We start from the raw sequence: 576716 nt of genomic DNA, 5'->3' as shown, positions 1-576716 counted from the left end.
AAGAAAATGAAGAAAAGGTTTAAAGATGAATTCTTTTTTCGGCAGTGTGTTAAAATTTGTGTTGTATGTCATGCAGTTATAAACAATTGTAAACACATTAGTATTCCATCATGCATTGCAACTCATTCAGTGGGCTGGTCGGTCAATTGCCCAGTTTGTTATTATAATCTGAGCATACAACTTATGCTTTATTAAACGTAGATACAAAAGAATAAAAGTGAGTTGTTGGTCACTGAAAAACACGTGTGTTCTCGATAAAGTACGCAGTAGTCCATCATGCATTTCAACCCATTTAATGGATTGGTCAAATCTCTAAGTCAATAAATATTGCTTATTATGCAATCAAACAATTATATTAGCGGGAACGTAAGCATGCCTACGAATGATACTTGTACCTGTCCTGGGTAAATGTATTTATGTTTCGGAGGGATACATACTTCTTTTAATCGGTTCCCAATCATTCAGGAAAAAGAGGTAAAAAAACCTATTTAATATCAATTAAGAAATAGGGATAAAAAGAAATACGATGACAAATATTGTTCATGTATGTTCATAAGAAACGAACTAATCCCCCCCCCCTCCCCAAATACTTTTAACAGTCCTGTATTTTGCATGTACGAAAAAGCCCGTACGAAAATATATTTTTTTCATTTTTTTCATTTTTTTTTAGTTACACCAAAGTTATAAAGTTATCATGCATTCGTTTAAAATGAATACTTTTAGACAAGATAAAAGTTAAAAGATACGAAAAGCCTGTGCAAATTTTAGAAAGCGTCGCTTTTAAGTCCGATAAAAGTTATTGCCTACACTTTCATTGCATTTTTGAAGCTAGTGGAATTTTATTTTAATGTTTAAAGAATGTGCGGTATGATAAATAATTTGACTATTCATTGTCGGTGAAGAATGTCAAAATATTCAATGTTAATCAATACGCTTGTGGTACTTTTTTTTTAGTTACTTGCTTTCGGGCGTTGAGAAACCTTAAGTTTGGTGACCCGTACGTTTAAATTTCCATTGTAAAAACAACGTATTTAGTAGGCGTAACAGACAAACGATTACCTAATATAATCCAGTCAATTGGAGAATTGAGCGCGCAAACAAATGGTCTCGTCGACATTGTTATGAATTTGATTCTAGGTAACCTCACCAGTGAATACGGTTAAGTAACATCAACAGTGAATACGCACGAGTAACCTCACCAGTGAATACGCCTAAGTAACCTCACCAGTGAATACGCTTAAGTAACCTCAAAAGTGAATTCACTTAAATAAGCGTAAACAGTGTATACGCTTATTTAACCTCACCAGTGAATACGCTAAGTAACCTCAACAGTGAATACGCTTAAGTAACATCACCTGTGAATACACTCAAGTAATCTCACCAGTTGGTATGAACTAACTCCATCCTTTCATCTAAATAATGAGTTATTTAGTTATTAATAAGCTATAAGTTATGAACAAGTATATTTCAAACAGCTGTACGAATGTTTATCAAGGGAATAATATTTAACCGATTGTCAGATGAATTGAATGATATTTTCAGAAGAGCTACATTTTGAGTTGTAATATGACCACAGTGACCCCGAGTACGAGCTCTGTAAGGGCAAGTACGCCTCCCTCAGTAGAAATTGCTGGAAGCGGGTATATCAATGAAGGTCGACAGGACGTCACAACAAAACGAAAGGTAAGGTTCATGATTTATAGTTGAATCATATTAAGAAATGAATGAACGAATATACAGTAAATTAACATATAATCGAGTACCATTACGTGGTGGAAATGGTGTGATAGTTAATTGGCGAAATCCATTTTCTGTTTTGAATTCAGTAAACCCTTCAATCGGACTAACCGGTATTTGTTTCTTCATATATTTTTTGTGTTACTTAGTGGCTGTCTCATTGACATGTTTTTCTAGATATTCATATGTTCATATATACATAATTGACGTGGAGATATATCTTCATGATTACGTATCATTATTCGTATATTTGAATTTATACATGATATAGTTGTTTCTTTCAATACGTAATCATTATAACATTTCGTATTACGTAGAATATATGCCATTTACATACTTATCTTAGCTCCTTTTTCAAATTTGATCAAATATTGTTAAGTTGAACACATTGACCCCGTCGAACCTAAAATAAATGAAACCAAAGAAGCAGTCAAGTCTGCCTCACATCTTGATACAAGTCTAGTTATTGACAATAAGAGTCATCTGAGGACTAAACAAATAAGATTATTCAAACTTACAGTTTATATGTACCAACATTCAAGGGTCGGTAAAAGATATTATAGAGCTTTCGGGTTTTTTTTTATTGCTACCAAGGTATTTATGGTCTCGCTTTTTAATTTTGTCTGTATCCAATCTAATTTAAAGAGAGGCGACAGATATCAGAGGGACATTCAAACTCATAAGACGAAAACGAACTGACAAAGCCATGACAAAATTACGAAAAGACAACCAACAGTACACAAAGCTCAACACAAAAAAAACTAAAGATTGAGCAACACAAACCAAACAAAAAATAGGAGTTGATTTCAGGTGCTTCAGAAGGGTAAGCAGATCCTACTCCAAATATGTGGCAACCATCGTGTTGCTCATAGTATTACAAACCTGGTGATAAATCTTTTTTCGGTAGGTCATTTTCGAGAGAAACAGGACGAGATTGTGGCTATAACAGTTTGAACATATTTGTCGTCATCTATGAAACATATATTCCGCAACGGTCAACCTACTCGTGATGGCGTCCGTAACAATAGACTATTTTCATATTACCGACTTTTGACTCCGGATTATATAATTTGTCGACTGGTTACCTTGGACATCATGGTACTCGGTCAAATAGGAGCAACCTAAATAATTAAATCAAACATATAATCGGTGTAATTTGAGGGGAAAGTTTACTGTTTTCCGATGATTTTGTAGTGAAAAAAAAATATTAACCAGGGAATTTCCCCCCAAAATTGTACCGATTGAAAGCTTGGTTTTACTTCTTTAGCTTGCTCTTACCTGACTTGGTACCATGATGTCCAAGGTAACCAGTCGACAAATTATATAATCCGGAGTCAAAAGTCGGTAATATGAAAATAGTCTATTTCGAAGGGATGGTGTTTTGTTAAGTCTTTAAGGTTAAGGTTTGCAATACATATAGATTCATAAACGCCAAGCAAAAAATACGCAATAAGACGGGAACAATTTGTTCCAAGTGTTTCCTAAAATTGATTTAAGTAAGATGAAGGCAAAAGACTTTTGGAAAGAATTTGAAATTGTATGATTTTTTTTTTTTTTGAAAGAATTGGAAAAGTTCGAGAACACTATGTTGCTTAAGATTAAATTGAAAAAAATATACTCAAAGCCAGCAGATTTATAAATTAGTTTGCACATGTATACACCAGTGACGCTCCAATCACAACAGTTGACAAGATCAATATTAATTACAACCGATTAGAGCATTTATGACAAAAAATTACGAAAAAGTTGTTTCAAATCTAGCTAAGGCAAACCATGCCTTGGGATTGACAAACTTTCGAATAATTCAGCCTTTTACAGAAAATTACCGTAACAGAGATAAGAGTGCCAATACATGAGTGGTAATTATTGGGTTGCAAATAATTTCTTGAATAAAACGTCAAAAAACAGTGGAATCGACCCAGTGGTGTAAAATTTTATACAGATCTTAAAACTTAGTTTGGTCGATTCAAGTTTCGTATACTTATGTCCAATCAGCGATCGAATAAAAAAACATCTTGAAGACTAAATCAATAATGAAGTTGTCAGTGATATAATCACATAGCAGATTTATGCATGTATGAAAAACATATTTGACGCAGTATGACACAAGCATTTGCAACTTCTGCTCAAAAGTAAACAGCAACGTATATATATCAATTACCATATGTGTTTTATTTAAACGTTTAATGTAACAAGTATGTATTTCTTATCTATTCAAAATGATACCTGTATGATTGTTTTATATTTCAGTGAGTATTAAAATCAACCTGTACGCGTGAGTTCAGTTATAATGTTATTATCGATTTCAAAAGAACAACAGCGATAAGGGCCTATGAAATTTTTTTCTATGTACAAATAATAGTCGTTTAGCAACATACAAACAATAGGACCAATTTCGCGCACATTTTGAAAGAAGAATTATGGCTATTTTCATATGAGGTCATAGCTTTGTTTTAACTACTGCCTTTTCCTTTGATACACAATCTTTTCGAAGCCATTCATTAATGCTTTACATGTAATTACTTTACTATTCCTTGTTTAGTCCACCATTTGATATTCTACCGATCGAAAATGGAAAGGGTTATAATCTCTTAAAACTCCTTTGCACGTTCCTGTCTTCTGTAAAATATAAATGTGTTCGTCATATAGGGTTTATCCCCCCTTTTGCCAACGTTGATCTTAATTTGATATGGCTATTATTCTTTTGTCATTTTAGTCATTTAGCTCTTCAACTGTTTTGGTTCTTATAAATCCTTGGCTTTCACATATTCAGCCTTGGGGGTTCCTGCTGAAAGTAAACCCAGAAAACGTGTCGGAAGCATGAAATTTATAAAGTAATGTTTTCCTATTTTATGCATGCTATACTTAGCATTTTTTATATGATATATATAAGAAGATGTGGTATGATAGTCGATGAGACAACTCTCCATCCAAGTCACAATGTTTAAAAGTAAACCATTATAAGTCAAAGTATGGCCTTCAACACGGAGCCTTGGCTCTCAACGCACAGCAAGCTATAAAGGTTGGTCTTCCTGTTTGAATGGTTTACACTAGTCATTTTGGGGCCCTTTATAGCTTGCTGTTTGGTGTGAGCCAAGGCTCTGTGTTGAAGGCCGTACTTTGAACTATAATGGTTTACATTTGCAAACTGTGACTTGGATGGAGAGTTGTCTCATTGGCACTCATACCACATCTTCTTATATCTCTGATGTATTTTGGTTTAAAGGTGGTATTCCATACAGGTCAGCTTATTATGCAGTCACATATTTATTTTTTTCCCTATATTCGTCTCCTTATATGACAACTTGCTTAAATGCGTAATCTATTAACGAAATGAAGAAATCACGATAGCTGAGAAAAAGGTCATAAGACAAGTAACAATTTACAAAGAACAACCGAAAAAAATAGATATAAAGTAGATTTGTTTACTTTTACAAATTGTGACTTGGATGAAAGAGTTGTCTCATTGGCACTCATACCACATCTTCTTATATCTATTTACACCCACAAAACATGTAATGAACAAATGATCTCTGTAAGGGTAGATTTACATTTCAATTAATGGCACCTGTCGTGCTTCTCTTGTTAAATTCAAATCCGACTGGTACGAAGTTTGATAAGGGAGCTACCATTTGATTTTTATGGGGGGGGGGGGGGGCTAGGATGAAAAATTTTGTCCTGCCTATATATTTTTCCCTCTATTCGGTCCTGCCTTTTTATTTTTCACTCTATTCGGTCCTGCCTTTTTTTTTTAGTTTATCCTGACTTTTTTTTTTTACATAAATTGTCATCCTGCCTTTTTTTTGGCAAATAATCTCATCCTGCCTTTTTTTTACTCAAAACTCCTGTCCTGCCTATTTTTTTTCAAATTTCATCCTAGCCCCCCCCCCCCCCCCCCCCCCCCCCCCCCCCCCCCCCCCCCCCATAAAAATCAAATGGTAGCTCCCTAATGCAGAAAGTAATAAACGATACAATAAAGGCGGGTTTGTAACAACGCCAACTTGGAACATATCCGTGTGACACAGATATTGAATAAAGGTCAACTAAATTATGTTGATGTCGATAAAACTTTATAAGGCATGATGCATGCATATTTAGCATAAAGGTTTTGGGTCAATTCATTTTTTTGTAAGCAGCCTTCTATGCCTTAATAGAAACGCAATTAAAGAGATATCGTATCAAAACATGAAACCCTTACAATCCAAAAGTAAAAAGAAATCTTTATTCGGAAACAATTAATTTTTCTCTTTTGTTGAGAAACTTTCTTTCCACTGATCTCGCAGTAATTTTCTTTAAAAACCACCTTGATGGTCCCGTTGTAGTGTGTATTTAGGAAGAATAATGGAGATTGCTGGTTTGATCCCCGGCCCGGTCAAACCAATGACTTGAAACATTAAATTTGCTGCTAATCCGCTTATCACATTAAAGTAAAAGTGAAGCATATACTGGATAGCTTAGAGTCATAGTTAAAAGTCCGAAAACGAAACGATGTTTCATGCGGAACATCGACATATTTTCGTCCTGATAGGCTAGCAAAATTTGCTACTTGACTTTAAACACAAATCAGCCCATCAATCTAATTCAACGTACAGGTCAAGATATCCACATACTTAGTTGTGAGATATCCAATAATACAATACGTTCAACAGGATCCTTGCAAATAAGATAATCTACAAATTACTTAATGAGAGTACATAATCTATACAGCTGTTTGTGTACATAATCATGATACGATGGTGTCTAATTCTTTTCAATCTTATTGAGAAAAAGCAACATGTAATCACAGTGCCGATCAACGTAAATCAACAAAATAAGATCAACACATTTTTTATTTTCTCAACTTTTTTTTCAACAGTTATCATTTGTATCCAATCCTTAGATGATTGTTTTGGTTTATGCTATTATATACTCGAGATATAATTGAGTGTCCAAAACATTGAGCTTTGATTGGATAACGTTTTGGCAGATTAAAAAAAAAGGACCAGGTAGACGACAAAATTATTGTTGATATTAAACAGCAATCCTTTATAATTTACACACACAAAAAGCCAAAGTGACCATATACATGATAAACACACTGTTGATTGGATGTAAACATGGGCGGTTGAAATTAGTCCAAAATTAATGAAAATTAACAAAACATGTACTGTTCGTTGTATTTTGTAACAAACTAATGGATGTTTGTTAAATGTAAACTCTCCTCATATGGTCAACTTCGGCGGAACATTAACAGACCACATTCATGCATTTTTCTACCTGTAAGTGCGCATGTGATAGGCATTACGATACTTATTCTTTTGTTTTAGGAAACAGTGTAAGAAAAAATCTAGATGCAGTTTACAGAATGAATCAAAATGCTCACTCGTATGTATATAAAGATAAAACAAATAAGTGACCAATTTAGAGAGACCAAACACAGATCTAATAAGGTCTCATAAGATAGGCGGTCTGTAAATACAGATTCAATCAATAAGAAATATACTATAGAGGTTCTTAAATCAATGGTCTTATAACACAGGTTTTTGTTTTGAACAGGTGATATCTTAAGCAGATTTGAATGTTCTTTTAACTCAACCATATGCATGATTTGATTTAAAAACACAGATCTTTAATAAGGGTCTAGATGGGGTTTACATAATAAAGAATAATGGCCAAACAATGAAATAAATAGAGAATAATTAGCAAAACAAAATATAGTTAATAATGTGGTGCAAAAGTATTATACTAATTGGGACAACAGTACTATTAGGTAATACAATACCGATTACTAAAAAAAAATGTACAAGTTAAAGTAAATATCTTATTACATACAAAAAAGATAATAAAATCCTTTTCATGAGAATTTTACAGAATAAGCGTTATGCACTAGAAAATAAGACATATGCAGAAAGACCTTACAATCAATCACCATTTACCTCCTTTTCTGGACACAAATTCATTATTTAAACAAGCTTCAGATTGGCAACATAATTTCATTTATGAGTTAAAAAAAATAGGATGGGTTCCTAAAAAAATCACAGAACCAGGAACAAATTAAAGGTATTTACGAATGAAATAAGTTTATCTAGATAACAAATTAGAGTAACGTTTACAACCGCAACTTTTAATTCAGTAATCAGTTAAATATATGGGTAGCTTATTTGAGTCCGATCCTCAGACTATTGCGTGTGTACCAATGTGATTACTTTTTCATAGAACTTAACCGCGAAGAATTATTTTGTATTTCAAGAACTACGATCAAGAAAAAAGTATCTCATAATGCGACATAGACACATCTGATGGGTCAACTCATTGGTGACAGCGATAGTAAAATTATGTAGTGTCGATTTCTAACGTTTTATAATTAAGTACATGTAGTAATCATAGCATACTTTGCTAGCGATCAATAGAATGTCAAGTTAAAGGGTAGCTTATTCTTACCAATAGTAGTGTTCATAAATTCAATTCATTAATAATCAGTTTGATTTTTTTTTCGTTTATTCAGTGTATTCAATTGCGTAGGGTAATTAACAAACAACAGGAATTGAAAAACTGGGAAGAAGAAAAACCAGTAGCAGTACTGTCTATCATAGGAGATTCTAAACCATATCTACCGAATGAAACGATTAGAATGCAGCTAAAAGTTGGTCTGCTGGAACTGATAAAAACAACAAGTAAGCGTTCACATTGTATTATTTATTTACTTTATTTACTTTTATGCCCTAGGTACAATGTATGTGCTATAAAAGAGGAGCGACAGATACCAGAGGGACAGTCAAACTCATAGATGGAAAATAAACTGACAACGCCATGGCTAAAAAAGAAAAAGACAAACAGACAAATAATAGTACACAAGACACAACATAGAAAACTAAACACTAAGCAACACGAACCCCACCAAAAACTGGGGTTGATCTCAGGTGCTCCGGAAGGGTAAGCAGATCCTGCTCCACATCTGGCACCCGTCGTGTTGCTCATGTAATTATAAACCCGGTAAAAAGTCTAATTCGGTAGGTCACATTCGTGAAAAGGGAAGGGGATTGTAGTTACGACATAAGAAACATATTCGATATCATCTGTGAAACGGTTTTTCCATAACGGTCAACCAACTCGTGAATTTACGAAGGGATGATTTCAACTTCATCATTTGGAACTCTTGGTTTAAAAGCTTCCTTGTGAGCAGCAACCCTCTATCAAGGAAATCATGATAGGAAATACAAGCCCGGGAATATCGTATCTATTGGGAGATATATACTCCGTATGCATGCGCTGATGGAATGTTGCTACATAGAAATGGAAAGTTCACAATTGGGAAGATGAAATAATCTCTTTTGTCGTAAAGTTTTGTTTTCAATCGACCCTCATTGTCAATTTCTAGATGTAAGTCAAGATATGAGGCAGACTTAACTGTATCTGTTGTATCCTTTATCTCTAGTTCGATGGGATAGATGCGTTCAACATAGGCACCAAATTTTGAATTATTTAGTGAGAGAAAGTAAAGTTAAAGGATATTGCTAACTTCTTATTTTTCTTCCTAAGAAGTTCCTGTATGCAGTCAGCCTCATAATAATAAAGGAACAAGTCGGCAAGAAGAGGGGCACAATTGGTTCCCATTGGAATGCCGACAGTCTGTTGAAAAACACGTCCTCCAAACGTAACAAATATGTTGTCAATCAAGAAATCAATCATCTTGATAATGTCAGTTTCAGAAAATTTTTTGTTTCATTGTAAGGCCAAAAGACGCAAGGTTATTGTTTTGTCAATTTTAACATATATGTGGTAATCTTTGACAATAAATAACACCAAATCTTCAAAACGCTTTAGCCGACATGACAGAAATCCTGTTCATACATTTTTTAGGAAAATGAGTATAGCGTTAGAAATTTAGTTGGAATTCTTAATTACAAGGCTTTTATTTTGTTAAATAAACAAATCGTTCGCTTGACCATGTTGAACAAATTTGTAATATTAGGATGATCATATGTTTACGAACAAGATTAAATTACTTGACATTGTAAACCTTAAACCAATTTCCTTTCACCAATTCTGGTCTACATCATTTAAACAACTATAAGTTCTTTACAATGTTTGAATTCATTACAATTATTTTCATAATTAGTTTTAAAACTATTGTCATCATTATTATTTGTATCCTGTAAGATATATGGATACTAACTGAAGAAAAATGTACAGGTGTTAGGGAGATTGTTGAAGAAGTGATTGACGGATATTCAGAAAATAGTAAATCCCGTGTTTTGTTCAAGGATGTAGAATTTGATTTGACCAAGGTAAGAGACGATTTAAAGTAGCCATAGTTTCAGAGCGAAACAGTTTTGAACTGAAATGGTTACTTTTTTCATCTGAACAGATCTTAAAAGACTGAACAATAAATTATTAAGCCTTTCTAAGTCGTTCAGTAAATTTAAGACTCGTGTATTTTTTTTTAGGTAAATCAAGTACAGTCTAAACGATTAATTTGCAGTCATGAGGATCTGTTTTGTGTAGTCGATCTTTAGACTATTCAATAAATGTAATATACATGTACCTACCAACAAAATTATAAATTGTTTAAAAACCTACGTAAAAGGACTGAATTTACTGCAGTGGAGATGTCTGAAAATTTACTAAAAGACTGAACATTATTTATGTTTCAGATTTTTTAGATGATAAGATCAAAATAACTGTTTAAGACTAAACTCTTTTTACTAGTGTTTATATAATTAGAATCAATTTTGAGACAATAAATTAAATCATTTTTTCTTGCCATGATTATCATCTTCATTGGCAAAAAAAATAAAACCGCATATCAAAATGTAAAAGTATTGAAACATTCGTTGAATTTTAATATGCAATCGCACGTTATATTTTAAAAAGAACAATATTTAGGATAACTTCGTTATATTTCAGAAGTTTTTTTTTTCAAATTTCATTCAGGGTGTTAACTTTAATAGTTAATTAACTTTAAAAATGTGTTAAAGAATACGTTTTTACAAGAGTAAAATGCTACGATGATTAATTGTACCCCTAATTGTATGCCAAAGAAGAAAACAGGAGAAAATGTGAAAGAAAGGAACTCATTGATTTATCGCATTTTGTAAAGGGACTGACACTTATGAAGGCTTTATGTTAGGCTTAAATATCTATCAATATGATTTCCTTTCATCTTGTTTGTAAATTGTTATCCTTTATCAGAATCGGTATTTATGCACAAATCTTCAAACTTTGATAATTTGCCACTGGTAAAAATACCAATTTTGGAATACGCAGAAAGTAAAATTTGTAGAGAATATAAACATATATGCGTTGATACATTTAAGTATGTTGTAAATTTCCCAATTACCAGATAAACACTGAATACAGTTGTTATGTTTGTCAGTAGCATGTATGTTAACTTGAGTATTTGATGGGGAAAACTACATAAAGAGTGCCTATATAGATTTTCAAACAAGTATTATTTGGGAGATCCACACATCCACTTTTTTAAGTGGGCTGAATTATAAAACAAAAAGCAGACACAATTTATTGCACCTACAGCAAAATATGAATATTAAGAATCCATAAAAATAACATATTGGGGGTAAAACAGTATCCGTATTTCAATCCGTTTTAATAGTTGTTACGGACGTATTACGGATTGGAAACAACAAACGTTTTACTTACCTGTTACTATTTGTCCGTAAGTCATCCGTTTAATACGTCTTAAACTATTTCACTGTTTAGATAGGCTACTAAATTTGGAGTAAAAACAGGAGAAACACAAAAGACTCCACATGCAGTTAAGACCTGATGCTAAGACATTTTTAATATCTCCAATCATGAATTCATTAGTTCAATACTTTTAGGTTCAATCTGCGAATGAACAGGGAAACACGTCATTTCAACCAAATGAAAGTGACCTTGAAAATTGCATCAAAGGTAAGGAAACATATTTTGGGTTACCTTGTAGAAGTTATTGCATGAATGAATAATTAAGAAAACAAATGAATCAGGATGTTATAACAAATACCGGTAATAGGGTTTTTTTTTGCAACATATGATCATTTCGACAAAAAATATCCCTTCAGTGATGCTCCAGGTTAAAATATTTGAAAATCCAAAAACCAAAAAGAACAAAAGTAAAGCCAAAATCAAGGCAAGGAATCAGAACTTTGCTTGAGGGAGATGTATTTCTAAGGATGAGTAAATAAATCAAACAAAAAATCGATGAAAACATAAACATATTCTGATAATTTTTGTATTCCTGCATTTGAAAAAGAAATGCATGAATGCTATAACTTTTCACTTGTAATACTTATTATCTGATAGTGAAGTGGTTTATTGATGAATATTGGTTCATAAATGAAATTATAATGATTTTCATTTGTTTTGAAGATTTGTATGGTATCTGTTTATAGTACATTTGAATACAAAAAGATGTGTTGTTCGGCAGACTTATGCATTTTGATTATATGAGAAGTAAAGCTGTAGAAATTTACGATTTACTCAAGCATGTTAAAATGCAAATGAAAACTTGTATTGATATTTTAGAATTATCTTCTTTTTCCATTCTGGCATCTAATATTGATCGATTAGTGAAAAAAGCATATTGAATTATAAAAAAAAAAGCAAGTAAGCTTTTTAATTACTATTTTTTACAGTTCTTTTTGGTCATATAGCTCTTCAACTGATTCGGTTCTTATACATCCGTGGCTTTCAAATATTCAGCTTTGATTGTTACTGATGAAAGTATATCCAGAAAAGTGCTTCGGAGGAATGAAAGTTTATGTGCTGTTAACATTGTTTAATGCAGAATTTAGTTACTTTCTGCGATACTTATGCATAAATTAATTGAATATTTTCTTGATAACACAGAGTGCGATATTTATATATCCAAACTGGTTCGCTTTACCCGTGTCTGTAGTTAGTTCTCGATTTCATTGAACGTAATCTACATGTATGTAGCACTGGTAAATTATTAAGTCAGAGATTCCGTTACCAGGAAATTACTTGAAACATTTGCTGAATTCTTTCAAAAGATACACAGATTTACTTTGCAAGTTTGACTGTACCTAAAATAAACGCGATATCATATTCTAGTTTTTACTGGGATGTTGTTTATAAAGTGTGTAAATTATTATACGATCCATGTTAAACTTTAAACCCTTTTTATAAACTTATTCTAAAAGAATATCAATTATACACTGTATTAAAGAAGTTTGAATATTGTTTTAATCAGTACAAACATTGATTGTGTTATCAATTAATTAAAACTTACTTAAATAAAAGTATTACAGCTACATGAACATAGCTTTGAAAATTAAAAGTACTAATTTTTTTTAATACTTTACTTTGGCATTGCTGAAGATCTGACTCTTTATAACGTCTTTACACTAACTACATTGGATATGTGCCGATTTACTTAGTATTGGGTAAAATGTTTTTGTATTTAGTGTTATTGGCCTTGAACAAGCTGTAAGTAACTACGAGTACTCTTAGACCAGTAATTTGAGTTTTAACTCCTTTTGTTTGTTGTTGCATGCTTTATGTCGATCGAATCAGTCAACCCTTTTTCGAATGAGGTTGATTGTTTGTTTTTATGTCGTTCTGTTTAACCACTGTCTAAGGGAAGTGTTGTGCACCCGCAAAACATGATTAGACCTGCCACATTCTGTATGTGCATGTCCAAATCAGGTTCCTGCAATTCAGTGGTTGTCTTTAGTTGCTCTATATCATTTGTTGTTTCCTTTATTGTTTTGTATAGTCTTTATTGTGTTGTGGTGATGCAACTCTGTTTCAGAGAAGGTGAGTGTTTTGTGCCCCCACATTTAACTCACTACATTTACATCTGATCATCATGTCCGAAGTCTGGGGCCATTACATAAGTAGTTGTCGTTTGTTGCTGTACATAGTACTTTTTTTGTTTTGTTCATAAATTAAACCGTTAGTTTTGTCGTTTGAACTGTTTAAATTTGTTATTTTGGGGTCTCAGATTTTACATCTTGCTTCGTGGTATGAAAATGCTCATTGTTGGAGGCCGTATGGTGACCGATGTTTTTTTAGCGTCGACGTCATTTGGTATATCCTTGAAAGTTGACTCATCGGTAATCATACCATATATTTCTATTATTCTAAAATCTGTTTTTTGTAAGATAAAATATTGACTGCGTTTTCAATTTTTTGTAGAAATAGTTATTTTTTTTATCTCAAATATTGGTTCTTTTCATTTTTCTACGTATGTACTAGTAGTTCAATTTATTGTATGAAAATCCACTCCCTCTCTCTTAACAATTAAATTGTGCGTTTGAACCCCGCACGAGGCAGGTGCATTCTGTTCCAATCTTCATTGACTAGAATTGTAATTTGTTTTGCCGGAGGTTGTTGGATCTCTCCGAGCACCCCGGCGTCCGTCATCAAAACTGGCCACCAGGATACAGTTTGGCAATCATACAACATTTCCTCATTTGTATGTTAAGCATTTTAAGAATTATGACTGGCAAATGTACTTCTTAAAAAAACGGGAAAAAAAAAATCTTCTTATATTATTAGGTTATATGCACTTCTCTTACTTCACCTATAGATACAAACCACAAATGTGAAACATTAGAAGAAATGAGAAAAACATTTTGAGCTGATGCACTGTTAATGTCCGATTGATAGTCGGCTAAGAAACTATACATGTAATGTTATTGTTCAGAAACTATACATGTAATGTTATTGTTAAAAATATTTTAGAAGAAAGATTTCACCGAATTAAAATAATAAATAATTTTGTTTTTAATTGTACATTTTATATATATTTGATAATAGAGCACTTGGAGATCCCGTTGATTATTATTGTTGTTGGCGGGGAGGAAAACTCATTTGAGACCGCTATGATTAACTTAAAAAGGAATGTTCCTGTTTTGGTAATAGATGGGTCTGGTAAAACGGCAAACTTCATATGTAAGGGATACAGAAGGTGTATGCACAAACACAGGTTAGAGTTTATTTATATTTATAAATTGGCTTTGAAATGCGTTCAATAAATGCGAGTACTCTTAGAGCGATAATATATAACGTTTGTAATTTTTTCAGTAATTTTTTTGTGCTTCATGCAAATCTGATGAGTTCAGCTGTTTCATTCTTATAGTTTGTTCGTATGCCCTGGTTTTAAACAATTATTCCAGATAAAGAGAGAGTTGAGCGCTAGAGAAATGTTTTACTGAGCCAAATCATTTATGTCAGGAGCTTGTGGTTCTGTTGTTTTCGGTGTTTGCTGTCTGCTATATTTGTTTTTTGTTATAAATCAGGTCATTTGTTTTCTCGTGCCTATCCTATTTTTATTAAATACGATAGTCCTTCCGAAACTTTCTTTCACATTTGTGTAAACATAAAGCCAATTCGGATAAAATACAAACGAAACGTAATCAATATGGTTTCTAATCGGGTTTCATTAATCGTATTGACTTTTGAATAGAAGCTTGGCGTGTGTGCTTATAAACTCACTGAATGCAGGAGTGACTCTTTCAAAACGTGTTCGTGTAACACTCGTGTATTTACTGTTTTTCTATATGTCTGCTGGGGCAAAGTTATACAACAAAAAGTAAAATCACAAAAATACTGAACTCCGAGGAAAATTAAAAACGGAAAGTCACTTATTAAATGGCAAAATCAAAAACTCAAACACATCAAACGAATGGATAACAACTGTCATATTCCTGACTTGGTACAGGCATTTTCTTAAGTAGAAAATGGTGGATTAAACATGGTTTTATAGCTAGCTAAACCTCTCACTTGTATGACAGTTGCATAAAATTTCATTATATTGACAACGATGTGTGAACAGAACAAACAGACATAATAGGTGAAAATGTCATAAATAGGGGTACATCAGTCAACATTGTGTTATATTCTTTATCACTATGAAAACAAACAAATATGTATCAAAGAAGCACAAAAAGGCATATTAGCAAAAACGAAAGACAAGAATACAAAAGTTTATCTCCAACACAATAACACAATGACGGGATGTATAAGTGACGGGATGTATAAGTAAAGAGCCACGTCAAATGGATATCACCAATAACAGACTAAACAGTAAATGTAGTATTCATCAAGACAAATAAAAGAATACTATAACACGTTATTAAGATAATAAACAACGTCAGTACCCATAATCTTTACTTCAAGACCATCGTGTATTATTTGTGAAGTTGATACGGAATATTTATCAACAAGGTCTTGGTACCTTCCGATGAACTTTTTTAGAAAAAGGACGAGACGTTCCCGGTTCATCAACTTTTTGCTCAGACACTGGTGACCTTTTACAAAGTCTGAGTAGGAGCTGCAAGCTCTTGAATACCGAATAAGTTGGAAAATGTATATCCCATATGCAGGTGAAGTTGGTATATTGCTACAGAGGTGGGGGAAATTGATAATTTCCAAATTAAATCGTTTTGTTTATCATACATGATAGTTGATAAATGATAAAAGCCTTGCACAAAGAGGTACAACAGCAAAATTGTTAGAAAGATAAAATTGATCAAAAAGAAGTTTTAAATGTAGAAGGTATTTGAAGGTGTGATGAATCCCGAATTAAAAAGAACATTGTCTGAATATGTACAAAAAATGTATGTCCAAAGAAAAAAATCAGATATCACTATGTCTTTTGTATATTCACAGTGAAACAAATATTGTTTTCTCGAATATATTCAAATCGGAAATGATGGAAGCAGCAAAAATGCTATATGGTTCAAATGATGAAGAGGAGGACACAAAACAAACTAGTAGGGAGAAACTAGCAAGGCAACTGCAGGAGGGGTTGGAAGAGAACTTTAAATCGGTATGTATTACACATTCTTCAAGCATGTCCGCATAAAAGTATATTTCTTCATCATTGACCTTTGCATTATCATATTGTCGTTTCTGACAACTTAGACTTTGCATAACATACCACTTGAGGTACTTTTAAGTGTCAGGTATGAGCTGTTTTTGAAATTCTTAACAAATCTTTATTTTGGTATTAAGGGCATAAAAAGCTTCTGAATAATTTTCTATCTGAACAATGTGTTTCAGGGCTTGAAAATTAAAACAACGATTATGACTGTATTTGCATAAAATATATCCACATTTAAAATGACATCAAACAAATGCGCCTTAATTTTTAACAAGCTTGTATACACTATGTCTATATCTATTACAATGTAGAACATCATTTCAATAGATATTGTTAGTAAGCAATTATTTATAAAATAATAAGCCTAGTATCTTGGTTATTTTTTTACTCTCTAATTGAATAAGACTAATTAGCAATTGTTTTACTTAAAATTACATTTTAACATTCGCTTTGTTATCCATATGTTTATGTTTCTGCTTCCTTGTTACTTGAAAAACGAAAAGGCTATACGTTATATTGGAATTGCTTCGCCAAAAAAAAAAAACAAGTAGAAACAATGTAGCTTTTTTATGTTATTATAAAAGCCATTGTTTTTTTTTCTTTAATATAACTGCAATTCAGCATTCAAAATATAATTCATTATTTCAGATTCACGTGTACTTGGCAACTGAAACTACGTACACATTAGACAGGACAATTCAGGATATATTATTTCAGTCACTTTGCACAGGTTTGATTATTTAATAAGCATAAGTTCATGAGGACTGTTTCTCATTTATTATAATATTTCAGTTAAGTACTTTAACAATAGCTTCCTTGTGAGAAGCAACCCGCTATCAAAGATATCATGATAGGAAATAGCTCTGAAATATCACATCTACATGTATATATATACTCCATATGCGGGCTCTGCTGAATTGCTGCTACATATAATTGGGAAGATCACAAATGGGGACCCGAAATCACCTTTGATCTCAACTAACCCTCCTTTTCTATATTTAGAAGTGAAACAAGATATGAGGTAGATTTAACTGTATCTGTTGTATCATTTATTTTAAAACCGAGTGGATAGATGCGTTTAACTTGGTCACCAAACTTTAAAATTATTTAGCGACAGGACATTATCTATATAGCGGAACGTGAATTTAATCATGAAACCTGTCTCATATACATACAGGAACAAGTTGAGCAAATGTCAAATAAAACAATAACTCAAATGTAATATGTAAACTGCATGTTCTATGTGTGATTGCCAAAACGAATATAGCGACTGTAAATAAAATATTATAAGGGAATGAATGAATAGGCTAAAATAAATTAAAGATTACAACATAGAAAACATTAACCCATAAAGTTCTAAGCTAGCGGAAAAAAAATTTTGACAGAATATATCATTATAGCCGCAATGATGCTTAATACAAAAACGGTTTTCTGTTTAAAAGATCAGTGTCCTAAACTATTTTTTTTTAATTTCCATTTTTTTTAATGTATTAGAACAGCGACTGGAACATTAATTTAATGTTGTGTCGGATCTTCTTGGTGATGCAAATGTTTCTTCTTTTTATGCAGCGATATTAGAATAAATAATCTTGATAATATGTTTAAGAATATATGCAATTTTTAATTAAGGATGATATGCTTATGTTAACAATAAAGTGATACATAAGTAAGTGTTTTTGTTTGCGAATGATAATCATCACACAATCTAACATTCTTCACAAAGTAACCAGATTAAGAAGACACAAGTCAGTAGAATATCAATTCTGATTGACGAATTAATCATTTATGCTTATTGTTCGGGCAGCATCTATTTATAATTTAGTCGGTACGAATTGTTAACTTTTGCTGTCATGTACCTGACACTAAACGCTGAAAATGGACATGAACACAAAGACATGGTTGACCAAATTTGAAAAGAAATTATTTAGACAGTAAAGGCTAATCGGCTAAAAATATTTCCTCCAGTATCAAACTGCTATAAATATTCAACCTGTACACTCATCCCCAAAATGTGCAAAACGTATTTCAATAACAAATAAACTATACACTTTTAGACAACAAGAACGAAGAAAAGCTCACAGATAACATGCTTTACTTTGTTGATTTATGGAACAGACCTGACATTGCAGAGAGAGAAATATTCAATTTAGAAAAAAACGGAGTGTTTGAGAAATTACAGGTGTGTGTAACAATCTGAATTATATAGATATAAGAAGATGTGGTATGAGTGCCAATGAGACGACTCTCCATCCAAGTCCCAATTTGTTAAAGTAAACCAGTATAGGTCAAAGTACAGTCTTCAACACGGAGCCTTGGCTCACACCGAACAGCAAGCTATAAAAGGCCCAAAATTACTAGTGTAAAACCATTCAAACAGGAAAACCCAACGGTCTAATCTATATAAAAAAAACGAGAAACACTTATGAACCACATCAACAAACGTCTGTTAATTCCTGACAAATGATACTTGTTGTCCCGAGATGCATACTCTGAATACTAGTATACATTTCATCTGTTATATTCCTTCTGTGCTTCGTGATGATCTGATAAGTCCAAATAAGTGTTACAGTTAGTTCTGATGTTGTACTGTTACACAATTGTACCGGGACACGCATAGGGTATAACGCTCACAAACATGTTTAACCCCGCCATATTATGTATGTGTCTGTATCAAATCAGGAGCCTGAATCTCAGTGGCTATAATTGGTTTATGTAAGTTATAACTTTTGTCCTGACCACAATTCCGGCCTCTCTTCCTTGAATATGACTTTACAGAATTAGACAAATCACCCGGTGTGTACTTACATAAGCAACACGATGGGTGTTACATGTGGAGATGGATCTGCTTAAAGCTCAGTATATTGTTTTCTATGTTGTTTTTGTATACTTTTGTTTTTCTTTTGATAATTTTTCGTTTTTTGCCCAATCATTGTCACTTGGTTTTCGACTAATGAGTTGAATATCCCTTTGGTATCTTTCGTATCTCTTTTGTCATTAATCATGCGGTGATTTTTTTTTATCTCGTTTGAACTGTTTTACATTTTGTCGTGTCGTGTTTAAAAATACGTTATCTATACTCTCTGGATAGCAACTTGTCCTTATTGTATACTGGACTGCAGCTACACCAACGTGAACGTAAGTATTTTGTCGATGTGCAGATATTCCTAAACATAACAAGCTAGTAAAAAAGACGTGCGTGTGTGAAACTTCCAATCAACTTGACACCGCTTAGATCTTTTGATCGATATCTTCCTACCATACAATGTACTTACACAGGCTTTATAAAATAGATTGCACACGTTCGATTGATTTTTCTGCGGTTTATTTTTTTTAGTCTTGATATTATTAACTCTCTGATAGTAAAAGCGACATAAAAACACAATTAAATGAAATATCACGGCCAAAATAATAGGATGAAATGACAAATTATTGTCCGTATAAGACTTCTCAAGAAACTAAAGATTGAGATAGACATTTCAGGTTTGAACCAAAAGGGTAGTGTGTCTGAATTTCCTGCCATGTGTACAAGTGCTTTTATCTATTGCATGTACAGTTATCATCATTGAATTCTTCTGTATGCTATATTATTATATATATTTGGTTATCTCACTCAATATAACTTATATCCATTAAACAAACACATGAAATAAAGGGTATACTTTTTTATAGGATAAACTAGGCGAAAAACAGAGCTGTTTATCAAACCTATTCACTAATGCTTTGAGGTTCAATAGGGTTGATTTGGTTAGGCAAGTGCTAGAATATATTTTGGACAAGAAACAGTATAGAAAATTCTTAGATCACTCACTTGAAGACTTATATGAGGTTTGTTCCGATTCATTAATATATTATACATGCGTGTATTTCTGTGTAGAATCCAACTTTGTTCCCATAAATATGCCACATAGACAAATAAAGGCAACAGTAGTATACCGCTGTTCAAAAGTTATAAATCGATTGAGAGAAAGCAAATCCAGGCTGTGTATGAAAATTTCATATGTTATATATATAAACGTTATTGGTGGCAAACTCTTAGTCCCCTTTTGATGAGTCAGCGTTTCAACTGTCTCGGTTATCATACAATCTTTGCCTTCAAATATTCGGTTTTTGGCGTTCCTGATGAAGGTTAATCCAGAAAAGAACGTAGAACGCAAGAAATGTATAAAGTGTTGCTTTTATTGTTTTGAGAGACGTACGTACATTTGAAACAAACAGTCGGATATTCCATAAATAAAATCAACAGTAGTATACCGCTGTTCAATAGTCATAAATCGATTTAGCTGAAACAAATCCGGGTCACAAAGCAAAACCGAGGGAAACACATCAACTATGAGAGGAAAACAACGGAACAACAGAAACACTGAACTGCTACACAAGAAAAAAACCAAGATACATATAAACGGACTATTGATGACAACTGTCAAATTCCTGACTTAGTACAGTACATTTTAAAGATAAACTGGTGGGTTGAACCTGGTTTTATGGCTAGCCAAACCTCCCGCTTATATGGCCTTGTTAAAATTACCGCTACAATGACAACATTATTTGACAGGAATACAGTACAAATAAACGCAAGAGCACTCAGGACAGAGAAATAATAAATAAATAATATAATTATAGTACATTATCAATATGTTAACCACAAAATATTATCGGACACCTCCAATTAATTTACGACAGTACACAAGTACATCACAATAGAATTATGAACTGTGTGTCACACGAATGTATCAACGCCACAGGTAAATTTAAATTATGTATGTTGGATGTATAAATATCGAGAAACGTCTAATAACAATGCGAATTCACACACGGCAAAACAGTCATATTCGGGAATAGGTCACGTTCGGTACTTAGCAGACCAGACCACAATCTTAGACGTGGTAAAACTGTCGTTATTTAGTTTATACACAGACAAATCGAATAGATCGACCAATTTGTGATGGTGTCGATAAAATTTACGGAGTGTCATTTTTAATCTTTCCTCATAACTCTGCGTAAGAAGCACACTCCTGTATGTGAAGTCCGTATTGTGTGAACATACACGAGTATAACGTATCAACTGAGATATGTAAACACCATACGATGGGCCAGAGGGTATGTTACTGCTGAGAAGTGGGAAATTGATAACTGGGAAGTTGAAATCGTCCCGTTTGTCATAGATTGTTTTTATGAAGTCGTCCATCTGTGTCAATATCGAGGAAAAGATCAAGGTATGAAGCAGTTTTTCTAGTATCAGTAGTATCTTTAATTTCAAGTTCACTGGGATATAAGCATAAAGATAAGCAACAACTCTTTTCGTTTCGCCCTGTGTTCTTTGATTCATTTGAAACATATTTGCTACAGGGGTATTGCAAAATAAAAGTCATGGTCATTTTCTAAATGTTTCCATTTTCTGTTAACAATGATTCACTACTATCCATCAACCGTAATGGATATGGACACAAAGTTTGCATTACATTGTTAATTGCGACATGTCGTAACTACAATGTATTTAGTAAAGGAAGTTATTTCTGTTATTTGAAAGTATTAGAAAAATATACATAAAAAAGATTTAGGTAGAATTAAGTTTTTTGCTTTGCAACCTTGAGATTAAGTTCAACGTCAAAGGTAAAGTTGACATTCTCGATGTTGTAAGCTTCTCTTCTGAATATGTAACAGATATACAAAGAAAAAAAACTATCAATATGTTTTGGACATTGAGACAAATAAATTAAAGATAAGAATTAAAAGAATTTCATTGCCCTTAAATTGTACAAGTCAAATGTTGATCATTTATTACTTCTTACTTGTACATGATCAACCAATAGGAACTGCTTCATAATGACGGGGATCATGACCTTGAAAAAGTGACAATGTGCAAAGCTAAGGTAGTTGTTTTGTGCAAATGACAAGCGTTACGATTTAATGGAAAGTAACTTATGCAATGACATCGGAAATGACTTACTATAATCGCGATTATCTTATTATCTTCTTTATTTCACGGAAAAAGCCAAGGAGTCTTATATTTTTGCAACTGATACTAAGTTACCTACCATATCACCCGTATGTCATCGGAAGTTAGTTATAGTGAAACGAAATATGCTATTTATCTCTTGTATTTTATTAAAGTAAAAAAAACTATATATTTTTTATCCATTGTAAGATTAGCTATTTTCTGACACCGGAGTCGACTCTTAAAAGAAAAAATTAAATTTTGAATGTTATACAATTTATACTGATATGCTAAGACGACCATTCAGTATTTTGAATGAAAAGAAGAAAAGTTGCATTTATTAAAGTCTATTAAGAATTGTCGAGAATTGTGAATCTAGAAATATATTCACAAAAAAATCCACTAACAGTAATTACTTTTCTTTCAGGACGACGCTAGCTTCGGAGGATATGTTTTTCGGAAAATCACGGTAAATTTCATTACATTGAACATGTTGAAGTTCTACAAATTACACCTTCACCAGATATTTGATATTTGTTTTTATTCTTAATGTGTCTTTAAAGCAATCTAAATACAATACAGATCATGTTTCTACGTTTCTCTTACAATGATCTGACAATGCGCATGCTCTGTGCTATTTTCTGCATTAAGGAGCTTTCGGTATTCTCTTAGTATGTCGAGTAGATATACACCTGATGAAATTTGGAGGATGAAATAATTATAAGATCAGAAAGGAAAATGGAAGTTGTCAGATCCTTGTTCGTGAGTCATGGACACATGAACTGTATTTAAATCAGATTGTCTACAAAACTCTCAACATTTGCATTAAAAATAGAACTTTTGTCATGGTTAAATTCGACATAAAATATATCATGCTGCAATCGATAAGGGTTTCGTATTATCTAATTGACGCTCTTAACCAGAAGTCTGGAAATCAAAAATGGATTACTACATGGATAATACTGGAAAAAAGGGACGCTCTGTAGTTGCTATGACAAAATATAATAAGACAGAAAGTCATAGCATTTCTCGATATATATGTGCTGAATATTTGCCACTCTGAACCCAAAGTAGGCTATTGAAAAGCAATCATTATCTTACATCATTAACATTTCATTATGTTTCAATAAATGCCAATATACTATTTACAAAACTTTTGAAATAACGTCACATCCGAATGAAATAATGTTCACTTCCCCTTTTGTGACTAACCATTTTATAAAAGTATGTGTAAAACCATTGTTACAAAATCCCATTTTAAAATTTGTTTTATTATAATCTGATACAATCTGAGAAAAGTTCTCTTATATACATTCCCTATGACAGAAAATGTTTTGATGCCATTATCTATTTTATGAGATTTTTACATAACTCAGTGAAATATAGCTGTACTCCTACTTTAATTATCAGTTTGTTAACATCAAATTATACAAGTCGAAGAATATCCATCAATACTTGAAAATTAAACATAAAACGATGAACATTCTACAAAACAATAAACATGATAAACAAATCAACGAAATCGGAAAACTGAACATCACAAATTCCTCCGAAAACAAGGGATGATCTCAAGCGCTTCGGAAGGACACTCATATTCTGCTCCAAATGTGGCATCTTAGTAATGCTCAAGGAAAATACAAATTCCATGATAAGTATAATTTGATGATTCGGTGATGCCACAATAGGGGAAAGGAGTACGGGTCTGTGGCAGCAACAAATTAAACATATGTGGTCATCCGTGACATGGAGATACATTATGTATCATTACTATCAACCAAAATATAATGGTGTCCGTAAGATTTTCGAAGGAATAATTACAACTTCTCAACTATCAATTCTTGGTTCAACAACTTTATTGTCAACAGCAACGCTGTGCATGATTGCTTCTTATTTATATTCGGCTTAGAGACCGTTATATTGTCAACAAAACTTTTATGAAAAATATTTGTCGTAAGGACCATAATGCCTTCATTGTTAAACTATGAACAGGATTAGTACACACTTTTAAACTACAAGTGAATTCTGCCGAGGAATATCAATTGGATAAACGTAAAAGTAGAAGTAGAAACTCGTATTTTCAAAACCCTTCGTGTTATTGACTCACATAATTCAATGAGACACAATTGGTCAGAAGACAGATCTGATTTCTCTCATATCTATAAATCTAAGACTACATGTCTCTAGTGAGTTGGGACACATACACAATGCATCCATCGGCCAACCTGATGAGGGCATTTTTTGCGTCAGGACCAGACATCTCCGTATATATGAAATATGAACATTTAAGTCCATAACGCATCAAATATGTTAACACTTTACGTTGGGAAGAGGGTTTGTTACTGCTTTTCTTTAGTTCATATTTTGGGTACGTGTTTCTGTGTCTATACAGAACAAAATTATCCAGATATCGTGCAAAACATCTAGGTTTTATAGTATTCATAATTTCCAATCCAGTTGAATATATATTACAAACTACAAGTTTGGTTATCTAAACGATAAACCAAAAACTTTCCAAGGTATTCTTTGTTTTTGTTTTTGAGAAGGTTGTATGCATTGTGCTTTATATGAATACAACTAAGTAAATATATTGCATAATTAAATCAAATTTTATGTTTCCTTTTGTTAATATTTAAAAAAAAAAAAAGACAAACAATAGTATACAAAACATAACATAGAAAACTAAAGACTGAGCCACACCAACCCTACCAAAAACTATGGGTGGTCTCAGGTGCTCCGGAAGGGTAAGCAGATCCTGCTCTACATGTGGCACCCGTCGTGTTGCTCATGTTAGTATAAAAGGTATGAGAAACCAACACGATGAAAAAAAAAAACTTCTAACAGATTATTGATAATACAATAAACACAAGAAATATGTTTTTTTCATATAAAACCAGAAAATGTATAACAATCGATGATAGTGTAGCAATAATAAAATGCACTGTTACTTTTATTTATCTTGTCGATATATGAGATATGCTCAAGTTAAGGAAATTTTCTAATTATATTTAAGAAAAAAAAATCCAGACAAAAAAACATTGTGGAAAAGGTAGATGTTGTTGTGAAAAAGATAACCGGAAGGCTTAACATGCATATTTTTGACGAAGGTAATGTTGTAATATAAAGAGAACGCTGTCATTTATATTTCTTTTCACTTTTTGAGTACGATAGATTTCAATTTATTCCTTAAAACAAGCCAGAAGCTTTTCTTGAAATGTATAGTTTGGACAGGGCAAATAAAAATTATAATTTCAACTATTATATTAGCTATCTGTAATTCATAACAATGAGTTACTATTTAAATTGACCCGACCTTCCAAAGATTCATGATTAAAAAAATCTATTTCATTTGTGTCGTGATAAATATATATTGCTAAAGGTAATAATATAATTTTCTAAACATATTGGTGGATAATTGATACCAGTAGAATTTATATGTATTGCACTAGGGAATGTATTCAAAAATATTCTTGCACGTACCCCTTTATCACATATCAATGCTTGAAAAATTATTTAAAAACTGTCTAACACATTTTTTGTCTTAGATTACGTCGATAATTTAGGCCATATTTGTCCTAGAGCAATATGATTGAATACTGAACGCCAACTTTTCGTTTTATTCTAAATGAGACAGTACGTTTATACACAATGAATAATGTATCATGTATATAGCTTAACTTCTGTGTTATTTGGTCTCTGCTCTGGAGAGTTGTCATATTGGCAATCATACCACATCATTCATAAGAACGATATCCCCTTTATAAATCAATGCTAGGATGTGAAATGCTTAGTAAGTCTTCATAATGTGACTTGAAATGAAGTAGTTAAAACTGCATAATTTACTTTCGTCCCCACGTTTTGATTTATACCCTACTACGCTATGTTATTTTGAAGCAGTGTTTGCTAAAACCATTTAGATTTTTTGACAATTCTTCAATACAATGGTCTCTTAAAGAGGGCGTAGTCATTTCTTAAAAATTCATTTTTATGAAGAGAGTTTTATACATCATGTACATATAGGTATCTTGTTTATTGAAATCTAAGAACAAATATTTGCGCAATATAAAAATCATTTCCCGACAATTTTAATATGCATTTTTTACGCATTTTTGCATGATAATTCACTTCGTAAATTATTTTATTTAAGAAGCGTTTATACAGTAAAATTGAGAATGGAAATGGGGAATATGTCAAAAAGACAGCTTCAGATTGCCCCTAAATAAAAATGTGTACTAGTTCAGTGACAATGGACGTCATACTAAACTCCAAATCATATAAATGGACTAAAACTACAAAACATACAAGATTTACAAAGACCAGAGGGTCCTGACTTGGGACAGGCGCAAAAATGCGGCGGGGTTAAGCATGTTTTGTTAGAACTCAACCCTCCCCTATACCTCTAGTCAATGTAAAAAACAAACACACAGCAATACGCACAGTAAAACTCAGTTTTTAAGAAGTCCGAGTCCGCTGTCAGAATAGGTAAAAAAAGAAACTAAACAAAATGACAATGATAAATAAATTAACAAAAGACTACTAGCAGTAACTGACATGGCAGCTCCAGACCTCAATTAAACTGATTGAAAGATTATTTTTTCATGATATGAATATCAAGCACCTCCCGTTAGGGGTTTAGTATCATACCATCATGAAATATATGAGAAGAACATAACCCATATTGCCAACAACTGGTTTTAGAATAAATGTGTTTATTTCCGATGCCAAGACTCTATGAGAGAATCAATATTAATACCAAAATACGCCATATTCAATGACCTGGCAACAGTATCGTAACTATATTCTTTCTGCATAAGTCTGTTTAAAGGTGAATGCCGACATCTTTGTGCTTTGTAAAGAATATTACCATAAAAGATTGGATATGAAATACCTGAACGTATAAGATGTTTACATGTTGATTCATATCTACGAATGATGTCCTTGTACCAATGATAAAATTTAGTAAATGTTTTGACTAGTTGGTAATATCGAAAACCCTGGTGTAATAAATTGTCAGTAATAAAGAGAATTTTTTCGTTAAAATCAATTACGTTTTAACATACACGATCGAATCGAAAAATTTGAGATATATAAACACAAGATGATGGTGACAAGGGAACGTCATCATCTAAAAATGAATAATTAACAATGGGAAATGAAAAATTATCTCTTTTATCATAAATATTGGTATGAAGCTTCCCGTTAAAGATATAGATATCAAAATCCAGGAACGGGCATGGTTCATTGTTCGTAATAGCTTTATTTAAAGTCAGTTCGGCAGGATAAATCTCGTTAGTGTACATATTGAAGTTGTCATTATTGAGACCCAATATAGCATTCGAATATCTAAAAGTGTTATTAAATTTTTGTATCAGATGTTTTTTCGATGGGTCTTTGCTGATTTGAGTCATAAATTGTAACTCATAACTACAGAAAAGGTCCGCAATAAGTGATGCACAGTTAGTCCCCATTGGAATTCCGATGACTTGACGATATACGGAATCGCCATAGCAACCAAAAATGTTATCTAGTAAATATTCAAGAGCAAACATAGTATCAAAGCAGGTCCAATCTACATAGTTCTTTTGTATGTGGTTACTAAAAAATGACATAAAAGAGTTTGAACATATATGTTCGCATTCTGACTTTTTAAGTCTCCATTTAATTAGGTGTGTGAATATTTTCTTAATAAGATTATGAGACAAAATGGTATGTTGGGTAGAAAAATGAAAACTTTTAACAGATTCGAAATGACCAATATAAGCATGCAATTTATCAAGTAAAAAGAATTTTTGACACTCCAAAAGTAATTAATTCCACTATTTTCAAAGGCCTTATTTGATCAATTTATTACTAGGTTTTTGATTGTACCAAGTGTACTTGTAAGTAGATTATACAGTTAAATAGTGAGACAATTGCATGAAGACGAAATAAATCTATATTTGTAAGGTGTTTTGTGCAGTTTCGGAAGCCAGCACATAGTTTTAACTTTCATTTTATTTGGTTTTGCTTGTAAGGAGGTAGGTAAATGTTTATGTTTGTTACAGATGTTCTTTTCCGAATATGGAGTCAGTTGGAATATTGGTGATTTCGTGATTTCCTTTAGCAGAACCTCAATGTAAAATTGACGTCAAATAATAATGATATTATAAGCAGCCTTACCAGCCGGGACAAAACAAATTCCTTGGCGAGTTCTTTTAGCTTATTTTTGATACGATAAATAAGGCTATTATGGTTGTTGTTAGGAGTAAAATGTTCTTTAAAATTTCATAAAAGTATATGAACTATGTTTATTACTTAATTAAAAAGGAATCTGAGGACTTTTTGTCAGCTTTTTCGCGTTTTATCCATTTCGAGGACTTTTAATAAGTCAACTTTTTAATTTTTTTAATGCAATTTTAATGCAACAACTGTTGTCTAACTTTAAGTATATTTGTTATAAAAGAAGGAAATTTAAAGAAAAGTCAAAATAAATAATCATTATCATTATTATCCTTCTTAAATTCAAAACTGTTGAAAAAACGCAAAAATCACACACAAACGCATGTCTGATGCGTTAAGATTGATACACAGTCTGCATATCGTGCACATTTGTCTAAATCTGCTGTCATCAACATTACGAATGCATCAGCATTGGTAAATATGATAGATTAATATCAGGTAGATAATATAAATTACATTTTCTAAATGTTTTGGTCCATTTAGTACAGTCCCTTTGAATGCACAATATATCGTGTGATTGTTTGAACATGATCACATCCATCTGTGGTTTGCCTTTTCGTATTACAAGTATATATAATTAAACTTTAAGCAACCCTGCCAAATAACAAAAGCCAATTGTAATACAGCATTTATGGATGAAAGTATCGAATTTTAACACTATGGAATTTTCTGGAAGTTCAGTTCATTGCGACAAATAAGTAAATCCGTTTTTTTTATACTTATTTCTATGACAATTTTCTTTTTTAAAAAAAGAGTTCACGCTCGAACAAGTATTAAGTTTTTAGAATAGCAACATTGACAAACTGTCATATATTATGATTGAAATATTATTTTGTTTTTCAATCATAGATGTGTTCCGCAGTTTTATTCGGTGTAGTAAAAGCTCTTAATATTGAAATATTTGTGAATTTTTTGGCAAGAAAATGCGGCCATTTTATAACTTGCATTTAATAATGCCAAAACCCAAAAAACTAACTTTAATTATAAATTCAATGTGCATCAATTTTGTTTTCTTATTAACCTTCACACAAAACCATATATTTAAGTGAAAATGTAACATATTTGTATATAGTCTTTGCTCTTTTTATTGTAAGTTCATATTCAGAATAAAGGTAAAATGGACTTTTTAGAGCAAAGTTTGGAAAAATAATTTCGTTAACGATTTTATCTTTTCTTTATTGAACTTGCCAAGTTTGTAACTTACAAACAAATTGACATGCATAGATATTTTGCATTCTTGTAACAAGAGACTTAATGCGATATATCTACCATTCAAATATCCATAACAATTTTAATCTGAACATGTTGAATTAAAACATTCCTAAAAACTAAAAGAAATATCCATTATTACTGTTCAAATGTTTTTCAAATGTCAAATACACGAGAAAACAATATCTAAATTTGCCATTTAGAGTCTATATTAAATAATAGAACTGAAACATCATTACAAACCTAGATAGTTTCATTGACAAATACCATATTTACAAAATTGGTCTAGTGTTTAACGTACTTTCTCTAGATTAATAGTTTCAAAACCGAGAAAATTAAAATTATAGTTTCTGATTATATTTAAGTACGTTCAATCTTTTCGCATAAACTTTCTTAAATTTTTAGAAATAAATAGACATCAATGATTGATATAGAATGATGTTGATAATAAAAATTGATAAGTAAAAGTTGGTGGACAATATATAACGTGCAAATGAATTATTCATATAAAAAATCAAATTGTCCTCAAGTGGCCTGGATCTAAACGTTTTCAATACTGAACCCAGCGGATACATTTGTTTTCTCAGACAAATTATAATCAAGAATTAAACTGTTATATACATATCAATATAATTATTATGTTTTGTTTACATACATATTTGATTGAAACCCCAAAAAGCGGACGAAAGGGCTTAATCATCCGTAAGAAATTTTGATTTCAGACTAGAATTTTTGCGTAAAAGAAAATATTTCTCTTTTTCTTCCTTTTACTTTTAAGTGACGACATTTTCTATCCTTTCAAAATATGTAAACGAAATACAGTGCTCATGTTTTAATTTCATGTACTGTGTTGGTCCTATATCAATTAAATGGTTTAAAATTTCTGATATCTACCCTTGTGTTAGTTCATTTTCTTGTTGAATGCTTAATTTACTGATAAAGTGCAATAGTATCCAAGAAGCTATCCGTTTGACAAAACCTGAAACGTGATAATAAAATAGTTTTTGTTTTAAACCAATTCGTTACGCGTTGAACCGGGCTTCTGATATAACAAGTTAAATGTCATATTGATTCTTTAATATTTTCGTAGTTACCGGTAAGATGGAGTTGACAACAAATATGGAGTATGCGATGTAGATAATTTCTTCATAATGACTAACTGTCCAACAAATTCCCTTATTTTAGCAAATGTTATACTTTTTAATTGATATTCTTAACATAATACTTGCTATGAAATTCTCCCTCTAAAACAACATGTTGAGGACAAAACTTTTGCAGGTGATGCGGATGATATTAAGATAGACGTAATAAGAATAGAAGATATTTTCAAGCACCTGTTTATCTGGGCAGTGTTTATGAACCGAGTAGACTTGGCCATACTGTTTTGGAAAAAGGAAGACTGCGATTATATATGTAAGTATTAAATTGTCTTACAATGGATATGAATCAATCTTTAATAATTGTAAATGGATAATGAACGCGAATATTTAACATGGTTAATAGCTTTTCGTAACTATGTTATGAATTGCAGGATAAATAAAATCAAAACAATATTAAGTTGTCATATTTAACGTTAATTTCATAGTTGTTGATGTAATCCACTGGGTCTGTCTATGAACAGAGAACCGCTGTTTAGTTGTTTGTGTACGGAATGAAAAGCAATTTTATTCCTAATTTTAGCTTATATACGGACATTTGGATTAAAATGAATGTGTGTACTGATTTCCTATAAAAAGCAATTATTTGGCTTTAACATTAAAAATTCCATGGAATGCCTACACATGTATATAGGGTTTTATCTTACATTTAATAATTTTAAATACGACAACACAAAATAGATTTATATAGTTGTTTATTTACTAAGACAATTCCTAATTATTACCACAAGTGTGTTTACCTAAACTTTATTAAAGCTACACATGTATTTGTAATTGTTATGAAACGTTCTGTGACTGCCTTTTTTAAAAAAAGTATTCAAGCTGTCAAAGTACATGTAAAAAGTAAAATCGCAAAAATACTGAACTCCGAGGAAAATTAAAAACTTTACATAAACGTATTTTTTAATCAATGCATCTAGGGTCTGCGTTATATGCAAGTTCACTTGCTCAAATGCTTGCTGTAAAAGCTGGTGAAGAAGCATTAATGGACGAAAAGGCTGCCTTATTGGAAAGCTCTAGGTAAGCTAGAAGTTCGGGTATTTAACAATAAAAATATTCTAAATACGTCTTATAATACTATGAGTATCACGTAAAGTTTAAAAATGTCTTGTTCTAGCATGTTTTTAGTTGAAGTTAAAATTTTAGTAAAATTATTTTTTGCGAGAACAAAGCAGTGTTTCCATCCCAAAAAAAAAAAAGATGGTAGTGCCTTAGCATCGTTCAAAGATTAATAAAATTTGGATAATCCTAAACAACCTCATTAGAGATACTTTGAATAGAATTTGTATGCCAGACATAGAAATTATCAGTAGCGCTAGAATCAAACAGTATAAAACGTACTACATACTGAAAATCATATCGTGACGCTATACTTCTATGTTGTGTTTAGGGCAAGTCATATTATCTATATGACCAAAAGGCAGCTAAAAAGAAGAGCCAAGTTTAGCTAGGGTAAATTCTGCCTTTTTTTCTCAAGTTAATATATTTTTTAACAAACGGAATATTTAAGAATAGAATATAATAATTCATGTAAGAACCCGATCTTTTCGGCTGATATTCCTCTAGGGAACCAACGGACCACCAGCAGTGGTATCGCCTTACAGCTTAAAACAGAAAACGTAATAATTTAGAAGCCGACGCGAACCTACTGAATATTGAAAAAAAAAACATTTTGGTTTGAATATGAAATTGTAAAGCTAATATCTGTAAGAAAAAAAACATTTAAAAAGAAAGAAAATCCTGGTGATTAAGAGTATGGTCACAATTTATATACCGTATATTGGGTTTTTTCGCGTGTGTTTAATTTTCGCTTTGTTCGCGGTAGCTAAAGAAACGCGAAAATTTTACCCCGAGTAAATTTTCCTACATATTACCGGATTTATCAAAATTTGACAGTTTTATATATTATATATATATAATGCATACTGTTGATTATAGTCTTTTGTTTGTTTCAACAGATCACACGAATGAGCAAACTTAATTAAAATATCTGTTTTCACAATAATTAAATCAGCTAAACATGCCTGTCACACCTTTTGACAACACAACAATCAGATGCTTATTAGTGACGAGCTATTGTATTGATATGTGTCATAATCCAAACAATAGGCATTTAATGTAAAACTATAATAAAAATAATCACTTTTACAAGGATATTTGTATTGATCAAAACCTTCAATTTTTAGCATGCCCCAGTGTACATATAATTAATTTACGTTCCTTAAAAGTTCTGTGTACTTTCGTTTGGGTTACCCGTATATATCTGTTATCGATTACCTGTCAGTCAATCAATGTTGTGTTACTTTCATCTATAACAATGCGATGCAGTTATATTTTCGCGTGTGTTTTCTCATTCAGCGAAAATTATACACAGTGAAAATTTAACATGCCCATTTTGTCATGAAATCGCAAAAAAAAAAGCAGACGCGAAAAAAACCCGATATAAGGTAGATAATATGATTATATGTTTATTAAAATAATTCGAATTTTAGGCGAGATTAAACCGTTAATTATGCCACAATGTACGTACGTTTAAATGTGATACGTGTTTATTCTCATGTACACGACTAATACAATAACTCAATTATTACGTTTTAAAGTTGTATCTTTTTCCTCCCAGAAGTTATGAAGACCTTGCATACAATGTTATGACAGAATTATATTGCATGAATAAACAGTACGCACGCAAACTATTGGTGACGAACGTGAAAAGATATAATTCGACTACAATTTTTGGAATTACTGAAAAGTTCGTACTGCAGAAATTTATGGGACATGTTGCATGTCAAACAACGATGGATCAGATTTGGAAGGGTCGTATTTCTGGTGATACATCTACTCCTAAGGTAAAAAAAGCATTTAAAAACTACAGTAAAAGAGGCAAACCGAATTCTTAAATAGTCTAGTGGATTACTTGTTAGAGCATGCTGTCTAACTGTCGATTTTTAACGAGCACCGAAAGGCATTCCATTTCAGAATCTACAAGATGGGAACATTCTATTGCTTTATCCATTCTAGGTACAAACGCTGTGTAGTTTAAGTTTTGAACATTACTCACTATAATTCTAAAGGTTTATTGTAGTAATTTGATTCTCGATAACCTTTCGAATTTTTCGAGTTGGCAAATTCTAATTTTCCAATAGTAACATTCCGACTGATCATCCGTAATATGTTTACTATTGCAGTTATTCGAGATGATTTTGTTGGCAGTATTGACCACAGCTTTATTATTATTAAACCCAAATTTAAATATTTACACACAGATAGATTCAAAGACATATATTGTTCAACTAGATAGATTCAACGAAATATGTTGTTCAACTAGATAGTATCATAGATAACTCATTTTTTGCATAGATTATTTTTTGGTTACCTCTGCCAACCTACAAATAACTAGATATATATTTATATATATATATATATATTAAAAATTAAATACACAAAAAGAGTTTTAAAACTCTTTAATTTTTGTGTATTAAATTTTTAATATATAATTCTGTACACCGCTTGAAAAGAAACTTTTTTTTGTATATATATATATATATATATATATAGATTGCCTAACAATGTAACTTTAACACACTATTTAGTATGTAAATATAAGAATGTTTAAAATATTTACAAAATGATGAAAATAAACGCAATATTTCGCTAGACTAACTAGCTTTATCAAGCGTGCATCTATCCAGGTGAAATCGGATGTAGATGATAAGAAACTTTTGCAGCTCAATGTATATGTTGCACTTGAATTTAGCTGCCTAGAAAATAATACATAATTTGGATGAAGTTCAAGATTTTTACAAAATTGGTAGTTGAAGTTAGCAACGTCCATTGGCCAATATTACAGGATAAAAAGGACGATGCTGTGTACTAAATTATTCTTTATCTTTCCTGTATCTTTTCTCATCTTTTTCGTTAAGACCATCAGGTTCTAAAGTGTGGAGTTGGTGGATCCAAAAATTTTCTCTTCTCCTTCTCGCCGTGGTGTCCCACTCGGTGTTGACTTCTATGATTTGGAAGGTAACATTATCAAAAGAATGTTTCGTTGAACGAAGATGTCTTGTGAGAGGACAGTTTTTGTTGGTTTTGTACCATGAACGATGGTTATTGAGCCGAATATTAAATTTGTCCATTGTTTCTCCCACATACTGAATGCCACATGTGTCACATGTTAATATATAAATTGAGTTCTCCGTTTTACAGTTGGAATTTGAGTAGATGGTATAATTTTGTTTAGTAACGGAGCTGATGAAAGAACTGCTTGTATTGGCAGCTTTACAACACAAGCAGTTCCTTCGACCACATTGTTTGTAGCAACCGGGAGATGGAGTAGGCTGCTTTGCTAATACAGATGTCACTAATTTGTCACGGATGTTTTTAGGTCTTCTGAAGGCCATGACTGGTGGTGAGGAAAATACTTTTTTAAGATTTGAATCATTTTCTATAATTTTCCAATGCTTCTGAACAATGGAAGACACATTTTTAAAATCAGGATGGTAAGTGAGTACAAGGGGTGTTCTGTTAGCTGCTTTATTCTTATCTTTGTACTCTAGAAGTTCTTGGCGACTAGTTTTGTTTGCTCTTTCGAAAGCGCTATCAATGATGTTGTTATTGTATCCTCGAACAACTAGATGTTTACGTAGTTGTCCAAGTCTAGCATTTTGCGTATTTTCAGTAGAGCATATTCTCTTGATTCGCAATGCCTGGCTGAATGGGATGCCACGGGAGCAGTGTTTAGGATAGCAACTTTTAGGAGAAAGGAATTGATGTTTGTCCGTTTGTTTGGTATGAAGGTCCGTTATAATGGTTCCGTTCTTGATGTAACTCGTAGTGTCGAGGAAGTTTATTTTCTCCATAGATGATTCATATGTAAATTTTATTGAATGGTGGAAAGAGTTACAGTGTCCTAGAAATTCATTAAGATGTTCTTGTGAATCTGTCCATTTGAAATCAATATCGTCAATGAATCGGAACCATGATAAGGGCTGGTATGGAGCACTAGCCAAGAGGCGTTTTTCAAGTTGGCCCATAAATATGTTGGCATATGACGGGGCCATTTTTGTGCCCATACTAGTACCGTCTATCTGGAGATAATGTTTTTCATTGAAAGAGAAGTTGTTGTTCTCTAGCACTAGTTTCAGAAGTGTAACAAGGCACTCAGTTGGAGGATTTTTTTCACTACGAGTGTTCCATACCTCTTCACACGCTGCTATTCCTTCGTCTTGTGGAATGTTGGTATATAAAGAAGACACGTCCATGGATGCAAGTATAGTATTGCTTGGTAGAGGATTGAGGCTTTCCATTTTCTTTAGATAATCAGTCGTATCTTGGATGTAAGAGGGTAGTTCTTTCACATGAGGTCTTAGATGATGGTCTAAAAATTCTGATATCTTTTCAGTTGGATGACTATTTGCTGAAACAATTGGTCGACCTGGATTGCCCGTTTTATGTATTTTAGGCAACATATAGAATATTCCGGCCTTTGCTTCGTTCTCAAGAGGTCGGAGATAATCAAAGGTGTCATTGTCTATATGCTTTTTGTCGAACATCTCTTGAAGGATGGTGTTGATCCTTCGAATATTATTTAGTGTTGGATCTGTGGTTAATTGTCTATAAAAAATGGAGTTTGAAAGTTGGCGATTCCCCTCTGCTATGTAATCTGTTTTATTCATGACAACCACAGCGCCCCCTTTGTCGGCAGGTTTTATTACGATATCCTCTTGATCTTTTAACGCTTTCAAAGCAATGCTTTCTGACTTGGATAAATTATAATTTCTTGTATTTGTTATACAGGACTTTATATCAGACCTCACGTAGTTAATGAATGACTCCAAGTTATCATTTTTACTCTTAGGTGGTTTCCATGAACTTTTTTTCTTAAATTTTGGGATGGGCGTGACTTCTTCATTGGTGTCAGTATCTGAATCTGTTAATCCAGCTTCTTCAAGGTTTTTCTTGCCCCTATTGTAGAAAAAATCTTTCAAGCGTAAACGTCTAGCGAATTGGTCTAAGTCCTCGTCTAGCTGAAAGTTATTTACATTTGATGGGATAGGACAGAAGTTTAAACCTTTACTTAAAAGAGATTCTTCAGCACGTGTAAGTTCTTTAGATGACAAATTTACAACAATGCTTTCAGTTTTTTGTTTCCGTCTTTTGAATTTTCTTTTTCTAGGGACCTTATGGTTTGTTGTATTGATATCATTCATATCCTGATTTAAATAGACAGTGTGAATTCTATCTCTTTGAAATTTATTCCTTTGTTTTTCTTTATGTTTGGATAGTTCAATGTTTTCAATATCTGCGAGGCGACGTTTAAAATTCACGTGAAATGTTACTATTGTTGATGATATCTGATATTTCATTTACAATTTGTTTGTAATTTGTGGTTGTAAAAGAAAGTAACAGTTGAAGTAGCTGGATTGAACAGTTAAACAGAATTTCATTCCAACGGCTCATGAATCTTTTGGATTTATGTCCCGGTGCCTGGGGACTCACTTTGATGTTTAAACCTTTTGGTACAGTTCTACTTTGAATATATTTTTTTAAGTTTGATAAATGATGTTCAGTTTGTAGTTTCTTTTTAGTTAAAGATCTTAATTTCTTGAAATGCTGTGCGCTATCCATGTTGTAAAGATAGCGATAGATTTGAATGGATTACACAAACATTTGTGAAATGCGTGCTACTGAAGATAATAATATAAGTGCCTATAAATAGCAGCACATGACATACAAATCTATGGGAGTGTGGAATAATCAGTACAGAGATTAATTCAATTACACAAATAAAATTATAGATTGCCTAACAATGTAATTTTAACACACTATTTAGTATGTAAATATAAGAATATTTAAAATATTTACAAAATGATGAAAATAAACGCAATATTTCGCTAGACTAACTAGCTTTATCAAGCGTGCATCTATCCAGGTGAAATCGGATGTAGATGATAAGAAACTTTTGCAGCTCAATGTATATGTTGCACTTGAATTTAGCTGCCTAGAAAATAATACATAATTTGGATGAAGTTCAAGATTTTTACAAAATTGGTATTTGAAGTTAGCAACGTCCATTGGCCAATATTACAGGATAAAAAGGACGATGCTGTGTACTAAATTATTCTTTATCTTTCCTGTATCTTTTCTCATCTTTTTCGTTAAGACCATCAGGTTCTAAAGTGTGGAGTTGGTGGATCCAAAAATTTTCTCTTCTCCTTCTCGCCGTGGTGTCCCACTCGGTGTTGACTTCTATGATTTGGAAGGTAACATTATCAAAAGAATGTTTCGTTGAACGAAGATGTCTTGTGAGAGGACAGTTTTTGTTGGTTTTGTACCATGAACGATGGTTATTGAGCCGAATATTAAATTTGTCCATTGTTTCTCCCACATACTGAATGCCACATGTGTCACATGTTAATATATAAATTGAGTTCTCCGTTTTACAGTTGGAATTTGAGTAGATGGTATAATTTTGTTTAGTAACGGAGCTGATGAAAGAACTGCTTGTATTGGCAGCTTTACAACACAAGCAGTTCCTTCGACCACATTGTTTGTAGCAACCGGGAGATGGAGTAGGCTGCTTTGCTAATACAGATGTCACTAATTTGTCACGGATGTTTTTAGGTCTTCTGAAGGCCATGACTGGTGGTGAGGAAAATACTTTTTTAAGATTTGAATCATTTTCTATAATTTTCCAATGCTTCTGAACAATGGAAGACACATTTTTAAAATCAGGATGGTAAGTGAGTACAAGGGGTGTTCAAGCAGCGTGTGAAGAGGTATGGAACACTCGTAGTGAAAAAAATCCTCCAACTGAGTGCCTTGTTACACTTCTGAAACTAGTGCTAGAGAACAACAACTTCTCTTTCAATGAAAAACATTATCTCCAGATAGACGGTACTAGTATGGGCACAAAAATGGCCCCGTCATATGCCAACATATTTATGGGCCAACTTGAAAAACGCCTCTTGGCTAGTGCTCCATACCAGCCCTTATCATGGTTCCGATTCATTGACGATATTGATTTCAAATGGACAGATTCACAAGAACATCTTAATGAATTTCTAGGACACTGTAACTCTTTCCACCATTCAATAAAATTTACATATGAATCATCTATGGAGAAAATAAACTTCCTCGACACTACGAGTTACATCAAGAACGGAACCATTATAACGGACCTTCATACCAAACAAACGGACAAACATCAATTCCTTTCTCCTAAAAGTTGCCATCCTAAACACTGCTCCCGTGGCATCCCATTCAGCCAGGCATTGCGAATCAAGAGAATATGCTCTACTGAAAATACGCAAAATGCTAGACTTGGACAACTACGTAAACATCTAGTTGTTCGAGGATACAATAACAACATCATTGATAGCGCTTTCGAAAGAGCAAACAAAACTAGTCGCCAAGAACTTCTAGAGTACAAAGATAAGAATAAAGCAGCTAACAGAACACCCCTTGTACTCACTTACCATCCTGATTTTAAAAATGTGTCTTCCATTGTTCAGAAGCATTGGAAAATTATAGAAAATGATTCAAATCTTAAAAAAGTATTTTCCTCACCACCAGTCATGGCCTTCAGAAGACCTAAAAACATCCGTGACAAATTAGTGACATCTGTATTAGCAAAGCAGCCTACTCCATCTCCCGGTTGCTACAAACAATGTGGTCGAAGGAACTGCTTGTGTTGTAAAGCTGCCAATACAAGCAGTTCTTTCATCAGCTCCGTTACTAAACAAAATTATACCATCTACTCAAATTCCAACTGTAAAACGGAGAACTCAATTTATATATTAACATGTGACACATGTGGCATTCAGTATGTGGGAGAAACAATGGACAAATTTAATATTCGGCTCAATAACCATCGTTCATGGTACAAAACCAACAAAAACTGTCCTCTCACAAGACATCTTCGTTCAATGAAACATTCTTTTGATAATGTTACCTTCCAAATCATAGAAGTCAACACCGAGTGGGACACCACGGCGAGAAGGAGAAGAGAAAATTTTTGGATCCACCAACTCCACACTTTAGAACCTGATGGTCTTAACGAAAAAGATGAGAAAAGATACAGGAAAGATAAAGACTAATTTAGTACACAGCATCGTCCTTTTTATCCTGTAATATTGGCCAATGGACGTTGCTAACTTCAACTACCAATTTTGTAAAAATCTTGAACTTCATCCAAATTATGTATTATTTTCTAGGCAGCTAAATTCAAGTGCAACATATACATTGAGCTGCAAAAGTTTCTTATCATCTACATCCGATTTCACCTGGATAGATGCACGCTTGATAAAGCTAGTTAGTCTAGCGAAATATTGCGTTTATTTTCATCATTTTGTAAATATTTTAAACATTCTTATATTTACATACTAAATAGTGTGTTAAAATTACATTGTTAGGCAATCTATAATTTTATTTGTGTAATTGAATTAATCTCTGTACTGATTAATCCACACTCCCATAGATTTGTATGTCATGTGCTGCTATTTATAGGCACTTATATTATTATCTTCAGTAGCACGCATTTCACAAATGTTTGTGTAATCCATTCAAATCTATCGCTATCTTTACAACATGGATAGCGCACAGCATTTCAAGAAATTAAGATCTTTAACTAAAAAGAAACTACAAACTGAACATCATTTATCAAACTTAAAAAAATATATTCAAAGTAGAACTGTACCAAAAGGTTTAAACATCAAAGTGAGTCCCCAGGCACCGGGACATAAATCCAAAAGATTCATGAGCCGTTGGAATGAAATTCTGTTTAACTGTTCAATCCAGCTACTTCAACTGTTACTTTCTTTTACAACCACAAATTACAAACAAATTGTAAATGAAATATCAGATATCATCAACAATAGTAACATTTCACGTGACGATTTATCAATAATTAAACGTCGCCTCGCAGATATTGAAAAAATTGAACTATCCAAACATAAAGAAAAACAAAGGAATAAATTTCAAAGAGATAGAATTCACACTGTCTATTTAAATCAGGATATGAATGATATCAATACAACAAACCATAAGGTCCCTAGAAAAAGAAAATTCAAAAGACGGAAACAAAAAACTGAAAGCATTGTTGTAAATTTGTCATCTAAAGAACTTACACGTGCTGAAGAATCTCTTTTAAGTAAAGGTTTAAACTTCTGTCCTATCCCATCAAATGTAAATAACTTTCAGCTAGACGAGGACTTAGACCAATTCGCTAGACGTTTACGCTTGAAAGATTTTTTCTACAATAGGGGCAAGAAAAACCTTGAAGAAGCTGGATTAACAGATTCAGATACTGACACCAATGAAGAAGTCACGCCCATCCCAAAATTTAAGAAAAAAAGTTCATGGAAACCACCTAAGAGTAAAAATGATAACTTGGAGTCATTCATTACCTACGTGAGGTCTGATATAAAGTCCTGTATAACAAATACAAGAAATTATAATTTATCCAAGTCAGAAAGCATTGCTTTGAAAGCGTTAAAAGATCAAGAGGATATCGTAATAAAACCTGCCGACAAAGGGGGCGCTGTGGTTGTCATGAATAAAACAGATTACATAGCAGAGGGAAATCGCCAACTTTCAAACTCCATTTTTTATAGACAATTAACCACAGATCCAACACTAAATAATATTCGAAGGATCAACACCATCCTTCAAGAGATGTTCGACAAAAAGCATATAGACAATGACACCTTTGATTATCTCCGACCTCTTGAGAACGAAGCAAAGGCCGGAAGATTCTATATGTTGCCTAAAATACATAAAACGGGCAATCCAGGTCGACCAATTGTTTCAGCAAATAGTCATCCAACTGAAAAGATATCAGAATTTTTAGACCATCATCTAAGACCTCATGTGAAAGAACTACCCTCTTACATCCAAGATACGACTGATTATCTAAAGAAAATGGAAAGCCTCAATCCTCTACCAAGCAATACTATACTTGCATCCATGGACGTGTCTTCTTTATATACCAACATTCCACAAGACGAAGGAATAGCAGCGTGTGAAGAGGTATGGAACACTCGTAGTGAAAAAAATCCTCCAACTGAGTGCCTTGTTACACTTCTGAAACTAGTGCTAGAGAACAACAACTTCTCTTTCAATGAAAAACATTATCTCCAGATAGACGGTACTAGTATGGGCACAAAAATGGCCCCGTCATATGCCAACATATTTATGGGCCAACTTGAAAAACGCCTCTTGGCTAGTGCTCCATACCAGCCCTTATCATGGTTCCGATTCATTGACGATATTGATTTCAAATGGACAGATTCACAAGAACATCTTAATGAATTTCTAGGACACTGTAACTCTTTCCACCATTCAATAAAATTTACATATGAATCATCTATGGAGAAAATAAACTTCCTCGACACTACGAGTTACATCAAGAACGGAACCATTATAACGGACCTTCATACCAAACAAACGGACAAACATCAATTCCTTTCTCCTAAAAGTTGCCATCCTAAACACTGCTCCCGTGGCATCCCATTCAGCCAGGCATTGCGAATCAAGAGAATATGCTCTACTGAAAATACGCAAAATGCTAGACTTGGACAACTACGTAAACATCTAGTTGTTCGAGGATACAATAACAACATCATTGATAGCGCTTTCGAAAGAGCAAACAAAACTAGTCGCCAAGAACTTCTAGAGTACAAAGATAAGAATAAAGCAGCTAACAGAACACCCCTTGTACTCACTTACCATCCTGATTTTAAAAATGTGTCTTCCATTGTTCAGAAGCATTGGAAAATTATAGAAAATGATTCAAATCTTAAAAAAGTATTTTCCTCACCACCAGTCATGGCCTTCAGAAGACCTAAAAACATCCGTGACAAATTAGTGACATCTGTATTAGCAAAGCAGCCTACTCCATCTCCCGGTTGCTACAAACAATGTGGTCGAAGGAACTGCTTGTGTTGTAAAGCTGCCAATACAAGCAGTTCTTTCATCAGCTCCGTTACTAAACAAAATTATACCATCTACTCAAATTCCAACTGTAAAACGGAGAACTCAATTTATATATATATTATTTATTAACATGTGACACATGTGGCATTCAGTATGTGGGAGAAACAATGGACAAATTTAATATTCGGCTCAATAACCATCGTTCATGGTACAAAACCAACAAAAACTGTCCTCTCACAAGACATCTTCGTTCAACGAAACATTCTTTTGATAATGTTACCTTCCAAATCATAGAAGTCAACACCGAGTGGGACACCACGGCGAGAAGGAGAAGAGAAAATTTTTGGATCCACCAACTCCACACTTTAGAACCTGATGGTCTTAACGAAAAAGAGGAGAAAAGATACAGGAAAGATAAAGAATAATTTAGTACACAGCATCGTCCTTTTTATCCTGTAATATTGGCCAATGGACGTTGCTAACTTCAACTACCAATTTTGTAAAAATCTTGAACTTCATCCAAATTATGTATTATTTTCTAGGCAGCTAAATTCAAGTGCAACATATACATTGAGCTGCAAAAGTTTCTTATCATCTACATCCGATTTCACCTGGATAGATGCACGCTTGATAAAGCTAGTTAGTCTAGCGAAATATTGCGTTTATTTTCATCATTTTGTAAATATTTTAAACATTCTTATATTTACATACTAAATAGTGTGTTAAAATTACATTGTTAGGCAATCTATAATTTTATTTGTGTAATTGAATTAGTCTCTGTACTGATTAATCCACACTCCCATAGATTTGTATGTCATGTGCTGCTATTTATAGGCACTTATATATATATATATATATATATATATATATATATATATATATATATATATATATATAGACAGATTGATAAATAGATACATGACCCTGGGATACAGCGATCAACCTAAATTATATGTTGGATCCTGGGATATAGCGATCCATAAAATGTAATTTATAACTAAACTATAGACCAACTGTAACTATAGTTTATCACACGCAGTGAAATTTCCAAATCAGGTACGGTATATATCAAACTCAACCATACCGGATCAACCGCCACTTAAGTGGAGATGAAGCTGCGATTGGGATGTGAACCAATACTGGTTTAAAGAAAATTAAGATATATACATACTACAAAATTTACCTAGATATGTCGGTAAACCAGAACAAATAAACATTTCTTGTGCTCCTTGCAAAGTATTCAGAAACATGTCATTTCCTAGATCTGTCAAATGAACACCATCTTTCTTTTAAAACTTACTAGTAGGAAATGTATCTAGATTCTTTAAAATGTCCCCCATTCTATATGGTGCTATGGCACTGTTAATCCTAAGTCTGCATGTTATTATGCAATCAAGACTCTGAGTAACGCTAATATGTTCTCGGTAAAATCTGGGACCAAACAATTGAAGTATTGACAAATTTAACTGTGTACTTTCTCCAAGGTGGCCTTAATTTCATTTCCTAAATAACTTAACCTCGTCTTCCCCAAACCATTACCTGCAATATGTATGACAACTTATATTGTTTTTTTTACATATTTCAGCAGGTTTTTTTTTAGTCAATTCCAAATCTTTCAAAACCATCCCACCATAACCTTGCCAACAAATATTAACTCCTATTCTTTGGAGACCTAAATAAACACCACCTATTTTACGTCTTGCGTGCACAAATGCATTTCTTATCAAGAATGAACCTACTCTCCATAATGACACGTCTTAGCCTACAATTTAATACATGTATCGACATTAAAATCTTAATTAATCATTAAATTCAACGAAACATAAATCAAAATTTAGGTATTCGTATATAACTTTTGAAAGCTTAGAACTCCAACCACCCATTACTTTGATTTTGCCCTCAGAAAAACCAAGCATAGTTGCTAAAGTTGAACCACCGATTCGAAATTAATGCGTCCAATATTTTGATTGGTCAGAGCCAATATACCCCCAGGGCTTTTTTTAGAGTCCGTGAAAACTGATTACGAGTTTGGGGGGAACCATCAAAGTTGCAATATAATTGAACACTAATTGGAGGTCGAGTTTTTATATATTCTTGCAAAAAATTTTACCGGACGAATTTCATTACCTGATTTTCGTGCCACAATAATTGATGTCCCTCTATCTAACTGATAGGTTTTTGAAGAAGTCAAGTCAATTAATTTCACTGACTCGCAGAAGTGCAAAAAATCCCATCGAAAAAGCACTAGAAAATAAGCTAGTTTCATATCTGGAGATACAGAATGAGGACAAAATCTTTATAATTTTTCTAATAGATCCATAGTTAATGTAATAGATAATCTACTGTTAGGTCTCTTTAACTTTAACCCCGCCATTCCATCAATCATTTTTCTTACAACAAATAATTGAGACATATCTTCGTAATTATAAATCTTATTATAAAAACTGAAGCCTGAGATAGAGCACTCAACCGTGGATGGTGCCATGTCCAAGCAAGACATGTATGAAATGAACTGAGACATGTGGTTCACTGGTATTGGCTTTTTAATAAGCTCGAATTGTTCTTGGTTATTTACTGGAATCGATTCATCCCCGGGCATTAGTTCTTTGAAACTGTGCAGCTGAAATCGAAAAATCGAGTCTGCAATTTCATTTCTAAAACCGTCAATATGTTGTGCTTTCAACTGCATATTGTGCTGCATTGTTCAAAAAACAAGGAGTTGAATTAATGTCATCAAACGCTTCGACTTGGTACATGTACATAGTTTTTTTTTATTGATAATGCTAACTAATGCCGTGTTGTCAAGTCGAAATAAAATCTTTCGATTTTTTAAAATCTGATGCCATATAGACATAGCTAAAACAATTGCAACTTACTCTTAACTGATAGTGTCCGTCATGATTGGCATATTGGACCATGTTTCCGGCCATTTATACATGTTATATCGTGCCCATTTACCATAAAAAAAATATGCACCACAACCTAAAGCAGAGTTACCAGAGTTGTCAGTGTACAAATGTAACGTTTCATTTGTTGTCCATGCATTTTCTGGTAAGAAGCAATCTCCCTTAAAATTTTCCAGAAAAATAAGCCAAACTTTTGCATCTTCTCTTAGAACTCTATTTATTCTAATTGAATAAAGAGGCTTTTTATTTTTATATACCCTATGACGTCATAAAACCTGCAAAGGAAAACCCTAGACGAAATAATTGCCCTTGAACAGAAAGCCATCAAACACACCACTGATTTTATGTTCTTGTTTTTAATCTTTTTATTAAACAAAATTGGTCCAAGTAAAGACTTCAGCTTTATCAATTTGTCTTTTGGTATTCTGACAACCATTTCAACAGTGGAAATGTCACAACCTAAACATTTCAAATTTGTTACAGGTCCAACTGATTTTTCCGAAACAATAGGAACTCCTGATCCCACACAAATACCTGAAAAATTGTCTAGCAACATTTGACATACAGGTGTGTTCTCAGGACCTCCAAATAATAAACCATTCAAATAATGAACAAGTGAATTCACTCTGCTCCGTTCAAATACTAACCATTATAAACATGTGGAAAACTATTGAATAAATTGCATGACATTGAACAACCCATAGCCATATTTTTATCTACAAAGAACTTTTGATCAAAATAATTCCCTAATAATTCAAATCCTGAGGGATGCACCGGTAGCAAACGAAAAACGGACTTTATATCCAGGACCCCAATCAATGCTGACTTTTCGATTGATATCCATGTGTATAACTTCATCAAAAGATGCATATTGAACAGAATATCTATAACATAATGTCACCTGAACCTTGTGGATATGAAAAATTAGATGTTAACCTCCTTCCTTTTTCTTTTGGTACAAGACCGATAGAATTCCGAATTGTAGAAACAAAAAGGGAACAGCTATCCTACACGCTTTTACCTCCTTTCAAACTTATCCAACGTATCAACTTAAGGACAATTTGCCGACTGTTAATTCTTTAAAATAAAATAAATTCTCGGACCTGAATATTTCAAATGAAAACCAAATAAAAATCCTTTATTTATTTGTTTTTGCTACACCTGCATGCGGATATGCCTCCAGCCTATCATACTAATCGAAAATCTTATTAGGGCCTCTATCAAGCCGCCATAATTCTGATATTTATTGGAAAATCTTACTCTTGTGTCAGCCCCCCCCCCCCCCCCCCCCCCCTTTGGGCGAAACTTAAACTGGGGTCTTGTTCTATACTGAGCCCCTGGTGCCCGAAACTGAAACTGAGAGCCTTTGCTGTATTGTGGATTGCCAACATGTGGTCTCACTTTCCATATTGTCTTTGCGGTTTTTAACAATGTGAACATTCACACCTTAAACATACTTATAACTATAGCATTTATTTCCATAATCAATACCTGCATTAATATTGCTATTAGGTACATAAAAGGACACATTTAAGATATTATTCACAGGTTGTATATATTAAAAGCTCATTGTCTTTATTACTCCGTAAGCTAGATGGTCCTTGAGTTTTTCTTAGTCGGTATTGCTCATCGTAATTTTTCGAGCCAAGCCCTTGCTTCTCTGTACCCCAAGGCGTATTATGTGCATGTATATTCACAATTCCCTAAATCGGTTTATGTGCACTGAACAATAAATATGTAAAAAAAATGATGAAAGCATCTGTCCATTTTGTAATTTTTGGTTGTTAGGACACGGATTTTTAAATGAATTTCCCTGGACCGAAGTCAGCTTTTGTGTGTCAGGACCTGTGTTAACTGAATTATTAGTAGGCAGGCCAAATCTATGTATTCCCCTTGAAATGTTTTTTCTTCAATTGACTGTGTCACATCTATGCCTTAATTCTAATGAACACTTTCAATTCTATATAATTCTATTAGGAACTGCTAAATAATCAGTATAGATCACATTACCTGTTTGTGACACAAAATCTGTGTTATCTCAAGTTGGCTGGAGGTCTCTTGGTGGTCAAGGTAATGGATCAGGTGATATATACGGAATGTAAACAGTGTTATCTGGATGTGAGAAAGTGTTGGCATCAACCTTCTTGCCGTTGATACTGTTGGAATGGCAACGCTTTCAAGCTCCGAAGTTGTATACATAGACTCGGAAAAATGACCCGGTCTTGAATCCCTTAGAGTTGATTGCACCGACGAAAATCCCTGCTAAGTCAACGGGGTCCATCAAACACCTGCCCTGGCTGAAGCTGTCAGCTTTCTAGTACCTCGGCTCAACATACTAAAACTCACAAATAGTTTTTTCTATTTTTTTATTTTTTCTATTTGGGCGTTTTGTTTGTGTGTGCAACCAAAAGTACTTTTATTGTAGTGTTTATCAATCAATATATCTTATAAAGCAGTAGTCGTTCAATCGATGTACATGTATGTATCGTTCTTGTTGAATTGAATGAGTGTATCGTGTTCAACATAGTAATATTTTTTTCCGCAGCAGAATCAATGGATAAATTATTCATCAAATTGTTAAATAGAGGACAACTCCGTATAATAGTATCATGCGTTTCATTTAATCAAAAATGTTTTAAGCGATGTTTTGATGATTTACTGTTGTAATAGTATAAGTCGAGTTATTTCGGTTATTATATTTTTTGTCGTTTTTATCATACATCGTATTTAATTCGTCATGTAAAAAGCTATTGTTCTCTAGGTTTTTAATTAGAAAACATACATCAGAAATTATTGTAAATCAGTTATTGGTTGAAAACGTTTTAAACAATTAAATTGAGACCAATGGCGTGACGTTATTTTCATTTTTGGGTACCAATAATGGAATTACCCATAGAACTTTAGATTTTAAAGCGATGAATTCCAATGCGTTTCTTACAAAAATTGTAGCAATTGTTTAATTTTTCTTTTATATTTAAAGGCAATATTTTTTGCGGTTGCTTTCATCCCAATTTTGATAACGAATATAGTGAGTCTAGACAAAACTGATGACAGAAGAAAAAACAAAGTCATTCCATTGGTAATGTCGGGTACAAAAGAACAGGAGAAAAAAACAAATGGAACATCATCACAATCTGCAGTAAAATGGCCGAACTGGATTTGGAAAATATATTACTTTTACAACTCACCTTTGATCAAATGTTTTTTTTCTTTAGTAAGTTATCAATATTTTTGTTTTATATGCTTTTAGCATGAGTGCTATGGAAATAGAAGTATAGGTATTAATCAATGAGAAATCGTGCATCAAGAATTCTATTTGGAAAACATAAGCATAAACAAAACGCATGTTCTTAATCGTCTGGAGACCTATATGGTAAAATGAGAAGTAAGATTCGCACAATTAAAAATAAACCACACTCAATTAACAAATGCAGCATGTGTACTTACTTACTATATATAACAAGTAAGACATACATATATGCTAGAAGGGGGGTAAAGTTGATCAAATTTCCCATACGACATTTGTTGTATTGCACTGTTACACTTCCAAAGGTATAAATTGGTGTAACGTAAGAAATGTAAAACAGTCAAAAAAGGGATATTACATATAAGGACAACTTAATACTCTCGACTATAGTTCCAAATACAAACAAATACTGGTATTGTTGAATATATTAATGGTCATAAAGACCTATATAGACGTATCTTAGGACCTTTCCTTTTTTTCTTAGATGATAGTACTGTTATGTTTTCCCATTTAAACCCATATCGTTATCTCTTCAAAATTCGACAATTAACCCAAGTAAGAGGATAAGGATATCACAATTAATTTGTCGAAAAAAACGGGCAATCACATGTCAAAAAATAAAAATTGATCAAAACCAAACAACATTATACAAAACAAGACATAAAGACTGCAACAAGAACCCAATTAAAAACCCGGTGGTGATATCTTGGGTGCTCCGGAAGGGTATGCACATCCTGCTCCACATGTGGTACAAGTCATGTTACTTATGTATGTTTAAATCATGAACTTACGAATATTTGCTTATAGCTCAAACTCGGTAACGCAGGTATAGTTCCACAGTCATTTACAAATTTTATTTTTCAAATAGGTGTCGTATGTGGCAATGTTAATTGCTTTCGCCGTGTATGTACTGACGGATTTACATCCTTTAACTGAGAAAACGTCCACTGCTAATGACTTTGTTGTTTTTGGTTTGGTAGTATCAACGGTATTTGAGGAAACACAAGAGGTAATAATTCTAATAAATAAAGTCAACAGTAGTATACCGCTGTTCAAACATTTTATTTATGAAGAAAGATTTTGACAATCTGGTAGGTGTTAAACGAGGTGTAAATAATGCCCTACCCTAATATGAAATCCTACATAAGGATAAACAAAAAAATGATCATCTTCCATATTACAGATGCATATAACATATATTATTTTTTTTACATTAAAAAAAGTGAACAGAATAATAGTCTTAATATTTTTCAATGCGTATAACCTTATTCTAACCGTATGATTCGTCAAGCGTACGTAAGCTGTAATCAAGGGTGAACGGATATTTACAAATGCATCTTATAATGTATGAAGTTTTAACTCCGGTGTAAAATTCTGCTCATCCCTTAATACACCAAGATAACCATAGTGTCTAACAAGATTTGGTGCGTTTGACGAAAGTGACCTAAAAGCGATCGTATTGGATTTTAATGTCCAAAAATAGGCATATCGGACATATTCTTGATCGATCGTTTTAAGGTCAATTCCGTCTGCCTCACTTCTGGTTCGGCACTATAGCATGTATAGCAAGGATAGACTGACACAAGGATGCCATATGAACAGACGTATTAACCAGCATATTTCTGCCTTAAGAGGCGATGATTAGAAATTTGTAATATCCTTCAAATTAGGCTGCACTAAATAGATGGTATCCTTCTTCTGAATAATTGAAAATGTTAGTGACCATAATCATTGCATTTATTCCATTGAACATGGAATAAAATTGATAGACCTCAATTGTTTTGGTTTTTTTTTTTATTGACTTACACCTTCAATTTGATAAATTCGATCTCTACTCAACTTTGTTCTGCTCGGTCTTATTCATTTTCATATATTTAATAAAGCAGCAATTGTGTAAATAAAAAAGTATGATAAATCAAATTTCAGTTTTCGTGAGTCAGTGACACGATGCCCTCTTTTAAATGATAAGTAAGGGTTAAAATGAGCAACATAGTCATAAATTGGAGGGGGAAATACAAGGGGGCAATACAAAATCATTCGCCGAAGAAAAACCAACAATATTATGTCAGGAGAAAGAGGTAAACAGACAACAACGTATAAGAAAAAAAAATGTTACACCAACTCCAATTAGGTTGCTCGGAAGATGGAAATGTTGTTGACAAGTCCTGATCCACCATCGCGAAGATCTCATAATCCATACTCTTCGCTGGAGTTCAAAATCGTATGGAAGCTGACCATCATAATTGAAAGATGATGAAGTATATACAATCCAAATTACATGGTTTATTATAAGTGGAGTATACCAATATGTTACTTCAATGTTGTCTTTCTTACCATCATTTCGGTCAACACAAATCATCAATTTTGGTTATACATTCAATATGACATGCTTCCGTCGCTTTTTTGATAACAGAGTGATAATATTCTCGATATTTATGTTAAGCGCAGACTCAGAAAAGTAATATCAACAGCAATTTCAAATTACAACCCACGTTAAGCCACATGTATTAAAATCTATGTACATTACTATATCCATTTTACTGTGTTAAAATTAAAACTGAAAAAATTCAAAGCCGCCAATCTTATTCTAATGCATAAAAACAGAAATAATACATTTGAGGTTGGAAAACTGTAAAGAAATAAATATAGAATAAAATTCCAGGAAATTCCATGAATTGTTTTTGCGCATGAACAGCATTTCATAACACTACATCATACGAATGAAAACTCTCAAGGTGACGGTTATTCAGTTACGTGTGCCAGTATTGCATTGGAATGGAGTTTGCAGGAAGATATTATTCTATTTTCTATTCAAATGCATTATTGCACATTCATGGATTACAGGAAGTAGACGTTGCAAATTTGATTAACATGTGTCTCATCCCTTTTGCATATTTAAAAATATACGATATGTGTAAACTAAACAGCAAGACTAACTCCTTAATTAAAACATGTCGTTACATGTGGATGGTAAAAAGTAAACAACTAAAACAATTTTTTTGGTTGGGAATCACAAGTATTAAACATATTTTTCTTGAGGTTATATTTCATGCAAGCGAAAGATTTATTTGACATGTTTCGCTTTGATTTACAGAGGGTAAAATAGAACAGCTGCACAGACGGCACAGATTTTTAATTACATTATTTATCTCATTAGAATCGAAATAATTAATCCAAGTCATAGATTTGAAATCCTTCACATGCAATGGCTATTATATTTGTTAACATATTTAAAGCTTGCATACAATATTTATCAATCACACATTTATTTTCAGCTTATTTTGAACTCTAGAACGTCAACGAATATATCAGTCTGGATGATTTTTCGTTGGATATTTGAAATCTTGATATACATTATGATAACTGTCTCCACATTGTCGCGAAGAATAATTGTAAATGAAGACTTTTGTTATGTACGAATGGCGTATGCATTAACACTAGGTCTATTAATAATCAACAGCGTGAAGTTTTTTCTTGTTACGGAATACCTTGGACCAAAAATACTTATGATTGTAAAAATGGTAAGTTCTGATATCATATTGTTTACGTTAATGAATAATAAGATTTTAAGTGTGTAATTGAATAATCTTAAAAACCTTATTTGGTTATTGATATTTTTCAAAATGTACCCAATCAGTCTGCTTAAAAAGTAGAATTTAGTTATAATATAAGAGTTTCTTTATATTCATTTGATAGTATGGAACAATCTGTTAAATTCCTTTACAAATGTCTTTTATATAAAAATTTGTTTTAATATAAACTTGATGTATTTATCATATATGATTATTGATACAATCAAAAGTAGAAATATATAATTTTGAAAAAAAATTAGATCAAACAGATAACTGGAAATTTTGATAAAGATGACCATATTAGGTCGTATATCGTTGTACACATATTTAAAATAAGGTTATTGTAAAAAGTTTAAGGTTGGAGGGACTAGAAATCTTTTTGAAAACCTAATTTATAGGTTCGAATAAAAGCTTAAACGTCCGGTTTAAAAAATGAGGTAGATAAAAATCTACGATTGAGCACTGCCAGGAAGAAATCGGTTTTTAATTGAATAAAAATGTCTTAGGATCTTTTCGATGACCATAATTCCCTCCACTCAACACTTGCAATTTGCAAATTATCACTTCCTCACCGAAAACTATTATAAAAGATTAGAAATAATTTCTTAATTTTATAACAGCAAATTTTATCAACATGTTTTTTTTCTTATACTTTTAAAAAAACAGTTCCGAGATTATGTTTGATTTTGTGTGTGTTTTTTTATTATTACTTATAGTTTGTTTTGTTTATTTGTTATCAATTTCATTTGGGACCTACTAATGTAGAACTATAAATTAATTTCTTTGTAGCTTTTTGACGTCATGTTCTTTATTGTGATATTTGCTGTGCTTTTGTTTGGCTTTGGGGTCGTTTACCAGGCAACTATGTACCCGAATTCCCCACTAAATTTTCAACTGATCCCGAATATCATATACATGCCATATTGGCAGTTGTATGGAGAATTGTTCTTAGATCGATTTGAAGGTAACTTAGCTTTACAGTCGTTGTTAATAGTTACAAAATTGAATTAAGTCATGCTATCAGTTGAAGCAGATCATGTCATTATTGAATTTATGATACCACACTTTTTTAAAATGATATTGTTCATGACCATCCAAATTATTATTAGAAACTGCATAACTATTTTCAAGAACGAGAGAAAAATATTTCCTGAAGTTGTAGTTATACCCTAGCTAGTAGATATTTATGTTACTTAAGTTTGTGTCTGTTTTGTATATATTGAATCATTAAGTACTCTATCGGTATATTGCAAAACAAAATACATTAACTGTAAACTTAAAATTTTAGTGTCATTGAGACTTTTCTATATATCTATGTACCTGGTTGAGATCTCAAAAAACATGTTTAACCCTGCCGCATTTTTGCGCCTGTCCCAAGTCAGGAGCCTCTGGCCTTTGTTATTCTTGTATCATTTTTAATTTTAGTTTCTTGTGTATAATTTGGAGTTTAGTATGACGTCCATTGTCACTGAACTAGTATACATATTTGTTTAGGGGCCAGCTGAAGGACGCCTCCGGGTGCGGGAGTTTCTCGCTGCGTTGATGACACATTGGTGGCCTTCGGCTGTTGTCTGGTCTATGGTCGGGTTGTTGTCTCTTTGACACATTCCCCATTTCCATTCTCAATTTTACCTACATACCGGTTCATACAATTATTGGATTACTTCTAAAAAGGATATGCCTACAACAATCAGTAAATACAATTTAACTGTTCCTTCACGTTTTTTTTTTGTTTTTTTTTTAATATGAACGGAAATGAGTCCGCAAGAGATAAACAATCGCCATGATCACGATTATAAATTATTGTTGATATATCTAATTAACTGTTACGATTTATATCAGCTTTTTAACCTAAAATTAAATTTATCTCATTACCGGCCATGCTATTTGACAATACGATCATTCTTTGCACAGGATATTATCATTTTCTTCAGGGGAAACTAATCTCAATCTGTAATGGATTAAAATCGATTATTCACATATATGTTTTTAAGAACATTTAATCATGCATGATCAGTGAGAATACATTATAATACTATATGTAGCTTGGTTTTTTTTCTGTAATTCTAGATTAAATGATTGGTCAAACACTTTATAATCTTTACATTTCTTGTTGTCTTATTGAAATAACTTAGTATAACATGTATAAATATGCACAAGTTTAACAAGTTCAACGCATGCCTATATTTATCAGGCAATCAGCCAAGGATTGTACAAATAAACAGATTTTTCAAACCATGTGTGCTTCATTAGTGTATTATAAAGGAGACTCTCCTGGTACATGTATTTTGCTTTAACGTTGATTGAACAGAAATGCTGTTATGGTAGAATGGCTTTCTTTTTCTGTGCATCTCTTCTGGAAATGTTGCAAAAATACATTTTTGGTTTAAAATGCGTTTACAAAGTATAAATCAAATGAAAAACAGAAACACCTAAAACTTGAAATTTAAGGATTCAAAATATAAAAAAGTGTTGTTAAGTGAACATACAATTATCGGGAAGATCGTTTCAAAATCAAGGACAGATAATTATATTGCATTTGATTAGACAATTTAGGATATATTTTCTTTTTAAAACAATAGAGTCTGTGACCCCCTCTTGATATTTGATTGTTAAGACGTTTTTTGAAAAGCACTTCTTTTTTAATTTCAACCAACTCTCGTTTGATGCTTCCTCGATAAGTAAAATTAAGTTTCCCGTATACAACATGTATAACCCATATAAAATAACTGTGATTTCGTTAATTTAAATGCATTTTGACGATAAAACTAGGTCCGAGACCTTCAGTTTTTAAATTGAAATTGAAAAGTACATTGAGCCAGATTTATTTAACAAAGGCTAAACAAAAAATCTATCGTCAAACATTTAGACATCCCATTTACCTTAAAAGCAATGTGAATTCCGGGTTTGTGCATTTGAATTACAAAGATAACTGCTCAGTTCGAATCATAAATGTTAAAATGATGCAAAATATAAAAAAAAAATGTTTCAACATTGTCGGAAATTTTGAATTCATTTGAAGTCGATATGAAAAGACGAAAAGGTCAGAATCGTTGCTTTTCTTCCTTGTTTCTAATTTAAAAAAAATTATATTTAATAATTTTCTTCAACATATTTAAAATAAATGCTTAGTATATTTATTCATTCGTCATGAATCTGCATGGAATAGAGGTTACTGGACGTCCAGCAAGTAACAGTAATTATATCTTATGGAGCAAGAATCCTGCAATATGACTGGTCAATCACCCGGGTATAAATACATCTCAATTCTGTAAACAAGGAGATGAAATTTTGTCATCCTAAAATTACAAAATAATTGGGGCTTTTTTTGCAGAATTACGAAAAAAGACCAAGAATGCAGAAGTTTCTGCATAGCCTTGTTACTGGTTTCATCTAGGATTCGTTTTATATGCTAACATTGTTTTGAACTTGTTATCTTGTTATATTTTTATTCGAATGGTATTCAATCTTAGCTATTTATTTTAATAATTAGCAACAGCAATTAAAAGAGATACGTTATTTGCTTACTTTTGTTAAAAAAACTAGATTAATTTCAACAAGGTTTCACAGAGATGATTCATATCTTTTTATTAAAATTTCCCCGTCGAAACTCGATTTATTGGTTTGAATGTTTTCATTAAAATATATTAAAGATTCATAGAATATCAATAATTAAATGAGTCAAATTTTTTAATCATACAATAATCCTAGTTTACATTTTTATTCCTTGATTTTATATTTGTTCAGGTAAAGAGACTAATGGGACTGCTAGCTGTCCATTTGTTTACAAAGTGAATACGTTCATATTGGCTGTGTACATGGTGGTAACACATATAATTATCGTGAATATGCTCATTGCGATGTTGTCGTAAGCATACTTAATGACTTAGAAAGTTTGTTTAATCGATGTCCAATTCAAAGTGTTTTCAATCTGTTCTCTCACTTCCATTAATATTTTTTCAAAATTAAAACATGCCGCACCGTCAAGCTGTTTATGAGTTGACCCTTATATATTCAAAATTTAATGTTATTCCTGACCGTTTTATTTGTTGTGTGCATTGTTTATTCTTGTGTGTTTTTTTTTAATTTTAATTGATTATATGTTTCGGAGATTAGTGTGACGTCCATTTTTACTGAACTACTACACATTTTTGTTTTGGAGCATGGGTGCTGGATTGTCTCGCTGTGTTGAAGACCCATTGGTGGCCTTGGGTTGTTTTCTACTCTTTGGTTGGATTGTTGTCTCTTTGACACATTCCCCATTTCCATTCTCAATTATGTTAAACAAATGTATATTTTTTCAAACTAGGTCCGAACTTTCCTAATATAAATTAAAAATAGTATTAGCTTCTGAAATCATATAATATGGTTAGATTCAATGATTAATTCAATATTCGAATTAAATGTTTGTTTCTATTTGTCCAGAAAAACATATTTATGGCGCTAATGGGATGCGAAGCTTTTATTATCGAGACTTCTCTGCAATTAGTTTTAGCATTCTGCAAAACTAGTTGTAAACATCTGGCTGAAAGCGTCAATTTCTGCCCTCAATTGAAAATACTTTAGATGAACGATTATTTTTCAAACTTATCCATGAAAACCTTGATGCCCGACAGACTATCGATGTAACTAAAAACACGCCACTTTACTTACTTCGTCATGTGTAGACGAAACTCGCTTCTGAAGTACACAATTATTAGCCTTGTATCTCTTATTATTTTTAACAGACATTGATATACCCATACAGATGATCTTTACCAATTCAGCAAGAGTTAAACTACCATAAAAATAGGTGTTATAATAAAAACCACATCCAGACAAGCGTTATAGCTTGAATGTATTAAATATAAGAATTATTCGGTCTTAGATTTACTCAAACTTACAATTGTATATTGAGACTTTCTTTATGTGACAAAATAATGAGATTGTTAAAATTAATGGTCACATTAAATGATATTCGTCCTATGATTGATTGATTGATTGATTGTTTTTTAACACCACAATTCTCCATTTATGCGTACGAATAACTTCTCAGTTGAATAACTTTCATTGTCAGAAGTTGCAGACATGCAAGAATATGTTAAATAAATACTATAGTGCACCTAGGCTTTTGATACATAACATGACTTGTAGTCTAATGAGTTGACAGGATTGCACCTCGTAAGGAAATAAAGTTTCAAGATGGAAATAGGCTCTGGACATTAAGAAAGTGTTTGGTTAATTGCATTGATCTACCAAAAACATTCCGCATTGATTGATCAATACCAAAATTCAAAGAAAAAGCACAAAGTTAACGCAAAAATGAATGCCTGGTAAGATTCTCCAGAAGAAATGAAAAACAATTATATCTATCCGAAATAGAAAAAGTTAACTTATTTGACTTGTTACTAAAATTGATTCGCTGTATTGTAGTCCTGTCATGTAATGTTGTCATTTTAATGTGATATTTAACATTGCCATAAAAGCGGGAGGTTTGGCTAGCCACAAAACCAGGTTCAACACACCATTTTTTTCTTAAAATGTCCTGTACCAAGTCAGGAAAATGGCCATAGTTATATTATAGTTCGTTTCTGTGTGTGTTACATTTTAATGTTGTGTTTCTGTTGTGTCGTAGTTCTCCTCTTATATTTGAAGTGTTTCCCTCAGTTTTAGTTTGTAACCCGGATTTGTTTTTTTCACAATCGATTTATGAATTTCGAACAGCGGTATACTACTGTTGCCATTCTTTATCCATGACACTTACTATTCAATGAGAAAAAAAGATGGGGCGTATAACTTAATTTTTGTCCCCTTCTCTGCTCTCCAAGGTATTTCCCAAAAGTTAATGACACCACTTTCATTTTCTTACAAACTTGTGTTTGAATTATACATGTTATATAAGAGAGCTAACTTTCCAAAGCATTATATGAGAAACATCTTGCTAATTTTACTGCTTTTTGACGATTAGTTAAATTGTGATTTTTTTTTCAAATAAAGAGATACTCATGAAGACTTATGATATTAACATTAGGTTTTTTTAAAATCCTAGGCATACATTTGAAAAAGAACAGGACAACAACCATCTGGCATGGAAATTCGACAGATTTTCGATTATAAAGCAGTATTATCTTAAATCGTCGATGTTACCACCGTTAAGTACCATTGTTTACTTTGTAAGGACCATTATGATCTTCTGTAACGGATGTAATTTAAAGTATTGTACGATGAATAGACAAGGCAATTTAAGTAAGTATATATTAATACAAGAAGATTTAATGGGATACAGGGTATATTTCAATGAGAAATGACAAATATCCAAACAAAGTCAACATGTTTTTCATCAAAAAGAAGATGCTGTACATGTATAACATATGTCGAAGGAAAATGAAACTATCAACGACCGGCATTCATTACCAATAGATATAAGAAGATGTGGTATGAGTGCAAATGAGACAACTCTCCATCCAAATCAAAATTTATAAAAGTAAACCATTATAGGTCACAGTACGGTCTTCAACACGTAGCCTTGGCTCACACCGAACAGTAAGCTATAAAGGGCCCCAAAAAATTACTAGTGTAAAACCATTCAAACGGGAAAACCAACGGTCTAATCTATATAAAAAACGAGAAACGAGAAACACTTATGAACCACATCAACAAACGACAACTACTGAACATCAGATTCCTGACTTAGGACAGGTGCAAACAAATGCAGCGGGTTTAAACGTTTTAATGGTACCAAACCTTCACCCTTTTTCTGAAACAATAGTGTAACATCACAACATAGAAAGACACACTATAAAATATCAACTGTAATAGCTTAACTCAATCAAAGGACATATCAACACCATTGAACATACACTGAACAAATAAATTTGACCTATGACACAATGTAAATACAAAATAAATAAACTAAAGGAAGAATAATAAAAGTAACATGTTATATCGGTAAGAAATGTTAAACAATTAAAGAAAAACAATATGCTCGAACAAAAATACCATCCATTTGCAATAACTTTAAACACAGGTAAATGAAAATAATTTTGTTGTTAGGTATACCTGTACAGTACCAATAGAGAAAGGAAATATTTTTACAAAATAAATAATTTTGAATACAAAATAAATAAACTAAGGGAAGAATAATAAAAGTAACATGTTATATCGGTAAGAAATGTTAAACAATTAAAGAAAAACAATATGCTCGAACAAAAATACCATCCATTTGAAATAACTTTAAACACAGGTAAATGAAAATAATTTTGTTGTTAGGTATACGTGTACAGTACCAATAGAGAAAGGAAATATTATTACAAAATAAATAATTTTGATGTTCGTAGTACGAAGTGAAAATTTATCGTTATACCAAACACTTATCAAAGCTGGTATATAGACCAGATATAACCCTGAATAACATCAAATAACAAAAAAGCAATACAATAAGTATCAACAGGTCAAATAAACAAGAAAGTACTATTTGAGAGTACTCGCAGTTACTGACAGCTAGTTAAAAGCCAAAACAATTAATAATAAAAAATCATGCATCAGAGACTAAAACATGTAAAATCAACTAAAACACATCCCAGGGATTTAGTATTTTAACGTCATGGACAGTCAAAGAAGACATGACTAGTGCAATGCCAAAAATAAATGTATCGACAGACAGTAGGATAGTTAGGAGTTTAACCTCTTTATAGATCTAAACGAACGTGGGTGTGTCTTTACACATCCCACTTGAAAAAAATACAAATTTAGTTATGTTTTAATTTGCTGATGACAAAATCGATATTAGTGCAAATGTAAACTATATTCAAAGATCTAATTACAACATTGGTAAGATAACCTTTACTAATAAGCCTGTTTAAAGGTTCGATGAGTTTACACGGATCACATAGTGATTTCCGCGCTTTAAGTACAATATTACCGTAAAATTTAGGATGTGAAATACCGTTTTTAATCAGTTTTCTACAAGTACAGCCAAATTTACTAATCAAATTTTTGTATCTATGAAAGAACTTAGCAAAAGTTTTACGTAATTTATGGTAACGAAATCCTTGATTTAATAATTTACCAGTGATTCATTGACTACGTTCGTTAAAATCTATGACATCACTACACACACGGGCATAACGAACGAGTTGGGATATATATACACCGTATGATGGAGCCAAAGGAACATCGCCGTCTAAAAAAGGAAAATTAACAATAGGGAATGAAAAATCGTCTCTTTTGTCGTAAATTTTCGTATGGAGTTTTCCTTTAGAGATTGAAATGTCCAAATCCAGAAAAGGACAACTACTGCTGTTTATGTTAGATTTAGTTAAAGTAAGTTCTATTGGGTAAATTTCGGTAGTATATTTAGAGAACTCTGGATTATTTAACGAAAAAATATCATCTAGATAACGGAAGGTATTGTTGAATGTATCAACCAAATGTAACAATGACGTGTCTTTACTGAGTTTGGTCATAAACTGAGATTCATAGCAATACAGGAATAAATCTGCTATTAAAGGGGCGCAGTTAGTGCCCATATGAATACCTACTACCTGTCGATACATTCTATCGCCGAAACGTACATATATGTTGTCCAGGAGAAAATTTAAAGCTTCAATCATATCTTCACATTTCCAGTAAGTGTATCTAGCATACTTTCCTTTTTCGTTACAGAAAAAGGCTTTAAACGAGTTAGAGCAAATAAATTTGTAATGAGATTTTTCAAAAGACCATTTAATTAAATATGAAAACTTTTTCTTGATAAGATTGTGTGGAATGTAGTATAGAGAGTAGAAAAATCATAACTGTCAACAGAATTAAAAGGACCATCAAAAGCATGTATTTTATCTAAAACCTCTGAAGAATTTTTAACACTCCAAAAATAATAATTAATACCATTATTTTCATAAGCTTTATTACAACAAGTTCTTTGATAGTAGTAAGGGAGGTAGTTAGAAGCACTGATAGATTAGTAGTAGAACACTTACTAGATGCGGAGATGAAACGAAATTTCAATGTTTTTTTGTGCAATTTAGGTAACCAGTACATAGTAGGGACTTTCAAATGTTCGGAAGAGGCCTTAAGCTGGGTAGTGGCAGTGATATGCTTGTTTACAATTTGACTCTCTGTGGAGCGTACGGACCTGAATGTAGATGAATTTGTAATTTCGTTTTGGAGAACTTCCGTGAAGTATATGCGTCACACCACCACTACATTATTTGCTGCTTTGTCTGCCGGTACGAACACAAACCGCTTTGCGAGTACTTGGAGTTTATTTTTTATTCTGGAAATGGGAATATCATGGACCCTATTACTAATTTCAGAATTGTTTTCAAAATGAGATATACGAATATTAACAGTATTCATAATTTTATTCAAATAGCTGTCTAGAGATTTTTTATCAGATTTTTCACGTTTTCACCAATTTTTACAGTAGACAGACAGAGCGTCTTTAATGATCTGACGACACTGTTTCCAATCTATTTTAGATGGAGGACGATATTTCGGTCCTTTCTTAAGAAAAGTTATGACCTCACGGTCTTCGACGATGTTGAGGTCTCCTGTAAGGACATGACCATAGGGAACATATCTAAAACTAGATGTTTCACAATCTCAAGTGGAAGGAACATTATTTTCTATATTGACGTCTGATGTAACTGACGTATAATTAAAAATCAAACTTCTGCTGGGTTTTTTATAAGAATACGAAATAATAGGTGGTTCTATATTATCAAAATATGGAGGTATTTGGTTTTGGATGGTAGAGTCATTGAATATACTAGATAAGTTAATAAAATCAATACCTCTGTTTATATATTTTAATTTAAGAAAATGCCGTTTATGATTTTCAGGTTTATCGATACTAGGAAATAGCCTATGATGACAAAAGGCTGTAATAATACGGGTGTATTCATACATTGGGCTAAAAAAAGAAATTGTATCACACTCCAGAAAAATAGCATATAATTTACTTATTGGTATCTGACCCAGTTTGCATAATACTTGATGTCTGCCATTATTTTTTATTATAGATAACAGATCAGCAGTTTAATACGTTGATATCGGTTTTTGCGTTTGCCATGAGACCTTTTATTTCTAAGTCGTTTATCGACAATATTAATGACATCGATTGAAGTTTTAGTTATGTTCCCCTGTCCTAATATTTTGTCATTAAGACCGAGAGGATAAGCTGTTTGAAGTCTTTTAATCCAAAATAATTCGCGAACTTCACGTGATTTTTCAAATTGCTTGTGTGATTCTCCTGATTGTTTCTGAACGGTTTCAAGTGGTTGGAATTTAATAAATTTTAGATTGTGATTATGCTTATCTAAATGTTGATATATCAAACTTTTGAATTTTTTAGGTCTACGAAAGCGGTAAAGGTGTTCTTGATTTCTTTTGTAATACGCTCGTCCCGTCTGTCCCACATATTGAATACCACACTTAGGTTGGGTTCAAGTTACCACATATATAAGGTTTTGAGTTTTTCAGGTAATGTCACAGGAAAAGGAGAGCGAAAAAGCTCTCCCGTTCGCTGTTGACCGTACAATATTTTGTGAAGTTAATCTAAAACAGGTTAGTCACTTTTGGCATTGCACGGGAAAATTTGTGGATATCCACGCGCATTTTTGTTAAACAATCTGGCTGTAGAGGCATTGCAAATACGTTTGTTTAAGCACGTGGATATCCTAGAAGTTGTGTTGTTAATAATTTTCTTTCCATTACGTAAAATCATGATAATTAAATAGGGGTATAGGAAAAATAAAAAAGACCGGAGGTTGTAACAATGAATAAGGATCACAATTACGGAATAGGAAATAATAGGCAAAGCAGTAAAACCAACTTTTCATTACAATTAAAAAACGTTAAAACGTATTCCTTCCATACATTTATGGGTCAAATGGTAGGTGTGAGAGGTGTGGATGAGGAAAATTGTGATCTGAAATACTAGTACAATCCCGAAACACACGCATGTGTATGAAGTCTCAAGTCAGGAACCTTTCACCTAACTCTTAAGTAATGGAATATTCGATTTAAAAAAAAATTGTATAAAAGTGACACCTAACGTCCACGCATTCCAACATCAATCCGAATTCTGATAGCAAAAAATCTAATTCGGAAGACTCGGTATACATACTATTAGTATTTTATTGTAATTATATTACAAAATAATTATCTAATGATGCTAGTATTACTAGACTTGCAATTGCTTTACATCAATCCGCTGTTAAAAAACATGACATTCAACACCCACGAATTCATATCAATTAAATGTCATTAATATAATGATTATTTATTTATGCAAGAGTAATAATACTCTATGGGCTATTTGCCCTTATTTATATAATAAAGTTTGGAACTGCTAACATCAATCAAAAAATTCCAAAAATTCCGAAAATTCACACTAGAATTTTCATCTCTAGAAATAATATTTCTTGATGTTAATATTTTTAAAAAAAAATAGGTTTTCTAATAAAAACATCTTGGATGTGAAAACACACTTTAAACCAACAAATGCTTTCCTTTATCTACATCGTAAAAGCTGTCACAGTCGACCCGTGTATGCAGATTTCATCAAAGTCGAAGTTATCAGATACATAAGAACAACAAATAATGCTGATGATTTACAACATATTTTGTTACAGATCCGATTGAACTTAATAAAAAGAGGATATGAGGAGATTGAAATCGAACAGTACATAAATGAAGCATTATCATGTGATAGATCTAATTTAATCAGAAAAAGGCCAAAAAAACATACAAAGGAAATTCCTTTGGATTGGCAATGAAATTCAATCTATGCATTCACAAATTGAAACATTGCATGAGAAAACATTGGGATTTAATAAAACAGGATGCGGTTTGCAAAGAAATAATTTCAAGCAAACCCATAATCGCTTATAAAAGTTACAAAAATATAGCTGATATATTAACATCGACAAAATTAAAAGAAATTGATATGTGAATCCCTGCATGATGATGGCGCGCCTACAATGCTTAAACCCATTTATAAATGTAATACATTTATCATTAGCATATAATAGAAAAACCGCCGAAACACTACATTAGTGTAGGATTGATGTAAAGAAATCGCAAGTCTAGTAAAACTAGCATCATTAGATCATTATTTCGTAATATAATTACAATAATTAAGATTATCGAAAATTACAGCTAAAGAAAAGTCTTTAGTACCAACATTATTCGATTCCTTGTTATAGAACTTATAAAAAGTTTAAGCACATTTCCAGTTAGCTGTTGCCATAATGTCTTTAATAGAATATCCTGAAGCTAAAGTAGACGCCCCCTAAATGAGTGAGCCTTAAAAATGTTAATATCAATGCCTGCTAAAATTAGAACTGTCTTTAACCATCTGGATAAGGTAGAAGTTTAAACTTTACCAAAATTTGCATAAGAAATAAACAAACTAAATGTCTTCCCCACATCTTTTGTATGCAAAACATAATTAATCATTGTCTTAATAACACAAAGGTCTGGTTTATAAAATCGCTTGAACACCACATTAAGTAGACTCAAACACTAGTAGTTTTCAAAAGTTCCTGTATATGAAAAACTATACTGCCTTGTCTTTGACCAAAAGACATATAATGTAAATCTAGAGCTCATAAAGATTGTGCTCTGGCAGCTGTAGTCAAAGCAACTAAAGACACAAGTTTAAAAGTCAAAGTCGTCAATGTTAAATCCAGCAATGGATATAAAGAACTTTAAAAAGTTGGCACTAAATTCACCTCATAAGTGAAAGAGTATCTAGCTCTTCAATGGCGGAATTAGGTTTAAGCAACCTTTCAACATCTGGTCAACAAAAACAAATTTAGTAACATCAACTCCAAAAAATGATAAAGTATGTTTCAACAAAGACATAGTAGTATTTAACACTGAATATGAAAAATTGCAGTTTTTCAAAAAATTTAAATAATCAATTACATCCTTTTCAGATGGCCATAAGGAATTGGTTTTCCTTTGAACACACCAAATAAAGAATTTTCTCCAAGAATATTTATATTGCTTAATTGAAGATGCATGGTCTACAAGATGCAGTGATAACATCTGCAGATGAATCTGAAAATCCTCTATTTCGAGAAAAAATATGCATAGACAGGTTTTAAAACCTGAGTAAAAACTCTTGGTGCAGAAGCCAATCCAAAACAAAGAACCTGAAATTCATATAAATTTCCTTTCCACATGAATCTCAAATATTTCTTAAAATCATTAATGATACTAATACTAAAATATGCATCTTTGAGATCTATGGATGTTAGAAAATCATCCCTTTGAATTACATCTAAACAAATGATAAATGGTTCTGCTTAAAATGATGATAAGCCACAAGTTTGTTTAATTTTTTCAAACTGATAACAGGCCTTGAAGACCCATCTTTCTTATGAACTAAGAAAATATTGGAAATACAATGATTCTCCAATGATTTTACCTCTTTAATAGCTCCCTTAGCTATCAATTTTTGGACTCCTTCTGAAATTATTTCATCCATACGTAAAGGGTAATGTATTCTAATAAAAAAAAAATAACCCTTGTTTCTCAACATCAAATTCAATTTTATAACCATTTCTTATTGTATCTAATATCCATAGATCATAAGTAATGTTTTCCCATTCATAATAATTAAGTTCTCTCACGTTAACTACTATAGGAATTGGTTGTTTTGGTAGAACCCTCTCTTATAGATGTGACCTCTTTGAGATCCTTGTTCCCTTTTGGGAAACCTCGCCCTCTGCCTCTCAATGATAGGAATTGCCATCCGCCCACTCGACCGACAGAGTATCTGGAGTTTAAAGACTGTTAATTTTCTCTCTCATAACTGTTGGTAGTACTATTATTGTAAGACCTTAAATCTCTTCCAAGGAATCTAGGATGTTCTATAGGAATCTTGATATAATCACCAAGTTCCTTCATTTGCTTCATGCAATCAGAACCAAAAAGTGATGAATCCACCGAAACATCAGAATTCATTGGTTTGAACTTATCATTTAGATAAGGTCTAAGAGTTGAGCCTCTCCTTTGTGTTACACCAGAAATACATGGACTAACAAACAAAAAGAATCTATCAATAAATTCCTTGTATTATCAAGATCTAATGGCTCATTCTTACAACAAAGATTAGTCAACTGAACAATAGGGGTCAACCCCTTAACAAAGTATGTCTGGGTTTCCGGAATCTTTGAGTCCGCAGTGATAGCCTGTCTAGGCAGTGCCGTTCAGATCTCTTTATTTACCCTAGGCATACAAAGAATCTTACAGTTCTCAGGACGAAAGTATTTCTCGTCTATCAACTTGATACTACCATGATTGGATTTTACTGACATGGCAGTCTTAACAGCCTTAGAAAGTCCAGAAGAATATTTAGACCCAGTTTTCTTATCTGTATTTAATTTTGGCAAAATTATGATCAAACTGTTCAACAACAGGATGAGATACTCACTTAGAGGAGTCCTAAAGGCATCTGTAAACCCTAATGCAGGATCAAAAGAAGTATCAGCTGGAGCTGGACTATCACCAGCCCTAGCACAAACTCCAGAAGGAGGTACATGCACTGTATCATCAAAGTAGTCCAGATCAAAATCATGAACTGAATCTTCATTAAAGTTAGCCTCTAAGTCTAATTCTACCAGGTATTTTGACTGTTTCAGAAGAGGGTTTATTCAAACTACCTCTATTTTTCCTATTAAATTCATCATCTTTTATTTTATGAGCAACCAAGAGGTGTTGAAAATCATAGCCATCACCCTCATTAATGTCAACATCATTTTCATCATCTTGCAAAAGCAATACATCTGCATTATAAAATTCAGCCATTGTAATAAAATAATGTGTACCTGTACAGGTAAAACACGTGAAAATTCTGAAGAGTACACACGACTTTCAGGTAAAAAGAAAATACCTTTAAATATCTACATGTTCAACAAACAGGAGTAAATAAATAAAGTAAAAAATGTGCCATACAGCGTAGGCAAAATCTTTAATGAATAAACTTGTCATACATCGTAGACAAGAAATTTTTTATTCATTTCCATTAACTTTGTCATACATCGAAGACAAGAAATTTTTATCTCTAATTAACATCAGCACTTGTCTTTCATCATAAACAAGATACATGTAATTTAACGTTCAACCTTCCTAAATCTTAGATTAACAATGAAATAACTAAAAGGAATTCAAGTGAAGTGTTGTGTTCACTTCACACCCTCTAGAAAAATAAATGACAAAGTTATTATGGAACAGGTGCTTATATACTAGGGTCAAGGTCACTGGCCATCTATGATCTGATGGTTATAGCTTGTTTCTTTAAACAGAGATATTACATGTAAGCTTCATCCCTCACAGAGAAATAAAGTAATTCATTACTTCAGACCGAAAGGCGAAATACGAATAAGAATACTATTAGTATGTATACCGAGTCTTCCGTATAAGATTTTTTGCTATCGGAATTCGGACTGATGTTGAAATGCGTGGATGTTAGGTGTCACTTTTATACAAAGTACATGCAAGTTTATGTCCTCATTGATATGTTTGATGAGTCGATTTAATTTTGCACGGTTGTTTTTCATAATATATAAGTGTGCATTATTATTATTTCTTTTTAGAAAATTGTTTTACTTTGTGAAAGAAAAAAAAATAGTGTTAAAAAGTCTTCTTGCAGTGCTTGGATTGCAATTGATTTTTCTTAACTTTAGTTACGTTTTTCTTCTCAAAAGTGATTCTTAATTTTTTTTTGAACTACTTGTTGTATTTGAAATCGTAAAAAAGATTGTGGAAAAAAAACTGGTTTTGATAAACAATCCTCAACTTTGATATACATATCATTTTGTTATGTTTGCAACGAAACTTATATGTAAAAATGGTATGCTTTTGCGCATTTCTTTTTCAAGGTTAACTGTTTAGCATGTTTGGTGTGTATGTGTACTTGTTTATGATTTAAATATTGTGATAGGAGTAAGACACACAAAATATTGATTAATATTGATACAACCAAAACCATACATGTAAATTATTTCGAGAGATATTCTATGTACATATTAAGGACCCTTAAAATCCTCGCAATATGATTTATTTTGACACAAGGAATTAATTTGGAATGATAAGTTATTTGATCCTTCCTAATTTCATAATCAATTATCTATGTCTATCATACATGAGGTTTTTTTTGGGATTATCGAATATGTCCTATCATCTGTCGTACAACATATCGTAAACATACATTAGGGTAACGAAAAGCTCTGGTGTGTTTATCATCTCCTGGTGTACAAATCAGATTGTAAGAAAATAAAACTATTTATTGCGGTAAAATGAATTGCAATTAAACAATAAAAATTACCAATAACAAATGATAATATTAATGACAATTGATTGCATGATATGATAATTGTAAATAAAAACTATGAAATTACAGCTTAGATGAAGATACATTTCAAATATATAAAGAAAAAAAGGAATCGAACAGATTAAAATTAAACCATTACATTAAGAAATGAAAACTACATGTTATCAATTTCATGCGTCCGAAGCGCTTTTATGAATTTACCTTCTTCAAGATCACTTAAAGCCGAATATTTCAAAGCCAAGTATATGTAAGAACCGTAACATTTGAAAAGCCATATTATCAAAAAGGACATAAAAAAGAAGTTAAGTTAAATGAGAAATATCTTGCGTCTCCTATATAAAGACGGAGTGCGTCAATTACGTTTTTGCCGTAATAAACGTTGCTTATCAATTGCATGCATCCTGAGCGCTATTCTGGATCTACTTTCGTCGATAAGCTTAGGGTAAAAAGTTTGAAATCCAAAGATGTATAAGTACAAGCTAGAACACGTGAATATATTTTTGACCAGCAGGGATTGCTTTCTTTCTATGCAAATACCTGATCATTAATTTTCTTGGATGAAAGATAAAAACCCAATGAATTGCATGCATCCAAAGCGCTCTTCTGGATCTACCTTCGTCGATAAGCTTCGGGTAAAAAGTTTAAAATCAAAGGATGTATAAGCACAAGCTAGAACGCGTGATTAGCTTTTTGACCAGCAGGGATTGCTTTCTTTCTATGCAAATACCTGATCATTAATTTTTTTTGGATGAAAGATAAAAACCCATCGGTTACCCATGATGTTTGAAAACAATGCATTATCATTCTCGTTTGAATTGATTTATATGGAGCCTTTTATATATTGCTATGCCGTATTGTTTTGCTGATTGTTTAAAGCCGTACGATGACATATAGTTTATAAGTTCTATGCCATTTGGTCTCTAATGGAGAGCTGTCTCATTGGCAATCATACCCTATTCTATTACTTTTAAATAACCTAAATTTGTATTCCTGAATTAAGAAATATTCTGCGACAAAACCGCAGAAGAAACATTTTCGATACGGACTTTTACCCCCTGCACGTAATCCAACTAAATCTAGTAAAATATAGGGTACATTCATATATCATTGCAATGTAATCGACCTAAATATACTTGTAATATTTGCCGCTTGTCATTAAACAGCTATAACTCAGGCAATTTGTTTACGAGTTAAAGTCTTACTATGACTCATTGATAACAACAAGTACGAAATAAAATAGACGTGTGTTCTTAAAGATTGGGCAGTACTCAAACGACAATATTGTTATCAATAAACAGAGATAACAAAGATTTGCAAAATTTTACAAGATCAATAAGATCGGAGTAGGTTTAGTGTCCGGTTATGACCGTGGTTTTTTGAGTGAATCGGTTCATTTTTTTTCGAGTGTAGATCGTGTTTTTTCTCGAGTGATAAAACATGCGATAAGGTCAATTCGCTGCTATTTCGTTATTTTGATAGTTTGTTACATTACTACCCATCTTAATTTGAATATTATACATGTTTTGAGCAACAAAGAATCACAATTTTTTTGTATTTAACCAAAAAATTTAGTGTTTAATATTGTCTGGGGTTTTTCGAGAGGAAGAGTGAAACCGTCCGGGTTTTTAAACAAATGCTCCGGGTTTTTTTTTAAAGAAAATATGAATAAGAAAAAATGTATACTTGACTTTAAAAAAATTACTTTTTCTAGTTTATAACTATCATAAAGTGAAGAAAAATATCATATATTCCCAATAAATGGCCAAAACATATTACTACGTTGATGAAAATGAAACTTTTTCTCAATTTAATGCAAATTTTCTGTTCGGAAAACGTTCTACCACAAATTTCCAGTGTTAAATTAGAAATTACTGGATACTTTATAAAACGGTTTTTAGAACATAGTGCAGGGGACTTTATCTGAAATACTAATATACCTTGTATAACCTTGTATATTAAACTCAAGCTTCAATACTACGTCTTGTCAGAAAGGAAGTCTGTTTGTTTACATTTTTTATCAAATTTACCCGAAAAAAGTGGTCACACTCGACCAAAAAAAAAAACGATCGAATCACTCGAAAAACCACGATCCTAGCCGGACACTATACCTACCATGAAGATGTGATATAAGACAGCCACAAATGAGATTCCCAACATGGGACAGGAGCATGAATATGTTGCCGGTAATGAATCTGTGTTGCGTTTCGAAATTGCACTTGTGTTTTCAATTGTTCTGTGTTATGTTATTATTGAGGAACATTTAAGGTAGCACGGTAGTATTTGCATTCCGGAATTTAGGTTGCTCTTTTGTGTACCCTACTTAAGTCAATGTTTCTGAACAGTGTGATTGGACAACAAATACAGTATCAATTGAACATACTTTCATAAACTGAGGGATGAATCAGGTGTAGAAAAATATGAAATAATTTTACATACAGGTGAAATTGAATTTTTTAGAAAAATTTTTAATTTTGTATTCACTGCAGGATAAAAGACATAAAAGCACTAGTGGCCTAAGTTTTTAAAGAGACCAAAAAAACGTAAACAGTCATGATACATGTTCAAATTCATTTCTGAATAGTTAAATGAAAGTACTTCAGTTAACTGTGTATGTAGAATTTTTGCCAGTGTTAAAAGTGGTGAAAATTCTTAAAAGCTATCATTATTCCTTTATGGGCCAGGAAATACTACCGTGCCACCTGCAAAAATAAAAAATATATTTAATTTTCAAATGATATTATAAAATACTGCTACATTTCATATGAATATCATTACAGATGTGAAGAGGACTGTTGCAGAAAATAAAAAGTTAGCTATTGTAGAAAAAGATGCAGTGTACAGTTATTTTAAATCATCCACTTGGTTGAAAATGCATCATGCCAGAAAAAAGGAGGCTGAAAAAACCGGGTATTTTCTGTTGTTTTTAATTACTTCATATTGGCTTTTACATTATTGAGAAAACTGATAAACATTATTCTGTTGATTTCATCTATTTCAAGGTAAACTTAAGAAACAGTGGGTCATTTTATTTTAATGTGACTTTCTAAATTTAAAATGCAGGGTTTTTATAGTCCGAATAAAGGAGAAATGCAGATAGAATGCAAATTCATTTAACTTTATTGGACTTATTGTCAATTGCCAAAGAATAAATTTATCCCGTCTTTTAAGATGTAAGATGAAGGTAGAAAAAAAACGTTTTGCATGTGCTTTTTTCAGGCTTGTTGCTAGTTATGAAGAAGATTCGGATCTACGTGTGTAAGAGCAATTCTAACTTATTGTCGTCTGAAGTAGATATGATACAAATCAAATCTGGCAGGAAAGATGAAGTCTTCAAAACCAACACAATCTAGTGTAGTTATTACTGATATTGATTATATTTCACAGACAATTAATCAAAGATCATTCATAAATTTCTAAATATGCCATGTAGATTTCAGTTGAACATGAATTGATATAAAGACAAAATTGATGTTCAGTAGCTTGTTGACATGAATAATCATAGATATGTTCATATTTATTAATTGATTATTTACAAACTTTAAAATGCTATGGATTTTTTACTTGAGGAATAATAACCTTAGCTGTATTTTGAAAACCTTGAAATGTCGAAAATTGTGGTTCCACAATGCTTTTAAACTTCGTGCTTTATATGGCCTTTTTTGTTTTGTTATCTGATCGTCACCGATGAGTCTTCTGAAGACGAAACGCGCTTCTGACGTACAAAATTATAAGCCTGGAATCTTTAATGAGATAATTAATACTGGTCTTACTGCAAATTCACTATGATATAATTCACATTTGTTTCCAAGTCATTGCTATGGATTCATTATTATTCGTGGGATACCAAATATTTCGGGATTTTTCTTTGAATAACTTGTACTTAGGCGAGGTTAAGTAATTTGTGTAAGATGTTCGGACTCCTTGGTTTTTTCCTACGATACTGGGTAAAATGTTTTGCCGCATAACACCCACTGTCATACAAGTGAGAGGTTTAGCGCTATAAAACGAGGTTCAATCCACCATTTTCTACATTTGAAAATGTCTGTACCAAGTCAGGAATATGACAGTTGTTGTCCATTCGTTTGATGTGTTTTATCATTGATTTTGCCATTTGATTAGGGACTTTCCGTTTTGAATTTTTCTTCGGAGTTCAGTATTTTTGTGATTTTACTTTTCGCTTTTCATATAAGACTTCAATAGCTCATAAAAGCCCAAAATTTAAGCAGATTCTCGATTTCTTTTCTTCATTTTAAGACCAAAATAATACCAATGCAAGTATACGGTAAAAGTCACAGTCAGCCTTTTTCTGCCATCTTTTAAAACTCAAACGTTTTAAAAAAGAGCTCCATAACCTATCAATATCTTTAGTTTATTTTGTTCACTAACTAATACTCTTTCGACTTATAGTATCAATTTTAAATTCTTCATTTTTTTTATGTTCACCTTAGTATATCCTTAAAATGATAACTTGTAATTACTTAGAATATTACTTTAAACTACTAAGAATTATTACCTGGTTTACTGGAAATCCTTGGATTATTTTAAGTTCATCTTAACTTAAAGCTGTCAATTCATGTCATGTTTCTCTTATAAAAACTTTTATGCACTGAGCCTCGACAATATAGATACTTATACATTGTTATAGACCATAAAACCATTATGAATTTAAGTGTTGAATAGCTAGTTTTTTATTTGGTCATTGGAGAAGAAAAATCTGTCAATCTCAATAGGGTTTTATTTCGATTTTGGATAGCTGTGTATAAAAAAAGCAGAAACTCATTTCATGTTTTAATTTTAACAATTCTGAGTTGGTTGAAAGACGAGCAAGTTTAAATACTTTTTAGCAGGCAAAATAGGAAGTGAAAAATGAAGAGTATTGTAAAGGTAGTAATATTATTGGCCACAGTCTTGTGTGCTACATATATTTGAAATAAATAAACTTGTAGCACCAAAGAGTAGATTGGGAATAGCCAATATTGAACGTTACAGCAAATATTAATAAACATGCACTAAACCAAGTAAATATGGAATGATAAATTAAAACTTTTGAATGATATAATATTATAATGAAACAATAACAAATGTACCCTTCTCATTTCATTCAATACATGTTTTTATAAGCCAACGAAGTATATAGACGTTGGCTTGCGTCGTCAGTCAATATACTACTTCAGGTAAAAAATAATCATGTACATGATGTATTGGTAAACACATGTATTGACTTATACATGTTTCTGCTCTTTGGTGGGGTTGTTGTCTCTTTGACACATTTCCAATTTCCGTTCTCAATTTTATTGTATGAAAAGGTTATATTATAGATAATTACTTTGAATCACTTGGGTTCTTATTGTGTATTAATTACATTCACTTTGGTTATCATTGTAAAATATGTGTAGTATAGTATATGTATTACTGATGAATTCTTATAAAAATACTTGTAATTCCATATAATGAATATTTAAACATTATTTGCACTAACAATAATTAACCATTTCTAGGAAGTCCAAAAAAATATACTTGTAGTTACTTATTTTACTAGAAATTACTAAATTATAAATATTGATTGTTCACAATAATCAAAATGTATTACTTGAAATTATAATGAATTACTTGGGAATAAATTACTAGTTTTTACAATTTTTTGGGGTGAAAAATAGCTCAATGAATTAAGAGTGACTTTCAACAGATTAAATAGTCATAAAACTACGTATAAGATTCAGATGTGGAATATTACCTCTGAGGATAGAAACAGGACGATATATAGGTGAAAGACCAGCAGAAAGACTATGCAAATTTTGCACTGCAGACGTGACCAAAACTGAAACTCATTTTTTACTAGACTGTACATTCTATTCTGATATACGAGAACATGTTGATATTTATATTATAACGATAAGAAGTAAATTCAAACTAAAGTTATTTACGATGATACAATTGTGCTAAAACTGCACATATGTAAAGTTTATTCTAGACTTTTGATGTTCTGTTTAGTGTCCTGTTTTAGCAGGTTTTGTAACTTACAGTTGTTTAAGCAATACTGTGTAGGAGAATTTGCATTCAGAAGATGTTTTTGGAAAACAATTGTACGAAAATGGTTCAACAATCATAGCTTCCTACAAATTGTCAATTCCACAGACATAACAATATGATAAACTACGCAGGATGACAAACACCTCTTCTAAGTATGGAATGTTACTTGTAAACGATAAAGTATTATCATGAAAATATGATGACAAATATTCCCACAAATACGAAAGCAGTCTGTCATTGGGAACCAATGTTCAATCTATTAAATCGATAAGGAAAGGACAAATCAGGGTTGCAAACAAAAACTGAGGGAATTGCATAAACTCAAAAAGGGGCGAGACCAGTTGCGCGAATTCATACTCAGTCATAATGTCATTAGGGAGCGTGCGGTAAAACTGCAGATCATATGACTATACTAGTTTCCAAAGATATATGAACAAGAAAACATATTGATGTTGAGTTAAACATCAGCACATGGTACCGGTCAACAAATTCGAGTTAAAGACGGTATAACTTATGTGGTATGAATTTCGGCCAATCTTCGTCATAACTCTGTTGAAGCAGTTATGTGTTAGGAGTACACCCCTGTTAATGATTCTGTATAGTGTGAATATGCACAAGCGTAGCGTATTAACTGGGAAATGTAAACACCATTCGATTGAGCGGAGGGTATGTAAAATTATGAAGTGCGAACTGAATAGGTTTTATATCTAGTCGTCCCTGTAGCTAGGAAAATGTGATGAACATTTTCAACTCTGCTCTTTAATGTAGACGCAGTCATGGTTATCGTCATTATACATCACCTACTCTCCATGATGTCTCTTTCAATAACCTTCTGTCATTCTTCCAGAATCCGTCGGGTAATTAGTCATATGATGATTCTTCACTACTCCTTTTAGACATTTTTTTTCTATACAACTTATGTTTGGGGAACATGCACTGTTACAAATCTTCATGTACACCAATAAAAACTTACAGCTATCATTTATTAGACTGATATTGTCAGTCACAAACTGTTCAGATAGATTCGTATTGGAAAAGATGAAACTTAAAATATATCATTACTAAAACTTTACCAACAACGGTTTCGGTGCTATTAATTTAGGCATTATCCTTCATCATAAATCAGTTTAAAGATCAGTCTCTGTCTTTCTTCTCATGCATTTTGACCAAACCAACCGCAAAGGAAAGTTCCAATTAAAACCATATGAATCGCAATATTGACAACTTTTATGCAAGTCATTACCTCCTGAAAGTAACCGAGTAAGATCCTCATTCAAGTATTATCGTTCTAATTTTTGTTCATTTTTATATATGCATTGCGCTTGGCAATTTAAAAAGACCACGATTGAGTATTAAAATAGGTAAATCCTATTAGCATAAATATTTGGGATAAACTGTCTTCTCACGGAAACTGTGCCTCTTAGCTTATTTTTACGGTCTCTGTCGAACCTATTCAATGCTTGCCTATTATTGGCGAAGATGAATTTGGCTATTCTTTGATGTAAATTTCTATATGTCTGGATTTACAGTGATTAAGGGTTCTAGTATTGTATTATTTTTTTCGAATTTAAAAGAGAGATGTCCTGTCACTCAATAGCCCACATTTTCAATAAGTTCTTACATCTCATTTATCCCAAACCTAGTATTAGGGATATAATTCAAAGTGGAAGGTTTGCTTTTTACCTTGATATTTTCCTCACAGATGGACGACTGAAAAAAAATAAAACAAATGACAAACCTGGTGGTTTTAACTTTTCAATTGTTAACTGCACATTTATTGGCAGTAACACATTCATTGCTAAGTCGTATACGCTATGCTCGTGAATGTTCACACCATTCTATACACGTGAACAGGAGTGTGCTTCTAACAAAAAAATGCCCACAGAGTTTTGAGGGAAGAGGACTGAAATCGACACTATATAAGTATTACGGTTACCATCCCGAAGTGGTTGACCGATACGCTTTGTCGGTGTCTCAAATCTAGAAACATGTTTCGTTGTCCTTGAAATGCTAGATTAGGTTGTGTTATCTTCCTGATTGTGACAATTTTACTGAATGTGGATACGTATGGCGGATGATGCATAAAAAGTTGGAGAAACTCACCTGATCGACGCACCTGATCTCGCTTCTTTTGTAGTTTTCCTAGTTTAAGTAGTTTACCTTGATTTTTTTTTTACAATCGATTTACGAGATTTGAACATCTGAGACCAGTCCAGGTTTTTGGTAGGGTTCTTCTTACTCAGCCTTTAGTTTTCTATGTTGTGTTTTGTATACTGTTGTTTGTTTTATTGTCGTTTTTATATTTATTTTGTCATGGCATCGTCAGTTCGTTTTCGACTTTGAATGTCGCTTTGATATTTTCGTGTCTCTGTAAATTAATGTCGCCTTGATTTAACTTAAATCTCTTTGTAATGTGATATTTTTCGTGAAGTTTAATGGAACTTGGACGGAACATAAATCAAACTTATATATTGAGTTGGTTCAGCGTGAGAAAAATATTTCGACGGTACTACAAACAATTTAACTCTAACAACCCAGGCTTTTATTGGTCGTCTTCACCTTCAACATATTGAATGTCGCTTGAATTTTATTTGAATGTATTCAAAGCTGTGTTTGGTGTAGTTTGTAGCAAATTCAAGTCTATCGACTTTTACACGTAGTGACCCAATGGTTTAAAGAAAGACTTCAATTGTGTCTTCAAAGACTATCATCATATAAATTGTTCCTATCCTAACAAAATACAATAACTGTTCTGATATGACGAATACAATATTGAATGCAGGCATAATTAGTGGAAATATTGACTTTCTGATAAAATTGAGAATTGAGAGACAACAACCCGACCAACAGCCAAAAGCAACCAATGGGTCTTCAACACAGCGAGAAAATCCCACACCCGGAGGCGGGCTTCAGCTGGACCCTTATCAAAATGTGTACTAGTTCAGTGAAAATAGACGTCATACTTAACTCCAAAACATATAAATGAACTAAAATTAAAAATCAAACAAGACTAAAAAATGCTAACTTGGGACAGGAGCAAACGTGCAGCGGGGTTAAATATGTTTTGTGAGATCTCAACCCTTCCCCTATTCCTCTAGCCAATGTAGGAAAAGCAAACACACAGCCATAATGATAAATATCATAAATTTCTCCAGAACATACAAATTAAGGTAAAAACTGATGTAATCAAACAAAACTCTAATGGGAACGAAACCAGTTGTGTCGATAGTCAATAAGAATGAACGTTGCACATATAACTGTTAATTGTCATTCATCATTCACACAAAATAGTGGTACAAAATAAAACATGTATTTTCTTTTTGGAGGGGAATATTTCTTAATCTTCCACAATTTAGAAACAATAATCGGTAAAATATATACAATAAACTCATCATAGATACCAGGATTTAAATTTTGTACCTACGCCAGATGCGCGTTTCGTCTACAAAAGACTCATCAGTGACGCTCGAATCCAAAAAAGTTACAAGGCCAAATAGAGTACGAAGTTGAAGAGCATTGAGGACCAGAATTCCTAAAAGTTTTGCCAAATACATCTAAGGTAATCTATTCCTGAGGTAGAAAAGCCTTAGTATTTCAAAAATTCAACAAATTGTTATAGAATTTAATAACTTTAGATATTATATAAATGAATAATATATTTAATTCAAGTTTATATAAGTCAAGCATGAATTTCCACTTCGAAACACGTACATACTGTCATAAACTGCATCCACATTTAATGTATCTTTTGCATTCAGTTGCATACCGATAATTCCTGTTCCAATATGATGTATCTATAGAACTGCAGTTGGTAGGTCTGGCCTAACATTTACTGTGGTTATTTTCATTTCGTTCTTTCTGATTATAAAAAAGAGCGCCAAAAGAGATGCAAAAGATACCAGAGGGACATTCCAACTCATAATTTAAGAATAAACTGAAAACGCCATGGCTAAAAAAGAAAAATCACCGACAGAAAAACAGTAGTTCACAAAACACAACATAGAAAACTTAAGACTGAGCAACACGAACCCCACCAACAACTGAGGTGATCTCAGGTTGTCCGGAAGGGTATGTAGATCCTGCTTTACATGTGGCATCCGTCGTGTTGCTCATGTTAGTATAAACCCGGTAATAAATCAAATTCGGGAAAAGGGGGGACGGGGTTGTAGTTTCAACATTAGGAACATATCCTATCATCTGTGAAACGGATATACCATAACGGTCAACCAAATCGTGAGGGCGTCTGTAAACCTTACGAAGGGATGTTTTCAACTTCACCACTATGAACTCTTGGTTTAATAGCTTCCTTGTGAGCAGCAACCCTCTATCAAGGAAATCATGATAGGAAATTCAAGCCCGGGAATATCGTATCAACTGGGAGATATATACTCCATATGCAGAAGATGCTGGGATGTTGCTGCATAGAAATGGAAAGTTATCAAATGGGAAATCATCTCTTTTGTCGTAAAGTTTTGTTTTCAACCAACCCTCATTGCTAATTTCTAGATGTAAGTAAAGATATGAGGCAGACTTAACTGTATCTGTTGTATCCTTTATCTCAAGTTTGATGGGATATATACGTTCAACAAAGTCATACAATTTTGAATTATCTAGGAAGAGAACTAAGGAATACGTCAAAATATACGTCCAAATCAAACAAAGTCCTTGCTTTTCACACATAAATGTACAAGATTTTTTTTTAATCATTACCATTTCCAATGCCGTTTAGTTATTTAATTGCATTGAATTTATTTTTCATTTATTTCACCAGAATCATATGTATGGTATTCAGCACACGATGTTATAGCAACTGAAATGGAATAGAAAAGTGCTTTAGTATCCAATATGTGACCTATGTTTGTGGTAATAAATAACATATCAAAATAACGACATTGTATCGCTGTTCTTAATATTGAAATTTGAAAGACCCTAAATAGATAATGAACAAATATGTCAACTTGGGAAATGGAAGGTGTTCAAAATATCATGTTACAATATACATATCTATTAATACTAATCTATACAAAATGTAACTATATTATGGATATTCGAATATTGAATTTTCAAAACATTTTAGATTATAATAAAACAGGACATAGTATTCCCATTTCTGATATAAAAAAAAAACACTCCAAGTACTGGCAAAGTAGATTGTGTGCATACCAACTGACAAAGCAACCGACAATGTGAAAGTGGCATAACGTAAAAACTTCATGAAAGTTCTTAAAGATAAAATTATAAAAATCTCCTATCAATTCAAATCCGTGCACTCCACAAAGACTCAAATGGGAAGCAATCATATCGTCATAACTTCTCAGCTTTAGGCCACCTTCAAACATTTGAAGGTCCTTACTACGAATTGGCTACCTAGACCATATATGGTTTCGTCCTTGTGAACATGAAAAAATATGTAACACTGTGGCTTTAATTTTTGATAAATTTTTTACAGTAACGAAACTACTTTTTTAGTTAAAACAATATTATCATGAGCATTTTCATTATTACCACCTTTACCATGAGTACAGAAAGTTTCAATAATTGAAGGTATCAAAGAAAACAAAAGATGAAATGTCATAATAAAATAAATGCATCCAGATTATAAATCAAACTGATTGTTGAATTTTATGTTGCGATTGGTCTGTTCAATTTGCTTTAGACAGCCGGTTTGCAGAAATTAGGAATTGCAGTAGGATTAGGAATCTGGACATCAAACACAACGTTAAAATGATGTACACTCCCAAGTTATAAATAAAATAGCCGAGCCAGTATTTCAAAGGAAAAGCAAAATAAAAATCAGCAACATTTTTTTGGTGACAAGTAAGTGGTCTCGGGTTAACGCATTGCGTATTTTTCTTTTTTGTTTTTTAAAGAAAGCAACCAATTTTATTTTTCGCCTCTTTTTGTGAAAAGATAAATTTATGCAATGAACAATGTTGAAGCAGCCAAGCAGATAGTTTTTCTTTATAAATGCAAGTTCTTTATTTTTTGAAATGTTAATAATGAAGTTATAAATCAAATATTGAGAAAGTCTAACAAAATTTATACATGATGGCAGTTACAATTCACAGTGATGATGATGATTAGTAGATGTTTAACGCCCAGTGGCAAGCCAAATACACAGTTAGGACGAGAACTTGGTTTTGCGATATGAATAAGAACTCTTTGAACTAAACAAATACGCGGAGTCAAATTTTTAAAGTGCTAGTGCACAAAGTAACAGCCGTTCGCAGGAAGGAAAGTCATCCTACCTGGACATATTATTCTCCGAGCAAACCAGTGTTTGTACTATTTCCTTATTCCCAACTGCTTAGCGGAGAAGCAGACATTACCAATTTTCAAGTCCTCGGTTTGACCTGGCCGGGGATCGAAACCTCCAGCACTCGAAGCGAGCACGCTATCAGTAGACCACCGTTACGGTCCAATACATATCGAAATGTCAAAGTTTTTATTCTGTACTCCCACCTTAAGCATGAATTCCTCGTATCTTATATAATATATACTAATCTTTTAAACATTTGTAAGAACTTTGTTTCCTCAACTTAGTGTTACATTTTCTAACTTAATACAACTAAAACAAAATTTGTATTTGTGCAGATGGCGGAGTTTTGGGCAACTTGTTCTGAATAGCCTTTAGATAAGCAAAACGCTTAATAAATTGTTTTCTGGAAGAAGACACTTTTCATTAAAAATAAGTCATTACTATTTCTAAGTATAAAAAAGAAGATGTGGTATATATATGATTGCCAATGAGACAACTCTCCACAAGAGACGAAATGACACAGAAATTAACAACTATAGGTCACCGTACGGCCTTCAACAATGAGCAAACCCCATACCGCATAGTCAGCTATAAAAGGCCCCGAAATGACAAATGTAAAACAATTCAAACGAGAAAACTAACGGTCTAATTTATGTACCAAAAAAAAAAGAACGAAAAACAAATATGTAACACATCAAAAAACGACAACCACTGAATTACAGGCTCCTGACTTGGGACAGGCACATATATACAGAATGTGCCAGGTTAAACATGTTAGCGGGATCCCAACCCTCCCCCTAACCTGGGACAGTGGTGTAACAGTACAATATAAGAACGAACTATAAAAATCAGTTGAAAAAGGCTTGACTCATCAGATTGATACAAATAGAAATACATCTAACAAAAACACAGAGTGGACGTGGCCGGGTACTTGTATATCCAAACAACAAAAAGACACTAAGTACAGATCTGAGAGTACTCGCAGTTACTGACAGCTAGTTCAAAGCCACTAACAACTAATAAAAAAAATCATGCATCTAAGACTAAAGGTTCGTTTACTATGCCACTGTACAATCATTTTACAAAATTGCAAATGTACACGTTCAAGTAAATGAAATTGGTGGATTTAATATTGATTTTAAAGAATCAATTATTACTGTTTACCTACCAGCGCACGTTTGTTGCATTTCTTTCGTAGTAATCGGAAGATGGTGACTACCACATCTATATTTGCACAATCTATAAATGAAATTATTAGGTAAAAATTAAAAGTATTTTTCAAATTGACAATTATTTTCTTTAAAATGCTATTACATATAGTTTTAGGCGATTCTGCAAAAAAAAAAAAACCAAAGCATTCTTGTTGAAACTGTCTTTAGTTTTTGCACAATACATTTGGACGTCAATTTTTCAGTAAAATGTGCATTCAATATATAATTAGACATACCTCAATTATGAAAAATATGTTTTATATATAATATCCTGTTAATTTCTATTCTGTTACCAATATAATATAAAAACCATAAGTTTGTACATGTAATACAACACTAATTTCACTTTATTTTCTATTAAGAAGCCTACTCCAGGAATTTATCATTCGCAACTTCACAGACACAGTAATGGGGTATCTACCAAGCTCTGCATACACTATGAAATTTGGGGTAGACTGTTTTATCTGTACAATCATTTTACAAAATTGCAAATGTACACGTTCAAGTAAATGAAATTGGTGGATTTTATATTGATTTTAAAGAATCAATTATTACTGTTTACCTACCAGCGCACGATTGTTGCATTTCTTTTATCGTGATTTTTCCGTCAAATTTGCGCTATACCATGGTCGAATTTCTAACGAGAGGTCTCGTAGTTAAAGTCAATAAATACGGAAAAACATTTCGGCGGACATGAGTTCGGAAAGACAACAATTCAATAGCACATTATTTTAAAGATTTTGATAAGATAAAGGAGTTCCTTTTACAGGAAAGTTCACGTTACATTTGTTTTATAATAAAACTTAGTCATTCAAGTATATTAAAAAAAAAAAATTTTCTTTCTTATTTTCAATCTGAAATATCATTTGACTTTAATCATATACAATTACTGTCTTTTGATGAGGTAAATATGTGGTTTAATTGTATTTTGAAAAACTGATATTCACTGAGGCCAACGGCCGAAGTGAATGTCACTAGGTTTTTCAAAAGTCAATTAAACCACATATTTACCGAAACAAAAGACAGTAATTGTTTTATTCCATGTTTCGAGAGACGAAAATATGTATAAAATAACAGATATTCACCAAAACCAACTGAACGTCAAACATTTTACCGTCATTATACACGTAATAGCATGCGACGTTTTGCGCGGTGAATATACATTTTCCGCAGGTAAATGTGCGTATTTATTCAATATCCCATTCATACAGAAAAACCTTCTAAAGTTCTATCAATATGGAATAATCATGATTATCTTTTTATTTGGATAAAAACATATTTCAATAACATTATATAAATAACACATAGCTCAGAGGGTGATACAACAGATTGTTACCCTTAGAAAACATTGTCAACTGAGGCGAAGCCAAGGTTGACAATGTCTTTTCGAGGGATAATAATCTGCTCTATCACCCTCTCAGATATGTGTTATTTAATTTATTATACTGAATGTTCTGTTATTACTGTCGATTAAATTTCAAATTCAAAGTAATGAACTATGACGTCTTGTACATAACAACCATCCGTATTAAATAAAGCGCACACTTGATCAAGCGTCTCCGTGAAGGGAAATAGAGTATTTGCCATAGGATAGAGTCGTATTTAATAAAGCGCACACTTGATCAAGCGTCTCCGTGAAGGGTAATAGAGTATTTACCATAGAATAGAGTAAATTAACACCCTCGTGTAAGCCAATCAAAATATTGCATTCTTACGTGAAGTGTAATAAAATGTATTATTATACTTTACGTTAAAATGCCAGATTTTGATTGGTACATACGAGGGCGACAATTTACTCTATCCCATGGCTCAGCGGGAGATATTTTTTTTTGAATGTCACCCTCTCGTGTGGACCAATAAATATTCGATAATTCAAAAGACAATGAATTGTATTTACATCAATGATTCTAAATAAAAACTAAAGTTTTACAATGTTACGTTTTGTCATTGATTGTCACTTTAAATTAAAAAAAAATACTTCTTGCTTCACTTTTGTAATTTTTGTACAACTGTAACGTTGTTTCGTAAACAGCTTCATAGATCATTACTTTTAAATTTTAGTTTAAATGACAATAATGATAGGACATTCAGTATAATAAATTAAATAACACATAGCTGAGAGGGTGATAGAGCAGATTATTATCCCTCGAAAAAACATTGTCAACCATGTCTTCGCCGCGGTTGACAATGTTTTCTCGGAGTAATAATCTGCTCTATCACCCTCTCAGCTATGTGTTATTTATATACTGTTACTCTTTATCAGACCACATGCCGATTATCTCAGTGTTTGCTCCCGCAATATTAAAAAATTATATTACCCTTTAGATTGGTCACTTCAACTAACTCATATGTTTATCGTTGATATGAACATTTAAAAAGTATTTCAAATTACGATTTCAGAATGCCGACACCTCAGTACACGTGGATAGATGGGCGCTTACTGTGCAGCGGCAACTATTGCTTAAATATGCAGGCTGAAAATAATGTGTATATGGTATGCATGTATTCAGCTTTTACAAGACCAGCATGCTGAGTTTTAAAATTATCCTGGCTGCAAGCTGCTTATATTTGATCTAATTCTTAAATTCAGCGTATATATAGCGGGTAGCATAGTGTAAAATAGGATATAAACAAACTCCCACATTCGAGGCTAGCGCAACATTCATTGCTACACCATGGATTCAGTATTCCTACCGTACCAATGCTTAAAACTGAAATCAAGGATAAAAGGCAATATATGATCGTCATGCAATCGATAAAAAATGAAAACAACAAATTAAAAATTTCATTTGTCCGAAGCGCTTTTCTGGATTTACAAAATGTACCTTCATCATAAACGCTCTAAAGCCGTATATTTGAAGGCCAATGATTTATAAGAACCGAAATAGTTGACTTAAGGTTAAAGATATTCGTTCAAAATGTACTTTCAATAATTTCATCTGCCGACATGATTGCAGATAGTAAGAAGTCGTAAAGTAAAACAAAAAGAACTGAAATCAAATTTGAGGGAATACACGTGTATGGAACAATTTTATTGATTAACGTTCAGTAGAAAATCTATACATACTCAACCCTACCATATTATTTTGCTTACTGCAAGTAGGTCAGTTTTCACTCCGGAATGATGGAAACTTGGAAAACCAAAAAGTCCTGTTTTTTTTTTTTTTTTTCAGTAGATGCAAAACCTTAAAAATTTTAGGATAATGTTATCTCATGTGATGTTCAATTTGTTTACTTGTTTTAAAATGAATTATCCGCTTTTGAGAACTGTTTATTTTGTTTTTCAATTTTTCACCGCTTACAACTCTTGTTTGATTTTATACATTGACTTTTAAGTAACAGAAACTGTTCATTTCATTTTGTTTCGTTTCTTTTCGTTTCGTTCCGTTTTTATTCCGTTTCGCACTTTACATGTACCCCAAACGCGACAATGATACGTAAGTTCTCTTTTCACCCCTTTTCTATTTTTATCTTAATCAAAAATCATAAAATTCTAATTTTCAAAAAGCGAATCTCCAAAACTGCACGTTAAGTTTAGTACTTTTAAAATTTGATCAAATATCTAAACTATAAAATTGTAACATGATTTTAGAATTTTAAAATTTTAATTATTCTATTATTCATAGTTTTAAAAAGAAAAAAGGTGCCAATGTATGAAAAATCTAGAGAGAATCACTTCCCGCCAAATTTCCAATGGCTTATATCTCGAAAACAAGCACACGGACCCTTCATTTTTTTCTGTTTTTTTAGTTCCTCTATTCATATTCATTGTACTATCAATTTATAACAGTCTTTTAAAAAGCTCCTTATTTTGAAACAGAGTAGCGAAAATCCTTAATCTTCATCCAACAATTCAAACGAGAAAACTAACAGCCTAATTTATGTACAAAAAATGATCGAAAAACAAATATGTAACACAGCAACAAACGACAACCACTGAATAACACTGTTCTTTACCGATTCATGCGATTGGAGGTTATTTAAATGCGTCGGATAAGTCTATTTTTGTAGCATTTTTATCCAGAACCGTATTTTGGGGTATCATAAATAGCAACATCTATCTTATACAATTCAAAGAATACATATTTCTGTTAATAAAGTCTTAATATAATACTAGAATGATAACTTTTGAATTGGGTTGACGATAAATCTAAAACCAATCTGTCCTTATGTGAGGATTTATTGGTAGCTACTCTGAGTGTACTCACTGCATTGATAATCTTTATTAAAGGGTCTGTCGCAAAAAAATTTAAATTTCTTGATGTAGATGTTAAGAAACAAGATCAGGATTCCTTCTAGCAATAGATATATACACACACCAAACCCTGACTTGATAATAAAACATAAATAATTGACGAAGTCTCTATGCCGGTAAAGAAAAATGTCAAGTTGTAGTTGATCACAATAAAAGAATCTACATCGGATATTTCATTATCTAGTCATTTTGGTTTTTGGTTGGGTTTGATATTTATTGACTGGTCTGTCTGCTAGTTTACTATCTATAGATTGGTTGGTGGCGGTACATTGTAATTTGCAAGATTTGTAGACATAGAGGTATTTACAGTATGGATTATGCACCCTTATAGTTGATTTACATTTTAACATACTTGAAATCCATCTACTTAAACGATATCCATTCCTTACCAGTCTTGAAGTAGGCTGACACTTTAAACCAGTATTTTGTATTAGTCTATTGTTACAATGAGGACACATACAAGTAGAGTGAAGTGAAGAATGACAAATGTTGGACATATTTATCCTGGTGCCTGCACACACACACAAAAGAAGAATCACAAAAATACTGAACTCCGAGGAAAATTCAAAAAGGAAAGCCTAATCAAATGGCAAAATCAAAAGCTCAAACACATCAAACGAATGAATAACAACTGTCATATTCCTGACTTGGTAAAAAATTTCCTTAATTAGGGGTTTCCTAAGGACCAGTCAATCTTTACATTTTGCTCTAAAAGCATACTGAACATTTCAGACTGAACTTATAATGATACCCGTAGAATTTGTGTGGCCATACATATAAGCGGTTTCTATAATGTGTGCAAAATAGGCCTGTATTTCCTCTGAACTGTTTGATAATCCAGAACACATGAATTTTCTTCAGCAATGCGCCATACTTTATACGTCGATCACAAACAACTTCTTAGACAAATAAAATATGCTTAGCTGTATGAACAAAAAACTATATTTGTACTTTACTTAAATGTTAATTTGACTATTTGGATGTAAAATTGGTACACAAACAATCATTTTTGTTTTTGTTAAATTGGACTTAATGAAGGAAATCAAATGGGTACAAACGTATTGTAATGTTCCGATTATTAATTTTACACCAGGTTTATTTTTACTAAATCTTAAGTTTTTGAGCAATTTAAAAGTGTCGCACCTTATAATGGTTACTGTACTAAAAGCTCTGTTTAATGGAAACTACTATAAATTTTTATCAATCTGAATATTTTTATTGTACAAGAACAACTTTGTGCCAAAGAGTGACCAATCAAGAGCACCCGCCAAAAAAAAGCGAGATGGAAAAATCAACACAGAACTTTTAAACATTCATGGATTGAAGTTCCGATCATAAATACAACGTTGAAAATGAAAGGGCATGAAAAAACTTCTATGTCAAATAATAGTTATATGAAACTACAAAATCATAGTTTTTTCGTGAAAACATTATATTTAATATAAACTAGTTAAAATAATGGTTAACAAATTGTATTCAAAAACCGAATCAGATCCTCTGTGAACGGCACGTGAAATTAAAATTGTATTTTATGCAAAGAAATTATTTTTTGATTCTTCATAAAAAAAAACACGTTATTTTTTAATTCACACAAACTGATAGACAAAGAATTGATATTCAGCAAGGACCATTAAGGGACGTACATGCAAAGACACGTCATTTGTTGAAACTGGAATGACTCTCATACACATATTGGGCCCTTAAACCTAGTTTTAAAGAACAACAGCATTCAAAAGTGCATCTATCAACAAAGTACTATGACTGTTGTTCCAATGTGGATCATTTGGGGGGATTTTCCGAAACAATTTCTATGATAAGGTGCTTAACTTGAATATTGAATAAAACAAAAACCCGAACTGGATGTAAATCAATTTTCTTTTTCATACTATAAATTCAGAAATGTGTGCTTTCATTTGTTATTACGACTGTCAAACGATTGACAGAAATGCGAGATTTATAACAATGTCATGAAATTATTTATACAAATAAAGCTATCAAAATTTAAAATGCAAGTTTTATTTATTAGAAAATATATCCGTCGTATTTCTTCCTCAAAATTAAAAACAGCACAAACAAATCCAAATTTGCAGAACTTCAATTTGAGCTCAAATTAAGTTTCTTTTCAAACTTAAAATCTGTGTCGACCACAATACAGTTTTTTGTCTATCTCGTCACTACAAAATACTGCAAAATGTTTGACTTCTGTAACTTTTACATAAGTATTCCTCCTTCTTAATATAAAGATCAGGTTTTGTTGCCAAAGTTTATCAAGCGTAACCTTGGTAAGCAATCAACACAGAAGTTTGGCATTCGGCACACTTCGTCAAATGTAGGGTAGCAACAACTGTCGAGGTTAGCCGATTGAGATTTACGAAGCCCCTGTATGATAAATGAGATAATAGAGCGATGTTTATTTGGTTTTCTGTATTTTCTATGCGTTTTGGAGCATTCCAATTTGTTAGTGAAAATGAAATAAATCGGCATTACATTTGTTAAATGATTAAGTGTATAACGATGTTTCTTTTAAAATCGGTTAATACTATCTTCCTTCCGCATTAGTTTACTTTTTTGCTTCACGGGATTTCCCGTCGTACTTGCGCTGTGCGATTGACGAATTTCTAACGAGAGAGGTGTCATGATAATGTCACTACATACGGAAAAGCGTTTGACAGATTAGAGTAAGAAAAGACAATAATTCAATAGCAGTACATTTTTTAAGATTTGGATAAAAATAAAGTCAATCCACACGTGGTTTTACAGTTAAACGTAGCCATTCATGTATACATATATATATAAATCATTGTTTGTTTAAGTTGAAGTATCATATGACCTTAAAACTTATTTTTCGAAATACTTAGGATTTTCTACCCCATATATAGATTACCTAGTTGTATTTGGCAAAACCTTTCGGAAATTTGGTCCTCAAGCTCTGAAACTATGTACCTTATTTTGGCCTTTTTTAACTATTTTTCTAAATCGAGCGTCACTGATGAGTCTTTTGTAGACGCAACGCGCGTCTGGCGAACAAATTTTAAATTCTCTTTCGTGTATGTATGATGATTTTATTATTTGCACAATATAGTATATTTGCGCACAATATAAAATTTTTTGCCCAAAATGTTTTTTTTTTTTTTTTTTTTTAATAGGTCCTCAATGTGGCTCCGTATATCATGGAGAAATAACATTGATAGGTTTTTCTTTTAATTTGTATATATTCTATCTGTTTCTTTTTGTATATTTTAAAAACATCTGTAGAGTTGACTTGTTAATTTTGTTATTCTTTTTAATGCGTTCTTCCTTTATCCTACGATCTTTTAACCTTTGTCTACAGGCATTCTCGATGAATGTTAATCCAACATTAACGGATAGATCTTCGAATAGAAGAAAAGGTAGACGCAAACACAAGTTTCGAAATACCTTCATATTCTAGGTTAGAGACATTATATATAACGATTAGGCCAGTCTCTGAGTGAGTTGTTGCTATATATTTTAGCTTTCTATGATTACAGAAACATTCCAGAGCCTGAGTGAGTTGTGGCTTTAAATTTAAATTTTCTAAATTACAGACCTTTTTATCGGTTTGTAAATTACTGTCGGCAACTTGAGTGGCATAGATACCCATTTTCTTTTTATGAAATGCCCAAAGTGGAATATTAAATATGTAAATTTTATTAGAACTAGTTCAGAAATCAGAACTTAAGATGGTATATAGATTCTACCCCCGCATCTAGAAGTCATATTCTCAAATTCAAAAACGCAAGGTTTTTCACACATTTTGAAGATTTCAAATCTAACTACCAAAAGTGGAGAAATGTCGTAATGTACGGATTAAAACGATGTCTTGGCAAACTTAGTCATTCTTAAATTTATATGATTAGGTAGCACTCCATAGTTATTAAATAAAATTAAAATTTAACCACAAAATTATTAATCATCATCTATTCCTGGCTGTGTCATACATTAAGCCATGTTTTTGTGTCATACATGTGCATTTGTCATTTGTTTCTTCCATAGATTTGATTTTCAAAAGTTAAAATAATTCCTTTTTTGTGTATCCATGGCAACATTCTGCATTTATTAACCATTTAAATATTGCAAAAAGGGCAAAAAAGTCACATTTTCCACCCAAATTTGATTCAAACTAGACTTTCAATCTCTTTGAGTGAAACCTTTTCTGAAACTATTGACATTAATCTACTAAATGATCAAATAAAAATGGGGTGTCTTTTACCTCATTTTTTCGTAAAATTTAATCACAAAGTTCGTGCGACAAAAAGTTGGATAAAAACATTACAATAATTTCCGGACCAATGTCTGGTATGGATATGAAAATACGGACTGTCATACAGAAAACAGCCCATAATACATACTTTACACAATCTTGATGTTCCCACTATGAAGGCTATATTAATCTTCATCTATCCAAAAATTAATTTTATTGCACACTAGCTTTTTTATTTGAAAAAAAACCACAGGGGCCAAAATGCGAAACTACACACCTAGCTGTGGAGTGCTACCTAAGAAATATGTGTATGCATTCTATTATTATCAGTCTAGGACGCCTTTTCGCGACGTCACACAAATTCATAGGAAAACATGAAAGTTTGAAGTCGTTGAATTTTGATCAATAATGAATTGATATCAAACGAATCTTGTGTTGATTATGAACAAAAAAACAACCGGTCGAGAAAAGTCTATCGGCTAAAAGTTCAAGAAAACATTTATATTTTTGATAAGTTTTCGTATAGATCGAACATACTGTTAAACAGGTGTTCTTATGTGTAATCATCATTTCCATTCTTCCACGGTTTACATAGTAGGTATAATGCTAATACACAAAAATAAGTTATTTTAACCATTATGTTTATGAAGACTTACTGGTATCATAATTATCGTATCACTATAACAAATATATTCAATGTTAATTAAGATATGAATATAAAAACCGGATCTTACCAAGACAAATTTTCTTATCATCAATATTTATGTTGAGGAAGAATTAGCTGGTAGCAAATCATATCACTATAAAATATATTTTAAATCATGTTTATTTAAGTAATTAGTAAAAAACCCGATTCTTCTCCAGACACAGTTTCATTTCAACTAAAATTTTCAAGATGTTGCGAGTATCTGCAATCGTTCTTTTCACTCTTTTTCTTTTTGAAAACGTGTGTGCAAATGCTTGTGGGCATGACAACTGTGAAACAGCAATTGACATACCGTTGATAACAAAACTCAATGGACCCCTTAAAGCAGAGTTAGAAATTACAAGTCTAACAGTTCAACTTAAGGAACTAATAGGGAAAGAGGTGAAAAAGGCAGTTTCTAAAGCAGTGAATGACCTTGTGGAAAATATTGCTGATATGAGATTTCAAACTGCTGTGGACAGGTTGCAGAATTCTAGTAATACCACAATGTCAACATTTCGCAAGGACGTGGAAGGTAAGAGCAAAATGATAATACATTGGTTCTATTTTTGGTTCTTTTTTCACATTTCTTGATCGGTGTGAGAAAATTATGTTTCCTCCCAAGTGAATAATCTGTTTTCAGCAAATGATTGGTCGAAATTTAGTTATGACGTCAAATTCTCTTGGTTTCTTCTGAATCTTCTATTGTGACGTCATAAAAAAGGGACCACGCCTGATGTCATCACATATAAAGAACACAATTTTCTGCAAATCTTTGAATATGAACGATAAAAATCATTAGATAAACAGATTCCACCACTATAACTCGTTTATTACGATATTTCTTCACTCTCAAAAGTTAAATTTTATTTATTTAAAAAGCTCGGCAAGCCTTGCGCTTTAAATATTAAAATTCAACTGTTTCGAGTGGGAAAATATAGTAACAAACTTGTTGCTTTGGTGGAATCTGTATTTATCGTACATACAGTATTACTCATACCTCAATGAAATCGGTTATAATTATATTAATTAAGGTGGTTTTTTTCATAATGGCACTGTTATATCTTCAAGGCCTGTTATAATGGTAGATGATGCATGTGATGGCACGAGGCAACGCCGAGGGACATAACAGCCTCCGAAGCCATTATTACTGACCGAGGACAAATAACAGGATCAATTTGAAAACACCAGTTTCTTAACACGTTTTTTAAGTAAACCGTCAATGTGATATATTTGAACAAGCCAAATCAGTTTTTTTTTGTGTGGAGAAATTGTATATAATTATATTATCATACCAAAAACAATATTAAAAAGAAACTTTTAAAGTAATGTGAATAAATAACATGTAAAGGTAAATATAGTTGTATTGTTATCCTATTCAACGCAATTAATGGCATGCAAAATACAAAACTTCATCCTGGATCTTAAAAATCATAATTAAATAAATTGATACACATCATGGAATGTATTACGTGATTATTAACTTGGCAATTAGGTCAAATAAGATAGATCATGATTCTAGGAAACTTTCAATTTCTTGGTGTTTCTTTTCCCCAGAAATGTATTTGAATTGATAACAACTGAATATCCGTAATATAGCCCTGATTATTCATAATGGCCCTGGTTTATTTTCACAATGGCCCTATTTTTTCATATTAGCCCTGCTTTTTAGAATGGCACTATTTATCCATAATAGTCCCGTTTATTCATAATGGTACTGTATCAATGCCCTGTTAGTCTGTATTTGACCAGTATTGCTTTTATTAATAAAGGGGCAGTTTCATACATAATGCACTAAACTGATTAATAACAAGGCAGTTTAGAACTAAATGCCTTTCTACATTTTGATTTGAATTGTTCGCACTATTTGTGTACCTGATTCATATGGAAAAAAAACTAGCAAATATTGCCATGTGCCTGTCCCATGCACAAGACTTCGTCAGAGTTCTTGTTTTGTTATATTTTAATGTTTTTGTTCATTTAAGAAAATGATGGTCGGTCTTTGAAAATGAATGTTAGACTCAATCTCGTCACATATTCTCTAGAATATGGGGATGATATGGAACTGTGATATTGTATATTAACATAATTTATCTATAATAATTGTGGAAGAGCGTATGTTAACTCCTCAATCTTTTATTATTTTTTTTTTTGTACTTATTGTGTCGTTGGAACTTGTTTTATTTGTTTACACCCAAAGTCGTCTTTCATGCACTACTAACATGACATTAAAAAAAAATTGGTAAACGATATAAATGTTTTAGTTATAAGCCCATCCTTCTGAGACACATGTGTTGATTTGTTTTTTTTTTTTTTTTTTTGTCTCTTGTGTTTTTTTTTTTTGTCTCTTGTTTTCTGTTTATGTTTTGGGGATTGTTACTTTCTCTTTGTCTTTTTTCTTTATGTGTAGACCATTGCGTTGTCTGTTTTTGTTCAGCTTGTAGGTTTTGATTGTCCGGCCAATTTGGTTCCTTCTCCCCTACATTTCTTTTTTCTACTAATATTCCATTCTCCAATTCTAATGTAATCGAACTTATTTCAGCTGAACTACAAATGAAAATGGAAAAGAATTATGAAAATTTGATGACAAAACAGAACATTTCCGCCATAGAGATCCATGATTCTTTGACAATAATGGGCAATAGGCTCGACGTAGGGATAGAGCAACTGAAGTCCGAGGTTAAAACAGCCACCGAAAAAGGTCAGTATGTTGAATTTTATTTCTGAAAAGCTTACCTGACCTCAGAAATTGAAAATTTATTGTAATTGTTATAAAAAATTGGAAAATCACGTATCCATGTTTTTGATAACTATACATTTATCTTTCTATCTTTTCATAAATTAATCATTCAGTTTTGTTACTTTTCATTACACTGTCTTCTTTGAAGATTTAACTCAAGAAAGTCCAGCAATCTTTTTTTTTCTTTCAAAGCTGATATTGGTTTTTTTTATAGTGCGTATAATAGTAAATCGGTATAGTATTATCTTATTCTCTTATTTTCCACATTTATTTTGTTATAATATTGCATCCTATAATTCTCTATTCTTAATTTTTAAGCTCATTTTTCTCCATTCATTATTTTTTGGCCATTACTCACTATTCTGTAAACCGCATAAAGACCCTTAGATATCACTAACGCTAAGAGATTGGACCTCCTTTCCCTTTTTTGGCTCTTTAATTGTGTTTGATTTTTTATTAGATATTGTTTCATATTTTAACTTAGGGAACAGTCATTATTTATCAGCTGAGGGGATCGATTCATTTTAGAGGGGTGTCATTGTATAAATAACACATAGCTGAGAGGGTGATAGAGCAGATTGTTACCCCTAGAAAACATTGTCAACCGCGGCGAAGTCAAGGTTGACAATGCTTTTTCGAGGGGTACCAATCTGCTCTATCACCCTCTCAGCTATGTGTTATTTAATTTACTATACTGAATGTCCTATCATTATTGTCTTTTACAGATGAAATTTAATTTAAAAGTATTTTTTATGACGTCACGTACATGTACATATATAACAACGTTACGGATATTAGAAAAATCAATAGAAGTGAAGCAAGATATTTTATTTTTTTATTTTGACAGTCAAATAATAGAATCTGAGCCAAATCGTAGAACTTAAGCATTGTCTTTAATTACTTGATGTAAATTCAATTCAATTTCCTTTAAATTATATTTCCTCCCAAGTGAATAATCTGTTTTCAGCAAATGATTGGTCGAAATTTAGTTATGACGTCAAATTCTCTTGGTTTCTTCTGAATCTTCTATTGTGACGTCATAAAAAAGGGACCACGCCTGATGTCATCACATATAAAGAACACAATTTTCTGCAAATCTTTGAATATGAACGATAAAAATCATTAGATAAACAGATTCCACCACTATAACTCGTTTATTACGATATTTCTTCACTCTCAAAAGTTAAATTTTATTTATTTAAAAAGCTCGGCAAGCCTTGCGCTTTAAATATTAAAATTCAACTGTTTCGAGTGGGAAAATATAGTAACAAACTTGTTGCTTTGGTGGAATCTGTATTTATCGTACATACAGTATTACTCATACCTCAATGAAATCGGTTATAATTATATTAATTAAGGTGGTTTTTTTCATAATGGCACTGTTATATCTTCAAGGCCTGTTATAATGGTAGATGATGCATGTGATGGCACGAGGCAACGCCGAGGGACATAACAGCCTCCGAAGCCATTATTACTGACCGAGGACAAATAACAGGATCAATTTGAAAACACCAGTTTCTTAACACGTTTTTTAAGTAAACCGTCAATGTGATATATTTGAACAAGCCAAATCAGTTTTTTTTTGTGTGGAGAAATTGTATATAATTATATTATCATACCAAATACAATATTAAAAAGAAACTTTTAAAGTAATGTGAATAAATAACATGTAAAGATAAATATAGTTGTATTGTTATCCTATTCAACGCAATTAATGGCATGCAAAATACAAAATTTCATCCTGGATCTTAAAAATCATAATTAAATAAATTGATACACATCATGGAATGTATTACGTGATTATTAACTTGGCAATTAGGTCAAATAAGATAGATCATGATTCTAGGAAACTTTCAATTTCTTGGTGTTTCTTTTCCCCAGAAATGTATTTGAATTGATAACAACTGAATATCCGTAATATAGCCCTGATTATTCATAATGGCCCTGGTTTATTTTCACAATGGCCCTATTTTTTCATATTAGCCCTGCTTTTTAGAATGGCACTATTTATCCATAATAGTCCCGTTTATTCATAATGGTACTGTATCAATGCCCTGTTAGTCTGTATTTGACCAGTATTGCTTTTATTAATAAAGGGGCAGTTTCATACATAATGCACTAAACTGATTAATAACAAGGCAGTTTAGAACTAAATGCCTTTCTACATTTTGATTTGAATTGTTCGCACTATTTGTGTACCTGATTCATATGGAAAAAAAACTAGCAAATATTGCCATGTGCCTGTCCCATGCACAAGACTTCGTCAGAGTTCTTGTTTTGTTATATTTTAATGTTTTTGTTCATTTAAGAAATTGATGGTCGGTCTTTGAAAATGAATGTTAGACTCAATCTCGTCACATATTCTCTAGAATATGGGGATGATATGGAACTGTGATATTGTATATTAACATAATTTATCTATAATAATTGTGGAAGAGCGTATGTTAACTCCTCAATCTTTTATTATTTTTTTTTTTGTACTTATTGTGTCGTTGGAACTTGTTTTATTTGTTTACACCCAAAGTCGTCTTTCATGCACTACTAACATGACATTAAAAAAAAAATTGGTAAACGATATAAATGTTTTAGTTATAAGCCCATCCTTCTGAGACACATGTGTTGATTTGTTTTTTTTTGTTTTTTTTGTCTCTTGTGTTTTTTTTTTTTGTCTCTTGTTTTCTGTTTATGTTTTGGGGATTGTTACTTTCTCTTTGTCTTTTTTCTTTATGTGTAGACCATTGCGTTGTCTGTTTTTGTTCAGCTTGTAGGTTTTGATTGTCCGGCCAATTTGGTTCCTTCTCCCCTACATTTCTTTTTTCTACTAATATTCCATTCTCCAATTCTAATGTAATCGAACTTATTTCAGCTGAACTACAAATGAAAATGGAAAAGAATTATGAAAATTTGATGACAAAACAGAACATTTCCGCCATAGAGATCCATGATTCTTTGACAATAATGGGCAATAGGCTCGACGTAGGGATAGAGCAACTGAAGTCCGAGGTTAAAACAGCCACCGAAAAAGGTCAGTATGTTGAATTTTATTTCTGAAAAGCTTACCTGACCTCAGAAATTGAAAATTTATTGTAATTGTTATAAAAAATAGGAAAATCACGTATCCATGTTTTTGATAACTATACATTTATCTTTCTATCTTTTCATAAATTAATCATTCAGTTTTGTTACTTTTCATTACACTGTCTTCTTTGAAGATTTAACTCAAGAAAGTCCAGCAATCTTTTTTTTTCTTTCAAAGCTGATATTGGTTTTTTTTATAGTGCGTATAATAGTAAATCGGTATAGTATTATCTTATTCTCTTATTTTCCACATTTATTTTGTTATAATATTGCATCCTATAATTCTCTATTCTTAATTTTTAAGCTCATTTTTCTCCATTCATTATTTTTTGGCCATTACTCTCTATTCTGTAAACCGCATAAAGACCCTTAGATATCACTAACGCTAAGAGATTGGACCTCCTTTCCCTTTTTTGGCTCTTTAATTGTGTTTGATTTTTTATTAGATATTGTTTCATATTTTAACTTAGGGAACAGTCATTATTTATCAGCTGAGGGGATCGATTCATTTTAGAGGGGTGTCATTGTATAAATAACACATAGCTGAGAGGGTGATAGAGCAGATTGTTACCCCTAGAAAACATTGTCAACCGCGGCGAAGTCAAGGTTGACAATGCTTTTTCGAGGGGTACCAATCTGCTCTATCACCCTCTCAGCTATGTGTTATTTAATTTACTATACTGAATGTCCTATCATTATTGTCTTTTACAGATAAAATTTAATTTAAAAGAATTTTTTATGACGTCACGTACATGTACATATATAACAACGTTACGGATATTAGAAAAATCAACAGAAGTGAAGCAAGATATTTTATTTTTTTATTTTGACAGTCAAATAATAGAATCTGAGCCAAATCGTAGAACTTAAGCATTGTCTTTAATTACTTGATGTAAATTCAATTCAATTTCCTTTAAATTATGTTTCCTCCCAAGTGAATAATCTGTTTTCAGCAAATGATTGGTCGAAATTTAGTTATGACGTCAAATTCTCTTGGTTTCTTCTGAATCTTCTATTGTGACGTCATAAAAAAGGGACCACGCCTGATGTCATCACATATAAAGAACACAATTTTCTGCAAATCTTTGAATATGAACGATAAAAATCATTAGATAAACAGATTCCACCACTATAACTCGTTTATTACGATATTTCTTCACTCTCAAAAGTTAAATTTTATTTATTTAAAAAGCTCGGCAAGCCTTGCGCTTTAAATATTAAAATTCAACTGTTTCGAGTGGGAAAATATAGTAACAAACTTGTTGCTTTGGTGGAATCTGTATTTATCGTACATACAGTATTACTCATACCTCAATGAAATCGGTTATAATTATATTAATTAAGGTGGTTTTTTTCATAATGGCACTGTTATATCTTCAAGGCCTGTTATAATGGTAGATGATGCATGTGATGGCACGAGGCAACGCCGAGGGACATAACAGCCTCCGAAGCCATTATTACTGACCGAGGACAAATAACAGGATCAATTTGAAAACACCAGTTTCTTAACACGTTTTTTAAGTAAACCGTCAATGTGATATATTTGAACAAGCCAAATCAGTTTTTTTTTGTGTGGAGAAATTGTATATAATTATATTATCATACCAAATACAATATTAAAAAGAAACTTTTAAAGTAATGTGAATAAATAACATGTAAAGGTAAATATAGTTGTATTGTTATCCTATTCAACGCAATTAATGGCATGCAAAATACAAAATTTCATCCTGGATCTTAAAAATCATAATTAAATAAATTGATACACATCATGGAATGTATTACGTGATTATTAACTTGGCAATTAGGTCAAATAAGATAGATCATGATTCTAGGAAACTTTCAATTTCTTGGTGTTTCTTTTCCCCAGAAATGTATTTGAATTGATAACAACTGAATATCCGTAATATAGCCCTGATTATTCATAATGGCCCTGGTTTATTTTCACAATGGCCCTATTTTTTCATATTAGCCCTGCTTTTTAGAATGGCACTATTTACCCATAATAGTCCCGTTTATTCATAATGGTACTGTATCAATGCCCTGTTAGTCTGTATTTGACCAGTATTGCTTTTATTAATAAAGGGGCAGTTTCATACATAATGCACTAAACTGATTAATAACAAGGCAGTTTAGAACTAAATGCCTTTCTACATTTTGATTTGAATTGTTCGCACTATTTGTGTACCTGATTCATATGGAAAAAAAACTAGCAAATATTGCCATGTGCCTGTCCCATGCACAAGACTTCGTCAGAGTTCTTGTTTTGTTATATTTTAATGTTTTTGTTCATTTAAGAAATTGATGGTCGGTCTTTGAAAATGAATGTTAGACTCAATCTCGTCACATATTCTCTAGAATATGGGGATGATATGGAACTGTGATATTGTATATTAACATAATTTATCTATAATAATTGTGGAAGAGCGTATGTTAACTCCTCAATCTTTTATTATTTTTTTTTTGTACTTATTGTGTCGTTGGAACTTGTTTTATTTGTTTACACCCAAAGTCGTCTTTCATGCACTACTAACATGACATTAAAAAAAATTGGTAAACGATATAAATGTTTTAGTTATAAGCCCATCCTTCTGAGACACATGTGTTGATTTGTTTTTTTTTTTTTTTTTTTTGTCTCTTGTGTTTTTTTTTTTTGTCTCTTGTTTTCTGTTTATGTTTTGGGGATTGTTACTTTCTCTTTGTCTTTTTTCTTTATGTGTAGACCATTGCGTTGTCTGTTTTTGTTCAGCTTGTAGGTTTTGATTGTCCGGCCAATTTGGTTCCTTCTCCCCTACATTTCTTTTTTCTACTAATATTCCATTCTCCAATTCTAATGTAATCGAACTTATTTCAGCTGAACTACAAATGAAAATGGAAAAGAATTATGAAAATTTGATGACAAAACAGAACATTTCCGCCATAGAGATCCATGATTCTTTGACAATAATGGGCAATAGGCTCGACGTAGGGATAGAGCAACTGAAGTCCGAGGTTAAAACAGCCACCGAAAAAGGTCAGTATGTTGAATTTTATTTCTGAAAAGCTTACCTGACCTCAGAAATTGAAAATTTATTGTAATTGTTATAAAAAATAGGAAAATCACGTATCCATGTTTTTGATAACTATACATTTATCTTTCTATCTTTTCATAAATTAATCATTCAGTTTTGTTACTTTTCATTACACTGTCTTCTTTGAAGATTTAACTCAAGAAAGTCCAGCAATCTTTTTTTTTCTTTCAAAGCTGATATTGGTTTTTTTTATAGTGCGTATAATAGTAAATCGGTATAGTATTATCTTATTCTCTTATTTTCCACATTTATTTTGTTATAATATTGCATCCTATAATTCTCTATTCTTAATTTTTAAGCTCATTTTTCTCCATTCATTATTTTTTGGCCATTACTCTCTATTCTGTAAACCGCATAAAGACCCTTAGATATCACTAACGCTAAGAGATTGGACCTCCTTTCCCTTTTTTGGCTCTTTAATTGTGTTTGATTTTTTATTAGATATTGTTTCATATTTTAACTTAGGGAACAGTCATTATTTATCAGCTGAGGGGATCGATTCATTTTAGAGGGGTGTCATTGTATAAATAACACATAGCTGAGAGGGTGATAGAGCAGATTGTTACCCCTAGAAAACATTGTCAACCGCGGCGAAGTCAAGGTTGACAATGCTTTTTCGAGGGGTACCAATCTGCTCTATCACCCTCTCAGCTATGTGTTATTTAATTTACTATACTGAATGTCCTATCATTATTGTCTTTTACAGATGAAATTTAATTTAAAAGTATTTTTTATGACGTCACGTACATGTACATATATAACAACGTTACGGATATTAGAAAAATCAACAGAAGTGAAGCAAGATATTTTATTTTTTTATTTTGACAGTCAAATAATAGAATCTGAGCCAAATCGTAGAACTTAAGCATTGTCTTTAATTACTTGATGTAAATTCAATTCAATTTCCTTTAAATTATCGATGTTTGATTGGTCTGGACGAGAGGTTGACATTCAAAAAAATTGTCTCCCGCTCAGCCATGGGATAGAGTAAATTATCTCCCTCGTATTAGCCAATCAAAATATGGCATTTTAACGTGAAGTATAATAATACCAAATATCTCATACAGCTTGGAGTTTGCCATCAAACTATTTGTTTGACTGGGGTGTCACATAATGAAAGTTTTTATGTCTGACAAGCATATAAATTGTTGATGATATTGAAGTCAGTGCGGAATCTCTTAAATAATTTCTGTCATTACTAAATCTTTGATCATGTACAGCACTAGCAGGATGTCTAATTTCCCAAGGGTAGTGAATCTGGTCACTCCTTATCACAGTCATCTGTTATGGTTCATTATCCCATGGAACTATATTGATATTGACCCTGTCATTATAATACTTCCATGATTATCAATAGATAACCATAACTTTCGAGTAGTAAGACCCGTCATGGCCAGGCTGGAGAACTGGATAGGCAAATGCTCACATTAAATCTGTACCGATACAGTGTGTTAAATGTCCTCCTTTACACCATAAACCATGGTGGTGCTTCCACTAAAGGAGGAAGATACAGAACATACATACAATAGGATGTGAATATCTACTATAACGAATGAGGAATATATACCGGTTGTCCTCCAACTCCACACTTATCTCAGGATTATCAACTGTATGAAACATTTGTCCCTGGTTTTGACCACATGAAACAATGAGTTTTAAATGTTTCTGAACATGTGTATTACAACTTTCTAAAGTGTTTTAATCATTTTGGTGCGAGTTCCTAGGATAGATGTAGGACTGTAAAAGGTGTGTACCTTCTAAAATTATTTGTAAATAGGTATAGTTATTTTATGGAATTTCAACAAAGATATATATATATAAGACTGTATAGTTATTTAATTACATACAAATGTATATATTTCTTTATCTCAAATAAATCATGTACATATTTGACCCAGGAAGGACAAGAACCGTAAAATCAGTTTAAAATATTTGTAATGTGTTATTTTCAGTTGCACTTCCAAGAGTGTGATTGAAATAAAAAGAAAAAACTATCTGAAGAGAATTTAAAATTAAGATTAACGAATCATTTATAAAATTTCAATTTTTTTTTAAAGGCATTAAAAGAATTGAAACATGTTTCCTCTTTTTTATGTTTTTGAAAGAAGTGTAAAACTGAAAGATGTTTACTAAGGTCAGTACGTTACATCAGCTTCAAAACAAAGAATATGGAAGTTCATGATGAAACACCAAGGCAATACAATATTTACAGAATATCACTTACTAATGACTGTTAACCAGACAAAGTACATTATCTTTATCAAATTAATTAGTTCAAGATACTTATTTAAATAACAGAACTATAGTGTAGAATGTATTATAAAATATCAGTTCAAAATCAAAGAAAATTAGTACTGCAACCAAGGAAAATCTCTTTATATGCCGTATTCTGTTACAGATAGTGTCCGCATACTTTTCATAACTATTTTTCAAGTCAATGTCTGCAACTACGTACTATGTAGCTTGCAGTCATCATCTTCTCCCAACTGTTAATCGCTAGAGATGTTTGTGGGGGGTATTCTTATTTGGAAAAATAAGAACAGAGGGACATCATATATAAACTGCTGTTATTGTAATATCGTATGGATCAGAGCAATACAATTAAATTTATAAGTTAAAAAAATGAAGAAAATGCAATAAAAAATAAAAATACAAAACATATATCTGAATTCCAATGGGGACTAACTGTGTACCACTTATTGCGGACCTGTTTCTGTATTGTTATGAGTTACAATTTATGACTACAATCAGCAAAGACCCATCGAAACAACATCTGATACAAAAATTTAATAATACTTTTAGATATTTGTATGATATATTGGCCCTCAATATTGACGACTTCAGTATGTACACTAAAGAGATTTACCCAGTTGAACTAACTTTAAATAAAGCTAATACTAACAATGAACACTGCCCTTTCCTTGATCTTGATATCTATATCATTTACGGGAATCTTAATACCAAAATGTATGATAAAACAGATGATTTTTAATTTCATATTGTTAGTTATCCATTTTTAGATGGTGACGTTCCCTTGTCACCATCTTATGGTGTTTATATATCTCAACTTGTTCAATTCGCTCGTGTATGTATTACAACAACGTATTAGATTTTAACGAAAGAAACATATGCATTACTGAAAAATTATTACACCAGGGTTTTAGATATCACAAACTAGTCAAAACATTTACTAAATTTTATCATCGGTACAAGGACATCATTCGTAAATATAAATCAACATGCAGACATCTTATACGTTCAGGTATTTCACATCCAATCTTTTAAGGTAATATTCTTTACAAAGCACAAACATATCGGTATTCACCTCTAAAGCTAACCAAACCTTTAAACAGACTTATCAAGAAGGAATATAGTTACGATGCTGTTTTCATGTCATTAAAGATGGCATATTGTGGCTTTAATATTGATTCACTTATTGGGTCTTTGCATAGGAAATAAACACATGTATTCTAAAACCAGTTGTTGGCATGATACGGGTTGTGTTCTTCTCATATATTTAATGATGGTATGATACTAAACCCCTAACGGGAGGTGCTTTATATTAATATGATGAAGACATAATCTTTCAATCAGTTTAATTGAGGTCTGGAGCTGGCATGTCAGTAACTGCTAGTAGTCCTTTGTTAATGTATGTATCATTGTCATTTTGTTTAGTTTCTTTTGTTACCTATTCTGACATCGGACTCGGACTTCTTTAAAACTGAGTTTTGCTGTGCGTATTGCTGTGTGTTTGTTATTCTACATTGGCTAGATGTATAGGGGGAGGATTGATATCTAATAAAACATGTTTAACCCCGCCGCATTTTTGCGCCTGTCCCAAGTCTGGAGCCTCTGGCCTTTGTTAGTCTTGTATGATTTTTAATTGTAGTTCATTTATATATTTCGGAGTTTACTATGACGTCCATCATCACTGAACTAGTACAAATTTTTGTTTAGGGGCCAGCTGAAGCACGCCTCCGGGTGCGGGATTTTCTCGCTGTGTTGAAGACCCATTGGTGGCCTTCGGCTGTTTTCTGCTCTTTGGTCGGGTTGTTGTCTCTTTGACACATTCCCCATTTCCATTCTCAATTTAACATATACATATACATACACAAAAAGGGTACAATTCCACGAGCTAGTGATAATTACTGGTAAATAAATCTTTATATCCTCCAAGTAAATGACTAAAATGAAAAGGTTTACGCAGGGGTGAAACCTTAATCTTTACACAAGACAAAAGATATGTGGATTGGATTCCAGGGGCTTGGTTTTCGAAAATATCGTAAAATATGTCATAAGATATATCTTAGGACAAATCTTATGACCATCTTATGACTGTCATATGATATGTCATAGAATGTAAATCAAAGCTATCTTAAGATAGTCATACGTGTGATGCTCTTATGACTGTCATAAGTGAACATATTCTCTTTTATTTTGAATAATGATTAAAAAAAATCAAAAAAAAAATCAAAAATAATAAGTATGAACATAATAATTATAATCATTCTTATTGTTTACGAATATTTTTTTCTCATTATAATGGAAATAAAATCGGAGTTGAATTTTTTTTTTAATTTAGTTTGTATATGTAATAAAAATATTGAACTTCGCGTTTATGTATTATCATACATGAAGTGTTACAATGTATTTGATTGTGAATACTTTTAAGATTCGATACATCGAGACTCAGTACCCGTTTTAACGAAATACTCGTGCAAATACGTTAATAAAGTATTATATATAAGGAAAGAAATAATACATGTATGTATAGTTATTATACAAAATCATGAGTAAGAAAAGAAGTCCAAATTTTATGTCGCAGGAGATTCAAATTTTAATTCCAAGGTGGAGAAGAAGAAATCTTTACTATTTAGCCAAAAGTTATGATATATCGTAACTTGGGACACTTTCGAAATCATATCTTATGAACTATGACATGTCTTAAGACCATCATAAGACATGTCTTAGTCATAAGATACTTTCAGAAAAACAGGCCACAGGATTATACTCCCAAAGTATTTCTCGTATTGATTCTGCATTCATAACATTAAATAACGTAAGGATTAAACAAGAAAGCTGGGCAAAAATAGTATTTCGCATACATAAATTTTCCTATTTCGTCACTTAGCCGTTATTAAAGCATTACATATGAATTGTTTCTTAGTGTTTAATCAGATCAGAAACAGAGGGGGCGGGGATCGAGTTACATCTTGGTTACTCCATATACTTTTTATAAGCACAACTCCTAACGTTCTTTGGTGCCTCCTTTTCAAAAACATGGATCTGCCACTGATTATAATTTCTCGAACATTTTATAAAGTTTGAAAGTATAAAACTGAGAATGGAAATAGGGAATGTGTCAAAGAGACAACAACCCGACCAAAGAGCAGAAATGAGAGTATGTTCATTTATATAACATGGTCAGAAGATTGAACTAAAATCATGAAGATAAAGAACAGCAATAGAGTTGTACGTTTGAAATGCCTGTTATTCACACACACACACACACACACACACACACACATACACACACACACACTATTCACACATTCGCGTAAATATACATATTGGATTTATCATTCTTTTTCGTTTCAGTTGCAATAACATCGTGTGCTGCTCGTACCCTTATATATGATAGAAGTGATATAATAAAATTCAGTGATGTAAAACTGTCGAATGGAATTGGAAATGTGGAAAATTTCAAATCATCTGGGACATTTACCTGCGAAAAGCCAGGACTTTATTTGGTTGGAGTGAAGATTATGTCTTATATCAATTATGTCCAATCTGAAGTTAGAAAGAATGGACATTTGTTAAGCCGTGTCAACCCAGTCTTAAAAAATAAAGGGGATAATAACAAGTTTCATATAGGAACAGAAATTATGGCTGTTCAATTGAATACAAACGATACATTATATATCACAGTAGGTAGCACTGACATGCCAGTACATGGTGATTATTCATGTTTGACTATTATTAAAGTGAAATAAATGTGTCATTCTATAATTCTATAATGTATGATTCATTTTAATACGTTCTTTCGATTGATTAACAGCGATCTCACGTCATTCTGAAATTAACCTTCTTTAAGAATTGAATGCTTCTTTTTGTAAATTCATTGGGGAGTAAAAGCGTTGACCGAAGTACATTTTGTATGAAGCGCGCATTCTAAAAATGTGCGCACGGTCAACGCTTTTACAACCCTATGAAATTACTAAAAGAACCATTCAATACTTATAATTACATTTTTTAGCTAGGTCATGAAAACACGATTTCTATCAAGTTTTTCTTTTATTTACCTGTGCACTTTATTGTGGATGCTCGCGTCATCATGAATGTTACATTTCATTTTGATATAAATGTTAATTTCAGAATGCCGCGAGATTGATGATAGCCAATCAAAATAAAGTATTGTAATGAAACATACATGTAGTGTAATTATTTCTAAATGAAATGTAATATTCATGATGACACGAGCTTCCACAATTAAGTGCACAGGTAAAAAAAAAAGAAAAACTTGATGGAAATCGTGTTTTCAAGATCCCAGCAAAATGAAAATGTAAATATAAGTATTGAATGCTTCTTTTTGGTAATTTTACACGGTTGTAAAAGCGTTGCCCGTGCGCACATTTTTAGAATGAAACGCTTCCGCGCTTCATACAAAATGTACTTCGGTCAACGCTTTTACACCCCAATAAATTTACAAAAAGAAGCATTCAGTTCTTAAACATGTTAAATATTAATAACAACTTATATCAACAACAGTTGTTAACCTTGATAATTGTAAATTGTGTACATTTTCTAACGAAGAGCCAGAAACTATAGAACATTTACTTTGGGGTTGTCATATTGTAGCCGACATTTGGCACAATCTAAATTCTTGGATTTTCAATATAGTTAATATCGAAATTCCACTAATTTTGAAAATTGTCATTTTTGGCCTCTATGAAAATTATAAATTGAATTTTATAAAGAATAAAGTTATTTTACTGACGAAGTACTTCATTTACAGATCTAAGATGCAAGATGTAAAACCTCATATAAAACATGTAAAAGGACTTCAAAACTACATATCAAAAGAAAACTTGATTTTAGAGAAACATATTTCCTCAATTTATTTAGTCATATAAATGAACCAATATTAAAAAACATACAAGACTAACAAAGGCCAGAGGCTCCTGACTTGGGACAGGCGCAAAAATGCGGCGGGGTTAAACATGTTTTGTGAGATCTCAACCCTCCCCCTATACCTCTAGCCAAAAGAAAAACATAGCAATACGCACAATAAAACTCAGTTTAAAAGAAGTCCGAGTCCGATGTCAAAATAGGTAACAAAAGAAACTAAGCAAAATGACAATGATACATAAATAAACAAAGGACTACAAGCAGTTACTGACATGCCAGCTCCAAACCTCAATTAAACTGATTGAAAGATTATGTCTTCGTCATATGAAAATCAAGTACAATCCCTCCCGTTAGGGGTTTAGTATCATACCATCATAAAATATATGAGAAGAACATAATCCGTATCATGCCAACAACTGGTTTTAGAATAGATTTGTTTATTTCCGATGCAAAGACCCTATGAGTGAATCAATATTATTACCAAAATATGCAATCTTTAATGACTTGACAACAGTATCGTAACTATATCCTTTCCGAATAAGTCTGTTTAAAGGTTTGGTTAGCTTTTGAGGTGAATGCCGACATTTTTTTGCTTTGTAAAGAATATTACCATAAAATATTGGACACTACATAAAGAATATTACCATAAAATATTCGACACTACATAAGTGTAACGGTAACCGTCACAAATTGACTGACCGATGCGACGATGTGTATCTATATATGGACTCATTGGTAACATGTTTAGCGGTCTTAAATCTTTAGATATTAAAATATTCATCTGATCTCTAATTTTACTGACTCTGTTCTATTTCCGATTGTAAGATTTTTACTAAGTGTGGATACGCATTGTGGGTGTGGCATGCATAGTAGGAAACGCTTACCCTGTCGATTCCCCCGGTCTCGCTACCATTTAGATTTCATGTGGTTCCCTCAGTTTTTATGGGGGGATATTTTTACGTTAGGATGATATTTAGTTGAAATTAAACCAACAAAAATGGAACTCTTTATTAGAGAGGATCAGCCGAAAAAAAATCCACGTGTTTTGGTAAACTAACTTAAAGACACTGATTTCAATGAACACGTTCAAGTATGAGAAATTTTGAGTTGATACTATAGCATTATTTTTATTTTAGAATTCTTAGAAGTCTGTTAGTTACATATTGTACACTCACATCGTCAATGTGTCTCAAGATATCTTCCGTAGTTTTATAAACATCCTGTTTTGCTTGATCTTGAAATATTGCATTTGCAGCTGTCATTTGGCGAAGAGGTTTGTTGTTTTTAAGATGAAATTATTTTTTTTCTCATCGACACACCTATCTTTCTTATATATAACATAAATATCATAAACAAATAACGTATTTCCCTTGATACAAGGATGTTAAAACAATAAGTCCTAAGAAAACAGTCAAAAAAATCAATATATACAGGGGGGGGGGGGGGGGCTCTATACACGAGAAGGTAAATAGGAAACTTCCAGAGTCACTTGTTTTCTCGGCGTCAGTTTTTACGTATATCGTCAGTAGATGTGATTTTAAAAGTATTTCACATTGTATACTATGATGCAGTAGACCGTTACACTAATCTTGAAAGAGGGTCCTGTTGGGGATAAATAGAGACTATCATAGTACCGCGGGAATTATACATGTACTTATACACATTGGCGCTGTCTATATGTAACGTCATGGTATCTATGTGTAAACGTCATTGTGACAGTCATTCCATCATTAAATTGTTCCTTTGTATAGACGTTTTTCTCCACGTTATATTTACACAACGCATTCTACAATATTCGATCACGAAAGGTTCGTGTTGCCGTCTGTACCAAAAAGCAGACAAGTCTAGTCTTATAATACACTTAATTCAAAGTAAAATATGCTAATATAACAGGCTTTTATTTGTTTTGTTTTAGGACGGGAAAACTCATATTATATGTAACCAAACCACTCTGTTTCAAACAAAAAGTTCTCCGTAACTGATATCATCAAGACAATTTAGGTTTTCTATTAACAACATAATCGTAACGTTCGAAGAACATATTTTGCAAAATACATTCGACATTCCTATAACTTTTCTCCTCTTCTTGTCGACTTGCTCCTATATCCGTATGAGGCAGACTTCATGCGGGAAATTCTCACGAATAATGAAAAACACCTATTAATATCCTTTAACTTCACGTTCCGCTTTCCTTTCCCAAAATAGTTCGAAGTTTGGTTTACTATGTTGAATACATACCACAGGTACAGTTAAGTCTGCTTCATATCTTAAATAATCTGGAAATAGACAATAAGGGTCGGTTAAGGATGTACTTAGGTCAGGTTTAGGAAATTTTGTCAGATGTTCGGACTCCTTGGTATTTTTCCTACAATACAGGGTAAAATATTTTGCCCCATAACACCCATTTTTCTTTTCATTTAAGACTTCAATAGCTCATAAAAGGTCATTTACCAAAATTTAAGCAGATTCTAGATTTCTTTTCTTTCGATTTGAGACTCAAATAATACCAATGCAAATATAAGGTAAAAGTCCGAGCCAGCCTTTTAACGTCATTTTTTTTTAAATTTAATATCTCGAAAAGGAGCTCCATAACCTATCAATATTTTTAGCTTATTTTGTTCCTTAACTAATGTTCTTCTGACTCATAGTATCAATTTTAAATTCTAGATTTTTTTAATTTCACCTAAGTACATCCTTAAGAACTAAACTTTACGACAAGAGAAATGATTTCAGCTTTCCAATTGTGAATAGTCCATTTCTATATAGTAACATTCTCTCAGCGCCTACAGAAGGAGTCAATATATCTCCAAGTAGATACGATATATCAAAGTTTGCTTGTTACTCACAAGAGACCAATTGAACCAATGATTACTAATGGTCAGATTGAAATCATCATTTCGTTAACTTTGAGGACGCAATCACGATTTGGTAGACCGCTATGGAATATATTTGTCACAGATGACCACGGATATATTTGAATTGTCGTAGAAACAATCTTCCTCTTTTCCTTGATTGTGACATCACCGAATGCCATTAGTCAACGAAGTTTTACTTGTCATGAGCAAGATGACGGGTGCCACTGGTGCAACAGGTTCTGTTTACTCTTTTGGACCACCTTGGAGTTTTTAGTGGGTTTGTGTTGCTCGGTGGTAAGATTTCAGTGTAGTGTTTGAAGACGGTTGTTTTTTAAATGAAATTGAAACTGATATGATTCAATACTAAGACATACTGTCGGATAAAAGATCTGATATACAGTTCCTAAAGAGGTGAACATAAATCATTGTAAACATTTACATTACATTCTGCAGAATAATTTGATAAAAACAGCGTGTTTTTTATCAGCACTTACGTAGCGTCATGATACATGAACTAATTTCGTACAGATTGTCTGTTTTAATAAATAACAAAATATCGGACGGCTGCAGAAATGTTAATCAATATATATTGACTTAAAATAACGTCTTATAAAAAGAAATACAAACTTATTGTGAGTTTTTTTTTTTTTTTTTTTTTCAGTAGAAAGCCAAATTTCATTAAGTTCTACACAAGAAAAGAAGGTCAGATCATAAGAAACCTTAAAATCATAGAATTTGACAATAATCATGCAAATATTGGAAGATCTTGGAAATGGATATAATCCCATTGACGGACACTTTACATCACCTTAATCTGGATTGGATATTTCTCAACATTGATATATTTTTATTCTAACATAAATTAAGAACAAATTGTTCATGTTTATAATTAAGATTGATATGAACTTTTAAAAAAGATACGCACATGCATTTTTTTTTAAAGTATCAAACTTCGTAAAGAAAACCGAAGATAACTTTTTTTCACAGATTTTAAAAATGTATAGTATGTCCAAAACTATTTGTTATACAAATACAATGCGTTTCAATTTGGCATCGTAAGACTATTTGGCTGGCTGTAATGTAATATTGTATTAATATGTATTTGCTGTATAAATACAGGACTGAGGTTGCACTATGATTAACCATTAATTCATTCAAATATAGTTTGTAGTTCTTTTCTGTTGTTATAATGAGCTGATCGGCTATTTCCGTTTTAAAAAGTCACTTCTGGTATCAACTTTTAGGATGTTTTCATTGGTTCCACAAATTATGGTTTTTATGCATTTTTCTTTGAAATAAGGAAGATAATTGGCTACTTCCGGTGTACAAAATCTAACTTCCGATGTCATATAACAGCTTACATTATATCGATTCGAAAAATATATGGTTTCTGTATACTTTTGTTTTAAATGAGAGATGATTTACTACTTCAGTTTACATGAAATAAGTGCAAAAAATCTACTTCTGGTTAACACAAAGTTTTTCCCGATTGACCTTTTTCAAGGTCATATATCTTCTAACATAAAGCAAAAGAATTTATGTCTTTATTATGTAGTAGTATGAACGTATACCAAAAGTTTAAAGTTAAATCGTCAAATTGACCTTAAACCTTAATTGACTTTGACCTCAATTTCAATGTCATGGGTAATGGATCTAAAATCAGAACACCCCATATTTGCACGGTAAGGAAGCTATAGTGACAAACAGCGTATTTCAAACATTTTAAGAGAGAAAACTCTTACAAATATTGGAAAAAAGTATAAGCAATAATACCGAACTCCAAGGTCAATTGAAAAAAGAGGAAGTCCATGACAATATCAAACGCTCGACTATATCAACAAAACGGAACGAATTGAAAACACATGCCATATTCCTGACTTAATACAAACAATTTTTCGGAAGATGGTTAAACCTGATACTTTAGCTTGGTCAATATCCCTTATGCGATTAAAATTGAGGAACTCAATTATAGATAGAAATAAGAATAACTGTATTCAATGATATTGGATATGATAAAAAATAAAAGGATATGGAGTAAATGTACATGGGACAAAATCGCACACAATACATAGAAAAAATCAAAAATTATCAATGAACAGGGCTTTTATTCCTGTTCTTCATCTTGACAGTTGATGTAGGTTCTTCAACAGCATAGGGATGCTATTTTAGTAACTAACTGAGCTTAGCTATTTGTGTTTTTTCGAAGAGCAGAAGACTGTATAACAAAGGTGTAAAAAATGGAGTTACTAATTGTTTGTAAAGAATTGAATTTCCACAGAATTTAACCTGGTGAAATAGGGACTTTTTACTTCCTGAAGCCGTATCACATGGGGACTTTCGGGGTTTCCGATTTTGTGAAATTTAATGTAACCTCGTACCCGAAAATTTAACCACATCTGTGACAATGTCTCAGCTTCGAAACAAGCCATCATACATATTCAAATGTACGATATTTGACGGAGGAATGGCAGAAAAGACTACCATTGTCGCCTACCTGAAATTTATTGCGCATCTTGACCCAGCTACTAGTATGACAGTTGTTTATAGTTTCGTTGTATTGACAAAATTGGGTAATAATCCAAACAGACATTATTAGTCTCTGATGCATGATTTTTTTATTATTAATTGTTTTGGCTTTTAACTAGCTGTCAGTAACTGCGAGTACTCTCAAATCGTAATTTCTTGTTTATTTGACCTGTTGATACTAATTGTAATGCTTTTTTGTTATTTAATGTTATTCAGGGTTATATCTGGTCTATATACCAGCTTTGACAAGTGTTTGGTATTACTATAAATTTTCACTTCGTACTATGAACATCAAAATTATTTATTTTGTAAAAATATTTCCTTTCTCTATTGGAACTGTACATGTATACCTAACAACAAGTTTATTTGTATTTACCTGTGTTTAAAGTAATTGCAAATGGCTGATATTTTTGTTCGAGCATATTGTTTTTCTTAAATTGTTTAACATTTCATACCGGTATAACAATCTACTTTTATTATTCTTCCCTTAGTTTATTTATTTTGTATTTACATTGTATCATAGGTCAAATTTATTTGTTCAGTGCATGTTCACTGGTGTTAATATGTCCTTTGATTTAGTTAAGCTATTTCAGTTGATATTTTATAGTGTGTCTTTCTATGTTGTGATGTTACACTATTGTTTCAGAAAACGGATGAAGGTTTCGTACCATTAAAACGTTTAAGCCCGCTGCATTTGTTTGCACCTGTCCTAAGTCAGGAATCTGATGTTCAGTATTGTCGTTTGTTGATGTGGTTCATAAGTGTTTCTCGTTTCTCGTTTTTTATATAGATTATACCGTTGGTTTTCCGGTTTGAATGGTTTTACACTTGTTATTGTTGGGGCCCTTTATGGCTTACTGTTCGGTGTGAGCCAAGGCTCCGTGTTGAAGACCGTGCTTTGACCTATAATGGGTTACTTTTATAAATTTTGACTTGGATGGAGAGTTGTCTCATTGGCACTCATACCACATCTTCTTATATCTATATAATTTGTTAACGAGACAATTACCGGTTTTAAATGTGACGGACACTTTACTTCGCTAGGGTCTGGATTGTACAATTTCTCAACATTAGCATATTGTAACAAAAATTATACATGTAAAAACAAATTTTCCATGTTTATAACTAAGGTTCATATGAACTTTTATACAGATACACAACACTTTTTTATGGGAAATTGTTAAATGGGAAGTTGAAATCATTCTGTTTGTCATAGATTTTAGTGTGAAGTCGTCCATCTGTGTAAATATTGAGCAAAGGATCAAGGTATGAAGCAGTCCTTCTTGTATAGTAGTATCCTTATTTTCAAGTTCACTAGGATATATGAGATGCAAGTACTGACTGAAATATGGGTTATTCAGTGATATAACATCATCAATATATCTGAAAGTAAATTTAAAGAATTTTGCAAGGTGCTTTTTTCTTTTTGTCTTTTAGAAGATTCTGAATTAATTCTGCTTCATACGAGTACAAAAACAAGTCGACCCGAAGGGGTGCACAATTAATACCCATTGGAATACCGATTGTCTGTTGAAATATCAATCCTCCAAACACAACAAATATATTGTCGTTTAAAAATTGCAGCATTTTGATAATATCATCTTCACTGTATTTTCTGACGGAATCAGTGTGGTTAATTGATATCAAACGAACCAAATGTTGATTATGAACAAGAAATTAACCGGACGGGGAAAATATAATTTGGCTGAAGATTAGAGAATATTTCAATATTTTTCAAAAGTCTTCTTATAGATCGAACCAAGAACCTTGTTTAAAACAGGTGTTCTTACGTGAAATCATCATTTCCATCCTTCCACAGTTTACACAGTAGGAATAATGTTAACACATAGACTGAATAAGTTATTATAAATATTTATGTTTATGCAGACTTACTGGTATCATAATTATCTTATCACTATAACAATATATTCAATGTCTATTTAAGAAATTAGTATGAAAACCGGTTCTTCTAACGACACAGCGTCATTTCAACAAAACTTTCAAGATGTTACCAGGATGTACAGTCGTTCTCTTTGCTCTCCTTCTGATTGAAAATGTGTGTGCGAATGCTTGCGGGCATGACAACTGTGAAACATCAATTGATATACCATTAGTTACCAAGCTCAACGCACCAATGAAAGCAGAGTTAGATATATCTAGTCTAACGACACAACTTAAGGAACTAATAGGAAAAGAGGTGAAACATGCTGTTACTAAAGCAGTGAATGACCTTGTGGAAAATATTATGGATAAGAATGTTCAAACTGCTGTGAACAGATTACAGACTTCTAGTAATATCACAATATCAAATTTTCTACAGGAAATGAAAGGTAAGAGAAAATGATAACATATTTGTCCTTCAAATTTTAATTGTTCTAAATCTTTTTTATTATGTTTATTACATGCACTTCAATTAAATCAGTAATTAAGGTATTGTAGAGTTATAAATGCCTTTCATTGTGGTAATTTGTTTTGTTCGTTCTATTCATGTACCTGATAGCTGTAAAACAAAACCAATACTGGACCTGATATGCGTTGATGCGTGCAATTAATTGAGCTAACATGTAAACTCAAGCATAACTGACGAAAAATGTCATTTTAAAAAGACATGTACAGATCAACATTATGAAGCTCCAGACCAAATATAAAATTATCCATGCACTTCCAAAAGAAGCCAACAAAAAAAGGTTGACGAAACTTTTCTACAGTTTTGTTTTGTTATATATTAATGTTTTTTTACATTTAAGGATTGTGGTATTGATAAAAAGAAATGATGTTTAAAAGAATTCTTTCGAGACACAAGAATTGGTATTTTGCTTAATCCATAGTTTTTGTTTGTGTTAGACTTTGGTTTTTATTGCCCTGCCTACTTAGAGTTCCCCTCCTTTTATCGTTGTGTCTACGAATAATCTTTTCACCAATTCTAATGTATTTCAACTTATTCCAGCTGAACTAGAAATGAAAATGGAAAAGAATCATGAACTTCTAATGACAAAACAGAACATTTCCGCCACAGAGATAAATTCTTTGACCATACTGGGCAATAAGCTTGATGGAGAGATGGAGCAACTGAAATCCGAGGTTAAAACAGCCACTGAAAGAGGTTAGGATGTTTGATATTTATTTCAAGAAAGTTTACCTGACTTCAGCAACTTTTAATTATAATTGTAAATAAAACAATTGTGAATTAAATTAAAGAAATAATGTATCAACTATTTTTGGTAGTTATACATTTAATTTTTTTTATCTTTAAATAAATAAATCAATGAATTCATTATTTAATTTCATTACACCTACGTCTTTGAAGATGAAACTCCGGAAGGTACAGTAAGCTTTTTTTAAAGCTTATACTGCTGTTTTATAGGACGGATATTAAGACCTTTCGTTGAAGGTATCACTCTGTTAGTCACTGGCAATAGGATTAAAGGGGCAATGACAACAACCCAGACCGTCTTTGAAAACTTGGACCGTCTATAAAGACAATTCGCGCCGCCTTTTAGACCGGTCCTAATTTACTGTTGGTCGATTTTTGAAGACATATATAAACAGGATCTGGTTAAGTATTCTACAGAATGAGAACATAGTTTGAGATATTTTGGCTGAATATGTTTTTAACACGAGACAAGCTAGACCCTCACTATTACGAATTGCTAGACATATAATTTAATTTGATGTGTTATATTTTATATTTTTTAATCACGGTACAAACTCTTCCTTTATATACGGTGATTTATTCTGTTCAATTTACAAATATATTATAAATTATTGTTCTCGGGTGTATATTTCAAATTTTCGAGTTTCTCCAAGAGTATATCCGAGTTCTAACCAATATCGGGTACATTATGTAAACAGTTTCCAAACTCTAAATTCTGCAATATTGTATGATAGCAACGCAGTAGCTAAAAAATTTAAACATATTAAAATTCAATAAAAGAACAGAGTTCCAATGTCTCCCGCGTTGCACATATTTTATCTATCCAGGGGCAATAACTAAAAATAAAACACTTTTTCTTGTTGTTCTTTAAAACTATTTATAAATAAAAAGCGTGCTCGGGGAACAAAAAAGTTTTTTTTATTGTATAATAAGTATTTCAAACAGACCTTCAAGGGCATTACTTATAGTATACTATAATATATCAAAAAATTGTACCCGTGAGAGCGCTAACGAGGCCATTTTCCATAAATTTAATATTTCCAAGGGTCATAATTCTTTTTAAAAAAGTCGATCGTCCACCACTATAAAACTTGTCCGAGATATTGCTGATATTAACCTATAGTATAAGTTTTATAAAAATCTGGCAAGAATTGTACATGTGAAAGTGCTTACAAGACCGGACGGACGGACGCCCGGTATTTCCATGTCCCCCGCAACGCGTTACGCGGGGGACAAAAAAAACATGCGGAAGTGTCATATACTATATATGTATTAAGGTACACAAATCTATAATAAATGTGTTTCGGACCATATGAGTTATTAGACCATATGAGTTATTAGACCATATGCGTATACTTATATGGTCTGACCATACGCGTATGATCGGACCTTATGAGTATTATACTCCTTTGGTTAATAGCGGACCGGACTATATGCATGAGTATTTATACCATATAGGTGTTTTTAATTTAAATTCTAACTTCCATCGCAGGAACAACCAGCTCATTCTCCGAACCCAAAACGGCACAACCTACCAACTGGATTCCTTTATCTTTTCAATATTTTCTGAATCTTGGAGTGTCTGTTATCTTGCCTTCGCGAGAGTTAATTTAAAACGCCTTAATCGACTTTTCGTTCGTAAGTGAAACCAAGGGCATTTGCGAATGGACCTTTTTTTCTTTTTTCTTAGTGTTTAAATTATTATTTCAGAAACAAAATTTCTTTTTATTTTCATTTATTTAATGTGTTCCTGTTCTTATTCATTGTATAGGAACAAGTACACACAAATAACTAAAAACAATTTGAAATATTTAAGAAATTTTAATTTTATAAAAACAAATTTATCAAAATGAATTTTAAGAGGATTCAATGACCAAAATTCCTCTGAGTTAACAATTGTCTTCTTGTTTAACAGTTCATTTAGATATTTCTTGAAGTTATTTTCCAAAATCGACATATTGCGTTTCGTAATGACATATAAATAATGATCATGTAAAAATGATTGTAAGCAAATTACACTTTATTTCATTTATCATGTAAAAATGATTACCATATAATTGAATAAGTCAAAATTTCATTTTTAGAAACTTATGGGACACTTTTTCACCGTTCATCACGTTAACTAACCGGACCATACGCGTATGTTCGAACCATATGAGTATATACACATATGGCAATAACCTAACGTGTATGGTCCAAATACTAATATGGTCCGGAACATATGTATAAGAATTCGACGCCTTGAGATCATAAAATTTTTGAGTACGATTATCTTACGCAGATTCAGAATTCGATTAATCAAAATGTTGGATTTATTGTTTTAAGCAGAAATTTTGTATTCCGAGTACTGAGTAAAGTTTTATGACATCCGGCTAAATCAAAACGTCGCAATGACCGCTCATTCTAATCGGTGATGCAAAATTTATGAACATGTAATACTGTACAAGTAGTGACATAAAATGTAATTGATAAATAAATATGGTTTCTGGAATAATAATATTCATTGTAGAATTGAATGCTATTTTACATTATGTAGCAAGTGACCTGCACATCTGACAAAAAGATAAAAATGCGATCGTCACTTGCTTTCATTTTGTATAAAATGTAAAAAACAAAACGCATTCTTAGAATTTCAGATCTTCAAAATAAAATATATATAAAATGTAACGTATCAGCATTTTGAACTTTCTACACAAAAATTCGGCTGAAATTGTCATGTGACACGAAAATAATATCATTCCACGTGCAATCAGTTATACATCATACAAGTATAGCCGAAGTCTGCACGATGAAGATGTCGATTTCACAATGGTAGTACTACAATGTATATTGTCAATATAATACTTCCATGATTTCATATATTAAATATCTCGTAAAATATTTATCAAGCAATTATTATTTTTACATGATTATACATGTATATATCATGGAATGATGATTTATCATATTTCATACACATTTACTTATTTCTCTCAATTAGGTATTCATATTTAAAATATATATTATAATGTCAATTACTTTTTCAAATCAATAAAATTTGCATTTTTAGTTTTGATGGCAGAAGTACACAAAAATGTTTTAAAATAGTGTTGATTTATTAGGTAAGCAGAGACAATGATAATTATATAATCTTGGTTTGCTTTCATACACATGCGACGTTTTCATACAAAGTAGAAACATACACGTATGACAGAATTAAATGATTCATCTATAACTCTCAGCCAATACAAGAAGGCCATTTGTATAAATTGAACATCTGTAATAAATATAAACTATATAACAAATACTTTACAGAGAAAAAGCCCCTTCAATTATAAGAAGCAAACTTGCGATTTCAGGCATGTTGTCTGATCTGTAGTTCATGTCCAGCTGACAATTTTAGCAATTTACAGTTGCTGTACATCTACTATAGTTTACGCACAAAAAGAAATCATCATTCAAGGGCAATAACTCCAAGAAGGATTCAACTGACAAATTCGGCCATGTTGACTTAGTTATAAATATTGTACCGCTGATCAATTTTGCTACATACAGTTTCTCTCTTTCTACTATAGTTTTCATAAAACAACACAAAAAGGGGGATAAGGGTCTGTCAAGGACAATAACTCCTCCAAGGAGTCGACTGTCGATTTGGGTCATATGTCGAATTATTTGCAGATATTGTCCGTCTGATCACATTTGCTTTGTACAGTTTCCATCTATCTACTATGGTTTCTGCAAAAACAAGGTCAATAGCTGTTATAAGGAGTCAATAAACGGTTTCGACCATGTTAACCTATTTGTAAGTCATGTCATGCAGATCATTTTTGGTATTTACAGTTTTCTTCTGGCTTTTTTTTTAATCTAATTTTAAAGATAATAGCCAAAATTCTGACAGCTTTGGTTATCTGAATGAATGGTACATGTATGTAGATCTGGACATTCTTAACATTTTAGCACTACCAGATTTTATCTATAACGGTCTACTAGATAATAGAAAATACTCGCATTTTACCCTTATGTTTAGCATTGGCAGCCATGTTGGTTCACTGGTGTGTTCAGCGGACACATTTTTAAAAACAGATTTTTAAAACAAATAAATAGGATGATTGTCGTCAACTTGGGTTCTATTTGGCTCAGTAGTTTTAGATATTTTTATAAAAGTTAATTGACGACGAACGCCAACTGATGGGTATATCTCGCACTGGCCCGTTTGCTCAGATGAGCTAAAAGGAATTTGGAAAAAATGACATTTAGCACACATAAATTTCCCGAGTTCGTCATTTATCCCGAATTGAAGCATTTAACACGCAGCATGCGCATCATGCGCATGATGTATCAGAACATGCACATTTTATCTCTCGAATATGTTCAAAAATTTGAAGGTTTATTCATTAACATAACATGGTTAGAAGATCGACCTCTTAAAATTACAAAGATGAAAGAACAGCAATAGAATACACATTATCGATATTTGTCCGCCATTACTGGACATCACAAAAGTTCCCGTAAAATTTTGACGTCATAATAGAAAATATCTGACGCCACAATGGAAAAGTGATTGTTGTATGACGTCAAAAGTTCAATCGGGACAGATTCTCAGGTCAAGCGGGAATAGCGATAAGGTGTATTGTCGTTTGTTTGACATGCATTTTATTTTCACACATACAAACATACACACACACACAAAGCACGGACTTATACAGATTGGATATAAATATATTGTTTTTCATTTCAGTTGCAATAACATCGTGTGTTGCTGATAAAACATATAATTCTGGAGAGATCATACAATTCAGTGATGTGAAAATGTCGAATGGAATTGGAGATGTTGATAATTTCAAATCCTCAGGGACATTTACATGTGAAAAGGAAGGACTTTATTTAGTCGGGGCGTATATTTTGTCGCATTCCAACAACGCTCAATTTCAAATTCTGAAGAATGGAATTCTGTTAAGCCGTGTATATGTCAGACCAGATTTAAAATCTACGGATAATAATTTGCACACAGGAACAGGAATCATAGCTGTTCAATTGAATACAAATGATACAATAAAAATCGAAGCAGGTCCCACAATGTTTGTGTATTATGAATATTCATGTTTGACTGTTATAAAAGTAAAATGAATGTGTCATTCAATAAAATAACAACCTTATTTTAATCATATTCACAACATTTTTATGATTGTAGATTTTACAGATCACTTCTTTCGTTTTTGTAAAAGTTAATGAAGTATCCAATGAAATCAGTTAATAAATTTATGACAATATGTATAATGATTTATATTATTTTCTTTTTTCTACTTCAAAAACACCTATTGCTATGTATTGTAGTTTGTATTCTTTAAACGGAGAATCCTGAAGTCTTGGCATTCCTAGAAGACACCATTGCAGGTATTCCTTTAAGACGTCTGTATTGATTAGTTGTGCATATCAAAGAATACCAACTGCACAGTCTAGATTATTATAGCATAAAGTACAAGTTTTTTTTAACGTTGAGGACCATTTAGTGACATTCAAGATTAGAAATAGCAATAAAAAGCCTGTTTGTTCATGTTTTTCTCAAAATAAATGAACGGCGCGTGTCCCTTATCAACATTTTAGGACCTGCACACACAAATACATAGTCCGGTGTTTTGTCAGTTTTCGCGTGTTTTCATGACAGCAACTATCAATTATATTTTTTCAGGTATAAGGCAAAAAAGCAAAAAATTAGTAAAAATTGTCATTAAAGGGCAATAACTCCAATAAGGGGTTATCAGACGATTTCAAATATGTTAAATTATTTGTAGAACTTATCTTGCTGATAATTTTTGCTATATAAAGTTTCTATCTATTATAATATTCAAGTTGATAAGCAAAAATTTAAAAGTTGGTAAAATTCGTCATTTAACGGCAAAAACTCCTATAAAAAAATCGTCTGACAGTTCGGAAGTGAATAGACAATAGGTAGATCTCATGCATTTCAAACATTTCTGCTCTTCAAGATTTTCTCTATTTATATTATAGTGGTTTTCAAGATAATAGAAAAAACTTGAATTTTACCTCTATGTTCTATTTTTAGCCATGTCGGCCATCTTGGTTGGCAAGCGGGGTAATCGGACACATTTTTAAAACTAGATACCCAAATAATGATTGTGGAGAAGTTTGGTTAAATTTGTTCATCTATCAGAAAAATACTGAAAATTAAAATATATTTTCAAAACTTTGCATCAGACATTATCTCTTAATCATAAAAAAGCTTCTGCTAAAGTTTCATAAAATTCTATGAAGGTTTGACAAAGAATTTGATGTGTAAGAAACTTTAACCCCAGACTGTATCTACTTGTTAACTGTAAGTTCATTTATCATTAAAATATGGAAAAATAAAAATAAATATTTTCAGAATTTTGCTCTGGATACTGTATTTAATACATAATCAAGTTTCTGTCCAAATTTTATAAAATTCCATGAAGGATTGACAAAATTATGGATGACAGAAAAACTTTAACCTCAGACTGAATCTGAATGATTTATACTGTAAAAAAAAATAAGTCCATTAATCAGTAAAATACGGAAAATGAAAATAAATAATTTCAAAATTTCGCTCTGGATACTGTATTTTGGTCATAAACAAGCTTCTGTCCAAATTTCATAAAATTCCACGAAGGTTTGACAAGGTTATTGATGACTGAAAAACTTTAATCTCAGACTGAATCTGAATGTTAACTGTAAAAAAAACTAATTCCATTTATCAATAAAATGTGGAAAAAATGAAAAAGGTATTTTCACATTTTTGCTCTTAATACTGTATTTTGGTCATAAACAAGCTTCTGTCCAACTTTCATAAAATTCCATGAAGGTTTGACAAAGTAATTGATGTCTAAAAAAACTTTAACCACAGACTGTATCTACTTGTTAACTGTGAAAAAAAACTAAGTTCATTTATCATTAAAATATGGAAAAATGATAATAAATATTTTCAGAATTTTGCTCTGGATACTGTATTTTGGACATTATCAAGTTTCTGTCCAAATTTCATAAAATTCCATGAAAGTTTGACAAAATTATTGATGACAGAAAAACTTTAACCTCAGACTGAATCTGAATGATTTATACTGTAAAAAGTACTAAGTCCATTTATCAGTAAAATATGGAAAAATGAAAAAAAATATTTTCACATCTTTGCTCTTAATACTGTATTTTGGTCATAAACAAGCTTCTGTTCAATTTTCATAAATTTCCATGAGGTTTGACAAAGTTATTGATGTTTAAAAAAAACTTTAACCACAAACTGAACCTAAATGTTGACGCCGACGACGGAATCTAGGATCGCTATGTCTCGCTTTCGCGAAATAAATTTCGCAGGCTCGACAAAAATAAATGAAACTTAATTACTTATTCATAGATACTCAACCGTAAAACATGGTTTATGTGGGCTTCGTCTTATATCAAATGGTCAGTATCGGCAAGATGCATGTGTTCGCCTCAAATCCCTGTTTGATTTCTTAGAAGTTAGAAATGTTTCGGGCACATATTTTATCGACAGAATATTCAAATAGTCCCCACAACTTTGCCACGGTGAGGCAAACTAAAAACTACTTAATCTTTCATAGACTTGATTGGTATTTTATCATTGACCGCCCTAATATATATCTCAAAAGTGGAGCTAGGATATTTTCATAAATTCGGACATACTAGTATTCAACAATGTTGCTGTATTGTATGCCGTTTTACTTCCTTCTTTATTTTAATTGATTTCAACTCACATTACCAAAATGACCAGTTTGCGTGTTAATAAAGGAACATGCGTGTTAATAGTGGAACACTTGATATATTGCCCAAAAAACACCAGAATAAATGCAAGGAACTGATTAGAATTGGCCCAGATGGTGAATCAACAGATCGAAATGAGGTATGATAGTTTGTTTTATATTTTTTCAATAGACATTTGTCTTTGGTCAATTTCCATAATAATCAATGTATTAACATAACTCAGTGGCGTAGGGATTTGCTGAAACGTGTGTTATGTTGAGGTGGGGTATTGAAAACAAGCTTTTCTATAGTCTAAGAGTGTAGGAGTTTGTCATTTTTCAAAAGTTGAGTGATTGCTCCCCTTATTATATGGATGATAACCTGATTTGTGAAAAATAGTCATCAAAATTGTCAGACGTGATATTAATTAGCCCGTTTATATTAGTGCTTAATTCACATGCCTAGGCCAAGGTTGAACAGGGATCATGATTTAAGTCTCATTTTCGGACAACGTGGTTTCTTGTTTCTATGTATCGTGTTGAAAAAAAATTATTCGACGTGTTTCGTGCAAATAGGTTAAAAGACCTAACATTAGTTTCAATTCACCAATTCATCTTGAAATTTATTTATAGTTTTAATCACAGATGACTGAACGCATTTTTTCTCCTTTGGTAATTGTTGACCGGACTACCCTCCCCTTTTTTAATTGATTGATTGTTGCTCGCTTATCGTCCAATTACAATTATTTCTTGCATTTTTTAAAACAAATTTACAATCAATACAATAGCTAGGTTTTAAACGATAGGCCGACAGGTTTGAAGACGGGAAACTTGGACTGCCACTGGAAACTAGAAAAAGATATGTTGGACAAAGGCAGAAAATTTGATTTGATTTATGACAAAAATTAATATTTTCTCGTGTTGAAGAAAAGGTTGGGCGCCAAGTTCACCTCGAACGAATGCGCTATAGACTATTGCCGTCTTTATGTCATTTATATAGCAGGGGGAAAAGTATGTCGTGTTAGAAATTTGTTTGAATCGAAGCATTATATGTATACAAAATTTTAAACAAAAACCCCTTAAAATCTTTTATGGCCTTAGATATATATAAGGGCTCTATTTATAACATAGTATGTTTGTGCTTATGCGTTGTTTAACAATCAATCATTATCCTCCATGATCAACACTTTAAAAATGTTAATGTTGATCGCTAAACGTCCAGTGGCAAATATTTCGTGAATATTAAGGACGGTAATATATTTAGACGAAAATGATAAATGTTAATATTTAAATCAATTGAATGATGCACACTAAACGTCCAGTGACAAATATTTCGTGAATATTGAGCACGATAATATATTCATATTTAGAGGAAAAGGTAACAGTTTATGATCCATGTATTTTTATCGAATTTAACTTGGGTATTTGTCAATGAGACACCAACCTTACGACACAAATAACCAAGGTCATCAACAATATATACAGGTTAGGGTATAACCGTTCATAGTCCAAAAAATTGTGAATAAACATATTCATTATAGCTATCTACTATTCATTATAGCAGTGGAAGGGTTTTCTTGTATGAACTTTTTTTCTCTATAACATAGGCAAAGAAGCTGTTGGAAACGCTACATATTTTTAAACTTGTATAAGATTGATATTTCTACACCAATTTCTATTTTGTAAATCATTATAACCTGAAACAAGTATATTTCTTGACCTTTTTTTTGTGTATTTTTTTTTTTATTCTTTTAAATGGATGTATGCATAACAATACTTTTCTGATAAATATTTGGTATGAAATCTTTCACAAGGATCGCAGTGGCGGATCTAGAAATTTTCATAAATGGGGGCCCACTGACTGCCTAAGAGGGGCCCGCTTCAGTCATGCTTCAGTGATTCCCTATATAATCAACCAAATTTTTCCCCAAAAAGGGGGGGGGGGGGCCGGGCCCGCTGCCCCCGCCCTTAATCCGCCCCTGGATCGACCGTTTCTTTATATTTTATAGAGGCAGAAGATACCAAGAGAAAATTTAAAACTCAGAAAGTCAATCAGAAACCAACAATACCGTTGCAAAACAAAAAAACCAAAGACGAGGAAAAGACAAACAAGTTCACAAAAACTAAATAGAAAACTAACGAATGAGCAACACGAACCCCACCAACCTGGGGTTGATCGCATGGTTAACCCTTTTGTTTAATCAAAAATAATGCCTTTGACAGTTCATAATTTTACTAACCGAATGTTAAATATAGTAAAAATCTGAATTGACAAAGACAACATTTTAAAACAAGAATCGCAATAATGAAAACACAATTTTTGTATTGATGTGACACACAAAGTTACGTCGATGTTGTCGTTGGTTCATGTCTGTCATATTTGTTCTTCATAAATTGTCTTGTTTTAAATTAGTTAGTTTTCTCTATAGGAATGTTTCACATTTGTTATGTTGGGACCTATTAAAGCCAACTATACGGTATGGGTTTTTCTCATTGTGACAGCATGTACGGTTGCCAACTTAAATCCACTTCATCTGAACTTTGGTGCATGGATAGTTGTGTCATTGACAATCATACCACATAATTCTCTTTATCTTTACATCGAACCTCGTTTTCAGTTTATTCCAGGTTATCCTACTGTCTTGTATTATGACACTTATGGTAACGGGACATAAATCCTGCTCCAGAAATGCTGATCTCGTGAAGAGTATTCAATACCAACTTAAACTAGTTGATGACAATGAGGGAAAATGTGATTGTAAAGGAAGAGGTTCAGTATATTATTTTAACACTGCCTACGGTCTGATTACAAATCGATGAGTATTTCTCCCTTCATTCATCAGACAGAGCTAAAAGTATTTCCATCGTGCCGTCGATATTATTTTTAAAAATCTCTAATCTGGGTGCATGTCGTGTTCTTGTGGTTGGGGATGAGCATGATGAGGGGGTGTATTTCTTTTTCTTTTTCTTATTTTGTTATGTCTTTTGTTGATAAAAAATTTACAAGATAGTCATCAATCCGAAAAAGAACTTTCATTACGTTATAAACATGCAGTGTAATATTATACCAAGGCCTTTACTAGGCCTTTACTAACCGAAGTGTATTCTGAATGCAGTTTTGAAGACAAATGGTCCGCTCACCTGTATAAAAAGGCAAACAATTATCACGCACGTCATTCGCATTCGGTACTCATTGAGAGAAATACTGCAGAAAATTGTGAATTAATTTTTTTCTGGGATTATTGTCAGACTTTATATAGATCAAACGTATTTGTGGAAGTAATTCATAACGTACAAATGTACCTGAAGTAATCAAGTCGTTATATTTCGCTCACTTTCGATCTGTACCGATTATTAGGTTGTCTGCATATTGATACGGTAAAATATCAGCTGTGAGTCACAATATAAAGCTTTTTGTCGAGTGAGCGCAGCGAACGAGATCAAAAAGGCTTCATATTGTGTCGAGCAGCTGATATTTCACAATATAAATATGCAGACATCCAGATAATCGATTTATCGGGTGGTATTTGCGTATTTTACATGATAGAACAAGTTCGTGTCAAACTTATCAACGTCGGTTCATATATTATGACATCGGTGATATGTCCGGGTCAAAGTTGTTAAGGCCGGGTCAACGTATTTGACGTCACAAAGCCGTGATATGCAATGTTATTAAGAGCTGAGCAGAGTGATATAGACAATGGGACGACCGATAATTTCATTTATATGTTTAGAGGACGCCGACTCATTATTGAGTTAATTAGTTTTGATTGTGCTATTTTGAAACGTGATTATTGCTAAGACATTTTTTATTGTCGGAAACCGTGTACTGCTCTTGAGAAGTTATTTTTCTTATTTTTTTTTAATAACTTTTGCTGGGGTGATGGCGTTGTTATCGTTAGTTTTTCATATGTACGAGTACCCAATACCTCTTGATGATGTTTAACACCTATTATGAAATCCTCTTTGAGCTGAAATTGAGCTGAAATTGTTGATACAAATTCAAATTACAAAGATTTTAGAAAGATAGTTTTTGCGATAGTTAATCACGAGAAAGGGTCGAAATTAAAATGAGCTCATCTTGTTCACGGATAGTTACAATACGCATATATGAGTGATTTAATCATGGAAGTATTATGTTGACAATATAATAATTCCATGATTTAATCAAGGTGAAAATATTTTCTACAGTTTTCAGGCGTCGATTTTAATTCACATATTTTTCAGCTTATGAAAAAGTATTATAGAACTTCAAATTTATTTCAGGACCAGATAAAGTTGCGTTTATGGCTAAAAATTCAGGTTCTTTAAAAAACATCCCTACAAAATCAGTTGTAGTGTACAATATAGCTGTAACAAATTTAGGCAACGGATACGATACGTCCACTGGGATTTTTACCGCTCCTTCAAATGGTGTCTACATCTTTTCCTGGACAGTTCTGTGTGAAAGAAGCAAGCACTTCTTCACTTATCTCGCTCTAAACGGAAACCTGATCGCAAGAAACTTCGCAGGGGCACGGAATGTAACAGAATACAATTCAGGAAGTCAGAATGTTGTACTTGAAATTAAAAAGGACGATAAAGTTTCCGTAAGGATTATGGATGGATATACAGGACTGTATATGCATGGTGAAAGTTGGTCAACTTTTAGTGGTTATAAACTATACGACATTTAAAGTTATAGTTGTCGTATATTACTATAATATAAATAATAAAAATCTTGCAGATTGTTGTCTTTTTTATGGTCATTTACATTGCATGGCTAACGAGTCATAATACACGACCACAGAGGCCTTTTTGGATGTCCTAACATGAAAACATGTAACTATGCACTTATACTGATAGTTTCTCATATATATATATATTTTTAGGAACGTGCGGCAGCACTCAATCATATTATTAAACTGATATAGTTTTACTATGAATTGTGCTCTTTTCGATTGAAAATCCCAAATATGTTTTTCATTAATGCTTAAGGGATTTTTTTTGTTAATATAGATAAGAAGATGTGGTATGAGTGCCAATGAGAGAACTATCCATCCAAGTCACAATGTATAAAAAGTTAACAATTATAGGTCAAAGTACGGCCTTCAACATGGAGATTTGGATCACACTGAACAGCATGCTAACAAGGGCCCTAAACGGACTAGTGTAAAACAATTCAAACAGGAAAACCAACGGTCTAATCTATATAAAAACGAGAAACACCTATGAACCACACCAACAAACGATAACCACTGAACAACAGGCTCCTCGTAAGTTACTTTAACTCGACAATTCATATGTTGTTCACTGCCGTCACCAATTGTAATGATAAACAATCATGAACAACCTGTTGCAGTTCATCGGAGGATTTTTTCCTTTACTTCGTAAACATGAGATATATTATATATAGACTTCTTGAATAATACCATGCTCATTCGCATGCTAGATTCAATAATATAAACGATACCAATGTTACTGCACCAGATGCACATTAATGTCTCTTCGGTGATTCTCGATGCCAAAATATTTAAAAATCCAAAACTGTATACGAACTTTGGTTTTCTTTGTTTTGTCATAAATCGGGCCGTTTGTTTTCTCGTATGAATTTTCTTGTTGTTACAATAGATCCATGTAAGGTTGCAATCACATATGCAGTAATTTGATTTAGCTTCCGGAAACCACTTTTTGCAAAAAAAATCAGTTTATTTTTAGTAGCTACGACCTTGCCCTATGACATGGTGACCTCAAACCCAATAGGGATCTTCCTCTCATGGTGTGGCCATATTCCGAGAACATGAGGGTCTGGAAAAGTCCTTCATTTCAGTATTCTTTAAATTTTAGGTCATTTTTCACTATTCTTTATATTTTTGCCTTTTATTCTCTATCATTTATATCTTAGCACCCCATTATTCTCTATTATTTATTTGTTTGGCCTATTTGTTTCAATTCTTTTTTTTTTGCCCATTTTTTCTGTAGTTTGTCCATTATTCTCTGTAAACCCCATCCAGACCCTCTTATATGTCTTTGATCCAAGTAATGTTTCAGTCCGATATAAAGTATTCGAGTTAGCATCCAGAAACGAAAATGACCACTGCCGTAGCGTACACTCCTAAAGGAATTGAGGCAAAGAGGACTAAATATTCGTTGGATGACCGACGGACAGGTCAAAAACTATATAACCCTGGTACTTCGTAGCGAGGGGTATATACTACATAAAGAATGGTGGTTTGTTTCCAGAATAAATAATATAACATATTTTTTTGTATTTATAGTCGGTTTTGTACAATTTAGAAAACACAAAATCTCTTCGAGGGGTATATACTACATAAAGAATGGTGGTTTGTCTCCAGAATAAATAATATAACATATTTTTTGTAATTATAGTCGGTTTTGTACAATATAGAAAACACAAAATCTCTCGAGCTGCTTATTATCCCGACATTATTTATTTTATTCAGTATCAGTACAAAAAAAAATGAAAATAACACTCAGTCTTCATAAATTGAATGCGCTCGACGCTTTTATTTGATTTACCTTCACCAGGTACGCTCAACGCCATACCGGTATATTTGAAAGCTAGGGATGTATAAGTACCGAAACACAGGAAGAGCTTTATGACCATAAGGGTTCTAAAATTAAATAATACCCAAATCCATCTAAGACCAATTTTGCCTGAGGGAAATGGAACCCAAATTTCTTAATAATTTCTAAATCTATCAACGGACAATTTGAAAAAAGGTATGTTATAAATCATGTCAGTACCGACAGCAATAGCCACCAAATCATATTGCTTGCAATAGCACAATAAAACGTTTATGGGCTATCCCAGAATGCAACATTTTTTACGGATTCTAAAGTGGAGTAGGTACTATTAACTATTCCAGTAACGGATCATACATGGTTTTTGTTGGAGTTGGTGCTCAATTTTAGGTTTTCTGTGTAATATTTTGTCCTTTCCTGCTTATATCTTTTGGCTACGGTGTTTGCCTTTTCCCCTTGGCAAAGTCATTCTTTACAATATGAATATAAGGAGATGTGTTATGATTGCCAATGAAACAACTATATATCCACCAAAGTTCAAATGAAGTGGATGTAAGCAATTATATGCAACCTTAAGGCCTTTAACAATGAAAAAAACTCAATACCGTAAAGTCGGCTATACAAGGTCCCGCCATGAAAAATATGAAAGAATTCAATTGAGAAAACTAACGACCTAATACATAACAAAACAATTTTCGAAAAACAAATATGACAGTCATGAACCAACGACAACCACTGAACTGCAGGTTTCTGACTTGTGACAGGCACATAAAGAGTATGGTCATGCACATACACATCTTTTTCTTATTTCAAATTACTTCAAGTGTGCAGCGTCGGGAAATACCCATAAGTTGACCTCACTGCACTATGTTGCTTGTTCTCTCAAAGGTAGTGACGAGGCCTGGAAATAATATAGCAATCATGCCAGTAACATTATTGATGGCATTTCATGCAATCTTTACACCAAAATAATCCAGTCACAACACTCCTAATCCAAGAATCAAAACTTAAGTCACACTTCAGTACACATTAGGTGATTCACTTAACAAGAGGCTTCCAAGAACTGAATCGTTCGACTGGTAAAACATTATGCTACCTGGATATCATTTCCCTCCCCTTTATTGCAATCAGTTGTGTTTGCTTATTTGTAGATCTTTAACATTTAGTTGCCCTTTTTTAGGTTTTGTTTTAATTGTCATTTTTTACTGTTACAGTTTATATCTATCTATTAAAGTTTTTGAGATAAAATACCTCATGTAATAACAATAAATTCTTTAGCTTAAGTGTGACAATTTCGCCATGGTGACTTGCTTGTTAATCTAATTTTGCTGATCTTTTTTTGCTATTTAAAGTTTCTTTCGAACTCTTACAGTTTTTGACAAAAATGCAAACTATAGGCTCTAAAGAGCCTGTGTCGCTCACCTGCACCTTCAACAGTGACCACTTTTAAGTAAAAATCATCATTAAAAGGGATCAACCCTATAGAGAGTTAACTGACAATTTCAGTCATGTTGACATATTTGTAGAAATTATCCTGCTGATAATTTTTCCTTTCTAAGTTTCTATTTATCTATAAATATCATTAAAGGCACTAACTCCAATAACGAGTCTACTGAAGATTTCCACCATTAATGGCTTATTAGATCTTGTCTTGCTGATCATTTGTGCTATCTAAGGTTTCTATTTATCTATTATAGTTTTCAAGATATAGGCAACAAGCATTCTGAGAGTATTGCATGGCAATACATAGTCCCCTACAGGTTAAAAATTCATTGTATTTGAACAAAATGCTAACTTGATCTATAACTTGTCATGGTGTAAACTAGATAACAAATATCAACTCAATATCTTCAAGCATGACGAAAAAAATTGTTGGAAACTGATTATTTAAGTAAATTTTCTAAGTCCAAGGACCATAACTCTGCACAAAATCATAAGACCGGAACAAAATTCGAAATTGATCTGTAACTTGTCAAGATAAAACTATATACCAATTATCATGATTATCAAATCAATATCTTCAAGCATGACGAAAAAAGTGTTGAAAACTGATTATTCGAGTGAATTTTCTAAGTCCAAGGGCCATAACTCTGCACAAAATCATCAGACCGGAACAAAATTTGAACTTGATCTGTAACTTGTCATGATTAAACTATATACCAATAATCAAATCCTAGCTTCAAGCATAACATAAATAAATTGCTTCGCCTAGCGCAGCTGGATTCGACCGCAGAGGTCCAACCCTGAACAGTTGGGGCAAAAATGGACACAATATTCGCGCTTGATACAGGTCAGAATTTGGATTGTAATTAAATATTTGACACATAATAGGTTTCTGACACAGAATAACTATAGTCAAAGAACTTAGAATTGGTTATATGATTTGAATTTATATATGCGAATTGACATCCCCCCCCCCCCCCCCCGTTTTTTTTGGCAAAAAAAAAAGTGTTTGAAGAAATTTTCTTTTTAATTTCTGAAATCTGAAATGAGAAAAAATTGTTCCCACCCCCCTTTTTCCAAAAAAAAATTCTTTCCGTCAAGATATGGTCATATCTCATTTCAAATTTCCAATGGAGTTTGCAACCATAAATACCCATTTGAATACATCATAAAAGTCTTAAAATAGAGAATGACATACTTAATCATGGCTAAAATTAATATTCCTTAATCAGCATTTTTAAATAGTAACTTCTAAAAATAAATTGACAGTTAAATAACTTCAAGACAATACAACATTTCTTTATACATAATTTAAAAGCAGTGTAAGGGAGGTAATCCAAACATAACATTGTACTTTTTTTTAATTGTCCATTAATCAGGAAACCCTTGTTTTTCCCCCTTTTTTGCCCCTAATTCCTAAACGGTTTGAGCCATAATCCCAAAAGCCAATCCTAATCATCCCTTTGTGGTATGGAAACTTGTGGTATAATTTTAGAAAGATCCATACATCGTTCCACAAGTTATTGTCTGGAAACTAGAAAAATGCTTATTTGGACCTCTTTTTGGCCCCTAATTCCTAAACTGTTTGGACTATAACCCGCAAAATCAATCCCAACCTTCCTTTTGTGGTTATAAACCTTGTGTTTAAATTTCATAGATTTCTATTTACATTTACTAAAGTTATTGTCCGGTAACCAAATGTCTTCGGACGACGACGTGATAACAATATACGACCGCAAATTTTTTTGCGGTCGTATAAAAAGTGCGGAAAACTGATTATTTGAGTGAATTTCCTAAGTCCAAGGACCATAACTCTGCACAAAATCATCAGACCGGAACAAAATTCAAACTGTAACTAGTCATGATAAAACCACAAACCAAATATCAAATCAATATCTTCAACCACTAAGAAAAAAAGTGTGGAAAACTGATTTGCCGGACTGACGGATGGACAGACAGACAGACAGACAGACGGAGTGCAAACCTAATGTCTCCTTCGACTTTGTTGGTAGGGGACTAAAAATAGAAAAAAACGTCATTAAAGGGCAATAGCTCTTATAAGGAGTCGTCTGATGTTCACTTATTTGTAGATCATGTCTTGCTGGTCATTTTTGCTATTTAAAGTTTCTGTGAATCTATTATAATTTTTGAGATAATACGGAAAAAAATTTTAAAATGGTAAAATTCGTCATGTAAGGGTAATAACTCCTATAAGAAGTCGTCTGACAGTTTTGACGTTCATGAACAAATTTAAAGTTAGAGCTCAACATTCTGAACATTTTTGCTCCCATTAGAATTTCTCTATTTATAGCTGTTTTCAAAATACTACGCAAAATTGCATTTTACCCCTATGTTCTATTTTTAGCTATGTTGGCCAACTTGGTTGGCAGGCGGTGTCATTGAACATATTTTAAAACTAGATACCCCAATGATGATTGTGGCCAAATTTGGTTAAATTTTACCCAGTGGTTTCAGGGAAGAAGATTTTTTGTTAAAGTTAACAGACGAAGAATGTCAAGTGATGAGAAAAACTCACTTGGCCTTTCGCTCACATGAGCTAATAAAATGCTTTCCTGAGCGCAGCCTGATACAACCGCAGTGGTCGAACCCTGAACAGTTGGGGCAAATTTGGACACAATATTCAAGCTTGATACTATCTGAATTTAGATTGTGATCAAATTTTTGACATAATATAGGTTTCTGACACAAAACAAGCATTCTGAGAGTATTGCATGGCAATACATAGTCCCCTACAGGGTAAAAATTCATTTTACTGGAACAAAATGCTAACTTGTTCTATAACTTGTCATGGTGTAAACAAAAAGTAAATATCATGTCAATATCTTCAAGCATGACTAAAAACAGTGTGAAAAACTGATTATATGAGTGAAAAAAAAAAACATAAGATGTGATTAATAGTTCTCTAAAATTAGATATGATGTTATACAGTGTATATCTATTTTCAAATTATAATCAAATATAATTAATAATTCCAAATATTTTTTCTTTCATTTGTCACAAACTAATATAGATTTGTAACTTATCTATAAAATGTCAACAACTTTTATCTACACAATGTAATGTATAGAAATATATACATTAATAAAAATAGATTATTATCTAATTAAAGGATTTCTCTTCATATTTTTTTTTATATATATAGCATTCAGAAAATTAGTTTATACTAAATAACAAACAAACCTGCCAAAAAATTCTTCAAATAATTTAACAAAGAATGTATTTTAAAAAAATGAGTTATCTCCCTTTGTACAGAAATATGGTTTAACATAGTACTCTAACATTAGATATGGTCCAGAGTTATGGTCCATAACTCTGGACTAAATCATCAGACCGGAAAAAATTCGAACTTGATCAATAACTTGTCATGATAAAACTATATACCAAATATCAAATCAATATCTCCAAGAACGAAGAAAAAAAGTGTGGAAAGCTGATTTGCCGGACTGACGGATGGACAGACGGACAGACGAACGGAGTGCAAACCTAAAGTCCCCTTCGACTTCGTCGGTAGGGGACTAATAAATGTGGTCAAAGATCTTACAAATCTAATGCAAAATACTGTGCAGTTGAAGATTTCTTCTTGAAACTTTTCAAAAATTTGAAATTCTGAAAATTTTGAAAAAAAAATATAAACCTTTTTAAAAAAAAAATTTGAAACCTCCCCCTTCCCTCCAAACTTTTTGAATCCCCCTTTTAGCATTAACCATCAAACTCAATTGCAGTCTTTCCTTAGTAGAATGGAACCTTGTAGTACAATTTTAGAGAGATCCATACGCTTAATCACAAGTTACTGTCTGGAAACTAGAAAAATGTTGGTTTTTTTTAATCATTAAAGCCCATTTAAATACATCATAAAAGTATTAAAATAGAAAATGACATCATAGTCATGGCTAAAATTAAATAAAACCCCATAACTCAGAAATGTAAAATGTAAAATTTATAAAATTCTAAAGGGAACTTACATCACTACATACAAACAATTCAACAAAGTTTCATAAGAATTGCTGAAAGCATTTTTGAGTTTTTGTCAGAAAACTGGAAAATCCCCCCTTTTTTATGAATAAAACCCTGTAACTCGGTAACGTAAAATCTAAAATTTATAAAAATCGAAAGGGAGCTCATGTCAATAGATATAAACAATTCACCCCAATTTCTTGCAAGTTGGTGAAAGCATTCTTGACTTATTGTCCGAAAACTGGAAAATCCCCCTTTTTTTAATGAATAAAACCCATAACTCGGAAATGTAAAATCTAAATTTTATAAAAAACGAAAGGGAGCTCACCTCAATAGATATAAACAATTCACCAAAGTTTTATGCAAATTGTTTAAAGCATTTTTAGTTAATGTTCGACATGTTGACGACGGACAGACGGACAACGGTATACCATAATACGTCCCGTAAACGGGCATATAAAAACCATCATCAGCAACTTTTAAAAGTAATATCTAAAAATAAAAATTCTTTCATCAGCATTTAAAAGTAACTTCTAAAAATAAATTGACAGCAAGGACTTTGCAACCATAAAACCCATATAAATACATCATAAAAGTATTAAAATAGAAAATGACATCATAATCATGCCTAAAATTAAAACACTTTCATCAGCAACATTAAATAGTAATATCTAAAAATAAAATAATCTTAAAATAAAATTCCTTCACATACATAATCATGGCTAGAATTAAATAATTTTTGAAATAGAAAATGACATCATAATCATGCCTAAAATTAAAAAGCCTCCATCAGCAACATTAAATAGTATTATCTAAAAATAAAATTCTTTCACATATATATACATAATCATGGCTATAATTAAATTACCTTTATTAAAAATTTTTAAAATAGTAATTTCTAAAATTATATTGACAGCTTATTACCTGAAGACAATACATTTCTTTATAAATAATTTACAAGCAGTGAAAGGGAGGTAATTTGACAATATGTGTTTGAATTACCTCCCTTATACTGCTTTAAAATTATGTTTTGTACTTAAGTAATTGTCCATTAACCTGGAAACCCTTGTTTTTCCCCCTTATTCCTAAACAGTTTGAGCCATAACACCCCAGAGCAAATTCTTACCATCCCTTCGTGATATGGTAACTTGTGGTATAATTTTAGAGATATCCATACACCATTTCACAAGTTATTGTCTGGAAAAATGCTTATTTGGGCCCCCAATTCCTGAACTGTTAGGACTCTTACCCCTAAAATCAATCCCAACCTTCCTTTTGTGATCATAAACCTTATGGTAAAATTTCATAGAAATCCATACACTTAAACAAAAGTTATTGTCCAGAAACCAACGTATCTTCGGACGACGACAACGATGTGCTACCAAAAATGTTTGAGGTCGTATAAAAAGGATAAAAACCATCATTCAGTTGACTAAACTTCTAGAAGGAGTTGTTTGACAATTTCAGCCATGATGACTAATTTGTAGATCTTATTTTGCTCCAAATTTTTTAGTTTCTCTCTATTATATTTTGCGCAAAAACGAGAAGAAAATCATCTTACAAGGACAAATACTCCTCTCAGAGGTCAATTGATGATTTCAACCATTTCAAATTATTTTGATGAACATTATTTGCATTATATTATTGCTCTCTTTCTATCTTTGTTTTGCAAAAAAAAAAAACATAAAATGGGTAAAAATTGTCATTCAGGGGCAAAAACTCATAAAGGGAGTCATTTGTAGATCTTTTCTTCTTTATCTATTAAAGTTTCTGCTAAAAACACAAAAAATTAGTAAAATTAGTTTTTCAAGGGCCATAACTCCTACAAATGGCTACAAATGGTCAATTGGCAACTGTCCATGGTGACTTATTTGTAGATTTATATTTTGTTTAATGTTTTTACTAATAAAGATAACCTCTATCAATTATAGTTTCTTTAATAAAATGCAAAAGGGGTAAACATCATTTTTTAAAGGTGACAACTCAAATAAGGGGTCATTTGACAATTTATGCCAAATTGCTTATTGTTCTGGTTATGTTTTTTGTTTAAAAATAAAATCTTTCTTTATCTGTTATATATTTAACAAGATATTAAACAAGAGTGCACATGCAGAAATGTCTCGCTTTCTTTACTAATCATTGATATTATGTTGATAGTTCTAAATATAAAACTTTACTACAACTATCACATAAAGTTAACATGATCCAAGAAAATGAGGTCAAGGTCATATAAACCAAACAAGAAATACATATACACCTTACAATCATTCAATACACTAAATATAGTTGACCTATTGCTTATAGTTTCTAAGATACAGACTTAACCAAGAAAACTAAACATTGACTAATGAACCATGAAAATGAGGTCAAGGTCAGATGGACCATGCCAGGCAGACATGTACAGCTTGCAATCCTTCCATACAACAAATATAGTTGACCTATTGCTTATGGTAATAGAAAAACAGACCAAAACACAAAAACCTAACACTGAGCAATGAACCGTGGAAATGAGGTTAAGGTCAAATAAAACCAGCCTGACTGACATGTACATCATAAAATATTTCCATACACCAAATATAAATATAAAGACCAAAACTCAAAAATTTAACATTGACCACTGAACCATGAAAATGAGGTCAAGGTCAGAAGACACCTGCCAGCTAGACATGTACACCTTACAATCATTCCATACACCAAATATAGTAGACCTATTGCATACAGTATAAGAAAAACAGACCAAAACACAAAAACTTAAATATAACCACTGAACCATGAAAATGAGGTCAAGGTCAGATGACACCTGCCAGTTGGACATGTACACCTTACAGTCCTTCCATACACCGAATATGCTAGACCTATTCTTCTAGTATCTGAGATATGGACTTGACCACCAAAACTTAACCTTGTTCACTGATCCATGAAATGAGGTTGAGGTCAAGTGAAAACTGTCTGACGGGCATAAGGACCTTGCAAGGTACGCACATACCAAATATAGTTATCCTATTACTCATTATAAGAGAGAAATTAACATTACAAAAAATCTTAACTTTTTTTCAAGTAGTCACTGAACCATGAAAATGAGGTCATGGACAATGGACATGTGACGGACGGAAACTTCGTAACATAAGGCATCTATATACAAAGTATGAGGCATCCAGGTCTTCCACCTTCTAAAATACAAAGCTTTTAAGAAGTAAGCTAACGACGCCGATGCCAGATCACTATCCCTATCAGTCTGCAGGCTCGACAAAAACTGAAATTTGCAAAAACAATCCGACATAATTTTTAAGTGCATCAACTCCAAAATGGGTAGTCCAATTTTTCTGAAAATTCAGCATAAGATGGACCTTTAACTTCTGACCATTTTTTTCAGATTGGCTCTTACTGCTTTGGTTTTTGAAATGGCCAAAAACTGCATTGTACTCCTTCGACCTACTGGGTATATACATACGTATGTTCTACTTTAGCTAGAGTGGCAATGTTTGTTGATGGTCTTCCATTTGAAGCAGATGGACAAAAAAAATTTACAGACAGACAGACTTCATGAAGAACTGATGGACTGCCAGAACAAAATGGTTTTAATCTCTGCAATTTCATTGGATATTAAAACAGAATTAAATTTTTCTCAGGGTAAGATTAAATATGTTCCATTTTCAGAAAAGTGAAATCTAGGTCAATAAAATATAGATTTATCTATAAGCTATGAACAATAAACACTGTATGGGCTTGTTTATTGATACTTCTGGCATGACTGGAATATATGGAGGAAAGAGCAACCCTTCCAGGCCTTGCTGCTGATCTGAAATTTTAATAGTAATAGTATTTACTGTAGTGTAATTAAATATGATGAGTATGGCAAACACATTTTAAACATCTCACTATAAATAAATATTTTTAATAAAAAAAAATCAAGTCTTCTTAATGATGAATTTGGTGTAAAAATCTTCATAGAAACTATCATCACTGATGTTTATTAATCAAATTCTGAAATCGTCCTGCAACTAATAATGAAGTGTCTACGAATCTATCCACACAATTACATAAACATGTTTCTGTACGTCCGTCCATTTTTTCTCTTGGTTTATCTACACATAGATCCCAACAGACGTCATTTAGTTTGTGTATCTGTTGCTGAAGTTGAGCCTTCTGCGATTCCATTTCTAAGAATGATTTCATTTCTGCATCCACTTGTCCTTGACCTCCAGGTGGTGGATTCCCAAATGATGATGGTGGCGGCATTCCAAATGAAGAAGCACCAAAACCTGTATCGTAGCTCATAGTTCTTATAAATCTACTTTTGATTCAGTCAGCTAATGAAGTTTATATCTGAAAGGAAAAAAAATTTGTTAAGATCTGAACACCAAATTGTTGCTCATTTTGCCTCTACATGTGAAAGAAAAGAAAGCAAATATCACCATGACCCCCGTCCCCAAATATACATACATGTACAAGGGTTATATCTAGAGGTAAATAAGTCATATTTCAATTAATTCATTTTTACATTCATGACATTTTGCATTGTGAAGTCTATAATTTTACTTATGTGGAACACAATTAATTGACCCGTGCATGCTGTATAACCCTTGTATGTTATGCAGAGTACACGAAAAGTGGTGGTCCGACAGTCCGAAAGATATGACCACCAAAATTTTGCAAAGGACCGATACAATTTTGGTATTTTGAAAAAGAAATAATAGTGAGGACCAGCAGATTTTTCTTATGGACCACCAGGGAAAAAAAGATTTCAGGAACTCTGCTATGTGACCCTAGGATGCTGTGTGACCCTTGGATGCTATCAGTATGTGACCCTAGGATGCTGTGACAGTGGTAATCTTCCCTAAAAGTATACTACCAGTACTAATCAATCAACAGTCACCTATGATGTATTATTATTTCACTATTTAACTATAATTAATGACTGAACAAAAAAAAAAATTCTTCAAACTCAAAGTTAAATTTAAGGAAAGTACAAAAACTAGTGACATTATACTTGATACTTTTGCGTTACAGTACCTACATGTAACTATTGACTGACATTGTGTTGTTGATTGTCAAAGATTTTCTGGTGAAAGAATGATAAGAAATTAATTGTTTATTTTTTTAAATGTGACTATCCGTATAGCCTCACATTATGAATCTATTGAAAACTTGAGCATACTTTATGGTTTTTTAAAGCAAGTTCCATTCCAAAAAATTTGTAGTTGTCTATTGTAAAGTTACCATGTGTATTCATCATGTTCATTGGTTATGTTAAAATAGATTTTTATTATTGACCAATGAGAAAATTTTACTTTTTATTGGACATGATCATGAAAAACACACATAAAAACATTGTATTTTTGCTCTTTTCCCTTATTTCTAACCCTGAAACACTAATAAAAAGTATCCAGGAAACATATTTATCTATTTAATGATAATTTAGGCAGTACTGATAAGGCAAATCCAGGTAAAGGATAGACATGAATCAATCAATAATTGTGTTATTTGCTGCAATATTTATTTTCTTCTCAGCAGGATCTTAAACTTGAAAAAAGGTATGAACAGTTCATAATTAAATATGAAAATTAACATGCTGCAGCACTGCAGGTACAACAAAAATAATAGGAAGGCGCTACAGGATCGCAGAATCATATGTATCGGCCTAAGGAGAACACTGGAATTAATGTTAAAATTCACTGAATTTGGTGCATAGTTTAAATAGTAACACAATTTGAAACTTTATAAAACAACATATAATGAACTGTATTAATTAATTTATCATGTTTATTGATTTTTTTTTATAAATTTATTAAATTGGCAATCAAAATAAATAAACAGCTGCGCCATGTGCGCATGATACGCCTGTCGCATTTTCAAAGAATAAAGTTCAATAACTTCTCAATGTCATATCAGAAATTTAATAAAAACTAAAGGGAGGTTATCTTAACAGATATAAACCAGTCACCAAAGTTTCATGAAAACTGCTCAAAGCACTTTAAAGATTTTATCCGAAAACTGGAAAATCACCCCCTTTTTATGAATAAAATCCCATAACTCGGAAACGTAAAATCTAAAATTTATAAAAATCGAAAGGGAGCTTACGTCAATAGATATAAACAACTCACCAAAGTTTCATGAAAACTGCTGAGAGCATTTTTGAGTTATTGGCCGCAAACTGGAAAATCCCCCTTTTTTTAATGAATAAAACCCCCTAACTCGGAAACGTAAAATCTAAAATTTATAAAAATTGAAAGGGAGCTCATGTCAATAGATATAAACAATTCACCAAAGCTTCTTGCAAATTGGTGAAAGTGTTTTTGAGTTATTGTCCGAAAACTGGAAAATCCCCTTTTTTTAATGAATAAAACCCCATAACTCGGAAACTTAAAATCTAAAATTCATAAAGAACGAAAGAAAGCTCACATCAATATAAATAAACATTTCGCCAAAGTTTCATGCAGATTGGTTAAAGCGTTTTTGGGTTATGGTCCGACATGTTGACAAGGGATGGACAGACGGACAGACAGAGACGGACAGAGGTATACCATAATACGTCCCGTAAACGGGCGTATAAAAACTAGAGGCCCTAAAGAGTCTATGTCGCTCACCTTGGTCTATTTGCATATTTAATAAAGGACACTCTCCCACATTGTAGACAAGAATATAATTCATTACAAAAATCTCTGTTTTGTTGATCTTGTACTGCTGATCATTAAGTCCGTTTAGCTTCTCTCTATCTTCATTAGCTTTTGCTCAAAACACAAAAAAGGGTAAAAAATCCACATTTAAGGGCAATCACTCCTATAAAGCGTGACAGACAGCCTACTTACTATATCTTGTATATCAGCAAAATTTGACTTGTTAGTAGATCTTGCCTTGCTGATTATTTTTGTGATTTAAAGTGTCTATTTATCTATTATAATTTTTATCATATACATGTAAGGCAAAACGCAAAAAAATGGTGAAAATAGTCATTTATAAAGGGCAATAACTCCAATAAGGAGTCATCGGACGATTTCCTACATGTATACATATTTTCTAAACTGTAGAACTTGTCTTGCTAATCATTTTTGCTTATTTAAGTTTCTATCTATCTATTATAATTTTTAAGATATAAGGCAAAAACGCAAAAAATTGGTAATTATCTTCATCAAAGGGCAATAACTCTAATAAGGGGTCGACCAACAGTTTCGACCATGCATACTTATTTGTAGAACTTGTTTTGCTGATCATTTTTGCAATTTAAAGTTTCTCCTTATTACAGTTTTCAAGATAATAGGCAAAAATAAAAACAAAATGATAAAATTTGTCATTTAAGGGCAATAACTCCTATAAGAAGTCGTCTACGAACAATTGCTAAAGCTCAACATTCTGAACATTTTTGCCCTTGTCAGATTTTCTCCATTTGTAACAGTTTTCAAAATAGTCATAGACAAAACTTGCATATCTAATAGAAAACTGACAATCAAAAGCTACTTAGCAGTTAAACGTGCTAAAAATTATAAATAAATAAAATCAAAATATATATTTTAGAATGACTTGGTTATGAAAAAATAATGTTCTTGTAGGTAAAACAATATAACAAATTATTCTCGAAAATAAATTAATAAATGCAGATATCTTTTTTTAGCCAGAACTAATGTTTTCATCATACTTACATATTTACATTTTTAATTTTATATCTTTTATCACAATTTAACTTTATTTAAACAATGTATGTTAACTATTATAAACAAGTCTATTGAAAATATGATTAATAGAAAACATGGAAAAAGTTGAATATATGCTCCATAATATTTATCTACCATGCTTTACATGGAATGTTTTGGTAGTTCACTAAATCTCTTTACTTAAACTAATTTATTATTATATATAAAATATAAAATTATTTTACATCTATGATTTAGTAACTAACTTATTCATAAAAAATAAAAATGATTTAAAAAGACAATTTCTCTTCTACAAATGTAGAAAATCTGATGAAATAAAGAAAAGAATGTACTTTCTTATTAATTTTTTCCCAAATTCGATGCAGTTCGACACCTTAATGAAGCATATCAAAGAAAAGGTGTATTTTAGAAGTTCAACGCTATTCCCATTTTCAGGAACTAACAGGAACATAGTTTTTATAAAATATAAAGATACAAGCCTTTAAAAAACATTTTTTAATTTATTTCAATATTTTCCTTGTAATATGAGCAATTTCTGACCGATTTCATTCATTTTTTCACCATTTTATTTGTTTGTCTAGTGCGCTAAAAATAGACATACTCTCACAACAGAAGGGACATAACTCGAGAAGACAATTAAGAAAATCTATTCAGCTGTACTGGTCAATACAGATCGACAGATAAGAGATGTAGCTAAAGTTACTTGATTGAGAACAACCCACATGAAACATCAAAGACAGTCAATTTGGTCATGGTTCTTTTCATCTAACAATAGAGAACAGTAGGGAACATTTGACGAGCTTTATCTATGGGTTTATACATATATGGATGAACCTTAAACATTAACCAAGTTCATAAATTTATGAAGTCAGAAGGGCTTGCACATAAAAAAAATGTCACAAATCAAATGTACCAAAGAATTACAATTGGTGTCACACTTGCTCAGTTTCAAAATTGATTAGGTCTTTCCCAACTAAGGACGAAACGCTAACGCACGTCTTGCTAATCTGTTGTTGATTTTTTTCAACCGATGACGATGTGAAGCCTAAACAGAAAAATCATGACATCCTATACTAGGCGTTGTTATTTGAAGATCTCTGACAGGTCAGGTGTAAGTTTACCTAGGACTACAACTTTTTATAAACTCTATATTCATATAAAACTAGCTTATCGTGTCTATATTAACCTATTCTTTGGAATCAGTAATAAAACCTTTAGAGGAAGATAGTAACTCCCTAATATCATGGTTCTCTTTCAACAAAATGCAGGCAAACCCAGAAAAATTCCAGGCAATTGCCATAGGTAAAAAAACACACACTCAAAATATGGTCTTCAACCTAAATGGATTCAACATAAAATGTGACGATGAGGTGAAACTTCTAGGTGTAACAATAGACTTTAAACTGGATTTCAACACTCACATTTCAAATATATGTAAAAAAGCCGCAAGACAACTAAACATACTAAAAAGAATCAGCACTCATCTCACCAGACTTTCTAAACTTACAATATACAACTCAATTATCTTGTCAAACCTCAGCTATTGTCCTCTCACATGGCACTTCTGCAGTGAACAAAACACAAAGAAAATAGAAAAAATACAAGAGCACTCAAGATTCATTTATGATGACTACAAAAATTCTTACGATACACTCCTTGAACAATTTAAGCTACCGGCACTAAAAATCAGAAGAATGAGAACCATGGCATTAGAGACTTATAAAATAATTAATAAATCAAGCCCAGAATTCCTACATAATTTAATAAACATTAAAGAAAATTCATATAACTTCATGTAAAAAGGCATAGCGGATATACCACGGCCAAAAACAAGAAGGTATGGTAAGAAAAGCTTTAGCTATGAGGCAGCAAGACTCTGGAACTCCTTGCCAAATGAGGCAAGGAGCTTATAAACTTTTGGCCAGTTCAAAACTTTTATCTCCACCTGGTGTTTTTCAGAAAGTTGTACCTGCAGTTCTTGTAAATAATGTAACTCCTTGCTGCCACATGACTTGACCTTGAAGCCTGCTGTTTGTTTTATGTTTTTATTTATTATTAATTTGCTTTGCTTTAATATGCATTACCTGTGCTGTAGCTGCTTGTAGTCTTTTGCTTGTGCTTTATAGTGTTTAATTTTGCATGTGCTACTTGGATACACATATTGTGTGTTACTATGTGCTGATATTTGCTTTAATATATATCTTGCTTAGCTTTTATTTTGCATGTGCTATCTATGTATTAAACTGTTAAAAGGAACATGTATGTGCTGTCTGTATGTTTGTGTTGTATATGAATATAATGTTATTACATGTATGTTTTGTTTATTAGTATCAGTCGGTTAAAGAGCTCATGTTCCTTGTTATTATGTCATGTATGTATATATGCAACCCGACTTTAAATAAAGATTACTTTACTTTACTTTACTGTTAACCTTCGTTCCTCGTGTTTTCTTAAACCGGAAGTTGACGAAATTGTAACCAAGAACTGCGCATGACATTGACCTCTGACACAAAACGTAAACAATAGCACGTGGATACTACACGTGTTGTGATGCGTAAATCAATATGGATTGCCGGCAATTAAAATGGATCTAACAAAAGATAAATTAGATAAAGTAAAGATCAAGGCAGAGGAAAGAATCACCGACTGGATTGAAAGTTGTCAAAATGCTGGAATCACTCGCCTGTATGACCAGTATGGAACTGCAAATTTTAAAAGGATAGAATATAAAAAAGATGAGACACAGAAAAAAGAAAAAAACGCAGTTCCTTCAAGATTGAGACCATTGAAACCAAAAAAAGGTGTAGAAATTCAGAGGAAATCTTTGGATAATAGAACAAAAGAACTCGATCATTCAAAGAAGGATAAAGGAGACAAAAAATCCCAAAGAAAGTCAGTTAAAAGTAGGCAAGGCAGGGAGGATTCTATCAGTCGGCATACCATGGATATCCAATCAGATTCAACTAGAAAATATAGGGATAGCGCATCGATTTTTAGAGAAATGAACAACAGAAGCTCACATAATAGAAGTTCGTTCAAAAGCAGTGTTTGCAGTATGGATGCTATTTCACTGATGTGTGACGAGCCTAAAGATGATCATTTTGGTGGATTTCATGGAAAATTAGATAAATTTAAAGAGTCCGACCTTAGTTTTCTGCAATTTACTGATACAACAAAAACGAAGATATCAAAGAAGGGCTTTTCAAAAAAGATGGGTACTAAGTCCAGGTTTGATCCGCTGAAATTACCAAAGAGGTTTCAAATAGAAAAATCGAATATGAATACAATAGCAAAGGCGGAAAAAACATTTTATGAATATGAAAAAAGTGAACATTTTAAACCAGGAATGAGTAAAGTGGGAGGAAATAAAGACAGACGTAAGAAAATCAAGATGCCAGTCGAATCTGAATGCATATCAGAGGAAGACAGATCAAGTTCAGAAGGAACTTTAGAACCCATGAGACTGCCAAGGGCCTCTATACAAATTTCAAAAGATATTCCGCTAAAAGAACTAAATCCTACATGTACTTCACCAATAACCATACAAATATCTACAGAGACGCCACCACCTGGTTCTCTGTCTAGACCACCTTCAACATTTTCTCAAATCCCTGTGACTTTCACCATAGATACAAATTCTGTGAATGAATACGTTAAAAGATCGAATTCTCCCTTTGCCAAAGAACCATCTACAACAACAGACGAAACAAGAGCCAAATCATCCTTCGCATTGTGGTCTTCGACCACATCTCCTTTAGCACTGAGGCCATCGCGAAGTGAAATAAACACTCATAAACCATTACTTAGACTTGGGCTTGCTCCATCATCGTTGGGATTGAAAAGAAACAAATCGCGTCTGAGTCGTATCAATCTATCTGCTACACCTTCCTCCGTCTTGCGCACGGGAAAATCCTCTACGGTAAATCTATTTGCAAATAATAAAAAGGGTACTGCAGGGGAAATTTCTATCCTTTATCAAAAGCAGTCGTGCATCCAGAATGTTAAGGGGAAAGGCTATTGTGGGTTAAACATAAAAAACTATGAGGTCTGTTGACATTATGTAACAGTAAATTTGGTCCGGTAGTAAAATTTGTCCGCCAGACTTTTTTTCCTAGTTAATTAAGTCCATGACCATTATTTTACTTGGAATTTAAGTCCGGTGACAAATTTTCCTAGGAAAATAAGTCCATAGCTAGTAAAATATGTCTGACACTTATTTTCCTAGGAAAAATTGTCCTAAGACTTGTTTTTCTAGTAATTTTTATTATATTTTAAAAATTATTGCAAATAAAAAAAACAACATATTTTCTTAGTTAATATAATTGGAAAGTTCCATTAATTTTTCCTATTAAAATAAAGGACATGGCCGGACGTTATAACCTAGGCATGTTAGTGACATGGACATGATATCCTAGGAAAATTAGTCTGGGGACATAAATTTTATTAAAATATTAATGCACAACTCTTAAACAATATTAAAACATAAAAATTGAATTTCCATTGTTTACATGTAAATAATTTGTTTCATTAAAATTTTCCTTTTAAAATAAATGGCATGGACATTTTTACCTAGGAATATTAATGACATGGACATGATTTCCTAGGAAAATTAGTTTGGGGACAAACATTATATTTAAAAAATTGAAAGTTCCATTAATTTTTCCTATTAAAATAAAGGACATGGCCGGACGTTATAACCTAGGCATGTTAGTGACATGGACATGATGTCCTAGGAAAATTAGTCTGGGGACATGAATTTTATTAAAATATTAATGCACAACTCTTAAACAATATTAAAACATAAAAATTGAATTTCCATTGTTTACATGTAAATAATTTGTTTCATTAAAATTTTCCTTTTAAAATAAATGGCATGGACATTTTTACCTAGGAATATTAATGACATGGACATGATTTCCTAGGAAAATTAGTTTGGGGACAAACATTATATTTAAAAAATTGATACACAACTCTTAAACAATATTAAAACATAACATTTATATTTACCTTTTAAAATAAAGGGCATGGACGTTTTTACCTAGGAATATTAATGACATGGACATGATTTCCTAGGAAAATTAGTCTGGGGACATGAATTTTATTAAAAATATAAATACACAACTCTTAAACAATATTAAAACTTAATATTTAAATTTCCAATATTGTATAAATGCAAATGATTTGATTCATTAATATTTCTCCTATTAAAAAAAGAACATGGACGTTTTTACCTAGGAATATTAATGACATGGACTTGAATTCCTAGGAAAATGAGTCTGGGGACATAAATTACTAACATCGGACTAAAAATACTAGTAAATTCTGTAACCATGGACTTTTTATACTAGTAATATGTGTCCGCCCGGACATATTTTACCAGGACAAATTTATCACTTACATTTCCGTATGAAATGCAAAATGCTTAGAATCTACCAATCAAAATGAAATCGTTCAACCAACATCCATTCAAATACCGTGGGCAAGTCAGAGTCATGTTTTCTTAACTTTTTTATATTCTAGTATTATAAAATATTGTTTACAAATGCCTTCAATGATAGTGGGTCTGGAATGGGGTTTTTTTTTGGGGGGGGGGGGGGGGGAGTCCATCATATATGTATTCTTTATTTTTTTTCCGCCATTTTCTCTATTCTTTATATAATTTGTCCATTATTCTCTATGTTTGTTTGTTTTTATATTTTAGCACCCTATTCTATTCTGTAAACCCCCATCCAAACCCTCATGACACGTTTTCAAAATGCTATTTTCAGTTATTGTCACGAACTGTCAGCCGCAGGTTTCCAGGTGGATTTCCAAGTTCAACAAATGTCTCTGTTGCAGAGGACAGAAAGGTAAGAATTCGATATGATTGAAATACAGATTCTTTGTCCAAGCTATTTTCGACTTATGAGTTTGAATGTCCCTCTGGTACCTTTCGCCTCTCTTTTGCTTACAAGGATCTGAAAACTTTCTGTTCTGGTAATTATTACATCAGCCAATGAAATTTCAGACTTCAAATTTTTGAAGGTGTGTAGTAATCCGACAAAACCAGAAGGTTCCGAAAGGTCTTGAAAACAGAAAGTAGAACGGAGCGTTTGCAGATCCGTATAAGCAAAGCTATCACACAGGATCCGTATTTCAATCAGATTGGTAAAAATTGAAACCGAGATAAAGAGTACAATTTCCCCTGTGTTTGTGTCATTCACAAAGTTAAAGTCCAAACATTTCCCAATCTTCTTAACATTTGATTATTAAAGGGTCTCTATATTTAATAAATTTATATATTTTTATATAATCAAAACATAATTCAAGGCTATACATACTTCTGTTTTTTTTATAGAAAAAAAGGACAGCATTAAAAACTCATCGAGAAAAACGACTATGTTCATTCTGTAATACAGTGGAGGATGAAAATCATTTCATTTTATATTGTAAAAGAATTTCAAAATTTAGAGGTGACTAATCGGGAAAAGTGTGATAAGATATACAAGATTATAATTCATGTCAAGGAAATGACAAAATTTAATAACTTCTCTGTCCATCAACCTCAATAATAGAAATATAGAAGGCGTAGGGACCTTTAATAAGTAGGCTTTAGCCCTTGTCAACTGATTATTATAGTTTGTTCTTATGTTGTACTGTTACACCACTGTCCCAGATTAAAAGAGGGGGGGGGGCGCCTTCAAACTAGTTTAACCCCGCCACACTCTGTATGTGCCTGTCCCTAGTCAGGAGCCTGTAATTCAGTGGTTGTCGTTTGTTGCTGTGTATCATATTTGTTTTTCGTCATTATTTTGTACATAAATCAGGCCGTTAGTTTTCTCGTTTGAATTGTTTTACATTTGTCATTTCGGGGCCTTTTATAGCTGACTATATAAATATATATATATGCGGTATGGGTTTTGCTCATTGTTGAAGACCATACGGTGACCTTTAGCTATTAACTTTTATGTCAATTGGTCTCTGGTGGAAGGTTGTCTCATTGGCAATTATATCACATCTCCTTATATTCATATTTAGAACTGAGGGCAGGGGACTCGTAATTTATTGTTATATTATATATATATATATATATATATATATATATATATATATATATAGATTCTACCACTGCATCGAGTGTGATACGATATTTATCCACTCGAGACAGTTAGATTTTCAAATTTAAAACGCGAGGCTCACCGAGACGGTTTTAAATATTTAAAATTTAACTGTCGAGAGTGGCTAAATATCGTATTACACGAGATTTGGTGGTGGAATCTGTTTCTCTAATGATTTTCAAACAATACGCAGGCAAATTTATTCCTTCTTTTCGAATGATCTGCAAAAAGATGTGTTCTTTCTATGTGACGTCATCAGGCATGGTCGCCTTTTTTCATGCCGTCACAATAGGAAATTCAGAGGAAGGCAAGAAAATTCGACGTCATAATCGGATTTTAACCAACGAAGAACTGAGATCAAACGAACCACACGTTGATTAATTTTTTTTTATACAATGGGTGCAGAAAGGAATAAATTGACGAAGAATTAGAGAAATATATATATATATATATATATATAACATTACTGAAGAGACATTAATTGTCGAAATCCGGATATGGTGTACAAATTTTTGCACCTCATGTTTGCGATTTACCATCTTTTCCGCAAGTTTATTGTTTTCTGTTTGGTATTAAATTAATATAATTAAGATCCATTGTGTTACATCTGTGATCCGTTTATTTGGCAATCGCCATGGCAGTCAGCAGGGTTTAAGAACATCCGTTGTTCGACCTGCTAGTCAAATATACTTTTTCACTTTTTTGGTCTTTTGGAAAATGTTGTTTGTGCTGTATTTAGACCCCTCTACAAAGAAATTTGTTTTGCATGCATACGTATAAAAATTGCGGTTTTTATCCAACGCAATCATAGGTTTGAACGTTGTTTTCAATTTAGACTTGTTTATATTTTTTCGTTTGGGCTTGTATTATATTTTCCTTCGGGTTTATATGATCCGTTCATCCTATTTCGACTCTTCAAAATTCAAGAGTCAATCCCAAATTGAGGTAAATTATATATGGCCTTCCAAATACCGTTTCGATTCCTAACATTACTGAAGAGACATTAATTGTCGAAATCCGGATATGGTGTACAAATTTTTGCACCTCATGTTTGCGATATACCATCTTTTCCGCAAGTTTATTGTTTTCTGTTTGGTATTAAATTAATATAATTAAGATCCATTGTGTTACATCTGTGATCCGTTTATTTGGCAATCGCCATGGCAGCCAGCAGGGTTTAAGAACATCCGTTGTTCGACCTGCTAGTCAAATGCGTTTTGTTAAAATATACTTTTTCACTTTTTTGGTCTTTTGGAAAATGTTGTTTGTGCTGTATTTAGACCCCTCTACAAAGAAATTTGTTTTGCATGCACACGTATAAAAATTGCGGTTTTCATCCAACGCAATCATAGGTTTGAACGTTGTTTTCAATTTAGACTTGTTTATATTTTTTCGTTTGGGCTTGTATTATATTTGCCTTCGGGTTTATATGATCCGTTCATCCTATTTCGACTCTTCAAAATTCAAGAGTCAATCCCAAATTGAGGTAAATTATATGGCCTTCCAAATACCGTTTCGATTCCTAACATCACTGAAGAGACATTAATTGTCGAAATCCGGATATGGTGTACAAATTTTTGCACCTCATGTTTGCGATATACCATATTGTATATATATATATATATATAAACAAGTCTAAATTGAAAACAACGTTCAAACCTATCATTGCGTTGGATAAAAACCGCAATTTTTATACGTGTGCATGCAAAACAAATTTCTTGTTAGAGGGGTCTAAATACAGCACAAACAACATTTTCCAAAAGACCAAAAAAGTGAAAAAGTATATTTTAACAAAACGCATTTGACTAACAGGTCGAACAACAAATGTTCTTAAACCCTGCTGACTGCCATTGGCGATTGTCAAATAAACGGATCACCGATGTAATAAATGGATCTTAATTTTAAATTTAATACTAAACAGAAAACAATAAACTTGCGGAAAAGATGATATACCGCAAACAAAAGGTGCAAAGGTTTTTGTACACCATATCCGGATTTCGACAAATAATGTCTCTTCAGTGATGTAAGGAATGGAAAGCCCAACAATTTACCTCAATTTAGAATAGACTCTTGAATTTTGAGGAGTCTAAATAGGATGAACGGATCATATAAACCCTAAGGCAAATATAATACAAGCCCAAACGAAAATATATAAACAAGTCTAAATTGAAAACAACGTTCAAACCTATGATTTTATATATATATAAAATGACTGAATAATAGCCAACGATAAATCTTTCGGGGCGATGGATCATATAATTATGATACAGTACACTTTACAAAATATAATATATAACAAGTCTAAAAGGGTACAACATCACCAAAAAATAATAATAAAATGAACAAATGTTGAATATTTCGGATAACAGATATCCTTCATCAGTATGATCACGATGTAAAATGAATCATATCAATCTAGTCTGATTATAAAACTAGAGCAAATCTTGAAATTTATATAATAAAACAGTCAAAACTGAACATCATAGAGACGCTTGTACAATTCTATTTTTTTTAACCATGACGTAGGTTATGTAGCTATTTACAACAGAGACTGCAAAGATATGCCTCAAATAAAAATAGATATGTGCGATATGAACTGGTACAACTCTAAAATTTCAAAGGTGACGACAGTTAAGATGTTACAACAACGATTGCGTGGAAATACATTCCCAATACACAGCACTGACTGATCCAAGCTAGTATAATATTTCAAATTTAACAACGATGGAGTAATTAAAACAGAAGCTGCGTATTTAAACATCCCAAATAGATAACAGTTTGATAATGATTAAAAAAATAATAATAAATTTTGACTAAGGTTAAATAATTGAACGTGACTGCGTACTTATACATCCCTCCCAAATGAATAGAACCCTGTAATTTAAACTGGTATTAATTAAAAAATTCCTTAAAACTGTAAGAGTCCAGTACGGAAGCCTGAGTTACTGGAAACAAGTGATGGTAGGAAAATGAGTGATAGTAGGGAAAATGAGTGACTCATTCTATGTTTTTTTCATTTATGCCCTCTGGGGAAACTGTCCTTAGCTTTCTTATCCAAAACCTTTCCCGAGCGAGTCTGTCGGCCCTTGACCAACCCTCGTTGTGGTCTATGATTGTGATGGTAAGGTTTTTGAGATCAGCTTGGCAGTGCCCAGGTGATCTCAAATGACGACTTACGGGGAGGTCGGGCTTGCAGGTGTAGTCACTTCGGTGGCCATTCATGCGTTTGTTGAATGGCTGTTCTGTCTCGCCAACGTACTGCATGCCACATCGACACTGAAGAAGGTATACAACATTCTGGGTTTTGCAAGTTACATTGCAAAATATAGTGCACACAGACCCAGTGGAGTGGCAAGTTTTTTTTTTTAAGTATTCAGTATTTGTTGGCAAGTCAGACATCGTCTGTTACCACACGACTTGCACCATCCTGCAGTTAAACGTTTTATTAGAGGAGACGTCAGCTCTCACAAATAGGTCTTTCAGACTTGCTGGTCTCCGAAAAGCTAAGACAGGAGGCTTGGGAAAGATCTTGGACAATTTTGGGTGCTTGGCAATAATTTGTCAATTGGCACGGATCAAACGTGAAAGGTTAGTAAAGGCGGGATTGTATGTTAAAACAAACGGAACTATTTTGCTGTGCCTCTTCTGTTATATATATATATATATTTAGACCCCTCTACCAAGAAATTGTTTTGCATGCACACGTATAAAAATTGTGGTTTTTATCCAACGCAATCATAGGTTTGAACGTTGTTTTCAATTGAGACTTGTATATATATGAATAGATTGTTTCGCTTTTGTATTTTCTATGGATATGTTTTACCTATGTTTTTTTTTATATTTATTGTTTATTATGGCGTTCATTATATCACAAATCGGTTATGCTTTATATAACAATAAAGTATTTGTTGTTAAAAGAATTTTAATACAAAATTGCAAATGTTATAAGTTTTTTTTACCCAACGGTATTTGTTCCCGCAACATGATATGCAGCTTTTCTTTAAACTTCATTATGGTTTTTGGTAAGGATTTCCTATACATTTTTGAGATAATTAAGTACTATAGTACTCAAAATTAGCCAAAGTCTGTCAAATTTGTGGTTTTGGGCGATCTTTGAACGGTTATAAATTAATGATAAATTTATAAATCTTATTATTTTAGAACCCGAAGGTTTAAAATAGAACTATGACATCGCGAACTTTAGAATAGATTGAAAGTCTTTTTTAAAAATATAAAGATTCAAATAAAGATCTACCAATTCGGACCCTCAATCATGGCGGAGAGGCTTTCTAGTCTTGGATAATGAAGTAGGATTGAGCCCATTAAATTTATGTCACCGCCCATCTAAGTTTTCTTTAACAAAAGAATAAAAAAAGGGATAAATTATGATGAAAAAAGAAAAAAACAAAGAAAGAAAGTACAAATTATAATTGTGAAAATAACGATCAAAATCTTGAATAAAAAAAATGTATTAAACTTCATAGTCATTGATTTTGCTTATCGTACAATTGCTAATTGTTGTTTTCTAATGGTCCGCGGTAGCCGAGTAGTCTAAGTAGTTCATATATATATACTGTATCACTAGCCTGTCACAGTGAGGTTGTGAGAATTGACTAGAATTGCCAGTTTTCCTACGGAAGGTCGGTGGTTCTCTCCAGGCACTCCTTCTTCCTCCACAAAAAAACTACAACAACAAAAAACTGAGCGTCATGATGTAGCCAATAGTACTGAAAGTGGCGTTAAACACCAACAACAATCAAGCAATCATCTAATGGTCAGGAGCTGACAACCACGCCAGTTGGACTGGTGTATAGGTGTCTCATTGGCAACCAAACCACATCTCCTATGTTTAAGAGCAAAGGCCTAAGGAAACAGAGGATCCAACTGGTAAATTTTGTACAGACGAACCAGCAATCAATAAACAAATTACCAATATAATAAGAATCAGAGGCGGATTTAGGAGGGTAGACAAGGGGCTCGGACCCCTACATAAATGATAAATGCATAGACTGTTTAAAAGTATTACTTCTAACGTTGGCATACCAGCACTCCCCTTTTCAAAATCTTGAATCCGCACCTGACAATTGGACCAAAAATATTTGTCGATTTATTTTTGGACCACATTATATACGTTTGTTTTAAATGATGTATTAGAAGAGATTCGAATGAATGAATAACGAAGGAATGAAGGAATGAAGTAATTTTTATTCATTTATGTTTTTTTTTCTAGGCGGTTGTTTTAGAAAGGTTTCGAAGATTTACTAATAAATTTATATGCGTGTCTCGTCTACTCAATGCTGTAAAGGCGAAAATGAAAATGCAAACTAGGGAGGAGATTAGTTCGGTAAAGAAAGAAGACGAAAAGAGCCACAAAAGTAATGTATTGGATTTTGATGTCAGCTATTTCAGAAGTGCGACAACATCATACGGCGGACTTTCCCATAGAGCTAGGGATGCCTTATGGAAAATGGTACACCAGCGTACAGAAAGAGATATACGAACTCTCAAGGTATTTAGTAAAAAGAGGATAACACGTGTCCATCCGAATTTTGTCGTAGGGATCCAGGCTCCCCATTATGCATATGTTTTCCAGGCTCCTTTAAAATAACTAGTTTGGGATCCTGGCTCCACTGATAGGACTCCGGGCTCTACTGATAGGCCCGAGTCCGAGGTAGGGGTCATTTCCCACAAGCGTCCGTGATACAAAATACTAATGCATCGTTTTTTAGTGAGTTAATCCGCTTCATTGAAGCAACTTTACATAGAATTAGAAGCAATCGTCCATGGCGTTATCAGTTTATTTTCAACTTATGACAATGTATGAGTTTGAATGTCCATTTGGTATCTTTCGCCTCTCTTTTACGGTTGTTTAATTAATTGTGGAATATGTTTGAGTTTGCTTGACTGAGGCATTTGTTATTGGAGGTTTAAAGCATACCTTTAATAGTCAATTTAATTTTTTGAATTAAAAAATCTTATGGCCTTAATTATAACAATTAATTGAAATTTTGAAACTTTGAAACTTTTTATTTCACTAAAGGCCTCACATGAGGTATGATAGTACAAACAAATAATATAAACAAACATAATGCATACACAAAATTAAACATGTGTACATGTACAGAATTATCCAGGTTCCTTGGTCTATATTCCTAGGAAGTTATGGATCGTCTCCCCTTCTTCAACAAATATCCCAAGTCTATAAAGGCAGACTTGGCCAGAATGTTATGGTATGACCGCTTTGAAGACCAGAGAATTATCATAAAGCAGGGAGACATCGGAACCCGGATGTATTTTGTTGTTTCTGGATGTGTAAGTTTACAGACGACAGATATAGATCCGAGGACTGGTACGTTTTTACTTATATATATTGCATTGAACTGTAAATTGTAACATCTTTTAACTTTTATATACAGGCTATCAACGCACTTTTATTTAGATTAGTAATCAATATAATATTGCATTTAAGGTGCACATATAGTCATCAACTTTTGGGGGTAGTTTTTCTTGGAACGGAACACTTCAATTTAACAGTATCAAGATAACAAGAGGATTAAGACAGCAACTTTAACAAAAAATAAATACATCTAGCTGTCAATACAATTAATACACTTATTTCTTTTTAAGCTTAAAAATCACACCCAATTATAGTGGAATAATGAAATAATTCAATATAACCAGTTGAATATGATATTGTACAGATAACTTATTTTGCAAGGATAATTATACTTATATATGATGTACATAAATAAAGTAGACAAGATGGAGAAAATCCGACGAAAAGGGCGGGATGAAATAAGGGGGGGGGGTAAAAAACTTAAGAAGAAACCAGTCTGAAAACACCACATCGTGGCCGAAGGAAAAACAACAAAACTTATTAACAGTAAGAAAACAAGAATGCACATGTTTTCGTGCTTAGAATACACATAATCGTAATTCAAAGTATTGAAAAACAGGACTGAGTAGGTATAAGTAGGCTAACGATGGTAGTCCGTCGGAAGGGGACGATAAATGGCTGACCCGTGTTAAGAGAGAGTCATATCTCTTGCACGTAAAAAACACCCTTGTAGATTTCGATAAAGAGCAGGTTAATGCCGCTACAAACAGCACTCGCACCCGCAAAGTGGAAAGGGATTAATATAAGTTGCAATTACTTGTTTCCCAATCCACTATAAATAAATATGTTTAAACTAAACTAAAATATGTAGGCTGACAGATCCAAAAAGCGCACACGCACTACTAATCATTACTGTTTTGCTGCTGAAAAAAATTGGAGTCAAACTGTAAGTAGTATGAGAAAAGTATGACAAAATGTTTTAAGGTAGTTCAAAATAATTGTTTACTGAAAATATCAAAGCATTGGCAAACACAAAGTCGGTGTCTTACCGATCCGAAAAAATGTACCTTGTCCGTCTATCCGATCTTGTGTCGAGGGGCGTAAAGGGGGGGGGGGTGTATCTGCACGGAAGAACGCGAAATAAAATTGCCATTTCACGATGAACGAATAATTAAAAATTTCTTGCACGTTGATCTTTTTACCGATTTCACGAAACACGGTGAATGACGAACCTTTTTCACGGCTGCACGTGAAATAAAAATGGCAAAACACGTTGCACGAAAATAACCCTTTACCACCCTCTGTGTCCGTTCTTTATATTTCCGTCACACTTTAAGTTTCTTTTGAACTGACGTTGATGATTTATAACGTGTTTCAGTTGAATCTGTTAGAGTGAGACATCACCATCATGCTTATTTAATACGCCGTGAATCTGTTAGAGTGAGACATCAGCATCGTGCTTGTTTAATACGCCGTGAATCTGTTAGAGTGAGACATCACCATCATGCTTGTTTAATACGCCGTGAATCTGTTAGAGTGAGACATCACCATCATGCTTGTTTAATACGCCGTGAATCTGTTAGAGTGAGACATCACCATCATGCTTGTTTAATACGCCGTGAATCTGTTAGAGTGAGACATCAGCATCATGCTTGTTTAATACGCCGTGAATCTGTTAGAGTGAGACATCAGCATCATGCTTGTTTAATACGCCGTGAATCTGTTAGAGTGAGACATCACCATCATGCTTGTTTAATACGCCGTCTCAGAATCTAAAGGACTATTGGTAATTGCTTGAATGTTCACACCCCATAATGAAAATAACGTCATGTCATTGGTTGAAGTTCCATAGTCTAATACATTTTTAACCATTCACAACGTTCTGGTGTAAACTTTTGAGGATAATACCCATCGTTCAAACCACAACTCAGTATGATTTATGGTTTTTTTATATAAACTGGAAAACTGAATGGTATGAGCGCTTGCCAAATATTACGAAAACGTCTGATGACTTTTTTTTTATGTTTATGGCGTAGTTGGGTTGCTGTCTCATTGACTTAGAGTCCGCATTTTCTTTTAATCACACCCTTTCTTAAAAGAAAAGTCATTTCTTAAGAAAAATCCTAACAAAAACAGTAGTTTAACGATTCAAGTCAAATTTTGTACATTGATTAAAAAGAGACAAATCTAGGCAATAAACATAAACTAAGGGACTCACATGTACCCCATCATCGCTAGCCAAGGAGATCTGGATCGTAACCGGATTAACTAGCGAAGATGCATGAACCCCAAAAGGATCGAGATGTGCAAGGTGCGTCGGCAGTTGAAGGGTCTCCTGCTATGCATGAAATGCAGCATGATCTCCAGTCATGCGAATCCAGATAGTTACATTGTACTGAAACGCATTTATCCTGCAATCAGCTAACTATTGTACAAATAACAGGTACACAAATAAATTTTTGCTTTATTTGTACTTGTACCATGATATAAAGTCTCCTGTTACCCCGCTTCCATGTTGAGCAAGCGGTAATAATGATATTTCTTTTTACGTACCAGTTCATTTTGGGGTCCTCTTCGCGGTCTGCGTTTAAACTATGTCGATTTCTTTGAATAATTAGAGACAATGATTTAGATTTTAACAACTAAAGTTTCAAGTGTTGGGTGTAAATTTCAGGATAAAAACAATATATGTACATTGTCGGAAAATATAAAATTTATTTGTACTCGCTACGAAACAGGAGAAAAGCTCGGCGAGCCTCGCTTTTCGTCCTGTTTCTAAATAAAGGCAACAGTGGTATACCGCTGTTCGAAATTCATAAATCGATTGAGAAAAAAACAAATCCGGGTTACAAACTAAAACTGAGGGAAACACATCAAATATGAGAGGAGAACTACGACACAACAGAAACACAACATTAAAATGTAACACACACAGAAACGAACTATAATATAACAATGGCCATTTTCCTGACTTGGTACAGGACATTTTAAGAAGAAAAAATGGTGGGTTGAACCTGGTTTTGTGGCTAGCCAAACCTCCCGCTTTTATGGCAATGTTAAATATAACATTAAAATGACAACATTACATGACAGGACTACAATACAAATAAATGGGAGAACATATAGGACAGAGAAACATACGAATAATAGCTAACAAAAGGTACCAGGTTTAAAATTTAATACGCAAGACGCGCGTTTCGTCCACACAAGACTAACCAATAACGCTCAGATCAAAAAAGTTCAAAAGCCAAAACAAGTACAAAGTTGAAGAGCATTGAGGACCAAAAGTTCCAAAAAGTTGTGCCTAATATGGCTAAGGTTTTCTGAGTGCATGGGATAAGAACATCCTTATTATTTAGAATAATTTATACTTTTGCAAACAGTAAATTTATAAAAATGACTATATAAAAGATATAAATGATAACACCGAAGTGGTGACTGACTACAGAACTCATACAAATAAATTTTATATTTTCCGACAATGTACATATATTGTATATATATGATACACGGTCTCTCGCGTAATATCTTTATTCTTTCAGGCATCAAGCATGTTATTCATCTGAAAGATGTTAAATCCGGTGCTACGTTTGGAGAACTTGCTCTCGTTAGAGACATGAAAAGAAACTATACGGCAGTGTGCAAAGGTAAATAACTCTTACAACGGGGATCTTTTATTCTGGGAAGGAGATGTGCACTTACTGTATAATTATAATGAGTGGTAGGATGAATCGCAGGAATAGTATTTCAAGCTTGGTTTAATATATAATAACGGTCTCAAAATTCAGACAAAATATCATAAGGTTATTGATTGGATCAAAAATATATATTCAACTTATCATGCAGATTTCGACATTTTCCTTAGATGAAATTAAAAGCACAGTCGTAAATACATAAGATATTTGTCAAATCTTTTTGTCTCTTCATGAAATAGCGTATTATCATATGCATGCATGGTAGCTTTAACTGTATATTTTGTTAAAAATATATGAATAGGGTTTTCGTTTTGTTTAAAAAAAATAAAATAAAAAGGATGGCCGGGGTACTGCTTGCCTCAGCTGCTCATCCCTAAATCAAAACGAAAAAAGACATTCATTTCATTTGCAGTTTTGATTCATTTAGTTACTTCAACATTTCAAGAAATACTCTGGTCATTATAATGCCTTATAATGTTTTTAACGGTAGGCCCTCCATACACGAAGCAGTGATAATGCAAATACGTATGATTTGTGTGAATATTAATAGAATAATGAGCCTATACTTTACCCAGTGTACATTTAAAGTCTTTGGACACTGCTTCTTGTTTAGTGGACCCCTTAAAATTATTTTTTTGTTTGATTTGTCTTTTTGTCTTTTTATACATCTTATAGGTGATAGCGAATTTTTAAGTCTAAGCAAGGACGAGTTTAATAATGTCTTACGGCACCAATATGAAGAGAAATGGCAGCAAAGACACACATTTATAAAAAACCAACAAAGTTTTGAAGGAGCTTCTATTGATCAGATGAAGAGCGTAACAGACATGTCCGATATGAAGTCTTTCCCGGACAACACTGTAAGCCTTATTACACAAATATCCTAACGCAAATCTTGGGATTTACATTCCATTGGAGGTCATTTAAGCACGTCCATTATGAACAGTTTAGCTGGGAGAAATCGGACAAAAGGGACCCATTCAGTAGAGCATCCGACCATATGACTTATTTTAGAAAATTTTTTAAAGTCATATAAAACGATTAGAAAATTATTTCTTTAACATTTATTACGAATCCATAAAATATAATAGACAAAAAATATGTCATTCCCTGCTAACAGAGATACATATAATACAATTGTGTTATATGTCTCTGCTGCTAATAAACTTTCGTGTTATAACGCTGGAGTTTACCGAACATTAACATTAATAGACACAGAATCATGAGAATTTGGATGGGGTCTTTCATTTCTGTATTCTTTAATTTTTCAGGTCATTCTTCTCTATTCGGGATCATTCTGTATACCTTTTGTCCATTATTCTCTATTCTTTATATTTAAGCACCTCATTATTCTCTATTCTTTATATTTAAGCACCTCATTATTCTCTATTCTTTATATTTAATCACCTCATTATTCTCTATTCTTTATATTTAAGCACCTCATTATTCTCTATTCTTTATATTTAAGCACCTCATTATTCTCTATTCTTTATATTTAAGCATCTCATTATTCTCTATTCTTTATATTTAAGCATCTCATTATTCTCTATTCTTTATATTTAAGCACCTCATTATTCTCTATTCTTTATATTTAAGCATCTCATTATTCTCTATTCTTTATATTTAAGCATCTCATTATTCTCTATTCTTTATATTTAAACACCTCATTATTCTCTATTCTTTATATTTAAACACCTCATTATTCTCTATTCTTTATATTTAAACACCTCATTATTCTCTATTCTTTATATTTAAGCATCTCATTATTCTCTATTCTTTATATTTAAGCACCTCATTATTCTCTATTCTTTATATTTAAACACCTCATTATTCTCTATTCTTTATATTTAAACACCTCATTATTCTCTATTCTTTATATTTAAACACCTCATTATTCTCTATTCTATATTTTGTTTTGTTCGTTTTCCTTTATTCTTGATAATTTTTGTTCCTTATTCTAATTGTAATAAAATTGAGAATGGAAATGGGGAATGTGCCAAAGAGACAACAACCCGACCAAACAGCAGAAAACAGCCGACGGCCACCAATAGGTCTTCAACACAGCGAGAAAATCACGCACCCGGAGGCGGGCTTCAGCTGGCCCCTAAACAAAATGTGTACTAGTTCAATGAAAATTGACGTCAAACTAAACTCCAAAACATATAAATGAACTAAAATAAAAAAACATACAAGACTAACAAAGGCAAGAGGCTCCTGACTTGGGACAGGCGCAAAACACCCCTCATCCACACCCTCAATCATGGAGCAAGTAAAAAAATAAGTGATTGATAGACATGCAAAAGAGCAATGTTTTTTGTTACAGTTATTAAATGATTTGACGAACTTTCAAAATATAAATTCCATATTTGTTTACCCATTTTTCATCTGATTACTTTTCCCTCCGGCGCACTTGCCGCGCGGGTTGCCGGCAAAGTACCAACGAATGAAGTTCCGTGTATGGTTAAGGTACTGCAAACAGAAAGTTATCGGGAGATTAGAGTACGGGAAGACAATTATTCAATAGCAATTCATTTCTGTAGATCTTGATAAGACGCGGGATTTTCTTTTAAAAGAAAGTCCAGTGCATGCACATGTGTTCAACAGTAAAACTAACGCGTGTCTGGCGTACTTAATTTTTATCCTGGTATCTATATGATGAGTTTTTTCAGCCATCACAGTCAAGTATATTAAATCATATTCATTTTGTTGTTTAAATTTGGAGTATCATATGACTTTAAGACAGAAAAATCCGTTTTTTCACAATTAAATTATGATAGAATTGTAAATATTAATATCAAAAGAAAAAAAGGAACATAATGAAATTTCACATTCCTTTAAATCTAATTAAGAGTAATCAATGTATAAGTATGTCCAAAAGCTTTAGAATTGAAATGAAACACGTAACCGCTGAATATTAGAAAAAAAAACACCATGATCTCAATGGCGTAATGAGATCCATTGATGCATTTTGAAAACAATTATCATGATTATATGACACTGAAGATTAAAAGTTGTAGAGTGTGTTTTAATCAATTTACGATTTAAATATTTTCCAGAAAAGGGCATTGAAAATGTACTTTTTCAACATGAACAAATTAAAAAAACTAATTTTATTGAAATGAGGATTCTTTCTTGATTGCATAAATATATACTTCTTATATTTAAATGACTACAATTGTTAACTGATATAAGAAGTTTTAAATTATTGAATAATTACAGATGATTCTTGTAGATTTATCAAGAAATTATAGTCCTTATTTGAATACCTTTTATATATTTATATAAAGATTTCATATTTTGTTTTTTTTCTTTAAAAAAGATCTTGTTATAAATACTTATTAATTAATTATTTTTCTTTCAGGCATAATTTACAGAATCACTTTATGTAATGTAGATCAAAAGTAATAGGCAATGAATAAATCTCTCATTTGTACATATCAAACATCTAATATATACATTTGTGTATTCAATTATGGGGTCAAATATTTGTGTATTGAGATATGCAATGAAGGGTCTGTATAATAATGTAAGACTGAGGTTGATTAGCAATGTGGTCAATATGATTGGCATTTAAGGAGGTGGGGCATTGTAATTAAGGCTCCACCTTGTCTCTGATTGTTTGATGACCATGACAGTTGTCAATCATACTGTCATTGTATCACTACTCTCTCTGTGTGTGACACCTAATCAAAAAGACAAAAATAGCCTGCACACATTAACACACCTTAAAAGACATACATACTTGAATGAACTGCTCCAAAAATATACCCCAATTTTTCACAGTTTATATGTGCATATGTACACAGACATGAGAATTATAGGGAACTATATTTCAGTGCATGTGTATACATTTTGTAGATTAAGTAACTAATCTGTGCTACTTGTTGTTAGGGAGGACAGTACCTTAGGAAAGATTTAGAACAATTACCAATCTTTCCAAAAAACCACACTTAGAGAATAATGGGTTGCTGAAATATAAAGAATATTGAATAATGGGCAACAATATACAGAATAGAGAAAAATGGGCAAAAAATATAAAGAAAAGAGATAAATGACATAGAAAATTAAAAAACACAGAAATAAAGGACTCCCCATCCAGTCCCTCATTTAAAACCCTCAGCTTTTTTCCAAACATGGCTGTCAATGCTTTTATTCATTATAAAAAAGAAGATGTGGTATGATGGCAAATAAGACAACTCTTCACAAGAGACCAAATAACACAGAAATTAACAACTATAGGTCACCGTATGGCCTTCAACAATGAGCAAAGCCCATACCCATTGTTCTTTTTTCTTTGGTTATAAAAAATGTGAATCATAAATTTTTATTTATCTTTTTTAATCAATAATTAGAAGAGTAAGCAGTTCTGCTCCACATGTTGCACCTGTCATGTCACCCAATGCATGTACAAATCTGGAGATAAAAAAATTGTCAAGTGAAGTCTTGCTATGAACCATCTTGAAATTAATTGAAAAATACTGATATGAATTATCATTGATATATTTTAACATGTTGTATTTTTCCAGGTTATATTTGGAGACAAAACACAGTTGACAGATGCTGTCTACTTCATTAGTAAAGGAAAATGTGACATGATAAAGAAAGTATCACTGCTCAGAACTCAGTCCCCTTATCTGCGACCGTCCCTGTTTTTGTCTGATAACAAGAAAGATCACTCTGAATTTCTCAACAAGCCATACGGAAAGCACACAAGAATATGTAGAACAGAAAACCACATGTTGACAGTCATGTCTCTCTATCCTGGTGACTATTTTGGTGTTGGTATGTGAATCTATTACTATTGGTACATAAAACAATAGTTACTTTATGGTAGATACATAGTCATATGACTCATGTCTCTATATCTTGATGACGGATGACTATTTTGGTGTTTGGTATGTGAATTTATTACGATTGGTACAAAAAAATAAAAGTTACTTTATGGTATATACACATTCCTGTCTCTCTATCCTAGTGACTATTTTGGTGTTGGTATGTGAATTTATTCATATTGGTACATAATATAATAGTGAGTTTATAGTTTATACAGACATTCCTGTCTCTCTATCCTAGTGACTATTTTGGTGTTGATATGTGAATTTATTACTATAAGGAAATAAAATAAAAGTTACTTTATAGTAGATACAAACAGTCATGTCTCTACATTCTGGTGAGAGGCCTCGGTGGCCAAGTGGTCTAAGTAGTTACTACTGTAATCACTAACCAGTCAACACTGAGGTTGTGAGTTCAAACCCCGCTCGTGCGGGTGCACTCAACTCCAATCTTAATTGACTAGGATTGTCAGTTTTCCTATTGAAGGTCGTGGTTTTCTCCGGGCACTCCAGCTTCCTCCACCAATAAAAACTTGCCGCCACGAAATAGCCCAAAAGCAGTGCTTAAAAGTGGCGTTAAAACACCAAGAATCAACATTCTGGTGACTATTTTGGTGTTGGTATGTGAATTTATTACTATTAGTACATAATATAATAGTGAAGTTATAGTATATACAGACATTCATATATGAATTTATTACTATTAGTACATAAAATAAAAGTTACTTTATAGTCGATACTAACATTCAGATGCTTATCTAATTTCTCTACCTGCAGGTGAAAATCTTCAGGATACTTTTATCATAACAAATGGTAAAGTAGAATGCCTGTTGATCAACTCAGCATTCTTTGCAATAAATCTGATGATGGATCGATTGGATGAGATGAAGGATAAGAATGAGGAAAAGATACCCTCAAACCAAAATCTGTATTTGAAGTTTGAAGCAAACAGGAAGTGGACAGAATATAAGAAAAGTCTTGTTGAAAATGTAGTCAGCCGAAAACGAATTCCAAATGTTACTACTAAAGAGGATATTCCAAAAGTTTTATCAATGGCACCTAACATTCCAGACGACTTGTTGTGGAAAGACAAACCGGCTTAGGTTCCAAAAGTTACAAGTCAAGATCATTCAAATGTTTAAGCAATAGGGCCTTCCATTCTGAAGACTTGTTTGGGAGAGAAAAGAATGTCTCAATGCATAAATGATTTATTCATAAATTAATAAAACAGAAGCACTATGAAGAATTTGTTATTTTTCTGTAGGATTATATATTAAGGGAGCTACCATTTGATTTTTATTGGGGGCTAGGATGAAAAATTTTGTCCTGCATTTTTTTTTAGTTGTAATCTCTGTCCTGCCTTTTTATTTTTCACTGTATTCGGTCCTGCCTTTTTTTTTTTTAAAGTTTATCCTGACTTTTTTTTACCTAAATTGTCATCCTGACTTTTTTTTTTGCAAGTGTCTCATCCTGGCTTTTTTTTTTTACTCAAAACTCCTGTCCTGCCTATTTATTTCAAATTTCATCCTAGCCCCCCATAAAAATCAAATTGTAGTTCCATAAATCACTGAAAAAAGTAATTTTCCTGAGGGGTTTATTTTCGCTAATTTCCCTATTAAAATAAAATTGCATAATTTCCCCTCATGTAAATTTGTCCTTTAGAGGAGATCAGTATCATAGATCAGATTAATGCAAAATTAAATCTCGAAGACAGGTTTGGTCCTAGAAATTGAAAAATTTAAACACACTGAACAGCTTTACAGTAAGGCAATGAGGAGTTATTGCTGAAATATGTTTCAGTAAAAGAGAGGAACTTATTTCTTTTGCTGCATACAAATTTAAAGATATCATTGATAAGCACTCATCAGAGAATATTTGCGCAAAAAGGTAGGGAAATAAGATGTTGGTACTGGACTACAGGTATATGGGTTTTGCTCATTGTTGAAGGCTGTACGATGACCTATAGTTGTTAACTTCTACGTCATTTAGTCTAGTGGAGAGTTGGCTCATTGGCATTTATACCACATCCTCATATTTTTATATATTCACTGATAGAATTATAAACAGCTATATCATTGAAGATTTCAATTCTGAATGCAGAAATTAAATGAAGTAGTTGCAGTATGAAATGCAGGTCACAGTGACTCAATTGTTATAATTTATTTTGTATTGAATATGGAAAAACCAATATTGAAAATATCATTTATAAATCATAATGCGAATCAGCCTCTTAGCAAAACAAACCATCAGTCATTCAAGCTGCATGTATGAAATATAGGTTAAGGTGACTCAAATGCTTCTGATCAGTGTTGCACTTGGAAGGAGGATTACAGAATAGAAATATAATATTGAGATTTAGTGTCCTGGCCTTGTGGTCATAATAATTTGGAGTACAATTATCATTATTCATATTATTAAAAGAGAGGCAAAAGATACCAAAGGGACATTCAAACTCATAAGTCGAAAAAACAAACTGACAATGCCATGGCTATAAAAGAAAAATGACCAACAGACAAACAACAGTACACAAAACACAACATAGAAAACTAAAGACTGAGCAAAATGAACCCCACCAAAAACTTGGGGTGATCTCAGGTGCTCGGAAGGTTAAGCAGATCCTGCTCCACATGTTGGTAAAAATACCGTACATCCATAAGTTCATCCAACAATACATCTTTATTTTTTAAGCATTTTATTGTTTAAACAGATCATAACGCAAGAACAATTCTCCTTTTTCTCTGGTCTTTAATATAGTTCTCCATTTTTTCATATCCTGTTTCTGGAGGGGGATAGTAATGCTTGGGTGGTTTTCCCTCTCGTAATCGTAGGAAGTAATGAACATAACGATATCGAACTCTAGATCCTCGACCTCGACCCATGATACGAAAGCCTTTCACTATAGCTGATTGTTTCACAAAAGAATCCTCTGAAAAAAAGTTTGAAAAAGAATTAATTATTTACTAGAAATTTTCAGGATTCATGATTTCAATTTTTTTGCAATATTTTGACAACAATTTTGTAGTTAATATTCTTAAATCATAAATTTTCAACATACATGTATCAATTCATACTGGAAATGGTAAGCTTAGCGACGATTTTTTTAGGCAACAGTGACCCAATTATTATCAATATTACTGAACTGTTCAAGGAACAACTCTATATCAAACATCACATATTTATCATTCCTAATTTATCAGCCCAAAAGCAAAACAATAAAAAAACCCCAAAAAACAAGAATGTGTCCATAGTACACGGATGCCCTACTCACACTATCATTTTCTATGTTCAGTGGACCGTGAAATTGGGGTCAAAACTCTAATTTGGCATTAAAATTAGAAAGACCATATCATAGGGAACATGTGCACTAAGTTTCAAGTTGATTGGACTTCAACTTCATCAAAAACTACCTTGACCAAAAACTTTAACCTGAAACGGGACAGACAGACGAATGAACAAATGGACAAACAAACGAACGAACGGACGAGCAGACACAAAAACATTGTGCCCATAAATGGGGCATAAAAATCTGTCAACCAATTGAAAAATAAAGGTCATGTTGACTTTTTAAGTGAAAATGTACGAGCTAAATATATGCAGCATATTTTAACCTATTAAGGGGAAGATTCCATCTTTTGTACGTTTTCAACCCCATAAATCATCACTAAATGAACTGTGGTCAAATTCATAAAAATTTCAAATCACATTACCAAATGGCTGTATTTTATTTCTGTGTTCACATTGAAATTCTGCAAGGAGCTGTCAGACATGATGCTTTTTATGAACTTCATCTGTCACTCAGCAGGGTTCTCACTTAGGATTTTTGAAAGCAAGTCCAGGGACTCGTAATTTTTGGCCATGGCAAGTCCAACAGTAAGAAGAAGATATTTTATTGCAATATAATTTATTATTTTAGTCTCAATGACCTATTAGAGCAATGAAATGACATTAAATTCAGATTACTTTTAAACTTTGCTATTAAATGATGACATGGATGATATGTGTATTCAGTTTATACAAAATATTTCAATCTTGATGCATCTTTGGACTCACCAGTTTTGAAAAATCGTGAGTCCAGACAGATTTTCATGAGTCCATGACTCATGGACTCGCCTTAGTGAGAACCCTGAGCCTGTATATCAAAGTTGTGTTACTGATTTCAGATAACTTTGCATGATGTTCTATAACCAAAGCTCCTATATATTATGACAAATAGAAATATTTAAAGTTTTCAGGATAAAATCAAACGCAGGATATCTACCATCGATTTATTTCAGTTTGGACACTTAAAAATACTTGGTTTAAAAGTATTAAAGTTTTCAGGATAAAATTAAGCCCAGGATATCTACCATCGATTTATTTCAGTTTGGACCCTTGAAAGTATTGAAGTTTTCAGGATAAAATTAAACCCAGGATACCTACCATCTATTTCTTTCAGTTTGGACCATTAAAAATACTTGGTTAACTTAAATATTTTATACTTACCAACCCACATATTTGATTTAAACTCTACATTATGATCCTTGACAGCAATTTCCTGGCATTCCTCTATTGTCTAATAAAAAGTAAAATACTCAATTGAACTAAATGATGATTAATTTTGCTTAAATTATTTTAGGTCCATTCCAACATACTTTCTTTCTTTTGGGTATTTTAATATACCACTTTGCTTCTTAGTGCGTGTTTTTGCTTCACTTGAGAGTCTGGATGGATTTCTTTATTCATTTTTAGGCAAATTTTCTCTATTCTTTACATGTAAACACCCCATTATTCTTTACCGCCGTCACGTTGTGACCCCTATGGATCCGTAGGGGATTAGTAAATTTCATAGGGGGTTCATGACGTCACGTCTACTGTTAATGGTGACGTCATCGATTAATGTTGTTGTGTTTCATTGTTTATTTTTCTACAAAACGCAGCAGAAAAAGTCCTGCATGCGATAAATTCGTTATACGTTCACTACTGACCCCCTACGGACCATAGAGGGTGAATAAAATTCATAGGAGATTCGGCCTTCGGCCTTACCCTCTATGGATCCATAGGGGGTCAGTAGCCATCATATAACTTAAAGTATTCTTCATTTTTGGCTATTCTTTCTATTTTTTGCCCATTATTCCGCACTTTTTGCCCATTTTTCTCCATTCTTTTAATTTTTCCATGGACATTAATGAGCTGCATCCATACATTTATCTATTTATTTTAAAAGGATATAACAAATATGCAAAAACTTACGACATTAAAATTTTACCCAGCAATTCCATAATCTAATTATCAAATTATTAATTTCAAATTCTTGTTCACTACATTTGTCATACAGATTAACTATCATTTTATATAGTATAAAAGAAGAATGTGTTTGAGGACAACAATTCCCTAATTTTCCAAGTTAAAAGGGCATAACTCTAGAATGATAAATAATTCACTGCCCAAATTTAAACTCTGTGTGCTATGGTTCTTAGCATTGTGTACGAGTTTCATTAAATAAGTTAAAAGGGCATAACTCTAGAATGATAAATAATTCACTGCCCAAATTTAAACTCTGTGTGCTATGGTTCTTAGCATTGTGTATGAGTTTCATTAAATTTGAATGAGGCTAACTTCAGTTTTAGTGCAGAATCGAAAATTGGACTGACAGAAAGACGGAAGTACGAAAAGACAGACTGTAAAAGTGAAAAGTGTAACACTTAATGGCCCCATAGCCTATGGTGGGAACATAAAAATCCAGAGACATTGAGCCTGCCCAATAATTTTCTGGTAATACAGGCTGGTAGAGTAATCAGGATGGATATTAAGTATGTCACAGTTGACTTAAAACATCCAACTATAATAACTAAATATTCTAATTGATCAACTATAAAAAAAAGAAAATGTGGTTTGATTGCCAATGAGTAAACTATTTACCAGAGACCAAATGAAGTGGACATCAGCGACTATAGGTCACCATATGGCCTTCAACAATGAGCAAAAGCCTCCAAAATTTTTAGTCAACTGAGTTCAAAACATCAAGAGTTAACTGTTTAAAACAAAATACACTGCATACCTCTTTAATGATATGTGCCCCTTTGTGCTTTTGAAATGATAACTGTTTGATAGCCTCATCAACTGACATTCCACGAATCTGGAAAAAAATATTTATTATAATATTAGAAAAATATAAACAGAATATCATATGATTTTGAGATATAAATAAAAATATGATATTTTAGTTATAAATTATAGAATATGACAGTTTAGATTTAAATTATAGAATATGTCATAATGATATTTGAGATATAAATCAAATGTATGCATTTTGAATTTGGTTAAACATATTTTAAACCTTCTTTTAAAGTCAATTTATAAGAATATTGTTACAGAACACAACACAATTAAAACAAACACCACAAAATACAGCTTTATAATACACATGTGCTTTTTCAGGTAACTGTAAAAGAGTTAATTATTTACAGGCAACTCATGGACTGACACTTATTTCTGTACATGTGACAGTTCAATCAAGCATTGTGTCAATAGCCTACATTAAAGTAACATCAATTTCTTTCTAAAAATTAAAGTGTAAAGCAATCACCAATCAATCAATGAATTCTAAAAATTAGCTTAGAATTAGAATGACAAAAGTGCATCTGTATTAAGGTAGATTCATGGTATACCCCCATCTTGGATTGTACAATCCCAGTACAAAATCGGTCTAGTTATTTGCCCAAATCTGCAAATTTGGAGACAGATTTGCAATTTATTGGTTAGACTGTTTATTTATATAAAGAAAACTTGGTGATTGTATAAGTCAAAATATTTAAACAAATATCAAATTTTGTGTTTTAAGAATCCATTTTTTCAAATAAGTCATTTAAGGGGAGATTTTTTATTTTTACTTGTGGTAAGAAAACAAGTTCGGTGACACCATTTTTTCTTTTTATTTTCTTAAAACATATTATAAAACCTATCTTTTCACCATTTATTTCAAAATTCTATCTCATAGATTTTTTTTTATGCACACAAATGTGTTTTTTCATGAACAATCTAACCAAATTCAGGCATTTTTCAACGACTCATAGCTTGGAAAATAGCACGGTGACCCATACTTTTTATTATGTTTTTGAAAAAAGCATAGTGAAATCTTCATTTTGGCAAAGTATAAGAAAATTCTATCTCAAGAAACATATACCTATGATCTACCTTAAACAGGAGAATCAAATTATTCAACCAAACTGTATTGTACTATCAGCAAGTCTGGAAAGCGAAAATTTGTGTGTTAGGCATCACTTCTCATTTCTACAGCGTTATAATACACATTAAAAATCTTCTATTTGCCACTGATATACAAGGATTGAAATTGTGTACATATTAGCTTTATCAGTACATTGTTGTGTATATATGAGGGTCTGGATGGGGTTCCTTCATTTCTGTATTCTTAAATATGTGAGGCCATTTTTCTCTTATTATTTATACTTTTTGCCCATTATTCTCTATTCTTTATATTTTAGCACCTCATTATTCTCTATTCTTTATTTTTTTGGTCTATTTTTTATAAATTGTGCTCATTAATCTCTATTCTGTGAACCCCCATCCATACCCTCATATATAGTCAATATTAATCTATGTAGATAGCATGATATAAACTACTTACCATAATAGCATGATACCACAGTTTCTTTGGACTGTATTTTATGTGCTTTTTCAGGTGACAAATTTCCTACAAAAAAAAATTCTTTCTTTTTGCTTTTTGCTTTGTATCATAATTCATGGTGTGAAACTATTAGTTTCATTCAATATTCACGCCATCTTAAAATTATTACGTAAAAGATATCCTTTCTGATGGGTGGCTGTATAATATAGATAAGGTTTATTTGGCTAGAACGAGATATAGAATTGGGAACAATATGATGTGGAGAAGATATTAAATATGGAAGATAAGAATTAAAATTACAGTATGGGTATTTAAAACCCAACCAAAAATTATGGCTTCATGTTGATGCGATACTGTGAAGCACTCTGGACTGAATTTTTTATGTTATTACAATTGGGTAGCTGTCTTATTGGGGAAAAACTCACTTTTATCAATATTTAGATTTTTAAGTGATTTTTTTCTAATGCTGAATAAGAATGTATCCCTGTGCTTGAGGTGTATGGCTGTATGCCCTTGATTTTTTTGCACTTTTAAATCCTACATTCATTTTGCTTATAAAATTCATTTTTATTAATGCCTTAAACTACATGTTGTGTTATTAGTGTTGGTGGGTTGCTGTCCGATTGATGTTTTCTCCAAATCTTGTTGTACCAATATTCATTTTTATCATAGACTTTGTCTCTATTTTCAACTAGGAATGCCAGTTTTTTCTGGTCATTGGTTCTCTCTGGGCACTATTGCTTCTCCACCAAACAAAGCTGACTGCCATGAAATAGCCAATTGTGCTGAAAGTGGCACTAAACACCAACAATCAATCATCAATCAATCAACTTTTTTGTATTCGCACATATTTACTGTGGATTTATTAAAGTTCATAGGTACCAATTTTCATTGATTGCAGAAAATTTTATTTTCGTGGATATTTGATTTTGTGGATTTGTAAAAAATCTACGAAAAATTGGTATCCCACAAATAATAATGAATCCACAGTATATATACAATCACTCTTGGTGGTGAATTTTCACAGTGAATCCTGGTGATTATGGGTGATTCACTCTGAAAGATCTCTCACTATACAATCCATAGCAAACATATAACAGGTTTGTAAGCCATATAGTGATCAACTCCAAACACCAGCAATCACCCTGTAAATTAGTGAATCACTCAACCAATCAAAACACTCAACCAATCAAAAGATTGGTTTCTAACTGAATCACCATGGGTCTATTGGAAGTCTTTGTAAACAACAACAATACTTACTGCTGGTCTTTTTGGATCTCCAGGCTTCTGTGGTGGATAAACAATTTTATTATAGTCTAACCATTGTTTTTCTTCTTTGAGCTTAGGCCAACCAGCTTCTGGGTCTGGCATAGATTCATTTTCATCATTTCTTGGAATACTGGTGTGGAACTGTTTACATCCTGTTAATTTGTGAGCAGATTGGTTGATTGTTGAACCACAGCAGACAACAGACTGATTTATAGAAGATGATTGGAATAGTCTTGATCCTAAGCTTTCATTTGCAAGAAGTCTTAAAATGAAAATAAACAATTTTCACTATAAAACTTATAAACACTGACAAGCACATGTACAGGAGAAACAAAAAAATCTGAGCAAAGCTAAATAATTCAAACCAGGTCTCTTTAATTTAAAAGCTACAATGTATGGCAAAAACTAAATACTGTGGCTTCATTATTATTCATGGGATACCAATTTTTGTGGACTTCATGGATAAAGATGAACCATGAATATAAATGAAACAGTACTATACACATGCTATATAAATTACAGAAGTATCATGGGTGCATAAACCTATAGCTAGTTGCAATCTTTTTGGATCTGTAGCAGGAGAATGAAAATGTTGTCTATTAATAGCTCTTATGACCTTGACCTCAAAATCACAAAAGTCTTCCCTTTCTCATTTGGCAGTATTTATCATGCCAAGTTTGGTAAAGTTATTCCAAATCATGCTAATTGATTATTGCTCAAAAGATTTTGTCTGGAAACCAAAATGTTGATGCCCACATATCAAGAACATTCATATTCTGCATCAAGTTGTTTTGACTTCCTTGGAACCAGGTCGAAATTAGGAAGTGCACAATGATTTAAGGTACTGAGAGTTGGTTAACCGTTATGGAATATCCGTTTCACAGATGACAACGGATATGTTCCAATTGACGTAACTACAATCCTGTCCCCTTTTCTCCGAATGTGACCTACTTAATTAGACTTATCACTGGGGTTGTACTTACATGAGCAACACGACGTGTGCCACATGTGGCGCAGGATCTGCTTACCCTTCCGGAGCACCTAAGATCACACTGAGTTTTTGGTCGGGTTGGTATTGCTCAGTCTTTGGTTTTCTATGTTGTGTTTTGTGTACTGTTGTTTATTTTCGACTTATATGAGTTTGAATGTCCCTTTGGAATCCTTTGGCTCTCTTTTCATGAAAGTTTCTTTCAAAAGTCCTTATTGGATTAGGGAGAGTTGTGGATACAAAGAGCAGTAGTCCAGTAGACAGCAGCCAGAGATTGCTCGGACATATAATGATCAGTTTTGGGAACTAGGGTAGTCCTGACCATGTATATTTACTTACCTTGTTTGTAACGACCCATGCCTTAAAAGCCTACACAAATCTGTAAAATAAAAGGTTAGTATACAGGATTTAATAAAATATACATTTCGATAACATCTTAAAATATACAAAGGTTATAAAATCAAATAGCAGTCATTAAAATTAAAGACAAAAAATTCAAATAGTTTATGTACATGTACATGTATATATTCATGATAAGCATAAAAATAACAAATTAACAATACATGTGAAAAATGTACTTTAATATGAAATAAAAGAACAGAGTTCCAACATTGTCCAATGTCCCCCGTGTTGCACATATTTCATCTGTCCAAGGTACAAGGGCAAAAACTAAAAAAAACACTTTGTTTTTGTTCTTTAAAACTTTTTATCAATATCTTAGAGAAACGAAGGCTTCAGAGCAAATGCAATGTGATTTCCAATACAATTAATATTTCCAAGGGGCATAACTTGTTAAAAATATTTGAAAAGCACTTATTTCTGAAAGTGTCAAAGACGTTGCGGATAAAAACCTATGATATAAGTTTCATAAAATCCTGGCAGTAATTGTACACATGAGAATGCTGACAATGCAATTTTCCATATATTATAATCAACATTTCCAAGGGGCCTAACTCTTTTAAAAATAATTGATCGGCACTGATTTTTTAACTCGTCAAAGACATTGATGATATAAACCTACATGTTTAATATGAACAAGGATTTGTATACAAATCCTTGATATGAATTTCTTAAAAATCTGGCAAGAATTGTACACAGAGCACTCACAATGCAATTTTCCATATAATTAATATTTCAAAGGGGCATAACTCCTTCAGAAATTATTGAACTCATCAAAGACATCTATGATTTAAGTTTCGTAAAATTCTTGCAAGAAATGTACACATGAGAGCACTAACAATGCAATTCTACATAAATTTAATGTTTCCAAGGGACGTAACTCTTTTAAAAAATAATTGATAGGCACTGATTTTTTAACTCGTCAAAGACATTGTTGTTATAAACCTATGATATAAGTTTCATAAAAATCTGGGAAGAATTGAACACATGATAGCCCTAACGATGCAATTTTCCATATAATTAATGTTTCCAAGGGGCATAACTCTTTTAAAAATAAAATGATTGGCACTGATTCTCGAACTTGTCCAATACAGTGCTGATATTCATAAGTTTTAAAAAAATCTCATTCTGGCAAGAATTGTGCACGTGAGAGAGCTAACAAGACAGGACGGATGGACGCACAGACAGAAGGACAGACACCCCAGCAACACGGCAGGGGAAAACAAATATTGAGTATATGTACATTGAAATTTTCAAAATGATGTCATAACCAAAGGACCAACATCGGATACTTTTCAGTATTTCAGTTACTTTTTCAACAGAAATTATGATGGGAATAAATTGTTTTGCAATTTGGTATAGAGGTATTTATTGTCAAGCCCCAGTCGTGAGGCCAATGATGAAGAGTATCTCAAAAGATCCAGATGGTTTTTAAATCGTAATTTATTATTTTTTAATATTTTTTGTCCTTAAATTTGTACAATGAAAAAAAAAAGAAAAGATGACCGTAGTTCATTTTTCAGTATTTTTTATTTTGCAAAAACGTTCAGCATATTATCCTGATGTTCCTTTACTGTTATGAATCACAGTTTATGGCCAAACTCAGTAAAGAACAGTCATTTAATTGATAATTTTCAACAACACTTACCGTTATCTTGATATTTTTTGGTTAAATAATCAATAATTCTCTAATCATACTGCTGAAATTTACCCAAAGGAACTTACTTTAAATAAATCTAATATCAACAGCAATAACTGACCTTTCCTAGATTCCGATATTTCAGTACTACACCAGAACCTCTACACAAATATTTACGACAAAAGGGATGGTTTTTCTTTCCCTATTGTTAATTTTCCCTTTTTGGACGGTGATGTTCCTTTGGCACCGTCTTACGGTGTTTATATATCCCAATTCATTCGATATACTCTTGTCTGTAGTGACATTTTGGATTTGAATGAGTGTGATCGTTTCTGTAGTGACGTTTTGGATTTTAATGAGCGTAATCTATGTATTTAATACATAGTAATAATTACAAGTAAATTATTAAGTCAGGGATTTCGTTACCACAAATTACTTAAAACCTTAGTTTTACTAAATTCTTTCATCGATACAAAGATTTGGTCTGCAAGTTTGGCTGTACCTGTAGAAAACTTATTTCTAAATTTTACGGTGATGTTGTAAACCGAGCCAGGATATTTAGATATGATCCCGGTAAACTTATCAATCCTTTAAACATGTTAAACAACCTTATTCTAAAAGGTTACCTATTCAACACTGTAATTAAATCTTTGAATATTGTTTTTATTGGTTTAAATATTGATTTTGTTATCAGTAAATTAAAACCATACTAAATATTACACATATGTACTTTCACAGTACTACAATCTGTCGATACTTATAGTTTGGCATTGCACAAGGTCATGTTTTTCTCTGACTGTTACTGACGTCTTTACACTAAATTCATTTGATGTTGGATGTGTACTGATTGATATTTTAGTCTTAGATACATGATTTTTTTCATTAGTTGTTATTGGCTTTGAACCAGCTGTCAGTAACTGTGAGTACTCACAGATCTGTACTTAGTGTCTTTTTGTTTTTGGGATGTACAAGTATGCGTCCACGTCCACTTTGTGTTTTTGTTCAATGATTTGATTTTTCGTGTTTTATTGCCACTTTTAAGCACCGCTTTTGGACTATTTCGTGGCGGCCAGTTTTTGTTGGTGGAGGAAGCCTGAGTGCCTGGAGTAAAACAACCAACCTTCGATAGGAAAACTGACAATCCTTGTCAATTAAGATTGGAGTCAAGTGCACCCACATGAGCGAGGTTCGAACTCACAACCTCAGTGTTGACTGGCTAGTGATTACAGTAGTAACTACTTAGACCACTCGGCCACCGAGGCCCCTTTTGTTAGATGTATTTCTATTTGTATCCATCTGATGAGTTAAGCCTTTTTCAACTGATTTTTATAGTTTGTTCTTATGTTGTACTGTTACGCCACTGTCCCAGGTTAGAGGAGGGTTGAGCACTCACAAACATGTTTAACCCCACCACATTTTTAATGTGCCTGTCTCAAGTCAGGAGCCTGTAGTTCAGTGGTTGTGGTTCGTTCATGTCTGTCATATTTTTTCTTCCTAAACTGTTTTGTTTTATAAATTAGTCTGTTAGTTTTCTCATTTGAATTGTTTCATATTTTTCATGACAGGGCCTTTTATAGCCGACCACATGGTATGGGTTTTTCTCATTGTTGAAGGCTGTATGGTTGCCTATAATTGCTTACATCCACTTCATTTGAACTTTGGTCATTGTTGGTGGATAGTTGTCTTATTGGCAATCATACCACCTCCTTATTTTAATATTCATCCTATTTCACAGTGAGTGCCTCCCTCATATTAAAGACTTTGTCCTCTTTCACAGCTGGCAATACTATCCACACAGGGCAATTTCAAGAACTGGTGAGCCTTGAATTCCGATTCTGCCCCTGAACAAGTAATCTAAAGTACAGCGAGAAATTACACAGAGCAGCGTTGTACCATAAGAGGAAACAAAATAGTACAGAAATATTTTGACCATGTTGACCTTAGGAACACATGTAACACTAGTCTAAATAATTATGATGCCTTCAAGGCGTCAAAGCAAAAAAATAAAATAGCCTTTCAAGACGTCATAAATATTTGGACTAATGTAACACTAGTCCAAATAATTATGACGTTTTGAAAGACCAATATAATTTTTTGCTGTGACACCTTCCTTCCATAGCTTTTCAAGACGTCAAAATTATTTGGACTCTTGTAACACATGCCTCATATAAGAGGGTGGTAAAGGGTTATTTTCGTGCAACGTGATCGCCGTTTTTTATTCCACGTTCAACGTGTTTTTACCTTTTTATTTAACGTTCAGTCGTGCAAGACAGGTGCCTTGTTCAACGTGTTCTGCTTATTTAATTTTACGTGCAACGTGATTTTCAAATGCTTATTTTGCGTGCTCGGTATTTTTCAAATAAAATTCAAATACTTGGCAGGGATCATCAAGAAATACTTTTTTAAAAGCCGTAAACCATTTACATCATAAATGTGTATACTAAATCGGGAATAACAAGTAAAACAGAGAGTTTATATATACAAGAAGACAGTGACTCAGTCACAAAAGGTTCACAACAGTCTTTATTTTTCGTGCAACATTCATGACAGAAATTATTTCACGTTCAACGTGAAATTATGTCTTATTTCACGTTTTTTCCGTGCAAGCACCCCCCCCCCCCCCCCCCCCCTTTACCACCCTCATATAAATATTTCTTCTTCTTTAGGTTTTCACTTTTCAGTAGTCCTTTTTTTAAACAGGTTCAATTAACTGTTTAAATCAATTTTGAAAAAAAAGCACAAGTCTAGAATATTTTCTTTTTGTTAAAATGCAGCAATAGTGTTTAGTTTTCAGTGTAAATTGTGTTTTTAAGTTAAAGTTGAGATCATTACTTTTCAGGCTCATTTTTCATTTTCTCATTGACCTTGGTGATGTAGATGCTTTAATTTGTAACTCAGAGATAGCCTGTTTTAAGCGTCCCGAAGATCTGATCATTGTTGCTATTTGCAATTTTATCTATAAAAATGTAAAATGTAATATAAAATAATTCTGTAACGTTTCATACACTCAGTTACCAAATGGGCGGATATTAAGCAAGTGTGATATCTAATAACAAGAGTTTGCAAAAAAGTTTTTGTCGCTATCGGCTGCGACCAATTTATGGCAGCTTGAGAAAATAATTCAACGTGCTTTTGACGATTTTGCGGGAAGTGTACTAAAATATAAGATTTTACTGAATGTTGATATCTTAACAAACTTATCATAGCATGGCATTATTGACTTTACCAGCGTCACCAAACTGGTACATAAGCCATACAGTGGGCTTCAATAAAAGTGGTCTGCTTGTTTTTGCTGCTAGACATGACGTTTTCATATACGACGCATCAACATTCCCAATAGCCCATAAAGGGGTTTATTGTGGACACAGAGAAAAAGTGACGTGCGTCACATTGCCATCTACAACGGTAGATCCAAACCAGATACTGTGTTGCAGTGGTTCAGAGGACGGTAAAGTGTTTATCTGGGATGTCAACTCATACGAGTTACTCTATGAAACTGAAGCACATGTGAGTTTTCTCAATAAAAGGAAATATTGTAATCCAGTGTCTTCCCTTGACCAAATCAAATAACAACAATATCTTGTCCCCTTCAAGCTGCATGCCCCTGCAGGGAATAAGCTTTAAAATTTCACTCCAGCAGAAGCCTTGGTTTCCTCCACCGAAACCTACACATCAGCTCTAAAAGCATCAAAGAGCAAGCATACAAAACTCTAGTAAGGCCCTAACTAGAATACGCCACAACAGTATGGGACCCATATCATCAAAAACATATTGACCAAAGTTCAAAGGAGGGCTGCGCGATACGTCACCAAGTGCCACAGAAACAGATCAAGTGTCACAGACATGATTAACGAATTTGGTTGCAAAAGCCTCCAAGAACGACGCAGAGAGGCCAGGCTCGCAATGATGTATAAGATCGTCAACGACAAATTAGCCATCAACAAAGACATGTACCTCCAAAAACCAACTAGAATATCCAGACACACACAACAGCATGGATACATGGTACAAACAGCAATCAAAGACTGCAGGAAATGGTCCTTTGTTGTGAACACCACCAAAGACTGGAACAAGCTTCACCCGGGGATTGCCACAGCACAGTCATTTGAGACATTCAAATCTCAAATGACCAACCTTACAAACTAAAGATGAACATTTGCTTTTATCCTGTTTTTAACCATGCGGAACCAAATTTGCCAGTATATTCAGAAAGTTGAATGTGGGCAGTATATGGAAGAAGAAGACTCCAGGGGCCCAACTGACAAAATGTGAAAATTTTGTATTACCATATGGGAATATTCTGTTAAAAAGTTAGGGCCCAGCCAAATTCCCAGTAGCATTGGCTACTGGGACCCTGTTAATCTTATTCCCTGCCCTGTTGTTAAACAGGTTTTGGGGGTGGAAGGAGGGGGTGGGGGGTAAATCCTAATGAATGGGCATTGACAATATTGTACCCATTTTTAATTGGGAAGTATACGGTAATACACCAAAATGGAGTGATAATTAATTGAACTTTTGATTTCTGGATTAAATTGTTGTCATGGCATAAACATTCATGACTTAAAAGTCATATTTTGCCCTAAGACACAGACTGAAATACATATATATATATATTATGTGGATGAAAGCTAATGGCCTTCAAAAAATCGAATTTTTGTTAGCTGATAACTTTATTTATTTTTCATTTTAACTATGGTCTCAAAAGGAAAAATGTTGCCATTTACATGAATTTATGCGCCATGACAGCACATGTCGTGAAATACTTTTTAATGATATCTAATGAATAACAAGATAAGTGGTTAAAAATCAGTGAGAATGCAACATTTAAACACAGAAGACAAAAAAACAAGAAGAAAGATGCATACAGAGCAACACACAATATACATGTACTTTGTGTAGTCTTAAATAAACAGACAAGTACATTGTGTATCTATACAATGTTGTGTAGAAATTTAAAAGACAATAATATCTGCCATTGACACCAAATTCCTTAAAGGAGAATAAAAAATACATTCAGATACATGTACAGTGTATAACCAAAGACACATATATATATTACAAACCTTTTTTCAGGGTAAGGTCACAGCACTAACATGGTCAGCTTTCAATCACATGCTAATTGTATTTGGAGATGACAAAGGGGAGGTAACTTGCTGGAACTTCTGTGACAACAGAATTGCAAGTTTCAAGGGAGAGAAGTCACCTGTGTTGACAACTGAATTTTCAAATTTAGAAGAATTTACATTAGCTGTTGGGTTTGTATCAAATTTATATTTTGTCACATGCCATGGTTTATGAAATTCCTATTTTAAGATTTCCTCTGTATTTTCAACAAAAATGAAATTAAAAAAAATAATGTGTTCAAATACAAAATATATAGTGTAGGACAGACAACCCAACAAAACAAATCAACCAAGGAAAAGACAATCTAGTGGTACATGTATTTTACATCACTGGATTGACATAAATCAACATACATATAATTCTTTTAGTGTGGTTTACCCATAGAAGATTATCAAAAGTGATTTTTAATTTTCAATTGAGTGTTTTGCAGGAAAAATGGATACCCTTATCTCAGATTTAAGCATTTAACATGGCTGCTGGAATCTGGAAGAAATTAACCTGTAAAGCAAAGATAGAACCAGACAGCATTTCTCAAAGCAGTCTATGATAAACAAGATTAACAACCAATTGCAATTTAACAAACTATGGTGTCTGGTTGTAAATCATATGACTTTACAATGTATTTATTAAACATGTAAAATGGGCTCACAAAGAGCATATTACAATAGTAGACATATATAGTACAAATGTATATGCAGATATTGTTTATAAAGAATTGCCTAATGTTTAAAAGAAATTATTGGTCATATTCTAGATAGGGTTGCCTTTCTTTTAAAGGTACAAGTCTGGTGTAGTGATCTTGTATGATATTAGAGATGGAAGTTTAATTCATCGTTTGAGAGGGCATGATGATGAGGTCCATTCTATTGCATGGTGTCCTATATCAGGGGAGAATTTTAAACCACAGAAAATATACAAAGACTTGGACAGACCTGAGGAGGAGAATGGTAATAATCGCATAAATGAAATATGGATTGACTTCTATTTTTTTGAAATGTTGTCCAAATATGATAAACGTGATAAACATAATAACCTTTATAAACATGATATACACAGTAGACATGATAACCATGATAAACATGATAAAAAATGTATATAGATACTTAGGGGGGAATAAACAAATCATAAGTCAAAGAAGGATAGATAACTCCATGCCTAAAAGCAAAAAATATAAGAAAAACTAAACACAGAACACGAAACAATTACAGAAATCTAAAGATTAACCCTTAATGTGCTGGAAATGAGTAAACTTGTTTTTCATCAATACTTTTCCGGTATAGGAAACAAGTTTTTTAATTTTTGTAACACCCTTCCTATGACAACTAACTACAGTACAAATTTCGCGAAAGGCTTCCCAAACTCCGAACACCAGGAAACTCCGACATCCCTCCCTAAATTCTCGGAGAAATTTGGGAGTATTCCCTCCGACTTCCGCGTAAATTCGCTACCTTTTGTTTATTGTATTAGCGACATCTCTCCCTGTCCGGTGTGACGCGGTGTCACACCAGGTAATTAATTGCCCTAATCCTTCTGATCTATACCGGCACGCGATAGTCAAGGTATGTGAGATTACTTATGTAATTAAACAATTGTATTTCCTGTCTATTGATAATCAGGTTATATTTCTGATTGCTTGAAACAAATAAAAGATTTAAAAGTAAAAAAGTTGTTGTTAATTCTTTCAATTACACTGTACATTTAAAAATAGTTTTATTAAAAAAAAAACTATATTTGATTTTTACCTCGTTTTTTTTCTGGTCAGTAAATTAATATTTAATTTACAAAAGAGATATACTTGTGTAAAAATAAACGGAGACTTAAGATGAATAAATGTGGGCAGTTTAAAGGAAAATTACATGTCTCAAAGTTTTGTATACAAGTAAAAAAGAAAAGATTATTCACTATTCGTTATGCTAATAAGTCCACGCCATTTTCATTTTACGATTACATAATTGCTTGAAACAAATTAAAGATTTAAAAGCAGAATGTTGTTGTTAATTCTTTCAATTGCATTAAAGTTTTATAACAAAAACTATACTTGATTTTGACCTTGTTTAAGTTCATCGGTAAATTATTTTATTTACGAAAAGAGACATACTTGCGTAAAAATAAACGGAAACTAACGCTGAATATAAAAGTGAGCAGTTTAAAGAAAATTACGTGTCTCAAAATTTGTATATGCAAGTAAAAAAGAAAATACTATTCACCATTCGTTATGCTTAATAAGTCTACGGCATTAATTTAGGATAAATAATTACATTTCGGCTACAACAGGAATACTTCTATAGCTGCATCAACTCGTCGTTGCATAATATTCATTTACGCACAATGAATGTAAACTTGTGTGTTGTATAAAGGACAGTGAATTTTAAATTTTTTAAAAGAAATTAATTGCCGTGGGAAGACGATACACATCTCAGTGATCAACAGTCCGTGCTTGAACTTTGAACTTGACTTCGCTCACAATATTGAATGCTAAAAATAGTGACATCAATTTTGTCCACGAGATTTTTATTTGGCGGGAAATATTATCACGTAACAGTAAACTCAGGTGACCTTTCTGGATGACCGTGGGAAAATTCATTCGGGGTTTAAATTTGCTTTGGAATGATTGACAATTGTATGCATTAAGATTGAGGCTCTAGAAGGTCCTTTTACAATTGATTAACCGGAATCTAAAATATAATCCTTTTCTGAATAAACGAACACCAGCCTTTTAATTTTACGTTTCTCAGTCAACACAGGACATAAACCTGGACATTATTTATTCGTCCATGGTCAACAATATACATAAATGGTAGATGAAAACAGGATGCATGTCGTTCAGTTCCTGTTGGGCGTTGGTAGAGATCCTCTGTGAAAATGTGTAGATCGTAAAAATCCGATCCACATTTTTTTCACATATTTCTTTCTTGAACAACACGATATAATTTCATTTAAATATTCTATAGTATTAATTGTTGAAATACTTCTTTTTTTTTATTTCGCTAAGGACTTTTAACGAGCAGTAAAATACGGATTGCGCCCATCCAATTTTATTTTAAATAATAAAGGATCAATAACAGATCATAACAGAGATAAACAACACATGATTTTTTTCTTCATATAATTAAATTAGGTTGTGATTATTGTGTTGTGTCTGGGCGGGGAATGTCTCTCAGTGTTGTGTTTTTATGAATATAGGGCACATTGCATACAAAACGTTTTCCCTTCGTTCAACAGAGTTGTCACTTTACAGTTTCTTTTCTGAGTTCAAATATTTCAAGTCGGTAATCTACCGAGGTAGTGAAACATAATATTTTACATTGCAAAATAAATTGAAAGTAAAAGAGTTCACTTGTTGATCGATAAATTAACTCTTGGGTTTAGTTAGATTGGACAAATTACTGTTAAAACATCATTTTGTTTTAAGCCAGTTGATATTTATATATTGAACAATTAATGAACCGGATATTGCTCACTGAGTAGGTCATAAAAGATTCTAATTGTAGTAAAATCGTCTTTGTTGAAAAAACAAAAATTATGACCTGACCGGACTATAATAGAAATACAAAATAAGTGTTTTATTCGTATTTTTATACGTTTGTACGTTTTATTTCAAATGACAATGACATGGGGCAAATACATACAAGAATAATTATCTTATTTTGAATGAAAATGTCACATTTTTATCTGTCAAAGAAAGGAAATTTTAATACCGTGTTTTAAAGCACACAGGTGCAATCAAGATCGATTAAATGTACAAAGGTAATAAATCTGGCTAATCCGATTATGTTGTCACGCGTCATTAATTTTCAGTACATCCTATGGGCAATAAACCAATTAACAACCACGCGGTGTTGGGAGAGAATCTTTGGAGGAAATTGGGAGTATAATCCGTGATTCGTGGTGTGACACTGCTACACTCCGAAATCCGTGATTAGAGTTCGCTATTACAAACTCTCTGTGCGTACTGTATAAACAATTAATATAAAAATAAGGAGATGTGGTATGATTGCCAATGAGACAACTGTCCACCAAAAATTAAATGAAGTTGATGTAAGCAATTATAGGCAAATGTACAACCTTTAGCAATGAGAAAAATTCATACTGTATAGTCGCCTATAAAAGCCCACACGTGAAAAATGTGAAACAAATCAGTTGAGAAAACTAGCGACTTAATTTTTAACAAAACAATTTTCTGAAAAAACAAATATGACAGACATGAACCAAAGACAACCACTGAAGTATAGGCTCCTGACTTCCCTTCGTAACCACCCCTACCTCATCTTAATGGAATAGCCTGTATGATATATTTTCTTTGTAGAAACCAATGTGAATGAAACAGAAATTAGCAAAGACTTTGGGGAAGAAGGACACCTGTTGGCCTCGGCAAGTAAAGACAGAACTATTCGAATATGGAGTACAGTAAAAGGGAGACAACTTGCTTCAATGAGGTTACCCAAAACTGGAGGCCCACCAGGTGATACAGGAAGAGGCAAACTTTGGGCGGCCATTGTTTGGTCATACTCTGATCCACATAATATTGTCTCTAGTTCCTTTGGGTAGGTTTGCCGTCTTATTTAAGAGATAAATGAAACCGTAGTCGATATTGAAGAGATATATATCAACAACACTACACAGATGACTAATTAACTTTAGCTTATAAGGAATATTAACACTAAAACTCAATGTTATGCAACATTGTTTGAAAGTTCATTTTGATTGGATAATGCAACAAATTTCAAGACATCAATTCAATGATTGATGCTCTGAAATTATGCGTGCAAGCATAGATTTCATGTATGAAAAATTATTATTTAAAAAATATGAATTACAGTTTTTAATTTCTGTTTTATTAGAATTGATTTAACATTATTGAATTTTCAGGCATCAATGTTTGATTTGATGTTAACAAATATCCTATTTCTTGCTGTGCAAATTGTTAATTGTAAACAGCAAAATATTCAAATGCAATACTGTTATCTCCTAGTATAAAAATATAGCTTAGATGTATCCCCGGCAGACAAAGTTAGGAACTTTGTAGGAAACGCTCAGTCCACCCTCCTGTCCATGAATCTGGTGCAACCCTCCTAAACTATAAGTCACTGGAAATACATGAACTATCAGATAAATGCACTCTACCATTCAAATACATGAATGAAGATTTGATTTTGATTTTTTATGTTTTAACGCCACTTTTAAGCACCGCTTTTGGGCTATTGCATGGCGGCCAGTTTTTATTGGTGGAGGAAGCCGGAGAAAACCACGACCTTCGATAGGAAAACTGACTATCCTAGTCAATTAAGATTGGAGTCGAGTGCACTCGCACGAGCGGGGTTCGAACTCACAACGTCAGCGTTGGCTGGCTAGTGATTACAGTAGTAACTACTTAGACCACTTGGCCACCGAGGCCCCCATGAATGAAGAAAATTAATTCCTGTGATTAATTGTCTAGATGTAAGAGAATTAAACCAACACACAAATTGAAGGTAAATTAGAAAGGAGGCACCTCAAACTTCGATGATTTTGATTGGATCTTACAATAACCATCTGTCAATCACCTTGAAACTTTTGAAGGAGAAAAAAATTACATATTTATGTCTGCTTTTTTTCTATATATAGCAAATAGTCTTTTTTTATTTAAACTGTAATATTGTGAGCCATTTGTCATTGTAGTGGTGACTTGTTGATATGGGATTTAGCAGCTACAGGACAACAGAAATGGCAGCCATTTTCTGCAACAGACAAACGGCAACAACATAACAGAATAATATTTAACTTGAGGTTAGGATTCACAGACAACAATTTTATGGCAACAACTTCTATGGACAGACAGGTAAATATTGGCCGTAACACTTTTGTTTTCAAATGAAAAAAAATTCTGGGTAATATTTTCAAGAAATTTGATTGGTTTTAGCATTTTAAACAAAAGATATCCTTATTGAGCTTATACTTTCATGGATTTTTTTTTCATATGCTAATTTTATTTTACAAAGTTCAAAGTATTGCCATAGAATTTAATAAACACTTTATGGAAAAAAAATTGTATCTCCAAAGTTAATAACTGGTTGCATATCATGAAAATATGTAACCCATAAATAATTGTATCATAAGAATTTTCTTTAATTTTTTATTTTTTAAAAATTGTGTAACTTTGCATTCATAGTTTTTCACAACCATCTGGATTTACAGATGGTTAAATAAGATTTATTACATTGCAATGAAATACTATGATAACTGTTTTTGTTGACATTGGGAATTACATACTTTGTGCTCATTATTCTTGCATTGTGTTATTTCCTAAGTTGATAATTTGGGATGTGAAAAAGCGCAGACCAGTTCACTGTCAGCCTACCCTAGGAGGATATGTTTATTGTGCCAGGACTTCTCCCATAGATCCAGGTAAGTGGATTAGTGTGAAATCTGTCTGAACCAAACAAATTTGGGATTGAAGATTTTGTAGAGATTACACAGGTGTTTGATATAGACCGATTATAATACATAAAAGAATTTAATGTGAAAGCAGTTATAACAGGAACACTTGAAGGATTTCTGTAGTAAATTAATGAGATCGACACGTTTCAGTGCCTAGTGCACTGTCATCAGGATCAAAACAATACAGAAAATCGTGCTGAAGTACAAAATTGGGAAGGTATAAATTACGTCACAATGTCACCGTTCTGAGTATGAAAAGAAAAAAAGTAAAATAACAAAAACACTGAAGTCCAAGGAAAATTCAAATCGGAAAGTCCCTTATCAAATGGCAAAATCAAAAGCTCAAACACATCAAACGAATGGAAAACAATTGTAATATTCCTGACTTGGTACAGGCATTTCCTTATGTAGAAAATTGTATGACAGTCGCTTAAAATTCCATTATATTGATAACAATGTGTGAACAAAACAAACAGACATAATAGGTAAAAATGTCAAAAATAGGGGTACAGCAGTCAACATTGTGACATAAATAGAAAGTGAATGTATACATGTATGGACATAAATTTGAAAACAAGAATGTTTTGTTGAATAGAATGTGAGTGTCATTGAATTTAAAATGTTTGTTGATATTGTTCTGCCAAAGTCTGTTACTTGCTAATAAAAAAGAATGAATATGTGTTTGTCATCTTGCACAAGGGAAACATGTCGATCTCATTAAATAACTACAGCAATCATTCAAGTGTTGTTGTTATAACTGCTTTCACATTTTGTATTTTTTATCGTAACAACCTTGCATTCCCGAGGTATCCACTTTAGGGATTCTATCGTATTGAAGATTTACCATGTGTTGGTTCAACATACTGTGGATTCATTTATTTTCGTGGGTATCAATTTTCGTGGATTGAGGAAAACTTGCATTTTCATGGATATTTGATTTTGTGGTTTTGCCAAAGTCTGCATACATTCATACAGAAAATTTGTGGTTCCCCTGTACCCATGAAATAAACGAAAATTGGTACCCAACTAATAATAATGAATCCACAGTAGTTTGTAATAAAAGTATTTAGTTGAAGAGGTGCAACCGTCAATTGGGAATTTGATGGTTGCAAGTGAAGTTTTGATGGCCTTGCGGAGCAAAGTGGTGAGAACATATATTGGACAGCAGTTTCTATTTAAACAAAACACTGCTATTCTGATTCTAATGCAATAGGAGTTAAAAGTTCAAATAAATGACTTTGATGATTTTCTAGAAATATGGATTACCATTGTTGCCAATAACTTTAAACCATCAGCCTCAAAATTGACAGCAGACTTTCCAATCAAAAATTGCCTGATAGGATTATATTGCATTATGATAAAGAAAAATACATTTTTCTTAATAAATCACAAATTTTGAGAAACATCTTTTTACTGACCCACTTTATTATAAACCCTCTCTAAAAGTGGGTGCTATATTGAATTTACCTTGTCCATATATCTAGCCTCTTTTATTTTGCAGGAAGAATAGCTTTAGGAGTTGGGGACAATATGATTAGAGTATGGAACCTTAACAACAGTAATAATCCTTTTGATGTTGTCACGTTGTGGCAGGGGATTAGGTCAAAGGTCACAGCAGTAAGTTTAGTGATTACGATATGATGGCCTTATTCTATCAATATCTGTTATGTATAACCTAGATAGAAACTATCAAGTCAAACAAAGTCATTTGTGATTAATGATGAGCTGCTTGATGTCCACCAGTAAATATTCGACAAATAATTCTTTACGCAAAGGGTCATATGGCAATTTATATTTTGAGGTGAATGAAACTTTCCTGACCACTGCCTCATTGTTTATTATTTGCTTAATGTCTCTGTTTCATTTGTTCTCGGTTCTTGTTTTGCGAAAATTGAATTATTAAGTCATTGGCCTTATTGATATCTGCAGCTATCAATTTTTTGGATAGCATTATAAAGATAAAGTTAAATTGGATCAGTTTGAAGAAAATGTACAAGATGATGGAGTGTTTCCGCTGTTAAGATTCAAATCTTTGTCAGAACCTCCTTAAGCTCCTGAATATGCATGAAATATTTGCCAAACAACAATCAATCAATCAATCCTTGTCAGAAAAATTTAAATCAATACGATACCGTCTGCTTTTTAATTTTAGCTATGTTGGCATCCCAAGAAAGAGGGACTGTTAGCCTATGGAACAGATGATGGAAGAGTGGGAATATATGATACTTTGGCAAATAAGTAAGTTTGGGAAGACTTATTGTTTTTGCTCAGTTCTTATTATTAAGTCTCCCAAACGAAGTTTGGGAAGACTTATTGTTTTTGCTCAGTTCTTATTATTATTATTATTCTTCTTCCTCTTCCTCTTCCTCTTCCGCCGCTTTTAAATTTGAACTTGTCCGCTCCCGTTCTCCAAAACCGCTTGTCAGATTAACTTAGGGTTTCACCATATGTTAGACTAACATGTCTAGTGGTGCAATCAGGGTTTAGTTTGTGCAATGGGGTTTATAAAGGGATACTTTGAGGGGCAAAAAGAAAAGAGGGTTTTACTATAGAACCCTATGGGATTTTATTTTTTTAAATTTTCAAATGATTATAAATTGAAAACCGTTTGTGATAGACACAATCTTTTTAATTGAAAATGTTCTAAATGATAAAACCCATTAAATAAAATACAGGGTTAGTCCCCAGGGGTCACCCCCACCCCCATTTAAGAAAGTTCTAATACTTTGTAAGTGGTCAAGATCCCCACCCCTAAACCATATATATTCTGGTTTGTCATGCTAAGATGGTTTGAATGATATACAGGGTTAGTCCCCAGGGGTCACCCCCACCCCCTGCCATTTAAGAAAGTTCTAATACCTTGTAAGTGGTCAAGATCCCCACCCCTAAACCATATATATTCAGGTTTGACTTGCTAAGATGGTTTGAATGATATTCAGGGTTAGTCCCCAGGGGTCATCCCGACCCCCTGCCATTTGAGAAAGTTCTAATATCTTGTAAATGGTCGAGATCCCCACCCCTAAACCATATATATTCTGGTTTGTCATGATAAAGCACATCAAATGAAATACAGGGTTAGTCCCCAGGGGTCACCCCCACCCCCTGCCATTTAAGAAAGTTCTAATATCTTGTAAGTGGTCAAGATCCCCACCCCTAAACCATATATATTCTGGTTTGTCATGCTAAGATGGTTTGAATGATATACAGGGTTAGTCCCCAGGGGTCATCCCGACCCCCTGCCATTTGAGAAAGTTCTAATATCTTGTAAATGGTCGAGATCCCCACCCCTAAACCATATATATTCTGGTTTGTCATGATAAAGCACATCAAATGAAATACAGGGTTAGTCCCCAGGGGTCATCCCGACCCCCTGCCATTTGAGAAAGTTCTAATATCTTGTAAATGGTCGAGATCCCAACCCCTAAACCATATATATTCCTATTTGTCATATCCCGAACATTTGAATGACGTATACAGTCAGTCCCCAGGTGTTCCCCCCACCCCCAATGTTCTTATATCTTGTAAATAGTTGAGATCCCCACCCCTAAACCATATATATTCTGGTTTGTTATGTAACGAACATTTGAATGACGTATAGGGTCAGTCCCCAGGGGTTCCCCCCACCCCCAATGTTCTAGTATCTTGTAAATGGTCGAGATCCCCACCCCTAAACCATATATATTCTGGTTTGTCATGCCAAGATGATTTGAATGATATACAAGGTTAGTCCCCAGGCATCACTAATGCATATAACTTTACTGGACCAAACCAATTTTCACTGGACTTTGCCCAATGTCAGGAGACCCTGGGAATTACGAATTATGGGAGCTTCGTTTGGGAGACTTCGTAACAGCATCCTGTTACAATCATTTCTTGTTATTATTATTCTTCTTCCTCTTCCTCTTCCTCTTCCTCTTCCGCCGCTTTTAAATTTGAACTTGTCCGCACCCGTTCTCCAAAACCGCTTGTCAGATTAACTTAGGATTTCACAATATGTTAGACTAACATGTCTAGTGGTGCAATCAGGGTTTTGTTTGTGCAATGGGGTTTATAAAGGGATACTTTGAGGGGCAAAAAGAAAAGAGGGTTTTACTATAGAACCCTATGGGATTTTATTTTTTAAAATTTTCAAATGATTATAAATTGAAAACCGTTTGTGATAGACACAATCTTTTTAATTGAAAATGTTCTAAATGACAAAACCCATTAAATGAAATACAGGGTTAGTCCCCAGGGGTCATCCCCACCCCCTGCCATTTAAGAAAGTTCTAATACCTTGTACGAGGTCAAGATCCCCACCCCTAAACCATATATATTATGGTTTGTCATGCTAAGATGGTTTGAATGATATACAGGGTTAGTTCCCAGGGGTCATCCTGACCCCCTGCCATTTGAGAAAGTTCTAATATCTTGTAAATGGTCGAGATCCCCACCCCTAAACCATATATATTCTGGTTTGTCATGCTAAGATGGTTTGAATGATATACAGAGTTTGACCCCAGGGGGTCAACCCAACCCCCTGTCGTTTGAGAAAGTTCTAATATCTTGTAAATGGTTGAGATCCCCACCCCTAAACCATATATATTATGGTTTGTCATGATAAAGCACATGAAATGAAATACAGGGTTAGTCCCCAGGGATCACCCCCACCCCATGCCATTTAAGAAAGTTCTAATATCTTGTAAGTGGTCAAGATCCCCACCCCTAAACCATATATATTCTTGTTTGTCATGCTAAGATGGTTTGAATGATATACAGGGTTAGTCCCCAGGGGTCATCCCGACCCCTGCCATTTGAGAAAGTTCTAATATCTTGTAAATGGTCGAGATCCCCACCCCTAAACCATATATATTCTGGTTTGTCATGATAAAGCACATGAAATGAAATACAGGGTTAGTCCCCAGGGGTCACCCCACCCCATGCCATTAAAGAAAGTTCTAATATCTTGTAAGTGGTCAAGATCCCCACCCCTAAACCATATATATTCTGGTTTGTCATGCTAAGATGGTTTGAATGATATACAGGGTTAGTCCCCAGGGGTCATCCCGACCCCCTGCCATTTGAGAAATTTCTAATATCTTGTAAATGGTCGAGATCCCCACCCCTAAACCATACATATTCTGGTTTGTCATGCCAAGATGATATGAATGATATACAGGGTTAGTCCTTAGGCATCACTTATGCATATAACTTTACTGGACCAAACCAGTTTTCACTGGACTTTGCCCAATGTCAGGCGACCCTGGGAATTACGAATTATGGGAGCTTCGTTTGGGAGATCTGTAACAGCATCCTGTTACAATCATTTCTTGTTTTACTATGGATACCAATTTTCGTGGATATTTGACTTCATGGTTTTACAAAAGTTTGCTTAAAAGCTATAGAAATATATACTTCGTTAAAAATTAAAGGAGAAGGTCGGTAAGGGCTAATTTCGGCCTAAATTTCAAAGTACATCTGATGAAAGATTTTTGACTTTTTTTATACACTTAAGTGTCTACTTCAGACGATACAATTAGTTTATGTGAAGGGTTGTAACTAATTTGGTCATTAAAGATGCTCAAATCCAAGCTTAGATATGAAAATCTATCAAATATGCCATAAAACTTCACTTTTCAGATGGTTTTTGTCTAAAATAAAAGTGGCCGCATTCGTGTTCAGTCTCAACATTTATATATGTGATGTTTTATCAATAAATACAACATATATTTAAATATCAAGACTGAATCCACTTCCAGTTTAGACAAAAAACGTCTTAAATTTAGCACAAATGCTAAAATTGTGAAGATTTCAGTATTTTTCCATGACATGATGATGCTAGTACCTGAATTATATCCATTTTATTGTCGAGCCTTTGACTTTTGTCGAAAAAGCGAGACATAGCGATCCTACATTCCCTCGGCGTCGTCGTCGTCGGCGGCGTCCACAAATATTCACTCTGTGGTTAAAGTTTTTATACGACCGCAAAAATTAAAAATTTTTTGGTCGTATATTGGTATGACGTTGGCGTCGTTGTCGTCGTCGTCGTCGTCGTCCAGCGTCGTCCGAAGACACATTGGTTTTCGCACTCTAACTTTAGTTTAAGTGAATGGATCTCCATGAAATTTCACCATAAGGTTCAATACCACGAAAGGAAGGTTGGGATTGATTTTGGGGGTTATGGTACCAACAGTTAAGGAATTAGGGGCCAAAAAGGGGCCAAAAATAAGCATTTTTGTAACTTCCAGACAATAACTTGTGTGTAAGTGTATGGATCTCTCTGACATTGTACCACAAGGTTCCATATCACAAAGGGAAGGCTGTAATTGATTTTGGGGGTAATTGCCTCAAAATTTTAGGAATTAGGGGCCAAAAAAGGGGCAAAAAACAAGCATTTTTCTAGTTTCATGACAATAACTTGTGTGTAAGTGTTTGGATATTTCTGAAATTGTACTACAAGGTTCCATATCACAAAGGGAAAGCTGGAATTGAGTTTGGGGGTAATTGCCGAAACGTTTAGGAATTGGGGGCCAAAAAGGGGCCAAAAATAAGCATTTTTCTAGTTTCCAGACAATAACTTGTGTTCAAGTGTATGGATCTCTCTGAAATTGTACTGCAAGGTACCATACCACAAAGGGAAGGCTGGGATTGATGATGGGGGTAATTGCCTCAATATTTTAGGAATTAGGGGCCAAAAAGGGGCAAAAAACAAGCATTTTTCTAGGTACCATACCACAATGGGAAGGCTGGGATTGAGTTTGGGGGTGATGAATCATAAGGGGGTTCAAAAAATTTGGGGGGGGGATTTTTTTTTTTCTTTTTTTTTCTTTTTTTCCTTTTTTTTTCTTTTTTTCCTTTTTTTTTCTTTTAAAATTTTCCATTTTAAGTTGGTTATTTCTGATTTATATTTAAAAGCAAATAATAATGATATGGTAAGAGATACACGCTAAACAGGATGTGTAAATTATTAAATAATAAGTATTGTGCAATAGCAAGAAATTTTCAATTGCACAGTATTGCACAATAACAATAAATCTTCAATTGCACAGTATTGCGCAATAGCAAGAAATCTTCAATTGCACAGTATTGCGCAATAGCAAGAAATATCCAATAGCACAATATTGGGCAATAGCAAGAAATTGTCAATTGTACAGTATTGCGCAATAGCAAGAAATATTCAATTGCACAGTATTGTGCAAAAGAAGATACTTCGTATAAATTGCTTATTTCTTGATCAATTTCAATGGGGTTTTATTCTTGAATTCTTGGGGTTCTTTAATATGCTGAATCTAACCGTGTATTCAGTTTTTGGATTTTGGGCCCCGTTTTTAAATTGGTCCACATTGAGGTCCAAAGGGTCCAAAATTTAACTTTGTTTGATTTCATCAAAAATTGAATTATTGGGGTTCTTTGATATGCCGAATCTAACCGTGTAATAAGATTCTTAATTTTTGGTTCTGTTTTCAAATTGGTCTACATTAAGGTCCAAAGGGTCCAAAATTAAACTTAGTTTGATTTTAACAAAAATTGAATTTTTAGGGTTCTTTGATATGCTGAATCTAAACATGTACTTAGATTTTTGATTATGGGCCCAGTTTTCAAGTTGGTCCAAATCGGGGTCCAAAATATAACTTTGTTTGATTTCAACAAAAATTGAATATATGGGGTTCTTTGATATGCTGAATCTAACCATGTATTTAGATTTTGGATATTGGACCATAATAGGTGAATGTCCAATTTAAAATTTTTAAGTTCTTAGACCACATTCATTCTGTGTCAGAAACCTATGCTAAGTCAAATATTTAATCACAATCCAAATTCAGAGCTGTATCAAGCTTGAATGTTGTGTCCATACTTGCCCCAACTGTTCAGGGTTAGACCTCTGCGGTCGTATCAAGCTGCGCCCTGCGGAGCATTTTATTGAAATTTTAATAACTTTCTTAAACTATCCTGGATTTCTACCAAACTTGGACAGAAGCTTGTTTATGATCATAAGATAGTATCCAGAAGTAAATTTTGCAAAAAAAAAATTCCATTTTTTCCGTATTTTACTTATAAATGGACTTAGTTTTTCTGCCAGGAAACATTACATTCACTCTGTGGTTAAAGTTTTTGAAATTTTAATAACTTTCTTAAACTATCCTGGATTTCTACCAAACTTGGAAAGAAGCTTGTTTATGATTATAAGATAGTATCCAGAAGTAAATTTTGCAAAAAAAAATTCCATTTTTTCGTATTTTACTTATAAATGGACTTAGTTTTTCTGCCAGGAAACATTACATTCACTCTGTGGTTAAAGTTTTTGAAATTTTAACAACTTTCTTAAACTATCCTGGATTTGTACCAAACATGGACAGAAGCTTGTTTATGATCAAGAAGGAAATTTTGTTAAAATTTAATTCCATTTTTTCTGTATTTTACTTATAAATGGACTTAGTTTTTCTTCCAGTTAACATTACATACAGTCTGCAGTTTAAATTTTTTAAACATTTATTAGATTCATATACTATCCTGAATTTTTACCAAAATTGGACAGAAGCTACTTACAATCAAAAGATAGTATAGAGAGGAATATTTTTATTAATTTTTTTCCTCATTTTTGTTGAGTCTGCGATTAACAGCAAAAGTAGGCGAGACACTGGGTTCCGTGGAACCCTTACGAATTTTTGTTAAAAACAGCACATATTTAAGTAACAAAAGTATTCTACTTTCTAATTTATAGCTAAAAGTTTACATTTTAACAACTTTGTAAAAACGCTATATTTTGGGGCCAAAAAGGGGTCTTACCGGGCCTATTTCTTAGTAGTTTACCTTTACCCAAGAACATTGGTATCCCATGAATAAAAATGAATGCACAGTGCCTCAGAAAAAAAAAGAGATGTACATGCAATGTTTTCCCTTGTCAGGTGCTTTTAAAAAATGCTACTGATGAAGGTTAAAGGTGAAGGTCGCAAATATGACATTGTGGTAGAAATAAGATAAATGTATGTTAGTTGTACCAAGTAAATGTATGTTATTCAAACAGTAAAAAGAATGAGGGCTATTGCAGAAAAACATATATTGGACAAGTGAAAGGCATTTTATTTCAAGGCCCAAAACAAATACAGGTTTTAAGGAGAAATCAGCAATTTAATGGGAAGGTTTCTCCGTATCCCTCGACCCCAAATTATTATGAAGTGACTTTCAGCCCTCCCTTAATTATTAGGCAGTTAAGCTGCCTTATGCGAGCACCCTAGATTTGTGTTCTACCCAATAAATGCTGAAATACGTGCCATTGTTATTATCTAGCTGGATATAATGTTATTTATAACTAATTGAATAGTTTTTTCATACTTTTAATTCTGGATTACAAAAATATGACCAGAAAAAACCTTAAATGATCGTCGAACCACCCAAAAGTTTTGAAGTTGCACATAGGAAGTAGAGCACATTAGGAATCCTTATGTAGTTTATTATCCCCTGTGCTTTTGGCTAAGATGTCAAAGAACAATTGTATGAAATATTTAATCGCCGAAAATCTTTAAGGACAAGTAGTTTAGATTTCCCAAATGGCAAAAGTCGTAGGAATATTGTTTGTCGTCAATACGTGGTACAACTACGTCAGTAGTCTATTAATAAGTTCAACTGTTCATGCTGTTGGCGGCAATTTCAAATTAGAAGACGAAATTTTCGTATCTTTTCAATTTGGAGGCAGGGGTTCAAATTAGCGGTGGTCCGAGGTCCGCGACCTTCCACTTTTGTAATCGGACTCTCGACTTGGTTACTAGCTACGCCCGACGGACCTTTCACTTGAAAGAAATTAAAAATAACTTTGCAAACCTTTTTACCAAAGTCTCTAAATAAACGATCTCAAAACGTATTTTCATCTTTATTATTCATGACAGCGATGTTCATTTTGTTCAACCGCTAGCTTTATACAGATAATCGCCGACAAGTAATGTGTAAATTCGAGTAAAATCGTATCTGACTGACAAAAACAACATTGAAAAACTATGGATGCCGTGTAGACAATTACAATATCGGGTCCGATTCCGGAAGCGGATAAGGGTAATTCCGGGTTTGGAGATCAACTACAAAAAAAAAATTTCAGGCAGGTGACAAAATACATCTATGCATGGTAAATAAATATAAACACTAGAAATGGAAACCAAAAGATATATGTAAAAGAAAGAAAAAGCAAAAAATATTTGATACAGAAACTCAAAATTACTTTCTGACAAATTTTAATGTCAAAATCCAATACAATGTGACAGCTGGGAACAGTATATCTAACAATATATATGTTCTCCTGGTGACAGTATAAATCTTCTTTATCAGTGATAAATGTTGATAATGCATGTAAGATGCTTTTAAAGTGTAAACATATTACTGCAATTTTTTTCTCAATTTTGAAGGGTCAGTTAAAATAGCTGGAAGTTTCTTACTTTGTTTTCACAAATAGTGCAACTAGATTATATGATACCTGAATGTAAGCAAATCATATGATATATAGGTGGAATCCTTTGGGTCACTCTACCCCCTCCTGTTTGATAACTTTGAAACGGATGAGATCCCCACCCCTAAACCATATATATTCATGTATGGGACTATATAACTAATCAAATGAAATATAGGGGGAAGTCCCTAGGGTTACCCCACCCCTCCTGTTTGAGAACTTGGAAACAGTCGAGATCCCCACCCCTAAACCATATATATTCATGTATGGGACAATATAACTAATCAAATGAAATACAGGGGAGTCCCTGGGGTCACCCCAACCCTCCTGTTTGGGAACTTTGAAATGGTCGAGATCCCCACCCCTAAACCAAATATATTCATGTATGGGACAATATAATAAATCAAATGAAATATAGAGGGAGTCCCTGCGGTCACCCCACCCCTCCTGTTTGAGAATTTGGAAACGGTCAAGATCCCAAGACAAGACAAGACAATTTATTTAAACTTAAGCACACGTATGGTGCTACAAGAGGATAACAATTATACATTAACAATTACATATATACTTTTACATTTACAAGCAAGACACACAATAAATAAATAAGTGATATCATAAAATTTTATTGATGCAAAAAATGAGTAGGTTTAAAGAATTTACCTTAATTATATTTTGAATAATTTCTGGTTCTATAAAAAATTTCATTTTAATATGGCTCATTTTAAAGAAAACATATCTTTCAAGCCCAAGAATGTTTGACCAACTTTATTATAATCACTTGTCATTTTATTCCAAACTTAGACATCATGGACTTGGGGTGAAGGCGGGGGTTATTTACATTTACTATGGGCAGGTCAGTCAGACCTCACCTTTGATCCCCGTAGTAGTAAACATTTGTCTGATTTGTGTCTCATACGTTTTGCACTGTAGAACACAAACTCAGTTTTCTTTCCAGGGAAGCAAGTCCATGCATACTATTACAAGCTCCTACTAAGTCAACTTGAACTACTAACAGTCAACTAATACCAACGTTAACTATCAACTAGAACAACTGCAATCATTTCGAACTTGTACCACTGCAGACACATGACCATTAAAAATATACTTGATATATGCGTTGCTTTGGAAAACCTTGATAAAATATGAATTATTTGCCTTAATAATTAATTCATTAAATGAACATAAATGCACAATATATGAATGTTTAATGTTTGTTCTTTTAAATCTTAAAAAAAATGAAGCAACATAGCCACAGTTTTCATAATTATGTTTGCCTTGGTTTTTGGTTAACTGCCTACAGCGCTTACAGTGCTTTGATTTTTTTTCTGGAATAGCCATGAATTTAAATGTGAGCAAAACAACAATGATAACATTTATCAATTACAATTAATGGGATATAGTCATAAATTTTGAAAGTTAATAATTTCAGAGTTATCTCCCATATATCATGATATTTCTAATCTGTAATGACAATTTTGGAAGGAGAAATCTCCTGTAGATGTCTTTTGGCCATTTTATTGTTGTGATACTGTTTGATTGACATATATCCCATATCTTCTTTTATTTACATCAACCAATAAATATCTGTAAATTTAGAAAATAAAAATACTGATAGTACTTGAGTAGGGAGAGACAAATTGTTTTCAGAAATTGTAGCTTTTTAGGGCTATTCCATTAAAATGTATGTGGGAGGGTAGGAAAGGAAGTTTAATTATTGAATGTGGGTCATGGGTCTTTTTTTCAGTATGCGTCTATTACCATTATGCAAAATTATCTAAAAACTGGTTCTTGGTTGAAGGGATATTTTGAAAGTCCCTTCCTACCCTCCCACATATATTTTAATGGAATAGCCCTTACTCTGGCAGCAATATGTAAAAGAGGCTTATTTTCTCTAGCTCTGTCCCCAATGCATAAATACACTAATTTTTGTATTATGTTGATAATTGAAAACATATATGATTATTAACATCATAGAGCCATCAAACAGATAATTAATCAAGGGAGATAACTATTACCACACTAAATATAATGCTGTAAAGATTGTCATCCCCAAATATGTTATCAGTCTTTTCACAAAAACAAATAGTTTGTCCCTAAAAATGTTTCAAGATGTTGGTCTTAACTTCAGACCACACAACTGTTTTAATGCCCTGTCTACGATAGTAGCAGCTCATTATGTTTTTTTGGTCTGTGTGTCCATCAAGTATTACTTTTGTAAAGGCATTTATGTTTTTTATTGTTTATTAAACAGGCCTCCGAGTGTTTCATCCAACTACCACAAACGTACTGTTTATGTTGTGTCGTGGGGTCCACAGTGTATAAAGACAGGTAGGTATTAATCACAGGGTCCACAGTGTATAAAGACAGGTAGGTATTAATCACAGGGTCCACAGTGCATAAAGACAGGTAGGTATTAATCACAGGGTCCACAGTGTATAAAGACAGGTAGGTATTAATCACAGGGTCCACAGTGTATAAAGACAGGTAGGTATTAATCACAGGGTCCACAGTGTATAAAGACAGGTAGGTATTTAACAAACTGAATAGATGAAGAGTTTGAATTTTAAATGTCAATGTTAGTTCTATTTAGAGGATACAGTTGTACCGCTATACAATGGTTTATTTTTTATGAGATTAAATTTAACAATTTCTGATGTAAAACCTTTTGGCAAGGATTAAGTTTCATGTTTTTCCAGTCTCTGCTTCTAATCTTTAAAAAAAAAACTCTATAGATAGGGTTATTTTTCACTATTGCATCTTAATCGCAGATATAGAAAAAAAAACCAAGAATTTATTTTCCACTTTACAAAAATAAAGTCTATTGAAATAGCCTCACAAATTATTACTCATAAAAGAGAGGCTTAAGAGTCAAACTCAGAAGTCGAAAACAAACTGACAATATTAAGGCAAAAAAACAAAAACACCCAAAAGACAAACAACAGTCTAGAAAATGCAACATAGAAACTGAAGACTTAGCAAAATGTATGCAATACTGAATTTACAGTTTTCTGAATTAACAATTACGAATTCAGTGATATTCAAATTCGATAGGTCACATTCAAGGAAACGATGATGGGATATTGGTTACATATTAGAACATATCCATGGTCATCTGTGAAACAGATATTCCATAACGGTCGATCAACTCATGATGTCAGCAAAAACAAATTTTATTGTATCTTGTTTAACTCTGCAGAAGATGGAACCTCCAACACTTGATATGAGCTCCTCAACTCAAAACTGTTTTTAGGTCTGGCCACGATAGTCAGCTCATTATGTTTTCTGGTCTGTGTGGTCATCAATTATTAAGCCAGTCAGCTATTCCATTTGTCTGTAATAATATTATATGCCAAACTATGGTTAAGACCTAAAGAAGATTCCATAGTTAACGTAACTGAACATTGCGAAATGAAAATGCGAGCTCGGCGTTGAGTCCTATGGACATATATTTTTTTTAATGTAAATTAATGAAAATTTATTGATAGAAGGTACCAGTTCTGCTGCCTTCTTCCTATACAGTATTGGAGATGGTGTAGTAATGCAACACGATCCATACAAACTTGAAGATGAGGCTCATGACCTCAATGAACTTATAGAACAGTCCAATGAGAAAAAAGTAAGTCATCAATTTCATGATAATGCTGCATGATAAATACAATATTGAAATGAGGCTCAGGAAGTTAATATCAATTTAGAAAAGTATGATGGTAGAAAGGTAAGTTTTCTGTTCCCAAGACATTGTAATGTGTTGTATGGATGTCATGAAATGTAGAACAATATAGGTTCAAGTCTCATTTTTTTGTCCCCTGCAAATGTGTTGACAACACCTCTTTCATTAAAACTAGAGTTCCAATTGACTAAACTCCTTCCAAGTATGACTTTATAATTACTTGCTTTTTGGGTTCTTTTGATATTCTAGTTAGGTTCACAGAATAAAAAGTTGAGGTATTGGTTGATTGTTGCTCGCATAATGTCCAGTGGCAATTATTTCATGCATATTCAAGATGAAAAAAAAAGAGGGAATACCCTCCTTATTTACTCTATGTGGATTCATTTATTTTACCAATTTTCATGGATTGAGACGATGTATTTTTGTGGATATTTGATTTTGTGATTTTGTCAATGTGTGCACTAAAGCCTTTAGAAAATGTAAAATTGAGAATGGAAATGACGTATGTTTAATTCTTTGTTGGATATTTCTTCACTAGGCTTTGTTGAACATTAAAATTCATGGTTCACTTTTTCCCCTGAAATTCATGAAAATTTGATATCCAACGAATATTGAATCCACAGTATTTGGAGAAAAATACACTACTTTTTTAGCTCACCTGGCCCGAAGGGCCAAGTGAGCTTTTCACATCACTTGGCGTCCGGCGTCGTCCGTCGTCGTCGTTAACTTTTTACATTTTGAACTTCTTCTAGAGAACCACTGAATGGAATGAAACCAAACATGGCATGAATGTTCCTTATGAGGTACTGACCGAGTGTTGTTACTTTGAAGCCGATCCATCATCCAAGGTGGCCGCCAGCGGGGGACTTAGTTTAACATAGGACCCTATGGGAAATACATACAAATGTCTTCTCTTAGAGAACCACTGAATGGAATGAAACCAAACATGGCATGAATGTTTCTTATGAGATGCTGACCGAGTGTTGTTACTTTGAAGCCGATCCATAATCCAAAATGGCCGCCAGCGGGGGACTTAGTTTAACATAGGACCCTAAGGGAAATACATACAAATGTCTTCTTTTAGAGAACCACTGAATGGAATGAAACCAAACATGGTATGAATGTTCTTTATGAGGTGCTGACCGAGTGTTGTTACATTGAAGCCGATCCATAATCCAAGATGGCCGCCAGCGGGGGACTTAGTTTAACATGGGACCCTATGGGAAATACATACAAATGTTTTCTTTTAGAGAACCACTGAATGGAATGAAACCAAACATGGCATGAATGTTCCTCATGAGATGCTGACCAAGTGTTGTTACTATGAAGCTGATCCATAATCCAAGATGGCCGCCAGCAGGGGACTTAGTTTAACATTGGACCCTATGGGAAACACATACAAATGTCTTCTTTTTAGAGAACCACTGAATGGAATGAAACCAAACATGGCATGAATGTTTCTTATGAGGTGCTGACCGATTGTTGTTACTTTGAAGCCGATCCATAATCCAAGATGGCCGCTTGCAGGGGACTTAGTTTAACATGGGACCCTATGAGAAATACATACAAATGTCTTCTTTTAGAGAACCACTGAATGGAATGAAACCAAACATGGCATGAATGTTCCTTATGAGGTGCTGACAGAGTGTTGTTACTTTGAAGCTGATCCATCATCCAAGATGGCAGCCAGCGGGGGACTTAGTTTAACATAGGACCCTATGGGAAATACATACAAATGTCTACTTTTAGAGAACCACTGAATGCAATGAAACCAAACATGGCATGAATGTTCCTTATGAGGTGCTGACCAAGTGTTGTTACTATGAAGCCGATCCATAATCTAAGATGGCCGCCAGCGTTGACTTAGTTTAACATAGGACCCTATGAGAAATACGTACAAATGTTTTCTTTTAGAGAACCATTGAATGGAATGAAACCAAACATAGCATGCATGTTCCTTTTGAGGTGCTGACCAAGTGTTGTTACTTTGAAGCTGATCCTTCATCCATGATGGCTGCCAGATGTGGACAATGTTTAACAAAGGACCCTATGGACAATACATACAAATGTCTTCTTTTAGAGAACCACATACTGAATGGATTGAAACCAAACATGGCATGAATGTTCCTTATGAGGTGCTGACTAAGTTTTGTTACTTTGAAGCTGATCCTTCATCCATGATGGCCGCCAATGGGGGGACTTCCTTTAACATAAGACCCTAAAGGAAATACATACAAATGCTTCTTCTAGAGGTGCACTGAATGGAATGAAACCAAAACATGGCATAAATGTTTCTTATGAGGTGCTGATTAAGTGTTGCTACTTTGTTGCCGATTTACTGTTCAAGGTGGCCACCAGGATTTTTTATTTAATTACAGGACCAATATTAAACCAAATTTGGCCTCACTCATTATTAGGGTATCTGTTATGATTTTAATCTATTTTTACATGATTTCCAAAACCAAAGTAGAATCAGGTGAGCGACACAGGCTCTTGAGAGCCTCTAGTTTGTTTAATTGCAGGAAAAACTAAGAAAGCTTTCAATTACTACATGCTTTATGATCAAAAAGCAATCATACCTCATCTTCTTTTTTAAAAGCATTTGCTTTTACTTTTATCGTGTATGGGCATTTTGTTTATCGTCAAAATAGAGTGCACACAGTTTTCATTCTACAGTTCTTTCAAGATCGAGTAAAAGTATGTGTTTGCTCCACTTTTGTATTGAAAATTAAGTTTATTTGATTAAGCATTCCTCAAATGAGATATTTAAATAGAAGTTTAATAGTTAACCCTATCACTTAAAAATTTAGCGCCCTCTATCGGCTAATCTAGATCCGTCTTATAACCAATTTAAAGCGTACCAACACTGTTAATTTTGTTTTTTACGAATTTAATTTTGCTGTTTTAAAAGAATAAATATATATAAGGGCTCTCTTGCTTGTTTAAATATCAAAATACTTTTGTTAATTTAATCGGAGTGTCATATTGGTAAACCTTACTGTGTTTGCGTCGTGTATATTTCCACATGGTAATTTTTGGTATTAAGATGTATCATTACTGGACTGGTTTACGATGTTTGATTTTTTTTATGGAAACAGTTTAAACAAAACGATAAAGATTTTGACATTTTCGTCAGATATATACGGCAAATGCTTTTTCTAGCGCTATAACACTTTGATTATATTGTGGAAATCTGCATGGTTTAAAGGGAGAAAAGCCTTGAAAAAATCCTTTAAAAACTAGTTTTGCAGCTGTATATGAACTGTAGCTTGTTCCAGGGCAGGTGATTGTATCCTAGAGTTAACCTTATCTGAAATGTGCATGGGTATACCATTGACACGTAACCAGATTTGAGGTTTTGTTCATGTTGGAAAAAGGAAAATTTTATAGAATTTTCGTTGGAAATGTGTTTGATCAAAAATGCACTTTATTTTTATTTTTCTATAAACTGCTTTTTCAAGTGACATCTGTTTTTATATACGTTTCAAAACACCAAACCAACAAACACCACTAAAGGAGTCTTTTTTGTGTGGCCACTTCATTATTTACTACAGTCCTAACCATGTGCATGTATTACAGGCTTCTATTTTTTCATATTGCAGCCTAGGGTACCAGTAAGAAGTGAGATTAGTTGGAGTCCAGACTTTTCAGTGGTTGCCATTGGAAATGATGATGGGTAAATCTATTGTACAATATTTATGTGATTAATTAATGACAAACACCTTATGGTACACTGTTGTCTGAAATTAATTGGGCTTTCAAAGCAATCTTAACTGACAAGAAATATGTCTCCTCCTTGACCTTGAAGGTCAAATATTGAATTTTTGTGTGTCCACCTCAATCAGGCATTGGGTAATCGTAATAAGCTGTAATCGATAATATTTTGCAGAATAATCACATGTAATCAGTAATCATGCATTTTCTGATTACAAGTAAATTGTCCTCAATACCATATATATATTCTTGGTTGTCATGACAAGATCTTCTAAATGCAAATAATATTATGCCAATGCAATGGGTCATAAGACCTTGACCTTCTACCTCAAGAGCAGAATACCTAATTTTTTCATACAGTTATGTGTCCATAACGCAACTTTTTTATCCTTTGACTGATGGGATATTTGAAACATGCCCAAACCCCCTTATATCGATCAATTGTTAAGTATATTGAAAACCTTTAACATCCCTTAACAATTTATACCCACACTACCCAGGCTATTGGTCATAAAACTGTACTCGGTACTTGGAATAAGAAATTTGTGCTCAAAACACTAAATCTGATATGATAATCATACTCAAAATGTTTATGAAAGCAAGGCCAGTGAGGCTGCATTGCATTCAGTGAGACCTTGTCTGTGTGTCTGTACTTCTGTCCATTAATCCATTTGTCCCACTCATATTTCCATCACACTTTCTCAGGTACTACTGCATAGAATGACTTTATATTTAGTCAGCAGCTTGACTTTGATTAGTTGTATTGTGTAAGCACTTTCAATTTGTTGAATGAACCTAAAAACATTTCATCACACATTTCTCAAGTACTACTGATATTACGTCAAAATCTTGCGGTTTATGAGTGTAAAGTGGGAGCACTTTTTTGTATCTGTCAGACACGTACTTCCTGTTTTCCTGTACTTTGAATTACAAGTGTTGGTATACTTAGCTTGACAATGCATGTATTCTTGTTTGGTGATATGACGACAAGCTACCCTTCAATTTTGACAATTAGTTATTTAATTTAGATTTAATGTATAAAAATTTTCATTTATATAAGTACTTGAGCAGTGACATTTAAACTTTTTATACGACCGCAAAAAAATTTTGTGGTCGTATATTGGTATGATGTTGGCGTCGTCGTCGTCGTCGTCCGGCGTCGTCGTCCGAAGACACATTGGTTTTCGCACTCTAACTTTAGTTTAAGTGAATGGATCTTTTTGAAATTTGACCATAAGGTTAAATACCACAAAAGGAAGGTTGGGATTGATTTTGGGGGTTATGGTACCAACAGTTAAGGAATTAGGGGCCAAAAAGGGGCCAAAAATAAGCATTTTCTAGTTTCCAGACAATAACTGTGGAACGGTGTATGGATCTCTCTGAAATTATACTACAAGTTTCCATACCACCAAGGATGGTTAGGATTTGCTTTGGGGGGTTATGGCTCAAACCGTTCAGGAATTAGGTGCAAAAAAGGGGGAAAAACAAGGTTGTCCTGGTTAATGGACAAATACTTTAGTACAAAACATAATTTAAAGCAGTGTAAGGGAGATAAATCAAATACATCATTGAAATTATCTCCCTTACACTGCTTTTAAATTATGTATAAAGTAATGGTTAATGAACAATAAAGATAATTTAAAACAGTGTAAGGGAGGTAATCCAAATACAACGTTTTGGTTACTTCCCTTACACTGCTTTTAAATTATGTTTAAAGAAATGCATATTTATAAAGGAAGACCAGTAAAAATATCTGCAAATGTTGCATCATTTTTTTTTACAAAAAAATCCATATGAAAGATTTGACACTATATTTTTAATTCTATTATAAAATAGATTAAGTTAGCACTATGGTAAATTTAAATGGGTAATTATGGTTGCCAACTCCATTGGAAATTTGAATTGAGATTATGGCCATATCTTGAGGGAAAGAATTTTTTTGGGGAAAAAAAGGGGGGGGATAAAAAGAAATTGTGGGGGGTCAATTTTTTCTCATTTCAGATTTCAGAAATTAAAAAGAATTATTCTTCAAATATTTTTTTTTTTCAAATTTCAAATATTGAAAAATTTCAAGAAGTAATCTTTAATTGCACAGTATGGCGCATTAGATTTGTAAAATCTTTGATCACATTTATTTATTTGTTATGCCGAATCTAACAGTGTATTTAGATTTTTAATTTTGGGTCCAGTTTTCAAATTGGTCTACATTAAGGTCCAAAGGGTCCAAAATTAAACTTTGTTTGATTTTAGCAAAAATTGAATATATGTGGTTCTTTGATATGCTGAATCTAAACGTGTATTTAGATTTTTGATTTTTGGCCCAGTTTTCAAGTTGGTCCAAATTGGGGTCCAAAATTAAACTTTGTTTGATTTCAACAAAAATTGAATATATGGGGTTCTTTGATATGCTGAATCTAACCATGTATTAAGATTTTTTTTTTGTGGACCCCGTTATCAAATTGGTTCATATTGAGGTCAAAAGGGTCCAAAATTTAACTGTGTTTGATTTCATCTAAAATTGAATTATTGGGGTTCTTTGATATTCCAAATCTAACCGAGTATTTAGATTTTTAATTTTGGGTCCTGTTTTTTAAATTGGTCTACATTAAGGTCCAAAGGGTCCAAAATTAAACTTAGTTTGATTTTAACAAAAATTGAATTCTTGGGGTTCTTTGATATGCTGAATCTAAACATGTGTTTAGATTTTTGATCATGGGCCCAGTTTTCAAGTTGGTCCAAGATAGGGTCCAGTATTTAAACTTTGTTTGATTTCAACAGAAATTGAATATATGGGGTTCTTTGATATGCTGAATCTAAACATGTATTTAGATTTTTGATTATGGGCCCAGTTTTCAAGTTGGTCCAAATTGGGGTCCAAAATTAAACTTTGTTTGATTTCAACAAAAATTGTATATATGAGGTTCTTTGATATGCTGAATCTAACCATGTATTTAGATTTTTTATTTGTGGGCCCCGCTATCAAATTGGTTCATATTGAGGTCAAAAGGGTCCAAAATTAAACTTTGTTTGATTTCATCAAAAATTGAATTATTGGGGTTCTTTGATATGCCAAATCTAACCGTGTTTTTAGATTTTTAATTTGGGTCCCGTTTTTTAAATTGGTCTTCATTGAGGTCCAAAGGGTCCAAAATTAAACTTAGTTTGATTTTAACTAAAATTGAATTCTTGGGGTTCTTTGATATGCTGAATCTAAACATGTGTTTAGATTTTTGATTATGGGCCCAGTTTTCAAGTTTGTCCAAGTTTGGGTCCAAAATTAAACTTTTTTTGATTTCAACAAAAATTGAATATATGGGGTTCTTTGATATGCTGAATCTAACCATGAATTTAGATTTTTTATTTGTGGGCCCCGCTATCAAATTGGTTCATATTGAGGTCAAAAGGGTCCAAAATTAAACTTTGTTTGATTTCATCAAAAATTGAATTATTGGGGTTCTTTGATATTCCAAATCTAACCGTGTATTTAGATTTTTAATTTTAAGTCCCGTTTTTTAAATTGGTCTACATTAAGGTCCAAAGGGTCCAAAATTAAACTTAGTTTGATTTTAGCAAAAATTGAATTCTTGGGGTTCTTTGATATGCTGAATCTAAACATGTGTTTAGATTTTTGATTATGGGCCCAGTTTTCAAGTTTGTCCAAGTTGGGGTCCAAAATTAAACTTTGTTTGATTTTAACAAAAATTGAATATATGGGGTTCTTTGATATGCTGAATCTAACCATGTATTTTGATTTTGGACATTGGACCATTATAGGTAAATTAAAAAAATTCAAGTTCTTAGACCACATTCTTTCTGTGTCAGAAACCTATGCTGTGTCAAATATTTAATAACAATCCAAATTCAGAGCTGTATCAAGCTTGAATGTTGTGTCCATACTTGCCCCAACTGTTCAGGGTTCGACCTCTGCGGTCGTATCAAGCTGCGCCCCAGCGAAGCATTTTATTGATTATGGGCCCAGTTTTCAAGTTGGTCCAAGATAGGGTCCAGTATTTAAACTTTGTTTGATTTCAACAAAAATTGAATATATGGGGTTCTCTGATATGCTGAATCTAAACATGTATTTAGATTTTTAATTATGGGCCCAGTTTTCAAGTTGGTCCAAATTGGGGTCCAAAATTAAACTTTGTTTGATTTCAACAAAAATTGAATATATGAGGTTCTTTGATATGCTGAATCTAACCATGTATTTAGATTTTTTATTTGTAGGCCCTGCTATCAAATTGGTTCATATTGAGGTCAAAAGGGTCCAAAATTAAACTTTGTTTGATTTCATCAAAAATTGAATTATTGGGGTTCTTTGATATGCCAAATCTAACCGTGTTTTTAGATGTTTAATTTGGGTCCCTTTTTTTAAATTGGTCTTTATTGCGGTCCAAAGGGTCCAAAATTAAACTTTTTTTGATTTCAACAAAAATTGAATATATGGGGTTCTTTGATATGCTGAATCTAAACATAAATTTAGATTTTTTATTTGTGGGCCCCGCTTATCAAATTGGTTCATATTGAGGTCAAAAGGGTCCAAAATTAAACTTTGTTTGATTTCATCAAAAATTGAATTATTGGGGTTCTTTGATATTACAAATCTAACCGTGTATTTAGATTTTTAATTTTAAGTCCCATTTTTTAAATTGGTCTACATTAAGGTCCAAAGGGTCCAAAATTAAACTTAGTTTGATTTTAGCAAAAATTGAATTCTTGGGGTTCTTTGATATGCTGAATCTAAGCATGTGTTTAGATTTTTGATTATGGGCCCAGTTTTCAAGCTTGTCCAAGTTGGGGTCCAAAATTAAACTTTGTTTGATTTCAACAAAAATTGAATATATGAGGTTCTTTGATATGCTGAATCTAACCATGTATTTTGATTTTGGACATTGGACCATAATAGGTAAATTAAAAAAATTCAAGTTCTTAGACCACATTCTTTCTGTGTCAGAAACCTATGCTGTGTCAAATATTTAATAACAATCCAAATTCAGAGCTGTATCAAGCTTGAATGTTGTGTCCATACTTGCCCCAACTGTTCAGGGTTCGACCTCTGCGGTCGTATCAAGCTGCGCCCCAGCGAAGCATTTTATTAGGTTTACTTTGGTGAAATTTATTTATTTAATTTGCTCTCTGGTATATGTATGTGTCAATTTGCCAGTGCTGTATATATGTCTGTGCAAATACCAAGCTAACTTAGATTGGTATTGGAACGTTTAATTCAATTCTTTTTGTGGAAAAGTACCACACTTGCTACTTCTACTTCTTTCTGCAGTAGCACTGATTTATTATTTCTTTTATCAACTCGTCTCTAGGACACTTAAGGGCCTTGATGGCCAAGTGGTCTAAGGAGTCCATCTGCTGTATCACTAGCCTGTCAACACTGAGGTTGTGACCTTGAACCCTGCATGTGGCAGTAGTGGTTCTACTCCAATCTTTATTGACTAGGATTGTCAGTTTTCCTGCTAAAGGTCATGGTTCTCAACCGGCACTCCAGCTTCCTCCAATAAAAGTGACTGCCAATAGAATCAAGTCTGTCTATACTAGAATATATTATAGTCCTGTTAAAAGCTCAAAGTATTTCTGAAAACCCTTTAATATTAAAAAAGGGCAGCATTTTCTGTAAATGACAAAACTGAAATTGTGTCATAACAGAAAAATTTTATGATGCCACCTTGTTGAAGGCTATAAAATATCAGCAAAAACCACTGTAAAACCAAACTTTTTTGATGCCACCCTGAATACCAGCAAAATACCACTGTAAAACCGAATTGAAATAAGGGTTAAAAACACTGAACTTCAAACCTCAGAAAAAAATTTAATAATGTATCTAAATTGTAGTCCTTGAGGAATGAAATGAAGGTCAGGTTGACTAAGTTCTGTTTGAAGTCATGAAACCCTTAAACCAAGATTCATTGATGATTGCAGGTCACCAAATCTTTAAATAGAGTCATTATGACCTATTCTTCACACTTTTTGTACCAGTTTTACTTATTTATTACAATTTTAAGGTATATATTGGGTTTATGGACTTAATTTTTTTTAATTTGTCATTTGGGACCTTTTATTGCTGCGTTTGATCATTGTTTAAGGCCATATGGTTACCTATAGTTGTTATATTTTGTGTCATTTGGTCTCTCGTGGAGAGTTGTCTCATTGGCAATCATACTACATCTATATATTTAGTTATTTTTTATGAATGAGTTACACAGGTTGACTTAATTCAATCTTACTATGACATAATAACATTAGCGTTATGACATAACATGAAATTTTTGGGAAAGAGCATGAATTTGAAAGTCGTTTATATGCAACAGAATCAATCAGAAACATGATGAAGCATCATGAATTTGTTCATCACACATTGCAAATTTACGGCAGTTCCTGTAAAAAGTTCAATTCTTGAACAGGACTTAGTGAAGACATATTTTTCAGAATGCAACTTAGAAAGAAAATCCAGACCTCCCTAACCTTTGACTTTTGTCAATGAAATCGTTAACATATCTTATTATGGTCCTTATGTTATTTACTCTCCTGATCTCCAAAGACATTTCAGCTTTTGTCATTTGCTTAACTCTTCCAAAGACCTTTTGAGCTACTATTTGCTCACCTGACTGAAGACCATATGAACTGAAGTTATTTGTAAGTAATCTTGGGAATACCAAGAACTTTTTTGGATAGTACAGATATATCTAAGGGTCATAGTAAACCTGATCATTGTCTGACTTTAAATATGCCAAAATAGGGAGCTAGGTTAGGGGAACGGAAGTGTTGAACATTTACAAACATGTTAAACCCAACCACATTCTAAATGTGTTGGCCCCAAGTCAAGAGCCTGTAGTTCAGTGGTTGTTGTTGGGTGTTTTTTTTTTATATCTGTAGTTTTGGTTAATTGTTTTGTAATAAGGTCATTGTTTTTTTTTTTTTTTTAATTATTACACATCATGTAATTAATGTCTGGGTCTTTTATAACTGACTTGAATACAATATGGGTTTTCCTCATTGTTGAAGTCTGTACAATGACCTATAATTTCTTTAATCAATGTCATTTAGACTCTGTTGGAAAGTTGTTTCAATGGCAATCATACCACATTTCTTTCTTTTATATAGTACTGTTCACCCTTATAAACTATTATTTAAGAAATAATTCATGAAAGCCATAGATTTGTTGGAAATTTACACATGGCCTGGGCCGTCATATTCGAATTTTATCCTGAGCGTTATGGTTTCCATGAATTATTTCGATTCTAATAGGACAATTACGGTCATTTAAAAACTAAAGCGAGGGTGGGTATGCCGTGTGTGTGGCTGTGCTTTTTTACTCCCTGTTAGATAAAGCTAAAACATTCTAATAAATCTGTAGCTTGCATGAATTATTTCGTAAACAACCGCTAGAAAAAATATGCTTAATTCTTTTAATTCTCAAACCCAACATTTTTTAATTTACATGTTTTTCTCGTAAGCTACCGTCAAATCAAAAGTTGACAGTTCATAACTAAGGAGCCACCATGTTGACTTGCTGAAATCAGTAAATATGCAAATAATGCAATAAAATAGAAAATAAAACAACACCTACCTAAAAAATCCATTTTAATGTAATATTTTACGAATTTCGATGGTTCATGTAATGGAAAAACCTTCAGCTTTAGCATTTTGATTTGTATGACGTCATGTTTTGAAATGACTTAAATGCGCCAAAAGCATTGATGGACTTTCGCGGAATTTTATTTTATTTTGATTTTGTAGATTTCTCCGAGCTCTTGTGCATTTATTCTTTTTGTTATGCATCCGAATAAGAATAAAAGTTCTGTAGTCTTTTTTCAATTGCAATTTTTAAAACAATAAAATCGCATAGCATTTGCAAATAGGTTCCAATACATGTGGATTTACGAGGGAGGTATATTGTAACATCCATTATTATGTATATCTCTGAGTCTGCGCTAAGTATAGATATATCGAGAATTTTATCACGGTGTTGTTTACAACTGGGACTATTATACTAACGGGACTGGAAACCGTTACACCAATCAGTGTAATAATATCAACATCACGGTTGTTAGAACGAGACTTTACCTGCACTATTTATAGATACACCATATTGTTTTGACAGTGACAGCGTGCCTTGATCTTATAATTTTGGTAATTTGTTTTTATACGTCCGCAAAAAATTTTTTGTGGTCGTATATTGGTATGATGTTGGCGTCGTCGTCGTCGTCCGGTGTCGGCGTCCGAAGACGCATTAGTTTTCGCACTCTAACTTTAGTTTAAGTGAATGGATCTCTATGAAATTTTACCATAAGGTTCAATACCACAAAAGGAAGGTGGGGATTGATTTTGGGGGTTATGGTACCAACAGTTAAGGAATTAGGGGCCAAAAAGGGGCCAAAAAATAAGCATTTTCTAGATTCCAGACAATAACTGTGGAACGGTGTATGGATCTCTCTGAAATTATACTACAAGTTTCCATACCACAAAGGGATGGTTAGGATTTGCTTTGGGGGGTTATTGCTCAAACCGTTTAAGAATTAGGGGCAAAAAAGGGGGAAAAACAAGGTTGTCCTCATTAATGGACAAATACTTTAGTACAAAACATAATTTAAAGCAGTGTAAGGGAGATAAATCAAATACATCATTGAAATTATCTCCCTTACACTGCTTTTGAATTATGTATAAAGTAATGGTTAATGAACAATTAAGATAATTTAAAACAGTGTAAGGGAGGTAATCCAAATACAACGTTTTGGTTACTTCCCTTACACTGCTTTTAAATTATGTTTAAAGAAATGCATATTTTAAAGGAAGACCAGTATGGCGCATTAGATTTGTAAAATCTTTGACCACATTTATTTATTTGTTATGCCGAATCTAACCGTGTATTTAGATTTTTAATTTTGGGTCCAGTTTTCAAATTGGTCTACATTAAGGTCCAAAGGGTCCAAAATTAAACTTTGTTTGATTTTAACAAAAATTGAATATATGGGGTTCTTTGATATGCTGAATCTAAACATGAATTTAGATTTTTGATTTTTGGTCCAGTTTTCAATGAAAGTTGGTCCAAATTGGGGTCCAAAATTAAACTTTGTTTGATTTCAACAAAAATTGAATATATGGGGTTCTTTGATATGCTGCATCTAACCATGTATTTAGATTTTTTATTTGTGGACCCCGCTATCAAATTGGTTCATATTGAGGTCAAAAGGGTCCAAAATTAAACTTTGTTTGATTTCATCAAAAATTGAATTATTGGGGTTCTTTGATATGCCAAATCTAACCGTGTTTTTAGATATTTAATTTTGGGCCCAGTTTTTTGAATTGGTCTACATTAAGGTCCAAAGGGTCCAAAATTAAACTTAGTTTGATTTTAACAAAAATTGAATTTTTGGGGTTCTTTGATATGCTGAATCTAAACATGTGTTTAGATTTTTGATTATGGGACCAGTTTTCGAGTTGGTCCAAGTTGGGGTCCAAAATTAAACTTTGTTTGATTTCAACAAAAATTGAATATATGGGGTTCTTTGATATGCTGAATCTTACCATGTATTTAGATTTTTTATTTGTGGGCCTGCTATCAGATTGGTTCATATTGAGGTCAAAAGGGTCCAAAATTAAACTTTGTTTGATTACATCAAAAATTGAATTATTGGGGTTCTTTGATATGCCAAATCTAACTGTGTATTTAGATTTTTAATTTTGGGTCCCGTTTTTTAAATTGGTCTACATTAAGGTCAAAAGGGTCCAAAATTAAACTTAGTTTGATTTTAACAAAAATTGAATTCTTGGGGTTCTTTGATATGCTGAATCTAAACATGTGTTTAGATTTTTGATTATGGGCCCAGTTTTCAAGTTGGTCCAAGTTGGGGTCCAAAATTAAACTTTGTTTGATTTCAACAAAAATTGAATATATGGGGTTCTTTGATATGCTGTATCTAAACATGTATTTAGATTGTAGATTTTTGGCCCAGTTTTCAAGTTGGTCCAAATTGGGGTCCAAAATTAAACTTTGTTTGATTTCAACAAAAATTGAATATATGGGGTTCTTTGATATGCTGAATCTTACCATGTATTGAGATTTTTTATTTGTGGACCCGCTATCAAATTGGTTCATATTGAGGTCAAAAGGGTCCAAAATTAAACTTTGTTTGATTTCATCAAAAATTAAATTATTGGGGTTCTTTGATATGCCAAATCTAACCGTGTTTTTAGATTGTTAATTTTGGGTCCCGTTTTTTGAATTGGTCTACATTAAGGTCCAAAGGGTCCAAAATTAAACTTAGTTTGATTTTAACAAAAATTGAATTTTTGGGGTTCTTTGATATGCTGAATCTAAACATGTGTTTAGATTTTTGATTATGGGACCAGTTTTCAAGTTGGTCCAAGTTGGGGTCCAAAATTAAATTTTGTTTGATTTCAACAAAAATTGAATATATGGGGTTCTTTGATATGCTGAATCTAAACATGTATTTAGATTTTAGATTTTTGGCCCAGTTTTCAAGTTGGTCCAAATTGGGGTCCAAAATTAAACTTTGTTTGATTTCAACAAAAATTGAATATATGGGGTTCTTTGATATGCTGAATCTTACCATGTATTTAGATTTTTTATTTGTGGGCCTGCTATCAAATTGGTTCATATTGAGGTCAAAAGGGTCCAAAATTAAACTTTGTTTGATTTCATCAAAAATTGAATTATTGGGGTTCTTTGATATGCCAAATCTAACCGTGTTTTTAGATTTTTAATTTTGGGTCCCGTTTTTTTTAATTGGTCTACATTAAGGTCCAAAGGGTCCAAAATTAAACTTAGTTTGATTTTAACAAAAATTGAATTCTTGGGGTACTTTGATATGCTGAATCTAAACATGTGTTTAGATTTTTGATTATGGGACCAGTTTTCAAGTTTGTCCAAGTTGGGATCCAAAATTAAACTTTGTTTGATTTCAACAAAAATTGAATATATGGGGTTCTTTGATATGCTGAATCTAACCATGTATTTTGATTTTGGACATTGGACCATAATAGGTAAATTAAAAAATTTTAAGTTCTTAAACCACATTCATTCTGTGTCAGAAACCTATGCTGTGTCAAATATTTAATCACAATCCAAATTCAGAGCTGTATCAAGCTTGAATGTTGTGTCCATACTTGCCCCAACTGTTCAGGGTTCGACCTCTGCGGTCGTATCAAGCTGCGCCCAGCGAAGCATTTTATTTTATTTTATAGTTATTCGAAATGATAATCCTTAATTTAAACATGATCACTATAATGATAAAAGATATATCGATCTTTGACAGTTGTTATTAATCACTAAATCCCGTCTTAAGTGTAAAAAATGACACATGAAGATTGAAATTTTCAGGATGAAAATAGCGTGGGGACGATGTGGAAAAAAGTATAGATGATTCATAAAATTTCTTATAACTGTTGATTGAAAAGAGATACGCAAGTTCAGTTTGTTGTAAAATCATATTTTAGGTTATAGTTTGGATTTGCCTATTTTTATTGTCACTTTTTAAAATAAAAAGTGGAATATAAATCTCTTTCTCATTACAATCGGAACCCACATGCACGGCTCAAATAAATTATACTGTTCCTATAAAATTACCTACTCCTTTTTATGTGTACAATATTTTTATTATAATCAGGGTTAATTTTGCTTAGTAATGGTCTTCTGGTGGCATTAGCATTTGACTTCGTGAAAATATGTACACTAGGTTCCATAATTAGAACAACAAAAGTAGGCCCGTTCACAGCCATATTGAAATTTTGGTGTAAACACGAAGTTCACGAAAGTTCAGAACAATGTGGCTATATCTTTATTTGACCCGGGTAACTTTTGTTATATGAATTAGTTATGAACTGAAATTGTAAACATTGTTTTTATTGAACACTTATTGTTTTTATCAGGATTAATTATGATCTGTTAACCTTTGACACATTGTTTTCTTAGCGGTCAAGTAAATTTAAGCGCCGGCATTTCGACTATATCTGAGTTTTTTTTCAACACTAATATATTGACTACTTATTAATAATTTTTCATAAACAATATATATTTTTTGCATTTAAACTAATTAATTTAATAATTATTTTTTTATTTCAAATCCACCAATTTTAACAGTATTATATATATGCTGACTGTTTGCCGAAATATATTGTTTACATTCATGTACCGAATGCTAATTTACTACGTGACACGATAAGCTGTCAATCAAAACAAAAAATCAATAATCCGCTATCGGGGCAATGAAATCTCAACAGATCGATCAGTTTCCAGTCCCGTTAGTATAATAGTCCCAGTTTACAAAGCGAAAGAAGCACGTCATATTAGAATTTATAATTAAATAGATGCAAAGTTCTATATACAATGTTTATTCATATTAGCATTCAGTATTTAACAATTAACAGTTACTTACAAATAGTCAGTGAAAATTAACATCACATTAGTCCCCATTTCCAATTTTGATTTTTTCAGCAAAGAGAAGCAACTCTTAGATAGGACAAACTGTATCCCTGCCTATACAAACCTTATGGAAAGAGCATGTTTTGATGTCCATCAGCTTTTATGAATTTTCATTGCTTAATCACCTACTGTATATTTTTACCATATGTATATAAATGTACCTTCAAGGTAAAAACCACTGTCAGATTCTCCAAAATTCGCCATGCTCATTCCACTGTCTTTGTAAAGACAGGGATACAGTTTGTCTTATCAAGGAGTTATTTCCCTTTGCACATTTTTAAAGTTGAAAAACAAAGTTGGTAATTTGCTGTTCCAGAATCTAAAGGATTGTGGTTGATATCATTGTTTGTACCCAAAATTGAAAATAAAGTCACGTCATTGGTCGAATCCCATTGTTTTTAGGACGTTGTAAGCCAATCACAACGTTTTGTTGTACCCCTGTGAAAATATTACCCAGAATTCGTAAGATTCTGAAACAGTAGTTTGGAAATAGACTTTTGTCTCTTATACATGGCAACAATAATATACAAAATGGCAATTAAGATTTTTGGAAAAATGGCCTAAATGGTTGGTTGATCTGCCCATGTTCTCCAGCACAACCAAACAACAATGTGAAGGAATATTTCAAACAAGACACATGATAAAAGTTGTAAAATTCTGGTTTGATCTTTGTGCTATTAACAAATTATCTTTCAGTCAACAGTTTTAAACCTTTATGAAACTACAAATCATAGGAGTCAACTCGTCAACCTCAAAAACAGGAAATATCCCATAAGGAACATTGCTTTTGTCTGATATAATGCTTTAACTCACTTATAACCCTTAAAAATTTTACATTCAATTACAAATGAAAGAATCATCAATCATGTAAAAAACTATTTAAGTAAATCAATATGTCAAAATGTTGGTAGCTTGTGTGCTCCTAATAGTAAAAACAATTAATATGAAATAACCAATTAAATTTTATGCATGGTGGACTGAATTGAAAAGAGCCTTCCAACCCTACATTTTCAGTCAACAGTTTTAAACCTTTATGAAACTACAAATCATAGGAGTCAACTCGTCAACCTCAAAAACAGGAAATATCCCATAAGGAACATTGCTTTTGTCTGATATAATGCTTTAACTCACTTATAACCCTTAAAAATTTTACATTCAATTACAAATGAAAGAATCATCAATCATGTAAAAAACTATTTAAGTAAATCAATATGTCAAAATGTTGGTAGCTTGTGTGCTCCTAATAGTAAAAACAATTAATATGAAATAACCAATTAAATTTTATGCATGGTGGACTGAATTGAAAAGAGCCTTCCAACCCTACATTAATTACTGGTACAGCCCTTAATGAAATGATGCATTTGAAATGCAGCTCTTTGTAGTACACATCTAATAGTCATAATATACCCTTAAGGAAATACAAAATAATATACAATTATGTACAAATAAAACTTTGAACATTTAACTTATTTTGGGTTCTTTTTGCATCACATATTGTTCCCAGTTTGGTCCTTGGAAAGAACAGTTAATTATTTGCCCTGTTCATTGTAAAATTTGATACCCTTGTAAAATGCATTATAGAGACCGTGACATGTTAACATAGGGTAAATTTTCCATAAGATGACTTATCAATGAACACAGCAATTTTGATCGACACATGCAAACATTTTCCAATACTGTAAAATCAGAAATTATTGCGAGCATTTATTATTGCAAATTAGACATGATTATCCAAAATTCAACAGCTTATATATTAAAGTTTTTGAATTTTAGTTTGTTTGTTAGGTGGATCATGAAATCAATGCCACCTTTCCTTACTATTTATTGTAAAAGTTAAAAAAAATAATTAGCCAATCAAATCATGAATTAAGGATGTACTGGGGTGAGGATTATGAATTTTTGTCAGATGTTCGGACTGCTTGGGTTTTTTCCTACGATACAGGGTAAAATATTTTCCCCCATATCACCCACTTTTCTTTTCATATAAGACTTTAATAGCTCATAAAAGGTCATTTACCAAAATTAAAGCAGATTCTAGAATTTTTTTTCTTATGATATGAGACCCTACTAAAGCCAATGCTAAATATAAGGTAAAAGTCAGAGTTAGCCTTTTCCCGCCATTTATAAAAAAATCAAATATTTCAAAAAGGAGTTCCATATCCTATCAATATTTTTAGCTTATTTTGTTCTGTATCTAATGCTCTTCTGACTGATAATATCAATTTCAAATTCTAAGTACATCCTTAAGTAACAAAAGTGTTGACTGTTTAATGATAATAACCACAATAAGAAATTATTGTTCACCCAACAAACAAACAATTGGACTAACAAACATTATCTGTACATGCTCAAATAATATAACTCAAATGTGAAAAATAACAGAATTATCTATATACAAAATTCTATTTAAAAAACTTATTATATGAATACAGAATTCATAAATTCACTAAGGTTTATTATAGATATAAGGGATATTGATGGAATATGAATATTAGATTAAAGAAGATAGCGGTATAAGTCAAATTAACAGCAACCAATAATGAAATCCATTTACTACTTTTTATTGGGTTCATGTAGGTCGAATCATACTTCCACATTAAATCCTTATATTTGTTATAAATTAAGTAAAACTGTTTACCATATATGATATGTACTCTTTGTTGTGCCACTGATAAAGATAAAAGATAGAGCATGGAGTGCAAAAAACTAGTATAAAATTTCTAACAGTCTATTTTAACACAGTTCCAGTTATTGAAAGGGGCAGAAAGAGGGCAGTCTGTTGGCTCCAATTGTTTCAGTGCAATAACTTATGAACCGTGCAATATATGCTTTTTATAAAATTATCTTTAGAACTGTTCAACTAATGCCTTTAAAATTTCATGAATGTAAATCAAGAAATTATGCACTTGGTAAACATAAGATTTAAAAAGTGTTATTTTCATTGAAATGTTGTCACAAAATTTAGGTCAAGTTAGATATTGAGTATGTTCACGATTGCATTCAAGAGTTATGGCCCCTCATTGCTATAGCAATGACACTAATAAATGTAATATAAACCCTGATTGCTGTTATTTTGACAGCCTCTTGTTTGTGCCTGTCCCAAGTCAGGTCATTGTCAGTTTGATAAAAGAGGGGCGAAAGATACCAGAGGGACAGTCAAACTCATAGATCGAAAATAAACTGACAACGCCATGGCTGAAATATAAGAAGACAAACAGACAAATAATAGTACACAAAACACAACATAGAAAACTAAAGACTAAGCAACACGAACCCCACCAAAAACTGGGGGTGATCTCATGTGCTCTGGAAGGGTAAGCAGATCCTGCTCCACATAAGGAGCACATACATTGTTTTGTGTTATACCTTACATTAAGGTGATACAGAACACTACAGGGAGATAACTCTGTAAAAATCAGCTGAACGTTTTAATCATGTTCTATTGTTAAGGAAATATTAAGCTTCTCAATGATCAAAATTAGTGTTTGTCAAACTGCTATATATCCAATGAAATTTTTCTGATAAATTGTGTGGTTCAAGTTTTTTGAAATTTTTATATTTTTGTCAGAGGGTCAAATAAATATTTTGTCAAATTTTTATGAAAATTAAACGACCAAATTAATTTTAGTCAAGGTGTTTGGTACCACCTTAAATACTTCACCTTGAAGTTAGAATTCTATGTTTCAGTGAAACACAGATTGTTTGAATTTTGTAAGAGTGTATCAATGGAAAGCTTAATAAGCATTGATCATGTTGATGAAAATGACTATTACAAACACTTTAAAGATTTAAAGATTTTTACGCCCTTAACAGCATCTTGATTGTGACCAAGTAGGATTTCAGATTACATAGGAAGTGAAAATTCTCAGTTATAAAAAGTTTATGGTAATGCGTCATTTGTAAATCCACAATTACACTTGTGCTCAAGTGCTCTGTACAATAGTCGTGCAAAATTAACTCTCAAGGGAAACTTGAGTCTTTCTTTTGGAAGATACAAATCTCTTTGTATTTTTTCTTTATTCCCTTTTTTCTCTTTTTCAGGAAGATTCTTTTTAATTGTTCTGTCTGTTAATACACTGGAATTTTCATATATTTATGTCTTTTGTATTTTAAAAACTTCTTTTTTCTCTCTGATTTCTCTAAAAATTCAACTGGTTGTTCAACCCCTACTTGGTATTGATTCAAACTTCAATGTAGTAAAATTACTTTTAGCTATGAGAGTTCAATGATTAATGAAAGTAATATAGTGAAATACTTATTCGCCTCTAGCAGCCAATCTGGGTCAATTTTGTCAAAATAAAATAAAAAACATCACTGATGAATTATTTACTTGCAAGTGAATAATTTGACCACATTGAATCTGTGTTGATGTCACCTTTGATTTAACCCCTTAGCTGGAGATGGGTTATGCATGTGTTCATCTATTAAAAGGTTAAGAATGTCAACATTGAAAGTGAAACAAGGATGAATAATTTGGTTGATTAATTCTATCCACAAAAATCATTCTTACATAGGTAAAAATGATGATAAACATACTTTTAATCTACAATATGAAATCAAACAGACCTAGAAAAATCCAATTGCATGTGGTCAATATCTGTTTATATTTATGTTTATGTTTATATCAGGTTATATGACTGTTGGCAGTCATCTGATGTCTTCTCTATGGCTAATCAGATGACGTCTAGACAAAAATACACACAAAATGTTGATACATATTATCAAGTCCATGCATTGTTAATTGTTTATTTTAGACTTGTTGTCATTTGAATATATGTTTTAGTTTGTTATAAATCAAATATGAGAATTTGAGTTCAATTGGTGAAGATGAATTTGACAGCTTATGCCCCTTTAAATTAAAACAAAGAAATGGAAAAATAATATTGACAATTAAATCTCTACTTATTAAATCTACTATTTTCAATTTTTTGTGTTGATATGAGAAAATTATATACAGATATTTTGACATAAACAAATATTGTTTGGTTTATAACTCATAAAAAAGCAATTTGTAATTATAGTCTTAAGTCCAAGTTTGTGTGTACTATACAATTTGGTATACAACAAGACCACCATGCACAGCTTTTTCAAAATTGCTTGAAAACATGACTTTAATTTCTTGCCTTTAACAAATGAAAATCATACTTTGATATTTAAGAATTTTTTTATTATGTTTTTTTTTTTAATTTAAGTGCCAAAATTTCATAAATTTTTTTTAAAGATTTTAATAGATATGGAGGTTAATGTCAATGAGACAGCAACCTGGTGACACAAAAAATCAGGGTTAAAACATGGTTATCAACAAGAAACAGCTGTCTGTACAATTATTTGTCAAACCTTATGGGTGGACAAAAGAAAAGTACATGAATGAGTACAATAAAAATCTGCTTAAAAATAAAAAAAAGCACCTAATTATATGATGAGGCAAAACAAAATTATATACATTATGTACACAAAGAAACATAGACATGATAACAGTCTAAAAGATAACAAAAACAATAGAATAAACAAAATAATATACATGATTTGCACATGAATACAAGTATATTAGATAACAAAAACTAGACAACAAACAAAACAATAATAAGCAAGCATAATAACAATAAAACAAAATAATATTGTATGGAAAGATTGTAAGGCGAACATGTCTGACCTTGACCTCATCATATTTCATTGGTCGCTGTTTACATTTCATGGTTTGGGATGTTTCTCGCACACCTTTATACAAAAAATTTATAAACATTCCAGTGGCAAATATCTCATGCATATTCAGGAGGAGATTAAATTTGCAATAAACACTAATAGGTAGGTTCTTGGTTTGCCACTGTATATAGACGTGCAAATTGTCCGCCATTACGTAAAATCACACAAGTTCCCGTAAAATTTGACATCACAATATAAAAAATTTGACTACACAATTAAAAAGTTATTGTTGCTTGAAGGTTATTCGGAGTAGATCTCAGGTCATTCTGAGACAAAATTCCACTGAATACCAAAACTATTAATACGTTTATTGAGGGTATGTTTCAAATGGACAAAAATAACAGAATTATATGACCAAATTTATGTACATAAATCTATTTGAAAAAACATACAATAGAGATGCAGAATTATAACAGATGTAAGGACTATATATGGAATATTCATAAAAGAAGATCTGGATATATATATATAAGAAACAGCAACCAGTAATGAAATCCATGTACCAATTATTATTGGATTCCTGCAGGTTGAATTTTACTTTCACAATAAATCCCTATATTGGTAGTAAATATAAAAAAGAAGATGTGGTATGATTGCCAATGAGACAACTCTCCACAAGATCAGTAAGTAAGTTCAGTAAAACGATTGAACGTTTATAATATACTCTTTGTTGTGCCACTGATGAAGATAAAAAATATAGGGAAAAGTACTTAAAAACTAGTATAATATTTTGAACTGGCTTTTTCTGATGGAATCTTAGGACTTGTCGGTTGACAGGCATGCGGGAGGTCAGTCTGCTCCAGGCTGCGTTTGTTTCATTGCAATAAATTATGAACAATTCAACCTATGCTATTTAAATTTTAATATAGTGTGTTACTGATGACAAAATTGAGGTCAAGTTCAATTTTCACTTTTGCCGTTCAGGAATTTATTTGGTCCTTGATTGATTGGAAAAAGACACTTTATATCGTTTCCATGTAATTACTTTATATGAACCGTTCAACAAATGCTTTTTAACATTTTAGTATGTTGTTACTAATGACAAAATGAGGTCAATATTGATATTGATAATTTTCATTTTTGTCGTTCAGGAGTTATGGTTCTTATTGATTAAGGGCAATAACTTTAGAATTGTTCCACTAATTTTTTTCAAATTTTAATATGTTGTTACTTATGGCAAAATTGATGTCAAGTTTTATATTGACAATGTTTTAATATTGCATTCAGGTGTAATGGCCCATAAATAAATGTAATGAAAATCCAGTTTGCTGTAATTTTTACAGCCACTTGTTTGTGCCTTGTGTTTGCTGATAGCTAGTCCGGTCCTTGACAAGTGACACATACATTGTTTTATGTTAATATGCCTAATTATATTAGATTCTTCGAAGTTTGAATTCTATGTTTCAGTGTAACACATATTATTTTAATTTTGTGCGAGTGTATCATAGGAATTCTAAAAACTCATTGACTAAACTGACTAACAAAAATATTTCTGATTTAAAGATTTCTACCCCCTTAACAGCATCTTAATTGTGACCCAGTAAGCTGTAAGATTACATAGGAAGTGAAAATTCTCAGTTATAAAAAGTTTATGTTAACGCCTCATTTCTAAATACACATGTGCTCAAGTATATTGTATTTCCTTTTCTTATACATGTATTGTTTTAGTTAGGAAAGTCTCACTGGAAACTTGAGTCATTCTTGTGCAGATAAAAATCTCTTCGTTGTTTTCTTAATTTTGTATGATTTTGTTTATTTGTTTATTTTCTTGTTGATTCTTGAGTTCTTTTTGTTTTAAAATGGAACTTTCCTATTTTGTTTTGAAAATTTCCAAACTTGTGCAATAATTTCTCTTACAATTTCACTGGTTATGAAATCCTAATTAGCAACAACAAACAAAACTGTTGGATACAAATTTCAATGTTGTATATATTGCAATGTTTACTGGCTAATTGAGCTAGACAGTTACTCTTTAAAAGTATTATGCTTCCTGTTTAAAAAAAATTCTGTATACATATAGATTCTTACATTGATACCAGTGGATTATCCAAATTATCCAATCGAGATAGTTAAATTATCAATTTTAAAGTCAGAGCCACGGCAAGGACTTTAAAATTTATAATTTAACTATCGAGATAGAATAAATCCGATAATCCACAAGTAATTATGTAAAAATCTGTTTCTCTAATGATTAAAAAATTTATTTTCATATTTCGTTAAATGAAAATCCCCTTCGAGTGCCTTTCACATTCCACAAAGTTGTCAATTTCATTAACACCTGTTAGCATATTTTGATTCATCTAGTGAGCTGATAAAGGTCATGACCCTTAAACTTAGCCAATCATCTTCTGAGATCAACGGCAACCACACGTTGATTAAATTTTTTTATACATTGGGTTCTGAAAGGTTTAAATTGCGAAAGAATTAGAGAAAAGATTATAGGAAATTGGTATTTAATTGAACTTTTGAATTTCAATGTGGTTTATTTATATCACAAAATCCATGCAAACTAATATCCCAAGAATTATATTTAGTGCCAAAAATGATTAATTCCATTAAAAATCACAAGAAGTTGATAGAACATGTTGGGTAAATGTCATGTTGGATAAATGTCAATAACAGCAACTTGAAGACACATATAAAATTCAGATAAATACATGGTTTTAACATGAAACAGATGTCTTAACAAAATTTGTCAAACCCTATCAGTGGACAATGGAAAGGTTCTAGAATGACAATAAATATCTGTTCAGTCAAAGCACCTAAGTACATAATGATAAGAAATAAACGAAATAATATGCATTATGTACACAAAAGAAATAAATATGATTACAATATAAAAGATAACAAAAACAGTAAAACAAACAAAACAAAAATTACAAAATAAGGCCAAATTAAATAATATGTGTGTTTCCTATTACATCTATGAAAAAAATGGGGTAGGTAGGTAGGGAATTCTTTTTATTTTACAATTTTTTTTACATTGAGTCTATGGGAGAGAAATTCTGACTTTAACAGTGCTTATTGAAAAATGACAAAAAGAACTTTAAGGTATTTATAAGCTAAAAATATAGGGTAGGTAGGGAAACAGGAAACACACATAATTTTTTATTTGGCCTAAATGTCAATGACAGCAACTTGAAGACACATATAAAAATCAGATAAATACATGGTTGTAACAAGAAACAGATGTCTTTACAAAATTTGTCTATCAGTGGACAATGGAAAGGTTCTAGAATGACAAAAAAATCTGTTCAGTAAAAAACACCTAAGTACATAATGATAATAAAAAAACAAATTAATATACATTATGAACACAAAAAACATAAACATGATTACAATATAAAAGATAACAAAAACAGTAAAATAAACAAACAAAATTACAAAATAAGGCCAAATAAAATAATATGTGTGTTTCCTATTACATCTTTGAAAAAATAGGGTAGGTTATAGGCAGGGAATTTATTTTTATTTTACAGTTTTTTTTTACATTGAGCCTATGGGAGAGAAATTCTGACTTTTAACAGTGCTTATTGAAAAATGACCAAAAAACTTTAAGGTAGGGTATTTCTAAGCTTAAAATATGGGGTAGGTAGGGAAATAGAAAACACATCTTTTTTTATTTGGCCTAATTAACATTTTGAAAAATAATGAAAACAAGAACAAAGAAAACAGTACTGTAACATGTGTAAAAAAGGATGCTAGTAGATTGGCATGACTTTTTCATGATTAAAAAATCATATTGTGAACTCTTATTGTAACGATCAGTTTCTTACCCATCTTTATATATGAGTAATTGTGTTTTCACTTAAAATTTTTCTCTGGAATTAATAGGACACAGTTTTGGCATATGTAGCAATTAAATTTACAAAATGAGAGACCTAGAGATGCCAATCTTGAGGTGGTTGGAGCATGTAACAGTTTGATTATTTTGTGTAAAGGTTTATACTTAAGGATGTTCGATACTCTGTTTCAAAATAACAAGATTTTTTAAAGACTATAATAAATTGATAGTATATGCATAAAGGAACTTAAAAAGCAGATAAAAATTAAGGGTCCATGTGCTTGTTTTTGAGATATAAGCCATTGAAAATTTGGTGGGAAATGATTCTCTCTAGATTTTTCATACATTTAACATTGGCACCTTTTTTCTTTCAAAAACTATGAAAAAATAACAAGGATTTTATAAGATTTTGAAATATGACTTTTTAGACTTTTTGTAATGATATTATGAAAAGAAAAGTAGGGGTTAGTGGGCAAATTTTTTAAATGGCACTACATGGATAAAACTAGAGGATTCCGAATATCTGACAAAAACGTCAAAAACAAGAGTAGCGAACATCCTTAAGAAGGTGGAAGACCTAGATATGATATAATATATAATATTAAAAAGATATATGATAAAAGATATACAATGGTGAAATAACTGTCATGCAAGTTTCCCTTCCCTGCCATCAAATATAAAAGGTTCGTTTGGATGGTGGCTTTTCAAAAAGTATTGGATCAAGTAAAAAGATGACCTTTTAAATGATGAAAAGTTGAACAGTGTTGGAAATTCTTATTTAACACCTACAAACAACATCCCAATTGAGAACCAGGATGCTTTCAGATTTCATAGTAATTGAAAATTCTCATATTCATTTTTACACTCCTTATATGTACTTGTAGTCAAGTGTTTTATACTATGCTAATTCCTTCTCATATTTTTGTAAGAAACTTGAGGTCAGTTAAGTGCAAATAAAGTTTACTTTTCATTTCTTTTTTCTATGTTTTAGTCACTAATCTTTTTCCACTATAAACATTTAGATTCTTTTAGGTATACAATAGTACCTGAACAGTTTTCATATTTTGTAATTTGAAAATGTCCTTATTCTTTCAAATTCAACTGGTTATTTATACTCTGACCAACTCCACTGGTTCTTTGTAAGTACTAGTCTCTGGCCAGCTTTACTGGCCCTTCAGATACACAAGTATATAACCAGCTTCATTAGTCCTTCACATATACAAAAGGGGAGGCAATACCTTTTTATGTTAACCTGTTTTGGCCTTTTTCAACTATTGTTAACTGTTATCTGAGATAAATTTAAACTGTTAACTGTTTTCAACCCACTGTGTTAACTGTTATCAGCATTTTTGAATTTGTTGTTAACTGTTTTTGCCAAAATCGAGGTGTTGTTAACATGTTAACGGACCCCTGTTGCCCTCCCTCATACAAGTCTCTGACCGACTTCACTGGACCTGCAGATGTACCAGTTTTAGTCTCTTAGCGGCTTCATTGGTCAGCAGATGTACTAGTTGCTGACTAACTTTATTGGCCCTTCAGATGTTGTTGTCTTTGACCAGAAATACTGTTCTTGCAATTTGTAATAGTCCCTGACCTACTTCACTGGTCCATCAGATGTTCTAGTCTCTGACCAACTTCACTGGTCCATCAGATGTTCTCGTCTCTGATAAACTTCAACGGTCCTTCAGATGTTCTAGATGTAGTGCTGAAAGTCTGAAAGATAGATTCAACTAATAAATAAACTTCTAGACAATCCCCTGACTAGAAAGTAAACTTTTAGGAATAATCTTGAATTCACAACTGTTTCTCATTATTTATGAGTCTATTTTAATCCATGAATTATGCATAGATAGCATCACTGATTTTCCCCCAGAAAATTGCATTGCCTATTTCGTTGTTTGGATATTGAATATATGACTGTTTCTGAATATGTTCACACATTACTAGTGGTAAATCTTTTGATGACAGTTTCTCATAGAAAACAAGAAAAAGGATGTTTTTTCCATTCCTTGAATGAGTACTTTCCATTCTTGCCATGTTTAACTCAAACATACAAAAGTCAGATTCAAGAAAAGATCTGGTAATGATGCAGATTGTTTTCCGACTTGTTTGGATGGCTGTGACCATGTTGTTATTTATGTCGTGACCTGGAATGAAATCTCTTTCATGAATACACAGCTTCAAGTTTCTGTCTTGTTCAAGATTTTTAATGCAGTGGTCTATAACAAAGATCCGATCTTCATCTGAATAAGATATGAATGCATCGTAATTGTATTCACTCGAGTCTTCATCCTCATACTCTTTAGAAATATATTTCATGCTAGCTGTATAGTACATGTAGCGAAGTTTCCAACGTTTTTTATAGATGATTACTGCTGAGAAAAGTACCATAGCTGCTATCACTCCAAAAACAGTCAATGACACACTAAGAGTCAAATAAGTAGTATTCTTCTTCTTTGGTTTGAGTTTAAAGCAGTCTTGTTCAAGATAAAGTATTGATTTAACCAAAGAATTGGCTTTTGATATGGGGACATTTCCAGAAATGCATTGATATTTAGAAAATCTGATAAAATGATGACGAATTTGTCTCATCCACTGTAAAAATGAAAATGTGTTGCATGCATATGTGCATTGAAATGGGTTGTTACTAAGATCAATTTTTGTATCATTGTTTTTTTGAAGCAGTCTGTCAATTTCTTTCATTGATTTTTTTGTTAAAAATTTTATTTCATTGTTTGCAAGGTTCAAAACTTGTAATTCTTCCAAGTGTGAAAGATCAAAACTGATGTTTGAAATATAATTAAAACTCAAGTCAATGTGGTTTAGGTAGGGTTGACCTTTGAATATTTCTGTATTGAGCTTGAATATTAGATTATGGGACAAAGATATGTTTTCAAGTTTACTTGATTGTGTTATCAAATAACTATTGTTTACCAAGTAGTTTCCGAGTCTGTTATATTTTAAATCTAGTGTTACAACAGAAGAAAGATTTAAAGCTATCCGAGTTAATTTATTCCTAGTCAAATTTAGAAGTTGAAGACTTGATGGTGCATTAATAACTGCTTGTGTAGTAGTACAATGTTGGTTTAAACCAATGATATTTGTTACATGTAATTGACGAATAGATGTGTTCAAACATTCATCTAATAATTTCTTTGCACAGAAGTGATACATTTGATCTTTTAGATAATCATGCGACAAATTTTGTATTATAAGAATTTCAGTTGATGAATTTGATACTTTTGAAATCAATTCTATAATAGATTTTTGTAGCAACATTGATTGAATATTTTCTGTATATAAACTTTGAGAAAGTGGTTCATGTATTCTTACATTACCATAATCAATTTGTAACAATTTTAACTTTTTAAGTGTTGACAATGTAAAAGTATCAAAGTAAGTTTCTGCAAAAAGAAGGATGTGTAGTTGTGTTAAGTTAGGTGTATATTGAAAGAAGTTATTGTTTAGTGTTATGTATTCATAAAATGAACCCATTATATTTAAATGGAGTGATTGAAGGTGAGGAATTTTACAATATTCTTTTCCAAAAAAATTCGTGTTTATTCCTAATTCATGTACATCCATCTTAAAAATTTCAAGCTTTGTTAAATGTGCTATTGTTTTAGCTGGAAAATAAGACGTAGCTTTATTACTTTCAATTGAAAGTAGTTTCAGTGATTTAAGTGGCTTAAAACTCCTGAATGCTCTGGTATTAAAACTCAGCTTGTTATTATTGAGTCCTAGTTGCTGCAGTTTGTCAAGTCCATTAAACGCTTTTTCAGATATTTCAAATATTTTGTTGAAGGATAAATCCAGTACTGTAAGATTCCTCATATTTTTAAACTGATTATTTTTTATAACATAAATAAGGTTGTGTTGAAAGTTCAGAGAAGATGTGTTCGATGGTAATTGTAGAAAATAAAGTAACTGTATTCTCTTGTATGAACAATCAACATAAAGCTCTCCTTTTTCATAACTGTGTATACACATGGATGTACTCCCCTTGGCATGTAAAAAGTAACTGCATGATACAAAGAACATCAGTATAAAGTTGTATAATATAGCGTGTTCCATGATGTTCAGCTAAATTCTTATCTGTAAAAGATAAAATAAAGCTTGTTCCATGATGGTCTACTGAGTGCATTTATTATAAAAAAAATACAAGCATTTTAAAATCATAGATATGATACATATTTAGCTCATTCATCGTCTGTTGTAAATCTTTTCATAGATCTGTTCTGAAGAAACTACTTAAATAATTTATACCAACTTCACATGTTGCTAGATTGTAGTTTGCACTTTGTAAATACAGCTGTTTCACAAACCAAGCCTCTTTTGGGAGATATCTTATATTCATAGATATTTTGTTTTGTTTACCTTCTGGTTCCTTGATATGATCTCTATGTTTCATCTCATAGAGACCCAACTTGGGAATTTTACCAGAATAAATACACATGGATAGTGGCCAAATTGAATTGTGAGGAAGACCAACGGTGAAGGGATGGGTAGTACAGAATTTTAGTATAAGTTTAAACTGTAGGAAGTTTGGGGCATATAAATGTTGAAAATATGCCACACAGTCCTATGTTTTCTACCTAGTAGTGCATATGATCTTTTTATTTTAGGATATAGTTTTTTACGAAACTTCATCGTAAAAGTGGCACAGTTTTAGCCATAAAAGGAGTACCTATGGGAAATTGCATTGTCTATACCTACAGAAGTTCGTGAAATATATTTCATTCAATTAACCAACATTGCCACTTAGGCTAAAAACAGATCATAAAAGTAAATGGCATGTAATTGTATCTTTATATCTTGAAAACAATTATAGATAGAGACAATTTGATTGGACAAAAATGTTCAGAATATTTTTTATTACTACGTACTATAAAAATTATCAGATGAATCTTCCCTTAAATAATGATTTTTGACTATTTAAGTCTTTACTAAAGATAGAACATAGGGGTAAAATGCAAAATGTGTAAAATCTTGACAATTGAAGTTTGTGGGGAAAATGCTAAAATGTGGAGATCACCATTAATTTGTGACTTTTTAACATCTATATCACTATAATCAATTTGTTACAACTCTGAGTGTTGATAATGTTGACAGTGTTGAAGTATGAAACAGAACAGATTTAAACTGAAAGATGTATAAAGGTGTATGTTGAAAGAAGTTCTTATTATACCCCCACTTTAAAAAAGTGGGGGTATACTGTTTTAGCCTCTGTTTGTCCGTCCGTCCGTCCGTCAATCCGTCCAATGAATATTTTTCGTCGCATCTTTCTCAGGAACTACATCATAAGGATTTCTGAAATTTGATTTCAGGGTTTATATAAGTAAGCTATACCATGTGATGCGTTTTCAGATTTATCACTCAACAACTTCCTGTTTACATATTCGAAATGCATATTTGGGCGGTGGTATCATATGTGAGCAGTAGCTCACATTTTCACTTGTTAATTATGCCGTATTTCTTACCTGTAGGATATAAATAGAGTTAATAAAGGTGATGAAGTTTGAAACATCTTTTCCAAAAACTGGTTACATGTCAAAAGTAGAAAAATGTTGTACACCTATCTTCAGAATTTCAATCTTTATTAATTGTGATATTCAGGGTTTCTGCTGCCGGTTGCCATTTTAGCAAAATTGTGGCATTTAAAATTCATTATTGACAAAAGACTTTAGTGAAAGAAATATAACAGTTCGGTTCGTTGTATTTTTCTCTGGTTTCTCTGACTTTTCCCTGATCAGATAATACTGGGATTTCACCTTGAACTCATCAAGCGTTTCCATTTTGACAGAAAATCAATAATCAGCTGATTGCATTTTAATATAGATATCTGCCACAATTGACTAATTAATAAAGGTGTTGATTGTATTGTTGAATGAAATTGTGTGGTTAAGTGGCTTCTCATGTCACCTACAGGATTTTTTACAACTTTGACAGAAATAATTGTTTTGAAGTGGGTACTTCACAATTATTTTAAACACGCACATGTTTAAAGCATAATTTTAAGTCTCAACTTTTTTAGCTCACCTGGCCCATTGGGCCAAGTGAGCTTTCCTCTTCACTTGACGTCCGTTGTCCGTTAACTTTTACAAAAATCTTCTCCTCTGAAACTACTGGACCAAATTTAACCAAACATGGACACAATCATCATTGGGGTATTTAGTTTACAAAAAATTTGTCCGATGACCCGGCCTGTCAACCAACATGGCCGACATGGCTAAAAATAGAACATAGGGGTAAAATGCATGTTTTATCTATTATTTTTTGAACCGTTATAAATAGAGAAAATCTGAAAGGAGCAAAAATGTTCAGAATAATGAGCTCTACCAATTGTCCATATACATCAAAACTGTTAGACAAATTCTTATAGGAGTTATTGCCCATAAATGACAAATTTTACCATTTTTTTCATTTTTGCCTATTATCATGAAAACTATGATATTTAAAGAGAAACATTTTTTTTCCGTTATGCCTTATATGATTTAAATTATAATAGATAAATAAATACTTTAAATCACAAAAATGATCTGCAAGGCAAGATCTATTAAAAAGTCAAATTTTGCCGATATAGTTAGTAGACTGTCACTCTTCATAGGAGTGATTGCCCTTAAATGAGGATTTTATTTACCCTCTTTTGTGTTTTGAGCAAAAACTAAAGAAGATAGAGAGAAACTAAACAGACTAAAAGATCTGTAACACAAGATCAACAATATAGAAATTTTTGTCATGAAGTCTATTCTCGTCTACAATGTTGGAGAGTGTCCTTTGTTTGACCAAGGTGAGCGACCCAGGCTCTTTAGAGCCTCTAGTTTTAATGATGATGCGGAAAAGAACACTGTTGTTATAAAGAAAAATGTTCAAAAGTAAAAAATATCTGACGTTAGCCTTTATCCTACAACTAGATGAGTACCCAATAAACTTATTGAAGATAAATCCCTTGTTCCCAGAAGTCAACTATGATTTCATGAACTATATACACCAATGTTGAGTTATTTTGTATGAATGAGTTACAGGTCGACCAATGAAAGTCCTATAATTGTTTAGCTTTTATTATACCCCACACAAAGAGTTGCGGAGGGTATAATGTTTTTGACCCGTCCGTCTGTCCGTCCGTCCGTCCGTCCGTCCGTCTGTCCATCCGTCAGTCCTATTTCTTGTCATCGCAACTCCTCTCAAACCACACAACAGAATTTCACGAAACCTTTTTAGATAATAAGGACATACTATGTAGTTGTGCATATCGACAGGAAATTACGATTCAATTATTTTTCTAGGAGTTACGCCCTTTGAACTTATTTGCCCAAAATACTACTGCAACCTTTTGTCATCGCAACTCCTCTCAAACCACACAACAGAATTTCATGAAACCTTTTCAGATAATAAGGACATACTACGTAGATGTGCATATCGACAGGAAATTACGATTCAATTTTTTTTCCAGGAGTTACGCCCCTTTGAACTTATTTGCCCAATATACTACTGCAATCTTTTGTCATCACAACTCCTCTCAAACCACACAACAGAATTTCATGAAAGCTTTTCAGATAATAAGGACATACTACGTAGATGTGCATATCGACAAGAAATTACGATTCAATTTTTTTTCCAGGAGTTACGCCCCTTTGAACTTATTTGCCCAATATACTACTGCAACCTATTGTCATCGCAACTCCTCTCAAACTACACAACAGAATTTCATGAAACCTTTTCAGATAATAAGGACATACTACGTAGATGTGCATATCGACAGGAAATTACGATTCAATTTTTTTTCCAGGAGTTACGCCCCTTTGAACTTATTTGCCCAATATACTACTGCAACCTTTTGTCATCGCAACTCCTCTCAAACCACACAACAGAATTTCATGAAACTTTGTAGATAATAAGGACATACTATGTAGATGTGCATATTGACAGGAAATTAGGATTCAATTTTTTTTTCTGATACAATTTTTTTTTCTTACACTTATTTTATTTCTCAAATGACAATGTGGGGACGTTGGGTATGTGAGCGCGCTCACTAAGGTTCTTTAATTGTACCTCAATAACATATTGTAACACACAATTTAATTCCTTATTTATACAGCAGCAGGGGACATTTGATGCAATGTGGGCCTTATTTGGCTCAACTTTTGACTTTGAATTTGAATTTTAAAATTTGGAATTATGCCATCTTTAGACTATAAAATCTCTTTAAACTGTGCGCATACTTGATGATTGTTTTTAAGCTTATATTTGGTAATACTTCCTTTTTTGTAGGCCAAAAAGGGCTCATCCTCTTGTTGTGTAAATTTAAGGTAGATGGAGGGTCTAAGTTTAACTCCATAGATTTTTGAAATAATTTACCTAAATGTTGTTTATAATTATGATAACTTATTTTTAAAAACATGATAAAAAGTAAGTGTCACAGGGCTACAAGTTGTGGAAGATTGTCTGATTTTGTATAGATTATACATGGAAAACACAATTTTATGTGATAGAAAGAAGACTAATTAATAGGATTTTTAGATAAAATATGAGAAGACAGTTCTTATAATAAGCTTACAGAAAATAAAAAAGTAGGGTCACAAGACTCGGTTTCTTGATACAACACATGGCCCAAGAACACAGTTATTTCTTAGTGCATTTCTTTTAGACAATAAATTCAAATTAAAAAAATCGCACCTGCTCTATCTCAAAAAAATTTTTACAGTGTAGTGTACTACTATTGATACAAATAATATTAAAATTATAGAAATTTCTACCAGCTCTTAATCAAAATATTGACAATTCTGTGTTAAGGGGGGCTAAAATTCTGTTTGACAGCTTCAGACATTCTAATTTTTGACCTTTTTTAACTGGACTAAATCACTACTTAACATAAAGATTCAGCATCCAAATTTTTTAAACATGTAATTTCATCCTCTTACTTAATATTTCATGCATAAAATATCAAGAAATAAATTGGAAAAGTGTATAAAAAAAAAATGCAAGTTATACACTGTTCACACTAGGGACTATATTCGTAGACAACGAAAACCTAAGTACGATAACTGTGTCCTTGGACCACATTACAAAATAGGTATATTCATAACACATTCCTTAAAAAAACTTGCATTATCTGAGTTATCTCCCCTTATAAGGTAAATTGAATCAAACAAAAATGTTCTGTAGTTGTCAAACACAGTCATGAAATATGATAAAACATTCAGTTATCAATAATTTCCAATAAATAACAGTTATGGTACAGTGTTGTGATGTTGTGATCTTCAGCATAAAAAAAATTAACACTTTTTTATGGTGGAGGGATCGGCCAATTGTTCCTGTGGCTTCATGCCTCTAATGTGTGTGTAAACCTCTTCTCTGTGTTGTTCAACTCAGAAAATATATATATAGGAAGACCTTCTAGTTGTAACTTGAGGCATAAAATGATAAAAAAAAATTTCAGTTAATGCAGGTTCAATGAAATTAGATATCAATATAATTTGTAAATGGATTATTGTCCATTTCAATCTATTGAAGCTATATATATTTGTCATAGTTTTGTTATTATGAAAAAGTTATTTGAAAGTAAATAAACAAACTTACTGTTTATTGAAGCATCAACGTCAATAGTGATTACGTAACTGCAAGTAGGAAGACAATAATCTTATTTTTAATTCCTGTATGTTATGTCATAGAAGTGATTTAGGAAACAGGAAAACATCAGAGCTTTGGCCTATTGTGTGACATCAAACCCTGTCCTTAAAGAGACATTTAGTACCAGTCTACTTAAAATTAGACAACTACAGAATATATATAACTTACAACTAAAAATTTTGACATTAATCAAATAACTTAAAATAATATATAATTTCTTATTTTGAATAAATACTACTAGAGGTAAAGGGTTATCACAAAGTTCAAATTAACATATAATTGAGAATGGAACCCCCATTTTCTAATTTGATCTTTTTAATGGCTCACTTACGAAAGTAGAGGGGCATTATGTTTTTCAGTCTGTGCGTCCGTTCGTTCGTTCTTCTGTCTGTTCATCCGTACTTCTGTCCGTCTGTCTGTTCTGCTTCAGGTTAAAGTTTTTGGTCAAGGTAGTTTTTGATGAAGTTGATGTCCAATCAACTTGAAACTTAGTACACATGTTCCCTATGATATGAACTTTTTAATTTTAATGCCAAATTAGAGTTTTGACTCCAATTTCATGGTCCACTGAACATAGAAAAAGTGTGAGTTGTGCATCCGTGTACTATAGACACATTCTTGTTTGTGATAAATTTTGATATCACGCTACTCAAGTAATATGAGTTTTTCTCAGTCAAGAGAAAAAGAATATATGACATAATGAGCTTATGTCATTTACGTTGTGTAGGAAAAGAGCGATAAACAGATTATCAATGGTCTTTCAAACTCCAGGCTGTTGCCCTTCCATGAGGCACCCTCTTGTTTGAAAAACAGAAGATTAGTGGTTCTTTATAGGAACTCTGGCTTCCTCCACCAATAAAAAATGACCGTCAAGAAAACGCATAATTGTGCTGAAAGTGGCGTTTAACACCAATGTATCAATCTTGTTTGAAAAACTATTGATAATCTGTAATTCCTTGATTATGTTTCACTTAAAAATTCACATTGAAAAATATATGAAACCTGGTGGAACTTTTATATTTAAGTTGCTACACAATTACAGTCCTACAACTATGCCCAAGAATTCACATCAAAATGATGTTGAATGGAAAATCAGGTTATCACCCACACCACTTATAAAACACAAAATTTTCAAAAAAAATTGTCACTCTTTGGTCGGGTTGTTGTCTCTTTGACATATTCCCCATTTCCATTCTCAATTTTACTACAATTAAAAGTTTGTTAGTTGATGAATACCACATGTTTAGTTTTCTTGATAATTGGTGGTAATTGTTGCATGAATGAATTGAAATAAAAGTGCCATTGCAGAAACAAATATTTTGTTTCAGAAGGAAAAAAAAACATACTTTGCCATTACAAAACACACTTTGGGCCACATTTAAAAGAATGTCTGTTTCCCCTTCCCCGGGTCTACTCTTTGAAAACAGACCAGGAAGGCAGGTACTTTTTTTTTTTTTTTTTCCCCAACTGGATGTCATGGATGGTTTGACTTGTACACTGGAGGCCACTTACTAGCTGTTTGTGCTCAATTTTAGTGTATTTATTTAGATTATCAATCCTTTTGCTTTCAAGCACTATTCAAAACATGCACATTTAGTGCATAAAACTAATGTAGCATTTAATAAAGTGTATACTTACTATTTTCTGATTTGACAGTTATTAAAACTTTTATTACTAACATTACAGTAGACTCAGGCAAATCGGATACCCAAAATGTCAGCAAAAACATCCCATACATGATATATTCAATTGGACGATAAATGTAGATTCATTGAATATTCTGCAATAATGAGTTGACCTAATCCTGAGATGTTAAAAGACCTGACCACTGCTATATATAAACGGGTTGGAGTGATTTTTATCAAGTACATCACTGCAATGTTTGTGTAAAAAACTTATCTGACAGCCATACTGTTGCCTATAGTTGCTTACATCCACTTCATTTGAATTTTTGGCGGAGAATTGTCTTATGGTCCAAGGACACAGTTATCGTCCTTTGGTTTTCATTGTCTACAAATATAGTCCCTAGTGTGAACAGTGTTTAACTTGCATTTTTTTTTTATACACTTTCCCAATTTATTTCTTGATATTTTATGCATGAAATATTAAGTAAGGGGATGAAATTACATGTTAAAAAAATTTGGGTGCTGAATCTTTATGTTTAGTAGTGATTTGGTCCAATTAAAAAAGGTCAAAAATTAGAATGTCTGAAGCTGTAAAACTTAATTTTAGCCCCCCTTAACACAGAATTGTCAATATTTTGAGTTAGAGCTGGTAGAAGTTTCTATAATTTTGATATTATTTGTATCAATAGTAGTACACTACACTGTAAAAATCTTTTTGAGATAGAGCAGGTGCGATTTTTTTAATTTGAATTTATTGTCTAAAAGAAATGCACTACGAAATAACTGTGTTCTCTGGCCTTATTGGCAATCATTCCACATCTCCTTATTTTTATATGGAATGCTCATATTTGTTTTTCAGTTTTTTAAACTTATATTTAAATTTGTTTTTAAATAAATCAAATGTCCTGAAATATTTATGTGAATAAATATCTATCATCCATAGTTTGTGTCTTTATTTGTATTATAAATGAAATTATATCCCATATTTATATTTGTATTCACAGTGTTCTCTCCAGGATTTGTAAATAGCACCGACAAAGTTATTTGCATCGATAATAATATGCATCGTGTTGCAACTCTTTTTCATCTATACGCCTTAAGGTTAGTTATCATAGGGTTCTTTCTTTTTATGCCCCCGCCGTAGCGGTTGGGGCATTAAGTTTTACCCTTGTCCGTCTGTATGTATGTATGTCCGTCCGTACGTCCCAAAACTGGTTTCCGTTCTTTAACTTGAGTTTGCTTCAACCAAATGTTATGAAACATATACACAATGCTTATTACCACAAACTACAGATCAAGTTTGAATTTTGGTGGCGTCACTTTAACTGTTCTAGAGTTATGCCCCTTTATAAATGGAAAAATTACAAAATTTTTGGTTTCCGTCCTCTTACTTAAGTTTGCCTCAACCAAATGTTATGAAACTTACACACAATGCTTATTACCGCAAAACACAGATCAAGTTTGAATTTTGATGGCGTCACTTTAACAGCTCTAGAGTTATGCCCCTTTATAAATGGAAAAATTGCAAAACTTTTAGTTTCCGTTCTTTAACTTAAGTTTGCCTCAACCAAATGTTATGAAACTTATACACAATGCTTATTACCACAAAACACAGATCAAGTTTGAATTTTGGTGGCGTCACTTTAACCGTTCTAGAGTTATGCCCCTTTATAAATGGAAAAATTGCAAAATATTTAGTTTCCGTTCTCTAACTTAAATTTGCCTCAACCAAATGTTATGAAACTTATACACAATGCTTATTACCACAAAACACAGATCAAGTTTGAATTTTGGTGGTGTCACATTAACCGTTCTAGAGTTATGCCCCTTGATAAATGGAAAAATTGCAAAATTTTTATTTTTTTCTTTGAAATATCAAGTTATTTTAAAATTGGAGTTATCTTCCTTTGTCCATGATTATAGTTGAATCAACAACAATCAATGCAATGTTTAATTTTGACTTCCACTGATAGAACACAGATCAGTTGAATTTGGGTAGTGTCACTTTAACCATTATTGAGTTATGCCCCTTTATAAATCCAAAGATTGCAAAATGTTTAGTTTCCATTCTGTAACTTAAGTTTGCCCTAACCCAACATTATGAAACCTATTCACAATATTCATTACCACATAACTAAGATCAAGTACAAATTTTTTGTATCTGTTTTCTAACTTTAGTTTGCCTCAACCAAATGTTATGAAACTTATACACAATGCTTATTACTATATAATACAGATTATGTACGAAATTTTGTGGTGACACTTTTACCATTCTTGAGTTATGTCCCTTTATAAACATAAAAAGTGCTGAATTTTTTAGTTTGTCTCAACCAAATGTTATAAAACTTATACACAACCATTCTAGAGTTATGCGTGTTTACAAATAGAAAAATTGCTGAATTTTTAGTTTCTGTTCTCTACTTAAGTTAGAGGGGCCTGATGGGGGGGGTCTCATTACGATTCATGAGTTGATTTTTTTGACATTCACGATTCACAGAAAATAAATTTCCATGATCACGGATCACGAAAATATAAAAAAAAATAAATCTGTAGAAAAATGGATCACGATAGCGAAAATGCGCTGATCATGAAGAACGAAAATAACCCATCAGGCCCCTCAAGTTAGCCTCAACCAAATGTTATGAGACTTACACACAATGCTTATTACCACAAAACTCAGATCAAGTTCAAATTTGGGTAGCATCACTTTTACCGTTCTTCAGTTATGTCCCTTTATAACTATATGATATGCAAGCGTGGGCATCATCTGTGTCCACATGTGGACACTATCCACATTTATTTTTTGATTATGTTTTATATCTATTGGAGTTTTTCTATTCTTTTGTTGACACTATTGCAGTGAAAGAAATTATATTCCCCATTCAGTAATAAGCATGAAGAGAATTGTCAATTTTTATTTCTACATGTACTTATAACACTAGTCTGGTTTCAACGAACTTGTCTAGCTGAAAATGTCTGGACGACGAGAATAATTTTTAAAGACTTTGACTACACATGAGGGTTTTCCTCTGTAGGTCTGACGACGAGGGTGGTTTTTAATGTTCTTAACTACCCATGAGGGTCTTGCACGGTCGGTTATAATAGGTCTGGTAAGTTGATACACTGAATGAATACAAATACTGGTTTGATTTTATTGGGAGTATTGAAGATATAACCTTACATTCCATTTTATAGTTTATGGCAATTATTTGTTTACTTATAAATAATCCTAAGAGTAAATATATTTTTAACATGGGAATTTCAAAATAAGCAAAAATAGGAGTAACTCTTTTGGGATTTATAATGAAAATGCTGTTTTTGCTGTTTAAAAAATACTCATCATACCTTTTTGCGAAAATACAAAACCTTTTCAAAAGTACCAAAAACAATGATTGTCCAAAGTAAGTGTGGCTGGTGTATAAAACTTATTAAATCAACTGCCACACTGGAGGTAAACCAGCGGTCAAAATGAAAGTTGTTTGTTGTAAAAGAGAGAAGGAAGACTCATTAAAAGAGATAGGATATATGATATACTAGCTTGGACACATTGCTTTATAGATAATAAAAATATGCATAATTGTCAATTATAATTATTTAATGGACCAACAGTTAATCTTTTATCAAGTATAAACAATTTTTCGGCATGTGTACAACTATTGCCGTATCGGCATTGTAAATGTCCAAATTAAAATTTTCGATTGCATCACTTGTCAACGCTAGGGTAGTGAGTGAAGCCATAAAATTGTTGTCAGGAGTCATAAATTAATTAAATCACAAAAGAAACAAGTAACAAGTTCTAATTGATTGATTAAATCCCATCTGCAACAGGTAACCTTCATCAGGTAAATCAATCACCTGTTGTAACTATCAACATATCACCTGTAATTTTTATACAATACAAATACAATTTAACAAGTCACAATTTTACCGAAAATTAAAGTACCACAAAACTGAAATATAGGACCATGATAGGAATGATAGAAGTTATAATCAAAATTAAATAGCATCCATGACATGTGGTGAAGCACATGTTACATGATTATATCTGACAAAAGTCAGGATTCCCTTTTGTTCCTGCCGGTGGGTAACACTTTAGACGTGTCCTTGTACTTAATTCGTACAGAAAACGACAATGCGATCTTGTCGCCCAACTTTCAAGCAGACAGTTTACCCTCGATACACACTGCTTAATTGATAGATAACTCCAGAGAGTTCCGAGAAGACTTCCGGTACTATCAGAACCAATGACGAAATGGAAACTAATAAATTTCGGAAATAAAAAAAATTCCGATTTTTTTTGGGTCAAATAATTTTTTGACCCGGTCAGGGAGAGGGGAAACAAACATGTTTTTTATTTTCGCCTTGATTGCAGCAAAAATTCTTTAGACCAGAAAACAATAAGATACCTGATTTTTTTGTTGCCAACATTTAATACATGTAGGGGACATGTCTACAAATAGCATTCGTCAGTCCTATTGGAACCAACTGTGATCTTTGTATCAACTTGTTCCTTTATTCTTAAGGGGTATACTTTAAACAGGAGCTTCTTACGAAGAACAAAAGAAACTTCTATTATCCTTAAACATTGACAGAAATGGTCGGTTGAAAAATTACTAAGAGTGTATTTCAATTTTCACATTGTGAATTTTCCATTTCTCTGCATACTTGAAAGGATATTTCAACCATTGTACAAAAAACAGTTCAGTCTTAAACTATCAATGCTGGTCATTTATATGTAAATTTTATTTTTACAGTTCATAAAATGTAAAAATTTGAAACACTGAGCACAGCAATTATAGTTTGTTGAGCATGCAGGAACCATTCTAAAATTGGCTTAAGGTCACCACAAGCCTTATGTTTTGGAAAAGTATAAAAGACTGGACAGCAAAGAAAAAAAGTGTATGAAAGTCCTAGTTGGTCAGGTTACTAATTCTTTGGTTGGGCCTGAAATTTTAGCTAAAAAAGCTTGGAAAATGTTTTAACAAATTTGTATAATGTAAATATCATCATGATCATTGTATCAGATGTAAAATTCTGCCTTGAGCTGTTTTTTGTATTATTTAAAAAATCTTTGAAAATTCTAGATAACTCTTTACGAGTTCCATTAGGTATAAAGTATCATTTTTGTGATAAAAACAACAGTTCAAATTAATATATTTACATTTTGTTTATCTATTTTCAGGTCCATAGAAATTCTGGATCTTCCAAACCTCAAACTGAGAGGAACTGTTCATGTTCATAAGAAGTTGATCAATGCTATTGTCTGGCATCCACTGTACACAACGACCTCCAGTGCGGGTTCACCATACAAGAACCTGATAGCAACTGGTTCCAATGAATCTAGTATCAATATCGTTGATTTGAAACCAATAATTGGTATGTGGTTATTTGGTAATTACAAATTGGTGTGGTAGTTTGCTGTATTTTCATGGGAACGTTTTTCATCATCAAATAGAAGTTGAAACTGCTTGTAAATGATTCTAGAACACTTCATGAGTGTTAAAATAAGTCAAAATAACACAAAAAACAATTTAGAAACTTGTGTATGTTTAAACCAGACGTTTGAATAGCATGTGTAAAAGAAAATAAATACGGTGAGAGTGTACGAATAGCTGTATTTAATAGATATCACTAGAATACGACTTTGAAAGTAAAACAGTTCCATCCTCGTGTAAAACAATGTTTAATATTGGCATGCATACCACTTCTTCTTATATCTATCACCTTAATGTTTGAAGGATCTTAAGCTAATACAAAACACATGCATCAGTATGAAACACCAAAACGGAACAAATAACTGATTATGTTTTGTAGTTTATACATCGTAAGCTGATTCCCAGTTGACTTCTACACTTTTTTGTTCCGTTTAATTCAAGCAGATTCCAGTTTATTTTAAGCAATGCAGTGAAAAGAAACATGAAATTTGTAGTGAAGCATTTACTTTTTAAATTTATCAGTATATATTTGAAATTGAATGAAAATAACATATTAATTTGGATTAGGTGAAATTGTTAGTTTTGAAAACGATAAGAGCACTCTCTTCAATTTTAACAACAAAAATGGCGGGACATAAACAAATTACCTCGTGAAATCGATTTTTTTCTCTTATTTCTTGCTTATCGTACTCTATAGTCCGCACCCCTGTCTGGCAGGTTCAATTTTGGAGAATAAAACTGTGGACTATACAAGCCTTTATTCTGTAATGGATTTTAAACCTCTCTAATGATTTTGCAATTAAAGTCTTTCTAGAATGGCAATCATGCAGACTTATAAAATTTAAATATCTGATAAAGGCAAAGTTTTGTGGTGTAGGCATTCTGTTGAGCTCACCTGGCCCAAGGTCGTTGGCTGTTGTCATCCGTTGTCGTCTTTAACTTTTTACATTTTGAACTTCTTCTAAAAAACCACTGAATGGTATGTAACTAAACATGGCATAATGTTTCTTATGAAGTGCTGACCAAGTGTTGTTACTTTGAAGCAGATCCATCATCCAAGATGGCCACCAGGAGGGGACTGCCTTTAACATATGTAGGACCCTATGGACAATACATACAAATGTCGTCTTTTAGAGAACCATTGAATGGTAAGGAACCTTTTGAGGTGCTGGCCAAGTGTTGTTACTTTGAAGCTGATCCATCATCCAAGATGGCTGCCAGTGGGGGACTTCTTTTAACGTAGAACCCTATGGACAATGCATATGAATGTCTTCTTTTAGAGAACCACTAAATGGAATGAAACCAAATATGGCAAGTTCCTTATGAGGTGCTGACCAAGTGTTGTTACTTTGAAGCGATTCCATCAACCAAGATGGCTGCCGACGGGGAACTTAGTTTAACAAAGGACCCTATGGGAAATGTATACAAATGTATTCTTCTAGAAAACCGACCTAATGAATTGAAACCAAACATGGCATGAATGATTCTTTTGAGGTGCTGACAAAGTGTTGTAACTTTGTAGGCGATAAATCATCCAAGATAGCCGCCAGCGGGGACTTAGTTTCACGTAGGACCCTATGGGAAATACATAGAAAAGTTTTCTTTTAGAGAACCACTGAATGGAATGAAACCAAACATGGAATGAATGTTCCTTATAGGGTGCTGACCAAATGTTGTTACTTTGAAGCAGATCCATCATCCACGATGGCTGCCAACGGGGGACTTTGTTTAACATAGAACCCTATGGACAATACATACAATTGTCTTCTTCAAGTAAACTACTGAATGGAATGAAACCAAACATAGCATGAATGTTCCTAATAAGGTGCTGACCAAGTGTTGTTACTTTGTACAAATCCATCAACCAAGATGGCTGCCAAAGGGGGACTTAGGTCAACAAAGGACCATATGTGAAAATATATACAAATATCTTATTCTTGAAAACTGCTTAATGGATTGAAACCAAACATGGTATGAATATTTTTATTTGATGTGCTAACCAAGTGTTGTTGCTTTGTAGCCGAACCATCATCCAAGATGGCCTCCAGTAGCGGACTTAGTCTAATGGAAATACATACAAATGCTTTTTCTAGAGGTGCACTGAATGGACAGGTCTTTCGTTAAGATGTCAAGCAATTTTAGTGTATTATAATTTGGTGTATGAAAGGTAATAAACAAAATACCACATCCACTAGAGTTAAGGATTTATCTGAGTACTTGAGTACTCACGAGTACTTTAGTATTAAATTTCAGATCTTTTGACCTCCCTACTCCTTTTACATGATTTCCAAAACCAAAGTAGAATCAGGTGAGCGGTACAGGCTCTTGAGAGCCTCTAGTTTTAATGTCTGTTTCCCTAGCACAATATGACTTCCAAGTCATGATGATTCCTAATAGAAATAAGCGTTAGAGATCTTATCATCAATACTGTATGACCGACTGCTGATATTATCTGCCTAAGAACACTGGGGTAAAGCTGATGACCGTAATTCGATTCACGGTCATCACAAGATGGCAAACACAAAATTAGGTCAGAATCGGTATAGTCTGTTTAAGTGTTTCTATGAGATATTCTATATAAAGCATACATTGATATGATATAAATTTGTAAGAGATTCGCATGGAAATCACAAATTACTAACGAGAAATGTATATGAAACAGAAATTTCTTTTTGAAAAAATTGCTGAGATGACCGTAATTAATCATCATAATTTTTTCAAGATGACCATAATATATAACAAGGATGACTGTGATTTCATAATCCGAGTAACATATAATTTTGAGTTTGTCTCAACAGGGGCTCGGTTAGTGGATATAAATATGTTTAATCAATGTCTTTTTAACTTTTTGTCGTATTTTCAGTACAGGACATAGATAGTAAATTGCATATTGTTAGTAAACAATGACTTATTGATAGAGATACGACAAAAATTGAAAAAAAAAAATATGATTCAACTTACTTATATCCGCTAATTGAGCTTATGTGTATGTTTCAACAGGAATCAGATTGAAAGCTAACTTTGTCTTGACGTGTGAATAACACTTTTTATACAATTTGACAAGGTTCCCCTTGTAATATGCTCCTTGTACAAGACCAAATCAAGGATCTAATTAATAGACTAAATTATGAATTTGTTAATAGTTTGCCGGAGCTCACCTTCATTAGTTTGATTGTAGTTTTCTGTTAATATATAAACATAAACTTTATAAGATATAATTAATAATTAGATAGCAAACTCTTGCAATTGGATGTTTTAGGTCTGTGTGATTTCATATTATCGGTTAAAACAATATGTTAATAATCGCTTTTACCTGCATGTATATTAAAGAATGAGTGGATAATTCATTAATGATCAGTAGCGGATCCAGAAGTTTTCATAAGAGGGGGCCCGCTCCAGTCATGCAATGTGATTCCCTATATAATCAACCAAATTTTTCCCACAAAAGGGGGGCCCGGGCCCCCTGAAAAACCCTCTAAATCCGCCTCTGATGATGTCTCTTTGCTTATTTTGACTAGACTGAACCAAACTGGCTGAATTATTATTTCACTGTTTCACTTTCATTAATAATTGAACAGTTGCATAAAATTCCATTATATTGACAACCATGTGTGAACAAAACAAACAGACATAAAAATGTCAAAATTGGGGTATAACAGTCAACATTGTGTTATAATCTTAATCACTATAAAAACAAACAAAAATGTAACAAAGAAACACAAAGGGCATATAGAAAAAGCACATAAGCAAAAATGGAAAGCAATAATTCAAAAATTTACCATAGCACAATAACACAATGATGGGATGTACAAGTACCAAGCCATGTCAAATGGATATCACAAAAAATACATTAAACATTTAAATTAATATTTAAAAAGACATGTAAAAGAATACTATAACATGATAAACAACGTCAGTACCTAGAATATATATATATATATATATCATTGATTATTTAAAACATTCATTTAAGGAAAATTTCAAATCGAATTAGCAGTTTTCTTTATTTCCTTTATAAATTACGGTCATCTTTTACCAATTATGGTAATCCCTTTTTTGAATGGCTGGTACTGTTACAGTCATCTCGATTGTGAATGACGGTCATCTTCGCGATTTTTTCAAATCCATTTTCCTGTTTCATATACATTTCTTGGTAGTAATTTGTGATTTCCATGTGAACCTTTTATAAATTTATATCATACCAACATGTGCTTTATATTGAATATATCGTAGAAACACTTTAACAGACAATATAGATTCTGAACTAATTCTGTGTCTGCCATCTTGGGATGACCGTGAATCGAGTTACGGCCATCAGCTTTACCCCAGTGAAGAATGTGCAGGTCAAACTTGGGGTAATTAAAAAGCTGTATTCAATCTCCTTCTATAGTTATGATTGATTGATTCATAAAAACTGTGGTGCTACTAAATTAGAAAATTTGACCAAAATTCAATTAAGAAAATAAGTCCCTGTTCTGGTTTAGTTGCTACTGAAATATCTATATATTCCTGATTAGAAAAAAGGGGAAATAAACACAAGATTATATTTTTTATATATATTTTTTTTTTTTAATAATTTCAGTATTTTTATACATGTAGTTAAGTTGGATTTTAATTTTTGATAGTGTACTAAAAGATTTTTTCATTCAATCAAATAGGCCAATTTCAACCAAATTTAAATCATCACAATACCTACTTTCAGAGAACATGATTTTTGCTTGTCATTTGGTCACTGGTTGATAGTTGTCTCATAGGCAATCATTCCAATGTATCTTCCTATTTTTATGATGTATTTACTTTACTGTGAATTCATTATTATTCGTTGAATACCAATTTTCATGGGTTTAGTGAATATAGGTGATTCACAAATTAAAATGTTCAATGAATGATAAAAAATTCAGTGAGCTAAGTATGCAGAGATAAGCAAAACCAGTAAATCAAACATTCGCAAAAATACAAGTTTCCCTGAATCCACTAAAAATCAATACCAATAAATATAAATGAAAAGAGGGAGTTCTTGTCATAAGCAGACTTTAGATGAAGGATAAAGCTCTTTGGAGCCTCTTGTTTACAGCTATTTATGGATTTCAATGTAAAAGATATCATATTTTTTTTTACTAATATTTGTTTAATGAGATTGTTAAACATAAATAAATTATTTTGATCAATAATTTAGTAATTGGTAACCTAGTTAATTGTAGAAGGGATTTCGTATTTAATGAATTATGACTGTTTTGAATTAGATTAAATTGAGAATGGAAATGGGGAATGTGTCAAAGAGACAACAACCCGACCTTAGAGTAGAAAACAGCTGAAGGACCACCTTGAGGCTTCATAGATATATATATGGGAGCGATGGATGATACTTTTTTCTCAACACCCCCACCCATGCAATTTTTATAAAGACCTTCCACTCATACAATTTAAAGAAATTGGATGCATTGGTGTGTATAAAAACCTGCTTTACCTGAATTATAAAATATAAATTGCCTTCCAACTCCCACAAAATTAATTCTTGAATAGCCCTAAGCTATTAACAGGAAGTAACTGCTGTTCATTTTTAAGTAAGAATTGAAATAGAGTTATTTTCCTTGTGTCATGATGAAATTGTAGCTGAAATTATTCTGTCAATATTGAACGTGGAAAATGAATGATGAATTTAATTTTCAACTTTGACCTGAGGTAACGTGTGAAAGGAAAGAAAATCAACATTTGTGTTTGTTCTTGAAGTGATCTTATGTTTTTATATTAAAAAGAAGATGCGGTATGATTGCCTATGAGACAACTCTCCACAATAGAACAAATGACACAGAAATTAACAACTATAGGTCACTGTACGGCCTTCAACAATGAGCAAAGCCCATACCATATATTCAGCTATAAAAGGCCTTGAAAAGACAAATGTTAAACAATTCAATCGATAAAACTGAAAAAAAAAAAATCAATTGACTTGTTTCATATTTTTCATGTTTGGGCCTTTTATAGCAGACTGTAGGGTATGGGTTTCATCTCATTGTTGAAGGCTGTAATGTTGCCTATAATTACTTACATCCACTTCATTTTGATTTTAGATTTTAGTTGTCTCATTGGCAATGAGCTCTGCACCATAGACCAAATGATATAGAAGTACAAGCAATTAGAAGTCATCGTTGGTGTTTTTTCTTTTCTATACAAAAAAAAAAATATTTGATATAATCATGCATGGTTTTATTTTCCAATACTGCATCATTGACAATTAAAGGACAGAAAAGAGCTTCAATATTATAGATGAGGTATAGATGAATTGCACAACTATAAAGCCATGAATAAACAAAGGATTTGGGAAAGTATTTAAATAAACAAAGATTTCAAGTTATTTATATTTTACTATTTTCAGAAGCAGATAAAGATGGAAAAGAACTCCTGATTATAACTGAACCGTGGAAGTCCTTGAGAGGTCACTGTCACAGAATTACCGGTCTGTCGTGGAGTACACACTGTGATGGATTCATAGCATCATCGTCCTATGATGGACAGGCAATGGTTAGTACTAAGTAGTCAAGGATATTGAAGTGTGGAGGTGTTGTCTACTTTAAGTTGGTACCAAACACCTTGACTAAAATTAATTTGGCTCGTTTAATTTTCATAAAATTTTGACAAAAATATAAAAATTTCAAAAAAAAATTGAAACACACACTTTATCAAAAAAAATTTCATTAGATGTATAGCAGTTTGATAAACACTAATTTTGATCATTGAGAAGCTTAATAGTTCCTTAATGATAGAACGTGATGAAAATGTTCAGCTGATGTTTACAGAGTTATCTCCCTGTAGTGTTATGTACCACATTAAGTTTTTCTGGGAGTTATTATTCTTAGTCTTTAAGTTGACACAGCAATATCTGTGTAGCTCCATGGTAACATATACAGTGATGACTAATAAGGGAGCAGGGATATTGACGGGTGTTTGAATCAAGCTTAAGGGAAAAGTAGAAATATTGGCGGCTGTGGTTTTTTATCAGTCATGAAGTGGATATTGCATATAAAGTGAGGACTAAAGGGTAAGGGTATTGATGGGTATTTAAAATCAAGCTCAAGGGAAAATATTGACTACCATGGATTCATGATCAGTCATGGGGTGAATATTTTCTTGGATTTCATGGATGTAAGTGAAAGGCTAAATTGAGTATTCAACAAAATGCATATTTCTTATAAGCTTATATGCAGAATTTGTTGAAACCAACAACTTCAAGTATTCACAAAAATGCCCCTTTAAGATACTGGAAGTTGGCACTGTGATAGTGCCATTGGTTTCTAATCACAGTTTGGGTAGGATAGATTACCCCTTATTGGTAATACATATTCATATTTTTTTGCATTGGATATTTTGATGTAATTTAAATACCTGTACTGTAAATTCAGAAATTATTGGGTGCATTTATTATTGCAATTGTTGACTTGAGGACAAAACTGCAAGTTTAATTATTGTGATTTCAGAAAAATCTGCATACAGTTATATGTATCAGATATCAGAATGTGAGTTCTAATTATTGGCTCACCGTTCCATCATCGTCGTCCGTCGTCGTCTGTCTGGTGTAAACTATTTCAAACATCTTCTCCTCAGAAACTACTGAACCAATTCCAACCAAACTTAAGCTGAATGATGCTTAGGGTATCTAGAATAAAGTTTGTGGTTTATTTACTGTTTCGTCAAATAACATGGCTGCCATGGCTAAAAATAGAACATAGGGGTAAAATGCAGTTTTTGGCTTATATCTCAAAAACCAAAGAATTTAGAGCAAATCTGACAGGGGTTATAGTGTTCATTAGGAGATGTTCTATCAGCCCTGAAATTTTCAGTTGAATCTGATAACCCATTGTTGGGTTGCTGCCACTAAATTGGTATTTTTAAGGATATTTTGCAGTTTTTATACGACCGCAAAAAAATTTTGTGGTCGTATATTGGTATGACGTTGGCGATGCGTCGTCCGAAGACACATTGGTTTTCGCACTCTAACTTTAGTTTAAGTGAATGGATCTTTTTGAAATTTGACCATAAGGTTAAATACCACAAAAGGAAGGTTGGGATTGATTTTGGGGGTTATGGTACCAACAGTTAAGGAATTAGGGGCCAAAAAGGGGCCAAAAATAAGCATTTTCTAGTTTCCAGACAATAACTGTGGAACGGTGTATGGATCTCTCTGAAATTATACTACAAGTTTCCATACCACAAAGGGATGGTTAGGATTTGCTTTGGGGGGTTATGGCCCAAACCGTTTAGGAATTAGGGGCAAAAAAGGTGGAAAAACAAGGTTGTGGTGGTTAATGGACAAATACTTTAGTACAAAACATAATTTAAAGCAGTGTAAGGGAGATAAATCAAATACATCATTGAAATTATCTCCCTTACACTGCTTTTAAATTATGTATAAAGTAATGGTAAATGAACAATAAAGATAATTTAAAACAGTGTAAGGGAGGTAATCCAAATACAACGTTTTGGTTACTTCCCTTACACTGCTTTTAAATTATGTTTAAAGAAATGCATATTTATAAAGGAAGACCAGTAAAAATATCTGCATATGTTGCATCTTTTTTTTTTACAAAAAAATCCATATGAAAGATTTGACACTATATTTTTAATTCTTTTATAAAATAGATTAAGTTAGCACTATGGTAAATTTAAATGGGTAATTATGGTTGCCAACTCCATTGGAAATTTGAATTGAGATTATGACCATATCTTGAGGGAAAGAATTTTTTTGGGGAAAAAAGGGGGGGGGATAAAAAGAAATTGTGGGGGGTCAATTTTTTCTCATTTCAGATTTCAGAAATTAAAAAGAATTATTCTTCAAATATTATTTTTTTTTCAAATTTCAAATATTGAAAAATTTCAAGAAGTAATCTTTAATTGCACAGTATGGCGCATTAGATTTGTAAAATCTTTGATCACATTTATTTATTTGTAATGCCGAATCTAAAAGTGTATTTAGATTTTTAATTTTGGGTCCAGTTTTCAAATTGGTCTACATTAAGGTCCAAACGGTCCAAAATTAAACTTTGTTTGATTTTAGCAAAAATTGAATATATGAGGTTCTTTGATATGCTGAATTAAACATGTATTTAGATTTTTGATTTTTGGCCCAGTTTTCAAGTTGGTCCAAATTGGGGTCCAAAATTAAACTTTGTTTGATTTCAACAAAAATTGAATATATGGGGTTCTTTGATATGCTGAATCTAACCATGTATTTAGATTTTTTATTTGTGGACCCCGTTATCAAATTGGTTCATATTGAGGTCAAAAGGGTCCAAAATTAAACTTTGTTTGATTTCATCTAAAATTGAATTATTGGGGTTCTTTGATATTCCAAATCTAACCGTGTATTTAGATTTTTAATTTTGGGTCCTGTTTTTTAAATTGGTCTACATTAAGGTCCAAAGGGTCCAAAATTAAACTTAGTTTGATTTTAACAAAAATTGAATTCTTGGGGTTCTTTGATATGCTGAATCTAAACATGTGTTTAGATTTTTGATTATGGACCCAGTTTTCAAGTTGGTCCAAGATAGGGTCCAGTATTTAAACTTTGTTTGATTTCAACAAAAATTGAATATATAGGGTTCTTTGATATGCTGAATCTAAACATGTATTTAGATTTTTGATTTTGGGCCCAGTTTTCAAGTTGGTCCAAATTGGGGTCCAAAATTAAACTTTGTTTGATTTCAACAAAAATTGAATATATGAGGTTCTTTGATATGCTGAATCTAACCATGTATTTAGATTTTTTATTTGTGGGCCCCGCTATCAAATTGGTTCATATTGAGGTCAAAAGGGTCCAAATTAAAATTTGTTTGATTTCATCAAAAATTGAATTATTGGGGTTCTTTGATATGCCAAATCTAACCATGTTTTTAGATTTTTAATTTGGGTCCCGTTTTTTAAATTGGTCTTCATTGAGGTCCAAAGGGTCCAAAATTAAACTTAGTTTGATTTTAACAAAAATTGAATTCTCGGGGTTCTTTGATATGCTGAATCTAAACATGTGTTTAGATTTTTGATTATGGGCCCAGTTTTCAAGTTGGTCCAAGTTGGGGTCCAAAATTAAACTTTTTTTGATTTCAACAAAAATTGAATATATGGGGTTCTTTGATATGCTGAATCTAACCATGAATTTAGATTTTTTATTTGTGGGCCTCGCTATCAAATTGGTTCATATTGAGGTCAAAAGGGTCCAGAATTAAACTTTGTTTGATTTCATCAAAAATTGAATTATTGGGGTTCTTTGATATTCCAAATCTAACCGTGTATTTAGATTTTTAATTTTAAGTCCCGTTTTTTAAATTGGTCTACATTAAGGTCCAAAGGGTCCAAAATTAAACTTAGTTTGATTTTAGCAAAAATTGAATTCTCGTGGTTCTTTGATATGCTGAATCTAAACATGTGTTTAGATTTTTGATTATGGGCCCAGTTTTCAAGTTGGTCCAAGTTGGGGTCCAAAATTAAACTTTTGTTTGATTTCAACAAAAATTGAAAATATGGGGTTCTTTGATATGCTGAATCTAACCATGTATTTTGATTTTGGACATTGGACCATAATAGGTAAATTAAAAAAATTCAAGTTCTTAGACCACATTTTTTCTGTGTCAGAAACCTATGCTGTGTCAAATATTTAATAACAATCCAAATTCAGAGCTGTATCAAGCTTGAATGTTGTGTCCATACTTGCCCCAACTGTTCAGGGTTCGACCTCTGCCGTCGTATCAAGCTGCGCCCCAGCGAAGCATTTTATTGGTTATTATCTTGAATATTATCAATGATAAAGATAAACTGTGAACAGCAAAAATGTTCAGCAAAGTAAGATCTACAAATAAGTTCTATGATCAAAATTGTCAATTGACCCCTTAAGGAGTTATTGCCCTTAAAGGACAATTTTACACAATTTGTTTATCATGTTTTCTAACTTTAAAAAATCTTCTCCTCTGAAACTACTGAACCAATTCCAACCAAACTTAAGCTGAATGATTCTAAGGGTATCTAGAATAAAGTTTGTGTTTTATTTTCTGTTTCGTAAAATAACATGGCCGCCATGGCTAAAAATAGAAATTAGGGGTAAAATGCAATTTTTGGCTTATATCTCAAAAACCAAAGGCAAAGCATTTAGAGCTAATCTGATGGACGTAAAAATGTTTATTAGGCCAATGGCTTTCAGCCCTGAAATTTTCAGATGAATCTAACAACCCATTGTTGGAATGCTGCCTCTTAATTGGTAATTTTAAGGAAATTTTGCAGATTTTGGTTATTATCTTGAATATTATTAATGATAAAGATAAACTGTAAACAGCAAAAATGTTCAGCAAAGTAAGATCTACAAAAAAGTTTGTATGACCTAAATTGTCAAATGTCCCCTTAAGGAGTTATTGCCCTTTAAAATCATTTTTTCACATTTTGTTCATTTAGTTTGCTTACTTTAAAAAATCTTCTTTTTTTAAACTGCTGAATCAATTTCAGCCAAACTTGGGCTGAATGAGTTTCAGAGTATCTAGTATAAATTTTGTATTTTATTTTCTTGTACGTCAAGAAACATAGCCACTATGGCTAAAATGAAACATAGGGGTAAAATGCATTTCTTTGATTTTGAAGAAAATATGACAGATACAAAGAACATTTCAATGGAAGTTTTAAGCCATTCATTTATATATATTGAAAAGCAAAAATAATCATTGATGAAAGATTTAAGCAAAAAATTACAGGTGAGTGATTCAGACTCTTGAGAGCCTCATGTTGCGATAGTCACCAAGTTGCATTTTTTCGCATTAATAAAAACCTCGCAATAATTTCTGAATTTACAGTAACTTGAGTCGGTACTGGTGTAGTACAATTTGTTATTATACTTCATGCTTTCTAAAGTGGGCTGTATATAGGGAAGCTTAGTTCATTCATCCTTCAGTCCAACATTTGTATCCGCAACTGCTCTTGAACCCCTTGACAAAATTTGGAGAAACCTTCACAGAATCTTATATGTTGAATTTTGCATCTTCAATTTCATTTTTGCATCTGCATAATTTTTAGGGTTTACATGTCTTTACAATAAAGTACATATTTGTATTCTATTTCTCCTCCTTAACCCCCAATCATAATTTAAATAAAACCTTCTCAGATTCTTTACATTATATAGTGCCATTGTACGCATATTTTTTTAGTTTTTTTTCTGAATTATTTTTAGCTCACCTGGCCCGAAGGGCCAAGTGAGCTTTTCTCATCACTCTGCATCCGTCGTCCGTCGTCGTCGTCGTCATCCGGCGTTGTCTGTTAACTTTTACAAAAATCTTCTCCTCTGAAACTACTGGGTCAAATTTAACCAAACTTGGTCACAATCATCATTGGGGTATCTAGTTTAAAAAATGTGTCCGGTGATCCGGTCAACCAAACAAGATGGCCGCCATGGCTAAAAATAGAACATAGGGGTAAAATGTAGATTTTGGCTTATATCTCTGAAACCAAAGCATTTAGAGCAAATCTGACATGTTGTAAAATTGTTTATCAGGTCAAGATCTATCTGCCCTGAAATTTTCAGATGAATCGGAGATTCTGTTGTTGGGTTGCTGTCACTAAATTGGTAATTTTAAGAAAATTTTGCAGTTTTTATACGACCGCAAAAAAATTTTGTGGTCGTATATTGGTATGACGTTGGCGTCGTCGTCGTCGTCGTCGTCGTCGTCGTCGTCGTCCAGCGTCGTCGTCCGAAGACACATTGGTTTTCGCACTCTAACTTTAGTTTAAGTGAATGGATCTTTTTGAAATTTTACCATAAGGTTAAATACCACAAAAGGAAGGTTGGGATTGATTTTGGGGGTTATGGTACCAACAGTTAAGGAATTAGGGGTCAAAAAGGGGCCAAAAATAAGCATTTTCTAGTTTCCAGACAATAACTGTGGAACGGTGTATGGATCTCTCTGAAATTATACTACAAGTTTCCATACCACAAAGGGATGGTTAGGATTTGCTTTGGGGGGTTATGGCTCAAACCGTTTAGGAATAAGGGGCAAAAAAGGGGGAAAAACAAGGTTGTCCTGGTTAATGGACAAATACAAATACAAAACATAATTTAAAGCAGTGTAAGGGAGATAAATCAAATACATCATTGAAATTATCTCCCTTACACTGCTTTTAAATTATGTATAAAGTAATGGTTAATGAACAATAAAGATAATTTAAAACAGTGTAAGGGAGGTAATCCAAATACCTTTTGGTTACTTCCCTTACACTGCTCTTAAATTATGTTTAAAGAAATGCATATTTATAAAGGAAGACCAGTAAAAATATCTGCAAATGTTGCATCATTTTTTTTTACAAAAAAATCCATATGAAAGATTTGACACTATATTTTAAATTCTATTATAAAATAGATTAAGTTAGCACTATGGTAAATTTAAATGGGTAATTATGGTTGCCAACTCCATTGGAAATTTGAATTGAGATTATAACCATATCTTGAGGGAAAGAATTTTTTTGGGGGAAAAAGGGGGGGGGGGGGGATAAAAAGAAATTGTGGGGGGTCAATTTTTTTCTCATTTCAGATTTCAGAAATTAAAAAGAATTATTCTTCAAATATTATTTTTTTTCCAAATTTCAAATATTGAAAAATTTCAAGAAGTTATCTTTAATTGCACAGTATGGCGCATTAGATTTGTAAAATCTTTGATCACATTTATTTATTTGTTATGCCGAATCTAACAGTGTATTTAGATTTTTAATTTTGGGTCCAGTTTTCAAAATCGTCTACATTAAGGTCCAAAGGGTCCAAAATTAAACTTTGTTTGATTTTAGCAAAAATTGAATATATGAGGTTCTTTGATATGCTGAATCTAAACATGTATTTAGATTTTTGATTTTTGGCCCAGTTTTCAAGTTGGTCCAAATTGGGGTCCAAAATTAAACTTTGTTTGATTTCAACAAAAATTGAATATATGGGGTTCTTTGATATGCTGAATCTAACCATGTATTTAGATTTTTTATTTTTGGACCCCGTTATCAAATTGGTTCATATTGAGGTCAAAAGGGTCCAAAATTAAACTTTGTTTGATTTCATCTAAAATTGAATTATTGGGGCTCTTTGATATTCCAAATCTAACTGTGTATTTAGATTTTTAATTTTGGGTCTTGTTTTTTAAATTGGTCTACATTAAGGTCCAAAGGGTCCAAAATTAAACTTAGTTTGATTTTAACAAAAATTGAATTCTTTGGGTTCTTTGATATGCTGAATCTAAACATGTGTTTAGATTTTTGAATATGGGCCCAGTTTTCAAGTTGGTCCAAGATAGGGTCCAGTATTTAAACTTTGTTTGATTTCAACAAAAATTGAATATATGGGGTTCTTTGATATGCTGAATCTAAACATGTATTTAGATTTTTGATTATGGGCCCAGTTTTCAAGTTGGTCCAAATTGGGGTCCAAAATTAAACTTTGTTTGATTTCAACAAAAATTGAATATATGAGGTTCTTTGATATGCTGAATCTAACCATGTATTTAGATTTTTTATTTGTAGGCCCCGCTATCAAATTGGTTCATATTGAGGTCAAAAGGGTCCAAAATTAAACTTTGTTTGATTTCATCAAAAATTGAATTATTGGGGTTCTTTGATATGCCAAATCTAACCGTGTTTTAGATGTTTAATTTGGGTCCCGTTTTTTAAATTGGTCTTCATTGAGGTCCAAAGGGTCCAAAATTAAACTTAGTTTGATTTTAACAAAAATTGAATTCTTGGGGTTCTTTGATATGCTGAATCTAAACATGTGTTTAGATTTTTTATTATTGGCCCAGTTTTCAAGTTGGTCCAAGTTGGGGTCCAAAATTAAACTTTTTTTGATTTCAACAAAAATTGAATATATGGGGTTCTTTGATATGCTGAATCTAACCATGTATTTAGATTTTTTCATTTGTGGGCCCCGCTATCAAATTGGTTCATATTGAGGTCAAAAGGGTCCAAAATTAAACTTTGTTTGATTTCATCAAAAATTGAATTATTGGGGTTCTTTGATATTCCAAATCTAACCGTGTATTTAGATTTTTAATTTTAAGTCCCATTTTTTAAATTGGTCTACATTAAGGTCCAAAGGGTCCAAAATTAAACTTAGTTTGATTTTAGCAAAAATTGAATTCTTGGGGTTCTTTGATATGCTGAATCTAAACATGTGTTTAGATTTTTGATTATGGGCCCAGTTTTCAAGTTTGTCCAAGTTGGGGTCCAAAATTAAACTTTGTTTGATTTTAACAAAAGTTGAATATATGGGGTTCTTTGATATGCTGAATCTTACCATGTATTTTGATTTTGGACATTGGACCATAATAGGTAAATTAAAAAAATTCAAGTTCTTAGACCTCATTCTTTCTATGTCAGAAACCTATGCTGTGTCAAATATTTAATAACAATCCAAATTCAGAGCTGTATCAAGCTTGAATGTTGTGTCCATACTTGCCCCAACTGTTCAGGGTTCGACCTCTGCGGTCGTATCAAGCTGCGCCCCAGCGAAGCATTTTATTGGTTAGTATTTTGAATATTATTATAGATAGAGATAAACTGTAAACAGCAATAATGTACAGCAAAGTAAGATCTACAATCAAGTCAACTTGACCAAAATGGTCAGTTGACCCCTTAAGGAGTTATTGCCCTTTATATTCAATTTTTAACCATTTTTCGTAAATTTTTGTAATCTTTTACAAAAATCTTCTCCTCTGAAACTACTAAGACAAATTTAACCAAACTTGTCCACAATCATCATTAGGGTATCTAGTTTAAAAAATGTGTCCGATGACCCCGCCCACGAACCAAGATGGCCGACATGGCTAAAAAATAGTACATAAGGTAAAATGCAGTTTTTGGCTCATATCTCTGAAACCAAAGAATTTAGAGCAAATCTGACAGTAGAAAATTGTTCATTAGGTCAAGATCTATCTGCCCTGAAATTTTCAGACCAATCAGGCAACACGTTGTTGGGTTGCTGCCCCTGAATTGGTAATTTTAGGAAAATTTTGCAGCTTTTGGTTATTATCTTGAATATTATTATAGATAGAGATAAACTGTAAACAGCAATAATGTTCAGCAAAGTAAGATCTACAATCAAGTCAACCTGACCAAAATTGTCAATTGACCCCTTAAGGAGTTATTGCCCTTTATAGTCAATTTTTTACAATTTTCATAAATTTTGTAAATTTTTGTAAATTTTTACAAAATATTTTCCACTGTATCTACTGGGCCAAGTTCAATATAGATAGAGATATTTGTAAGCAGCAAGAATGTTTAGTAAAGTAAGATCTACAAACACATCACCATCACCAAAACACAATTTTGTCATGAATCCATCTGTGTCCTTTGTTTAATATGCACATAGACCAAGGTGAGTGACACAGGCTCTTTAGAGCCTCTAGTTTTGGTTTCCCTTAGTAAATCATGAACTTTGCAAGAATTGGGGTATAATTTTGTGGGCTTTGCTCACAGTTCCTGTAGTTATATAGCTCTGCATTACAGTTCCTTGAAAATGGGAGTACCTTATCAGTCTATATATTTTCAGTTTTCTACAGAATTCCTGTTTTTTACATAATTGCTATTATCCTATTTATGGATAATTAGCATCTTTCACATTCTTACAAAAAAAAAATTAAAAAATAATAATTCATTATTTGTTTAAGGTATGGAGCATTGAAACAGAACAGATGTTAGCATGTTACCGTGGACACAAGGGGAGGTTACTCACTGTACAGTGGAGTGGTCAGGAAAAGGATGTTGTGTTTACAGGGGGAGAGGATTTTTCTTTCCATAAATGGAGGTTTACAGATCACCTACCATCTGAAACAAATGGTAAGATTTTAGTGAGACATGAAGTACTTACTCTACGGGGACACCAGGGTCCTCCATGATGTTTGGTACGTTTAAGGTTACTCAATGTGAATGTTTTCTGTGTCCTGTTTTGTGGACTACTTGTATGTCATTTTCTATTTTTCTCTTTGGCCCTGATGTTGAATGCCTCTTTCATATGTTTTAAACTTATTTTTCATACCCCACTCTAGGAGTAGGGTCTGTTTTGCATCATTGTAGTCCATCTGTTTGTCCAACATATATCTTAAGTAGTGGTAACAAGACTACTTCATGTTTGGTCAGGAGCTTTGCTTTAAATAATCATATTCTGTAATCTAAGAGTACTTTTTGGAGCTGTCAGACCACCACTTCCAGTTTTCAGATATTTTGACTAATGAGTGGGGTACCTGTACGCCTCTTGTTTGTAATTTGTGACTAATGAGTGGGGCACCAGTATGCCTCTTGTTTGTAATTTGTGACTAATGAGTGGGGTACCAGTATGCCTCTTGTTTGTAATTTGTACGGACATTTAGGTGTCAATCTGCATCCGAACTACCCATTTCACTGAAAAAGAAAAAAGAGCTGTTTGTCCAAGTAGAATTATTTTCTGGTCAAGTATAACTATTCACAAATGTATGTGATGGCCACAGTTTTTTGTAAACAGGACTGGCAGTTACTGGGAACATTGAAGTCTGTTTTGAGGACTGTTAAGGACAATCAGGGATCACGCTACCAGGGCGAAGAAGTCGCTTTCCCGTCCTTTACTTCGCTTTGCCCGACCCTCAAAAGCGAAAACAATTCACCCTGTGGTTTATGATACTCTCTTTCAGTCGCTTTCGTCATCGGCAATATTCAATTTTTACCAAGACAATGAAAAATCATTTAAAAGTAAAGAAATTCAAGGCATAAACGATTTATTTTCTTCAGAAAAGAGGTTAAAGCATTGATTTCAAAGTTGTTGGCATGTTATTTCATAAAAACAATTTTTATACGACCGCAAAAACATTTTTGGGATAGTATAATGGTATGATGTCGTCTGCGTCGTCTGCGTCGTCGTCCGAAGACACATTTGTTTCCGGACAATAACTTTAGTTTAAGTGAATGGATCTCTATGAAAAATTTTTTTAAAAGGTTCAATACTGTAACGAAAACCGAGCGGTCGGGCCTTAGTGTTAAACTATAAATGTTTATCCCTTAGTGCGTTGCTATAAGAATGTGTTATGTTAGAATGAACGAGTATATAAAAAAATAAAAGTTATATCTGGTGACTCTTATTGGGTAGCGTGGACTCTGGTATCGTGTTACTATGTGGTACTCTGGTATCGTGGTACTATGTGGTACTCTGGTATTCTGAATACACACTGGTAAGGTTTGGTTCCTCTGGTAAGGTAATGACTCTGATATAAAAGTGTAGATTGGAGTATAGGTTTTTGTATGGTAACTCTCGATGTTTGTAAGAATAACAGACTCGTTAAATAAAACTCAACTTGTATTAACTTTAAGATGTATTAAATATCAACAATACATATAAATATTAAATAACTTAACAGTATTTTAGACTTACAGATAAATACTTTATTAACCTTTTATCGTGAATTAAAGAAAATGGATAGCGGAAAAAAAATATCCCCAGAAAGTTTACTAATTGTAGTTTGGTAATCGGCAAATGGTAAATCAAATTCAATGCAAAAAGATAAAGTTTCTCTCGAGAAGTTATTCTCTAAATGCAACTTGGAAAGGAATTAACAAACCCACATTATACGGACGTCGTCTCCTCTGACATTGTAATAGTGTTGGCTGTCTGGTTAACTACTTGGTCTGGTACATGGTATCTGTACGTATATCAAAATAGCATGGAATATAACGTGTGTTACTTGCCCAGGGTAGTATCGTGCTGAAGACTTATCTGTATTCTCCGCCGTATTTATACTTAGGTAAACCAATTTACCGATTTGGTTTACCATTTACCATTTCGGAAAATACCTAAATTACCAAAACCGGAACTGGTGATTACCAAAATAGGTAATGACGTCATTGTACGTCATTTTAAGTACACAATGCACAGGTGTTCCTATAAAAACATAGGCAAGAATGATAAAAAGTTTTAGAGTTATCAATGTTTAAACATAGTTATACAAGAAATATATAATAAGAAAAGTCAATTATCGGTAAGATTTAAACAACGTCATCACACAATTTTAGGGGAAACAAGTTCCATTTCAGGGGACCCACATTTCGTTACACTCTCCCCACCTTTGAAAAATAATGTTTGTCCCCAAACATGAATAGGCATTTCCTAAAATTTAAAACAAGTTCTCCAATATCATTCATTAAAATATTCTCTAACATACATATTCAACATTATAAAACATTATTTAATCAAATTTAATTAATCTTTGGAATGTTCATTGTTCATATACGTCTCCACGAAAAGCTTGAATTCCGCACTGTTCTTTATGATCCTTTAGTCTTGTAAATGTTCATATAGCACCAACATCGCTTCTTCTCATAAAGATTGTTCATAAAACACAAGTTCTGTTTATTTTGACGAATGTTTTAGTTTATAGAGCACCGACATATATATCTTTTTCACTTGACGAATGTTCATAAAGCACTAACACATCTTCTTCGCGTGATGAATGTTCTTACATCAGAACTTATTCTGTGTATTTTGACGAATGTTTATAGAGTACCATCAAATATTCTCAGCGGGACGAATGTTCATAAAAGACAATTGTACAATTGAATTTCCTGAAAATAAGTTACATATTTAAACATTCAATAAATGTAAGCAATATTAATAAAAATCTGAAATAAATTAAACGTCAATTTGAAAAAAATACTCTTTCCCTTATACAATATATATGGACTTTTATCTTTAAAAATCAAACTAAATAATCCTTGGTACAAGTATATCTATGTCTGCAACAATGAGACGGTGATACACAATTTTATTATCCGACTGCGTTGGTAATTCAGCAGTCCCCATCGACATAACTACACTTCCATTAGCCATGCGAAAACCACTACGTGCATTGGACAACACTGGCTTTACACTCTTGGACATGATATTATACATGGATGAGTTAAGGACACTAACAGTGGACCAATCAAACAATTCAATTTCATGTCATAACAGTGACAATTACAAAATGTACATATATTCTTTCAGAAAATATTTATCTGATTCAATTTTTCAAAATTATTGGATTCTTCAAAATCATATTTAGTTTCGGCTGAAACTTGGTCCTCAGTTTCAGCCACTAATAGTTTCCCCGACCAGACATTTGGTCTGCCATTTTTCTTGGAATTAAGTTTTTATTTCTGTTACCTTCTAACCTTTGGGATCGGTTATTCAATAGGAGACATTCCCTTTTAATTACCGGAAACCCCACAATGGTAACAAGAAAAAGTTTTCTTATTTTTTTCTATTATTTTCTATTTTTGCAAGACGACCTGAAATGTCATCCACTTGTTCAGACAAATAAGTTTTCCTATTTAGATCAAAATTATCATTTTCATTTACAGCACAAACTAGCTTAGTGCCGTGTTTACGTCTGTCATTTTGGAATGCTTCATATTCAAGAGCAATTTGAATAGCGTTATTAATACTTTTTGCTTTGGCCTTGAAAATAGCCCATTCCATGTCAACATCATTTAGGGAATCAATAAAACAATCGCATGCTAATTGTTCTTTAATCTCTATCGGAGCTGATGGATACGCTAATCTTACTAGATGTTTTATGTTTTGGCCTAACTCAGGTATTTGTTCCGTGCGTCCGCGTATTTTATTTTTCATTTGCGCCCTGTACATTTCTGCTTGGTTTTCTGGTTGAAAACGAGACGCTAAGGCGGCTGTCAGTTGTATAAAATTGGTCCGCATCTCTGGTCTTAAATCGGTTAAAATACTTTGGGCGGTACCTCTTAAGCTAGTAGCTAGTTCTAAAGCTTTCTCTATGTCAGACCATTTGTTAATTGCTTCAATTAATTCAAACTGAACTAAATAGTCTTCCCAATTACTTTCACCATCATAAAGTGCAGATTTCTTTTTGTAATATTTTGTATTTTTGTAAGTTTAAATCATAATCACGCTCAAAATTTTGTTCATTGCTAATGCCAGCATAATTTGTATTACTGGTCATTTCATCAGTACGGTGTTCATGGTCGGTCCCGTTAACCCCCACTCTGAATCGTCCGCGGGACGTCAAAGGTAATGCTTGGTACGTTGCCCCCTGATTATGGGGTACGCCCCGGTCCAAAGTCCTAGGTAAATCTCCCGAATCCTATCTACCCCGTCGGGCATCGGATTCACAAGACGTCGCGCCTCGTCTTGTATTCCCGGAGTCTCCCTCAGCAGTATCCCTTGCTTTCTGACTCCAAAACCCATACCTAGACCCTCTGGCAGCATGGTCCAAAAGAGTCCTTGACTCTTCACCAAAATTCTGTTTTACCGTACGCGCTGCATTTTTTTTCAAATGCACAACCGTTGCCCTATTTGAAACTTCCGGGTTTTTCGCTTGGTCAATGGCCACTTTCCTTGATGGTGATAGATCCCCTGACAATGGCCTATTGTCAGTATGATGTATACCATCCTTTTCGTATCTATTCGTATTCTCTTGTGAGGGCCATTGATCTTGGTTCACTCTTATGCCTATCTCTCCGGTCGGCGTCAGATCATGGAAAATTTCACAGGACCGAGATCGGGGGAGCACTGGTCTACCCTGGGCAGTTAACCTAGGTGTTTCAAATTTATTTTCCGCGCTATCCATTTTATTTATATTTATTTATTCCTTATCTTGAATATTACACTTATTTAAAGAATATAACTTGAAATGTAGGTACGTGCCTCCGCTGCCACCACTGTAACGAAAACCGAGCGGTCGGGCCTTAGTGTTAAACTATAAATGTTTATCCCTTAGTGCGTTGCTATAAGAATGTGTTATGTTAGAATGAACGAGTATATAAAAAAATAAAAGTTATATCTGGTGACTCTTATTGGGTAGCGTGGACTCTGGTATCGTGTTACTATGTGGTACTCTGGTATCGTGGTACTATGTGGTACTCTGGTATTCTGAATACACACTGGTAAGGTTTGGTTCCTCTGGTAAGGTAATGACTCTGATATAAAAGTGTAGATTGGAGTATAGGTTTTTGTATGGTAACTCTCGATGTTTGTAAGAATAACAGACTCGTTAAATAAAACTCAACTTGTATTAACTTTAAGATGTATTAAATATCAACAATACATATAAATATTAAATAACTTAACAGTATTTTAGACTTACAGATAAATACTTTATTAACCTTTTATCGTGAATTAAAGAAAATGGATAGCGGAAAAAAAATATCCCCAGAAAGTTTACTAATTGTAGTTTGGTAATCGGCAAATGGTAAATCAAATTCAATGCAAAAAGATAAAGTTTCTCTCGAGAAGTTATTCTCTAAATGCAACTTGGAAAGGAATTAACAAACCCACATTATACGGACGTCGTCTCCTCTGACATTGTAATAGTGTTGGCTGTCTGGTTAACTACTTGGTCTGGTACATGGTATCTGTACGTATATCAAAATAGCATGGAATATAACGTGTGTTACTTGCCCAGGGTAGTATCGTGCTGAAGACTTATCTGTATTCTCCGCCGTATTTATACTTAGGTAAACCAATTTACCGATTTGGTTTACCATTTACCATTTCGGAAAATACCTAAATTACCAAAACCGGAACTGGTGATTACCAAAATAGGTAATGACGTCATTGTACGTCATTTTAAGTACACAATGCACAGGTGTTCCTATAAAAACATAGGCAAGAATGATAAAAAGTTTTAGAGTTATCAATGTTTAAACATAGTTATACAAGAAATATATAATAAGAAAAGTCAATTATCGGTAAGATTTAAACAACGTCATCACACAATTTTAGGGGAAACAAGTTCCATTTCAGGGGACCCACATTTCGTTACAATACCACAAAAGGAAGGTTGGGATTGATTTTGGGGATGATGGTCCCAACCGTTTAGGAATTAGGGGCCCAAAACAAGCATTTATCTAGTTTCAGGACAATAACTTGTGTATAAGTATTTCAATTGCTCTGAAATTGTACCACAATGTTTAATACCACAAGTAGAAGGTTGGGATTTATTTTAAGGGTTATGGGGCAAACAGTTTAGGAATTAAGGGCCAAAAAGGGGCCAAAAACAAGCATTTTTCTAGTTTCCGGACAATAACTTGTGTGTAAGTGTATGGATCTCTCAGACATTGTACCACAAGGTTCCATATAACAAAGGGAAGGCTGGGATTGAGTTTGGGGTTAATTGTCCCAAACATGTAGGAATTAGGGGCCAAAAAGAAGCATTTTTCAAGTTTCCAGACAATAACTTGTGTTTTTTAGTGGGGTTTCAATAAGTTGGGGGGGGGGGGGGGGGATTTTTTGTTTCAAATTTTTTTAAAGGATTCATATTTTTTTTTCAAAATTTTTCAAATTTTTCAAATTTTTGAAAAGTTTCAAGAAGAAATCTTCAATTGCACAGTATTGCGCAATAGATTTGTAAGATCTTTGACCACATTTATTTTGTGTCAGAAACCTATATTATGTCAAAAATTTGATCACAATCCAAAATTCAGATAGTATCAAGCTTGAATATTGTGTCCAAATTTGCCCCAACTGTTCAGGGTTCGACCTCTGCGGTCATATCAGGCTGCGCTCAACGAAGCATTTTATTTATCTCTTCTGGTACTTGTTACTCGGAGAGCGTACATCAAATCATTCTAACTTTCGGAAAAATAAGTTGTTACTTCATTAGAACTTGATGAAATTTGTCTGAAGTAAATTTGTTATCCTTGTATTGCATTAAAAACGTCATATATTCCTTTCCAAATAGTGTGTCAAACATCGTTTATTTTTTGTAAATTTTTCCGCCATTTAAATTATTGGGCATATTATTGTACAACTACGGATCAGAGTTGGGATTTCTTCGGAAACGGACCTGCTATGACCGAAATCCGGATTTTTACGATAATGACTACAGACGCATGAATGGCACTGCTGACAGACAAAAATTGATCCCAAAAGGAAAAATTACGCATTCCACACGCATTAACATACTTTTGGTTAGATCTTCTTGATTAATGTATATATTTCCATGTATATGCATTGTTTCAATTTATAAGTTAAAGTTGCTCAACTCTGGGACTACCGTATAGTGGGTTATTTTCGCTGGGTGTTTATTTTCGCTTATTTTGGTGGGTCAGGGGAAATCGCGAAAATAAATCCCGCGAAAATTTATGCATACGTTCGATTCTTTATAATAGCTAAAGCGTTTTGTACTATCTATTTTTTTCGAGTTCGACGGATCAATAAAGGTTTATGTTAATTTAAACAACATAAAAGCCAAAGGCCATTGTTCACTGGCTGTCAGGTCTTAATTAGTTTCTTGGTTACATAATGAAATAAATAATAATATAAGAGTGTAAGGTACTCTGTCAGATATTTTATCCTTATTAATTAGTGTCAAATTATATAAGAGTTGCAAGTCACTCATGATAATTTTATAATCTCATTCGTACATCAAAGGTCCAGTCAATTTCGTAACTAATCAACTGTAACATTTACAAGATGTTTGTACACCTGTGACAAATAACTGTACCGGTATTCTTTTGATTAATTTATCAAAATATAATCAATAAATAAGACGTCATGCAGGTATAACAATCATTCAACAATAACAATGGACCCTTGTTTTTACAAGTTTTACAACTTTTTAACTGCAACCATTTCAGTATCAGCCAAAATATTTAATTGAGATTAAAGAATCCACCAAAATTAAAACCGCCAAAATTTTTCGTATACTTTGTTGCAAAATTTTACACCCGCGAAAATAACCTGCTATACAGTATTACACTAATATAATTATATTATGTCCGAGCTTAACTGTTAAATTAATATATCTTTTTAATGAGGAATACTCAGTTTCATGAACATGATAACAGAGTAGTTTTTTAATTGATATAACAACTTTCTTTTCCTTTTTGATATCAAAATAAATCTTTTCTATTAGTGCCAGATATTTAATTGTTTTTTCTGAAAAGAGGACTCATATGATTGTGCAACAAGATATGATAAAATTAAACACTTTAAATTTGAACAGTTACTTAAATTGTATACCAAGTACAAATTGAACAATATAAAAAAAATAAGATACATATGGCCCTGAATGTATTATAGTAAAAACCAAACATTGTAGCGCCGCGAGCGAACAAGCACTTCTCTTTCAAATCTCACCACTTCTCCCTCTCAATATCAAAAAGAGAAAGAGAAAATTCTGAAGTAGTGTGAGCCCTGGAACAATGCTGTGTTAATTAGTGCCAGAATTAGTCCTTAAATGTTCCCAAAAGAATACCTTGTGTTCAAAAGGTATAAATCACAGTCACTGAGTCGGTCCAGATAAATGTAGCAAAAGACTATAGATATCGGTCATGTTATGAATGGTAAAAAAATGACTGACACTAGGGCTGACAGTCATTTTTTGGTTCAAAGCGTTTTTAAAAAATGTAGAACAAACATTGCCAGCTGTTAACATTTAGACATTCTATGTTTTTACTGACAGTTTCAATATTATGCCCATAGTTCATATGAATAAAAGTAGATGTGGGACATACATCAATTATATTAGACAGTAACTTTACAACAAACATTACTAAAAGCCATTTAGAGAGTAAAGTACAGTCTTCAACAATAGACAGGTGCCTATAAAATTTGTCTAGCTATACATTACCCAAGTTTATAAAAGCTTTAAATGAATTCAACAGAAACAATCAAAGACCAGTGCCATCAACATCCAATTGTCAAAAACATCAAGACATGACAACAATTTAGCCTTATCATCAGCCTGCTAGCACATTCTTTCAGAATGCATGTCTGATATATTGTACACAACCACAGACACCCTTTTCAGGGTTTCACACCCTTTAGTTAAGAGAAACTTGGTTCAGTTTGTACACCTAAGTTCCCTTTTAGGGATGATATTATTAATTGTGCTTGAACTACTTTGTTGCTATTGGTCATAGCAAAAAAGGCACTTAATGATGTTGGATATCAGTTAATTTAAAGTCTCTTCATGCATATGATATGTTGGTGATTTGGTTTTAATAGTAAACTAAAAGGACTGTTATTTTATTTTATTTTTTTTTTCTTTACAGATGTTTAGTAGTAATTTTGTGTCATGCATTGGTACACCGGAATACACTCGAGACAGTTATATTTTTAGTATGGGCTGTTCCATAAAAGCATACATGGGACCAAGGGAAGGCACTATAAAATCTCTACTATGGGTGGGTGTCAAGTTCAGTGGAAATGTAATTGAAATTCTAAATTTGCCTCTATAGGTGGTTACCCCCTTAGGAAAGTGCCTTCCTTGGGTACCATGTATGTTTTTAAGGAACAGCTCTATTTTAAAAGTTCAACAAGCCAGGTGTTTTAAATATAAAACTTTCTATTATCTCGAGTGGAAGAATATTGTATCACACTTGATGCAGTGGTAGAATCTACATGTATCGTAATGACCTAGAGGTGAGGGGTGGAAGGAGGGGGTATCATCCCAAATTCTCAAATCAAATAAATCATTCTTTCCCATATCCCGAAAAAATTAATCATTAATTCCTGATTCCGATAGGTGTTAATCTGGAATTCCTGGGAAAATAAAGGGCCCAAATAGATTTCCCGCAAAAATTAAGACCCAATTCGGACATCCTGAAAAAGGTCTTTCCTCCCCTCAGAGGTCCCTTAAATCTACCATCATCCATGCTATTCATATAAGTCCCATATTATGCTTAATTTTTCAGTTGTTCGAAAAAAAAGAGTAAAGACACGAGGAGGAAAAAACAAAAAAGCAACAGATGGAGCTACTGAGCAGGAAGATGCAGAAAATGTTGTCATGGTCAAAGAAAATGGGTTGGATCTGAATGCAGACGAGAAAGAGTCAATGGAAGCTCTGATAAAAAGCAAGAAACAAGCACTGCAAAAACAGGAAGTAGATGAGAAGGGAGATAATTCTCAAGGTAAATTCAATTTAGTAATTAAATACTCTTATCTACAATTTATGATACCTCTAACACAGGAAAAGGGAGGGTATCTTTGTATATGAAGGTTAACACAGACGTGCCCCTCATAGTTGACAACCTCTCTCTGATCATATCATGCCAAAATGCGTGTTAAAAGGTGGGACATGCTTTTTTGCACTGAAAATTATCCAATTAAATTTAAGCACACTCATATACTGTAAACTTTAACTGTTATTATCAAAGCTTGACGCATATTCATGACAAATTAAGCCTTGGTTACATTTTAATGACCACAGTTGCGTAGGAAAATTATGCTTTGCAATAGAGTTATTTGGGCCTGGCAGAAAGGGTGAAATGGGTTTGACTGATTGTAAACAACAAGCTTAAGTTAAAAATAAATTTGAGTTTTGAATGTCTTATTTTATTCTTTATCGCAAAAGATGGAAGAAAATATAAATATAGAAGATGAGTAAAAAGGGTCCAATTAGGACAGTCCATGATAACTTTCTTTTATTCAGGTTAAACTCTGATTCCAAAACAATTTGATAATGACAAATGTACCTCTTCCTCTGTAGATGATGGGCATCTGCGGCTTAGGGGTCAAAGGAGTTTAATTGTAGTATCACTGACCAGTCAACACTAAGGTTATGAGTTTGAACCTGCTTGTAGCAGATGTTTATTTACTCCAAACTTAACTGATTAGGACTGCCAATTTTCCTGCCAAAGGTTATGATTCTCTACAAGCGCTCTAGTTTATATTGGTTGAGGGTTGATACTGTGTTTGATATTACAACTGCCATATCATATACACTTTATCATATAATTATACCCCACGCAACGAGTTGCGGAGGGTATAATGTTTTTGACCCGTCTATCCGTCCGTCAGTCCGTCAGTCTGTCAGTCCGTCAGTCCTGTTTCTTGTCATCACAACTTCTCTCAAACCACACAACAGAATTTCACAAAACCTTTTTAGATAATAAGGACATACTATGTAGTTGTGCATATCGACAGGAAATTATGATTCAATTTTTTTTTCAGGAGTTACGCCCCTTTGAACTTATTTGCCCAATATACTACTGCAACCTTTTGTCATCGAAACTTCTCTCAAACCACACGACATAATTTCATGAAACCTTTTCAGATAATAAGGACATACTACGTAGATGTGCATATCGACAGGAAATTACGATTCAATTTTTTTTCCAGGAGTTACCCCCCTTTGAACTTATTTGCCCAATATACTACTGCAACCTTTTGTCATCGCAACTCCTCTCAAACCACACACTAAAAATTTCATGAAACCTTTTCAGATAATAAGGACATACTACGTAGATGTGCATATCGACAGGAAATTAAGATTCAATTTTTTTTCCAGGAGTTACGCCCCTTTGAACTTATTTGCCCAATATACTACTGCAACCTTTTGTAATCACAACTCCTCTCAAACCACACAACAGAATTTCATGAAACCTTTTCAGATAATAAGGACATACTACGTAGATGTGCATATCGACAGGAAATTACGATTCAATTTTTTTCCCAGGAGTTACTCCCCTTTGAACTTATTTGCCCAATATACTCGCAACCTTTTGTCATCGCAACTCCTCTCAAACCACACAACAGAATTTCATGAAACTGTGTAGATAATAAGGACATACTATGTAGATGTGCATATTGACAGGAAATTATGATTCAATTTTTTTTTCTGATAAAATTTTTTTTTCTTACACTTATTTTATTTCTCCAATGACAATGTGGGGATGTGGGGTATGTGAGCGCACTCACTAAGGTTCTTTCATTATGATAGATGTTTTGTCATTATACAGATCTTGGGGTTTAAAACACAAAGTTGACACATGAATACTTTGCATGATTTAGTGCTAAAATTAGTACACAATAGAAAAAATCAAAAATTCTTTTTAAAGAAATGTGTCTTTTACCATTCAGAAATTGTTTGATAATTTTTGAAAGATGAGGATCAATCCTTTATTAATGTCTTTTGTTTTGATATTTTGTGTTGATGGGTTGCTGTCACATCTATATGCACTGTAAATTTTCAGAAATGTTTGCACTGTTTTTATTGGAGAGTAAAAATGTCAGTAACTTTCTTATAGATTATAAACCTGAATGATTGACTGGGGTATATAAATATGGTCAGAATTCTCCTGTCTGGCGGTAAACCTTTTGATTAAGAAAGGACTCCTTTTGGTTTTGTGGATTGTATAGATACACATCCACTTCCTGTTGGAATATGAATGTTCAATCTGATGTTGCATGTAGAGTGCCATGCTCTGTGCATGTTAATGAACCTTCACAATAACTATTTGGGGGATTTGTAGGTGGCCTATGTATGTGTAATATTTCTGCCCTTTTTCCAAACATACCTTCATTTTTCAGTGGCTTTGAATATTCTTCATCTTTATCCTGTGTTGAACCCCTACCTATTATTGTTAATTTACTCTCGTCCTTAAGGATGATCGCTACTCTTGTTTTTATTTATTTTTTTGCGGTCATATATTGGTATGACGTTGGCGTTGTCGTCGACGTCCGGCGTCGTCTTCGTCATCCGAAGACACATTGGTTTTCATTGAAATAACCTCCCTTACAGTGCTTTTAAATTATGTATAAAGTAATGGTTAATGAACAATTAAGATAATTTAAAACAGTTTAAGGGAGGTAATCCAAATACAATGTTTTGGTTACTTCCCTTACACTGCTTTTAAATTATGTTTAAAGAAATGCATATTTATAAAGGAAGACCAGTAAAAATATCTGCAAATGTTGCATCTTTTTTTTTTTACAAAAAAATCCATATGAAAGATTTGACACTATATTTTAAATTCTATTATAAAATAGATTAAGTTAGCACTATGGTAAATTTAAATGGGTAATTATGGTTGCAAACTCCATTGGAAATTTGAATTGAGATTATGACCATATCTTGAGGGAAAGAATTTTTTGGGGGAAAAAAGGGGGGGGGGGGGGGGGGGGTAAAAAGAAATTGTGGGGGGTCAATTTTTTCTCATTTCAGATTTCAGAAATTAAAAAGAATTATTCTTCAAATATTATTTTTTTTTCAAATTTCAAATATTGAAAAATTTCAAGAAGTATAATAATCTTTAATTGCACAGTATGGCGCATTAGATTTGTAAATTCTTTGACCACATTTATTTATTTGTTATGCCGAATCTAACCGTGTATTTAGATTTTTAATTTTGGGTCCAGTTTTCAAATTGGTCTACATTAAGGTCCAAAGGGTCCAAAATTAAACTTAGTTTGATTTGAACAAAAATTGAATATATGGGGTTCTTTGATATGCTGAATCTAACCATGTATTTAGATTTTTTATTTGTGGACCCCGCTATCAAATTGGTTCATATTGAGGTCAAAAGGGTCCAAAATTAAACTTCGTTTGATTTCATCAAAAATTGAATTATTGGGGTTCTTTGATATGCCAAATCTAACCGTGTATATAGATTTTTAATTTTGGGTCCTGTTTTTTAAATTGGTCTACATTAAGGTCCAAAGGGTCCAAAATTAAACTTAGTTTGATTTGAACAAAAATTGAATTCTTGGGGTTCTTTGATATGCTGAATCTAAACATGTGTTTAGATTTTTGATTATGGGCCCAGTTTTCAAGTTTGTCCAAGTTGGGGTCCAAAATTAAACTTTGTTTGATTTCAACAAAAATTGAATATATGGGGTTCTTTGATATGCTGAATCTAACCTTGTATTTTGATTTTGGACATTGGACCATAATAGTTAAATTAAAAAAATTCAAGTTAGACCACATTCTTTCTGTGTCAGAAACCTATGCTGTGTCAAATATTTAATCACAATCCAAATTCAGAGCTGTATCAAGCTTGAATGTTGTGTCCATACTTGCCCCAACTGTTCAGGGTTCGACCTCTGCGGTCGTATCAAGCTGCACCCAGCAAAGCATTTTATTGACTTTTTGTCAGATATTCGGAATTCTCTGGCTTTATCCATGTAGTACTTGCCATTAAAAAAATTTGCCCACTAACGCCTACTTTTCTTTTCATTATTTGATTACATATAGTTTAAAATGCCACCTTTGAAAATCTTATTAAATCCTTGTTATTTTTTCATAGTTTTTGAAAGAAAGAAGGTGCCAATGTTAAATGTATGAAAAATCTAGAGACAATCATTTCCCGCCAAATTTTCAATTGCTTATATCTCGAAAACAAGCACACAGGCCCTTCATTTTTTTCTGCTTTTATAGTTCCTTTATTTATATACTACCAATTTATAACAGTGTTTTAAAAAGCTTGTTATTTTGAAACAGAGTAGCGAACATCCTCAATAAGTATACAAAAGTATTTGCTACTGGTGCATAAAACAAACAACAATCAATCAATCAATCAATCAATCAAAAATGATCACACTTAAATGACATTACAGGGTTGATGCTAAAATATCCCAGGCGCAGAGAGATAAGTACAGGTTAAGATAGACAAGTTTCCAATTTCGATTTTATGAATGAACTGTCACTGTACATGTTGACCTTGTGTCATAGGACATTGTGACATGAAGATATTTTCTTTATGACGCCAAATATTTCACGGAAAAAGCACCAATGGGAAGATCATGTATAACTTCAACTCCATATCCATTTTATATAAACAGTTTTAAAACCATATCATTAATCCCTAAAGACCTCGCTTGACATATTCCTCAATTATTTGGCCTATTACAATAAAGTGCTAGATCCATTTTAGATGATAATGATGTATTTGACAGATGTCAATATTTTTATGAAATTATCAGAATTGCATAACATTGATTACCCATGTAATTACAATAAATTTGAAGTGTGGATAAATTGATTTAGGTTTGGACAGAATCTGTCTGCGGAGAAAAGAAAGATTTTTCTTGATTGACAAACCTAATTTACATTTAAGGTTACTTTATTGTAAATTTGAGCATAATTAACTTCTCTCAAGAGAAGTATAGATAGTTGATTAATTTTATAATTTGGATGATACTAAAATGTTCAAGAGATTTTGGGTTGGAACTAGGATGTTTTTCGTACAGTTCAGGAAAGATTGATATTTGTACCTTTTTTTATTTGAAAAAAAAGTAGGAATAAGGTACCAAGAGGACAAATGAAAATATTGAAGTTGAAGAAAAACAAACATGGCTAAAAGAAGAAAAAAATCCAGAAAACACTACACTACAAATTTAATATTGAACATCATAAACTGAGGGTGAACTCAGGTTCTAAGGTTAAGGGTCAGCAGTTCCTACTCCACCAAAGATAACTATTGTGATACTCCTGTAAAAAATTGTTGATTAATCATATCCATTATTCTGCCATCACATAATTGTGAATTGGTCGGAAATGTTGTTGGCCAATGAAATTCAAAATATTATAAAATAAATGACCTAGATGATATTTTTCAAATTATACTTTAACAGGAATAATTCATTCCCTCCTAGTGATAAGACTCTCCCACTTGCAAGGGTCTGAACTCTTTATTCAATAAAAACATGCAATATGAAACCAGGATTTTTTTTGGTAGTCTGGATGAAGAACCAATCAGCTAATAGCTTAATGTTATTGAGATAGGTAAATACCAAGCTTATTCTGAAAGATTAATTGCCAATTTATCATTGACTTAATACTTTCAGGTGTTTATGTAGCTACCATAAAACAGATGATTATAAAGACTAAATTATTTGAGTTAATTATTCTGACATTTGTTCATCCTATCAAGTTTGAAGATAAGTCTAATATAACCAAAAAAGATGGAAAATATATCAATGTGACAGCAATCCAACAACAATTTATTAAAATAAAAAATCTTGAAGTTTCCTAAAAACCACCCAATGAGCAAATGTCAAAACAATGCAACAAGCTCTAATTCTAGATAACAGCATGTAATTTCTTTTCTGATCACATTTCAACTTATAAACATATATTTCTAGACATGTACATTACCTTAGCTGTATTTGGCAAAACCTTTCAGAATTTTGGATCCTCAATGCTCTTCAATTTCATACTCTATTTGACCTTTTAACTTTTTTATGCCCCTGCTGTAGCAGAGGGGGCATTAAGTTTTACCATTGTCCGTCCGTACGTCCGTCCATACGTCCCAAAATTGGTTTCCTTTCTCTAATTTTAGTTTGCCTAAACTAAATGTTATGAATCTTATACACAATGCTTATTACCACAAAACACAGATAAAGTTTGAAATTTGGTGGCGTCACTTTTACCGATCTAGAGTTATGCCCGTTTACAAATGGAAATATTGCTGAATTTTTTGTTTCCCTTCTCTAACTTTAGTTTGCCTCAACCAAATGTTATGAGACTTATACACAATCAGAGATGCAATCAGTTTTTATACGACCGCAAACATTTTTCGCGGTCGTATATTGGTATGACGTTGGCGTCGTCGTCGTCGTCCAAAGTCACATTGGTTTTGGCACTCTAACTTTAGTTTAAGTGAATGGATCTCTTTGAAATTTTACCATAAGGTTCAATACCACAAAAGGAAGGTTGGGATTGGTTTTAAGGGTTATGGTACCAACAGTTAAGGAATTAGGGGCCAAAAAGGGGCAAAAAATAAGCATTTTTGTAACTTCCAGACATAACTTGTGTGTTAGTGTATGGATCTCTCTGACATTGTACCACAAGGTTCCATATCACAAAGGGAATGCTGGGGTTGATTTTGGGGGTAATTGCCTCCAAATTTTAGGAATTAGGGGCAAAAAGGGGCAAAAAACAAGCATTTTTCTAGTTTCATGACAATAACTTGTGTGTAAGTGTATGGATCTTTCTGAAATTGTACTACAAGGTTCCATATCACAAAGGGAAAGCTGGAATTGAGTTTGGGGGTAATTGCCCAAAACGTTTAGGAATAAGGGGCCAAAAAGGGGTAAAAAATAAGCATTTTTCTAGTTTCCAGACAATAACTTGTGTTCAAGTGTATGGATCTCTCTGAAATTGTACTGCAAGGTACCATACCACAAAGGGAAGGCTGGGATTGAGTTTGGGGGTGATGAATCATAAGGGGGTTCAAAAAATTGGGGGGGGGGGATTTTTTTTTTTTTCCCTTTTTTTCTTTTTTTCCTTTTTTTTTCTTTTAAAATTTTCCATTTTAAGTTGGTTATTTCTGTTTTATATTTAAAAGCAAATAATAATGATATGGTAGGAGATACACACCAAACAGGATGTGTAAATTATTATATAATAAGTTAATTGTGCAATAGCAAGAAATTTTCAATTGCACAGTATTGCACAATAGCAAGAAATCTTCAATTGCACAGTATTGCGCAATAGCAAGAAATCTTAAATTGCACAGTATTGTGCAATAGCAAGAAGTATCAAATAGCACAATATTGCGCAATAGCAAGAAATTGTCAATTGTACAGTATTGAGCAATAGCAAGAAATATTCAATTGCACAGTATTGTGCAAAAGAAGATACTTCGTATAAATTGCTTATTTCTTGACCAATTTCAATGGGGTTTTATTCTTGAATTCTTGGGGTTCTTTAATATGCTGATTCTAACCGTGTATTAAGTTTTTGAATTTTGGGCCCCGTTTTTAAATTGGTCCACATTGAGGTCCAAAGGGTCCAAAATTAAACTTTGTTTGATTTCATCAAAAATTGAATTATTGGGGTGATTTGATATGCCGAATCTAACCGTGTATTTAGATTCTTAATTTTTGGTTCCGTTTTTAAATTGGTCTACATTAAGGTCCAAAGGGTCCAAAATTAAAGTTAGTTTGATTTTAACAAAAATTGAATTCTTAGGGTTCTTTGATATGCTGAATCTAAACATGTATTTAGATTTTTGATTATGGGCCCAGTTTTCAAGTTGGTCCAAATCGGGGTCCAAAATTAAACTTTGTTTGATTTCAACAAAAATTGAATATATGGGATTCTTTGATATGCTGAATCTAACCATGTATTTAGATTTTTGATTTTTGGGCCCCATTATCAACTTTGTCCACATTGAGGTCAAAAGGGTCCAAAATTAAACTTTGTTTGATTTCATCAAAAATTGAATTCTTTTGGTTCTTTGATATGCTGAATCTAACCATGTATTTAGATTTTGGATATTGGACCATAATAGGTGAATGTCCAATTTAAAATTTTTAAGTTCTTAGACCACATTCATTCTGTGTCAGAAACCTATGCTGTGTCAAATATTTAATCACAATCCAAATTCAGAGCTGTATCAAGCTTGAATGTTGTGTCCATACTGGCCCCAACTGTTCAGGGTTCGACCTCTGCGGTCGTATCAAGCTGCGCCCTGCGGAGCATTTTATTTTTTTCTGTCAGACATTGGGGCCTACAGAGTAGCAAGTTTTGTCAGACCCATCAAATTTTTGCCAGACCTACATTTTTTTTATATCAGCTTTTTATACAGTAAGAGAACGGAGATAGGATGTCTTTACAGTGACAGCTGCTTTAGTGGATTATTTTTAGAAAATATCTAAAATTGAATTGAGTTCTTATAATTTAAAAATTACTACAATATATTTTAAATTTTTTTATTGTGTACCACTGAACATCAGGCTAGGGCCATTCTCTATTTTTTTTGACAATGCTCTAAGATTTTTAATTGATTACAAATTTCTCAGGAGAGTGAGGACTGAAAAGTCAATTCAGTTTTAAATTTCCCTCTTTAAAGTTCCCAGTTACAACTCTCATCACAGGGATATATGTACTTACAAAAATCAATCAGATTGATATAAGCTGTGTGCAGCTTGTTTCCAGATCTTACTTTTTGTTATCCTTGTATATTTTGATATATTTGTAAATTGCATGAATAAATATGTTTAAATTTCAAAAAGCAACATTTGAAAATTTTATAATTTTTTTACCATTATGTTGGTACACAAAATTTTGTTTTAATGGAAGACTACTTTTCATATAATAAATGTCACATTTTAAGTGTTCAGATACATTAACTTTTATTTTGGTGGATAATATTACTCATCAATTGAGGTGCTCCTTTATTGGAAGAAGATTCGCAATACAGTTACAGAAAGAATGAAAACTGCCATTTCTCTCCCCAATCTCATGTATCCCCATTGTTTACCGCGAAAGTTGACCTACAAAACATTGATGTTTAACATCTACAGCAAACATACTTACTAACTTTAATTAATAAATTTTCAACAAGGCAAATTTCAATTCCCCACTAATAGGTAAGCACCAAAAATGCTAAATCTTACTAAAATCCTAGAGAACTGCCTGCCGGTCATTAGGTCTTGCACAAAAGCCCAATTTGCCGGACCTGCTCAATTTCTGTCCCCTCGGGCCGACAGGTCCGATGATTAGTTGCATCTCTGCACAATGCTTATTACCACAAAACACAGATCAAGTTTGAATTTTGGTGGTGTCACTTTTACCATTCTAGAGTTATGCCCCTTTACAAATGGAAAAATTGCTGAATTTTTTGTTTCTGTCTCTAACTTTAGTTTGCCTCAACCAAATGTTATGAAACTTATACACAATGCTTATTACCAGAAAAAACAGATCAAATTTGAATTTGATGGCGTCCCTTTTACCGTTCTAGAGTTATGCCCCTTTACAAATGGAAAAATTTCTGAATTTTTTGTTTCCATTCTCTAACTTAAGTTTGCCTCAACCAAATGTTATGAAAATTATACACAATGCTTATTATCACAAAACTCAGATCAACTACAAATTTTGGTGGAGTCACTTTCACTGTTCTTGAGTTATGTCCCTTTACAAATGGAAAAATTGCTGATTTTTTGTTTCCGTTCTCTAACTTAAGTTTGTCTCAACCAAATGTTATAAAACTTATACATAATTCCTATTACCACAAAACTCAGATCAAGTACAAGTTTAGGTATCATCACTTTTACCGTTCTTGAGTTATAACCCTTTATAACATTATATGCAAGCGGGGCATCATCTGTGTCCCATGGACACATTCCCTATTTATTTATTCCAGCGTCACTGATGAGTCTTTTGTAGAAGAAATGCTCGTCCTGCCATACAAAATTTTAAGGATGTTCGCTCCTCTTGTTTTTGAATTTTTGTCAGATATTTCCAATCCTCTGGTTTTATCCATCTAGTACCCATTAAAAATTTTGCCCATTAAGCCCTACTTTTCTTTTCATAGTTTTATTACATATAGTTTTAAAAGTTATATTTGAAAATCTTATAAAAACCTTGTTATTTTTTCATAGTTTTTGAAAGAAAATGCTGCCAATGTTAATTTTATGAAAAATCTAGAGAGAATCATTTCCCGCCAAATTTTCAATGACTTTTATCTCAAAAACAAGCACATGGACCCTTCATTTTTTTCTGCTTTTATAGTTCCTTTATTTATATACTATCAATTTATAACAGCCTTTTACAGCTCTTCTATAAAAGCATGCAAAACAAACCTTTGATCAACTTGCTTGCTATGTTTGCTTGGATGTTTGCAAACAATAGGTAGGCTGAGTTTCAGTCTGTTTTATATATACTGGGATTTGATAGGACAATAAAAATTGACATGTAATGAAGTTAATGTTTATTGTCCAATCAAATTCCATTATATAGTAAACAGACTGAAACAGACTACCTATCTTTTGTTTACAAACATCCAAACAAATACAGCAAGCAAGTTGATCAAAGGTTTGCTTTGCATGCTTTTATAGAAGAGCTGTAAAAAGCTTGTTATTTTGAAACAGAGTAGCGAACATCCTTAACCAATTTTTTATACGACCACAAAACATTTTTGCGGTCGTATATTGGTATGACGTTGGCGTCGTCGTCCGAAGACACATTGGTTTTCGCACTCTAACTTTAGTTAAAGTGAATGGATCTCTTTGAAATTTTACTATAAGGTTCAATACCACAAAAGAAAGGTGGGGATTGATTTTGGGGGTTATGGTACCAACAGTTAAGGAATTAGGGGCCAAAAAGGGGCCAAAAATAAGCATTTTCTAGTTTCCAGACAATAACTGTGGAACGGTGTATGGATCTCTCTGAAATTATACTACAAGTTTCCATACCACAAAGGGATGGTTAGGATTTGCTTTGGGGGGGGGGGGGGGGTTATTATGGCTCAAACCGTTTAGGAATTAGGGGCAAAAAAGGTGGAAAAACAAGGTTGTCCTGGTTAATGGAGAAATATTTTAGTACAAAACATAATTTAAAGCAGTGTAAGGGAGATAAATCAAATACATCATTGAAATTATCTCCCTTACACTGCTTTTAAATTATGTATAAAGTAATGGTTAATGAACAATTAAGATAATTTAAAACAGTGTAAGGGAGGTAATCCAAATACAACATTTTGGTTACTTCCCTTATACTACTTTTAATTTATGTTTAAAGAAATGAATATTTATAAAGGAAGACCAGTAAAAATATCTGCAAATGTTGCATCTTTTTTTTTACAAAAAAATCCATATGAAAGATTTGACACTATATTTTAAATTCTATTATAAAATAGATTAAGTTAGCACTATGGTAAATTTAAATGGGTAATTATAGTTGCAAACTCCATTGGAAATTTGAATTGAAATTATGACCATATTTTGAGGGAAAGAATTTTTTGGGGAAAAAAGGGGGGGGGGGGGGTTAAAAAGAAATTGTGGGGGGTCAATTTTTTCTTATTTCAGATTTCAGAAATTCAAAAGAATTATTCCTCAAATATTTATTTTTTTTCAAATTTCAAATATTGAAAAATTTCAAGAAGTAATCTTTAATTGCACAGTATGGCGCATTAGATTTGTAAAATCTTTGACCACATTTATTTATTTGTTATGCCGAATCTAACCGTGAATTTAGATTTTTAATTTTGAGTCCAGTTTTCAAATTGGTCTACATTAAGGTCCAAACGGTCCAAAATTAAACTTTGTTTGATTTTAACAAACATTGAATATATGGGGTTCTTTGATATGCTGAATCTAAACATGTATTTAGATTTTTGATTTTTGGCCCAGTTTTCAAGTTGGTCCAAATTGGGGTCCAAAATTAAACTTTGTTTGATTTCAACAAAAATTGAATATATGGGGTTCTTTGATATGCTGAATCTTACCATGTATTTAGATTTTTTATTTGTGGACCCCACTATCAAATTGGTTCATATTGAGGTCAAAAGGGTCCAAAATTAAACTTCGTTTGATTTCTTTAAAAATTGAATTATTGGGGTTCTTTGATATTCCAAATCTAACCGTGTATTTAGATTTTTAATTTTGGGTCCTTCTTTTTTAAATTGGTCTACATTAAGGTCCAAAGGGTCCAAAATTAAACTTAGTTTGATTTTAACAAAAATTGAATTCTTGGGGTTCTTTGATATGCTGAATCTAAACATGTGTTTAGATTTTTGATTATGGTCCCAGTTTTCAAGTTGGTCCAAATTGGGGTCCAAAATTAAACTTTGTTTGATTTCAACAAAAATTGAATATATGGGGTTCTTTGATATGCTGAATCTAACCATGTATTTTGATTTTGGACATTGGACCATAATAGGTAAATTAAAAAAAATCAAGTTCTTAGACCACATTCTTTCTGTGTCAGAAACCTATGCTGTGTCAAATATTTAATCACAATTCAAATTCAGAGCTGTATCAAGCTTGAATGTTGTGTCCATACTTGCCCCAACTGTTCAGGGTTCGACTTCTGCGGTCGTATCAAGCTGCGCCCAGCGAAGCATTTTATTGCTTAATACAGACAACCTTTTCAACAAATTTTCTGGCAAGTTCTCAGGTTACTTTAAATTTTATCAAGAGCTATTTTAAAAAATTGTTTTAGTCAAATTGAACTTTAATGATTCTGAGATAAAATGATCTAAAGCACAGCTATTTCACGGTAACCTAAGAAGCTTAATTTCAATACCTAACAAATGTATGTAATTTCAAATAACTGACTAGTAAAGCAAAAATTTTGGAATACTAAAATGAGTTTAGGTGTTAATTTTGATTGGTAGGCAAATTTGAAAAAGAACAAAAATACAGTTTGTATATGCTTGAAGTTAAAATGAATAATTATATTGTACATAAATACATATTTGTAGTGGAAGGTGTACAGATGATCTAGTACAGACCATTTTTTAGTATTTCCAAAAGTTAATTTTGACCTTGAGACCAGCTTCACCTTTATCTATCATAGTATAAACCATTTATTTCAATTATAAAAAGTGAGTTTTATTGGCCATAAAGATCATATCATCAAGCAAAAAGCACTTTTGTTATCCTTTGTGAGAAATCTTACAAGGATACTGAATTTCAATCTAATCAGAAAGACATTTCAAGGTTGTTTTTTAAACTATCAAAATAATCTGATATTTTATTTGTCTAGAATTGAAATGATGGTTGTATTTAATAATAGTTTATTCAACCTTGTCAATAATGATATTGTGTTAAATTATTTCTGACAAACAACAGTATACAAAACACTTCACAGAAAACTAAAGATTGAAACCCGCTGCATTTGTTTGCACCTGTCCTAAGTCAGGAACCTGTTGTTCAGTAGTTGCATGTCGTTTGTTGATGTGGTTCTTAACTGTTTGTCGTTTTTATACGACCGCAAAAAAAATTTTGTGGTCGTATATTGGTATGATGTTGGCGTTGTCGTCGTCGTCGTCCGAAGACACATTAGTTTTCGCACTCCAACTTTAGTTTAAGTGAATGGATCTCAATGAAATTTTACCATAAGGTTCAATACCACAAAAGGAAAGTTGGGATTAATTTTGGGGGTTATGGTACCAACAGTTAAGGAATTAGGGGAGAAAAAGAGGCCAAAAATAGGCATTTTTGTAACTTCCAGACATAACTTGTGTGTAAGTGTATGGATCTCTCTGACATTGTACCACAAGGTTCCATATCACAAAGGGAATGCTGGGATTGATTTTGGGGGTAATTGCCTCCAAATTTTAGGAATTAGGGGCAAAAAGGGGCAAAAAAAAAGCATTTTTCTAGTTTCATGACAATAACTTGTGTGTAAGTGTATGGATCTTTCTGAAATTGTACTACAAGGTTCCATATCACAAAGGGAAAGCTGGAATTGAGTTTGGGGGTAATTGCCCTAATCGTTTCGGAATTTGGGCAATTACCCCCAAACTCAATTCCAGCTTTCCCTTTGTGATATGGAATTGAGTTTGGGGGTAATTGCCCTAATCGTTTCGGAATTTGGGCAATTACCCCCAAACTCAATTCCATATCACAAAGGGAAAGCTGGAATTGAGTTTGGGGGTAATTGCCCTAATCGTTTTGGAATTTGGGGCCAAAAAGGGGCCAAAAAACAAGCATTTTTCTAGTTTCCAGACAATAACTTGTGTTCAAGTGTATGGATCTCTCTGAAATTGTACTGCAAGGTACCATACCACAAAGGGAAGGCTGGGATTGAGTTTGGGGGTGATGAATCATAAGGGGGTTCAAAAAATTGGGGGGGGGGGGGGGGGGGATTTTTTTTCCCTATTTAGCTCACCTGGCCCAAAGGGCCAAGTGAGCTTTTCTCATCACTTGGCGTCCGTCGTCTGTCGTCGTCGTCCGTCGTCGTTAACTTTTACAAAAATCTTCTCTGAAACTACTTGGCCAAATTAAACCAAACTTGGCCACAATCATCATTGGGGTATCTAGTTTAAAAAATGTGTCCGGTGACCCGGCCAACCAACCAAGATGGGTGCCATGGCTAAAAATAGAACATAGGGGTAAAATGTAGATTTTGGCTTATATCTCTGAAACCAAAGCATTTAGAGCAAATCTGACATGTGGTTAAATTGTTTATCAGGTCAAGATCTATCTGCCCTGAAATTTTCAGATGAATCTGACAATCCGTTGTTGGGTTGCTGCCCCTGAATTAGTAATTTTAAGGAAATTTTGCCGTTTTTGGTTATTATCTTGAATATTATTATAGATAGAGATAAACTGTAAACAGCAATTATGATCAGCAAAGTAAGATCTACAAATAAGTCAACTTGACCAAAATGGTCAGTTGACCCCTTAAGGAGTTGTTGCCCTTTATAGTCAATTTTTAACCATTTTTCATAAATTTTTGTAATCTTTTACAAAAATCTTCTCCTCTGAAACTACTAAGACAAATTTAACCAAACTTGTCCACAATCATTATTAGGGTATATAGTTTAAAAAATGTGTCAGATGACCCCGCCGGCAAACCAAGATGGCCGACATGGCTAAAAAATAGTACATAGGGTAAAATGCAGTTTTTGGCTCATATCTCTGAAACCAAAGCATTTAGAGCAAATCTGACAAGTAGAAAATTGTTCATTAGGTCAAGATCTATCTGCCCTGAAATTTTCAGACCAATCAGGCAACACGTTGTTGGGTTGCTGCCCCTGCATTGGTTATTTTATGAAAATTTTGCAGCTTTTGGTTATTATCTTGAATATTATTATAGATAGAGATAAACTGTAAACAGCAATAATGTACAGCAAAGTAAGATCTACAAATAAGTTGTCATGACCAAAATTGTCAATTGACCCCTTAAGGAGTTATTGCCCTTTATAGTCAATTTTTTACAATTTTCATAAATTTTGTAAATTTTTGTAAATTTTTACAAAATATTTTCCACTGTAACTACTGGGCCAAGTTAATTATAGATAGAGATAATTGTAAGCAGCGAGAATGTTCAGTAAAGTAAGATCTACAAACACATCACCATCACCAAAACACAATTTTGTCATGAATCCATCTGTGTCCTTTGTTTAATATGCACATAGACCAAGGTGAGTGACACAGGCTCTTTAGAGCCTCTAGTTTTAAAATTTTCCATTTTAAATTGGTTATTTCTGATTTATTAATAAAAGCAAATAATAATGATATTGTCTGAATAGGTAAATTAAAATTTTTTAAGTTCTTAGACCACTTTCATTCTGTGTCAGAAACCTATGCTGTGTCAAATATTTAATTACAATCTAAATTCAGTGCTGTATCAAGCTTGAATGTTGTGTCCATACTTGCCCCAACTGTTCAGGGTTCGACCTCTGTGGTCGTATCAAGCTGCGCCCCAGCAGAGCATTTTATTTATATAGATTAGACCGTTGGTTTTCCTGTTTGAAATGTTTTACACTAGTCATTTTGGGGCCCTTTATAGCTTGCTGTTCGGTGTGAGCCAAGGCTCCCTGTTGAAGGCCGTACTTTGACCTATAATTGTTTACTTTTTATACGACCGCAAAAAATTTTTTGGGATCGTATACTGGTATAATATCGTTGTCGTCTGCGTCGTTGTCTGAAGACACATTGGTTTCCGGACAATTACTTTAGTTTAAGTAAATGGATCTCTATGAAATTTTTTATGAAGGTTCAATACCACAAAAGGAAAGTTGGGATTGATTTTGGGAATGATGGTCCCAACCGTTTAGGAATAAGGGGCCAAAAAGGGGCCCAAAACAAACATTTTTCTAGTTTCAGGATAATTACTCTGTATAAGTATTTCGATTGCTCTGAAATTGTACAACAATGTTTAATACCACAAGTAGAAGGTTGGGATTCATATTAGGGGTTATGGGGCGAACAGTGTAGGAATTAAGAGCCTAAAAGGGGCCAAAAACAACAATTTTTGTAGTTTCCGGACAATAACTTGTGTGTAAGTGTATGGATCTCTCTGATATTGTACCATAAGGTTCCATATCACAAAGGGAAGGCTGGGATTGAGTTTGGGGGTAATTGCCTCATACATGTAGAAATTAGGGGCCAAAAACATGCATTATTCTAGTTTCCAAACAATAACTTGTGTTAGATGTGTATGGATCTCTCTGAAATTGTACTACAAGGTTCCATACTACAAAGGAAAGAATTGGATCGAGTCTTGGGGTAATTGCTCCAAGGGGGGATTCCAAAAGTCGCTGGGGGGGGGGGGTTCCAATTTTTTTAAGGAATTCATATTGTTTCAAAAATTTTCAAATTTCAAATTTTTGTTAAAGTTTCAAGACGTAGTCTTCAATTGCACAGTATTGCGCAATAGATTTGTAAGATCTTTTACCACATTTATTTTGTTTCAGAAACCTATTTATGTCAAAAATTTGATCACAATCAAAATTCAGACAGTATCAAGCTTGAATATTATATCCAAATTTGCCCGAACTGTTCAGGGTTCGACCTCTGCGGTCATATCAGGCTGCGCTCAGCAAAGCATTTTATTACAAATTGTGACTTGGATGGAGATTTGTCTCATTGGCACTCATACCACATCCTCTTATTTCTACTGAACAGTATTAAGGTCACTGAAACCAGGGGTGAACTCAGGTGCTCTGGAAGGGTCACAAATTGCTCCTGATCTAGACAAATTGTGTATAGATTAAATAGAGGCTATCTATGATCAGCACTCAGTATCATTTCAAAAAAGGTTTTTGTTTGGCAGTCGACAATGAAAGATATAGGAAATACTATCTGGTGGTGGCAGCAGTGTTAACTGTTAGAATGATTATTAGGGGTACAAGTTTAACTGGCAGGTTTCATCTGACCTTGACCTCATTTTCATGGCTCATTGGTCAATGTTAAGATTTTTTTTAGAAATTTTGATGTTTCAGTCCTCTTCCACTTCACAATTGATTTTCAGTCCTCTTCTACTTCACAATTGATTTTCAGTCCTCTTCCACTTCACAATTGATTTTCAGTCTTCTTCCACTTCACAATTGATTTTCAGTCTTCTTCCACTTCACAATTGATTTTCCATCCTCTTCCACTTCACAATTGATTTTTTCAGTCTTCTTCCACTTCATAATTGATTTTCAGTCCTCTTCCACTTCACAATTGATTTTCAGTCCTCTTCCACTTCACAATTGATTTTCCGTCCTCTTCCACTTCACAATTGATTTTCAGACATCCAACTGTTTTGATATGAGTTCTGATGTTAAGTCATACATAGAAAAGGTGCTTGACTGGTGTATTAGATTATAAGCCTCATATTTTTTAACAGTTTTTACAATGTTTAATTTTTGTCTTTACAAACAACATTTTTATAAATATTTACATGGTTCTTGTAAACATATGTATAAAATATTCAATTTCTGTCATTTTATCTCTGAAAGGCTTTATTTATTAATATCATTTTTCAACGATATAATTCCTGCACTCTGGCTTCCTCCATAAATAAAAACTGGCTGCCACAATATAGCCAATAGTGCTTAAAGTGGCATTTAAAAAACATACAACTGATCAATTAAACTTATATAATCTTGGTTAATATTCAAAACATATTTGAAAGACCTTACAGTCACTGTTACATTTTGATTTGCTAATGATGTTTCAAGTATCGCTATTTTGTGTATTTTTCTTTTGATTTTTTTTTTTTTTTATTTAAATTTTTCTTATTACTCTACTCGCTTTAAATAGAAAATCATCGTCAGAAACTAAGGGTGAACTTGCCGTTGTCAATGTAAACATCTATGATGTCAAAGGCAAAAACAGCAATAAACAGATTTTCAAACTCGAGGAGGTTTCTCGGCCAAATCTTATCTCAGGGCTGTCGTCCTTCTATGAGATTGTACCTGAGAAACACCCTCTTGTTTGAAAAAAAACATTGATAATCTATAATTATTTCATCGTAAATTTTATGATTTTGTAAAACACCATTTCTTGAGCTAATATAAGACCCTTAACACACTTCCTTCTTTTTAACATATGTCTAGCAGTTTTATTAGATACGGAAAAATATGATGTAATAACAAAATAATGTAATTGTTTTTCTCTAATTCTAAGAACTGATTAATCCTTCTCCTAACCTGTTCATTATTTTTTTTTAATCAATGTGTGGTTTGTTTGATCTCAGTTTTTCATTGGTCAAAATTCAATTATGAAGTTAAATTTTCTTGTGTTTCTCTGAATTTCCTATTGTGATGTCACGAATAAAGGTAACAATGTCTGATGATGTCACATAAAAAGAACACATCTTTCTGCAGATGAGTCAAAATTTATGTATAGAGACTTGTTTAGAGAAACAGATTCCACCACCAAATCTTGTGCAATACCATATTTCTCCACTCTCCGCAATTAAATTTTTCAGTATTCAAAAAGTTTGACAAACCTTGTGTTTTTAACCTGAAATTTTAACTGTCTTGGGAAGAGAAATACTCTATCACACTTGATGCAGTGTCAAGCAGTTTGATTAGATATGGAACGTATGCTATGGTAATGTAATGACAGAATTATGTAATTGCTTGTATTACCAATATATCATATTCCATTAAATAGTCGATTATGGACTTTCTGGTGCCAACATAGATTTCTTAAGTGGGACAAAACCATTAAAATAAACGAAAAGCTGTAGACAAAATAATGAAAATATTTTTGTGTAATCAGTTATTATGAAACTGTGGTACAACTAGTTTGAATATACCATCGAATTGTTTAATGATTTCTAACTATCAATATAAAAATAAGCAGATGCAGTATGATTGCCAAAGAGACAAATATCCACCAGAGATTAAATGATGTTAATGTTAGCAACTGAAAGTCACAACACGGCCTTCAACAATGGACAAATCCAAACCGCACTTCAAGCTATAACAGGTTTGACAGGACAAAATGCAAAACAATTCAAATGAGAAAATAAAAGTCTTGATTTATGCACAAAACAATAAAAAAAAAAAACTTGATATGATATATAGCAACAAACACCAACAGAATTACAAGCTCCTGAGACAGTCACATACAGAATTTGCTCTGTCAAACCTATTTACAGGAATTTCTATTGTCCATAGATTATCATCCATTAACAGATGTAAAGTTAACTTGAACCATGAGAGTCATTGTTTTGCAGCAACAACACCTAGGCAGAAACCTGTCAATTGTTTGATTGTCCAAAGTGTTTTAATAAAGGTCTGCATCCCTGCTGATACCAGTTGGAGAGAGATTGCAAGAACTCTTTGAGGGATCAGAAGGTGTCTGTTGGAACTCAAAAGATGAAATTTCAGCTTCTTTCCAACATGCCCTCTTTTTCTGGTGGAACTCAAAATTTCGTCCCTTCGTCCTTGTCGTGCACCCTAACTTTGCAGAACCTTCTCATTTGATGCACTATTAAATATTTTCTTGTCCTGAAATTACATGAAATATTTGCCACTGGACATATTATTAACTTCTATGAATCAATTTGTATTTTTATTCAAACTATGTAGCACTACTCATCTTAACAAATTTTATATGAAATAGAAGATGAAGCTCACTTCCTTTTCACCTGTCTCAAAAATAAAACTTGACATCCAGAATTTGAAAAATGAAATATATATATTACATAAATATGCTTCAGAACTACTCTGGAATCACTAATATTGGTTGGCATCTTCGTGGATTTCGTGGTTATATGTGAAGCATAATTTAAATGTTCAAAGAAGTATAAATTTTCTATTATCAAAGAAATCAGAATTTTTCCCCAACCCACGAAAATGATTGCTAATGAGACATTACTCTTGTGTAGAGTTGTCTTACAGGCAATCATAAAACATCTTCTTATTTTTATACACCAGTCCATATTTAGTTTGATTTTAATTTACTGATAACAAAATCAATATTAATACCAATAAAAACAATATTCAAAGATTTAATTACAGTGTTGAATTGGCAATTGGTAACCTTTTAGAATAAATTTGTTTAAAGGATCGATAAGTGTACCCAGAGTTAACGTATCTAAATTTCCAGGCTCTGTTAGTAAACAACATCCATAAAAATTAGGATGTGCTATCCTGTCTGAAATAAGTTTTCTACAGGTGCAACCAAACTTCCAAACCAAATCTTTGTATCTATGGATGAATTTAGTAAAAGTTTGTAGTAATTTATGTTAACGAAATCCCTGACTTAATAATTTACCAGTAATACATAGATTATGTTCATTGAAATCCAAAATGTCACAACAAACATGGGCATAGCGAACGAGTTGTGATATATAAACACCGTTAGAACTTATGCAGTTTGTTGCTACATTTAATTGTATAAGTTGTGATCAGCCCTCACATATTCAATATGATTTTAAGGATGTACTTAGGTCAGGTTTAGGAATTTGTGTCAGATTTTTGGACTCCTTGGTTTTTTCCCTACAATACCGGGTAAAATATTTTGCCCCATAACACCCAAATTTTAATTTCATGTAAGACTTCAATAGCTCATAAAAGGTCATTGACCAACATTTAAGCAGATTCTAGATTTCTTTTCTTTTAATTTGAGACCCAAATAATAGCAATGCAAATATAAGGTAAAAGTCTGAGTCAGCCTTTTCCCGCCATTTAAAAAAAATTAAATATCTCGAAAAGGAGCTCCATTATAAACTTATCAATATCTTTAGCTTATTTTTTTCCTTTATCATTTATACTCTTTTGACTTATAGTATCAATTTTATATTCTAGATTTTTTGAATTTCATCTAAGTACATCCTTAAAGACTAAAGTTTATGACCCCTTCTGTGGACTGTGAATTACGAAAATTTTAAACTGCAATAGTATCAAAACAGCAAAGATAATGAATAATAGAGATGGTCCATTTTGTATATATACCAAAGGGAAACTTTGTGCAAAGCATTATTATTTATACTTTAATTGCATTTAGTAGAAAAAAGAGAATTTGGTAAAAATAAAACCAAGATTTTTGTAGAAAATCCACAGACTTTAATACAGAGATTTTTCTTATAAAATTTTAAACATACTCACTTATTTTTCTATGATGTGCTAGCATTTATTTGTTACAAAAAGTCCTAAACAACCTTTAAATTCCAAAACACCTCGTGCTGAGTCACTAAAGTCGAGCGCACCCTGGAAGGTGTACTTGAATTGGTCCATATTTATATTTGTTTTAACCAATATCTAAATTTATAAACTTGTTTTAAGGAAATCATTGCTAGCACTGCATGCAATAATCCTCTACATATACCAAGCATCAAATTGCCAAATATGAGAGTACAAGGGGAAAGGCTGTGGATTTTCTATAAAATTTCCACATGTTTACCATTGAATCAACACAAGGGTACATAATCCTTAACATAAACAATCATTGGAAGATCACATATAATTCTTCAATGAGGAGTGCATATAAACTTATACCATAAAGAGTACTTAAGACACCCATAAAATCAACAGGAAGGATTAAATGAATAAGAGTGTAAATATATCTTAAATAGAATAACGCTAAACCAATATCGTGATAAAGATTCAACACAATTTTTAAGAAGACAACTAACCGATTTCAGAATGTCTTTCCTTTCATAAAAAGTTGGTTTGTTACAATATCAGAAAGTACATCAATATTTATAATCTCATCTTTTCTAACCTCCAAAGTTAGAGATTTTCTGCTAAAGAAAATTTTCAAGAGGAGTGTTAATTAACTGGAATAATTTACTAAACAGTTGCTAAATTCTATGTTGTTTGGTCTCTGGTAGAGTTGTCTCACAGGCAATCATAAAACATCTTCTTATTTTTATACACTAGTAGAAGACGGAACGTATAATGGTATATTTTAATGTCCGTCCTTCAGTGACCATCCATCAACACTTCGTTCGATAACTCTAATTTGCTTTAACCAATTATCTTATAAATTTAACACAACTTTAAATTTGACAGAAGAAAGTTCCCTTGAATAAACAGTAAAAAGGGAGAAATAAGAATATTTATTTTCCATTCCTGGAAATGTCTTTGGAATTTGTGGAAATAAAGAAAATTTTCGAAAAATTCTTGAATTTCTATTAACTGTAGCATGTTTTAAAATTTAAATTATTCGGAAACAATTCTTTGACAGGTTAAGAATTACTTCTAAACTCTTTGAAACATTTGAACTGCGTCGGATAGAAATCAACCTTATTCAAGTGCACATATACATGTACATGTATCAGATTTTGATTTATTTTGGAACTTTCATATAGGAAATAAAGGATAAATTTTGGTCTGTTTTGTAAGGTTCTCAAATATATCAGCTCAATTTTCGAACAGTTCCAGATTTTGCATAGAGATCTTTTGAACCCGAAATAAGTTAACAGGTGTAATAATAATCATTTGCATAAGGTCTATTTCTGTCCAACACAGCTCATTTTTAAGAGTCAATTTTTTTGGGGCTATATAGATATAAAAAGATGTGGTATGAGTATGCATGATTTAAGTGCTAAGGGAACGACTATTTAACTTAAGGGGGGGTGTTGTTATGGTTTTTTTCCTAAAAAAATATTCTGATCCCCAATTTGATAAAAAAAAATATTGTGGTCAAGCAGATGACAAAAAAAATATTCTGAATCCAGATTTTTCCCCATACCTTATAGTGTTGAATTTTGAAAAAAATAATTTGATTAATAGCATAGAAAAACTAAAAAAAAATGTTTGTGACTCTTTTCTGACTGGGACAAACCCCCCCCCCCCTCCGTTGAAGTTAAATTGTTGCTCCCTAAGACTGAAGTCTTATGAGTGTTTGTAAGATAGGCAATTTGTTTGTAACTTTTCTCAAAAATAAATTATGTTATATAGGACATCTTGTATGTCATATCATTGATGATTTTTTTTTCTCATACGATCCTTGAAAATATAATGTATTCTCTGCAGTGGAGAAATCCTAAAAAAAACCTGGACATTTTTGTTCCAAAAAGAGTAGTATTTACTAGCTGTCAGAGGAAGATTACCCAATTTGTGATAAAAATTGGGAGTTTCCCTCCGATATCTTAGAGAGTTCACAATTATGACCATGTGCTTAGTGTCTTTTTGTTGTGGGGATGTATAAGTACCCTGCTACGTCCACTCTTTTGTTTCTGTATATCATTTTTGTTTTTCGTTCATTATTTTGTACATAAATCAGGCTGTTAGTTTTCTGATTTGAATTGTTTACATTTCAGGCTAAATATGCGCTGACTATGCGGTATGGGTTTTACTCATTGTTGAAGGCCGTACAGTGACCTATAGTTGTTAATTTCTTTGTCATTTGGTCTATTGTGGAGAGTTGTCTCATTGGCAATCATACCACATCTTCTTATTTTTATATAGTAGATTTCAAAATGTTTGATTATGACGATTTATGAAATATTAATAACACTGCAAAAACTATCATTTTTGTAGTGCATATATGTTTCTGCTGCATGTGATAAGGCTATTGATTAAACCATGTAATATGAACGCAGTATAATTTTCTTCACTATTTTCTAAGCTAATGATCACTTAAAAGTTTAATTGATGGCATTTTGATTGGATTTTCTGCAATTTGCCATTTCAAAATGTTTTATTTTTTACCTTACAACTCACTTAATTCAATTTTTTTTACACCAAATTTATTTCTGTCGTGCGGCATTTATCCCATCACACTTGTTTATCGCATGTGTAATGTTTACATGTGCAACAAAAAAATCGGTTAATCACAGCTTGTTCAAATGTTAAACAACTACAGCATTGATAATTGCTGTGTATACAGTGGCAATTACAAGCTTCATTTGACTGTGACAGGTGACATTTGAAAAAATTGACTTTCAGTCTTAGGTACACAATTTTTTTGTTAGTTAATACTGGCTTTGATTTAGGTTTTAGTAACTGTGATAACTCTCAGATCTGTACTAAATTGTAACTTTTGTGTTTTGGGGGCTTTGTATCAATCTGATGAGTCCAGCCCTTTTCAACTGATTTAAATAGTTTGTTCTTATGCTTGTGTTGCACTGTTGCACCACTGTCCCAGGTTAGGGGGAGGGTTTGGAGTCTGTGGTTATCGTTTATTGCTGTATATCATATTTCTTTATAGTTTTGTTTTTGCACATAGATCAGGCTGCTTATTTCTCGTTTGAATTGTTTTACATTTTTCATTTCGAGGCCTTTTATAGTTATCTATCCAGTATTGGTTTAGGCCTTACAGTGACATATAGTTGTTAACTTCTATATCATTTGGCTTCTGGTAGAGAGTTGTCGCCTTGGCAATTGTACAAACACTGCATTGATGTTTCACTAGGGTAGAAGTTCTTAAAAATAAAAGCAAAAAAAAAAAGTTTTTAACAACATATTTCAGTTTAATTTGAGTGACTTTAAAATTATACACTTAAATTAATCTGTCTGATCTAAACTAAAGATTGATGGACGCTTCCCTTATATTTAGTATAAAATTGAGAATGGAAATGGGGAATATGTCAAAGAGACAACAACCCGAACAAAGAGCAGAAAACAGCCGAAGGCCACCAATGGGTCTTCAATGCAGTGAGAAAATCCCGCACCCAGAGGTGGTCCTCAGCTGTTCCCTAAATAAAATTGTGTGCAAGTTCAGTGAAAATGGACGTCATATTTCAGCAACTTTTAAATAAGTTTTGATAATTTATTTGTTTTTAACTAATAAGAAAAGAGACACATTTGGAATTGGATTTGAACAATGAAAATGCTAAAGAGGTCGTAGAATTTTGTTATTTTGCTTATGCTTGGCCATGACTTTCATTGCAAAATGAGTTTTTGCTGATTCAGCTATTCCTTAACTAGGTTAAATACTAATGAAAATGTTTTAAAAATTAGGTTAATATTTCCTAATCTCTGCAATATAGCAATAAAAGTCCTTGTCAACGTATTATGCTTCTGAATTAGCACTTTAGACTTCCTACTCAAACAGGAAATTCTAATATCTCTTAAACATAGGCAGACGTTATTAAAATGTGTTTTATGTCATTGGTTTAAATTGTTCTAACAGTTTATAAAAGTAGGTTAGATATTACAAGATTAGTACATGCAGAACTAATATTGAACGAACATGCATTATTTTCTACATTTTGTTGTGATGATTTTAAGATACATTGCACCATAATTATGCATTGATTAAGCAATTGACATTGACATTTTAGATATCTGTTTCTGCAATCTACTGTAAATAGAGGTTTTATTGAATGATTATCATTGAGAGATCTATATTGTTCTAGATATGCATTTGTTAAAGACAAATGAATAAAATATGTTTTGTTTATCAGTTCAATTGCAATAGAATTTAATATTTTGTTTTTGTTTCTTCGTTATTTAAAATATTCACAGTTTGTGTCTCGCTTTGAGAAAGTTGAAAAAGAGAGACTTAGGCATGTTGTTTCCAGTAGTCATGGTATCAACAATGTATTAGTTGTGATTAGATCAGTTTTATATAATAATCCACCATTTTTTACATAAGGAAATGCCTGTACCAAGTCAGAAATATGACAGTTGTTTTCCATTCGTTAGATGTGTTTGAGCTTTTATAAAGGACTTTCCGTTTTGAATTTCCCTTGGAGTTCAGTAATTTTTGTTATTTTACTTTTTTATAGGAACCACTAGGGGTAGGTCAATGATACTTGGTATGCAGATACATTAGCATTGGCACATCTTATTTCTCTGAGTATTGTTTGGCACTTCCTCCTCAGTCATGGTCTTTTGCCTTTGAAACTTTTACATAGTTTACATGTATTAGATGTAAGCTTCTCATGTCTGAGGGGTGTTAGTCCTGAAAATATCAGATGAGTGCGTCTGATTTAAACAGAATTAAGTAATAGATAAATTTTTTATCGTTTCTCTAGCTATAAGTGTTGATAAAACAAGAAAAGTCATTTTGTTTCCACAACTAATCCATGACCTAAAATGATTTATATAATGCTATTGTGCACCTTCTTTTTTTATCAGAATAAATTTCTCAGAATCTTCATCATATAATGCCATTGTGCACCTTAGCTTTTATTTTCTTTTAGATCTAAATTATTTTTAGGAATTTCCATTACCAAAACATGGACTTTGCAAGGTGTATGGTTTTGTGAGCTAATTGCTCACAGTATCTCTCTAAAAACTCAAATGGAACATAAACCCATCCACATTCATTATGTGAGTTTTCCTAGTTAGGAGACAGCGGCTCTTTTCACAAAAAATCTTAAGAGTAAAATACTCGTAAGTCATACACATTTCAGTATAACTTACGATCAATTCGTAAGATTTTTTGTGAAAAGAGTCGCTCAGGCCCTTGCGAAAATGGGTCAGGATATCACAAGATATCCCCAGAATATCTCAGGATTATCTTGAGAAAAATCCCAGGGCAATCTTGAGATATCCTTATCCTGGGATAGGGTTAAACATGGGACGGTATTGGAACAAGGATATTCCAGGGATATCCAGAGACCATCCAGACCATAAATATCATAGTAAAGAATCCTGTGATAATCCTGTGCTCAGGATTCATCAGGTCCTGGTCTCAGGAAAAAGGATTTACAGATTTGCTTGCATTGAGTTGGCCATGGGATAATCCTGGTATATCCTGTGAACATCCTGAGAATGTCCTTAGTTCAGGACCAATAATGTCTTGCTTGTATGTACAAAATTTGAGTAAAATCCTTTTTTAATGCACAAATTTGTTCTTTTGCAAATATTTTCTGTTATTAGTTTAAATCCATATTCCTCATTATAAGGTAGATGATTGCCCTTGTATTAAATCTGTCAGGTATATATAAACATTGGGGTATGAATTACATTAGCTCATTAATTTATTACAGCAAGATGTATTGTAATAAGTATAAATGAGTATTTGTATTGGCCATGTTTAATAGCTTATTTCAATGGCTGTCAAGTTCCCATTAAAAAAAATTGCCTTGTATTTAATGATTCTAAAACTTCCATCAAAATTTGATACTAGTACTACTAGCAATCTTGTTGGCCATTTTTAATGGCTGCTTATATTGTTAAATTACCAATAAAAATGGTACCCACCCCCCACTCCCTCCTCCCCCATGTTCACGCTGCTTATATTGTTTAATTACCAATAAAAATGGTACCCACCCCCACTCCCTCCTACCCATGTTCACTAACACCTTCAAGCATTTCATTGTCTTAATTGTATTTGGATACTCATTGTTCAGCATGGCTTAATGATGCTCGCTGTGAGTGTTCAGTTTCAAATATTATAATATTCAATATTATACTATTAAAATTATGTGTCAGATATATAAAAGGATACATGTAAAGTTCTCCTCCTTTCTGTAATAAAATTTGCTGTCTCTGTTCTTCCAACTAGTATTGCTGAATAAAGGTGACTGGAATCTGCATGGAATCTGTTTAATATCAAAATTGGCAGCTCCATTTAATCATTCAATCCCCTAAAAGTATCAAAAAGATCCACAAAGAATCAATTGTTCAAGACGTTTTGAAGCAATACATTCAATAGAAATATTATTGTATGTTTATACAGTACATTGGACACCATTTGGAATCAAATTAATTTAAAAACCCTCCCCCTTTTTTTATCCCCTGAAGATAAATAAACAGCTGGGCCATGAGTGCATGATACGCACTTCGCTTTTTCAAAGAATAAAGTTCAATAACTTCTCAATGTCATATCAGAATTTATAAAAAAACCTAAAGCTTTAGGGAAGTTATTTTAATAGATATAAACCAGTCACCAAAGTTTCATGAAAACTGCTCAAAGCACTTTTGAGTTATTGTCGAAAACTGGAAAATCACCCCTTTTTTTAAGAAAGAAACCTCATAACTCAGAAGCGTAAAAGCTAAAATTTATAAAAATCGAAAGGGAACTTACATTAGTAGATATAAACAATTCAGCAAAGTTTCATGAAAACTGCTCAAAACATTTTTGAGTTATTGTCTGAAAACTGGAAAATCCCCCTTTTTGTAATGAATAAAACCTCATAACTCGGTAACGTAAAGTCTAAAATTCATAAAAATTGAAAGGGAGCTCACATCAATAGATATAAACAATTCATCAAAGTTTCTGGCAAATTGGTGAAAGTGTTTTTGTGTTATTGTCCGAAAACTGGAAAAATCCCCCCTTTTTCAATGAATAAAACCCCATAACTCGGAAACGTATAATCTAAAATTTATGAAAATCGAAAGGGAGCTCATGTCAATAGATATATATACAATTCACCAAAGTTTCATGCAAATTGGTTAAAGAGTTTTTATACGCCCGTCAAATTTTTGACGGGACGTATTATGGTATACAAATGTCCGGCGTCCGTCCGTCTGTCTGTCCGTCTGTCCGTCTGTCTGTCCGTCTGTCTGTCCGGCGTAAACATGTCGCACCGTAACTTGAGAATGACTTATCCAAATTTCATGAAACTTAACATAGTTGTTTCTTATGATGGTCAAACGATCTGTATACTTTTTGGTGAAAATAAGATTAAAACTTTTTGAGTTACCGGACTTAGTAACTAAAACAGGAGTGTGTTTTTTTTCACATGTCGCGCCGTATCTCAAAAACAATTTATGATTATTGCTTAAAACTTTACACACTTCTTAGTTATATTAATCTTAAGATCTGTATACTTTTAGGTGATGATTCAAAATTTTATTTTAGAGATATTGAGTATTTTGTTAAAAAAGGGGGAGGGTTTTTTCACATGTCGCGCTGTATCTCAAAAACAGTTTATGTTTATTGCTTAAAACTTTACACACTTCTTAGTTATATTAACCTTAAGATCTGTATACTTTTTGGTGATGATTCAAAATTTTATTTTTGAGTTATTGAGTATTTTGTAAAAAAAGGGGGAGGGGTTTTTCACATGTCGCGCCGTATCTCAAAAACGATTTATGATTATTGCTTAAAATATTACACACTTCTTAGTTATATTAATCTAAAGATCTGTATACTTTTTGGTTTTGATTCAAAATTTTATTTTAGAGATATTGAGTTTTTTGTAAAAAAAAGGGGGGTTTTCGTATGTCACGCCGTATGTCAGAAACTATTTATGCTTATTGCATAAAAATTCACACACAAGACGACGGGCGTATCATGCGCTCATGGCGCAGCTGTTTATTGAGTTACTGTCCGACATGTTGACAACGGACGGACAGACAGACGGACGGACAACGGTATATCATAATACGTCCCGTAAAGGGGCGTTTAAAAACTAGCGACTTATTATTTTCACTAAAGAACCATTCACACAATTCAATTTAATTTTAACATATCTACCAATATATTTTCAGTTTATGCTTTCAGACTTTCTGATGTTGATTTGCTCAAATAAAAACCATAAAAAAATTCATAGTTCCTCAATAAATTATATTTTATAATCATTATATACACATGTTAAATTAAATTTGTAATGCACTTATCTGAAAACATCTTCATCAGGTTTCCATCAGTGTAATCACAATTTGGTGACATATTCATCAAGTACACGTACGCTCACGTCGAGGTGACAATCTCGCCCCATATTATATCGGCCAGAAGTTGGTCCGTCCCCGTAACGGTATTATAAAACTAAATCAAGGGTGTTGCATACAAATATTTATTACAGGGCAGTTTTTAAATATAAAAACAAAATCTTCAATTTAATCGGAACAGGGTTCATGCGGATGAACTAGTGGCCGCATTATCTAAGACGGTATATTTTAGGGTCGAGCTGTTCTGTACAATTACAAAAAACCACATGGTCATGACTTGTTTACATTTTCTTACGTTGAGAAACCAGCGTGTTACGATGTCTGTCGTTGGCCTATCATTGATCTGATAATTTTCTAAGTTATTTATATGCCGGACGACAATTAATAGAAAGGCACATATGTGAACTTGGAGAAAATCAGAATTTACATCTTTAATACTTTGGGGAAAGGAAGAGTCAAGATAGACTTCTTGCAGCGTACCAGTGTACCACTGGCACTGGCAATGTAAATAAAACCAAACAACTCGGCAAGCAGTCTGTTAATGAGAAATTGTTAAACATATCTGGCAATGACAAAAATATATGTGTTTCAAGACTTCCAAAATAGTTCGGAATGCGATTTATTATTGATGTGAAATTTAAGTCATTTATGTAAATTGTGCAGTTGTCATGAACTTAGCCTGCTTAGGCTTATTCCGAAATTACTCTGCATAATGTCCAACACCTATTATGTCAGACAAGCTGGGGCGTTTCTTGGACACCCTGCCATTTTTATAGCAAAAATCTCTGCATTTTTCTGACTTTGAAATACTGTCAAACTGAAACTCGTAATGCTTCCATGAACAGGAAGTTCAGCTAGCTGTGTAAACCTTTAACTGTCAAATTAAGTGACCCATTAAGTGCACCTGACTGCTTTGGTGTCAAACACATTTTTAATTAACACCAATAACCTTTGCTTTATGTCATAAATAATTTGTGTATTTCAAAAATGTTTGACAAAATAATTTGAGTTACTTCCCCCTTTTTTATCACCTTTCACAATATATTCCTTAAATTTATGTTCTTTTTCGTAAAAAAAATAAATATAAAACAAATTGAATACAAATGCCTATCAGAATATTACTTTTAAGTATTTTAAACCTGAAAACATTTAAAAAATATATATTTTGAAAATTATTTTTTTCATCTTTACTTTCATTAATTGATCTATCAAGTGCAATGTACTAATAATTCAAATTTCTCTGAGTTTGGAAAAAAACTTTACCATTTAAACTGCTACTAATTTTAATTAATGACCTGAGATTTGAAAGTCAATCATATTAAATTTAGCCAAAAGTATTGAACTTTATTACTCCTCTTCTTGATTAATTCTAAGCCTTAGAGCCTTGGTTATACAATGTATACAATGTATGCTAATTAATCATGAGGCTTAAATAATTGCCCTTTTTCTGACTAGCACCCTTCCCTTTTCAAATCCTGGCTAGAAAATGCTATCTTCATGTGAATATTTATTTTAACAATCAACAGTTAATTTCAGTCCCAAAGATTTTCTTTTTTATTTAGTTGAATTTGTAATACAGATTATATTTTTTCTTAAGTCCCAATACCAGGAATCATCAAGGACTTTATTTGTTTTTTTTTTCATTCAGATAGAATTTGTAAATGTCCTGAAAGTAGGATGAATGTTGATGGAAAAGTCCTGATATATCCTGGTTTATATAATATGATTTTTGAAAGTCTTGAGATATCCTGAGAATTCCCCTTGTTTAAAGATGCTTGATTTGAAAGTCCTGACATTTCCTGGAATTCTCCCATTAAGTTTTTTCCTAAAAACAGGGCTTAATGCCTAACAGGATATTTTCAGGATTTCCCAGGATAATCTTGAGATATCCTGATTATAAAAGTTGTCAGGATTTATTTCTGCAAGGGTACAGTATTGTTCAGTTGATATCCTTTGTTGCTGACTGATATATTTTGTTTTCCATTTATTGTTTGAGCATAAACCTGACTGTTTAGGTTTCCTCGTTTGAATTGTGTCACATTTTGTCATGTCCTTGCCTATTTTGAGTACATTACAATACAAAAGTCCTTAAAAAGGGTTATTTTCGTGCAACATGTTTTGCCATTTTTATTTCACATGCAGCCGTGAAAAAGGTTCGTTATTCACCGTGTTTCGTGAAATCGGTAAAAAGATCAACGTGCAAGAAATTTTTAATTGTTTGTTCATCGTGAAATGGCAATTTGATTTTGCGTTCTTCCGTGCAGATACCCCCCCTTTACCCCTCCTTAAATTGTATTGAAAATACTGAATCATTTGATTTCTTTCTACAGAAAATCAGAATCTGAACAGTCCCATTTCCACAGGTATACCGATCCCCTGAGTACTTTATAAAGAAAAACTTGATTCTGAAATCTCCATTTTCATAGGTATACCAATTCTCTGAGTACATTATTTAGAAAAACTTGATTCTGAAAGCATCTGTCATTTTGGTGCATTTTAAGGAGAAAAAAGAAGATTTGTCATGCTAGAAGAAGCATTACGTTTTCAACATAGATGCACAATTGCCCTGTTCACTGCATAATATACTTTACAGCGTGAACATCATGCACAATTAAAAAAACTCGTTAAAACTAGGATCATGCAAATTGTATTACCATGTATCAGGGTCTTAACTTGTCGTATTGAAATGTAGATTTTAATGAAGTTTGAATGACTGTTTTAACTTTGAAATATCAGATATGACAATTATAGATGATGCTGTCGATCTGTTTACATGAAGTGATCTCAGTTCATTAGTTTATCAATATGTAATATGCTTGTAAAATCGTAAGAATTTATGAACTGACATTTTTAGGAAAAAAAGAATGTGTATTAACTACTGATGTTTTACATTTATTGAACAAATTAAATTGATGTACTTTATAAGAAGTTCAGTTTCGGTTTTTGAACTGTTTTACTATATTAGAACTTAATTAACGACTGATCTCTATGTGATTGGGAATTTTTTCCTTGAATCAATATCTTCAGTGGAATTTGAAAGGTCTCATTTTATTTTAGGTTCAGTAAATAATGATGAAGAAGTGTTGAAAAGCACGTCATCACCCAAAGCAGACGACAATACAGGGTCAGAGGTCACATCCGTGTCCAAGGAAGCTCATTCTGCCAATAGTGCTAAAGTTACTGAAGTTCAGCCTGAATTTACTAAAATAAAGGAGAGAAAAGTTCTAAAACCTTGTGAGTATTTAATATTTTGTATTTCTAATATTATCTTTATTCTTGGCTTGAACATGTTTATGTGTATAATATAGGAAATCTGTGTTTTCATGAACACTTGTTATATTAATGAAATATGGAAATAAGGTGATGTGATATGATTGCCAATCAGACAACTATCCATCAGGGATCAATGGACGAGGATGTAAACAAATAGAGTGTCATAGTTAGACCTTCAACAATAAGTAGAACTGATACTGTATGGAATAAAAGCAGTGAAAACTGTTGAAGTACCTCACAAAATATCATGAATCTGTAGTATCCGTATTTGCCATTAGATGTCTTAGGTCAGTTGGAAAATATGTACAGTATATTTTTTTATATGACTGCAAAAAATTTGCTTTCGTATAATGCTATCATGTTTTTGGCGGCGGCGGTGTCGTCCTCCGAAGACACATTTGGTTTCAGGACAATAACTTTAGTTTAAGTGAATGGATCTCTCTATGAAATTTTACCAGAAGGTTCAATACCACAAAAGGAAGGTTGGGATTGATTTTGGTACCAACTGTTTAGGAATTAGGGGCCAAAAAAAGGGCCAAAAACAAGCATTTTTGTAGTTTCCGGACAATAACTTGTGTGTAAGTGTATGGATCTCTCTGAAATTGTACCACAAGGTTCCATATCATAAAGGGAAGGCTGGGATTGAGTTTGGGGGTAATTGCCCCAAACGTTCAGGAATTAGGGGCAAAAAAGGGGCCAAAAACAAGCATTTTTCTAGTTTCCAGACTATAACTTGTGTTTAAATCTATGGATCTCTCTGAAATTGGGTTCATATTTTATTCTTCAAAATTTTTGAAATTTCAAATTTTTTGAAAAAAAAATATTTTTGGGGGGCCATACTTTGATTTTTCAAAATTTCAAATGTTTTTAAAAAATAAAAAAAAAAAAATTTTTGAGGAGGGGGGGGGGAACTTGCCCCAACTTGCCCCAACTGTTCAGGGTCCGACCTCTGTGTCGTATCAGACTGCTCTTGGGGAAGCATTTTATTGTTCATCTTTTGAATTTTTTTTAAATCAAAATGAAAAAAGAAGGCAAAAAGAAAATAATGAGACTCAGATTTGTTAGAACAAAAATCTTTGTGGTTCATTGCAAATAGATTTAATTATTCTCACTATTCCAGATATTTGAATATAGTCATTTTCAGCAAAATTTGGTCACAAATTTTGCAACATGGCCATTTTAGACTTTTACCAACTTTTGACAACCTGTTTTGGAGTAATATATATTCCCCCTGAAATATTTACTGTTATTTGAAGTATTGGATGTTAGCTAGAAACCTATAGGAGCTAGGTTAAACATGTAAATTGCAAAAATGATCGACGGCACAAAGATTAACTATAGTACGTACATATAGAAGTCCTTATGAAGCAAACTGGCAATGTTTTCACCAGGTGAGAGATACAGGCATAGATCTGTCTCTTGTTAAATATTTTCAGCTATACAACATGTATTATTTGAGTGCATTCTACACATTTGGCAGGATAGTCCTGAGTCACAACTGGAGATTAGATAATTTTCAACCATGATTTGGCTTCATTACTAGAGATTTTTTTATCTTAGACATGTTATTAGCAGACCTACAATTTATCTAGCACATGTTAGTTAAAGACATACAATTTTATCTAGCACATGTTAGTTATAAACATACAATTTTATCTAGCACATGTTAGTTACAGACATGCAACTTTATCTAGCACATGTTATAGACACAATTTTATCTAGCATATGTTAGTTATAGACATACATATTTATCTAGCACATGTTAGTTATAGACATATATTTTATCTAACACATGTTAATTACAGACACACAATTGTATCTAGCACATGTTAGTTACAGACATACTTTTTATCTAGCACATGTAAGTTACAGACACACAATTTTATCTAGCACATGGTAGTTACAGACACACAATTTTATCAAGCACATGTTAGTTACAGACATACATTTGATCTAGCACATGTTAGTTATAGACACACAATTTTATCTAGCACATGTTAGTTACAGACATACATTTTATCTAGCACATGGTAGTTACTGACAAACAATTTTATATAGCACATGTTATTTACAGATATACATTTTATCTAGCACATGTTAGTTATAGACAATTTTATCTAGCACATATTAGTTACAGACACACAATTTATCTAGCACATGTTAGTTACAGACACACAATTTTATCTAGCACATGTTAGTTACAGACATACTTTTTATCTAGCACATGTTAGTTATAGACATACAATTTTATCTAGCACATGTTAGTTACAGACACACAATTTTATCTAGCACATGTTAGTCATAGACATACAATTTTATCTATCACATGTTAGTTATAGACATACAGTTTTATCTAGCACATGTTAGTTATAGACATACAATTTTATCTAGCACATGTTAGTTACAGACACACAATTTTATCTAGCACATGTTATTTACAGACATACATTTTTTTTGTAACATGTTAGTTACAGACATACATTTTATCTACCGGTAGCACATGTTAGCACATGGTAGTTACAGACACATTTTTATTTAGCACATGTTAGTTACAGACATACAATTTTATCTAGCACATGTTAGTTACAGACACACAATTTTATCTAGCACATGTTAGATACAGACATACATTTTATCTAGCACATATTAGGTATAGACAGTTATCTATTAACATGATAAAGACTGTATGTTGCACACTAGAGGTTTTGACTTTAATCATGTTGTTTAATCATGTTGTTGGGTTGCTTTTTTTATCCAATGTATTTTGTTACTGTTTACCCAACATTGTATTTTAACACTTTTATTCATACATTTTGTCATAAGTGAAAATGGAGAAACCCTCATTTTCCTGATTGACAATCAACATTCCTTCCCTTCATACTGGTCAACCTGACTGACAGTCAACATTCCTTCCCTTCATACTGGTCAACCTGACAGTCAACATTCCTTCCCTTCATACTGGTCAACCTGACTGACAGTCAACATTCCTTCCCTTCATACTGGTCAACCTGACAGTCAACATTCCTTCCCTTCATACTGGTCAACCTGACTGACAGTCAACATTCTTTCCCTTCATACGGGTCAACCTGACAGTCAACATTCCTTCCCTTCATACTGGTCAACCTACATACTTTGGTACTGACATGATTTATAACAAACTTTTCTTAAATTGTCTGTTTATAAATTTATAAATATTTAAGAAATTAAGGTTCAACTCCCTGAAGCAAAGTTCACCTTTATATATGGATTTGGCTATTATTTAAAGGTCTTATATGGTCATAATAGCTCTTCAACTATTTTGGTTAAGGATGTAGTCATGTCAGGTTTAGAAATTTTTGTCAGATGTTCGGACTCCATGGGTTTTTCCTACGATAAAGGGTAAAATATTTTGCCCCATATCACCCACCATTTTTTTCATAGAAGACTTCAATAGCTCATAAAAGATAGTTACCAAAATTTAAGCAGATTCTAGATTTCTTTTCTTGTGATTTGAGACCCAAAAAATGCCAATGCTAAATTATAAGGTAAAGTCCGAGTCAGCCTTTTCCCGCCATTTTTTTAAAATCAAATATCTCGAAAAGGAATTCCACAACCTATCATTATTTTTAGCTTATTTTATTTGTTCCTTAACCAATGCTCTTCTGACTTATAGTATCAATTTTAAATTCTAGATTTTTTTAATTTCATCTGACCACATCCTTAATATACATCCTTGGCTTTTAAATATTCAGTTTTGAGTGTTCCTGATGGAATGAAGGTGAATCAAGAAAAGCACTTTGGACACAAGAAATTTTAGATTGTTTTCATATTTTATTAACCATCAGATGTATTGTTAATTTTATTTTCATCCTGAATATGCATGAGATATTTGCCACTGATTTCTAAGCAAACAGCAATCAATCAATAGATTAAATGGAGAAATGTCATTTCCCACTAAATGTAATTGTAGAATGTGTATTGACGTGACTTTAGTAGGTGGAAATGAATTATAATCTTGACTAAAGTCAACAACAAAAATTATCTTTATCTTATTGTTTTTCTCCAAGCGCAGTTAATCTTTCGTATGAAAATACCCACAAGACAAAAAACAATGATTAATTGATATTTGTAAAATCAGTGCTTCAATTATAGATGATATTTTAAAACGATGGCAATAATTTTTATTGTGTACAGCAAAAACAAAATACTTTTGGGAGGCATTATTTAAGAAAAAGCAGTCATGTGTGAATAAGAAATGAAATCATATTCGATATTGATTAGATATTTAGATTTTTTTTTTGTGTGTGGGTTTAATCATCTCTTTAAAGTAATATTACTACAGATAATGAATTTTTATCATCCTTTATAGCTAGTAGGCAGTTTTGTTTCCTGTTTTAATGTACAGGCAAAAGATACCTTAGGAATATTTAAACTAATAAGTCGAACAGGAACTGACAGTGCCATGGCAAAAATTGAAAAAAAAGGACCAGAAGACAAGCAACAGTCTACAAAACACATTATAGAAAACTAAATCAAATTGAGAATGGAAATGGGGAATGTGTCAAAGAGACAACAACCCGACTATAGAACAGAGAACAGCAGAAGGTCACCAACAGGTCTTCAATGCAGCGGGAAATTCCCGCACCCGGAGGCGTCCTTCAGCTGGCCCCTAAACAAATATATATACTAGTTCAGTGATAATGAACGCCATATTAAACTCCAATTTGTACACAAGAAACTAAAATCAAAAATAATACAAGACTAACAAAGGCTTAAGAGGCTCCTGACTTGGGACAGGCGCAAAAATGCAGCGGGGTTAAACATGTTTATGAGATCTCAACCCTCCCCCTATACCTCTAGCCAATGTAGAAAAGTAAACGCATAACAATACGCACACTAAAACTCAGCCCAAGAGAAGTCCGAGTCCGATGTCAGAAGATGCAACCAAAGAAAATAAACAAAATGACAATAATACATAAATAGCAACAGACTACTAGCAGTTACTGACATGCAGACTGAGCTACACGAAGTGCCAGTTGATACTTGTACATTGTTTTGACAAATGCCATATTTTACAATAGGATGGCAAGTTTTCTTGACAAAGATCAAGGTTTTCTCCCGGCATTCACGCATCCTCCAGTTTTCTCCCGGCATTCGGGCATCCTCCACCAATAAAAACTTACTACCACAATATAGTCAATGGTGCTTTAAACACCAACAATCAATCAATCAGTCATTCACAAAAATCAAATCTTGACTCAGGCCAAATTTTGTTTTACTAGAATAAGTAGACAAAAAGGGAATACTGGGGATCTGAAAGGCCTGCTATGAAATTTGGGTTTCAATAGTTTGTTCATGGATTCAATACTTTAGAGGATTAAATGATGAAAAGGAGGTTTTTACAATGTATGGGATAACAGGTACCAAGTAACACCTGGGTACTAGTATCCTATTACCTCCAAAATGTTTCCCCTATTACTCTGGTAAATGAACAGTTTAAAAAGAATTACTTAATAGTGTAGAATTTACATTTGTTTCAAAAAATGAATTAAACTTTAGGACTTTCCAGAGCTTGCATTTCCTATCATAATTTCCTTATGATAGGGTTGCTGCTTACAAGGAAACTAGTTGCTCAAGTTGAAATCATCCCTCCGAAAATTTTAGGAACATCATCACTAGTTGGTTGATCGTTATGAAAAATCAGTTTCACAGATGACGACTGATACATTCCAATTGTTGTATCCACAATCCTGTCCTCTTCTCCTTGAATGTGACCTACCAAATTTGACTTATCACAGGCTTTGTACTTACATGAGCCTCACAACGGATGCCTCCTATGAAGCAGGATTTGCTTACCCTTCCAGTGCACCATAGATCACCCCTGTTTTTTGGTGGAGTTAAGTCTTTAGTTTTCTATGTTGTGTTTTGTATAATGTTATTTGTCTTTCATCCTATTTTTATACGACCGCAAAAAAATTTTGTGGTCGTATATTGGTATGACGTTGGCGTCGTCGTCCTTTTTCCGGCGTCGTCGTCCGAATACACATTGGTTTTCGCACTCTAACTTTAGTTTAAGTGAATGGATCTTTTTGAAATTTGACCATAAGGTTAAATACCACAAAAGGAAGGTTGGGATTGATTTTGGGGGTTATGGTACCAACAGTTAAGGAATTAGGGGCCAAAAAGGGGCCAAAAATAAGCATTTTCTAGTTTCCAGACAATAACTGTGGAACGGTGTATGGATCTCTCTGAAATTATACTACAAGTTTCCATACCACAAAGGGATGGTTAGGATTTGCTTTGGGGGGTTATGGCTCAAACCGTTTAGGAATTAGGGGCAAAAAAGGGGGAAAAACAAGGTTGTCCTGGTTAATGGACAAATACTTTAGTACAAAACATAATTTAAAGCAGTGTAAGGGAGATAAATCAAAAACATCATTGAAATTATCTCCCTTACACTGCTTTTAAATTATGTATAAAGTAATGGTTAATGAACAATAAAGATAATTTAAAACAGTGTAAGGGAGGTAATCCAAATACAACGTTTTGGTTACTTCCCTTACACTGCTTTTAAATTATGTTTAAAGAAATGCATATTTATAAAGGAAGACCAGTAAAAATATCTGCAAATGTTGCATCTTTTTTTTTACAAAAAAATCCATATGAAAGATTTGACACTATATTTTTAATTCTATTATAAAATAGATTAAGTTAGCACTATGGTAAATTTAAATGGGTAATTATGGTTGCCAACTCCATTGGAAATTTGAATTGAGATTTTGACCATATCTTGAGGGAAAGAATTTTTTGGGGGAAAAAAGGGGGGGGGGGGGGGATAAAAAGAAATTGTGGGGGGTCAATTTTTTCTCATTTCAGATTTCAGAAATTAAAAAGAATTATTCTTCAAATATTTTTTTCTTTCAAATTTCAAATATTGAAAAATTTCAAGAAGTAATCTTTAATTGCACAGTATGGCGCATTAGATTTGTAAAATCTTTGATCACATTTATTTATTTGTTATGCCAAATCTAACAGTGTATTTAGATTTTTAATTTTGGGTCCAGTTTTCAAATTGGTCTACATTAAGGTCCAAAGGGTCCAAAATTAAACTTTGTTTGATTTTAGCAAAAATTGAATATATGAGGTTCTTTGATATGCTGAATCTAAACATGTATTTAGATTTTTGATTTTTGGCCCAGTTTTCAAGTTGGTCCAAATTGGGGTCCAAAATTAAACTTTGTTTGATTTCAACAAAAATTGAATATATGGGGTTCTTTGATATGCTGAATCTAACCATGTATTTAGATTTTTTATTTGTGGACCCCATTATCTAATTGGTTCATATTGAGGTCAAAAGGGTCCAAAATTAAACTTTGTTTGATTTCATCTAAAATTGAATTATTGGGGTTCTTTGATATTCCAAATCTAACCGTGTATTTAGATTTTTAATTTTGGGTCCTGTTTTTTAAATTGGTCTACATTAAGGTCCAAAGGGTCCAAAATTAAACTTAGTTTGATTTTAACAAAAATTGAATTCTTGGGGTTCTTTGATATGCTGAATCTAAACATGTGTTTATATTTTTGATTATGGGCCCAGTTTTCAAGTTGGTCCAAGATAGGGTCCAGTATTTAAACTTTGTTTGATTTCAACAAAAATTGAATATATGGGGTTCTTTGATATGCTGAATCTAACCATGTATTTAGATTTTTGATTATAGGCCCAGTTTTCAAGTTGGTCCAAATTGGGGTCCAAAATTAAACTTTGTTTGATTTCATCAAAAATTGAATTATTGGGGTTCTTTGATATGCCAAATCTAACCGTGTATTTAGATTTTTATTTTGGGTCCCGTTTTTTTTAAATTGGTCTTCATTGAGGTCCAAAGGGTCCAAAATTAAACTTATTTTGATTTTAACAAAAATTGAATTCTTGGGGTTCTTTGATATGCTGAATCTAAACATGTGTTTAGATTTTGGATTATGGGCCCAGTTTTCAAGTTGGTCCAAGTTGGGGTCCAAAATTAAACTTTTTTTGATTTCAACAAAAATTGAATATATGGGGTTCTTTGATACGCTGAATCTAACCATGAATTTAGATTTTTTATTTGTGGACCCCCCTATCAAATTGGTTCATATTGAGGTCAAAAGGGTCCAAAATTAAACTTTGTTTGATTTCATCAAAAATTGAATTATTGGGGTTCTTTGATATTCCAAATCTAACCGTGTATTTAGATTTTTAATTTTAAGTCCCATTTTTTAAATTGGTCTACATTAAGGTCCAAAGGGTCCAAAATTAAACATAGTTTGATTTTAGCAAAAATTGAATTCTTGGGGTTCTTTGATATGCTGAATCTAAACATGTGTTTAGATTTTTGATTATGGGCCATGTTTTCAAGTTTGTCCAAGTTGGGGTCCAAAATTAAACTTTGTTTGATTTTAACAAAAATTGAATATATGGGGTTCTTTGATATGCTGAATCTAACCATGTATTTTGATTTTGAACATTGGACCATAATAGGTAAATTAAAAAAATTCAAGTTCTTAGACCACATTCTTTCTGTGTCAGAAACCTATGCTGTGTCAAATATTTAATAACAATCCAAATTAAGAGCTGTATCAAGCTTGAATGTTGTGTCCATACTTGCCCCAACTGTTCAGGGTTCGACCTCTGCGGTCGTATCAAGCTGCGCCCCAGCGAAGCATTTTATTGTTATTTTGCCACGGCATTGTTAGATTGTTTTCGACTTATGAGTTTGAATGTCCCTTTGGTATCTTTTGCCTCATTTATCCATTACTTTACTCTTTAGTGAAAATTTCACATGTTTCATTGCATGCTAATATATATATAAGATTTGAAAATATTTTATTGAATTGAATTTCAGTTCCTGGAATACTTTATTGCAAAAACAAAAAAATAGGTATACAGTTCTTACATTCATACTACGACACTTCTGTTTATAACTTGTAATTTCACGTGATAATGGAAATTTTATTCACTTAGGTCTCTCTTAAACAAAACTTAATATATTTCCCTTGGATGGCTTGGAAACATTTATTATATTACATTTGATTAGTTTTCATAAATTTTCTATCACAGATTATTTCATTCCAAACATAAATTCATAATTGATTTTGATAATGCAAAGCCGAAAGTACAAATTTTGATGATTTAGTCTTTTTTTAGGAACGGAAAAATTCGTGTTAGCAATCTTCTGTTTAATTTTTTGGTTCATGTGTTGTACATGCTTTCTTAGTTGTTTTTTATTCTCCTCTTTTTGTTCTTTCAAACCTGTTGTTGTTATGTCCTTATTTAACTTTTTATACGACCGCAAAAAAATTTTGCGGTTGTATATTGGTATGACGTTGGCGTCGTCGTCGTCCGAAGACACATTGGTTTTCACACTCTAACTTTAGTTTAAGTGAATGGATCTCTAAGAAATTTTACCCTAAGGTTCAATACCACAAAAGGAAGGTTGGGATTGATTTTGGGGGTTATGGTACCAACAGTTAAGGAATTAGGGGCCAAAAAGGGGCCAAAAATAAGCATTTTTGTAACTTCCAGACATAACTTGTGTGTTAGTGTATGGATTTTTCTGAAAATGTACTACAAGGTTCCATAGCACAAAGGGAAAGCTGGAATTGAGTTTGGGGGTAATTGCCCAAAACGTTTAGGAATAAGGGGCCAAAAAGGGGCCAAAAATAAGCATTTTTCTAGTTTCCAGACAATAACTTGTGTTCAAGTGTATGGATCTCTCTGAAACTGTACTGCAAGGTACCAAACCACAGAGGGAAGGCTGGGATTGATTTTGGGGGTAATTCCCTCAAAATTTTATGAATTAGGGGCCAAAAAAGGGCAAAAACAATCATTTTTCTAGTTTCAGGACAATAACTTGTGTGTAAGTGTATGAATCTTTATGAAATTGTACTGCAAGATTCCATATCACAAAGGAAAAGCTGGGTTTGAGTTTGGGGGTAATTGCCCTAAAAGTTTAGGAATTTGGGGCCTAAAAGGGGCCAAAAAACAAGCATTTTTCTAGTTTCCAGACAACAACTTGTGTTCAAGTGTACGGATCTCTCTGAAATTGTACTGCAAGGTACCATACCACAAAGGGAAGCCTGGGATTGATTTTGGGGGTAATTTCCTCAAAATTTAAGGAATTAGGGGCAAAAAAGAGGCAAAAAAACAAGCATTTTTCTAGTTGCAGGACAATAACTTGTGTGTAAGGGTATGGATCTTTATGAAATTGTACTACAAGGTTCCATATCACAAAGGGAAAGCTGGGATTGAGTTTGGGGGTAATTGCCCTAAACGTTTAGGAGTTTGGGGCCAAAAAACAAGCATTTTTCTAGTTTCCAGACAATAACTTGTGTTCAAGTGTATGGATCTCTCTGAAATTGTACTGCAAGGTACAATACCACAAAGGTAAGGCTGGGATTGAGTTTGGAGGTGATGAATCATAAAGGGGGTTCAAAAAATTTGAGGGGGGATTTTTTTTTCCTTTTTTTTCTTTAAAATTTTCCATTTTAAATTGGTTATTTCTGATTTATATATAAAAGCAAATAATGATGATATGGTTTGAATACTGTAAATTCAGAAATTATTGCGAGGTTTTTATTAATGCGAATAATGCGACTCGGTGAGTATCGCAAAAATAAGAACTCGCATTCTGATAACTGAAACATGGACCGGTATGCAGATTTTTCGAAATCGCAATAATTTTACTCGCATTTTTGTCTATTCTTGTAAAATCGCAATAATAAATGCACGCAATAATTTCTGAATTTACAGTAGGTAAATTAAAAAATTTCAAGTTCTTAGACCACATTCATTCTGTGTCAGAAACCTATGCTGTGTCAAATATTTTATCACAATCCAAATTCAGTGCTGTATCAAGCTTGAATGTTGTGTCCATACTTGCCCCAACTGTTCAGGGTTCGACCTCTGTGGTCGTATCAAGCTGTGCCCAGCGGAGCATTTTATTTTATTGGCCGATATTTTTTGGGGTTTATGTAATACCTCTAAATGTGATTATTTGAGTACAAGCACTGTGGTGATTTATAGTTAAGTCCTAATTGTAAAAAGGAGGCCTGACCTGTCTCGGATGAATGAGTTTTGTCAGTAGTTCATCTACGCCCTGTGATCTTTAGCCTGTCAACAATGAGGTTTACAGTTCAAATCACGCTCGTGGCTGGTGTTTTTGACTCCAACCTAAATTGACTATGATTGCTACTTTTCCTGTCATAGTGGTTCTCTGACTTCATCCACAAATAAAAACTAGCAACCATGATATAGCCAAGAGTGCTAGAATATGCATGAAACACAAAATATGATTAATAGGATGTTCGCTACTCTGTTTCAGAATAACAAGCTTTTCAAAAGACTTATAAAATTATAGTATATAAGTAAAGGAACTAAAGAAAAGGAGAAAAAATTAAGGGTGCTTGTTTTCGAGATATAAGCCTTTGAAAATTTGGCGGGAAGTGATTCTCTTTAGATTTTTCATACTTTTAACATTGTCATCTTTTTTCTTTATGACTATGAAAACTATGAAAAAATAACAAGGATTTTATAAGATTTCCAAATATGGCTTTTAAAACAATTTATAATAAAATTATGAAAAGAAAAGTAGGGGTTAGTGGACAAATTTTTTAAAGGGCAAAACATGGATTAAACCAGAGGATTCCGAATATCTGGCAAAAATTCAAAAAAAAGAGGAGTGAACATCCTATATAGGAGTTATTTGATACATACTAATTATATGGTCTTCAACATTAGACCAATTTCGATACAGTATGTTGAGCTCTAAATCTTCCAGAGTTAAAAATAGTTGTGAATAAATAAAACCGAAGCTCAAAGATCTTCATTAAGTACCATTATTTCCTAAATGTTAATAAATATATATGAAGATAAAGATAATGAGGTTCTAAACATGTGACAGAAACAGAAACATGTGGTGGTGCTAAAACTAGGTTTTTTTTAATGATCTCTGACCCTGCCCTTTAATATTGATGTTGATCAATGGATTTACAAATGTTAAGGTGGTACCCAACACCTTGACTAATACTAATTTGGCTCGTTTAATTTTCCTAAAAATTTGACAAAATGTTTACTTTGACCCTTTGACAAAAATATAAAAATTTCAAATAATTTGAACCAACCACTTTATCAGAAAAATTTCACTGGTTATATAGCAGTTTGACAAACACTAATTTTGATCATTGAGAAGCTTAATATTTCCTTAACAATACAACGTAATTAAAACGTTTAGCTGATTTTTACAGAGTTATCTCCCTGTAGTGTTAGGTACCACCTTAACCATATATAAATGAATGTATAATAAGAATTAATACAGGAAAATATCAAAATAAGAAGCACTTATTCAAAATAATGGTGTTGTTCTTTTTTTTTCTTGATGTATGTAAATATATGATCACAATTGTCCAAAATTAGAAAAGTTACCCATTAGGTCTTTATGTTAATTTTATTTTTAAAGTGTTTACTTGATGGAGTAAATGTTAATAGTGAAACAGTCTTCCAATCAAAACAAAAATAACATAAATGTGATGTGCTTAGAATGTCTTGTTTCATTGTACCATTGTAAAATTAACATAAGATACCTAATGGGTAACTTTTTTAGCTCACCTGGCCTAATAGGCCAAGCGTGCCTTTCTCATCGCTTTGTGTCTGTCATCTTCTGTTAACTTTTACAAAAATTTTCTCCTCTGAAACTACCCTGCCAAACTTCAGTTTAACAAAATTTGGCCACAATCATCATTCAGGTATCTAGTTTGAAAAAATGTGTCTGATGACCATTGCCTGCCAACAAAGATGGCCTACATGGCTAAAAATAGAGCATAAGGGATAAAATTTTTACCTATTATATTGAAAACTGTTACAAATAGAGAAAATCTGAAAGGGGCAAAAATTTTCTAAATGTTGAGCTCTATCTATTGTTCGTTTTCGTCCAAAACTGTCAGACGACTTCTTAAAATGATGAATTTTACCATTTTTATAAATTTTTGCCTTATTATCTCAAAAATTATAATAGATAGACAGAAACTTTAAATAGCAAAAACGATCAGCAAGACAAGATCTACAAATAAGTCAAACATCTTTAGTCGACTCCATATTAGAGCTCTTGTCCTAAAATGACGATTTTTACTAATATTTTGCATTTTAAACTTATATCTTAAAAAAACTATATTAGATAGATGTAAACTTTAAATAACAAAAATGATCAGCAAGACAAGATCTACGAATAAGTCAAAAATGAGCGAAATTGTTAGTCGACTCTTTAATGAAGTTAATTGCCCTTTATTGACAATTTTTTCCCATTTTCATACGAGCGTTTACGGGACATTGCCCATTTATGGGATGTGTTATGGTATACTGTTTTCCGTCCATTCGTTGTCAACATGTCAAACAATAATTCAAAAACGTCTTAACCAATTTGTATGAAACTTTGGTTTATTGTTTATATCTTTAGACGTAAGCTCCCTTTCGATTTTTATATATTTTGGATTTTACGTTTCCGAGTTGTGTGGTTTTATTCATTAAAAAAGGGGGATTTTCCAGTTTTCAGACAATAACTCAAAAGTACTTTGAGCAGTTTTCATGAAACTTTGGTGAATTGTTTATATCTATTGACGTGAGCTCCTTTTTGATTTTTATAAATTTGAGATTTTACGTTTATGAGTTATTGGTTTTTATTCATTAAAAAAAAGGGATTTTTCCACTTATCAGGCAATAACTCAAAAGTTCTTTGAGCAGTTTTCATGGAACTTTGGTGACTGGTTTATATCTATCAAAATAACCTATTATTTTTTTTATAAATTTCTGATATGACATTGAGGAGTTATGGAACTTTATTCTTTGAAACAGCGACGGGGCATAGCATGGGGCAGCTTATTATTGCCTATTATCTTGAAAACTATTATAGATAAACAGAAACTTTAAAATGGAAAATTTATCAGAAGGATCAGATCTACAAATATGTCAACGTGACTGAAATTGTCAGTTATCTCTTAATAGGGATATTCCCCTTTAATGATGTTTTTTACTAAGAGGGGGCCATTTTTGAAGATGCAGGTGAGTTTAGTTATTGATCTAAAATTATAAAATTAATAAAGTTTGTATGTATCATATATTAACATACATCAAGATGAAAATGTTAATTTGAAATAATGGATTTTTGCCCCCCGTGTAATTCGTTGCGGGGGACATGGAAATACCGGGCGTCTGTCCGTCCGTCCGGTGTTGTTAAGCTCTCTCACATGTACAATTCTTGCCAGATTTTTATGAAACTTATATCATAGGTTTATATCAGCAATAAGTACGTCTTGAACGAGTTCGAAAATCAGTGCCGTTCAATTATTTTTAAAAGAGCTATGCCCCTTGTTAAGATTTTTTTTTGCAAATATATACAAGTCAAGAGATAATATAATAGATAACAAAAACACAAGGATAATCAAAATAATACTAAACAATACCATTAAAGAATGCTCACAGCTACTGAGAGGAAGGAAGCTTAAAGCTTAATGATTCTGTTTAAGGATAATTACTGTATCTCTTACAGTTCTTTATGTCTAGACAACAATTAATTCGAAAGGTGATACTTCTTTATTTGAAGATGTCCTATTAGATTATGTATAAGACTTTTGGAAGACTTGTTTTTCGGTATAAGTTAATTTAAAGACTAGACCAGCATGACAATTTGATGAGTTAAAGGTGATGATTAAACTGACATTTCTAAATGTTTGTTGTTGTTTTCTTTTACTTTAAATTGAAGTCTGGGTTAATTAGAGAGAATATAAAAAAAGCAATTAAAGAAAAAACAATTAAGTACTGCAGAATCATTATTATTCGTTGGATACTAATTTTCGTGGGTTTCGTGGGAACAGGTGAACCACGAATTTATATGCTCAACGAATTACAAATGTTTTATTGCCTTGTAAGTTGTACGTAGACATTGACAAAACCAAGAAATCAAATATCCACGAAAATGCAAGTTTTCCTTAATCCTCGAAAATTGGTACCCACGAAAATAAATGAATCTACACTATAAGTGATCTAAATTCCTGATTGGGTAATGGTTTGCCTGCAACATTTTCATTTATATCTATTTTGTAAACAAGGATTATAGACTTACATAGTATTGATCTGAAATTTGACATTTAGAGAAGTATCTGCACCAATAATGTTTTGTTTAAGGAACAAGAAACACATATTTTTATGCCCCCGCCATAGGCAACGGGTGCATTAAGTGTTACCCTTGACCGTCCATCCTTCTATCTTTCAGTCTTTCTGTTCTTCCATCTTTCTGTCCTTCAGTCCTTCTGTCTTTCCGTCCGTCCATCCGTCTCACATTTTCGTTTTTTTTTTTTTTTATTTAGCCTTTAATTATAGTGTATGAACTTTAATTCTCAACATCCAAATTCCTACCAACATGTCTGTGTATCAATACATTCTGACTACACTGACAAAGAGATCCCCCCTTTTCATTGGTCATACTGCCAGACAGGAGAATTCTGGATAACAATCTTTATACTCCAGTTCACCAGTAACAAGAAAACAACCTTTCATTGTCTGAATGTCAAAGGCAATCTTAAATAATTGTTCTATTTATAGATAGCCAAACTCATGGAAAAGAACCAAAGAAAAAACCATGGAAACCGAAATCCTTTTTCCCGTTGTCTGGTAGGAAAGAGGCTAGAGGAAAAGAACCAGTACTGAACGACATTTTGATCCTGGCCAAGCATATATTTGGTGAGTTTGTTTAGTTACAGTCCTAGTCAGGTACTTTGGTTGTCAGACACAAGTTAGTCACTAAGCATTTTGCTTAAAATGTGGAATGAACAAACTAACAGAGTGATTAAAAGTCATTTCATCATTTTTTATGAAATATTGTATAATAATCACTGAGTTTCAAGTTCAACATAATTTTAGACATTTTTTGTAAATTAGTTGAAGTTTTCTTTTATATTGCTTCAAATGTCAAGGTCAAAGTTACTTAAAATAGAATGAAATTAGTGCTAAAAATAGATTTCTAGATTAAAAAACACCAGAGTCTTTGATAGTATTGAAACCAGACTTGCATATACAATGTACACGGTCATATATAAAGTACCGAAGATCCATTTTGATTTTGAGATTATTGTATTTAGGTAGTAGTTACTTAAAATGATCTCATAAAAGTGCAGAAAATGGTTTCTCTATGAATCTATCCGTGCTTTTCCTACAGTTATGGTCAAAGATAGATAACTCAATTAAAAATATTGCCTAAAATATGTTTCTTGCTTAAACCAATGCAATGTTCAATTTAAATGCACAGTGCAAAATGAAAGCAACCTTAACTGTACAGTCTTCACAAACACCATGATTAAAGTTTAAAATTTTCAAAACAAAGTGAGCTGTTCAAATTATTTGACACATTACATCTAGAAACTTTAACCAAAATCTGTTTTTTTGTCAGAAACCGCTATTATAAAAGCGAATTGAAACTAAATTTAGTTAAAATATATTAATTGTTTAGTTTCAGATTATGCTTGGGATAAAATTTGAATATATTGGCTCAGGCCATGTGAAAATTTCCAATATATCTTTGGCTTGTATAAATTATTTCTTAAACAATAATACAAAATAAAAATAATTTAAAAAAATGGTTTATAATTGATCGACAATGTTTTTTTTATACGACTGCAAAACAATTTTGTGGTCGTATATATATATTGGTATGACGTTGGCGTCGTCGTCGTCGTTCTCGTCCAAAGACACATTGGTTTCGCACTCTAACTTTAGTTTAAGTGAATGGATCTCTTGAAATTTTACCATAAGGTTCAATACCACAAAAGGAAGGTTGGGATTGATTTTGGGGGTCATGGTACCAACAGTTAAGGAATTGGGGGCCGAAAAGGGGCCAAAAATAAGCATTTTTGTAACTTCCAGACATAACTTGTGTGTTAGTGTATGGATCTCTCTGACATTGTACCACAAGGTTCCATATCACAAAGGGAATGCTATGATTGATTTTGGGGGTAATTGCCTCAAAATTTTAGGAATAAGGGGCCAAAAAAGGCAAAAAACAAGCATTTTTCTAGTTTCATGACAATAACTTAGGTGTAAGTGTATGGATCTTTATGAAATTGTACTATAAGGTTCCATATCACAAAGGGAAAGCTGGAATTGAGTTTGGGGTAATTGCCCAAAACATTTAGGAATAAGGGACCAAAAAGGGGCCAAAAATAAGCATTTTTCTAGTTTCCAGACAATAACTTGTGTTCAAGTGTATGGATCTCTCTGAAATTGTACTGCAAGGTACTGTAACGTGTAACCAGGCGTTTATATCTTAAACGTCCGTTCCAGTAAATACTTGGATTCAAGCTGTCCATAAACAATACGGCAATACTATTACTATCTATATTATGCACAATGAACTAAAATATACACACTGACTCTTTGCCGATATAAAGTAACAACGGACAATTATATATATACAAATATAATACAATAAACAGCCTGTCCTCAAGATGGGACGGTCTGTCACTAAAAGACAGTATGGCTGGTACAGTCTGTCTGTATCAGACAGTGTGTGCTGGTACAGCCTGTCCTCCGAGTGGGACAGTCTGTCACTTCCGGACAGTGCGGGCTGGTACAACTTGTCCTCCGAGTGGGACAGTCTGTCACTACCAGACAGTGCGGGCTGGTACAGCCTGTCCTCCGAGTGGGACAGTCTGCTATGTCAATCCTATCAACGTGTACGTCCACTTTGTACCTAGTACAAAGTGTCCTCTGAATATCAAGGCTCTTCTAGCACTTAATATATCCGACGTACGCTCTGTTGAAGTATGACAGCTCATCGACAGCCAACCGATAGCCTCAAGTGCCGTTTCTCATTCTCTTATATACTCGTGGTCGATACCACTATTTCCTTGATAGGGATGTTCTCTATATATTACCCTTACGGAGCATAGAGAGTCCCTTACGGTCACCCCTATAACTTTCGACCCGGCCACTTATTTTCCCGCCAAACGTCTAAATCCACACAACGCTTCCTTCAGAGTGAAACATGCATTGATACAACAAGATTCTCCTGATTTGTAACCATAACCATCAAAAAAAACATTACATAACCCACGCCTCAATCTACATGCGTCCCGCATGATACATTTAAAATTACAAAATTTAATTCAACAACATTTATACACAATCTGAATTTTACTTATTTACATAATCAGCCATCCAGGCTGGTCTCTTACTCTCGTGACGACCATTGTCCTCCTCTAATCTTATTGAGGCACGCTTCCTTTTCATTGGGCGTTTTTTCCTGTTGCACTTAGTGCAACTAGTGACATATGCTCTCACTTCAGATTGCAAACCAGGCCAATAGAAAGACTGGCGTATTTTATCAAGAGTCTTATGCGTACCTAAGTGACCAGCATACTCTGTGTCATGGCAGTATTCTAATACTTGCTTGCGCTCCGACATTGGAATTACCGCTTGTAATTTCACAATGTTCCGTTCCCGATCGTCGTGGCGTCTAACTACTACATCACCGTGGACCTCTAAACAACCAAACTGACTCCATAATGACCTAAGAAAATATCCCTTACTGGATACCTCATTGTATTGTGGCCTTTGACCCTCTGTCAGCCACCGCTTAACACGTTTAAGGTCCGAGTCATTCGATTGTAACTCTATTAAAGTCAAGTCTTTACCTTTGTCTGGTATCTGACTTGTAACTATGTTGACCTGGCTTTGTTCTCTCTTAGAACAATCACGGTTCGTTTTTAACTGTCTATCTGATGTTAACCGACATGGGTTTCTGTGAACATCAGCCTTTCTATTTTGAGTACCTTGAAAAAGTAGGGGAACCTTAAAGTTATCGAAGTGTAATAAGTTAGCAGATACGTCAATCAAACACTTATTTGTTTTCATAAAGTCTAAACCTAGAATACCATCGACTTGTAGGTCAGTTACAACGGCCTCTGAAGTAAACTTCTCTTTACCAAAATCAAGTGTAAAACTACCCTTCCCCTTGAGGCTTAAATAGTTGTCACAGACGGACTTAATCTGTGACTGAGTTTTACTCATATGCGGTCTATACAAGTCAGGAATTGAATCATACACTCTTGTAGAAACTAGAGTAAGCGTAGCTCCAGTATCAACCACAAACTTGACCGGTACATCTTGAATGCTCAACTCAACAAACATTCCTGCATCTTCTGATGCTGAAACAACAACAGCGCCTTTGTCATTGTTTGAAGATTTAACTTCAGACTTCAGTGTATTAACCGTACCGTCCGTTTTAAAATTGTTCTTATGTGTTCCCTCCGTACTTTGTTTCTGATTATTATTGGGACAATTTCTTGCAAAATGTCCTATTTGTCCACAACTGAAACAAGGACCACCCCTTTTTCTGTTGCTTTGAGTGTTATTGGTCTTCCACCTTAGTTGGAACTTTCTTTTGGACTTTAATGCTTTAATCTCTTTTGTTAAGGACAGTAAATTATTTTCAATCTTCTGCATCCACGTCGTCATTTGTCCCATAGATACAGTCATATCAGGACTATTAGGTGCTTCTGTCCGTTCGTCACTAGTAGTATGTCGTAAGTGACCCATACTTTTCAGTGTTCTACTCTCAGCCTTGTTATAAGCTTCAAGCTCAACCGCCAACCGTATAGCTTCGTTAAGACCTTTTGGACGAGACTGTTTAATTCTCAGTCTCATTTCTGAGTCTACTAGCGCATTTATAAATTGTTCTTTAGCGAGCGTGTCCCTTAATTCTAACGGGGCAGTCGGGTAGGCAAAATTAGAAAGTCTTCGAACAGACTGACCTAACCCCGGCAAAGTATCGCTTGCTTTTTGTCGACATTCCTTGAATTGAACACGATAGAGTTCAGTCTGACTAGATGGAGCAAAGCGTTCCTCCAGTGCGTTTACTAGGTCTGAAAATATTTGTCTCTTTTCCTTTGGTAAATCACCAAGGACTGCTTGAGCCTGTCCAATCAGTGACACGGCCAAGAACAAACCTTTTTGATGTTCAGACCACATATTAACTAGGGCACACATCTCAAAGTGTGATAAGTAATCCATCCAAGGAGTATTGCCATCATATTTTGATGGTTTGATTTTAACATCGTTTGAACCAGAGCAAACAGTGTGAGCAGTACTTTGATTTTTGGTTAAATACTGTTTATCTTGCCCTATGGATTTCCTATTACTCATGTGAGGATTTGATATGATATCCCCATCTGGCAAAGGCAGTGTATCACCCACGGCCAATCCACTATGTGCTGATAGAGACGGCCCTGTCGTCACTACTCCTGAATCATGATCTTTATTTGCAATAACCTTTGTACGTACACCCTGATCTTTAGGTGTAGAAGATATAAAGCCAAGTCCATGTTGCATTGTGCTTTCACTAAGAGACTGTATTTGTCTACTTATTTCAGCAATCTGATCGTCAATATTTAACATATTCATTGCAGTATAGTGCAAGTCAAATAAAACAATTATAGTGTTATAATCTTTTATTAAATAATACACTCGTGTTACAACTCAGCCGTGAACTACAACTATGCCTCACGGTTGATCCGCTTTAATCTTTAAAATAAACACTGATGTCAACTGACAACAAATTTAGTGACAATCAATCAATCAAATAGTATTTGATAGACAACTTGAATCCCACCGCTGCCACCAAATATGTAACGTGTAACCAGGCGTTTATATCTTAAACGTCCGTTCCAGTAAATACTTGGATTCAAGCTGTCCATAAACAATACGGCAATACTATTACTATCTATATTATGCACAATGAACTAAAATATACACACTGACTCTTTGCCGATATAAAGTAACAACGGACAATTATATATATACAAATATAATACAATAAACAGCCTGTCCTCAAGATGGGACGGTCTGTCACTAAAAGACAGTATGGCTGGTACAGTCTGTCTGTATCAGACAGTGTGTGCTGGTACAGCCTGTCCTCCGAGTGGGACAGTCTGTCACTTCCGGACAGTGCGGGCTGGTACAACTTGTCCTCCGAGTGGGACAGTCTGTCACTACCAGACAGTGCGGGCTGGTACAGCCTGTCCTCCGAGTGGGACAGTCTGCTATGTCAATCCTATCAACGTGTACGTCCACTTTGTACCTAGTACAAAGTGTCCTCTGAATATCAAGGCTCTTCTAGCACTTAATATATCCGACGTACGCTCTGTTGAAGTATGACAGCTCATCGACAGCCAACCGATAGCCTCAAGTGCCGTTTCTCATTCTCTTATATACTCGTGGTCGATACCACTATTTCCTTGATAGGGATGTTCTCTATATATTACCCTTACGGAGCATAGAGAGTCCCTTACGGTCACCCCTATAACTTTCGACCCGGCCACTTATTTTCCCGCCAAACGTCTAAATCCACACAACGCTTCCTTCAGAGTGAAACATGCATTGATACAACAAGATTCTCCTGATTTGTAACCATAACCATCAAAAAAACATTACAGTACCATACCACAAAGGGAATGCTGGGATTGATTTTGGGGATAATTGCCTCAAAATTTTAGGAATTAGGGGCCAAAAAGGGGCAAAAAACAATCATTTTTCTAGTTTCAGGACAATAACTTGTGTGTAAGTGTATGGATCTTTATGGAATTGCACTGCAAGATTCCATATCACAAAGGAAAAGCTGGGTTTGAGTTTGAAGGTAATTGCCCTAAAAGTTTAGGAATTTGGGGCCAAAAAGGGGCCAAAAAACAAGCATTTTTTCTCATCACTTGTCGTCCGTCATCATCCGTCGTCGTCATCCGTCGTCGTCGTTAACTTTTTACATTTTGAACTTCTTCTAGAGAACCACTGAATGGAATGAAACCAAACATGGCATGAATGTCCCTTATGAGGTGCTGACCAAGTGTTGTTACTTTGAAGTCGATCCATCATCCAAGATGGCCGCCAGCGGGGGACTTAGTTTAACATAGGACCCTATGGGAAATACATACAAATGTCTTATTTTAGAGAACCACTGAATGGAATGAAACCAAACATGGCGTGAATGTTCCTTTTGAGGTTCTGACCAAGTGTTGTTACTTTGAAGCGGATCCATCATCCAAGATGGCTGCCAGCGGGGGACTTAGTTTATCATAGGACCCTATGGGAAATACATACAAATGTCTTCTTTTAAAGAACCACTGAATGGAATGAAATCAAACATGGCATAAATGTTCCTTTTGAGGTGCTGACCAAGTGTTGTTACTTTGAAGCCGATCCATCATCGAAGATGGCTGCCAGTGGGGGACTTAGTTTAACATAGGACCCTATGGGAAATACATACGAATGTCTTGTTTAGAGAACCACTGAATGGAATGAAACCAAACATGGCATGAATGTTCCTTATGAAGTGCTGACCAAGTGTTGTTACTTTGAAGCATCCAAGATGGCCACCAGCTGGGGACAGTGTTTAACAAAGGACCTTATGGACAATACATACAAATGTCTTCTTTTAGAGAACCACTGAATGGATTGAAACCAAACATCGCATGAATGTTCCTTATGAGGTGCTGACTAAGTGTTGTTACTTTGAAGCTGATCCTTCAACCACGATGGCCGCCAGCTGGGGGACTTCCTTTAACATAAGATCCTATTGGAAATACATACAAATGCTTCTTCTAGAGGTGCACTGAATGGAATGAAACCAAACATGGCATAAATGTTTCTTATGAGGTGCTGATGAAGTGTTGCTACTTTGTTGCTGATTTACTGTACAAGATGGCCACCAGGATTTTTTATTAAATTACAGGGCCAATATTAAACCAAATTTGGCCTCACTCATTACAAGGGTATCTGTTATGATTTTAATCTATTTTAACATGATTTCCAAAACCAAAGTAGAATCAGGTGAGCGACACAGGCTCTTGAGAGCCTCTAGTTACATTTTGAACTTCTTCTAGAGAACCACTGAATGGAATGAAACCAAACATGGCATGAATGTTCCTTATGAGGTGCTGACCAAGTGTTGTTACTTTGTAGCCGATCCATCATCCAAGCTGGCCGCCAGCAGGGGACTTAGTTTAACATAGGACCCTATGGGATTAATACATACAAATGTCTTATTTTAGAGAACCACTGAATGAAATGAAACAAAACATGGCATGAATGTTCCTTATGAGGTGCTGACCAAGTGTTGTTACTTTACAGTCAGTCCATCATCCAAGATGGCCGACAGCAGGGGAACTTAGTTTAACATATATAGGACCCTATGGGAAATACATACAAATGTCTTATTTTAGAGACCCAGTAAATGGAATGAAACCAAACATGGCATGAATGTTCCTTATGATGTGTTGACCAAGTGTTGTTACTTTGCAGCCGATCCATCATCCAAGATGGCCGCCAGTGGGTGACTTAGTTTAACATAGGACCCTAAGGGAAATACATACAAATGTCTTCTTTTAGAGAACCACTGAATGGAATGAAACCAAACATGGCATGAATGTTCCTTATGAGGTGCTGACCAAATGTTGTTACTTTGCAGTTGGTCCATCATCCAAGATGGCCGCCAGCGGGGGACTTAGTTTAACATAGGACCCTATGGGAAATACATACAAATGTCTTCTTTTAGAGAACCACTGAATGGAATGGAACCAAACATGGCATGAATGTTCCTTATGAGGTGCTGACCAAGTGTTGTTACTTTGCAGTCAATCCATCATCCAAGATGGCCACCAGCAGGGGACTTAGTTTAGCATAGGACCCTATGGGAAATACACACAAATGTCTTCTAGAGAACCACTGAATGGAATGGAACCAAACATGGCATGAATGTTCTTTATGATGTGTTGACCAAGTGTTGTTTCTTTGCAGCCGATCCATCATCCAAGATGGTCTCCAGCGAGGGACTTAGTCTAACATAGGACCTTATGGGAAATACATACAAATGCCTTCTTTTAGAGAACCACTGAAAGGAATGAAACCAAACATGGCATGAATGTTCCTTATGAGGTGCTGACCAAGTGTTGTTACTTTACAGTCGGTCCATCATCCAAAATGGCCGACAGCGTCGGACTTAGTTCAACATAGGACTCTACGGGAAATAGATACAAATGTCTTCTTTTAGAAAACCACTCAATGGAATGGAACCAAACATGGCATAAATGTTCCTTATGATGTGTTGACTAAGTGTTGTTACTTTGCAGCCGATCAATCATCCAAGATGGCCGCCAGTGAGTGACTTAGTTTAACATAGGACCCTAAGGGAAATGCATACAAATGTCTTCTTTTAGAGAACCACTGAATGGAATGAAACCAAACATGGCATGAATGTTCCTTATGAGGTGCTGACCAAGTGTTGTTACTTTGCAGTTGGTCCATCATCCAAGATGGCCGCCAGTGGGGGACTAAGTTTAACATAGGACCCTATGGGAAATACCTACAAATGTCTTCTTTTAGAGAACCACTGAATGGAATGGAACCAAACATGGCATGAATGTTCCTTATGAGGTGCTGACCAAGTGTTGTTACTTTGCAGTCAATCCATCATCCAAGATGGCCACCAGCAGGGGACTTAGTTTAGCATAGGACCCTATGGGAAATACATACAAATGTCTTCTAGAGAACCACTGAATGGAATGGAACCAAACATGGCATGAATGTTCCTTATGATGTGTTGACCAAGTGTTGTTTCTTTGCAGCCGATCCATCATCCAAGATGGTCTCCAGCGAGGGACTTAGTTTAACATAGGACCTTATGGGAAATACATACAAATGCCTTCCTTTAGAGAACCACTGAAAGGAATGAAACCAAACATGGCATGAATGTTCCTTATGAGGTGCTGACCAAGTGTTGTTACTTTACAGTCGGTCCATCATCCAAAATGGCCGACAGCGTCGGACTTAGTTCAACATAGGACTCTACGGGAAATAGATACAAATGTCTTCTTTTAGAAAACCACTCAATGGAATGGAACCAAACATGGCATAAATGTTCCTTATGATGTGTTGACTAAGTGTTGTTACTTTGCAGCCGATCAATCATCCAAGATGGCCGCCAGTGAGTGACTTAGTTTAACATAGGACCCTAAGGGAAATGCATACAAATGTCTTCTTTTAGAGAACCACTGAATGGAATGAAACCAAACATGGCATGAATGTTCCTTATGAGGTGCTGACCAAGTGTTGTTACTTTGCAGTTGGTCCATCATCCAAGATGGCCGCCAGTGGGGGACTAAGTTTAACATAGGACCCTATGGGAAATACCTACAAATGTCTTCTTTTAGAGAACCACTGAATGGAATGGAACCAAACATGGCATGAATGTTCCTTATGAGGTGCTGACCAAGTGTTGTTACTTTGCAGTCAATCCATCATCCAAGATGGCCACCAGCAGGGGACTTAGTTTAGCATAGGACCCTATGGGAAATACATACAAATGTCTTCTAGAGAACCACTGAATGGAATGGAACCAAACATGGCATGAATGTTCCTTATGATGTGTTGACCAAGTGTTGTTTCTTTGCAGCCGATCCATCATCCAAGATGGTCTCCAGCGAGGGACTTAGTTTAACATAGGACCTTATGGGAAATACATACAAATGCCTTCCTTTAGAGAACCACTGAAAGGAATGAAACCAAACATGGCATGAATGTTCCTTATGAGGTGCTGACCAAGTGTTGTTACTTTACAGTCGGTCCATCATCCAAGATGGCCGACAGCGTCGGACTTAGTTCAACATAGGACTCTACGGGAAATAGATACAAATGTCTTCTTTTAGAAAACCACTCAATGGAATGGAACCAAACATGGCATGAATGTTCCTCATGAGGTGCTGACCAAGTTTTGCTACTTTGTTGCCGATTTACTGTTCAAGATGGCCACCAGGATATTTTATTAAATAACGGGACCAATATTAAACCAAATTTGGCCTCAATCATTATTTGGGTATCTGTTATGATTTTTATCTATCTTTACATGATTTCTAAAACCAAAGTAGTCAGGTGAGAGCCTCTAGTTCTAGTTTCCAGACAATAACTTGTGTTCAAGTATATTGATCTCTCTGAAATTGTACTGCAAGGTACCATACCACAAAGGAAAGGCTGGGATTGAGTTTGGGGGTGATGAATCATAAGGGGGTTATAAAAATTGGGGGGGGGGGGGGGGGATTTTTTTTCCTTTTTTTTCCTTTAAAATTTTTCATTTTAAATTGGTTATTTCTGATTTATATATAAAAGCAAATAATAATGATATGGTTTGAATAGGTAAATTAAAAGTTTTTAAGTTCTTAGACTACATTAATTCTGTGTCAGAAACCTATGCTGTGTCAAATATTTAATCACAATCCAAATTCAGTGCTATATCAAGCTTGAATGTTGTGTCCATGCTTGCCCCAACTGTTCAGGGTTCGACCTCTGCGGTCGTATCAAGCTGCGCCCAGCGGATCATTTTATTTTTAATGACCTTGATTTTCCATTATTAATTTTTACTGAAACAGGAAATAGCATTTATCTAAGCGTAGACTTATCAAATATTGTTATTTTTTTAGTTGACATTGAAAGAGCAGTTTTTATATGATTTGAAAAGTGGCATTAAAAATAATTAGTTTAGCAAAAAAATTGGTATGTTTTCTTTCCTTTGAACAGAAACAAATTCCTCATTGAACAAGATATTTGTAAAAAATTGAGCAAATTGATGATAGTTTGCATGCCAAAATTAAAAAAAACTCATTTCTCCTGACCCCTGACCTTTTCAAAATAGAGTAATATTACTTGATTCTAGGATGTGTGATTGATATCACTAAACTTTGCTCTGATTAGTACCGATTATCAGGTTGTCTGCATATAATTTATTATTTACTGATATTGTAAAATATCAGATGCGAGTCACAATATGAAGTTTTTTGTCGAGTGAGCGCAGCGAATGAGTTCAAAAAGGCTTTATATTGTGTAGTGCAGCCAGTAATTAACAATATGAATATGCAGACAACCAGATAATAAATTGATGGGGTTAAATTTGCATAGTTTGCAAGTTTTTCTTTGTTTCATCAGGAAATTGGCAATGACTTGATAAGTTTTGATCAAATGCATCAAAGTTGGTTCATTCATTATTACATCTGTCATATGTTCAGGTCAAAGTTGTTAAGGCAGAGTCAACATATTTGACGTCAAAAAGCCGTGATATGCAATTTTATCAAGAGCTGAGCAGAGTGATACAGATATTGGGATGACCAATAAAAGCTCTTATCTTTATATTCCGTATAGATCTGACTCAGCAGTATATCCAAAAATTATATCCGTCCATCCATCAGTCCGTCCGTCCGTCCGTCCGTCCCATGATTATTTTTCGTCACATCTTTCTCAGGAGATGGTCATTTTAACATAATTAAAAAAAAAAATTGGAAGTTTATGCGATCTTTTTGACCCGACCTTTTGCCTTAAACAGCAACACATTTCTGGTCATAAAATTGACATGATGAATAATTACTATCAAAACAAACCCTACTTTAATACCTTGTCATTTCAATCAAGGTTAATTTGTTGTCGGACATCTGAAATTTACCTGTTCAGGCGACAGGTAAACTATTTTGTACCGGACATTGATCGGTCTATTCAGAGTTGTTTTCTTACATTTCAGCAGTTTGCATCTAAATAATTTAGTCAAAAAGATTGAAATTATCAGAAATACGTTTATAAATATGAATTGATGAAAAATTTAAAAAGGTTTTAAACGAAAAATTATCAGAACCATGTTGTTTGAACTAGTGCGCATGTGCGCAGCTGGGAAATTTAATTATGCATCCTAATTCTTCAAAAATGGTAAAATTATCATTGATACCTTTATCTAACGTTCATTTTGAGTATTTTCTTGAAGAAATACCTTGAAAAGAGCTACTTAAACTCAATCGTGCTTTGTAAACGTACACAGATTTTACGTATCCGTCTCTGGTCCATGTTTTACCATTGTCAAGTCAACATCTGGTATAAGGAAAATGTGCTTTTTAAAAACGAAAGTAAAGTTTTTGACAACATTATTTTGCACAAATAAAGAGTCTAAGGCAGATATTAGTACAATGATGTTGCACACTTCGAATGATGTACTGTCAATTGAACAGTTTACGTCAGAACATCGAAATATATCAAAGTAAAGTTTAATATCGTTTTTTTAATGCCAATCATTGGTTATATGATGGCCAACTGATTACCATAATTGCCTTTTGTAACTAAGTCTTAAGGGATTAAAATCGGGATAAGATATATATTGTCCGGCTGGCTCAAATATATTTTGGAAGCCCTGATACCTTGTGATGCGTTTTCAGATTCATCACTCAACAACTTCCTGTTTACCTTATACTTTTAGCATGGCGGGGGGTATCATTAGTGAGCAGTAGCTCACAGATTCACTTGTTTAAAACACATTCTGAATCCATTCTGCACAAAATACTTATAAATACTAAAGTACTTTTAGTATGAAGTCATACTATTTTCAGTCACGATAAAGAGATTTTTGTATAATTGAAAGAATGATGCGACGAAATGTTAAAGAGCTCTATACTGTTCCATTACGAGCAGTAATGTTCCATTTAAGTTTTCAAAAGCTCGTATCTTTATATTCCATATAGATCTGACTTAGCATTATATCCGTTGGAGCAAAAATTAACTTAAAACTCATTCTGAATCCATTCTGCGCAAGAAGACTTTAAATACTAAAGTACTTTTAGTATAAAGTCGTACTATTTTCAGCCACGATAAAGAGATTTTTGTATAATTGAAAGACTGATGTGACGAAATTGATGCGACGAAATGTTAAAGAGCTCTACTGTTCCATTACAAGCAGTAATGTTCCATTTAAGTTTTCCAATATATCTTCTGTGAAAGATGTATACAGCTATGTGGATTATATCTCTATTAAGAAACTGACACTTTTTCGGAACAATTATTATTCCTTTTAAACAAACCTCTATATAACTGTCATTTTGTTAATGCACTCTGAGAAATATTGGTATTTATTTTTTGAAAACATGGATTATGTTATTACTTGCTTTGTTCTAATTGTCATATTTGTTCTTTTTGAAAAAATACTAAATTTTCAATTTTTATAATATTCTGTGTAAAATGATTGGGGTTTATAGAAGGTATAAAACCACTAATTCATAGCCCCATTGCTTTCTATGTTAAATTCTGCAATTTCAAGCATAAATGGCTACTTTTTTTTAAGTTCAAATAAAGTGGCAGTTATTTCATGTCAAAACTGTACCTTATGCTGACTTGTGCTGAAAAAATCAACATACCTTTAATTGCATATTAGAGCGTACTGGTTCCCGGAAGTTTGATAGTACAAAAACAGGAACTTTTGATCTGATCAACAGGCCAAATGAGCCCTCCTATTAAAATGTCATATACTTTTTTATTATTCAAATAAAACTTTCAACAAGGGTTCTACAGTTATCCCAAGTCCCCAACCTTTCATTTGATACTAAAACTACCCAAATATTCCCACTATTGACAAAGATACAGCTATGCGTAGGACCTATTTTGTTTAAAATATGTACTACTTTCTTGTATGTTCTTTCCGACCGGGCCTGAATTAGTGGTTCTATACCAGAAGAGACAATAACAGAATAGAGGGAAAATAAAATTAAGAATAGATAGGTCTAGCAAAAAGGGTTACATATACAATAAGAAATGGAGAATAATGGGATGCTTTGATAAAAATTATAGGGAATATTAGGGAAAAAAGATAAGAAAATCGAGGTAATTGGCCTAAAAAAATTCAAGAATGCCAAAAAAAAAAAAAATTATTAAATTAAAGAAGTTTCATTTAGACCCTCTTGTAATAAAATGCAAAATGCCTGTAAAAATGTGCACACCAGTGTACCTAGCACCTAAAAGACATGAATGTCCACCAATGGAAAGATGTCTATCTGATCCATTCATGGCAAAAGATTGATAGAATAAATTCTTTGAAATTGAACATGAAAATGACAGCCTGGAGTGAGGGTGTACTTTTAAATGTCCGATTTCAAATGTAAATGTCAGAAAACTATAAAAGAGAAAAGAAATAGAAGCTGTTTCTTTGTAGACTGTTTTCTTCGCCTATAATTGTTTCCAATTTCCATGGCTATTATGGGTTATTTATAGTACTGTGATTGAGTACTTTGTTCAATGGTTCAGGCTATTAAATCTCTATTCTTCTTAAGTCGGTAGGCCATTATTCGTTTGTTTTGTGTTGATGTCTGGTCATGCAAAAAAAAAATTAACAAATAAATTGATTTATGTTCTCATTTGAATTGTTTTCCATTTTGTCATGTCAGGACCTAGCTGTGGAACTGTAGCTGACATAGGTCCTTATGATATTTTTTTGACAATTTGCGGACCATAAGGACCTGTGAGCTACTGTTCCACAGCTAGTCGGGAGCCAGTGTTTGTTGTAGTAGGTTGCTGTATGTCATATTTGTTTTTTCCTTTATTGTTTTGTCATTAATAAGCTATAGGATGCTGATTTTTCTTGTTTGAATTGTTTCACATTTTGTCATGTCAGAGCCTTTTAATAGCCGACTATAATAAACAATATGGGTTTTAGTCATTGTTAAGGGTTAAACAGTGACCTATAGTTATTGCTGTTATTCAACTGAAAGTCACACTGAGGCTTCAACAAGGAGCAAAAAAAAAACCTCTCACTTCACTGCAAGTTTAAGATGACTCATATTTCTTTATATTTCTATATATACATACATCGGAGTCAAATAGATCAAAGTCAATTTGGACTTTAATGGATATTTGTCTCATTTGCAATCATGCCACGTCTCCTTATTTTTAGTATGATTTTATTTTGCCTAGGATAATTAAAGGGGCTTTCTGAGTATCTGCTATAATTCACATGAATTGTCAAATCAGAAATTTTAATCAGATTATATATTTATTAATTTATCTAATTTTCCTGCCTTATTTGGGGAAATTATGCTACTCATCCATGTTTTGTTTACAATTTTCAATAAATAGAAACATGTTGTATTCTGCTTAGTAGTATGCTTTGTTCTCAGACAGAAACATTAATTAAAACTTGAAAACTTAAGTAGGGGTTCAGATTTTTCTATTGATTCAATGAAATTAGCCTTTCTGTCTTAGTTCTTGTAAGTTCAATCTTTGTTCAGAAAAAGGTTGATTGATTATTTTAAGTAGATCTTACATTAACATGCAGATTTATTCATTACACTTCGGTTACAAATGTCATTGGCAGAATTATTTTGTTTCTACAGATTTTTCTTTTTCAACAAGTTTTTTTTTTTCAGGATCTCTTAAATAATATGAATTTATTTAGTCAAAAAAAGGAACTTAAAATATGATCTAAAAAATTTCATTGTTATACATAAATATGACAGCACACCAACAACACAAAAAGCATCTAGAGATCAACATAAGGTCTTCAACAATCAGAAAAGTGTCCATACCATGTATGTCGAGCTCTAAATTGCACTGTCAGAGTCCGAACAAATTGTTAATTTATATATATGTATTGTACATATTTGCATTTTATGCAAATACAGAAAAATTCTTCAAACCATCAGACCAATTTTTGATTGTCATTATATGATTATATATATCCTGTCCTCTTTTCCTTGAATGTGACCTTATCACTGGGTTTGTACTTACATGAGCTACACAACTGGTGCCACACGCGGAGGAGGATTGGCTTACCCTATTAGAGCATCTGAGATGACCCTAGTTCATGGTGGGGTTCATGTTGCTCAGTCTTTAGTTTTATATGTTGTGTTTTGTAGACTGTTATTTGTCTTGTATTTTGTTTTATACGCCCGTTTACGTGACGTATTATGGTATACTGTTGTCCGTCAGTCGTCAACATGTCGGACAATAACTCAAAAACGCTTTAACCAATTTGCATGAAACTTTGGTGCATTATTTATATCTATTGATGTGACCTCCCTTTTGATTTTGTTAAATTTTAGATTTTACGTTACCGAGTTATGGGGTGTTTATTCATTAAAAAAATGGGGATTTTCCAGTTTTCGGACAATACCGTAACTAAAAAAATGCTTTGAGCAGTTTTCGTGAAACTTTGGTTTATTGTTTATATCTTGACGTAAGCTCCCTTTTGATTTTTATAAATTTTAGATTTTACGTTTCCGAGTTATGGGGTTTTTATTCATTAAAAAAGGGGGGATTTTCCAGTTTTCAGACAATAACTCAAAAATGCTGTGAGCAGATTTCGTGAAACTTTGGTGAAATGTTTATATCTATTAATGTAAGCTCCTTTTCGATTTTTATAAATTTTAGATTTTACGTTTACGAGTTAAGGGATTTTATTCATAAAAAAGGGGGGATTTTCCAGTTTTTGGACAATAACTCAAAAGTGCTTTGAGCAGTTTTCATGAAATTTGGTGACTGTTTTTTTTATTTATTAAAATAACCTCCCTTTAGTTTTTTTTTTATAAATTTCTGATATGACATTGAGGAGTTATGGAACTTTATTCTTTGAAAAAGTGAACGGCATATCATGCACTCATGGAGCAGCTCTTTATTTGCTGTGGTGTTGGTTTATGACTTATGAGTTAAACTATCCCTTGTTATCTTCCGCCTCTCTTTTATAGAACGTACCTTAGAATATCTCTTTATGCAAGAAATAGATAACATGCCACAATCATAAGAGAAATCTAATCGTCTCAGGGAGTGTTTCTAATACAGCTATTATATGATACATGCTCATCAGTGTCATTAGTTTTGATTGTTTTGGCTAGTATCCATATCTAAATTCCTCTCCAAATGATCCCAGCTTTCTTTAATGGGTACAACACACAAACTTAAAAAAAATTAAATATTAGATTAATTGGATTTTATAACTTTTATTACCGATTGAAAGCATCCCTAAACTTGTACAATGTCTTGATTGTAAACCAGGAGAAAATAATAAACCTGTGAAGTACTTTACATGAAGAGCAGGATGATTAACTTATATTATTTCATGTAACAGTGGAAACAGCCTATTTAGCAAGTCAAATTTGATTGTTAATGAATAATGTTCCTGGCTTACAGTGCCCTGAGTGCTTTGAATTGTTTAACTTCTGAAAGCAATGTTTTTTGAATGGTTTATTGAGCTTCTGTCAGTTTTAATTAAGCACTTCTTTCCCTTGCACATGAATTACACAACATGGAATTTACATGCATACTAATTGCATGACAGACAGGCATGTAACATAATTCAGTTTATTACAAGGTCTCTACCCTCGTAAAAGTTAAGGCACTGTTGAACTGATTTACGGCTTTTGTGTGTAGTTCCTTTGATATTTTACTTGCAAATTTTATAACAGTACCAATAAAAATTCTTAGCTGATTTGCATATATAGTGTGTTACAATATATATAATTATGTAATTATTTCCAGGAGAACTTTAATCACTTTATACGATATTACGATAATTTTTAATGCACCGTTGTCTCTCCTAGTAATGTCTGCTATGTGAAGGATAATGCCAAAAATATTTGATTATATACTATATAGAAGTTGAAAGGAGGTAGGGGTACACATAAGTACCAGAATTATATACAATTCTTTTTTTTACTCTTCTGTGACCGAAGTCACATAATGCAAGACATGTGGATGCAGAGAAAGTGTTAACTACAATGTATTTGTATTCAGCTTTATATTTCAAACAGTAGAAGACCTGGATTCTTTATACCTTGTTTACAGAAGTATCCATCTGTCCTATGACCTCATTTTCATGGTTCATTGACTACATGAAAAAAAACTGTATTTTAAAGTTCTTTTATCACATGATTTATGAGTAATAGGACAACAAGTGTAAACTCAGAAATTTTTGCAGTTTTTATTAAGATAGCGAAATTTGACCAGGGTCAGAATAATTTGTCAAAGAGTTCTTCCTAGGCATTGGTATTATAAAACACAATTTCGTATATACCTATTTATTATATACAAGTTTATATATATTTGTACACTTAATACTATTTATAAATGGTTATACATAAAACAGGTCTATTCCTTATAAGTTATAATTACTATTCATACTCTACTCCCTAGCATGTCAACATTCTCAAACTTTTATCATCATTTGACAGCGCTTTCAACACTCTCTCCCACACATCAAAGTATCATTCACTCTTGACCACAGACAGAATATAAATAAACAAAGTACTTTAAAATATACAGCTTGTAATGAGAAGTGACTAAAGTAAAAAAACAGATTCATCATACATGCGATGGTCATTCAGACTGTCTGCTACAGTCCATCAAAACAATTAACCTAGAATTATTTAACAACCATGACCTTATTAATTCACTATCAGTCAATTAAAAATCTGATTACAGATAAAGATACAATTTATGAAATTTTGGTTCCATGACAAATGTAACTGGACGTTAAGCAAACTTCAGTCAATCAATCAATTCAGTAGGGTGTCATGTTTTCTTACTGACTGTTACCTTCTTAACTTACATGTTAAAAATCTTGCTCAGTATGACATTCTAGTACCATTGGCAAGGTTTATGTTTATTGTCCAATTAAGGCTCTCCTGAATATGCATTTAAAACTTGCCACTGGACATAAAACAACCATCCATCATCAATCAATAAAATTCAGCTCAGAAACAATACTGAGAATACTTAAAAAGACCAGTTTGCGTTTACATTTGCACAAGCAAGATCGATCTCGATCGATCTTATTAAATCTAGTGCGTTTACACTGCAATATAAAAAGAACTAGGCTAGGATGAAAATTTTGTCCTGCATTTGTTTTTAGTTGTAATCTCTGTCCTGCCTTTTTATTTTTCACTCTATTCGGTCCTGCGTTTTTTATACAACCCCAAAAAAAATTTGTGGTCGTATATTGGTATGAAGTCGTCTTCGTCGTTGTCTTCCGAAGACACATTGGTTTTCGCACAATAACATTAGTTTAAGTGAATGGATCTCTATGAAATTTAACCATAAGGTTCAATACCACAAAAGGAAGGTTGGGATTGATTTTGGGGGTTATGGTACCAACAGTTAAGGAATTAGGGGCCAAAAAGGGGCCAAAAATAAGCATTTTTGTAACTTCCAGACAATTACTTGTGTGTTAGTGTATGTATCTTGCTGACATTGTACCACAAGGTTCAATTATCACAAAGGGAATGCTGGTATTGATTTTGGGGGTAATTGCCTCAAAATTTTAGGAATTAGGGGCCAAAAAAGGGGCAAAAAACAAGCATTTTTCTAGTTTCATAACAATAACTTGTGTGTAAGTGTATGGATGTTTATGAAATTGTACTACAAGGTTCCATATCACAAAGGGAAAGCTGGAATTGAATTTGGGGGTAATTGCCCAAAACGTTGAGGAATAAGGGGCCAAAAAGGGGCCAAAAATAAGCATTTGTCTAGTTTCCAGACAATAACTTGTGTGTAAGTGTATGGATATTTATGAAATTGTACTGCAAGGTACCATACCACAAAGGGAAGGCTGGGATTGATTTTGGGGGGTAATTGCCTCAAAATTTTAGGAATTAGGGGGCAAAAAACAAGCATTTTTCTAGTTTCAGGACAATAACTTGTGTGTAAGTTTACGGATCTTTATGAAATTGTACTACAAGGTTCCATATCACAAAGGAAAAGCTGGGTTTGAGTTTGGGGGTAATTTCCCTAAACGTTTAGGAATTTGGGGCCAAAAAGGGGCCAAAAAAACAAGCATTTTTACAGTTTCCAGACAATAACTTGTGTTCAAGTGTATGGATCTCTCTGAAATTGTACTGCAAGGTACCACACCACAAAGGGAAGGCTGGGATTGAGTTTGGGGGTGATGAATCATAAGGGGGTTCAAAAAATTGGGGGGGGGGGGTTTCTTTTTTTTTCCTTTTTTTCCTTTTTTTTTCTTTAAAATTTTCCATTTTAAGTTGGTTATTTTTTATTTATATATAAAAGCAAATAATAATGATATGGTTTGATTTCATCAAAAATTGAAATATTGGGGTTCTTTGATATGCTGAATCTGACCGTGTATTTAGATTCCTAACTTTTGATCCCGTTTTCAAATTGGTCTACATTAAGGTCCAAAGGGTCCAAAATTAAACTTAGTTTGATTTTAACAAAAATTGAATTCTTTGGGTTCTTTGATATGCTGAATCTAACTATGTATGTATTTGGATTTTGGATATTGGACCATAATAGGTAAATTAAAAATTTTTAAGTTCTTAGACCACATTCATTCTGTGTCAGAAACCTATGCTGTGTCAAATATTTAATCACAATCCAAATTCAGAGCTGTATCAAGCTTGAATGTTGTGTCCATACTTGCCCCAACTGTTCAGGGTTTGACCTCTGCGGATGTATCAAGCTGCGCCCGCGGAGCATTTTATTTTTTATTAGTTTATCCTGACTTTTTTTACATAAATTGTCATCCTGCCTTTTTTTTTTGCCAAGTTGCTCATCCTGCCTTTTTTTTTTGCCAAGTTGCTCATCCTGCCTTTTTTTTTTATTCAAAACTCCTGTCCTGCCTTTTTTTCAAATTTCATCCTAGCCCCCCCATAAAAATCAAATGGTAGCTCCCTTATGTATGATCATTTGTTATCAATTATCATTTTGATTCACATGTCACAAGTCAATAAACCAAAAGAAATGTGAAAAAGACTATCACTAAAAAAGGGAAAGGTCAATGTGTTTGAAGATGTGGAATTTGCAGCAAAGAAAACAGATTTCTCAATTGAGAATAATGATGCAAAAAACGGCTGAATCTATGTCTTTTTATACTTGTATCCCATTCATTGTTTTTAAACACGACTGTATTTTTGCCGCGGAACATGCACAGATTTATTTTCATATCTAAATATAACTTTTTCTTTTAAAAGGATCAATCGCGATCGATCTAAGCGTTTACATTTGAACACAAGATCGATTCAAAAAAGATTGATCTGTTTAAAACCACCTCTGGAGGTGGACTTTTTAAGTCCGATTGAAGATCAATCTTTTTCACTAGTGTAAACAGGGTCTTAGTTCTATTATATCCAGGTTTTGAGTAAAGGGGGCGTTATTGTCTTTAATTGTAAAATTAGCACCATTGATACTTATATTAGCCTTAGGTCAAATGAACATTTTTTTTGGTAATTTTGTGCCAAAAGATGATTATTTTTTATCATAGCTTATATGCCCCCTCACCCACTCCTCAATCCACAAGTGGTTTCAGCATTTCAGACACCAAAAACAGGAATACATATATACTCTTAATATTATACTGTCAGACTGATCCAGCTAACTTGATTAAAACAGAAAAAGGTCAACCTGAAATTACTGACTTAAGGTATATATCCCTCAATAAAACCATCTTGTCTTCTTGTTAAAATGTAATAAAAGTCATCTGTTATCTATAATCTTTTAGTTTATAATTGATTATCAGCATGTATCAGTTATTTGATGCAGGTGCTCTTTGGGGATTTGATTGGCAGCTGTTCATTCTCGCTTTACAAGAAAAATACATTTCTTTTCTTGAAATTAATCCAGTGAAAAATGTTCAACATGATCATTTTGTATTGCACTTGTTTTTAAATACAGTTTATAATTTCCTTGCCGTTGAATCCATGAAACTTTAGATAATCACAGAGAATTAAGTTAAAGAAAAAAAGAAATAGTTTTATGTAGAAATTCGCTGTCCTAAAGGACCTCGGAATAAATTCTGAAATTCCTGGAATCAATCATATGTAATAATTAGTTTGCAACTAATCATGCAAAATCTTTTGGACAATTAAGTCTTCAGTTTGTTTTGATTTCTTTCAGTACATTTTAATTTCTTCCTGGTTCATGATATCTTTGAAACTTATAATTTTAATAGAGGCTTTTAAAAGAAATAATAGAAATAAGTACTTGAAATTGACGCCTGAAGGTCAGTGACTAAGCTCAGAATAGATTCTGAAGAAGTTGAATTGATTGAAATCATAAAATGAGCATACTTTCGTTTTTGGAAATAAAAGAAAAATCTTACGCAAGGCTTCATTTTGTATGACTCTTTATCAAAATAATACAGTTACATTTCTTTCCTGATGAAAATAAAGTTTTAACATGAACTTTCAAGTTTCGATGAAACCAAAGAGTTCTTATAGAAATTGGCAGTCCTGGAGGAGCACAAGATAGATTTTGAATAAGCTGGAATTGATTACATTTAATAATGGAAGACGCAAAATTTGATAGACATTCCTTGGGTGATAGTTTTTATGGCCAAATAGTTTTACCCTTGTCTGCCATTCTGTCATTCTGTCATTCCGCAATGAACAGTTGTAGTCTTATCTTCTAAACACCTTCACATATTGAGCTGATTTTTAGTATGTGACTCTACTAAGTCTTTGAAGAGTTACAGATTTAGTTTACGTTTGGTTCTGCTCCGCTGATTTTTGACGAAATTACGGGCTTTGGACTTTGAAAATTTGAGAGAGGGGCCATTCGTGTTGTTCTGACACATCTAATTTAAATTGTTGGTTAACGAATCCCCAACCCTAATTTTCCTATTTTCAGAAGTTTTTTATTTGTTGGTTTATGAACCTCAGCCAGCACTTTAATTTTCCTATTTTCAGAAGGAAGAAATAAATTAACATTTCATGTTTTTTTTTATTCCTGCCAACCCTAACAAATACATTATCCTTTTAATTAAGAAATAATTCATGAAAGCCATATAGATTTGTTGGAAATTTACACATGGCCTGGGCCGTGATATTCGAATTTTATCCTGAGCGTTAGGGAGGGATAAAATTAACGAATATCATGGCCCAGGCCATGTTTAAATTTACAACAAAACTATGGCTTCCATGAACTATTTCGATTCTAATAGGACAAATACAGTCATTAAAAAACTGAAGCGAGGGTGGGTATGCCGTGTGTGTGGCTGTTCTTTTTTACTCCCTGTTAGATAAAGCTAAAACATTCTAATAAATCTGTAGCTTACATGAATTATTTCGTAAACAATCGCTAGAAAAAATGTGCAAAATTCTTTTAATTCTCAAAACCAACATTTGCCATTGTTAATTTACATGTTTTTCTCGTAAGCTACCGTCAAATCCAAAGTTGATATTTCGTCATGTTGACTTGCTGTAATCAGTAAATATGGGAATAATGCAATAAAATAGAAAATAAAACAACACCTACCTAAAAAATCCATTTGAATGTAATATTTTACAAATTTCAATGGTGGCACGTAATGGAAAAACCTTCAGCTTTAGAATTTTCATTTGTATGACGTCATGTTTTGAAATGACTTAAATGGGCCAAAAGCATTGATGGACTTTCGTGGAATTTTATTTTATTTTGATTTTGTAGATTTCTCCGAGCTCTTGTTCATTAATTCTTTTTGTTATGCATCCGAATAAGAATAAAAGTTCTGTAGTCTTTTTTCAATTGGAATTTTTAAAAAATAAAATCGGCATAGCGTTTGCAAATAGGTTCCAATACATGTGGATTTACGAGGGAGGTATCTTGTAACATCCATTATTATGTATATCTCTGAGTCTGTGCTAAGATATATCAAGAATTTTATCACGGTGTTGTTTACAAAGCAAAAGAAGCACGTCATATTAGAATAAAAATTAATATATCTGGGTAGCAGCATTTTTTTCTGAAAATTAAATGCATTATATTGACATGTGCCGAGTACATTTTTTTTCTGGCATCCTGTGGGGCTCCAAACGTGTCAAGGTATTTTTTAAATATTTTAATCATCCTAAACACTGATTTTGAAATGTTGTTTACGAAATTATTTTGCGAAATGAAACCAGTTTATTAAGCTTGTTACAAATGTACCATAAATTTATTTTCCCTTTTTCTCATAATTCATATGATTTTTCATCTCGTAGATAAAATGGACTTGTCCAAGTAATAGATATCCACAAACAAAATGAAATTTTCTTATTTCTAATAGATTGTTAAAAAAAGTTTTCGTCCATTTGGATACTAGAAACGGGATTGCCTGCCAAAGGATGAAAAATTTTGTCCTGCATTTTTTTTTAGTTGTAATCTCTGTCCTACCTTTTTATTTTTCACTCTAGTCGGTCCTGCCTTTTTATACGCCTGTTTACGGGACGTATTATGGTATACCGTTGTCCGTCTGTCCGTCCGTCTGTCCGTCGTCAACATGTCGGACATTAACTCAAAAATGCTTTAACCAATTTGCATAAAACTTTGGTGAATTGTTTATAACTATTGACGTGAGCTCCCTTTCGTTTTTTTATCAAATTTAGATTTTACGTTTCCGAGTTATGGGGTTTTATTCATTAAAAAAAAGGGGGATTTTACGGTTTTTGGACAATAAGTCAAGAATGCTTTCACCAACTTGCAAGAAATTGTGGTGAATTGTTTATATCTATTGACATGAGCTCCCTTTCGATTTTTATAAATTTACGATTTTATGTTTCTGAGTTGCAGGGTTTTATTCATAAAAAAAGGGGGGATTTTCCAGTTTTCGGACAAAAACTCAAAAATGCTTTCAGCAATTCTTATGAAACTTTGGTGAATTGTTTGTATGTATTGATGTAAGCTCCCTTTAGAGTTTTATAAATTTTACATTTTACATTTCTGAGTTGTGGGGTTTTATTCATTAAAAAAAGTGGTGATTTTCCAGTTTTCAGACAATAACTCAAAAATGCTGTCACCAATTCTCATGAAACTTTGGTGAATTGTTTATATCTATTGATGTAAGCTCCCTTTTTATTTTCATAAATTTCTAATATGACATTGAGAATTAATTGAACTTTATTTGTTTATAGTCTGACAACAGATTTACTAAGTATTGCACAACAGCCAGAAATCTTTAATTGAATATAAATTCAATTCATATAACCTATTTCAAGTTCTTTGACTACATTTATTCAGAAACCTATAATATGTCAAATATTTAATTACAATCCAAATTCAGACCTGAATCAAGCTTGAATATTGTGTCCATTTTTGCCCCAACTGTTCAGGGTTGGACCTCTGCGGGCGTATCTAGCTGCGCTCAGCAAAGCAGTTTATTTTTTTTGGTTTATCCTGACTTTTTTTACATTAATTGTCATCCTGCCTTTCTTTTTGCCAAGTTGCTCATCCTGCCTTTTTTTCAAATTTCATCCTAGCCCCCCCCCCCCATAAAAATCAAATGGTAGCTCCCTTATTCACCATGATTCCTGAAAGATGATAAAAAAAAAACGTAGCTGTTTTTTCTCATTCGTGAAATGACCATTTATTTACTGTTTGTCTGTGGACATACTCCACTTTTACAAACTTATATGACGATGGCAATTGCATTGTAATTTGTTGTTTAAAAACAGCTGAGCATTAATGTCTTGAACTAAAATTTAGTAAATGATGACAAAAAAGCATAGCAAAATTATATTAGTAAGCTGGAATATATATTTGATCTATTCATATTTATGTCTTGAATTAATAATAAGATCTTTTCATATTTATGTCTTAAATTAGTTATAAATATAAATAAGGTATGAGTGCCAATGAGACAACCCTACATCCAAGAATTGAAGATAAGATCCATTCATAAGATCTTTTCATATTTTATAATGTCTTAGATTAATTATAAGATTTTTTTTTATTTTTGTTTCCCCCAGACGGACAAATCCAACTTTTTCACATACAAAATATGCAAAGTGACAAATTAAGAAACCCTGGCTCTGCATTGGTTGAAAATAATCCTACTAAAAGCTTTAGACATTATACATCACTTAGTCATGTAGCTCCTTATCAAAACATTTTCATCTTCCTGGTTGAGAACAGTTTTACCTTGAAACTTACAGTTTAGAGAATTTATTTCAGAAATATTAAAAGTAATTGACTGTCTGAAGGTCAACTTAAGCTGGGAATAGATTCTAAAGGAGTGGAATTAATTATATGTAATATGATGGAAGACATAAAATTGGTCATCCAGAAGTTCTTTTTTTAAAATATAATCAAGCGATGATTGTTTTGGATTTTATCATGTTTATCATATACAGATTACAAGTCTTCAACCAAGCATAGGTTTGCATTGAAATTTGTAATTTTAGAGAATTTAAAGAAATATTAATAATGATTTTTTTGGAAATTTACTGTTATGAAGGAGAAGAGAGTCGTTTCTAAAAAAAATTGAAATTCTCCATTCTAGACTATAAAGGACCATGGGTAATATCATTGTTTGATTCCAAAAATGAAAGATCGTCATATCATTGGCTGAATTTCAATTGTTTGAGACGTTGTAAGCCAATCACAGTGTTTTCGTGTATGCTTTTGAAAATATTACCCAGAATGCATTAGATTCTGGAATGGCAAATTGATTGCATTGCATAGGAAGACATGAAAATTGGTCTTTCTTCTGTAAACGATACTCATATTTGATAAAGAAAGTTAATATTTATATTTTTCTGAGGGAAATTCAGTATAGTAGTTAACTTCCTTTTCGATTTTTTTAGAATATTTGTCATGTGCTATTTTGGGATTTTATGGAAAATAAAAGGATTAATTATCATTTTAAAAGTATCATACTTTCATACAACAATACATATAGATATCACTACAAAAGTCAAAAAGTCTGAAAAGACCAGTTTTTGTCTAAATTTGCATGAATTTTTACTCGACATTCTTAATTTGTCTGAATAATTTTAAAAAATTCTTGACATAGTATGAATTTGTCTAATAAGGTTCTTGATTTTTCTTGACAAGTGTCTTGACAGTATGAACATTGTCTTAAAATTTCTCGACACTTCCTGTATCATCTGATAAGAGTCTGGATTAGTCTCGACCAATTCTTGACTGTCTTAAATTTGTCTCGATCTGTCTTGACATATTCTTGACATTCTTAATAATGTCTGAATATGTCTCGACATATTCTTGACATTCTAAATAATGTCTGAATATGTCTCGACACGTTCTTGACAGTCTTAAATATGTCTTGACACTATCTCAACAGTATAAATTTCGCCTGAAATGTGAACAGACTTATTCTGCACTGTTTATGACATTCTATTGCTGTTATATACTCCTTTTTATTATGGCTAAACTAAACTTTGAAGAATCAAGGATTAATTTGGTATAGTAAGATACCCTTTTGGTGCAACTAAGTTGGAATACCCTGAATAATCCCCCATGTAGTTTAATTTTGATTTATTTTTATTAAACATTTAAGTAATTGTTTTCACTTGGAATATAAGTCGAAGGTATTGACAAACAGCATTTAGATTTTTGCCGTTCACAAAACTGCCAGTCAAATTTGCTTTACTAAAATAGGTGCCTTGTATCTCTTTTGGACCCCACAATTCATCTTTTGGGTTTGTGTGGCTAAAAAAAGAGGGGGGGGGGGGGGGGGGGGGGGGGGGGGGGGGGGCTTTCGTTTGAGTCAAAGAATTTGTTCCCATCTTGATTCAAAAACCTTATTCATTTTTTAGAACAACCCAAAAACATTTTTTATTCAAATTTGAGTGTTGAATTTTATAATTTTTTATCAAAAATAAATATTTGTGATTACTCCTTCCTGAAAAGAAAAAAATGTTTAGATCTATATTATGCATGTCTGTTTGAGAACCATTTCATAAGACCGATGATTTCTATAGAAATCATTGATGGGACCCATTATAAATACATTTTTTTTATTATTCCTGGAGTAGATAATAATTTTCTTTTAATCATTGGGAATTATTCAATTTGTTTTTATGTTAAAATAATTAACTTCATAATTTTGATGAAGAAAATCCATTTCAATTCAATTTTTTTTCATCAAAATGATGATTTTCATTTTCATCTATCAACAAACTTTTTAAATTGTAGTGGCATGGTCGGTCAACTGATAAGTTGTATGGCTGATTACAGGTAAAGCAATAACTTCTATTTGACAGTTGCGTGTACTGTGGGTTGTAGAATACCTTAATTTTATGGGGAACATCCTGTCCATGTGTAATACTTAATATATTCCAACAGATGACATTACACAAATTTTTCTTCTGTTAAATGAATGATTTGTATATCATCATAATTTGCTATTTATATAAACCACATTTTGGTATAATAATTATTTACCATATCAACATTGAATATTATGAATGTAGAATGAAATATGTCTACAGTATGATTGGTTTGAATCATTTAATTTATAAGATTTAGGAATCAAAATTTGTAATTATTTAAAAACCCACATTGAAATTGTTTTATATCAACACACCCACATTTGAATTATCTTATACTTTAGATTTCATAGCCATATTTGCATTTGTAAAAATATTTATATACCCAAATTTTCAATTATTTTACATGCCCAACTTTTATTTTTGTTGTAAAGAAGTGTAACTTGAAACAACAGTATATCATATAAAGAGAAATAAAGATTAAAGTTATATCATGAATATTGGTCATGATTTGTAAAACTCAGAACTGTCAAGTAAATTTAAGACACGATTCAAAATGTTCAGAATATGTCAAGCCATACTGAGAAAAAAATAAGAATGTCGAGAATATGTCGAGAAATTTCAAGACAGTATTCAAATGTCAAGAATTTGTCAAGAAATTTTAAGACCATATTCAGAATGTCGAGAATATGTCGAGTAAATTTCATACAAATTTAATATAAATGAGAATTTGACAAGAAAAATTAAGACACAAGTCATACTTTTGGAGAATGTCGAGTAAAAGTTCATGCAAATTAAGACAAAAACTGGTCTTTTCAGACTTTTAGACTTTTGTAGTGTATGGTGCATAAACCCTGTCATTCTGACACACTAAACCTGTTCTGTGGTACTTGCACTTATAATTATACCAAAGTTAGAAATAAGAATGGATTTTTCCACTACAGCAATTTTCAAAAGATTTCTAGGGAAAACACTGATTGCCACTCACACTCCTATTTATGTGGGCTGAATTTCTCTGTGTATTTATGAAAACAACTGGTACACCTACTGACATTTTGAATGCCTTTAGGTACAAAAGGTATTCAAATGTTATTTAGTAAAGAACAATATTCCATAACTAGATGAAACAAAGAAGTCTCATAAAGATGATATTACATAGAATAAGTTGTATTTCTCGCAAAAATAACTGTAAATAAAGATCTCAAATTAAATAAGTAAGCAATTTTCTCAGAGATTAATTCTTTGTTATATCCCAATTTGCTGATTATATGAGGACAGTTAAGACACGCCTTAAAGGAAACTTGAAATATGAACACAATAAGTCAATATTTCTAAATTAAAGACTATATGGGTTTTTGGTCCTGAATATGAATACGAATACTTCATTAAACCGATTATCGGCGTATAAAATGCATGTGTAACATATCATGATTACAAATACACATAAGTTGAAAACAAAAACAAACATTAACAAATAAACAAAAAAAACCAATAAGGATAATGATTATGATAGGTATTCAAAATGTCATTTAGTAAATAACAATATTCCAAAAGAAGATGAAACAAAGAAGTTTTGTAAAGATAAGATTACATAGGAAAAATTGTATTTAATGCCCATTCTCAGAAAAAGTTTCTGAATAAAGATCTCAAATTAAATAAGTGAGCAATTTTATGGGAGATTACTCGGTTCTAATGATCCTGACCATCGGATGATGTTTAATTTTGTGTTATCTTTTAAAATTTTTTCCCTCATTTATTCTTTTTTTTTTTTAAATGCACTGTTTGAAATTTAGTTAATGGCTTTTGCTGGAAATCATTTATGTATTTATACTTCTGTAAGTTATTGTTTGTTATTTGTAATTAGTTGGTTCAAAATACTTATAATCTTCTTGCCAGAAATTCATATGCATGGCAGGAAGCCTTTGGACATTGCATGATGGAACTGCTTCTCACATATTCCAAGAAAATTGGTATTTACAGAAATGAATGAATCCTTAGACAGTAAAAGAAATGCTGTGGATTCATTATTATTCATGGGATACCAACTTTCATGAATTTCGTGGATAAATCGGAACCACAAATTCAAATGTTCATCGAAATACAAATTTATATAGGCTAATACATGCAGAATTTTGCGAAACCACGAAATCAATTATCCACGAAAATGCAAGTTTTACTGAATCCACGAAAATTAGTAACCACGAAAATAAATGAATCCACAGTGAAATGAAACTTAAGATAAAATTTGGTTATGATCCTGTTTTTTTCTCTAGATTTTTTTTTTTTTAAGGAAAAAGGGGGGGGGGGGGGGGGGGGGGTGTGGAATGAAAGGATGGTGGTCTCGAATTTTTAAGGATGTTGGCTTATGTTGAGTAATAGGGAATAAAGAATTTTAATGGATTGGTGGTATATAGATAAATCAATGGGACCACCACAATGTATAATTTAAACTGTCGAGAGAAAACAATGGTATATGTCACAAATATCTGTTTAAGTTGTCCATTGTGCAAATTAGTAATTTGGTAAATTTTTGTTGACTTGCTGAATATCATTGACATTTTAACAAAGTTTTTACTTTTATTCCTATTTTCAAATAGAGATTACTTCATAATACCCTTAGTCAATGCCGGAATTGAACGAAAGAAATTTAGATTTATTATATGAAATTACACAACTGGAAAAAGATAAAAAAAAAGGATTTAATTCAAAGCTTCAATTATGCAGAGAAATCGACAAATCTTTATTCTTGTAGCAAAGTGCCGATTACCTAAGTTCATTGTCCTAGAGGGTCCCTTTTAATTACACGGAATTTAAAGGAAGTGATTAAGCCTTATTATACATTTAGGATATATGTAATATTTTCTTTAAAAAGGGAAAAGTCATAAATTTCAACCCAGGAGACATTTAGTTATAAATCAAAAGCTATTTTATCATTTACTGTTTTGTAGAATCATTAAATATGCACCATAGACATGTAATTTCTCTTTCTCAAGGCCTGTTGTCAGTGTAGCAATGTATGAAACTTTAAAAGGCATTTTTATTAGAAATAAATCTTGCATTAAATGTTAGATTTATGGTATTAAATAGGTTTATAGCTGATGTTTAAGATGAGCACATTGCCACTGTTTCCACAGGTAAACATTTGGCTTCATACACTTTTCAGATTTATGTATCCTTAACTTTTTAAGTCCATCAAGGTTACAAACTAACCTACTGACCTAAGGTCCTTAAACCAAACTCAAACCCTAAATTGAATCCTTACCCTCAAGTGAAGTGTTCCCTTAAGCCTAAAGGCCAAAAATCTTTTTTTTATTTTGCATATCTTCCAATTTTCATTTTTAGACAATAAGTCTTTTTTTTCTGATCAGACAAATTAAGAATAGAGAAAAAATAATAGGCCAAAAGATATAGGATAGAAAATAAGTAGGTGCATACCATTAAATATAAAGATTAGAGAATAATGGACAAAATGTAAAGAATTAAAAAAAAATACCTACAATTTTTTTTTAAAAATGAAGGATTTGTCATTCAGACCCTTACATACATAAAAGTGATTATGTAAGGATTATGTTGCCCAAATAATTTCACCTTAGAATGAATCCTTATGCCTTGCAGTCAGTCTGAAGAAAAAATATCAACCTTTTTGATCTTGCATCAATATTTTTTAATATTTATGGATTATTTGATTGATCTCTTGCTTCAGGTATATCGTATAAATCTGAGAGAGAACACACCTGTTAATTTCTGTGTTATTTGGTCTCTTGTGGAGAGTTGTCTCATTGGCAATCATACCACATCTTCTTTTTAATACACCTGGATTTGTTGGTATGACAAATTGAACAAACAGTAAGAACTTTTGAAACAGTAAGTTAAAATGTATTATGGTGTAATGTTTCTCAATGTTGATCGCTTTGCTCTATTAGAACTAAGGATTTTCTACCCATATAGAACAGATTAACTTATCTTTAATTGGCAAAACATTTTGGAATTTTTTGCCCTCAATGCTCTTCAACTTCATACTTTATTTGGCCTTTTATTTATTTTTGATTTGAGCATCACTGACATTGATGAATTTTTTGAAGATGAAATGTGTGTCTGGCGGACAAAATTATAAGCCTGGTATCTTTCGTGAGTTTTTTTGCACTTTTTCGTCTTGCCTGATGGAGGGTACGTGAGACCTATAGGTTCTACAATACACCAAAAAGGGATAACAGAAATCACGAAAATTTCAGCACAGTACGACAGCCCGCAACACCAGATTCCTTTCGAAAACACATACAAACAACAACAAACAACACATGGCTAAAAAACCTGATTCCTGACTTGTTACACTCGCAATAATGTGGAGGGATTAAATTATTTTTACATCCCTCTTTGCCAACTTAAAAAACTGAAACACAAGATGACGTATCTGCATATATAGTGCACTCACTGTTGATCATGACATTTAACCCACACGAAATACAAAAAATAGATTTTCAGACTTTAAAATGTACGTCAGTCTTGTTGTTATTTATCAATTCAGTACTTAAAGATTTAAAGATGCTAAATGTCAAGTGGCAAATATTATATGGATATTTCAGACGATTAAGAGAAATGAATATGCTCTGCTTTGTAATTGACCAGCATGCTGTGTTAGATTTTGAATACATTTGATAGCTCACAAGGGAACAGTCTATAGGAAGATATATCACCCTACTCTTAAGACTCATTTGTCTAGCACTGAGCCAACCTGTCTTTGCTTATAACTCTTTAATGTCGTGTTTTGTCAAAGGAGAAGCAAATATACCCATTTTTAAGTCTTTTCTTGGGATCAGACCTCCCACACTTATATCTAGAATGCTACCAGGAAGTGGTTAAGGTTAATTGATGAAGAGTTTTTCAAATTGTTTGTTTATAAATAAAGTGAAGGTATAGACTGTTTCTCTATTGATTTAAAGAGATTCTATATTTGTCTGGCACTGAGCCGACCTGTCTTTGCTTATAACTCTTTAATGCCGTGTTTTTGTCAAAGAAGAAGCAAATATACCCATTTTTAAGTCTTTTGTGATCAAACCTCCCACACTCATGTCAAGAATGCTACTAGGAGGCAGTGAAGGTTAATTGAGTTTATCTGTTTGTTCATAAACAAAGTAAAGGTAGACTGCGTTTTTCAATTCCATGTACAAAATTCATGTGACATTTTGCAGGACAACTAAACATTAGTCTTAATTGTGAACATCACAAGTATGTTTTTTATGCTCCTGCCGAAGGGGGCATTAAGTGTTACCCTTAGTGTCCGTCCGTCTGTACGTCCCAAAATTGGTTTCCTTTCTCTAACTTTAGTTTTCATAAACCAGATATTATATAACTTATACACAATGCTTATTACCATGAAACACAGATCAAGTTTAAATTTTGGATTCGTCCCTTTTACCATCCTGGAGTTATGTGACTTTATATATAGAAAAATTGTTGCATTTTTTATTTCTGTTCTCTAACTTTAGTTTGCCTAAACCAAATGTTATGAAACTTATACACAATGCTTATTACCACAACACACAGATCCACTTCAAATTTGGGTGGCATCACTTTTACTGTTCTTGCTCAGTTATACCCCTTTATAAAATTATATGCAAGCGGAGGCATCAGTGATCTGTGTCCCATGGACACATTCTCCATTTATTTTGATTGGTTTTACAAAACATTAGAAGAACCAAAAAAGTGTCTTATTCATGCGTTCTAAAAGTTTTCAACAAAATTGTAGCAAATCTGAAGACTTAAATGCAGAATAATTTAGAACTTCCTTAAAGTACACTTTTTCTACAATTCTGTATGTTCGTGGTACACATGTACCAACAAAAATAAATTGAACTATTAGTATGTTAAAAAAGATGGATCTAAGTTCTTGTCTCTTATTATAAATTAAGCGATGAAATTTCAGCACAGTGTTATTTGCCACTCAAGAAAGGTTCAAATAGATTTGAAAATTTCCAGTTTGAAGATATAAAAACTTGAAAAGTCTGTAAAAACTTAAAATCCTTGAATTTAATCTTCTTCTGTCAAAAGTTCTTCCAAATTTCATAATTTATTTTGCACCAATAAATCCTATTTGTAGTGTTTATTTCTTTAAGTTTTGTAAGATTACCTAAAGCCAAAAATATGTTGTACATACCTCATAAATATTAATAAATATTGATGTGAGATCAAAAAGGTGGGTATGTGGTTAATATTTACTTAAATACATAAGAAGGGTTGTTTCGATCCTGCAATCACTTTTACAAAATGATTGTACCGTTTCAACTTTAAAAATATTTTATCATATATTTTATGTATATGCATTAAGACAAGTATTGATTTTTATTTATGAATTTAAATTATTATGTTTTTTACTTTATTTTTTGTGTTACATGTACACTTTATTAAAATGTTAAATTAAAGTTTATTAAAACAGTACCAATTTTGATACACCCCCAATGCGCATTTCAATAATTCATAGTCTGTTCTTTTAAATACCAGATATTTACGAATTTAAATGAAGAACATTTGTTACAAAACATTAAATAATAACTGAAAAAACAGCTTTAAACTGTGTGAAGTAATCAGATTTAGAATTATAAATTGAATGAGTTTCCAGAATAGATAATTTGATGTTTGACTTTCGAGAGTCTGATAGTATTTTGTTATCTTCTTTGAGTTCATTTACATTTCGAGCAGAGGAGATAATTTTGCATGGAAATTAAGGCATCAGATTCAAGCTTGAGGAGTAATTTCAGATTAATCCATACCTTTCCCATTTAAATTTAAGCAGTGTCCTGATTTAAGAAAAAAGTGACTTTGAGATTCTAAGAGGTTTTGCTGAGATATATAATATGCATAGAGTTTTTGTTTTGTTTATGTACTGATTCCCAGATATGAAACCTATATTTCATCTCTTAGAGACAGTTTTTGGTTATCTTGAATACTATAATAGATAGAAATAAACTGTAAACAGCAATTATGTTCAGCAAAGTAAGATCTACAAATAAGTTAATATGACCATAATTGTCAATTGACCCCTTAAGGAGTTATTGCCCTTTAAAGACAATTTTACACAATTTGTTCTTCAAGTTTGCTAACATTTAAAAATCTTCTCCTCTGAAATTACTGGGCCAATTACCTTCAAACTTTAACTAAATGTTCCTTAGGGTATCTTGTATATAAATTGTATCTGAAGTTTGTATTCATCGACAAACATGGCCCCCATGGCTAAAAATAGAACATAAGGGTCAAATGCAGTTTTTGGCTTATATCTCAAAAACTAAATCTTTTAGAGCAAATGTGACATGGGGTAAAGTTGTTTAATTGGTCAAGATCTATCGGCCCTGAAATTATCAGACGAATCGAACAACCCATTGTGGGGTTGCTGCACCCGAAATTTGTAGTTTTAACAAAATATTGCATTTTTTTGTTATTATTTTGAATATTATTATAGATATATATAAACTGTAAGCAGCAATAATGTTCAGCAAAGTAAGATCTACAAAAACATTAATATGACAAAAATTGTCAATTGACCCTTTAAGGAGTTATTGCCCTTTAAAGACAATTTTACACAATTTGTTCATCAAGTTTGCTAACATTTAAAAATCTTCTCCTCTGAAATACAGGTGAGTGATTCAGGCTCTTGAGAGCCTCTTGTTATTATTCTTGTTTTCATATTGAAATCGACCCCTGAGTATTTAACCTTTAGTTCATATGAATTATTAAAATGAAATGATTTTTTAAAATAAGATTCGCTAAAAAATTTTGTGATTCTTTCAGTACGATTTCTTTTTTCGTAGCAATAACTGAATTAACAATTACTGGAGTCATTAATATAATGAAAAAAAACCAATTTATGGAATCCAATTAGCAAATAATTGTTATTGAGTTGTTACATGAAAGTAAATGAAGTTCAAGGTTCATCAGACTTTCTGTACGTGTAAATTGATAATTTAAGGAGATCACTGGTATAATTTCTGAAGAGATAAAACTACTGTGGATTCAGTATTATAGAAACAATGGATAAGCATTGATTCTTGAAAAAGAAACCATGAGCCCAGAGGTTTAAGTTATTTTATTGGGTACCTATTTTTGTGGATGGAAAAAAAATGTTTTTTTCGTAGATACTTGATTTCGTGGGTTTGATAAAGTTTCTATACGAGCCTATAGGAAATTCAAACTTTGATTATCATTTGAATTCGTGGTTAAAAATGTCTTTACCAATGAAATCCACTAAATTGGCATCTAACAAATACCCTTAATTATAATGAATCCATAGTATCCACAAGGACCAAAAGACCAAGATGCGAACAATTACTGGTCATCTTGGGGCCTTTTATCAAGAGTAAAACCTGTACCATTGTGTAAAATCTAAAAAGTCCAGTTCAGCAAAATGTGAATAAATTCTATAAACAAATTGTACTACAGCAATGACAATTTTGACTATTTTTCGAATATGCCTTAAATTATTTTGAAAAATGTGATAGGTAGTAATTTAAGAAAGTAAGTTGTTTCTCTAGCCTTTTAACAAAATTGCCATCTTGTGATTTTTTTGGCCAATTTTATACATGATTCACTGATTTAATATTAAAGCATGACTTTTCATCCAAAATAGTAATATTTACATGGAGATGTGGTATCAGTCAGTGGCAGATTCAGGGAAGGGGCATAGAGTATGTTTTATCCCCCCCCCCCTTTTTTTTTATTGAAAAAAATAATTTTCATAGAATCTTCCAAAAGCAGTATGTGCATTATTTGTTCCATTTTCGGAAATTGTAACCCAACCCCCCTTTTCAAAACTCCTGGATACACGCTGTGTATGTTTGCCCATGAGACAAGACCAGTCTATACTTATTAAGCTGAGGAAAAAAAGTAATTTCCCCACATTTTTAGGTAAATACCCCTGTAATCAATCAATCTAAAGCAAATTATGCTTAAATCTCATTTTAAAAAAGTCAAAAAGATATAAATGTTGATAATTCAATACATCAAGAAAGACACCATCAAATAAAAAGTGATATATATTTAATGTAAAAATAATTACTTAATAAAATACTTGACAGAAAATTGTTTAGACATCATAAAAATTTATTAATTTTTAATAGGAGAAATATTTTTTTAATATAGATCTATTATTAATAATAGTGTTTAATCTAGTAATTAAAAGAGTTAATATAAATTGCTTGGCTAAAGGCTGATGCTAAAATGAGAAAGTGAAAAAAGAAAAATATAAAATTTAAAGGACTTCATGCAAAATGAAAACAACACGTTATAAATTTCATGCGTCCGAAGTGCTTTTCTGGATGAGACCACTTATTGGCCCTTTGAATTCCGAAATCAAATAAACATTTATAAATCTATCAATTACATCCTTCAGATGTTCACAAGATATTACTCTGTCAGAAATCGGTATTAATGTTTTTGAATTGTGTCCAATATACCTACCGGGTAGCGCATTTCAGGCTCTTTACTTCTTGCATTTATTACCCCCCACCCCCTTCAATATGGTCAACAATTGAAATTAAAATAAGATGATCTAGTATGATTGCCAATTAAGAGACAACTCTCCACCAGAGACCAAATGACATAGAAGTTAGCAACTATATGTTATCGATAGCTTTCAGCATTGAGCAAAACCTTGACTGCATATAGCAATTAGCTATAAAATACCCCAATAATGACAAATGTAAAACACTTCAAATAAGAAAACTTAAGCGACCTGATTAATGTAGAAAACAATAAACGAAAAAACAAATATGATATCAGGGGTTTGGAAATGCTATGCCCGACTCGCCTGACTCGTATACTTGTAAATTTTTTGATCTAGGTTGCCTGTGTACAAGTAAAAAATACGAAGGACAAACTTCAATTTAATCAAAAATATATTTTCACAAATTATTAAATTGTATTACTTTCTGTTAAAGAAACCAATGATTAACACATGAAAAACATATAGTTAAGTCAAAACATCAATGTTCATGATGACAAGACCGATAACAAAAAAAAAAAAAAAAAAAAAAGTATGCAAATCCGAGTGTCATTAACATTGCGTTATTTTTCCCATTGACCAGGGATTGTTGTTTAGGTTTTATCTGCCATCTAACACTAGTGTTATTTTAATTTTTATACGACCGCAAAAAAATTTTTGTTGTCGTATATTGGTATGACGTTGGCGTCGTCGTCTGGTGTCGTCCGGCGGCGTCCGAAGACACATTGGTTTTCACACTCTAACTTTAGTTTAAGTGAATGGATCTCTATGAAATTTTACCACAAGGTTCAATACCACAAAAGGAAGGTTGGGATTGATTTTGGGGGTTATGGTACCAACAGTAAAGGAAAAAGGGGCCAAAAATAAGCATTTTTGTAACTTCCAGACATAACTTGTGTGTTAGTGTATGGATCTCTCTGACATTGTACCACAAGGTTCCATATCACAAAAGGAATGCTGGGATTGATTTTGGGGGTAATTGCCTCAAAATTTTAGGAAGTAGGGGCCAAAAAAGGGGCAAAAAACAAGCATTTTTCTAGTTTCATGACAATAACTTGTGTGAAAGTGTATGGATCTTTCTGAAATTGTACTACAAGGTTCCATATCACAAAGGGAAAGCTGGAATTGAGTTTGGGGGTAATTACCTAAATGTTTAGGAATTGGGGGCCAAAAAGGGGCCAAAAATAAGCATTTTTCTAGTTTCCAGACAATAACTTGTGTTCAAGTGTATGGATCTCTCTGAAATTGTACTGCAAGATACCATACCACAAAGGGAAGGCTGTGATTGATGATGGGGGTAATTGCCTCAATATTTTAGGAATTAGGGGCCAAAAAGGGGCAAAAAACAAGCATTTTTTTAGTTTCAGGACAATAACTTATGTGTAAGTGTATGGATCTTTCTGAAATTGTACTACAAGGTTCCATATCACAAAGGGAAAGCTGGGTTTGAGTTTGGGGGTAATTGCCCTAAACGTTTAGGAATTTGGGGCCAAAAAGGGACCAAAAAACACATTTTTCTAGTTTCCAGACAATAACTTGTGTTCAAGTGTATGGATCTCTCTGAAATTGTACTGCAAGGTACCATACCACAAAGGGAAGGCTGGGATTGAGTTTGGGGGTGATGAATCATAAGGGGGTTTAAAAAAATTTGGGGGGGGGGGATTTTTTTTTTTCCTTTTTTTTTTCTTTTAAAATTTTCCATTTTAAGTTGGTTATTTCTGATTTATATTTAAAAGCAAATAATAATGATATGGTAGGAGATACACACCAAACAGGATGTGTAAATTATTATATAATAAGTATTGTGCAATAGCAAGAAATTTTCAATTGCACAGTATTGCACAATAGCAAGAAATCTTCAATTGCACAGTATTGCGCAATAGCAAGAAATCTTCAATTGCACAGTATTGCGCAATAGCAAGAAATCTTCAATTGCACAGTATTGCGCAATAGCAAGAAATATCCAATAGCACAATATTGCGCAATAGCAAGAAATTGTCAATTGTACAGTATTGCCCAATAGCAAGAAATATTTAATTGCACAGTATTGTGCAAAAGAAGATACTTCGTATAAATTGCTTGATCAATTTCAATTGGGTTTTATTCTTGAATTCTTGGGGTTCTTTAATATGCTGAATCTAACCGTTTATTTAGTTTTTGGATTTTGGGCCCCATTTTTAAATTGGTCCACATTGAGGTCCAAAGGGTCCAAAATTAAACTTTGTTTGATTTCATCAAAATTGAATTATTGGGGTTCTTTGATATGCCGAATCTAACCGTGTATTTAGATTTTTAATTTTAAGTCCTGTTTTTCAAATTGGTCTACATTAAGGTCCAAAGGGTCCAAAATTAAACTTAGTTTGATTTTAGCAAAAATTGAATTCTTAGGGTTCTTTGATATGCTGAATCTAAACATGTATTTATATTTTTGATTATGGGCCCAGTTTTCAAGTTGGTCCAAATCGGGGTCCAAAATTAAACTTTGTTTGATTTCAACAAAAATTGAATATATGGGGTTCTTTGATATGCTTAATCTAACCATGTATTTAGATTTTTGATTTTTGGGCCCCGTTATCAACTTTGTCCACATTGAGGTCAAAAGGGTCCAAAATTAAACTTTGTTTGATTTCATCAAAAATTGAATTCTTGGGGTTCTTTGATATGCTGAATCTAACCATGTATTTAGATTTTGGATATTGGACCATAATAGGTGAATGTCCAATTTAAAATTTTTAAGTTCTTAGACCACATTCATTCTGTGTCAGAAACCTATGCTGTGTCAAATATTTAATCACAATCCAAATGCAAAGCTGTATCAAGCTTGAATGTTGTGTCCATACTTGCCCCAACTGTTCAGGGTTCGACCTCTGCGGTCGTATCAAGCTGCGCCCTGCGGAGCATTTTATTGCCTATTATCCTGAAAAAATATAATAGATACAGAGAAACTTTAAATAGCAAAAACGATCAGCAAGACGAGTTCTACAAATAAGTCTGCATGGTCGAAATTGTCAGTTGACTTCTTATTAGAGTTATTGCCCTTTGAAGCTGATTTTTACCATTTTTTTTAGTTTTTGCCTTATATCTTAAAAATTATAATAGATAAATAGACACTTTAAAACACAAAAATGATCAGGAAGGCAAGATGTACTAACAAGTCAAATTTTGCCGATACAGTTAGTAGACTGTCACTCTTTATAGGAGTGATTGCCCTTAAATGAGGATTTTTTTTACCTTCTTTTGTGTTTGTGCAAAAATTAAAGAAGATAGAGTGAAACATAACAGACTAAATGATCAGCAATACAAGATCAACAAAACAGAGATTTTTGTCATGAACTATTCTCGTCTACAATGTTGGAGAGTGCCCATTGTTGAATATGCACATAGACCAAGCTAGGTGAGCGACACAGGCTCTTAAGAGCCTCTAGTTAAATTTAAAGGACAAATTCAAAATGATAACAAAACAGTCAGTGTAATAAATTAATTAACATACAGCTGAGAGGGTAATTGGGCAAATTGTTACCCTACGAAAAAATAATTTCAACCTTGGCTTCGCCTCAGTTAACAATGTTTTTCTTGGGGTAACAATCTGACTGTTTCCCTCTTAGCTCTATGTTATTTATATACTTATAATGCCTCTCACAAAAATATGCAAGCTAGGCCCTTTCTGACATTGTCAGTTTTAAAGATTAGTTGCAAAAATGAAAAGATACCCCAGTCTCTGTTTGAGATCTTCGGCATTGATAATTAGATATATAACCGTATAAGATATTTTGCATCTGCCACATGCAGGGTTTGAACTCCCAACCTCAGTGTTGACAGGCTAATGAAATAGTTGATGAACTACTTAAACCAACTGGACACTGAGGCCCCTTGGCTCATTTGGGCTAAGGGACCCATTGCCATTACTATTTGTTGTTGTTGTTATAGCTTTTGATATCTCTCCTACAAGAGTATAGGCTGAAATTATTCTTTTCCAGTTTTTCATCCAACTGTCTGTAATGCTTCGGTCTTGTAACAGACTAAAATTTTGGTTTAAGTCAGTTTACCATGAAGTTGTCAACACATCAACTTAAAACTAAGTACATATGTTTATTATGATGTGAACTTTTCAAGATATATGTGCCAAATTAGTGTTTTGACACAATTTCTCAGTTCATTGAACACAGAAATGTGATAGGTGAACAAGGGAGAGGGGTCTACCGTAGGGGATGCATGATGTGCTATATATAGATATAAGAAGATGTGATATGAGTGCCAATGAGACAACTCTCCATACAAGTCAAAATTTATAAAAGTAAACCATTATAGGTCACAGTACGGCCTTCAACACGGAGCCTTGGCTCACACCCAACAGTAAGCTATAAAGGGCCCCAAAAATTACTAGTGTAAAACCATTCAAACGGGAAAACCAACGGTCTAATCTATATAAAAAACGAGAAACACTTATGAACCACATCAACAATCGACAACTACTGAACATCAGATTCCTGACTTAGGACAGGTGCAAACAAATGCAGCGGGTTTAAACGTTTTAATGGTACCAAACCTTCACCCTTTTTCCTGAAACAATAGTGTAACATCACAACATAGAAAGACACACTATAAAATATCAACTGAAACAGCTTAACTCAATCAAAGGACATATTAACACCATTGAACATACACTGAACAAGTGAATATATATGCCTATATATGTGTGTTTAACGATTTCTCCTCTGAAAGGGTTAGATTTGAAGTTTTTTAGCTTTTGTAAAATAAGATTTGAAGAAAATATTTTTCTTTTTTCATGTGAAATATGGAATTTCCTTGTCAAGTGCTTTAAATGATGTCTTCAAATAGATTTTTAATGTAGTTACTATATTTGGAGTCATGCATTATTATCAGAATGCTTGAATGAAAACCTCATTTCTTGTTGTAAAAGTTTCTTTCACCTGAAACATAAAAACACCTGAAAAGTTAATTGATTATCTTTCAAATAACGATCTGCTCTTTAACCTTGACCTTTTAATTATACATTCTTAAAATAAAGTCATTTACAAAAATATTTTTAAAAATGTGATTAGTATGTTTACCTAACAGCACGAAAATATGACTAAAATAGACATAATCACCTTCAAGGGAGCTTCTTTGATCATGAATTTCTTGGTAAATCAGAACATAAAAGAATTCTATCAGTGTCTGCTGTAAAGTAAAGTCAAATTGCTATTGTATTGTTTATGTTGGAAATATCACTTAATTATTTACTGTAAATGTCAAAGAAGTAGGTGCACTAAAAGTCAAGTTAATGAAACGGTTTAAAGATTAGAATTATTTTCAGAAATTTTATCTTTGTGGAATTATATACAAGTTGACGCACAGCCTTTTTGATGAGATCAAATTATTTTGATAAACTTTTCAAGATTTTGTAGTAGGATCAGTGCAAATATAAGTTAGTTATTTTTCTCTCTCAAAATTTTCATCATGATCATGTTTTTCATTTTGGAAGATATTTAACTGATTTTAACTTATTTCAAGAAGGATATTTCAATAAAATGTTGCAAATAAGCCTACTTTAATGAAATAAAAAACCAAGAAAACGATGGTGAAGGTGATTTGAATAAAGAAATCATCATGTTTTGAATAATAATGAATGGCCGAAAAAATTATTTCCTCAAGGAAATTGATGTCAAGATATTCCCAAGTATATACTTGTTATTTTGAAATTTACAATAGCTGTTTTTCTTACTAAGAAAGAAAACTCTACACTGGAGTCTGTCTGTCTGTCTGTCTGTCTGTCTGTCTGTCTGTCTGTCTGTCTGTCTGTCTGTCTGTCTGTCTGTCTGTCTGTCTGCTTTCCTTAATTGAAGGATATTAATAATAATACTTGGTATTACATGTTGCCTTTTTGCAAAAAAAAGATTGGAATGTCTGTGTGAGGGTCAAGGTTATACTGTTACTTTATTCAACTTTACATCGGTATATATATTCAATTAAACAAAGTCCTGTCAGACTAGGAGCTTTTGTATGCTCTGAAGGATATTAAAATGGTACTTTATATTTTTATTGCCCTAATCGTTTTGGAATAAGGAGGTCAAAAAGTCTTTCTGCAAGATTGTGGTCAATACTTTATATAATAAGACGAATTAATCAAGCCAGGACTCAGATAGTCATACTTTTGTGAGCTGATGCTAGCAGTATACCTCTGTCTGACTTTTCTCTTATAAAAATAAGAAGATGTGGTATGATTGCCAATAAGGCAACTCTCCACCAGCCCAAATGACGTAGAAGTTAGCAACCATAGATCACTGTATGGCCTACGACAATGAGCCTAAACCGGGTATACCACATAAAAAGCCGTGAAAAAGGCCTCGAAATGACAAAGGATAAGGTACGATAAGCCCCCGTTTTGGCCCCCCTATTTTCTTATTTTTCAAATTTTGTTTTGGAAAGCTACTTATTATGTTAAAATATTTCCTGAGGTTTGAAGTTTGTTTGGATGAACTTAAAACCATTAATTTCAGCAACTGGGTGAGGTGAGGGGGGTAAACTTTCCGTTATTATTCAGATATTGTAATTATTATTCACTTTGGGGGTGTTCCGTACAACGATTTTTTAGTTTTTAAGTGCCTGCGCCAACGTGACCCAGGAATTTTTTTATTACAATGTCATTATCACTGTTTTTGCTGTCTAGATCGCCATAATTTTCTCCGGGTCACGTAGGCACACGCTATTAAATTTTAAGAAACACAGGTCAAAAATCATAATTTTTCCTACTTTTGGTGTTTTTGATGTCCTTTCACCCCCTCATCTCACTTAGTTGCTGAAATTAATGGTTTTGAAGTTCATCCAAACAAACTTCAAACCTAAGGGAATATTTCAAAATATTAAGTAGCTTTCCAAAACAAAATTTGAAAAATGAGAAAATAGGGGGGCCAAAACGGGGGCTTATCGTACCTTGTCCTTTCAAACAATTCAAACTGGTTTATATGCACAACCATTAACAGTCACATTATTATGTAACAGAATGTGGTAGGGGTAAACATGTTTCCGTGCACCAAAGTCTACCCCTAACAATATGGGACTTTGGTGTAACGATTAAGTACAGTACACAAAAACTACACATCATAAGAACAAACTATAAAAATTAGTTGAAAAGGGCTTTGTTTCTTTAAACTGTTGAAAAATTGCCATTGCTCTGACTTTGACTGCATGTGAAGTGGAAACCTATATGAATTGATATATGCACAGAATACAACCATTTTCTCAAAATAGAAACAGCATGTGAGGAGACAATATATGTTTTTTATCACGCAAGTACATATGTACTCCTTTCTTTTTATCGTAAAACGGCTGATTGTGTGGCAAAATGAAAAGTAGCAATAACAAGAGAAAAGAACAATTTGTATTGATTCTGTAATTCGGTTAAATCCATCAGTTTATCCCTGTGATCACATTACGGATGACACTAAATGATTTATAATAAAAGTACATTACATAAATATTTGATTTACTTTCTTAAATCGGTTTTATGGAGCTACGACTGGAAAATTACATCACGCTTATTGAAAAGTATGAAATTAATTACTTCTATCATGCTTAATATTTAGAGAAAAAAAATATGTTAGTTGTAAAATTTTACTCGTAACTTTTGAAAGAAATGTAGCAATAAATAGAAAATTTGTCAGTTATTTATATTATATAGCCAAAACGAAATTAATTGAAATCTCCCTGAATAAAACAGAATTTATAATAATTCTTTAAATAGAGCTGAAATTATTTCAAAAGGAAATAAATTTAGAAAGCTCCAAGTTAATTGAAATGAAACATTTTTTTATAATCCTTAAAACTGAAATTGAAAACTTGAATGAAGTTTTTTTTTTATCAAACTGTATTACAAATGCAAGAGTTTTGAATTTATTTCAAATTAGTAAATAAATAACATTAAAGTGCACTCATGTTGCAGCAGGTTATTTTGTGAAATGCATACTTGTGACCTTTCACCTCAGCTTCTTTGAAGGCTATTCATTCAATTTTCCCAGCAGCTCATACATAATATGTATCACTAATTTTGGTTTACAGCTAGTATAGAGCATAATCGAGCAAAAGATGTAGCATGAAGGACAAAAAGAGAAAATAAAGAGAAAAATATGCACACAAAAAATAAAGAGAGAATAATGGCGTGCTGAAATATATAGAACATATAAAAATGGTAAAAAAAGATAAAGAGTAGACAAAAATGTTCTAAAATATTAATGAATTAAAGGAAATGAAGGACCCATCCCCCTATCCAGCCCCTTAATTATCTTGCTGAATGATTTAAGGGACAATTTCATTTTTTTCATAATTCCACCCTTGTTTGAGGTTAAATTGGCAGTATTTTTTTATTCAGCAACATTTTTTAGTGCTTAATAATAATTAGATTTAAATCTAAAAAAGGTAGTCAATTTAAAATCTGAGAATTCATTGCACTTTTGTTCGTAGCGATTTGTTTTGGCTTGTGTTGCTAATACAAGGATTTGAAAATAGATTTTCTGTTTCAAGAAAAGAAAAAAAATGTTTATTGATTCTGTTACAGAAATAGACAGCTGGATGTTAATTTTGGTACAAAATAGATGTACTTGCAGAATTAGATGAGAATGAATGAGATATTGTCGGAAAATGACACGAGGAGAACAGTTTCGTCATACATAAAAACTATAGAGCAAACAATGATCTGTTTTTCGACCTTGAAATGTATAATTGTGATAAGATTTGAAATAATCAAATAGAATCTATCATTTCCTTCTTATATTGATGTAAGGCCATCTTAAATCAAATTCATGCTAAACTTTTAAGTCATCTGCGTATTAATTTCAAGGTTCCGGATAAGATGTGAGAAATGAACACAATTTTTTTTGTAGGAGAGGGCAGGAGGGAGGGGGAAATATTTTTTTTGATTTTTGCTCAGAATTGGAGAATTTCATATGTTTTATCCTATTTTTTGTTCATTAGTTGTTAAAACCTTTTTGTATATTTTGCAAAGATAATGAGGAAAAAAGGTGTATAATCATGCTGAAAAAAAGCTCTATTCTACATGATTCTGACATATGCTAATTTATTACCACACACAATTAAAATAGGAGTATGAAGAGTAATAATGTGTTCAGAGCTCAGAGTTGAGGATGTTCGCTACTCTTGTTTTTGACTTTTTGTCAGATATTTGGAATCCTCTACTTTTATCCATGTAGTGCCAATAAAAAATTTTCCCACTGACCCCTTCTTTTCTTTTCATAATTTTATTCCATATAGTTTTAAAAGTCATTTTTGAAAGTTTTATGAAATCCTTGTTATTTTTTCAATACTTTTGAAAGGAAAAAGGTGTCAATGTTAAATATATGGAAAGTCTAGAGAGAATTATTTCCTGCTAGATTTTCAATGGTATATATGTAGAAAACAAGTACATGGACCCTTCATTTTTTTCGGCTCTTTTAGTTCCTTTAGTTACATACTATCAAATTATAACAGTCTTTTTACAAAGCTTGTTATTTTTAGATAGAGTTGCGAACATCCTTTAAGTACATGTAATGTGTGTTGGAAGTATGACATTTCTACCTTGGGACTGTCACCAAGTGTGCTAACATGTTGACAAATTTCACTTAGAATACATAACCCAGGGTATTTATATATATTCTTTGTTTTAACGTTTTATGGTCTTGCATATACATGAAATATTTGCTGCTGGACAAAGCACTGATAATGCAGTTAGTAATGGTGTAAAACCTTGGATACTAGTATTAAATGCTGTTGACTGGTTGCATAACAGTATTCAATGCTGTTGACTGATTGCATAACAGTAAACAGTATGCTGTTGGATGGTTACAGAATTATGGTATCTGTACCCAATCTGTGGGACATCTGTTTGGGAAGAATAAATTCACAACCACTTCCTGTCGGAATAATGTTGTTAAATCTGCTGCCATTGATGCCTCATGTTTAGAGTTACAGTGCTCTGTATTTAACCTTTGCAAAAATATGCTTGAAATATTTGCCACTGGATTTCAGTAAACAGTAATCAGTCAGTCAATGCAATGAATATGGCCAGGGGTGGATCCGGGATTTTTGAAAGTGGGTGTTATTATTGAAGAAAATTTAAAACTATACAACTTCATGCAAAAAAAATATATATTTTCCTGTCAAAGCCCCACCCCCTCTTGAATCTGCCACTAATGGCAATAATTAGAAAATGTATTTTCTGGTTATGTATTTAACTAATGTACTTATCATTATGAATTAGATATGAAATAACTCTAACACTTTCCTGCCATATTTATCATAATTTATGCAAATATGAATAATAAATGTCAGAAAGCACTAAGGTTGTAATTTATCTCATGTCTTAATTGGAGATAATTTGACAGTTAAATGGGATATAATGTTTTCCTGTTTTCATTACAGATAAACCATAATTTTTCAAACCCCAAAAAATCATCACTGATTTTAAGAATAGATGCTTTACATTATTTTATAACCTTTACTTCCCTTAGCTTTTTGTGTCCCTCCCTTAGTCAGCGGGGGCTTTAGTGTTACCCATGACCATCCGTCCGTCCGTCTGTCCCATTATCGTTTCCACACTATAACTTAAGTTTTCCTCATCTAAACTTTATAAAACTCATACACAATGCTAAGAACCAAAACTTGCAGATAGAGTTCGAATTTGGGCAGTGATTCACATACCCTTCTAGAGTTATTCCCCTTTATAACTTGAAAAATTGCAATTTTTTTCATTTCTGCTCTCTAACTTAAGTTTGTCTCATTCAAATTTTATGAAACTCATACACAATGCTAAGAACCACAACATGCAGACAGAGTTCAAATTTGGGTTGTGAGTCATTCACTGTTCTAGAGTTATGCCCATATTTAACTTGGAAAATGGCAATCGTGTCCTCAGACACATTATTCTTTTATTTATTGATTGATGGTTTTTAGGCCACTTTTAGCACTCTTGTCTTTATTTAAGGGGCCAGTTTTTATTGGTTGAGGAAACTGGAGTGCAATGAGAAAACCACCAACCATCAGCAGGAAATTTTACAATCCTGGTCAATTAAAATCAGAGTTGAATGCACCTGCCAGTATCAGGTTTGATCTCACAACCTCAGTGTTGACAGGCTAGTGATAGCTGTAGATTAGCTACGAATACCAAAGATCCTAGTAAATATTTCTTTCTTTTAGGGAGATATTTTTTGGACAGATCCTAATCAGTATTTAGAATGTTGTGCCCACTGCAATATCAATGCCAAATTATGATCAGAAATAAATAGTGAATTATCAAATTATTTTTATTAGTTTATTATTGTTTAAAGTTCACCAATTTGCTCTGGAAAAAATGTGTTCAATCTTATTAGTTAATTAAATTTTTTATCTTAATTCCTCTATAAAATGATCAACATCCCACAAAAATCACTACTAACGAAAAACGCTTGAAACCAAAAATTATGAAAGATTCCAAATTTCACAAATAATATAAGAATTATAAATCTAAGGAACCTTGGTGGCCAAGTGACCAAAGTAAAAAAGGACTACAAAACAGTCTTAAGCTTAATATGATTATTGTGACTGTTGGAAACTACAAGTTAACACACAGATAAGTCCAAAGTTATTGTATTTAATTCAAATAGTAAAACTTTTTTGGACAAATTTACTTATAATGATTCTTGTATTGAAACTGTTAGTTATTATTCTTATTAAGGTATTGTAATAAAATGTAATGGTAATTTCAATTTAGCCATTAATACTCTTTTGGAAAAGGCAAGAAAAGCCCGGTATTTCAAAATAAAGAAAACTGTTGGTCTGAATAATCCATGTAGACTACTTGAAAAATTGTTTGATACATAAATATCACCTATACTTATGTACAGTTGTGAAATTTGGGGCGTTTACTCATCCTTAAGGGACTCTGAACCCTTTGAAAAACTACACATTAAATTTATCAAAGATGTACTTGGTTTTCATTGCAAGGCTTCAAATGATGCTTGTCGTGCTGAGCTTGGTTGAATTCCACTCAAAAGTAAAATTGTATTTTCAAGCATAAATTTTCTAGAGCATATACTTTCATCAGAAAATACACTTATAAATAAAATTTTCTGTGCAACAAGGTTTTCAAACCCCTGGATCAAAAAAACTAAATGCAGTTTACAAAAATTAGGATATTCATATCTTGTAGAAAAAAGTTGTTTAACAAAGCAGCACTTGGGACAAGTAAAACAAAGAATTTATGATTAGTGCTTGCAAAATCAAAATGCAAACATACAGGAATCTTCTAAACTCAGTTTCTTTCGTCAAGTCTACAAAATGGGTCAAGGACCATCATCATATGTTGATTCACTAAACAATTTAAAAGATAGAGCAGCAATATGCAAAATATGCATAAGTGCACATTCTTTATTGATTGAAAGGGGAAGACATCTTAACTATCCTAGAGAGGAAAGATACTGTCCTGTCTAAAAATGGGGAAATTGAAGATGAACAACATTTCTTATTTCAATGTAATAGATTTACCTCAAAACGAGAAATATTAGAAAATAAAATAAATGTTATATTTAAAATACAGCCTAACATTACCACTGATGATAAAATATCTCTATTGGTTAACAATAGCTCAGCATTATTACTTAGACTGTCTTCCTCTTTCATATCAGAGTGTCTAAATATAAGGAATAGTGAATTAATATGATACATCAATATGTAACTTTTCATTCTACCATGTCAATTAATATAATTATATATATGCAATAGGTCTTAATCATTTATTGTTAATGAGTTTAATTGTGCCAATAAAAATATTTGTATTTATAGTGATCAAAGAAATTCATCTACTGTATCAAGCAGGCCTCTCAACATTTAGGTTATGAGTTAGAACCATGCATGTGGTAGTTCGAAACCATTGTTAATTGCAATATGGTTCCCTATTCCATCCATATACCTTTAGCGTTTTTGTTCTTTTACATGAATTTTACCAGAACTACATAGATTTCACTGTAAAATGTTGTAATTTTTTTTCCAGGTAAATTAACACCTGAAGAGGTTAATGATGTTGAGGGGGAGGAGTTGGCTCATTTGGGATTTTTCCTGGACAGAAAAGCCATGTACAGATGTCTTAACCTAGAAGGTCAGTATGTTATAATTTATCTTGTTCCAAGTTCATTAAGGGAGGTAATTCAACTTCAGCAAACTGTCACAGATTGGAGAGATTGTTAAGCAGTCACACAATTAAGTGGGGGTTGAGATCCATCACATGTAGAACATATATATTTATAAAGCAAGGTCATGTCCCAGATTTGTTTACATGCATGCAGTTGATTCTTATTTATTTTGTCAAATAATAGATGTAGGGCACACATATGGCATAAATTGAAGGAGAATTGCAAAGCAAACAGGAAATTACATTTGATTTATGTAAAAAGTTGCATATAATATTTTTAACACTATCAAATATAGCCATTGATAACGGAACAATTGGACCTGTTTTTTCTTTGTAAGTGGTAAGAAATTTTCAGTGTCTAGATCTTTGTAAAAGGAGCTTATAAGAGTACATATAAAAAAGTAATTTTGTTAAAAGATCATTAATTACATTTTATATTTTTGAATATGTGCATCATGTTTACATTATGATTATCTAAGAAACAATTGCAATTCATTCATCTATTTTGTGTCTTTGAAATATTTGTTTTAAAACTGTGTGCTGATAACAGATGGAGACCAAGGTCAAACTGGCTTGAAGTAAGAGACACAGATGATTTGTTTATATAGTGAAAAAACATCATCCCACTATAATCTCTGTATTCTGAGAAATTTGTATGTAGCAATTCCTGAAATCTCCCCCTCCCTCCTCCCCCACCCAATATTAAACATTTTGAATCTCAAGGTATATATATAGCTTTTAAGTTATTCAAGTTCCCATGGTGTGAAAAAAAAAGAATTCTTTAATTTTCACACTATGGAAAAAAAAAATGTGCATAATATTCCAGTTTCACCACCCCCACAGTAAGTGAAAATGGTACCTTTTGGATTTGGATAATAGTGTTATATGGAATAGTCAGATCCTGAATTTTATTTCAAATTTTTCTACATCTTATATCTGTAAATTTGCTCTCTGTAAATGGGGAATAAAGTTTGGCAGTTATATTAATATATATATATTCTTTTTCACTTATTCCATGAACGAATTAATGAAGTTTAACAACCAAAACCTGAATTGTAAGCAAAGTCTAGGTTAGTGCAAAATTTCTATTTGAAAGCAGTTCTTAAAACATTCAGAAAAGTTATTAGTGTTCTATTTACATCATTATTTTTTTAAGAGTTGAGTAGTTGAAAGTAAATCAATCAGGTACATTATCTCTGTGTATTGATATATTACGCTCCTCCCTAAGTAGAAAATTGGAGTTGTGACATCTAAGAATACCTGAAGCAATTTTTGCATTCATTGATGTGATAAATATAGTGCTTTTACAATCATACAGACTAAAACAATAATATTTCTAATCAGTTATGAGAACGGGGAATTCTCTTGCAGATATCAAAGGTATTCTCTCTCAGGTAAAAACCCAGGTTAATTAATTGCTTAAAACAATGCATTGACTTTTTGACAGAAAATGATTTACATCTCACTTTTTAGATGCTATCTTTGTTCTGAATTTGGCATTTGGCATATTGTTCAACATTTCACAGCGGTATAACATGTTATTTTAATTATTCTTCCCTTAGTTTATTTATTTTGTATTTACATTGTATCATAGATCAAATTTATTTGTTCAGTGTATGTTCACTGGTGTTAATATTTCTTTTGATTGAGTTAAGCCATTTCAATTGATATTTTATAGTGTGTCTTTCTATGTTGTGATGATAACACTATTGTTTCAGATAAGGGTGAAGGTTTGGTACCATTAAAACGTTTAAACCTGCTGCAATTGTTTGCACTTGTCCTAAGTCAGGAATCTGATGTTCAGTGGTTGTCGTTTGTTGATGTGGTTCATAAGTGTTTCTTGTTTCTCGTTTTTTATATAGATTAGACCGTTGGTTTTCCTGTTTGAATGGTTTTACACTAGTAATTTTGGGGTCCTTTATAGCTTGCTGTTGGTTGTGAGCCAAGGCTCCGTGTTGAAGACCGTACTTTGACCTATAATGGTTTACTTTTATAAATTTTGACTTGGATGGAGAGTTGTCTCATTGGCACTCATGCCACGTCTTCTTATATCTATATAGAATCATTGATTTTGAAGGTTTTGAAAATGTTTTTTATTTTCTTCTTTTTTAATTGAATAAAAGGAGATATGTTGGGTGTTGCCAATGTTAAAGTACATTTATCAATTGCTGTGTAAAATTTAAAGGATTTTCAAACTGATTTACTGTCAGTGAAGATTTTCAACACTGATTTACTGTCATTGAAGATTTTCAATATTGATTCACTGTCAGTGAGGATTTAAAATAGTGATTTACTATCATTGAAGATTTTCAACACTGATTTACCCATCAGTGAGAATTTTAAAGTACATTTATCAATTGCTGTGTAAAATTTAAAGCATGCGGTTATTAATTTAAAGGATTTTCAAACTGATTTACTGTCAGTGAAGATTTTCAACACTGATTTACTGTCAGTGAAGATTTGCCCACTGATTTACGATTTAACGACTTTAAACAACTGTCACAGAGGATTTTTAATACAGAAATAATGTCAATGAAGATTTTCAACACTTATTTACTGTCAGTGGGGATTTACAACACTTGTTTCACTCCCAGTGAGGATTTACAACTATTGATTCACTGCCCGTGAAGATTTTCAACACTGATTTACTGTCAGTGAGGATTTACAACACTTATTCACTGTCATTAAAGATTTTCATCACCGCTGTAATGTCTGAAGATTTTCAACACTGATTTACTGTCAGGTAGATTTTTTACACTGATTTACAGCCAGTGAAGATTTTTAATACTTATTCACTGCCAGTGAAGATTTCATCACCACTTTACTGTCTGTGAAGATTTATTGTCAGGGAGGATTTTGAACACTGATTCACTGTCAGTGAAGATTTTCAACACTGATTTACTGTCAGTGAGAATTTTCAACACTGATTTTCTGTCAGTGATGATTTTCAACACTGATTTACTGTGTGAAGATTTTCAACAGGGAAATACTGTCAGTGAAGAATTTCAACACTGATTTACTGCCTGTGAGGATTTTCAACACATATTCACTGCCAGTGAAGATTTTCATCACTGCCTTACTGTCAGTGCTGAAGTTACAAGAAAAATATATCTTTTCTTTTGTATCTACACTTCTAGAATAACAAGATATAATTTGATAGCCAGCATGATGTTAAAATGATGAATAAAAAAATTCAACTTTATCATGTTTATATATAACTAATATAGGACAATAGTGTTGATTGAAAATTACACCATTCCAGGCCCTTTTGTTTTCCACATAATTAATATTACCAATAATTAACAAGTTCTGGGTCCAATACGATGCCGATACCAATAGTAAATGTCACATGTAGTTTTAGGTTGTAGTAAGAAAACCAGGACAGGTTCAAACAGAAATATTTTGATAGCAGAGAAACTGTGCACCTTATAAACTGCATGACTTTATCATTTGACAATACAAATACTAATGATAAGGCATAAGTACTTTAATTCAGCCACAGACCCGCAATATCACGGATGTGTTCTTCTTTTTTATGCCCAACCTACAATAGTAGAGGGGCATTATGTTTTTCGGTCTGTGCATCCGTTCATTCTTCCGTCCGTTTGTCTGTCCCGCTTCAGGTTAAAGTTTTTGGTCAAGGTAGTTTTTGCGCCTGTCCCAAGTCAGGAGCCTCTAGCCTTTGTTAGTCTTGTATGTTTTTTTCATTTTAGTTCATTTATATGTTTTGGAGTTTAGTGTGACGTCCATTTTTACTGAACTAGCACACAATTTTATTTAGGGGCCAGCTGAGGACCACCTCCGGGTGCAGGATTTTCTCGCTGCATTGAAGACCCATTGGTGGCCTTTGGCTGTTGTCTGCTCTTTGGTCAGGTTGTTGTCTCTGTGACATATTCAGGATTGTCAGTTTTCCTGCCAAAGGTCGTGGTTCTCTCCGGCCATGATCTGGCTTCTTCCACCAACATAAAACTGGCCACCATGAGATAGCCAATAATGCTGAAAGTCAGGTGTTAAAACATAAAAAAACAAAGGATTCCAATCAGTTAGAAATATAAAGAAATGAAACTCCTACTGCAGTAACTTTTAAAATTGAATGAGGCTGGAAAAGTAAAAAAATGCTTATCAAATTTAATTTGCTTCAACACTTTTTTCCAATACAAAGTGATTATGAGTGACCAGTGGGATGAAATCTTAAGATTTATTACTTTTGATCGAATGAGAAAAAATTTGATAGCAATTATATAGTCTCTCATAACTCTTTTTAGAGTGGCTCTTGTTTTATATGTGAAGTTGTAATATTATGCAAATGTTTTATAAGAGGTGAGACTCAAATAAAATATTGTCTTGTCTTGTCTATATTATTATTGAATTTATGTTACATTTGTTTTCCCGAAATACCCTAATTTGAATTTCCTGTATAAATTATAATGAAATCACATGGGAAATAAAACCTGTATCTTCACTTCTATGACAGCATACAACATAATAAGTTGAATCTAAACTGAATGAGAATGGGTAAAAAAAGATCTACTGTAAATTCAGAAATTATTGCAAGGTTTTTATTAAAGAGAATAATGCAACTGGGTGACTGAGTATCACTATAATAAGAACTCACATCGATTCTGATATCTGATAGGTATATCTGTATGCAGCTTTTCCTTGAATCGCAATCATTAATCTTGCATTTTTGTCTGAAAGAATTTCTGAATTTACAGTTTTTTCTTTCATTTTCTATTTTATTACCATTAAAAGTGGATGCTATAAAAACTTTAAAAAATAATCCAAGAATTTGAATTATTTATAGTGGCATAATGCTTATAACTATGGATAAATGTCCGAAGCAATTATCTTCCCATACTTTCAGTACTTAGGGAAGTAAAGTATCTCCTTGTGTCTCTCTAACATCCTTATCAGGTTATTGCTCTGTCTACAAAATGTATAGCAAAGGTCGGTAAAAATGTGTCGGAATTGATGCTTGTTTCCTGAAATAGTTTGTACGTTTGCTAATGATGTGAGCCTTTAATATGTTCCGTCATCACTGCTATGTTTCCTTCTGCTAGCAGACTGTATTGATGAAATTTAAAAATAAGGAGATGTGGTATGATTGCCAATGAGACAACTATATATATATCCACCCAAGTTCAAATGAAGTGGATGTAAGCAATTATAGGTAACTATTACAGCCTTCAACATTGAGAAAAACCCATACCATACAGTTGGCTATAAAAGGCCCCGAAATGAATAACATGAAACAATTCAATTGAGTAAACTAACGGCCTAGTTTATAACAAAACAATTTACGAAAAACAAGTATGACAGACATGGTCACATACTATCATTATGTATAGGTAAATGATTTGTGTCTCTTTGAAGTCTGCATCAATTTTTGCTCTGTCTACAAATTCTCTTATGTAAAGCAAAGGTTAGTAAAAATGTGTCATTTTCATTCTTGTTTTGTAAAATAGTCATACGCTTTTTAATGATTTGAGTCCTCAATGCTTATGATTTGAGTTGTGAATATGTTCTATCATTGTTGCTATGCTTCTTTCAATTAGTAGACTTTATTAATGTAATGATCTTATTCTGTCAGTATATAAAGGTAAATCACTTGTGTCTCTTTGAAGTCCTCATCAATTTTTGCTGGTCTACAAATTCTCTTATGTAACGGCTTAAAGGTCAGGAAAAGTGTGTCGGAATTAATTCTTGTTTTCTTAAATAGTTGTACATTTGTCAAGAATAAGAATAAGAATTAGAATAAGAATAAGAATAAGAAAAAGAATATTTATTAAATCCAATTAAAGGGCCCGTTTCCGAGTATATACATATATATAGAGTATTAATTATACAGTAATTTTTAGATATATTACATTAAAAATAAATGATTAAATGTCAATGATTTGAGTTGTAACTATTTTGTCATCATTGCTATGTTTCCTACCATTTAGGGGACAATTAAGTAATAGAATGGTCATAGTTCTGTCATTATATAAAGGTTAATAAGATTCCTTAGTGTGTCTCTCTGAAGTCCTCATCAATTTTTTCTTCAAATTCTCTTATGTATGGCCAAGGTTAATTTAAATATGTTGAAATTGGTGCTTGTCTCCTGAAGTAGTTTGTACGTTTGCTAATGATGTTTGCCTTGAATAATAATTGTTCTGTCATCATTGCTATGTTTCCTTCCATTAGCCGACTATTTATGTAATGGTCATAATCTTATCAGTATATAAAGGTAAATGCCTTGTGTCTCTTTGAAGTTCTCATCAATTTTTGCTTCTCTACAAATTCTCTGATGTATGGCCAAGGTTAGTCAAAGTGTGTCATAATTCCTCTCAATGTCTTCTAAAATAGTTAAAACATATTATCAATGATTTGAGCCATGAATGTGTAAAGTGCCATCATTGCTTATAAAGCTTCCTTCCATTAGTGGACTTAACTAATAAAATGGTCTTATTCTCCCAGGATGTATTCTAAGGTTAATTCTGAATGATGGCATTCTTGTGGGTCTGGATGAGGGAGGGGGTCCTTCATTTCTGTATACTTTAATTTTTTTGTCAATTTTTCTCTATTTTTTATACTGAAATTTGACCATTATTCTTTATTCTTTTTATTTTAGCACCTCATTATTTTTTTTATTTTTTTGGACAATTTTTCTCTATTCTTTATATTTTTTGCCCATTATTCTCTATTCTGTAAACGCCTCATGCTTAGGGTACAGAAATGAAATGAAGAATAAATGTTTAAAACTTGTTTAAAATATTTTTTTTCACAGTTGCAATATATATACTTTTCAACTTTGTACTTTATTTGGCATTTTAATTTTTTTGATTCAAGCATCACTTATGAGTCTTGGTGAACGAAACACTTGTCTGGGGTACAAAATTTTAAGTCTAGTTAATCTATGATGAGTTTGTTATACTTTTAGAAATTTTTTTTTAACAACAGTTAAATCATATAGTATAAGAAAATTTAGAATTAGTTAGTGTTAAGAAAATTTAGAATCAATTAGTGTTTAGAAAATTTAGAATCAGTTAGTATTTGGATTGTTCTCAAACTTTCCCAGGATCTTACGTTAAAAGCTCTTTTCTACTGGTGTTTTAAGGTCAAATTTTTTGTTTTCATCCTTGTAACAATTATTTTACGATGATTACATAACTACATTAATAAAAAATATACAGTTGCCCTTTTGAACAAATTCTGTTTGACATGCCTTTCAGATATGCATGTTTAATAAATACATACATGTCAGAAATATGCATAGGCGGTATAGAAAATATCAAAATTAAAAAATGATGAATTAATATGTATTTTATACATGCTTTTCTAGAACACGCCTGTTCAAAATGAATAAAATATTCTATATTTGATTTTCAGTGCATGTTTTTATTTTATTTTTAGATATATAAAGTTGTTGATTATGACCCTAAATATGAAATGTAATTTCTTTTCGTGACACATGAAATCTTGAGTTTGAATAAAACTATTTTAAATGTCCAGAAGTGAGTTGAATATGATCATTATGTTGAAATATTACTGAAAATATTGAAATAGGGATTGAAAAAGCACTTTATTTTATTTCATTGAGAAGATGCTGCAAGGTTATATTAGCTTATTATGCTGTGGAGTAGACAACTTTCAAGTTTGTTGCATTTCTGTCAAAAACTTTGGTTTTAATGAACATCTTTAGTGTGTTTAGGGGCATTGTCACTTCCTTTCCATGTTGAGCAAGCGGTTGAAAAAATATGATGCTATATGGCAGGAATTATTTGGCAAATTAAATTCTTATAATTGATCATCAGCACTGCTGTCATTAGGGAATTGTGATTAAGTACCTACAGAACAAACATTATTTCTAGTTTATCCTTCATAATGATGATCACGAAGACCCTTGATGAACTTTATATTAATAGTGTAGGGATACAGGCGATCCCATCTATCTGGTAATTGACGTCATAAAGGCGCGCATAATTGACGAAATTTTCCTGTGAAGGACATAACTCGAAAGTGGTCTATTGGCATTGGGACAGTGGGAGGCAGAGTTAAAAGAATATTTAAAATAAAAGGAAATTTGGGTATATACATCAATCAGACAGAAATCGAACAACATAAAAAAATATTATAAAAACCTAAAAGACACATAAAGGGAAACATACAGTCTTGAACAATAGATAAGTGTTAATACAATATGTATTAGTCACAATTAAGACAAGAAAAATGATTATTGTTTTTTTCAAACATTCATAAAAGCAGAGTATTGATATACAATTTCCCTATTAGCAGTCAGTGTGGTTCTATTTTGTCAAAATAAGCTCAAAAACATTGTTCAATGTAGTATTATTTACTTGCAAGTAAAAAAAAAATCAATATATTCATGCAAACTTTAATTTGACCCTAAGCTGGAGACGGGTTACACAAGTTTAAAATGTGTTCAGTTATTGAAGTGAAATATTAGGAAGAACCATTTCTTTTGACCGATACTGTCCTTTAAAAATCATTCATATTCAAGAAAACTGATGATTTAGTAATTCTATGACATGAAATCACACAGACCAAGAAAAACCATCATTTTACGTTTGCCAGAACACCAGCGGGTGCTTATATGTCTGTTTTTGTTTATATCGGTAGTATGACCATCAGCAATCTTGGAAGGACATTAATACATGACATTAGTTATGGCAGTGTAAACAATGCTTAAAAGAAAAAGAAAAGAAAATTTGCAGTGCTCAATAATTACATTAGAACAAGGAATTATTTGAATCAGGAATAATTTTGAATTCTGGAAAATTGATAAGAAATGTATGATGAAAACTAACCCAATTTAGGAGGGTTAGATATGCATTCATGGCTAAAGTCGAGGGTTAGTTTAATAAGTACATACTGAAATACCAGTGAAAGTAGAATTAATCTTATAAGCCATGGTGTATGGCTAATTTTAACCCTATTTAGTTGGGTTACTTTCTATCATACATTTCTTATCAATTTTCCAGAATTAAAAATTATTCCAGATTCAAATAATTCCCCAGTGAAATAAAAATTGATAATTTCACATGTAAAAAATAAATCTGATAATTTTCCTCCTCTAGCTGATATTCATACAACAATGGGTGTTTTCAAGACATTGTTGATGACAGTGCATCAAAACGAATTGGGAATGGTAGCAAAAGATACAGTTCCTTGTATTTTATACTTTATTCCCTTTAAAAAGCCATTTGTCAATTTATAATAAAAAGAAAATTTGAAGTTTTAAAAGAAGTGTTTGGATATGAGTAAGACCATACATTATGGGTTGTATGTTAGTGAAATAGCAACTCAACAGCCCCATTAAAACATTAAAGATTTTTAGAGGTCAAGTAGATGATCATCAATGAAAGTGTCCATGCAATGTGTCTAACTCTAAATCTCCCTGATCCTAAACAAGTGGTGAATGACTTCTAAAACTAAGCTGCTGGTGGACGATCAATCCCCAAGGGTATCATCAGCTCAGTAGTCAGTACTTTGGTACTGACATGATTTATAACAAACCTTTCTAAAATTGTCCATTTATAAATTTAGAAATTAATAAGAAACTTAAGGTTTCAACTCTCTCATGCGAAGTTGACCTTAGATGGATTTGGCTATAATTGTTCCTTTTTCTTTTTGGTCCTATAGCTCTTCACCTGTTTCGGTTCTTATACACCCTTGGCTTTCAAACATTCAGTTTCGATTTAAAATATATTAAGTGTTAGTAAATTGATAGACCTCAATTGTATGATTTTAAAACTGTCTTTTGTTTAAGTATTTAGAATAGCTCTTACTGCAATATAGCCTTTTTGTTCTGATGCAGCGTAAAGTAATCACCAATCAATCAATCAATTCAAGCATTCAACATTGAGCGTTCCTGATGATGGTAAATCCAGAAAAGTGCTTCAGACGCATGAAATTATATTTAAGTGTTGTTTACATTTTTTCCCCAAAATAGTCAAATTCTTGAATGGTAAAAAAACACACACTTAGATATATTAAAAAAAAACAAGACATCTGAAAAGGTTCCTGTCTTGTAACAGGCACATCGATATGCATCAAGGTTAAACTAAGTTTGGAGATGCACAACACATGGTAAAAGTTGAATGTTTTGTGTTAGAAATACCATGGTATCTTGACAATGATTGACAGCATTTCTTTGACATTCTTTGTTTACATCTGTTTCACTGAATTGAGAACAATATTATATGTGTCTGAGCGTTGCTTTACAATAAATAGTTAAATAGTTAAATAGTTATTATTTCAAAAAAAATTTAGTGGATTGTTTCAAGTTAGAGGATCACAGGATTCACCTATTATTGTTGACCTTGAGTAAGTGGGATCAGACATTGCCTTTAATTGTTGACCTTTGAGTTAAAGGCTCACTCGGTTCACCTGTTATTGTTGACCTTTGAGATAGAGGATCACTGGGTCCACCTGTTATTGTTGACCTTTGAGAAAGAGGATCACTGGGTCCGCCTGTTATTGTTGACCTTTGAGATAGAGGATCACTGGGTCCACTTGCTATTGTTGACCTTTGAGATAGAGGATTACTGGGTCCGCCTGTTATTGTTGACCTTTGAGATAGAGGATCACTGGGTCCACTTGTTATTGTTGACTTTGAGATAGAGGATCACTGGGTCCACTTGTTATTGTTGACCTTTGAGATAGAGGATCACTGGGCCCGCCTGTTATTGTTGACCTTTGAGATAGAGGATCACTAGGTCCACTTGTTATTGTTGACCTTTGAGATAGAGGATCACTGGGCCCGCCTGTTATTGTTGACCTTTGAGATAGAGGTTCACTGGGTTCGCCTGTTATTGTTGACCTCTGAGATAGAGGATCACTGGGCCCGCCTGTTATTGTTGACTTTGAGTTAGAGGATCACTGGGTCCGCCTGTTATTGTTGACTTTGAGATAGAGGATCACTGGGTCCACTTGTTATTGTTGACCTTTGAGATAGAGGATCACTGGGCCCGCCTGTTATTGTTGACCTTTGAGATAGAGGATCTCTGGGTCTGCCTGCTATTATTGACCTTTGAGATAGAGGATCACTGGGTCCGCCTGTTATTGTTGACCTTTGAGATAGAGGATCACTGGGTTCGCCTGTTATTGTTGACCTTTGAGAAAGAGGATCACTGGGTCCGCCTGTTATTGTTGACCTTTGAGATAGAGGATCACTGGGTCCACTTGTTATTGTTGACCTTTGAGATAGAGGATCACTGGGCCCGCCTGTTATTGTTGACTTTGAGTTAGAGGATCACTGGGTCCACTTGTTATTGTTGACTTTGAGATAGAGGATCACTGGGTCCACTTGTTATTGTTGACTTTGAGATAGAGGATCACTGGGTCCACTTGTTATTGTTGACCTTTGAGATAGAGGATCACTGGGCCCGCCTGTTATTGTTGACCTTTGAGATAGAGGATCACTGGGTCTGCCTGTTATTGTTGACCTTTGAGATAGAGGATCACTGGGTCGGCCTGTTATTGTTGACCTTTGAGATAGAGGATCACTGGGTCCACTTGTTATTGTTGACCTTTGAGATGGAGGATCACTGGGTTCGCCTGTTATTGTTGACCTTTGAGAAAGAGGATCATTGGGTTTGCCTGTTATTGTTGACCTTTGAGATAGAGGATCACTGGGTCTGCCTGCTATTATTGACCTTTGAGATAGAGGATCACTGGGTCCGCCTGTTATTGTTGACCTTTGAGATAGAGGATCACTGGGTTCGCCTGTTATTGTTGACCTTTGAGATAGAGGATCACTGGGTTTGCCTGTTATTGTTGACCTTTATAAGAAATATAGTATCAACAATCTTGTATAGTACTACTTTATGGTTTAATTCTAACCTCATTCGTCTCTGAATGCCAAATAAACTACAAAGTAACAAATATAAATCTAGTAAATTATAAAATACATAAATTTCCATTTCCTCTGAACTGATATACTCCCTCTAAAATAAGAATTAAAATGACAGATTGGCAGTAGTTTTAACAGTTAATAAGTTAATATCACTCAAAAGGCAAAAAAATGAAGTTTTATATGGCCATTGTGTTTGACTTATTGATCAATCTAGATTTATAAACTTTGTCCTTGGAATTATAATATATGCAAATTTATTTTATTGTTATATGCTAATTTATTTTTATTGTGGTCGTGTCCTTAGTATTATAAAAACAGCAAATTTTTTTTCATTGTATGATAGATATTTTTGTGGGATCGAATAAAACTTTAATATAAGTAAACTTATGTATAAATTATGAATCTTAGGAATTAAATGTTTTAGACATAAGAAGCTACACCAGTTTTATCTTCAGGGATCATGCAAACAATTAGTTTAAAGTAGAATTAAAAGTTTTGCTCACTTGTAAATTATTGTGCTAAATACAATCATTCTTATTCTTTTGCCTCCCTTAGGGTAAAACACATTTGCAATATAAAGTATGTAGAATAATATAGTTGGGTGGTTATATGGGCTCTGGGCTTTATCCTCATGTTATTGGTTGGACCTCAGGCTCCACATTATTGGGCCTTCAGGTCTACGCTCACAGATAGGGCTTTGCGCTCCAGAGCTCTAGAGACAGGGATAAGGGTTCATGATCATGATGTCGGCTACAAGCTCAAATGGAATGGTGGAGCCTGACTGTTATAATTTCCCCAATATAGAGTGGTTTTAAAAGAGGGATTGCCTTTTCTTTATTAGTACCTTTTAATAGAAATAGCCTTTAAAAATCTGTATTAAAGATAATTTGCTTCTTTTCTTTAGATAGGCATCTTTTTAGAGTGATACCTTCTATCTAGAAGTAGATTGTAGTAAATGTATGATCTGAGAGCCTTCTAAAGGGATAGCCATTGGCATTACAAGAAAATTCTATGAAATATGTATATAATATAATAAAAAGGTTAGATATTACGTAAAAGTGTACAAAACAACACCAGTTTTATAAAAGGAAACAATAAATACAAGTATCAATAAATATTTTGGATAAATGATATCCTCACATGAATCTTATCAATTTATTCTGATATTACTCAAAACAATCTTGATCCAATTATATAATTACTTCAGAATTAATTAATTTGAGCATTAATTTAAAGAATTCGGTTGGGCAATTAATTACTAGTCTTTAAAATTTAAAAGGAAACTGAAATTAAATAAAGATGCATTTCTCAACAAAAAAACACGTGCTCTGTCAATTAACCTTAAATTTAACATTACTTTGATGTTCTCCATGTTTGTCAAAAAAAGACATGCTTTCAACATACATGTAGTTGTTTATTGTCTTAAATACAGAAGATTGTATCACCTGTTGAGATAATTAAACAGAAATGTAAATATTTACTAACTGCCATAGGGCACTAGAGTAATATAGTATACAGTTATAAATGTGTACATCACATGGGCTATTTATCTTGTAAGGAATTTATTTTATGGACTTGAATGGACATTTATTTATCTGTTTTGTAGGAAAATAGGCATATTTGTTCATTTAAGACCTTTTAATATATCAGATATATGAAATTATGAATGTATAATTTTCTTAAGGAAATATGGTTTTTGTCAAAAGAAAATGTTCATGTCTGCTCTATCAACTCAAGGACGTATAACTAACATATGTCCTTGATCAACTCAATTCTTATAAAGTAAGTTAGGTTATAGCCATGCATGCATTATGTTAAGGCTTTTCAACTAGAATGTATGGCTAACCCCCTTAAGTCAGGTCAAATATAAATTTTCAATAAAAATTTCAGATTTCAGAAGTTTTCTTAAGTTTCAAATAATTCCTCTTTAAAAGTGACTAATAAAATACAATCAAAAGAAATGAAAAATTTAAAAAAGATTTTTTATTGTTTGGAAATACTATTATTATTATTATTATAGTCCCACTCAATGAGTGTGGACTATATTGCATTCACCTTGTCCATCCATCTTTTCAACCTAACAAATATTTACGTCACACTATTCTCAGGTACAAATGTACTACAGAACAGAATGACTTTATATTTGGTCAGCAGCTTGACAGTGAGGAATTTGTCATATTTGGTCAGCAGCTTGACAGTGAGGAATTTGTCATATTTGGTCAGCAACTTGACAGTGAGGAATTTGTCATATTTGGTCAGCAGCTTGACAGTGAGGAATTTGTCATATTTGGTCAGCAGCTTAGCAGTGGGGAATTTGTCATATTTGGTCAGCAGCTTGACAGTGAGGAATTTGTCATATTTGGTCAGCAGCTTGACAGTGAGGAATTAGTCATATTTGGTCAGCAGCTTGACAGTGAGGAATTTGTCATATTTGGTCAACAGCTTGACAGTGAGGAATTTGTCATATTTGGTCAGCAACTTGACAGTGAGGAATTTGTCATATTTGGTCAGCAGCTTGACAGTGAGGAATTTGTCATATTTGGTCAGCAGCTTAGCAGTGAGGAATTTGTCATATTTGGTCAGCAGCTTGACAGTGAGGAATTTGTCATATTTGGTCAGTAGCTTGACAGTGATGCATTTGTAAGTGTGTGAACATGTTTTGGATTTTCCAAACACTATATATCACTTCTGGTTTGCTCGTATACTTCGAATTTTTCAGTATCATGAATGAACTTGAAAACCTTTGTCACAGTCTTTTCTCAAAGACCATACTCAACAGAATGACTTCATATTTGGTAAGCAGCTTAAAAAAAAAAGTTGTTAGGTGTGTGCGCTTTTTGTACGCCCGTCAAATTTTTGACGGGACGTATTATGTTATACAAATGTCCGGCGTCCGTCCGTCTGTCCGTCCGTCTGTCTGTCCGGGGTAAAAATGTCGCACCGTAACTTGAGAATGACTTATCCAAATTTCATGAAACTTAACATAGTTGTTTCTTATGATGGTCAAACGATCTGTATACTTTTTGGTGAAAATAAGATTAAAACTTTTTGAGTTACGGGACTTAGTAACTAAAACAGGTGTGTGTTTTTTATACGACCGCAAAAAAATTTTGTGGTCGTATATTGGTATGACGTTGGCGTCGTCGTCGTCGTCGTCGTCCGGCGTCGTCTCCGGCGTCGTCGTCGTCCGAATACATATTGGTTTTCGCACTCTAACTTTAGTTTAAGTGAATGGATCTTTTTGAAATTTGACCATAAGGTTAAATACCACAAAAGGAAGGTTGGGATTGATTTTGGGGGTTATGGTACCAACAGTTAAGGAATTAGGGGCCAAAAAGGGGCCAAAAATGAGCATTTTCTAGTTTCCAGACAATAACTGTGGAACGGTGTATGGATCTCTCTGAAATTATACTACAAGTTTCCATACCACAAAGGGATGGTTAGGATTTGCTTTGGGGGGGTTATGGCTCAAACCGTTTAGGAATTAGGGGCAAAAAAGGGGGAAAAACAAGGTTGTCCTGGTTAATGGACAAATACTTTAGTACAAAACATAATTTAAATCAGTGTAAGGGAGATAAATCAAATACATCATTGAAATTATCTCCCTTACACTGCTTTTAAATTATGTATAAAGTAATGGTTAATGAACAATAAAGATAATCTAAAACAGTGTAAGGGAGGTAATCCAAATACAACGTTTTGGTTACTTCCCTTACACTGCTTTTAAATTATGTTTAAAGAAATGCATATTTATAAAGGAAGACCAGTAAAAATATCTACAAATGTTTTCATCTTTTTTTTTTACAAAAAAATCCATATGAAAGATTTGACACTATATATTTATTAATTCTATTATAAAATAGATTAAGTTAGCACTATGGTAAATTTAAATGGGTAATTATGGTTGCCAACTCCATTGGAAATTTGAATTGAGATTATGACCATATCTTGAGGGAAAGAATTTTTTTGGGGGAAAAAGGGGGGGGGATAAAAAGAAATTGTGGGGGGCCAATTTTTTCTCATTTCAGATTTCAGAAATTAAAAAGAATTATTCTTCAAATATTTTTTTTTTTTCAAATTTCAAATATTGAAAAATTTCAAGAAGTAATCTTTAATTGCACAGTATGGCGCATTAGATTTGTAAAATCTTTGATCACATTTATTTATTTGTTATGCCGAATCTAACAGTGTATTTAGATTTTTAATTTTGGGTCCAGTTTTCAAATTGGTCTACATTAATGTCCAAAGGGTCCAAAATTAAACTTTGTTTGATTTTAGCAAAAATTGAATATATGAGGTTCTTTGATATGCTGAATCTAAACATGTATTTAGATTTTTGATTTTTGGCCCAGTTTTCAAGTTGGTCCAAATTGGGGTCCAAAATTAAACTTTGTTTGATTTCAACAAAAATTGAATATATGGGGTTCTTTGATATGCTGAATCTAACCATGTATTTAGATTTTTTATTTGTGGACCCCGTTATCTAATTGGTTCATATTGAGGTCAAAAGGGTCCAAAATTAAACTTTGTTTGATTTCATCTAAAATTGAATTATTGGGGTTCTTTGATATTCCAAATCTAACCGTGTATTTAGGTTTTTAATTTTGGGTCCTGTTTTTTAAATTGGTCTACATTGAGGTCCAAAGGGTCCAAAATTAAACTTAGTTTGATTTTGACAAAAATTGAATTCTTGGGGTTCTTTGATTTGCTGAATCTAAACATGTGTTTAGATTTTTGATTATGGGCCCAGTTTTCAAGTTGGTCCAAGATAGGGTCCAGTATTTAAACTTTTTTTGATTTCAACAAAAATTGAATATATGGGGTTCTTTGATATGCTGAATCTAAACATGTATTTAGATTTTTGATTATGGGCCCAGTTTTCAAGTTGGTCCAAATTGGGGTCCAAAATTAAACTTTGTTTGATTTCAACAAAAATTGAATATATGAGGTTCTTTGATATGCTGAATCTAACCATTTATTTAGATTTTTTATTTGTAGGCCCCGCTATCAAATTGGTTCATATTGAGGTCAAAAGGGTCCAAAATTAAACTTTGTTTGATTTCATCGAAAATTGAATTATTGGGGTTCTTTGATATGCTAAATCTAACCGTGTTTTTAGATTTTTTGGGTCCCGTTTTTTAAATTGGTCTTCATTGAGGTCCAAAGGGTCCAAAATTAAACTTAGTTTGATTTTAACAAAAATTGAATTCTTGGGGTTCTTTGATATGCTGAATCTAAACATGTGTTTAGATTTTTGATTATGGGCCCAGTTTTCAAGTTGGTCCAAGTTGGGGTCCAAAATTAAACTTTTTTTGATTTCAACAAAAATTGAATATATGGGGTTCTTTGATATGCTGAATCTAACCATGAATTTAGATTTTTTATTTGTGGGCCCCGCTATCAAATTGGTTCATATTGAGGTCAAAAGGGTCCAAAATTAAACTTTGTTTGATTTCATCAAAAATTGAATTATTGGGGTTCTTTGATATTCCAAATCTAACCGTGTATTTAGATTTTTAATTTTAAGTCCCGTTTTTTAAATTGGTCTACATTAAGGTCCAAAGGGTCCAAAATTAAACTTAGTTTGATTTTAGCAAAAATTGAATTCTTGGGGTTCTTTGATATGCTGAATCTAAACATGTGTTTAGATTTTTGATTATGGGCCCAGTTTTCAAGTTTGTCCAAGTTGGGGTCCAAAATTAAACTTTGTTTGATTTTAACAAAAATTGAATATATGGGGTTCTTTGATATGCTGAATCTAACCATGTATTTTGATTTTGGACATTGGACCATAATAGGTAAATTAAAAAAATTCAAGTTCTTAGACCACATTCTTTCTGTGTCAGAAACCTATGCTGTGTCAAATATTTAATAACAATCCAAATTCAGAGCTGTATCAAGCTTGAATGTTGTGTCCATACTTGCCCCAACTGTTCAGGGTTCGACCTCTGCGGTCGTATCAAGCTGCGCCCCAGCGAAGCATTTTATTGATTATGGGCCCAGTTTTCAAGTTGGTCCAAGATAGGGTCCAGTATTTAAACTTTGTTTGATTTCAACAAAAATTGAATATATGGGGTTCTTTGATATGCTGAATCTAAACATGTATTTAGATTTTTGATTATGGGCCCAGTTTTCAAGTTGGTCCAAATTGGGGTCCAAAATTAAACTTTGTTTGATTTCAACAAAAATTGAATATATGAGGTTCTTTGATATGCTGAATCTAACCATGTATTTAGATTTTTTATTTGTAGGCCCCGCTATCAAATTGGTTCATATTGAGGTCAAAAGGGTCCAAAATTAAACTTTGTTTGATTTCATCGAAAATTGAATTATTGGGGTTCTTTGATATGCCAAATCTAACCGTGTTTTTAGATTTTTAATTTGGTTCCCGTTTTTTAAATTGGTCTTCATTGAGGTCCAAAGGGTCCAAAATTAAAGTTAGTTTGATTTTAACAAAAATTGAATTCTTGGGGTTCTTTGATATGCTGAATCTAAACATGTGTTTAGATTTTTGATTATGGGCCCAGTTTTCAAGTTGGTCCAAGTTGGGGTCCAAAATTAAACTTTTTTTGATTTCAACAAAAATTGAATATATGGGGTTCTTTGATATGCTGAATCTAACCATGAATTTAGATTTTTTATTTGTGGGCCCCGCTATCAAATTGGTTCATATTGAGGTCAAAAGGGTCCAAAATTAAACTTTGTTTGATTTCATCAAAAATTGAATTATTGGGGTTCTTTGATATTCCAAATCTAACCGTGTATTTAGATTTTTAATTTTAAGTCCCGTTTTTTAAATTGGTCTACATTAAGGTCCAAAGGGTCCAAAATTAAACTTAGTTTGATTTTAGCAAAAATTGAATTCTTGGGGTTCTTTGATATGCTGAATCTAAACATGTGTTTAGATTTTTGATTATGGGCCCAGTTTTCAAGTTTGTCCAAGTTGGGGTCCAAAATTAAACTTTGTTTGATTTTAACAAAAATTGAATATATGGGGTTCTTTGATATGCTGAATCTAAACATGTATTTTGATTTTGGACATTGGACCATAATAGGTAAATTAAAAAAATTCAAGTTCTTAGACCACATTCTTTCTGTGTCAGAAACCTATGCTGTGTCAAATATTTAATAACAATCCAAATTCAGAGCTGTATCAAGCTTGAATGTTGTGTCCATACTTGCCCCAACTGTTCAGGGTTCGACCTCTGCGGTCGTATCAAGCTGCGCCCCAGCGAAGCATTTTATTTTTACATGTCGCGCCGTATCTCAAAAACAATTTATGATTATTGCTGAAAACTTTACACACTTCTTAGTTATATTAATCTTAAGATCTGTATACTTTTTGGTGATGATTCAAAATTTTATTTTAGAGATATTGAGTATTTTGTAAAAAAAGGGGGAGGGGTTTTTCACATGTCGCGCCATATCTCAAAAATGATTTATGATTATTGCTTAAAATTTTACACACTTCTCAGTTATATTAATCTAAAGATCTGTATACTTTTTGGTTTTGATTCAAAATTTTATTTTTGAGATATTGATTTTTTTTTTTTTAAAAGGGGGGTTTTCACATGTCGCGCCGTATCTCAAAAACAATTTATGATTATTGCTTAAAATTTTACACACTTCTTAGTTATATTAATCTCAAGATCTGTATACTTTTTGGTTTTGATTCAAAATTTTATTTTAGAGATATTGAGTTTTTTGTAAAAAAAAAGGGGGGGTTTCGCATGTCAGAAACTATTTATGCTTATTGCATAAAAATTCACACACAAGACGACGGGCGTATCATGCGCTCATGGTGCAGCTGTTTATTTTATCTGTAGGACACCTATTTTTTGTTTTATGATACTTTGACTTACGAGTGGGGGTATGCTTAGCAAAAAAATGCATGCATTCTCGTTTTATAAGATACAAGCTTAATTGGCAGTGATGTAAAGTGTCTGTGGGGGCTTTTTAATATTTAACTTAAAACGCTCAGAACGTTCTGGACTTCAACTGTGCTCAATAAATAATGTGGTGCTTTAAACCAAATATTTTGATAAAATATGAAAGAATAGGCTACATTCTGTATGTGCCTGTCCCAAGTCAGGAGCCTCAGTAATTCAAGGGTTGTCATTTGATGCTTTATATCATTTTTTTTTTCGTTGATTGTTTTGAACATAAATCAGGTCGTCAGTTTTGTTGTTCAAATTGTTTTACGTTTGTCATTCCGGGGCCTTTTATAGCTTGCTATGCAGTATGGGTTTTGCTCATTGTTGAAGGCCGTATAGTGACCAATATTAAGTTGCTAACTTCTACGTCATTTGGTCTCTGGTGGGGAGTTATCTCAAGGGCAATCATACCATATCTTCTTAGTTTTACATGAAAATTTAGGCAAGAACTAAGAGAGGCAGGAAACACAACTATATTTGTTTTTGCCTTGACTATCATAATCCAAATGAGTGTTATTGACAAATTTTATCAACCAATCTTAATTGCAATCAATTAACAAAACATTTGTTCTTTATTGACCTTGAATAATCTGCTTAGTAATGTAAGTGAAGAAGCTAAGCCTGAAATTGCTTCCTCAATTGAATTGAGTTAAGAGTTTTGCTTTTCCAGATGTACTTTTCAATAGAAATATAGCTTTTATTACATGATAACAAGCAGTTATTTGAACAGTGCATTATACGAGGGTCTGGATAAGGGGGTCCTTCACTTCTTAATAGTCTTTAATTTGTTTGACCATTTTTCTCAATTTTTTATTGATTTTGCCAATTTATTAACGCTTTATTCGCTATATTTTAGCACCGAACTTTTTTTATTCTTTAAAATTTTGTCCTATATTTTTGGCTCTTTATTCTGCACCTTTTTTCCCACTTTTCTCTATTCTTTAAACTCATCCAGACCCTTTTATATAGATGGACTTGAAAATTTTATTCATCAGTTTTTTCTAAGAAAGTATAAACTCAAACTGTGATTGGCTGATGATGTAAACTAATTAGATATAAAATACATGGCAGACAATGTCACAAAAAGTAAAAACTATTTTGATGATATTCATCTAGAAAGTTTTCTGTTAATTACAGACAAGATATCTTTGGGCGTTTATGACATGTCGGTTTTGACAGGTTTAGGTGTCAGTCACCATCTATCATTGCTGTCGTTTGTTTATTTACAAAACTATAGGCGCTAATTATTTACAGGTAAGCAGTAATTCAAAGTATTTTGACGCCTTTTTTCTTCCCTTTGATTTTCAAATAGTGTTTGGAGAATTTGCAGGAAACATTTCTGCAGACTAGCTACCTAATGAAGGAAATGCAAGCTTTCAATTGATGCTGATCAGATTTATGGACTGTTAATGTTTGATTTTACTGGATGAATCCTTACTATGGTAATCTTATTGATCAAATATGTTTTGTGGGCTTTTACTTTTTTGGTAAAATTTATGCTGATATTTATATTGTAAAAAAAACTCTTGTGCTCTTGTGCTTATCTTTTTTCAGAAAACTTGTTTTGTTTTTTTATCATTATTATTCTCTAAACAAATCAATTTGATAGTCCATACTAAAAAATCAGTGAAAGTAAAATTGACTTTAGTTATGCATGCATGGCTACAACCCTCTTTTAAGTTTGGTTAGTTTTCATCATACATTTCTGATTGACTTTCAATAATTCCTTGTTTTAATCAAAAGATAAATATCAAAATAAAAATAATTTTGTTGAAATTTTAATCATATCACTTCTTCTATACATAATGTAAATTAATTTATATATATATATACAGCAAAAAATTTCCTATTCGGCAATACAGGGCAATACAGAAATTTAGATTGTGCTCTTAATATTTTTTCTGCTTAAATTACAGTTTTAAGTAAGCATTTCAATTTCACATTTAAAACATTTACAACTAATTACTGAGTAGCACAAAATAAGCTGTGAAAAAATTATTTTTAAAAAACTTTGATTTTATCATAGGGGTGGAGGAATTGAGTTAATACTTTATTTGTCAGCTAAACAACATTCAAATGGTATTTTTAAACAAGTTGTATTAGGCCATGCAAAAATGATTGTTTGTTTCCCCTTACCCTGTCGGGTCTGTTTTTAGCCTCCGGGTCAATTCTTTTTTTTTTTTGCAGGTAAAAAAAAATGTTGCTTTGGTTTCTATTGAAGATTTTCAATGATGTTTTTTTTTTAAATTGTCTTATAACATGTATAACCTCTTAAAAGTGTGTCAACATTGCTCAATTAACATTATAGCTTATACCACAATATAGAATGTAAAACAAAAATTTACTATCGGGTTAACAGCAATATTCTCTGTAGATATAAACTGATTTCACGAAAAAATAAAATAAAATAAAAAGATTTTCCTGCCTGCCGGGCCTTAATAATTTTCACATGTTAGGGGAAACCAACGTTCATTTTTCCATGGCCTTACAAATATTTGTGTTGACCTTTCAGATAGCAAAAGTTGATGGATCATAAAGGACAATAATTGAATGGACTTCAGTTCTATAGTAAAGTATTATGAACATTTAAAAGTGACCTTGATCTATTAAACACCCATTAACCTTGACAGAACTTCTGTATGGCTAAGTCTATAACCCTTGTTTATTTATATTGGTTAAACTCATTTATCATAAGTCTTATCAATAAGGAGAATAAATAAAAGGAAAAGACATTATGTTGTGTCTGTACTCATTAAATCTTTATGAATTATGAATTGTTTGATTGATATATATTTAATATAAGATTGTAATCAACAACAATATTGCCTTTAAATTCAGGAATATGTGACAATTCATACAGAACAAAACATTTGGTAATATAAGCTATTTAATTATGGTTATTTATACGTATATACAAATACTTTAATAGTGTCACGTCCATATTTAAATCTTTTTAAAGGAACCAAATTTATGTACTTGAGATAAGTTGTTTAATAAGAAAAAAGGTATTAAGGAAGTTCGCTACTCAGTTTCAAAATAACAAGCTTTTCATAACACTAGTATATATTGATAGGGGATTAATAAAGGAACAAAAAGAGCAAAAATAAATTATCGGTCAATGTGCTTGTTTTCGAGATATTAGCCATTGAAATTTTGGCGGGAAAATATTCTCTTGAAATCCATGCAAGGATATATAATTTATGCTATATGACCAATAGGGACCTAAAAAGAATAGCCAAATTATATAGGCGGATTTAGGGGGCAGCTGCAAACTAATCTTTTGACTTTAATAAATCCATACTTGAAAATTAATCTTAAGATTTGCTTATATACTAATATAGAATTGATGCATTTGTATTGCCTAAATGAAACCAATAGAATCATATATATAAAGCTGGTCACCAACATAAACAATTATTGCAGTTATCATATCAGACATCCTTCATTTCAGAACCATCTTAAAAAACCGTTGAACAAAAATAAGTGTCACATAAATAAATGTAATTTATTTCGGTCTGAAAGATTGAATTGGGGCAAAATCTGCAGTGCAGGAAATACAATGCTCAGGGTATTTTGTTGCAGATGCTGCTTAACAGGAAAAAATATTTGGTTTATCTTGTGAGCGTCTCAATTCGGCATTTTTATGCCCCAGCCTTGGGAAACAGGGGCATTAAGTGTTGCCCTTGACCGTCCGTCTTTCTGTCCATCCCTTCTTCCATCTGTCTTTCTGTCTGCACGTTTTTGTTTCCACACTCTAACTGAAGTTTTCCTTATTCAAATATTATGACACTCATACACAATATTAAGAACCAAAACTTGCAGACAGATTTGTAATTTGGAAAGCGAGTCACTTACCGTTCTAGAGTTATGCCCCTTTTTTTAACTTGGAAAATTGCAAAACTTGAGCGGGGGCATTGGTATCCATTGTGAGACACATTCTTCTTTTATTTTAGTTTTTTTTTTTTTAATAACATTGTACATATCTATGGTTTTGCTGTCAGGTTGCCACTGACATAACCTTTCCATTTATCTATGTCTGATAGTATAATAATGAGTAAGGATTACAAAGGAGAAAAAATTGACTCTAATATTTTGTGCAATTGCACTTAATAAATTGCATAAACGAACATGGAAAATCCTTAAAAATGTTCTTTTCTACATAGAATTTATATGAAATTTATTAGTTCCTAAGAAGACCTATGCATTTTGGAACAATAAAATAAATCGCTTTTATTGCTTTTTATGTAACAATATAATGGATTCGTGCTAGTGTATTAAGTTGAATATATTATTGACTTTGATATTATATAATATAAACTGGAGATAAAACTTGATCCACATGCATGTAGCAAATGGGGCATGTTGACATGACCTCACATTAGGATAAATAAATATAAACACCAGAAGGTAAATATACCTAGTATATTTTGTTTCTTAAGTTTGATTGGTTGTTTAAAGAAAGTTCAATTTAAAGAAAAAAAAACAAAAAACATTTATTTAAAAAGCTCATACCTTGGGGTGGGGATTGAGGGAGATTTTAAGGAAAGGGGGCCTCATGGCCTGATTAAAGTATTAAAAAGATTGAACATGTTGCAGAAATTCAATTTCCAGGGGAATGTTAGGGGAAAAAAAGATAAATCATCCTGAGTTTATATTATTATGAAATAATTGCAACATGAACTATTACCCCTCTTTATTCCCCCCTGCTAGTCATTTTTTGAATTAAATACAGAAATTTGGGTCCATCTGTTTGAACATTAGTTTTGGTCATACTTTTGGACACCAGAGGCTTAAATTAAGGTACAGTTTACCCAAACTATTTGAAAGTTTTACAAAATTTTGTATACCTTACTTTAAAACACAATTTAAGTTCAGTTTTGAACGTTTTTTAATTCACTTTTCTTTTCATGTCTATTGGGGAAATAATGCAGTAAATATTTGATTTGACTTTTATAATTTGACCTTGAATCATATCCACAAAGCATGTAAAACATCCAAGGTTGTTTAATTCCAAATAAAGACACAATAGAAAGTTTAAAGTAAAGTATGATCATGCAGTTAAAAAAAGAGGCATATTCTAAAACATTGTATGGTGTTGCTGGTAATTGGCCCATGTGCAGAAACTTATGTGCAAATTTAAGCAGTACTGTTGTAAAGTTTGTTCTCTGCTCCATATTTCACAGATCTTTATTAGTAACATATTGCTAAACATTGTTTTAAATCTTTTTAAGGATTTTCGCTCCTCTTGTTTTTGAATTTTTGCCAGATATTCGGAATCCTCTGATTTTATCCATGTAGTGCCATAAAAAAAATTTCCCCGCTAACCCCTACTTTTCTTTCATAATTTTATTACATATATTTTAAAAAACCACATTTGAAAATGCAATTAAATCCTTGTTATTTTTTCATAACTTTTGAAAGAAAAAGGGTGCTGTTAAATGTATGAAAACCAAGAGAGAATTATTTCCCGCCAAATTTTCAATAACTTATATCTCGAAAACAAACCCTTCGTTTTTTTCTGCTTTTTTAGTTTCTTTATTTATATACTATCAATTTAAAACAGTCTTTTGAAAAGCTTGTTATTTTGAAACAGAGTAGCGAATATCCTTAAGTGAGTGGGGCTGACCTTTAAATTTTTCCTCAATTTGATTTTGGCCTCACCAGATCAGTTGTAACTGTTTGACTCATGTGACTTATATTATGATAAATCAGAGTTCTACTTACACTATTTTAGTTTTAACAACTTGCTTAAAGTATAGCTGATAAAATAAATAAAATTGACCGCTTGGATTAACATTGTTATTCCCAGTCTATGATAGAAAAGAGAAAAGGGGGGGAGGGGGATTATGTTTTTGTGTCTTTGCATTTGCCTGGTTGTGCGTCCCAATTACCAGGTTAAAATTTTTGACACGGTTAAGTTCATCAGGAACTTGTGGTCACATCAACTCTAAACTTACTGTGTCCTTGAAATCATAGACTGGCACCTGACGTCATTTTTTTGAAAAATTATTAGAAATAATCTTGAACAATAAAGTTTTATCTGATATGTCAAAAATTTTGTAAGAGCTGAACAAAAAGTGAAGTGCTTAAAACTGTCTCAAACTTGTTACTGTAACATAACATTTTGTGTATGATCAAAGCTGTACATTTATTGTGAACAAACTGAACAACTCAAGTTTTTAGTATATGCCTGAATTAATTCAACGATATACAAAAAAACTTATTAATGGTTTGTTAAATTTTCATTGATTGAATTTTTTTCAATAAAGTATTTTTCTGACATTTTAAACTGTTATCATAATGTTCATTTATCTTTGAAATTTTATAGTTATTTGAAAAAATCTATTTACCATAATGAAATGGCAAAGAAATAATACGATATACATCACATCTATTTTGCTATAAGTAATATAAAAGTGAACTTGTAAAATCAATAGAAAAACATAAATTATTGTGTTTTTGATAGTTTGATTAAAGAAAACAAGTAAAATCAATAAAAAATTGTTCTAGTGTTTTACATTATATTTAATAATTTTTTCATATCATTGATTTCCAATTTAGAATGTTTTCATTTAAAATGTAGAGAATGATTTAACTAGTTTTGTGGTATAGGAACTTTTTGTGTGTGAATCAAAAAGAGATAGATACATGTGAAATCAATTTCATTGAAACAACAACCCAACAATACAAGTACAATAGGAAAAAAAGAGAGATGTACTAATAGTTCTAATGAGACAACAATCAACCATGTCCAGTGATGTGAATGTAAAAAAGTATAGTCCATTGTGTGGTCTTAAACAATGAGCAAAACCCATATCATATAGTCTCTTATAAAAGATTCTAAATGACAAAACAATAAACAAAAAACAACTATGACAGACAGCAACCATGCAATGACAACCACTGAATTTCAGGCTCCTCAGATTAGAGACAGGCACATAAAGTACAGGTACTTTTGGTCTTCTCTGTACCTGATGACGGTTATCATTTGAGCTGTGTTGGATAGAAATTGACCGTATACTTGTACTTTGATTAATTTTGGAACATTCAAATACGAAACAAAAGAGGAATTTTGGTCTGTGTTGTAGGGTTCTTATATCAATTCAATTTTCAAACAGTTACAGACTTTGCATAACTTTAAAAATATGGAGATGTGGTATGATTGCCAATGAGATAATAACTTAATTCCACCAAAGTTCAAATGAAGTGGATGTAAGCAATTAAAGGCCATATGGCTGCCTATAATTGATGTTTAAGAGATGTGGTATGATTGCCAACGAGATATTAACTTAATTCCACCAAAGTTCAAATGAAGTGGATGTAAGCAATTATAGGCAGCCGTACGGCCTTTAATTATTTATAGAGATTTTTCTTAACCCGAAATAAGTTAACAGATGTATTGTTATTAATTTGCATAAGGATTTTTATTCGACGCAGCTCATTTTCTGTTATATGGTTGATGGTTTTTTTGTTGGTACTTGTAAACTTAGATTTCTATTTTTGTTGAACTTATGTTATAAGGTTGCTGTCTGACAAGACTACCTTATTATTCATTTGCATTCTAGTCATAAGAAGGCCAAGTTTTTAAATTGACTTGTAAATTTGAAGTGTATTGTTGAAATAATCTCATGTAATAAATGTTAAGAGTTAAGATAAGCATCAAGAAAAATTGAAAAAGTCAGTTAGTCCTACCTTCTAAACTTTACAATGTCTGACCTTATCATGACCTACCAAAATTCCCATACAAGTTTTCCGAATTTTTATATTACATTATATTTGAATACAAAATGAAAGTAAAATTTTTAGAATTTCAAGTTCAAGATGACCCACTTTAGCACTGGTTTGAGCAGAATTATTTGTATTGAAGACGTTCATTATAATAATAAGGAGATGTGGTATGATTGCCAATGAGACAGCTATCCACTAAAGTTCAAATGAAGTGGATGTGACTCATTGTTGAAGGCTGTACGGTCGCCATAATTGCTCACTGTGAGCATTTATAGTTGAAGGCTGTACGGTTCTTATGTTGTACTCTGTTACACAACACTCCTAGGTTCGGGGGTGGCGCCAGCAATATAAAAATAAGGAGATGAGGTATGATGGCCAATGAGACAACTATCCACCAAAGTTCAAAAGAAAGTGGATGTAAGAAATTATAGGCAACAGTATGGCCTTCAACAATGAGAACAAACCATACTGTAAAGTTGGTTATAAAAGGCCCTGACATGAAAAATATGAAACATCAATTCAATTGAGAAAACTAACGGCCTAATTTATTATAAAACAATTTACGATAAACAAATATGACAGACATGAACCAATGACAACCACTGCATGAACTACAGTCTCCTGACTTGAGACATGCACAGAAAGAAAGTGACTGATCTCTTCATTGAAGAACACAGACCAAGGTAAAAGCCGAGAAAATTGAAAGTTTCTTGAATTCAGATGACTGATTAAAAAAAAGTCAAATTGTCCTTAAATAATATTATATTCAAAGGGTGAAAGTTTAGAACCAACGACCCACAGGCCCTTAAAAAGTAATTCTGTAATTTGCAATTGATAGATTCCTTGAACATTTGTTCCTCAACAGTTAATCAAGTCACTGTGAACTAACAAAAAAATCCTGGAGTATATCCATGGTTCATTGACCTTTAAACATACTTTTTAAATTGGATTCATAAGTCAAAATGAAGGCAGGAACAAGGAAAGAATGTTGGCAGCTAGATTGTAAGGTGACACATAGGTGAATACTAGCAATCAAATCATCAACATATATATGCTTATAAGCCATCAAATCAAAATATATATATATTACTAGGCTTTAAATCTTAACATATATATAGGCTTATGGTCATAAAATTACTAAGTGTAAATTATGTCAATCTTACAAATATTTGCTCAAAGATTGCAGGTCAGTTCATTGCCAATGCTAGGAACAGATCAATCCATTATTTGAGAGGGTAGATCTGGTTTAAGGGAGATAACTCTTTGAATGGATTATTCTTCTTTTTTTAAACATTTACATAAACAGAGTTAAAATAATCTTTTTTACTCCGAAGCTTAGAATTTACTTATGAAAAATGGTTGACAGAAACATATCGGTGATTTTTATGAGTTGCTTCCCTTGAAATATGTTGTAGGATGAAATGAGTTGGTTGTGATTGATATTAGAGCAGTCGATTGGCTTTGTCAGAGTGAAATATTATTGAAATGCAATATAATACCAGTCTACAAAATTGGTAATAGTTTCTTGCATGGAGTAATTTATATAGAAATTCCTTAAAAAGAGTAAAATGTTCTGTTTTTTCCTTTCTTGCTGTATGATTTAAGGGACCATTTCAAAACATGGAAATAATTTTTGAAACAAACCTGTTGCACTATTCAAGGAAATATGTTAAGAAAAAACTTAATACGCTAAATTCTATTTGGTTTCTTTCCTTTATTTTCAGAAGAATTATCTAAAAACTTATTTGAAGATAATACACATTTTGAAATCCTCCATTTTAAATGTTCTCTTAGGAATGATAATTATAGGGTATAATTTTACCTTAGGTATTTCTTTGGGTAATTTACTGTATAATGGTGTTCTCACTGATCAATATGATGTTTTGCAACACGAGATAGATTAATTTACTATAGTAACTGTATTTTTATAATAGGAACGTAAATTTGCCATCTCTGATTACATATGGATATGAAGCATTTTGTTTCATGACAACTTTTACTAGCACTTAATAGCTTTGATTTAATATATAAAAAAAAATTGAGATTTTATTTAAGTATTTTGGCTGATTTAATTATTTGACTTAATTTTTTTTTTAAATTTGTTCAGTTTTATTACCGACAGTGGGAGGGCTGTATAGCTAGTCAAGGTCATTTAAAACACACCCATCATCAGTTTTTCTTCTTTATTTTTTCTGTATTTGTCGAGAGAGGCTAAGGAATCACCTGCAACCAAATTTTTCTTTTTCTCCACTCAATATTTCTCCCTTTTCATTATAGCAGCAAGAAATGATAATCTTATGTGTGAAAAAAAATTCAGGAACAAACATAAAACCCATGACTCAGTCCTTTCCCTCTTTATGGATGTACTTAGGTTAAATTAAAAAAATCTAGAATTTAAAATTGATACTAAAAGTCAGAAGAGCATTAGTTAAGGAACAAAATAAGTTAAAAATATTGATAGGTTATGAAGCTTCTTTTCGAGATATTGACTCAGACTTTTACCTTATATTTACATTGGTATAATTTGGGTCTGAAATCGAAAGAAAAGAAATCTAGAATCTACATAAATTTTGGTAAATGACCTTTTATGAGCTTTTGATATGAAGAAAAATGGGTGTTATGGGGCAAAATATTCTACCCTGTATCATAGGAAAAAAACCAAAGAGTCTGAACATTTGACCAAAATTCCTAAACCTCACCTAAGTACATCCTTAAGATAGATTTGTAATTGTTCATAAATTATTGAACACCTGTGAAAATATTGTTATAAAAAGTTTGGAGAAGAATAAATTTATATGACATGTGATGTAATACAACACCCCCAAATTGTCATATTTTCTGTCATATTTATTTGTAAATGATGATTATTAATCATTACATGATGTTTTCACAGACCCATAAACTAGCCCCCATTATTAATCCAAGGTTGCACTAGATATAGGACATACAGGGTTAATGTTAGGCACATTGATAAAATTTGATGGTAATCCATTCACGATACAAATATAGACTTTGTCAGATATCTAGATTATTCCTAAAATGGACCGATTAGGTCAGTTGGGTCTAGGCCACATTGACTTCTGAGTGAGCAATTTTTTCGGTTCGTTTGCCTCTTCGATTGTTATGTCGTACTGATACTTATTTTAATCTTGTTGATTCGGTAGCACTTAATAAGCTTGAAATCTTGATAAACCGATCCATTGTAACCAAATATGAACTTTTAAATACCGCAATTGGTCTTCCTTAATGAAGCGTTATGGAAGATTCATTCATGCGGAAAGAAAACAGTTTGCAATGACATTACCAGAGCTAGAATAGCCCATCGTGGTTACGCCTGAATTATATATGAAACAAGTGCCACATTGTCGTCTTTTGTCTCAATGATTCTAAGTGAAGTGGCGTGATTGTGACGTGATATCTGGTACCTGGACGGTGGAATTACATACTGACTATTTTATTATCGGCTTATTTTTAAGTTTATTTTACAAATATAGCAGTAAGTAATAGTTTGTTTATAGTCAGTTACGAAATGTTTGTTGACATTTGTATAATTCACTCTTATCTAGTTTATAGTAAAGCTTTATTGGTAGCTTGTAGCATTTTGGATTTTGGGATTAAAAACTTGATCAAGGTAAAAATCATTTTTAAAGGTTTTCTCTATATAGATATATATTTTATGTAATAAAATTCCAGATTAGGATAGAAATGTCAGTTATAAAATTTGTTTATCATGTAATATTACTTTTTATTGTATTGATATTAAATATTTTACCTAATATCATATGAATATAATCTTTGTATTTTCAGGATATTAAATACTAAATATTTTCTTTATGGAAAATATATAATACTTAATTGAAAAGCACTTTACGCCAATATGGGTAATTGGGTGAATAACAAACAAACGATAACAAAAAATCATATAAATCATACATTTATCATATTTTAGTTAGATAATATATATTTAAATATTTTTCAAGGATTCCCTGTCTTTTGAGTCTTAGTGACTTTTTTTCAAAACGGAGCCCATAAAATAGGGTCTGGATGGGGTTTACAGAATAGAGAATAATGGACAAAATAAGCAGAATTAAGGGCAAAAAATTTTAAGAAGAGCTAAAAATTGGCTTAAAAAATAAAGAATAGAGAATAATGGGGTGCTAAGATTTGCAAAAATAGAAATTTTGGGCAAGTTTTATAAAGAAAAGAGAAAAAGGCTTGAAAGACCCCCATCTATACCCTCATGAAATTTATTAGCATCCTGTTTTCAAAAAGTTTAGAATTTGTGAAAGAATTAAAAGTAAAATGAGTTCCAACTATACATTTTATTGATGTTTCCAATAAATTTGTAACAGATGTGCAGACATAAGGTTATTTTAATCATTATTTTGTGAGTTTAAAAAAGCACTTTTAAATATAACAAATATATGATGAAATATAAATGATATAGTACAACTTTAATGTCAAGGCCATACTTTAACTTTAATGGATTGTTATAAATTATACGATTATGATAAGTTGTTTTTCGTCCTTCAAGAGTTTATTAGCCGAAAGTGCAGTTATTAAGAAAAGGCTTGAAGACGAATTTTGAACATGATTTAATTTATGCTAATTAATTTTCGTTTATGCCAAAAAGGTGTGAAGATGAGATAGATATATGAATTATTCATATTCAATTACTTTGCATAAACTTGTAGTAATAAATAACTTCATAAATTAAATCGGGCAGGGGAAAAAGGAAACCGGTATTATTTTGGTGCCATATATTTGAACTTTGACTTCCAAAGTAATTTATCAACTTTAAATCACAATAGAAAGTCCATTTTTGGAAGAAAAGACATATAAACCATGTATAAAATAGACATGATACATGTACGAAATAGACATTCATAATGTATTGTTGACAAGGTGTCATTTTAATTCTATAAAGTAAATAGTGTAATTATATATATGTATCTTTGTAGTGTAAGGAAATGGCACCTTTTCGTCAGTTATGTGACCCTCTGTGTCAAATCTCTCAAGTTATCAGAGCCTTCGACTCCAATCTTAATTGTCTAAGGATTTCAGTTTTCCTACTGTCAAGGTCAGCGGTTCTCTCTGGGCACAGACTGGCTTCCTGACCTCCAATAAAAACAGTGACTGCCACAAAATAGCCATAGTGCTGAAAGTGGCCTAAACACCAATCAATCAATCAAGCTAGTTATCAGACATATGCCAGTTCTTATATTTTTATTTCAAATACTGTTAATTCTGAAATTTTTGCTGACATTATATAAATAACACATATCTAAGAGGGTGCTAGAGCAGTCGTAACACCCTGAGAAAACAATGTCTTTTCGAGGGGTAACAATCTGCTCTATCACCCTCTCAGATATGTGTTATTTGATTTATTATAATAAATGTTCTGTTATTACAGTCTATTATATTTCAAATTCAAAGTAATAAACTATGATGTCTTGTATATAGCAATCATCCATATTTATTAAAGCACACACTTGATCAAGTGTCTCTGTGAAGGGTAATAGAGTGTTTGCCACTGGATAGGGTAAATTGTTGGTCCCTCCTATCAACCAATCAAAATCTGGCATTTTGTCATGAAGTATAATAATTATATTTGGTTGTTGAACAATATACAAAAATGTGACATTCGTTATTGTTATTTCAGTATTTATTTGAAGCAATACAATTTCAGATATATTAGTCTTATTTGAAGCAATACAATTTCCAATATATTAGTCTTATTTGAAACAATGCAATTTCCAAAGTATTATAGTAGTCTAACTTGAAAACAAATGCAATTTCAGAAATATGAATAACAGGTAAAAAAAAAAAGTCGCTTGAACTCAGGTTACAAAATCTTGATTATAAATTAGTAAAATCAGGAACATATATATCCCAGGTAAAATCAAGCACAATTTGAAGTGAAAAGAGTGCACTTTGTTATGTGCAAATCAGATATACCTACAGTTTTCAATAAAAAAAGTATTTTAATGAAATCATGAACTGTTTATGTATTATTTAAAATGTGAATGTACTGATGGTGGATTATGTTGAAATAACTTTTACTCTGAATTATAAAGGAGGTGTTCCTTTATTGGCAGAGATTATCAATAGAATTCAGTTAAAATTCACCTAGATCATTCAACTTTCTAGAAGAATGAGCAGGGCATCAGGTTTCCTATGGACACATCTTGTTGTTATGAAAGAAATCATTACTGAAATAACAATATTTCACTCTTATCGCTATAATTTTATGGGTGGCCTGATGTGGAGGGAGGGAGTATTTGAACAAACAACCATTGTAATTCAACATTCCTAACTTATTGTAAGTTAAACCATGTGATTATGTAACTGGGATAATTTTATGCTTTAATTATTTTCTTTACAATAAAAGATTCTTGACTACTTGAAATTTTATAATGCCTTCGGTGCAAAGATCTTACATACAATTCTGTTTACAGTTTTGAACTTTGAAATTTCAACTAATGGATTTTTTAGGTTTTTGCCCTTTGTGGGGAAAGCGCAGTAATTATTTGTATCTAATAGCATTTTAATTGAATATTTTTAATAGCATTGGGTATTTAAAGAAACAGTTGTTTAGAATTCACTTAGTGTACTGTAATTCCAGTGAATAGAAAATGATTTATTTGTAAGTAAACGAAGGAGTCTACTTTTTAACGCTAAAAGATATCAAGTTGCACTTTTCACAAAAAATCCAATGAAACAGATCACTATATATTAAAGCTGCAGGTCATACAAGATTCAGTAGAAAATAAAACTTGTAATCAATTTAAGACTTAAAAAAGATCTTTTTCTCTGTTTTTTTTCTGTGAAGAGAGCTGCTAAATTGTTTTAGTTATTGTATAATTGCTATTTTCATGGGTTGAAATTTACTTTGCTATTGAAGCTGAAATGAAATTTGCTTTGTTTTTGAAATTGATAGAAAAACTGTTTAAGCTGTGACAATCGAAATGTCAAGAAATCCTTCCAAATGAAATTAGAACACATGAGAAATTCCACAATCTTATATTTAAATGCAGTGATTGAATAAACACCGAAAGTGAGCATCGTTTTAACAAATTTATTAACACAATATAGTTAATATTTGTTTGATTCAAGTTGATAAGATTGTATTATTATGGTGCAAATATGTGAATATTGCTATCATTTCAAAATATCAATCTATTAATGCTTTGCTAGTTTGAAAAAAAGTTAACATAGAAAATTCGACCTTTTAAAAATTTTAAAAGTACAGTTAATTCAGAAGATATTGCTTGCCTTTATTATTGGATTATTAATCAGAAAATGCAACATATTTTAAATGAATTTGATTTTGGGAAATGCAGTTTCTAAGACTACTTGTGCGATCAGAATTTGAAACAAATGGCAATACTTCATATGTTATCATATTTTCAAAATCATAAAACTGTCTAAAAAATTTTGAAATTTCATCAATGAAACTTGATTGAACATTTGATTTAGATTAGTCAACTTAAGGAGGACAGTAAAGTTCCATAATAAAGCCAAATTTGCCCCCCCCCCCCTTTTTTCCACTAATAGTCAGATGTATATATAAGTGATCCAGACCTGTCCTTTTAATCTTCAACTCAAATCCTGTTATATTTTATTTCTACATTTAAAAGTTCCACATCTGAAATTTCAAAAAAGCAGGACAATGCTTGTTGTATGAGGAACTAGATGGGGTTAATACTTTACAGAATAGAGAATAATGGGCCATCACTACAGAAAAATGGGCTAAGAAAATAAAAGAATAGAGACAAATAGGCAAAAATGTAAAGAATAGAAAAAAATGTGGTTCTGAAATATAAAGAATAGTGAAAATTACCTTAAAAGTTGAAGAATACAGAATTAAAGGATACTCCCCCTGAAGACCCTCATTGTATTATTAAGTTTCATGTTCACTCAAAACTATATTTTTTCTGCAAAGAATAAAGCTTTGAATATCCTTAGATAATGATGATTAACTTTTCTTCATCAATTGCTTTTCAGGATATTGTAAATGAAAAATATAATAAAATTGCTGTACAATACAATTATGTTAGAAACTTTGGAATTTTATGATGTTTTTCATACAATGGTCAGAATTATTTTATTATTTTATAATAGGTAGAATTCTGATATTGCCAAAGTTTGATTAAATTGGAAACCCATGATCTTATAATAATACACATTATGGTTTATAAGACTGAATGATTTTTCCTTCTTCAAAATTTTTCTGCATCAGTTTTTGAAAGATTAAGTCTTTGATGAATTATCTGCCCTTGGTTTATGATAAGAACTATATACATTAAATTTTTGCAACATTTGAAAATAAAATTGTATCTAAAGTGAAAAAGTCAATCTTATTACCTTAAAACAGCAACTATCATTTGATTTATATATTACTTAATATTTTTTAAATGAATGTGCTAGGAAAAATTACAATTATCCAGCTCAAATCAATTTTTATCTTTCAAAGAACAAAACTTAATAGTTCTTCAGGTTGTCTTGAAAAAAATCTTTTCAATAAAAGGTGACTTACTTAGATGTTGAAAGAATGTGATCTGTTGGTGCCCTCCCTTTGCTGAAAAATACAAATCATATTGCCTAGATGTGAGAATTGAACTACAGAAAAAAAACAGAGGACAAGTAAAAATTGGTTCAGGAAAGTTAAATTTTTCCAAAAAATTGGTGATCTAAAAGTTACTTAAATATACATCATTTTGGTCTCTGGTGGAAAGTTGTCTAATCATGACAATCATAAACATATTTATTATTTTCTTTTAGACATAGTATTAGAAGTATTTTCTGCAGACTGTGACATCTCTTTTTTTTTTACCTTCTTTCACTCATTCATACTGTATTTGAAATGATTACTTGGATGTAGTTATCTGACACATGTCTGAAAACTTTATCCATAAACAAAATGGAATTATGTAAGGTTGGGTAAATTTATGTGCCATTAATTTTTCTTAAAGGTTCAAGGCCATTCTTAAAAAAAACTATGCAAATTTTTTATCAAATTTTTATTGATAAAATAAAAGGTGGTAGGTAGATAGATGACTAACTAGCTTTATATCACAAGTCGTTTATACTCATGGCTCAAGGTCAATTTTGTAATCGCTGTATAGATTTTCAGACATTTCCTACCTGTTGTATTTATATATGTTATCTCCAGAAATTCAAGGTTAGAATTAAAATGCAGAAATAGTTTTAATTAAGGTAATAAAACAGTAGCTATCTGGGGGGTGGGGAACATGGAATGTCAGATTAGAAATCAGATATTTTAATGTCACCCAAAAAATTGTAAAAAAAAATTTCAAGAAAAATATTTTTAAATTAACTGCAAAGTTTTTGTGCTTGGAGGAAAAAATATTTGACTAACGATAAATTAAAATTTGGTTTTTGAAGAAAAAGAAAATTTCCTCACATTCCCTCATTGAACAAAAAGACAATAAAAATCATTATTGCATGTAAAACAGACCTTGTTAGATAACTGCCCACACTCAGATTAATACTAAACAGAGGGGAAATTGACTACAACTTTTGTTGTGTTGTTGAATCGGATTGATTGATAGTTCAGCAACGCTCAAGTTTATTGACAGAACGTTGTATATATACAAGTCTTTACTATTATCAGGAGGATTTACATATAGGAGAGGATGAAAAAAATTATCGGGAAGGATAATTAACAGTCTAGATTTTGTTCTTATTGTAATAAGGATGAGTTGTGATGACAATAATTTAGGAATCGGCAAAATTGGATCTTAAATAATTAAGCTATTTGTACAGAATATTATTGAATTATTTTTGAAGTAGGAAATAAGAGAGGTCTCAGAATAAGCATGGAGGAACTTTATTAATGACAAGATTAAGGTTTGTCTAATTTTGATAATTTCGTAATTACAATTAGCATTGATATTAATTAAACTTTTCAATGAAATGTATATACATGCACATCAAAGAGATGATGTCAGTTTTATTTGATGCATATTGTTGTCAAATAGATTATTTAGCATTTGTATTTTAATATCTATATTTTTAATTGAATCAATCAATCATTACAGCACATACTTATGTTACACTATGGACAGCTAAGACAGTTGTAATACTTAATTAAATTAATTGAAGGATATAACATTATTTAAAAGTCAGGTATTACAAATAAAAGGATTTACAAAAAATCATCGAATTATTCTTTTGAAAAAGGGTTTAGTGTAAATTTAAAGTTGATTTTATTATTTGTATTTCCATGCAATATCTTTTTTTTTTTTTTTTTTTTTTTTTTTTTTTTTTTTTTTTTTTTTTTTTATACTTATTTTGGAAAGGAGCGGGGGGGGGGGGGGTATTTTTTAATGCTTTTTATAGAACAATAAGGAGATATGTTTGGTGTTTTTTTAGTTATATATTGCTACTGTGGAAAATGAATTGTTATAGATGAAAAGAAGATGATGCTGATGCATTAGTGAACAAATCAATGAAAAAAAGTCTTTAGGATTTACTGCTTTTCAAATGAATTGTTTTTATTTAGGCATATGATGGAATGAATTTTAGAAAATCAATGCAGTCACATATTTAAGAATTTCAAAACTTTAATTTTTTTTTTTCAGTTGTAACAGGTCCTATTTAAAAATGTTGAAATAATATTTGCTTCATTTAAAGTAGTTAGCCTTTAATATTTTTATTTTAGGTCATGATTTTTTTCTAGAAAGGTATGGAAATGATGTAAAACCATGGATTAAGATTACAAGTTACTTAATATGATATAAAGATTTATCCTGACTTTGGGAAAAGGTCAAGCGGTTATTATGACATTTTGCATAATAAACATTATACATTTGTATATAAATGTATATTCTTTACAATTTTGTTTATGGATCAGTTACATGAATTTACTATAAGAGATAAAATTGAGAATGGAAATGGGGAATGTGTCAAAGAGACAACAACCCGACCACAGAACAGACAACAGCAGAAGGCCACCAACAGGTCTTCAATGCAGCGAGAAATTCCCGCACCCGGAGGCGTCCTTCAGCTGGCCCCTAAACAAATATATATACTAGTTCAGTGATAATGAACGTCATACTAAACTCCAAATTGTACACAAGAAACTAAAATTAAAAATAATACAAGACTAACAAAGGCTAGAGGCTCCTGACTTGGGACAGGCGCAAAAATGCGGCGGGGTTAAACATGTTTATGAGATCTCAACCCTCCCCCTATACCTCTAGCCAATGTAGAAAAGTAAACGCATAACAATACGCACATTAAAATTCAGTTCAAGAGAAGTCCGAGTCTGATGTCAGAAGATGTAACCAAAGAAAATAAACAAAATGACAATAATACATAAATAACAACAGACTACTAGCAGTTAACTGACATGCCAGCTCCAGACTTCAATTAAACTGATTGAAAGATTATGTCTTCATCATATGAATATCAGGCACAATCCTTCCCGTTAGGGGTTTAGTATCATACCATCATAACATATATGAGAAGAACATAACCCGTGTCATGCCAACAACTGGTTTTTAAATAAATGTGTTTAGTGCAGATGCAAAGACCTTATAAGTGAATCAATATCAACGCCAAAATATGCAATCTTTAATGACCTGACAACAGTATCGTAACTATATCCCTTCTTAATAAGTCTATTTAAAGGTTTTGTTAGTTTCAGAGGTGAATACTGACATTTTTGTGCTTTATAAAGAATATTTCCATAAAAAATTGGATGTGAAATACCTGAACGTATAAGAAGTCTGCATGTTGAGCTATATTTACGAATGATGTCCTTATACCGATGATAAAATTTAGTAAATGTTTTGACTAGTTTGTGATATCGAAAACCCTGGTGTAATAATTTTTCAGTAATACATACATTTCTCTCGTTAAAATCTAAAACATTGTTACATACACGAGCGAATCGTACAAGTTGAGATATATAAACACCGTAAGATGGTGACAAGGGAACGTCACCATCTAAAAATGGATAATTAACGATAGGAAATGAAAAATCATCTCTTTTATCATATATTTTAGTATTAAGCTTTCCGTTAATGATATAGATATCAAGATCGAGGAAAGGGCAGTGGTCATTGTTAGTATTAGCTTTATTTAAAGTAAGTTCAACAGGATAAATTTCTTTAGTATACATACTGAAGTCGTCATTATTGAGAGCCAAAATATCATCCAAATATCTAAAAGTATTATTAAATTTGTGTATCAGATGTTGTTTCGATGGGTCTTTACTGATTTTTGTCATAAATTGTAACTCATAGCAATACAAAAAAAGGTCCGCAATAAGTGGTGCACAGTTAGTCCCCATTGGAATTCCGATAACCTGACGATATACGGAATCTCCAAAGCGAACAAAAATGTTATCTAGTAAAAATTCAAGGGCATATATAGTATCAAAGCATGTCCAATTGACATAGTTTTTTTGTTTATTGCTACTAAAAAATGACCTAAAAGAGTTTGAACATATATATTCACATTCTGACTTTTTAAATGCCCATTTAATTAGGTGTGTGAATTTTTTCTTAATGAGAATGTGAGGCAATGTGGTATATAGGGTAGAAAAATCAAAACTTTGAACAGATTCAAAATCACCAATATATGCATGCAATTTATCAAGTACTTCCAACGAGTTCTTGACACTCCAAAAGTAATTAATTCCACTATTTTCGAAGGCCTTATTTGAACAATTTATTATCAGGTTTTTGAGAAGTCATTTAAAAACACATTAGAAGATTAAGTTTGTAACTTTATTTTGGGATAAATGGGGTTAATTAAATTGTTTATTTTTTTTAATCTCAAATGACATGAACCTGAGGATGGAAATATCTTTCTTCCCAAAATGTTTAATTGATATGAATAAATTAACATATTTTTCAGGCAGTTTAGAAAAATAAAATTTTACAAAGAATAACATTGGACTTTAAGTTCTGAAAGAGAGGCGAAAGATTTACCAAAGGGACATTCAAACTCATAAGTCGAAAATAAACCGACAACACCATGGCTTTAAAAAGAAAAAGACAGACAGACAAACAACAGTACACAAAACACAGCATAAAAAACTAAAGATTGAGCAACACAAACCCCACCAAAATCTGGGCGTGATCTCAGGTGCTCCATAAGGGTAAGCAGATCCTGCTCCACATGTGGAACCTGTCGTGTTGCTCATGTTGCTAATGATACATAAAAAGAACACCAGGGATTACCAAAGATATCAGGAAGTACAATCGACCAAACCAACAACAAACACCTGTTCCCCTTCTGAAAATAGACAAGCAATCAAAGAAAAAAGCAGCACTGAATCATGGTCTAGCTAGCTGGTAGAGTACCCATTTGTATCTCCTTCTCTTCTTTAACACCTACGTAATCATTAATTACCGGTAATGAAACTTTTGCAGAATATCCAACAAATATATACCACTGCATGTTCTTTTACAACTTTGTGTTCTGATCGACATTATTTTGTGGGGTTCCCTAACCAATTCATAGAGTATGCCATTACTATGTGTTGAGGTAGGGGCTAATATTTTGAGAGCTTTGCTACAGATTTGGCAATTAGTCCTCTCATGGTTTTGGTTTTATAACAAATTCTGCACTCAGACCTATAGGAAATATGTGTTCCCTAAATAAGTACCGCATGTATAATATAGTGAATCTACAGTATATTGAATTGAATATTTTGTAGAGAACACAGAAATGGTGCCCATATAATATAGAATAAATTTATTGTTTTTTAATTCATAACCCCTTACTTTTGTTGAAGACTTATGTTTGTCATTTGCTTTTTTGTGTTATGGGGTTGTTGTATCATTGACCCATTTGTCTAAAAAAAAATTAATTACACATTTTATTGAATTCTGATATTGGCAATGTGTAAACAAACAATAATTTGTTCAATTAGTCCATCAAAGTTGCATAACTGTAAAAAAAAAATCCATCAAAATCTTTGACCAAGAAAACTTGTACAAGAAAATTTTGATAGTGATAAATTAACTGGCCTTCATACTTGCTACCACACACATTTATTTATTTTCTTTCATTTAATTTTTCTTCTACATTACAAGTTCCAGCTGTTTTGAAAAATTTGTAGTACAACTCAATAACAGATATAATCTCTAAGAAAAAGGCTAGATTCATTGTAATCTCTAAGAAAAACAGCTAGATACATTTTGAAATTACCAAAGATGAAGGAATATAAGTGAAGCATTGTAACAAGTATGTTTATGTCTACAGATCAGATTAGGAAATGGATATCATTTATGATTAATGTATACCTCAAACATTGTTATTTCTTGTAATATATCATATTTGTGTTATTAAGTGGCAACACAAGTAGAATCAAATTGGAAAATCCTGCAATGCTTTGGTCTCAGAAGTACAGGGGGCCAATGAGTTGAGTCAAAGTTGTTCAGCTACAGGGATTAGTAGCCAGGTGTCAACACTGAGATTGTTAGTTTAAACCCTCAGGTTGTGGCAAGGTGCATTTGACTCAAATCTTAATTGACAAAGGATTGCCATTTTTACTGCCAAAGGTTGTTTGTTCTTTATAGGAACCGACATGCTTCTTGCACAATTAATAACAAGCTGCCATGATATAGTTAGGAGTGCTGATAGTGAGTGGCCTTGAACACCAAAAATAAATATAAATAAATTAGTGGCCCAGTTATTTAAGTAGTTCCAGTGATAACTTAAGACTGTCAACACTCAGAGGTTGTGAAGTTGAACCCTTCTCCTGGGAAGGTACATTTGTCTCAAATCTTAATTAACTATGATCACAATTTTCCTGCCAAATGTCGTTGGTTCTTTCTGGGAACTCTGGCTTCCTCCACCATTGAAAACTAGCCAAGAGTGCTGAAAAACACCAACAATCAACAATTAATCAAAGAAGAACATCAAGCTAGATGTTGTTCATTAAGATTAAGATCAGAATTTGTTCACCCTTATGTGAGGGTCTAGATGGGGTTCTTCATTTCTGTTATTGTATTTTATTCTTTAATTTTTTAGGCCATTTTTCTCTATTCTGTATATATTTTGCTCATTATTCTCTATTCTGTAAACCCCCATCCACACCCTCTTATGTTTGTATGGTTGCATTGGACTCAGGTTAACAGGTAAATTGATAAGCAAGATATATGAGCTTCAAATAGGTAAGCATCACTGAAATTGTCAACCGACTCCTTTAATAGGCAGTGTGAGGTTTCAATTTCTAAATTTATAGCACATGGCTTAAATTGCAATTGACTCTATTGTAAGTTAATATTGTCTTTAAATAAAAAATTTTAACCCATTTTTTTAGCATTTTTGATATTTTCTTGAAAACTTTAATAGATAAAGAAGAAAACAGCAAAAATTAACCGCTACAATATATATAAACAAATCATACTTTCTTGTTTATTTGACCTGTTGATACAAATTGTAATGCTTTTTTGTTATTTAATGTTATTCAGGGTTATATCTGGTCTATATACCAGCTTTGATAAGAGTTTCAGGTATTACTATAAATTTTCACTTTGTACTATGAACATCAAAATTATTTATTTTGTAAAAATATTTCCTTTCTCTATTGGAACTGTACACGTATACCTAACAACAAAATTATTTTCATTTACCTGTGTTTAAAGTTATTGCAAATGGCTGATATTTTTGTTCGAGCATATTGTCTTTCTTAAATTGTTTAACATTTCATACCAATATAACATGTTACTTTTATTATTCTTCCCTTAGTTTATTTATTTTGTATTTACATTGTATCATAGGTCAAATTTAATTGTTCAGTGTATGTTCACTGGTGTAAATATGTCCTTTGATTGAGTTAAGCTATTTCAGTTGATATTTTATAGTGTGTCTTTCTATGTTGTGATGTTACACTATTGTTTCAGAAAAAGGGTGAAGGTTTGGTACCACTAAAACGTTTAAACCTGCTGCATTTGTTTGCACCTGTCTCTAAGTCAGGAATCTGATGTTCAGTAGTTGTTGTTTGTTGATGTGGTTCATAAGTGTTTCTCGTTTCTCGTTTTTTATATAGATTAGACCGTTGGTTTTCCCGTTTGAATGGTTTTACACTAGTAATTTTTGGGGCCCTTTATAGCTTACTGTTCGGTGTGAGCCAAGGCTCCGTATTGAAGACCGTACTTTGACCTATAATGGTTTACTTTTATAAATTTTGACTTGGAAGGAGAGTTGTCTCATTGGCACTCATACCACATCTTCTTATATCTATATACAAACATAACCAATTGCAATATAAGTGAAAATAAATTAAAATAGCTTATTTTGCCAGATGAGCAATTCTGAGGCTCTTACAGGAGCCTCTAGTATTCATATCTTATACACATAGATATAGGAAGATGTGGTATGAGTGCCAATGAGACAACTCTCCATCCAAGTTACAATTTATAAAAGTAAACCATTATAGGTCAAGGTACGGCCTCATGTATAGCAAAAATACTGAATTTTATATTACCATGATTAAATTGCAAAGAAAAATTTCTGAGCTGGATGTTTTTCTATAAAAAATTAAGCAGTTATAGTTGTATCCCAATTAATTTTTGCTACCACCATATTTGTTATATTTTTAGATCTTACAATTTCTTGTGCTTTTGAAAAATTTGTAAAACACTTCAATAGCATAATAATCTCTAAGAAAATGACTAGATACATTGTAATCTCTAAGAAAACAGCTAGATGCATTTTAAAATTATCAAAAAGTTGAAGGAATATCGGTGAAGCATTGTGATAAGTATGTTTATTTCTACAGATCAAATTTGGAAACTGATATTTTTTTTATGATTAAAAATAACATCTAAAGTTTAAACAGTAATTCATACAGACTTCTTGTGATACAATTCTGTGTAAATTTAAACTGGTTCTGACAAATTAAAGTTTGGTAAACAAGACATTGATTCAATTTGTCTTTTGTTATTTACAGCCAAATCCATTCTAATTATTACTCAGGCTCTTAGTATTTTTTCTTTAAATTATTTTACATTTTGTGATGCTGGGCTTTCTTTGGCTTAAGAGTTTTTCTCATTGTTGAAGGCAGTACAGTAACCTGTAGTTTATATCCTTTTCCTTTGGTGTTTGGTAAATAGTTATGACCTAATGTCGCATTGGCAATCAGAATGAATCATATTACATCTCCCTATTTTTATGTCAATTTAGTTTTAGCAAGTATAGAGATTTATAATTATGAAATCTACAAGATGGATCTAATCAGTTATACAATATCCATATGGTTATGACATCTTCCAGACATGAGATCCATTATTTCCAAATATCTTATATTTTTGTATTCACTGTTTCATGTGGAGTCAGTTATATAGCAGCTGCTATTGTAAAAGCTGAACTATCGACCTTCTAATTAGCAGCATAAAAATAATTTGTAATAGTAAAGGCTATTGGAAGACAAATCCTACAGGTATTCTATAGAATTTGACAAAGTTGCGGTCAATGTGGTGTTCTGGCTTTAATGTGATTGTTTGGTAAGTTGATGTCCAGCACACATTGGTTATATCGCAAATAGAACTGTTTCCTATCTTTTTTATTCTCTTTTGGAAGGGGGGAGTAAAATTTGTCCGACCTCTAAAACCTGGGTTGAAATACTGGAAAATCTCTAGCATTGCCTAGCTTTCTTCTTTTATTTTATATTTTGTCATTGTTTAATTTCCGATTTTCAATCTCGAGTCCGTTATGGGAATTATTTTCAAGAATATGCATAAAACTTTTTTACAAAGAAATTTCCAAGGTAGCTTTTTGGAAATTTTGGGGACATAAACTTTTTTGATATCTCTCATTAAGGTTACTGGTGAAACAATAAATTACTCTGGTGTGGCCTGTGAAATCTAATAAGTCCACTAATAGAGGGTCTGGTCTTTAAGCCTTTTATGCATAACTTGGTCATCTGAGGGATTATAAAGACATTACCGACCATACACAATACATTGATTTACTATTTTGTACAAAACTCATTAATGTTTTTACTAATATTATATTAACATCATAATTCATGCAAAAAAAAAACATGAATAATAAATTTCATGCACTCTTCTAAATATTGCCTTATAAAAATAAGAAGATGTGGTATGATTGCCAATGAAACAACTTATAATCCGCGGAAGTTCAAATGAAGTGGATGCAAGCAATTATAGGCAACCATATGGCCTTCAACAAGGCCAAGACATAAAAAATAAGAAACAATTCAATTGAGAAAACTATAAGGACCTACTTTATAACAAAACGATTTCGAAAAAAAATATGACAGACATGAACCAACAACATGACTATTTTTTTAAGTCACTGGGTGTTAAGCAACAAACTACATCAATCAATCAGAAATAGTGAAAAGAAACTTGTCCTCTTTGTTATACAAATGCAGTTGTTGAAAACCATCTGCTTCAGATCTTAAATGTTAAATTTTCCTTCTTTTTTCACCACTAAAACCAGTAGCACAATTAATTTCAAGTTATGTAAGGAATTTACTTTAAGATATATATATCCTTGAAAACAGAAGTTAAAAAGCTGATATTTTTGTTAGAAGTTCTGAGACGAATTTTCTTGGAGTACATGTCAAAATAACTTTAGCCGAATAGAAACTTGCTTGAGCAATAAAATCTTCAAGCTGTAAGAAATTAGCTGCCAAAAAATTTACTTAAGTACTAAAAATTAATTGAAAATCAATTTTTAGCAATTGAAATATGTAATGTTACCATAGATAATACCAGAGTTTCAATTAAGCAATTTAGGTTTCAACACAATTTTTTAGAAGTTCTGGATATAACAAAAAGTATATGAATGGTTTCTCCTGTAATGTGAAGTATTTCTAGTGCACTGCTATTTTACCACTTAACTCTGTGTTCAAGGTAAAGTAGAAATTGTTGCAGTATATATAGAACAGTAGTAACTGATCTAATGTCTGTTATCAAGCTCAGTCAATGACTTATGAAGGGATTACCAATGCTTATTGAGTTATTGTTTTGGTTTTTGAAGTTTCTTGTTTGAGAGGTTTGTCTGTTTACCTAAAAAAAAAGTTTTAAAAAGTAACACAACAGTCTTGATCTGACTGGTCTCCAATAGAGCAATTTAAAAAAATTCAAATATTTTCAAAATGTAAAAAATTAATGCAATTTACATTTAGGTATCATTAGTACTCTTGAAATTATTCTATTGGAATTTTTCTTCGTAAAATTTTGCTGCCAAATATTTTTGTAAATAAAAAAAAACTTCTTGCCTTAAAATAAAAGCCATTGTCAGTTTCAAGGTTAATACTACAAGCAGGCATTGTATGTGTGTATACTTTAAATATCACAGACTTTTGTCCCTTAAGGAAGAATGTTAATTTCAAAGTTCTTAAAAACACTTATTTTTAAGACGTAAATTTCAACCTTCAGACAGGTTTATTCCTTCAGTTATAAAACTTAATACTTTTTCATTGAGCTTAATTGAGCATTAACAAGGAGAAGTAAACATCAGATCATAATATCATATCATATTTATGAAATTGATCTTTGATTTTTAAAACACAAGATAAAGATCACGTCATGATATACGATCTTTAACCTTGAGTAATTGGAAATCTGTAATACTTTTGATAAACAATTAGTGTTTCTGAACTCCTGTGTATATATAAATACAAAACAAAAAACAAGAAGAATTGATAAAAAATTCTTTTAGTTCAAAAATATATTTTGAAATGCTGTGGATTTCATAATTTTTTGTGGGTCTCATTTATTTCTTATGGATTAAGGAAAAATGTATTTTGTGGATATTTGATTTTGTGGGTCTTGTTCATTTCTTATGGATTTAGGAAAAATGTATTTCTTGGATATTTGATTTTGTGGTTCCAGTCGACAAAATCTACATTTAAGCCTTAATAATAGACTCACTAATATTTGTATTTTTTTTTTTTATTTTAATTTGTGGTTCACATAATTATACCAGCAAAATCCATGATTATTAAGAAAATCCCCAGTTTAGCAAATTTTTGTTCTTTTACAGATCATAAAATTGACCTTGTAAACCATCCGTAGTGGATTTCCATAGTGTTGATGTCAATTTCATATTTCTTAATTATTAACACATGATTCTGGCATATTTGTGATTTTGCATCAATAACAACAAGAAGAGATAATCGTCAACAATTACGATATCTTTTCTATATCAATGTATACACTGATCCATTCTTCACACCCTGTGTCTAAAATATATTAAATCGTTGATATTGACGTAAATTTACAATTTCTTAACAGACAATCCTGTTTATTGCATATAGTTGTTATTCCAATGAATAACATTGTTTTAAATTAGAAAAAAAAACAAAATAGTCAGTACAAGGTTGTGTTTACAAGATTATAGCTTAAAGAAGCTATGTTAAATATGTTAAATTTATTTCATTCTTTAAAAGTCAATTGGAATAAATATTCATATATTAACTCTTAAGCTGTTACAGTTAAATCGAGTAAAAACTTTGAAATGTATTTTATATTGTTGAACAAAAACAATTTTAAAGCAATAAATAATACAATTCAATACACAAATTCTCAAATCCTTTTACCATTGAAAGGACAAATTGATTTTAAATTAAGAAACAGAAGCAAAAACAAAGCAATAAAACACTTAAACAATCGATACAAAGTACTAAGATATGTTTGTTATGGTGTTTTTTTTTTAGGGGGGGGGGGTGTCAAAATTTATTTATTTGTGATGCGAAGATCAAGCAGGAGACCTGATAACAGTTTGAACTTTCCCTGAAATGTTTTAAAGATAAAAAAAAAGAAGATTTTTTTGGAAATTTTATTAATAATGATACTAACCCCCAGAATTTCTGTCTGTATTACAACAAAACCAATTCAAGTGTTAACCTGAGTATTCACACAAGTGGCCAATTTTTTTTTAATTATGTTGCTTACGAAAGGATCGTAACTTCGTTCTGATTTGTGTCACATGATCAAGTGTTCACTCTTGTTCTTATGTGATTCTGGGTATATAAATTTGAATTTATCAGGAGCAATTTATATTATGTCAGGTTTTGAAACCAAGTTGCTCGTATTGAAATCTAAAGAGTATGCCAGATCAAGCTGTTTTACCTATTCATATTGATTTCAATTTAAAAAAAATCTTAATTCAAATTTAAATATATATTGCCAACAATTTTCGTGGATTGAGAAAAACAAAAATTTTTGGTGCATATTTGATTTCGTGGTTTTGCCAAAGTGTGCATACAAGACTATAGAAAATTTGTACTCTATTCCTGGTTCACCTATACCCAAGAAATCAACTAAATTGTCATCACACGAATAATTATGAATCCCCAGTAAATGAAAATTCACATACATAAAGACTGATTAGTTGCAAGAAAATTGGTCAACACGTTACTGATTTTTATGCCCCCCCCCGTAGCGGAGGGGGAATTAAGTTTTACCCTTATCCCCTTGTCCGTCTGTATGTACATACGTCCCAAAATTGGTTTCCGTTCTCCAACTTTAGTTTGCCTCAACCAAATGTTATGAAATTATGAAATTTATACACAATGCTTATTACCACAAAACACAGATCAAATTTGAATTTTGGTGGCATCACTTTTACCATTCTAGAGTTATGCCCCTTTACAAATGGAAAAATTGCTGAATTTTTCGTTTCCGTTCTCTAACTTTAGTTTGCCTCAACCAAATGTTATGAAACTTATACACAATGCTTATTACCACAAAACACAGATCCAGTATGAATTTTGGTGGCGTCACTTTTACCGTTCTAGAGTTATGCCCTTTACAAATGGAAAAATTCCTGAAATATTTGTTTCTGTTCTCTAACTTTAGTTTGCCTCAACCAAATGTTATGAAACTTATGCACAATGCTTATTACCACAAAACCCAGATCAAGTACAAATTTGGGTAGCATCACTTTTACAGTTCTTGAGTTATATCCCTTTATAATGTTATATGCAAGCGGGGGCAACATCTGTGTCCCCTTGGACACATTCCCCACTTATTACTGTCATATTATCATGCTTATGAAATAATTATGGTTGATATATGAAACTTTATTGGAAATATTAATGTAATAGATTGGAATTATTGATGACCGGTTGTTGAACTATTATTGTTTACTGCAAGATATTATCTCTGTAATGACAGGGATAGCTATAGCATAGTGCTGATAGACGTCATCGGCTTTATAATATCATAATAAGAGATTATGAAATGGAACAAACTTATGAGTTTTAGCTATAATTATACAACAGTTTGTCTCTACGTATATGATTTATATACTTTGTCTGATATTTAGAGGAACAATATTAAATCTGCAAATTATTAGTTTTTAGCTTCCCCCAGCATGATTTAGACCCATGCTTCTTTGACATTGTGGAAACTTGCGAATTTTGAGTTTTTCTTTTTCTAATATAAATAAGAAGATGTGGTATAGCATGGTTAGGGCCAATGCTTTTTGGGTGTAGTGGAAACATTTTAAATCTTAATTAAAAATTTGAACCTAACCTGCTCTCTTTATAATAACATAATTTTTCCCTGGTTTAGAGGATGACCTTCATATACAGGTTTGGCTGTACATATGTAGTGTTGTATTTAAATATATATACCATTTGTAGGTTTACATATCAATGAAGTAGCAAATCAAAACCATAAAAATGAAATCAGACATCAAATAGAGACCAACATTGAATCTTTTATAGAAGATTAATTGATTGATTGTTGGTTTTTAATGCCACTTTAAGCACCCTAGGATACAGAGTGGTGGCTAGTTTTAATTGATGTTTGAAGCCAGAGTACTGGGAGAGAACCACAATCCATCAGTAGGGAAACTGGCAATCCTATTCAATTCAGATAGACGTCAAACTCACAACCTCAGTTTGTCAGCCTAGTGACAACTGTAGATGATCTTCTCAGACCACATGGCCATGGAGCTTTTCAATAGGAGAAAAATGTCACCCATATTATATGTCAATCTCTATTTAAAATTGCTATCCAAGAGTTGAAATGATCAATTTATCTTTATTTTTCAGGCCAGTATCACAGAGAAAATGATAACATGGATTATTTTTATCAGCTTGAAATCTGGAAGGGAAACATCTCTGGAGCGCTCAGGATAGCAAGAGAAAGAGAAGAACTTTCAGACTGGCTTGTTGCTATGGCACCAATGGGTAGGGTAATATTAATTAAATCTCAGTTTGTTACATTCTGGATCTAAAGGATTGTGTGTAATTTGCCGTTTCAGAATCAAATGAATTATGGGTAAAATTTTCGAAAGCATACTCCAAAATTGTGTGATTGGCTAACGATGTCCAAAACATTGGAAATTCAACTAATGATGTGAAATTATTAGTCCCCTACCGACAAAGTCGAAGGAGACTTTAGGTTTGCACTCTGTCCGTCTGTCTGTCTGTCCGTCTGTCTGTCCGTCCGTCTGTCCATCCGTCAGTCCGGCATATCAGCTTTCCACACTTTTTTTCTTCGTTCTTTAAGATATTGATTTGATATTTGGTATATAGTTTTGCCATGATAAGTTATAGATCAAGTTCGAATTTTGTTCCGGTCTGATGATTTAGTCCAGAGTTATGGGCCATAACTCTGGACCATAACTTATGTTAAAGTACTATGTTAAACCATATTTCTGTACAAAGGAAGATAACTCATTTTTTAAAAGACATTCTTTGGTAAATTATTTGAAGAATTTTTAGGCAGGTTTGTTTGTTATTTTGTATAAACTAATTTTCTGAATGCTAAATACGTGATATATATATAAAAAAAATTATGAAGTGAAATCCTTTAATTAGATAATAATCTAGTTTTATTAATGTATATATTACATTACATCATGTACATTGTGTAGATAAAAATTGTTGACATTTTATAGATAAGATACAAATCTATATTAGTTTGTGACAAATAAAAGAAAATATATTTGGAACTATTAATTTTATTTGATTATAATTTGAAAATGGATATACACTGTATTACATCATATCTAATTTTAGAGAACTATTAATCATATCTAATGTTAAAGTGTTTTCCACACTTTTTTTCATCATGCTTGAAGATATTGATTAATAATTGGTATATATAGTTTTATCATGACAAGTTATGCAGAACAAGTTCGAAATTTTATCTCGGTCTGATAATTTTGTGCAGAGTTATGGTCCTTGGACTTGAAAAATTCACTCATTTAGTCAGTTTTCCACACTGTTTTTAGCCATGCATGAAGATATTGACTTGATATTTTTTTTTTTTACACCATGACAAGTTATAGAACAAGTTCGCTTTTTGTTTCAGTATAATGAATTTTTTCCCGGTAGGGGACTATGTATTGCCATGCAATACTCTCAGAATGCTTGTTTTCTTTTTGGGCTATGCAAAATGAAATTACCCATTGTTCTGTAGATTCTGAAATGGCAACTTTCACTGTTGGTACACCTTAATGAAAATAAGCTTACACCATTGGTTGAATTTCAATTGTTTAGGGGGTTATTAACCAATCACATCATCTGTGTAGAATGTTGTTAACCAATCACAACCTCTGTTTGAAATGACATGCAAAACTGATCCACTTCAAATATTTCTTATAATTGTGTGTGCTAGAAATGATTCAAATCAAACTGACTATTTCCATGGTTATATTTTAATCCTTTTGAAAGGCAATTTAATTTATTATTGAACTAGCAAAATTTCTAACCATGAACCATGCACTTTTTTATTCAAGCTTTCACACTTTGATTATAAATATCTGTGTGTATATATTATTGCAGCAATTATAGAACATTGACCAAAAATAGGAAATTAAATTATTGCAAATTCACAAAATGCTACATACAAATAATGCTTTCAAAATTTAAAATGCCAGTTTTTATTTTTATAAAACATTGCAAATATTTCTGAACTTACAGAAACATGATTTTGCATATTGGTGAAGACAATATTTGGAAGACAGTTTAATTTTAACCTTTAGAATTCAAAAGAACAATCCAATTTGAAATTCTGGATTTGGTCTGTTGAGTTTTTGTTTGAAAATGCTAACTTTAAGCAATATGGTGAATGAACTCTTAAAAACGTCCTTGATTTTCTTTTCATAGGTGTTCATTTGTCTTAATTTATCAGAAAAACACTCTTTATTGTCAAGTAGCTGGCACACAATTGGTGAACATTTTTATTTCAGGGGGAAAAAAGGTATTTGATGAAGTGTTAAAACTCAAAACTTATTGTCAAAGGGATCAATCAAAAATATAAACAAGTTAAGAGTTCATGGTCGTGCCAGTAACTTTTGTTGTTGATATGACATGTTTTAGGTCAGCCTGTTTCAAATCAGAAGTTTGTATCATATCAAAATTGTCATATGTTTGGTTGGGAAAATGTCCTCTTGGGTTTAACCTGTATATTTTATTGAAAAGGTGTCACATTTTGTGACATGAACTGGATTGTATATTTTATTGTTTAATAAATTCAGTTATGTAGGTATAAAATGTCAATAATCAAGTTCACATGTAATATATGTTAGTGCAGAAAGGTACATACTGGTAATTGTAACAGGAAATATCACATGGATGTAATTTGCACCTGTCCGTGATGCGAAGGGGCACAGAAACGGCAAACTAATAGAAAGTTGCCTTTGTATTCCTTAATTTCGTACTTGCCATTTCCTTATTTTTATCATAAGAATTGAACATACTTTACTTAGGAAAATGTACCTATCCTTTAGTTCAAATTTCCCCTTGCTTTAAATTCATCATAAGGATTGAACATACTTTACTAAGGAAAATGTGCCCATCCTTTAGTTCAGACTTCCCGTTGCTTTAAATTCATCATAAGGATCGAACATACTTTACTTAGGAAAATGTGCCCATCCTTTAGTTCAGACTTCCCGTTGCTTTAAATTCATCATAAGGATCGAACATACTTTACTTAGGAAAATGTGCCCATCCTTTAATTCAGACTTCCCATTCCTTTAAATTCATCATAAGAACGGAACCTACTTTTATAAGAAAAGCTATTTAAGATATTTTTATGCCCCCCGCCATAGGCAACGGGGGCATTAAGTGTTACCCCTGACCGTACATCCTTCTGTCTGTCCCATTTTCATTTCTGCACTCTAACTTAAGTTTGCCTCATTGTCAGTTTACCTGCAGCAGGTTGGTGGTTCTCTCTAGGCACTCCTGCTTTCTCCACCAATAAATATCAAATAGCCAGTAGTGCTGAAAGTGCCGTTAAACACCAAAAATCAATCAATCTTCCTTCCTCATGGTGGTTCACTTACAAAAATTATCTGTAGGCAACTTTTTATACATGGCTGTTCTGAATTCAACCAAACTTGCAAAGTTTCTCCTATAAGACATACAGTTGCATATCTGCCATTTAAATTGGCATTTCTAATTTCCATTGAGAATGTTTAGCTTTGTCCCCTCAATCATCGTCTTTCGACTTTGAAACTTTTTCTTGTTAAATTATGTGATTTGGTCAGTTTAAGGGGAACAACTAGTTGTAGGTCAATGATATTTGGTATGCAGTTGTATTTGCATTTAGACATCTCATTTCCATGGAGATTATATGACCCTGCTCCCTCATCATTCTTCATTGACTTTGAAAAAAATGAAAACAATATGTTATAAATTGTATGCGTCCAAGGCTCTTTTCTGGATTTACCTTCATCAGGAACGCTCAAAGCCGAATATTTGAAAGCCAATGATACTACCAAAAAGGTCCTAAAAAAATTAGCCAAATCCATCTAAGGTCAACTTTGCCTGAGGGAGTTGAAACCTTAGTTTCTAATAATTTCAAAATTTATTAACCGACAATTTTAGAAATGATTGAATGTTAACTTTTCATGTTAAAAGTCTGTGCTTAGATCAATTTAAAGGGAACTACTTGTGTATGTATCGGCATTGGAATTTCTCATTTCAAGGCAGTTGCTTTAAATGTTTTGCATAGTTTTCATGTAAAAGTATTGCCATTTTAATTTCAACATTTGCACTATACTATCAGAATTACATAAAGATGAGAAAAATCTCTTGTGTCAACAGTTTATTAATCTTTATCGTCAAAATTTAGGTCCAGTCTTTTGTTAAAAAGGCAATATCCAGAGTATAATTTTGAAGATATTTGTTTTCATTTTATCTTATAATACTGATAAACAGACTTAGTTTTTCTTTCAAATATCAATAACCATGTTGAACCTTCATAGAATCTTATGAAACTTGGACAGAAGCTATTTTATAATTAAGAGATAACATCTGTAGCAAAATTTGAAAATATGTTTTTCCATTTTTCAGTATTTGACTGATAGGTTGCCATTGTTTTTTAGCTATTAACATTTACAAACAGTCTGGGTTAAACTTTAAGTCATCAATAACTTTGTTAAACCTTTATGAAATGTTACAAAACTTTTACAGAAGCTTCAATCTTCATGATCAAGAAATAGCATTTGAAAAAAAGAATTTAATTCTTTTATTTTTCTGTATTTTACTTACTGACACGGGCTGAGAGGTTTAAGAAATTTATCAACTTGCCTATCAATACTGAGGTTATGAGTTCAAACCTTGCTCATGGCAGGTGTGTTGGATTCCTGTCTAAATTGACTAAGGATTGCCATTTTCTTGGCAAACTTCAGTGGTTCTCTCAGGGCACTCTGGCTTCCTCTACCAATAAAAACGGACTGCATGAAATATCCAACAGTGCTGAAAGTGGCGTTCACCACATGCATTTACTGATGAATGGACTTGGTTTTTTGCAGTCACCATTTCTCTTTTACACTCATAGCAGCAATCATTAGGAAGACACAGGGGATTTGTAGAATGCATTCCAAATTTTTTCATTATTTTGAAGAATTATGTACTACTACTTGTATTGTCTAATTAAAAAAAACATCATTTTTAATTTTAAAAGTGTCATTATTTTGAATTTCACCAGGAAACATTCTTATTTCAGACCTTTATTGAGTGTAAAATATTTTCTATTTTTAGCTTCATTTGAATCATGGGTAACTGTTTGCACAGATTATGCTATACAGCTGGAATTGGAGGGACAGTACCACAAAGCTGTGTCCTACCTGTTGGCAGCACATAAAGTCTACGATGCTATAGACCTCTTCAAGAAACATAGACTCTTCAAGTTTGTATAGAAGGCTTATTCTGTAACTTTGTAAAGATAAACATGTTTTCGGCCATATTTCAACCAAATATAGAAAACAAATTTTGGGGCTATTTTTTTACTCACTTTAAACTTTAAATTGTTCTAAAGACTAAAGATTTTCTACCCCAGGTGGAATAGATTAACTTAGCTGTATTTGGCAAAACCTTTCTGAATTTCAGGTCCTCAATTCTATTTAACTTTGAACTTTGAACTTTTTTGATTTGAGCGTCAGTAATGAGTCTTTTGAAGATGAAAACAGATGTATGGCATACAAAATTTTAAGCCTGGTATCTTTGGTGAATTTTTGAAAAAACTAAAAATTTTAGAGCTATTTTTTCTTAAAATAGGGAAATTGTTTAAGGATTCTCCTTTGCATTAATAAAGAAGAAGGTTTTAGGGCTTATCTACAGCTTCAAATAAAAAATAAAAGTTCAAAGGGATAAATTTTTTTTTCATAATATTGAACGACTTTTAATGGCAATCTTTTCAACCTTTTGTAGAAAAATAGGTTTAGAGCTATTCTTTGACTTAATAAAGCAAATGTATAAGTTTTTTCTGACTATCTTCGACTTACTAATATAAGGAAAATGTTTTAAAAGCTGCAGGAATTTGTTATAATGACATTTTCAGATAGGGATTTTTCTCTCTTATCTTGCAATTACATCAGATGCATAAAGGTATCATCAGAGTTAATACAAATCAACAATATTGTATTAAAGGGCCCAATTTAACCCCATGTGAAAATTTAATGCGTTGAACATGACTAACACGAAATCATGTTTTCCTGCAGCAGAAAAGATATTTATTGCTTACATATTTTTATGTAATCTTTCAATGAAATAGAAACCTAATAAATGTAAGATATCGAAGAAAATTGATTGTATGTTTCTTAATTACAGTTACAAATGAAAAAACACGTAATAAAGTGGATAAATAATTTATTTTTATGGTAAATAAAAGAATTCATTGCAGATTTAAGAGAATACGTGTGATTTTGATCAATAAAGCATTCATTGAAAATATTGCAGTAACGATAAAATATATTCACAAATCAATCAACTGTGACATAGTTTATACTTTATATAAAATTCAATTTAATTAGAATTTGATTGTCATTATGACATGGTAACAATAAAGGAATTTTTTAGAAGATAATTATTTGAAGGCCTCACTTTGACTTTGAGATGAAGAACAGCAATAAAAGCACTGTTCCTTTGCTTTTTGTGTGTTTTTGTCTCGCCTTGACGGAGTCAAAAGACGAGACATCGGTATGCTGTTTCCGGCGTTGGCGGCGACAGCATCGTCAACAATGTATTAGTTTGTGATTAGGTCTAGTTTATGGTGAACCACAAGTGGTAGGTCAATGATATTTGGTATGCAGTTGTATAAGCATTGGCTCATCTCATTTCCATGGAGATTATTTGGCCCTGCCCCCTCAGTCATGGTCTATTGACTTTGAAACTTTTGTTTAATTTTACATGTATTAGTTTGTGATTAGGTCAGTTTATGGGGAACCACTAGTGGTAGATCAATCATATTTGGTATGCAGTTGTATAAGCATAAGAACATCTCATTTCCATGGAGAATATTTGGCCCTGCCCCCTCAGTCATGGTCTATTTACTTTGAAAATTTGTTTTAGTTTTCATGTATTAGTTTGTGATTAGGTCTGTTCAAAGGGAACCAATAGTGGAAGGACAATGTTAATTGGTATTCAGTTGTATAAGCAATAGCACATTTCATTTCCATGGAGAATATTTGGCCCCGCTCCTTCAGTCATGGTCTATTGACTTTGAAACTTTTGCTTAGTTTACATGTATTAGTTTGTGATTAGATCAGTTTAAGATAACTGCTAATGTTAAGTCAATGATATTTGGTATGCAAATTTATTGGCATTTGCAAGTATCGTTTCAATGGAGATTATATAGCCCCACCCCCTCATCATGGTTCATTGACTTTGAAACTTTTACATAGTTTATGTTTATGTTTGTGTTTAGGTTTGTTTAAAGGGAACAACTTATAATAAGTCAATGGTATTTGGTATGCAGTTGTATTAGCATTGGCACATCTCATTTCCATGGAGATTGTTTAGCCATGTATGTTCAGTCATGGTTCATCGACTTTGAATATTTGCATAACTCACATGTTAAAGTATTGCTATTTTAATTTCAACATTTGCATTATCAAAATTACAAAAAGGCGAGACATATCTCTGTGATAACAGTTTATTTGCTATGCATGTACTGATTTTGTGTCATGGATGGATACCCCATATCCTTTGTTTTTCTCTATTTAGTAATTTTATAAATATTAGATAACAGGTTCAGAACATATAGTCCTTAACTATACATATAAGATCATAAGAAAAACACTGCATGATTGATTGGTGTTTAACGGCACTTTCAACACTATTGTGCTATTTCGTGGCGGTCAGTTTTTATTGGTGGAGGAAGCCAAAGTGCCCGGAGAGAACCACAGACCTTTGGTAGGAAAACTGACAATCCTAGTCAATTAAGATTGGAGTCAAGTGCACCTGTCTAGTGCGGGATTTGAACTGACAACCTCAGTGTTGATAGGCTAGTGATACAGTAGTTCAACTACTTAGACCACTCTGCCACCAAGGCCCCAACACTGCATGAAAAGAGTTCCATGAAAATACAAGGATTTAAGTCAATTTTGAAATGATTTTGAGATTTGTGACAACACAACAAGCAAAAAACACTTAAATAATGGACCTTTATGCCCAAAAAGCATGTAACATAAATTGTCCATTGTGTATCTTTGTCATTAATAGACCAAACAAAATAGTTTTAAGAAAAGATCCAAAAGTTTTTTTTGGAAACAAATTTAAAAATTTCTGAAATTCAGTGCTGTTTAATGTTTGAAAAAAACATTTATTTTAAATGAAGTTCAACCAAATGAGAGGTAACTCTTAAATGAATTTTTTTCTGAATTGATTTATGAACAAAAATATAAGTTATTTTAAGAGTCAATAACATCTTTATCAACTTTTTTCTAATAATAAAAGTTGTCAGGATTTTATAGAGCCTTATAAACATACAGAGGTAAGGACTTAAGTGTTAAAAAGATGCAAATAGAAGATTAAAATTGAGAATGGAAATGGGGAATATGTCAAAGAGAGAACAACCCGACCAAAGAGCAGACACAGCCGAAGGCCACCAATGGGTCTTCAACGCAGCGAGAAAATCCTGCACTCGGAGGTGGTCCTCTTTCATAACTTTGACAAAATCACTATGTGCACTTTTAACACTGATTTTTTTTCATATGTATTTCTAATTAAGATATATATCATTTCAAAAATGAAATATTTTGGGTTGAACCTGTTTATTTTATTGAGAGATGTCATATTTTGTAACAAGAAATGTAGTGTATATATTTTATTGTTTATTAGAATAATATGTCAAAAATCAGGTGTGTTTATCATGTAAGTGCAGAAAGGTCATTTTTTTTCACATGAATGTCTAATTTGAATATATGTCTTCGTTATTTTTATAACCAAAAAATATTTTATTTTCGATAAGAAACATCTGAATGAACAGAAAACAGAAAGCAATACAATTCATATAACATAGGTTCTTTATTTATATAGGAAACTAATCGTGACCTTAGGCTAAGTTCTCAGCTTGTTTTGCTGTAAATGTGAATCAAACACCAGAGAAGTATTTATCATGTGCCTTGATGCATCAATCACCTAAAAACTGAATAAAATTATCATTTTTTTCATTCTTTGGGTGTGAAAAAGAAACCCCAAGTTGATGTTTATTTCCATTGATGAAAACAAAATATCCATCAAAAGGCAAAAATAATGAATTATTATGTGTTTCCAAGCAGTTGATTGATCACATGGCTATGTCACAAAATCTAGGTATTTCTATGGGATTTTTCAAAATTAAATCTAAGGGGATCAGGTGGAAAGCTCTATTTTACTAAGACCCCTACCCATACAATTTTAATCAGAAATAAAATTCAATATTTTGTGAAAAGTTGTTTGATGATGATGGAAGTGTTTAACGACCTTGACTGGCTTTACAGCACTCGCACGGTCGGCTCGGTGCCTGAAGGCGTTTGGTGAGCATTTAAATGTTTTTGTTGGTGTCAAGCTGGAACAAGGTGGCCATTTTGGTTTTGCTGGATTGATTTGGTTTTTTACTATTGTTGTTTGGTTGCAGTCTTCTTGTTGTTTTGATCTCTACCACCCCTATATATATATCATGCCTTCCAAACCCCCATACAATCAATTTTGGAACAGCCCAGTTGAGATTGATAATATGTTATGAGTTTTATGGTTACAATATGTATATTTACGCCTACGTTTATTTTTCTAAAAGCTAATATGTATGTTGTAAACATTATCATATTGGTGTCAACTTGTCAACTTTTCAAACATCCAATGAGGGGGGAGGGGGGAGTGTGAAGGAGTGACACTTTCTAGAGGAAAATTTTTAGTCAAAGATTTACTATAGATCCTCAGTATAGATCTCATTTGACTTTTAGTTCAGATAAGATATTAACATTTAAAATTTCCAACATTTAAAAAATGAATGAGTGAATTTAACATGTCTGGTTGCTTCAGTAATCTAAATTTGTATTAGTGCTGTTCAAGAAAGTGGTCAGAAGGCACTTTTAATTTCAGCCTACCATACATTTCAATTATTTCAAATGAATTGTTTAGGATGTCTTTCTAAAATAACTACCGGTACTACCCATCAATTTTTATGATTACCCCCCCCCATACAAATAATTCTTGTACAGTTTTGATTTATGATTTGTTAATTTTTACAGAATTAACAATTTTGATTGAGAAGAAATGGAGATATTTCTCTTCTAAATTGGAGATTAAAGGGTTTGATCTTTATGTCTTTTTTAAACACAAAAAAAATGGGGAGGCTGATATTTGAGTTGAGACCTATGTTGAATTATACTTCCCTCAACGAAATTGCTCTTTACAGATGGAGAAGAGGGGCAGGGGATTTTAGAGATTTTTCTTCTAAATTGAAAATTAGAGGTATTTTTTCTTCCAGTCTTTTTTAAACAAAATAATCAAAAGGAGGCTCTAACATATATTTGAGTTGACACCTATGTTTAATTATAATTCAATCAACAAAATTGAATGATACAGATGGAGTAAGGTTGGCTTTAGAGAATTTTCTTCTAAATTGGAGATTTGAGGGTTTGATCTATCTGTCCTTTTTTAACCAAAAAAAAAAACAAATGGAGTTTCCAACTGATATTTGAGTTGACACTTCACTCAACGAAATTTTTTTTTACAGTACTTTATGTGATCTATCAAATTTGTATGTTACAGGGAAGCTATAGCCTTGGCAAAAGTTAGATTATCTCCCTTTGACCCTGTGTTGGAAGATTTGTATACGTTGTGGGCACACCAGCTGACTAAGGATGGAAACTACGAACAAGCAGCTAAATGGTATGATTATTTTTCAGTAAAAGGATAACATTCAGATAATAGTAGTAGATTATTACTGTTAAGTAGGAAATTATTGTGAGGTGTTTTGTCTCGCCAAAAAATTGAAAATCGTACTTCATAAATTTTATGGGTCCAATCAACTTCATTTGAGCATGCTTTACCTTGTGATGCATTTTTCACATTCAATGCTCATCAAATTCCTGTACTTAGAAATTTTTATATATTCTTACATTTTCGTTGCATTTTTCTCAGAAATGATGAATCTGAGACTCTTGAAATTTGATATGAAGCTTCATGTGAGCATGCTATACTGTAATGTGTTATTACATCCATCACTCAACAACTGCCTGTTTACCAAATACTTAAAGCAGGTGTATCATAGTGAACAATAGTTCACAGAAAGCCAACTAATGTAACCACAGCTATAAGTTAAATACTGCTGCTCAATAGACTATTTTCATATACAGACTTTTGACTCTGGATTTATATATTTTTAGACAGGTTGCCTAATCTGTGGTAGGACATCCTGTTACTCGGTCAAGTAAGTGCAACCAAAAGAAGTAAAATTAAACATATAATTGGTGCAATTTTTGGGGAAAGTTTACTGTTTTCCAATTATCTTGTTGTGTTTAGAAAACATAAAACTGTTAATTTTACCCCTAAATTATACCAATTGAAAGCTTGATTTAATTTTTTACGTTGCTTTAACTTGACCCAGTACCAGGATGTCCTACCAAAGAGTATAAACTCCAGAGTCAATAATCGGTAATATGAAAATAGTCTATTGAGTATACCATTTGTTTCCTTTCAGCCACTTGGCTATGAGGCAGGTTCAGGATGCTGCTAACCTTCTGGCTCGTAGATATAACCAGCCAAGCCTCCGTACCGCCTCCCATGTCTGTATGATAGCTAAAGACAAACAGCAGGGGTTGGTGTATGCCCAGAAAGTGGTCCAACAGTACCTTATACAGAACCAGTGGAAAGAGGCATACAGCTTCCTCAAGGAAGACAAGCATCTTCAGGTATTTCAACATTTTTTACTGCTTGCTGTGGATTCATTATTATTCGTTAGATTCCAATTTTTGTGATTCATGAATTTAAATTTTCAACAAATGACACATTTTCTATAAGGTTGTATGCAGACTTTTGCAAAATCACTAAATTAGATATCCACGAAGTTTTCCTCAATCCACGAAAATTGACACCCACAAAAATAAATGAATCCACACTATTTTTGTGATTATGGATGCTTGCTCTAAAAATAACAACATTCACACCATTTGTGCTTGTTTATGAGGAAAATGTTTGAAAAAAAAAAAGATATGTATATTTGAGCACGAGTCTCAGTCTATATTTTTTTTTAATTTGAGGCAAAAATTATCAAAGGGAGAATCGAAAATAAATTAGAGAGAGACTGAATAAATCAAGGCAAAAAAAACAACAAAAAAACAACAACACACCGGTCTACAAAACGCTACATAAAAAGACTGGAGAAACATGAACCCAAAAAAACTGGGGTTTATCTCAGGTGGTCTGAAGAGGTTTTCTGCAGTAAAAGCTATGCATGAGTGACAGTCTCATATATTTTAGCTGCCTTCTGCAGTAAAAGCTAAGCATGAGTGACAGTCTCAGACATTTTAGCTGCCTTCTGCAGTAAAAGCTAAAAAAGAGTTGAATTCTTACTTCTAAATAAATATTGCTATCTGCAGCAAAGACTATACATGTAATAGATACTTTTGCTTCTTTGTTTCAGTTGTTATCTGCTGTAACAGCTATGCATGAGTTATTAGCAGTAGAAATAACAAAATGCAGTGATGATTTGATCACTGTAGAAAAGGACAACCTGACTGACTGGTCAGAGAAACTTCAAGTTACTCCCATTTTACCAGGTTTGTTATTAGTGAAGAATTAGTTGAAATATCAGTCAGAATTCCACCAGACTTTCACAGATATAGGACATGGAGTTTTGCTCCTGCTATTTTAATTTTCAATCAGTGATGTTTAGGATTTCCCATACAAAAACATGGATTCAACCATTTCTGTGTATAACAGTTTATTAATATTTGACTCATTGAAAAAAGCTAGACAGATTATTACTTAACTTGCATCATTTCTTTGACATGACGAATTTTTGCATTTGCTATTTTGAATTTGATCTGTGAGATAATTGGGATCTTCAAAACCAAAACATGGACATTTCGTTTTATGTTATTCAAGACAGCAGGTAATGAACATCTTTTTAAAAATAAAATAATGGTGACAGAGGGAGAAATTTGGGATGTTTTTCGCGAAATAAAAAGTGTTATCTCCCTGCCTGCAGACTGATCCAAAGGTGAAGATTTCCAAATTTTCTTAAAATTGTTTGAAGGCCCCCCTCCCACTGATATCTAAATGTCATGTACAGTAGAAACACATACATAAAATATTAAATAAAATGAGGTTTTTTTTTCAGATTTCATTTTAGACCCAGATGAAAATGATCCAATATCACCGTGGCAACCAAACATTGTTGAAGGGCACACATTTCCCCACCATGTTTTGAGAATCTGGTATGGTAACCTAGGCATAACCATGGATACCAATAGTCTTGAGGAAATGTATAAGTCATTGAGTGTGTTGCATGCTGGGAGACAAGCTCAAACAGAACTGCCACAAGTAAGCCTTATGTATAAGACTAGAATTAACAATTGTCAATGGTAAGGTTTAGGATCGATTGGTTTTGAGAAAGGACCTTTGGTTACTTAAAAAAAAACTAAATTCCTCTTTGCAAATATAAAAAAGAAGATGTGGTATGACTGCCAATAAGACAACTCTCCACAAGAGACCAAATGACACAGAAATTAACAACTATAGGTCACCGTATGGCCTTCAACAATGAGCAAAGCCCATACCGCACAGTCAGCTATAAATGGCCCCAAAATGAAAAGTCATTTCTTTAAAAACATAACTGAGGTGCCCTGAAGTTTTGTGGTAAAAAAACATTCCTTTTTACAGAAAGAGATTTTTCAAAACTTAGGCAAAAGAAGTACCATTTCCTTTTAAAAAACCTCCAAATTTAATATGCCATTCTTTGAAAACTCTTGAGAAATTTAAGTAGACAAATGCTTAAAAGAAAGATAACCCAATAATAAATAAGATCTGTTTCTGTATTTCAACTCTAAAAAAGGTCATGTTTGCCATGATATTCTCAAATGAAAGTCTTTAGGTGCCACTTAGATTATCTCAGAATTTTTTTGATACATCCAACAAAAAAATAAAATTATCAGTTTGTGTACAACTTAAGGGTTAGGGGATGATTTGTTTTCTCCCTTTGGGCGACAAAATTCTCTCAAATACAGTTGCACCTGGCATTGAACCCATAGATTTTTGGCCAAAACAGCAATTTTCCAACAAATTAAGACAGATATGCTAAATTTATTTTGAAAAAAAACAAATTTTCTTCCAATTTATTTAGAGACAACGAAATAGGTTTTGTAAAAGGTTAAAACTTGCATTTTAAATTTTGATAGCATTGTTGTTTTCAATGTTTCCTAAATCGCAAAAATTTTTCCTTTTTGAACAATCACAATAATTTATGCTTGCAAAAATTTCTGGACTTACAGTATAGGAAATAATTGATTAAAAATAGTTTTTCTGGAACAGCCAATAAGGAGATTCACAGAACTTCTGGTAATATCTGATACATGAAGAGTTATCTCCCTTTTGAAATAAAAGGTTTGTCCACAAGATTAAACGTTGTTGCAAGATATTAACGAGATTGTGTTGTTAAATAAACATTTGAAAATATGTCATGATGAATGATAATTTTATTCATAATAGATTAAATTAATAAGTTTACCTCTTACATCTTTGTAAAATAACCTTGATAATGTTTGGATAATGCAATAAAAATGTGTCTCAGACATATCTTATTTGATAGCTAATTTTCTGACACTTCCTTTTTATTTTATGAGTGTGGTTTTACCACAGGAATACCACACATTCAGGTATTGCAGAGTCATTGTTTTTCTGCCTATTTACTCATTTGTAATTGTGTACCTTCACTCCACAAGTTAGGTCTATATTGCAATTACCTTCATTTGTCCAATACATATTTCTTTCCCTCTTTTCTCAGAAACTATTGAACAAAATGATTGCATATTTGGTCAGCCTTTTGACTATGGCTGATTTGATTGGCGTTTAAAGCCACTTTCAGCACTATTGTGCTATTTCGTGGTGGTCAACTTATATTGGTTGAGGAAGCCAGAGTGCCAGAAGAGAACCACCGACCTTCAGTAGGGAAACTGACAATTGTAGTCAATTAAGATTGGAGGCAAGTGCACCTGCCACGTGCCTGATTCGAACTCACAACCTCAGTGTTGACAGGCTAGTGATAGTAGTTTGACTACTTAGACTTCTCGGCCACCAGGGCCCTCCCATTTGACATAGATGAGGGATAATGTGCGAACACCTTTTGAATCTGTCAGATACCTACTTCCTGTTAAATAATTCGTCAAGTTTTTCAAATATTTCAAATAAACTAAAAACAATTCTTTGAACATTTCTCAAATACTACTAAACAGAGCGACTTCATATTTGGTCAGCAGCTAAACAACACATGTTTGTTCGCTTTTCTGATCTGTCCGACTCTTACCTCCTAATTGACAGTACTTTGAATAACATGTGGTGTAATGCTTAGAATGACTTCACATGCACTCTTGTTTTATTTGCATCAGTACATTAGGGTCATTAGTCATTAAGTTTCATTTATATAAATTTTTTATCAGTGCAAAAGAGGATAACTTTATTTTTCCTTCCTTGTATGTTGCAAATTTGCGTAATACTCATAAAAAAGTTAAAATCTGTCCATCAGTATAAAAAATTCATTGAAAAATATGATTAGTTAAATGTTTGTTAGAATTATCATGGTAGAAAACTGAATTAAACCCTGCTGTTAAGGATTGAAATTGATGAATGAAAAGATTTATTTGATTTCTTTGTGATCAAACAGTTTAACATTAAATTCGGATGCATGAAATTTATAACGTGATTTCTGAATTAATCGTATCTGTTCATCTATTGCAGTTACTGGTACAGATCAGTATAGACCTAGTCCTGTGTCTGCTGTCCTTGTTGATGTCAGAGACTCCCATGGCAATCTCACATCTGCTGAAAGCTGTCAGCAGTCTACATGAAGCTAATCACTTACAAGTAATGGAAATATTGCTCAAATTGTTCCTTCCACAGGGTGAGTAATTCAGATTATTTTGTTTAAACAAATTGGATTGATTGATTGATTGATTGGTGTTTAATGTCACTTTCAACACTAAAGGCTGTTTTGTGGCTGTCAGTTTTTATTGTTGGTGGAAGCCAAAGTGCCAGGGAAAAACCACTAACCTTTGGCAAAAAAACTTGACAATTAAGGTGGTACATAACACTACAGGGAGGTAACTCTGTAAAAATCAGCTGAACATTTTAATCACGTTCTATTGTTAAGGAAATATTAATCTTCTCAATGATCAAAATTAAGTGATTATCAAACTGCTATATATCTAATGAAATTTTTTCGGATAAAGTGTGTGGTTCAAGTTTTTTGAAATTTTTATATTTTTTTCAAAGAGTCAAAGTGAATATTTTGTCAAAATTTTATGAAAATTAAACGAGCCAAATTAATTTTAGTCAAAGTGTTTGGTACCAACTTTAGATTGCAGTTTAGCACACCTGCACATGTTAAGTTCAAACTCACAGCCTCATTGTTGACAGGCTGGTGATATTGTAATTGGACTACTTAGACCACTTGGCCTCCTAGGCCCCTAAACAAATTGGATGTTTCTTTTCCAGTCAGATTTTTGCTTTGGTAAAGTATTTTTAGAGAAGATTAGAATCAAAGACTAGAAAAATGCAAAATTAAAACCAAAAGAACAGTTAAGGCAGAATAGACAGAAAAACTTTTACAGTCAGTCATTATAATTCAATTCTATATTCCATATTAAAGGAGTAGATCATGAAAAAAACGTTGATGACGTCAATGTCACATGACAAAATTATGTCTAAGAGCTGATAGACAAAAAACTTTCAGCTAATCAGATGACGTGTTGCATCCAAAATTAAATTATATAATGGTACCAAACATGAGTTTTAACATTAACAGTACCAATTTTTCTGCACTAGATGCATATTTGGACATTTAATATCTCTTCAGTGATACTCAAGGCCAAAATATTTGAAAATCCAAAACTTATTTAAAAAAAAAGAGGAAGAGCGTGTAAACCTATGTTTATAATGACATATGGAATACCGAAATTCTAAAATCTAACAGATAATTATAGGTTTCATAACAAGTAAGAATTGGATATTGCTTGATATCAACCAGAGGTATTTAATAACAAAATAATACAAAAAACGAGCCTTTGGCTAATTCTATAAGATTTGACAAAAAAGAAGATTTTCAGGTGGAAAGTGTGAATATTTTGTACATTATGAAAGTAATTACATATGTCAGTTACCAAGAAGGAAATGTACATTGTTTTGACCTTTGAAAGTCATCAATGGCCTAACAAATAGCATATATAAATGTCACAATTTGGTTTCATGATGCTGGATAAGCCAATCAAATTAACAAATTTTTCGTATCACTTATTCGTATCACACTCCATATCTCATCATGCTAGAAATGGATAATGGGCCATAACCATTGGAGAAAGTATTATTGAGAACCAGATAAACATATTAAATACTGTAAACCAACCAATTTTCGTGACCAATATAATTTCACCACTTTCAGGATTAGGAAAATTATAAACACGAATATAAGTAGTCATGAATTATTTAGAATTTATATCTTCCAGTAATGAAAAAGATGACGAAAATTAGAACATCACGAAAATAAATTGCCTGGAAGTCGACTGGCATGGGCTAAACGCAAAATAAAGTATCTGCGAAAAACAGTTGGTTTGCAGTAATTGATTTTTATATGTGGTAACACTTACATTATTGTATTATTCTCTTTGTAAATTGTAGGGCCAAAATATATGCTGAAGTTACAACAGGAGATTACTGCCATGAGGGTTGTTATTAGTATGGAGAATAATATTGACTTTGATACGTCAAAAATGCACACGATCAAACGTTACATGTCGGAACTAAAAGACGAGGACTCTGTTTCAAATGGAGGCTTACGATGCAGGGAGTTAGACTGCCTTAGAGCTTATTATTTTGTGGCCATTTTGAATTATTTACGAAAGAATTTAGGCAAAAAAGAGGATGATCGAAAGGAAAGTGAAAACTCAAATTTAGAAATCAAAAGTGAAAGTAAGAGCGATGTGCAGGAGGTTGTTAAAATTGATTCAGGTGAAAATATACAAGGTATTAGGGAATGTGAAAATAACAATTCAAAAACTGAAGAAATCTCTGATACGAAAAGTGATCAAATGGCTAATGTCGGTAAAGAAAATTCAGAAGTGAGCATTCAGTTGGAAAGTGAAAATTTGCCTTCTACATCTGATAGTAGTACAAGCTGTTTGGCTTCACATTCTGATACTAGCATTAGCCTATCTGGTCAGCTTGAGAACATTAAATCATCTGATACAGAAGAAAATTTGGCTGAAAAAATCAAATTTTACGTTAAGATTGATGACGAAGCGAATCCAGTGGGTGGATCAGCTGATCAAAGTTTAGTGAGTGGAATAGGTGCAAGGCCAAAAACCTTTAGATTTATGTCTTTTGAAACCCCAGAGTATCGTCTCAGTGTTTCGAAGCTTTCACATGTGGCTCGCGGTTTACTTTGGGATATACAAGGCAAACGATATGCACTTACTGAAACATTAGGTTATATATACAAGGGAATTTCTCAACTTTTGCTGGATTTAAAACCTAGTTCAATATCACCATCACCTTCGCAAGCGGAAGTTAATTCTCAAACCATGTCAGAAATTCTTCCTCTGGACCATCAGGCAATACCAACGTCAAATCCCGAATTTCAAGGAGAATCTATGTCTGCAAGATCGTCTATTGGATCATTAATTGAAATGCAGGGGTCGGCTATGGGTAAAAAACGTCATTCCAGTGAACCTGTCATTCAAAAACCTCAAGTACACGAGAAACTAGAAATGTGCCATCGTTCAGCATCAACAGGAAGTCAACCAAGTCTGGAAACTATGTCTCTTCAATACTCCAGCATTGATAAAGATCTAATTGAGGATCCTGATTTATACATGTCGTCTGATTGGTTGATCAAGTCACGGAAGGTCTTATGGGAGGATGAACCTCATCATCCATTAGCAATAGTGCATTCTGGGAAAGAAAATTTAACCAGCATTATTAATCCTAATAAATACATTAATGTGCCTGATGAATGGTACAACATGCCTGCTGATCAAAAATATACAATGAAATATGTTACCATGGCAATACTAAAAGAGGAACAGGAGTACATGATGCAGGAGTTGAAGAATGGTCCTGATGCCATACAGGTAAAATTAATGATAAGTCTTCAAAATTCTTCTTCAACAGTTATGTCATCTTTACAGCAGTAGCTTTTTTAAAAAGCTGTTTAACATGACAATAAATTGATGACATGAATTAATTTAATGAGTAAAGGTTTCAGCTGAATCGTTGCCTTGAGAAATTTTCCATGTCATGTTAACTGCCTGGAATTTTCGTAGCTATAGGTTTAATCCCTGGCTATGTAAATCCAAAGACTCTAAAATTGCTATTTTGGGGTTATAGGTCAAGCACTTAACATTTTAGAGTAAAAACAAAGACATTTGTCAATACTTTTCAGAGTAGAGTGACATTTTTTCCTGCTGACTATTACCTTGTGAGCGAAGACATTAAAAAGATGACTCAGTTTGTCAGTCTTGTACAAAGATATTTTTATGAAATATTTTATTCCAGTTTAGGATAAATAAAGATTTAAAGACATCAAATGTTATATGAAATTATTTAATTTGGTAGACAAATACTGTTTTCATATTTCAACAGTAATTGCTGTCAGAATTAAATTGACATGCATTCAAATAAATTATATTAATTTTTTTTCAAAATGGAATGAAAATAATGGATACATGTACTAGTTCAAGAGTTGTTGGATTTAATGCTTATGATTTAAACTTTACAGTATTTCATGATATTTTTATTCTTGACAGACACCATTTCCTAACCCAATGGATTCTGTGAAACTGTTGCTAGTGATGTGCGGAAAGAGCGATTCCCTGACAGAAAACGAGAGACATATGTTTGCAGAGAAAATAGTCACATGGGCCATGAAATATGCTGTGTCCTCACAACAGAAAGACTCTATAATAGATCACATGCATCAAGCTTTGACTCATTTGTAAAATATTGTACCAAAAATTCATAAATCGTGTATAAATTCGAACATTTACTGTGACTATGGCAATAGGAAAAATTCAGAACCAAAAGTTTAAATTATAGATGCTGTGCATTTCTCGATAGTCGATTACACTTTGCCTTCTGTAATAAGGCTCATTTAGTCATTAAGACCACAAAATTTAATATATATAAAAAATTAATGCCCTTGTTTAACAACTCTTGAAAAAACATGGCAAAGATTTTCAAATTTACAGAATGGACTTAAAGTAAATTATTGTTTACAAATAAAGATTATTTTTATGGTCAATGAACATTTATTTGTGAGCTGCAGAATCAATTTCTATTACAAAACAAGCTGTAAATATCAGGCATTTCATTAAGAGACAACATCTAGTACTTTTACTCTCTAAACTTCTGATTAGGTCCACTTCAGTTATGAAATTTTCATAGTGTTCATAGCATACCTGGAAAAGGACTTTCTTCGAACACAAAAAGTTCTAGTCCATGTAATAGATAATGAACCCATGGTATAAAGTTGTGAGCAGATTAAAATGTCTTATGTCATATGTCTTATGAGCGTGTAATGAAAAAAATCTCCAGTATAATTTCTATGTCGTCTTAATTGCCATGGTCACATGGTATACATCAGTCATTTTCACACATCGATAGAATTAGAATTATGTCAGAGAGACAATAAACTATATGTATGTTTCTTGACGCTATATAGAACAATTTTGTATCATCTATATGTCCATCATTTTTGAAGTGCAGGGAAGCCATTTAACCAATTGGAAACTTTTACCATAAAAATGAAACATTTAGTATTTTTGGAAAATATTTTGCAGGTCTTACTGACAATAAATACCAATGCTCCGTGTTGAAGGCCGTACCTTGACCTATAATGGTTTACTTTTATAAATTGTAACTTGGATGGAGAGTTGTCTCATTGGCACTCATACCACATCTTCCTATATCTATATATGTTATCTTCACAAAAAGCATAGGTGTCAACTTTTCAGCAGTCACTGGGAGCAGCCAGATATTTAAATGGAAAATTGTTGAACTTCCTTTAAAAACAAATATCGAGACAAGGAGTCAAAAGTCCCACTTTAGAAAAAGAAAAAAAAATTCATATTTCTTTCTTTTTCAATCTCATTTCATTTAAATAAATGTTTGGCGGCCAAACAAGTTTTGTAAAATCCTGTTCAATAAATTAAATATTGTCAAATATTTTTTGGCAGAATATATCATGTATATTCCCCTAAACTTCTATATATATATGATTTGTAGGTAATGACCTATTATTTGATTCTATGGTAACTTTTCCATTGTTAAATTTGTTTTTTATTTTTTAAACTCCTTTTACCTAAACTTTTTTTATGACAAATTTAAGATCTGTATGATAATTTTGCACTAAATTTTAAGCCTTATGGAATCACACCACTAATTCATGGACCCATTACTTCCAATGTTAAATCCCTCAATTTCAAGCAGGCTCTTTTGTCTTTAGTTCAAATAAAGTGACAATCATTGCATGTCAAAGCAATATCTTATGGTGTCTTGCACTGAAAAAATCAACATACTTTTAATTGCATTTAAGAGGGAACTTCGAATGTACCAAAACAGATACTTCAGATCTGACAAACAGGCAATACGTACCCTCCTTTTAAAATTTCATGCAATTTTTTTATTATTCAAAATTATAAGTCAAAAAGCCTTCGACAATGTCTGCTTTCATTCGATACCAAAATTAATGAAATACATACTTTGAAAGTTACACCCATGCGTAGGAACTCTTTTGTGTTAAATATGTATTTCTTTCTGGTATGTGCTTTCTCACCGGGTCCCAATAAGTGGTGTTACACCTTTTGGCCCCTTCTTCTTTATGTAAAAAAAAAATTTCTAAGAGGGAGATGTTTAACTTTTGAGGTTTGATTAGTTGACACCTATGAAAAAATACTGGATGTCTTCAAGTGCCTTTTTTGGAATGTCCAAACTGTTGATTTATTACCTGTACATTTAAACGAATATCAAATCATTTTATGTCTTTTTGGGGTTGTGTATGGGGAAGTTTGAGCTTATAAATGAAGCAAACCCACTTATAAAAAAGTTAAAAACACATCTTTTTTGTAGAAGGAAAAATGTAATTTTAAATGAATTGCTCAAAATGATTAAACCCAAGTGATAAAATATAAGTGCCTTTTTTTATTGGACTGCATTCTGCACAATTAACAGTCATTTGAAATAGAGAATGAGTCTCATTTTATTTTAGATTGTCAAAAACATACATTTTTGTGGGTTTAGATAGAATTTTTTTATAAGTTAACAAGACAATTTCATGATATTTTTTTTTTGCTGCAATGATTATGTGAAGACATTCTTTGAAGGAAGTTGAGTTTTATACTCTTCTATCACTAAACATATGATGAACATTCAGCTATATCATTGGACTTCTTTTGGTATACGACTCTTACTGCAGGAAAAGACCTGAAAAGTTTTGAAAAAGTCTTTTAGTGAGAAATTTTCTTTGTTAGGGACACTTTTCACAAAAATCTTACAATTGATCTTGAGATATACTGAAATGTTCATGTCTTGCAAATTTTTAAGATTTTATGTGAAATGAGGTGTTGACCTTGTTCTATCCCAGTTGCTCACTATGTACAAGTTTATCATATTCTTTTATTAACTTTTTCTATATACACTTTTTTCAGTGTTTAAATAGCTATGATGGGTTCTAATATGAATTTGTTTATAATCATTTTATTTTGTGGACTCAAAAGTTAGTCATTCAGAATTGTCTTGGATTACAGAAGTAAATAAATTACATGTGGATACAGAATCTCTAGGTATTAACTCCCTTAGTATACCTAAGGTTGTTGGCAATTCTTTTCAGGCTAAATTTTTCTACCAAATTGCTCTTCATGTATAAATACTTGCCGGTGATTCCATGTGCTAAATTTTAGTGTTTCTGATCCTAAAAATGTTTGAAATACAATGAATTATATTTTTTCTTTAATTTGGATAAGTTTGCTTTAATTCAAAATTCAACAACTTTCTATAGTAGTTTTATGCTCCATCCTGTTGTAGCCTCCCAGTATAAAAGTGCTTTGTTATTCACATTTGTAAATATACCATAACAAAAAAGTGTCTTCACTCTAAACATGACATTGTTACAACACATTGGGGATAAACATGACATTGTCAAAACACATTGGGATAAACATGACATTGTCAAAACACATTGGGATAAACATGACAATGTCCTAACACATAGGGATAAACATGAAATTTATATAACACTGTTACACATGGGGATAGACATGTTATATTGTTGTTACTGCTTCATTGTTGTGTTAATTATGACTGAAATAAAATTATTGAATTTGTATACAAGTGTATTCTTTGTTTTAAAGAGCCATTTGTATATATCAAGATCATGTATGGTGGTATGTATCAAAATACATGTACTTTAAATGCATTGTTTAATCTCTCTTCTTTATCAAGAAATTATAAGTAGTCTTTTTTGTCTCGCACCAACAAAGAAATAATTCGAAACACGGTGTGCTGTTTTTGGCATTGGAAGTGGTGTCGGAGGTGTCAGCAGTGGCGTCAACAATGTATTAGTTTGTGATTAGGTCTAGTTTATGGTGAACCACTAGTGGTAGGTCAATGAAATATGGTATGCAGTTGTATAAGCATTGGCACTTCTCATTTCCATGGAAATTATTTGGCCCTGCCCCCACAGTCATGGTCTATTGACTTTGAAACTTTTGCTTAGTTTACCATGTTAACATGACTTGTATTAGTTTGTGATTAGATCAGTTTAAGGGGAACCATAAGTGGTAGATCAATGATATTTTGTATGCAGATGTATTAGCATTAGCACATCTCATTTCCATGGAGATAATTTGGCCCGCACCCTCAGTCATGGTCTATTGACTTTGAATGTTTTACATGTTAAAATATGTGATAAGACCAGTTTAAGGGGAACCATAAGTTGTAGATCAATGATATTTTGTATGCAGACGTTTTAGCAGTAGCACATCACATTTCCTTGGAGATTATTTGGCGCTGCCCCCTAGGTCATGGTCTATTGACTTTCAATGTTTTACATAGTTTAAAAGTTAAAAAGTTTGTTTAAATATTGCCATTTGAATTTCAGCATTTGCATAAACTGTCAAATTACAAAATGTGAGATATACCGTATAGCGGGTTATTTTCACGGGGTGTTTATTTTCGCTTATTTTGGCGGATAAACAAAAATCGCGAAAATAAATTCCGCGAAAATTTATGCATACGTTTGGTAGTTTCGAAGTTAACATGGTTAAAGGATTTGGAAACGATTTATTTTTCCCTGTTGGCAGGTCAATAACGGTATATGTTAGTTTTAACAAGATAAATGCCAAAGGTCATTGTACATAAATGTATTTTATAAAATGACTGTCTGGTGTGTATACCCTTATTAATACGTGTCAATTAGAATAAGAGTGTAAGGTACTCTATCAGGTAATTATCCCATATTAATTAGTGTCAAACTATACAAGAGTTGTAAACACTCATGATAAGTTTGTAACCTAATTATTAACTACATCAAAGGTACGTCAAATCTAATCAATCGTAAAATTTACAAGACGTTTGAATTTTACGAACAATTATCTAAGTTAACGGTATTCTAATGATTAACTGTATCAGAAACTAATCAATAAATAAGAGGTCATTCCGATAAAAAAATAATTAATTAACCATAACAATAGACACTTGTTTGTCAAGTTTTACAACTTTTAACTTCAACAATTTCAGTATCCACCAAAATATTTAATTGGGATTTAAGAATCCACCAAAATAAAAACCGCCAAAATTTTTTGTATACTTTGTTGCCCCCAAATCGCGAAATTTTACACCCGCGAAAATAACCCGCTATACGGTATCTCTCTGTCAACAGTTTATTTAAAGAGATTTGGCCAATTTACAAAGATGTCTTTTACTTTGATTGTTTTGAAAAAGTTTTTGCAATCTATAAATATCACATCAACAACATTATGTCTTTATTTTTAATGTGTTAATTGTAGCTACTTATGGTGGCAAAACTAAAGTGTTGATAGATTTTAGCAAACTTTGAGTCTTGTATCTTAGATAAAAAATATAAGATTTTTAGTCCCCTACCGACGAAGTCGAAGGGGACTTTAGGTTTGCACTCTGTCCGTCTGTCCGTCCGTCCGTCTATTGGCAGGAGTTTTCTACATTACAAAATGCACCATAATACTAATTATACGACAAGAAGTCAATGAGTAGATGAGAACTTGACTTGATGCAATGTTTAACACAAGCTTATGAAGGGAAAACTTTAAAACAGAGTTAAGAGAGTAAGGCATAGGTCAGAATGATTTTATTTGGTATGATGCTTATAAAATACAAACTATTCATTACTAAAAATCTTATATAAGTAAAGGCCAGTGACCTAATTTAGATGAGAGGCTATTATAATCTCTTCAACTAATCTTTACAGAAAGTTATACTGTTATACGCTGAATTATTTCTGAAATAATATTTTTTGGGAGGTTGTGTTGCTCAGTCTTAGTTTTCTTTGTGTTTTGAATACTGTTGTTTGTCTGTTAGTCCTTTCCTGTTTTTGCCATGGCGTTGTCAGTTTATTTTCGAATTATAAGATTGAATGTCTCTGGTATCTTCCGCGTTTCTTTTTTTAAAGCTTAACAGGAAATAAAGCCCATGACTTATTTATTGTGCCACATATGGCCCTGCACACACAATTAGAACATGAAAACTAGATGTGAATGTTACATCTGAGACTACTGATTTTACAACAATAATAACAATAATAATAGGTTTAATATGTAATAGTAGTCTCAGCCAACATCCATTTCTCATTCATTAGCTTGATTAGATAAATGACTTTAGCAGTTTTATTTTGTTAGTTAAAACCAGAGACATGTCTCTGTTAAAACATATTTTATTGTTCAAAAGAACAAATAGGACACACACATTTTTAGCTCACCTGACCTGAAAGGTCAAGTGAGCTTTTCTCATCACTTGGCGTCCGTCGTCCGTCATCTGTCGTCCGTAAACTTTTACAAAAATCTTCTCCTCTGAAACTACTGGGCCAAATTTGACCAAACTTGGCCACAATCATCATTAGGGTATCTAGTTTAAAAAATGTGTCCGGTGACCGGGCCAACCAACCAAGATGGCCGCCATGGCTAAAAATAGAACATAGGGGTAAAATGTAGATTTTGGCTTATATCTCTGAAACCAAAGCATTTAGAGCAAATCTGACATGGGGTAAAATTGTTTATCAGGTCAAGATCTATCTGCCCTGAAATTTTTAGATGAATCAGACAACCCGTTGTTGGGTTGCTGCCCCTGAATTGGTAATTTTAAGGAAATTTTGCCGTTTTTGGTTATTATCTTGAATATTATTATAGATAGAGATAAACTGTAAACAGCAATAATGTTCAGCAAAGTAAGATCTACAAATAAGTCAACTTGACCAAAATGGTCAGTTGACCCCTTAAGGAGTTATTGCCCTTTATAGTAAATTTTTAACCATTTTTTGTAAATTTTTGTAATCTTTTACAAAAATCTTCTCCTCTGAAACTACTAAGACAAATTTAACCAAACTTGTCCACAATCATCATTAGGTTATCTAGTTTAAAAAATGTGTCCGATGACCCTGCCCGCGAACCAAGATGGCCGACATGGCTAAAAAATAGTACATAGGGTAAAATGCTGTTTTTGGCTCATATCTCTGAAACCAAAGCATTAAGAGCGAATCTGATGAGGATAAAATTGTTCATAAGGTCAAGATCTATCTGCCCTGAAATTTTCAGACCAATCAGGCAACCCGTTGTTGGGTTGCTGCCCCTGAATTGGTACATTTAAGGAAATTTTGCCGTTTTTGGTTATTATCTTGAATATTATTATAGATAAAGATAAACTGTAAACAGCTATAATGTTCAGCAAAGTAAGATCTACAAATAAGTCAACTTGACCAAAATGGTCAGTTGACCCCTTAAGGAGTTATTGCCCTTTATAGTAAATTTTTAACCATTTTTTGTAAATTTTTGTAATCTTTTACAAAAATCTTCTCCTCTGAAACTACTAAGACAAATTTAACCAAACTTGTCCACAATCATCATTAGGTTATCTAGTTTAAAAAATGTGTCCGATGACCCTGCCCGCGAACCAAGATGGCCGACATGGCTAAAAAATAGTACATAGGGTAAAATGCGGTTTTTGGCTCATATCTCTGAAACCAAAGCATTAAGAGCAAATCTGATGAGGATAAAATTGTTCATAAGGTCAAGATCTATCTGCCCTGAAATTTTCAGACCAATCAGGCAACCCGTTGTTGGGTTGCTGCCCCTGAATTGGTAATTTTAAGGAAATTTTGCCGTTTTTGGTTATTATCTTGAATATTATTATAGATAAAGATAAACTGTAAACAGCTATAATGTTCAGCAAAGTAAGATCTACAAATAAGTCAACTTGACCAAAATGGTCAGTTGACCCCTTAAGGAGTTATTGCCCTTTATAGTCAATTTTTAACCATTTTTCGTAAATTTTTGTAATTTTTTACAAAAATCTTCTCCTCTGAAACTACTAAGACACATTTAACCAAACTTGTCCACAACCATCATTAGGGTATCTAGTTTAAAAAATGTGTCCGATGACCCCGCCCGCGAACCAAGATGGCCGACATGGCTAAAAAATAATACATAGGGTAAAATGCAGTTTTTGGCTCATATCTCTGAAACCAAAGCATTAAGAGCAAATCTGATGAGGATAAAATTGTTCATTAGGTCAAGATCTATCTGCCCTGAAATTTTCAGACCAATCAGGCAACACGTTGTTGGGTTGCTGCCCCTGAATTGGTAATTTTAAGAAAATTTTGCAGCTTTTGGTTATTATCTTGAATATTATTATAGATAGAGATAAACTGTAAACGGCAATAATGTACAGCAAAGTTAGATCTACAAATAAGTCAACATGACCAAAATTGTCAATTGACCCTTTAAGGAGTTATTGCCCTTTATAGTAAATTTTTAACCATTTTTTGTGAATTTTTGTAATCTTTTACAAAAATCTTCTCCTCTGAAACTACTAAGACAAATTTAACCAAACTTGTCCACAATCATCATTAGGTTATCTAGTTTAAAAAATGTGTCCGATGACCCTGCCCGCGAACCAAGATGGCCGACATGGCTAAAAAATAGTACATAGGGTAAAATGCGGTTTTTGGCTCATATCTCTGAAACCAAAGCATTAAGAGCAAATCTGATGAGGATAAAATTGTTCATAAGGTCAAGATCTATCTGCCCTGAAATTTTCAGACCAATCAGGCAACCCGTTGTTGGGTTGCTGCCCCTGAATTGCCCTTTATAGTCAATTTTTTACAATTTTCATAAATTTTGTAAATTTTTGTAAATTTTTACAAAATATTTTCCACTGTAACTACCGGGCCAAGTTCATTATGGATAGAGATAATAGAAAGGAGCAAGAATGTTCAGTAAAGTAAGATCTACAAACACATCACCATCACCAAAACACAATTTTGTCATGAATCCATCTGTGTCCTTTGTTTAATATGCACATAGACCAACATGACCAAGGTGAGCGACACAGGCTCTTTAGAGCCTCTAGTTTTTATACGACCGCAAAAATTGAAAATTTTTTGGTCGTATATTGGTATGACGTTGGCGTCGTCGTCGTCGTCGTCGTCGTCGTCGTCGTCTGGCGTCGTCCGGCGTCGTCCGAAGACACATTGGTTTTCGCACTCTAACTTTAGTTTAAGTGAATGGATCTCCATGAAATTTTACCATAAGGTTCAATACCACGAAAGGAAGGTTGGGATTGATTTTGGGGGTTATGGTACCAACAGTTAAGGAATTAGGGGCCAAAAAGGGGCCAAAAATAAGCATTTTTGTAACTTCCAGACAATAACTTGTGTGTAAGTGTATGGATCTCTCTGACATTGTACCACAAGGTTCCATATCACAAAGGGAAGGATGTTATTGATTTTGGGGGTAATTGCCTCAAAATTTTAGGAATTAGGGGCCAAAAAAGGGGCAAAAAACAAGCATTTTTCTAGTTTCATGACAATAACTTGTGTGTAAGTGTTTGGATATTTCTGAAATTGTACTACAAGGTTCCATATCACAAAGGGAAAGCTGGAATTGAGTTTGGGGGTAATTGCCCGAAATGTTTAGGAATTGGGGGCCAAAAAGGGGCCAAATATAAGCATTTTTCTAGTTTCCAGACAATAACTTGTGTTCAAGTGTATGGATCTCTCTGAAATTGTACTGCAAGGTACCATACCACAAAGGGAAGGCTGGGATTGAGTTTGGGGGTGATGAATCATAAGGGGGTTCAAAAAATTTGGGGGGGGGATTTTTTTCTTTTCTTTTTTTTTCTTTTTTTCCTTTTTTTTTTCTTTTAAAATTTTCCATTTTAAGTTGGTTATTTCTGATTAATATTTAAAAGCAAATAATAATGATATGGTAGGAGATACACACCAAACAGGATGTGTAAATTATTATATAATAAGTATTGTGCAATAGCAAGAAATTTTCAATTGCACAGTATTGCACAATTGCAAGAAATCTTCAATTGCACAGTATTGCGCAATAGCAAGAAATCTTCAATTGCACAGTATTGCGCAATAGCAAGAAATATCCAATAGCACAATATTGCGCAATAGCAAGAAATTGTCAATTGTACAGTATTGCACAATAGCAAGAAATATTCAATTGCACAGTATTGTGCAAAAGAAGATACTTCGTATAAATTGCTAATTTCTTGATCAATTTCAATGGGGTTTTATTCTTGAATTCTTGGGGTTCTTTAATATGCTGAATCTAACCGTGTATTAAGTTTTTGGATTTTGGCCCCGTTTTTAAATTGGTCCACATTGAGATCCAAAGGGTCCAAAATTTAACTTTGTTTGATTCCATCAAAAATTGAATTATTGGGGTTCTTTGATATGCCGAATCTAACCGTGTATTTAGATTCTTAATTTTTGGTTCCGTTTTCAAATTGGTCTACATTAAGGTCAAAAGGGTCCAAATTTAAACTTAGTTTGATTTTAACAAAAATTGAATTTTTAGGGTTCTTTGATATGCTGAATCTAAACATGTATTTAGATTTTTGATTATGGGCCCAGTTTTCAAGTTGGTCCAAATCTGGGTCCAAAATTAAACTTTGTTTGATTTCAACAAAAATTGAATATATGGGGTTCTTTGATATGCTGAATCTAACCATGTATTTAGATTTTTGATTTTTGGGCCCCGTTATCAACTTTGTCCACATTGAGGTCAAAAGGGTCCAAAATTAAACTTTGTTTGATTTCATCAAAAATTGAATTCTTGGGGTTCTTTGATATGCTGAATCTAACCATGTATTTAGATTTTTTATTTGTGGACCCGCTATCAAATTGGTTCATATTGAGGTCAAAAGGGTCCAAAATTAAACTTTGTTTGATTTCATCAAAAATTGAATTATTGGGGTTCTTTGATATGCCAAATCTAACCGTGTATTTAGATTTTTAATTTTGGGTCCCGTTTTTAAATTGGTCTACATTAAGGTCCAAAGGGTCCAAAATTAAACTTAGTTTGATTTTAACAAAAATTGAATTCTTGGGGTTGTTTGATATGCTGAATCTAAACATGTGTTTAGATTTTTGATTATGGGCCCAGTTTTCAAGTTGGTCCAAGTTGGGGTCCAAAATTAAACTTTGTTTGATTTCAACAAAAATTGAATATATGGGGTTCTTTGATATGCTGAATCTAAACATGTATTTAGATTTTAGATTTTTGGCCCAGTTTTCAAGTTGGTCCAAATTGGGGTCCAAAATTAAACTTTGTTTGATTTCAACAAAAATTGAATATATGGGGTTCTTTGATATGCTGAATCTTACCATGTATTTAGATTTTTTATTTGTGGGCCCGCTATCAAATTGGTTCATATTGAGGTCAAAAGGGTCCAAAATTAAACTTTGTTTGATTTCATCAAAAATTGAATTATTGGGGTTCTTTGATATGCCAAATCTAACCGTGTTTGTAGATTTTTAATTTTGGGTCCCGTTTTTTAAATTGGTCTACATTAAGGTCCAAAGGGTCCAAAATTAAACTTAGTTTGATTTTAACAAAAATTGAATTTTTGGGGTTCTTTGATATGCTGAATTTAAACATGTGTTTAGATTTTTGATTATGGGACCAGTTTTCAAGTTGGTCCAAGTTGGGGTCCAAAATTAAACTTTGTTTGATTTCAACAAAAATTGAATATATGGGGTTCTTTGATATGCCGAATCTAAACATGTATTTAGATTTTAGATTTTTGGCCCAGTTTACAAGTTGGTCCAAATTGGGGTCCAAAATTAAACTTTGTTTGATTTCAACAAAAATTGAATATATGGGGTTCTTTGATATGCTGAATCTTACCATGTATTTAGATTTTTTATTTTGTGGGCCCGCTATCAAATTGGTTCATATTGAGGTCAAAAGGGTCCAAAATTAAACTTTGTTTGATTTCATCAAAAATTGAATTATTGGGGTTCTTTGATATGCCAAATCTAACCGTGTTTTTAGATTTTTAATTTTGGGTCCCGTTTTTTAAATTGGTCTACATTAAGGTCCAAAGGGTCCAAAATTAAACTTAGTTTGATTTTAACAAAAATTGAATTCTTGGGGTACTTTGATATGCTGAATCTAAACATGTGTTTAGATTTTTGATTATGGGACCAGTTTTCAAGTTGGTCCAAGTTGGGGTCCAAAATTAAACTTTGTTCGATTTCAACAAAAATTGAATATATGGGGTTCTTTGATATGCTGAATCTAACCATGTATTTTGATTTTGGACATTGGACCATAATAGGTAAATTAAAAAAATTGAAGTTCTTAGACCACATTCTTTCTGTGTCAGAAACCTATGCTGTGTCAAATATTTAATCACAATCCAAATTCAGAGCTGTATCAAGCTTGAATGTTGTGTCCATACTTGCCCCAACTGTTCAGGGTTCGACCTCTGCGGTCGTATCAAGCTGCGCCCAGCGAAGCATTTTATTAACTTAGTAACGTCATCTCCGTTTCATTATTGTGTTGCCTCCTTACAATAAAATTATACACAAGGACCCTACCATTAAAACCAGTGATATATTTGTAGTTCAATAAGGGAAAGCTAACACATTTCATTCTTAGTATCAATGCATGAATTCGTGTCTTGAACTAAATAGTATATACGTACAGTGTCGATAGAGATGATCGACTAAAGTCTGGTATGGTTTGGATGCCGAACAAATTGGTTTACTTATGTGTAAATTATAATTAAATATTATTAATTATGTATAAATTTCATTAAATATGTATCATTTTAAGTCAAATAAGTCGATACTTAACATTAAACATTGCTAAAAAACATACAAATGAACATCACACTTCATGATTTTAGGTCATAACTGGTAAAGTATGGGTGATAAAATAAAGAATTTTGTTCGTATAATCAGAGACATATAATACATGTATTATATAAAAAAAAATGTATTATATGTCTCTGGTATAATGATCTTGAAACAATAAGCAAACTTGCATAACTTTCTTGTTTGTTACCTGGTCTAACCTCAACAACATGCAATAGAAATATTTTTATCCTCTTTTGCAATGTCTTTTGATAAATTGAGTTATTTGCAGATTTGAATAAAGGAAACGTTTATTTCTATAGAGTTATAAACATTATTTTAATTTTTAAAAAATAGTTCATCGCACTTTTTTGTACAAACTTCTAAAAAATGCCAAATAAAATAATGAAACGAAAAATACACCATGCTACCCTTGGATATTTAATGTTTCGAATCATATATAAAAAGAATTACGGAAAAAATCAGGGAAAAAAAACATTAAAACAGGAGCACCTTCTAAAATGTGAATATTTAAGGATCTTGCTGAAAAAATTAAATATTATCAAACTTTGGACACCACATAATAAAAACCTTTACGATAAGATACTGTAAATTAGAAATTAATGCAAGTTTTTTACTAATGCGAACAATGTGACTGAAAGAGTATCGCAATAATAAAAACTCGCATTCTTATATCTGATACACATAACTGTATGCAGATTTTCCTGAAATCGCAATAATTAATCTCACATTTTATTTTTCTACAAACTGAAATTTGCAATAATAAATGCATGCACTAATTTCTGAATTTACTCATGTGACAATTCATGTAGTTTCCATCTAAATGAATACAAACCTAGTTCTTCCTAGAAGCAGTTAGATCAATAGTAGACCTGTGTTTGGACAAAGCATAATGCATCCTAAAAAAGATTTGTACATGTTAATTTAGGGACATATTGAAAAATTGAAAAATGTTAGTTTCATATTTATGAGTTAATGATTTCTTTCGTACAAATCAAGGTTGGCAAAAAAACGGTCAATACTTATATTGACCAGGCCAGCGGTAAATACCGGGAAATACTGGCAACTACTGGTCAATATTGGTCAATTAAAATTTTGATAAGACATTACTATAAAAACCAGTCCCTACCTAGTCATTTATTGGGTACCCAGACAGATATAATCACAGGACAGATTCTGTAATGCCTTCTTATAAGATAAATTCATTGTACAGTAACGTTTATGTAATTGTTCATGAACATGGTTAGGGAGCTACCATTTGATTTTTATGGAGGGGGGGGGCTAGGATGAAATTTGAAAAAAAATTTGAGTAAAAAAAAGGCAGGATGATATTATTTGCCAAAAAAAAAAGGCAGGATGACAATTTATGTAAAAAAAAAGTCAGGATAAACTAAAAAAAAAAAGGCAGGACCGAATAGGGTGAAAAATGAAAAGGCAGGACCGAATAGAGGGAAAAATAAAAAGGCAGGACAAATTTTTTCATCCTAGCCCCCCCCCCCCCCCCCCCCCCATAAAAATCAAATGGTAGCTCCCTTAAATGAAGATTAATAAAATATTATTCATACAAAAGATATATTTCTTTGCACCATGAAGCCTATCACTACATGTAGCAAGAGACTATGACAGCTTGTTTTTTATACGACCGCAAAAAAAATTGCGGTTGTATATTGGTATCACGTTGTCGTCAGGGTCTTCCAAAGACGTTTCCGGACAAATAACTTTAGTAAATGTAAATAAAAATCTATGAAATTAAAACACAAGGTTTATAACCACAAAAGGAAGGTTGGGATTGATTTTGGGGGTTATAGTCCTAACAGTTTAGGAGTTAGGGGCCAAACAGGGGCTCAAATAAGCATTTTTCTAGTTTCCAGACAATAACTTGTGGAACGGTGTATGGATCCCTCTGAAATTATACCACAAGTTTCCATACCACAAAGGGATGGTTAGGATTGGCTTTGGGGGGTTATGGTTCAAACCTTTTAGGAATTAGGGGCAAAAAAGTGAGAAAAAACAAGGGTGTCCTGGTTAATGGACAATTAAAAAAAAGTACAATGTTATGTTTGGATTACCTCCCTTACACTGCTTTTAAATTATGTATAAAGAAATGTTGTATTGTCTTGATGTGATTAGCTGTCAATTTATTTTTAGAAGTTACTATTTGAAAATGCTGATTAAGGAATATTAATTTTAGCCATGATTATTTATGTCATTTTTTAATTTAAGACTTTTATGATGTATTTAAATGGGTAATTATGGTTGCAAACTCAATTGGAAATTTGAATTGAGAGTATGACCATATCTTGAGGGAAAGAATTTTTTTTTTGGAAAAGGAGGGGAGGTGGAAAAAATTGGGGGGGTGGGGGGGGGGGGGGGGGGGGTGGGGGTAAAAAAAGAAATTGTGAGGGAGGGCAATTTTTTCACATTTCAGATTTCAGAAATTAAAAAGAAAATTTCTTCAAAATTTTTTTTTTTGCAAAAAAAAGAGGGGGGTGGGGGGGGGGGGGGGGGTAAAAAAAATTTTTTTTTGGGGGGGGGTCAATTCGCAACAGCATAGTGTATTGCACAAAAGCAAAAAAATGAATATAAATTCAAATCATATAACCAAGTCTAAGTTCTTTGACTACAGTTATTCTGTGTCAGAAACCTATTATGTGTCAAATATTTAATTACAATCCAAATTCGGACCTGTATCAAGCCCGAATATTGTGTCCATTTTTGCCCCAACTGTTCAGGGTTGGACCTATGCGGTCGTATCAAGCTGCGCTCGGCGAAGCAATTTATTTGACAGTAATTTCATCAAATGTATTAAACAAATGTTGTTATTTATATCATGTATATATGTAATAGTTTTAGAAAAAAAAACAAAAATTGCCTTAAAAAAGAAGTCTTTTCTTAATCAAAGAAATAGTTCTCTCAAAACCAAATTGTCACCTTCTGTCCTGTGACAATTTGTCAGTCAAGCAATTAACTTTTTGTTTTAAACAGTTTTTAACATAACTTTTATGACTTTTTTCCTGTTATTTCAACATTTACTAGAACACACCCGCGAAATCGCGGACTTTTAGATTATTTAGAGAGTGGTTGAAAGTATGTAAACTGTTGTAGGATGAATTTTTGTAAAAGATTTTGAGGTGTCAAAAGTCGTAGATACTTGGGGACATGACAATTGTTTTAGCAATCCCCCTTTTTTTCTATTAATTTCAATTATTTTCGCGTTTTTCTGTATACTATGAACAGACATATACTATAATCTCTATATTATATATAACCGCCGTTGATAGTAAACTTGGAATTGATAGAAAATAGCAAATACACTTTATTTATAGTATATGTATGTTCATAGTATACAGAAAAAGCGAAATTAATTATCCTGTCCCCAAGTACCTATGAAAATTACGTGTAAGTCCTAAACGGAAGTCTTGTCTATGACCTAAAAGTCCGTCCGATGACGGAAACAATAACCGGACGCCTTTATTTTCGTTTTCCTCCCAAAATAACCCAAACGGAATAATCATAAGTGAGGATGACAAATGCGACTATGCATGGTACCCACAGGACACAAAGGCATGATGAGGTCTTTTCGTTTAATAGTATAGATTAGGGGGTAGTTGTATTAGTAATCAAACTTTTTACATCTGTTAGCCATATGAGAGGTAATGCTTAGTAATTTAGACACCTGTAATTCTATTTACCTGTACACAAAATAAATAATCAAGACAAAATATCTTGAGTAATACATGTTGAAATAATTGATATAGCAATTTTATATTTACCTAAAGTATGCAATATCATGCATATGACCCATAAGAACTAAATTAGTCATTATTCATGTTTTAATAGTTAATAAAATATACCTCTATCATTCATTTTAATAAACTAAATCATTGCCAAAGAAATAAAGTTAAAATAATTCCCCCATCAAGCCAATGTTTTGCTAAAATTTATAGTTGAGTCTGTAAAAATAACCATGAAAATTTCAATCGACCAGTATTTGCCAGTATTGACCACTTGAGGAGTATTGCCCGAGGCGGTAAATACCGGTAAATACTAAATACCGCCCAACCTTGGTACAAATACATCATATAAAACAAGGAAATTTAAAATCAGAAGGGGCGTAAAAATGACGACAGACTGAAGCACTGTTGAACTGAGGGAGAAAATACAGAAAGGAATAATAAAAATATAAGTCGAAGACAAACTAAGAAAGCCATGGCAAAAATGAGAAAAAGAATGAAAACACGATTCATAGAAAACTATTACTGAACAAAACTAAAAAACACCAGGGTAAACAGATCCTGCTCCACATATTGCCCCGTCATGTTTCTCATGGCAAGTACAATTTCGGTGAACAGTTAAATTCGTCATGTAACATTCAAGGAAAAGAGACGACAATTTGAACACATCTGTGATCTGTGATATAAATATCCCATAACGATAAACCAAATCATGATGGCAACCGTAAAACAATGAATGACATCAAATTTTGCACTAGGAACACTTGGTTCATTAGCCTCCTTTTAAGCAAAAGACCTAGATGTTATGTTGGATGAGCAAAAGTGCTTTCTTGAAATAACTGCGCACTTTCTGAGTCTCTGTGGATGCTTTAAAACATTTGTATTGTTATTTCGAAACGTCAAACAAATATGCAGTTCTTTCACTGTTTGCTACCAAAAGACGATTTCGAAGTTTATCATAGTTTAAAGCACATGGAGTTTTCAATCCATTTATATTTGTTAATAACACTTTTTTTTCCTGTCCATCAGGAGATAATACTACAACACTGTTCATTGCATGGCTTACAACGTATACAAATCCACAAGTATCAACCGTAATACCAAGTGGATCTTTCAAAACAGTTTCATCCCTAAACGTCCATACCAACTGACTTTCCATATCACTGCACGTTACACTGTTTTTGTCGCGGTCGGTGTAATACAGTTTGTTGTTGTGTACTGCAACATATCCATAATGTAAACCTGATTTGATAATAGTTGATACTTTATAGTTGTCTAAACTTATCTTTTGTATGCCCTCTTTGGAAATATAACACAATAAGGAGTTATCAGTACATGTCACTCCGTAGCAATAGTTTTTCATGGTTATACACTTAGATTCTATTTCGGGCTTACTTATATCGACAATGTTAACTGTACATTGACTTCTATATCCACTAGAAATAGCTAATTTTGTGTTTTTATCAATACATGTTATATCCATACAAGGACGGCCTTGTTTTTTTAATGTATTTAACAAACGTTTCCCTTCTGAATCAAAAATAACTACGTAACTATCCTTGGAAGAATTACCGAAGACCATTTTCCCATCGGACAGAATTTCACAACCTCTTATAAAATCACACTTTGTATCAATAGTTTGAAATAATTTGAGGTTGATTTCATTGACCGACTTAATTTGGGGTCGTTCTAATCCGACTAACTGAGCTTGCTTATCCTTTTGTCGGATGAGAGTCACGTGGCAAACCTTTTTCTGTATATGAACCATACCGAACTGCTGAATATTGCTTACCATTTCATTTATCTTTTCATCAAAATTCAAGCTGAATGCATCTATTTCTAAATTTCCATCCTTAGCCACTGACTGCACGAATGACTCAGCAGAATCCACTGCAGATGAAATTTGTCTCAGGCTTATGTAAGTCTGAAAATCTGATGCATAAGACTCTAAATCTTTCATTTGCCTCAAATGTTTAGTAGTCTCGGTTTTTCGATCATCAAGTTTCTGTAACAATACTTCGATGGCTGTGCGTGATTCTGTTGCTTCTTTAGACAACTCTTTTTTTAGGTTGTTTTCGAGCTTGTCTACATGATCATCTATTTTCTTCCTCATCGTTCCAATCTCTGACATAAGTAACTTCTCTTCATCATTTATCGTTTCTAAAGACAACTTTAACTCATCCCGAATCTTTGTTATGTTCTCATTTGTGTCTGTAAAACCAGTTTGTGTTTCTTGGAAACACGTTGAAGATTTCACATTTTTTGTAATTTCACTCAGTGGAACTATACCCTTACAGTCCTTGTGGTTTTTTATACAACGAAGGCAAAGCAGCTGATCATGTGTCTGGCAAACCAAATTGTAAATCTCATTATGTTCAGTACATAGACTGGTTATTGATAAGAAAGACGTCTCTAGTGCTAAAAAGTCCGATATCGGAATCGTTGCATGATTTTGGGACGACCTTGAAAACCCGTGGAATTCCTTACATTCGTTACAAAAAGACTGTTCACATTCGGAACACCAATCTGTTGCTGGCTTTGTTACGTGTCGGTAATCACATATGTTACATATCTTTAGATTGGTCGACATTCTAAAAAAGAATTTTGAAGACATTTGTTTACAAAATCGAGACTATTTTAAAAATTGCTTATATTACATGAAAACATACAATTCAGTTGTGGAATCCGACACTCATACCTTTCAAACTTTGAAGCTGAATGAAGAAAATAAGAGCATTACCAGTAATAAGTTTAAAAAAAAAGATGCATTTTCAATTAATTAATAAAAATGAGTACATAACAGAACCGTTGATGGTCGTTATATTCCCTCCTACATTGTATGTATAGAAATGGCCAATACATATGTATGTTTACGTTTTATTATCTATTGGTAAATTTCTTGCAAATAGACTATGGCACCTTGACCACATGCTAACTTTCGACATGATTTATTTAAAACTTTTCACAACACATTTTCCACTACATTAAGCGCTATAGCAATTGTCATTTTTCGTTCAACACAATGACCTTTCACACTGCTTTATCTGTCAGACACATGCATTGAAGTAAAAACAAAGTGTTAAAATAAGAGCATGATTTTCCTTTAAAATTACAACTGCACAGAACAATGATCGAACATAGGACTCTGGGCATAGAAAACCACAATTTTGCCCAACTGAACTGAAAGAGAATTATCAAGAAGCAGATACTTCAGTAGAGGAAATAGGGAAACAATGCTGCATAATTTATTTTGTCTACTTTCACAGAAGTTAATTCATATAAATGGACATTTCCAAGATGTTGGTTAACAGATAAATTGCCATTTGTACTGAAATTTACGAGAAATTATATGTAAGTCAATTTCAAAAATAGATGATTAACTAAACATTAAAAAAAAACTAGATATGAATACTGTCAATTGTTATTGAAAAAAACGGATATGGACAATGTCACAAAGACGGTTAAAAATCACCAAATACAACACACAAAATGACAACTAAAGTATGCATGGCCATGTGTATACAATAAGCACAAAACGTAATTATAATACATTTACGTTTTAATTGAAAGTTAATAAATAATACTGACAACATATAAATTGGATTAATATTAGGTAAATCTAAATACAAAAGAAAAAAAAGATACCGAGTTTCAACGTATTTGTAAAATAGAAATCAATTACGTTAGCACACTTACACACAATTTTCCCATACTCGTTTTTCGCTGGAAATGAAAAGGGGTTTTTCAGATGTTTTCTTGTTAGGTTTACCAAACTAACAGAAATTTATGAATTAGAATTTTGTAAGATCCTTTAATTACTTCAATGTCGCCACCGTTTCATAAAAGCACAAGTCTGTCCTCAAAAGTATTATTAAGGACCAGAGTTTTTTTTTTTTATTTTGATCACGATTTTGGGTAATTTTTTTGCTAAATCGCTAGGTTTGCGAAACAAATAAAAATTCACCATGAAAAGCCATTAGAGATTATTAGACCCCATTTATTGAAGTACGATAAAATCACAAATATATATAGCGCTCCGATTAGGCAAAAGCAGTTTTTACCATAAAATAATATAGTTTATTAAAACAGCCATTTAAGAAAAAAATTGCTATTGTCGGCAATGGGGAAATCATTCGATACATAGCATTCAAAAGATGATCGCAACTGCAGGAAAAAGTATAATAATCCAATGAATTAAATCAATCTCACCTGGTATATGATAATCAATAGAAATCGCTTGACGTACTATCGATTACTGGTTTCATTTTCTACTGCAAGAAACTTTATATTATTACTAACTCGATGCCAAGTCTGAATCCCAACGTTCTTAATTTGTTTTAATTTTAAGGGCCGTTGAAACCAAGGTCATGTCATGAACGCCATTATCACTGTGCATACTCTAATTGATCTCATTATTAATTAAATTTGCAATATAAGTCATAATAGATTATCAAATTAAATTAGATGCTGAGTTTTTTACCTTTCAACGTAATGTATGTAACCAGGAAGTAAGATATCACATTATTGAACGCATCTTACCGGAAATACCCGACAACACGTGACATTTATTTATTTATTTATTTTGGGCAATTTTCTGCTAAATCGCTAGGTTTCGCAAAACAAATAAAAATTCACCATGAAAAGCCATTAGAGATCATTAGACCCCATTTATTGAAGTACGATAAAATCACAAATAGATATAGCGCTCCGATTAGGCAATGTACGGCTAAAATGAAACTTAATCAATATGCTTGATTCCAATCGATATCTTTCCGTCAAATTATTTGGTTTAAGGTGACGTTATTTGACGTCATTTGTGCGTCTGTTGGGTAAAAAATCTACGTCAGTACGTTTAGCTAAGGGATGGATATTCTAATCGGGATCACTTCCTTAATTATGACTGCTTCGATAACTGATTTTAAATGATAAAATTAATATATTTCTTTAGGCAGGGTTTGATTATGTACAAAAGAATAAAAAGGGGTGTTTGAAAAATGTCAAGCAGTCACAATTACTTTATTAGTTCAAAGATGCAGGGATCCAGTTAGCCCATAAAACGTTTAAATGGCGTGAGAAATCAGAGTATAGTAAAAGAGTATTTCTGGTAATGGAAATGATATGGATCAAACGTATTGAAATTAAAAATTACAGTCTTTAAGTGTTTTTGAATTAAAACACATTCTTTGTCCATCAAGTTGATAACTATGTATAAATTTATATGTTGTATGCGAGGTTTGAAATTAATTTAATTAATGCATACGTTCAAAAATATGTCAGCTTTTGATGCAGCAAATAAATGTGCGTGTTGAAGGAATAGGAGTGTTCCTTTTGATGAATATTCAACACTCAAGATAGATACACTTATATAGCCATCTTTGATTGCAACATAGCAATACACAATCGGCCTAATCCTTTGCAAATTTTGAGACAGAATTGCAATTATTGTGTATTACTGATTATTTAAAAAAAGTAAAATAAGTGATTTATTGCATTATTCAGACTGTTTTTACAAATACCAAATATTTGTTTTTGTTCGATTTAATTTTTCAACTTAGCCATATAAGTGGAAACAACTCTTATTATATATATATAAAGTAAAAACCATAGCGCAACATTCAAACCAATTGGTAATCTTTTAACGTTAAAATTACGTCTTTCCTTTTAAAGTAGTGAAAGACGAGACATGCTTACGGGAATTATTGGTGAATCTTTATTTTGGTAAATCTCCAAAAGAAGTTAAAAAAATTTAAAAAAAAAAAACAACACACAAATTGAAGAAATTAATCGGGTTTAAAAAAATTATTATTCTAACTACTATTTTTGCAATTCCACAGGCTCAAAAAATTATTCCAAGTTCTAATAGTTGACTTTTTTATGAGTTTGTTAATTACATGACGTTTGCGACGTCAAATATTTTAAATAGTGACGATAAAAAATACGGGCAAGCAATTTATATCGCATACAAATGTCGCAGAATGAGAGACAAATGAATGCGTTGACGTCATATAGAGGCTCTTTTTTTAAGCTCCATATTTTTAAAGGTAAAAACCTGAATACTTGATTCTTTGTAAATAGGTGGTTTACGTTGTGAATGTTTCATCTATCTATTGTCCTTGACATCATTTGTTCATGCTACTTAAATAAACTATTATATAATAGCGGTTTTTAAATACACGAATTTGTAATTTCTTATGAATAAAAGATCAACTATATCGATAAACTACATAGAATAATTACAAGGTATATATGTCCATCAGATTGGGTTGAAATAGCCTTGACCTCATGTCATGAACCTGTGATCAACGATACGTTTTCCTGAAAAATGCCCGTATGCCAATTTCTATATCAAATTTATTTACCGTAGTATGAATGCAAGTTGTACATCATGCATGCAAGGCAGTTCTAATGTTAACCCCATTGTTTTGGTTCTTTTGTCAACTTTTAGTACTAGATCCGTTTTGATAATACTATAAATACTACATCCGATGAATAGAAAGATTATAAGGTGTACATGTTCGTCCGAGCGGTTTGTAGATAGTGTTTATGTAAAAGTCTAATTTTCTGGTTCATCAATTACAAATAAGTCTGAGTTCAAAGGTTCTTTATTCATCAATTGTACATCACATTCATTCATCTTACAATTACACACCTTAACCCTGGAATAACAAATTAACAATGATTAAGGTAATGAAGTAAATACAATACAATTCAGTTTAATAAAGTATTAACCATTACACTCTTTTAATATTAATTAAGTTCACATGTCCTTGTATATAGTCAAAACATCCTACATCTTGACCTATAAAGCATTTATAGTAATACAACAATTATAATCAATCGATCAGAATGAATAAATACTATCATCTTTTATTCTATACAAACGGTTTGCGGTTTGAAAATATCAAAATGTAAATTTAAAAACAATAAACATCAACCTCACACAAATTATCATTACAGATAATTTGAGTTTCTTGTATAATGTCTTTAAATATATGAATGAATCATCATTTATCATCAATATAAATATACATTTTTAACTTCATGTGAGTCTAGCTTGAATGTTCATAATCAGGGGAGATAATCCAAGTGTAATATTTCCAAAGTGACAATGAAATATTTGTCATAGTCAAGTTATACAGGTAAATATAAATAAGGGACAATTGCAATCAATTGACACACTTAAGTAAACTCACCAATTTGTGGAACTGAGTTTGTACAATATATAACACCAACAGCCACACTATTAAACTTCTATCCTTATGTCCTTATACAGAGCAATACATCTTGAATCTACTGGTCAATATATAATATAATAAACTGAAATCAATAATATAATTTTAAGTACAAGATTCTATTAAACAAATGAATCTTTACAAAAAGGTACTATCATTATAAAAACTCCCATAATGTCATCTGACTTGTATACATTAATATGTCTACGTCATTATTGATAATACCGTACCATAACATAGGTCAAGGTCACTGTTAAAATAAATCAAACTCACCCGTACAGCAAAATACACAAAACTCTGAAAACAATCAACTCATATAATCATCTCTCAAGCTCAAACCTCACGCTCACTTGGACATTGGGGAAACATACTTTTACCTTGCATGTTTTTATAATATCATAATCAGGATTCATACTTCATCCATCTGTCAAAACAAAGGCTCTCAATGAAAGTAAATGTAACTTACCAAAATATGCTATATTTGTGGTTCCTGACTGACTATAACTGTATCCAATATAACTGAATGATTCAATCCTTATATGAAAAGTAAATACAAAGACGGGATACTAAGTAATTAAACTAATGAAACTTTTGTAAACAAAGACCAAAATTGACCATCCATTAGATTAAATTTCCCTCTGTCTAATAATCACAAGACTACCAATGACCAATAAAATAAGACCTAATCACAAGTAGATTGCAAACAACTCACCTACTACTAGATAATACAATAAATCGTCTGCAAGAGATATTCAAAATAAGTACATATAGTATAATCAATGCAACCAGTATAAATGGCAGAAAATCCACTTTACCACATTTATTGAACATGACTTCTGTAGACCTTTGTTAGTAAGGATTTTAAGCACAACACTAAACCTTATCAGTAAAGCAAGTGAGACTTTTCAGGATATTCACTCTTGTATCCATTATTACATATATATGACATATATATGGACGAAACAAACATAACTTGGTTCCTTCATTCTTTTTGAAAATGAAGGATGGTTTTTGGTGATCTGGTAAATGTATTTTATAAATGTAGAATAATTTAACTGTTTTTACCTTTTTCAAATACTAGTACTTGTTTCAAAAGAGGGTCGTAGAGAAGGGTATGTGACGAACGACGTAAAATAAAAGCGTTATTAAACTATAAACGGATACAATTATAAGGTTTCAACAGTCTTTTTTCCTATTTTAACGAAACAAAGCAAAGTAGCAGAATAATCAGAAACAATTACGGCTAGCTACCTAACGACAGAAAAATAACCCGATTAGTCCATTTCTTATATGTCGCGTTCTGTGATCATCTCATTGACAATTTGAAATAAGATAGGGAGAGGTATTGAATTAAATGAAAAACAATGAATAAATGAAAGGATATTTGCTTCTAACCAAAAGATTGTTTCAGCCCTCCGGCTTTTATTTACTATATCTCATTCAACCAATAACAGTATTGCAGTAAAACGGACAATCTCAAAAAACATGTTTAACCCCGCCGCATTTTTGCGCCTGTCCCAAGTCAGGAGCCTCTGGCCTTTGTTAGTCTTGTATCATTTTTAATTTTAGTTTCTTGTGTATAATTTGGAGTTTAGTATGACTTCCATTATCACTGAACTAGTATACATATTTGTTTAGGGGCCAGCTGAAGGACGCCTCCGGGTGCGGAACTTTCTCGCTGCATTGAAGACCCATTGGTGGCCTTCGGCTGTTGTCTGCTCTATGGTCGGGTTGTTGTCTCTTTGACACATTCCCCATTTCCATTCTCAATTTTAAAGTATGGTAGTAACTGGTTGATTTCCCGTAACATCATTATAGGTATGCTGTAGCTGGGAACAATGTGTGGAGGAGGAATAACACCACTAATACATAGCCCCATTGCTTTCTATTTTAAATTCTGCAACTTCAAGCATTCATAGCTATTTTGTCTTAAGTTAAAATAACGTGAGTCCTACCTTATCCTCACTTGTGCTGAAAAAATTAACATACCTTTAATTGCATATTAGAGAGGACTGTTTCCCCGGAAGTTGGGTAGTACAAAAACAGGTACTACTGATCTTAGCAACAGGGAAAATATGCTCTCCTATCTTAATTTCATTTTTTTTTATTATTCAACAAAGGTTCTACAGTAATCACAAGTCCTTAAGCTTTCCCTTGATGATCACCTTTTTATAGTGATTAAGAAGATTACACAATGTTGACTGCTGTACCCCTATTTTTGACATTTTTACCTATTGTGTCTGTTTGTTTTGTTCACGCATCGTTGTCAATATAATGGAATTTGATGCGACTGTCATACAAGTGAGAGGTTTAGCTAGCTATAAAACCAGGTTCAATCCACCATTTTCTACATAAGAAAATGCCTGTACCAAGTCAGGAATATGACAGTTGTTATCCATTCGTTTGATGTGTTTGTTTTTTTGATTTTGCCATTTGATTGGGGACTTTCCTTTTTGAATTTCCCTCGGAGTTCAGTATTTTTGTGATTTTACTTTTTGATACAAAAATTACCCTAATATTTTACTTATTGACAAAGTAACAGTTATGCGTAAAAACTATTTTGTTTGAAATATGTACTAGTACTACTTTCTTGTATGTTCTTTCTGACCGGGCCGAATTAGTGGTGCTATACCAGTAAGGGAATAAAGCCTATTTCAAAGAAATTTCAAAATGAATTAAACAAACAGTATATTCCAACCAAAAACAGATGAATTGTTCCTTCAGACTAAGAGTAATCATAATATATGTCAGAGAAAATATGTCGTAGAACACAAGTGTCAATATCTAACTTCTGGGTATGCTCTGGATATGATAAATTTTGCTTTGATCTAGATTTATGTATTATATCAATATCCTTTTGATTTAAATACTGTTGTTCATATACATGCTTATTTTTACCTTTACTCATTGTGCTGGATTTTCGTTCATTGTACGAGCCTTCAAAAGCTCATGTTTATTATTGTTAACTGTTAACCCATTATATGTACCCAAGGTACATGAAATTTACTTACTTACTTTCTTCCTATTTGTCATGTCAATGAATACCAAATTGCAGTAGAGCTAGTGATATTTCAAAACAGTGTATGGACCGAAATAAACTGAGATGAATGACTTTTCGGAAGTGAGGAAATGCTCAGACGTGTGACAGCCTTATCTGATCCACCTACACAGCAGGTCCCAAAAGGCCGTAAGACGTTAGTGCAGTTTCGATCCAATTAATTGGCAACAATGGAAAAGTATCAGGCAAAGTTTCATAAAAGACCCATGCCATGTCCAGCACATTATTATAACTATTGAACAATAAAAACGGGATTTCATCGAAAAGTCTTTCGACTCAAATTTACGAATGCTAAACACATGCAACAATAGTTTTAGAAAGAAAATTGTGAATTTAAAATGAAGATATGCCGTTCATATATAAGAGTTACATCACAATTCGATAAATCAGACAGTAATTAATCCATAAGAAGTTGAAAATTTATCAATAATTCATTTATAATTATAATTTTCACTACATCTTTCTGGAAAAATTTGCCATTAAAATTGAATATAAAATATACACTTTAACAACATATGATAGAGGGGCGAAATATATGACATTTCCTCTTTCAATTGCAAGCTGTATAAAAATCATTAATGAAATATTTTAAGATAAAAAGATGAAAAAAGCACCTAGTTAAAATTTAAAAAAATACTTTCGACACCAGAATAAAACTTTATAAGATTATGGGAAATGAAATCAAGTTAAAATTGCACTATGCCTCCTTTCAATCCGTCTTAATCTGCAACGATGGCAAATAATTTTTTATACTAATCAATCAGCAATTCTTAGACGCGGAGAAATAGTAGACCAATTGTTTAAACAGAGTAATACAAAAACAAAATACATTTACAGGGAAATTTTGGGAGTCAGGTTCTGAATCAAAAAAGTTGTCGAATGTCATATCTGGATGTGTTATGTTATATAGAGAACAGAGTGTTAATGGCAAATTTTGATATTTGTTATTGGTGTTAACTTTATTAACAACTTTTTCTTAGATTCTGTACGATTTTTAATTATACACCTGTCTATTGTTGAAGACTGTATACTGCCCTCTAGATGTCTTTTTGGTTTTTCTGTCGTCTGGTTGCTGTCTTATTGATATTTAGTTTCAAGTTTTACTTATTCTTTTTTTCTAGGTTTCTATACTATTGATTGATTGGTGTTTAACGCCACTTTCAATACTATTGTGCTATTTCGTGACGGTCATTTTTTATTGGTGGAGGAAGCCGGAATTTTCCGGAGAGAACCACCGACCTTCGGTAGGAAAACTGACAATCCTTGTCAATTAAGATTAAGATTTGAGTCGAGTGCACTTGCCCTGTGCGGGATTCGAACTCACAACCTCAGTGTTGACTGGCTAGTGATACAGTGGTACTACTTAGACCACTCGGCCACCGAGGCCCCGGTGTCTATACTACAATTAGATAATATGTAACTTTAAAATTTACCGCAATAAAAACGTATCATTTAAATCTTTAAAATATAGAATTACTGCAAACATGGTAAAGGTTATTTTGATAAGGCAAATTTGTTTCTGGAAAACACTTTCCTCTGTACTTTCGGACTTTCTATGTAGTGTTGTTTCTCTTTGAAAAAAAAACCAAACTGTTTTATTGTTAAGTTAAAACGTCAAACAAATACGCAGTTCTTTCACTGTTTGCGACCAGAAGGCGATTTGTAAGTTTCTCAAAGTGTAAAACCCAAGGATCTTTTAATCCATCAACATTTGTAAGAAGCACTCGTTTTTCTTGTCCATCTGGAGATAATACTACAATATTGTTCATTTCAGGACTTACGACGTATACAAATCCTCGGGTATCAACCGATATGCCACTTGGTTTCTTCAGAACTGTCTCATCTCTGAATGTCCATAATGACTGACCTTCCATATAACAGCATGTGACAACATTATTCTTGAAGTTGGTGTAATACAGCATATTATTGTATACAGCAACATATCCAATTTCTAAATCACACTTGACAATAGTTGACAATTTATTGTTGTCTAGACGTATCTTCTGTATGCCCTCACCGGACATGCTGCATACTAATGAGTCATCACTGTATGCCACTCCATAGCAGAGGTTTTTAGTACTTATAACCTTGTGTAATACTTCTTGTTTATTTATATCGATAAAGTGTATGTCACTATCAAATCTACAACTGAAAGCTAGAGTAGTATTGTTATCGATACATGTTACATCTCTACACATTATGCCAGACTTAACTGGTATATTGCTCAAATGTTTTCCATATGAATCAAAAATAACAACACATGCACAAATATTCGTGCCAGAATTACTAAAAACTATTTTCCCATCAGTCAGAATTTCACATCCTCTAATGAAATTACATGTTGTGTCAATTGTACAAGCTAATTTCAGTTTAATATCATTGATCGACTTTATAGGGGGTCGTCCTAATCCGACTAGTTGTGCTTGCTTGTCCTTTTGCCGGATGAGGGGCACGTTACACGTCTTTTTCTGTACATGTACCAAACCGAAATGCTTGATGTTATCAACAATGGCATTTATCTTTTCATCAAAATTCAAGATCAATGTGTCTATGTCTATATTCCCATCTTTAACCACTAACTGCAAAAATGATTCCACCGAATCCACTGATGATGATATTTGCCTGAGGCTGAGGTAAGTTTGATAATCGGATGCATATGCCTCTAAATCTTTCATCTGCTTTTGGGTTTTTGTTATCTGTAATTTTCTATCTTCAAGTTTCTTTAGCGTTCCCTCGATGGAATTGCATGATTTGGTTGCTTCCTCTGACAGTTTTTTTCTTAAGTCGTGTTCGAGTTTGTCCAAATGATCATCTAATTTCTTCCTCATCGTATCTATCTCTGCTGATATTTTTTTCTCGTCGTCATTTATTGCTTGTAAATGCAGTTTTAGCTCATCCTGAATTTGAGTTATGCTTTTAGTTATGTCTGTTAAGCTTTGTCGTGTTTCTTGGAAATTCGTTGATGTTTTAACATTTTTTGTTACTTCATTCATTGGAACTATGTTCTTACAATCATTATGTTTGTCAATACAATTGAGACATAGAAGCTTGTCATGTGTTTGGCAAATCATTTGACAGATCTCATCATGTTCAGTGCATATAATTGTAGTAGTCGCGAATGATGCCTCTAATGATAAATAATCCAATATCGGTATTGTTGCATGGTTTTGGGACAACCTTGAAAACCCATGAAATACCTTACATTCACTACAAAACGCCTGTTCACATTCGGAACACCAATCTGTTGCTGGCTTTGTTATGTGTTGATAGTCACATATGTTACATGCCTTTTGATTTGTCGACATTCTGAAATAACCGTTTGATTTCGAAAACCATTATTTCTATTTTATAATTAGAAATTTCATAACGACAAGATACATATCAAAAAGTTATTGAAACACATACATCTTAAATGTTGAGGGTAAAGGTAGAAAATCCGATTACAATCTGCAACTGTCAACAAAGGACATTTATTGTAGAGCCTTTTAAATATCGATTTTTTTGTGGTTTGCAATCAAGCAGCAGCAAGCAGCACAAAAAGGTAATATATCAATATGATAAGCATACATACGATAAAATATGATGAGTATTCAGTAAAAGTGTTAGTAAACGAGTTTTTTTTAGCTGCAAGAGGAAATGAAAAATAACGTTAGCATAGGGTCAGGAAATTCATTTCACGCATTGTACCCAAAAGAATATAAAAGCTTGATGCATTAGTGATCTCTGTCAGGTATGGTGTGTGAAACTTTTCTTCAAACTGACTACTTATCTGCAGGCAACCCATACGTATACTTCTATCGAAGAAATTTTGTTCAATTACTGTACTTTGGGATTCTCTCGGGTAATTTATGTTGATGTACGAAAGACTACCGTAGATGGTCACAATGAGATGTACCGTGAAGGTGTTAGATTCTTTTGTTTACTAGTATTCATCGAAGTGTAAGATTACAAATGAAGATGCCTTAGCTAGAGGTATGAAAAGAAGGGGTCAGATCTCACAAACATATATAACCCAGCCGCTTTTTGTGTCTGCCCAAGGTCATTGAACCTCTAGCCTTTATAAATTTGTGTTTTTTTTTAATTTTGGTTGATTTGTATGTTCTGGAGTTAAGTGTGGCGCCCATTTTGCTAAACTTATATACATTATTATTTAGGGTCAGCTTAAGCCCGCCTCCGAGTGCAGGATTTTTCTATATGCGTTGAAGACCCTTTGGTGGCCTTGGGATGTTTTTTGCTCTATGATCGGGTTTTTGACACATTCCTATTTCCATTCTCTATTCTGTTAACACTTATTGAGAAGTCACTGGTATTGTGTATAAACGTGAATAATGTTTTAGAAATAGAGCAAAGACAGAAAAAGAGTTGGCTTATTAACATATACAAGGATTTTGGTTTTCATGTCCTTCAAATACACCAAACTGCAACTGCCAACGGTCATAAAACCCGATATAATCATAAACATAGATATACATAGTAGTGATCCGTGCAATTGGCTTTTACTAGGTCTGTTTGATTACATATTATAGTTTAATAAATTATGTTAATCATCATCATTTTACAATTTACCTGTACAAGAATGAGTTTTTTTGGATCGAAACAGTCAATCAAATGGTTTACCGTTGTAACTGTTGTTTTACTTTCAATATTTTCTTTTTAATAACTGAACATGCCTAATTTGTGCGTAACCCATCACTAACTAAGGGGTTTAATTGTAGGTTACATGAATACGGATTCAATGAGGTCGAATTAGTCACTTGCAAGTGAATTATTTATCAGCGATGTTTCTTTGCTTATTTTGACAAAATTGAACCAAGTTGGCTGACAAAAGCGAATTATTATTTCATTTTCATTAATAATTGAACAAAAACTACATTATTTTTTTTATTTCTTTTTTATATCTCGTAGCTAAAATGCTTCTTTAAAACAAGCAATCGTCTTAAATTGCAGTGAGGTGAAAGTTATGTTTTGTTTTTTGTTTTTGCTGCATGTTATATTTCAAAGGTGTCACTCTGACTTTGAAATGAAGAACAGCAGAAAAAGCGCTGTTTCTTTTGCTTTATGTGTGCTTTTTTGCTGTGCATGTTATGATTTTGTGTCATTGATGGATGCCCCATTTCCCTTGATTTTTTTCTATCGTTGCTATATTACTGTCTTTCAAAACAATGATATTTTGTTTCCGCATGTAGGCAATCTTTAAATTAACTATTGGTTGGAGAAGGGTTTCTCATATGTTCATTGTGTTCAGTTATTAAAAGAGCAGAATGTCACTTTTGAAAAGTGAAACGATTGGAACAAGCAGTAAGAACAATTTCTTTGACTGATACGACCCAAAGATATCATTGTTATATAAGTTAAACGATATATATACATTTAAAAGTATCTTTAGATAAAACCAAACAGACAATCAATCATTTTATTGTTGCACGTATTATCTATTTATTTATATTGATATTTCTTTTGATTTCAGGTCACGTGATATCGGCAACTTCGGAGGTCATGATATCTCAATGGCTAATAAGAAGTCTAATACTTTAACACGATCTCATGCATTGTTTTGTGTTTCCGACTGAACTTTTGTCATTCCGGTAACTACTATATTGAGTATTATATCAAGTTGATTCCATTCGGTGGTAATAGTAACACAACCCCTACATAAAATATTGGGATATAGACACGAATATTTAAACTTATAAACATTATTTAGACATGAAAAATATGAAACATTTAATTGAGAAAACTAACGGCCTAATTTATAATAAAACAGTTTACGAAAAACAAATACGACAAACATGAACCAACGACAACCACTGAACTACAGGCTCCTGACTTGGGACAGGCACATAAAGAATATGGCGGGGTTAAACATGTTTGTGAATGCTCATCCCTCTCCTAACCTTGGACAGTACAACATAAAACTATAGCAATCAGTTGAAAAAGTCTTAACTCATCAGATGGATACAAATAGAAATACATCTAAAAAAAAACACACAAAGTAGACGCGGACGGTTACTTATACATCATAAAAAAAACACAACAAAATGACACTTAGTACAGATCTAAAAGTACTTGCAGCTACTGACAGCTACATGTACTTCAAAGCCAAAAACAAGTAATGAAAAAAATCATGTATCTAAGACTAAAATATCAATCAATACACCTCCAACATCCAATGGATTTATTGTAAAGACGTCATTAACAGTCAGAGGAAAACATGTCATTGTGCAATGCCACACTATAAGTATCGACAGATTGTAGTACCGTGAAAGTACATATATGTGTAATATTAAGTATGGTTTTAATTTATTGATAAATTGAACGATAAAAAACATGAAAAGAATATCTAGAACAAAAGCTTTCACTAACAAACAAAATATATTCTGTCATATGTTTCATTGTTAAGATGTGAAAAAAATAAATAATAATGATCGAGGGTCTAGATAAAGGGTTTTTCATTTATGTCATTTTTCTTAATAAATTTTGATTATTATCTATTCTTTATATATTTGCACCCCGTTATTCTCTATTGTATATTTTTTTTGCCTGTTTTTCTCTGTTTTTCTATTTTGACCCATTTTCTTGTACTATTCCCTAATCGTTCTCTATTATGTAAACTCATTGCAAAATTTCGAAATCTACGTGAACTGACGTAGTCATCAAACAAATATGAGAATGCAATTTTTTGTTTGTTCGAGTAAAGTAAAATAATTAAAGTATTTCATTATCGTTTGAAAATTACGTATGCACCATTTTGGTAAACAAAATTGTTTCGTAACAGCATGCAAGTGCAGTCGATAACAAAATAATCAAATCAATTAAATCAATTCGCAGCTCATAGATTTTGTATTTTGTATTGTAAGAAGGTCTGATTCCAAACGATTTAAATTTGTATAAATTTGAAGGATGAATCAAAGGACATTTTGATCAACGCCATTATCATTGTGCACCATGGGATGTCGTATTTCCTCCTTATTATCAACCTTAAAAACGGAGGCATTTTGTTTTCACAGAGACATGCATATCTACGTATATATGTCTCTTGTTGTCATTACATTGATTACATATTTAACGAGGTAACCGTACGGCCTTCAACAATGAGAAAAACCCATACCGTATTGGTCAGCTATAAAGGGCCCCGACATAAAAAATATGAAACAATTCATTTGAGAAAACTAACGGCCTAAGTTATAACAAAACAGTTTACGAAAAACAAATATGACAAACATGAAACAACGAAAACCAATTAGAATTTTGATTCCGGAACTCTACTTAATCTCATCATTAATTAAATTCGCAATATTAGTCATAAACGATTATCAAAATAAGTTAAATGGTGAATGTTTACCTTTCAACGTAATGTTTGATAACCAGGAAGTAAGTTGTCACATGATTGAACCTATGTAAGTTACTAACCGGAATCACTCGACAACACGTGACTTTTATTTATTTATTTATAAAATTGAAACGGTTTTTCATTGTTTTTTTTCGAACTTAAACAAATTCTTTATTTATAAATTTCCTTACTCTATGAGGTTTGAACTTTGCTTAATTATTATACCCTTAAAAATATGTCTGTTTTTGATGCAACAAATAAATGATCATAAAATTTAATGTGGTTGCTGGAGCAGAAGGAGTGCTCCCATTGTTGAATATTGAGCACGGTCTTTGGATGTTAAAATAGCAGTCTAGTTCTTCGCTTTAGTTTGCAAATTGTGAGACAGAATGGCAACTATAGTGTGTTTATTTAGACAAAGAAAAAAAGATAATTTATTGTATTCAGTGGCGGATCCAGGGGGGGGGGGGTTCAGGGGTTGGAACCCCCCTTTTTTGACGATCAATGCATTTGAATGGGGACAGAAAGTTGGAACCCCAACCCCCTTACCCCCTTTTATAAATGGCTGGATCCACCCCTGGTATGATAACTGATACTACTATTATAGTAGTCTCAGATTATAATAATAATTGTCACTGTTTTAGATTTTGTTCGTTTCAATCTTTCAACTTAGCCATTAAACGGAGGAAATCTTTGTAAACACTTTCAAAAGTGATGATAAAAAAAAACAAAACGGGAAAGCGTTTATATCGCTTACAAATGTCGCACAATGGGAAACTAAAGAAGGCATTTCCGGCGTCGACGTCATTATAACCTATTTTGTTAAAGCTCCTTATTTTGAAAGGTAAAACCTGAATACTGCATTCCTTGTAAACAGGTGCTTTACGTTTTGAATTTTTCATCGATTTGTTGTCCTAGTTTACTTTATTAATTTTTTCTTGGTTTAGCAGTTTCCGCATTAAGGGTCGTCCTAATGCTAACCCAATTGTTTTGGTTCAATTGTCAACTTTAAATACTCCGTTCCAAAAATATCAGAGCTATATATACTACATTCGATGAATAGAAGGAGTGTAAGGTACCCCCTCCTATTTGAGATGTTCCTGTTCGTCTGAGCGGTTTGTAGATTGAATAGGATCACTTGATACCAGTCCAGTACCCAAGAATGAAGTGCCTTGATAAATCTACCATCTTTTAAATAGGATATTGTATACCGAGATGAAAATTATGTAAAGATGCTTAAATTTGTAGTATATCCAAAGGGTATTCATTCAACTTCCGGCTTGTTTTAAATTTTAAGTGATTATAAAATGAATAGGGTAGATGATTGTCTGAGTGAATGGTCTACATTTTATTTTTGATTTAACCAGGAAGTTAATAAAATTACCCTATTTATACTCAAAATAGTATTTCTCTCCTAAATGCCGATGTTATATAGCGATTCGTCCCCCATGCCAGTTTTTCCTCCGGGGGAAAAACTGGCATGATCAAATTTTTCCCCCGGGGAAATTTTGGATCATTGCTATTCTTTCCCCCAGAAAGTTGACAATAAGTATACATATAGCCCCCCCCCCCCCCCCCCCCCCCCCCCCCCCCCCCCCCCCCCCCCCCTCGGCCACCACCACCACAAAATAGACAACTTGGTCAAAGTTTGCGACAGTTGATTGGCCAAAATATATTGGGCGGTTAGCCATAGTTTGTGACACTTTACATATGTGACCAGTAAATATCGGAGCTTGGTCATCGTCTTCAAAAGTTTTGTGGCTGATATATCATACGGTTTGCCTTTGGTTACTGTTTGTAATAATACGATGATGAATATGTAGGACTCGGAGGTTCGATGGGGACGCTGAAGTGCGATAGTCACGCTGAAGTGCGATGGTCTACGCCGAAGTGCGATGGTCCTTTCGCTGAAGTGAACAACAAATTTCTCTATAAACATAACAACAAATTTCTCTATAAACATTTCAATCAGTCTGACCATTCTATTGTTTCAATGAAAGTCCGGATTATAGAGAAAATAAATCATTCAACAAATGACCCCATATTGAGTACAACATATCGTTTACAAAGAGAAGACTTTTGAATAAGAGAGTTGGGAACAGCCATTCACTATGGATGCAATGACAAAATTGATGGTGTAGGTATTTTGTCTAGTCCCAGGTGTAGTACTGTCAATACATTACAATTATTTAATACTTCTGCTCGACGAAATAGAAGTCATGGTCACAGAAAATATATACCACCTGCTGTGCACACCGTGACAATTGATAGTCTGTTAACGTTTGTTCAAAAACCTTTAGGAATTCATCATATCAGAACTAAATTATACTCCATTTCATTGTCAAAACTTTTTTTACTATTTCAAGAGGCCCAAAATACTTCCGTTACTGATTCTCGTTCTGCTTTGTATAGATAAGTTGCAATAATCATGGACATTGCTAACCATAGACTATTCAAACCCGTATCGACTACATCCAAAAATGAGGAAAAACGTAATTTTTTTTAAGGTAGAATTCGCCATTAAAGGTTTAAACGCTGTAAATATTAGCAATATTTTCCACCAGAAATCTGTACAAAAAACTTTACCTGATTACTTCAAAAATAAAGCTACACCTGATATTTTTTATACTTACACCAAGTCTATTGCATCCAAGATTTTCAACCACAAGAGGGTTTTAGAGGCCTTTAACCTCAAAGATGTGAAATCCAAGCCTCCGGATTGCTCATGTGCATCGTCGCAATACAATTATAGTCCAGATGGTCATGTTATTACTGGCGACCTTGGCATCGTTACCAATGAACAACTAAGAGAGTTCTTAGCCAAAGGACCAAAATATAGAATTCCCCAGCCCATCAACTGGAAAAAGAACTTCAGGTTACTGATGGATGCAGTTGAGGACTATGCAAGAAAATGGGTAAAGCGCGAACCAGACGAACCAGAACTGGACACTTTGTCTGAATGGATCAAAGCTATTCGATCATGCATTCAGAAGCGCATTCAAAAACTACGATGTACTATGAGCACAAGAGTTACTAACCCTTTCAAGAATCCGGATGTTGTGGATGCTTTATCCTCTTTGCATGACAAATATGTCGTTGTTCCAGCAGATAAAGCCTCCAATAATATTGTCTTCATATGTAAAAACCATTATTTGCAATGTCTCACAACAGAGCTTGGAATAAATAGAACTACTGGTAATCCTACATATTCTTTAACATCATTTACCAAGGGCGAAATTTAAAAAAATCACAAATCTGTCCTTCTTTCTTTTGGTATCAACATCAAAGAAAGCGAAGAAAATTTACCAGCATTATACTGGATACCAAAACTTCACAAAACTCCATATAAAGAACGATACATAGCTGGGTCATCAAAATGTTCGACTAAACATCTTTCTAAAGTACTGACTACTATTCTTTCTACAGTTGAAGATGGGCTTCAAAATATTGTTATGAGATATATTCTACCAGTGGTGTAAACCAGATGTGGATTCTCAAAAATTCGAAAGATCTACTGCTTAATCTTCGATCACAATCTTTGCAATTTTGCAGCAACATAAAGACTTTTGATTTTTCTACGCTTTACACTACTATTCCCCATGCTCACTTGAAAGATCGACTTCTCCATCTCATTAAACAGAGCTTTTTCTATAAAAATGGGAATCGTAGATACAGATTTCTTGTTTTGGGTTACAATAATTCATATTTTGTGAAGAACCACACTGAATATAATAGAAAATATACTAAAGATGATATTATCAAAAGGCTGGACTTTTTGATCGACAATATATTTGTTGAGTTTGGAGGATTTATATTTCAACAGACAGTCGGTATTCCAATGGGTACTTATTGTGCACCCCTACTGGCCGATTTGTTTTTGTACTCGTATGAAGCAAAATTCATTCAGAACCTTCTAAAAGACAAAAAGAAAAAGCACTTTGCGAAATTCTTTAATTTTACTTTCCGATATATTGATGATGTCCTATCGTTGAATGAATAACCCATATTTCAGCCAATACTTACATCTCATATATCCCAGTGAACTTGAAATTAAGGATACTACTGATACTAGAAGGACTGCTTCATACCTTGATCTTTTCCTCAATATTGACACAGATGGACGACTTCACACGAAAATCTATGATAAACGGGACGATTTCAACTTCCCAATTATCAATTTCCCATTTCTCAGCAGTAACATACCATCTGCCCCTTCGTATGGTGTTTACATATCTCAGTTGATACGTTATGCTCGTGCATTTTCAAACTATACGGACTTCATATACAGGAGTGTGCTCCTAACGCAGAACTGCTCCAACAAAGTTATGAGGAGGACAGATTAAAAATGACACTCCGTTAATTTTACAGACACCATCACGAATTGATCGATCCATACTATGTGTCTTTGTCCAAACTAACTAAGGACATTTTTACCACGTGTTAGATTATGGTTTGACATTACGTCGTCTGATCTTTTAATTACCGAACGTGACTTATTCCCGATTGTGACTGTTTTGCTGAGTGTGAATTCGCATTGCTATAAGACGTGTCATGGTACTTTTCTATCCAAAATTCATGTATTTAGTTTTGATGTTATATTTGTTATTCTCATCGGATTTTTCAAATGTCTCATCGTTTGTAGTTGTAAATCTTATTTTTTTCTGTTGTATTCGTGTGTTATGGTAAAGATAACTAATCACCCAGTTCATTAATTAGATTTTAATTTGGGTCTACTAAATTAATACGATATATTTGGTTTACAGTTTGATTAAGAAGAAACACCGACATAGCTAGATAATACTATTAATTATCTAATTACTACCACATTTTATATTAATTAGTATTGTAATTTTCATTGTTATTAATAAATGTTATATGAGTATTATAAACCAAATCTTGAATTCTATCATAATTCTATCCTATTTTGGGGAAATTTCAGAAATTCAAATGTGACGTCACTTTTTTGCGTTGATCTCTTTGGCTAACTCGGCTGTGAATTTTTATGTGCTGGTTCATGTTGTTTTATGTATCCGTTTTTATTCTGTAGTTAGTCACCACTTCGGTGTTATCATGTATATCTATTATATAGTCATTTTTATAAATTTACTGTTTGCAAAAGTATGAATTATTCTATATACTAAGGAATTTCTTATCCCAGACATATAACCTTAGCCGTATTTGGCACAACTTTTTGGAACTTTCGGTCCTCAATGCTCTTCAACTTTGTACTTGTTTTGGCTTTCGAACATTTTTGATCTGACCGCCACTGGTTAGTCTTGTGTGGACGAAACGCGCGTCTTGCGTATTAAATTTTAAACCTGGTACCTTTTGTTAGCTATTATTCGTATGTTTCTCTGTCCTATATGTTCTCCTATTTATTTGTATTGTGGTCCTGTCATGTAATGTTGTCATTTTAATGTTATATTTACCATTGCCATAAAAGCGGGAGGTTTGGCTAGCCACAAAACCAGGTTCAACCCATCATTTTTTTTCTTAAAATGTCCTGTACCAAGTCAGGAAAATGGCCATTTTTATATTATAGTTCGTTTCTGTGTGTGTTACATTTTAATGTTGTGTTTCTGTTGTGTCGTAGTTCTCCTCTTATATTTGATGTGTTTCCCTTAGTTTTAGTGTGTAACCCGGATTTGTTTTTTTCTCAATCGATTTATGAATTTCGAACAGCGGTATACTACTGTTGCCTTTATTTGGATGTTGTGACGTTTTCGAATACAACGTTATTAAACTCTATGGATTCACAGGCAGGAGAATAAGATTTGTAGAATGAAGGTTTCATGCGTACAAAGGAAAGGAAACAGAATGAAACGAACGATTCAAGTCCCTATCAGTTTTGAGCATTAGAGATGGAGGTTACAAAAATATGTAAAACTAAGTCAGACAGCAAACCATGGGGAACAAGGCGGCTGAAAGATGTTTTTGTTCTGCATATGGGCCAACCAGTGTTCAAAAGCATGTAAAAACGTTTTGTACGACAAATAAAATGTCTTGATCTTAATATTAATTTTGACTTCTCTTCAAATATACATCACATGTTTTTGTGTGGACAATTTAATAATAAAATAAAATTAATTATCATCAATGTTTTCGTTATATCAAGTAGCGACAAGTGTGTTTTATTCTTGACATGAATCCTGCTTTGTAAGAAAACACGCAATCTTAGTAATTTTAATGTGTTTACAGTATTAACCTTCTGCAATGAAATAAGATAAACCTGAATGGTCCCAACATGGTGTATTTCTCAATTTCTGCTGTGCAGCGGAGAAGCAGCTAATTCTCAAGCTTTTGACAGAACAAGCGTCACGTCTTACTATGAGTCAGACATAAATGTACTTGGTGGTTTTTATTTCTTAACAAACTGTTATGAAATCAGATAGTCTATTTTCTGACTACATACTGTTGTGTGCTAAGCGAATAATTAGCAAATGAGAAAAATAAAGTCTTTGGTTTGACCTGACCAGAAATAAAACCCGATCTTCCAAATGCGAGGCTAGCACGCTTACCACTACACCGCCACATTAAAGGGGGTTTTGACTTCAGACCATCACATTTAGCTAGTATACAAAGTGTCACAGTTAGACCATCGCACTTCAGCGTACACACCAACATACTTCAGCATATCTAACAACAAGTTAGCGTCACAATGTCACCATCGCACTTCACCGTGACCATCGCGGTTCGGAGTACCATCGCGGTTCAGAGTCCTACAAATATAAATGGGCACTGTATTATATGTCTCTGTGAATATACATCACAACTGCACAGCCATTTATTGCATAGTTATATTTTCATATTTTCTTAAGAATTGATTGATCTCTGAAATGCTAAAATAATCTGTTTTTTCGGGTTGGGTTTCATAGAAGAAATATTGGGTATAAATTATGTTCGTGTTGTCGACACGAGTGTCACTAAAAGGTCTGTGGTCGGGGAGTGGGCATGGGACACATATATTTTGTTACAAGGGTGCCGTTTGCATTAAAAAATATCCCCATTCATATATAGACTATGTCCAAAAATTCGAATTATTCGTAAGGCTTACATGGAAATGTGTTCCTATTCACATTTACTGTGGATGATAAAATGCTACTGTAACACTTTTATCGTACGAATAAATTTATTTAATTATTCGTAAAGATAAGTTGACCTATTGAAATATTGTTTAATAAATTTGCCACCCATTCATCAATGAAAAGCTGAAATTTTCCATCCATTCAAATATCTAACATACTGAAAAACGGACATCGGTATAGAACTTATTTATAGGAAGTGACCGTACATTAAACATTGAATTTCATGTTTGTGCAGCCGTCTGTGTTCATTAGCGTGTATAAGGTTAGATAGTATTGTGATTTCATCACATATCCACAAATCTGAGTTCATTTCTACATGGCCACTCGTCTGTCTAAATGTTCATTAGTCAGTCTTCATGTCTTCATGTCCAGTAGTCTGAACGTTAACATATCCACCAATCTGTGCATATGTCCACAAGTCCGTTAACAAGTCGCTATATTGTCTATATACTCCAGTTTGTCTTCATGCATAAAAGTCTATCTACATGTCCACCAATATGTGTGTTTCCGCAAGTCTCTCTACATGTTCATTAGTCTGTCTATATGTCTACCAATTATTCGACATGTTCACCAGTATATCTACGTTTCTGCCAATCAGCCTACTTGACCATAGGTCAGTCAACATGTTCAACCACTGGTATAGCTATGTGTCCACTAGTCTATCGACATGTTCATGGTATGTCTATGTGTCCACGATGATTGTGTGGTAACATTAAATTATTTAAAAGAAGGTTACCATCCTTTAATGGATAATTAATTTCCAACTGACGTCGCCGACGATAATACAAGGGGTAGAAATGACCTTTTCGTGTTTTAGGGGGTGAAGAATAGGACTTATCCTGGTTAGCATAATGACGATCACAAAGACGCTTGATGAACTTTATTAGATTAGGGATACAGGCGATCCCCTTTATCTGGTAAATGACGTAACAAAGTTGCACAAAATTGATGAACTTTTCCGGTGAAGGACATAACTCGAAAGTGGTCTATTCTCAAAGAAACCATGGAGGGTGCTACTAATATGACAAAGTACTAGTAATTGAAATTTTGCAGTCTAATATAGGGAATAAAAAAATCTGCTCCTCAGTTATGATAAAATTGCATTGAAGTAATGGGGGAAATAATTGGGTCCCCGTTCCAGATAGTGCTAATTGAATATGACTTCATGAATGTAAATCTTTGTTTTTACGGATGTTTGATACAACACTTTAATCTTATTAGTAAAGCAGGTGAGACTTTTAAAGGTATACACTCATATATCTATTATGACTTATAATCATATGTGGGCGAAATAAAAATTGGTTGGTTCCTGCGTTCTCTATAAAAATGAAGGGCTCTGGTAAATAAATGCATGCACACTAAGTTTCAAAAAGTGTATTGAAATTGTGGAATAAGTTTACTATTTGTACTTTTTTTTTATACTTGCTTTTTTAAAGAGGGTCGTAAAGAAGTGTATACATGTATGCACCGGAACAACGTAAAATAAATGCGATATTTCGCATTGAACTGATAAAGTTAGAAGGTTTCAACAATCCTTTTTTTCCATTTTCAGACGAAACACAGAAAAGTGCCAGAATAAATAAAAATGATTGCGGCCACCTAACTGCAGAAAAATAACAAGAATAATCCATTTCTGACATGTCACCCTCTGTGATCATCCCATTCATAACAGATAACTGGAGTTGGATACGGAGTGGTCTTAAATCATATCAAGAACACAATAAATAAAGGGATAACTGTCAACAAAAAGTTTAAGTTGTTCTCAAATAAATTGAAATAAATACAAGACACCAATATTGGATGGAAATGATCAATATTTAAAATTGCCTGAGTATATTGTAAACGTAGAACCTTGTTACAGACACAACATTATGTTAACCGATACACCAATCTATAGGATGCATTTCTGTAAATATAGACAATGCAATTTCCCATAGGAACTCCTTTTACTGCAAAAACTGTACCACTTTTACTATGAAGTTTCGAAAAAAAATATATCCTAGAATAGAAAGCTCATATGCACTACTTTTTTTTCAAAGGTCAAAATATAGGGCTGTGCGGCATATTTTCAACATTTATATGCCCCGAACTTCTAAGAGTTTAAACTTGTAGTTAAATTCTGTACTACTCCTACCTTCACTTTTGGTTTCTATTGGAATTCAAGGCTGCCGCTATATTTTTTAATTTATACTGGTAACATTCCCAAGTTATGTCTCTATGAGATGAAACATAGAGATCATACCTGGGAACCAGTACGTAAACAAATCAATTTATCTCTGAATAATATATATCTCCCAAAAGAGGCGTGGTTTTTGAAACAGCTGTATTAACAAAGTGCAACCAAAACTAACATTTATTCAAAAAAGAAAACTCTTAAAAAAACACTTTTTCTCACAACAATAGTTATTTGTCAGAATCATAGCATAAAAGAAATCACTGCATTTGCCCTAACTTTTCTTTTACAGTACATTTTATACTCCCACCCCTGTTTCAATTTTTTTAAGAATTTGAAAACAAGACTTAAATTAATGTCAGCTTACCCTATGTGCATGTTTTCTGACATAAAATGCACATAACCTGTACGAACTATTCTGATAACAAATTGAACTCATTTCAGAATACTATAAATGTAAAGTTTAGTAGTTAATCATTACAACATTCAAGATTATATAAAGTATCCAATCCTGCCTCTGTCTCCAGTCCACATCTTACTGTATGCCTATTTATCTATAAAGGTTCACTATTTCTGCCTCAAATGCAAGTGCAGTGAAGAATTCTTGTCACTATAATATTATCTCTTACTTTATATCTAACATAATTTGACTAATATATGACTGGAAGTCTTTAAACAAAGACATATTTGCAAATATTGTTTGTATGAAGTTACCAGTCTGATATATGAATTCACTAAAAGTTTTATAGAACTGACTGCTGGAATCTGTTTTTTGCATAAATTCAAATCACAGTTATTGGTTTCTATACCGAAGACCTTTATAATAATAAAATCATAGCCTTTACAGTCAAAATATTTCTTTTATGACCCAGGGGTTAGGGATTTTTCTCTGTTATTTGCCCCTGGGGCCTCAAATTTGCAAAATATTTCTGCTGTTTCTCTGAATATGGAATATTTAGTACATTTTTAGGATGGAACACACCATTGTTAGCTTCATTGAGGAATTTTTTTTTTATCTCTAGCTTGTATTTTTTTATGCCGCGGTCATAAGAAACCACATTCAGGTGCTTCTGTAATTTAGTCACTTACAAGTGTACACAGTGTATCCTTGTCTTGCAAAAATAACGTCTCTTTATGGCAAACGTCTATCTTATCTGCGTTAAATTAAAATATATCTCTTCAAAGGTTGAAATAATACTAAATACTCCCTGCCAATATAGTGAAATTTTCTTTAATTTTAAATTTCTTTAGATTGTCTTTTGCACCTCCTATTGCATCCATATTTAAAAAGGATCGTTTGGTCATAAATAATGGTTCAGTAACAACCAATGAAATTAAAGTCTCCTCAATCTCACTGATAACCAAACTAAACATTATTGTGAAGCGCACTGGACTTAAACATGTAATTACTTCCGACGGAATTTTTGTTTTCCTTAAGAATATATTTGTCATTAATTTTTGTTTGTTGTGATGTTTATATTATAATTTACTTACGTTTGAAATCTACACATTTATCAATCAGAATTGAAGTTATGTGAAATTTGAAGCACTTGAAATTTTGTTAAATATTCAAACATGTTCAAACATGCAGCATCGTTTTTTAAAAAGCAAAATGTACTTTGATAAAGCTGTGATACGATGAATTTCATTGACGACTGAAGGCCTTGTAGAAAATGTCCCTGCTGGGAAAAAAGTCAAAGGGAATGTCATGGTCTGCATAAAAAATCAAAACATGACACAGTGTCCAAAAGATAGATCAGTTTTCAAAGTTGAATAAATCCTCCCTGAAAAGAAAGCTGATTTTTTTTTCATCTTAAATGGTGTCCGTAGAGACAAATGATGGAGAAGTCACTTCATTTTATCTTTTAGGAATAGCAGTAGTAGTGTGTGATCAGTTTAATGCAATCCAAATCATGGGGCACTGTGGCACAGGGACGTGACCATATGGCATCAAAAATCATAGCTGGTATTATCTTTCCTTATCAGGTGAGCATAAAGGACCCATATTTGTCGTAGTCGAATTGACATCATCTATATATAATTATAAGGTTATTATATCCCATATGAATTTATAACAACTAACTACAAGTTATACTTGATTGGAGAGAATCAAAAACCCTAAAATGAGGTCACGCCTGATTTGATATAACAAACTCTGTGAGTCGCAAAGGGTCAGTGGTCATATTTAATAAGACGAGTAAGAGTAATATCAGACATGTAACGTCTAAACATGGTCAAACCATGCATTGACATTACTATGCTGCATGCAGAAAGAGAGCATGCATAGATAAGTTGAGAAAACTGCAACGTGAGAACAATTATAAGATTTAATTTAACAGTTTGATACCTTGCTCTACACAAAAAGAAGCTTTAATACAATGCGGCAGAAATATGGTCACATGCCGTTATATGAAAAATCAGAAATAAAGGACATTTAGATGAGGATGATGGAATATAAGACATTGTGAAAGATCTATGTCTTATTTATATCATGATTCTTTTTATGCGAACGTAGGCTCAGGATAATGGTAAATTTCCTATGTCAGTATGGACAGGTCAAAATAGTGTTCAAAAATAAGAACGGATTAAAAAGGTCATGATTTTACACTATCATTACAAAAAAATACTCTATAAATTTTTATGTCTCTAAGGCGCTTTTCTGGATCACTCACTCTCAAATATCTAAACATTTGAAAGAAGAAAAATGAAAACCACTGCTATTTAGGTTGTTTGTGGTTACAGCATAGTATTGAGAGCATAGTATTGAGATATCAACGACCGCCAGGGGAAACTGACGGCATATGGTAAACCCTTTCAAATTCCTGACCACAATATGATGAGTTACATAGTAAATAATTGACCAAATGTCGCTTAGAATGGCAATATATAGATAACCAAAAGTCCGACAAAGCAGCCAACAATGTGGTGTTGGTATGACGTAAACATTTATAAATTGTTTTCGCGGAGTCCGTGCGCTCCACAATAAGGCTAATATAATAATAAACAGTCATTATATTATTACCACATCTGGGCTTAAGGCATTCTATTAACATTTGAGTTCCCTAATACGTCTTGGATATAAACTACACACAATCTCGGTATCATTTCATCTCGGCTTTCAGTAAATGTTCTTCACCTAATCTTCAAGCCATTTTAACTAGTTCCCTTACTAGTATCAAAGACTCATTTTCCGCTATTTTGGTAAATCTAAAAAAAAAAATTTCTAAGTGTAAAGCAATGTTTTAGATAAAAACGTACTTTTGATTTTTGATGATCACTTCAAATTTGGTTGACAGTTATGAGTTATCTACTCTCTTCAATACATTTCCTAACAATCTTATCAAACAAATGTTTTCTGATTTATTAAATGGTCTTGTTAAAAGTCTGATTGCTTATCAATTTGCTGAAACTGAATCAACATCACTTACAATAACATTGACCACAATTTTGCGATGAACAATAAAGTATTCTCAAAATATTGTGCCTTTAGAACATGTTACCACAAAAGTGACGATTTATCGTTGTTATTGTTAATTTGCCATTTTTGAACGATGATATTCCTATGGCCTGTCTTACGGTGTTTATAGATTCCCACTTGTAGAAACGTTATAGATTTTGATGAACGTAATCTCCATATCACATGGATATTATTTAGTAAGGAATTTCATTGAAACAAAATACTAGTAAAACTTTGATTAAATTCGTTCATGAGCAAATGATTTCTTTGGATATTCTCTCGTAGTTTGTATATTCGTATCGATGCCTCTTTTAAGATTTTGAAAGAGTTATATAGGTGTTATCATGTATTTTAATAAGTTTAACATGAATTTATTGTAATTATTAATCTAATATAGATTTGAATATGGCTGATTTTGTCTTTCAATATATACGGGGAAGGACACGGTATAGAATTTGAATATTCAGATTTTAAGAAAACTTTTTTGGGGCAAGTATTAAATGAAATATCGTGATCAGATAAGGGATGTTGACATATCTCGGTAAACAAATAGGAAGAAAAAAGAATAAGAATTCAGACAAACTGTCAATATTATATCAGACAAACTGTCACAAATGAAAAGATGGTTATTTGTAGATCTTGTTTTGTTGATCATTTTGTTTATTTGCAGATATTAGGAAAAAACCCAAGCAATTGGTACAAATTGTTATCAAATAGCAATTACTCTAATAAGGAGTCGTCTAACAATTCTAGCCGATAGACCTAACTATTAACATAAGATATAGTTTATAAAATAGCTATGGTATCTCTGCGCATTGATCATTTCACATGAGTAATGCCCCTTTGAAAATAATGAGTTTTTAAAGTTCATGTTTATTTAGGAAGCCGACATTTGCAACGACTCTGTAACTATCTATCATTGTAGATCTTGTCTTGCATATCACTTTTACAATAAAGATTCTTTCTATCTGTTATAGTTCAGAATATTCAGCAGAAATGAGAAAAAAAAATGTTAAAATTTGGAAATAACTCTAAGAATTTGTTTGATATTTTTGACGTAAATAAACATCAAATAGATCTCCTCGATATTTTGAACATTTCTGCTCCTTTCAGATAGTCTCTATTCAAAGCGATTTTCAAGATAAAAGACAAAACTTGCTGTTTTACCCCATTCTTCAATTTTTAGCCAAGTCATCCATCTTGGTTTGTAGGTGGGGTCATTGGACACTCTTTTTTAAAACTAGATACACTTAATTATGATGATTGTGACCAAATTTGGTTAAAATTGTCACAGTTGTTTTAGAGGAGAATATCTTTAAGACATTAATCAAGAACGTAAAAAGAATTTAAAAATCGTCTTTAAAGGGCAATAAGAAGTCGTCTGACGATTTCTCCCAGGTTCGCTTATTTGGATTTCTTGTTTTTCTGATATTTTTTCTAATGAAAAATTCTCTCTATTTATTATTGTTTTCAAAATAATAAGCAATAACGTAAAAACACGGTAAAATTTGACATCTAAGGGCAATTACTCCTAAAAGTCGTTTGACAGTTTTGACGTGAATGAACAACAGGTAGATCTCAACATTCTAATCATTTTTGCCCCGTTCAGATTTTTTCTGTCCATAGCGGTTTTCAAGATCATAGACAAAACTATCATTTTTCTAGATAATAGACAAAACTTGCATTTTACCATTATTTGTTAATTCTAGCTCTGTCGTTTGTCATGGTTGGCCGGCGGGGTTGTCAGACACATTTGTGCATACCCTAATGATAATTGTGACCAAATTTAATAAAATGTGGCTCCGTTGTTTCCGAGAACGGCGACGGTGGACGACGGACAACGGACGACAATTGACGACGGACGCAAATGTGATCAGAAACGTTCATTTGGTCTTTGTAAAACAGTTCAAAAGTCTTTCCTTTAAAAGTCTGATATTTGTAAAATACTCTTTACGACCTTTCAAACTGTTCACTTTTCACACTTAATGACCCTATCCGCCTAAATGTTGAAATCGGAAGTATGATATTTGTAATGTAGACTTGATGGCCTTTAATTTGATATGCAACAAGTGTTTCTTCTAAGACAATTTATGTTTAGTTGTACTCAAAGATCTCACCAGTCCGTTTAAAGGAGACGTGACACGATTTTTAAATTTATTTTTTTTTATTAAATTAATAGATATTAGTCTTAAAACATATTTTGTACAATTTTGCTAGTCAAAACCTGATCAATCGGCATTTTTAGGTCAAAAAATCCAGCGCTTGTCATAATGAATGATTTTTAATTAGATAACGATCACGTGATCGTGCTTACGTCAGTGGTTACAAGCTGGGAAAATGTCTCTTACTGTGGTAACAATCCGATCCGGCGGTATTGTCTGAAAGATCGTCGTTGTGGGACTTTTCGCATGAAGAATTGATATCCCTTTCTTGGTTATTTTCCACACACAATGACTCTTATTGATGAGGTCAATTGTCTTTGTAGTTTGTCAGTAATCGGGAAAAGTGCTTTCAATACCGTCCATAGTGTATCGACTTCGTCATATAGGTTTGTCTGAGGAATAAATTTGATAAGCCGCTTTCCTCATTTTTTATTTATTCAAATAAAACTACTTTAATTAATCATGATTCAAAATATAAATTTAATTATTGATGATCAAATTGTTCTTCTTTTTCTCTGTTACGGTAATGTTATAATTATGTGTGCGCCCGAAGCAGAAAGAAAAAAAAAAAAAAAACGATAGTAAAAGTAAAATGATGCGTTCGCAAAGGGTACGTTTTTGTTTTGTTTTGGTTACGGTGAGACTTTTAATAGGTATAAGCCATCACCAAAAGTTATGCATATATTTGTTTTGTTTGGAAACCATACATCACGCCAAGGATTTGTATAGCGACAAATCCTTTATCACACTTGTTCTGCATTAGGATATTCAATTAACAATTTTATTACTTTCCCCCTTTTTATGTAAACAATTCAATTCAATATTTTATTTACGTCTCACCTTATGTATAAAATTAAACAATACAAAACATTTATTGGAGGCTGTTGTATTAGTAATTAAATTTTGACACCTATAGCATACTTGACCAGGTGAAAGGTAAGAAGGCACCTGTAGTGTGATTTAGTCGCGTGTTATGTTATTTACCTTGAACTACTGTAGTCTTATGTTGAAATAATTAATATAGTTATATTACACTTCTAAAGTATGCAATTCCATCCAAACCCTTTTAAATCTAACTTCAAATTTAAGGAATTACACAAAGTAACTTCAAGTTCACACATTTCCACCCTTCTCTTCCAAATACCATTTAGCAATCAATTTGTTTATTGCTACCAGCAAAAAGCTGGAGTCCAGGAAAATATTCACAACTTAATATTTCTTCAAAAAGGGGTCATTTGAATATATGTTAAATTTTCAATCGTACTGAGCATGAAAATGTTTACATGTTACATACCTCAGTCTTCGAATACATGAATTATGTATTATTTGTATTTGGCTTTGATCTAGCTTACATTATTTGTGCGTTATCTCTATTGTTTTTACGTTAGTGGTTTCTGTACTTCGTACCGATCTTTTGAGTTAGACTGGTTTGTTATAGTTCTTATGTACTGCTGTAAGACCGCTATCACACGTTTGGAGGGGGGGGGGGGGGGGGTGTTGGTGCTCACAAACATATGTCCCCCAACCCGACACATTGAGAATGTGCCTGTCTCAAATCAGGAGCATGTGTATCAGTGGTTCATGTCTGTCAAATTTTTTCTGCGGAAATTATTTTGTTATAAATAAGTTAGTTTTATCGCTAAAATTGTTTCACATTTTTATGTTGAGAACTTTTATAGCCGAATATACGGTATGAAGTTATAGACTTGCAAGTATACAGGAATATTACTTTTCCATCTCAAGAAGTCAATTAAAAAAATGCATCTGTTATAAACCTTTTTATATCTGCATATTCTTAAAAGCAATAAAAATAAGATCTATATACAGGTTGTCTATAATTAGTTGTCAACGCTGGTTAAGGTATTTAATTGGTGGTGCATAGGGTATTGTATGGTCGTACTAGCTACATGCAGGTATTTATTAAACATCAGGTAGTTGTACCTGTATTACTGTAACAATAATTTATTCCAATCTCACCTGTGCCCTCGGCAAAACCAACATCCAGGATGTACACAAAGAGCTTATGAAGTAATATTGCGTAATAACTATATCTTATCAATCCCCCACGTGGCGTGACACCTGAAGCTTGCAACTTCAAACGAGACCCGAAATTGCGAAACTCAATCACCTGTACCGTTCACCTGTGACCTATTATGAACTCATGGCATGGCACCCGAGACCCCAACTCTGGATTCGTTATGAAAGTGGGCGGAAAGAAGTGTAGTTTGGGATTGTTAAAAAATCCTATCTTTACACCTTCTAAGTCCGCGTGTCATTCGAAAAACAGAAAATATCATGTTAATATTCTTTTTAATTATATTGTTGAATCCATCGGCATCACACATACTCATTTTTTTATCACTGTCATGCGTTTTGCTGGATAATAATCGAAACTAAATTTGCGCTGTACCCATATGTTAATATGAATAAAAGGAACCACTGACGTAGTAGCCTCGTTCTGAGTGACTTCCGGGATGGAAATATGCATATTTGACAGGTCGATAAATCGTTGCATTAAAATTTCATTAAAATACATATTTTAACAAATATTTGACACTTATATTGCTATCGATGTATTTTTGGGGAAAATTAAGTATAAATAAACATTTTGAAACACAAATTGAAAATAGTGTCATGTCTCCTTTAAAGGAAACATAACTTTGGTATTTGAAATGTACGCTTTATGGACTTGCATTTGATATGCGACAACCTTACCATCTTAAAAGTTTTATTTTTTGCACTTTATGACCCCCTCTCCTGTTTAGAATGGAAAAGGGGTTCATAATTTTTCCTTTTTGAATATAACTCATTTAGACGTTCAATGTTATATGTGATAAGTAAAAAACAATGTAGCAATATCAATTTTATAAGTATAAATAAGAAAATTTCAAACTGCTTATTTTTCTTAGTTTATTTTGTATTAAGGATGTCCGCTCCTCTTGTTTTTGAATTTCTGTCAGATATTCGAAATTCTCTGGTTTTATCCATGTATGCTAATACAAATTTTGCCCGCTAACCCCTACTTTTCTTTTCACAATTTTATTACATATAGTTTAAAAAGCCATATTTGAAAATCTTATAAAATCCTTGTTATTTTTTTAAAGTTTTCAAAAGAAAAAAGGTGCTAATGATGAATAGATGAAAAATCTAGAGAGAACCATTTCCCGCCAAATTTTAAATGGCTTATATCTCGAAAACAAGCACCCGGACCCTTTATTTCTTTCTGCTGTTTTAATTCCATTTTTTATATTTATAACAGTCTTTTAAAAAGCTTGTTATTTTGAAACAGAGTAGCGAACATCCTTCAGTCAAACAAGTAATCACGTTAGAAATTCAGGCGACTAGCTGTTGTTGATTTAGAAATTTTTGTCCCCTACAAAATTTCAAACTACAACATCTCTAAAACTACAATTCAACTCAGGACCACTTGACCTTTTCAAAAGTTCACAAGGTTAAGGCTATAATAACTTTTGAAAGTCAAGGTGATATTTCTCCATGACCTTGAGATTGACATACAATTGGATGTCTTAAAAAATTGATATTTTTTGCAGTTTATGGAAGGTTGCCGTTTCAAAGAATACAATAAAAAAAATATTTTCTTTAAATAATGAAATTGTCGTAACTTTTGAACAGATGGTCGGGCTATTTTTGGTTTTATGTATAAAATGTAGAGTCTTGCGAGAGGAACATTTTTTTTTCTGTGTATCTACAGCTATCGCTTAATATAATGTTCTAAATACATAAGATTGAAATTAAAGCGTTAAAACATTTTTGCACTCTATGACATTTGACCTTGGGTGCAAATGAAAGGTCACAAGAACTTAAGATTATTAATAATTATTAGGTCTCATGTCTTTACGACTGTCGATTCTTGAAACATAATTTTCAAACATTATGTAAAAGAGAGGCGAAAGATACCAGAGGGATATTCAAGTTGAAAATAAACTAACAACACCACGGCCAAAAAAGAAAAAGACTACCAGACAAACAAAATTCCAGAAAACTCAACATAGAAAACTAAAGACTAAGCAACACTAACCTCACCAAAAACCGGGGTTGATCTAAGGATTTCCGGAAGGGTAAGCAGATCCTGACACCCGTCGCGTAAAATATTTTAAGGGAAATAACTTTTATAAAGTTTGATAACAAAATTTGAGAATGGAAATTGGGAATGTGTCAAAGAGACAACAACCCGACCAAAGAGTAAAAAACAGCCGAAGGCCATCAATGGGTCTTCAACACAGCAAGAAAATCCCGCAACCGGAGGCGGATTTCAGCTGGCCCCTAGACAAAAATGTGTACTAGATTAGTAAAAATGGACGTCATACTAAATTCTAAAACATATAGATGAACTAAAATTAAAAAAAAACATACACGACTAACAAAGGCCAGAGGCTCCTGACTTGGGACAGGCGCAACAATGCGGCGGGGTTAAACATGTTTAGTGAGATGTCAACCCTCCCCTTTACCTCTAGCCAATGTAGAAAAAAAAAAAACACACACATCAATACGCACAGTAAAACTCAGTTTAAAAGAAGTCAAAGTCCGATGTCAGAATAGGTAACAAAATAAACTAAGCAAAATGACAATGATACATAAATTAAAAAAGGACTACTAGCAGTTACTGAAATGCCAACTCCAGACCTCAATTAAACTGATTGAAATATTATGTCTTCTTCATATGAAAATCAAATACAATCCCTTTATGTTTATTTACATTGCAATCTGTTATTGTACATGTTGCTATTTTCAGATCGATCCAATCTGAACAATCTCTAAGATATATGCAAATAAAAGAAATTGTTTCAAGGAGATATAATTCTAAAAGGTGATGATGAAATCCTAGGCAGCCTCATCTGGTAATACTTCATAATGAGATTTACGTATTGTACAAATGAGGTCATGGTATCTTCAAAAACAACAAAGGGGGTCATGTCACAAAGACAGCAACAAAAGGGAAATAACTTTAAAGCGGATGATGAATTCCTACACAGGGTCATTTGGTAGTACTTAACGATTCTCCAAATTTGGTCAAAATAACTTCGTATGGAAACGTTGGGGGCCATGTCAAAACAATTTTGAAAGAATAAAAAAAACCCAATAGTATCTCAATTGTTTGTAATTTGATATATGAAATGTACACATAACGGCCTTTCATCTGGTATGCGACAACCATATCATCTAAGACAATTTCTTTTTTACACTCAATGATCCTACCCAACCCATTTTTAGGTGACTGAAATTTGAAATTTGAAATATACGTTTTATAGACTTTCATTTGATTTGCGACAACCTTACCCTCTTGAAAGTTTTAATGTTTGCACTGAATGACCTAATCCTTCTCTCTTTGAATAGAAAAGGGGGTTTAAAATGTTCAATTTTGAATAGAACTCATATACACGTTCAATGTAAAATGTGACATGACCCGATATGTTATAAAATTGATTCAACAGGAAATACATTGTAAGTGCCATATTATCAACTCTTCTGGACTATAAATGTCTACAATCAGTCAGTGTTATTCAACAATTCAGAACATAAAATGTGTGGGAATATTCCCTCGTAGCGTTTGTATTAACCCATTGGTTTTTAATTGAGTAGTTTGTTTAATGATACAGAATTCTAAAATTCTCAAACTATACGAGAAGTTTTAATTTAACGCTGTTCTTAACAAATTTGAATTGTATTAAGTTTTTCCTAGTTGCAAAATCATGATAACTAGTAGTACGAGTACATTTGGTTTTATTCAATATACATATTTATTACCATCATAGAGTACAGTGTAGATCATGCATTTATATCTTTGACATGTGGTGTACTCAATATTTTTAGAGTACATAACATGCTGGTATAGCCCGTAGCCGAGACAGTCGGTGTTAGGACATACAGACGTCACAGCTGACTGTGTAAGCTTTGAATTGAATGCATATTGACAAACAAAATAAAATTCATCAATCAAAGTACGACTTCTTAATCATGATCAGTAAAGCAATGCGATTGGGTAATTATAAAACAAATTGAATTGCTTATACACACTATATAATTATTAACATTCAGGTTGTCCATATGTTTTATTCAAAATGCAGGCCCGAGAGAATGGTGGTGAAATATAACAAGGTTAATATATTAATTTATATCACTTATTTAAATCACTAAATAAATACGATTTTTTTTAATTCATCGTGTAAAAGTATTTATTCAAAAATAAGATATGAAGGAATTAAAGCATTTCTTACTATTGCAATTTGAAACATTTTTCGAAATCAATTAGCCCCGGTAAGAAATGTACATCTTTTTCATCTTATAACAAAACAAAATTGTTTTGATGTACTAATGTTTATCAATTGTCCATACAAACTAATTGTGAATATCAAAATTTCATATTTGATCAAACATGTAGAGAGTATTTATATATATATACCAGTTTAAATTACAGGGTTCTATTCATTTGGGAGGGATGTATAAGTACGCAGTCACGTTCAATTATTTAACCTTAGTCAAAATTAATTATTATTTTTTTAATCATTAAGAAAAACTGCTATCTATTTGGGATGTTTAAATACGCAGCCTCTGTTTTAATTACTCTACCGTTGTCAAATTTGAAATATTATACTAGCTTGGATCGGTCAGTGCTGTTTATTGGGAATGTATTTCCACGCAATCGTTGTTGTAACATCTTAACTGTCGTCACCTTTGAAATTTTAGAGTTGTACCATTTCATATCGCACATTACTATTTTTATTTGAAGCATATCTTTGCAGTCTCTGTTGTAAATAGCTACATAACCTACGTCATGTTTAAAAAAATTGTACAAGCGTCTCTATGATGTTCAGTTTTGACTGTTTTATTGTATAAATTTCAAGATTATTATAGTTTTATAATCAGACTAGATTGATATGATTCATTTTACATCGTGATCATACTGATGAAGGCCCAGTCAGCAGACTAACAGTGGGCCAACGTTGGCAAATTATCGGTCCGTTGGGCGTACGTTGGTGTTGGCTGCACAACATTGGTCCAACGTTGGCCCGCTGTTGTAAATTCATATTTTTATCTCATGTTGGTTATAAATAATCGGGCCAACGTTGGCATTATGTTAGTAGCGGACACCATTTGTTGTCTGCATCACAATTTTCAACTAATGTTTGCCCTATGTTGGGCCGATGTTGGACTCAACAGATCAATAAATTTGATCTTTGCGACGAATTTTGATATTATTCATTTTCAAGTTCACTTTTTTATCCATACGAAAGTTTAGTGGAATGACATTTTGTACTTTTGACCAAAAAAAACAAAAACTGACCAATATTTGGATTCATGCTTTGCATACTCATATGTTTGCCCGTAGTTGAAACTATCAAACTCAACTTGATACCAACATCGGTCCAACATAGGGTTGATATGAAATTTGGTAAAAAAAATTGATTATGAAATATTTTACTCTTTATTTCTCTTGGGAAGGCGAATAATTTCGATTGTTGCATGCTTTATGAAATGTGAATGTTATACTGAATGTGATCATTGACTGAAATCAGATTAACTACTCTATGTTGGGCCAATGTTGGGCCAACATCGGTCCAATCTTATACTCTATAGTCATGATAGTTGAGCCATGTAAAACTATATAATGGGATATCAATACGGTAATAAAAAAACTTTTATTCCTTAAAAATAGATTGCCTGATTAAAAGTTTAAATTTATTATTATCATTATTTATTATAACTTTTTTCATTCAGCTTTGTGAAAAATAATAAGCAGTTTTATACAGAGTGATATTTGATACAGCCATTCTGTTAATCAAGCACATTCTGATAAGGTTGACCATATGTTAGACAAAGTTCAAAGATAGTTGCTATGGTAATTAAGTTTATAGGAAATCTGAATGTAATGAGATGGTCACTTTTGAGGTTATTTCCTGTCCTGTATTTGTAAGAAAGCAGTGATAACGAAGAAAACAAAAAAAGAATCACGTCACCTGAAGTTAAAAGAGAAAGAAACATGTAAGTTGCAACTTTAAAAATTCTGAAATATATATATAATAATGAATGACAAATACAATATGTTTTTTAACCTGAGGGATGTTGTTCACAAATAAAACATATAATTTCTATCATTTTATAGTGTTGATTTGAAGTTTACGTTTCGGGTGAAATATTTTCTAGATTTTGTTTAAATCAGTTTTTATCCTAAATAAGCATGAAATATTTGTCATTGAACGTTAGTATCATCAAACAAATTTTATATCACCGATACTTCATTATTTTATTTCTGAAATCTTTGTTAAATATGACGAAATCGCAAAACGTGTACGATATATTTGTGAAACATGATCATATACACGTATACATGTGTAACAGTGTTTGAGATATCAAATAGTGTAATTATTTCTTAATTTTTTTTTTAAATTCAGAGCAAGAATTTGTCATTTAGATATATACGGACTCGACTGAATATTATATTTTGTCCTCGGCAAAACTTTAGCAAAAAAATTAAATAATAAAAATTGGTATTTGAATAGTTTGTAGGGGTAAATATCTGACGCTACTTCTTTAAATTACATGTAATTTGCCGTGTTATAAACAGTAAGGAAAAAGTGAACTGCATCGAAAGTTATATATAAAAAAATGAAATGGCATGTATGTGTGATAATTATATTTAAATCATCTAATTAATTGTAATCGACTAAGAAATCTAAGAAGAAAACCATTAAAAAAGTTTTTCCTTGAAAAATAAAAAAAAAGGGGGAAAAAATGTTAAAAAAATTATACCACACTTTAGGATATTTCTAAACGGAAAAGTCTATCAAAATTGTAAAACAGGTTCGTGTATAAATATCATGAGGTATATTTTCTTTTTATATACAATTTTACATTCTAATATAAATTTATAGGTCAGGTACTTGAGTACTACAGAAGACAAAATAAATCAGAGTGCAAAAGGAATAGTAGGAATCATTGACAATATTCTGGCTAGAAAATGCAAGGAAATGGAAATGGGACAAAATGCATTCTACCATTTGATACCCCAGAATGGATTACTAAGTAAGTAACATAATAGCCATCCTTTATGCTACATCGGATTCGAATTTCACAGATATACATAAAATGTTTAATATTACCGCTAATGCTAGTGTATTTAGATTTGACTTATTTTTCTAACTAGAATTATTTACTCAGTTAGAACGTATTTTGATATAGTTCTGTTTCCTGTATCCATACCTATCCTCAATTTTCCTGCTTAACCTAGCTAGCACGGTGAAGTCTAACCATTTTGGTAAAACATGCACTATGCCTATTGCCTTGCCTTGTATAGTCTAGGTAAAATATTAAAAAAAATAGGTCTTTTCTCTACCTATTTACCCTATTTTGTTGTGCCAGGAGACCGGAAACAATATATTTTTTTGGTCTTTTTGTTTATTTTTTAGGAGGATTTAATATATGTTTAAGAAGTATACATTGAGTACTCATTTATTCATTACTTTATTACAGGGGCAGTGAAATAATTTTTATGAAGATATGCTATACTGGATAAAGGATTAAACATAAGACGCAGTCAGAAATAGTGACAAAACGAAGTGTAGCAGAAAACAAAAGGAACACTCTCTTGAATAAAACCATGTTAGAATACAGGACTAGGACAATAGCTCTATGAAATGAATAAGCAAATGCCTTCATACAGAGCTTTTACATTGCAATATAAACCGTAATGATTTTATACAAATGTGATAAATGAATTATCATGAATAGATTTTTAAAAATTTCATTCTAGATCTGATTTAGCAATGTATAGATACAAAACATTAAACTTTTAATAGTTTGCTGGTTGTCTAGCTAATAATAAATTATATATATTCATACCTTTGTATTTAAATCATTTAAGAAAAATAGGTAATATGGATATGTTGTTTGAATTCATTTAAATATGGGTAAAATTCAAAAGTACCTACAATTCCTGGAGAGAAATATTAATTGATTGTTGGTTGCTTAAACGTCCAGTGGCAAATATTTCATGCATGTTCAACACGATGGAGAGAAAGAGGCAAAATATCAATCTTTCAGGGTAGTATGTTAGAAACAACATGGTAACAACAGTGGATCAGTAAAACGCAATAAATGCAACATTTAAAAAAAACTAATACTTACGCAATTTGAACTGATGTAAAAACCAGGAATTATTTCAGTTGTTGCTTGGAAGTAATTTTAGCATCCTTCATATTGTTTACAAATTGAACCAATGGAGTTCCAACGTTTGTTGAAAGTTTGTATTACTACGTTGGCCCAAAGTTTGTTAAACATCGGCTGTATTATGCCATCATTGGGCCAACGTTGGACCTATGTATTGTATAAAACCTTACAACGTTGTGACAACGTTTAGCCATCACATCGGGCCAACATAGGGCCACTTTGCACTTATAAATTGGATCAACGTTTAAAAACAACGTTGGGCCAATGAATGTAAATACGTTGGGCCATTGTTGTGCCAACGTACACATGTTGTATGGGGGATATCTGTTATCCGAAATATTTAACATTTGTTCATTTTATTATTATTTTGTTTGTGGTGTTGTTCCCTTTTAGACTTGTAATATATTATATTTTGTAGTGTACTGTATCATAATTATATGATTCATCGCCCCGTAAGATTTATCGTTGGCTATTATTCTGTCATTTTATATATATATAATTTTAATGTTCCTTTGATATCTTTCTATTTATATATATATATAAGTCTAAATTGAAAACAACGTTCAAACCTATGATTGCGTTGGATAAAAACCACAATTTTTATACGTGTGCATGCAAAACAAATTTCTTGTTAGAGGGGTCTAAATACAGCACAAACAACATTTTCCAAAAGACCAAAAAAGTGAAAAAGAATATTTTAACAAAACGCATTTGACTAACAGGTCGAACAACAAATGTTCTTAAACCCTGCTGACTGCCATTGGCGATTGCCAAATAAATATATATGTATATAAGTCTAAATTGAAAACAACGTTCAAACCTATGATTGCGTTGGATAAAAACCGCAATTTTTATACGTGTGCATGCATATATATATATATTTATATGTAAAGATGTTTAATTAAGCTAGAAATATTTTATGGTAACAATAGAGATATTTACACATCCGCTTAATTGTTATTCCTTTATATCAGATATTTTAGATCAACGAATTTTTACACAGAGGCGAATAAACCTCATCGTAGAATTTTCCAAGGGATCATTTCAATTTCACCACTTGGAACTCTTGTTTTAATAGTTTATTGTAAGCTAAGCAGTAAGCCTCTATCAACGAAATCATGTTAGAAAATGTAAGCCTTGGACTATGTATTAACTAGAAGATGTGTACTCCATATGCAGGCGTTGCTTGGATGTTTCTACATCACAATGGAAAGTTGTCAACTGTCTTTATTTTTCTTGTTTTGAATCAACACTTTTAGTACACTTTTTCATGGAATTAATCTGGATTAAAAATGTAAATCAACTTTATATTTTGTGGAATAATGTAAAAGAGGGACGAAAGATATCAACGGAACATTGAAAAATAAACTGACAACGCCATGGCTAAAAAAGAAAAAGAACAACAGACAAACAATAGTACACAAAACACAACGTCGAAAACTAAAGACTGAGCAACACGGAAAAAGCTTCTCTAAGAATGGTGTTCTTTTGTTGCAGCCAATGTTACTGCCAAACAAAATGGATGAAAAACTGAAAACTGATGGAATCTCCTTCATTTTTGTGAAATATTTGTATCTTCCGAAATAATTCTGACATCATAACTTTTTAAATATTGTCAAATTAATTAATTTCTATTATTTTTATTTATCTATCGATATTGTGAGCAAGTTTTAAGTACTTCAAAAACACTACCATGTTTTAGATCTGTTTTTTTATGTGGATGGACCTTCTTAAAAGACATGTTTTTTCTCTTTCGTATTCTTTGAGAGAAAAATACAAAATAAAATACAGCAACAACAGAGATTTTAAAGATTTATTTTTCATGGAATTGACAAGGTGTCCAAATATGTACATGTAAGCAGCAACTTGGAAGTAGATAAGTGATTGATATCAAAATATTAACGTCACATTAGCTAAAATTGCCGCCACAAAATAGAATATGATTGTGTAAGAAAGTCAATATGTCAAGTGAAGCAGACTCGCAAACAGTGATAACTTATATTGGTCCATTTGAACATTTGTCCAAAAAACATTGTAACGTATGTGTATACATTGTCTCTAACCTGGAACATCCTCTAACATAACCATAAACGTAAATGAACAATAAGCCTAAAGTAAAAGAAGGCCACAAACATGTAACCTTGAGTGAAAAGTAAAATCAAAGAAATACCAAACTCCGAGGAAAATTCAAAACGGAAAGTCCCTAATCAAATGGCAAAATCAAAAGCTCAAACACATCAAACGAATGGATAACAACTGTCATATTCCTGACTTGGTACAGGCATTTTCTACTGTAGAAAATGATGGATTAAACCTGGTTTTATAGCTAGCTAAACCTCTCACATGTATGACAGTCGCTTAAAATTCCATTATATTGACAACGATGTGTGAACAAAACAAACAGACATAATAGGTAAAAATGTCAAAATAGGGGTACAACTGTCAACATTGTGTTTTAATCTTAATCACTATAAAAACAAACAAATATGCAACAAAGAAATACAAAAAGGCATATAGACAAAGCACATAAGCAAAAATGAAAGACAAGAATACAAAAATTTACCATAGCATAATAACACAATGACCATGATGACGGGATGCACAAGTACCGAGCCACTTCAAATGGATATCACCAACCCTAGACTAAACAGTAACAGTTATATTCAAAATGACAAATAAAAGAATAATATAAAACGTTATTAAGATGATAAACAACGTCAGTATCCAGAATCTATACTTCAAGACCATCGTGTATTATTTGTGAAGTTGATACGGAATATTTATGAACAAGTTCTTTAGAAAAAGGACGAGACGTTCTTTGACATACCACTGGTTCATCAACTTTCTGCTCAGACACTGGTGACGTTTTACAAAGTCTTGAGTAGCAGCTGCAAGCTTTTGAATACCGAATAAGTTGGAAAATGTATATCCAATATGCAGATGAAGTTTGTATATTGCTACTAAGGTGGGGGGAATTGATAATTTCAAAATTAAAATCGTCTGGTTTGTCATAGATTCTGGTACTGAGATGACCGTGTATGTCAAATTCGAGGTATAAGTCTAAAAATGAGGCGGAGGAAGCCGTGTCTGTTGTTTCTTTAATTTCTAGTTCTGGTTGGACATATTAATGGAACCCAATCAGAAAAGTTTGGATTGTTAATGGAAAGAACATCATCAATATATCTGAATGTGAAATTAAATGACCTGGCTTCTTTGATCTTCTTGTTTTTGACAAGTGTCTGAAGGAACTCCGACTCATATGAAAATAAGAAGAGGTCAGCAAGGAGAGGCACACAGTTCGTTCCCATAGGAATGCCGACAATTTGTTGAAAAAGTCTACCTTCAAATTCAACAAATATGTTGTCAATAAGAATCTCCAGCATACTGATCACTTGTTCCTCTGTGTAGCATGTTTTACCTTTTTGTTCACTATTAACAAAATATGCCGTATAGTATGAATGGTTCCCTGAAGTAAAAGATGATCAAAGTATTAAACACCACATTTGTGGTCCCTCTATAAACCATAAACCAATTGTAAAATGAGCGTTTATGTTTTAAGTTATTATTTCGACCCAAAATTTCAAGTTGCCTAGTTCTGTTGATAGTTCGGAGTTCAAAATTTGTCATCTAAAGTTGAAAACCATTCTCATTGCAAACTTTCGTTTACCTCAACGACAATTAAGCATTTGTCTGAGTTACCTGTTGTATTAAATTAATTGTGTAATAAAAACCACTCTTTTTTGTTTGTCTCGTTAAATAAACGGAAAATGATACTATTGACAGTCACCTGCCAGCGTATGTCCTTTGCGTCATAATAGATAAATCTTTGAAGCGTTTTGAATGAAAAGCTTAAAAAGCTATTTTTAACAAAAACTTAATTGTTTGGGTTTTTTTCAACTTGAACGCCATTATATATATATTTTAAAGTAAAATCACATGAAATAAATTCACGAAAAAAATGTCACTAGAAATTCACCTTTCACTGTTTTAAAAATAATATGTGTATTATGAAATTCTGTCATGTCAAAAAGAGTTGTAATGCAGAATAGTTTCGATAAGTTCTGATTAACGTGTTCATACTTTGTTCTACTCGGATTAATACTGTTATTGCGTGTGTCTATGTCTGATGGGTGTATTGTGTCATTTAATGAATTTTTAAATAGTCTACATTGTTGAGTTGATAAGCTTTTTAACGAATTTATTGAGGTCATTATTTCAAACTCTAGAATATAATTACAAATATAATGGACCATAACTTTTTAAACATATTTTGTAATTTGAATATCCTTATTATGCGACAATTTGCATGCCCCGTTCTGAAAGCGCCCAGAACAACGAACTTTTAATGCTTACTTTTTGGGATTTTGTGGTCATAAGGTGCTACATTGACAATTGACAAGCTTGAATTATCTTTCTAAATCAATTATCTTTATTTGCTAATTATTGATGTTATACAATATTTATATAATGTAAGTTTTAATTACAGCTATATCTGCCAATAATTGTGGTATGCCTGGTTCAATGTACATAAAAAGCACAGATCATACCGGGACAGATTCCATTTGACCATCACTCAGATATTGTTATTATTGGTGACAGTGGAACTTTAGGTAAAATTATCTATAATCGATTCATATTCAGGAAACTTGTTATGCTATACTAATGTTAGATACGAATATGGCTTAGCATGAATCGTGTTATATAGCTGTAGCATCAGGAAACATTTCTGTTTTACCGGGTGTATATAAACCTTAAGCATATTCGTAGGGTACAGAAAGAACCCAGTTTTTATTGGTGGAGGAAGCCGGTGTGCCCGGAGAAAACCACCGACCTTCGATAGGAAAACTGACAATCCTAGTCAATTAAGATTGGAGTCGAGTGCACCCGCACGAGTGGGGTTCGAACTCACAACCTCAGTGTTGACTGGCTAGTGATTACAGTAGTAACTACTTAGACCACTCGGCCACCGAGTCCCCGAACCCATTTAGAACACATATGGATAGAGTCTTCAGATACTACGTGACTTGTCCATGTTTTTAGGGATGTACTTAGGTGAAATTAAAGAAATCTAGAATTTAAAAGTGATATTATAAGTCAGAATAGCATTAGTTAAGGAACAAACTAAGATAAAAATATTGATAGATTATGGAGCTCCTTTCCCAGATATTTGAATTTTTAAAAATGGCGGAAAAAGTCTGACTCGGACTTGTACCTTATATTTGCATTAGTATTATTTGGGTTTCAAATCGAAAGAAAAGAAATCTAGAATCTGCATAAAATTTGGTAAATGACCTTTTATGAGCTATTGAAGTCTTATATGAAAAGAAAAATGGGTGTTATGGTGCAAAATATTTTACCTTGTATTGTAGGAAAAAAACTAAGGAGTCCGAACATCTGACACAAATTCCTAAACCTCACCTAAGTACATCCTTAAATGTGTTCGAATTGATATATAAAGACGTGAAATACAAAAACTACTTCATAAAGAAATGTCAGTTTAAAGGGACCTGAAAACATATCTAATAATGCATGTTTGAAAATTTCTTAGCTGTTCCTCCAAATTAAACAATTTTTAATATTATATTCGATTAAAAAAAATCTACGATTCGTATGTAAATCTATGTCGAGCTTCAAATATGCGTCCTTTCCTCAGATCTATGTCCCATGATGTCATGACACTCAAAGTAAAACTCCGGATTTCGGTGGGGTTCGTGTTGCTAAGTCTTTTGGTTTCTGTGTTGTGTTTTTAGACTGTTGTTTGTCTTTTTTTTCTATTATTGTCATAGCATTTTCAGTTAGTTTTCGAATGATGAGCTTGGTTATCAATTTTATATTTTCCGCCTTTCTCTCTTTCAGTGTGTTTAGATATGTGACGTAATATTGGACAAGCACATATGTAATGCATTATGCTTAAAGCGCTCAGCCATCTTGTATATAGGGACAGTTACATCTGTGTACCAACACAAAAAAAGACCAGGCTGTAAAAATCAGTTGGATAGGTTTTGGCTTCCAAGATCGGCGTAAGACACGAAAATCAAAGTAACAAAAGGCAAACTTTCAAAATTAAAAAAAAATGACTGAGCAACATTCATCCCACGGAAAAACCGGGGTTGATTCCATGTGGTTTCAGGTCCTCCTGAAATGGTAATTAGAAAAGATTCTGAGAAATACAAAGATAATGAATACTTCTTGGCGTTACGTAAATAAATCATTTATTTCTCATTTTCAGAAACCACATTTAATTTAGTTGATGATACTGGATTTGACACAGGATCAGCTTTTGGATTTCTTCATATTCCTTTGTTATCGATAGCGTTACTCATGATGGCAATGGGAATGATGATAACGCCAAGTACTGTTACTAGAGGAACAAGTGTTGAGCCAAGACCTTGTGCGCCAAGACCTGATGTGAGACTTACTGTTCCACCATTTCCAGCAACACAAGCAGATGCACGAGCATCTGCAGAAACAAGTAGGCATTTATGTTCAATGAACCTTTACCTCCTTATATTTTGCAGAGATAACAAATTACATGCTTAGTCGGCTTCAACGTCAAACCAAGAATTATTACAGTTTGTCATTACTGAGGCTATTTACCAACTCCTCACTGATTTTTTTAATTACATTTGTTAATACAATTAACTCTTAGAGATTAAAAAATAAACCACAAATACATTTCCAACATAATGTTTATCATACAAGTATACCTCTCTTCATGCCACATTAGCTGTTCCTCCCCAATCATCATCGTTTTTTAGTTTTCCACTTTTTGGGGGGTAAAAACATCTTTTTCTTTCCAATTGTCTTTGACAACTTCTTTTGATGTATTCTCTCACATTAAAGCTAAAATAAGCCTTTCCCCAGTCATACAGAGTTAATATAGAAAAGGTGACCTACGTAATCGTAAATGGGTTCGTACGCATAAAAATGGCGACCAAAACACATGCGTCACCGCGTGTTTGCCTATTTCTCAAAAGCACGTTGTTATAATATGATTAAGTGTTGTGGAAAGTACTTTTCCATATGATGTTAAATGTATTAATGTCCCAAAAGTGTTGTTTTAACAAACATTTTAACACTGTTGCCTGATAAGGAACGTTGACGGTCACAGTTGCAGCCGAAAGATATCAGATTAAAGCAGTATTTATAATTTGTGACGGACATAAACAAGTTAATTCTTTTTGCTCTATCTAGTTGTTAACAACTGCGCTGTATAGTACAAACATTTTGTAAAGATTATTAGTCGTCAAATGAACTTGGTTTTTCCATATAAGAGATATTCAATTAAGTTTAATTTGCAGCATATGAATTTCGTATATTTACTTTGCTAAGTTGATTTAAGTATCAAATTAACTTTATATTTTTGCTTTTCATTCAAAAATTAACTCATATTTTGTCATATGAATAGCACCATGCATTCCAACAAATTGCCCTGCAGATTATACGTTGTTAGATGACCAAACTGCTAGTCCTAATTGTTACTTCTATAGCGGAGATAGTAAGCAAATGTAGTCTGATGCTCTGGTGAGTATGTTTTATCAGATTTAACTACTTTTTGTTATAGTATGCTTGATTTTGATTGGTTAATAACCAAAGTCATAAATATGAAAATTGGTCATATTCAACCATCCCTGAGAGTTTATGCAAAAGGATATACCTTTTTATGTATTAACCATTGTACTTTTCTAAAGCATATATGTTTTTGTTATCCACTACAGACACGCTTGATAAGTTTTGCCATTTATTAATGCGATTGTTTCGCCACATATAAAAGGCGAAATAATAATGGCATTGTATTTCGAATGTTTAACTTAACCGTCTTATTGATAATTGATGTAATTTTACAGCTGTAACATGTCCAGGAAGAGTATTTGCAAAAACAAAAACAAACAAAAAACCACACACATGAGATAAAATTTAATGTGCCTAGTATTCCTTTTCTCAATTTAATTTTTGCAAACATCTTTCTTGATTACAATGTTTATCTACAAAATTCCATTTCATGAAAGTTAACAATTTTGAAAGTATGAAGCATGATTCGAGAATTATTTGATATCAATGAGAAAATATCAAAAAAACTAATCCATGCATACTTGCTTCCATTTAAAAAAAACTTTCATATTTGTAAAAACTCAATATTAACAATCCTTCATGCATTGCTATTTAAATGTTGTTAACGATGCTTTATCGAAAGAAAAAAATAAATAAACGAATCAATTGAAGATACTATTCGCCTTCATTAATTAAAAAAATCTATCAAAAACCTAACCTTACACATGTCTTAATGTAGAGAATTGATGTAGGTATTTTCAGAGTCGAAAACATATCAACACGTGTCATTCGCTCAAATGCCAAGCTTTTCTGCAACCCATTTAGATGTTGCATGCTTCTCACAAGCGGGTTCTTGCAATGTGAATTAAAAGACATAGGAGTTTTACGTAAGTAAGACAACAAATTAAAAAGATTTGGCGAAGACCTTACTTTGTTGAAAAACTACTCGCAATATTGATACTTAAAAAGTTACGGCAATGTTGATCATGCTTTTTCAATTTTAAGGCATAAAATAAATGTATCAATTTTTGTTTTATCTAGAAATAAGTTACAAACTTAGAAACTGCATATGTGTCTTGTTTTTAAATTTTAGAAGTTATGTACCATGCCACCAGGAGCCTACCTATGGAGGCCAAATACAAAAATACGTTTGGTTTTGGTAAGTTATGAGTAAACTAATTGATTATTTTGTTCATTTATGTATGAAAAACAATATCGACTATGCCATGTATTCATTGACAAAACACTCTCATTTACTTATTCTAAGTAAAAATGAAGAAAAACATCCTGTATCAGTTTTAAACATATATCAATTAAATACAGGTATCAAGACACATAGTTTTTGTGATCAATTTGACTGCTATGCTTTAACGTAAAAGATGGAGAGATCATGGACTTCCGATTTAGGTAACTCTTCGGTTTTTTTTTAAAGCGTGGAAAAGGTGTCAACACTTCAGATGTAGATTGCGTTTCTCAAACTTAGATTATCAATTCAAGATGCAATTCCTCTAAGCTTAGTGTTTTGTGTTTTTATCCTCGAACCGAGGGTATCTTATCACCATCCAAGGGCGACAAGGTGCAAACTATCTTCGATGTGTCAAGCAAAGTGGTTAAATAATAGGAAAAGTTGATAGGCAAAATTAAGTACCGACTTTTGTTAATTTTGCTGTAAAATGACTTAGTTCCCAAATCCGGAAAAAAATATTGGATCTGCAAAGAGGAATTCCACAATATTAATACATGGGTAATCTGTTGTTGATGTTTCAAGGATCTCGGCTTAAAAAAGAGGTTGATTGCAAAGATTGGAACTAACATTGAGCCGGTTTTCGGATTTAATTCTGGCCAATTGAAGGTTCTGAAAAAAGATTTATAAAGCTGCTTCATTTTAGAAGAAATGCTTTGACCTCTGAGTGAGAAAAGAAAATAATCACCGCCAACATCACCCACGCCATACTTTACAGCTAAATCATAAATTTTAATTCCACCTTCTATTCACGGAAGGTTTTCGAACAGGAATGCGTTAAAATCAATCAAATATATACATAACAAAAGTCAAAACCCTGTTTGCTGTTCGAAACCCATAAACCTTTCGGATCAAAAAGAACAATGCTACTATGAATAGCTATCCCCTGAAAATTTCATTGAATTTTATAAATTTGTTTGAAAGGATTTGCACACACCTTTTCAAACAAATTGTTTATAAAAAATAGCTTATAATGTAATACGTTAAGAAAGAACAGATAGAAACTACATAGAAGGTGCGCACTGGAAAGTCTGTACATGAATTAAAAATTCCTGAATGTTTCAGTTCCTTTAACAGTTTGAGAGGAGTTGCGGTCCGTAGATCCTCACGGCTATCAAATTATAAGATATACTAGAACTTCTAAAGTCTATTGTTGAGTAAAGGAAATTAATCCAAAAGCTTTATTGGATCGATAATAAAATACCAAGTGAGAAAAGCATTTATTTTTTTATTTTAAACAGAGAGTTTGTCATTGTAATCTTTATTATGGTTTGTCATTTCTATTCTATTGATGTCTTTTGGTTCATGACTCTGTATCTTCTGATAGCAAAATTGATTAAAAATTACTTATACATGATTTGCAAGATTTATTATTACATCGAACATGACAAACATATTAAGAATGTTAGGCAAACAGTGAAGTAATTGTTTAGTTAAAAATAAAGTAATAATGAATTAGGCAATTCCAGGTTTTTAAAATAAGAACAAAGTCTTAAAGTGCACTTGTAACAGTATTTGTTATCTTTTTTGTTAGTTAAAATATAACACGTGTGTAAATGTACACATGTATATCGATTACAGTACATTGAAATAAAAAAATATTTTTTTAATAAACGAAAGAATAGTTTTATAAAAGACATTTTGTAGACCGTTGTATATTGATATAAATCTGATTTTTTTAATTTGTTGATCTCCTTTATTTGTAAAGGAGATCTTGAATTGAGAAAACACTAAAATCGAGCACTTTTATGAGTAATCTAGACAAAAGTATTAAACTGCTCCCAAGCGACAATACACAATCGCTTCAAGTCATGATACAGTCGGAAATTCTTAACCAGCAAGCTACCGTACAGTGAAAAATATTTAGTATCATGTTATTGCACTTTTGGTAATGATTTACAAATTGATGTTGTTAAATTTGAGAAATAACTATACATTCATTCATGTAAAAGAGGGACGAAAGATACCAGAGGGACAGTCAAACTCATAGATCGAAAACAAACTGACAACGCCATGGTCAAAAATAAAAAGACAAACAGACAAATAATAGTACAAATGACACAACATAGAAAACTAAAGACTAAGCAGCACGAACCCCACCAAAAACTGGGGTTGATCCCAGGTGCTCCGGAAGGGTAAGCAGATCCTGCTCCACATGTGGCACCCGTCGTGTTGCTTATGTTATTACAAATCCGGTTAATAGTCTAATTCGGTAGGTCACATTCGTGAAAAGGGAAGGGTATTGTAGTTACGACATAAGGAACATATCCGATATCATCTGTGAAACGGTTATTCCATAACGGTCAACCAACTCGTGATGGCGTCCGTAAAATTTACGAAGGGATGATTTCAACTTCACCATTTGGAACTCTTGGTTTAATAGCATCCTTGTGAGCAGCAATCCTCTATCAAGGAAATCATGATAGGAAATACAAGCCCGGGAATATCGTATCAATTGGGAGATATATACTCCGTATGCAGGCGCTGCTGGAATGTTGCTACATAGAAATGGAACGTTCACAATTGGAAAGCTGAAATCATCTCTTTTGTCGTAAAGTTTTGTTTTCAACCGACCCTCCTGTCAATTTCTAGATTTGTAAGTCAAGATATGAGGCAGACTTAACTGTATCTGTAGTATCCTTTATCTAAAGTTCGATGGGATAGATTCGTTCAACATAGTCACCAAATTTTGTATTATTTAGTGAAAGAACATCATCTATATTGCGGAACGTAAAGTTAAAGGATATTCCTAACTTCTTATCTTTCTTCCTAAGAAGTTCCTGTATGAAGTCAGCCTCATAATAATAAAGAAACAAGTCGGCAAGAAGAGGGGCACAATTGGTTCCCTTTGGAATTCCGACAGTCTGTTGAAAAACATATGTTGTCAATCAAGAAATCAAGCATCTTGATATTGTCAGTTTCAGAGAATTTTTTGTTTGAATCAGAGTGATTCTTTACAAAGTAGGATTTATCCCTCCCCAAGACAAGATACTTGTATCTACGTTCGCCATTCTTTTTAATGAAACAAAGTAATACCAACTCTTTCAATTTGTCTTTTAGTTTGGAATGGGGAATACTTGTGTAAAGTGTAGAAAAGTCAAATGTTTTAATACTATTGCAAGATGAGAGAGTCTTAGATTGTATGTACTCTAAAAGATCTTTGGAATTTTTTAGTATCCACATCTGATTCACGCCACCTCTAGAATAGGCAGTTTCACAATAACTTTGGAGCCCGGCTTTGATTGCTGATAAAATAGATGCTAATAATTAAGAAAGAGGTTTCGTGGAGCACTTAGAAGATCCAGCAATATACCGTTGTTTGTAAGGATACTTATGTAGTTTAGGTATCCAATACAGTGATGGAAGATCCAGTTCTTCATCTTTGGTTGAAATTCCAAAGAAACATAGAACAGACCTATGATTATCCAGGATTTCCTCTTTGGTAAGTGTCGTGAGGGTATATGTTGAGTTTCCAAATGAATTGTCAATACCTAATTCATTTATCAAGCAGTTTATGTAATGACATTTACACACAAAAACGATGTTGTTTGTAACATATATAAAGCTTAAAAGTTTTGAAAACAAACCTTTTAAAGTCAAAATATAAGCCGAATGAACATAACCATTTGCATAATTTAGGTCGAACCTCTTAGTTGTATTTCAATATTTGCCACGTTCTCGTGACGTAGGAAGGGTTTCTGCACCCATAATTATAGACATCATATTAAGCTTATTTAATTTGCGTCGACTTTGGACATTTTCTACTTTTTCTGACACACTTAGAATGAGTGTAATGATTGGGATTCAAAATACGGTGCACTACGTACACACACATATGGCTTACCATGACAGGGTCTAAAAATCTAGTGGACTTTTTTTTAAAAGAAAACAACTTGTAAATAGTAAATTTGTTTTATATTGCTAATATTGATTTCTGTGTAATCCCTGAAAAGTAAAATCTGCAGAACATGTAATTGCATTTTCTACAATTCTGATAAGTTCTCATTCAAATTTTCACAATTTCTACTAAGACGTAAGATCCTATTCAATTAAGTAAAATTAGCCTGCCTATCCAAATGAACGGTGAATATCTGAGATTTTCAAAATTTACACCAGAGGATAGTTAAACAGTAGCCCTTCTACACTGTTTACATCTAAGAGTCTCCGATCTGAGGTATAAAAAAGGAATTTATAAAAATATACGTTAATGCGGCAAAAGATCAGTGTTTATTTTAGATTGTTCCCATATTTCTACGATTATGACCATTCATGAAGAGGCTTAATCCAAAAAATCACTTCAGACGCATCGGGTTGATAAAGAGTTATTTTTATTTCTATTTTACTACGTCCAAAAGCTGAAGGCACACCATTATACAATCTTTGTGATTCCAACCGTTTCATACAATTCTTGATGCTGTGCACTCAATTAAGGCAGGAGTGGTTTACTGATGTCAGACAAAATAAATCAATTAAGAAGACAAATCGAGACAACAAACTAAAACTTAGGGAATCGGATGAACTCCAAACGTAGCAAGACCGATTGCGTCGACAGGATAAGTGTATTGTGTAACTGACTTGAATAAAGAATCTTCCTATGATACTAATTAAAATTATAACGCATCACAGGTAAATTATTAAGTCAGGGATTTCGTTACCATAAATTACTTAAAACTTATACTAAATTCTTTCATAGATACAAAGATTAGATTAGTAAATTTGGCTGTACCTGTAGTAAACTTATTAAAACATCCTAAAATTTACGATAATATTGTACTAAAAGCGCGGAAATCACTATGTAATCCGTGTAAACTTATCGAACCTTTTAACAAACTTATTAGTAAAGGTTATCTTACCAATCTTGTATTAAGATCTTTGAATATAGTTTACATTGGCACAACTATCGATTTTGTCATCAGCAAATTAAATTTGTATTCTTTTCAAGGTTTTTTTTTTATTTTGGGATGTATAAATATACATCCACGTTCATTTTCTATATATATATTACTCTATCTATATTACATTATACTTATTTATTAAAAGGTTAACTCCTAACTATCCTACTACCTGTCGATACTTTCATTTTTGGCCTTGCACAAATCAAGTCATCTTTGACTGTCCATGACGTTAAAATGATAAATCCCTGGGATGTGTTTTAGTTGATTTTAGTCTCTGATGCATGATTCTTTTATTATTAATTGTTTTTGGTTTTTAACTAGCTTTCAGTTACTGCGAGTACTCTCAAATCGTACTTTCTTGTTAATTTGGCCTGTTGAAACAATTTGTAATGCATTTTTGTTATTTAATGTTTACTTATTTAGTGTTATATCTCGTCTCACTAGTTTTAATATATGCCAGCATTGATAAGTGTTTGGTATGACTATAAATTTTCACTTCTGTTCTCGTACTATGAACAACAAAATTATTTATTTGGTAAAAAATATTTCCGTACTCCATGACTGTATACCTTACAATAAAATTAATTTTATTTACCTGTGTACTTTATTTTATTTGGCGGCATTTTATCCAAGGTTATAGTTGTCTTTCTGATATTGTTTAATATCTCACACCTTATTTCATTGGTTTAATTTTTACATTGTATCATAGATCAAATTTATTCGTTCAGTGTATGTTCACTTGTTTTTGTTAATATGTCTTTTGATTGAGTTAAGCTATTTCAATTGATATTTTATAGTGTGTCTTTCTATGTTGTGATGTTACACTATTGTTTCAGGTAAGGGGGAAGGTTGGTACCTATTAAAACTTAAAACGTTTAAACCCGCTGCATTCGTTTGTACCTGTCCTAAGTCAGGAACCTGATGTTCAGTGGTTGTCGTTTGTTGATGTGGTTCTCGTTTCTCGTTTTGTATATAGATTAGACCGTTGGTTTTCCTGTTTGAATGGTTTTACACTAGTCATTTTAGAGCCCTTTATAGCTTGCTGTTCGGTGTGAGCCAAGGCTCCTTGCTTTGACCTATAGTGGTTTACTTTTACAACATTATGACTGGATGGAGAGTTGTCTCATTGGTACTCTTATATCTATTTGAAAATCCTCGGCATGACAAAATTTGAGACAATTCCAACGAGAAAACTAGCAGACTGAATTAAACTACGACAATAAACGAAAAACAAATATGACAGACAGCAGTCCATAAGAGCTACTTATTTACAGGGTCCTGGTTTGTGACAGGTACAGGAATAACAAAGATAGGCAATAAACCTGTATCACTGTATCAGTATTAGTATCTTGCATAGCATTCGATTTGAACAATAACAAAAAACAACTTTGAAACTAAAAAGTTGTCAAACGGGTAATATGCATGCTTCATGTTTTCGATTTCAACCCTTTAGAGTTAAGGGCACGAATGTTATTATTTCCCGTCGTAGTAAAAACACTTGCATGACATGGAAATCAATATATAGATGTCGTTTATGTAAATGTTTCCTAAATTATGTTTAATCATTTCATCGTCGGTCTGCGAGTGTTTTTGTAGGAATTGATATCTGTTCGTATGTTGACTCTTATATTTTTTTCATTATGACTTTAATGTTTTTGATATATGATCAGACTAATAGTCACTGCTGCGATACTATCATGTTTTATAGCATTTCTTTTCTTAAATTCCCACAATGATTTAGAATAGAAATTGATAAAAAAAATTAATGTTTCAACTTCTTAAAGGTATAGAACCACTAATTTAGGCCCGAATGGAAAGAACATACAAGAAAGTAGTACATATTTAAAAGAAAATAGTTCCTACGCATAGCTATATCTTTGTCAATAGGTGAAATATTTTGGTAGTTTTTGTATCAAATGAAGGCTTAGGGACTTGGAATCACTGTAGAATCCTTGTTGAAAGTTTCTTTTGAATAACAAAGAAGTATATAGAATTTTAATAGGAGGGCACATTTGCCCTGTTGTTCAGATTAGAAGTACCTGTTTTTGTAGTATCAAACTTCCAGGAACCAGTACGCTCTGATATGCAATTAAAGGTATTTTGAATTTTTCAGCACAAGTCAGGATAAGGTTTAGTTTTGACATGAAATAACTGCCACTTTGTTTGAACTTAAGACAAAGTAGCATTTAATGCTTGAAGTTGCATAATTTAAAATAGAAAGCAATGGGGGCTATGAATTATTGCTTTTATACCTTAAGCACAATTTACCTCAGATGGATTTGATTATTCTATTTAGGCTTATTGGTGGTCAAACATTTCTCGTTAATTCAAATACCTAAGTTATTGGGTTTTATTTAATTAAAAATAGGGATTTTCCAGTTATCGGACAATAACTCAAAAGTGCTTTGAGCAGTTTTCATGAAACTTTGGTGACTGGTTTATATATATTCAAATAACGTCCCTTTTTTTTTAATAAATTTCGGATATGATATTGAGGAGTTATGGAATTTTATTCTTTGAAAAAGCGACGGGCGCAGCTCTTTATTCGTTCTATGCAATGGCGTTGTATACCGCTGCTTTTGAAATCGACAATATAACGGTACTGATTAGTTGAGTATTCCGACACATGCTTCGTCTATCAAAACTGTTATTTTCGTCCGGAATGATGGGCTAGTTTTCTTTATTGTGTTTTTTTTTCTGTGTTTCGATTTTGTTGTTTTTGTACGTTATTAAACACTAATGTTAAGATAAATATTTATTTTTTTATTTTTTCAGCGAATTGGATATTTGAGTATGACAGTGTTGAAATAGAATTAAAAATTTCAAATGTCTGGAACTGGGATATTGATGACTGGTATGACGAATATCGATTTATTTGCGAATTTCCAAGGGTAAGTATGAACATTCCTTTTAGTGTTTCTGAGAATATTGAATATATCTTTTGTTTCATATTGGACATGCTGGAGCAAGATCACTCGTGTACATTTAGACTCAAGTACGTGCAAAATCAATGATCACTCTCAGTGTAATATTGTTTTGCCTTTTTGCAAAAGAAATGATTTTAAACAAAGTGGGAAAATTGTAAATAATATGGAAATGGGTTACGATAACTTACTTATTTTTTTTGTCTGAAAGTCTTAGATCATATGATTATAATAAGTTAATATAAAACTTACAATAGTACCTATCTTCAATTGAAGAACGCTAAACATTAATATATCATTTATTCAATAATTTAAATCTAAGAAATTATTATTTGTCAATTAAATCTATTCAGGATTTAAACTTTACGAGCTTTTGCATTTTGAATCAGTGAATATAAGAATACGGCAAATGAAAATTCGCTTATTCCAAACGCGGTTTAGTGATAAATGAGTCGAAGAGAAACCGACAAAACCTTGGCAAAAAACAAAAACAAAAACAAAGACAAACAACAGTCTACCATCACCTACAAAGAACTTCACAGCACCACTCCCCCCCCCCCCCAAAAAAAAAAACCCAGGGATGATAGAAGTTGTAACTGAAGAGTAAGCATATCTTGCTCAACATATGACACCCGTCATACTGATCATGGTAAAGAATGTTCTGAATTGGTCTGAATGATTCAGACAAAACGTTGTATGTTCTTTTGACTAGAATAAGCATTGTGTACCATTAAATTTAAGTTTGATTATGTTGATCAAGCATTTGCAACATTTCATTTCAATTTTATTATATGAGCTAATGCTACATATGTTTTTATATTTAGATTAAACTATATCATGTTTTTTTTCTTCAGAAAACCTGTCTGTAGAAGTGTATGTAGATAAATAAAGGCAACAGTAGTATACCGCTGTTCAAAAGTCATAAATCGATTGAGAGAAAACAAATCCGGGTTACAAACTAAAACCGAAGGAAACACATCAACTATAAGAGGAAAACAACGAAATAACAGTACAGAGAAGTGCAACAAAAACAAACAACAATGCAACATTCATAGAAACGAACTATTAAATAATAACTGCCATATTCCTGACTTGGTACAGGACATTTTAAGAAAAAATGGTGGGTTGAACCTGTTTTTGTGGCTATCCAAACCTCCGTACTTTATGGCAATGTTAAATATACCGCTAAAATTGACAACATTACATGACGGGAACAGAGTACAAATAAATGCAAAAACACCAAAGACAGAGAAATACATAAATAAATAATATAATAGTACATTTCGACATGTTAACCACAGAATAACAACGAATAAGTAAAATAATTTAGGACAGAATACAAAAACAACTTTATAGTATTATGGAGTGTGTCTGCCGTTGTTATATTCCAATGGACGAGTATTTCTTATCCTTGGGGCAAATAATAATAAACTAGAATCATATTGTTTGTGTTATTTAATTTGTTTTAGCCTTGATCAACCAATAGCAGCTATTAATCTCTTTAACATACAAAAAAGGAGATGTAGTGTAATTGTTAATGAGACGACAACTATCCACCAAAGCTGAAATGAAGAGGATTTAAGTAGTTATAGGCAACCGTACTGCCCTCAGCAATGCAAAAAGAAAAAAACCACACCGCATACTCGAAAATTATAAGCATCTTTTAAGAATATGCTTAGATTTTAAACATCATCAAGAATATAGTATTTCCTTGGTTTCGTGACAAGGATTTATTGCACACATTGAACTTAACATTTTACTTTTAAATCAATATAGGTTTTCAAACAATCAAATATTAAAACGATAAGAAGAACATTTTTTTTATTTGAACACTATAAAAAAGCACCAACTTCAATTAAAGAACAGAAGCTATTTCACCAGCTTCGCTTTTATGAATGGTTATTTTTTCCTTTGTTAACAGCATGAGACGAGAAATAACCTTTGCGACACATCAATCGTACAATAAAAAATTAAAATATATAATGAATGCTAAATCATTCTAACCTATTATCCGTTTAACTTTTCTGTTTTTTTAGCTCATTTCTGAAACACACATACAAAGTTAAAATTACATGAGATGTTATCCTTTTTGATCACACTGTTGACTAACAGTGTACAGATAATGTCTGACTAACTTCAAATGCAGTGTGTTAGTTGGAGTCATTTAATTGTCTATGTTGGATCTTCAATAGACACACCGTAAAATGCAGATAAAGTTAACATGGATGACAATTAACTCTTTAACATGGAGTTTAAACCCAAAGGTGGAAAGTGATAAACAACTATTTCGTTTGGTGAATACAATTATCTAGGATAACATTGTTCGATATCAAGAAAACTTTTTGTTCTTTTTTTCACGTGTCTCTCATTTCGGACATGAAATTGAGGTCGGCGTATAAGGTGTAGCTGTTTGATGTGGTTTTTTTTCAAATCAAATGCATGTATACTGCTGTGACGCAGAATTTTTATAAAAGTTTTACGGAAATGAATGGATGCAATTATTTTTTGTTTTAATTAGTAACCTTTATAAAGCTGAGGTACGTCCTTTACATAACTCATATAAATATATTATATCCAGCTAGAAAACAAACTTTCAGATTCTTTTTTATATCTTTTTCCTATCCTAGATATATAAACTTACCAATAGACGATACAGGATGTCGGACTGCAGACTTTAAGACAACCTTGATTTACGTTCTCAAAAACAGAATTGATAATGCCTTCAGCTTGTAATTATAGTCTACACGTAACATAGTTACTTTCTTATAGCTCTTGCCAACTGTTGTTCCTTTCTTGAGATAACATATGTATTTTTTATTATAAAATACACAGCCACATGCTTCAAGGTTCAACTTAATTTGCTCCATCAATACAAGTGTAATAAGCATACAAACACATAGTAGTTGATATCTATCAGCAGTTTTATGCCCGGTCATCAAGATTGGGACATTCTGTTTTCTTCAACATGCTAGCCTTTCTGTCAGTCAGCCTGTTAGTCCCTTTTAGTTCAGGTCAAAAGTGTTGAGTAAGGTTGGGTCAGCAGGAGGTTACAGTCAAATAAACTAATATCTTAGTACGCATGTTCATTGTCATGTGAACCCGTTAGAAATTATTCCACCTTTTGATATTGTCCTATATTTAATGGGGTTTACTGAACGTAGAAGAGAGGTGAACGATACCAAAGTGATATTCAAATTCATAAGTCGAAAATAAACAGACAAAAAACATAAAAAAACCATAAAAACAGGCAAACAATGATGTACAAAACACAAAATAAAAAAACTAAACACTGAGCAACACGAACCCCTTCAAAAACTGGGAGTGATATCAGGTACCCCTGAAGGGTAAGTAGATCCTATCTACATGAGGCACCCGTCGTGTTGCTCATGTTAGTACAAATCCGGTGATAGGTCTAACTCGAAAGGTCACATTCGGAGAAAAGAGGACGTAGATATGGAAAAGTTTGATCAAGATATAGTGCTTGAATGGCACATTTTCTTGTTGTTTTTTTAATAGCCATGCAATTATGACAGTTAAATAACATAAAATACCGAACTCTTATTAACGTAAAATTCTAAACGGAAAGTCCCTAAACAAATGGCAAATTCAAAAGCTCAAACAAATCAAACAAATGTAATACAACTGTCATATTCGTGACTTGGTACAGGCATTTTTTTATTTAGAAAATGGTGGATTAAACTTGGTTTTATAGTAAGCTAAAAGTGTTAGTGACACACCAAATACACATATAAGAGTGTTGCAGCGGTATCCATTGCGATGGGATGCGGGTAGATTGATTTCAACTTAAGTTACTTAATTGTTCGCACAAAATAGGATTCATGTTTAATTTAAAACTACAAGGAAAAAGTCAATTGCGACGTAATGTTGATTTCATTGAACGGAGGGTACTGACAGTAAAAAAAGCATGAAAATTGTATACATTGAAAAAAATTAATCACACCCTAAAACTTACATTGCAGCCACAAACATAGTTTCGAAAGCAGGGTAAAAGTATTTTCGCTTTTTTCAGTAAGCTAACTAGATAGTAAGATCTGGTGAAACGCTGACGCTAAAGGAATTAAAACAAGATCTGATAAAACATTATTTACAGGTTAAATAAAGTTTTCATGATAAAATGAACCGTAAATCGGTAGTACCATCGATATTATAGAACTTTTTTTATGATTTTTAAGACTGTCTGAAGAACGCACCATATAAAATGATTACAATAAATATTCTCAGGGCTAACATTTGAGAAAAGCTTAATATATATTGCTATGTTGGTAAATTTCAAGTGAAAATACAATTCCTCAATTGACCGTTTCAGAATCTTAAGGACTATGGGTAATTTCATTGTTCATACACCAAAATGAAAATAACGTCACGTCATTGGTTGAATTTCCATTGTTTAGAACGTTTTAAACCAATCAAGACGTTCTGGTGTACACTTTTGAAAATATTACCCAGAATGCATTAGATTCTGAAACGGCGAATTTGGGATTTAGGTTTTATTCTTAAAAAGTTAATACTAAGGGATCTATGTAATAGAACTATTTAGTAATATAGTTAAGGAACTGGCTCTTCTGTTAATTTTGATACGGCCCTGTAATCTTATTGACCTTCCGAATAAATCTGTTTTAAAGGATTATCAATTTTAAACTGTTATACTTATAAAGATGTTTTGACATTGTTTTTATCGGTACGAGCAATAATTTAAAATATAACTTAATTTGAATTCCTTTACAGTATGAAACTTTGAATGCAGTTACAGAATGAACGCTTACAAAAAGACATCTTATCGGTACCTTTATGTTGGCATTGTATATGGATATTGTTTTCCTTGGCTTCTTATGACGTCTTTACACTAAATTGGTTAGATGTGTTCTAATCGATATTATATTCCGGGGGACTTGATTTTTTATAATTTGTAATTGGCTAATGGCTAGTTTTCGGTAACTGCGAGCACTCTATGATTAGCACTTTGTGACATGATAGATATAAGAAGATGTGGTATGAGTGCCAATGAGACAACTCTCCATCCAAGTCAAAATTTATAAAAGTAAACCATTATAGGTCAAAGTACGGTCTTCAACACGGAGCCTTGGCTCACAACGAACAGCAAGCTATAAAGGGCCCCAAAATTACTAGTGTAAAACCATTTAAACGGGAAAACCAACGGTCTAATCTATATAAAAAACGAGAAACGAGAAACACTTATGAACCACATCAAAAAACGACAACTACTAGACATCAGATTCCTGTCTTAGAACAGGTGCAAACAATTGCAGTGGGTTTAAACATTTTAATGGTACCAAACCTTCACCCTTATCTGAAACAATAATGTAACATCACAACATAGAAAGACACACTATAAAATATCAATTGAAATGGCTTAACTCAATCAAAAGACATATTAACGCCAGTGAACATACACTGAACACATTCATTTGATCTATGATACAATGTAAATACAAAATAAGTAAACTAAGGGAAGAATAATTAAAGTAACATGTCATACCGCTGTGAAATGTTAAACAATTTAAGAAAAACAATATGCTTGAACAAAAATATCAGCCATTTGCAATTACTTTAAACACAGGTAAATGAAAATAATTTTGTTGTTAGGTATACGTGTACAGTTCCAATAGAGAAAGGAAATATTTTTACAAAATAAATAATTCTGATGTTCATAGTACGAAGAAGTGAAAATTTATAGTAATACCAAACACTTATCAACGCTGGTATATAGACCAGATATAACCCTGAATAACATTAAATAACAAAAAAAGCATTACAATTAGTATCAACAGGTCAAATAAACACGAAAGTAGGATTTGAGAGTACTCGCAGTTACTGACAGCTTGTTAAAAGCCAAAAACAATTAATAATAAAAAATCATGCATCAGAGACTAAAATCAACTAGGGATTTAGTATTTTAACGTGATGTACAATCAGTCTTTTTGTTGGTTGTTTTGATTGATGCCAATTTTGAATGACTGTTATAGTTTGTTCTTATAGTGTACTGGTTAAACATGTTAAAGTTTTGTGGGGGTTGATCATTTTGAAAGCATGTTCAACCAAGCCACATATATGTAGTATTTATCGTTTGTGTCTATCTGTTAGATTTGATAATTGTGCAATGTTTGTTAATCAATCTGGTCGTTGGTTTGAAGGTTGTTTGCAATTTTATCATGTTGGGCTATTTATAACTTACTATATAGTGTATGTTTTGCTCTTTGTTAAATGTTATCCGGTTTTCGTTGGTTTACGAGTACCCTACATGTTTCTCAAAAAATTTGTTCAACCTTTGCTCCAATACAAAGAGGGACAAACTACTATCATGTGTAATGTGACTCGTTCACTATACGTGCTATAATGACGGCCATATCAGGCCTGATAAATTTAAATGTCTCTTTAATCGTTTGTTGGAATGTTTGAGACACTTACTACACAAGAATACCATATGAATAAGCATTTAAATTATTGAACGGAAAAAACTTGGGCACATGAATATTTCTTGTTTGTTTTATTTATTTGTATTCTTGTTTTTTTCATTGATTAAGTTTGATTTTGAACACTATAAGCAATGCTGTTTTTAAAAACTTATCATTTTAGAAAATTGTTCACTAAGAAAATGCATGATTACTTAATATGGTTTTCACTTCGGGTTAATTCAGGCGTATTTTTAAAATTTTCTGTTGGTGCAACATACAATACAAAAGACCTTGGAAAATACAGTTAACTATAACAAATCGAAGCTGGGTTATGCATGTATATCAAATATAGGTTTTACCACTGCATCAAGTGTGGTAAGATATTTATCCAATCGAGACATTTGAATTTTCAAATTTAAAACGCGAGGCTCTCAAAGATGGAATCTGTTTCTCTAATGATTTTTTAGACGATATGCAGACAATTATAATCCTTCTTTTTCTAATGTTCTGCAAAAAGATGTTACGTCAAAAGGCATGGTCGCCTTTTATCATGACGTAACAATGGGAGTTTCAAAGGAAAGCAAGAAAATTAGATGTCATAATCGAATTTTGACCAATGGCAAACTGAGATCAAAGAAACCACACGTTGATTAAATAAAAATAATCAACAGGTCAAGAAAAGGATAAATCGTGTAAGAATTAGAGAAAAGACGTTTATAAACCTGACACTACCGCCTCCTTTCGTTACGAATTAATACGATTCCTTCTGATTTTCTCTCTTAGTTTGTATCATCGTATTAGGTTTACGAAATTTACACGTTTGTTCATTACTGTTTGCCTCTTTAAATAGTTTTCAACAGATATCTTTTGATTGAGTTAAGACATTTCAATTGATATTTTATAGTGTGTCTTTCTATGTTGTAATGTTACATTCAGGTTAGGGTGAAGGTTGGTGCATGTTAAAATGTTTAGATCCGCAGCATTTGTTTGCACCTGTCCAAAGTCAGGAACCTGTTGTTCAGAATTGTTCAGTGGTTGTCGTTTGTTGATGTGGTTCATAAGCATTTCTCGTTTCTCGTTTTTTATATAGATTAGACCGTTGGTTTGCCTGTTTTTATACTTGTCATTTTGATGGCCCTTTATAGCTTGCTATACGGTGGGAGCCAAGGCTCCGTGCTGAAGTCCGTACGTTGACCCATAATGGTTTACTTTTTACAAATTGTGACTTGAATGGAGAGTTGTCTCATTGGCACGCATACCACATCTTTTTATATCTATATAGTATATTGTATTTTTATTCTTATATACGTTTTGATATGACTGAATTGTAATTCCAAAAAAAAAGTACAAGATAAGAATATAACCAGTATATAAAGGCAACAGTAGTATACCGGTGTTCCAAATTCATAAATCAATTGAGGGAAAACAAATCCTGGTTACGAACTAAAACCAAGAGAAACACACCAACCATAAGAGGAAAACAAAAGGAACAACAGGAACACTGATGTGCAACGAATTCTTTTGTTATGGTCTATATTTAGGTTTTTGATCTATTTATGAAGTAAGATCGTGCATATATGTGATGACATTGGCAGTCTAAGCTGAAAATCAATCAAAGCTAACGTAATGCTCTGATTTTTAAATTTAAAGATAAAGTTGATAATTGCAAATAATAAACGATCACTGAATGGGTTTTAAGACCTAATTACCTGTTGTATAATTGAAAACTTATCTTTTTTGCTTTTTTTTTTATTTTCAAAACTGTCAAACTAAAACATGGCACACACAACAAAGATTGAAAGAACTATCTCGGGGATTGAATGATGACTGATAGAAATATATACATTTGCCTGGCAAATAAAACACTTACTACCATGTTCTCAAAATAAACATGTCATAAAAGTCGGGAAATATGGAACTATTGCTTAAATTAGATTTTATGGCAGATTGATGGTCAGTCTTTATATTTAGGCAGGAGTTTTTTTTTCCATTGAAAAAAACCTTTCTTTAACTTTCACAGGGACTTTAGCGTATTTGAAAAGCCTTAGCAATTGCTACGCACAATGCTTATTTTTGAAATTATGGAATGTAATTTTTTGGTCAAAACAATGCATATACATGTATTTCATCTTTATTTCTTTCTATAGTTAAACATCCAAAATCTACGAAATCCATAGTTAACCAAAGGTTTTTCAAATTTCATCTATAAGCTAATCAAGATTATCGAAAACTTTTTAATCAACTAATAACAACTCGAAATATAAATAAAAAGAAAAATACCGAACTCCGAAGAAAATTCAAAACGGAAAGTCCAAAATCAGACTGCAAAATCATAAGTTCAAACACATCAAACGAATTGAAAACAACTGTCATATTCATGACTTTTCCTTATATCGAAATTGGTTGATTAAAACTGGTAATGTAGCTAGCTAGCTAGCTAAAAGTCTCACTTGTATAACAGTCGTATACAATTCCATTTTATTGACAACAATTAGTGAGCAAAACAAAAAGACACAATAGGTAAAAATGACATAAATTGGGGTAAAGTAGTCAACATTGTGATAATTTTAATCACTATAAAAAAACAAACAACTGTGTCAACAAAGAAAACAGAATGCCAGATAGACACTCTATAGAAAGGCCCGTAAGCACAAGTTAAAGACAAGAATACAAAAAATGACAATAGCACATAAGCACAATGGCGGGATGTAAAAATACTGAGGCACGCAAAAAGGATGATACTGAAACTGAAATAAACATATATGAACAGTAAAGATTAATAACAATCGAGGAGAGGGGATCCACCAGATTATGGAACCAGCTGAGTAGTAGAAACACTGTATTTAAGATATTCACACATCTTGAGACTCCAGTGACTATTATGAAAGTCTGATTGGCAACCATGGATAGGATGTACAAAACAAGGAAAGACTGTTGGCAACCGGGGAAGACCTGTATCAAGGTATACAACGGTTTGGCAGACCTGAGTATAACTCCAGCAATAGAGAGCCTAGAGTATTCCTATTGACAGATATATAATAAGACAACCCCATGGTCGTGCAAAGCGGGGGAGGATGATCGGCCATATGGAACCAGGAGGAACAATGGAAACAACTTAAACTGAAACACGGACAACGAGACAGGAAATAGACACATCTAGAGTTTTTAGTTGTGGAAAGATATGCAAGAATTAGAAATGATATGTAGACAGAAAGATAAAAGCGATGAGTACCATAGTTTATGCAATGGGGAAAGACAGGTTTGGAATTGAAGAACAGAAAAAAGGTAAAAGTCAGGCAATGAAAGAGAACAGAAGTGTAAGTGAATTACCAAACTGAGGAGAGAACAACGCAACTTAACAAAGTGCTACAAGAAAGCAGAGGTACATGAACGAGAGGCTTTAAAAGAGCTAATAGATGTCAGCGGGGAAAGAATACAAACGCTGAGGAGAGCAGATAACTTAAGAAAGAACCGAAAGGAAATAATACGAAAGAGATCTCAATTTACAGGTTATCCATTTGGCTTTGTAAAGAAACTTCTTGGAGATAAAACATCAGGCCGGTTGGATTGCCCAAAAGAAGAGGTTAAACATTATTTGAGAGATACTCACAGTGATCCTGACAGAGAAAGAGAGCATGGAGACCAACACAGATTGATAAGCCCAGATGAACAAACAGAAGAATTTGATATGTTGGAACCCAAACTTCATGAAGTAATGTCAAATATAAAAAAAGCGAGAGCAGCATCAGCACCAGGACCAAACGGTATTCCATACATAATTCTTATGTCTCCTTTCGACCGGCAGTAAACCCCTTGCCAAAATGTGGCGTTCGTTTGGCTGTGCGGGATGAACAAGTACGCAGCCACGTTTGGTAAAAATAGGGACGTTAACTCCGATGCCTCATGTTAAGAGAATGCTACGCTCTCTAAATATTTCGAAATTTTGCCAGATCTCGTTTAGAGGTGCATAGATGGCCTGTTTCAAAGCTTAATTCCTATTCTCCATCAAATATACTCTCTTTTTCCATAGGCAGTCAAAATTGTGAAATCAAAGTAAAAAAACTGGTAGTTTTTAAATAAGATTTGCTAATAAAGGGGTGGCATAAAACATAACCAACCTTTACTTTTTTTTTAAATAGCATTTACTGGCTCTTTTCAATATTTCCTTAAATGCAGTTGTTAGATGGTTTCCACCAAGGAGAGACATATTATGATCTAACATCTTATTTTTCAAGAAATCAGCCAATGTTTCTAACATCTTATTTTTCTGGAAATCAGCAGTGTTTCTCACATCTTATTTTTTGAATCAGCAATGTTTCTAACATCTTATTTTCAGGAAATCAGCAATGTTTCAAACATCTTATTTTTCAGGAATTCAGCAATGTTTTTAACATCTTATTTTTTAAAAATCAGCAATGTTTTTAACATCTTATTTTTCATGAAATCAGAAATGTTTTTAACATCTTATTTAAAGAAAATTAAACCCAATGTAAAATTCGTCGAATATGTGTAATAATAATACAATACGAATATTTTGTTTTTACAAAATATTTTTTGAACCTTCTATCTCTGTATACGTCAGCCCTTGAATAATTCTAAATGATGCCTTAATTATTAAAGAAGCATCACAATCTTCACCGTGTGCCACACCATATTGTTTTTGCCTTGCTATTACATTTTGACTGCTATTTCACAATGACAGCCTCTTTCAATTACTGGAATATCAGACATTTTTGCGATATTGTTATTGTATTCACCCTATAAGGGTAACTGGGAAAAAGAAATGTTATCATAAGAGCTTTCCAAACCTCGCAAAACAACTATGGAGACTTATGTAGAAATCGGTTACCAGATGAATTGTTAAAATCAGATGGTTGTTTTATTCCAAAGGAGGAAGATTCAAAAGAGCTGAAACAGTTTAAAACCATATCACTTCTCAAAGTTGAGGGAAATGTTTGTCTGGCTATCTTGGCAAAGCGGGTTACAACATATATGCTGGAAAACAACTATATTGACACCTCAGTTAAGATAGGTGGAGTACCAGGAATACCAGGGTGTCTCGAACATACAAGCGTTTTAACAAAGATTATCAAGGAAGTAAAAGAGAACAAAGAGAACAAAGGCGACTGAAGAAATACCACATACCGATCAAGGTTAGAAAAATGCTTCAGCACTATTTCAACAACTTTGCGATGAGGTTTACAGTTGTAGACTACACAACAGCGTGGCAAAGGCGAAAAGTAGGCATTGTTATAGAATACACCATATCAGTTCCATTCTCAGAAGCAATGAATCTACTAGTAAAACTAGTAGAAAAGATGAGCAGGAGACCAGTAATGTCATCTGGGGTCAGTCAACCACAAACAAGAGCATTCATTGATGACATGACAATAACAGCAAAGTCAGTTCTGGAAGGCAAGTTGATGCTGCAAGACCTGTTTATCTTAAGGACTGGACACGCATTAAGTTCAAGCCTTCAAAGTCAAGGAGTATGATATTGAAAAAAGGAAAGGTACAGGACAGGAATATCAGAATTGGAGGAGACCTCATTCCAACAATCATTGAGAAACCAGTCAAAAACATGGGCAAGTAGTTTAGAGACTCCTTGAACGACAGAGAAAGTGTAGATGAGTTGGTTTCACATGCAGGAAAGTAGATGGACATTATTGACAAGTCTGTTTACCTGGGAAGTACAAGGCATGGTGCTATCAGCATGGAATATTACCAAGAATCACATGGCCTCTGTAGATGTAAGAAGTACCTCTGACTAAAGTTGAATATCTTGAGAGGATGTTAAACAGACACTTACACAAATGGCTTTGGGTTCCAAAGAGTTTTAGCAGCATTGGTTTGTACAGCACCAGTTCAAAACCTCAACTACAACTGTCTTCTTTTACAGAGGAGTTTAAAGTCATTCTTGTAGAGCAAACAGTGCCATGGGAAACAAGACTTCTTGCCATTTGTGGGTGTTGGTAGTACGTCGTATACTGATCTAAGTAAGAAGCTTATCTTCTGCCCGTCCATATTCCACATCTCATGCCAACTGATCCTTCTTGGTCTTGCCATCTCCCATTTCATATATTATCCTTGTTGATTCATACTGACGGCTCTTACTTGTCGATCTTCTTCTTCCCTACGACGAACTTCTTGCTGAACAAGTTCCCTTCTATGTCTTGCATCTGCTGACTGCCATAATGGTTGCTGAATGTTGCCAAAACCAAGTCGTCCTGATGTTACCACTCCAACTATGTCTTAATGTCTTAATCGACTCTCTCAATCTTCAACAACAGTCTAGGCCACCCATTTCCGTCCTGTCCTGACATCAATATTTGCTTCTTTCACCTTGTCATCTTTACTGTCTCTTAACATCATAACTTGTCTGGTTTTGGTGACTTTAAACTCCTCTGTAATAGAAGACAGTGGCAGTTGAAGTTTTGAACTGGTGCTGTACAAACCAATGCTGTTAAAACTCTTTGGAACCCCAAGCCATTTGCGTAAGTGTCTGTTGAACATCCTCTCTAGACTTTCAAAGGAGAAGGTCCGGTAAGGGCTAGTTTTGGCCTAATTTTCAAAGTACATCTGATGAAAGAGTTTTACAATTTTTTTAACACATAAGTGTCTACTTCAGTCGATTCAACTAGTTTATTTTAAAGATTTGAACTGATTTGGTCATGAAAGACGCTCAAAATCGAGCTTGAGTATGAAAATTCTATCAAATATGCCATAAAACGTCACATTTCAGATGGTTTTTGTCTAAAATGGAAGTGGCCGCATTCGTGTTCAGTCTCAACCTTTATACATGTATATGTTATGTATTATGATCAAATACAACATATATGTAAATATTAAGTCTGAACACAAATGCGGCCACTTCCATTTTAGACAAAAAAAATCTTAAAATTAGCACAACTGTTAAAATTGTGAAGATTTCAGTAATATTGCATGAATTTATGATGCTAGTACCTGATGCATGTGCATTATATTGTCAAAAACAGCCCATATTTATAGAACTGAAGTATACTTCTTTCCAATAGATAGCTAAGAGTTAACATTTCAACAAATTTGTAAAAATGCTATATTTTGGGGCCCAAAAGGTGTGTTACCGGACCTACTCCTTTAGTCAGAGGTACTTCGTACATCAACTGAGGCCATATTCGTGGTAATATTCAATGAAGATAGCACCATGGCTTGTACTTCCCAGGTAAACCAAATTTGTCAATAATGTCCATCCACTTTTCTGCATGTGATACCATCCCATCTACACTTTCTCTGTCGTTCAAGGAGTCTCTAAACTACTTGGCCAAGTTTTTGACTGGTTCCTCCGTGATTGTTGCAATGATATCTCCTCCAATTCTTATCTTTCTCTTTTCCTTTCTTCAATATCAGACTCATTGACTTTGAAGGCCTGAACTTCATGCGTGTCCAGTCTATAAGTTAAACAGGTCTTGCAACATCCACTTCCCTTGCAGAACTGACTTTGCTGTTATTGTCATGTTTTCCATGAATGCTCTTGTTGTTGGTTGACTGACCCCAGATGACATTACTGGTCCTCTGCTCATCTTTTCTACTAGTAGATTTATTGCTTCTGAGAATAGGACTACTGATATGGTGCATCCTGTAACAATGCTTACTTTTCGCCTTTGCCACGCTGTTGTGTAGTCTACAACTGTAAACCTCATCGCAAAGTTGTTGGAATAGTGCTGAAGCATTTCTCTTACCTAGATCTGTACGTGGTATTTCTTCTTTGTTAGGTCTGCTAGCTTGTGTGGAATATCACAGCACAGTCAAATCGCCATTGTTCTCTTTGTTCTCTTTGGCTTCCTGAATAATCTTTGTTAAAACGCTTGTATGTTTGAGACACAATGGTACTCCTGGTACTCCACCTTTCTGAACTGAGGTGTCAATATAGTTGTTCTCCAGCAAATATGTTGTAACCCGCTTTGACAAGATTGCAAGACAAATCTTTCCCTCAACATTGAGAAGTTATATGGTTCTAAACTGTTTCAGCTCTTTTAAATCTTCCTCCTTTGGAATAAAACAACCATCTGATTTTAACCATTCATCTGGTAACCGATTTCTTCTCCATATCACTTTGATAAGTCTCCATAGTTGTTTTGCGAGGTTTGGAATGTTCTTATGATAACACTTCTTTTCCCCATTTACACTTGCAGGGTGAATACAAGAAAAACATCGCAAAAATTTCCGATTTTCCAGTAATTGAAAGAAGCTGTCACTGTGAAATAGCAGGCCAAAATGTAATAGCAATACAAGAACAAAATGTTGTGGCACACGGTGAGGATTATGATGCTTCTTTGATAATTAAGGCATCATTTAGAATTATTCAAGGGCTGACGTATACAGAAATAATGGTAATTTTCTATGATAGAAGGTTAAAAAAATATTTTGTAAAAACAAAATATTCGTATTGTATTATTACACATATTTGACGAATTTTACATTGGGTTTAATTTTCTTTTAATAAGATGATAGAAACATTGCTGATTTCTTGAAAAATAAGATGTTAGAAGCACTGCTGATTTCAAGAAAAATAAGATGTTAAAAACATTGCTGATTTCCAGAAAAAAAAAGATGTAAGAAAAAATTACCGATTTCCTGAAAAATAAGTTCTTAGATCATAATATGTTTCTTCTGGGTGCAAACCATCTAACAACTGCATGTAAGGAAATATTGAAAAGAGCCAGTAAATGCTATTTAAAAAAAAAGTAAAGGTTGGTTATATTTTATGACACCTCTTTATTAGCAAATCTTATTTATAAACTACCAAACATTTGACTTGATTTCACAATTTTAACTGCCTATGGAAAAGGAGAGTATATTTGATGGAGATAGGAATTGAGCTTTGAAACAGGCCATCTATGCACCTCTATACAAAATCTGGCAAGATTTCGTAATGTTAAGAGAGCGTAGCATTCTCTTTACACGAGGCATCGGAGTTAATGTCCCTTTTTTGACCGGACATGGCTGCCTACTTGTACATCCCGCACAGCCAACGGACGGCGCATTTTTGCAAGGGGTTTACTGCCGGTCGAAAAGAGACATAAGAAATATGTATGGAATACCGTTTGGTCCTGGTGCTGATGCTGCTCTCGATTTCTTAATAGTTGACTTTACTTCATGCATGTAAGGTTCCGACATATCAAATTCTACTGTTGGCTCATTTGGACTTTCAATCTGTGTTGGTCTCCATGCTCTCTTTCTCTGCCAGGATCACTGTGAGTATCTCTCAAATATAATGTTTAACCTCTTCTTTTGGGCAATCTAATCGGCATGATCTTTTATCTCCAAGAAGTTTCTTTACAATTCTTTCCCTTCGGTTCTTTTGAAAGTTCTCTGCTCTCCGCAGCGTTTGTATTCTTTCCCTGTTGACATCTCTTATCTCTTTTAATGCCTCTCGTTAATGTATCTCTGCTTTCTTGTTAAGTTGCGTTGTTTTCTCCTCAGTTTGGCAATTTCACTTACACTTCTGATCTCTTTCATGGCCTGACTTTTACCCTTTTTCTGTTCTTCAATTCCATACCTGTCTGTCCCTATTGCATAGATTATGGTCTCATCGCTTTTATCTCTCTGTCTACATCTTCTGTTAATGCTGAATGGAACACTTTTGATGCATTCTCATCAACCTGGATCCATACTTTCTTACAAGCTGCTGCTATTAGTCTTTCTGTATAGTCACTAGTCTCCAGATGTATCAATACCTTTAATACAGTGTTTTCCCTGCTCAGCTGGTTCCATCATCAGGTGGATCCCCTCTCCTCGATTGTTATTAACCTTTACTGTTCATATATGATTAGTCCAATTTCAGTAATATCCTTTTTGCGTGGCTCAGTATTTTTAAATCCCGCCATTGTGCTGATGTGCTATTGTCATTGTTTGTATTCTTGTCTTTAACTTGTGCTTACGGGCCTTTCTATAGAGTGCTATCTATAGAGTGGCTATAAGGCATTCTGTTTTCTTTGCTGACATAGTTGTTTGTTTTTTTATAGTGATTAAAATTATCACAATGTTGACTACTTTACCCCAATTTATGTCATTTTTACCTATTGTGTCTGTTTGTTTTGCTCACTAATTGTTGTCAATAAAATGAAATTGTATACAACTGTTATACAAGTGAGACTTTTAGCTACCTACAAAACCAGCTTTTATCAACCAATTTCGATATAAGGAAATGCATGTGCAAAGTCATGAATATGACAGTTGTTTTTTATTCGTTTGATATGTTTGAACTAATGATTTAGCAGTCTGGTATAGGACTTTCCGTTTTGAATTTTCTATGGAGATCGGATATTTTTTTTATTTATATTTCGATTTGTTATTAGTTGATTAAAAAGTTTTCGATAATCTTGATTAGCTCATAGATGAAATTTGACAAACCTTTGTTAAACTATGGATTTCGTAGATTTTAGTTGTTTAACTACAGAAAGAAATAAAGATGAAATATATGAATATGCATTGTTTTTTTTTCCAAAAAAATACATTCCCATAGTTTTGAAAATAAGCATTGTGCGTAGCAATTGTTAGGGCTTTTCAAATACGCTAAAGTCCCTTTAAAAGTTCAAGAAAGGTTTTTTTTTAATGGGAATAAACTCCTGCCTAATATAAAAACTGACGTTTAAACTGCCATACAATATAATTTGAGCATTAATTCTATATTTCTTGATTTTTATTACCTGTATTTTGATAACATGGTAGTAAGTGTGCTTTTTGCCAGGCAAATGTATATATTTCTATCAGTCATCATTCAATCCCCGTGATAGTTTTTTTAATCTTTGTTTTTTGTGCCATGTTTTAGTTTGACAGTTTTGAAAATTGAAAAAAAGCAAAAAGGATAAGATTTCAATTATACACAGGTAATTAGGTCTTAAAAAGCCATACAAATTGTTTGCACCTGTCCTAAGTCAGGAATATGATGTTCAGAAGTTGTCGTTTGTCGATGTCGTTCATAAGTGTTTCTCGTTTTTTATATAGATTAAACCGTTGGTTTTCCCGTTTGAATGGTTTTACACTAGTTTATTATTTGCAACTATGAACCTTATCTTCAAATTTAAGAAATCAGAGCATTGCAATACGTTAACTTTGATTGGTTTCCAGGTTAGACTGTTAATATGATCACATATCTGCACGATCTTACCTCATAAATACGTCAAAAACCTTAATATAGACCATAACAAAATCTTGGTTATGCTTGTTTTGTTCTTACCTTGTCCTTCTTCGGAATTACAAGGGAGAAAATCAGTCATATCAAAAAGTATATAAGAATAAAAAATACAATATACTCATTAAACTACAATTATAACATATATCAGCTATATAGATATAAGAAGAGGTGGTATGAGTGCCAATGAGACAACTCTCCAATCAAGTCACAATTTGTAAAAAGTAAACCATTATAGGTCAAAGTACGGCCTTCAAAACGGAGCCTTGGCTCAAAATGAACAGCAAGCTATAAAGGGCCCCAAAACTTACTAGTGTAAAACCATTTAAACAGGAAACCCAACGGTCTAATCTATATAAAAAACGAGAAACGAGAAACATGTATGAACCATTAACAAACGACAACCACTGAACAACAGGTTCGTGACTTTGGACAAGTGCAAACAAATGCAGCGGATTTTAACGTTTTAACAGGCGCCTACCTTCACCCTAGCTTGAATGTAACATCACAACATAGAAAGACACACTATAAAAAATGAGTTGAAATGGCTTAACTCAATCAAATCAAAATTAAAAGAGTCAAACAGTAATAAACAAACGTGTAATGTATATATGTCTTTTGATTTAGTTAAGCCATTTCAATTGATATTTTATAGTGTATCTTTCTATGTTGTGATGTTACACTATTGTTTTAGATAAGGGTGAAGATTTGGTACCATTAAAAAGTTTAAACCCGCTGCAATTGTTTGCACCTGTCCTAATTCAGAATCTGATGTTCAGAAGTTGTCGTTTGTTGATGTGGTTCATAAGTGTTTCTCGTTTTTTTATATAGATTAGACCGTTGGTTTTCCCGTTTGAATGGTTTTACACTAGTAATTTTTGGGGCCCTTTATAGCTTGCTGTTCGGTGTGAGCCAAAGCTCCGTGTTGAAGACCGTACTTTGACCTATATTGGTTTACTTTTATAAATTTTGACTTGGATAGAGAGTTGTCTCATTGGCACTCATACCACATCTTCTTATATCTAAATCTCGTAAACCTAATACGATGATACAAACTAAGAGAAAAAAATCAGAAGGAATCGAGATAATTCGGAACGAAGGGAGGCGGTAGTGTCAGGTTTATAAACGTCGTTTAATATGCATGCATAACCCAGATTCGAATTGTTATAGTTAACTGTCTATTCCAATGTCTTTTGTATTGCATGTTGCACCAACAGAATTTTAAAAAATTAGCCTGAATGAACCCGAAGTAATAACCCTATTAAGTAAACATAAATTTTCTTAGTGAACAAAATTAAACTTTATCAATGTGAAAAAACATATAATACAAATAAATAAAACGAACAAGAAATATTCATGTGCGCAAGTTATTTTACCGTTTAATTATTTAAAATTCTCATTCATCATGTTTATAAGGTATTCATGTGAAGCAAACGTGTTCAAAATTCAACAAACGATTAAAGAGACATTTAAAGTGATCAGGTTACATATGGCCGTCATTATAGGTATAGAACCACTAATACAGGCCCGGTCGGAAAGAACATAAAAGAAAGTAGTACATATTTTAAACTAAATAGTTCCTACTCATAGCTGTATCTTTGTCAATATGTGAAATATTTGGGTAGTTTTGGTATCAAATGAAAGCTTGGGGACTTGGGATCACTCTAGAACCCTTGTTGAAAGTTTCTATTGATTAATAAAGAAGTATATAAAATTATAATAGGAGGGCACATTTGCCCTGTTGTTCAAATCAAAAGTACCTGTTTTTGTACTATCAAACTTCCGGAAACCGGTAAGCTCTAATATGCAATTAAAGGTATGTTGAATTTTTCAGCACAAGTCAGGATAAGGTATAGTTTTGACATGAAATGACTGCCACCTTATTTGAACTTAAGACAAAGCAGCCATAAATGCTTGAAATTGCAGAATTTAACATAGAAAGCAATGGGTCTTATGAATTAGTGGTTTTATACCTATAGCACGTGTAGTGAACTAGCCATATTTCGCATAGTGGTTTGTCCCTCTCTGTTTTAAAGCAAAGGTTGAACAAAATTTTACTTAACAACACATTGCCTTTCCTCTTTGATTTTCATTTATGTATAGTTAAAATCTCAGTGCAAGAGTAATTTGTTGACACTGTATGCCTCAGGTGATATATGTTTTGTGGACATCGCAAATAAAATACTGCATTTTACAAAAATCATTAAAAGAAGGGTTTGTGAGTGATTCAACGTTTAACAGAATATCTACTTAAATTTGCACTATTTTATTTGCAAAGTCTATGTTTTATTAATAATAAAATTAAAACACTCGTCAGGGTAACAAAGTCCGCTAGCAATTTCTTTAAAAAAATGAAATGTTGTTTTTCTTAGCATTAGGAGGTTTTTTCTGATGCGCTGAATAAATGTAATTGTTCTCGCACATTTTGCGCCATGCTCCTCTACAAATTGTGTGTGCATTAAGCCTTTCCAGAATTTTTTACTTTCTTTTCAGTATACCGGGAATTGTTGCTTATGATTTATCTTCTTTTTTCAATAATGAGCAAAACCAATACCCTATTGTAAGAAATAAAGGTACCCATTGCATGGCAAACGATGAAATCAAATGGTCTGATCTGTTAAACAAAATAAAAGATAAACAGATAGGATACTCGTGAACCAACGAAAACCGGAAAACATTTAACAAAGAGCAAAACATACACTATATACTCCAGCGACAAACTGTCTTTTTCTGAGTCGTTCAGATACAGTTTGTCGCTGGAGTATGTATAGTAAGTTATAAATAGCCCAACATGATAAAATTGCAAACAACCTTAAAAACAACGACCAGATTGATTAACAAAAATTGCACAATTATCAAATCTGACAGATAGATACAAACGATAAACACTACAGGCTCCCAAAGTGAGAATGGCACATATATGATGTGGCTTGGTTGAACATGCTTTCAAAATGCTCAACCCCTACAAAACTTTAACCAGTACAATATAAAAACAACCTGTAAAAGTCATTCAAAATCGGCATCAATCAAAACAAAAAACAAATGACTTATGTCACAAAGTACTTATCATAAAGTGCGCGCAGTTGGGTCAATATCCCTAATGCGCCTCGAAATGAGGAACTCAAAAGTTGTGTGTAAACAAAAAATCTCTGTGTAGTGATATTGGACATGTTTCTATTTTTAACAAATAACTGAGCTTAACTATTTGTGGTGATTAGGAAAGTAGAGGAACATAGAATAAATGTGTAAAAACTATGGAGCTATTAAATGTGTTCAAAGTATTAAATTTTCAAAGAACTTATTGTGTCAAAAAAGGGATTTTTTACCACGAGGAGCCGCATCACGAAAGGATGTTCGGGGTATGCTAATTTACGGAAAAAGTAGTCTCACTTCGTACCCCGAAAATTTAACCACATATGTGAAAATGTCACAGCTTCGAAACGAGCTATCATACATATCCAAGTTTACGATATGGACTGAGCTACAGGAAAAAACGTTACCATTACCGCCAATGTAAAAACAATTAAAGATATTGACCCAATTTAAATTACAAGAAAATTTTTAACAATTTTCAGACTGATTTATGGATGATTGCACCTTGTACACCAGAGAAAAGTGTGAAAACGACGGTTCGTAGTTTTTTATATATACCAAGTTATCTCAGCTGGTTTTAGATAAACATTATCAATAAAGATCAGCAAAAATTCAATGAAATTTTCGCTTTTCAAATGCATTACTGGCACGGGGCTGAACACTTCTTTTAGGCACAATCATAGCTTTGTTTACCCCGAGAGATCCGAAAGGAACACCTTATTTAATTGAAAATGGCATGCACTAACTTATGAAAACATTTATGTTATTAAACTGTAAGTAAACACAATAAAGTCTTTGTTATGTAATTATCATTCCGGTCTACAGGAATAACTTATATTCAAGGGAAATAACACACTTCATACGAGTAAAGTGAGATACATCATCACATGTGGTTTTATCTAATAAATTTGACCCCTGGTCATTAGAAATCATATGCAAATAAACAGACAAACCTGTATTAAGAAAATCATGAATTATTATATATTTTAATGCACACTAGCTAATCACAAGATATTGTCTTTTCTCAGTGAAAAAGGGGGAGGGTCAAACCTTTTGAAAACAATAGTGATGGCCTATTCAACTATTAAGCTACTACTCATTGCTCCTAATGTTTAAATGAAGGTTGATAAGCCACAAGGGAGAAGCATTTTTCTTTCTTTGTGGTAAAACTTTCAAAAATTTCATGTTTTCTCTCTCAATAATACTTGTGTATTTAAATCAAATGATAACACAGCCTGAGTAAAATTTGTTGTCTTATTTCAGTTCCAGACATATCATTAATTTTTAACCTGAGACGGCAAACTAGATGTTATAAAAAGTTCTGAATAACTGGTAAGCATTTTGTTTTATTAGGCAAGCTCTAAACTGTTTATTTATGGTATTTATGCAATTGAAATAACAGTCGGTATGTTAAAAATATGCTAATATGAAAACTGTTGCTATGGTCTTGAGATTATATAAAAATGCTTAGTTACTGATCTTTTCGACTCCATATTTCGAGGAAAATCTTGCGGCAACTGTTCCTCATGTAACACTTCAAACTATAATTAGCATTATTTTGATCCGTCGTTATTTAATGACGCCACAATACGTGTGATGTCACAATGTTTCCTTTAAAACCTCATGTGGATTTCTCACTGATAAAAGGTTTTCACTGAAATACATGTAAAAAACATTTTTTTTCAAATAGAATTATGTGAAAGGACAAGTTTTGAAAATTTGCAATCCATTGCACTCTAATTATATGATAAAAATGACATTCACAGTAGTTTAGAGTGGTTTCTACAGTATAATAAACCAGATTTCCACTGTTAAAAATAGTTAAGTATTTTGGTGTTGTTTTTTTTTATGAAATCTACATTTTTGCATAATTTCTCTGTCAAAATGCACTTTTAGGCACCAGAAAATTTTATTGAATGCTTTAACAGGGTCTGTGTATTGTAATTTAAGGTTATCATCAGATGTTTTGTCCATATTTTGACTAGTGAAGGTATACTGGAAGAAATTAATTATACATACACATTGTATTCAAAACAAATAAATATAGCGATAAAAGTGTCATTGCCTTATAGTGCTGAAACAACTTATTTTTTTTCAGAAATGGACAAAAATACACAGATTTATTCAGAATGTCATACCGATGAAGATCACATAAACAATTTGGAAAAATCAGAACTATGGATTTCAATATGGGTCAATATCCCTAATGCGCCTTGAAATGAGGAACTCAAAAGTTGTGAGTAAACAAAAAATCTCTGTGTAGCGATATTGGACATGTTTCTATTTTCTATCAAATGACTGAGCTTAACCATTTGTTGTGACTAGAAAAGTAGAGGAACATAGAATAAATGTGTAAAATCTATGGAGCTATTGAATGTGTTCAAAGTATTAAATTTTCAAAGAACTTATTGTGTCAAAAAAGGGATGTTTTACCACGAGGAGCCTCATCACGAAAGGATGTTCGGGGTATGCTAATTTACGGAAAAAGTAGTCTCAATTCGTACCCCAAAATTTTAACCACATATGTGAAAATGTCACAGCTTCGAAACAAGCTATCATACATATCCAAGTTTACGATATGGAATGAGCTACAGGAAAAAACGTTACCATTACCACCTATGTAAAAACAATTAAAGATATTGACCCAGTTACTGAAAGTTAACCGTTAGCCAATTACAACTACTAAGTGATAATAAATCGTATTTCCCAGATTATGATACCGATCAGGACACATCTCATTAATTTAGTATAAAGACATCATAAGTAGTAAGGGAAAATAATCACCTTGTACCATGCCATCATAAGGTATAGACAAGATGCCTTTTGGTAAGCGGTCATACGGTATAGGAATTCAAATTAAGTTATATCCGAATTCATCAACAATTGTTTAATCTAACGACAACATTAATGTTTGTATCGATATAAACAATGGCCCAATATTAAGTATTACAGTGTTAATTTGATAATCATTTTATACAGGTTTATTCTAATTGTCAATAGTTTACAGGGACGTATCTTAATTTGAGGCTCTATACTAAACTCTACGTACAATGAGGATGTGATATCCCTTTTTTAATAACTTTTCATAAGGGACACCCACACTTCATTACCGAATCTTTGTATCTATGGAAATATTGGAAAAAATTTTAAGTAATGTATGGTTAAGTAACCAAATCCCTAACTATTTAATTAGCAGTGGTACATAGACAACATTCATTGAAACTAATAACGTCACTTCAAACCCGAGCAAAGCCAGCAAAAAGAACGTATATAAATACATCTTTAGATCGGACTAAAGGAACATCCCCGTCCAAAAATAAAAAAAATAAAAGAGGGATGCAGAAAGCGTCTTTTTTGTAGTAAATTATTGTATACAGTTTCGATTGTTGTTATTTATTTCCAACACTAGAAGTTAATAAAATAGAAATATTAAATATCAATTGGTCTGAACAACAACTTTTGGAATATAAACATTAATATCAACCTTCGTTTTAAAATCAATTAAAATGTACTGCAATGATTAATTATTTAAGGGGCCTTTATTATTAAATGCAACTGTGTTATCTTTTTTAATGTAAAAAACAGATTGACATCGTAATACTGTCCTGTGATTAGAATAATAGAATACTTTATTCGATTGTCATCTGGACAAGAGAAGCTGAACACCTCAGCAACAAACTAACAGCTCCGTGAAAAAATTCTGAAAAACTTACACTAACAGACACACAACAGTCTATAAAACAAAACATCAAAAATCAAAGTTTGAGCAACACGAACCTCATCAAAAACCGACGGTAATCTCAGGTGGGTCATTAATGAGATGAGCTAGTTTCTTAACTATACTATTGAATAGAAGGCATATCTTTTCTATGACATATATTCCTGACCCGAAACTTAAAAAAAAAAACAAAAGAAAAAACCTAAATCTCAATTGAGGAACTTTATTTTATGGTACAATGTATACACTTCGGCATATTTTGTTAAAATTATGGTGAACAAAAAAGTAAAACATGCTACACAGAGGAACAAGGGATCATTATGCTTCAGTTTCTTATTGACTACATATTTGTTGAATTTAGAGGTAGACTTTTCCAATAAATTGTCGACATTCCTATGGGAACGAACTGTACGCCTTTCCTTGCCGACCTCTTTTTTTATTTTCATATGAGTCGGAGTTCCTTTAGACACTTGTCAAAAACACGAAGATCAAAGAAGCCAAATCATTAAATTTCACGTTCATATATCCTTCCATTAACAATCCAAATTTTTCTGTTTGGGTTCCATTAATATATCCTCCAGAACTAGAAATTAAAGAATCAACAGACACGGCTTCCTCTGCCTCATTTTTAGACTCATACCTCGAATATGACATGAGCGGTCCTCTCAGTACCAGAATCTATGACAAACGAAACGATTTTAATTTTGAAATTATCAATTCCCCCCCAACGTAGTAGCAATATACCAACTTCAGCTGCATATGGAATATACTTTCTCCAACTCATTCGGTATGCAAGTGCTTGCAGCTGCTCCTCAGACTTTGTAAAACGTCACCAGTGTCTGAGTTGAAAGTTGATGAACCAGGGGTATGTACAAGAACTTCTCGTCCTTTTTCTAAAATTCATTGGAAGATACTAAGACCTTGTTTATAAATATTCCTTATGAAGTACACAAATAATACACAATGGTCTTGAAGTATAGATTCTAGGTACTGACGTTGTTTATCATCTTACTAACGTGTTACAGTATTCTTTTATTTGTCTTTATAAATTATTACTTTCTGTTTAGTCTATTTTTGGTAATATTTATTTGACGTGGCTCGGTCCTGTCATTGTGTTATTGTGCTATGGAAAATTTTTGTATTCTTTTTTCTTTCGTTTTTGCTGATGTGCTTTGTCTCAATGACTTTTTGTTTTACTTTGTTGGCATATTTGTTTGTTTTATAATGATTAAGATTATAACACAATGTTGACTGCTGTTCTCCTATTTTTTTCATTTTTACCTATTATGTCTGTTTGTTTTGTTCACACCTCGTTGTCAATATAATGGAATTTTATGCGACTGTCATACAAGTGAGAGGTTAAGCTAGCTATAAAACCAGGTTTAATCCACAATTTTCTACAGAAGAAAGTGCATGTGTCAAGTCAGGAATATGTCAGTTGTTATTCAATTCGTTTGATGTGTTTGAGCTTTTGATTTTGCCATTTGATCAGTGAATTACCGTTTTGAATATTCCTCGGAGTTAGGTATTTTGTTATTTTACTTTTTACTACATAATTAACCAACACATCATTATCTATTAAGCTCTTATTAAAAGTTTTGTTTTTAACCAGTCGTTTTAAAACCAAATTTTACGACACAAAAGATTATTTCAAGTCCACTTTTAAAATTTCTATTTCTATGTAGCAACATTGCAGCTGCATCTCGCAGGTGATACGATATTCTAGGGCTTGTGTTTCCTATAATGATTTCCTTGATAAAGAATTGCTGATAAACAGGAAGCTAGTAAACAAAAATTTCCAATTGGTGAATTTGAAATCACCCCTTCGTATATTTTACAGACGCCATCACGAGTTGGTTGATCGTTATGGAATATCCGTTTTGCAAATGACGACGGATATGTTCCCATTGTCGTAACTACAATCACATCCCTTCCCCCGAATGTGACTTTCCGAATAAGACATATTACCGAGTTTGTACCTAAATGAGCAACCACAACGGGTGCCACATTTGGAGCGATATTTGCTTACCCTTCCAGAGCACCTGAGATCACCCCCAGTTTTTGGTTGGGTTCGTTTCACTCAGTCTTTAGTTTTCTATGTTGTTTTGTGTACTGTTGTTTGTTTGTCTTTTTCTGTCTTAGCTATGGCGTTGTCAGTTTATTGTCGACCTATGAGTTTAAATGTCCCTTTGGTATCCCTCGCCTCTATTGCAATAAGCCCCGAGAATATATGTTGTAATCATTTTATATGGTGCGTTCTTCTGTAAGATATAAAAAAATGCTATAATTTTTTTTTATGTTAGGAATGTTGTTAAGGAGCAACTATCTAACTTCAAAGAGGGTGTGGGGGGGGGGGGGTCTGGATTCAAAAAGGTTTTCTGTCATCTGCTTGACAACAATATTTTTTTATTGGAGATCAAATAAATTTTTTAGGAAAAAAACATAAATTGTCGTTCCCTTGTTAGTTTTTTTTTTCGTTTTCCTCAACGTCTTGTTCAATTAACAGCTTTGAATGCATGTACCGAGTTAACTTGCTGTAAAAGCAAAATCAAATTAATCCTGCTTTCGAAAGTATGTACGTTTTAAGGTGTGTTCAACTCTAGTTTATTTTAATGTAGACAACCTTCAAGCTTTATGTCATGTAAATAGCCTCAGTTCACCGAAATCAACATGCACTCATTCCATCGTTGATTTATTTCATAGTGGTTTTCATTCTAACATAAATCCATTTTTTTGCAAACTTAAAGTTAGTAGCATTAGTTGAAATGAATACACACTCATCCCATCGCAATGGATAACGTTGCAACACTCTTATATGTGAATTTAATGTGTCACTAACACTGATAATTGCATAAATATTAGAACTAAACAAATATTTATTAATAAACATCAACAAGAAAATTTCTCGATCAATTTTCTATATATCTACGTCATCTTTTCCCTGAATGTGACATACTGATTTAGACTTATCACGGAATTTGTACGTTCATGAGCAACGTGACAGATGTCACATGTGGAGCAGGATCTGTTTACCCTTCCATAGCACATGATATCGACCCAGTTTTTGTTTTGGGCTTGTCTAGATCAGCCTTTTTTGTGTATGTATTCTATTGATTGTTTGGTTTGTCAACCATATCGTTATCAGTTTGTTTTTGACTTTTGAGTTTAAATGTACGTTTTGGTATCTTTCATCTCTCTTTTACGTTCACTGAACCGTTAGATATAGGACAATACCAAAAGATGGAATATTTTTTAAGGGTTTACATGACAATGAACAAGCGTACTAAGTATAAGTTGACTTGACTGTAACCTCCTGCTGACCAAAACTAACCCAAACGTTTTGCCTAAACTAAGAGGGACTAACAGACTTACTGACAGAAGGCTAATAGGTTGACTAAAAAAGAATGCCCCAATCTTGATGACGGGGCATAAAAACTGATGATATATATCAACCTACAAGTTCCTTTTATGCGTATTACACTTGTTTCCAGGAGGCAAATCAAATAGATTAGAATTAAGCATGTGACTTTGTAGTTTATAATAAAAAAAAAACATATGTTATCTCTACAAAGGAACAACAGTTGGCAAGAGCTTAAAGAAAGTAATTATGTTACGTGTAGACTATAATTACAAGATGAATGAATTAACAATTCTGATTTTGAGAACGTAAATCAAGGTTGTCTTAAAGTCTTGCAGTATCGTCTGTTGGCAAGTTTATATATCTAGGTACTTTCTGGTCTCATGCTATTAACAAAGGATAATTTAGCCACTCATCTAAGGGAATGCGGTGTAAAAGTTATGTCTTACTATTGAAGTTGGTGCTCTTTTACAGTGTTTATTCTTCTTATCTTTTTAATATTTGATTTGCTTTAAAATCTATAATGGTAGGGGCTACTATGTGAATAGGTCGGGAAAACTATCAGAAATATATGATAAGGTCAATAAAGATTCTATAACACTTTTTCGTCTATCATCTTTCTTTGTGTTTCCATCTGAGTTTTTATCATACAATTTTCTCTCCTTTGACACTTTGGTATTTCACTCTTACATAACACACCAAGAAACCAAAACAATATGGGAAAAAGGTAACATTTTTTACCTACATAATATATGATAAGGTATACATTTTTAAGATCTAAATTATATGAAAAGGGTGGGGTAACAGAACCACAGCGACACCCCTGCAATTATGTATTGAAGTGCCCCCTCCCCAACGAGAACCGATATCGATTTAAAACTAAAATGTTAAGTTCAATGTGAATAATAAAGCCTTGCCAAGGAGCAATGGAAGGAATATATGCTTGATTGTGTTTAGAATCTAAGCACATTCTTGAAAGATGCTTATTTTTTTTTAAATTAAGCTGTTTTCGCAAATAAATTGTTTCATATTTTTTTGTCGGTACATATAACCATTTGATAACAGCCGATTATACGGTATGATTAAAGGCAATAGTAGTATACCGCTGTTCAATAGACATAAGTCAAAAATCGATTTAACTATTATAACAAATGGCTATGTTTTTGTCACTATCAGAGGCCACTCGGCTGTCAATAATCGCTTACATTCACTTCATTAGTGCTTTGGTGGATAGTTGTCGTCTCATTCGCAATCATCCCACATCTCCTTATTTTTATATTAAAGAAATTGGAGGAATACCTGCTATTGGTTGATCAAGGCTAAACAAATTAGTAACACGAACAATATGATTTTATTTTTTTTGCGCCAAGGATAAGAAATATTCGTCTATTGGAATATATCAACGGCTACATACACTTCTACGGACAGGTTTTCTGAAAGAAAAAACATAATATAGTTTAATCTAAATATAACAACATATGTAAAACTAGCTCATATAGTTAAGTTGAGATGAAATGTTCAAAAATGCTTGATCAACATAATCAAACTTAGTGGTACACAATACTTGTTTTTTTTTTTTGGGGGGGGGGGGGGGGAGGTGGAGGAGGGTGGGGTGTTGAGAAGTTCTTTGTAGGTGTTGGTAGACTGTTGTTTGTCTTTTGTTGCTTTTGTTGTTTTTTGTCAGTTTCTTTTCGACTTATTTAACACTAAACCGCATTTGGAATAAGCGAATTTTAATTTGACCTATTATAATATTCATTGATTCAAAATGCGAAAGCTCGTAAAGTTTAAATAATGAATATATTTAATTGTCAAATGTTAATTTCTTGGATTTTAAACTTTTGCATAAATGTTATATTAATATGTTGCGTTCTTCAATTGAAGATAGGTACTATCGTAAGTTTTACATTATAAAAAAAAAGAAGATGTGGTATGATTGCCAATGAGACAAATCTCCACAAGAGACCAAATGACACAGAAATTAACAACTAGCTTTTAGCTAGTTATACCCAATTTATCTAAGACTTTTAGAAAGAAAAAAAATAAGTAAGATATTGTTACCCATTTAAACATTCTTTACGATTTTCTTACTTTGTTTACAATCATTTCTTTTGCAAAAAGGCAAAACATTATGACGATGAGATTGATTATTGGTTTTGCACGTACTTGAGTCTAAATGTACACGAGTGATCTTGCTTCAGCATGTCAAATATGATACAAAAGATATATTGAATATTTTCAGAAACACTAAAAAGAATGTTCATACTAACCCTTGGAAATTCACAAATAAATCGATATTGGTCATCACATTCTTCATTTTCAAATTCCCAGCCATCTGAAGTATCAAATTCTATATTGACACAGTCCTCCCCGATATCATCCTCGTCTACTGTAAAAATTTAAAAACGTATTTATCTTAACATTAGTGTTTAAGGTAGTATGGGTGTCTTTCGCCATCTTGGATTGTAAGTAGTAAAGAATCTAACAAAATTTGATGAGGAATAGAGATAACTAATGTGAATTGTCATTTAAAAGAACAAATTCATAAGATATTAACTTATAAATACTAATAATTTAACAAGCGTACAATGTAGTTTTTTTTGTTGCTTGATTCTTAATGTTTTTAAATTGGCATTTTAACAGGTCACAACAACAATCGACAACAATTTGCTTAATAGTGATCAGTGTGCACATTATCAATTCGTCGAAAGTCTCTGAGCCTTTTTTCTTACCTGACATTTATGCATACAATTGATTCAATGTCATACGAATATATCAAATAGCTTTATTGAAAACATGATGATTTCCCATTTCTCAACAGTAACATACCCTCTGCTTCATCTTATGGGTTTTACTTATATGTTTTACATAATTGATATGTTATGCTCGAGCATGTTCACATTATACGGACTACATTTGCAGTGTTGTGCTTTTTTTTTATAAAAACTGCTCGAACAGAGGTGTGAGGAAGAACGACAGAAATTGACACTTCATACGTTTTACAGTCATCATCACAAATTGTTTAACCGATACGACATCTCTGTAAATCAACTCATTATCAGCGACATGTTTGCAGTCTTAGATCTCAAGATCACAGAATAATCTTCTTAAATGTTATTTTACCGATTGTTTCCTATTTCTGGTTGTGACATTTGACTCATCTTGTTCCTTTTGTTGTTTATTTGATTGCACTGATTGTTACTTTGGTTTGTTTTCTGAATCGTATGTGTATTATTTTTTACCCAAAATACTGATGACCCGTAACAGCCTACAAACTGATTTTCCCTCGCCACACGTTTAAAGTCAGTAAGCTTGTTCTTGGTGGTTTTTTGTAATCCATTATATCTGTTTGCTGTCTTTGTGAATCTACTGGAATGTACAGTCTTTGATTCTCTCAGTTAAAACAACTGATCTGCTTATCTAGGCTCAGGACGATTTAATAAAATTGAGAATGGAAATGGGGAATATTTCAAAGAGACAACAACCCGACCAAAGAGCAGAAAACAGCCTAAAGACTGTATACTTTGAAGACTTAATGTTGACTTCGTTGTGTCTATTGTTTTTGTGTAAATTGGTCATTGTTTCTTTGACATGTATATTTTGTTTTTTTCTTCATAAATATTTAAGTATTTCTTGATTACACATCCAATAACAGAATATTAGTCGTATAAACAGAACATTTTAACTACACATGTTTTACTCAATCATCTTAGATAGTAAAACTTACATCCTCCAAATGGAACATTATACAATAAAAAAGCAGAATTTTCAACGGCAAATACAAAATTCTCGTCATGGTTAGGACTATGTGCGCCAGTCCATATAGATAAATCATTTCCTTAAGAAGAATAGAATTGTAATTAGTATCATAGGAAGATTCATTATTCAAGTCAGTTACACAATACAGAGTTATTAAAAAAGACGACTTAACTTGACACTACATAAGTAATCACCACCACAAATGTGATAATCGGTACGATCAATAGTTTGTGTTTGTACCCACTAGCGACATGATTTGGCAGTCTTAGATATTTTGATAACAGAAAACTCATCTAATCTGTAATGTGACTGATTTTGTTCTATTGCCGATTGTTAAATTCTGATTGAATGTTAGTTCTCATGGCGGATGCAATATGCAAAGCAGTAGACGCTTATCCTGTCGACGCAATCGGTCTTGCACCATTCGGAATTCATGTGATTTTCCATGTTTAATTTTGTTGCCCTAATTTGTCCTCTTAATCGATTTATTTTGTTTGACATCGGTAAACCACTCCTACTTTACTTAGTAATTTAATGCATAGGAACAAGAGTTATATTTGGAATCACAAGGATTGTATAATGGTTTGGCTTAAGTTTTTGGACGGAGTAAAATTGAAATGAAAATAACTCTTTATCAATCCGATCCGTCCGAAGTTAATTTGTGGATTTAGATTCATCAGGAATGGTCATAATCGTAGAAATATGTGAACAATATAAAATATAAAATAAGAAATAAATCATGATCTGTTGCCGCCTTAACGTATTTGTTTTTAATTCCTTTTGTATACCTCATATCGGGACCTCTTAGATTTTAACAGTCTAGAAGGGCTACTGTCCTAGGGTGTACATTTTTAAAATCGTAGATATTAGAATCGTAGATCATGCCGTTCCATGCTCTGCAGATGTGGCTTTTTTCAGGGATTACACCGAAATGAATGTTATCAAAATAAAACAAATCTACTACTTATGAAGTTGTCTTCTTTTATAAAAAAGCACTAGATTTCCACTCCAGGCTGGTTCATGGTAACCCTTATGTGTGTGTACATAGTGAACCGTATTTTCAGGCCCAACTATTAAACTAATTCTAAGTGTGTCTGAAATGGTAGAAATATCAAAATTCACTACAAGCGAAATATGCTTAACGTGATATTAAAATTTAAACATCGTTTATAACTATATTGCTTAATTGGCAAATAGGTAATAGAAAATCAATCGTTTCAAGATAACGAAATGTCAAATTCGTATATTATCCTTTCAAACAAACTAATAAAATTCAATAAAATTGTCAGGGATTAGCTATTTATAGTCGCATTGTTCTTTTTGATCCTAAAGGTTGTATAGGCTTTTGTTATGCATATATTTGATTGATTTTATATCTACGCATTCCTTTTCGAAAATCTTCCGTAAGTAGAAGGTGGAGTAACATTTATCTGTAAGCAGTATAGTGTGGTTGGTGTTTTAGTTTCTCAATCAGAGGTTAAAGAAATTTTTTTCTTAAATGAAGCAGCTTTGAAAATCTTTTTCAGAACTTTTACTTGGTCAAAATTAAATGCAAAAACAGGCTCTATGCTAGTTACAGTTCTGCAATCAATTCTGTTTTAGCCGGGATCCTTGTAACATCGCCAAACGATTACGCATGTATTAATGTGTTGCAATTCCTATTTGCAGATCCCACATTATTCATGTTATTCAAGATTTGGGAACTTAGTAATTTTACAGCAAAATTAACAACATTCGGTACTTAACATTGGCTATCAACTATTCCTAGTATTTATAAACAAAGTTTCTTGACACTTTGAAGATAGTTTGCACCTTGTCGCCCTTGGATGGTGATAAGATACCCTAGATACGAGGATAAAAAACACAAAACACAAAGCTTAGAAGAATTGCATCTTGACTTAATAATCTAAGCTTGAGAAACGCAATCTACATCTCAAGTTTTGACACTTTTTTCACTCTTTAAAATAAATCACAATGAGTAACCTAAATCAGATGTCCACGATCTATCCATATTTTACGTAAAAGCATGTCAGTCAAATAGATGACAAAAAACTATGTGTCTCGATACATGTATTTAATTGATATATGTTTAAAACTGATATAGGATTTTTTTTTTCATTTTTACTTAGAATAAGTAAATGAGAGTGCTTTGTCAATGAATACATGGCATAGTACATAGAGGTTTTAATATATAAACGAACAAAATATTCAAATTCTGTACTCATAACTTACCGAAACCAAACGTATTTTTGACAGCATCAGCTTCTTCTCGTGAATTTGGTCTCCATAGGTATGCTCCTGGTGTATCGGTACAAGCCTTCTAAAATTGAAAAAAAAGACATATTAATTATGCAGTTTCTTAGTTTGTAAATTATATTTTCATTGATATCCAATAATCCTCGAATCATGCTTCATAACTCAAAAATGCTAATTTTCATGGAACAAAAGTTTGTAGATAAACATTGTGTCCATGAAAGATGTTTGCAACCAAAACATCTAGCAAAGGAATACTAGGCGTATTAAATGTGATCTCAAGTGTGTTATTTTTTGTAAATACTTCTCCTGGACGAGTAACAGCTGTTAAATTACATCAAATATCAATAAGAAAGTCAAATTAAACATTCGAAATACACTGTTATTTCGACTCCTATCCGTAGCAAAGGAATTACATTTAATAAATTGCAAATATCAAGCGTGTCCGTAAATGATGACCAAGACAATATATGCGTCAGATAAGTATAATGATTGACATAAGAAAGGTCTATCCATTTGTTTATTCTCCAAGGGATGATTGAATTGGACCAAATTTCGTATTTGTTACATTCGTTATCAGCCAGTCAAAACAAAGCCTACTATAACAAAGAGTAATTAAATCTGAAACAACATAACACATACTCACCAGAGCAGTAGACCATATTTGCGTTTGATCTTCGCTGTAGACGTAACAATTAGGACTATCAGTTTGGTCATTCAATAACCTATATCTTGCAGGGCAATTTGTTGGAACACATGACGCTATTCATATGACACAAGATGAGTTAATTATTGAAATGAACAACACAAACATGTTAAACTGGTACATATACAAACATTACAAGGTAAAATATACGAAATTCACATGATGCAAATTAAATTTAATTAAATATCTCTAACATGGAAAAAAACAATTTCGTCAAATGAATCTCCTAGTTCATTTGACGACTTACACACAGAGAATAATCTATATAAAATGATTGTATTAACCAATAGATAGTGCAATAAATAACTTATTTATGTTCGTCACAAGTTATAATTACTGCTTTAATTTGTTATCTTTCGGCTTCAACTGTGACCGTCAATGTTCCTTGTCAGGCAAGTGTGTTGAAATGTTTGAGAAAACTATCATTTCTTTAAGACTTGAATACATGTAAAATAAGATACAAACTAGCATATGGACAAGTACTTTGCACCACACTCTATCATATAATAAAACGTGCCCATGAGAAAAAATTCAGACAACCTACCGTGGCACTTGTGTTTTTGATAGCCATTTGTATGCATACGAAGCTTTACGCGTCACGTACAATTGAAAAGAATAATTTGATGTTTAACCACCTCCCCCCCCCCCCCCCCCCGAAAAAAAAGAAACGGAAAATTAACATAATGATGATGGTTATTTGGAGAACGGCTAATGTGGCATGAAGAGTGGCATGATTTGGATAAAAAGTTTGATGGAAATGTAATTATATTTTTTAATCTATAAAAGTAGAAGCTTTCACAATTAACGTAATTAAGGAGCGAACGGTTTCAATATCAACAAACTGTAAATCTGTTATTATTCTTAGTATCTTTGACATAGGAGATTATTTAGGTAAAGGTCCATTATTCATAAAAAATACTAACTCGTTTGTACAGCTGCTTGTGTTGTTGGAACAGTAACCGACACAAATGTTGGTACAACAGGTCTTGGTGCAACACTTGTTTCAGAAGTACTCATCATTGTCATCATTACCATTGGTATTACAAGTAACGCTATGGCTAAAAAAGGAATAGGAGGGAGTCCAAAATCTGATCCTGTGCCAAATCGAGACCCATCCAAAAATGAGGTTTCTGAAAATAAGAAACAAATGATTATTTTATGTAACGTCAAGATGAATTTATGATTTCTTGAAAGTATTCTTCAGAATTTTATCTGCTTACCCTTTCTGGATACTTGGAATTACCCCAGTCTTTTAAAGTTTTATGCGTGTTTCTTAGTCTTTTATTTTATTTTGAAAGTCTGTCTTTGTCGTATTAGTAATCAAAGGTACCAGGCTTATAATTTGGTACATATTAGTATTGTTTTTTGTATTAGTCTGTCTTTCCCTTTGTACCCTCTGCGTTTCGTGTATCTTTGAGCGTTCCAAGTTTTTCGAATAACTTCGATGCGTTTACTGTTTACGTCGACTTGATATACAAACCATTTATTTTTAATATTTGATATTCCGGTTACAAACAGGAAATATTTTATTAATTTTGAAACTGGAAGTTAGTTGAAGTACACACAAAGCATACGAAAATTTGCATTAGATTCCATATACTGGAATATAGAATTGTAACATGTGTTTCATTACCACAAATATGACGATAATTTACAAAACAATGAGAGAACATACTTCTAATTTAAAAACAAAAATAACAAAAAAGGCTTACATTCATAAAATTAAAATATATACACGGAAGAAAACAAAATAAAGAAACAGGTTGGAAAGGAATATTAATGGTTAAACTCGACTCAATTTTATTATTTGTAAATCAAATCCAATTGAAGAAATTGAAAAAAAAAATTTCACTTCAATTCTTAAATAAGCGTTTTCCCAACATAAATTCTTTTGTAAATTATCGTCATATTTGTGGTAATAAAAACAGGTTCCAATTGTATTTTCCAGTATATGGAATATAATGCAAATTTTCGTATGTTTTTTTTGTGAATTATTCAGATTTATCACTGTTTTATGCATAATTCAAATTTTACCCTTAAAAATATAGAAACTCTTTATTTTCTAGTATATAGAATATAATGCAAATTTGCGTATGCTTTTTTATGAATCATTCTGATTTATCACTGTTTTATTCATAATATAAATTTGACTCTTAAAAATAAAGAAACTCTTAAATCATAACAAAAACTTCGTATTTGATTCCATATACTGGAATTATAAAAATCTAAAATATTTTTCATGACCACAAATATGCCGATAATTTTACAAATTACCAGTACAAAAGAATGCGAAAACATACTTCTACTTTGAAAAACAAAGAATAACAAATAGGCTTCCATTTATCAAATTAAAAATATATACACAGAAGAAAACGAAATAAAGAAACGGTTTGAAATATTGTTGTAATATTAACCATTGAACTCAATTGAAAGAGAAAAAGGCGGAAGGTCTTTGAGGGGTCGAAAGCTGGAAATAGAGCCTGTTAGACCAAACAGAAACAAACAGATTTGAGTACTTAAATATCGTTACGTTGTCTGTTTTGTCTTTTGGTCTTTCTATTACTTTGATTTTTTGTGGTTTAAGGGGAGTCAAAGCCTATCCAAATGATTTTTACAGCTTGCCTTTATTTGTTTTACATCACGGGACATAGATCTAAGGAAATTGAATGCATATTTGAAGTTGGAACTGGATTTCCATATGAATTGTATTCTTTTTTATTGGAATATAAATTCGGAGGAACAGCTACAAAAAAATTCGGACATGCATTATCAGTTATTTTTTCAAGTCCTTTCAAAACTGACATTTCTAGATGGAATGAATTGTGTATTTCACGTCCAGTCAAATAGCATCTGAAGACTCTATCTTTATAGTTTTCTGCTTCTGAAATAGTATTTTTTGTACCCTACATGTATGAATAGGCCCAAGGTTTAATATCACCCGGTAAAACAGAATGTTTCATGATGCAAAAGGTATACAAAGCGATTCATGCTTAGACAAAAGTAGTGACTAAGATTTGTATGAAATAACCAGTTAACTTAATATGAATGGATTATAAATAATTTTACCTAAACTTCCTCTGTCATCGATCAGAAAAAGTTCTGGCTGCTGGTCGTTTGGATTACGTCCCGGTATGATCTGTGCTTTATAAGCACTTATATACAGTAATGCCATAATTATTAGCAGATATAGCTGTAATTAAAACTTACATTATAAAAAATATTGTATAACATCAATAATTAGCAAATAAAGAAAATTGATTTAGAAAGAATGTTTAAGTTTGTCAAATGCCATTGCAATGTTTATGACCAAGAAATATAAAAAAGGACGCGTTCACAGTTCAATGCTCTAGACACTTTCAGTAACGGGGCATGCAGATTGTCGCATAATAAGGATACTCAAATTACAAAATATGATTAAAAAGTTATGGTCCTTTATATTTGTAATTAATGAGATTGAAATTATGACCACAATTAACACTCATGGTTACCATAAAATATCACTAACTTATTGAACACCTGTACACATACAATTATGTATATATATATATACCTTCTCCATGTTTGGTCAAATATGAAATTTTAATACACAAAAGTATTTTGTATGGACAATGGTTGAACATTTTTACATAAAAAAAAATTACGAAAAATGTTTGAAATTGCAGTAATAAGAGATGCTTAAATTTCTTCTTATCCCATACTTAAATACATTCTTAGTTCCTAAAATTTAAAATAATGAATTAAAAAAAAAATCATATTAGTATTTCCAAAAATGAAATAAATTAATATTCTTACCTTGTTATATTTCATCATTATTCTTTCGGGCTGACGTTTTGAATAAAACATATGGACAACATGAATGTTGATCATTATATAGTGTGTATTAGCAAGAACAACCCTTATGCATTTCAATTTGGTTTGAATATTAACCAATCGCATTGCTTTACCAATCATGCTGAATCAGTCCTTTTTTGATTGATGAATTATTTTGTCAAGATGAAAATCTTACAAGGTTGGCTGTGATGACTGCATGTCCTACTTTGGTATCATCGACTGTTTCGAATACGGGCTTAACATGCATTTCATGTAATTTACAAAAATTATTTACACCAAATATCGAGGATACAAATGCATATTTGTAAAAAATATTTCCATTCTCCATTACTGTACAAAATTATTTTCATTTACCTGTGTACATTATTCTATTTGGTGGCAATTTGTTCAAGATTATGGCTGTTTTTCTGAAATTGTTTAACATATCACCCCTTGTTTTATTGATTTTGTATTTACATTGTGTCATAGATCAAATTTATTCCTTCAGTGTATATTCAGTTGTTTGTGTTAATATGTCTTTTGATTGAGTTAAGTCAATTCAATTGATATTTTATAGTGTGTCTTTCTATGTTGTGATGTTACAATATTGTTTCAGGTAAGGGTGAAGGTTGGTACCTATTAAAACGTTTAAACCCGTTGCATTTCTTTGCAACTGTTCTAAGTCAGGAACCTGGTGCTCAGTGGTTGTCGATTGTTGATGTAGTTCATGAGTGTTTATCGTTTTTAATATAGATTAGACCGTTGATTTTCCCGTTTGAATGGTTTTACACTAGCTATTATTTGTGGGCCCGTCATAGCTTGCTGTTCGATGTGAGCCAAGGCTATATGTTGAAGACCGTACTTTGACCTCTAATGGTTTACTTATACAAATTGTAACTTGTAAGGAGAGTTATCTCATTGGCACTCATTCCACATCTTCTTATATATATATATGAAATTTATACTTTACCCTATGACAGAAATAAATATGTATAATAGATAAATCCCAATGTAGACGTAATACAAGTAAGCAGGGATTTGCAACTTGGACAAACTTAATTCAATTAAAAAATTGTTAAGAACAGTGCAAAATTAACACTTCTCGTATATTTTTGTAATGTATAAATCTGTATCACTAAAAAATTTACTAAAGTAATCAATGGGTTAATACTACGGGAGTATATTCCCACAAAGGCCCTTGGGACCGTTCATTTACAGTTGGAAAGTGTATAGCAACCATTCAATATATTTAAAAAGTGCCTTGTTTTTTTTTCTTTTTGTCTATTTCAATATGATTTTGAAATGGCCCCACCGTTTCTATTGAAGTTATCATGACGAAATTTGGATCATCGATAGACCTCATCATAAAGTCTTACCAAATGCCCTAGGTCTATGTAGGAATTCATCATCCACTTTATACGCGTTATTTCCGTTTTATTGTTGTCTTTTCAACATTTCCCTCATATGTGTTTTTGAAAATATAACCTGATTTGGACAATTGGTAGATCTCATCATGAAGTTTTACCAGATGTTGCTGCGAAGGATTTCATCGTCCCCTTTTAGAGTTATATCCCCATTAAACATTTTGTTTTTATTTGCATCTATCTTAAAGATAGTTACAGATAAAATCGATACAAAACTAGCAACATTTAAAAGAACAGAAGGCAGTGTTAATTAACATAATGATTTTTTTTGGTATCAGACTTTTTCAGAGTGACTTCCCTAGAAATATTTTACAATTTTTTTATAAAATTAATCTTTCGAGAACCGGAGGTCGCGGATACATCGCACCTTTACCAATGATAATAAGTTAATGTGATCGATCATTTGAACACAAGATCAAAGGTCATAGAGTGCAAAAATATTTAACGCTTAAATTTCAAGCTTGAATATTTAGAAAATGAAAAGAGAAAGCTGCACATACACAGCCTATGAAATTGAAATAAGCAGTTTGCGATTTCATATTTTACCCTGACTTTGTAAATTTCATAAGTTCTACATATAAAATTGATATTGCTTCTTTTTTTGGGCTTTGTCAGATGAGATAATGTGATATATCTCTTTGAATGTCTTAATTAGCTGTATTCAAAAAGGGAAATGCTACACTTATTTTCGTTCGGGGTCATTTAGTGAAAAAATTAAAACTTCTAAGATGGTAAGGTTGTCGCATATCAAATGAAAGTCCATAAAGCGTACATTTCAAATACCATAGTTATGTCTCCCAAAAATGAGCTGAGGAGATCTTTGATAGCAAAAAATAAAGTGTCGTAGATGTTAGAGTTGTTTCATATCAAATGAAAAGTCATCAAGTGTATATTACAAAAATATCAAACTTCCAATTTCTAACATTAGGGCCATTAATTGCAAAAAATGAAAAGTTCAAGACGGTTTGCTTCTCGTATATTAAATAAAAGATTACCAATATCAGACTTTTAAGGGAAAACCCTTTCAATTTGTTTAATAAACAAATGAGATACTTATTGTTTAATGGTTTGGGTAATCCTTTTGTCTTTGTTTTGTTTTCTTGTCATTTTTTAATTCTACTGGCTGAAAGGCCGAATAAGCTTTTCTCATCACTTGGCGTCGGTCGTCGTCCGTTGTCCGTCGTCGACCGTCGTCATTAGTTTTAACAAAAATGTCTCCTTTAAAACTACTGGGCCAAATTTAACAAAACACAATCAGCATAAGGGGACCTTAGTAGTTTAAAAAATGTGTCCCATGACCCCGCCTGTCAAACAAGATTAACGACATGGCTAAAATAGAACATAGGATGTAAATACAAGTTTTGTCTTTTATACTAAAAAAAAATAGTTCTGAAAACCGCTATAGAAAGGGAATCTGACAGGGGGAACACGTTTAGTATTTTGAGATCTACCTGCTGTCTTTTACGTCAAAACTGTCAGACGCCTTGCTCTTAAATGTTAAATTTCACCTTGTTTTTCATTGTTGTTTATTTTGAAAACAGGTAGGTAAAGAGAAGCTTTAATCGGAAACAAATGTTAGAAAGATCAAATTCTAAGTAAATCAATATGGGCTACACTGTTAGACGACTCCTTAATGCCCTTTAAAGACAATTTCTACCGTATTTTACATTTTTGATAAATACCTCATAATAATCTTCCTATCTGAAACGGCAGTGCCAAATTTAACGAAGTGTGGTCACAATCATCATTTGGGTATCTTGTTAGAAAAAATGCCAACAAAGATGGTCGAACATAGGGTGTATTGCAAGTTGTGTCTATTGTCTTGAAATTGTTTTGATTAGAGACAATCTGAAAGAGGCTGAAATATTCAGAATGTTGAGGAGATCGATCATCGGTTTATTTACGTCAAAACTGTCAGAAAACTTCTTATAGGAGTTTATTCCATCAATGTCAAATGCTTACACTTTTTTTTATTTTACTAATTACCATGAAAACTTTAATAAATATAAAGAATATTTATTGGAAAACAAGATCTAAAATCGTCAGACGACTCCTTAATGGAGTAAATGGGTTAATATCCCTAATGCACCTCAAAATAAGGACCTCAAAAGTTGTGTGTAATCAAAAAATCTCTGTGAAGTGATATTGGACATGTTTCTTTTTTTAACAAGTGACTGAGCTTAACCATTTGTGTTGATTTGGAAAGTAGATGAACATAGAATAAATGTGTAAAAACTATGGAGCTATTAAATGTGTTCAAAGTATTAAATTTTCAAAGAATTTATTGTGTTAAAAAAGGGATTTTTTACCTCGAGGAGCCGCATTACGAAAGGATTTTCGGGGTATGCTAATTTACGGAAAAAGTAATCTCATTTCGTACCCCAAAAATTTAACCACATATGTGAAAATGTCTCAGCTTCGAAACGAGCCATCATACATAGCCAAGCCTGCATTGCTTCCCCTTAGTCAAGAATGGTCACAAGCTGTCCTTGGGGTTCTCTCTTCTGTTTCTTGCTAGTAGGTAATTGTGTAGGGCTTGAAAAAACGGTTGGATATTTTTTTCACTGTCAAAGTCAAAAGTCGTGAACCGGTATCGACGATTTGCAGCGTGAACTACCAGAAGTGGAGGGCAAACATTTCCAATTAAAAAAAAATAATGACTTTAGATACTAGCTAATTTCATAGTAATATACTATGCAACATTCATCTTTCGATTCTAAATGAAAACAGGAAGACCGAATGTATCAATATGATTGTAAAGTACGGAATGATTTCGGAATTACAATACGAAATTTCTTCAGATATTATCAAGTTGTAGTTATATTCATGCATTTACTTTTAAACTTTTAAACGTATTTAATGTTATCGATTATTGCTGTGCTTGTGTTATCTGGTATGAAATATGTTCAGTTTTATGTCTTATTTTGTACTCGTTGAAAAAGGGGGATGCTGATTGCGTAAGTCGTCAATATAAGCACGTGTTCGACTTGTAAATTTTTTCTTTACTACTGGACTAAACGTTTATTTTTTTTAAATCTAAATTTCAATTTGCATTTGCTGAAAACGTAATTAAATAATGCAATCAGTCGTCTATCTTAATCAAGAGTTCTCCTGTCAGGTGTGTCGATCTACCTGTTCAAGTGAATAGTGATATTTAGCCGGTTATCCCTCAGGGCTTGTAAACTGTAATGAGGAGTACCCTTTGGATTATAATACAAAAAGCATAAGGCTCAATTGATTATAATTGCTTACAAAAATGGCGGCGGCTAGAAAAACGAAAACAAATTTTGACAATGGCGGGTATCATTTGACGAAGGCGGATGATATTTTAACGATGGCGGGCCGCTATCATAAAACAGGTCATGGAGATCCCTGCATATCCAAGTTTACGATATGAGCTGAGCTACAGGAAAACACGTTACCATTACCGACTATGGAAAATCAATTAAGGATATTGACCCAATTGCTATTTGATGACAATGTTTACCAATTGCTTAAAAATTATAATACATAGATATATACTACAAATTATCAAAATGATCAGCTAGGCAATATCTACAAATATTTATATTGTCATTTCAGATAGTTTGTCTGATATCCTATTGACAGTTTGTCGGATGTATTATTCATTTCCTATTTGTGTACCGAGATATGCCAACTTCCGTCATCTGATCACGACATTTCATGTAATACAGACATCATAAAAGTTTTCTAAAAAACGGAATGTTCCGAAGCTTTACCTAGTTCTTCCTGGTGCATATCGAAATAAACAATATGTCATATTCAAAACTTGATAAGATTAATTATTACAACATAATTGTGTAAATCTACCTAATTACATGTTAAAAATATTTATATATCCTACAAAATCTGTAATTCAGTTACAGCAAATTAATTTGAAATCTGACTTTTAAAAAGACAATCTAATAAATCCGAAAATGTTTTTTTGATAAGATTGTTTAGAATCGATAATGCATAACTATCCACCAAATTTGAAGTGACCATCAAAAGCACATTTTTATCTGACACAGTAAAATTTTGTTTTACTCTAAACAAATTTTTTTTATTATTTTTCAAGGTTTATTTAAACTATAGGCTCTAAAGAGCTTATGTCGGTCACTTGATCTATGTGCATATTTAAACAAGAGGCACTCAAGAGTGTACATCGCTCCTCTGCAATTTTTCGCTTAAATCTTTCCCCACTGATTATTTTTGATTCTCAATATATATTAAAGAGGGACTTCAAAAAGCCTTTTAAATGTTCTTTGTATCTGTCATATTTTCTCAAAAGCAAAAAACTGCATTTTACCCCTATGTACAGGAAAAAAATACAAAATTTATACTAGATACTATGAAACTCATTCAGCCCATGTTTTAGTGAAATTGATTCAGCAGTTTCAAAGGAAACACTACAAAAGTCTAAAAGTCTGAAAAGACCAGTTTTTGTCTTAATTTGCATGAACTTTTACTCGACATTCTCCAAAAGTATGACTTGTGTCTTAATTTTTCTTGACAAATTCTCATTTATATTAAATTTGTATGAAATTTACTCGACATATTCTCGACATTCTGAATATGGTCTTAAAATTTCTTGACAAATTCTTGACATTTGAATACTGTCTTGAAATTTCTCGACATATTCTCGACATTCTTATTTTTTCTAAGTATGGCTTGACATATTCTGAACATTTTGAATCGTGTCTTAAATTTACTTGACAGTTCTGAGTTTTACAAATCATGACCAATATTCATGATATAACTTTAATCTTTATTTCTCTTGATATGATATACTGTTGTTTCAAGTTACACTTCTTTACAACAAAAATAAAAGTTGGGCATGTAAAATAATTGAAAATTTGGGTATATAAATATTTTTACAAATGCAAATATGGCTATGAAATCTAAAGTATAAAATAATTCAAATGTGGGTGTGTTGATATAAAACAATTTCAATGTGGGTTTTTAAATAATTACAAATTTTGATTCCCAAATCTTATAAATTAAATGATTCAAACCAATCATACTGTAGACATATTTCATTCTACATTCATTATTCAATGTTGATATGGTAAATAATTATTATACCAAAATGTGGTTTATATAAATAGCAAATTATGATGATATACAAATCATTCATTTAACAGAAGAAAAATTTGTGTAATGTCATCTGTTGGAATATATTAAGTACATGTATTACACATGGACAGGATGTTCCCCATAAAATTAAGGTATTCCACACCCCAGAGTACACGCAACTGTCAAAAGAAGTTATTGCTTTACCTGTAATCAGCCATACAACTTATCAGTTGACCGACCATGCCACTACAATTTAAAAAGTTTGTTGATAGATGAAAATGAAAATCATCATTTTGATGAAAAAAAATTGAATTGAAATGGATTTTCTTCATCAAAATTATGAAGTTAATTATTTTAACATAAAAACAAATTGAATAATTCCCAAAATTTAAAAGAAAATTATTATCTACTCCAGGAATAATAAAAAAAATGTATTTATAATGGGTCCCATCAATGATTTCTATAGAAATCATCGGTCTTATGAATTGGTTCTCAAACAGACATGCATAATATAGATCTAAACCATTTTTTCTTTTCAGGAAGGAGTTATCACAAATATTTATTTTTGATAAAAAATTATAAAATTCAACACTCAAATTTGAATAAAAAATGTTTTTGGGTTGTTCTAAAAAATGAATAAGGTTTTTGAATCAAGATGGGAACAAATTCTTTGACCTAAACGAAAGCCCCCCCCCCCCCCCCCCTTCTTTTTTTAGCCACACAAACCCAAAAGATGAATTGTAGGGTCCAAAAGAGATACAAGACACCTATTTTAGTAAAGCAAATTTGACTGGCAGTTTTGCGAACGGCAAAAATCTAAATGCTGTTTGTCAATACCTTCGACTTATTTTCCAAGTGAAAACAATTACTTAAATGTTTAATAAAAATAACTCAAAATTAAACTACATGGGGGATTATTCAGGGTATTCCAACATAGTTGCACCAAAAGGGTATCTTACTATACCAAAATAATCCTTGATTCTTCAAAGTTTAGTTTAGCCATAATAAAAAGGAGTATATAACAGCAATAGAATGTCATAAACAGTGCAGAATAAGTCTGTTCACATTTCAGGCGAAATTTATACTGTTGAGATAGTGTCAAGACATTATTAAGAATGTCAAGAATATGTCAAGACAGATCGAGACAAATTTAAGACAGTCAAGAATTGGTCGAGACTAATCCAGACTCTTATCAGATGATACAGGAAGTGTCGAGAAATTTTAAGACAATGTTTATACTGTCAAGACACTTGTCAAGAAAAATCAAGAACCTTATAAGACAAATTCATACTATGTCAAGAATTTTTACAAATTATTCAGACAAATTAAGAATGTCGAGTAAAAATTCATGCAAATTCAGACAAAAACTGGTCTTTTCAGACTTTTTGACTTTTGTAGTGAAAAGATCTTTTAAAGTAAGCACACTAGATGAAAAAATTGTGTAAAATTGTTTTTAACGGGCAGTAAGTCCTTAAGGAGTCAATTGACAATTTTTGTCATATAAAAACTTATTTGTAGATCTTACTTTGCTGAAAACTTTTGCTGTTTACAGTTTATCTTTATCTATAATGATATTAAAGATAATAACAGAAAACTACAAAACTTCCCTAAAATCATCAATCCAGGGGCAACAACCTAAAAATTAGATACTCGATTTGGCTGATAATTTCAGGGCAGGTAGACTTTGACCTAATGAATACTTTAACTCCTTGTCTGATTGGCTCTACATGCATTAGTTTTTGAGATATAAGTCAAAAACTGCTTTTCACCCTATGTTTTATTTTAAGATCAGGGGCGGCCTTGTTTTCTGAAGATAAAAACAGAAAATAAAACACAAATTTTATTTTAGATAACCTAAGAATCATTCAGCTAAATATGGTTCAGTAGTTTGAGAGGAGAAAATTTTTAAAAGTTAGAAAACATGATAAACAAATTGTGTAAAATTGTCCCTTAGGGGCAATAACTCCTTATTGGGTCAATTGACAATTTTGGTCATTAGACTTATTTGTAGATCTTTCTTTTGTGAGCATTTTTTCCATTTACAGTTTATCTTTATCTATAATAATATTCACGATGATATTAAAAAAACTGCAAAATTTCCTAAAAAGTACCAATTAAGTGGCAGCAACCTAGCAATTGGTTGTTAGATTCATCTGGACATTTCAGGGCTGATAGAACTTGACCTTATAAACATTTGTACCCCTTGACGATTTTTGCTTTGAATGATTCAGTTTTTGAGATATAAGCCAAAAACTGCATTTTACCCCCTATGTAATAGTTTTAGCCATGGCGGACAAGATTTTTTTTAATCAAACAGAAAATAAAAAATAAACGCTATTCTTGATACCCTAAGGATAATTCAGATTAACTTTGGTTGGATTTGGTTCTGTAGGTTCAGCGGATAAGATGATTGAAATACTTTACACTGGCGGACGACGACGACGATGGACGACGACAGACCACGATGAACGATGACATACAACGATGGACAACGACGGATGACGGCGGACGCCAATTGATGGCAAAAGCTTACATTTCCTTTTGGTAACGTGATCTAAAAAAAGGACACCCTAGAACATTGTAGACGGGAATAGAATTCATAACAAAAATCTCTGCTTTGTTGACCTGATATTGCTGATCATTTAGCCTCTTTAGTTTATATCTTTTTAATTTTTTTATCAAAACACAAAAGAGAGTAAACAAAATCCTCATATCAGTGCAATCACTCCTAAAAATGAGTCTAACTATAACGACAAATTTGACTTGTTTGTAGATATCTTGTTTTGCTGATCATTTTGTGATTTAAAATGTCTATTTATCTATTTCATATTTTATATAATTTGTTTTTCATTAAAGACAGAACGCAAAAAAAGAAATGGTAAAAATTGTAATTAAAGGCCAATTTAATCTAATGAGGAGATGTCGGGCGGTTTACTCCATATTGTCTTGCTGTTCATATTTGCTCATCTAATTTATATTTGTATCTATTATGACTTTTAAGATTAAGGCAAAAACGCAAAAAAATGGGGAAAAAAATTGTCATCAAAGGGCCATTACTCTTTAAAGGAGTCGACTGGCAATTTTAGACATCAAACGTTTTTGTAGATCTTGTTTTGCTGATTATTTTTGCATTTTAAAGTTTCTCTCTGTGAAATGTGTAAAGTCTTTTTGTCAATATAGTCATTCATGCTTACGGTGTAATGGCGGCCATCTAGTAATAAACTTGTAAAAAAATCATTATAATAGTTTGTCTTCCCAAAATTTAAATAGTCAGATTTAAAAGTGATTGATGCAAGACTAACAAAATTTGATACTGATAATAATTATTTGTTTTCCCTTTATTTGTTCCCTTGTTATGAAGTTAGGCTGTTCGTTGTGGCCTTTTCATTCAACTATATCTTTGGCATTAGGAGATTAGCGGTAAGTAATGGTCAGTCGGTTCAAATAGCTCTATTTCTGATTTCTGTATCATAATCATCTTGCCGATTCTGAAATAACGGGTATATTTACCTTCACTGACCAATCGTTAGTTACATGTGCCATAATTACATTGGAATACCAACCAAATTCAAGTCTATGCAAGTCGATATGTGTTTTTTCTAATGGATAGTCCTCCTTTACCAGAAACATTTTTTGTTAATAAAATAGTGCATCTATCAATTCATAACAGTTTTGCAAAAGCATTGGAGAAAGATAAGGTAAATTATAAACACTTTAGTTATCATTTATTTCGCAATAGCTGTACATAACTGTCAATTAGATGTGTGCCTTGTGTTATATTCATATGAGGGCACTGGAAATCCAATGCTTAAAAGAGCAAACAGATCATAAAACTTTATATATTATTTACAAATTTTGATTTTTTTTAATTCGCTTATACGTGTAAATTTGTTCATCTTTGATTTGAACGTTACCAATATTTTGAAGCAAATTCTAGCTTGCATGGGCGAGATATGTTGGTGCTTACAAGGAAGCCACTAGCACAAAGGATTCAAGTTGTAAAGTGGAAGTCATCCCTTCGAAAAAAAGTTACGCCATCATGTGGTGGATGACCGTTATTGAATATTAAGAGAGATAAGGCGGATGTTTTTGGGCTTTTGATTTTCCCATTTGATTAGGGACTTTCCGTTTTTGAATTTTCCTCGAATTTCAGTATTTTTGTGATTTTACTTTTTCCAATTGTCTTAACCAAGATTATGTCCTGTTTTCCTTGAATGTGACATCACCGAATTATACTTATCACCTAGTTTGTAATTACATGAACAACATTACGAATATAAAAAGCAAAACAAGATATGCGTATTCTTCCGGGTCAACTAAAGACACCGTCCGTTTTTGTCGGGGTTCCTTAAATGTTGTGTTTCGTAGGCTTTATTTGTCTTTTATCGTTTTTTCTCCATGGCATTGTCTGTTAAACTTATGATTTTGATTATCACTTTTGTATCATCTGCCTCTCTTTTGCAAGCTCTTATGATACTACTATGCTGAACGTTTCTACTAACAAGAAGGAATACTTTACTGCTCAATTTGGGGACTCCAATACACCTTTAAACGGTAATGAATCAGTTCTTTTCTAAACTTTGCCGGACATCAGGTTCTGTCATTTTGATACTTTTGACTTATACTTTTTAAACCTCCGTCGTTCAGGCATCGATCTAACAATGTTTCTCGTAATAGGTGAAAATAAAAAAAAACGTGAAAAAAACTACCAATCCTATCGCATAGTATTCAACATGCTAATTGTGGTATATTCTAATGCAAAAAAAAACCCATTAAAGATATCTAAGAAATAAAGTGAAAAACACAAAATAAACTCGAGTTCTTTATCAAAACCAAAGTAGATATAGGTTTACGTTTTAAAAAGATAAACGAACTTTAGTTAAATAGCGTGTGCGGAAAATAATAAAATCAAGGCTAAATGCTTTGTGTTTGCTGTGTTCGATGCGGTGTTATTTTTTTCTATTTGTCTCGAAGTCAACTGCTGGAAAGTCGAATAGCCATAGATGACTACAATGTACATAACCAAAGGAAGCATAAAAATGATTAAACCTTCTGAAGACAACAACACCTGAAAAAGTTGAAAATTCGGGTTGAGTCAAATTTTACAAAATGTAAAGGATAAGAATTCATAAACAATTTACACAATAAATGGTGACAAATGATGGTTGAAATCATTTGTATTTCGCAGGCCATTGTACTCTGTAGTTTCCTTGCAAGTTATTTGAAAGTTGAATTTCAAATGATGTTATAAACAAAAAAAAAAGGGTTGAAAGATACACTTTTTATGGTGCCTAGCTAGAGGGAAGATTAATATCAGTAGGTGATGTTTTAAGTGAAAAAAGGGTTGATAGAGACAATTTGTATGGTGCCACTAGAGGGAGTGATCATATCAGTAGGTAATGTTATAAGTAAAAAAAGGGTCGACGGAGACATCTTCTATGGTGCCTAGGGAAATGATCATATTAGCAGGTGATGTTTGATGTAAAGTAAGTTTCGATAGAGACACTTTCTATGGTGGTTTGGGGAGGGTCATATTATATGTCAATTTAGCAGTCTTGTATTTATTTAAGAATTGGATGCTTCTTTTTGTAACTTCGTTGGGGTGTAAAATCGTTGACCGAAGTACATTTTGTTTGAAACGCGGAAGCGCTTCATTCTAAAAATGTGCGCACGGTCAACGCTTTTACAACCCTATGAAGTTACAAAAAGAGGCATTCAATACTTATAATTACATTTTTAGCTAGGATCATGAAAACACGATTTTTATCAAGTTTTTACTTCATTTACCTATGCACTTTATTGTGGGACCTCGCGTCATCATGAATGATAAATTTTATTGTGTAATGAAGTTGATTAAGGAATAACGCGAGATCGCAGTGTAGCCAATCAGAATAATGTATTATAATGAAACATACATCTAATGTAATTATTGTAATGCAATTGAGGACAACTAAATTTTGTTGTTGATATAACGCTTCTCAATTTAAATGTATACATCATCATTTAAAGATGGTTTATACCTTTTTCTAACTATAAATATATGGAAAAGTGGTATTTCATTATAAAATATTTGATTTTACATCTGACAATTATTTGTTACATGATTTCATTTCATGTATGTTTGCCTGTGGCAACCAACAATCGATCATACTAATTATGTAATTTTCATATGTTTAAAGATGTTCGTTATTCTTATTTGCAAGCTAGTAACCGGTTCTTGTAATTTCTAATTATCAAGAAAATAATATATGTTTTTATACTGTTTAATGTGTTTCTATATTCTACAATGTTTTAAGTATTTTTCAAGGGCCATGTTTGCTCATCTAAGGCTTTCGACGTGAAGTAGTAAAAATAACGAAATAGTTGTTGCAGCTTCTACAGGAAATATGTTTAATCAAATGGTACCATCTGGCATATCAGACCCTGAACCACAATTGCCAACTTCATTTGCATAAAGCAAGATAGACACAGTACTAATACTAACTACCGCTCCCAACATGATCAACCCGATATATAGACAAACAGGGTTAAATACGAGTGGAAATACTTTCCCAGCATCTTCGGTTAGCACAACTGATGCCCTGTTATACGTATACTTTAGAGAATCAATTCAAAGCTACTCGGAATTGGTGAACAAGAAACCAGTCAAGATACTCAAGAACATTCATTAGGTTACAGTACTTTATACTTTACAATGCCATTGAATACTTTTAGTCAGCCTATGCAAATATCTGGTATGCACAATGATTTCAATTTTGATATAAATCATTGTATCAGAGCTAAAATTCTAAAGAGTGAATATAAATTGATCTAGATATATTGTTAACAAACAACAGTTTAACAGAGGCTACTTAAAAACTGGTTATTAAAGGGGCTGAAAATACACAAAACACAATTGGGTCTTTTGACCAATAAACATATGCATTCATAACATTAACAATGATTAATAAGTGTATATTCTCCAGTATATCAAACAGACTCCAAGATCTTTTCAAGTGAATGTCGGTAATTTGCTTAGGTACAAAGCGCAATATTGACAGTCTTAGTTCAAAGCGCTTGATCGAACTAATTCGTGGACTCAAGTTAATTTAGAGCGTCAGTTATTATACAAGGCTGATAGTAATGGCAAATCTAGTTCAGTAGTAGTTTCTACTGGTTATCTTGTATTGGTTGCTCACGAAAATCTGAATAAAATGTTGCAAGAAAAATGCTATTCTTTCAATTATGATGACCAATGTGTAAAGTCTTTTTGTCAATATAGTCATTCATGCTTACGGTGTAATGGCGGCCATCCAGTAATAAACTTGTAAATAAATCAGTATAAGGTTTGTCTTCCCAAAATGTAAATAGTCAGATTTAAAAGTGATTGATGCAAGACTAACAAAATTTGATACTGATAATTATCATTTGTTTTTACTTTATTTGTTCCCTTGTTATGAAGTTAGGCTGTTCGCTGTGGCCTTTTCATTCAGCTATATCCTTGGCATTAGAAGATTAGCGGTAAGTAATGGTCAGTCGGTTCATTTAGCTCTATTTCTGATGTGTTATAATCATCTTGCCGATTCTGAACTAACGGGCATATTTACCTTCACTGACCAACCGTTAGTTACATGTGCCATAATTACATTGGAATACCAACCAAATTCAAGTCTATGTAAGTCGATATGTTTTTATCTAATGGATAGTCCTCCTTTACCAGAAACATTTTTTGTTAATAAGATAGTGCATCTATCAATTCATAACAGTTTTGCAAAAGCATTGGAGAAAGATAAGGTAAATTATAAACACTTTAGTTATCATTTATTTCGCAATAGCTGTACATAACTGTCAATTATATGTGTGCCTTGTGTTATATTCATATGAGGGCACTGGAAATCCAATGCTTAAAAGAGCAAACAGATCATAAAACTTTATATATTATTTACAAATTTTGATTTTTTTTAATTTCCTTATACGTGTAAATTTGTTCATCTTTGATTTGAACGTTACCAATATTTTGAAGCAAATTCTAGCTTGCATGAGCGAGATATGTTGGCGCTTACAAGAGAGCTACTAGCACAAAGGATTCAAGTTGTAAGCTACTTCATTGAAGTGAATATATGCAAAAAATTCCATATACAGGTTGCAGTCTTGTAGTGCACTGCTCCATAGGCTTACACTTGTACATTCGAAACAACTGACCTTTGAAATTGTTCTCAAATAAAATGCTACATAGAAATTATAACATATATATATAAAGTACGTAGTAATGTGAAATTGTCATTTAATGGGGGAAAGAGCCTCAAGCCACGAAGAATAAAAAGTTATGAAACCCTGTAGTCAAAACTACTTTTTTTTACTTTCTGATTGATGTTTTTACTAGTCCGCACCACTTCCAGTAAACATGATATCCTTCCGTTCTCCCGATTTGATATCCAAGAAAAAAATCAATATTTTGTTTAATCTAAATAGATAATTCAATTCAGCATAAACTTTTAATCAAACAGAAAAAATTGAGTCCAGAAAAAAAGTCTGAAAAATGGACTATTTTATTTCACTCCATGTTTTAACATACACCGGAAACTTGAGTTGTAATACATGACTGGTACGTTTGACTTATCTCGTGAAAAAATCAGAGGTCAGTTTTATGCCCGCACAACATGTGTTGCTTGAAAAAAATTCTGAAAAATGGACTATTTTATTTCACTCCATGTTTTAACATACACCGGAAACTTGAGTTGTAATACATGACTTGTACGTTTGACGTATGTCGGTGATCAAATAGGAAGTGAAAAGGCCAGAGGTCAGTTTTAAGCCCGCACAACATATGTTGCTTGAATAAGATAGAAGACAAAATGGCACAAATGAAAACATGGTTTATACGAAAACACTACAGAAAAAGAAAATTTTTCGTCTAAATTGTTTTATTGTGTAATAATGCAGACTTCGTTTAAATATTAGAATTAACAATTAACGGTTTAATATGTTGAATCCAGATAAACTTTTGAACATCACTAAATCGGTGTTTTTATATACTAATCAGAAAGTTCTAAGAAAAACAGGATAAAGGCAAAGTTAATTAACCAAACAATTAAACAATTATAAAATAATGCTACTTAGCTGTTTTTTTTTATATTTCTATAAGTAATTATTTGGATAACATATTGTTTTGTATATATTTAAGTTCGGCGGTAGTTATTTTACTAGATTTAATTTTTATAACGTCTAGTAGCACTTTTAAGTATTTAAACCGTTAGAGCTATTCAAATATACCTTTTCATAAACAAACTTCAGACGTCAATTTACTTGAATATTCAATTTAGTACGTAAACAGTCAATGATTTGTACATATTTTTGTGAAAGAGACAGCAGCTACACATATCTTTTGATTGTTTATTTTTTCACTCTTCATCATAGTTTATATCCAAAAATAATTCTGACATTAAGTATGTATTTTTAATGCAATTCAGGTATAATTAAATGCAGTGTTTTGTTTTTCTGAAATGTATTGCACTTTTAATCTCTATTTCATTATTGTACATGTACTTTCATTTGTTGTTTCCTTTGTTTCCTTTATTTACTTTCTAATTAGGGTTTTCACGTCTTTCCTTGTCTTTAATTGTGGACTAACGAAATGCCATAGGTTTACAAGTTTTATTTAAATAGAGATCCCTCAATCTTATCCAGTAACAATGACGTCATGACCTTTAAAATGCGAAAGAGTTGTATGTTCAATTTGGGAAAAGGAATTGAAAGATTATTTAGTCAAAATGTTTAACGTTACAATTATAACTAATAATAAGCAACACAAACATTTTCTTAATGACTTTAAACAAAACAGAGTGCTACTTAAACGTTCATAGTAGTTTCTGTACTGAACGTGTACTGAACAGCTGAACAGACATTTAGATTATATTCAGGCGTTTAACGAATTGTTCAGTTCAAAATGATCATAATTTAATTTAAGGACCCTTACTAGCGCATGAATGGCTGGAAGAATGGTATGTGGTTTTTTTTGTACAACAAACAGTTTTACCAGCATGAATTAACATATGTGTACTCTATGATAAAATTTGTATGGTAGTTTGCACTGATTAAAACTTGATGCCAATATTTCTTTTCATAATTCAAATTACGGCATAAACATTCAGTAGTCTTGATATTTTTGGATGGATTTTATCAGTTAGCACTGACCATATACTAAGGTGTGGTATCGTTGTTATTGGACAACTATACAACAGAGTCTTAATGACGGTGATTTAAGCAAATATAGGTACGGCTTCAACAATGAGAAAAACCCATATGGTAAAGTCATCTATGAAAGTCTCTGACATGACAAATGAGCTACATTTGTAATTCAATCGCAAAAAAATTAAAATACAATATCAATAGCCTGATTTATAACAAAACGATAAACGAAAAACAAATATGAGAGTCTTCAACAAACGACAGCCATTCTAATATGACGTCCTTCTTTCGCTTTGTAAACAAAGCCGTGTTCTAATTAGCACAAACTATGTTTGACACATGCGCACAAACTTACTGTTTACAATCTCGTTATTTTCATTTTTTATCCTCATAAAATATATATATATTAACTGCTTACATAAAATCAATGATTTATTGTTGTTCAACATCATATATTCACCCTCTATTATTTTTTAAAAACTTATTTAATATGAAAATGGCTGCAACCGACAGCGTTCTTTATTGCTGTTCCGTCCATCTAGCAAACCTCCCCCGTAAATGCACATGTACGATGACTCATCGTCTGCTCTCAAAATGTATACAACAGTATCTCCGTTGAAAATTGGACTAAGAGTAGAGCATAAAAGGTCATTTTATAAGATTGCTGACCACTTTAGGGAACAAAATGCTGTTAGGCAGTTTATTATTCAATCTATGACTGATGGTGAAACAAAAAGGGTATTCAGGCATGAAATATGTGATGTTAAAGTTAGTTCTTCATTCTCAAAATTGACAGAGGAGACCATCTTTAATTTTGAAAAAAATGAACAGTGCAGTCTGATGATTGACAGAGGAGACTATCTTTAATTTTGAAAAAAATGAACAGTGCAGTCTGATGATGAACGTTTTCAAATTGATGAAGACATACATGTAACCCAAGACCCACAAGCCAAAAAGCCCAGATTTACGGAGCCGCCTAGCAAGGCAGAGATTTAAGGAGCCGCCTAGCAAGGCACAGATTGAGAAATTAGCACTTGCCAGAACTGAGCCAAGAACCAACCAGCAGACAGTATGGGGTGTTAAACTACTTAGAGGTAAAAACCATAAAATGCTAAATAATTACAATGGGAAGAAAAATACAATATTAGTTTATGGTAAATTGGTAATTATAAAACCATTTTAATGAGAAAAACAGATAATCGTGAGGTAGCAGTAAACGGCAATGAGTCAGCAACCTAGCAATATTTTTTTAACCCTTTTCAAACATAAAATTTACTGTTCACTGTTATAGAATGTTACTCAAGTAACAAGAGTTGAAAAATATTTCAAATATTTGTAATGTATGCATGGGAATGATGATGCAAGTTAGTATTCTTTAATGAGACGTACCTTCGATTGTCAAGACGAAGAATAAAAGTTAAAATGTTCCTTGATATTTGTTTTTTTTTCTTGTACGCGACGTAATGTTCATTTACATATTATGCAAGCATACTTAAAGAAAATGATAAAGAATAAATTGGAGTTATATTAAAATAAAAACAAGGTTATGAGCATGCTAAAATAGTAAACAAAACACCCCAGTGGGGAATCGTACCGCATCCTCCTATAGATAGGTGTACTTCCAAAATACTACCAGGGTTTACTGTTTTGTTAAGTATTACGGCAGCAAAAAGAATAACTTGCCTTGAGATAAGAAATATTTTCACTACAAAATGTTGACTGACATGTGTGTACATGAAAATTAGGCAAACTAAATATTATGTTTTTAATTTAAAAAAAAATGATTGATTGAATTGGTCACTACATGTACAAAATGTGCGCACATGTTTCACAAACATGCTTCTGGCATAAAACTAAATTAAAACATGCATTAAACAATACACAGATCTCTAACATTTAATATGAATCAAGTCCTTGAAATAAATTATATGCATAATTCATCACAATTAAAATCAAATATTTTTAAGAATTACTTGAATAGGTAAAATAAGGTACAAATATTTTCAGGTTGGCTAACTGAAAATAAATACAGATGCAGTTTTGAGGAACTGAATGATTCGCACTAAATGACAGATTGTGCTACTTCTATGGAAGCTTGCAGACCAAAAAAAAGCACTGATTATTCCAAGTCAGCACTTGTCGGGATCCCATCAGCTATTTCCAGGCATATAACTGGTTCTCCTTATAATCGGGAAATGAACATAATAACTGACAAATCATTTATGCCATTAAATCATGTAATCACGGGTATGAGGAAAAACTTGAAAAGGGAAGGGAAAAATATAACTGTCCATAAAAAGGCTGTAGCAGAAGGTGATATCCAAAAGCTGTATTCCAGTGGTATATTCAATACTGATAACCTAGCATCTCTTCAAATCAAAGTTTCTGTGGCGTTATGTTGAATTTTGGATGGAGGGGACAGCAGTGGCTTACTGATTTGAAAAAAAAAACATCTTAATATGCAAAACGTAAAGATGACAAAAGACAAGATTACTACAAAATGACGTACAATGAGTGCGACAAAACGCACCATGGGTGTTGACTCTAAAGAAAATTCAAGGGATGTAAGAATGTACGCTAAACCTGGGGGCATTCACTGTCCAGTGTTTAGCTTGGATATTTATCTTGGGAAGCTTATTCCGATGTGTACCGCATTTTTGCAGCAACCACTCCAGTATCCTAGACCAAATAAATGGTATGCTGCTCAATCAATTGTCAAAAACAAATTGGCAAGTATGATGTCAAAAATATCTGACGAAGCCGGTCTATCTATCAGATACCCAAATCACAGCTTAAGAGCCACTGTGGCAACAGGATTAAAAAGAGCGGGAGTCGATGACCGGGCTATTATGTCTGTAACGTGACACAGGAATACATGGAAGGTCCAACTGACAAGCAACGTAGAGAGCTCTACAACACGCTTCAGCGATTTGCAACCACCAATGACTCGAATGAAAACAAAACTGAATCAAATTAATCTGGCGCCACTTTTGCACAGAACAATGCCAGATCGCTCTTTCTTCCTCCGTAGCGTGAAATCCACTGTACGATTTTCAATTTTACCAACGCTTCAACCACTGGGGGGACAATCTATATTAACGTGGTAAATAAAGAATAAGTCTGACTTATCTTCATGTGCAACTGTCAACCGCAATTTCCACCATCGTCATAACGTGTGTCGTTTAGAAATCTCTGAACAGATTTTATTTGCTTTTTCATTGTTCTATCTTAGAATAATAAATATTAAAATTACTTATTGTAGGTTTTTCACAACTATTTATTTCATTGCGTTAACGATTTTTTTTGGTTCATTTTGTATAACTTAATGGGGAGGAAATGGGAACAGCCAAACATTCCTAATGTATTTTTGTACGCTTCGACCTATAAAAAATATCGTATTTGTCCTATAAGAATCGACATAATTCCTTCATGTCATGCTCTATGCTCATTTTAACATGGGTAGGCATTATATTCGACCATACTTTACACATCGCTAACGCTCAGTATAAAATATCGACAAATATAATGCCTAGCCATGTTAAAATGAGCATAGAGCATGACATGAAGGGATTATTTCTTAATTTGAATACAGGCTTCATATTGAAAATTTTACAATGATATAATAAATCATTGTTTAGTTAGGTTGAATTGACTGGCATAATTATCTCCGACAGTAATATATGTATACATAGCATTGTGTATGCTTAAAACGTTTAAACCCGCTGCATGTTTATGCACCTGTCCTATTTCAGGAGCCTGTTGTTCAGTGGTTGTCGTTTGTTGGTGTGGTTCATAAGTGTTTCTCGTTTCTCGTTTTTTTATA

General features: G+C 32.5%; 7 protein-coding genes and 3 long non-coding RNA genes across 11 annotated transcripts; 3 read left to right on the top strand and 7 right to left on the bottom strand.

Moving 5' to 3' along the window:
* Nucleotides 1-7049: 7049 nt before the first annotated feature.
* LOC127716180 (transient receptor potential cation channel subfamily M member-like 2) lies at nucleotides 7050-74707 on the top strand. Its single transcript, XM_052222305.1, has 22 exons — nucleotides 7050-7101; nucleotides 8222-8390; nucleotides 9877-10004; nucleotides 11559-11631; nucleotides 14503-14671; nucleotides 16357-16516; nucleotides 17219-17300; nucleotides 18625-18749; nucleotides 20240-20395; nucleotides 22933-22974; nucleotides 25516-25609; nucleotides 31209-31343; nucleotides 32008-32107; nucleotides 33708-33933; nucleotides 48905-49138; nucleotides 50040-50180; nucleotides 52447-52692; nucleotides 53533-53707; nucleotides 56491-56611; nucleotides 58772-58968; nucleotides 71845-71974; nucleotides 72284-74707. Exons 2-22 carry the CDS (start codon nucleotides 8348-8350, stop codon nucleotides 72324-72326), a joined length of 2820 nt encoding a protein of 939 aa, XP_052078265.1. The 5' UTR covers nucleotides 7050-7101; nucleotides 8222-8347; the 3' UTR covers nucleotides 72327-74707.
* Nucleotides 74708-146114: 71407 nt separating this feature from the next.
* LOC127716181 (uncharacterized) lies at nucleotides 146115-167605 on the top strand. The gene is made up of 8 exons (XM_052222306.1): nucleotides 146115-147501; nucleotides 149351-149431; nucleotides 155910-156188; nucleotides 156836-157028; nucleotides 160559-160663; nucleotides 161387-161571; nucleotides 165238-165493; nucleotides 166321-167605. The coding sequence occupies exons 1-8, from the start codon at nucleotides 146167-146169 to the stop codon at nucleotides 166644-166646; spliced, it is 2760 nt and encodes a 919-aa protein (XP_052078266.1). The 5' UTR covers nucleotides 146115-146166; the 3' UTR covers nucleotides 166647-167605.
* A 613-nt stretch (nucleotides 167606-168218) lies between these two features.
* Nucleotides 168219-180389, bottom strand: LOC127716198 (39S ribosomal protein L22, mitochondrial-like). The gene is made up of 7 exons (XM_052222323.1): nucleotides 180295-180389; nucleotides 175764-175803; nucleotides 174428-174698; nucleotides 173168-173233; nucleotides 171581-171658; nucleotides 170026-170095; nucleotides 168219-168469 (listed from the first exon to the last, which is right to left on the bottom strand). The coding sequence occupies exons 1-7, from the start codon at nucleotides 180305-180307 to the stop codon at nucleotides 168252-168254; spliced, it is 756 nt and encodes a 251-aa protein (XP_052078283.1). The 5' UTR covers nucleotides 180308-180389; the 3' UTR covers nucleotides 168219-168251.
* A 190-nt stretch (nucleotides 180390-180579) lies between these two features.
* LOC127716177 (gem-associated protein 5-like) lies at nucleotides 180580-445853 on the top strand. Its single transcript, XM_052222302.1, has 27 exons — nucleotides 180580-180969; nucleotides 182536-182717; nucleotides 183364-183533; nucleotides 186893-187130; nucleotides 188245-188404; nucleotides 188874-188970; nucleotides 190505-190620; nucleotides 191156-191241; nucleotides 201669-201745; nucleotides 202903-203033; nucleotides 206690-206763; nucleotides 245180-245373; nucleotides 251809-251954; nucleotides 262097-262265; nucleotides 272103-272318; nucleotides 305385-305561; nucleotides 321205-321342; nucleotides 371915-372019; nucleotides 422598-422735; nucleotides 427542-427689; nucleotides 433035-433154; nucleotides 433966-434176; nucleotides 434908-435043; nucleotides 435607-435809; nucleotides 438219-438381; nucleotides 440154-441604; nucleotides 442280-445853. Exons 1-27 carry the CDS (start codon nucleotides 180670-180672, stop codon nucleotides 442469-442471), a joined length of 5538 nt encoding a protein of 1845 aa, XP_052078262.1. The 5' UTR covers nucleotides 180580-180669; the 3' UTR covers nucleotides 442472-445853.
* Nucleotides 211081-280625, bottom strand: LOC127716208 (uncharacterized). 2 transcript variants are annotated; one of them, XR_007988807.1, is made up of 2 exons: nucleotides 280484-280625; nucleotides 211081-211759 (listed from the first exon to the last, which is right to left on the bottom strand). It is a non-coding gene; the product is annotated as an uncharacterized LOC127716208 (long non-coding RNA). The 2 variants fall into 2 exon arrangements; XR_007988806.1 differs by lacking the exon at nucleotides 280484-280625 and adding an exon at nucleotides 217870-218192.
* Nucleotides 260008-276259, bottom strand: LOC127716212 (uncharacterized). Its single transcript, XR_007988811.1, has 2 exons — nucleotides 276111-276259; nucleotides 260008-260788 (listed from the first exon to the last, which is right to left on the bottom strand). It is a non-coding gene; the product is annotated as an uncharacterized LOC127716212 (long non-coding RNA).
* Nucleotides 445854-458702: 12849 nt separating the features above from the next.
* LOC127716188 (uncharacterized) lies at nucleotides 458703-463143 on the bottom strand. The gene is made up of 2 exons (XM_052222314.1): nucleotides 463108-463143; nucleotides 458703-461218 (listed from the first exon to the last, which is right to left on the bottom strand). Exon 2 carries the CDS (start codon nucleotides 461215-461217, stop codon nucleotides 459514-459516), a length of 1704 nt encoding a protein of 567 aa, XP_052078274.1. The 5' UTR covers nucleotide 461218; nucleotides 463108-463143; the 3' UTR covers nucleotides 458703-459513.
* A 7256-nt stretch (nucleotides 463144-470399) lies between these two features.
* On the bottom strand, nucleotides 470400-476293 carry LOC127716189 (uncharacterized). The gene is made up of 2 exons (XM_052222315.1): nucleotides 476260-476293; nucleotides 470400-472223 (listed from the first exon to the last, which is right to left on the bottom strand). Exon 2 carries the CDS (start codon nucleotides 472220-472222, stop codon nucleotides 470519-470521), a length of 1704 nt encoding a protein of 567 aa, XP_052078275.1. The 5' UTR covers nucleotide 472223; nucleotides 476260-476293; the 3' UTR covers nucleotides 470400-470518.
* Nucleotides 476294-547039: 70746 nt separating this feature from the next.
* Nucleotides 547040-549670, bottom strand: LOC127716211 (uncharacterized). Its single transcript, XR_007988810.1, has 3 exons — nucleotides 549426-549670; nucleotides 547969-548087; nucleotides 547040-547131 (listed from the first exon to the last, which is right to left on the bottom strand). It is a non-coding gene; the product is annotated as an uncharacterized LOC127716211 (long non-coding RNA).
* Nucleotides 549671-551409: 1739 nt separating this feature from the next.
* Nucleotides 551410-555594, bottom strand: LOC127715991 (uncharacterized). The gene is made up of 5 exons (XM_052222093.1): nucleotides 555483-555594; nucleotides 553340-553546; nucleotides 552357-552472; nucleotides 551690-551777; nucleotides 551410-551414 (listed from the first exon to the last, which is right to left on the bottom strand). The coding sequence occupies exons 1-5, from the start codon at nucleotides 555586-555588 to the stop codon at nucleotides 551410-551412; spliced, it is 522 nt and encodes a 173-aa protein (XP_052078053.1). The 5' UTR covers nucleotides 555589-555594.
* Nucleotides 555595-576716: the final 21122 nt, after the last annotated feature.

This window comes from Mytilus californianus, unplaced genomic scaffold, assembly GCF_021869535.1.
Source record: "Mytilus californianus isolate M0D057914Y unplaced genomic scaffold, xbMytCali1.0.p SCAF_9, whole genome shotgun sequence".
NCBI lineage: Eukaryota > Metazoa > Mollusca > Bivalvia > Mytilida > Mytilidae > Mytilus > Mytilus californianus.
The sequence above is the reverse complement of the archived record's forward strand: the minus strand, read 5'-3'. Positions and strand labels throughout refer to the sequence as shown.

Coding starts and splice junctions, on each gene's coding strand:
- LOC127716180 (XM_052222305.1), top strand. CDS start 8,348: ATGCAGCTAAAAGTTGGTCTGCTGGAACTGATAAAAACAACAA. Junction 31,344..32,007: donor GGAAGACTGCGATTATATAT/GTAAGTATTAAA, acceptor CAATGCATCTAG/GGTCTGCGTTATATGCAAGT. Junction 33,934..48,904: donor GTGATACATCTACTCCTAAG/GTAAAAAAAGCA, acceptor TTATATTTAAAG/GCAATATTTTTTGCGGTTGC.
- LOC127716181 (XM_052222306.1), top strand. CDS start 146,167: ATGGATCTAACAAAAGATAAATTAGATAAAGTAAAGATCAAGGCAGAG. Junction 147,502..149,350: donor GCACGGGAAAATCCTCTACG/GTAAATCTATTT, acceptor TGCTATTTTCAG/TTATTGTCACGAACTGTCAG. Junction 160,664..161,386: donor CTATACGGCAGTGTGCAAAG/GTAAATAACTCT, acceptor TACATCTTATAG/GTGATAGCGAATTTTTAAGT.
- LOC127716198 (XM_052222323.1), bottom strand. Junction 173,234..174,427: donor GAGATCCAAAAAGACCAGCA/GTAAGTATTGTT, acceptor TTTTTTTTGTAG/GAAATTTGTCACCTGAAAAA. Junction 170,096..171,580: donor GGGCACATATCATTAAAGAG/GTATGCAGTGTA, acceptor ACTTTTTATTAG/ACAATAGAGGAATGCCAGGA.
- LOC127716177 (XM_052222302.1), top strand. CDS start 180,670: ATGGCATTATTGACTTTACCAGCGTCACCAAACTGGTACATAAGCCAT. Junction 188,971..190,504: donor GACTTCTCCCATAGATCCAG/GTAAGTGGATTA, acceptor TTTATTTTGCAG/GAAGAATAGCTTTAGGAGTT. Junction 441,605..442,279: donor ATGGTCCTGATGCCATACAG/GTAAAATTAATG, acceptor TATTCTTGACAG/ACACCATTTCCTAACCCAAT.
- LOC127716188 (XM_052222314.1), bottom strand. CDS start 461,217: ATGTCGACCAATCTAAAGATATGTAACATATGTGATTACCGACACGTA.
- LOC127716189 (XM_052222315.1), bottom strand. CDS start 472,222: ATGTCGACAAATCAAAAGGCATGTAACATATGTGACTATCAACACATA.
- LOC127715991 (XM_052222093.1), bottom strand. CDS start 555,588: ATGGCATTACTGTATATAAGTGCTTATAAAGCACAGATCATACCGGGA. Junction 552,473..553,339: donor ACAAGCAGCTGTACAAACGA/GTTAGTATTTTT, acceptor TCATATGAATAG/CGTCATGTGTTCCAACAAAT. Junction 551,778..552,356: donor AAATATGGTCTACTGCTCTG/GTGAGTATGTGT, acceptor TTTCAATTTTAG/AAGGCTTGTACCGATACACC.